This window comes from Archocentrus centrarchus, chromosome 12, assembly GCF_007364275.1.
Source record: "Archocentrus centrarchus isolate MPI-CPG fArcCen1 chromosome 12, fArcCen1, whole genome shotgun sequence".
NCBI lineage: Eukaryota > Metazoa > Chordata > Actinopteri > Cichliformes > Cichlidae > Archocentrus > Archocentrus centrarchus.
Window position 1 is genome coordinate 1,195,754 of NC_044357.1, and position 483,443 is coordinate 1,679,196.

At 40.5% G+C, this 483,443-nt stretch overlaps 13 protein-coding genes across 33 annotated transcripts; 2 read left to right on the plus strand and 11 right to left on the minus strand.

Annotated features, from left to right (window-relative positions):
- The first annotated feature begins 33,560 nt into the window (after positions 1-33,560).
- ankrd34ba (ankyrin repeat domain 34Ba) lies at positions 33,561-35,153 on the plus strand. Its single transcript, XM_030743394.1, has one exon. It carries the CDS (start codon positions 33,561-33,563, stop codon positions 35,151-35,153), a length of 1,593 nt encoding a protein of 530 aa, XP_030599254.1.
- Positions 35,154-39,435: 4,282 nt separating this feature from the next.
- oclna (occludin a) lies at positions 39,436-51,539 on the minus strand. Of its 4 annotated transcripts, none has more exons than XM_030743398.1 (9): positions 51,402-51,539; positions 49,162-49,236; positions 47,502-48,159; positions 47,131-47,298; positions 44,954-45,084; positions 42,946-43,128; positions 41,736-41,907; positions 40,587-40,628; positions 39,436-40,125 (listed from the first exon to the last, which is right to left on the minus strand). In XM_030743398.1, the coding sequence occupies exons 2-9, from the start codon at positions 49,209-49,211 to the stop codon at positions 40,027-40,029; spliced, it is 1,503 nt and encodes a 500-aa protein (XP_030599258.1). In that variant the 5' UTR covers positions 49,212-49,236; positions 51,402-51,539; the 3' UTR covers positions 39,436-40,026. The 4 variants fall into 4 exon arrangements, with proteins under 4 accessions (XP_030599258.1, XP_030599256.1, XP_030599259.1 ...); XM_030743396.1 differs by lacking the exon at positions 51,402-51,539 and adding an exon at positions 49,877-49,960; XM_030743399.1 differs by lacking the exon at positions 51,402-51,539 and adding an exon at positions 49,892-49,910.
- Positions 51,540-59,299: 7,760 nt separating this feature from the next.
- marveld2a (MARVEL domain containing 2a) lies at positions 59,300-76,258 on the minus strand. 6 transcript variants are annotated; one of them, XM_030743016.1, is made up of 11 exons: positions 76,167-76,258; positions 70,856-70,947; positions 70,739-70,750; positions 68,742-69,710; positions 68,044-68,264; positions 66,022-66,057; positions 65,719-65,882; positions 63,987-64,158; positions 62,079-62,129; positions 60,996-61,157; positions 59,300-60,858 (listed from the first exon to the last, which is right to left on the minus strand). In XM_030743016.1, exons 4-10 carry the CDS (start codon positions 69,691-69,693, stop codon positions 61,038-61,040), a joined length of 1,716 nt encoding a protein of 571 aa, XP_030598876.1. In that variant the 5' UTR covers positions 69,694-69,710; positions 70,739-70,750; positions 70,856-70,947; positions 76,167-76,258; the 3' UTR covers positions 59,300-60,858; positions 60,996-61,037. The 6 variants fall into 6 exon arrangements, with proteins under 6 accessions (XP_030598876.1, XP_030598869.1, XP_030598870.1 ...); XM_030743009.1 differs by having other exon boundaries at positions 59,300-61,157; XM_030743010.1 differs by lacking the exon at positions 70,739-70,750 and having other exon boundaries at positions 59,300-61,157.
- Positions 76,259-80,638: 4,380 nt separating this feature from the next.
- pi4kaa (phosphatidylinositol 4-kinase, catalytic, alpha a) lies at positions 80,639-123,721 on the minus strand. Of its 2 annotated transcripts, none has more exons than XM_030742255.1 (54): positions 123,513-123,721; positions 116,429-116,545; positions 116,224-116,317; positions 116,046-116,134; positions 114,903-114,975; positions 114,541-114,803; positions 114,393-114,459; positions 114,025-114,173; positions 113,873-113,938; positions 113,683-113,779; positions 112,116-112,307; positions 111,930-112,030; positions 111,386-111,515; positions 111,163-111,292; positions 110,268-110,363; positions 109,999-110,182; positions 108,409-108,509; positions 106,298-106,466; positions 105,415-105,465; positions 105,211-105,319; positions 104,164-104,300; positions 103,944-104,077; positions 102,910-102,998; positions 102,755-102,825; positions 100,945-101,069; positions 100,757-100,838; positions 100,557-100,640; positions 100,345-100,434; positions 100,126-100,245; positions 96,935-97,027; positions 95,784-95,940; positions 95,548-95,675; positions 95,300-95,458; positions 95,051-95,202; positions 94,849-94,956; positions 93,139-93,266; positions 91,413-91,568; positions 90,534-90,613; positions 90,240-90,439; positions 89,886-89,973; positions 89,634-89,801; positions 89,181-89,234; positions 88,770-88,890; positions 87,626-87,755; positions 87,440-87,510; positions 86,448-86,520; positions 86,156-86,336; positions 85,963-86,067; positions 84,996-85,121; positions 82,935-83,055; positions 82,472-82,631; positions 81,798-81,887; positions 81,427-81,510; positions 80,639-81,056 (listed from the first exon to the last, which is right to left on the minus strand). In XM_030742255.1, exons 1-54 carry the CDS (start codon positions 123,609-123,611, stop codon positions 81,005-81,007), a joined length of 6,294 nt encoding a protein of 2,097 aa, XP_030598115.1. In that variant the 5' UTR covers positions 123,612-123,721; the 3' UTR covers positions 80,639-81,004. The 2 variants fall into 2 exon arrangements, with proteins under 2 accessions (XP_030598115.1, XP_030598114.1); XM_030742254.1 differs by having other exon boundaries at positions 93,046-93,266.
- Positions 123,722-128,515: 4,794 nt separating this feature from the next.
- On the minus strand, positions 128,516-141,156 carry slc25a1b (slc25a1 solute carrier family 25 member 1b). Of its 2 annotated transcripts, XM_030742856.1 has the most exons (11): positions 140,797-140,880; positions 139,854-139,909; positions 136,640-136,800; positions 135,212-135,319; positions 134,368-134,467; positions 132,604-132,742; positions 131,665-131,749; positions 131,366-131,470; positions 131,165-131,280; positions 130,984-131,057; positions 128,516-129,762 (listed from the first exon to the last, which is right to left on the minus strand). In XM_030742856.1, exons 3-11 carry the CDS (start codon positions 136,662-136,664, stop codon positions 129,648-129,650), a joined length of 867 nt encoding a protein of 288 aa, XP_030598716.1. In that variant the 5' UTR covers positions 136,665-136,800; positions 139,854-139,909; positions 140,797-140,880; the 3' UTR covers positions 128,516-129,647. The 2 variants fall into 2 exon arrangements, with proteins under 2 accessions (XP_030598716.1, XP_030598714.1); XM_030742854.1 differs by lacking the exons at positions 136,640-136,800; positions 139,854-139,909 and having other exon boundaries at positions 140,797-141,156.
- Positions 139,858-156,540, plus strand: LOC115789442 (voltage-dependent anion-selective channel protein 2). Of its 6 annotated transcripts, none has more exons than XM_030742859.1 (10): positions 139,858-139,930; positions 144,591-144,661; positions 146,045-146,094; positions 146,744-146,746; positions 150,079-150,231; positions 150,321-150,373; positions 152,555-152,776; positions 153,146-153,296; positions 153,400-153,457; positions 155,280-156,540. In XM_030742859.1, exons 2-10 carry the CDS (start codon positions 144,595-144,597, stop codon positions 155,369-155,371), a joined length of 849 nt encoding a protein of 282 aa, XP_030598719.1. In that variant the 5' UTR covers positions 139,858-139,930; positions 144,591-144,594; the 3' UTR covers positions 155,372-156,540. The 6 variants fall into 6 exon arrangements, with proteins under 6 accessions (XP_030598719.1, XP_030598723.1, XP_030598717.1 ...); XM_030742857.1 differs by lacking the exon at positions 139,858-139,930 and adding an exon at positions 142,653-142,807; XM_030742858.1 differs by lacking the exon at positions 139,858-139,930 and adding an exon at positions 142,784-142,904.
- A 238-nt stretch (positions 156,541-156,778) lies between these two features.
- tor4aa (torsin family 4, member Aa) lies at positions 156,779-166,393 on the minus strand. The gene is made up of 3 exons (XM_030742853.1): positions 166,249-166,393; positions 161,881-162,348; positions 156,779-159,348 (listed from the first exon to the last, which is right to left on the minus strand). The coding sequence occupies exons 2-3, from the start codon at positions 162,346-162,348 to the stop codon at positions 158,491-158,493; spliced, it is 1,326 nt and encodes a 441-aa protein (XP_030598713.1). The 5' UTR covers positions 166,249-166,393; the 3' UTR covers positions 156,779-158,490.
- Positions 166,394-167,805: 1,412 nt separating this feature from the next.
- Positions 167,806-185,278, minus strand: brap (BRCA1 associated protein). Its single transcript, XM_030743099.1, has 13 exons — positions 184,937-185,278; positions 184,608-184,769; positions 182,617-182,815; positions 181,734-181,923; positions 181,299-181,412; positions 180,567-180,715; positions 180,076-180,151; positions 179,828-179,966; positions 177,777-177,886; positions 177,616-177,705; positions 176,937-177,040; positions 175,505-175,644; positions 167,806-169,856 (listed from the first exon to the last, which is right to left on the minus strand). The coding sequence occupies exons 1-13, from the start codon at positions 185,013-185,015 to the stop codon at positions 169,627-169,629; spliced, it is 1,782 nt and encodes a 593-aa protein (XP_030598959.1). The 5' UTR covers positions 185,016-185,278; the 3' UTR covers positions 167,806-169,626.
- A 1,111-nt stretch (positions 185,279-186,389) lies between these two features.
- naa25 (N-alpha-acetyltransferase 25, NatB auxiliary subunit) lies at positions 186,390-208,705 on the minus strand. 2 transcript variants are annotated; one of them, XM_030743206.1, is made up of 24 exons: positions 208,624-208,705; positions 206,975-207,060; positions 201,017-201,155; positions 200,819-200,937; positions 200,624-200,698; positions 200,430-200,537; positions 198,308-198,386; positions 197,904-198,015; positions 197,389-197,478; positions 196,869-197,041; positions 196,663-196,775; positions 196,366-196,573; positions 194,153-194,242; positions 193,891-194,071; positions 192,842-192,941; positions 192,579-192,730; positions 192,372-192,497; positions 192,034-192,277; positions 189,887-190,010; positions 189,718-189,783; positions 189,539-189,636; positions 189,334-189,444; positions 189,089-189,229; positions 186,390-188,468 (listed from the first exon to the last, which is right to left on the minus strand). In XM_030743206.1, exons 1-24 carry the CDS (start codon positions 208,679-208,681, stop codon positions 188,346-188,348), a joined length of 2,916 nt encoding a protein of 971 aa, XP_030599066.1. In that variant the 5' UTR covers positions 208,682-208,705; the 3' UTR covers positions 186,390-188,345. The 2 variants fall into 2 exon arrangements, with proteins under 2 accessions (XP_030599066.1, XP_030599067.1); XM_030743207.1 differs by lacking the exon at positions 208,624-208,705 and adding an exon at positions 208,326-208,401.
- Positions 208,706-212,616: 3,911 nt separating this feature from the next.
- Positions 212,617-230,202, minus strand: pitpnb (phosphatidylinositol transfer protein, beta). Of its 2 annotated transcripts, XM_030742534.1 has the most exons (12): positions 230,152-230,202; positions 225,402-225,432; positions 224,148-224,293; positions 222,920-223,011; positions 222,059-222,066; positions 221,234-221,308; positions 220,737-220,820; positions 217,449-217,526; positions 217,248-217,352; positions 216,685-216,807; positions 216,386-216,472; positions 212,617-215,320 (listed from the first exon to the last, which is right to left on the minus strand). In XM_030742534.1, the coding sequence occupies exons 1-11, from the start codon at positions 230,169-230,171 to the stop codon at positions 216,425-216,427; spliced, it is 810 nt and encodes a 269-aa protein (XP_030598394.1). In that variant the 5' UTR covers positions 230,172-230,202; the 3' UTR covers positions 212,617-215,320; positions 216,386-216,424. The 2 variants fall into 2 exon arrangements, with proteins under 2 accessions (XP_030598394.1, XP_030598393.1); XM_030742533.1 differs by lacking the exon at positions 216,386-216,472.
- A 1,974-nt stretch (positions 230,203-232,176) lies between these two features.
- Positions 232,177-410,956, minus strand: ttc28 (tetratricopeptide repeat domain 28). Of its 3 annotated transcripts, XM_030742337.1 has the most exons (34): positions 410,698-410,956; positions 400,839-401,201; positions 311,033-311,180; positions 295,919-296,191; positions 295,705-295,835; positions 287,131-287,352; positions 284,143-284,331; positions 282,517-282,613; positions 266,898-267,094; positions 266,666-266,819; positions 266,403-266,574; positions 265,647-265,815; positions 265,384-265,544; positions 263,766-264,254; positions 262,382-262,574; positions 262,149-262,229; positions 261,748-262,000; positions 257,984-258,093; positions 255,634-255,763; positions 255,167-255,394; positions 252,867-253,041; positions 250,446-250,586; positions 248,917-249,061; positions 248,622-248,801; positions 247,892-248,460; positions 247,559-247,806; positions 245,409-245,533; positions 241,839-241,916; positions 241,585-241,744; positions 241,251-241,327; positions 237,274-237,403; positions 234,684-234,791; positions 233,964-234,585; positions 232,177-233,888 (listed from the first exon to the last, which is right to left on the minus strand). In XM_030742337.1, exons 1-34 carry the CDS (start codon positions 410,725-410,727, stop codon positions 232,775-232,777), a joined length of 7,662 nt encoding a protein of 2,553 aa, XP_030598197.1. In that variant the 5' UTR covers positions 410,728-410,956; the 3' UTR covers positions 232,177-232,774. The 3 variants fall into 3 exon arrangements, with proteins under 3 accessions (XP_030598197.1, XP_030598198.1, XP_030598199.1); XM_030742338.1 differs by lacking the exons at positions 400,839-401,201; positions 410,698-410,956 and adding an exon at positions 358,893-358,975; XM_030742339.1 differs by lacking the exons at positions 311,033-311,180; positions 400,839-401,201; positions 410,698-410,956 and adding an exon at positions 299,372-299,438.
- Positions 410,957-412,140: 1,184 nt separating this feature from the next.
- Positions 412,141-420,956, minus strand: pla2g3 (phospholipase A2 group III). Its single transcript, XM_030742775.1, has 7 exons — positions 420,351-420,956; positions 418,786-418,918; positions 418,551-418,685; positions 414,908-415,257; positions 414,699-414,828; positions 414,206-414,316; positions 412,141-413,684 (listed from the first exon to the last, which is right to left on the minus strand). The coding sequence occupies exons 1-7, from the start codon at positions 420,865-420,867 to the stop codon at positions 413,468-413,470; spliced, it is 1,593 nt and encodes a 530-aa protein (XP_030598635.1). The 5' UTR covers positions 420,868-420,956; the 3' UTR covers positions 412,141-413,467.
- Positions 420,957-423,424: 2,468 nt separating this feature from the next.
- Positions 423,425-461,581, minus strand: rph3aa (rabphilin 3A homolog (mouse), a). Of its 2 annotated transcripts, none has more exons than XM_030742952.1 (16): positions 461,463-461,581; positions 436,989-437,120; positions 436,715-436,844; positions 434,745-434,828; positions 433,907-434,069; positions 431,530-431,715; positions 431,173-431,382; positions 430,777-430,856; positions 429,756-429,830; positions 429,185-429,294; positions 428,972-429,098; positions 427,633-427,686; positions 427,203-427,354; positions 425,732-425,813; positions 425,539-425,635; positions 423,425-425,031 (listed from the first exon to the last, which is right to left on the minus strand). In XM_030742952.1, the coding sequence occupies exons 2-16, from the start codon at positions 437,102-437,104 to the stop codon at positions 424,898-424,900; spliced, it is 1,800 nt and encodes a 599-aa protein (XP_030598812.1). In that variant the 5' UTR covers positions 437,105-437,120; positions 461,463-461,581; the 3' UTR covers positions 423,425-424,897. The 2 variants fall into 2 exon arrangements, with proteins under 2 accessions (XP_030598812.1, XP_030598813.1); XM_030742953.1 differs by having other exon boundaries at positions 436,989-437,117; positions 461,463-461,575.
- Positions 461,582-483,443: the final 21,862 nt, after the last annotated feature.

The window sequence follows — 483,443 nt, forward strand, 5'->3', positions numbered from 1 at the left end:
TGAAACCCCCCCCCAGCAATATCCTAAAGGGCACCAACATCTGTGACTTCCTTTTAACTCAAGCCTACTTTTTTTTTCAGCTCATGTTTCCCATTTTAACTCAAAATACTCAGTATTTCTGAGTTATCATAGGATATCTCCCATAATAACTCTGGGAATTTGCTATTTTTAACACTCATTTTTATTGAAATCACCTTTTTCTAAATGTGTAATAATTTTAATTTCTGTAATTAAAATTCCTATATGCATGTAAGGCTATCACAGAACAGGTGAAACAGATGAAATTATGTTAGCATGTAAGGCATGTTTCTTTGCCATGTGCAACTACTACAGAACAATTACAATATGAAATACATTATTATGTTATTCAATATTAACAACTTAAAAGAGCTGATGTTTCTGTTGCCTCTAGAAGGTCATATTTAGAGGATGGATATATATTTAAAGGAGAACTGGATACTGTATTACAAAGTTAGTGCCACATTCAGTCAAATGGAAGATACTCAGTGGGTCAGTCTCTCGATGGTCAATGAACAGGACAAAATAAAATAGCATGTTTAGTTCAGTTGAGAGAAATAAAGTATACTGTAAGTCACTTATGACTTACTGAGTATGTCACACAAACAAAACATTATACCTGAAAACATTTTTTCTGAGGAATGGCAGTGCCACCGCACCCTACTGGCAATATCCAATCACCCCGTTATCATTAAACTAAACCACAACCCTTTTCTACTCAAAGTACTTTTGTCACATAAACCAAATCAAAAGAGACATTTAGGATGTGAACCCCTGATTTTGGTGTCCAAGTTTAAAAACAGCAATTCCTTCTATTTACTGAAATTGCTGCCAATACATCAAATCAAATTTCTGCTCTAAAAGCTCAGTTTCGAGCAGTTTTTCTACTCCTGATTGTGTGTTAATAAGAGGGGATATCCCTAATATGGTCCAAAGAGTTCTGGCTGTGTGCACAGAAGCCAATCAGGTAACAGGTAACTTAAAGGCAGGGTTCTAGCCAGTGGTTGATCACCCGGTGCTATGCCAGGCTGAAGTAGTGTCGCATCGGGCTGAGAATTTCACTGGTTTCACTATTAGCATTAGCAAGTGGTCATCTGATAGCCAGTGGGGACTCATTTTAGGAGAAATTACTCTAGTTTGGCTCGTCTTGTCTTCTGGTTACACATGTACTGCTCTCTGAGAAGGGCAAGACGATCAGACTCATTCACAGTACAGTAAAAGACAGTCTCCAGATAGCACAGGTAGCAGTAGTGTGTAGCAGCATCTTAAATGAAACTCTTCCTTATTTTCATATCTCTCTGTATGTACTACAGTACAGAAGCCACTTCAACTATCAACCTTCATCACCATGGAAACACATCAGTAAGGTGGCACATGGGCGAGTAGCCTATAGTGGGCAGCAGTATTAGAATAAAGCATTATGAGAAAGGGAAAGAAAAAAAAGATTTTTTAGTTTCTTTTTTTCTTCTACTACCCACAACAGAAGTAATGATTTTGCTTTTTGTGGGTGTGTCAAAAAAGGAGTTGCTTATGCACTAAGCTCACATCTTTAGCGGAAACTACACTCACATACCAGCACCATCCATTCTGATTGTCATTTACCAGAGAACACCACAACAGATAGGTCCACTGGCACCCCATTTTCTTCACAGATGAGAGAAGGGTCACACTGAGTACGTGTGACAGTCACGAAAGAGTCTAATAACACCAGCTATGCTGCCTCCATCTATAGCATGACCTTTTTGCAGTAGTTCAGTGAGGTCTGGGGGGGGGGGGTCACACAGACCTCCACGTGTTAGCCAACAGTCCTCAGAGCCACTGTCAGACCTTATGCTGGTGCAGTGAGCCCTGGGTTCCTCCTAATGTAGAACAATGCCCAGCCTCACATAGCCAGTGTGTAGGCAGTTCCTGGATGGCGAGGGCACTGATGCCACTGACTGGCCCTCAGGTTCCCCAGACCTAAATTCAATTGATAACCTCTGGGACTTTATGTATTAGTGCATATGACACTACCAAATAGTGCCACAGACTGTCCAGGAGCTCACTGATGCCCTGATCTAAGTCTGGGATGAAAACCCCCAGAGAGAAAACGGTCCCATTATTAAGCACAATTCAAGTCTTTTCTAACCCAACATAGACTACTATTATAATGGGAAACATAATAACCACTCAAATCAGCAATTATTCCTCAATAAGTTGTGATTTCTTTGGCTACATATAGAAAATAATATTTCTATATCATCACCATAAAGATTATTGTTCTTCAGTTTGAACTTAGAACATTTAGCACATTGGTCGCTGCCATGCTAATGAACAAGATTATTACTAATATAATACAGGTGCTTGCATAATTAATCTTGCCTAATCTACGAGAGTATTGGTGAAGAGAGCAGACATCAAAAGAACTGAGTTATCAATTGTACCAGAGAGCTTTGATGTTCTCTGATGTTTTGTCTGACTTTAATGTTCCTCCATCAATAAAATCCCTGCCTTGGATTCAGCCTACTGACAAATCACAACGTGGGCTTCATTACTTCGAGATCAAACCATAGTGACCATTTGTGCCATGAATCCGGTTACTTTTAGTCACCTCTCAGCAGCACTGTGGCACAAACCCTATAACAACTCCAGTCACAAAGGATACAAAGTTGCAAGAAGGCTGTTAAAACTTTATTGTTCATCTAATTAACAGGAGTGCTAGAAATATTAAGTCTGACAGAACAATCTGCAGCTTTTCTGTTCATACTTATGTAAGCATTTTTGTGGGTATGTTCCTCTGCCAAACAGTCTAAAATACTTATTATTAAAAGATTCAGCCAAGTGTTACATATAATTTTAGCTTCACTAGCAACTAGCATGGTTCCAAGTATAGTTATGAGTTGGTCTCCCACTTGTAATCACTAAAACTAAAAAAGCAGTTATTGGTGTCATAAAGTTTGGTAAAAAGAGGTAATATTGCAGTGGAAAAACTGTAATTGCTAAACATCTGTATAATCAATTCTCCTTATTAGCCTCGCCTTTTTATATTTAGCAAGCTGAAATGCTAACTAAGATGGTTAGTGCTAAAAATTATAAGTCAACTAATATGCTTTCCCTCACAGCCAATAGTATATACTATAAAGGGTGGGAAAATTTAATCTGCAACTTCCCTGTTGGCAGCACACATATTTAGAATGCCAAAAACACAGCAGCCACCTGACACAAGTAGAGTCAGTGAGAATATAAACAAGTAAATAAATAAATAAATAACTACACATAGTAAATGTCAGGGAAAGCTGTTTAGTGTGTATCAAAGAAAAAATATATTTGCATATGACCAAATATCTGTAAGGTCATAAAAATCCTGTATCAGTCAGACTCTACCTATAATCAAACTCATTTACAGCCTGTGACCTTTTAAGGCAAAGAAAGTCCATAATGTTGTAATCACAGTCAACTTTCAGCACTGACATACTCAACCTTACCTCCTAGTGTTTAATACAATGCAAAAAATACCAATTTCAGTTCTGGGGTCATTTCAGTCACTTTATCCTGCATCTGCTTCAAAAGTGTGATATTTTTCCCTATCAGATTCAGACAGCCATTACTTTTTACACCTGCCAGTTTGTCCCATTCAGCCCAAGCCAATCCAAGCATGCAATTACAGTACCTCCATGAACAAATCACTCCCTGTCGTGGTCCCTTTCATTGAGCACATTGCTGTCAGCTCCTCCATAATCTCAAACTCTTTCATTATCCCATGTACATAGATGAGTTAACTGGGCTGTGTCGCAGGCATTGCAGCTCTCATCCAGAGCCAAATATAACAAGTCAGAATTGCTTGCTGTGTTTTTCAACTGAAACTTGGCTCATCTTGTTATGATTCATTTGGAGAGGGGTACATTCTCAAATGCTCCTTTTTTTCTCATGGCATATTATCACGGCAGAATCCAACAAACACTCTTTGATAAACTTCCATTCAGAAAATGCTTACTGTTATTTACGATTCTGTAGGAAGTCACAAAGCTGGCTGCATGACTGCTCCATCCCTGGATGTGTAAAGCTTGGTCAAAAGTCCAGTTGCGGCTTTTCTAGCAAAGGTTCAGATGTGTTTTGTGTGATTAGACTCATAGTGGCAGTTCAAATTGTAATCCTTGAACACAGCAGTCTGTTCTCCACAAACTAAGCACATGGGTTAATTTACCTCTAGCTTCAGTAAATAAATACTTATGAGTCCACGTCTTGTTAAAAAGTCTACATCTGGGTGCCAGGGTAGCTCAGCAGATGAGAAGCCGACCACGGATGCCACGTGGCAGTGCAACAACAACCCAGCCTGTTGCCATTTACTGTGTCTTCCCCCGTCTCTCTCTCTCTCCCCGTTTTCCTGTCTCTCTACAGTGTAACACTGTCGAATAATTTTTAAAAAAAACCTCTACATGTGAGGTGACATCTTTCAGAGTTAGCAAACACATCTCTCATAAATGTCGGTTCCAACACATTTACAGTAAGCTGCATTTGCTTGCACACTTGTATTAAATTTTTCTTTTTTCTTTTTTTTAAAAAAGCATTTTCAAAATAAAATTAACTATTTTGTACTGTGATTTCCCACTAAATCACAAAAAAACACTAAGTCATTCTCTGATGGGAAGTGAAATGGGACAAACTGTGTGACGTATACTTACATATATCTATGTTTGAACTTCCCATCAACTTCCCATCAACTTCAAGCCAGCCAGCTTCATAACTACGCAGACCTAGGCGTAGTTCTGATTTACACTTGTCTATCAAGATTTGGGAATAGCTGTAGCTCAGGAGGTAGAGCAGATCATCTACTAATTGTAAGGTTGGTGGTTTGATCCCTGGCTGCTCCAGTCTGCGTGCCAAAGTATCCCTGGGCAAGATACTGAATGCCAAGTTGCTCTCAGACGTGTTCATCGGAGTGTGAATGTTAGCTAGAAAGCACTTAGGTGTAGAAAAAAGTGCTTGTATGAATGGGACATGTTGTATGAAGCCCTTTGAGTGCTTATGTAGAGTAGAAAAGTGCTATTTAAGAAACAGTCCATTTACCATGATCAAACTAGGATCACAATATTACATATTCATTTCATAATAACTGTTGGCTGAAAATTTTGATATAAAAAAGAAACAATTAGGCAGTTATTTCCAATATTATTATTATAGTATGTGCATTATTGACACGGTATGGATATTTAATCTATAAACATCACAGTTATTTGTTAATACATTATGACATTCTTACTTCAAAACATCTTCTGTCATGGAAGCAGCTGTGAAAGATGAGATCTGCATGCAGATGCATATTTCTGCAAAGACCAGCATTAAAGAAACAGGCTTTTTCATGTTTGAAAAGTTCTTAATTATTAACAGTCTAGTTTCATCAGTAGTACATTTCCTGATTTTGGTACAGCTAGCTTACACATGATGTGTACTGACTCTTTAAAATAGACACAGTACCTTGAAACCTCTCAGACACACTAGACATTGGGCTCAAATGTCCTCCTGTACAGTATGGAGTAATAAGAGTGAAAGCAGTGGCGGCATGCTGTTTGAACAACTTCTTTTCTAGTATAACCTAATCAGGAGTCATGTCAGTTGTCATTTTTTTAGAGGGCAATGAATGCAGCCCAGCTGTACTGTCTGGTCTGGTTTCCCAGCTGACTGTCACTGGCTGAACTCACAGCTGTGAGGAATAAATGAAAGCTACAGTGGAGGCAGGCAGGCAGGCAGGCAGGCAGGCAGGCAAGCAGCCAGCCCCCTGCAGCTCTAATGCTAGGCTATCACTGTGTAGGGGAGGCAGCTTAACAGCACTGTCCTCCTTTACCATCTTTAGCTCACGGTGTTTGTGTGTGAGAGGTAAACAGTAGGACAGTGAGACACATTGTTGGTAAATAACAGATGAATGACCAACTGTGGCATTTTAGTCTCAAGTGCACAGACATAGGTGTGCAGTGCAAGACCTGAGACTGTGCAGACTGCTGGAACAACAAGAATGACAGGTTGTGCTTGCACAAGAAATGCAAAGTGGATGATTGTTACATGTATGATTTGGGATTTATATATAAAAAAAAAAAAAAAACACCTCCAGCTGCAACATTAGAGTTATACACACATTAATGAATACATCATCATTCATGAATGATGATGTATGCTAGTTAAATGTACTTAAAGTATATTTTGAAGCTAAAATATTTATTCTATTTGGCTGCTTAAGTAGAACTTTGACTTATACTGTATGTAAAGTCTCTAAATAATTGTTCCACCATCTCAAACAGTTATTCAATACAAAACCATGATTAAACTCTTCTGTAGCACCACGTTTCATGCAATACCATCTGCACTAGAGCACAAGTTGCACATGAGCTCGAAAATCATACCCATGTCTTCTACACCAATTTCCTATACTCTATACTGTATTTATAATCAAATGTTGTGATTCCCTGTGTTCTCTTCATGCCAAACACCCCTGATATATAGACTTTAAATAAAAAGGAATATAACAATAAACACAACCAACCACTTTATGTGTGAATGGACTGTATTATAGATTTTTCTTGAAATTTGTGTGCTTAGTTGCAGTTATTTAACTAAAACTGCTCAGTAATGAGATTATATGTAATTCCTACTAAGGATTTGTGTATTTTTATAAGCACTGTGAATGGCCCACACTTACTACGTTTCGAAAAATACTTAGTAGCTACTAGTGATACAGGTATTGCAGAACAAAGGAGTAACAAATGACAGTTTTAACAGAAAGCAGAAACAAATTACACTATTTGTATGTACAATTTGTGTAAGAGACACAAATTCGAATGAAAATACTTTAAGTATATTTAGAAAGTAATGAGACATTTTAAGCACTAAGAAAACCACCCTAAATTCAGAGAAATTACATGTAGTGTTGGAACATTACACGTTACAGGCTGTATCACTAAGTACTCCTGATTCCGGTTGTTGAAAACAAGGACACTGTGCATGTTGGGTGAGGACATTTCAAAGGGGCTAAAGAAATGAGCTGAAAGAAAATAAAGTTAATTTTTACGCTTCAACGAAGAGAAGCTAAAAGCGCATTTTTAAACCTTCTTTCCGCCTTTAATAATACATGGATAAACTCTGAACTCTGCTTTTCCTCCCAGAGAGTATGGTAAAGTGGGACGCACCTGCTGTTTCTCCATGGCATCCTTGCTGATGGCGGACACTTTGGGCGCCGGTGCCCTCTCGCACGTGCATCCCTCCAGCAGGTATATACCCGAGGGCCTCGCGCTCTGGTCGTTCTCGAAGTAGAAGAGCACGTTCTGGTAGAGGGCGAAGTACTTCTCAGTCCAGCGGCTGTTCTCCGTGGTCTTCTTGCTCAGGTAGCCGCGCTTGGTCCCCTCTTTGCGCGCAACCACCGACAGATACAGAGCGTGGCCCTCATTGTACCGCACGCTCTTCTGCATCGTACGTTTACACTGAGTATTGTCTTTATTTTGGTCCCAACTTCAAAGAGTAAACCTAGGTATCACATCACACTTATTCGACATGATACCGTTATCTTTAGCGGACGGATACCAAAGAGAAAGCGGTTAACATCTCATCTGCAGTAAAAGGTAATCCAGGCTTACCATGGTATAAAAAGTTGTAGTGCCCACGGGGCAGCGCGCATCACTCCAGACCGTCAAATACAGGTTTCAATGTGGTTTGTCATATCAAGTTGTACCATTAAAAACAGCACCACTTCACCACATCTCCATGCTGCGAAGTTAAGACAGGACCTACCAGGCGAGTGATTTTCTGTCCGAGTGGTTAAAAAAAAAAAAAAGAAAAAAGAAAAACGACGGACGAAGCGCGCAGCACCGCCAATAACACTACACAGAAATAGATTCAGGGAACAGACGGTGGAAACAGAATCACGACGGACATCAGCGGTAATCGGCTTTGACACCAACTTAAAGAGACAGGTCGCTGCAGCCCGCGAGCTGCGGTCTGCCCGTTGCGCCTGGCAGGAGCTCAAGACCAGAAACTCCCCGAGACCGCAGGTGCACGAGAGCGCGTGAATGAACTGCCCAAAAGTTTACAGGAGCGCAACCTTCGTCACAGCACACGTTTCACATTAAAAAAAGTCACGGTTTTCTGCTGATGGCTGCTCAGGTCCAGTTGTTTGTTGGTTCACAGCTGTGGATGGAGATATTTTTAGTGAAATACCTACCCAAGTGGGGAAAACGGTCTAGGAATTATAATTTACATCATAAAGAGAAGACTTCACAAGAGAAAATACAGAAGCTTCATCACAACATGCAAACCATCATTAGCCTCAAGAACAGAAAGGCTTTGCAGATTTTATTTCATTATTATTTTAATTGCAGATTTTATTTCATGATTTTATATTCTTTAGAAAGATTAAACTAATATCAGTCAGTTATAGAACATGATGAGAAGAAAAGGTGCGAAGAAAGCTTCGAGTAGCTCATGATCAGATGCTTGCTGCATCCCCTGTAAAACACAGCAAGGGCAGTGTGATGCACCAGCACCCAATAGGGCTGGGTTACTAGTATTTATTGAGACTGTTTACCCATTGTAATGAAAACATTAATCTTCCAAAGGTAATTTTCCCCAATGGCTAATTTTGTTTTCACACTCTTAATTGTGCCTGACTGTTATTGTGTTATTCTTTCTGACTGTTTCTGTAGGGGTGTGTGTGTGTGTGTGTGTGTGTGTGTGTGTGTGTGTGTGTGTGTGTGTGTGTGTGTGTGTGTGTGTGTGTGTGTGTGTGTGTGTGTGAGTGTGTGTGTGTGTTTCTAACAGACATTTGCAAGGTGGACAAAAGCAGAAGTTTCTATTTTTGAAAGTGGTGATATGCATCAGAGCTGGGTGTTGAAAGTGCCATTCAGCCTGAAACAGATGTTGTAATGCTTTGGTAGTTAGTGTTTGTGCTTGTATGTGTGCACACGCACGTGGAGACAAATGTTATGCCTGATTGATTGAGCTAAGGTGCCACAGACTTTGCTTTCCTCTTGTGGGCAGATAATATACTGTAAATGAGGCAGCTAATAAAACACACACACACACACACGCACCCCACAAAACCAGTAAATGTTCTAGCCTAAACCTGTACGGTTCACACTGTAAGTATGGCTCACAATCACCTCCCACAAAAAGACAGTGTGTGTATATTATACATTTTCTGAATCCTTAGAGTCCTGTGAATATTGCAGTTATGGTTATGGTGAAAATTTGTATCATTTGTGGTTTAAAGATCTCTTCTAACATCTATATGTTGGTCAAAGAGATCCAAACCCTGGCTCAAATGAAAGCCACGAGTGTTCCCTTTAAAATAATAGTAAAGGGCGCCGCGGGTCGCTTGATGGTGCCGCGTTGCTGTGCGGGCGACGCGGGTTCGGATCCCGGCCCGTCGCCGATTTGCCTGCGTGTCCTCCCCTGTATCTTTCCCCCGTTTCCTGTCACTCTCCACCGCCCATAGAAGGCCGCTGTGGTCAAAAATGCCAAAAAATAATAATAATAATAATACCAAATACAAATAATATAACTCATTGTGCTAAGTTCACTAATTACATTACAGTTGCAATTATGTTAATGCTTGGGTCCTCCAGTTATCTGCACGTTGGGCAGGCACAAAGGAAAATAAAAATAAAACAACATGCTTTTTTCTCCCTGCTACAATGAGCCGATCTGAGCTCCTGTGCAGGAGGAGGAAAACGGTGGAGCCGTCTACAGCTTTTCATGAGAAGAGTATATGGACATTACTTTGATTTTTATTGCACAAAAGGACAAAAGCTTGATGGTAAACTGGAAACTGCCTCCAGGACAGAAACAGGTGTGTTACACTGCTAACACAACTTCAGCTCTTTGCAAGTATCTGCACAGACAACATGCTAACACAGAGTCAGCCAAGAACCCAGAGTGCTGATGAAGCTGAGCACATGCTGACCCCCAGCCCAGCAGCCAGAGCCTCATCTTCAACAGGTAACAGAGGCAGTGACGAGCAGCCAGCCTTGCAGCACTGCAGCCTTCGACTCTACCTGTGCATGTTTCTACAGCAGAATCCCTGTAAAGATTACAGCTTAACAAAACATGTACAGATTTTGGTCCACAGTATATTTTTATGTCTTAGTCTGAACTACTGATCTGAACCTCAAGCTTTCATTTGAATGACTTCTGATAATCAGGAACAACAAGAATATTTCTCAGACGGTTTGATTGAGTATGAAACTGTTAATTATCTTTGTGTAGGCCAGGTCTACTGTAATATGAGCCCAGACACAATGCAGTCTCTAAAGAAAGAGATCATCTGACTGTTTTATCTTGAAATATTAAATGACAGTCAATCAAATAGGAACATTCTGATCATCAGTTTAAAATATTTAAAATTTGGCTCTTTTTTTCATGGGTATTGAAGTTTGCAAGCACTTACCTGTGGGTGAGTGTGTCAAGTAAAGATGGTTGCAGCCATGGTCATAGGAGCCGTATTGACCATATGCATATACAGCATAATTTGGTGAAATTGGATGCTTTTTGATCCCTGATAGCCAGGGCCGTATTACCGACCGGGCGAGTGGGGCTGGCGCCCCGGGGCCCATGGATCCAGGGGGCCCAGGGGGGGGCCCAACAACAATCCAGATACCGATGTCAATGCTGATTGCGATAGAGCCCTCTATTCTAGGATCTTCTTTAGTTGTACTTCTTTAGTCTATAAGGGTTAACTGAAATGGGCTGGGGGGAGTGACAGCAGTCAGAGGGCCCTCGGCCACAGGACATAGGAACCAGAGGGCCCCTGGGCCATGTCGTACAGCAACCAGAGGGCCCCTAGGCCACGGAGGACGGCAATCAGAGGGCCCCTGGGCCACGGGGGATGGCAAAGGGCCCCTGAACCACGGGATATGGCAACCAGAGGGCCCCTGGGCCACGGGGGACGGCAATCAGAGGGCCCCTGGGCCACGGGGGACGGCTATCAAAGGGCCCCTGAGCCACGGGATATGGCAACCATAGGGCCCCTGTGCCACAGGAAACAGCAATCAAAGGGCCCCTGGGCTATGCGGTACGGCGACTAGAGCGCCTAGGGGGACAGCAATCAAAGGGCCCCTGGGCTACAGGATATGGCAACTTCGACTGTTCTTGACTCTGCCAATTACGAACTGTGAAGGGGAACGGTCATTCTCCAGAATGGCTCGAATAAAAAATGAGCTCAGGATGAAAATGACCCAAAATCGTCTGAACTCCCTCTCACTTCTTGCAATTGAATCACAGTTTGTGCAACAGCTGAACTTTGATGAGTTGGTAGATGATTTTGCACGAAGGAAGAGCAGAAAGAGACTTTTGTAGGGGAGTGTGTGTCGGGGGGGGGGGGGGGGGGGGGGGGGGGGGCTTGCAATCTCCTTGCCCCGGGGCCCAGACCCACCTTAATCCGGGCCTGCTGATAGCTACCACCTGCTGCTCACTGTTGACGGGCAAAGTGTCGTTCCTGCTATTCTCAAGAACTTCATAAAAGGTGACTGGACTTTATCTAAACCCTAGTGGGGGTTGTCCCCTTTGGAGGTGGTTGTTGACCCATTGTCTGTGTAGCTACTCAGTCATCCAGGTCATAGTACTTTCTGTGAAACCACTGTGAGATTTGTGAGACCTTGTCACTTCAGGTGACCTCAATAGGTGTGAGTGGGGTTTGAGGCACCTGGAAGGGATCTCTAGGCTGTATTTTAGGAAGCTGACAGCTGCTATCATGAGCCACCGCCTCTGTTCAATGCTGGCCGTTCACAGTGGACATAGATGGCCTCTTTCAAATCATCTTTGTTCTCAGTACAAAATGTGAACAGTGGCGTCCTCAAAACACACGTGGTTATTCCAATTGGGCCTTCGTCAAATCAGAGGAGATGCACAGGAAAGATAGTGAGACACCAACTAACATTATCTCTTACGTAGCAGGTTTGTCAGAGAAATGCAGGAGAATTTGCTCCAAGCATGACATCCCAGACACACTTTAAGACTCAAACTGGTCCCAAGGACAAAACCCCCAAACGCAGGCTAAGCAACATAGTGTATGCTGTGCAGTGCAGAGAGGAGTGTAAACTTCAGGCAGCAACACAGCTCAGCTGATCACAGCCTGCACACCAAGAAAATTTACTGGCGCTCACAAGACAAAGTTGTGATTTTTCTCCCCATGTGGAGCCACAGCAACTGATCTTAGGGTTCCCCCACCTTCTGAATCCCACTGTAACCCCTGAGCATCCTCATTTTTGTGTTTCGCTGTGGAGGCGCAGTGACCCTCTGCTATGTAGGCAACAGAAAATAGAGTTTTTAAATTCCCTTTCACAGCTTGTGTCCTACATGACACATTCAAGCTGAGTACATTCATTAGGATTCAAATTTAGATTGGAATAATCTTTGTATTCTCATGTAATATTATTTAATCTTATTATATCAAGATAGCAGGTTCAGATAGCTTTACACAGAAAAAAGCTGGTACAAATAGCTCCTTTTACTTTCTTACTTTGAGTACAATTCAGAGCCTGTACTTTTTCACTTTTACTTGAGTAAAGAAGTTGAACCAGTACTTCAACTTTTACCAGAGTATTTTTTTTTTTAAGTATTTTTACTTCTAATTAAGTACAGAATCTCTGCACTTTTGCCACCTCTGCTAAAATGTGAACAAATTTATTTGGTCTAAATAACTTGGTCCTGTTTCTTCCTAGTATTATTAGTCATGATGTCTGACATTACCTTTCTATTTAATTATATTTATTATTTGTATTTAATTTATAATGTATTTGTTCAGATTGCAATGTAATTATATATTTTTTTATTTATATATGTTGCATTTTATTTTCAATTTAGCATTTATTTTCAAGAGATTGTAGAAGTGCATGAGATTTCATGGTGTTGACTGTTCATCTAGTGCAATAAATGCAGTTGTTTACAAAGTCGATGAGTAATCGTGTTAAATAATCATGATTGTGATTTTTTCCATAACCAGGCAGCCCTAACTTGATATTCATTAACAGTTTACCTCACATTCCTATTTACTTAAAATGAACTTCAGATTCACCTCACATTTATTTCACATTCACTTCAAATGTATTTGTGAGCTGGGGCCAATTCCAGGAAGCATGCTCAACAAACTCTGAGTTTAAAACATGCTGTAGAATCTGTAAATAAAGGGAAAGTCTTTGGACACTTTGTTTTTGTTTTTGACAATTTATTTTATATGTACAGAGTCCAGTTCAATTACATTCAGTTTGATTTATTTAACACACTAACAGTATATACAGTAAACAGTGCACTTTATATTGTAAGGGAAGCCCCTACAATAGACCCAACAGTCAAAACGACCCCCTATGAGCAAGCTCGTGGCGACAGCGGGGAGGAAAAACTCCCTTTAAACGGGAAGAAACCTCCGGCAGATCCAGGCTCAGGGAGGGGCGGTCATCTGCCGTGACCGGTTGGGGTTGTTGGTTTATGTTCTCTGCAATGGGTCCTGAAGAAGCTTCTTGATGGCAGAGTGAATGCTCTTCAGGAACAGTTCATTGCCTCTCTGGGTGAAATGGACTCCATCCCCCTGAAATATCTGATTGTTGTAATATTTCAGCTGAGGATGTTCAATGACGACACCTCCAAAGGAGTCGACGGCCTTTCTCACACTTGAATTGACGAGCTTCCTGTTGCTGTCAATCCACCGTGGACTTCCGTAACGCCATGCTTGGCGCTCATTGATGCAGGAAAAGGCGATTTTCATGGCCGGGAAGTCTGCATGCAGCTGCCTCAGTTGGTTCGTCATTACAGACGCAAGTTTCTGGGCGGATGTGAGTCCCAAATCGTTGCCTCCGGCATGGATCACCAAAACGTCAGGGGGCCTCTGTGAGGAGAGCTCGGCATAGAAACGGGGAAGGACGCCGTCCCAGCGCATCCCACCTTTTCCACACCACTTAACTTTGGCACCGAGTCCAAAATTCTGCCCAAACTGCTGGCGTGCTGCCTCCTCTCCTCGTTTGATGTAGCTGGATCCAATGATCCAAATGTTAGCTACTCCCTGCTTTGGTTTCCTCTGCTTCTTTCTTTGGCTGGTTTTGGAGCTTCTGGCATTTTTCCACATCTGCAGCCGCATCGCAGTGGAGGAGCCGGCTTTAGGTGGCCTCAGTGTCCCTGCTGAGTCACCTGTATTCATTTTTATCGCCTTTCTATTGCCACTATTCTCAACACTAACCCCGAATCGAACTTTTCTTCTCTGGAGACGAGTGGATTCTTGGTTAGTGGAGACTGACTCCTGGGTGGGATCTTTGTTGAGATGTAAAGCCTGCAGCTTTACCACCAGGGCCTCCATTTCCTCTGAGAAACTCATCTTGTTGATATTTTCAGGGATGTTTCTCATAGGTTTATGGCAATAAAAGACGTTTTGAAACTCAAACTCCAAGCTCTGACTTTTGTTGTGCGCTCACGAACAGAAGACAGTGAAATGACTTCTGCTTTGGAAGTGTCAGCTTTATAGTGAGAAAAGTCCTTTGATCTTTAGAATGTTCTTTCCTTTCATAATTATCATTCTATGGAACTCTCAGCATGCAGATTGATGAGGTCAAAATGAAACACATTTTGTTTTCTTTTGATTTGTTTAGCAACATACTCGTGTATTGTATTAAACTTGTAGCTCCAAGACTGAAAGGGACAATTCCAGGGCTTTTTCCTATTACAAAAAATGTTGCCACAATACAAATAATTTCAGCAAAAGAATAAATATATTCAAGCAGTATTTAGATATTGGTGATTCTAAATTGCCCATAGGTGTGAATGTGAGTGTAACCCCCCCCATATATATATATATATATATATTTCTTTTTTTTTTAGTTATTATTATTATTTATTGTGATGGAGGAAGACAAAAGTTGACATTTGTGTCGGTATCATGCAATAAACAAGACAAAAATTGTAGATAGAGCTAAAAAAACCATGAATGTAGTATGGTTTCATGGATGTTATGTGGATGTTTGTCCAAAACCACTTAGGATCCAAATTCATTGATCAGATGTTAAAAATTAACAACACATGCATTTACTTGAGTTTTTTCTTAGCTTCAGTATTCAAAGGTATTGTTTTAGTTTTATATTATTATTAGTATTATTAATATTATTATTGTTATTATTATTATTATTATTATTATTTATTTATTTAATGAAGGGCATTTGTCATGGGTACAATAAGAGATATCACAAAAAACAAAACATTTTTGAAAGCAATCAACTCTAATCTTATATTTGCATTAAAGCATCTTCAGGCAGGTCGTGATAACTTATACTGTATAGGTTAGTTTTGTGAGCATACAGTATCATTTCAGCTTGCTCTGGCTTTTTATTTTTCCTTCAGTTAATTAAAATGTTTTTCACACCTAGTTTTAGTTTACAGTTTACTTTTTATGAACTATTATATAGTAACCTTTTCTGCCAGACCACATGCAGCTGTGATCGTTTTATGGTTCACCCATATTTGTCTGTCTGTACAAAAAATCAAAAAGGACTCTCTGGATCAACTTATTTTATAGAAGTTGATCATTTATTGTTGAGCAACCTTTCAGATGGACATTCATTTAATTTCTAATTTACTGAATCTGTATTTATAGATTCTAATTTGCTCTGAAAATACAAAACATTTAAGTTGAATTCTGGCTGAAGTTGTAAATCTCTGATGTTTTACAGTGTTGACAGAGGTGATAAAGGGACTCAATAACAGGTAACACATTTATCACATTTAATCTTGCACTTTCACACAGATGATTCATTCAAAAGACAGTGAAACACGGAGCTGATGCCTGTGTAATCTGTTAGGCAGCTTAGTATCAGTTTACCGTGATGAAGTCTAACCCCACTCCACTCTGTTTTGACCTGTTTGATAGTGTGATAATATGACCACACACACACACGTTCAGTTCAACTCAGAGAGAATCTTTCCTGGTGCAGCAGATATGCCGCCATCAGCAGGACTATCCTTACAGAGTATAATCAAATCCACAATGGTGCTGATCTGTGCCCACTGGGCTTAAACAGGACTGTTAGGGGGCCACACACCAATTGCTAACCCACCTTGATACTGAAATCCTTTGCAAAAAGAAACACTTTGAGTGAAGAAAATGTACTACAAAGCGTCTGTGTAGGTTCTCAGTCATCCAAGTCATAGTAGTCTCTGGAGCTTGAAAAAAGGGCGACTGGACTTCCTTTTTTTTCTTGACGACGTTTCACCTCTCATCCAAAAGGTTTCTTCAGTTCTCAAACCAAACAGTGGACAGACCCAGGTATTTAAACCCCAGTGGGCGTAGTCCCCTGGAGGTGGTTGTGACCCACTATAGTTCATGTGCATAATCACATGCGCCAAGGTGTAAAAGGAGGCCACAATCAGTGGTTTTGGGTGAAACCAATTTGGAATTTTTGCCCCATATTATCAAGTGACCTATTGAGGTCACCTGAACAGAGGTGTGAATTGCGGTTGAGACACCTGGAGAGGGAGCTCAGGACTGCATTGAAGATGGGGGAAAGTTGGTTATGTAGTCCACCTCCTCTGTTCAATGATGGTCATTCACAGTGGACATAGATGCTTCTTTAACTCCTCTTTCAAACCATCTGACTTCCTGGTCCAAAATGTGAACGTTGGCATCCTTGAAAGAGTGCCCTTTCTCCTTCAGATGCACATGTACAGCTGAGTCTTGTCCTGTCGAGGTGGCTCTTCTATGTTGTGCCATTCATTTGTGAAGAGGCTGTACTTGTGGAAGAATGGTCAAAAATTCCCATAAACACACTCCTAAACCTTGTGGAAAGCCTTTCCAGAAGAGCTGAAGCTGTTATAGCTGCAAAGGGCGGGCCAACATCATATTAAACCCTATGAATGGGATATCACTCAAGTTCATATGTGTGTGAAGGCAGACGAGCCAATACTTTTGGTAATATAGTGTACTAGCAATGTGTGCATAACGTGCAAAGTGAGAATTTAAGAATATGTTAAAATAAGGCATTGGTATTGTACATGCATAGTCTCTGCTTTTGTAAATAAGCTACTGTGAAGTCTTGGTGAGCTAGCCCATTAACTGCTGAGGTAGATTAACCTCATCCTGTCGTTGCTTATCAGTTTCAGAGCATTAAAAGGCCACATCTGACCACTGTGTCTGCAGGCAGACAGTGGCAGTGCTGACAAATGGAGAAAAAGTCCCTTTGCAGCTTAATATCATGAGCTGAGCTACGAGGGGAGGAGCAAATAGAGAAACAATCCCTGTGAGGTTAAAGGAGAGGACAAGGACACACACATGTTGCATGAGAGCCAGTCATCAGACGCACGCTGCTCAGTTTCAACTGTTATTTAGCCTGGAGGGGAACACTGCTCGTTCTGAGAATTTGTGAACTTAAAAAGCAGCATAATCATCACACCAACTGTCACGCATGCCTATGTGATGCTTTAGCAGTCTGTTCTGAAAAATGCACAAATTTGAGCGTATATCAGTGAAGCTTTCCTACTGTAAGCTCATGTTTACTCTTCCTCCACTGATGAAGTCCATCGCTGAAAATGAAAAACATTTACACAATGCATTGCGTGTAACTTTACTATCAAACAGATGTACTGAAAGTGTTATTTTATCTTTACACAACATCTGGTGTTGGATATTTCACATTGTGTATTATTTACACACCTCAATCAGCAAAGGAGAGGGAAACAGGTGGCAAAAATGTGTAACGCATTGCATGTGTCTGTCTGCATGTGCAACGCAAACAAAAACATGTATGTGCTCATAAAGACAAGGTTCTATTGTGCTCAGAGACAAAACAATATAGTGTTATCGTAAAATAATAAAGTAGTGAGATTGGGGGTAGCAGATGTCAACATTTCAGAGGTGGGTTTTTGGTCACCCAACAAAAATAATTCCAAAAAAGCCGCCAACTCAAAACAATAAAGCTGCTCAAAATAAAGAGGTGAAAGATGTTAAAATGGTCTTCACCACAATTAATTCACTTTTTATTTTGCGTTTTAGTTGGTCAATAAAAACTGTTGAGTGTGGGTAATGTAGGTATGCAGAGCCATATGCAAACTCCTTTGTAGTATTTTAAAATGATTGGCCAAAAATCTTTCATTTCACTTTGCCCTTCCACAAAATTGTACTTTGCAAGAGCACAGTAAGGTCTTCATCTTCTTTTGGCTGCCCACTTTAGGGGTCGCCACTGAAGACCATCTGCCTCCATCTCACCCTACTCCTAGAATCCTCATCTGTCACACCAACCCTCTGCATGTCCTCCTTCACTACATCCACGAATCTTCTGTGCGAGCATCCTTTGTTTCCTCCTCCCTGGCAAAGTAAAGTCAAAGGTTTTAAAAAGTTTAAGCAGAAAAATTAATAGAGTGTCTACATAGATGCATTTTAAACTGATGCTATATGAATCTTGTTTTATTTATTTATTTTTTGAGCAAGTAGCAGTGCATGGTGGGCGGTCTTTGGTGGGGCCATACAGAGCTTTAATACTCTGCAGATCTGCATCTGACAAGTGTAGATATAGCCAGCAAAGGATTATGGAGGATTACTGCTTACTGCATGCTTACCAATATGCCTGCTACACATACTGTACATCTCCAAACATTGCTGATCATGATCTGCATCATATGTGGGGGAAAAAAGTAACTAGAGCTGGCGGTTTGGCAGAATGCACATCACCAATTTTTGATTTTATAGTTAATTTTAGATCTGCGATGAGTTAAGACATTACAGTCCTGTACTGCAGTGACCAGATGCTAATATAGCTCTGTGAATTATATGGCTCATTCTTACATTACATAACACAAATAAAGACAATCAGTGAAAGCGGGGTGCTGGTGCTGGGCCTTGTCAGCCACATGAACTGGATATTCTCTTCTTTTGAGGGTCACTGAGCGGCCCCAATAACATGTAATGCATTTTAATTTGAAATAGTTTGACGCTAAGTTGTTCTAGCATGTAAAATGATACACGTGTAGACGTTCTCTGTAATCTCTTTGTTCTTTTCTTCTCCAAAGCAGAGTGCCTGTTATAGACCTGCAAATGCAGTGCACTGCATGAAGATTAGCTATGAAAAATCTCCAAAGTGTGTTCTTTACCTAAGAGGCCAATCAAGCAGGTGCCTGGTTAGTCATGATGGCTAAACATACAGTGCTGTGGGTGTCTCTTGCTTCCAGCTGAGAGTACTTGTTCACAGTGGTGGTTTTCATCAGAACAGGGCAGAGAAAGAGCAGCTAATAGGCACTTGTTTTGCTGCTGTGCAGGACTCAAACATTGTATATGGCTAAACTGGGCAGCAGTTTTGTTCTTTTTAAACCACAGATGATCCTCACATATGCATGAATAATAAACTGCATTTGTTACTGATTTCATAATGTTGCAGAGCTAGACTTGAAACACAATTTTTAAAATGACATTGACAGGAAAAACCAAGTGTTTCCTCAATACATTTAGATCGTGTTGAGGAATTACTGGGTAAACTTTTTTTTTTTTTTGAAAAAATTTGTTATTTAACAAACATGGAAACATTAGATTAGTTAGAACTCATGTTAGCAGTATGAAATCATTTCAAATGCACATTTAGTGCTGCGATAAAGTATTTGCACCTTTCCTGATTTCTTATTTTTGGCATATTTGTCACACGTGTTTGAGATTAAATCATCCTTTAAAAACTACATTTTGTATTTGCTTGGGTTATTTTTGTCTAATATTAAAATCTGATGATCTGAAACATCTAAGTGTGACATATATGCAAAAATATAAGAAATTAGGAAAGAGGCAAATACTTTTTCTGTCATGACTCGCTGTTGAGGACTCAAATGCTGGACACAGAAATATAGTCTTAAAAGGGTCTATTCCAAAGGTGCGTAAAAAACAAAACCCAAAGCTGCAGGGAGTCAGTGGCCGCTTGAGGCTGCAGGGTCTCCGTGGGCGTCTCACACACACATTAAAACACCATTTCCAAAAGGGAATTTCCCAGCGCAACAGTCCGCATAGAAAGAAGACTGAATCCAAGAGCATTCAGGTAGCAAATCCAAACGAGCCAACCTGGATACCTGGCTGATGCAACAATCTGACCATGACTCCACTTAAAACTCCACTCCATCAGAGTACAGCAAAAGCAGGTGAGTGATGAGAGCCATGGGTTTAGTCCCCAGGACCTGTTTACCTCTGCATCAGGCAAGACTCCACATGATACACCCACATGATACACGGCAGAAAAAGAACACAACACCGTAGAAAATATAACTAAGAGGGTAGGCCAGCCAGAACCCCCAAAAAGAAGATTTTACTGCTAATATGTAATGTTACAGTCAGTGGTTGTAGTCTACAGCATGAATAAAACTGTGAATCAACTGTGTGCAGTGAACTTGCAGTCTCCTTCAAGCTGCTTCAAAAATGGGGACCAGGTCTGTGACCACTTGCAGTCAACTAACATCTTCAAATTAACTTGGGGTATCAAGACCACAATAAACAGCAATAAGATGGAGTCAGTCTGCTACCAGTTTGCTATCAGTTTGCAATTGATTGGGGTTAAATTAGCAATTACATGGAATTTTATGTGATAATAGGGTGATTAACTGTGATAAATTGGTACAAATCACAAATCTGTTGCTGTATATACACAAAAATTGACATTAAACAGAAATTTGTATTAACTACTCACATCTCCCCAGAACTTCACTGCAACTTAAGAAAACATGAGCAAAAAGAAAAATGCTGCAGAAGCACGCAAAGCACAATGGATATTGAATAAAACAGACACACAAAAAAACAAATGTTTCTGGGGAGATAAAATGTGATGGAACAGCTACGGAAGTGACAGAAACCAAAACATGCGAAGGACTGCGCTGAGCCACGCTGAAAAGAAGCAGAGGATTCTTCAGTGTTGTGAGGGAGAAAAAAGATGACGGGAATTAGCCGTTTACTGTTAGATGTTCACTTCTGCAGCTGTTCGGTCACATTACTGCCTCCCTTGAAACACTTCTGTTGTGTTTTGTGAGATTTATTTTTTTTTCTATTTGCTGGTGCTTTCTTAATTTGCAGTGTGTTTGGCCTCTCAGGGCCACCATGTCATAGAGTTGAAAAAAAAATTCTGAAATTTCTCCAAAATAGCGATGCAGTTGCCACAGGACGGTGATTTAACTGCAAAATGACATACTGTAGGCATTCAGCCACCTTGTTTTTCTATAGGAATATAAACAGAATACAACCAGTTGGCAACCAGCTGAGTCAAATCCCTATTGCAAAGAGACACACTGCAGACAAGTTGTGCTTGCCGGTGCAGACTGACTCAGATTGGCTGCAATGTGCTGGTAATCGTTCTGCATTTATAAACTATTCATGATTATTCACAAACCTTCACCAATCTGTCTGAGAGGAACTGCAGCCAGAGTTGGACCATGATTGTTTGCAGATAGGTTGCCTCCAACCAGATCCAACCTATGTCATTGCTTTGTGACTGAAAGTGGCCATCCAGAGGATTGTAAAATAAAACTTCAACAAATGAGTGATTTAAAAAAAAAATCACAAATATGAGCCCCCTCAATGTTCATCATCAATATCATAGGATTTTTTAAAAAAAAAATATATATATAATTTGACTTTTTTTTTTACTAAATACTTGACATTATTATTAAAAAAGAGAGTTTGCAGTGCTTAAGCTACTTAACAGAATTGTCTCAGTAAAAATGCATTTTACTTGAATATTTTTGCTTTATTTGTATTTCTAGAATAAATCAATCAACTAATAAAAGCCTTTGATTTACCTTATTGTTCTTAAAATATAACTAAATATGTTGAATCTTATGATGTTCCCTTTGTGTGTGAAAAAGAGTGTAATGTTGCTATTTGCTTGGTTTCCTATTATTATGGTAGGAATACAAACCACCATGAAATATCAGATGGAAAAACATTGTCTGGTGCTGACATCTTGTGGGAGGATTATAAGTTGCATTATTGGTGCATTCCATTTGAAGTCAAATTTCCAAGTTTCCTTTTGGAGTTTTCAACTGGAACACTCCCTCAAATCGGATTCCCAAATCGGAGCAGCAGACTTAACGATCCAAAATAACAGCAGTGCACGCAAACAACTTGTGAACATTAGTGATAGTACACAGTGTAAAACTTACACTGTGTCCTGTCATTACTGTGTATTTGTGAGTGGCTAAATAAGCCATAAGATTTAAACAAATGCTCAACTCTGTGTGACACATGGAACTTTTTATAAATGTTGTGCTGTAATAGTTTTGCATTTGCTTATTGCCATTAATTTCCCATTAATGTCTCTATTATGATTATTCTGTATTTTTCACATTTGGCATTGCCATTTTTGACAAATAAAACACACACAAAACAGTTATTTCTGAGCAAAAAGCCAAACCTTCCTACAGCTTTCTAAAACCATGAATCATTTCAATGAATCATTTAAAAACTTTGTTGTTGTAGTTTTCTTGCTAATTGCACTGGGGACATCTTGCTGGCTGCCTTCATGATCACCTTAAAATTTGATATTCATCTGCACTTGCTGGTTTGTTTAAATGTGTGATGCATAGACTGTACATATAAGATGGTCATAGCAACATAGTTTCTGGACTCCACATTTTGAAGCCTCAAACTTAGCATTCTGGCAACCACCATGTTATTTTTTCAGCTCCAGATGTGACCATATTTGGACAGGAGAATGGAGTGCTAACTTATCAACTAATGCTAGGCTAGGCTAGGAACTTGGCTATCGAGCTGCATCCATAAAGTTTATGGATGCAATGTATAGACACACTAATTAGCCAAATACAAAATCTAAGGCACAAATGTCTTTGATGTTATGTACTTCACAGTAAGCCATGTTGTTTGTTATTTGTTACTGGCTTTAAAAATGCTGCATAAGTCACCAGCACCAGAAGTACAGTTAAAAAGTCCAGTTCACCCCTAACTCCTAAGACCCAGCAATTCATTTTTGTCCTATGGGCAGGGCATGAGTCTGAGATCTCAACATTATGCAGTCTATATGAGTCCTGCTGTACTGTCAAGAGGATATCCTGTGCTTTCTATTGATGCCACATTTGTGGGGGTTGGGCTAATGGACTTTCATTTCAAAAATGAATGGAACTGCAGCTTCCACATTTTATGGCCACAAGGGAGGCTAAGTGATAATTTTTTGGAGATGAAATCATGAAAAAAAATCATCATGAAAAAAAGACAAAAAATACAAAAATCTAACTGTTTCTTCAATTTGAGAGTCTTTAATTTAGTAGGATTTCAGAAATGTACAGTAATTTTATCGTTTCAAAGACAAACCGAATCCCCCAGCTTCAGAACAAACAAAAAAAGAAAACAAAAAACATGTTATAAAACTAATTTACCCTTTGTACAGTAGCGATAAAGATGGGAACTATCCACAGACAGTGAACGCGTGTTTCTACCAGCCTTTAAACAAGCTTTTCAATGCTGTAAAATTAGGCCAGCCTCAAGTGGCCACTGGAGGAACTGCAGTTTTGGGAATTTGATGTGATGTTCTTGAGCGCTTCCTACTGAGCAGTATCTGCATTCTCAAAATTTTGAGTTACGGATGTCGATTTTTTGTTTTCTTTTTTAGTGGTGGAAACAAGTTTCCATATAAAATAGATATAAAACACATGAAATTACCAACAGCCTTTACCTACTATATGGAGAACTGGGTTGGACAGCACAAAATTAGCGTGACCTATAGATCCACCCTAGATACATTAAGGGGAAATACACCAGATGAATCAGAAAACCATTTATTAAGAACTTTTTTCTTTTTTTCTGTCTTTTTAAATGTCCTCAGAAAAATATTGACAGGCACAGGTAGAAATCAGCTACACGTTGAGACACCTGGTATTCTTTTGATACATCATTAGCCACTTTGAGTGTGTGTGTGTGTGTGTGTGTGTGTGTGTGTGCGTGTGTGTGTGTGTGTGTGTGTGTGTGTGTACTGAGGACCCACCAGTACCGGGGAGAGGAGAGAGACAGGGAGGAGAGGCATGGGGGGTCAAAGGCACAGCCCCAAACCGCTTAAAATTTAATTTTAAAAAATTCTTGTCATATATAATATATGGAGTCTATTCATTTATGATTCAAGTCTGGTCCCAATTTCCCAATCGGGGAACATCTATAAATTATTCAAATTAATGCAATGCATTTTCCAGTTGCCTGAATGGATTTTTTTTTTTTTTGTGAGACCCACCTGTCTGTGTAAAGTGATTAGTGAGATGCATTAAAGTGGGACAGGTGGGATAGGGGAGAGTGAGGTGTAGATGGCCCAACCCGCTATGTTGGGCCATCTCCCATCACCAACCAATCCAGCCTGCCCCCAACACCTGTAGTGAGACCTATAGTACTCCACATAAATACACTGCTCAAAAAAATAAACACAACACAATATAACTCCAAGTAAATCAAACTTCTGTGAAATCAAACTGTCCACTTAGGAAGCAACACTGATTGACAATCAATTTCACATGCTGTTGTGCAAATGGAATAGACAACAGGTGGAAATTATTGGCAATTAGCAAGACACACTAAAAGGAGTGGTTCTGCAGGTGGGGACCACAGACCACTTCTCAGTACCTATGCTTTCTGGCTGATGTTTTGGTCACTTTTGAATGTTGGTGGTGCTTTCACACTCGTGATATCACGAGACAGACTCTACAACCCACACAAGTTAGGGTTTAATCCCGGGATCCGGGATTCCCGGGAAATGCGATCAGAACCATTTCCCGTTTCCCGGGAAACGTTAGACGGGAAACCGGGAAAAAAGTTGCGCGCGTTGATTTGACTTTCAGAAAGAAAAGAAAGCTTCAGAATGTTAAATTTATGGAAATATTGAGAGAAGGGTTCGTTTAATGCGAAAAGCATTACTCTTCATTTCAGGCACGTTCAGCCTCCGTTTAAGGCTTCAGCCTTCATCTCAAGCGTTTTAATAGAGGTATTACACAGTTGTACTTTTTTCCTCTTTAATTTGTTGAAATCGTAGGCAATGTGTTTACCCTAAGGTATTTTGTATTATATAATTTCATATTATTATATATTGTTATATTGCATTATATAGCCTATAAAATATGCCTGCCCTGAACAATAAAGAAATATCTGTTTAACTTCGAGTGTTTCTTTTCCTCGTTTGCAGCCGCTTACTAACAATCATGAATTAGGATACGGGCCTAATGTGTGAAGAAATTATCATGAAATAGATTGCTTTAACATATTTCGCTTTTAAAATGGAGTTGAGTAAAATGTATATTTTTTAGGCTATAAGGATTGGCCAGTTTTTCAATAGACGATTCACAGCGAACCTACTTTAACCCTCAGACACGGTGTTATAAATTTGCTGTTGCCAGAATGGCAATGACCAAGTCGTAGTGCATTACTCAAGGCCCTGTGTTATGCCATATTATAGTGTAGTACGGTAGTTAACTTTTCGATGACTATTACAGCGTTCCACTGGTGGAGATATAGCGCAACAGATGTCGCCACGACAGCGTGGCTGAGCCATTATCAATGCTGTGGAGATGAACCGTATTGTTTTGCACCAGCAGTTGTAAAATAGCTTGTTATAATTCCATGTACAATGGAGGAATATTCGAATTATATTTGTTAAGGGAGTGTTGAGGAACGATACAACACCGCATAGCTCGAGCACTCAAATGTCCAGATGTAGGTTTTATTGCATTAATCAAGCCGACGTTACCCCCTACTGGGCATAACAGGACATAGCTGGAAAGCTACCTCTACAATATCACAATAGGTTAAGGCCGACACAGGCTACAGAAGGCCTAATTAAAATAAAAAAATAAATAAACTTTTTCCCGGGATTCCCGGGAAATGGCTCGTCATTTCCCGGGATTTGATTCATGTCATTTTCGGGAAAAATATTAAACCCTAACACAAGTGGCTCAGGTAGTGCAGCTCATCCAGGATGGCACATCAATGTGAGCTGTGGCAAGAAGGTTTGCTGTGTCTGTCAGCGTAGTGTCCAGAGGCTGGAGGCGCTACCAGGAGACAGGCCAGTACAGCAGGAGACATGGAGGAGGCCGTAGGAGGGCAACAACCCAGCAGCAGGACCGCTACCTCCGCCTTTGTGCAAGGAGGAACAGGAGGAGCACTGCCAGAGCCCTGCAAAATGACCTCCAGCAGGCCACAAATGTGCATGTGTCTGCACAAACAGTTAGAAACCGACTCCATGAGGATGGTATGAGGGCCCAACGTCCACAGATTGGGGTTGTGCTCACAGCCCAACCCCGTGCAGGATGCTTGGCATTTGCCAGAGAACACCAGGATTGACAAATTCGCCACTGGCGCCCTGTGCTCTTCACAGATGAAAGCAGGTTCATACTGAGCACATGTGACAGATTTGACAGAGTCTGGAGACGCCATGGAGAGTGATCTGCTGCCTGCAACATCCTTCAGCATGACCGGTTTGGCAGTGGGTCAGTAATGGTGTGGGGTGGCATTTCTTTGGAGGGCCGCACAGCCCTCCATGTGCTCGCCAGAGGTAGCATGACTGCCATTAGGTACCGAGATGAGATCCTCAGACCCCTTGTGAGACCATATGCTAGTGCGGTTGGCCCTGGGTTCCTCCTAATGCAGGACAATGCTAGACAGCATGTGGCTGGAGTGTGTCAGCAGTTCCTTCAAGATGAAGGCATTGAAGCTATGGACTGGCCCGCCTGTTCCCCAGACCTGAATCCGATTGAGCACATCTGGAACATCATGTCTCGCTCCATCCACCAATATCATGTTGCACCACAGACTGTCCAGGTGTTGGCGGATGCTTTAGTCCAGGTCTGGGAGGAGATCCCTCAGGAGACCATCCGCCACCTCATCAGGAGCATGCGCAGGCATTGTAGGGAGGTCATACAGGCACGTGGAGGCCACACACAATACTGAGCCTCATTTTGACTTGTTTTAAGGACATTACATCAAAGTTGGATCAGCCTGTAGTGTGTTTTTCCACTTTAATTTTGTGTGTGATTCCAAATCCGGGCCTCCATTGGTTAATAAATTTGATTTTCATTGATTTTTGTGTGATTCTGTTGTCAGCACATTCAGCTTTGTACAGAACAAAGTATTCAATGAGAATATTTCATTCATTCAGATCTAGATGTGTTAGAGTGTTCCCATTATTTTTTTGAGGAGTGTACAATTCTTATGAATTTTATGTGTGTGTGCTGAGCTAGTGTTGTGCCTTAAAAGAAGCGTGACAAGTGTAGCCAATCTGACCTGGCTGGAGACCAGGGGGACAAAGGCAGAGCCAACAACACTCCACCCCACCCCTGCAACCCCTCCCCACAGACCAGGGGAAGCTCTAGCACCCTGCAGACCAGCAGAGACAAAGGCAGACCCAGAGGACCTGCCCAAGGATCCCCAGAGGGGCAGAACCATGGTGAGGGGACATCCAAGAACAGATCAAGGGCGAGGTGAAAGCAAGAGACCGCAGGGAGGCAGAGCAACCGAGAAGAGGTGCAGGGGGAGGAATCAATGCACCAGGAGGGCACCCAGGGAACCAACCGCCCCACCCCCACCCCCACCCCAGGGCCACCCAGAGCAATATCTTATTAAGAACTCTTAGACATCTTTTTTTGTGGTGACTAAACTGCAAGTAGTCCTTGTCTTTCTTCTCTTCTATTTCTTTTAATCCCTGTGACAAACATTCACATTCAAGCATTCATATTACAAAAATTAAGGTACATGCAAAGGATCTGGTTCTCACAGAGGTGTGCACACCCTCCCACACGCATACACAAAGAACAGTTCCTCCAGCACAGTTACAATGTGTGCCGTCATTCGGCCTTCTTGATGGTTGTCATGGAGATGTCATTGATAAGGTGGACAGAATGCAGTTTCCTTTCTGCACATAACTAAAGAAAGTCCTGTGTGGCTAATTTCACAATTAATAAGCCTTTGCTGAATCAGACCTCTGAATCAGAAAGGACATGCTGCAGTTGTTGCTATAGTGCTTCACCTTGTGCGTTCATCTTTGTCAACCTTTCCTGTTCTCGCTCTCTGCAACTGCTGCTGCCTGCTGCTGCTGCTGTGGTGATGGATTAACCATTTCTTAGACCTGCCTGAAAACGAGCCTGTATCACTCTCTCTCATCACATACTTTGTCTGAGGAGTAGACACATTCTGGAAAACCTTGGCTGCTGCAGCTTATTTCTCCTCTCAGTTATTGTGACACAATCCATCCAGCATCACGCCAGTCGCAGCTCTGCAACAGGAGAGTGAATGTCTGCAGGAGAGGACTAATCTTAACTGACTGGACACTGGTGAGTCATACAGACCTACAGCACCAAATCTTCATAAAGTTTGCTACTTAATTTTGTCGTATTGTGACCTCTTACCACAAGTTGGTAACTCTAAATGGAATTTAATGCACAAAACATGTTAAGCTTTGAGTTAATGAAGATTTAATATTTTAACTATATGCTTTAATGCAGTATTTTATCATTTCTGACTAAAGCATATTTAAAGTGGCTCCTGCGTGCTCACCATGGACGCACACTTGCAGTGAGCATATATGCAGACACAAAAGCATACACACACATAGATGTTTCAGTGTGCTTTGGATCTCTGTCCATTGGATGAATGTTGAGCTAATCCTGTCCTGATGAAGTGGAGTTTTTGATCCTAATGTGCAAAACTGTTAGCAGTATTTGAAGGGAAAACAAGGAATGCAAAGCCTCACTGTAGATTCACAGCCCTTCTTTGGAGTTCCTCATTGTTTCTTTGAGCAGTGTGTTATAATGGAAGGGTCTAGAACTGAGTGTGTGATGTTTACAACATTCTGTTGTTCTGTCATTAGCACAGAAAGCAAATAAATCAAAATAAATTCATGTAGGCATGTAAATAGCCTGCTTTTACTCCAAAACTGTAGCCTACTAAACATCGATATATGGTAATTTCATCCGTGTGTGTGTGTGTGTGTGTGTGTGTGTGTGTGTGTTTGTATATAAGATCTCATTTAAACAGTTTTTAAACCATCTGGATTTACATGGTTTTATGTGGTTAGTCTACCATTAAAATGGCGATTTTTTTAAATTTATGGTTGAATAATTAAACATGTTCGTTGACAAAGCTCAGACAGAGAAAAGCTGAAAGCTAACTATGTCATTACCTTGACTAGTAGGTAATGCTATACTTTTGACCATATTTACATGTCATCATCACATCTGGGCTAGTGAAATGTTTCTCTGCTAGCACCATCTTGCTCACAAGTTTTGATTGTGGGTTTTGACCACAGACTGTAAAAAAATGTCTCTTTAAATCTGTGTTCTTTTTAATGGCTAGCAGGGTGCAACTCCTCAAAGAACAAAAAAAAATAGTGATATAGAAGTATATGGGAAAACAATTCAATTCAATTCACTTTTTCTATATAGCACCAAATCACAAGAATAGTCACCTCAGGGTGCTTTATAGTGGAAAGACCCTACGATAATACAGAGAAAACCCCAACAATCAGATGACCCGCTATGAGTAAGCACTTGGCAACAGTAGGAAGGAAAAACTCCCTTTTAACAGGAAGACACCTCAGGCAGAACCAGGGTCAAGGAGGGGCAGCCATCTGACACAACCAGCTGGGGGTGAGGGGAGGGAGACAGGACAAAAGACATGCTGTGGAAGAGAGCCAGAGAATAATAACTATTGATTAAATGCAGATTATTGTGTGAACAAATAGAGAGTGACAAGAGGTGAGTGATGAAGAAACACTCAGTGCATCGTGGGAAGCCCCCAGCAGCTGAGGCATACTGCAGCACAGCTATGGGTGGGTTCAAGGTCACCTGATCCAGCCCAAACTATAAGCTTGATCGAAAAGGAAAGTTTAAGCCTAATCTTAAAAATAGAGACGGTGTCTCGCGAATCCAAGCTAACCCTAACCCTACCCTAACCCTAACCCCCCCCCCCAACCCTAACCCTAACCCCTAGGGTTGAAGTGCTGTGTGGCAGGCAGGATAGGACCCCAGTGCCGGATTCACGAGACAGGACTGAAATCAGGAAACTCAGCTTTATTCAGCTGGTAAACTCAAGAGAAACATAGAGGTTATATACTGCGCTGGTCAGGAGCCAGAGTATACAAACTAAGGAACGAAACCAGAAAAATGTGGGACACAGGAACACACAGCATGGAAAACTGACAACAACCCAACAGTGAGGAGAGAAAATACACACAATAAATACACATAGAAGCAACCTGAGACGGGATGTTTCTAATTTTAGAGATATTCTAAAATTAATGAAAGAAAGCAGTCCTACACATTTGTTTAATATGCACATTGAATGACTTATCCAGTCAAAAAATTACTCTAAGATTCCGCACAGTGTTACTGCACGCCACAGTAATGCCATCCAGAGTAGGGCATCCAGGCGTTTATGTCTTTAAGACATTCCTGCACTTTAACTAATTGAAAATGAAAATGTATGCTCTGCTTTCTAATGATACTGCCTAAAGGTAAATGTAGAATATAAACAGAATTGGTTGTAGCACAAACTCCATAATTAACCTTAGTATGTGAAGAAGATCCCTCATTTACATGAGCAAATTGGAGTCTATTAGATAGATGTGATTCAAACCACAGCAGTGCAGTGCCTTTAATACCTTTGGCATGCTCTACTCTCTGTAATAAAATTTTATGGTCAACAGTATCAAGTGATGCACTGACGTCTAGCAAGACAAGCGCAGAGATTAGTCCATTGTCAGAGGCCATAAGAAGATCATTTGTAACCTTCACTAATGCTGTTTCTGTACTGATTGAAGATTGGGAAACAAGCCTTTTACATAATGTCTAACTTGAAGATATCAAACAAAATTAGAATTAGGAAGGTTAAATTTAGAACACAACTGAGCGAATGATTCAAATTGGTCATTAACATATAGATCTGCTAATGTCCTAATCTCCCTCTCTCCAAACAGCAAACACCCCATCCAACAAACCAGGTTTAAATGAATTGTTTTTAGAAATCAGTGCATATCAGTGTTTCTAAAAACCTCTATGCTGCTGGCATAAATAAAATCTAGCATCAAGATAAGAATACATTAATGTGGCTGAAAAGGTTATCAAAAAACAAATGCCTGCTAATCCTCAGAGGCCAGAAAACAATATTATGTATGAAGGTATGAAGTCATACCACCTACACCTCATCTGTCAAACATGGTGCAGGTGGTGTTTTGTTTCTGGTGTGTATAGCTGCCAGTAGACTGACTTTACTGCTGACAGCAGTTGCATGATGAAAACATGTTGCCTGCTCATATTAAAAGCAATGCAATCAAGAAGTAAAGATGATTACACCGATCAAGCATAACATTATGCCCACATCCCAAATATTGTGTTGGTCCCCTTTATGCTGTTAAAACAGCCATGAACTGGAGAAACCTCCACTAGATCCCTAAAGGTGTGCTATGATAGCTACACTAAGATGTTAGCAACAGATCCTTTAAGTCCTGTAAATTGCAAGGTGGGGCCTCCATGGATTGGATTTGTTTGTCCAGTACATCCCACACTCACTGTTGTGCTCCTCAAACCATTCCTGAACCAGTTTTGCTTTGTGGCAGAGTGCCTTATCCTGCTGAATACTGTTTCCATGAAAGGGTGTACATGGTCTGCAGCAATGCTTAGGTAAATGGTACATGTCAAAGTGAGAGCCACATGGATGGCAGGACCCAAGGTTTCCAGCAGAACATTTCCCAAAGCATCACACTGCCTCTGCCAATTTGCCTTCTTCCCATAGTGCATCCTGGTGCCAGGTAAGCAACGTACATGCACCCGACCATCCATGTGATGTAAAAGAAAGCGTGACTAGGACACCTTCTTCCATTGCTCTGTGGTCCAGTTCTGATGCTCATGAGTAACGATGCTCACGTGCCCATTGTTGGCACTTACAGTGGTGGAAAGGGGTCAGCATGGGCACCCAGACTGCTCTGTACCTATGCAACCCCATACACAACAAACTGTGATGCACTGTGTATTCTGACACCTTTCTATCAGGACTGCATTAACATTTTTGGCAATTTGAGCTACAGTAGCTTGTCTGTTGGATTGGACCACACGGTCCAGCCTTCCCTCCCCACATGCATTAGTGAGCCTTTGCCATCCATGAATTGGTCACTGGTTCATTACTGTTCCTTCCTTGGACCAGTTTTGATAGATACTGACCACTGCAAACCAGGAATACCCCACAGGGGCTGCAGTTTTGGAGATGCTCTGACCTAGTCATCTAGCCATCACAGTTTTGGCCCTTGTCAAAGTCACTCAGATCCTTGTGCTTGCCCATTTTTCCAGCTTCTAATGCATCAACTTTGAGGACAAAACATTCACTTGTTCACGTCCATTTTCACTTATTATATACCAAACCAGCACAGCTGATGTCTGTTTTGTCATACAAAGCCACAATGACTATATTCTATAGTTACTTTAGTTGGGGTGATATGTGAAACACTCACTTTAAAAACAGTTGTGATACAGTTTAAAATGTAGATTTAAAAAGAAGACAATGATTTTGCTTGGTTTTGGATTTCAGCTGCTTAAATATGTGAAAGATCTGGACTGCAGGCAGGCCCTGTTAGCACCTGGACCTGCACCTCTTTGACTATGGAGCTATGCTGTTGTTGCATGTATGTAGAATGTGGTTAGACATTATCTTTCTTAACATAACCATATATATCTAGATGGCATGGAGCCTTTGCATAATAGTTACCTGCTGTATACGTGCACTAAAAAATGCCATACCTTTTTGAAGTGTATGGTTTAAATATTGTCTTTCAAGAAGTACAGTAGGAAAACTGAATCCATCTCTGAAAACTGGAAGCTTGGAATATCTTTTTAAACATCCAGTCATGTTTAACATAATTAGTTTTACATAATTTTTCCAGTATTTTCTATCTAACCATCATGACTTTTTGAAAATGGTGCTCAGATTAAATTTATAATAAGCTACATTTTTGCAAAGAATAATCAAATTTTGTCAGTCTTATCATTTTTTATGGCATGATTTTTGTATTTCATATTAAATCTAAGCTCTAAATATTGCACTTTTTCTTATATAGAGCCTATAATTTAAATCAAGTTCCAGCTTTTTTTGAAAAGTGGTTGCATTTTTCCATTTAGGTGTGGAGACAAAGTCTAAAAAAGTTTGTATTTCCATGTCTATTATTATTTTATTATTATATAAATATATCAAGAGGTCCAGTTAGCTTTGCACAAGATAGGTGGTAGAAATGTCCTTCCTTTACTTTTTACTTTCTTGCTTTGAGTACATTTCATTCCTGTACTTTTTCACTTTTACTTGTGTGAAGAAGTTGAATCTGTACAGGTATCTGTACTTCTGCTTAAGTAAAGCACTGCACTGTATAGTGCATCTAAAAGTGAGAATGTCTGCTTTATAATGTGTTTGACTGGAGAATATGCATGCCTGTTGCACAAGTATGTTCTACTTATTTCTATTGAAATTATGTGCAGCTGCTCTCCTTCAGTAGAACCTTAAAGAGTTTTGTTATTGCCCACAGAACTCTGCCTTGCTACATCTCCAAAACCACCAACTGGGAGCAAGAAGGATGGAGGGAGACGGCTGTAATCCCAGTGTAACCATAGATTCGGGTAATCCGTTACTAAAAGCAGTGTTTCTCCGTCGCCTGCGGCTCACACGGCTGCTCCTGGAAGGAGGGGCTTACATTAATGAGAGTGACAGCCAAGGCCAAACTCCACTGATGGTGGCCTGCAGGACTCAACATATTGATGCCCAGAGTGCCAGCCGAGTCAAACTGATCCAGTTTCTTCTAGAGAAGGGAGCAGACCCTAACATCCAGGACAAGGAAGGTCGATCTGCACTGATGCATGCCTGCCGAGAGCAGGTCGGCCCTGAGGTGGTTTCTCTGCTTTTGGCCAGTGGGGCGGACATCAGCCTGGAGGACCAGTCTGGGACATCAGCACTAGTCTATGCAGTCATGGCTGGAGACCTAAAGGTGCTGAACTTGTTGCTTGATGCATGCAAGGATAAGGGAAAGGAGGTGATCATCATAACAACTGACAAATTCCCATGTGGAAAACTGCAAGCCAAGCAGTATCTCAGCATGCCTCCCCTTCGTCCCCTTGACCAGGCAGACAAAATGACAGTGACAGCTCCTGCATCTCCTTCTGAAATCCAGCTCATCACATCTCCCCAGTGCACCTCCTCTTCCTTGTGCCCCCCAAAACCAGTCTTTTCTTTTAAAGAAGCGCAGATCTGTGGTGTAAGCTCCCATCCATGCTCCCCATCACGATTTCGCGGGCTTGGCCAAGCGCCTCTGAATGGACTGCAGCAGCCTCTGCTGAGGCTGAATTCTGAACCCTGGCTGAAGATCCCAGCATCTCTGCTCACCCAGCAGCCTCATGGAGCTTTGTCCTCAGAAAAAGCTCAAGATTTGAGCCAGACTGATAACTTTTCTTTCAGAGTTCCCAGACTGGATGGGGACAATAACGCAAACTCCGGGAGATTCAAACAATTTGAAGCAAGCAATAAAGAAGCAGGAGATGGAAAAAATGTTGGTGCCAAGCATGCAGGACAAAAGATATCCCTCCCAGGTCTCTTTTCATCTCACTCTGCTTCCCATCCTAATCTGCATTCTGAAAACCTTGGTACAGATTTAGCCCCTTCCTCCCTTTCCAGTGGTAAAAACCTTGGTACACACCTTCACCCTTGCGTGGCCTCATCAAGCCTTCATAATGTCATCCAAAGACGCAAGCTAGGTGCAGACATATACAGCTCTGACCCACAAATAGCTGTAAACATTCAAAATCTCTCTGAAGAGCAAAGTGCCAGAGACCTGACGGATGGCAAGAGGCTGGTGCCTGTACGCTGCTCTAGCACACTGGGCTCCAGAGAGTCAGTGTCAGGCACGACCAAGAGAGTCCTTTTTGGATATGAGCGCAGAGGGTCTGGTGCCTTCTTGTTGGATCAGCACTCACAGGCCAGGCCTAGATCTCTGCCACCTCTTACCAACACCCCCATCCTCAATGTTTATAATCTCAGCTCCAATAGTGAGAATAAACAGTCTGGCCAAAAACATTTTTTTCCCTCTGCTCCTCCTGGGCCTCCCAAAGAGCTTACTAGGAGGATGCTTCTAAGGAGACACTCAATGCAGACCGAACAGTTCAAAGCCACAGCCTGAGATTCAGCTGGGACGCAAGAAAAGTGCATCAGCGCGTCCAAACGTGAACTCTGATCTCATGTGAAGTATTGTGTGTGCATGATAATTGAGGGAAACCAAAGAGTGTATGCAAAATTGCTGGATCCTCAGACATCTGTGGATTTACCAACATACAAACTATAGGCTTTGGTGTGCTGTGTTGTCAAATAGCTTCAGTGTGCAGTTCTTATGTGTAGATCTTCTTTAATGTTACATGTAGATATTTTGTCACTTGGGAGACAGAAACTCTGAAAGCCCACGTCTTTCACTTTAATTCATTGTTCTGGTGAAGGTGTTAGCAAGCATCCAGGAGAGATGGAGTAATGTTAGCTTTAATTTCCAGGCCTTTGGCTGCTTGACTAATGCAAGCTTAATAATATTTTTTTAGTTCAGTTTTTTAGTTTAGTTTTTTTTTTTTCACCAATAGCTAAAAAACAGAACAGAACGAAAAAACAAACAAACAAAAAACAAAAAACTGGACGTTCCATTTTCCTAACCAACTGCTTGTTATCTTTGCTTGTCAGCTGTGTATTGCTGTGTGCTGTTACACACCAGAACCTCATTCCACAACACAGGGCTGATGAGAGGGTGCGTTCAAAATCCAAACAAAAAGCTTAACTACACTCAAGAGCTCAGTTAGGCCAGCTTTAAAATCTTTGTGTGCATAAATGTTCTAAAGAGACTTTCAGCTTTGAGTCAAGGATTTTAACAAAGGTATTAACAGTTTAGGAATCACAGCCATTTTTATACACAGTCCCATGGTGGTGTTCAAGATTACAAAAGATATGTCATGTCCAAATACTTCTGGACCTAACTATACATACAGTATCTTAGATTTAGAGATTGGTTTTCAAATGTTTGGATCATAAGACACAGCATACATTTGGCTCTGTGTACCATAACAGTAGATTTGAAATAAACCAACAGAGATGTGATTGAAAAGCTTGTATTTTTAATTTGAGCTGTCAAAGAAATCAAATGCATTAAGCATTGAGTAATTCAAGTCAATTTTATAGACATTCCCTATTTTCAGGGACTCAGCTGGAACAGCTCTTGGCTAATTTACATCTTGTGGGTTAACCCTCTATATTTTCTCTAATGTGTTCTTGGGTAGAGTTAGCTTATAATATAGAAGGTTTTGTTTTGTTTAAGCAGATCCTGTTGGATCACTGTTGGATTTTCCACAAATAGATTTTGAGATATTTGTCCTATTACATTTGTGCCCTTAAAAATAGGGTATTATATATAAAAATGGCTGTAACTCATTAACAGTTAATATTGTTAATGGGTGTTATCTAAAATGGCATAAAATGTTTTAAACGTTGTCTGCTCAACCACCTACAGTTTGACTAAAAATATTATTGTCCATAGTTTGAACACATATATTCTCCTGATCAAAATCTTAAAACCAGTTAAAAAATTGCAAGAATTTGCATTTTGCACTATTGGATCTTAAGCAGGTTCTAAGAACAGCTTCACAATGCTAAAAGAACAAATGGGCACAAGAGACAAAAACTTTTGAGCAGGGAATTTTTTGAAAACTGCATTTACACTCAAACATGATTTTTGATATATTTTTCATATATCAAATACTTTTCAAGAAAAACAGTCCATCCGCCAGTTTTCAGGCACCTTTTTCTTTTCGCACATTGAAATCTGAAACAATATTTGAACAGGAATATCTCAAAAACTTAGATAAAACCTGAAGATTTTACAGGCCTTTCTTATATGTAAATGAATCAGGAACTGTAATTTGGGACAAATACACCAAAAAATATATAGGTATTGACTAGTTGAAATATGAAAAAAAAAAAAAAAATTTAAGGTGGTCTGTTAAGTCCCAAATTTGAGCACTAATAAAAAAAAAGTGACAATGTCTGAATGGCAATATATTTCACAAAAATTGGGGAAAGCAAAAATGAAGAAAATACTATTTTTATTCAACTTTCATGCTGGATTGAGCAAAAGAAAAACCCTAAAAACTCAGAACATAATTTAGTTAAATATGTGCATATTCTTCATTCTTGAGACTTACTCTACCTGCCATTTTCAGACCTGCTGTCCTGGAGGAGTTTGATAATACAGCTAAACAAGTATCTCAGAAATTGTTTTGCTATATTTTTTTCAAATATAGCAAAACAAGAGTAATGAAAAAAGAATAATTTCATGTGTGTAGTCTTGCAAGGCCAAGCTGGTCTGCCATGGAAGAGTGACAAGAAGAAAACCATTGTTGAAAGAAAGACATAAGCGCCATTTGCAGTTTGCCACAAACCATGTAGGGGACACAGCAAACATGTGGAAGAAGGTGCTCTGGTCAGATGAGACCAAAGTTGAACTTTGTGGCCTAAATGAAAAGCGCTACGTGTGGCAGAAAAGTAATACTGCTCATCACCCCATCCATGAAACATGGTGGTGGCAGCGTGATTCTGTCAGGATGCTTTTCTTCAGCAGGGACAGGGAAGCTGGTCAGATTTGATAGGAAGATGTATGGTGCTAAATACAGGACAATCCTGGAAGCAAACCTCTTTGAGGCTGCAAAAGACTTGAGACTGGGAAGGCGATTCACCTTCCAGCAAGACAATGACCCTAAACATACAGCCAGAGCTACAGCGGAATAGTTTAGATCAAAGAATATTCGTGTGTTAGAATGGCCCAGTCAAAGTCCTGACCTAAATCCCACTGACCAGACATGAAAACTGCTGCTCACAGACGCTCACCATCCAATCTGGCTGAGCTTTAGCTGCAAAAAAGAATGGGCAAAAATCTCAGTCTCTAGATGCACAAAGCTGGTAGAGACACACCCCAATAGACTTGCAGCTGTGATTGCAGCGAAAGGTGGCTCTACAAAGTATTGATATGGGAGGGGCTGGATACTTTTGCATGTCACGCTTTTCAGATTTTTATTTGATTAAAATTTTGAAAACCGTGTATCATTTTTGTTCCACTTCACAATTATGTGCTGCTTTGTGTTGGTCTGTCACCTAAAATCTCAATAAAATACATTTAAGTTTGTGGTTGTAAGGTGACAAAATGTGAAAAAGTTCAAGGGGGATATATAACTGCTCCATGGCATTAAGTCTCAAAAATGAAAAATATGTGCATATATAGCAAAATTGTTTTTTTATAAAATTATACCTAGTGGTGCAACTTGTCATACTTGTTCAATCCAGCATGAATGCAATTGCATTTTCTTCATTTTTGTGACTAAGAATTTCATGTTAAAAAGTATTCTACATGTTTTATTTTGCATTTTTGTGAAACAGACACTTTTTTTTTTTTTGCAATATGCAGCAGGTGGCACTGCTGCCTCACTGAGTGCACGAGTGAAAGAAAATGAATATTATTACTGCTACTCAGACATGTTTTGATTTCTCTTGCCCAAATTGCAGATCCTGATTAATTTGGAAAGTAAGAAAGGATACTGAAAATTTCAGGCTTTTATCTTTTAATTATTTTTGGGATATTCATGTTCAAAGACTGCCTCAGATTTCAATGTGCAAAGAAAAGAAAGAAAAGAAAGGTGCCTGAAAGGGGGTTGGCAGACCATTTTTCAAAAAAAAAAAAAAAAAAAAGTCTTGAAAAGTATTTGAAGCAAAATTTTCTCAGCAATCATACATCTAAACTTCAGACCCAAAAATCTGTATGTAAATCACAGATGGTTGAGCAGAAAATATTCTGAAAATGTGATGATTTGAGACAGAATGGCCCAGGTCTCGAAAATAAAAAATAAAAAAAATGATTTAATAAAATCATATTCTTTCTTATAATTAGCATACCATGTGCAAAATCCAGAATTTTCTTCTATTTAGATATCACAATCTACTGATATTTTTGTCTTTGTGGTTGAACTTGTCATATTTGCTCAATACAGCATAAAATCAGAATAATAGCATTTTCTCCATTTGTGACTAAGAATTTCATGTTAAAAAAAAATTCTACTTGCTTTATTTTTGCAGTATTGTGGCATATAACTATATACCATTCAAAAAAATTGTTACTAATTGTCTTTTGCAATTTGTAAAGTAGGTGGTGGGACTATTTTGCAAAAAATTATATTTTGAAAAGTATTTGATATATGAAGCTAAAATTTCACAGCAATCATTTTTTTCCAAACTTTGGACCATAAAGGTTTTAAGCAAATTAGAGATGATAAAGCAGATAATGTTCTAAAAAATTTGCTGATTTGAGACGGAGTGACCTGTGTGCTCTTTGCATCTCAAGTATGTTTATGTTGTCAGCTGAAAATGGAAAAAAAAAATAATAATTGAGATGAAAAAAAACAAACTTTATTTATATTATATTAAAAATGTACCACCAAACCATTGTTAAAAAACATCATTATACATTAAACGTGCCTGGTCAAACTGTCTGTTCTGTCATCCATAAAGAAACAGACCTCAGCAGACATAGCACATTTTAAAACAACAGAAGGAACTTATTACCACAAACTGCTAAAAACGGTTCCCTACATATTTACATATTTTTATTTACCGTGTAAAATAAGAATGCAATTAAAATTTAAGAGACGGTTAAAACAAGTTACTGTGAGTAAAAGCTAATAAACCCTCAGATTATGTGTGATTTTATGCGTAACAGCCGAAAGCCAATACAGCAGAACTCTATTACATCAGATCACACAAGGCAAATACATATATACAATCTATGTTTCATACTGATAATACAAACAGTTGCGAAATTTAAGACAGTATTTGTTTTCTACTAAAATACAAACAATCAGACTGTTGTAACATATACAATGTAAGTAATCATAGATTCATCCTGCTGTTAATCCAAGAGCGGCTTGAGTTAGTCCCTTCTGTCCACTCAGACTGGTGTACAATCCTCACAGGTTTGTTCAGGTCCTGCGGTCATAATCGCTGACCATCTTCTTAAGATGGTTCAGTTTGGACTTCAGGTATTTACATCTGCGCTTCTTCACCTGATAATCAGCCGACTGTGGACAGAAAAATAAGACAGAATCAGAATAAAGTGAAGCTTGTAAATTATACATACAGTGGGCGGCACCTGGATTACTTATGTCTATCCAACCATTTTCTTTCACTCCAATTCAGGGTTGTGGGGGAGGCTGAAGCCTATCCCAGCTGCCACAGGGCAGATTGCCAATCTGTTGCTAAAAGCTGATTAAACTGGCATTAGTTTGAAATTGTTGGCTAAAAGTATTTAATAAAAGTTTCTGGGTAATCTCTAAAACAGACGTCACATGGTGTCGACATAAGCATAAAGTTTCTGTTATGCATCAACGTTGAGTTATTACAAGAATGTGTCTAAAGAGCGGAGGCATTCTAACAAAGGAGCAGACACCAGCAAGATAAAACAATGTCCAGTCATGTGCATCATGGTGACGGGACAGATAACTAAATAAATAAAATAAAAACTTAAATATCCCCCACATACCTTTTTCATTTTCTTTAGCTTGTTGTACTCATCCAAAGCATCCTGTTGAAAGAGCAAACATTTCAAAGTTGATTCAGGTCACTGAAAGCTCACATTTAACTTTCATTGCCTGGGTGGCTGTGGATCAGGTGGTGGAGCGGGTATACTAACAGGAAGGTCGGTGGCTCAATTCCCAGCTTCTCCTGTCCATGTGTTGAAGGCATGGGCAAGATACTAAACCCTGAGTCACCCTCAAGTTCACTGATCAGTGTGTGTGTTTGAGAATGTTAGAGAAAAGTGATTAGGCATAAACAAAAGTACTGTATGAGAGCGTGTGATTGGCTGAATGAAACTTGCAGCAGAAAGCACTTACTTGTTTACCAGTTACAGAGCAATATTTACATGAATTTTAGTTGCATTTGTGGCCACCTGACAAATTTCAGCCCAAAATATATCCTGTTTGAGCTCCTTTTTGGTCTCCAAAAAAAAAAAAAAATCTTTTTAGCTGTTCAACTGTGTTAATCAGGTAAGCTGCCATGGGGTGAGAGGCAGGGTGCCACTCTGTGTGTTGCCAACACACAGAGACAGACAACCATTTGGACTCACATTCACACATGTGGGCAATTTAGAATCACCAATTGGACTGTGGGAAAAAGCCAGATTATCCAGAGAGAACCCACCCTATTCCTAACACATAACACCCCCCAAACATAACATAACATGCAAACTCATGATGGATTCAAACCCGGGACCTTCCTGGTTGTGAGTGCTAACCACCATACTACTGTGGCGCTCGTAGGAGTTAGTGTAATTACCAAATTAACATTTGTGAATAGTATTCATGTCATTGAAGCCATAATTATGAACAGGAAGGTTTTTTGTTTGTTTGTTTTGTTTTACCTTTTTATGCAAAAGCTTTAATTTAGGGGGGGGGGGGGACAAAAAAACTTTTACCCTCACTCATGCAACTCAACGTAAAAACAACAATCACATTCACATACATAGCATAGTAGCCATTAATGGTGCGCACAACAACAACAAAAAAAAAAAGTGTGCCATTTGTGGTTATTGTTATTACATAACTGACAGTTACATCCTCTTTTGGCACTGACAGCTTTTGTTTTCACTTTATCAATATCAAAAATAATAGACAGCCTTTCAAGTTCTCACCAGGTACTGTGGGCTTCCCTCCTCCAGCTCATCAAGCTCTCTGTCCACTGCTGAGAGGTTCTTGTTAACGACATCAAGCTCTGCCTGCAGATCTTTGTACTCCTGATGGTCGCGGTCAAATTCACGCTTGTAGTTGTTGCGCTCTTGCTCATTTGCTATTGGAGGAAACTCACTGGAGGCAAAAAAACAGGAAGAAAGAAAAGGGAAAACATAATAATAATGATAATCTTAGAGGATCATATTTTATTTGTGAAAGTGTGGGGTTATGCTGTTTCAGAGATATTGTTCCTTTGGGTGCACATATTCCTTAAGATGACCCAGATATAAGATCTGGAATGATCATGGAATTACCTAACCAACTATCTCAACAACAGCTGAGTGAAAGTCATCCCAGAAGGGCATTATTTTCCTACATGACCAAAAAATCTGTGTGTGGTTTGGTTTCTTCTGATCACATAGCATGGCTGTTTGGTGGCCATCTGTCTACTCTTAATTGGGGGTGTCAGAAAATACCGAATCTGATTTTTCCAACTAAATTCCCTCCATTTCAGTGATTTTGTGAGTGGTGTGCTGCCCACATCTCATTCCACACCTCCTCTGGTATTCCCTCGCTCAGCTCCTGCTCCCATTTATTTTTCACATATAAGGGTGAGCATTTTCTAGCTTCCATAAAAACATGGTATATGGTTGATACCACTTTGGGGATTGCCACTTTATAAGATCATACTAGTGTCTTTATAATTGGGTCTATTTTATCCTCATTTATCCTTATACAGTTAATATAATAATCCCGTGTCTGCAGATATCTAAAAAAAAAATCCTGGTTTGAAAGATTATACCTGGATTTCAGATACTGAAAACGCTGAAAACCTTTATTAATAAGTGTGCACATAGCTGTAATACCTTTCCCTGCCCATTGGTTAAAATTTGAGTCAGTCAAGGATCTGCCTCTCCAATTCTTGTATGGATTGGATATTTGCATGCAGAGGTTTCAATATCTTTCCATCGTGCAACACAATTCACATCACACAGACAAGATAACGCAGCTGAGCTACATGGAAATACTCCTTTAAATTTGGGAGTGCCAAACCCCCTCTGTCTTTAGGTAACCTCAGTGTAGTAAAGCAAATTCTAGGTCGCCTTCCTTCCCACATAAATCTAGACATAAGGTTATCCCATTTGGGAATTGGCTTAGATCATATCTTTTTACCTGTCAAAGTCATCATCGTCCAGCTCGTCTCCAGAGGAGTTGTAGTCTGTGTCGTAGTCCTGACCATCTGTGCGGCGAGGCCGACCTGGTCGTTTCGTTTTGGGAAGTCCATTTGAACTCCCCACCTCCGAGATACTGCTGTGGAGAGTGCCGTTTTGCAGCGGCAGGTCCTGGACTACAGACCTGATGAGGAAATGAACAACAATTACTTTAAAGTCTATGACAATGCATACAGAGAAGAAAGTGTGGTAGAGCATTTTGTGTCACTACTTTCCAGGAAACTTCCAGTAAAATAGGAGGCAGTAAAACGCAATCATTTATGATCTGTAAATTCATACTGTGTAAGCAAACCTGTTAATAACTTCCTGATTCCTTACACTGTGTGTTCTCTCATCAGCACAAGCTTATTTCACAGTTTCAGTGTGAAAAAAATTCCTTTTGTTGAGATGTATCAGATCTACAATTATTTGATGTCTAGTTTCAGATTATCATTTTATAGCATTTTCTTTTTCAATAATAAATTATTCATCTTTAAAATTTAGTCATGTGGAGATGTCACTGTGAAATCATAAAGACCATTTTCCTTTGCATTCTGGTATTTCAAAGGCCAAATATTTATTACTTATTCTGCTTATGCACTCCATGTGCGTGTTTGCCATGTTCTCATGCCCTGGGCCACATGTCTGTAAGCAAGTACATTTTATTTATTTAGCGCTTTTCACAGACACTAGACACAAAGCGCTGTACATGCAAAAACAAAAACAGACAGTAAATACTGTAAACATCATAATATCTAAAAACCAATAATGTAAAGCTAAAAATAATTAAACACCATAATAGCTAAAACTAAAAATTCAACAAAAAATGCTCAGCAGAAGGCCTTTTTAAAAAGAAAAGTTTTTAACTGCTTTTTAAAAGAATCCACAGAGTCAGTTGAGTGTAGATGTAGAGGTACTGTTCCACAGCCTTGGTGCCACTGACTGAAAGGCTCTGTCCCCCCTAGTCTTCATGAGAACAAGTCCCAAGCACCAAAACATGCAGAAACGAGGCTAAAGCTGAGTCTGACGTAAACTGCAGCATACCAATTTTATTACTATTCCAGGCATATTCAATATTCATGGGAGAGACTGCACCCATCTTCAAACATGCTTTAAGTTTACACATGAAGTGCTGGATGGATGGATGGTAAAAATGTGACTTGCAGTCTAAAGCACTTTGATTGGTCATTAAAACATTACAAGCTGTTAGCCAATGAGGATGCACTGGGTAATATTTCCTTCTGACTCTCAAAAGGACCATAATTGACAATTAATTTCATGTTTTAGTTAATATGAACAGAAACTTGCAACTGAGACCATAAGGTCATCATGAAAGTGTTTACTGACGTCACAGTTCAAGGAAGCAGAAGGCCAGTTTTCCACAGACTTCTACACAACTGGAAATCTTTTTGGAGCCGGAGGCGTCGTATCTGCTGGCCATTAGAAAGTATGCAGGTATAAGGTACTTCCTCAGTTTTCAAACCGAGATGCTACGACCTGCTATTTATATAGTCTATGGCCATAAGCAATGACTGTTAGCATGGCAGCATACACTGCTTTATTGACAGTTTTTGCAGTGGAGAGAAAGAGGAAAGTGGGAGGAGAAATGGGCCGGGACTCAAACCTCCGCCGAGCGCACTGCCACGCGGCATACATGGTCGCCTGCTCACCCTGGCACCCCAGGAGAGTCTTTGTTGAGTTCACTTTTCAGTCCCAGAAGCTACGTCCATCTTTTATATAAACTACATTAGGCTAATTAGCTTTTAACTTAATAGCTACTACTGCACAACAAACTTCAGTACAAACCTTGGTAAGAACTGATAAACAGTGAGCCATCTCTGTGGCCTCAGAGACCTCAGCTTACTGTCCCAAGTCTTAAAAATTGAGATTGAGTGTTGAATTGGGCTCGAGAAATAAACACCTGTACCGAAGAACTGTTACCAGTGAACAGTGTTCGTAGGTATACTCACGGAGGGCTGTAACTGTACGGTGGTTTCTCATAGTTGGTGCTTTCATCATCCAGATCATTCCTGGAGCCCCTTAGTTTATCAGGGTAGTCTGAAATCGGAACTCCTCCAGGCACGGAGGACACATTCTTCACCTTCACAAAAATAAATAAAATGTAGACAAATTTGTGACATATTTTTTAATAATAAATAAATCTCATATTCAACATTTTTACTGGCCATTCACAAGGAGCTAGTTTGGGCTGCTCTCCTGCCACAAGGGGCCACCACAGTGGGTCGCTCCACATGTTTGATCTGGCAGTTTTACACTGGATGCCCTTCCTGGCACAAACCCCAAAGGGTATTAGTGTCCCTGACTGGAATCAAATCAGCGCCCTTTCACTTGGTGTAAACCACTACACTACAGAGCCAATACCTAACCCTTTTGTGATCTGTTCACTCAAGCAATTTAGCAACTGTTATGTTTACCATAACTCGACTGGTTGGCAGATTATGAAAACACAGAGAACACATTTTGTCCATTACTTTTAGCTTTTTAACTATATTTAAATTACTTTAAGCTATTTAGCAACTTTTTGCTATTACAGCAAAATACAGCATTCAACAGCTATCACAAATCTTTAGCTAACTCATTTATGCCTACATTTGAACTCATTAGCAATTTATCTACTAGTACTATTACTCCTACTTCTACCAATACCACTACTATGACTATTAGTACAATGTATGCATTTATTCATAACAGTTAATCTATTAATCTGACTACTTTTATCTAGTTCTTCAAAACTATGTATTTATGATTTTAATCAAATACTTTGGTCAAATTCAACTTTTTATTTCTCTTAAATCTTAAAAAAAAAGCCTTTTGGATGAGAGATGAAACGTCTTCGAGAAACAAAAAGAAGTCCAGTCGCCCTTTTTTCAAGCTCCAGAGACTACTATGACCTGGATGACTGAGAATTCTTAGTTTACAATATAAAGCACCTTGAGGTGACTGTTGTGATTTGGCACTATATAAATAAAACTGAATTGAACTGATCATTCACACTACAGGAAATCACAATTTGGAATCCCAATTTGTTACTGTAATTTACACTCACAATAATCACCATCTGACGGGACCCCTCAACAAATAAATGCACTGGCTGTCTACCAACTCTACTATGATTCAACTGTGTGGACTTGTCTCAAAATATGCCCCATAAATGAGCTGCGCCCTGCTGTATACCTTAAACTGTCTGCATGGACTATATGTACACTTTCAGGCAGGTTCCCACAAGCTCTAGTAAACAACAAGCCTCTGATTCCAAGTATCAAGCTGCTTTTGTGGTGTTATCAGCTAACTTTTTTTTCATTGTTGTTGTTCTGCATGTTCGTATGGTTCAGAGAACCAGTCGAACCTGTTTCTTCTGGTTACTGTTGTGAAGGGAACTTTACTAAAAGGACTTGGCTGTGGTGACTGTCATCATGACTTCCAACAAAATAACTCACCGTCTCATCACTACTCACTAGGATATGCTGCAAAACTCCAGTGAAAAACAACTTCAGAAAATAGGATTAATCATGAAATGTAAATACAAAATTAAATTCTTATTTTTTTTTTTTGTATAGAGCCAAATAACCACAAACAGTCACCTCAAGGTGCTTTAATGCCTGAATATAGCAAGAGCAATCAGACCCTTTTTATGTTGTGTAAATTCCTCTTACTACATGACATGACAGCATGTGACTAAAGACATGCCGGAGTGAGACTGAAACTTTCATGCCACACCTTGAAACCAAGGACACACTGCTAAACCGAAAGATATCATTGCTCCAAATTTCCCTTCCTCCAATGATAAACAGGTGACTACCACCAAACTGGTTTTACTGCTCACTCTACTGCTGCATCACCAGAATGCAAAGCTACACAGCAGTGTACCTGAGGTTACACATTAGCTGTCATTAATTCACAACTGTGTAACTCTACGTAGTGTCAGAATACGGCAAAAAAGTTCTAGTCCCAAAGTACTCTTTTTACTCAACGTGATCTCATATATAACAAAGAAAACCACATTTCTAATTGCTAGAAAGATACAATTGCAATGACGTAAAAACAGCTGGAACCAGCTATTGTTTTTTTTAACAGTTTTAGTGAAAAATGTATCTTTACAAAAAGCCCAAGTCAAGCCATCACTCACCCATTCCTCTACATCCTGAGGTGGTCCCAAGTCATCGATGATTTTCACTTTCTTCCACAAAATATTGCTCTTGCCAAAATTTAGGATTTTCTGGCGCGTCTTCACTGCAAAGACGAGCATTATAATCAGAGCTGCAGTCACCACGAAGCCTAACACAATGGCAATGGCCTGAAATGGGAGATAAACCACTCGGTTAGAAGGAAAAGAAAATGTTCCAGTGAAGCTAGAGATGGAAAGAAATCCATGACTGTTGGGTTTTCTCTGTATTATTGTAGGGTCTTTACCCACAATACAAAGCGCCTTGAGGCGACAGTTTGTTGTGATTTGGCGCTATATAAATAAAATTGAATTGAATTGAATTGTGTGCTCACCTCTTGTGGCTCCACCACACAGTAGTGGTAAAGGTATTCATTAACAAATCCTGTTCCACCTTGCATCTGGGTGTACGGAGCACACAGCCCAGCAATAGTCATGCTTTGATACGACCCAGCTGACTGTGCTGTGGGGTTCACAGCCATCAGGTAGACTATGCTGGCTATCAACATGAGCAGCGCTAGGATGGCACAGATGATAATTAGAGCTAGGTAGAACTTCCTGCTCTCTGATAGGCTCTGACGGGATATGATGATGATGAAGACTGCAAGGGAGAAGATGAACACAATGCCTGCCATTGCAATCATAAACCCTTTGCCTGACCGTGGGTCAACATAGTTGCTGTAACCATACATGTTGTACCCGCCATAGCCTCCGCCATAGCTGCCATAGCCTCCGCCATAGCCTCCGCTATAGCCTCCACCATAGCTTCCACCATAGCCTCCACCATAGCTTCCACCAATGCCTGCAAAGTTAGAAAATGCTCCCTGAGTGTCATAGGCCAGTGTGGAGGCAACACAAACAAATATGCCTATGCACGATATAATGGAAATGACGGCCATAATTTTGAGGATGCCTGGTGGAGACGACCAGCGATAGAAATGCTGGAACTCGTCATCTGGGTAGTAAGAATAGGCTGGCTGTGGAGGGATGATACTGTAGAAAAATGGGAAAAAACAAAACAGATTATATAATATACAATTAGAAATCACAGTCACCTCAAGGCTTGGCTGTGGTGAATGCCATCATAACAAGGTTTAGATACACTCATTGTGGGCATGATTATGCCGATTTTAGGTTTTTAAGGATTTTTTTTAATTGTTTTTTGTTGTTGTTTGTTTTTAACAAGTGGAATGATTTTAAAGGATTAAAAATGTACAATGTACAAACACACACAAAGAATTAATTTAGGACTTTCTTTAATCCACACAGGGCTAAAAGTATATATTGTACACAGGCTCAAAATATACATACGCCACCACTAATATTTGGTTAAATACAAGTTTCACCTCAACCAGACAGCTTTTGGTAGCCATCAGCAAGCTTCAAGTATGATTCTGGTTGGATATTTGACCACTGCTCTTGGCAGAGTTGGTAGAGTTCATTTAGACTAGTTCCTGGCACAGACTTGGCTTTAAAACACAGTCCACGTAGTGTGGATTAAAGGAAATTCTAACTAAGACTGTTTAAGTATCCAATATTTAAAAAGCAGATTTACTATTTTAGTCAACATTACTTCCTACATTTCTCAGTCAGTTCTTTAATGGTCTAAAAAAAAAATCCATTTTTGTATTTATATACATTCTTTTCTTTGCTTAAAACTGATCAGACAGTAAAGCAAATAAAAGCAACAAACATCTTAACCAAACAGATTACAACAAATCCCACCAGCCACTATGCTCCCACATCACAGGTAATCCAAAACACAAATAAGAGACAGCTTTTGTTTGTTTGTTTGTTTTTAAAGAAAGAAAGAAAAAGAAACAATGTCAAAAGAGGATTTAAAAATATTTCACAGTTTTCTGTTGGGTTGTGGGCTGTGGGAATTGAGGCCTTTTGGTGTTCATACACAATATGACTATCTTGAACATTCTGTTGAACACTTGATACATAAAAAATTATCATCAATATGAATATTAATGAAAAGAGACTTATTACCCATGATCTGCCTCGTAAGGTGGAGGACTTTCTATGGGCTTGGAAGACATTACTTCCGATCTACTTGGTGTTGATCTGGCAAAAAGAACATTTTAATGGTTAAAACAGATCTCATTTCAAAAACATAGCTGCTGTTATGGTTATCATTTACTTTTTGATTATTATAAAATGGTGATAATTTCCGGAATTCTACAACATGAACCTACTGAGTTTACTAGGACATGCACTAAGAAAAAAAAGGGGGGAAAAAAAGCACAATTTCACCTAAAAGGTGCAGGAATATTTATTCTCAGTTAATAAATCGATGAATTACTTTTTTCCAGCTCTATTGTAAATATCAAAGCTACATACTACGATATTTGGAACTGCCATTTTCAGCGCTACACTTAAAAACATGCCCAAAAACAAACACGTTAAAATCAAGTCAGGCTCACTGTGGTTAAAAGTCAGTGGTCTGGGTTCGAGTCCGACCCGCGCCCTATGTAAGGGTTCGAGTCCACCCACCTCCCTATCTACGCTTCACTGTCGCACTATCCAACTAAGACACAAAGCTCCCAAGATAAAAAAAATCAACGGCAGAAAACGGCTTCACTCATAACGTTAATGGCATAATTGATTTAAGTGACATCCAACAACACACTAATCTCTAACTAGTTACTTTGAAATCGAAGAAGGCCCCGCTGACAATCCCACAGCTTAAACTCGATGCACTGACCTGTTGCGTCCTCACCTGAAACACCTCGAATGAAACTGCAGCTGCTGACAAAAACAATCCTGACCACACCTAGACGAGTTCGCCTCTCGCTCGGTTAAAGCCCGCCCCGCATCACAGGTGTCACATTACGCAATATCAACGGGAAGTTCAATTGTTCCTCTGAGCAAAGCAGATTTTTTTTTTTTTTTTTTGTCCCAAATTTTTGATCACCAAATGATTACATGCATCCATATAAATTTCGGTTTGATTCTGTGGGGGGTGCTATCGCGCTAATTGACACTTTTTCTGCATTTCTGCATTTATGTTTGGTAAGTAAATAAGTGATTCAAATTAGAGGCGAAGCGGACATTCGGTTTTGCATCTAGCCACTAAAATCTCATTGTACATCCTGTATAATGACAATAAAGGCATTCTAATCTATTCTAAAACAAAACCCAAAATCGGAGCATTGCTATAGAAACACCATTTAATATTCTACCAAATACTGACAACTTTTGACAACACTTTGTGCAGATGATTTTGAGCAATTTTGGTCTCACTGGATTGAACACCCTAAGGAGGGCATTGTTATAATAGGTGTGAAAATGGCCTCCAAATGACACCTTAAATTCAAAATGGCCAAATTCCTGTTGGGTTACATAAATTTCAGATACACAGATGAAATGTAGCTCCGGGGCTGTTTTTTTTTTTTTTTTTTGAAAGGTGGCGCTGTGGAGCCATTTTACCATATTCAATGATCAGAGCGATAAAACCTGAAAGCCTGTATTATGATGGAGGTGTGTACCTAGGAGGAGTTAGGAGGAGTAATACATCAATGTATAAAATATGATATTTCCATATCCCGCTTGATGGCACTCTAACAATTTCTGACTATTGGCATAGCAATGTGTTCAGGGCGGGACTCTTATCAAACCACTGATGATTGAACAGTGTATGTTTGAGTAACAGCAATTTCGTGCTTCATGGTGAAATTTGCCGTGGCGCCGGGGGCACACCCTTTGAAGAAAACTCACAGCTATGGCTCTCTAGATTAGAGCTTGTTCCTGTGCCATGATTAGTGCCTCTGAGCTGTTGTAGACCACAGGGTAATTTTTGATCTTAAGTTTGAAGCTGATTGAAAATACAAGGGTACAGCAAAACGCTATCAAGGAACGTCCCAGCTTGCTCACTTCACCTCCGATCAAGACCCTAGGTCCTGCTGGGTTCTCAAGTTCCTTAATGTTCTTTCCTGAGCAGGCAGGGTACCGCAACCCCCTTACTAGGAACTGTGATTCTGCCCACTGGGATAGAATATTTAAGCTCTGGGCAGAGCCTCCATCTGCTTTGTCACTAAAGTGGAGCAGAAAGGTCACCGCTCTCCTTCCAGAGGCTGGCCCAAGTTACCACTTCCACCCACAGCTCACAGGGTGACAAGTTATCAGAGAGAATAGCTCAACACACAAAAAAGGCCTTTTAGAAAGCTCATTACTCTCTTATTTATTAATTTTTAAAAAAGATAACAAGCTTACAGTGAAAACGCACTTACTATGATGAAGACTTGACAATCACTGGTACAGTATTCCAAAAAGGGAAAAAGAATAAATCCAAAACCTTTTCAAACTAATACACTTCTCTGGCTGACTGCCTCTCAAAAACACACACACTCCTGTTCAAGCAACTCCTCATTCAACCTCAACTCCAACAACTACAACCTCTTTATCTTCAGCAGCAATTGTCCTTACAGGGAGGTGTCTCTCTCCTTTGCGTCAGCACATATGTAAAAAGATTACATGGGATATATGTATATAAGAAGAAGAAGAAGAAGAAGAAAGAGCTTTATTTGTCACATACATAAAAATGTAATTAAAAATTTTTTTCTTCACATATTACATATAAATCAAATACTGATTACAATGATAAAAATAAGAGAAAAAATAACAATAAAAACAGAAGAAAAAAATCAAATCAGCACAGTATGAGTTTCTTTTCCTTTTTTTTTTCTATCTGCTCAGCATCTGCACCTCGCTGCCTCTGACTTCCTGTGCACTTGCGGTCTGCTTCACACACACAGACACACAGAGCGCTGCAGCACTTATGTCTCCCCCTCTTCTCTGTCCCTACTCTGCTTCTGACCAACTCAACTAAAACTATGGGTTATGCACATAGATACTTCATACAAAAAAACAGATGCAAATATATCAAAACTTCTTTTTTATTCTCAAAAATATAATGATTACTATTACTACTAAAAGGATTACTTAAGGCTGAGATTATATTTTTAAAATTAGAAACGACAACACTCTATTACTGCTCCTGAATGATTTCTTTATTGTTTTGCAAAATGAGGATGTCTGTTATTATGCTTTTATGTATTTGTTTTTTGACACACAAAACCTCCAACAGCTGTCTTTCATTCCAGCTTTGTCCAGCCATTGGTAGGATTTTTTTCAATATCAGCCATTTCTTCTGTCAGTGGTATATCCTGTGCAGAGGGCTGGCTTTCCATGATGGTTCCCGTTCTTGCTCCTCTTCTTTCTTGGGTTTCTGCTGCCTGAGGTATTCACTTAGCAGTTGATCAGTTGTGGCCATCTTCCTGATGTACTCATGCATCTTTGTTGTTCCATCCAGGTTAATGGTTCTGACACTCTAGTCCTCAACCTCCTTCCTTCCGCTTAGCATACAGTCTTAAGGTGCTGGACTTGGGATAAAACATGCATGGTAAGGAGCTTTCTTGTCTTAATGACAGGCACAACGTAGGTCTTGATTTCCCAGATCTTGTTCTTCCCATTCAGCTGACTCCTCAGGACTTGTCTTACTCTCTGCAGGTACAGTGGGTACGGCAAGTATTCAGACCCCTTTAAATTTTTCACTCTTTCTTTCATTGCAGCCATTTGCTAAAATCAAAAAGTTCACTTTATTTCTCATTAATGTACACTCAGCACTGCATCTTGACAGAAAAAAAAGAAAAACAGAAATGTAGAATTTTTTGCAAATGTATTAAAAATTAAAAAATGAAATATTACATGGTCATCAAAGGCCTTCAAAGGCCCCATCTCACAATTTGGATTGGGGAGACAGATAGTTAGGGATAGATCAGGTGACCATGCACCCTCTTTTAGTTATGTTGGTACTACAGATCTAGATTGGTGAGTTCCTGTGAGATGTGTATAAAGTTGTGCATGAGGGAGTCAGCATAAAAAATTGATTGCTTGATACGCTTGTGTGTATAAAACATTCGATGTCTCACATTGTTTTTTGTGATATGTGATGGAAAAATGTTCACAAAGATGGAATGGTACACCGTTTGTGTACAGGATCAAAGCTCTAGTTTGTTTTGTTCCAAAAGAAAAGGACTTTTCTGTGCTTACTAATCTTTTTTCCACCTAAAACGTTCAAACTAACAATTCTTTTCACCTTTTTTGTGTCAGAGAGAGAGATCTGTTCATGTGTATCTGATCATTAAAAACTGTTACACAGATAAAAATCCATGATGTTTACTACGGATAAATCATGGTTACAAACTAACTGTAAGAGACCCGTTTTATTACAACAAAATATGTGTGAATGTATCTTGTTAAATAAATGTCTTAAAATTCTTTCTTCAACTACATAATCCTGGTATTCCTCTACTTCATTAGATCTATGAACCCATCAACCTCACGTGCAACTGCATTATTTTTATTTAACTTTATTTCAGAATTCGGGTGAAGAGAGGAGCTGAGCTGTCAACTGATCACCACCTGGTGGTGAGTTGGATCAGGTGGCGGGGGAAGATGCTGGACAGACCTGGCACACCTAAACGTATTGTGAGGGTGCCCTGGGAACGCCTGGCAGAAGCCCCAGTCCGGGAGATCTTCAACTCCCACCTCCGGCAGAACTTCGACAGCATTCCGAGGGAGGCTGAGGACATTGAGTCTGAATGGACCATGTTCCGCACCTCCATTGTTGAGGCTGCTGCTCAGAGCTGTGGCTGCAAGGTGGTTGGTGCCTGTCGTGGTGGTAACCCCCGAACCAGATGGTGGTCACCGGAGGTGAAGGGAGCCATCAAGCTGAAGAAAGAGTCCTATCGGGCTTGGTTAGCCTGTGGGACTCCGGAGGCAGCTGACAGGTATCGACAGGCCAAGCGGAATGCAGCTCGGGTAGTGGCCAAAGCAAAAACTCGGGTGTGGGAGGAGTTTGGTGAGGCTATGGAAAAAGACTTTCGGACGGCATCGAAGCGATTCTGGCAAACCGTCAGGCGACTCAGGAGGGGAAAGCAGTGCTTCACTCACACTGTTTATAGTGCGGGGGGGGTGCTGCTGACTTCAACTGAGGCTATAGTCGGACGGTGGAAGGAATACTTCGAGGACCTTCTGAATCCCACTGACACGCCTTCTGTAGTGGAAGCAGAGTCTGGGGATGAGGGGGATGACTTGACCATCACTGGGGGTGAGGTCACTGAGGTAGTTAAACAACTCCTTGGTGGCAGAGCCCCTGGGGTGGACGAGATTCGCCCTGAGTTCCTGAAGGCTCTGGATGTTGTAGGGCTGTCTTGGTTGACACGCCTCTGCAACATCGCGTGGAGATCTGGGGCAGTGCCATTGGATTGGCAGACCGGGGTGGTGGTCCCCATCTTTAAGAAGGGAGACCGGAGGGTGTGCTCCAACTTTCGGGGGATCACACTCCTCAGCCTCCCCGGTAAGGTCTATGCCAGGGTGCTGGAAAGGAGGGTGCGTCCGTTAGTCGAACCTCGGATTCAGGAGGAACAATGCGGTTTTCGTCCTGGTCGTGGAACGCTGGACCAGCTCTTTATCCTCTCAAGGATATTCGAGTGTGCGTGGGAGTTTGCCCAACCAGTCTACATGTGCTTTGTGGACTTGGAGAAGGCATTCGACCGTGTTCCTCGGGGTGTTCTTTGGGAGGTTCTGCGGGAGTATGGGGTGTCTGGCCCATTGTTGCGGGCCATTCAGTCCTTGTACAACCACAGTGAGAGCTTGGTCCGTATAGCCGGTAATAAGTCGGATTTGTTTCCTGTGGGTGTTGGACTCCGTCAGGGCTGCCCTTTGTCACCGATTCTGTTCATAATTTTTATGGACAGAATTTCTAGGCGTAGCCAGGTGGCGGAAGGCTTCTTCCTTGGTGGCCTCAGAGTCTCATCTCTGCTTTTTGCAGATGATGCGGTTCTGTTGGCTTCATCAGGGGGGGGCCTCCAGCTCGCAGTGGAACGGTTCGCAGCCGAGTGTGAAGCGGCTGGCATGAGAATCAGCACCTCTAAGTCTGAGGCCATGGTCCTCAGCCGGAAAAGGGTGGAGTGCCATCTCCGGCTCAGGAACGAGTTCTTGCCTCAAGTGGAGGAGTTTAAGTATCTCGGGGTCTCCTCCGTGAATCTCCTCCGTGAATCGCCACCTTATCGTGGTGGAGGGGTTTGTGTGTCCCAGTGATCCCAGGAGCTATGTTGTCTGGGGGCTTGTCCCCCTGGCAGGGTCTCCCATGGCAAACTGGTCCTGGGTGAGGGTCCAGACAAAGAGCGGTTCAGAAGACCCTTATGAGTGAAAAAACAAGGGAACAGTTTACCCTGCCCGGGATAGGGTTACCGGGGCCCCACCCTGGAGCCAGGCCTGGGGAGGGAGCTCGAGGGAGAGCGTCTGGTGGCCAGGCATTAGCCCGTGGTGCTTGGCCGGGCGCAGCCCGAAGAGGTTACATGGGACCGCCCTCCTGCAGGCCCACCACCCGCAGGAGGTGTCGTAGGGGTCGGGTGCAATGTGTGTCGGGCGGTGGCCGAGGGCGGAGGCCCTGGCGGACCGATCCCCGGCTATCGAAACTGGCTGTTGGGACATGGAATGTCACCTCTCTGGTGGGGAAGGAGCCTGAGCTAGTGCGTGAGGTTGAGAGATACCAGCTAGACATAGTTGGGCTCACCTCAACGCATGGCCTGGGCTCTGGAACCAGTCTCCTGGAGAAGGGCTGGACTCTGTTCCAGTCTGGAGTTGCCCTCGGTGAGAGGCGGCGAGCTGGGGTGGGTATTCTTGTATCCCCCCGGCTTGCTGCCTGTACGTCGGAGTTTTCACCGGTGGACGAGAGGGTAGTTTCCCTGCGCCTTCGGGCTGGGGAACGGGTCCTGACTGTTGTTTGCGCTTATGCGCCGAATGACAGTTCAGGGTACCCACCCTTTTTGGAGTTGCTGGGTGGGGTGCTGGAGAGTGCTCCATCTGGTGACTCCATAGTCTTGCTGGGAGACTTCAACGCTCACGTGGGCAATGACAGTGAGACCTGGAGGGGCGTGATTGGGAGGAACGGCCTGCCCGATCTGAACCCGAATGGTGTTTTGTTATTGGACTTCTGTGCAAACCACAGTTTGTCCATAACAAACACCGTGTTCGAACACAAGGATGTCCATAAGTGCACATGGCACCAGGACACCCTAGGTCGCAGGTCGATGATCGATTTTGTAATCGTATCATCAGATCTGCGGCCGTATGTTCTGGACACTCCTACCCTCACCTATGGTCACGAGCTTTGGGTAGTGACCGAAAGAATAAGATCGCGAATACAAGCGGCAGAAATGAGTTTCCTTCGAAGGGTGGCTGGCCTCTCCCTTAGAGATAAGGTGAGGAGTGCGGCCATCCGGGAGGGACTCAGAGTAGAGCCGCTGCTCCTCCACATCGAAAGGAGCCAGTTGAGGTGGCTCGGGCATCTGATTAGGTTGCCTCCTGGCCGCCTCCTGGGTGAGGTGTTCCGGGCATGTCCCACCGGGAAGAGGCCCCGTGGTAGACCCAGGACACGCTGGAGAGATTATGTATCTCGGCTGGCCTGGGAACGCCTTGGGGTCCCTCCGGATGAGCTGGAGGAGGTGGCTGGGGAGAGGGAAGCTTGGGCTTCTCTGCTTAGGCTTCTGCCCCCGCGACCCGGCCCCGGATAAGCGGAAGAAAATGGATGGATGGATGGATGGATTTATTTCAGAATACACATACAACTGATGTAGGATCTGAAAATACGTGGCTAATTTACTCAATCATAGCTCATGATGGTTGGCGTGAAGGGAATAAAAAAACAATTAAAACAGCGGTGAATTCATAGGGCTTTCATTCCTATGAAGCTTTTGGGTTTAGTGGGGAGAAACATATTTCTTTGGATACAGTCTGTACTGAAGAAAAGCTGCTATAGATCCATTCATGAGCAAAATAAAACCGTGTGGTTATACTTTATGAGTTAAAACATTAGTTTATCTGCAACAAAATTAAACATCAGGCTGTAGGTTTAAATCAAATGCAGGGCTGTTGGTATGGGATGTTGTGGGGGGTAGTATTGGCCTGATGGGGGGAGAAGTGCTGTTGTTGGTCTGGTGGCTGCAATTACATAATGGGGGTGGGGGGGTGTTACAACAGCTGGACTACTGTTGTGTTGATATGGGTGTGGGGTAGTTGTTGATCTGTGTGGATGAGGTTTTCTGAGTTATCTCCTTCTCCACTCTGTGGGATTTTGCATTGCTTAGAGTCCATTTTGCTTAATCAGCGAACTTTATTAGGACAAACTTGTAAAGTGTGTATAAAGGAACCTGCAGCAATAATGTTTTCAGAGCGCTGAATGTTTTGATTTTTGCATACATAAACATCACAAGCATGTGTGTGTGTGATGCTGTTAATTTCATCTCATAGTTTTAAGTTAATATAATTCAATACAATGATTTTACTCATAAAAACATCGCCTGGTAGCTAATCCTAACTGTTATTTGCCATTTCATAGTAGATGTGCAAAGTTGGTGGAGACATACCCTAAAAGACTTGCAGCTGTAATTGCAGCAAAAGGTGGTTCCACAAAGTATTGATTCAGGGGAGCTGAATATTTTGCACACCACACTTTTCAGTTTTTTATTTGTAAAAAATTTTTTGAATCATGTATAATTTTCTTTCCACTTCACAATTGTATACCACTTTGTGTTGGTCTTTCACATTAAATTCCAGTGAAATATATTTATGTTTGTGGTTGTAATGTGACAAAATATGGAAAAGTTAAAGGGGTGTGAATACTTTTGCAAGCCACTGTAAATACATTATGTTTTGGTCTTTGTGGTATGGATCATAACTAAACGAATCATCGAGTGTCTGATCAATACTTTGACACATGATAGTGTGCAGATTTGTGTATAAAACCGCAGCTGTCTCACCAGTACTGCATTACAAACTTTTATTTTAAAAACATCTTGTTGCAGACTTTGACCAACAACAACAACAAACAGTGATATGCTACTATGAAAAATACTTTCCTAAGTCCACTATAGTGAAATCAAACTAGGTGTGTTTAGTCTGATTAAATATAGACAACCTGCACGTGTGCGAGTGGAAAAAAGTGATGTTGTAGCACGCAACACACTTTCTTTGTGCTGTTTTGCAAACAAAGGTTAATGAGACAGATACAATAACACGATATGATCGCGTCTTATATCGTTTGGCATCAGCTAATCTGTGTATGGACAACACCCCATAATCTGTGTATGGGGTGAAGCAGGGAAACGGCTGCAGCAATGTCCTAAAAGCTGATTCAATGACAGTTTTTGTTTACGACCGTATGAACTGTCACGTTTTAGGAAATACGGGCTGTTGTTACAAAGCTCAACTTTGTAATTAGTTTGGCATTTTCACATTGACAGAGATGTTCTTCATCTATTTGAGAGGCATAAAGTTGTGAGAACAACTCAGTTTTCTACAGACTGCATGGATTTTAAAAACAGAAACTCATTTGAGTGCAGGCCCCTTTGGCCTCTTTCTAATGCAATAATGCTTTTCGCACTGGTGATGGGTTTAGTATGGTTGAATAAAAACAGAGTATTTAGAAAGTTTTACTATCGATTTTAAAAACAGAAACTAAAGAAGCTCAGACCCTGGTAGTTGGATACACCAAAACGTGGAAATATTCCAGTTTGAACTGTCAAAATAAGAACATTCGTAGCAAAATGCGGTAGGTAGGTAGGTATGGGTCTCAACAAATATAAACAGTACATGGCACAAACTTTTTATGCTCTGGCATAAGAGTCGTGGCAGCAACAGGTTCCTCAGGCCTGTTTGTGGGCCAGTACATTACAGGATCTATAAAAACTCTCTGTGTGCATGACCTACTCTATTGTGAAATGAGTGATATGTGGCTCTGATGAGCAAAAATGTGTCGTTATGGTGTAGAAATCGATGTTAATGAAAAACATATAGAAGTATGATTTATGGTCAGTTAAATGGTTGTTATTAAAGCAAACACATCAATGACCGTATGAAAAATGAAGAAGTTAGGGAAAAACAGGAAGTGGGGGGGCTAAAAAAGTGCATGGTAATGCTACTTTCATTTACTTGTTTCTGCTTTTATCCAGCCTTCTGTTTTCTTTGGTGTTCTTGTCTGTCTGTATTTTGATGAGTTTGGTTACATTTTTCCACAAAACAAACCACCTGGCTGCTGATTAATAAAGAAATCTACACGCAGTCAGTGCATAAGCAGAACTGTATTCTGAAAAAACATGGACATTTAGAGCAACATATTTACAATACAGAGAAACAAAACACTTGCAGAAATATCAGTGAAGATGTTTACAGTGTTATAGAACAAATAAATGGTGATATTTAGGCAGTTAAGTGTTCAAAAAGTATAAAATATTTATTCAATGAAAGAAATACCAGTATAGTTACAATCCTACCAAGAGACATAACTACTGTATTTTCAAATTCAGACACAGCAACATAAAAATGACAAAGTGCACTTAAAACAATCATAACAGCAGTTCAAAAAATCAACTAGACAAACAGTGATTTCTGTAAGGCAGGAAGCTAAAAAAAAATATACGAAGACAACTGACAAAGACTGACAGGAAGATCATGTCCAGGCAGCCTCACAAAGGAGAAATTATGACAGAAACAATGCAGCATCTCTCACTGAATATACACAAACATTCACATCTAAAACCAATTTCATCTATGAAATTAAATGGACAGTCTCAGCTACATTTTTAGTCACAGCCTCACATATACATATTTTGTATATTTATTTCCATGTTTAAGTGGATTTAAAGAAATATTTTGACATTTTATGGTTTCTCAAATGTCTGTCAATGAAAATATGAAGCTACCGCGAAGAGACGGTGAAGAGAAAAAACAAAACACTAGAACAACTTGTGTTTATTTGTGACTTTAGTGTTGGTCATATTAAAGTTTTATTAAAGTTAGCCAAAGCTTGGCTAGCTATTTAGCCTGCTTCTTTGATGTTATACTAAGCTAACCACCCAAATTTAAGAATGTAGCCAATTAGCTTAGGCCCCAGTCACAAACGCGACCACAACCTCGAACCACTTGCTAAGGGAAAAATGTGCAACTGGTTGGCATGGTTCATTGAGGTTGCAGGCAGTTGCTATGAAATCAATTGCTAAAGCCCTATTGACTCAGGCCCAAAGACATGTCAGTGACCCCCTGTCAACCTCCGTAAAGTGCATTCCCCAACAGGTTGGCAAGTAATTGCTGGAGGTTGCTGACTATCGCTAGCATGAAAGTGGTTGCAAAATGGTATCTGGTGCAACACAAACCCCTTTGTAATTGGAAGTTTCTGGGGATTGCTAGCAGTTTGCATGGAAGACGGTGACTTGTATGCAAACACTCCAACTACTCACTAAGCAGTAACAAGCTGGAAATGGAGACCATTCATCTTCAAAGTAAAAGTTACACCTTTTGAAATAAGTTGGTCGTGGAAGTAAGACACACCTTTTCCTCTGAATGTGAACGTTCTCCATTTCCAGTTGGCGCTGCACTTTTCAGAGTTACAGCTCAGAGAGTAAATGGTGAGTGTCTGCAGACAAGTCTGCATCTTCCATTCAAACAGGCAATTGCAGCAATCTTTTAGTGGCCAAAGCAATCACAAAGAGGTTTTCAGTGCAGCATGTCTAGTGACCCTGAAAAGGATAAGCAGAAGAAAATGGATGGATAGGATGGATGGACCCAAGGTTCACGGGGGTGGGGTTCCTTACTGGGCTCTAGGCCTGTGTAACCAAGGCTTTAGCTAACTGACTACACCAGTGAGATGATGGTTTTATCCAGCTCGCCCTCACAAAATTAAAGAGTATTTCAAAAAATGTCAAACTATTCCTGTAAAATATGAAATATTGTGGCCTTTTGCCTTGAACTTGTAGGCTTTAACAAACCAGACATTCTAAAGAGAAACTGTTGATAGTAGGTTTTCAGCTATATCCGTCATTCCATTCCATGATTTTGTCATATTCCTGGATCTTCTGTTTGATGTGTGACAGTTTGCTCTTCAAATATTCACAACGCTCTTTCTTCTCAAGGAAAGTGGGATCCTGTGAATGTTAAGCACAGAGTTCAGACTAATGTGTTTTTCTTTATCCAGCAAAAGACAAAACCAAATATTAATATCTTAATAATTTTCTTTGTGTCTCAAATCTTCCCTTCATTGTTGTCCAACTATTAAAAACACACTGAGTCAAGCTGTTGCAGTAGGCAACATGTTGCTTCACTACAATGAACACACACTGTAGTTTACATTGATTCTATTCTACATATATAGTCCTGCTACCCCAAATACTCAGCACAGCACCAAATGCATCCTAAAATGAAATATGTCTACAGATTAGTACTTTTTTCCATGAGACATTTTGAATTGTGAATCTGAAGAAAGCACATGTTGAAGTGATGATGGCTCAAGTCCCAGTAAGCTATGTCAGTGATCCTCCTTACACAACAGCAAGACCTCAAGACCAGCATAACACCTGACACATTAAGAGAGCATGATGACTCAAATCCACCTGCTATGAGTTTGATTTGCACAGAAAATATTATCAGCAAGAATTACATAAAAAAAATAATAATGAGAATACAAGTTTATAAATAAGAAGGTACTAAGAGGTTGATGTACTGCTAGTTTGGGTCTTTTCTTAGCTGACAGAAAACTAAGGCACGTTCCACGTGGAAAATATATTAATAGAGATATACAGCTCTTCTAAAATAAACTAACAGGTACGGATTGCGACACTGCTGCAGACAGTATATTTAAAATAGTAAAAGGCCGGGCGCCTGGGTGGCTTAGTAGTGAAGCTGGCGACCACATACATGCGGCGCGGGTTTGCGTCCCGGCCCGGCGCCGATTTGCCCGTGTGTGTTCCCCTGTATCTTTCCCCCATTTCCTGTCTCTCTCCACTGTCACAAAAAGCTGCTGTGGCCAAAAATGGAAAAAAAAAATAGTAAAAGGCCAATAAGCTCACATTTTTCTTCCTCTGGTAGTCCTGGAGGATTCTGTTAATGCGGTCCACCTCCTACAAGAAGACAAAGAGAGGCAGTGTTAACTCAGTATCTCATCAAACAGCAAAACTCAGTATGAAAATGAGCTGCAGTACTAGCAGCTCTCTGATAGGCGCAGATGAGGAATTTCAGGGTGGAGGGGAAATACAGAGGGAACAGGAAGCACAAACAGAGGAAGTTATGGGATGGGGAAATGAGGCAACAAAAACAAAAGACTGAGGGGAATATTCCAGACAATCTAAATGCTTCCTCAGCCCTCTTGTAACCGCAAACACTAATGGCATCTGTCCAGTGATGTTTACTGCTGAAAATGAGGGAGACTGAAAGAGGATAATTTTGTCTACACATGCAAAACACCGTCCAGAGTGCTTGTGTAAGCTTGTGTGCTTACTGAACTCACAAAGATGGGACAAACTGATCTAAGTGCTGACTGCTGAAACTGCCGATCTCCTGGATTTTCATCCTAACGCAGTGGGTCTCAAACCTTTTCCTCAACGTCTCGCATCAAAGGTCTAAAACAGCTGATGCCCCATACCACAAAATTTGGATAACTTATTGACAGTTAAAAAGGATTAAACTTTAACACGCTCTCCTGTCAACATGGATTTATGGTCAAGATGCATTTAAGGCACAGTTAGTTCACTGTCCTCTTCACTGGGTAACCTGTTAAACCTCTCATTAATATCTGCAGGTGGCTGTGTTTAGCACCTGTTAACTGACACAAACATATTTTTGGTTTGTGTCCTGATGTTTTGTGAAATTTCATTAATGTCAGACTGAACTATTATAAATGGCAGTAATACTGAAAAGACAATGCTGCTTTCTGAGAAAGTGTGTGTTCTGTTTGGTTTTTTTGTAGAAATTCTGCAGTTCATCAGTCAGGAGCTAGGTTCAACATTTTTATATTTTATAATGTTAAGCCTAGCAGCATTAAAAATGTTCTTATTTCATAGGTTTAACACAGCACACTGTTTTCTGCTATTGCTTTCTTAGATACATATATCATTAGTTCAAAAGTCAAACGCATGGTGTCCAGCTGACATGTTTGTAACTCTATGAAAAATAGGTTCAAAGAGATTTTAACTTCCTTGTTTTTTTTCATGCCTAAAGAGGAATAAAAATACTCAGGAAGAAAATCTTGACTGAAGTTCTCATAATTCATGCATTAAGTGGTGAAACAGGTTTGCTGGTTCCATCTTTCACAGGAAGAGATTTCTTGAATATTTGTGCTTTGTTGGAGGTTATTGAAGTAGCTAGTACCCTTTTTAGGTACTAAATCATCTCTAGAGGCTGACACCTGGCTCTTGCTCTCAAGACATGTCTGGCCTTGTCTCACTGTGCACTAGTGAACATAAATGCATAGTGTTGCTATTTATACCAGTATTATCACAAGCAATAGGTTACCTCACCTCTTGCCCTATGATTGTTATATTCTTTCACAATAAAGCATTTATTATGACAACAATTTGTGGAAAACCTACATTGTGACAGTAGCAGTTTACTCTTATTATGTATTCATATTGTTACAGAATGTTCAGTCATTCATGTGCTGTTTAGCAGAACGCCTCAGCTGTTTGGTTTGTGCGTCTCTCTGTTAAAAACTACAATGTGCTTTTTTAGGCCTTTAGATGTGTTTTGCCCAGTGTGCACAACATAGGCTCATTATTTTTTAGCAGCTCTTCTGATCCTGCACACACTCAAACATTATGCTGGCAGCTTCAGGGTTAAAAAACACAGTTTTGCTGAACAGAAGGCTGACGTATAGAGAGGAAAAGTATGTGTTTACAAGTTTAAGCTTAATGTGGAGTTACTCTAAGAAGAAGCATCACTTCTTGTTATAGGAAATGTAGGAGGTGTGTATAAGCAATCACCATCTGGCTGGTGGGGTGCTGAGGTAGACTGCGCATCATAGCATCCATCTCATCGAACTTCTTGAGGGTATTCTGCACCTCTGAGTGGAGCTCTTTGTACTCTGCGTACTGGTCATTAAACACAGCCCGGTACTGGTCCCGCTCCTCATCCGAACGGATTGTTGGGTACTTACTGCAAGACACAGAAAGAGAGTCACAAGAAGCCCAGTTTTACTGTATTTGTGGTTACAATATGGTTTATCATGATGAGCTTTCTTGACCATATTTATGCTATGTGTAATTCATGGCCATAGTGGAGATTAAGTCCCCATATGATGTCAATATTGCTTCATCAATAAAGCAGATTTATAATACTTGATAAATAAATATGCTGTTTCTTTTAGTGTTTCAACTAATACATATATTATTTATTTGCATATTTATTTTATTAATTGATTTGTTTGTCTAAAAATATGACTCCAACCCCATAAGGAAATGAGTATTTTACTAGGCCTAAAAAAATGAAATGTTTTGTTTCCAGTGACCCTCTGGCTGAGTTTCAGACACCTATGTCACCAGAAGAGAACATAATTTATTAAGTCTTAATATATTAATGCTCTTTTAATGACAATGTATTCTTACCTGCACTATCATAACAGTATACATGACTAAACAGTGATTACACTTCATTGAGAAGCCTATATGATATCCACCCTGAGTAAATACACCTATGGCATGGTGGAAAAATTCCTGTGTAAACTTCTTGAGTTACTGCATTCACAAGATTTTCAGAAAATCAGAATTTCTGGTATTCTAATGACGTCCATGTCCACAGGTGTTTAAACCCAGCACCTCGGCATGCAGACTGCTTCTACAAACATTTGTGAAAGAATGACAGGATGCCACCTGTGCAACAAGTCCTGTCGTGAAATTTCCTCACTACTAAATATTCCACTGTCAATTGTTGGTGGTATTATAACAAAGTAGGAGCAACCAGGAATGACAGCAACTCAGCCACAAAGTGGTATTCCATGTACAATCAAAGCAGGGTCAGCGGATGCTGAGGCGCATAGTGCACAGAGGTCACCAACTTTCTGCAGAGTCAATTGCAACAAACCTCCAAACTTCATGTGGCCTTCAGATCATCTCAAGAACAGTGTGTAGAGAGCTTCATGGAATGGGTTTCCCTGGCTGAGCAGCTGCATCCAAGCCTTAAGGATACACCATAAGAATTACGGTGTGGGGTTGTTTTTCAGGAGTTGGGTTGGCCCCTTAGTTCCAGTGAAAGGAACTCTTAATGCTTCAGTATACCGAAACATTTTGGACAATTTCATGCTCCCAACTTTGTGGGAACAGTTTAAGGATGGCCCCCTCCTGTTCCAACATGACTGTGCACCAGTGCACAAAGCAAAGTCCATAAAGACATGGATGAGCGAGTTTGGTGTGGAAGAACTTGACTGTACAGAGTCTTGACCTCAACCCTATAAAACACCTTTGTGATGTAAGCCAGGCCTTCCCATCTGAAGCTGTTATAGCTGCAAAGGGTGGGTTGACATCATATTAACCCTATGGATAAATAATGGGATGTCACTCATGTGTTTCCCTTGTCTTCTGTGATATCTAACTGTACCTCTTTTTTTTTTGTTGACATTTTAAGATGAAAGGGCAAGTAAGTGCTGGTTGTAGGTTGACTGTTTATTGCATATACTTCTCTTTGACTCGTCTTTATTTCTGTATTCTGGGAAGTACTTACGCAATGTAGTCTGGTACTATAACAGGTTTAGGAATGTGTCCCGATGGTATAGCTCCCTGCAAAATCTTTGCAGGAACTGCTTTTGGTGCAGCTTGGATGGGAACCACTGAGGAGCCCTGGACCTGCTCTGGAACTCTGGGAGCAGGAGCAGAATCTGTCACCATCTGCAGAGACACAGCGACATGTATACTGGCTTACTGTAATATTTAATAAAAAGACAGAAAAAGCTTTAATTCTCTCAGCTTTCCAAATGTGGGTTGTTATATGTTTAATGGGGAGACCCTTTTCTTACAGAATGCTTACCAATGACTGCACAGTTCGCATGTTTGAGGGCTGCATCTGTACATGTAAAACATATAAAAAATATAATTCTATTAACATGCAACACAAACATTTTTTTTTTTGCATCAGATTATAATTTTTGTATTTGCTTTGTTGTTTTTACAATTTTTGTGTCTACTAAGGAAGTTTGTTTTGAAGTGATGCAGAATGTTTTTAATGTTTCTCTCTTGTATTCCTGCGCATCTATTAATATTTGAACACTGCTCAAACATGACTGGATTACTGCGACTAGAAACCAAAACCAGAAAAGTTTCAGGTACCAAAAAAAATCTTGTTCTTTATGTGAGATGGTTATCTTGCTTTTGCATAAAAACTACAAATGCTAAACTAATCCAACCACCAATGGTAATCCAATCCAAGGTGTCCTGTTTTGAAGTGTTGTCTGTTTTTCAGTTTCTTTAAGGAGTAGTTCAACATTTTGGAAAATGCTCTTAATTGCCATCTTCCTTTATGTAAATCAGAAGCAGAAGCCCTGGTGCACGATTGAAACCAGTGGTGTTCATTTACCGCCCGATATGCTACATAGCATGGGCGGATCTAAGTCTAACTAGGTACGTTTATTTAAATCAATGGCTTAGCATGATGACCAAAAACAGGAATACACATCTAGAATATTTAACTTAATGTTTAAGAAAGGGATGAGCAGACTCTACTTTCTAAGGAAGCTCAGATCCTTTAAGCCATGCAGCAAGATGTGGGAGATCTTCTACCAGTCTCTTGCAGCGAGTGCCATCTACTCTGCTGTTGTCTGCTGAGGAGGCAGTATCAGTGCCAGAGATGCCAGCAGGATCAACACATTGATTTACAAAGTTGGAACCATCACTGGTCAGAATTTGGAGGTGTTTGAGTCACTGAACAAACTGCTCTCTATTATGAACAACTCATCTCACCCAAACGGATTCAACCTCGCTGCCATAAAGAACAATTCAGAAACTCATTCCTAACATTCTCTATCAAACTGTATAATAACTCTTCTTTCTGTGGCAGGTGAACACACTCATCAGGACATAAGATCCCACACACATATTTCTGTATTATATCTTCTTGCTGCTATCTTTCAGATTCTTAGTGTACATATTATTTATTAATGCAAATTGCACTACTCTCTTGTCCAATGTCAGTCTACCTACATTTATATTTTATTTATTTTGTTTTTAATCACTGTTGTATATGTATAGTTTTGCACTCATAGTTGGCACTTTTACTCTCAATTTGATGTTTATTGCAGATTGGACCATTTTCTTGCTGCTGTAACACAATATTGATCCCACAAGGGTAATTAAAGTACTTATCTATCCAAATATCTTTCTTTTTGCCAGAGTGAGGTATTGGAAGCATGGATGCTTAAACTTAAGCTACAACCTTAACCTAGCTAATGTGTACTATTAATCAACTGTTGCCATTACCCATAATACAAATACAAAAAAAAAAACTCAACAAATTTTAAAAGAATTAAGAACCAGTTAAATGTTAATACTATAACCTGTACATCTGATATAAGTCCACTTTTGTCCACATGTGAACAATGTTAACTGTGATTAGGTGCTGCAAACTGTTCCTCACAATTAACATTGTAGTAGGTTGACTGTGCCTCCAATCTTAGTGCATAACTCTACTAAATGATTAATGGCTGCGGTTATGATCAGGGGTATAAATCATCTCATTTAATTCTTAGCATTAAACAAATCAGAATATTTCTGAAACTGTTGCACAAATAATACAAGAGAAAACGCAAAAGGCAAAACAGAAATGAACAGTGTGTACACCATCTGACAGCACACAGGGAGGATTCACAGACCCCACCCACTCACTCCCGCCTGTGTGCAAAGTATGTGGTTTGTTGTTGCAGTGCAGTCTGCGTCTGCGTGTGTGGACATGTTTGCAGCCTGTTTTTAAGTAATAAAAATGAAGATTGAATATGATGAATCCCTTCTCAACTCCATAAACAGATCAAAACTAAATAAAAAAAAAAAGCAAGTTTACCTCCTGGCCATGTCTCTGTCGGTACCTGCGTGCAGCTTCATGTCTCCACAGCTTGAGACACACAATAGCTCCAATGAGATACACAATCATTGTGACAAAGAGGAAGATAATGGCAGCAGTCTGGCCTGCCTCTGTTCTGCAGAACGCTCCGTTGATACCATTATTGAACACTGGGTAGGAGCAGAGCCCTCCACGAGTTGTGTCTCGAACATAGACAATGGCTGGTGAACAAAAACAAGCTATTATAGAGGCAGTTCAAATGACGGAGCCTGAATGTTTACATCATTTAAATTTCAAAATCATCAGATTTATACCATCAGCCAAAGTTAAGTAATTTGCAATTTGTAATGACCTGAATGTCTCAATTACTTTGATTCCACTGCAATACTGTACTTCTAATAAGCACATCAAATTAATTTTAGAGTTATAGTTAATAACTTTTCCTATTTTTTTTTTTTTTTGCGTAATACAATGTTTGGTTCTATAGGGAGTCTGGGAAGTATATGACATTACCCAGTGCTCCACATCACAGCCTTTATAGCATTACATAACATGGTGTGCTTCTCTTCTCTTTCTTATGTTTTTATGCTTTTAATAGAGTTTCCTATCATATGTCATCGGTACCTTTAGTTAAAAGGGAGCTATTATGCCAATTTCCAGCTTAATTTTTTTCTGGTAAAGAAAGACAAGTTTCCTACCTGCTACCATGTACAGCACAGCCAAAACCAGGTTTATGATAAACTCAGTCAGAGGCCACCAGGTGGAGTCTAGCAGGATGGTGCGATAGTACATAGTCATCCCCAACACTAATACGATCACAGTCACCAGCCATGCCAGCCCTGCCACTACCAACACAAAAGGGGTTAGGGGGCCTGTGTAGTAACTCCCGCCTATGTTGCCATTGTAGTATCCTGCTCCATAACCTCCACCAGTAAACGAGTATCCAAACATATTGAACCACTCATTGTCTTTGTGGATATAAGCGCAAACACAGGCAAATACAGCTGCTCCCAGCAGCAGCTCCACACAGCCCAGAATCCTCAGCAGCCCAGCCCAGGACTTCATGTAGCCGTAGCGCTGATGGTACTCCTCCACTCGCTCACTGTAGGTCAGGCCTGTACGATAGGTGCGCCCTGACACAGACTCATGGCCATCCCTTGCTTCCAGAAGCTCTTTGCGTGAGTTGTAGCTGCCGCCTGATCCTCCATAGCGATCCTGGTATGATCCAGGAAGAGAGGGGGAGTGTGGGGGAGAGCAGCGAACTCCCTCTGTGGTACTATTATTATTGTTTGAAGAGGCAGGCATGGACAACGTCTTCTTACTGCTGCGGTTGCTTCCTCTGAAGAAGTTCTTCCATGAGTCGGGGACAAAGCGATGGACTGGTTTGATGTCGATGGCAGGGTCAGGATCTGGGTCACCGTTGTCTTCACTTCCACTGGGGTCAAAGTCGAGGCCTACAGGAGGTTGAGCAGGCAAAGGTGGAGGTGGAAGAGGGTCGGTGCTCTGAGCAAGATCAGGGGCACTCTGCTCTCTCAGGGGCTGCACATCATAGGAGTCCGATAGGGATAAAGAACCTTGGGGTACCTGGTCGTAGTGGGGCGCCTGGCGGACATGCTCAGTGCGTCCGTAAAAGCCTCCTCCATAGGACATGAGGATGGTGATGGTCCCTAAAAGCACAGATGTTTTTAAGTTATTGTGCCAGTACTTAATGTACTGTGTGTAAAACTTGTGAAGGAGGCTAACACGATTTTATGGCACTGTATATATCCATTGAATAAAAGTTCTTAATTTTTGTTTATTTATGCTGTCAGTTATAGAAAAATCAGGATTGGCAGCTTAAACTTAGTGAGAAATCAGGAATTGGAAGCAACAAGAAAACCATGATGGGTACGTCACTAATTCATTGTATCCTTCTGCATCATTTCTCTCTCTATTTGTGTTTTGCGTCTTTTTCATTCTGAGTTACTTTGTGTCACGGTGGTGATTTTGTGCATCTCTGCAGCTGGGATTCTTTTTTTCCTTTTAATTACTTTCTATCACTTTGCATTCATTTTTAGTATCTGTGTATTAAGTCATTTTGCATTAAATTGTGTCAGTTACTATTTGTGCTTTGTTATTTTGAGTCTCTATAGCTATTTCAAATCATTTGGGTTTATTTTGCAGTCATTTCGTGCTCATTTTGAACTTTTGCAGTTTCTGAATCTTTGACAAGGCCTGGTAATTTCTGTTAGTAATCCGTCAATGAGAAAGACTTGAAAGATAATTAACTGGTTCAATAAGCACTCCCTAATTACATACTTAATTAAGTCTACTGACCACATAAAAACTGTTTATTTGTTTTAGCTTCATTCTTACTATAAGTTCAAATCAATAAAAGAAGACACAGAAGCAAAGAATTAAGAAGTAAAAAGAAAAAGAATAAAGTCCCAGATTGACGATAATCTTATAACTGATATTCAAGCCCCACATTCATGCCGACATACCAAAGCGTACTTAACTAAAAAAAAAAAACAAAGCCCCAGATTACCAGATGTCACCAGAGAAAACCCCCTTCATCCAGAAAGCCCTCATGATTGAAGATGTTATCCCAGCCTCCTCCATGCAAGCCGAACCAAGAGTGTATTTTGTGCTGCAAACAAGCAAGGAGCGTGCATTCGCATTGCTGTAATAAGCTATCCAGGAATGCTCGACTTACCACAAGCTGTTGCTGCAGACAGATCAAAAATACATTCTTACTAACTAATGAGCCCTTGAAAGACAGTTTATTTTGGTGGATTTGATCTTGAGAGGGTAAGAAAGAATGCTTGAATACCTCTTTCACACGCAGTCACTCAACACGACTTACATTGGCTTGCAGGTCAGAATGCAAACCTTGTATGAATAAACAGTGTGCCGATGAATCACCTGTAGAGACAAACACACATAGACATTACTTGGATGGGCCAGATATGACTATACTTTCTGCAACTACTGTACCCTTCCCTCATTTAGTTTGAAAGTTCAAGTCCCTGCTAACCAGCTATCTCTGGTCCTTCTCATCTCTCCAGCCAAAACCAACATAAATTCAGACGACATTTTATTACAATTATTATTTTGTGATATGACTTCAGCATATGTAATGAAGCCATCAAACAATCAAAATGTTACCATCATACTATGAAAATTCTCCATTACAGGCCCTCAAAGTACACAGGGGTGGGAAGATCGAACAGGAAATTTTGGGAGCTGAAAAACACATTTATGCCCTGTTAAAAAACAAATTTGATGATCAATATTGTGTGATATATTATAGTTTCCAATTATACAACTGAACCTATATAACATCTATGATGTAGAATAGAGAAACATGATAATAATTAAATGAATAATACTAAAAAAAGATCATTTTGGGTAAACTTTCAAGGGTCACATCACTTTTGTCCCTACGGTGCTCTCGATGCGGTCATCGAAGTGTGATTTTGTGTGTGTTCGTGCACGCACATGTGTGTGTGCGTGTGTATGAATGTTAAATAGAAAGCACTTAGATGTAGAAAAAAGTGCTTGTGTGAATGTGTGTGTGAATGAGTGAATAAAGACATACAGATAGTACTATGAAGTCTCCAAACAATTAAGCCAATCTTACTTTACTAAATTGCCTAAAATAACTAATCTGATTGTTGTTAGGTGCTAACTTTTTGATACTACTGTATGTAGGTTTCCAAAGATAAAGGAGTGTGAAAGCAGTGGGAGGTAGCTCCCAGAAGGAAAGCAGTTTATGCTAGCTGTCGTCCATGCTCTGCAATGAGCATTTCAGAGCTGAGGGCTCTGTCAGAATCAGAGATGGAGCTTTTCCTTCAGTTTTCTGTTTTCCAGCTCATCTCCAAAGGTTAGGTGTATCACTAGGATGCAAGGATTACATAAATCAGTACCACAGTCTGCTGAAAATATTGAGCATCGTGCCCCTGGTTATATTCAAACCTCTTGTCACCCCTTCAGCCACCTCCCACACTGATAGACATCAGTATTGAATATGCACTCTAACCCTGTGCTGGCTGACTATAATATTTTCATCCTTGTTTCTACTAGCACCACTCCTATGCTCTGCCTTCTTCACCTAACAATCAGAGCCAGACTCAGTGAAGCTATAACTGGAGAGGCTGGAAAGAGAGAAGAGGAATGTGAATGACAGAGAAAGAAGGTGTGTGTGGTCTTCTGCAGGATCTCAGGGGGAAGCAGCTGACAAATAAGCTGAAAGCGAGGCTCGATTTAAACTTGTTTAAAATGAAAATTTACACCTAATTGTATTATATTTTCCCATCTTTGTTGAGTCTTTGTTGTTTCAAGAGTATTTACAACTAAACTAAACTTGTTTTCCTCTCTGATTTCATTATCAGAGAATTAAACAAACTATAAAAAACATTAAATGTATTCATCTTCAGCTTTTCCTGTTTCTGTAAGGTAAATGTGTATGACTCTAGGCCAGGGATCCTCAAATCCAGGCCTCGAGAGCCGGTGTCCTGCAGTTATTAGATGTGTCCCTGATCCAACACACCTGAATCAAATGGCTGAATTACCTCCTCAGTATGCAGTCACGTTCTCCAGAGTCCTGCTAATGACTTCTGTATTTGACTCAGGTGTGTTGAAGCAGAGACACATCTAAAAGGTGCAGGACACCAGCTCTCGAGGCCTGGATTTGAGGATCCCTGCCCTAGGCTTTCAATAGCTGAAGTGAACCCCCCTTTCAGAGCACTAAGCTCAATAAAGCATTTCTGTTGTCTGTTTGGTGTACGTATGTATATGTCTATGGAAATCATGTCCAACTGATATCTCTCACAGAAACCCATTCAAACCCTCTCTGGAGTATAATTGGCTGTTTTTGACTACTTTTGATTTTAACTTCATATTTCACCTTAACAACTGTTTACCTTGCCTTGTTTGGTATCATTTTTTCAGCACAACCTCACATGTAACTGAACAGTTATTTTTTCATTTTGACACACTGTATTAACAAGTTGGACTTAAAATCTTCTGGGTGCCGGGCAGTTCTTGGGCACTTGGGCCCTGTTCTTGGCTGCCCACTGATGAGCTTGGCTGCCTGCTGCCTCTGGTTCTCTGGTGCTCTTGCCATTTGGCTGTGTTGTTTGTTCTCTTTTTTTTTTAATTGCTTTGTTATAGACGCAACAATTGGCAGCCAATTATATGTGCTCTGTTCCCTGCTCTGTTAAATTTGAGCTTCAGCGTTTTTGCCCCCCTCCTTTCACATCTGAAGAGGAGGGGAGGCTGCATTCTCTGTGTCTAGTGCATCTGCTCTGGGTCTACATTGACCGCACTCAGAATGTCTAAACAGAGGCTCTCCCACTGGATTATGGAGGTCATCTCCCTCGCATCTGGCACTAATGGTCTCACTTTGCCTCAGGGTGTGAGAGCACATTCCACCAGAGGAATGGCACATATGTCATCACAGGTCATCTGCTTTAAAGGCGTGATTAGAGGTGTCTTCAGCCAGGACACACAGGAGTGTGATATCCCATATTATATGTGCTGTACCTCATTCCTCTCCTTCAGGGAACAGAAGTTATAGACATAACTATTCATTTTCACTTACATTCATTAGAAAAATGTCCCCGTCATCCTTGATTGACCTTGTTTGATTAAACTGTAATCCTTTAAAGCTTTAAAAGTTTCTAACATATTAAATAAAAATTATAACCCTAATAATAACCGTTTGTAAATTTAATGTATAATCCTGGAGCTTTTAATAACATTATCCATTTCATGAAATGACATTTCTTGCAGCTGCACCATCTGCCTTTTGCAACTATTTTCAATTTAAACAGACTTTTTTTAATGGACTTTTTCATTAGCTTTTGGATTTGGTGCCAAAAGCATACATCGAATTTTTTAATGAAATAAAGATTTTTTTTTGTAATATATATTTTCCTAATTTTAATTGGCTGTACCACCTGACATGGATAGTATACCAGTCCACTGTTTGAATTAGTATATTCATATCCATATTTAAGGGAGCTGCAAAACTTTTTAACCAGCCATAAAGACTCCATGGGATTCTCTGGATAATGAACTATGTTTTTCACTATTATTGCTTTTTGACTTGCCAATTTTAATTATCTCAATAGCTTTAAAATGATTGGTATTTATTAAAAAAAAGAAAATCAAAATAAAGTCCTGCCAGTGTACTTTATTTTGAAGTCTTCATAGTCTTCTTACATGGGCAGTCTCGCTGCCTGACATGTTTGGGGTTTAGATGCCAAAATATGAAAGAGTGTATATTATATGACTGTACTTAAAAATTATTCAAAATAAAAATGTTTTATAGGTTAAACCCCTGCATGTCATGCTTGAAATAAATGTAAAAGACTGGCAATAATATGCATATTATGTCAGTGCGCAACCTGCCTAGTTAGTGTGTGACCACCCTGTTAGTGTGGAAAACAGTAAAAGGATTCACAATAATAGGGAGGAAGTTTTATGCTTATAATCAGGCATTATTACTCAAGTGATGCACAACAGCCTAGCACACGAAGACTACTAAAAGGATAGTTAACATGCTTATCAAGTCAAGTTTATTTATATAGCACATTTAAAACAACAACGTTGACCAAAGTGCTGCACATTAAAGACTTGACTCGACAACCACATGATCAAAATTACAAAAAATATTAGTTTATACTGTAAATAAGGGTAACAGGGTGGACATGCTATACTTTAACACATCAGCGAACCATTTTGAAACATGCAAAAAAGGATGATCAAAGACTGATATTTACTCTGATATTTACTATGCGTCAAAAAAAAATAGACAACTTACTAAATCATGTAACTAAAACAACTCGTTCAGAGTGTAAAGGGGTGACAGGGAATTCAGGGACACAACTTATGTAAAAAACGTTGGGCATAAAAAAATTTACAATATTAGAAGTAAGGCTACACAACAGCAATGAAAAGTGTCAACTTTTGGGTGATTTTTAAAACTTTTTTAAGCCTGTCATGTCTGGCAGATCTGGCAAGCAGAACTGTGATCTGAATGAATGTTGTGCCAAACATATTTGCTCTTTCAAGATGAGCTCCACAGGTTCTCTATAAGCTCCTCTTGCTAATGTTTGTCCCTTTACTTTATTTATTTATTTATTTGTGTTATTTTTCACATACATATATCTGTGCCAGAGTTGACAGGCTGAGGAAAAAGAAAAGAGAAATGAAAAAGAGAGAGAAAAAAAGGGGATAGAGTACAAGTAAATAAACCAAAATAGTTCATCTGGTCATTTTTAACAAAAGTAACCACTATTGTAACAATGTATCTATGAAAAAAAGGAAAAGCATAACAGGTCAACTTGGAGCTTCCTTGGAGTCTTAACCAATCAAATTTCTCATTGAGTTCATGGGTACCATAACTGATCAATGCAAGGAGACTTGATATTTACTTTAAATATTATAAAAATGCCTAATGATTAATTAATAAAAACAATCCATTATTATTATTATTAGCAGTAGAAGTTATAATCTAGTATTTTACCTATCAGCATTAATAGTTGTTTTAGCTGGAGTAAAGGACCTGAATAAGGACCGCAGCTTACGAAGAGGACTGTTAGTTCACTTCTGACTATCTGCAGGTTCAATCATTTATCAGGAAGCTGTTTGTAAGCCGTTCTGCTTTAATGACACACTATCAAAGAGAAAAATAGGATGCCTTTTTTTTTCTTTACAGTATTCAATAGCAAATAATACTGTAATACCAGCAAAAGAGGCCTAATAAACCTGCGGACCTTATAGCTGGAGCTGGCACACAGCCAGAGGGCTCGGCCAGGGGGAAAGGTCAGCCAAAAGCTCTACTGTGACTCCACGTTAAGTTAATATCGTATTTACTGTAGTTTGGAGACCGTGATAGTGTCTTTTTCTTCCTAACGCTGCTGTTTTCACGTTTTGTGGGGGGTAACAGCGGCGGCTGAGGAGGTAAACTTCACTCGAAGCGCGCGTTAAGTTGACGCAGCTTTCTGTTTACCGCTTACTTTTCGACATAAAACTTTTATTCCCACGCACCGGACGACTCCTACTCTTATTCTGCGACACAAACACCCCTGCGCTCCGAAAAGAGGACGTAAACATTCATCCTGGAGGTCGCTTACCTTGTTCGCTTTCCTTCCTTTTCCCGTTCTTCGCTCTCCCATTTCAGTAACGTTAACCACAGGTTTCACTCGGATGCAGGCACGTGACTCGCCCATCCCTTTGACGTCACCACACAGAGGCGCAGTTCACCTGTTTAAAAAAAAAAAAATCATCAGTTCACCTGAGACCGCCATAGACTGTCGCTAGCTCATTTACTCAGTCAGCCATGAAGACTATCGCCACAATCTGCCAAACAATATAATAAGAAGCTGTCGCTGCCACTGCTGCCTGAACAGTAATCAGGTATCAGTCATACTGTGCTTAAGTCAAGGTGTAAGGTCACTGAATACCACGCTGTAATAACACCTTAATAACGGCGAGAACTGGTTCTAGCTGGCAGCTTTATAGATTGAGCGGAATTTGAACTCTTGACATTTCTCCTTGAAAGCACAAAGAGAATTAAACGACCGAGGGACACACAAATAATTAGGCACAGGAAACAACTAAACAGGATAAGTGGAAATACTCAGCATCTTACCCTTACTTTGAACCACAGAATAAGTTTAATCCTATTTTCCCCTTGTTTTCTTGTTCTTATATTGGAGAACAGTAACAGTTGTGCAGTGGTTAGCACTGTTCCCGCACAGCAAGAGGTTTGAATCCACCTGCTGGCTGGGGTCATAGGTTCTCTCCGGTTACTTCAGCTTCCTCCCAAAGACATGTATGTTAGGTTAACTAGTGATTCTTAATTGGCTTTCAGTGTGAATAGTGTCTGAGTTAGCCCAGTGACAGACTGTCCAGTGTGTGCTTTGTCTCTCACCCCATGACAGCAGCAATAGGCTCCAGCTCCTTAATCTCAAAATCTTAAATTGCTCAGGTTAAATTTATATAATTATATCCAATTACACATTGAAGGTCTTCTTGCTCACAAGCTCTACAGCCACTTGTTTATAGCCAAAGTCCATCTTCTAATGTCTCAAGAGACTTAACTACACCATTAATGTCAGAGTGCAGGCAGGTAAAAGCTAGCTACTTAGATAATGATTTTCACCTCATTTTGAACTGTAATGTTTTTTGTAACTACAGAAACAGCTATACCACTTCATGTTGTTTAAAAAAAAAAATCGCTAGTTTTAACACAATTTGGTGGCTAAGAACCTTTAAAAAAATATATTAATTTGTGGGTAATGATTTCAGTATATTGATTTGTGTATCTCTTTAAGCTAGGACTGTTTCAGGGAGACCCTCTCAAAACCCCCTCAAGAAGAGAAAGAGAAGAGGGGGTCCAGGGGGTTCTGCCAGCTGCTGTTTTTATTGCAGGTCCTTTGTGAATGAGTGTTCATTCCACCAGCATCTTGCTCTTTGTGCTACTGCTATAACTCACCAGTCTCTGTGATGCCCGATGATAAAACAAAGAGTTTATTTTATTGCTCATCAGCTATTTTACCGATGTCAGAACGGCACATTTAAGACATAAAATTATAGCAAGTAAAAATCATGAAGCGTAAAGATGCCCAAAAACTACTAAAATTCAATACAATTTTACTTTATGCCTCTTATTATTCACAATGTGCTGTAAGAAATCTGATTCAGAGAGGTCAAAGGTCAGTGCTGTATTCTCTTCTTTCTTGCTTTGTCTCCATTCAGTGGTTGCCAGGCTCACATAAACATTAAGACTAGTGTTATCAGTGTTCATCATGTTATCCCTTCAAACACAATTATTTTAAAGAAAAGTTCGATTCTCCAAAAACCTGTTGATCAAAAAAAAACATGACAAATAAATAAGAAAAGAGAGGAAAGCAAAAAAGGGAAAGAAAGAAGAAGAAATGATACACTGACAGAGTCTGATGTAAGTTTCATTTTTAATCTGACAATAATGAGTTCCCACACATTAGCAGAGAAACAGATCTTCATCTGAACAGTGTACTGATGTCCCCACAAACTGAGTAAACACACACACACACACACACAGTATGGCTATTTCTATGAGGACATTAATTCATGCACTCACAGGCCCCTAAGCCTAACCATAACCTGAATTTAGTTCAAATCTGAACCCTAAAACAGCTCTCTGAAGGTCTGCCCCAAAATGAAGGAAATCCCCTCATGACCTCACTTCCAGCTGAAGTTCAGACTGGTCCTCACAAAGATAGCCATATAAGTAACCTCAGACCAATAACAGTGAATATGAGGAATGACTTACATATTTAAAATCATGAAATCGGAGTAAAACTGAACTCAGCAGTGACATCCCCTCATGTACACCCATTACATTTCTGTGTACTCAAACACTTGAAGAAACACAATAAGAAAACATAGCTGCAGCATTAAACGTCTCACACAAGGACTGGCATAGAGGGAATCAAAGCAATTTCATTTGTAGAACACAAGACACAGATACAGCATCGATACACAAATATATTGCATAAAGTTATTTTTATGTCAAGTATTACTACAGGTGTGATTCTACCAAGGGTAGGAGAAATGGCTTTTTAGGTATGATCATGATCTGCATCGATAAGCCAAGCGATTCGGTTCGATGCAAAGACTAATAATAATAATGCTAACATGAGGAATGTTTCTAAACAGGGTTTTGCAGACATGTTGCACACATGTATTCTGACACATCTTATTAGACACAACACAAAAAAAATAATATCTGCAATAACAATGGGTCGTGGTTTAGTCTGTGTGCTGTATTTAGGCATTTAATATTGGGGGAAAAAAAGATGAATTAAGGTAATAAGTCTGAGAGTAAGGGAAAAGAAAAAAATGGAAGAAAAATGAAGGAAATGAAGGAAAAACATGGAAAATTTGGAGGAAAAGTAGTACTAGCAGAAAACGAAAAAGAAGAAGAAAATAAGTAAAGAAAATTAAAAAAAGAAAAAGGGAAATTGAAAAAGGAAAGGGTGGTAGAGAAATGGGATGGATGCAAAAGTGAAATAAAGAAAAAAGTAGTAAAAAGAAATAGAAGGAAACAGAAGGAAAAGGATTTTTTTTTTAATTTGTGAAATGAAGCTAATGAGCTCTGGTTCAGTCTGTGTGTCAAATTTAGGCCTTTTCACTACGACACCTTGTGCTTTTATTTCCAGTGTTCTCCACCCTGGAACTTCCTTCTGGTTTCGCAGCTGATATCAAATTAAAGTTTGGGTACTCTCAAGTAATAAAGTAGGCCATGTGTTGAGGCAGCAATAAGCACTCTGTTTCAGTAAACAGGACATTTTCTCATTTGGACTTCCTGGCATGAGTTTTGTCACCTTATGAATCTGTACCACAAGTTTATTGACATTTCTGTGTTTGGCAAGCTAGCCATTTTTTTTTTCAGCTGAGGAGCAGTGAAACCAAAGATACACGACTTCATCTTTTTTCTTTTGGAAAAAATATTGCTCTGTTATCCAACCAAAACTCCACCAAACTGTTTGGGCTCTTATTCACTGCATTTTATCTGTTAGCACCTTTGCTCCCCGAGTAGCAACGACCAATAACTGCCTTAAATTAAAATCTCTTTTTTGCCATTTGACACAGTTCTAAACACAAGAGAAGGTCTTATTTCCCTTTTTTTTTCAAAAAAAATCTCAGTTGTGCTTTTTTTTTCTAATCTAAAGACACATTCCCGCACAGTCAGCACAACATGAAATCTTTTAATATTGCTTATGTTTGTTTAGGTTGATATTACTATCTTCTTCATAGAAAATACGTTTTTGATCTTGATTGTGACTGCATAACATACACCATGCACATTCCAGCTGCAACTTAGTAAACAGGTTTAAAATCTTTATCATGCAGTGGACCTATCCTCTCATCTATTACTGTAAACTGAAATCCTCAAAGCCAAACCAATAAGGTAATTTTTGTTGGGTTAAGAATTCTACCCGCTAAAGTTATACAGAGTTTCTGTGACACTTACTCCTTTTATGTACTATTACCAGCAATTACTTCTAAATTATTTGAGCTGCATTTTAAGTAAGTGCTACTTAAAAGTATAACGTCACAGAACCTTTTATTATGCGTGTCTCCTATAGTCAAATAAAGATACACTGAAAACTGTTAGTAAAACAGTGGAAACAAAAGGCCGAACCAGAACCAAAGCCTAGTGTAAAAATGCCTCCATACAACAGATTTAACATACAGCACCAGTCAAAAGTCTGTCTCCAAACTTTTGACTGGTGCTGTACAAAGACTGGCATGAAGAGGTGTAACCGTCAAAGTAGCACAGTTAAAAGTTTGTCACACATAACTACACGTACACACAGAAAAATGCTCAATCTGAGGTGATTCTACAGTAAATAGTTTACAGTACAAACTACAGCATAAATATGTTTGATTCTCTAAACACCTTTACATTTCTAAAGACTACTTTTAGATTAATGCTGATTGATTGCTGCATTCATTTTGGATCTACATTTGTTCCGATTGTTTTAATCTCTTATGTCTGAGCTTTAATCTCTTGACTGTAGGCAGGTGAAGCTGCAGAAATACTGTAATCAATAAAGTGCATCAAAGTGGATAACAGCACAGAAACAAAACGATAACAGCCGCTTTTCACAAAGACTATAAGTATGGCTCCCTTTTTGGCCAACTTCCTCTAATGTGACCCTTAAGTTAGTTTTTGCACAGTAACAAGTAACAGCATCAAGAAAATACTTAAAGGGTGTTTCAGATGCCTCTTTAGTAAATGTCACACATCATTTTTCAGTCTCATGTAAGTAATTACATGAGAGGGAGACAAATTAGCTCCATTATTTCCCAACTCTCTGGAGCAGAGTAGTGTACAGGACTGTCACATTACATTTTTTATAAAGACACTTAACATTGCTTGTTTGTTCTGGATGCACAGTGGAACGCTGGCAGACGATCTTCAGTAAGGAATCTGGTTCTGGTAAAACTGCAGCATGTCGTATGTCTTGCTCCTGTTGAAATGGAGTTAACAAAAAAATCTGTTAGTGCAACAGTGTTAAAGGAATAATGTTAAATGAAAGGGGTGGTTATATATTTTTCTTACAATGGGAATGCTAATGAAGTTCTTTTAGGCCAGATTCTTGATAGGAGTACTTTAATACCCCCAAAAAATATACAAGGATAATTCATTCAGCTTAGCTTAGTTCCCATTAATGTCTCCACCTGTGCTGTGCATAAGAAGTGTGATACATCCTCTTCTTGCATTCGATGGGGCTCTATGCGGCTTGGCAACAGTCTTATATTTTTGGTTGCTGTAACAACTGCAGCACAAATTAAGTAATGTGAGTAAAATCGGCTGCAGAAAGGTGGGAGATTTCTCACCTGCTACTGAGGAAACAGCTTTGGATGACTTTGATGATGAACGCCGCCGCTTCTTTTTCACTCATTTGTGGATTAAAACGTCCCCTGAAAAAAACAAACAAACAAACAAAAAAACCCAACCCCACAAGAAAAAAAAAAAAAAAAAAATCAATCAATATGAACATTTTTTTGACAGAAGAAACATTCCACAGTCTAGTGTAACGTACACTGATTCTTTCGACTGCAGTGCAGTTTTCTTCAAATACTAGTTTCTATACAGCTCTAATCTCAGATAAATAGGCAACATTTCATTCTATAGTAGATTTTTGACATAATATACTACATAAATAAGTATAGAAGCAAAAACATTCACATCCTACTGTTGAACTTACTTGAGGAGTTTTATGGTTTGTCCTCTAAAACATGGCAGCCCAGTGTCGAGCATAAGGGTCACTAGAGAAACCACTGCATCCATGTAGGGCCTGTTTGTTCAGAGAAGACCAAAATGAAGTTAAACTACAGTTCAATTCAATTTTATTTATATAACGCTAAATCACCACAACTCACACCTCAAGGCTCTTTATACTGAAGAGGGGCTTGAAAGCTGAAGGCTGTGCCTCCCATTCTAATATTAAATAATTTAAATAGGAACCACAAGTAAGCCAGCAGTCTGAGAGCAAAGTGCTCTATTGGGGTGATACGGTACTACTAGGTCTATGAGATAAAATGACTCCAAGATTCCTCACAATGTTACTGAAGGCCAAGGTAATGCCATCCAGAGTAAGTATCTGGTTTGACACCATGTTTCTAAGATTTTCAGGACCAAATACAATCCGTTCAGTTTTATGTGAATTTAGAAGCAGGAAACTGACATAAGACATTCCTGCAGTTTATGTAATTGGTGTGTGTCATCTGGCTTCACGGATAAATAAGGCTAGGTATCATCTGCATAGCAATGAAACTGTACAATAATACCTACAACTTTTTCCCTACTATTTTCTTCACTGCCAAGTGATGGGCAGAAACCTTAAAATAGCAGATAGTTATTTTTGTTGGGGTTTCATACCGTACAGCCAGATATCCTCTGACACACATTTCCATGAACCACTTAAAAGGTGTGGCCTCCATCTTGCCTCCCATGATCATCACCATCTCATCTGTCAGCTTGATGTCTGGCTCCCAGCCCAGGTTTCCACCGGGAGAGCTCTCAAACATGAAGCCAAAATCTGCAAGAAACAAGGTAGAAATAAAGCCAAACAGTCAGCATTACTCTGTAAAAAAAAAAATAAAATAAAAAAAATAAAAAATTACGCCCCCCCCACCGCCAAAAAACCTCCTCTCTGGAGTTTTACAGAATCATTTATAAAAATGTTGCTCAGTTATGAGAAATAATTAATAACAATTAACAAGAATGATAATTAATGAGATAATAATAGCTACTGAGATAATAACTAGTGAGTGTGGACATTTGAGATAAGAAAATAATAAGGAAAGAAAAGAAACATTCAGACCAAGGCCACACAACCCACCTATGTGGATGAGGTGGCCCTTGCTGTCCAGCATGATGTTGCCATTGTGTCTGTCTTTGATCTGCAGCAGAAACAGCAGAAGGCTGTAGGCGGCCATACTGCGGATGAAGTTATAACGAGCCTGTGAAAAGGAGACAAACATGCTAATGAGCTGAAATTACGCTGGTTTCCCACCATATTTAAAAAAATTCTCAGATGACAGTGAATGAACATGTTGCCTAAAAGGTTCAAACGAGGATCAAGAATTTGGTTTTCTACTTTCATAAAGTAAGGAACTAATTGTCAATTTTAGGACAAAAGACACACTGTGGAAGAGAGCCAGAGATTAACTAATGATTAAATGCAGAGTGGTGTATAAAAGAGCTACACTGTCAAATGTTTTACTTGTTCAATATGTGATATATTGGAACGGAAACTAATTTGGCTGTAGGTCAACCATCACTGAGCCGATACTTGCTTTTTATTTATTTCAGTTTTATCTGAATTTAGAAGCAGGAAATTAGAGGTCACCTGTCATGGTCCTGGGCCGGTGGCCCAGTGTTTATGTTCATGTATAGTTCTGTTATTATGATGTCTTGTTCCCACTGTTGTGACTCGTCTGCGTGTTCCTTGGTTTATCACTTCCAGATCTCCCTAGCTCTCAGCCTGCTCCCACGCAGCCAGCTCTCTCTAGCTCGCAGCCTGCCTCCACGCAGTCTGCTCTCTCTAGCTCGCGGTCTGCTCTCTCTAGCTCGCGGTCTGCTCTCTCTAGCTCGCGGTCTGCTCTCTCTAGCTCGCGGTCTGCTCTCTCTAGCTCGCGGTCTGCTCTCTCTAGCTCGCAGTCTGCTCTCTCTAGCTCGCGGTCTGCTTTCTCTGGCTCGCGGCCTGCTCTCTCTGGCTTGCAGCCAGCCGCTCTCCCTCGTCCTCAGTCAGCTCCAGCTCTAGCCTCCGCTCCGTCCCCGTCGGCTCCTGCTCCCTCTGTAATTTTGGTTCCCTTAGCTTCCCCAGTGTCAGCTTCCCCGATTCCAGTTCCTTCCCAGTCAGGTTCCCTGTCAGTCTCAGCAGCTTCTCTGTCTCAGCCCCAGTCTTCCCCGTCGACTGCTGTAGAGTCTCTGGTCTCTGAGTCAGAGTCCCAGTTAGCTCCCCTGTCGCCATCATTCTCACCATCCGACTCACCTGAACTATGCCCTGCTAAGCAGCCCCAGTCGTCGGAGGAGACGGCTGTGCGCCCTGCACTGCAGCCGGGGAGTCCTGAACCTCAGTCCGAGCCGTTAGGGGTCTCCGCTCAGTCCGAGCGCTCCGAGCCAGGGGGTCTCCGCTCAGTCCGAGCGCTCCGAGCCAGGGGGTCCCGCTCAGTCTGAGCCGGTGGGGGTCTCCGCTCAATCCGAGCGCTCCGAGCCAGAGGGTCCCGCTCAGTCCGAGCGCTCCGCGCCGCCCGAGGCTTCCCCACCAGAGCCCGGGGTCGCCCGTCTCCGCCGCCGCATGCCCCGCGGCCGGCCTCCAGTGCCTGCTCATCGTCTCCGCCGCCGCATGCCCCGCGGTCGGCCTCCAGTGCCTGCTCCTCGTCGCCGCCGCCGCCGCTGGGAGCGCGGTCGGCCTCCAGTCCTGTCTCCTCGTCGCCGCCGCTGGGAGCGCGGTCGACCTCCTTGAACTGTGTATTTTTGTTTTGGTTTTCACATGGACTCCCCTGAACTGTCTGTTTTCCGCCTTGGAGGTCCCAGCAGACCTCCTGAACTGTTTTGCCTTTTCGCCTGGGTTTTGTTTCGACTGTTTTCCTCCTGCCGATTGCTATTTTTGGTTTGTTTTTGCTCTTGGTCGGGGCATTTCCTTGCACTGTTTCCGGCCTTGTGCCATCGCCTTTTGTTTTGGTCCTGTGTTTTTGGTTTTGTTTTGTTTTGGGGCCCGTGTTCCTTTCCCGGTGGGCTCCCCGACCTGTTTTTGACTCCTGTTTGGACTCTTATGGTTTGTTTTGGTTTCGGGTTAGGGTTAGAACCCAATGATGAATCCTCCTGAGACATTAATCTGAAACAAACTTTAAATCACTTTAAAATATGCAACAGTCACATATTTCAAGCTCCATACCTTCTGGAAGGCGAGGGTGGATTCATCACCATACTGGTTCCGGAAGTAATCGTACATCCCAAAGTCAGTCTGTCTGCCGAGCTGGTCCCTGGATTTACAGTCTGGGATGCACTCGATCACACCACACTGAGGAAGAGAAGATGAAGAACAGGCTCATGAACATGATAAAATGAAAAAAAAAAATAACAAAATTTATATTTTAAAGCCTTAACATTCAGTATTGCTAAACCAAACCCACATAAGATAGGATATGATCATAATTTCATAATTAAATAAATATGTTTCTGTACATAAATAAATAACAGAGAGAATATATGAAAAGCTGTTCCCTGTGCACCAACATTATGACAGTGATGTGTGAAGTGCAGTCAACAGCAGTGATGAAATTAGATAATATAATAATGTCTGCACACATGAACCAATTAATATTAATGTTAAGCATAATCAGTATAACAAATAAATAGTAATGTGGCTTTCTGTTTACTTCACCAAGCTGACTGATCATCTTGCATTAAGGGGGCAAGAGTCAGGCTTTCAAATGAATTCAAAGAGGGGGCAAATACTTTCCATGGCACTGCATTCTGTCTGATTCCAGGTAAAAAAAACCCAAAACAAACAAAACAAAAAAGTCCCTCTTTAGAGGGTCTGTCTGTCAAACACTGCACATCATTTAAGGTGATTAAGAAGACATCACAGCACAAAGTTGTGATCTAGTCTAGTAGAATATTTTGGCACGAACCCTGGCTCAGTTGTGTTCTTTAGTCTTGTTAGTGCTCTCCCAACTTTATGCTTCCATGTATGAACATGGAAGGGTGCTGAAGCTGAAGCCGTGCTACCAAGTAAAATTATTGTAGCTGGAAATGATCTTTTTTTTTGACTACAGTGGTCCTGACTTATAACACAGAAGTAGAACGTAAGTTGGGAAATAGGATGAAAGGAGAGGAAATAATGAAGAAAAGAGTCATACCCCTGGTGAGGTAGCCACCACTCTGTAAGGGAAGACAAACAGATCCAGGCCCACCAGCTGGAAGATATTCTTAAAAAGCCCTATGATCTGCAAAGCAAGCATATCCTGGAGAAAGGAGAAAAACACAATAGGAATTTAGTCTGAGATGAAAGTATGTAGTGTCTGATCAGACAATGAAAGAAAAATGAGGTACCTGTCTGCAGTCATCTCCCACTTTGAAGATGGCTGCCTGCCAGCAAACCTTCTTCGACCCATCTGGAATCTCCTCTCCATCTTCCAGAGAGTCTGATGGGCAGCAAAGACATTCTCTCTCTAGTTCGCTTACTCCACAGTGCTTCACCTTGAACTTGGCCAGATAGGGAGCCTTGGCAGCACTGCAAACACACAAAACACACACATATACACTCCTATGAGAAAAACACAGAAGACACAGGGTCAAAGTTATCAATGAAAGTCCTCCATGAAACACAAAGGCCCAACATTACCTCTGCATAGGTGTTCCAGACTTGTAGTCGATGTCCAGCACTATGGCTTCAGGATTACTAGGCAGGTAACAGCCTAGAAAACAGCAAGCAGGAAACAGGAAGCTGTAAGATGGGTGCTGATATGGCATTTGTAGTTTTATGTCACCAAATCTTGTTGGTGGTTCAATCCCTGGCTGCTCCAGTCTGCATGCCAAAGCATCTTTGGGCAAGACATTAAACCCCAAAGTTGCTTTCTGATGCATCCATTGGAGTGTGTGTGTGAAAGCACAGAAAGCATTTAGGTATAGAAAGAAGAGCTTGTATGAATGCGTGTGAATGGGTGAATGAGACATGTTGTATAAAGCGCTTTGAGTGCTCAAAGTAGAACAGTGCTATATAAGAACCAGTCCATTTAGACATAAAACTCAAACCCTGAAAGAACAGAAGGGGCTGGAATACACGGATTACTTCACAGCCTTCGACTGTGCAAGCAGACTAACATTTCAACATTACTGTGTCTTTGTCAGAGTCAGCACAGTTGTGGTGAAACCTTAGTCTGTTTGCGCAATTTAAGGATGTAAATTAATCAGTGTGATGAGTCTATTATGTTCTTTCAAAGTCAAAGTTTGCTGTCTTGAGAAATACCAGCTGCATTTGGCAGGAAGACATGCAAAATTCTTAAAACATGTCAGGTTTTCTATGGAACTGGAGATCCAGAAAGAGTTTATGTTGAAATACATTCATTTCATGTAACAAGATATGAACTGTGAACCATGCAAAGCTACTCTAGTAGAGTTCAAAAATGAAAATATGGTGCTGGAAATAAACACAATAGGTCCCCTTTAAAGGGAGTTTGGAACATGAGCTGACACAACATGAGAGGGCACTAAGATCCTGTGGCCTTTTTGAATCACACGGTGTAACGTCAAAATATTTAGATGAAAAATATATTTTTGCTGAAGCTTAGCTAATGTTTGCAGATCTGGACAGGGTACTCTCAGACAACTTATTACCTGGCTGCACTTTGATATCAGACAGAGCTTTGAGACAGGCTCTTTTTCTCTCCTCTCCCTTTGGAACTGGCCTGGGGGTGAAAAAAAAAAAACAAAAACAAAAAGAACACCAGGATTTAAACGTCGCTCTGGCTGTGACACACAGATCAAACGGACAAACAGCTGAATGCAAGCTAATAGACTTACTTAATAAGAGCAGAAACATTAGTGATCTTGTTGAAAAAGTCAAACTCTCTCTGGTAAAAATCTTTGGCAGGACCTGACAGAGAACCTGTGATCTCTTCAACCATTTGCTCCAACAGCTCCCCAATGTCAGCTATGCAGACACATTAAAAATACATGTTATTATATCAACCTAATTTCATTTAAAAAGATGCAATATTTAGAGAGTCAATATAATTACACATTAATAGAAAAAGTCATATTAATCTAACACAGCCTAGCCAAAAATGCAAAAAAGAAAAACTAGTGTGTACATACATCACTCCTTTCTTATTAAACCAATATATGTACAAGTAATCCCTGTGAGCCAAAGCTCAGGCTTCAGACTGCTTTAAACACTCTGTTTCAGACAGTTTTTTCTACTATAAGAACTTCATGATATCATTCATAACAAATATCTATAATTTGGTCATCACTGGAACACAGCTTTGGTTGGGAGCACACGAGCCACTCCCATCTGCTGTTCAAACCTTCTGTATACCCGGAGCAACCAATCATTAGAAAGTTGCCTTAAGAGCAGGGGAGCTAAAACAGAAGATGAACTGAGGTCACATAATAATGCTGTGTATAGGAGAAATAGGGATCATTTTGAACTAAAAATCATGCAACACTACTTGAGTAGAGCCCAAGAATAAAAACACGGGGCTCCCCTTTAACTTAAATTACCCACCGTTACATACTACACTCTTGGACAAGGGTGTATACTGCATAATGTATTTCTATTTATATAATCCATGACAATAAGCCAGATGCAATGCATACTAACAAGGTATTCACATATTATACTCATGTGTATACAGGAATATTACTACGAAATACACTCAAATTACATAATCTGCTAATATAAATGCATTATCTATACCATCAGTATAATCATAAGGCAACCATGTACAAAACATAATGCAACCATGTTATGTTATTTACATTTGAGCAATACTGCTGAGCAGTAGGTATGGCTTTAATATTGCTCAATGATGAGTCATAGTCTGTACTATTTATGCCCGTGAGTCATCCCTGACCAACATGACAGACAATGCTCAGCCCGTTTTCTATTGTTTTCTTTTTTCTTTACTCGCTAACTAATACAATCTGAAGATTTTCTACTTACGGTCTTTTTGGTGGCCCTCTTCATCCATAAAGATGTTGGTCTTCATGTTCCAGATGAACTGGTGGGCAAGAAGCTGAGACTTCTGGGCCGCCCACAGAATATACTCTCTCACGTAACCCATCTGAGCAGGACAGAGAGCAGACCAACTTTATTACTACAAGTCTCTCCTTTGGCTTTGGTAAAAACACTAATATATGTTGATTGGCCCATCCTTTAAATCATCCTGCTGTTAATGACACCTTTTTTTTGTTTGTTTTTTGGAATGGCTACTGATTTTTGAGTTGCATTAACTGAATACAATGAACCTCTTGTAGACGCAAAAATAAAACCCCAAAAACTCACAACTTATCACAAATTAGAGCATACAAATTTTAGTCATGAAATCAGTGAAAGCAGAATTGTGAATGTTACCTTATCATAACGCAGAGCCTGAACAATCTGAGGAATGTAGAACAAGATGGCATCCTAGGAAGAAAAATAAAGTACTATTAAGAAAGCTTCAGTTTCCTCAAGTTGTATCCTCCAGACTGCTGGTGCTGTTACAGTACTGAAGGAGAAATCAAGTAATTTCTCCTCTGAGGTTGTTTTCACACATGAACTCAGGTCAAGATAAATTTCTCCCTCATATTTGGCCCACTGGCCAAAAACCTCTTTGTTTTAGACAAAGAAGCTGCCTTCAGTTGCTGTGAAACTACCTGATAATTACTGAACAATTCTCTGTGCAAATCCACATCACACCAACTCTGCAGAAGAGAGGTGGCCGCTTAAAGAAGACTGTTTAATGTCTAATCTGTCCAAAAGCATCTGTGAAAGCAGCTTGAATTGATGCCAAGTAGTGAAAAAACACATAAATGTATAACCTACTGGAGGAAAAGAGCGCAGCACTTTAACGCCGTACTGAGCAGTGAGAGGATGAGGAGGGTACATGCTGCTGAAGTAGGACAGACCAGTGGGCGGATCAGCTGGAGCCCAACACAAGATGTGGCTCAACTCAGGGGAGTCAGCATCAATAGTGTGCCATGTCACCAGGAACTAAAGAAGGTAATTATATAACATTAAGTTTCTTTAAACATAAAAGGCAGATTTCTGAAGCTGAGTTTTATTGTGTGATCTCACCTTGACAGCCTCAGGTACGTCGCTGACTGCACCAGGGTCCAGTCTCACAAGTCTGGTCACCTCAGCAACAATGGCGTCATTCTTAAACCTGAAAACCAAGCGATTCAAAATAATTCCAGAAAGCATTAATTTCCCCTTAATATGTTTATTTTCTTTTATTCAGACAAGATAATCAGTGCTGAAGTTTGTTTTTTCTTCTATCATCAAGAGCTGCAGTAAATACTAGACAGAAATCCCCAGAACGGCGTCAATTATCAGACAATTAAATGGCAAAGGCAGTTAAATAAATACACATTAAAAGAAAAAGATATTTCAGTCTGTTATTAGAGAAATGGGAAAAAAAAGGGTGGCCACCTTGCTGGTAGTTGCATAGCCAGGTATGGAGCGATACTCCAGGCCAGGTTGACATTGTCCTTCCACTGTTTCTCTGTCAGACTGATGTATTTGGACCTCCAGTTGGCGATGCTCGTCTCCACTGACTGCTCTGTGGCGATGGCCAGCTCCTGTGTAGAGAGGGGGTTGTACCACGTTGTCAACCGTTCGATCTCGCTGGCCTAGGCAGAGAGGGACACAGACAAGAAAAGAGTATAAAAAAGGTTTGATAATAAACAAGCATCTTAAGTTGGGGCAAAACACTCATTTACTCACCAGTAATGCCAGCAACAGAGTCCTGCGTTTCATGTAGTATTTGTGAAGCTGCGTTCCTCTGTTACTTTTCTTGGATGTGCCTAGAAAAAGAAAAGGTACTAAAAGTCAGTCCGTAAGTCCTCAGGCATTTCCTATCTGTGTTTTTCTCTGTTTCTGCATTATCTTTCATTAGGAAAGGCCATCAATTATGGCTTGAAAATTTAACCAGTTCAAAGTTCAGAGCAGTGCGGTCCAAATGACCACAAGAGTTCTTGCTATTATCAGAGATGCTTTTAACCTCTCTAAGATATCAAAATGCCACCTACCACTAGCTGGGCCTGCAGTACCTTTCCCTCTCTTGCTCACTGTGATTGGTAGATGGACGGAAAATGTCAGTCACGCTGCAAACGAATGATCTGACATGGTGCGTGTGCATTGTTAAACTATGATTTATTAGTGAAGGAAATGCTATTATTGGTTTCAAAAGGCTCTTACATACACACGCAGTAAGTAACCTTGTCCATTTGACTATCCTGAATCTTTTCTTCAGTCTGTCAGTCAGATTTCTTTCTCCTGTTTAAGCAATTAGTAAGTTAGTTAGCTTAAAGGGAGCAGCTATCAAAATTAAATTAGGTGCAGTGTTTTATATTTATCTCAAAAACCATTCTGATTTCACCTTGTTCCATTCAACTAAAGATTAATCTTCAAACCTCAACTAAAGAGTCAACTTTTTTTGTTTTAGGTCTAAAATGCACATTATCTGAAGATAAAATATGAAGATTTTTGACTTCATGGCACAAAAACGCAGTGTGACGATGACCATGTCAGGACAATGTCACCTCTGTATTGACAAAGGCTTTTGTTCTACGTACTCTTAGACATGCTGAACCTAAGTGCTACCTGATTTTTTGGATGCGGTGGACATGCCACTGGACAGCGGGTAGGTGTTGATCCATCCCTGGCTACTCTGCTGGGTGCGGGCGCTGGAATCCATGCTGCCCCTCAGGTCAGCAGCGTTCATCACTGAGAGGCTGTTCAAGGATGCATCCTGATTATCTGTTCACATACAAACAGCATTAGTGTGGCCATGGGCCTACACAGTAGTTTACTCTCAGAGAAGACTCTACCATCTATGTTTCATCAGCCTATGGTGGCCCTGAGGTGCAAAATATTTTGGAAAACATGGGTGGCTGTGGCTCAGGAGATAGAGTAGATCATCTACTAATCGGAAGGTTGGTGGTTTGATCCCTGGCTGCTCCAGCCTGCATGCCAAACCATCCTTGGGCAAGATACTGAACCCTGAGTTACTCCCGATGTATTCAGAGTTTGAATGTGTGTGCAAATGTTAGATGGAAAGCACTCAGATGTAGAAGTGCAGAAAAAAAGTGCTCATATGAATATGTGAATGAAGGCATGTTGTATAAAAGGCTTTGAGTGCTCAAGTAGAGTAGAAAGGCGCTATATAAGAGCCAAAGAATCCAATTCTCATCTACAAAAACACAACAGCATTTCTTTTTACAGAAATGTGAAGGACAGTGTTTCTTATTTTTGAATGCAATAACCCCAGTTCATGGTTAAAGGACGATGTCATTTCCTGTTCCTACACTATTCACTGTCCTTTAAACCGAGTCTGAAACAATGGAAGAAAAGACTGGAATACTTTAACCAAGAGTTATATTTTGAAGTTTGTGTTTGTGTTGTTGCTTTGCACTTCAGGGTTACCATATCATCCAGTTACAGTCATCTCAAAATAATAGAGCATTTTTCTAAAGATAAACTTGTAGGACAGCTCCTTACACATACAATATTATCCTGAAGTCCAACAAATTCTTAACAATGACAAACATAAACAATATGAGCGATGATGAGGGAGTTGTTGAAGAGAGAGATGAACTCTGTCACTTAACCCTCTGCTGCTGTTGTGATCATGAATTTGAAATCAAGGGAATCCAGAGTAAATGTAGGTAACAGATGTCTCAAAGCAGACACTGGATCAGACGTAAGTCCTGTGATCCAGGATCTGCGCTTTGAGGACTCATCTACCTGAAGTGGTATGATATGTATGAGAATGAGTCTTTTCTTGAGGTCTTCGGGTATGAAGAGGAGAATTTCTGGGGTGGAAGAAAAAAATATTTTTTCAATTTGTGGTTTCGTCTTTTAAAAATGATCACCTGAGGGGGCGGACGGGTGGGCTGATATGATGAGTAGTCATGCATCTTGACGCGGCTGACAAATTTGTGCTTTTCCTCACAGCTTCTAAATATTTAAGACAAGAACTGATTGACTTAAATATGGATAAGATCGTACAAAATAGAAGAAAAAGGAAAAAGAAAAGTAGAAAACTTGAGCAAATGAGAGGAACCAAAAGTAAGAAAGCTTAGGGAAAGGAAACAAAAAAAAAAATAGACCCATATCAAAAATATATAAAACAGGATGTATGAGCAGCACTGTGAGGAAAAGCAGCGTCAAATTTGACCCACGTAAAGCATGCCCCTGCTGCAATGCAGTCGAAGCTCCACCGCTTTAGGCTTACTTAAGATAGATATTGGAGAAGTGCTGGACACGATAAGCGATCCAAATATCCCAGCAGAGAGCGTGCTCGGGGCTGGGGTAGTACCAAGCTCACCAGGTGGGACCAAATGGGATGCTGCCAAGTACTTCTTGTCAGACAGGATGCTGGCGTAGAAACGGGTCATGATGCTGATGTCCTCACGAAGACGTTTGTCACCCTGGGTGGGGAACTTCGGAGACACACTAAAAAAACCCCCCAAAAAAAAGGAAAGTCAGATCATCAGCAGTTGAGTTAGCAACATATTTCAAAAATAATTTCTTCATTTTGTTCAGGTTTCTATTAGCCACACCTGAAGTGTGCGTTTAAAGTTGGTAATGCTGGTTGGTTTACTCCTTTAATCTAGACTGAAATAGCTGAACAATTTAAAGACAGAGAGAATAACAGAGGACCGTCTTTACTGGCTTTTTTTGGGTGGCTGTAGCTCAGTAGGTAGAGCAGGTCACCTATTGATCGGAAGGTCAGCGGTTCGATTCCTGGCTGCTCCAGGTTACATGCCAATGTATCCTTGGGCAAGATACTTAACCCCAAGTTGCTCTCCGACCGTCCTGTCGGAGTATGAATGTGTGTGAATGTTAGCTAATTAAAAGCACTTAGCTTAGTAAACATGGAAGTGCTTGTATGAATGGGAGTGCATGGGTGAATGTAAAACATGTTGTATAAGTGCTTTGAGTGCTCTGACTGAGTAGAAAAGCGCTATATAAGAACTAGTTCATTCATTTTGGATAAACTGACACTGGATTTAATAGAGACACACGGTGCTTAAATGAAGAAGCCATAGTTGCTAAAGTTAGCGTACTGACCACCTAGCACTGGCCCATAAGGTCCAATATATCAATTTTTATCAAAAGATGAGATAATGAGACAACAGAGTGTCCACTCTGCCCTTTCTGAAACATGAGAAGCAGCAATGCTTGTTTTTAATGTAAGTAAGCGTGGGTGGGGTAGAGGTATAAATCAAAACACTGTAAACACAGAAGTGACAGTTACCTTTTTTACCCACTGTTTAATTCCAGTTTCACTGGCTGTTTGGTTAGGTTAAGACACCAAAAGGACTTGCTTAGGTGCAGGAAAGGACTATCGGCTAAACATGACAAGTCATTAGTGCGACATATGTGTCATAAGACCAGACATCCCTTTTTAATCCCTGGGAATGCAAAAAGGCTGAGTAATGAAATTTGATCATAACTGACAACTACATTACAAAATGTAAAATGTTTTATGTGTCAGTGTCACCAGAATGTAATTTTCACTGTTTTTTATTGGATATGACATAACATAAAATAATTATTTTTAATGACACCAAATAATGATATAAATAGTCAAATTAGAAAAGTACTAATGATTATTATACATTATGAATTATCACTTTTTAGTTTCACTAGAGTAAATTAACTATTTACTAAAGTAATAAACACTAATTAATTACTAAATACCAATAAAAATACAAAATGAAACAGCTATTATTTAACTATTAATTTAACATTTCTATAGCATTGGTTATGAAAAGTAACGACATTTATTGAAATTTCAGGATTCTGTTAGTAGTATTGTGTCATTCCATACATTTACACGGTTCAGTTATTTTTTTTAATGAACTGCACTGAATAAAAAAAAATCCAATAAGGAATTTTATTGATGAAGAGTACATCAATAAAAAGCCCAAAATAATATTGAAAAAAATGGCTGAATTGCCTGAAAATTATAACTTGCTGCAAGCTTAAATTTGACTAAGGAAGTGACTAGCGAGTGCCCAAGTCTGAGTACCTGAAGTAATCAAAGGCAGTAGAATAGATCTTCTCCCGGAGCACATTTCTTACAGTTGCATTGGTGACAACATCAGAGTGGAGCAGAGCCAGACCCAGAGTGAGCAGCCTACAGCACAGAGAAACGTGGTCTTCAAAATGCTGCTGAGATATTTTCTATACGGATCATAAAACACACCATAAATACTGTGAGTGGTATATACCTGAAGCGAGGTCCAATGGCAGCTACATGGCGGTTGACACTGCTCTTAATCCCACCAACATCCAGAGACAGCGAGCGCTGCATCAAACTGCCAAAGATTTCCACTTGATCTGCACTGGAGTATTTTGCTATCTCAAACCTCTGGACTAGAAACTAGTGGAATAAGGGGAATAAAGAAGGCCAAGAATTGAAAAGGAATTATTAATAACAAAACAAAGAAGCAACCCAAGAAGACTGGCTTTTATCTGACCTCTATCCAGATGTGGTGAGGGGTGACATCTGGAGGGCAAGGGATGGGCTGGCTTTCCTCTGAAGCAGCCAGAGGATCAGCTTCCACCTGAGCATCCGAGAATAAGCCCATCTTCAGCTCCACTGTCATCTGCCAAGCTCCTGCCATCTCTCGCATGAACTAAACAGCCATACAGGAAACTGACACTTAGTATGTATTTCAAGTATACTGAAAAGAGAAGGACACAAACTAACAAAACATCTATGTACCGGTACTTCTACTCCTACACGTGCTGCCAGCAGCCACTCCCAACAGGTGATAGCTGTTTCCATGCCATGTTCTGTAAACATCTTGAGCGGAGACCAGCACAGGTGGTGAAGGAGCTGAGGATCGCATTCTACACACAAGTCAGAAAAGAAAATGCAAACAAAAAAAAAAAAGAAAGAAAGGCATGAATTTGGTACAAACTTTATGACTAAAGAGAAGCACAAAGGAAAAGTCTAACCTTTGGTGCTAATGAGCAAGGCGGTCAGCTTGAACATGGCCTCAGTGAAGGCCTCAGGTTGTGCAGAGTCTAAAGCCTCTCCCAACTGTTTGATCATCAGTCGGCTCAGATCTGACTGTCCCCGTACTGCCTGGGCGAAGTGGATCATACCTGATACCTACAAATGAAAGGCAAAATTTCATTTGTAGCTATCACCAGGAAAATATATCCATTAAACAGAGGTTATGGCTACAAAATTTGACTGCATCATATTCTGGTTTCATTATGAGCCTCTCACAATTTCAGTGTTCACCAAAAAAAGTTTCAGAAGGATTTGTCTTTCAGCATGTATTTTTTTTTTTTTGCAACCAAAATAATGTACTAATCACTAATGTAATAAAAATAAAATAAAAAATAAAATAATCACTAATGTAACTCAACATTTCCCCCTTGAATTACATTGCACAAATCTCTGGGCAAGTGGGTCCATTAGAAGCAGACATTTACCCACAGAGGATTATCAATAATTGCCACAGTTGTGGATAGACATTTGTTATTCATTTAGATGTTGGAACCAAGCAGCAACCTCTGGGACTAAAAAAAAAAATAAGCCAAAATAGAAGTGCCAAAAGACAGCTGTCTGATAGCCCTTATCTCTGATAATTCAAATCACTGAATTGAACCTGTCCACATATTTGTGCTGTTGTAAAAACATTGATACTTTCTTTGATGATGTCATCTCAGTATCATCCTTTCTCACTTGATGGTGACAACCAAGCAAAGTTGAGGCTTCTGAATATGGCTTTGAGAAACCAAACTCAAAGTGACCACGTCGAGCTTTAATACACAATCTGTGGTTAGAACAGACCGCTGTACTTCAGGAAGACAACCTTTTTACGGCTCAAACTAGTTTGTGAGAGCTCATTTTAACTGGTAATATAATAATACAGTAATCTGTTGCCATATAATGATGTTTACTTTGTCAAATGATGTCATGATCATGAAATGGATTTGGTCATGATAGCAGATTTGGGCTCACAGGTAGTATTTATTAATGTAATGGTAGAACAGAGCAGGAAAAAGTGACTAAGAAAAAAAACCCCTGTAAATTCCACAGTATAAGTTATAACTGATTTGGTGAACATGGGTTGTAATATTTAGTGTGACTTTACCTCTCCAGCGTATCTGTTCCTGAGATTGAGGGAGGCCATGAAATTGGAGTAGTCCTTTTTCACACAGGTTGGCCTCTCAGTCAGTTGAGTGGACTAAAGAAGAAATTGATAAAGAAGTGTCCAATGAACCACACAAATTGTTTCTGATTCTGGTAAATAAATAAACTCTCTGTTTCAGACATTTTACAAATGTAATGCTCTTAACTATTCTTTTTATCACAAGCTCTTGAACTCTTGGACAACTCAAACATTTAAATAATGTGATATCCCACAGGGCTCCATTCTTGGGCCTTTGTTTTTCTTTGCATATATGCAGTACCAGTCAAAAGTTTTGACACACATTCTAATTCAGTGGTTTTTCATTATTTAAAAAGTGTCTGCATTGTAGAGTAATACCAAAGCCATCAAAAATATGAAGAAATACATGTGGATTTAGTAAACAAAAAAGTGTTAAACAAATCAGAATATTATGTTTTATATTTTAGATTCTTCAAAGTAGACACCTCTTGCCTAGATGACAGCTCTGCACATCTTGGAATTTTTTCAGTCAACTTTATGAAGTAGTCACCTCATATCAAACCCAACAGACACTTTAGCACACTGCACTCAGTTTTCAATATACTGCCGCTTCCTGCAAATATTGCATCATACTATTTCTGCTCACTGTAAATACCAGATCCTTATTTATTTTATTTTATTTCTTATTTCTATCTTATATTTATTATGGAGGATGGCTTCAACAAAATTTCATTGTATTGTGCAATGACAATAAAGATATCTTATCTTACCTGGAATGGCTTTCAGTTAACAGCTGTGCCTAATCAATAATTAATTTCTTGAATTTCTTGCCCCTCTTAATCTGTTTGAAACCATCAGTTGTGTTGTGAAGAGGTAGAGTTGGTATACAGTGAATAGCCCTATCTGAGTAATGTTCTAATCCATATTATGGTAAGAACCACTCAATTAAGTAAAGAAAAATCAGTCTATCATTACTTCAAGAAATGAAGGTCATTCCATCCAAAAAAATTTCAAGAACTTTGAAAGTATCCTCAAGTGCAGTCGCAAAGACCATCAAATGTTATGCTGAAATTGGCTCTCATCAGGACCGCCCCAGGAAAAGAAGTCCAAGAGTTACCTCTGTTGCACAGGATAAGTTCAGAGTTACCAGCCTCAGAAACCACAACAGCACCCCATAAAGCCCACCTAAATGCTTCACAGAGTTCAAGTAGCACACACATATCTCAGCACCAACTGTTCAGAGAAGACTGCGTGAATCAGGACTTTATGATCAAATGGCTGCAAAGAAGCCACTTTAAAGGAAGAACAACAAAAAGAAAAGAACGGACTTTTGACCAGTGGAAATCTGTCCTTTGGTCTGATGAGTCCAATTCTAAGATTTTTGGTTCCAAATGCCATGTCTCTGTAAGATGCAGAAAAGTGAGCAGATGGTTCTTATATGTGTAGTTCCCACCGTGAACTATGGAGGAGGAAGTGTGATGGTATGGGGGTGCTTTGCTGGTGAAACCGTGGGCAATTTATTCAAAATCAAACCAATAAAAGCAAAGATATTAGACATTAAAAAAAAACAAACAAACAAAAAAAAAAAAAACCAAAACAAAAAAAGAACAAAACATTTTTTGGCAGTCAATTGGTTTTTGGCAGAATGGCTGCCAAAAAAAAAAGCTGCTGTCCTTTCATTAGAACACAGATTTACCTTCCACAGTCTCGTCAGTCTGAACTGCAGTGTGGTCTCCAAAGAGAGTCGATCACTTGTACTCTTACCAAATCTACTTATTTGTTAATGCCTTTCTGTAATCACATTATATTTTTTCAGTAACGCAGTAATGTAACCTGTTACTGTACAGTTAAAATTTTGTTGTTGCTTGTGTTACAAAGGTTCTTCAGTTATCTGCACATGAACAGAAAAAAACAACAAAAATAAGCCGAGCAAATAAAAATGCAGTTTTATATGATCATTTCATATATTAAGGGAAAACGCTATCCAAACCTACCTGGCCCTATGTGAAAAAAAATATTGCCCCTCCTTGTAAAATCATGAATTAACTGATTAACCACATTTTTTGGAAAGCTGAGTTTAATTTCACTAGCCAAGAACTCACTTAACTGAATCTCAAAAAAGATCGCTAAAAGCAACACATCGTGCCAAGAAACTCAAGAACAGATGAGAAACAAAGCCATCAACATCTATTAGTCTGGAAAGGGTTACAAAGCCATTTCTAAGGCTTTGGGAATCCAGCAAACCACAAGGAAGAAAACTTGGAACAGTGTTGATCATTCCCAGGCGTGGCCGGCATACCAAAATAACTCCAAGAATGCAATGGCGACTCATCCAGTAGGTCACAAAATAGCCCAGAACAACATGTAAAGAACTGCTGGTCTGACTTGCCTCAGTTAAGGTCAGTGATCATGATTGAACAAGAAGAAAGAGACTGGGCAAAAATGTTTTCCGTGGGGGAGTTCCAAAGTGAAAAACACTGCTGACCAAAAAAAAAAAAAAAACCCACAAAGGCTCATCTCATTTGCCAAAAAACATCTTGATGATTTCTGGGAATATGTTCTGTGGACTGACGGGACAAAAGTTGAAAGGTTTGTGTCCTGTTACATCTGGAACCAAACTGACAGCATTTCTTAAAAGAACATCATACCTGAAGCTCAATTGCTGCCAATTACTTATTCATACAGGGCAAGGTGGGTTTGGATTTCTTCCCTTAATAAATGAAATCCTCATTCTGTATTTTTGCCTAATATTAAAAATGTGTTTTACATAAAGACATAAGGCTGACAAATGCAAAAAAAAAAAAAAAAGAACTCAGGAAGGAGTTAAATACTTTTTCACAGCACTGTATGTATCCCCACATTAGGATATGGTTATGTGTTGGTGTGTGGGTTTGTAGCCTCAGGTTTATATAGTAAACTCATAATTATGTGACAGTGCATTTCAGGTCATGCTATGGAGTAATGTGAAAGTAATACAACAAGTAGCATAACAAATTACTTTCTCCAAATTACTGCATTACCTTGAAGAAAAGTAACAACTAATGTGTAATATATTACTTTTTTTTTGAGTAACGACCCTAACACTGGTCATTACTGACAAACTGTGTCATAAATTGGCACAGATCACCGCTTGCAGACCACTTGCAATAATGAGTTTTCAGTTTGTGACCCACCCCCAGCGTGGTGCTCTGTCTGTTGTAACCGGCAAAGTGCAGGATGCTTTCTGTGGCCATGGCTAGGCCTGTGTGCTGCGAGAGGCCTGAAACCCAGTTCTGATGCTTGTTCAGATACTCCTGTGAAGAACAGGTAAAGTGAAGAGGGTTAAGCCTTGTTTAAGGCAACATGTGAAGTTCTGCATGTTACAGATCAGAATGTTTCAAAATAAATGGTACCTGCAGGTGGGATTTGGTCACTGATGGAGCCCACTTCATAGCCTCTTTAAGAATCTCTCCACAACGTGCAGCAAAATCCTTCACTATGCTCTAGAATCACAGAGACCATAAATCTTTTATATGTGACATGTTTAAAACACTATTTTCCTAACATTTATTTAATAAAAGTTTTTAAGTCAACAGTATACATTACACAGATAAAGCAGCATTACCTCTCTGGCTTCATACGTGTCTGGGACGGTGATTCTGTATGGTGTATCTGGGATGTCATAATAAGGCTGGTCTTTATGAATGTCCTGCAATAGATCAAAAGTATCACTGCATAAGTGATAGTATACAAATACAATATAACTACTCTAAAGACAGACTGTGAGAGAAACATCATCTATCAGTCTTAATGATCATCACATACTGCACTGAGTGAGAGGGAAAGAGTCTGCAGGATGTCCAACATCGTCTTCAGCACACGGCCGCTCCACAACAAGTGGGGGAAACTAAGAGAGTGAGAGATACAACTGATTATGAACCTGCGTTTGAACAGTTTATAAGAGTCACGGTGGTATTTTAAGTAAATGAATGTATGTATCGAGGCACTCTCACGTTTCGGCCAGGCCAGACAAGTATTTGTCAGCCACTCTGCGGATCCTCTTGTGGATGTGGTTGAAGTTCACCAGGAGGAACTGAGCGTGGCGTTCAAGCTCCTCCTCATGGGCTTTGGTTTTTGGCTGCAAGTGCGACATGTTGTCGTTTTAGTGTTGAACAATCAAGATTATGCCATTAAAAATAGTTACTTTGGTTTACAATGATATAAAACAGAGAAAAGCAGTAAATTCTCATATTTAAGAACCAGAAATTATTACTAATTCATATTTCTGGACCTTCACTGAATTGTTTCAGTTAAAGGATGAATGGAGAGGCTGCACCAAGACCCAGTAGAAGATAAATAAGGATTGTTGTATGTACAAGTAATCCCAGTGATCCAAAAGCTCAGGTTTTACACTACCCTTAACACAAATACAGAACTTGTGAACTGTGAATCATGCAAAACTACTCTATTGGAGTCCAAGAATAAAATATAGAGCTAGAAATGAGCACAACAGGTCTACGTTAAGATTAACTTTTCTAACTGTAGATCATATAATTCACATGAAGGTCACCTATTTATGATTTGTTTGCCCTTGGAGAGCAAAGTTAGAATTAGTGAAATGCAGACAGCTTTGAGATTCCCCAGGACATTTAGCCGTCTGTAGGTTGATAATTTTAATTTTCATCAAACGATGTAGCACCTTTTCGTTTCTAACACATTACCCCACCACCTCCACCCACTGAGATCTGATGTGTTTTCAAAGAGTTCCTTTAATTTTTTTGAGCAGTGTAATACTCCAGTAAGTTTCGGTTGTCTGAATCATGGAAATATTAACATTTTGAAGCATTTGTGTCAGATGGATCTGTGTTGCTCACAGGTAGTAAGAACAAACTGTCTGAAAAAAATTCTGTGTGCCACAAGGGCAAAGGGTTCATTTATCATGGCTTCCGTGCTCCCCCTTTCTCAGAACAATGACAAACCCCAGTGTGGGGTTTGACCTGTGTGCTGTATTCATTGATAATGATTGGCCGGAAAATGAGTCTGGCCTGCCAGTCAGAATCAGATTTAAATGTTCCTGGATATATTCCAGTTTCTCAGCAAAAGCTAATTAAAGAACAGCTTGCTAATGCTACTTTGGCTAAGCTGTTTGGCCAAGTGCAGGCTAGTGAACAAACAGGAAATGCAGCCTCTGGGTACTTTCTGCAGAGTAATATACTGGTTTGCAAATAGGTTCTACAGGGTTGTAGCTTACCATACATATTAAGTGGTAGGTAAGCCAAATCAGTCTATTAAACCTTCAGTGCCCTAGATTCAAAGTTTGAACTAAGTTGCAATCTTGCATCTTTGTTTCCAAACAGGATAATCTCAGTCTTCTCTGTTTAATTGAAAAATTTCAAGGCACAAAAAAAATGTTAATAGGATCAAAATCTGAGAGCCAAATAAATTTGGGTATCATCTGCAAAGCTATGATAAATTACCTTGAATTCCTGAAAGATGCATTTACAGATTAAACCAGAGGGGCCCCAGAATTGACCCTTGCAGGACTCCATACAGTATTAAGGTTTTCTGTAATTCATAAGTATCAATAGAGATAAAATAATCCCTGCCTTCTTGGAATGAATTAAACGTTAAGTGACTTTTTTTGACATTTTAATTTCCGAAATGTCAAAAAAAAGTAACTTAAAGGGCCAGACTGTATTATATTTTTGACATCAATTCGCAGGAAGTAGGGGGCGGGGCTGGAATTGGCCCATGGGCCAGGAGTTTGAGACCCCTGCTCTAAATACACTTAAGCTATACCGTGACTTCTTACATATCACTTACTTTTTCAGCCATCATTTGCAGGAAGACTTCGAAAACCTTGTCACTGACAGCAATCACACACTGCATCATACCTGCAAACATTTAAATGTGTAAAATAAATGATTAACAGTATATTGTTTTGTAAAATGTTCTAGTTTCTTTTTGGTTGTGCTTACCAGATTTATCACCAGACTTCTGTATTGCTCTGTCTTCAAAGTATCGGAACATGACCTGAAAGCGGTCCAAGTCCAGAGAATGCAGCATCCTAAAAACATGAGGAAAACAAACCAGAATAAAGGTTAGGCTATGACACAAGCTGGTGAATATGGCCATGATTATCATATATGTGTATAGACATTACATTAGAAAAAAGAAATCTATTTTTGTGTTAAAATACTGCATGTATCTAAAGTGCCATAGGAATGATATTAAAAAAAAAAAAAAAGTTCTTTCAACTGATTTCACCTGGTGATAGCCTGCAATCTCCAGCAACCACACCTCAACAGGAAATACACATTTTCCCTAGTGACCAGAGGATGCTGGGGGTTGCTGACTGGTCTCTAGGCCTGTGAGATTGAAGACTTTTATCCTTTTGCTGCTGTAACACTGCAATTTCCCTCATGATTAATAGCTACATATGTATGTATTTTTTCTTTCTAATTCAAAGATTAGTAATAGAGCATTAGTGTATTAACAGTCAATATCTTGGTGTTTTGAAATGGAGTGAAGTAATGTAATATATCTGACTGTGAAACTCAGACACACAGCAAAGGAGACTAGGCCATTTTTACACAGACTTCTATACAACTAGTAGTATTTTTTGTAGCCAGGGGAATCACCCATGCTGACCAGAAGAGTGCAGGTTTAAGGTGGTACTAATGCAGCTAGAAGCTGCTTGCAAGCAGCTATTAAAGCAAACCACCTAAACTTGAACATCTACAGAGAAGGAAATGTGCAAAGACAAAGATTACTACAACTCTCAAAAAGTTATTCATGGAAGTTCTTAAAAAAAAAAAAAAGAAAACAAGGTTCAGCAGAAACTCTACCAGGTAAAGCTAGAATGCCTCACTTCTCTCACAACTGTCATCTGAGAGGAATGAGGCACGAGGGCGAACTTCAAAGAATCGTTCCCAATAAATTCTACTGAATTCCACTACTGAACAGAGTTTTTGCTTGAAATGCCCATTCCTTGCGAGCCATGTCGACTTACCTCATATACTCCAATCTATAAACAGACAGCAAATATGTGGACATGGCAAAGTCCAGCTTGTTGATGAGAGCAGCCACCTCTGGAGGAGGATCCAGCAGGTTGATGATGGTACTGCGCAGATCATTCAGCTCCGCCTGGAATTCAATAATCAATCAAAAACTAGTGCCAGCAGGTAAACAACAACATATCTGTGTTTTTGTGCATGTGTACACTCTCATACCGGAGTGACAGTGTCATTCTTCAGTGCAGAGTTGTACTGTAGCTCTGAGCGTAAAGGTTCTCCACTGGGAAATGTGAGCAATGGTGATTTGGTTGCAATCTCACAAACCCCTTCATACCACTCCTCCGGCCACAGACCTGAACATTTCAGCAGCACAAATTTAAGATTGACATCTTTACGATGAATGATATCATGATGAGAATAAATGTCCAAATGGTTAATCTCATCCAAGTCTTATTGTCTGTTTTATGGTAAATGGTAAATGGAATAGTTCTTATATAGTGCTTTTCTACTCCATCTGAGCACTCAAAGCGCTTATGCAACATATTTATATTTACCCATATATTCACACCCATTCATACAAGCACTTCCATATATATAACTAAGCTAAGTACTTTTATTGTCTAACATTCACCCACATTCATACTCCAACGTTTGCGTCGGAGAGCAACTTGGGGTTCAGTATTTTGCCCAAGGATACTTTGGCATGCAGCCCAGAGCAGCCAGGAATCGAACGGCCAACATTATAGACGTCTCAGCTGTGATACACTCTGAGTTAAAGGCTGTTAAAGGCAGGTAACAGGTGTATCAGCAATGATGGCCCCGCGTTAAAGGGTTAACAAACTACAAGAATGTTTGGCTCCTTGGATGCAAACTATAAAGAAATGAGGGGTGGATCAAGACTATTACACAGTACTGTATACAGCCCTAAAACTAAGCTACAGATATGTGAACTTAATAAGGCTATTACAAGAAATTAGAGGATGGTGGTGATTACAGCAAAAATTGTGTTTGACATTTGTGGGAAAAAAATCGTCAAAATGAAAAAGTAACAAGGTGGTAACACTGACATTTTACAGGACTTAAGCATGCAACACAGAAACTGAGCTACATATAGACTTGTCAAGAATTCAATTTGCTTTACCTCAATCTAACTGATATTTCAGTACACCACATTTTCAAATACAGCTTACTGAAATATCAGTACAAATTCCTGGGGATGAATAAATCATGAAGTGAAAACAGAAATGAACAAACTCTTTCTACCTGAGCCCTCCACAGCAAATCCCATGACCACAGAGTAGAGCCAGAAGTCTCTGAAGAGCTTCTGCAGACGCGGCTTTGCCTCCTTGATTGGTGGTAGCCTCTTTGTCAGCTAAGAGCAGAAGAGGAGGAGTGAAAACAGATTTCCATTGACTTTGAAATATTAAAGAAGGTATGATGAAAGAAGAAAACACACAAATCACTTACCACTGCAATGACCGGAATAAGGACACCAAGATTCCCGGCACTGCTTGATGCCTGCAAAGGTAGAGCTGCTTGAAATTGGAATACCACTCTCAAGATGCATTTAATTTTTCCGACAGGGGCAAAAACCTTCAACTTACAGTGCTTAACAAATGTATTAAACTTGTCATAAAAACAGGAAAACATAAATATTTTAGAAATCTGTCAAAAACTTGTTTAAAACTAAAAACATATAATGATATAATGTTATTTATCAGGCAAATAAATAGACTGAATTCACGTTTTTATGTCCAAACTTGAGCCGGCACACTGGACTTCTCTGAGAAGTCAGAAATTAATCAAGCATAACCTTCAACCAATAAAACTATTTTTTCTGTTCAGAAATAAAAAAAACTGTAATTTGGTATCTTAATCAAAAACTTATAATGTGCTTTACAATTTTTTTTTCTACTTTTTTGTAAAACAGTTAATTTGAAAATTCATGGATAACAATATACTATCTATAGCCAGGATGAGGCAGAGGTGGGATCTGGACTCCACAGGAGGAGAATACATTTCTGGACAATAAGTGACGCAAAAGTAAGTTATACGGTATTTACTTTAACAGCTACTGTATGCATCATCTGTGTTTCCTGGCTTTAGCCACAGGAAAAGGACACACTGTCTGAATCACTTTTCAATCATAGTATGCTAGTATCATATTAAAATAATAGGAAGGAGAAAGCTAAGAAAATGAAGCAAAGTTGTTTGAGGTAAAATGTGCAGTTGCACGTGTTGATGTCACTTGATTTGTTTGACTTCATGCCTGACTACACTGCATTGTTTCCTCTTGTGTTATTTTTACTTCCTTGTGTGCTGGGATGTGTAATATGTGTGTTCGCCATACCTTCAGAGCTGGGCCCTTGTCTGAGGCCCTCTCGCTGGCTCTCTTCCCCTCTAAGCCCAGCTGAACAAAGAGTTCTAGCAGGTTCACCAGCAGCTCATCAACCATATGCTCAGCCTGAAGGTTCGCTGCTATGTTACCCAGTGCATTTATCACAGCCAAGGAACAGTGTCTGCATAAAGAGGAGGGAACATTTATGTATGAGGTCACTAAAATTAATATTTAATCTTAGCTGCGTGGTCTCTTTAAATTGCTTTCTGTCTGAGTGGTGTCCAAAAAAAAACCGATGTGGGCTTTATAGAGAATTGGGAAACTTTCTGGGGAAAATCTGGTCTTGCTAGGAGAGATGGCATCCATCCCACTGTGGATGGAGCAGCTCTCATTTCTAGAAATCTGGCCAAACTGATTACATGTCCCAGAATGTGACTATCCATAGCTGAGATGAGGAAGCAGAGCTGCAGTCTTAAAAGGCTCTCTGCAGCTTCTCTCCTTCTGCCATCCCACCAAAACCCGATGCCCACATCGACTGTGTCTGCCCTCAAACCACCAAAAAAACCAAAGATCAGCAAAAAAAAAAACATTTAATCATAAAAACAGAAGAACTATAACAAAGAATAAGAAAGAATTATATAGCATCCTCAACTGCACCAAAGAGTAAAACAGGTAAATGTGGATTACTAAACATCAGGTGTGTGGGATCATCAAGTCCCTGTTAGTAAATGATGTAATAATTGATACAACATATTGATTATTCTGAGCAGCTACCTAAATTCTATTCCCACAGAGGTCAATTATTTTGTCAATAGTTTTACATCCTCACGGTGTATGACTCTGGATACCTCAAATCAGAAGTGCTTGACTCCCTGATATAAAATAACAAACGCAGGCCTTAAAACAGATAGCCTCTAAGCTGGGCAGGAAATGGCACCTCACTAATTCAGATCATCTTCACTGAGCCTGAAAAAGTTTGTTGCTCTTTAAAAAAAAGCCCTCCATAAAGCTAGGACATCTTACTATTTATCATTAACTGAGGAAAATAAGAACAACCCCAGGTTTCTTCTCAGCACTGTAGCCTGGCTGACAAAGAGTCAGAGCTCTGCTGAGACGAGTATTCCTTTAACCTTAGCATATTTCTCCCACACTGGCTTCTCTTCATTGGCTCCCTGTTAAATCTAAAAATCAAAAGTTATTATCCTTCTCATCTTCTAGGTGTAGCCAAGTGGCAGAAGGCTTCTCAGAATCTCATCTCTCAGATGAGATTCTGAAGCCACCAGCTTGCGAGGCCGTTCCAGCTCGGGCACTCACCCTTTTCAGCCGGAAAAGGGTGAGTGCACACTCCAGCTCAGGGATGAGTTGCTTCCCCAGGTGCAGGAATTCAAGTATCTCAGGGTCTTATTCACGAGTGACAGGAGAAGGGAGCGGGAGATTGACAGATGAATTCATGGTAAACAGGGAGCTGAGTGTGAAAGCAAAGCTGTCGATTTATCAGACAATTTAGGTCCCTACGCTCACCTATGGTCATGAGCTTTGGGTAGTGACCGAAAGAATTACATTGCAAATACAAGAAAGAGCAGCAAAAATTGGCAATTGGCCTAGGCTGCTGGGAGCTTCCCATAATGTACTGAGTCCTTCTTCACTCATCTATGTTCACTCTCTCTGTGTTTATACACCCCTCTGCATTTAATTATTAGTCGTTATTCATCTCTGGCTCTCTTCCACAATGCCTATTTTGTCCTGTCATGAGCCCCTCATCCCTCAACCGGCTGTGGCATATGGCTGCCCCTCCCTGGTCCTTCCCTGAGCCTGGTTCTACCAGAGATTTCTTCCTGTTAAATAAAAGGGAGTTTTTCCTTCCTACTGTTGCCAAGTGCTTGCTCATAGGGGGTTGTGTGATTGTTGGGGTTTTTGTCTGTATTATTGTAGGATCTTGACCTTAAAATATAAAACGCCTTGAGGCGGTATATAAATAAAATTGAATTGAACTGCATTGAATAGTAAGGAAAATAACGTTTAATGGCCAGTATGAACAAGGGAACCATAACACCAAGCAAAAAACCCGACTACTGCTTTAAAAATTTCAAAATTCTGGGTCTGCCCTTTAAGGTGATGCTCACCTATATCCGTGGTCTTTGTAATCTTTGGTAGAGTAAACCATAGAGCTTGCCTTGACACTGATCTGCTGGAACAAATTCCACACTTCCTGGTAGATATATTGCTAAAGTGGAAGAAAAAGAGAAGAAAAATAACCAGCGTGAAACAAAAAGTTCCTCTTCTAACAAAACTTCTGCCTGGCATCACTGCATATGTCACTGGATACTGTGGTTCCTCTGAAAAAGAAAGCAACAATTTTGAGAGGTTTTCCTCCCTGGTATAACTCACAAACACACACTGGTATTAAAGGAATTGTACTTAATTGGTTTAAAATAATATCTGTTTGTTTATGTAAATAGGAAGTCTTCTTCACACATAAAAGTTAGTCCTGTTCTGTGATGGGCACCAGATCATTTTAAAATTGGGCCACATTATTGGAAGATGTCACATACATTTTCACTGCTACAGCATGCAGATGATACCCAGTACAATATCACTGTCTCTATGTATGCATTTATTACTTCTAGGCTGGGCTATTGTATTAGTGTCAGGTTGTTCTAAAAGCTCCCTGAGAGGTATTCAGGTAGTCCAGAACATTCCTGTGAGAGTTTCTCCCATATTAGCTTCTCTTCATTGGCTCCTTATTAAATCCAGAATTGAATTTAACATCCTTCTCCTCACAAAATCTTGATCAGGCACCATCATATCTTAAAGACCTCACACTACCATATTACCTCAATAGAGCACTTCACTTTCAGACTGCAGGCTTACCTGTGGTTCCTAGAGTTTTTTTAAATTAGAATGGGAGGCTGAGCTTAAAGCTCTCAGGACCCTCTTCTGTGGTACCAGTTCCCAGTTTGGATTTGCGAGACAGACACTCTCTACTTTTTAAAATTTAAAGTTCAAAACTTTCTTTTTTGATAAAATTTATAGTTAGGGTTGAATCCCATCCCTTAGTTATGCTGTTATAGGCTCAGGCTGCTGGGAGGCATCCCATGATGCACTGAGCATTTCTTCTTCACTCACCTCTTTTCACTCTCTTTATGTTTACATAACCACTATTGCATTTAGTCATTGTAATTATTAAACTCTGGCTCTCCTCTCTCTCTATTCTCTTTGCTCCACTCAACCCAACTGGTCACAGCAGATAGCTGCCCCTCCCTAACCCTGGTTCTGCCGGAGGTCTCTTCCTGTCAAAAGGGAGATTGTCCTTCCTGCTGTCACCAAGTGCTTGCTTATAGGGGGTTTTCTGATTGTTCGGGTTTTCTTTCTAATATTGTAAGGTCTTACCCCACAATATAAAGCACCTTGAAACAACTGTGTTTATGAATTGGCACGATATAAATAAAGCTGAATTTAACCAAATTACTCTAGTAGCTGGTAGGTGGAAATGAGAATAGTGAGTCATTATTAGCACTAGAGGAAACCAAATGATTGCTACTTTACTGAAAATTCCATTCTCAATACAGAGTCTTCAGGTTTCCACATTACATCATTGAAACAGCATCTTGGATCATGATTTGCCTTCAAACTACAATACAAAATTGTCATTTTTCAAATATTCCTTACAGTAAGTGAAAGGAGACAGATAAAGTTGGAATATAAACACTCACATTGCCTGTGATGACCATGCAGCCGAGCTGGTCTATGATGAGAACATCAAGCTGGGAGGGAGGCTGGCAGAACTTTTGCTGCAGAATCTGCAGAATAGGCTCCATTACTCTGGGAGTGTCCCGCAAGGCCACAGCAATGTGACCCAAAGCCCTGATGGTGTGGTCTGGAATCAGGTGAGCATCCCTGGGGAAAAGGGGTGGGCATATTTGTGTTTTCTTTCTTGATTTTCCAGATTAAGAGCAGTTGATCATTTTTAAGAGTAGCTTACTTGTCATTTTCCTGAGAGATATAGAGACGATTAGACAGACTGGCAAGAAAAGCTTCAACAATGACATTATCCATAGTCAGGCCAGCTTTAAGGCACCTGAGAACAGAGAGAGAGACTGGAAGTAAAGGCTGTGCTGTTACTGGTGTGCGTGTGCTGGGTTTATCAGTGGGATGTTTTGCTTTATTTTTTCAGCAACATCTTATACTAGGGGGAAGCATGTTGCAGTACTGTGTGGATTCAGTCTGCCTTTGTGGCAGGGGAGCTGAATCAGTCTGTTAGAGAAGGCGCTCTGCTGCTTCTCCAGTACATAGAGCAGAGGGTGGGTCAGGAGGGTTTGGTCAATGACCTGCTCTTCACCACAGCTTCAAGAACATCCAGTCTGTTGCTAAACATGGATGATGCTGTGTGTTGGTTGCTGACTGGTTGAGTGGGTCAGAACAGGACAAGAGAGTGAAAGCAGAGTTCAACAGGAATGGGAGAAGCATGAGAAACACATCAAAGATCACAAATAGAGTATGAAAAGTACAGACAATGTAATGTAATTATTTTTAACACTCTTTCACATCAGTGCTTTATATGTTATAACTTCACTCTTCTCCACGGCTGGCTGACGGACCAACAACAGCATGAGGAAGAGTTGCCCACAAACCGCCTGTACCACATATTTTTGACACTGCCCCCATCTGACAATAGATGCTCTCTGCAGGTAGATGGGCAGTCTGTAGCTTTCACAGACTGCCAATGGTCTGCCAGTGCGCTACCACTGCTGAAATGTAATTCCTCCTTCATAACAACTGCGTGGGAGTAAATTAGATCTTAAAAGGTTGTGTTTATGGAGACTTCCATGAGCCTATTAGAAAGCTCCAGTGCCTGATGTGCCTGTGGGGGAACTCACCTGCAGATGTTATCAATGGAGATGTCCCGAAGCTGCTCATACATGGAGGGCTGGCTTTTCTTGCTCGAATGTGTGCTGAGGGTTGACTGGGAATGTTCATTGGTCACGTGAATCTTTATCTCACTACCCCCTTTGAAAAAGAATTATGATTTTGTAAGACAACATTAAACTAGAAGGAACATGGTTGGTTGGTTGGTAATAGCTGCTGAGTTTTCTGAGTTACCTGGGGTGCACTGGCTGTGATATTTGTACAGCTTCACCAAAACAGGAGAGGGCACCACTAAGAATTCTCTCAGGGACGTCGTGACAGAGTGGGCCACCACTGGAAAGCGCTCACACAAACGACCTAAACCCTGAACACAAAGACAACCATAAAAGCATTTGTGATTGTGCGTTAACAGTTATGGCTGTATTCCCCCCAGCTCTACAACTGCCCTCTGTAAGGAAGGCAGCAGCAGCATACAAACAGGACAGAAGCACTAGATATTACTTTAAGACTTTTCATCTCTCCTTTATATGCAGTCTGTGATTATTTATAGTAATCAGAGCTAGCATAGGAAAAAAGTGCCACTGGTTTTCAGAAATTTGTCATCAACTTGCTACTGAACTACTGATTCTCATGGCACTGATGAGCATTTTAGCCTGATGCTAGTATTTAGCTCAAAATCCTCCTACTATACCAAAAAAGAACACAGTGAAAAAGGAACACATCTCAAACACTTCTCCTGCCCCACATCAGTTTGTTCCTTCCCCTGGTAGCTCTTTACCTGTAAACAGCAAATGAGGAGGGGCATGTGAGCAATGATGACTTTACTGGATGTCTTTGACTGTAGTTTCTCTGAAAGCTTGGTGCAAAGGTTCTCAGCTCCTGCCAACAAAAACAGAGCTTTATAATGAAGATTACTGAGACTGATTACTCACGTTTGCACTAATATACATGAAGCAAGTCTTACCCTGCTCCTCAGTAACAGCCCACACCATGAGGTCCACGCAGGCGGCGTTAGCCTGACAGCGCAGTTTGAGTGGGCTCAGTTCACTCTGGAGGTACTCGACATCATGAAGAATCCTCTGCAGCTCTGACTGGCTGCTGCTAAACTGTTCCAGGACAAAGTCATGAACTTCCTTCACGTAGTCTGTCTGAAGGTCTGACAGAAAACAAACACTATTATTATTACTATTACAGAGACATTAGGGAAGGAGAAATGGTGGTTTTGTTTTTGAATAATATAAAAAGGCACTTATTGCAGAATCCTGTGTTTAAAAACCCTTTAAAACCTTCCAAAATTGTCTAAAGCTATCAACAGAATGCAAAAGAAAAGACTTGTATAATCAAATGTCCCGACATCTACTGTTTTGAAAAGATAGGGTTCTAGACAACTTTTTTTTTTGTGATCAAATTTTTATTTTATCTTTCTTTAAAATGAAGTACAGGTAAACATTACAAAAAGAGGGTTCTAGCCAACGGTTCATTGGCCTATTGGAACTGTTCGCTATTACCACAATTAGCAAGTGGGCGCCGCTATTAGCAGTAGCAAGCAGTCATCCCCCCCAGTCATCCAATACCTCCACGCTATGATTTTTTTTCTAGCTAGATTGCTAAGAGATATCAACTTAAGTTGAACTAGAGCCAAGCAGTACTTTTGTCTAACAGCACTTTATACACAAGATGATGCAAACTGCCACTGTTTGTCTAGTTGCTGGTAGACTTTTCTTTTTCATTCAGGGACTTTAAAAGAAACCCAGCACTTTTTAGACACAAATAACTGTGTTACCCTGTTAAATTAACACTGTCTTTTAACTTTACAGATGGGCAGGACGGATGGCGTTTGCTGCCTAGCTCCAACACTATCATTTCATTATTAGCCGCTACTTTAATGATACATACATGACAGATGGATAATGTGGGTAAATGCTAACAGTTAAGCCAAGTTAACATTTCTGATAATGGTTTGATACTTCTATTTTGCCAAAACAGCTTTGTTGACCTCTCAAAAATCTCCATAAAGACTGGGGTGTCAATCTTTAAAATACTTCACCATGTCTGTTATGCTACTGTTCATGTGCTTAGCTGCTAGTGAGGGGAGAGGCTTTGTGCTAGCCTGTCTGTAGCCGTGCTGTCAATACTGTAGGAAAAAAAATTTAATCCAATTGAATTTTGGTATGAAAAGAAACCATAATATTGGTTCTAGTGACAGCCCCATGAACAACTGCGAATCAACAATTAACCTAAAAATGCATAACTTTTAAATGTGGTGGAAAGCAGGAGTAAACCATGCAGGCACAGAGAATACACAAACTCCATATAGAAGGGTACTATACAGTGGTATAGTAGTACCACCTGACCACCTTGATCTCAGACCAAATACTGCATTTTTGTGTTTCTTTCTACAGAGGTGCATAACTACACTAAAACATTCTGCTAAAATACTGCCTCCTGGTGGTGAACATATTAGTTACATTTTGCCGAGGGTAATTACAAAAAGTACCTTTAATGAAAGAATCTAACAGCGATTTCTTTACCTTTCATATTGTACAGAGTGTCTCTCAGCATTTTAAAAATGGCTACATAAAGAGGATCGCTGAAGGTTTTGTAGTAGAGATGAAGACCAGGATTCACCTGCAAAGAAAGCAACAAAAAATTTGCACAAATAAATGAGTAACCTGGAAAGTATTTGGAGGAGAAACTTCTGAGTGGATTTGAGAGACATACCACTTGAAGCTCTGCCAAGGTGTTATCTAGTGATTTTAAAAACGACTCAGAAACAACCTGCTGAACCTGTTCAAGAGAAGCGACACAATATTCATCATTTGTACAACTGTATGCAAGGATATAACCATACTCTGAGTGTGGTTACTGCTGACCATGTGAAGGAGTTGTCTGAGCATATCCAGAGGGACATGAAACTCTCCAGAGCTGCTTCCAGTGAAAAGAGGAGATACAGAGAAGCTGGAGCTGATAGTGGAGAAATAGTAGTCAGGGTCCACTGCACTGCCATCAGGGAGGTAAGAGCCTTAGTACAGAGGGAAGAATAGATTATGTACCATAAAATTTGTATTTTATTCATGGTCAAAGTTCCAAAACTTGTGAATGAATGAAAAACTGCACCTAAAAAGAAGCTTCAGCCTGCTCTGACTGCTTAGTCAACGGACAACAGATCATGTTTCCATGCCCACCAACATGCATAAGTGAAACCCAAAAGCCTCTGCCTTCATCTATTTAAGCAAATTACCTTCAAAGTACTGTGCAGAGGGACTAGCAGGTGAGCTGGGTGTCAGACCTGCTCTTTCTGGACTGGCCTAAAAACAAAAACAGGATTTAATTTTTACACAGGTCATTAGTTTTGCCTTCTCGCCTGTTCAACTTTCTTTCTTTTTCACCTGTTGTGAAGGACTGGACATAGAGGAGCCTTTGCGTTTCAGAGTGTCTCCCTGACACACTGTGAGCAAAGAGCTTGGCAGGATTGAACGGAAGTCACTGAAGGACCTTCGGTGGGCAGCATCACTATCATCATTTGTGGACAGCAAGGGAGCAACTGGTCGAGGGAACAGCTTGGAGAGTAACGGCTCATCAGTGTTGCTGTATCGGCCAAATGCTCTTGCAACACCAAGGAGGGTGGGCACAGTGTACCTACACAGGTATTCTGTACAGAAAAATAAACACAGTACATAGTGTATTTTTTATTTAGCACTGGAATAATGTATAATAGCACATATTGGAATAATGAGTTGTGTGTTGGTACCTTTATCATGAGCTTCAGGATTTTTGCAGATATCTTGCAGGACCTGCATAATGTCCATAATTGCCTCCAGGACCTGATAAAATAGTCATATAAATTAATATTTATTCTGTACAATTGTCATGTTTCCTACTCTTCTGAAGGAAGGAATTTCACTCTAGCAACAAGCCAGCAACCACCAGCAATCACATGCCAACCATTGGGGAATATCTTGTTATTCCCCCTAGTGACCGGTGGTTGCCAACCAGTTTCTAGGCTTGTGTGACTTAGTAGACTTAGTAGGCCATGTAAAAATCACAGATCGGGGTCAGATGATGCTGAGGCGCATAGTGCACAGAGGTCGCCAACTTTCTCCAGTCAGTTGCTACAGACCTCCAAACTTCACGTGGCTGTCAGATTAGCTCAAGAACAGTGTGTAGAGAGCTTCATGGAATGGGTTTCCATGGCCAAGCAGCTGCCTTACATCACCAAGTGCAATGCAAAGCGCTGGATGCAGTGGTGTAAAGCACGCGCTCACTGGACTCTACAGCAGTGGAGACTGTCTGGCACTCCGATGGATGAGTCTGGGTTTGGCGGTTGCCAGGACAACAGTACTTGTATGCCTGCACTGTGCCAAGTTTAAAGTTTGGTGGAGGGGGCATTATGGGGTGAGGTTTCTTAGGAGTTGGGCTAATGAAAGGAACTCTTAATGCTTGAGCATACTAAGACTCTTTGGTCAATTTCATGCTCCCAATTTTGTGGGAACAGTTTGGGGATGACCGCTTCCTGTTCCTACATGACTGGGCGCCAGTGCACAAAGCAGGTCCATAAAGACCTGGATGAAGCTGTTGTTGAAGCTGTTACAGCTGCAAAGGGTGGGCCAACAACATATTAAACCCTATGGATTAAGAATGAGATGTCACTCAATGTCATATGCGCATGAAGGCAGAGTGAAAACTTTTGGCAATATAGTGTATTTGAACGTCTGAGCACTGACATATAATGGTACCATGACAGAAAGGACAGAAATCTAACTAACATGCACTGATTGTGAACAGGCCTAGCTCATCTCAAAAAGTCTAACATGTAACAAACCTACATCACAAACGGGTAGAGATAAACAGTATCTGTATCCATGTGTATATACAGTCTCACTCAACCACATACCTGCCCTCGTAAGGTCTCATCACGTTGGGCGACATCTGACAACAGTGTTACAAGGCAAAAGCTGAAGTTCTCTGCCACAGGAAGGGCATCTGCAACACAGGTTGTTTATCAAAAATGACAAAACAGAAAGAAAATAATAGAAATTACATGATAAAGTGCATGTAAAATTGTTGCCGACCCCTTCCTTTGCGTTCTGAGCTTTCTTCAATCCACTGAACTTTAGGGAGTCCTTTAAGAAGCCCAAGAAGGTAGGGAACAATAGCATCTTTGTGCTGAAACACAGGTATTCCAGAGCACGTTAGCATTAGCAGACCAGCATCCTTAAAATTCACACAACCACAAAAGTACCATGGCGAGGATGGCGAAGCCAGTGCGATATTTACCTGTAGGTTTGACTCGACTAGAAAAATGCCAAGTGCAATCACAGCATCTCTCCTCCTCTCATCCAGCTGGAAGACTCCCCTGAAGTCCACTGGACACATGCATTGCAGTTTCTGGACCTGTGGGAGGACAACACAGGTGGATTAAGATGAGTTGTAAACATTTCTCAACTTTAGAAAGCTATTTAATATAATAAACTTTTAAAAGTAAAGACACTGCCCACAAAGATTAAAACAGGCACTCTGTAGTGCCTGTTTAATGATTAGTCTTAATGATTTTGACTATAAAAATGGACTTCAGGAGCTGAGCTAAAACCTGCCTGTGGCATTAATTAGACCCATGGTCCAGAGCTCAGAGAGGGATTAACTGCCATTTAAACAGAACAAGGCCACTAGTTCCATTTTTTTTCCCCATTACTGGGCAGAGAGGACATTTTAAAGGATTAAAGCCCATTGAAGGGGATTTTGTGAAGGCCTCACATCAAACGTTCCACTGAAAAGTATTAACATTTGATTTCAAAAGCCAAAGATCACCTAAATTCTTTTGTCTGAGACAAAAGAGTGAAAAATGAGAGAGCGGGAGCTGAGATTTCAGCAGGGTATATGTCAGCCTGCTGATGGGGTCTTCTTAGCTTAGTCACATCTAAGCTTCCCATTAAATCTGACTTTTGAAACATTTCAAAGAAAAGATCAGTAGAAGTTAGACTAATAGCACAGTTCCATCTCACAAACTGATTTATGTATTTATTTTTAATGGGCAAAAAGAGGCAAAAATCCCCACTCAAAGATGGCTTTCAAGTAGAGTCTCCACTACAGACATGCTGGGCAATACTGGATGCAGTTCTTGGCTAAAATTCCTTTATCAGTACAGTCAGAAATAATTACATTTTGTTTATTAGACAGCAATATATCATCCACAAATTGTCACACATCTCTAAAAATAATCAGTAATCTCACACACAGTTGAAAATAGTAAGTTGATGAATTAAGCAGCACTTCGCTTACCAACCTCAAGTTCCACAAACTGACACATACTTCTTACACAATGATACAATGGGCTGACAGGTCGTTATATTATTGCTCCCACAGCTCTTTATCAAAGGGTGTACTTCCTGTTTAGCATTTCCCCATTTTAAATCTCAGTGAATGTCTTTCCCAATCAGTTTAACCTCTGCATTCTTGTAGTATTTTACAAGAGGCAAAGCTGCTCAACCTCTGATCACAAATTCTAAGAATCCGAGTGAGTAACACTGGCTCATCCACAACAGCACTGTCCTGTCCAATTTAGGGTTTCGACAGCATTTAATGCCATGTTTCCAAGACTGAATCCACTGTAATAAAACAAATTTCATTCAAATCTCTGTATTTTGCAGCTGGATGGACTCCTTTGTGATATCCCTTAGCATTCCTATCCTCTTCTTGCCTTATTCCTCTAAAATTAAGAGAACATGGAAGTTGTACCTCTTTCCTTTCATGAACAGATTAACCTGCGTGAGGATCTTGTTGCCCTTTAAGTACACTAAAAATATCACTACAGAGGACAGCTTTATCTTACTTCAGAAGACTCAGAACCCAGCTAGTACTCCTATCCTGAAACTCCACCTCACCACATATTTTTTGTGTGTAAGTCACCTTCTGCCAGATCCATTAACACTATATTTTATCACCCCAAAACGCTGCATTTGACTATGGATTAAATATTACTTTAGCCCTGATCGCTTAGCTGTTTGGGAACAAGTTCAGAATTTATGGGTCTTGCAATTCTTTTCCTGACATATAAGATATGAATGAGTCACTACCCTGAGCCCTGGGCTCTTTGAATACAAGCAGAAATCAGAAAAACTGAATTCACTGGTTGTGTGAGCCATGTTAGATTTGGTAATATTACACAATACTGAAAAATGAACTGAAAGTCAGGATGCTGACACTAGTGTTGTAGTACTCGAGATCGGTCTTGGTCTCGAGACCGGTCTCGAGACCGCTTTTTGATGGTCTCGGTCTTGTCATGGACTCGACCACATTTGGTCTCGGTCTTGTCATGGACTCGGACCTTGCGGACTCGGGATTTTATTTCAAGACCAGTCAAGACCACAGCTGTGGAAATATCACTAAATTGCCAGAATACTGTCCAATTTATTTGTTAACATCTTTGCTTTTATTGGATGCAAAACGTACTGATTCAAATCCAACAAAGATTGCGCTCCTCTGCCTCTCAAAGGAGCACCTCACAGACTCCGCCCCGGCTAGGTCGCTGCTATTATCGCTGCTTACACCTGTATCATTTCACCGCAGTTTGCAATCTACCACAGAGCACGGACAGTTTCATTCACAGTGTGTACGTTTGATCTCACTATGGTCACGCGTGTGCTGCATAAATCGAAATAACCGCATGAACACGAAGAGAAGTAAGAGGGAAAATGAAGATCAAAGGAAAATTTCAGGCTTCCGATTCAACAAAAAAATCCCAGCATGAAAGGTAAATACCAACCTTCATGTATTTTGATACACAAACTAAAAATTTAATGCAAGTTTTAGGGCTGCAACGATTCTTGGAATAACGCAATTCGATTATTAAAAATCCTCGACACAAATTTGTTGCTTTGATGTTTGGTTTCAGCTCTGCAGCTCAGGTGTCTCCGTGTAAGCGGAGCATTTCCAAAAAAAAACAAAAACGACCCTTTAACACGAGTGGATCCCTGAGATGTTTTTTCACGCCCCCACTTCTCTGTGCTGTGAGTGCGCATGTTTGAATGTGCGCGCGTGTTGTGCAGAGGATGTCAGCTGTTATTTTTTTCTTTACGTCAGCTGTAGCCACCAGAACAGATCTATAACCACAGTGTACTGGGGAAAGGGGGGCTGCCATTAGCACTAGCAATCGTTCGGTGCCCCCTCCACCCCCTTCAGTACAGAGGGGATCCGTCAAAATGTTTTTATCAACCACCTGATCAGCAACATGAAGAACAGAGAACTTTGTAGCTGCTCCATCCACCCTGTTTGTTTCACACAGAGAAACATCTGCAGTACGGAAGTTAAAATAAGCTGATGAGTTGTTAAAATGAAAAATTATTTCTTATCCAATTACTTGATTAATTGACGGAGTAATCAATTAAATACTTGATTACTAAAATAATTGATAGTTGCAGCCCTACTTGTATTCAGAAAGCCATAGTCAAACATTAGTTTTCAGCACCAGTAGAGCTATGAGAGGCCTTCAAGAATAAAATACTACAGTTCCCAGCAAGATGATGTCACTTCCTATTGTTGCATTAAAAACGTGATAGTTTATGCGCACAATATGGTGGCTGATATTCAAATGTAGGAAATGCTATTAGCAGCCAAGGAATCTGGATTATGTTTTTGTTGTGTATTTTTTTATGTGATTTCTGCAAACACAGTGGAAGGAAACGGCACTCTGGGACACATTAAATGCTTGATGTATAAATGTAACTTTTCTGGATTATATGCAAAAATGATCATTCTATCGATCTAATAAGGCCTGATTTAGAGTTCTGTATTGATCCTTTGTGTATAACTGAAAATCCTCTCTGAAGCAAACCTCACATGCACCTCAAGAAATGTAACTACACGTCCAAAAAAACTGATTACTGCTTTCTGGTTATGTCTTAGGCCCCATCACTCAATTAACAAGTGGGAGCGGCATTTAGTGGTTAGTATTAGCTTACTAATTAGCATTAGCATTAGTGCTGGGGTGAGAAATATTTCTTGCTAGAACCCGGAAGTTACCATGGCCACCACCAATGGTAACAGCAGAGAAGTAAGTAAGTTGTTTCTCCGCCATTCATACATTGAGCTAGTGGTGGGCAGATTGATCCTAATATCAATAATATGGATGCCAACGTTGGTATTGGTATTGATCAATATCAGTGTGATGAGATCGATACTTTGGCTTCAGTTTCTCTCCTGTATGCAGTGCTGAGGTTTCATCAAAGATGCGAGCTGACTGTCTAAGTGTCGCTCCTGTCACAGCACAGAGCACTTTGCTCCTCCCCTCCCCACAGTGTTTTGTTATACTGTCATGTGATGCATAACATATTTTATTTGGGAAAAAAAAGGATTTTGCTATGAAACATTTAAATCAAATTTAAATTTAAATTTGTAGAAAATTAGTGAATGAAGGAACATTTTTTTTTTTTTTTTAAATTAAAAAAAAGAAAAAAAAAAAAAAAAAGAAGGAACATTTTTTATTAAATTTTTTTATTATACTTTATGAAAAATCTACCTGGAAAAAAGTTTGCATTTGTTCTTGAGTGATTTTGTACACTTAATTTATGAAAAAAAAATCCAGACATCAATGTATGGGGAAAATTGTTTTGTTCTATTGTTTCAGAACAATAACTTTTATTTTGATAAAGTATTTTCTACTTACATATAAACTTTGCCCAATTCTATCCTGGGTTTTAACTAATTAATGATCCAAAGGAAAAAAATCTCAAACCAGTTAAACTTCATGGAAATTCTTCATAATTATTAAAAAGTATTGGTATCAGTATCGGTGATAATGGCCCTGTGTTTACTTGGCATAGGATCGATACCAAATTATGAAGTGTTGCACACAACTACACTGAGCAGCATACACCAGGAGTGATTGACAGTGCTAAGACCCTCCTCCTGGCTCTGACTGGTTGTTTTTGACTGGGAGCGATTCAGGGAGGAGGTGGAGGAGCTCCATTTTTTTCGCAGATTATCGGTCTCATACTGTCTGACATGTGACAGTTTTAACAAATATGTAAAAACCAGATTTTTTATAAAAGTTACATCCTGCAGCTTTAATCTGTATAAGATTAAAGGCTTTAGTTCTTACTGTTGATGAGTGTTTGCCATTTTTTCAGTTTTACACATTTAGCTATGTGGTTTTGAAAAAGCACCCATTTTTACAAAGGTTGTTGGTTTAAAAACAACACAACTTTATGCATAGTTTATGAAAGGCAGAGAAAAGTTAAGACTATTGTGATGAACTATGAATAATTGTTTTACATTCTGTGATAAATGATGGAAGTCACCCAGGAGTATTAAATAAAGATGGTTATATTTATTTGAGCTGTGAGTGTTTAATATCAGGGTGATTTTATGGGAATGCGGATCTTTCAGATCAATTTGAGAAGTGATTTTGATCATGTTTCACATTTTATTGTGTCATGTAGTGTCAGGCACTGGTCTTGGTCTTGTCTCGGTCTCGCCCCCCCTCGGTCTTGGTCTCGACTGGTCTCGGACCCTAAAAGTCTTGGTCTTGTCTCGGTCTCGATACCCTCTGGTCTTGGTCTTGTCTCGGTCTCGGGTTAGGTGGTCTTGACTACAACACTAGCTGACACTAGATTAGAGCAACTAATGTGCCCTCAGGCAAGTCTGAGTGTGCCTTGATTGATTGATTTTTTTTTTGGTCAATCATACATTATCATTGTAATATACAACAATAAAGAGAACAATTTTACACCCTTTATCTAAAACTTTCTGCCAAAGGGAAATCAGCTCCATTCACACAGTTGCTACATGTTGAGAATTATTACAACAGAACACATTTGAGGCACTGATTGAAAGCAAAACTGCAAAGCCTGTGAATGAAGAATTTGAAGTCATTTCTTGATGTTAGCATTTTAACTCCACATGTACATGTAACTACATTATTTGGAAATGGTCATTTATGCTGGTTGGCTCAGTAGTGGGTTTGGATGTGTAAATGATAAGAAAAAAAAATGAAGGACTCAGGACTTCAGCATCTTGCTCTGCTTGTGATGATTTCATTTACAGAATACAGTAGAACAGGGGCTGGAACTGTCCAGCTTCACTTTCACTGTAAATGGACACAGCACAACAATAACAACTACATTTTGCCCCTGACCTATTTGTTGCCAACCACTTGCACATGGGTCAGTATGGGTCTTTCTATGATACAGTATGGTCTTGGTTTTACTATACTTTATAACAATAGTACATATATGACAGAGAGAAAGAGAGAAAATATATTCACTTTAATAATCAGCCTTATATCTATCTATCTATCTATCTATCTATCTATCTATCTATCTATCTATCCACACACACACACATATACACACACTAACCCTGACAAATAAGATGGTGCCGACCAACATCTGTGTGTGTCTGATCTATTTATCACTGGAGAAATGTTCAAAAATTAATGTGTTGAAAAACGGTTAAGAGTTAAATTTTTTAAAATCAAGATCTTTGTGCTTTCCTGTCACAAATACATAGTACACAGTAAATAAACAAATAATTAGAAAATAAACGCATTTTGAAATCGGCCAAACTGCTTTTTTAAACACTGGCATCACCTCATCACTTATCAAGTTTCAACTAATATGGGCTGGTAATGCTATTGTTACTCCATTTTTCTGTTTTATTTATGTGTCTATTTGCTGCCACTGTTGTTTTGAACACTCACTGTAAAGTATTTCGATAAGGTCACAAATCTTGATAGCGTCATTCAGACCATTTTCTTCCTCTAAACATCCTGTGAGTTGCAGATAAGAGTAACACATTTTGGCAGCTTTTCAAAGCACATGTATTTATCTCTCATCTCTGCTGACATCGGGTTGACATGTTGGTCGGTCCACAAAGATTAAAGATAGTTATACGATGGCACCAGATTTGACAATGGTTCTCAAACAACTTAAATTAGAGGGAAGATAAAACTATATATACCGTGGCGTTCCGTGTCCTGACTAAATCAGGACAGAGAACGCTGGTTTGATTTCCTGCGTCAACACGTATGAATGAAAATTAAGGATAAAATTGTTTCTGTGGAGAAAATCGTTAAAAAAAAATTGGGGATCTTCTTTTCCTTGAAGGTAACCAAAGGAAAACTAAAGGCTGACCACAGCTAACGTTAGCCGGCGTTAGCCAGGCACAAATGATGCTATGCCGCGCCATTAAATCCTTAAATAACGCCATAATTTATGTACTGACAACCCAATGTTTAGAGTCTTTTCTGATTCATAACATAGGCCACACTGGTAGAAAAACGGAGTCTATGACGGGCCTTAGTGTCAAAGACTCTACGAGTATTAGCTGCTCACCGGTCGGTAGCTAGTAGTAACTAAAGCGTTACCTTGTCTATCGGTGCCTGCCGGTGAGCTGCCAGCGACCGCGCCAAAGACAGGACGGTGTTGAAGTAAAATCCCCTGCTTCCCCCTCCATTAAGAGACATGTTAACGACTCCTTGGAAGAATTACACAAACACAAACATCTTCTGTCAGGCGTCTCTCAGCGAGTAGCTAGTTCATACTAGTGATGGGTCGGTCGCGAACGATCCGGCTCTTTGAAGTGAACGACGGGAGCCGGCTCCCGATAGTGAGCCGTTTCTTTTTTCTTTTCGTTCGTTTCCTTTTTTTTTTTTTTTTTTGTGGAAGCCACACGTGATTGGTTAAGATGAATGGTAGCATATGATCGTCTACACTGGGCGGGAGGGGAGGGTCCACAGACACATTGCGCAATGAGTAAACAAACACCAGAAAGGGAGGGGCTCCTGCAAAATGCACTCGGAGACAGGAAAGAGCCAGAGGTAGTTGCGCGTTACATAGAGGCTACACGCAGGAACGGTGAGGAAAATGAGTGACAGAAAGCGTAGCAAAGACTGGACACATTTTAACCTTATACCTCCAAACATGTCGAATGTTCAAAAGTGCCGGCGTTTGCGGACTTCCGGTCACAAATACCGTAATACCACTACATGACAGTGAAGTGTAATTTCTGAGCTTTCAGGAACCATATGAATTTTTTCGATAGCACGAATGTTCGTGAGTTATGGTGAAAAGCCAGCTGATCAAGTTCCTTTGACCAGCTGACTCTGAGGTAAGACACTATGTCTTAATCAGCTGTTCGCGGCTTGTAAGGTCAGGAAACCTGCGATTCAGCAGCGATCGCCTGACGTTAAAGGATTATTCTGATAGAGTGTAGACTGCAAATTTAAAATTTAATATCAAGCAGGCTGCACAAACAACCAACATAGGTATATACAGTATACAAATTGTTCATCCCTTAGTGTAATTAGAAGAACAAAACAGGGCAGGTCATCAGGCAGGAGAAACAGGATTAACTCCTCAAAGGCCCTTGTTTTTTCTGATTTACAATATTTTGTTTTATAATTTATATTTGGAGCACTCTATTATATGTTGAGTACAGTAATCCCTCACTTATCGCGGGTGTTACGTTCCAGGACCACCTGCGATAAGTGAAAATCCGCGAAGTAGGGACGCTATATTTATTTTAATACTTATACATTATTTTAGTAGTTATACACTACTTTAAGTTTTTATAAACCCTCCCCACACACTTATACACCAAATATATACATTACTGTACAACACATACTACGCATGTGAAGAACGAGTACCGCAAAAACCTGTGAAACAGCGAAAATACCGCAATAAATATTTTACACTAATATTGATTGAAAACCCGCGAAAAGCGAACCGCGAAGTAGGGAGGGATTACTCTATATGAAGAAATGTTTGATATAGGCATAATGTATGTTTTTACATTAGTAATTCATTTTACACTTTTTTTTTTTTAATTAAAATCTAAGGAGCCGTTTGGGAGCCGAAAGAGCCGGCTCTTCTTTGGGAGCCGAGCCTAAAGAGCCGGCTCTCTGAAAAGAGCCGGAATTCCCATCACTAGTTCATACTGACAGCTACGGCAGGCGTATGGCCCAAAAAAGAGCAAAGCAACATCAATATGGAGGAAAAAAAAACATCCATCCATTCTCTTCCACTGGATGCCTGTTCCAGCTGTCACAGTACGAGAGGCAGAGTACACCCTAGACAGGTTGCCAGTCAGGTGCAGCTCTTGCAAAAGATTTTAATAGGACCATAACAACCTATGTGTATACCTATGTTTATACTTAAACTTATGCAGGATTTTGAATACAGGATTTTTAATGGAGTTGATTATTTCTGGTTGTTTGCATTTGTATTTTTATATGAAGCCACACCAGTATGTTAATAGGCTAAATTTATGGTTCCCAAATGGTGTTGCTTGTGGCAAGTCCAGGTGTGCCTTGGGACTTTGTGTCAACCATAGATTATTAATGCAATATACATAGTGAATGAAAAAGTATTTAAGCACCTTATGTTAAAGAAAACCCAAGTCTGTTCGCTGTCTGTTAGCAAAGGAGATAAAATCTGTGTAAGGCGACATCACAAATAACCACCAGTACAACACACCACATTAGAAAGTATAAATGGTAAATGGACTAGTTCCTATACAGCACTTTTCTACTCTAGCTGATAACTCAAAGTGCTTTATACAACACACTTTGCATTTACACACATTCATACTTCAAAGTGCTTTCTATCTAACATTCACACACATGCATACTCCGGCGGTTACATCAAAGAGCAATGTGGGCTGTAGTTTTGTTATGTAGACCACCTGTAACCTAAAGGTCATGAGCTGTGGTGGCATGAGTTAGGGCAGGTGCAGGGTTGCTGGTGAGCTAAAGGTCATGATGTGGTCAGTCATGATATCATAGCATAGTAAGATATCATAGCTACTGCTTTAGACAAAATATGAATATCTGTACAAAAGAATATCCTTATTAATCCTAAACTAAACCCTGATGTATTCTCTTAGTTTAACTACTGTCTGAAACAAGCCATTTTAGCACCCTTTTAGCCAACTTTCCTCTGATTGGCTGACAGTCAGGGCTTCAGCACTGTTGACCATATTAGGGATAACTACTCTCATTACATCATACAGATCCAAGAGTTAAACAGACCATTTAGAGAAGTCTGAAGCCTGAGCTGCTGGCTCACAAACATTACTTGTGCAACTTTCATGTAAAATGTTTAGATAGAGAGTTCACCATTGTACCAATAAATGTAATAGAAAATAAGGGAAAGCATAGTAGTTTACACAGCTTTGAATTGTATGGTAACTATGGCAGCTACTGATACAGATAGAGTAAAATAAAGGTTACAAACTCAAACTTAAAGACCTGTGTGTTCAAACTGTCCACGGGGTTCTGGAAGACCAAAATAAGTGCACTAAGTGTAAAACACTTTGGGTCAAAATCTGCTCTTTTAAAATGTGCTATATAAATACTCTATAAAGACTTGATTTAACAAATGTGAGAAGTCCCAGACTGCTGCTACCTTCCCTAGGACCGGATGTCCCATAAAGATAACACCAAGAACACAATGTGTAAACCTGAAGAGGAAAAAAGAGCAAAACTAACAGAAAAACGCCTGCAGAGATCGCTGCAGTGTGCTAAAATCTCTATTCATCCGTTCACTGTAAGAAAAACTGAAATAGTGTTAATGGAAACCATGGAGGGAAAAACAAAACACTGAGACTTTGCAAGTTTGCAAAAGACCACCTGGATGTTCCACATGAAGCATACTGGAGGAAACATTATGCTTTCTCAGCTTCTCTTTGCAATACTTCAGGAAACATAATTGCAATTAGTTGTAATGCATCAAGAAATTTTACAGGTCAAAGTCAGGAAAGCAGACCACAACCAGAAGCTTAGGCAAGGATGGCTGATGCAGAATTAACTCACTAAACCTCCAAATCTTCATTTTCATAGCAGCTCATCTCTGGATAATTTTGTGTCTTTGGGCCTTTTATGTTACTGGGATAAAGCACAACAAGCAAGGAGCTTATCATGTTTTTATAATAAGACCATGATGGGATATAAACAAAACTCTCAAAATGATTTGCTTGAATTTTTAGGATAAAATGAGAAATTGTTGTGTCATGGGATGACTTTTAATATAGAAACAAGTAATTCGTTTTCCTAAAACACAAGGTTGCAGGCAGGCTTACCAACAGATTGTGACAATGTTGCTGTTTATACAATAATGGTTCCATTCCAGCTGTCTCACCCTGAAACAGGCTCAACAGCATCCTCACCATTGACTGTAGGCCATAAAAACAAAAGTCGAAAGGCCTGTTATTTGTCATAAAATAAACAGTGTTTATTACTAATTTTTATATTACTAAATTTACTTTACTAAATACTATTACAGTACAAATAGTAATATTATTATAAAGCATGAACATTTTTTGAATATTATGCGTATCCAGACAAAAAGCAAAAGTTATTCAGTGAAATTTTTATATATTTTTAACATACTGCAACCACCTGTGATATGAATTGCAGGATCTGACTTTAAATTTTGTGAATGATATGTTAGTTTAGCATGTCAAACTTTGGATGTTTTAATCCAGGGGTGTCAAACATGGGGACGGGGGAATGCCAAAGGATCCAGTTTGGCCCTCTGGTTGTCTTTGGAAAGTATGCAAAATGCAGTAATGTCATTAATTACTCAATTTTTTTTACATAAAATGCACTGGTATTCCTGCTCTATTATGTCGGCATTACTACACAGGACTGGAAATGTCTGGAAAGTTAAAAGCATCTCTAGTCTAAAATAAGCTCTTTGAATGTCAGACTGTCCAACATCTGATTTAAAGGAGAACCAATAAACAGTAAATGGATTGGTTCTTATATAGCGCGTTCCTACTCTGCACGAGTACTCAAAGTGCTTTATACAGCATGTCTCACTCACCCATTCATATAAACGCTTTGTGTGTCCAACACTCACACACACACTATCACACTCCAGCGAACGCATCGGGAGCAACTTGGGGTTCAGTATCACGCCCAAGGATACTTTGGCATTCATACTGTCAGCAGTCAGGCATCAAACCATCAACCTTCTTATTAGCAGATAACCTCCTGAGCCACAGCCACCCCAAATAATTAAACAAGAAATAATAACTTGTTTTCTGGCATTTTGTTTTTAGAGTGGAGTAAAAGTTGTCTTGTGCTTATGATTTTAAAAAAAATTAAAAATTGTGCCTATCATTCAAACATTTATACTTAAAGAATTGAAGTGTTTTGTTTGTTTGTAATAAATATAGTATTATGCATTGGTTAATGATCCACCACACGAGATTCCTCCAGAGTCCAAACAGCCTCCGAATAACAGAGAAAAGTGCACTAAATTGCAGCTGTCCTCAGACTTCTGCACAGTTCTTAACAGAATAAAAAAAAAAATCAAACTTGAGATCATGATGACAGGTGAAAAGAAACAAGAGACAATCCCAACAGTCTGATCCATGTTTATTTCTGAGTGTTCATATTAGAATTAAGTAGACTGAAGGCACAATACTAAAGGGTGATTATTCACCTGTTAACATGAAAACTCCAGATATTTAAACAGCTGTGACAAAGTTCCCCATGTCTGCAGGGTCTGGTTAAACAGGAGGCTGAAAAAGGCAACATGCGGTAAACGTTGTGTGTCCTCCGCAGAGAGATAAGATGCGCACTTTAAAAGCAATGCATGTAAACACACCAGACTCCAAGTCCAGTCGACAGCATGGCATTATATTCACAACCAGCAGGTGGCACATTGGGTCATCAGATGATGAAATAAGTAAAAGCAATTAATATCACAGTTAAGAATTAAAAAAAAAAAACAATATGGAAAAACTGCAATAAATGTTACCACTTATCATCCATGGAATGAGACGGAAGGCACTAATAGTGGGATTTCTCAATGTATGGTATGGTGATGCAAAAAAAAATACTAACAAAACAACATCAGGAGACATGAACATTTCAAATACCGCCCAGGATTAAACAGAGTGCGACTGTGCCCATTATTCTAATCTGTAGTGACAACATTCAGTCATCAATCTTACCCTCAAAATGAATTATACAACACATAGGCACTTTCAGTGACATTAGTTCAGTAAATTAATTGATTTATAACATCTCTGCAACTTCAAAGTGAACCCTCTTTACACCCAAACACCTTCTTTATGGAAATGTGCATTTCTAAAATAAACTTGTTCACATATACATTATGAAATGCTGCATCTTCACGGTTTCTACAACTGACTACTTTCACAATTTTGATTTAAGGCATGTAGTTTTTAATGTACCTGCAGCTTCTGCAGCATTTCGCATCCTCGTAACGGTTTCTATCACTCTTAATCTCTCCAAATACTTTCATATAAAAAGGCTTTAAAATGCTTGATCTGATAGATCTGAACTGTTTCCAAGCAATTAGTTTGTCTTTGATTCATTAAGTACAACCAAGAACATACCAATCCCTTTCTTTCTTTCTTTCCTTCTTTCTGAGAAATCACTTGGAGGTAGATATTTTAACCTAGAAGCAGGATTTAAGGAGATTGGCTGGTCGTAACCCTCCCGCTCGTTTAGCACCACTCCGTTTCAGTCCGTCTTCCAAACCAAGTTCAGGATCTTAACAACTTCCTCATAAATAATGAAGACTATTGCAACGTCCATACACACCCGACCCAGCCGAGGCACAGTACCTTTGTAGAACCTAATGAAACAGAGACAATAAATGTTACACAGAGCCACCGAGTTAGCAGACCTTCACTTCTTGATTACAGTCACGATAATACTGCGATCTATAGAATCTCTGAAAAATAAATAAATAAATGCAAATAATAATAATGCCACAAATCAAATTGATCTTGAATGGGTGTCAAGAACCTTTACTATCAAAAGACCCATTTTTACAATTTTTGAAATATCTGTGTTGGGCTGCAAAACATATTTAAACCTTATTATGAAGGTGACAGAGGCTATAAATTTAACTTAGTCTATCAACATTACTGATAGGTGCAGATATTTAAGCCTATAACCATATATGGCTACGTTGCATTGGCTTATTTATGATTGTTTGATACTGTTTATTTTTATTTTTTTATAGAACAGAGAGTCACCAGCACCAGTGAAGATTGATGAAAGAGCTGCATGCAGCTCTGGAGTTGCAGGTTTGTGACTCCTGGTCTATACGAAACAGCCCCACCCCCATTTCTTTAAGAAGCTTTGACTTTTCCCAAGATACCCTTAAAAACCTGAATTCTTTTGCCAGGATAAACAAAGGTTACGCTGACTTTCTGACTTGTGGTACAATTTGGTATTACGCGAATGTGTAGCCCAGCCTTGGGTTGACTTCAGTTCTCTCTTTAACAGATATTTTCGGCATAAAGTCACAGTGGTTGTTTCTTCAGATTCTGCTGATGGCTTTAGTTATTTTTGAAAGTTTTAAAACCATTTTAAACACAGGAATTTACAACCTTTAATTTGAAATTTTTCCATATACCCTTGTTTACTAAGCTGTTCTTGACTGTTGTTCCTTAATTGTGCAACAAACAACCTATAACTACCAATTATTCACAAGGGATAACTACAGCGGGTAGCTCTGCGTATTTGAGTTTTAAACACCAGATGCCATTCCTGACACAACCTCCAAGGCTGAACCAGCGATCTTTTGCTTGTTAGGCAAATTTGTAAACCACTAACATGATGGAGCCACAAATTATATGACATGCATGATGTTCTCATTTCAATTTCTTTGTGAGAAAGGAAATATAAATGTGAAACTATCCCTAAAATTCATACTCTAGGGTGAGCAAAGACTTTTTTTCTTTTTATCTGATGCCATGTGATAACTGACAGGTCAATATAATGACGTGAATATTTAAAACAGTTCGTCTTCCTCCAGAAATCATATCAAGCAGGCACATGAACTTACGCCATTGGTCCCTCATGCTTCATGATCTTGACCGCACAGTCTATTGTGCTTTTGTACTTGTGTGCTTCAAGACCCTGTTGAAAAATATGCACACACGTGTTAGTTACAAAGCTAAGGGTTAGAGTATGTACGCTGGAAATACAGTAAACTTTTGACTGGTACTGTATGTCATGGCACCAACCTGCATTCTGGTCTTAATGACATCCAGGGGAGTGTTTCCGAACACGCTGGCAGCCCCAGCAACAGCTCCAAACAGTCCAGTTATCACAGGGTTAATAGCTTTATTGGGGTCGTCACCTTGGTGTCAAAAACAACAACAGTATTTTTTTCATTGCATTTTTAGTTGCACAAAGTGGTTCCAAAGCTGTTTTCACTCTCTTACCTTTGTACCAGTTCCTCAGTGAAGTCATGACGTAGAAGCGGATGGCCTGGTTTGAGCCTTGTTTTAGGACAGTGGCTGTTAACCCTTGATAAGTCCCCTTCAGTCCTAGAGATGCATTGGTACAATCAGCTCTTTATCGTGAGAACCTTCTTACAGCTTTCCCATTTAACAACTAAACTTAATTCATTATCTTCTTAGAGGTCATGAGGTGGAGGAAGTATATAATGTTCTAAATAATACATTTGCATCAACTGTATGAACAGCAGGTGGCAGTATAATGTTACTGAAGCCCTTCTTACCTTGGGATCTAATAATCTCCCTCACCCCATGGAAAAATCCCCTGTACTTTGGATTTGCTGATGTCTGATCATGGATGAATTTGACCTGCAATGACATCATAATAAAGCTTAACTGTGTGAAATGACTGCAACATATTCCGACTTCTGTAACATGAAAAATATTACAATGTGCCAACCAGAAAAAAATATTCAGCTATGTGCAATTATGTACCGAAGTGAAGTGAATGCAGAAGACTTCCATAGAAGCAGACATCATTTCAGTTCAATTCAATTTCATTTATATGGCGCCAAATCACAACAAACAGTCGCCTCAAGATGCTTTATATTGTAAAGTTAAAAACCACACAATAATTATTTTCTTCTGTTTACTTGCTGGAGAGAAGAGCCAGTGTAACTTTCCTCCTGCCTGTTAATGCTTTCTATGGCGTCTTTACCAGAGTAAAATTACCCAATTCAGGGTTGTGTTCTTCACACAAGGCGACACCTCAGCAACAAAAAGATTTTATTACAGCAGCAAAATGTTGGGAGCTCAGCTGTCAACTCAAAATTCAATACGTTTAGCAAGTGATGTCATGAAATGGGAAGTGCACCTATAATTAACATTAACTGCACCACTTTGCCAGTTTTATTGATGGCTTTCAGGAATGCATCACTATGAACCAAAGGATGGTCCAGTGTAGCCTTTCCTATAGAAGCTAATTAATAAGGGAGCCCTGAAGCACCTTTCCTCACTATTCAGAAAATTCAGTCAGTGCTTATGATGCGTCCAGTGCATCACAAGAGCTGGATAAACACAGGACGTCCTTCTTGATGCAACCCCAAAGAGATCTGTATCTCCTCTACTTATTAATAAAAAGATTACTTGAACTGAAACACACAATGTGACATGTTTATATTTGATTTTGTTAATCTTTCATTTCCTATAATAAGAAGGTTTACCTTAACTGTTTCCATAGGACAGACTACAAACACAGCCTCTGCCACTCCAGCTCCAAGGCCACAGAAGAATCCACGCTTGCTGTCTAGTTTACCGCTCTCATCACGCATCTTATTACTGAGGAACTCAAACACCCCAAATCTGTAGAAGTGACAGAAAAAAAAGACGTTTAAAAACACAAAATGCACAGAAATCTCATGGCAACTTTTGGGGCTGCCAGGTTGTGAATTCCATTGATTAACAAATTATTAACAGTGAGCCAGTCTTACTACAACTATGGCCTGTACTGGACAACTACTGTAGAAGCTGCAGGAGAACACTGAGTGGGTATGGATGAGGAGAAATCCAAGCAAGTCCAGGAGCATATCGATCATTAAAGGAATACTATGGCTACTTTTACATTGGTGAGGAGCCCATTCCAACAGTGGCAGAGAAACCAATTAAAAGCCTTGCATGCTGGTATGATGCTACCCCTAAGTACACAGACCAAGCAGATCAGATAAGTGCTTGCTACCTGGCAGAGTAAAGCTCTGGTGCGTACAGTTTGGTCTTCTCCCCAACTCCTGTGGCCCTTCCAGTAGTCTACAAGAAGAACCTGATGCAGGGCTGTTGCACCTGGGGGCATAATCGTGTGCTGAAATGACTTGCAGCTACCCTGGAGAGCAGGCAGACAGCCATCAGTGCCCTACTAGTGTGCTACCTTTAGTCCATCCTGCAGCAACAATTGCATTCATCAAGGCACATGTGGAACTGAGGAAAGCTGAAACATTCACGCAACACACAGACTAGCTAGACAGAGCATGTGACTGGAAGCTATCACAACAACCAAGATCATGAAAACTAGACTGATCTCGTGTTTTGGTCATCCTCACTTCGAACTACCGTCTAGTAGAGCTGACTGTGTCCTGAGTGGAGTCAGTTGAGGAGGCCCACAAACACATGAGCCTGAAGCACGCTGAAATAGTAGCTGAAGCTGGGAAATGTGCCTGGAAAGCAAGAATTTGCCCCAGTTGAGGCTGGCTGCAGAGGATTTGTGGGCCAGTCAACCGTCAGGTTGCTGAATGGTGTGGGCATTCAAGGATAAGCCATTAAAGCCCTCTCCAACACTCCGGAAGAAGCTAGCTGTTGGTTTTGGATCAAGTAACTGCAGCAACAAGGTGAATAAAGGAAGGTAAAGCAAAGGGGGTACACCTGGGACACCAGATGTTACTGATGAGCCCTCTCAAGGAGTGTAGTGGGCTCATTGAAACACGTATGAAGGAGATTTCCCACCTGATGACCCCTATAATGATTTACCCCCCACCTCACCCCCCGTTACACCCATGTGCATTAACTCCAGGATAACGTACGCTCTAAGGCAGGGGTGCCCAATACATCAATTGCGATCTACTGATTGATCTACTCCGACTGCGATAAGTTTTATTAGCAATTAAGGAACTGATGAAGTTTTCAGTTCAGTAAAATGGTACAAATCAATCACAAATCTTTCCATAATCTATGCTGATATCTACAAATATCTTGCTTTTTTTGTCCAACAAAGTCAAAATTCAAAACATATTATGCTTTGTTTACAACCCCCCCCCCCCCCCATACTATATATTTTCACGTTATTTTCATCATCAGGTCATTCCGACACTGTAAAAATTAAAGAAAAATGCTTTAATTAGTTCAATCCTTTGTAGTTGATAGAAATAAGTTGCTGTACATTTAATGCGTGACAGTGTTCATGTGTGCTCATGTGCTTTAGGTTTGTAGTGCTGCAGTACCTGACAGCTGCTTTAGGGATGGAGCCATAGAGCAGCGAGCTTAGTCCTCTGTAAAGACCCCTCACCCCGTGACTGTTCACTGTCTGCTTCACACAGTCGACTGCAGAGGGAGAGAGACAGGATAAGAGACCAGAAACAAGCAAAGGAACGCAGCTTGTAAAAACAGATACACTTTGTTACACTGGTATCGAGGATCTGTTCGACATCAGCAGATGCACAGTTATGAAAATCCTGCTCTAACAAACTGTTAATAGATAAGAGGGAATTTCTTGGAACAATAAACATCCCTTTGCACTGAGGTTCAGCACACAAAACATGATCTGTGCCAAAGTTCATAAGCCAAAGATCAATTTACTACACAAGCACACGCAGTTTGCTCATGTTTACACATGAATCAGGAATAACAAGGGTTGTTAGCAAGTCAGGAGAGCGCTTCAGATTGAGACAACTTCAAAAAACGACAGAAATCATTAAACAATCACTACACTTAATGATTAATACTCAGTAATCCTCCAAATCCTTAATCATTTGGAGGAGCCATTAAACAAATGGGTTTTTACGTCATCTATGGAAATTTATGATAGTGTTGGCGTTAAATGCTTACTTCTGGTTTTTCACTTGCAAATGCATCACCTGTATTATCTACTGTATGTGTCTTACAATAATGTAAAGATCATGTTTTTCCCCCAATGCTAAATCTAGTTGTTAGGAGCACCAATCTACAACACCCATTATCTTTGTTATGTCAGTGAGTTGAACTTTTATCTATTATCGTATCATGTTTAATATCCTTTCCACTTATTTAGACCAGTATATATAGCTTTGACATCAAACAAAGACTCACCAATGCCTTTATATTTGGGAGGATTGGCCTTCTCATCTAGTTGCAGTTGCGTTTTAACGTATTCTGTTGGGAAGGTGATGCAGATCTCTATGCCTCCTGCAATCCCACCTGAAGAACAGGGACGAAGGAGAAACAAACCCACTGGTTTCAACAAGAGTCAAAACAAGCCGTTTAAAAAACACAAATATCTATTTTGTGCCTCACACACACAAAAAAAAAAAATGCAACACAAGCATTCAAATAAATAAAAATACAGACAAGATGAAAACGATGTGACTGTTTATAAGAAGCACTCAAAAGAATACAGATAAAAATCTAGATGTGGTTGGGGTGAATGTCTGATGTAATGTGAAAAGAAAAGCTACCCTGTAAAAGTTGTTAGTGAGGTGCATGTTGGCATTCACCTCATCTGCACTGCACTGTTCCGTGCACGCCTGCTATCCAGTAATTCCACCTTAAAATCCTGACTGTTACAGATCTGCAGTTGAACAGCCAACAAGCACCCTGCAGCTGATAGGCTCAGCTGTTTTCAGTAGTTTCTGTCTACAGATACTCCCCTTGGTCCGTCTCCAACTCAAGGGGAGGTGTGTAAGTCTCCAGGGCACGTATCATATAACACAATACTGTGCAGCAATGCAGATGCGGCAAGGTGGCAGCGGTCCAGGAAGTGACAAGTTTGCATTAAAAGCAGTTAGCTGTCGAAACATTAAAAACTTGAAAAGTTGGTTTTGAGATCAATGAGCTGCTTCTTCTGGATTCAATGAAGGCCTCGTGCAGAGAGTATTTGGCAATAACGAGAAAAACCAAACAAAAAGGAGGGTTTAATGTGCCTTTTCACTCACCTTTGCTTACTTGGATTCATTTACAATACACAATTCAAATGGGATTCTGTGTTGTTTTTCACATGCATTCTCTCTAACAAATGTCATGCAGAGAAATCCAACACAGCAGCGGTTCTTACCCACACGCAAACAAGCAAGTCAGGCTGTTTGTGCACAAACGAGCCCATAATTACAGTGTGACGAACCACTGCTCTCACAACAACAACAACAAATGCATTTTGGCGACAAGTTCAAACAGTGCCAGTTATGACACACCCAAACAAGACTCAACTGAGGAGTACCTGCAGCTCGTCCCCGTATTGAAGCTGAAAAAAGACACAGAACTGGTTCATCAAGTCCAGCATGTATAGATTCCAAGATTTTTACAAAAAAAAAAAAAAAAAAAGAGCACATAGTTCCTTAGGCAACATAGACAAATATTAAGCAGTGTCAAAGTGTACACACAGACCATATGGGACCCAAGTATCCTGAACCCTAAGTCGCTCCCAGTGCTTTCATTGGAGCGTGACTATGTGTGAACACAGAAAGCACTTAGATGTAGAAAGTGCTTGTATGAATATGTATGTGAAGGGTGAATGAGACATACTGTATAAAGCGCTTTGAGTGCTCATGTAGAGTATGTAGAATAGAGCAGTACCAGTCCATCTACCATCAGGTCAGTGTAGCTTCCTGGTCTAAAAAGTGGCGCCAACTCAAGTGCCTTTCTTTTTCTTTTTTTTTTTTAAATAACCACCAGGAGGGAGGGTCCTGTTGAAAGTTTAGAGAAAAACGACATTTAGCCCTGGGCTCAAAATATTTTTCTGATGAGTTTATGATCTCAGTCGCTCATTTTGAGTTATACCAAATAAAACACTGAGTCCATTTTGTAAAGTTTCATTTAAAAAAAAAAAAAAGTGTGACTTCACAGTCAGATCCACCCCTGCTTGTCAAACATGGTTTCAAAACACCAAGATGACGATGGTGATAACACCACAAAGCTTCATAAAAGGAAATGGTTATGTCCATCGTTTTTACCATCTATGAGGGTACATAATGTCACCTGCTGGTTTGTGGACTGCTGTTTTGGCTGAATATATCTGGATGCAAGCCATATTTGACTAATTAAAAAAAAAAAAAACAGTTGTGTCTTAGCCATATGTGTGCACATACATAACTCTACGCCTACTGTAAATATACAGGGGCTTGCAAAAGTATTCATACCCCTTGAACTTTTCCATATTTTGTCACATTACAACCACAAACATAAATATATTTCACTGGAATTTAATGTGAAAGACCAACACAAAGTGGTATACAACTGTGAAGTGGAAACTGAAGTGATTCAAAACATTTTTTACAAATAAAAAACTGAAAAGTGCAGTGTGCAAAAGTATTCAGCCCCCTTTTCTCTGAGTGCAACCAATTGCATTCAGAAGTTGTCTGATGACTGCAAATGACTAAAAAGAGTCCACCTGTGTGTAATCTAATCTCAGTACAAATACAGCTGCTTCGTGTCGGCCTCAGAGGTTGGTTAAGAGAACATTGGGGAGTAAACAGCATCATGAAGTCCAAAGAACACACCAGACAGGTCAGGAATAAGGTTGTGGAGAAGTTTAAAGCAGGCTTAAGCTATAAAAAGATTTCCCAAGCTTTGAACATCTCACAGAGCACTGTTCAATCCATTATCCGGAAATGGAAAGAGTATGGCACAACTGTAAATCTACCAAGACAAGTCCATCCACCTAAAATTACAGGCCGAACAAGGAGAGCACTGATCAGAGATGCAGCCAAGAGGCCCATGGTGACTCTGGACGAAATGCAGAGATCCACAGCTCAGGTGGGGGAATCTGTCCACAGGACAACTATTAATCATGCACTGCACAAATGTGGTCTTTATGGAAGAGTGGCAAGAAGAAAGCCATTGTTAAAAAAACCCCATAAAAAGTCCCATTTGCAGTTTGCCAGAAGGCATGTTGGGGACACAGCAAACATGTGGAACAAGGTGCTTTGTTCAGAGGAGACCAAAATTGAACTTTTGGGCCAAAATGCAAAACACTATGTGTGGCGGAGAATTTACACTGCTCATCACTCTGAACACACCATCCCCACTGTCAAATATGGTGGTTGCAGCATCATGCTCTGGGGCTGCTTCTCTTCAGCAGGGACAGGGAAGTTGGTCAGAGTTGATGGGAAGATGGATGGAGCCAAATACAGGGCAATCTTGGAAGAAAACCTGTTGGAGTCTGCAAAAGACTTGAGACTGGGGCGGAGGTTCACCTTCCAGCAGGACAATGACCCTAAACATAAAGCCAGGGCTACAGTGGAATGGTTTAAAACCAAACATATTCATGTGTTAGAAAGGCCCAGTCAAAGTCCAGACCTAAACCCAATCGAGAATTTGTGGCAAGATCTGAAAACTGCTGTTCACAAACGCTCTCCATCTAATCTGACTGAGCTTGAGCTGTTTTGCAAAGAAGAATGGGCAAAAATTTCAGTCACTAGATGTGCAAAGCTGGTGGAGACATACCCTAAAAGACTTGCAGCTGTAATTGCAGCAAAAGGTGGTTCCACAGAGCATTGACTCAGGGGGGCTGAATATTTTTGCACACCACACTCACACCACCTCAGTTTTTTATTTGTAAAAAATGTTTTGAATCATGTATAATTTTCTTTCCACTTCACAATTGTATACCACTTTGTGTTGGTCTTTCATGTTAAATTCCAGTGAAATATATTTATGTTTGTGGTTGTAATGTGACAAAATATGGAAAAGTTCAAGGGGTATGAATACTTTTGCAAGCCACTGTAAATTAACTGGGATAGCTGCAAAAAAATTCACCACCCCCAATAGAATTGTCACAAATACAGGAATAAGTAATACAGATTACAGATTTTTTTTTTTTGCACCAGGTTGTAAAAATAATTTCTGCTGTAAACTTGAGCACTTTAACATCAGAGCCTGGGGGGTGGGCTGACTCACTTTAGTAGCCAGCCTCATAAGGCCTCATGGGGAGCTGCAGTCTTTTTGCTTTTAATTTTGTTTCTCTTGCTTTTTTTAAACACTTCTCTTCCCCATATCCCATAACAGAAAAACAGGATTTCTTGGCAAAAATGCCAAAACAATAAACTCCATGTATGTACATCACACATATACTGGGTTGTTAACGATGTGTTGCTACAGCACTTATGCTACAACCCAATTATTCTTATTATACACAAACTAGGGGGGGAATTAGTAGTTATATAAAGTCATCTACTGATTTGCTTCTAGTGTGCCAACTTCTGCCAGGATTCAATAAGAGTCAGCAGGAGTAAAGGAACCATTCATTGTGGCTGGCATGTTGGTGAATGTGTGCAAAGGCTGACAGAGCAATGTGCTTTGTCATCATGGCTCACGATGCTGAACATGGAGACCTGGACCACAGTACATGGGCAGCACATGAGCAGAAAACACAGACTGAACTGCTGACTGTGACACACAGAGAACCCACAGGGACTAGTACGGCTTTACGTTTGAACTTTTACAACAAGTTTCTCAGACATGTATTCAGGCTGGACCTAAAAGAAGAGCTCCACTCTTCACTCAAAGTTTATAATCTAGGACTTAATCCATGTCTGGGAAACAACTGGCCCTTAATGTTAAAACAAGAGCTTAGTAAATACAGAGTGTGTGTGTACATGCTATCAGTGTTGCAATGTTGCCAGTAATGACTGTCCTGTAGTACATGCTGAGCTGTGCGAGGTTTGTGCATTTGTCACTGATTGACTAATGAAACATGCAGAGTGTCTGAGTGCTAAAGTCTACAAGTCCCAGATCATACCAGATCCTTCAGCCCCAAGCCGAGGAGCAGGGTCTGTCACAGCAGGCTGTCACAATCTGTGCAGGCAGATATGGCAGGTAAGTATTTTGTACACTGCTCAAAAAAAACTAAAGGAACACTTTGAAATTGCATCAGAAAAAATCATGCTGCATATCTATACTGATATGAACCGGGTAATGTGTTAGGAAAATCTCTTAAGTTCAGAGGTCGCTTGCTGTAATCATTCAGACTCTGAATCCCGGTTTAATGTTCACTAACACTCAGCTCTACCCCGCTGACTACAGTGTTCATCTCATATGCATTTTACATCAGCCCAACTGCAGATAAGCGTGCTGCAGTCGTCTATAAAGTGTCAACTGCTAACTTCCCCAAATCTTCATAATTTACTTGTATACTTAACAAACTAGTAAGACGTGTGCATCACTGTCAAGTCCTCCAACCCCATTTCTTGGCTCCTTGGTCTTAAACAGGGAGACTTATTTAAAGCTTTTCATAAAAATGGTCACATTTGTGTCATTAACCCGAGTTAGAACGCTGCTTTGTTTTGTCTGAATAAAGCAAAAGGCCAACAGGCTTCAGGTTTTATACAGTAGAAAAAGAAAACACAGCTAAATAATAATAATTGTAACGGCGGCGCCAGTGTGGCAGCGGCTGCGGACACCCATCTCCCTCTGGATGGCTGTTCCGAACGCAGTTTCGTTATATTATGACGGATTGTCGTTATATAATTTGTTGTATAATGATTAATTTCGTTGTATGTATAATGACAATAAAGTTCTATTCTATTCTAATAATAACATGAGGGCAGCAGATATTTGGCCCAGACACTGTAGGAAGTGATTACAGCCATGCTCCGGTCCCATCTGCAAACAGAGGCTGACTGCTGAAACTTGTAAACAAGTTGCAGAGCGGCTTGTGCAACGTCCCACAGCAACTTTCTTACCTGCCAGAATGGCCTTGCCAGGGTGCGTGAGTTTGGCTTTCCCCGCCGGAGCTGCAGCAGCCAGACACTGGGGTCTGTGAAACGGGCTGACAAATCTGTTTTGTCGAGACATGACTGTGCTACCGACCTAACTTTCTTATTAAAGTCAATACCGACCTACTCTATCGCCGCAAACCCCAGCCAGCTGTGAGTCCTTGTGCAGTCTGGGTGTTGAGTGCAGTGGCAGCGGCGGCGGAAAACATGAAAAGGCAAGCAGGCAGTGTTGCACATTGGACTTTAGCTGCTGCCCCGGAGTAGATGTCTGTGTACTTTTGACAGTGAACTTCCCTCCGTGGCACACAGAGGGTGGCAGTGTCGACTCAGTATTTATTCAGGGAGGGGCAGGACGTGTTACTTTCCCCCGACACTGAAAAACGCCATGTTCGTCACAAACATTTAAGGAGGACCGGACTCGTTGACGTCCCAGCTGCTCATTGCCCTGAAACGCCTCTAGCGGTCGCTGTTTCTCTGCTTAGCCTCGTACAGTTGTGGTTATTTACGCCACCTGCTGAGCTGGTGGATGGACGGTACAGTATGAGGTTTCCCTCCCACCAGGATCGTTTGCAAGATTTTTTTTTTGAGAGATGAGCAGAACAAAGCTATAAAAACATGAAAAAGCGCACTATAACACTGCTCAGCAAGGAATAAAATAAGATATGCTTTATATATCCCAGAAGTTGTGAAATTATTGTCACGTCATCTTAAAAATATAGTATGACATGTCCCTACTCCAAAAAATAAATGAAGATATTAAAAGATGGAATTTGATATCAATTCTAAATTTTGAGGCGTGGTTAGAAACTGTCAAAATGAACATCTTGCCTAGGATGCTTTTTGTTGTTCCAATTGAAATAGATGATAAACAATTTCATGAATGGGACAAATTACTCTCTGGGTTTATTTGGCTGGGGAAAAGGCCGAGAATGAGGAATCAAATGTTACAGTTAGTGAAGGATAAAGGTGGCCTGGCCCTGCCCTGTATGAAGGACTATTATTTCTGAGCTAACCTTAGGACCCTGGTATGGTGTGTGATACAAAGTAACCAAGCAAGATGGAAAGAAACAGACATGGGAAATACTGGAGACTGTCCACTTCAGGAAAGACTAAGAGATAAAAGACTAGAGATAAAAAGCAGATGGAACAAGGCAATAAGTGGGTTAATCTGCCACTCAAAATATGGCTTAATATTATCGACATAAACGACTGGCATTAAGAGGTAAAGATCCTAAGATGGGGCTTATACGATCTAGATTTCACTCCTGAATCCTTTTGAATCTCTTAGCTCCTGTTTCATATATTTTTCCTATTTCTTACCACTTTCAGATGTTGTATGTTTTTTAGGCCGACCGCTTCTTTTGTCCTCCACTTTCTTCAAATTAAAAATTTAAGTGTGCGCTGCACACGATGTTGAGATATGTCAGGTTTTTGGCTAACTGATTTTTGTGAATTACTTTGTTGGTACAAAAAAATTCTATTTTTTGAATTATTCCATGCATGTCAAACGGTCTTATCTTTTTTGTAGATTCAACTAAAGAAACAGGAACAAATTCCGTGTTTCTGGTAAAGGCAGTTAACTCTCTTTCTGGAACAGAAAGACCAGAGTTTCCCTCATGTCAGGGTTAACAAACTCAGTTACCTAAATCTACTTCCTGGAATAAGGCCCTGACCCCAGAGCCTGTACCCGATAGGCTGTTAAACTGATATATACCGCTTGTGTGTTCCATATCCATATTTCTGGGTTCGCTTTTGTATCCGAATGCCTCCCATTAAACTGGGATTTATCTCTTGCTCTTGTATTGACTCTTTGGTCACTTCTCGTCGATAGCGCGCATGCTCCATAATAGGTCTCCTTCATTGTGCCCTGTGCCCGTTATAGGCGTTTCTAAGCTAGGCTAGCTGTCAATCCACTCCGCCGCATCACGTCAGGGACGCTCCAGGCTTTGCAGACTCCTCTTGCAAATACCTTTGCTTGGTAACAGTGCTGATAAATGTTAAACACATTGCTGAGCTTTATAACCCCTGTGTGTCTTTGCTGTTGCTTCTTTGAGAATTGTGCGTTTCTCTCCAAGGTTAGTTAGATGTCCAGTTAGCATGTTGTAACGGTTGAGCTAACGTTATCTCTTATGTAATGATGTTTAGCCCTGCAGTGCACAGTTAAATCCTTTGGTTCATTGGTTTCCAGTGCTTAAGTGCAGCGATACAAAACGGTCACGCTAGTCACGGATTTAGCAACTGTACCAGTGGGGTTTCTGTCTAGCGGGATGTAAAGGTGTGTGCATGTGCGTGCGTGCGTGCGTGTGTGTCTGTGTCTGTGTGTTTGGTAAAGGAGGAGAGGAGACTCTCACTATTATGAGCTCTAGCATTTCGCTTTTTTCTTTTTTGCTAGTTAGCTTGTCAATGCAGCTCAGACAGCAGACAGCTAGCTGACTGTCAAACCCCCCTACCTCTCTATCTCCGGTCCATCTGCTGTTCTTTGTCCCAGAGATGCAGCATGCAGCATTGAACGTATGCTAACTGCAGAAAGGGCTGTCGTTTAGCATTGTTCATTTGGGAACTCTATACCAGTTGCTTATACAGATAAAGTAATAGCCTTGTTATAACGACAGTATATTCAATGGAGAAAGCATGGAGCCCCCCGTTCTATATGCTGCCCCACTGTGAGTCTTTTGTTCTCATGCAGCAAGCATAGCTGGGTCATGTGTTAGCACACTTGTACAAATATATGGAAATATGCATTTACGATATTCGTCAAGATGTATTTGCACATATCTAATTTAGAGCTCAGTGTACGTCTGCTGTCAGTTACAGTCGCTCTGGTTTCTCCTTTCCTTACTCTCACTGAACACATCTCCTCACACGCACAGGCCTGTGTGCAGTGGAGAGGTACTGGTGAAGTGAAATCATATTAATTGTGCTGAAGACAACATGATAGTTTACCATAATTGTTTCAACAAACATAATGAGAGTAAGTGCGAGCCAGAGGGAGAAGCTGATTTTGAAAGCATCGCTGTCAAGACCTTTCAGCAAAGTCAACTAGCTTTGTGATTCAAAGACTAATACAGATATGCAAAAAGAGTTGTTGGTGTTACAGTAAGTAGAGTGAAATACTTCCAAACTGTTGACACTTTGATGTTAGCTTCCTGGATACTATGTTAAAGGTGCTTTCACATTTTCTAAATGTCATCATCATCAGTGGTTCGAATGTCTTCGCTGACAGGTGGTCTTCTGCTGCTTCATGGTTCGGTGTGTTGTGTATTCACAGATGCTCTTCTGCATACCTTGGTGGTAACAAGTGGTTATTTGAGTTACTGTTGCGTTCATGTCAGCACAAGGCTGTCTGGCCATTCTGTTGTGACCTGCCATCAATGGGGCATTTTCCTCGGAAAACTGCCACTCACTGGATATTTTCTCTTTTTCAAACTTTCTCTGTTCTCATTTTGAACTTCAGCAGGCCAACTGGACTATGTCTACATGCCTCAGTGCATTGAGTTGCTGCCACGTGATTGGCTGATTAGATATTTTTGTTAACAAGCACCTGTGAGTGTAAGCAAAAACATTGAGACTTTACCTTTTATTAAGTGCTCATTCAGGATGTCCATTGCCAGTTGGTGAACAACATGGTCCATCATCCTCTGATTCTAAGGATGAGTTTTTACTATTGAACCTTTCAAACACTTGTGTGGAACAGGGGAATTGTGAAGTTCAGTGATGTTTAAAATCTGATGAAAGAAATTTCTGCCTTTTATCATCTCCAGCACAATGGCTGTCCCTCCAGCATACTCAGACCTGGGCAAGGCTGCCAAGGATATATTCAGCAAGGGTTATGGTGAGTACTGTTTTAGGCCTAGGAGTAAATTATTAACTGTTAGGAATTTCTAAGGTACAGTCTGTTCTGGTGTTTCCAGTCTGACAATCTATACACCTCTTATCCAGTGTGCAGATTTTATAAATACAGTGGTGTGAACAGAGCTGAAATTTCAACTTTCAAAAAGTGAGATGACATCCAGAGAGATATATATTCTTTTTTTTTTCTTTTTTTTTAAGGCAGTGTCAGCAATATGGATCTTATTCAGAATATGAATGTGTGCATTATATGAATCTAACAATGGACATAGACCTGAATGAAATGGAGAATTGCTAGAACAGCACCCTGAATATGGTGAAATGCTTGAGAGGACCAGAGGCCTGTACTATGGAGCAAAATTTTTGGCCTATCCCAGTAACCCAGGGTATCTTTCTGTTATCTGGATTCACCTATCCTAACTTTGGCGATCAGGATAAATAGTCAAACGAAGCTGGTTATCAACTCTGTAAATTAACCTAGGGTTTCCCCTGCATGTTCACATGATGTAGGTGGTGTTGGCACCTCTTAACAAGCTGCACATAGAAAACATATTCCCTCAACAGAGAATCTATACTGTGCATAAAACGTGCTGTGAATAAAAGACTCCAGCTGATTTGAAACTGAAACTCTGAACATAACCTGCTCCCAGCAGTTTTACTTTTTTTTTTTTCTCTCTCTCAGCTGCAGACTTGGTGCTGTTTAAGGGTTTGAGAGTTAAAACATAGGCTTAATTTTTGTATAAATATTTGATATGAGATCTACAAGTACAGTGTAGCTGTCCTGAGTTAACTTAGAGTTGATAACCAGCTTTGTGTGATGATGATATATCCTGATCGTCAGTGTTAGGGAAGGTGAATCCAGATAACAGAAAAATAACCTGGGTATGTTGAACTCTCTTTGTAGTATAGGGCTCAGATGTAACTGGTTAGCAGTGACTGAACTCTAAAAAATAAAAGGGATGGGTTTGTCCTTTTGTAAATTAAGTAATTAATTAATTACCCTTGGGTGCCCGTCAGCATACCTGGGCGGTCAGTCCAAATAAAGTTTGCCTAGGAAGCAGTGAGGGAAGGTTTTGATATTTAAGGGCCTTGTCTCAGAATCTGAGCTCACCTTGTGCATTCCTAGTTCAACATTTTGGAAAAGTGACACTTTTTCAATGTCAGTCGGATAAGAAGATCGATGTTACTTTCATGGGAGGCTCACTTACGATTGTTTCAGCTAATCTAACCACAACCTGGTTTAGTCTTTACAATCAACAAAGCACCATTTTGGGGAATCGATCTGAAACTATTGCTTTTTAAATCTTCTTGTCTCTGATTTGTCTTGCACCTGATTACTATTAACTCATATTCTATAATCCATCAGGCTTTGGTGTTGTGAAGCTGGACCTTAAGACCAAATCACAAAGTGGAGTGGTGAGAACACCTTTTTCTTTTTATGGGCTTTCTTTACTCTTTCTTTACCCTGCTGCACAGGTACCCTCCTAAAAAGACAGCAAAATAATGGAATTAATCAAATTTAATTTCATGTTCTATGCTTTTTTTAATTTCAGTAACTGAAATTCTGCTGCGACTCGAAAGCTAAAAGGGATTTAAAGCTGTTTTCACACATGCCCTACAACTCTGAACTCCTTAGACATTATCCAGCAGCGCTGCCTTCATGAAGGCAAATGTCCAGATAGAATAGAATAGAATAGAATGCCTTTATTGTCATTATACAGGATGTACAATGAGATCAGGCAGACTGGACATTAAACCTCCAATTCACAGCAAGTGAATGGATGTCATATACTGTGTGTCCTGCTTCCTGCAGGCACTACTCGCCTCAACCAAACAGAGTTAATTCCACTAGTGAGAATATGTATAATGAGTTCATGTGTAAAAACGGCTCAGGTTGACAAGCAGTGCTGATGTCGGCCTGCTTGGCTTAATCTGCTCTCTGTTCTAGAGAAACATGACAGGCCTGCAGATGTGCATTTGTGGCCTGTCTGTCTCTCTGTTCGGCTTTCCTAACCCCTGCTCTGTCTCCATGCTGCTGCCCCGGACTGCTCCTGCTCTAATGTAGATGGTAAGATCGGTGTCAGAGCTGCCTGCTCTGCTTGTCTGTGTAAATCAGAACACTCAATTTTCCATGGATTTCTGTTCTGTTAACTTACTTAAACCTCTGTTTAATTAAAAGTCATTTTTCTGTTGTTAAATCCTTAAATAGTTTTGGGTTTTTTTTGGTCTTTGTGATATTCATAAAGCATGAAAAAATGTATTTTGTCTCAGGTCAGACTCATTTACACTAATTATTTTAATTTCTTTTTGGAGAATGTCTGTTCTTTGCGTTGCACTTCATTATAATATTTTACAATTTTTTGTCCAAATAAGCACTGAATTATATGATAGAAAATGAAAGCAAATGGAGGAGAATATTATTTAGCTGTTATACTCATTTTGAGCTCCATATTTTTATTTTTGTACTAGTTTTGCATGATTTACAGTTCAAAATAAAAAGTCATCTTTCTTCTGATTGGCTGCACTTTGAAAAGTGAAGGTTCAAGGAGAAGGTGGGTGGGGCTTCTGTGCTCACAGCCAGAGCTGTGTGTCTGAGATAATCATGTAAGGCATATCCCCTGTCTGTGACATCATGAAGAGCCAAGCGTTAAAAAAAACCTTCTAAAACTGAGTGTTTAATGTAGTCTGAAGCCTGAGTTTTATTTTTAACATAGCTGACCTCTTTATTTGAACCTTTGAACATGGTAAATGGACTGGTCCTTGTATAGTGCTTTCTACTGAGAATGCAAAGCACTTTTTATCCTCCCCAAATACCCAGCATTATATATGAGTTCCTGTTGAAGATGGTTAGTTTTTCACATTATGAATGCATCCAAAATGCAAGATTCCTCAACACAGTTTTCCTTGTACATTTTGTGAAATCAGCTGTTGTGACAGATACATTGGGTGGCAGGTCTGCATTACAATTTTATAGCGTTGCTTTTAAACCACATATAGCACTCAGAATGGAAGTGTTTCTTTAGTCTCTCTCTCAGAAGACCCCTTTAACTCCACACTGAAAAATCTCAGTAACTATGAGATTGCTGTGCTCTGTATTATAGGATGAATCCAATGGACTTCGCACTGACAAAGTTTGCAGTCACCTAGGAAAAAGCTAGGGCTGTTCCTGGTTAGTTAATAGATAATAAATGTGATTGACAATCTCATTTATTATCTGTTAACTAGCTAGGGCTGTTCCTGGTTAGTTAATAGATTATAAATAAGATTGTCAATCACAAAACCTCTCTTCAGTGCCAGAAACTGGGTACCTGAGAGTGTAAATGCTGCAGGCAGTGTCGGTGTAGTTTGTTAACTTCAATAATGGTGACTAAGCTTTTACATAGTGTTACTGAATGAATGAATGAATGAATGAAGGTTTTATTGCCATGTGGGTGAACAGGTTCACACATTGGAAATTGCAATTAACAAAGCACCCATCCAAGAATACAACAAACACAAACACAACACGGGGGGACAGGTGTCCTGAGGTTATGCAGCCGACTTGCAGCGCTACCTTTACAGTTCCCCGAAAAAGAAAACAACACACATCATGGGGTAGTTAGGTTAAAAAAAAAGTCATCTGGTACAGTGCTCGAAAAGAGCACCATACCAGGGTCCAAAAAAAACCACCTTAGCAAAGCATATTTGCACATTTAAAGCCAGAATAGCAGCGGTAGGTGAGGTCAGGTCAGGAGGGGATGCAGACGGAGATGAGAGGGTGGGGGCATTGTGGAGCCAGATGCCAGCTCCTAGCCAAAACAGTTCGCTGATAGTGATGGAATTTCATCAGCGGCCGTGGTACACCAGATCCAGCTTCACAAATCACAAGTGGGGGGGAAGAGCAACTGTCACACATAGTCCTGGAGAGATATGGTTGCCAGCCAAGGCCGGCAGGGGAGCCGAATCCTGATAATGCAGATGTTTTTTTGGAACAGGCTGCTTGTGTTTTTTTTTTCCAACAGCCTTCAGTCTCACTGGGAACCATTCAGTAATCCAATATTCCAAATTCATTAGTTACCGTCCTCACTGTGCAGAACCGAACCTTATCTCCAGATCTAACCCCTCTCGCCTGCGAGCACGTTAAATCTACGGCTCAGGTCCACCAGGCTTTGAGTCTGAGTCTGTACGGCTCTGGACAGGCCGTCCACCTGGGTCGGCAGCCTCTGCAGATGTCGAACTGCCGCCCAGATTTTCTTGATTTCCCGGTAAATCAGGTATCCTCCGAGCCCAAACAGAAAAGATACCGCTACCAAAAGGCCGAATATATAGGCGTCTACTTGGACATAAACTGCTGTTAGCCATTATCCCTCACCACATGAGCTGCCTCATCTCATACAGCTGCACTGACCTTTCTTATATTTGTGTCTAAACTGTGCTTAGCTGACAGGACTGTCTCTTTGGACTCATTTTTTGTTTGATGATTTTGATGTTGTGAGCCTCTGCGTGTATATTTAAAAAAGGGAAAAGAAACAGACCCAGAAACTGTGCTGCAGTTGTCCCAGTTCTCTGACAGATGTTCACACAAAGATTCTGACGCATGCATCAGCTGATCTGATCATGACCTCAGGTTTCTGTTTTGACATTTAAGATTCAACTATTTATTTATTTACCAGCTCTATTTGATCAGAAATAGAAATAGAAATCAGGCTATGATGTAGGTTTTTGTATAATAGGTATATATACATCCCATCCATCCTCTTCTCTTCCTCTTCCATCTTTCATTTCGCCTTCCCCTCCAATTAAGGGGGTTAAGCGAAATGTCAAAAAAGTCACTTAAAGAGCCAAATTATGTTATTTTTGACATCAATTTGCGGACCAGAAGGGGGTGGGGCTGGAAGCGGCCCACGGGCTGCAAGTTTGGGCACCCCTGCCTTAGAGGGACCTAATAGGTCATTTTGTTGTCATATACCATCAAATTTCACTGCGCATAAAGGCAGTCCAATCTTAATTTAATAAATGCGAGTAAGGACTACAGCTGTCTGAAAAATGACATTCTCGCATACATTTTTCAGTGTTCTCTTTTCTCTTTGTTTTTAACCATGCACTCTAGCACTTATTGCCAGTGACTATCTCAATATTCCCTTTGTCGTAATCATCATGTTTATCATTGTGTTTTGGTGATTTTATGTCAGTCTTCTGTGTTATTGATGTCTTGCACGCATTCATGTTTGATGCTGTCTGTATTGTTTAATATGTAAACTACTATGTGCTGCTGATTATCCTTTTATTTTTGATATGAATTATTATTAATTATGTTTCGTCTCAGTTTTTTTTCCACGTGGATGTTCAACAACAATCTCTGCAGTACTCGGTTTGGGTTCCACACTCATACATGCTTTGTGCTTATTGTTCCTCCACCAGGAGTTCAACACATCTGGCTCCAGTAACACAGACACGGGGAAGGCCTCAGGGAGCCTGGAGACCAAATACAAGATGAAGGAGCTGGGCCTGAGCATCAACCAGAAGTGGAACACAGATAACACACTGGCCACTGAAGTCGCTGTGGAGGACCAGGTGTATGCTTGTGGTTGGAAAAAAAAAGATTTAATTGTTTAAAATGTTGTGTATGAAAGTATTAACTCCAAGTTTTACTCTACCTACAGCTGACTCAAGGTCTGAAAGTTGGCTTGGATACATCTTTTGTACCAAACACAGGGTGAGACTTCATTTATCAGATTGCTTGATTGAAACTGTGTCCACTGTGTAATCAGAATAAACTTTGGGTCAAGCCTGGTTAATGGGAGGGCTGACTCTTTTTGTTCTGCTTGTTAATAATTAGCTGCTGTCTTTACACTACTTTTAGCCTAAGGGATTATCAAATGAACTGCATTTCTTTTTTTTAATAAACCGCTAATGAAGTAGTTATTTTAAAACTACTATATAAGTGGCTAAATACTTAAAACTAAGTATTTAGACACTTAGTTTTAAGAGTCTAAATACTTAATTTCATTATTTTAACCTATTGCCTTTAATTTGACAACACTAATGAAGAGCCAGTACATGTTTCATCTCTGCACTGTAACAGTGTGTTCTCTGAATGCGTTTGTGATTGTACCTGTTCAGTTGGCCTATTTGAGGGTTAGGAATTGGTTAAAGTTAGGTTTCATTTTTAGTTCAGGGTAAAGGTTTGTCACTTAGTTGTGTTTGTTAAACTTGGGTTAATTGGCCTGGGAATACATCTTCAATGAATATCCAATAGCCAAACAAACCTGTGTGTATGTGTGGCCCTTCCCCCTACACACAGTGGAGCAAACAAACCTCATGCACACCTCAGTTGCTCCCTACAGTCACCGTGTCCCCTGAAATACACTGGCTGAGTTTGGAGCAGATTAGATAAATGCTTGCTGAGATATGCTGAGGAACAGATGGATGGACAGATATAGAGGTTCCTATAATTATTAGTAACACACAAAAACTCAAAAATAAAAAAGAACAAAAGGCTGTATTAGGCCTTTAGGGTTTCTTTATTTTAACAGTTACATGCTTGGTTTAAATGAATGAAATAAAAGGAGAATAAGATAACAATTTCATATAGTTTATTGTTGGAATTTTTGTGCTTCTGATGATCGTGTTTTCTCAGTATACAAGCAGGAAATTTCCACAAACAGAATGGCTAAAAAAAAAAAAATGCCATTATTCTTCCATATTGGATCCATATTCATGTGCAGTACCTGTCGTGGTTCTGGGTCTTTGGTCCAGTGTTTGTGTTTTTTGGTCCTTGGAGTTCTGTTGTTAAATAATCTTCAGTTTGTTTCTCAGGTTTGGAGTTCACCTGTGTGTTTTCCCTTAGTATTAAGTTTTGGATTACTGTGTTTCTGTTGTTCCTCGGTGTACCTGCCTCCCTGTGTTGTGTCAAGTCTGCATTCTGTTTCCATGTGAATGGATTTCCTGTTTTATTTTGCCATCCCTTATTCTGTGTGCATTGTGTTCAGTCTTGCTTTCCTTTGTCTCATTAGTTAGAGTCTGTGTACCTGTGTGTTGTCTTCCCCAGCTCTGCTCGCTCCCAAATGACCTTGTGTGTATTTAAGCCTCAGTCCTACTTATTTCATCGTTGTGTACTTGTCTATGGCTCCCAGCTTGCTGTGTGTGTTCTCCTGTTTCCATGTATTTCACTGGAGTCCTAGTTCCCAGTTTGTTTAGCTCCTGACCTGCTCCATGTTTGTTTAGTTAATTCTGAAGTTTTAGGTTCACGTCCTGTTTCCTGAGTCCTGCGTTGGGGTCTTGTTCTGCCTAGCACACAGCCGGTCCTTGAAGAATAAGCTGATTTCTCAATGCTTTATATTTCTTTTAACTTATTGTCCACTCTGTTGTTCTTGGCACGTCCTCGTCAAACCATTTCCTCTCACATTGTATTTTCTGACTTTCCTACTTTGTCTCTCTGAGCCTACTGAGTCCTGCTAAATATGGAAAACATTAAAAATTGAGCTCAGTGATTTACTGAAAGAGATGGCCTTGGTTGTTTTTAATAAATGTAACTCAACTAGGAGGAAACGGTGAACTCAAAGGGAACTGTTTCCAGTTGTGGATGAATCCACATTTGGTTCTCTGCTAAGCAGGACAGTGTAACTGGGACAGCATCAAAATGAAATTGGGTTTACAGTAATGAAGGAATATATTGGTGTGTGCAGAAATGTGGCTTATTCATGTGGTTTTAATAGTTTTTGAACAACAGTGAAGCTCTGAGACAAGAATCTGATACATCATGTTTTTTCACATTAGTTGGGATTTATTTTCATTGCTGGTTTTCAGACGATATTAAAAACATAATCACCATGATCATCGCTACTTTTCATGGTGTCAGTGCCAGATTAACTTTTATCATCAACCAACTTTTTAGCAAAAAGAGCGGCAAGCTCAAGACTGGCTACAAGCGTGACTATGTGAACGTTGGCTGCGATGTTGACTTCGAGGGTCCCATCATCCATGCTTCTGCTGTGTTGGGCTATGAAGGCTGGCTGGCCGGCTATCAGATGGCCTTTGATACAGCCAAATCCAAACTGGCCCAGAACAACTTCGCACTCGGATACAGGGCCGGGGACTTCCAGCTACACACCAACGTGTGAGTGATGTTACACATGTACACACACGGTTTGGTACTTTTCTAATTATTGCTGTAAAAGAAGATATGTACAAAAATCTGGCTGGAAGCGTTATGTTTTCTTTAGTCTATGGTCAGTATTCAGTATAAGTACTAGAAATGCCTGGAGGTAATTTTATTATATTTGATGCAAATGTTCATTTGGAATGAGAGATGAACTGATTTGAATTTAGTGATGAAAGGTCCCAGTGACAAAAAACACATTTTTGGGCATCATTTTATGCCAGTACTAAATGCTAAAAGTTGTATTTAGGGGGCTGTATTTATAGTTTGGTCTGCAGGATGGGCTTCTGTTTGCATAAGTAAATCAGTGTCTGTTCTCTCTCTCAGTAATGATGGGACTGAGTTTGGGGGCTCCATCTACCAAAAGGTAAATGATGAGCTGGAGACAGCGGTCACTCTGGCCTGGACAGCCGGCAGCAACAACACTCGCTTCGGCATCGCTGCCAAATACAAGCTGGACAAAGATGCCTCTCTGTCTGTGAGGACTGCATCTTCACACTTACATTTACATGCACTGTTGCTGAGGCATCATCTCACAACTGTTGTGCTGTTGTGTTTCACACTCAATGTTTCCCCCACAGGCCAAAGTGAACAATGCCAGTCTGATTGGTATAGGCTACACCCAGAGCCTTCGATCAGGTAGGTTACCATCCGCAACTGTGCCATTGTCGCCCAGCCAGATACGTTCCCAACTCACACAGCAAGATGCTTTAAATGCAACCCCAGTTCCAGTTTGGACACTATAAAATGTCGATAACAACAATGCAAGGATTTGCAAATCTCACAGCCCATATTTTTATTCACAATAGAACATAGAAAACTTTGAAAATGTTTAAACTGAGAAAATTTGTCATTTTAAGAAGAAAATAAGGTCATTTTCAATTTGATGGCAGCAACACAGGGTCATGTTCATCACTGTGTAGCATCACCTCTTCTTTTAACAACAGTGCAAAAATGTTTGAGTAACAAGGAGAGAGAGCAGTTGCTGGAGTTTTGGGAGAGCAATGTTGTCCCATTCTTGTTGGGTATAGGATTCTAGCTGCTCAGCAGTCCTGGGTGTTTTTTGTTTCATGATCCACCAGATATTTTCAGAAAGGTCTGCACTGCAGGCAGGACAGTTCAGCACCTGAAATCTTCTATGAGGAACCTGTAATAGATGCAGCATGCAGTTTAGCATTGTCAAATATGCAATATGCAGTACCTTACCTGAAAAGGTTTTTGTCTGGATGGGAGCATATGTTGTTCTAAAAACCATATACCTTTCACCAGTAATGGTGCCATCCCAGATGTGAAAGCTCCCAATTCCAAAGGGATTAATGCACCCTCATACCATCAGAGATGTAGGCTTTTTCTGGTTGCAGCCAATGACTGCCCCTCCCTGAGCCTGTTTTGGCCGGACGTTTCTTCCTTTTAAAAGGAAGTTTTTCCTTCCCACTGTCGCCAAGCGCTTGCTCACGGGGGTCATTTTGATTGCTGAGTTTTCTCTGTAATTCTTGTATAGTCTTTACCTTACAGCAGGGATCCTCACATCCAGGCCTCAAGAGCCGGTGTCCTGCAGGTTTTAGATGTGTCTCTGATCTAACACACCTGAATCAAATGGCTGAATTACCTCCTGAGTATGCAGTCATGTTCTCCAGAGTCCTGCTAATGACTTCTATATTTGACTCAGGTGTGTTGAAGCAGAGACACATCTAAAACCTGCAGGACACTGGACCTCGAGGCCTGGATGTGAGGATCCCTGCCTTACACTATAATGCACTTTGATGCGACTTTTTGTTGTGCTATATAAATAAAATTGAATTGAATAGTGTTGAAGACACAGCATCCACGTTTTCCGAAAAATTTCAAATTTTGATTCATCTTCTTGAACAATTCACCGCAGTCCATTTTAAACGAGCTCTGGCCAGATGGAAGTGTTTTTGGATCATGTTCACATATGGCTTCTTTGCATCACAGAGCTTTAGCCTACATTTATGGATGGTATGGCAAACCCTGTTTACAGAGAGGGATTTCTAGAAGTGTGTGAACCCATGCAGTGATTTCCAAGACAGAATCATGCCCGTTTTTAATGTAGTGCCGCCTGAGGACCCGAAGAGTGCAGGCATCAAATATTGATTTTCAGATTCTCAGAATCTTTTGATATTGTGTTTTGTAAATCTTGAGATATTCAGAGTCTTCGCAATTTTATGTTGAGGTACAATTTCACAAGACTTTTTTTTTTTTTTTTTTTTTTTTTTTTTTGCAGAACCTCTGCCCATCTTCTGACAAACTCCGCCTCTCTAAGATGCTCTTTTTATACTCGGTCATGTTATTGACCTGTTGTCAGTCAACCTAATTAGTTGCAAAATTTTCCTCCAGCTGTTTCTTTTTAGTACCAAAACTACACCAAACACTTATTCACAGGTTAGGTCATGCAACACACTGATACATCTGCGATGTTACGACTGTTGTTTCTGTGCAGGTGTTAAGGTCACCCTCTCGGCTCTCATTGACGGAAAGAACTTCAACGCTGGTGGACACAAAGTCGGCATGGGCTTTGAGGTTGAAGCATAAACACGAGATCTACCAACAGAGAAAAGAAGCCCACTTCAGCACTTAGTTTCGGCCCCCTCCTGTCACAATAACTTATTTCCTGCTCTCGTCTCTGGACTCTCCCTCACACATCCCTCCCTTGTTCATACTTCTAATGAGCATTGCTGACAGTAATAGTCAAGTCTTAAAATTATGCTTAAACAATTGTGAGGTTGATCATGAAACTGGCGGTGCATAGTTGTGGAGAATTGTTTTTATGGCTGTTGAAGTGACTATTTATTTCCCTGTAGGTCTTGAATGAAGTAGTTGTTGGTGTACATGTGTAGCTCATTTAAAGCTTCAGTACTGAATTATTTCTGCATTCCTAAAAGCATGTCAAATGAAGGGTTGGATGCAGAGCTTAAAGCTTATTTGCGTGGTTAAAAAAAAGGTGCAGAGTGTCTGTTGTCTCCTTATTTTGTATTCATTTGAACACTTTTGGCTGTGTTGTTGCAATCCAAGGACTATTTAATCAATGTCATTGTTTTCATACAACACATATCATTAAATATTGAAGTGCTGGTGGTTGAAGTTGAGAGCTAAAGACTGACTCCTGGAACGACAACACGAGGGATAATGTTCGGTCTGCTCTTGCAAATGTCTCAAAATGCTCTTTTAACCCTTCGTGACTTTCTCATTTTGGTAGGTGAAATCAACATAATGGAATCTTCTGGTAGCTCTTCGTAGTTAGTTTGCATTTCTACAGTGTTGTTTTCATCTATCTGTCTCAGCTCAGCGGTCACAGAGAAAGTGAAGCTGTTTTGCTTCTGTTTGAAGTATCTCAGTGGCACCAGGCATCTTAACTTGACTGCCAGCTGTTTCCTCATGTTGCTCGGGGGACTGTGCTCATTGCTGTCAGTGATCGCTTCTTGAAAACTATCTCCACTCTCAAGCTCTGTATATTAAAATACAGCCGCTCGTCCTCCGAGTAATTCCAGTCTAAACACTTAATTAGGAGTGTTGTGTGCCCACATGTCTGTTGTTGCTTTCTTTGGAAATCCTGCTTCAGAATGGGTTTTCTCTCCCCCCCCCCATCAAATTGTTATCATGATTATTCTAACACTTTTTTTTTCTTTATCAGACACAGTACCTCATTTTTTTTCCAGTGTAAACTAAAAGAACTCTAATAATAAAAATGGGAAAACAATGCCTGGAAGTGCTTTGAATCTTTTTACCTCCAGTAATGGCTTCAGGAGTATTTAGCATTAAAATCTTCTTACAGTGAAGTGTAGTAGCTTCGATATAAAAGATGGACCCAATTATTGTCATCATGATGTTAATGAACTACAGAGCTGAGCATGTTGGTGAGGACCAACATGCTCAAGTAACAAGTGAGGATTGGATTTGAGTGTGAAACAGGATTTATTTTTTTGCCATGGCATACCCAAAAAGATTCTAACAGCCCTTATATATATGTACCCTAACTGTGACAGTGCATGCTAAAAAATAAATCAACTGTAATAATTACAGGGTTTTGCCTTATGGTAGGAAACTGTTACCTTAAAGTTGGAGTTTAATTTGAAGGTATTATTTAGACTGAAAGATACCCGAACAATAAAGGTGACCTGTTGTGGTCATTTTCAGCTTGATACTTTTGTTCTTGTACTTTAATAGAGTAGCGTTGCATGATTCACAGTTCAAAAATAATCCTTATTTATACTGGGTTTTGGTGGAGCCCCCTCAGTTCATCCAGTCTGAAACAGCATGTTTTAGCTCTTCCTTAAAAGGAACTCTTACCAACTCTAATTAACATCAAACAGACCCAAGAGCAGGAAAAAGCAGAGCCTTTAGAGCACTATATTGACAACAGTATTTAAAACCACGTTTAGTATGACCATCCACCATTATGACTGTGTGTAGCATCGTAGGTCCACTTTAACATGTTAGTGCAAGTCTGTGCTGGCTTTGTTTCTTTTCGGTTTTGTATTTTCTACAATAGATAAACTTACCAGGGACCAAATTCACAATGGAAGACATTAATTGCCCACAGGGAAGGCTACCATGTGCTGCTGCTTTGTTCTGCTGACTTGCACGAGCATTTTAAAAAAAGAAAATCAAATTGCAACATCTGCCAAAAAAGGACTTCCTCTGAACATCCTGAAGTGACAGCATCTTATGCAGTATTAATATCTAAACTTCCCCTCCAGAAATAGGCAAATATGAATCTTACACAATTCATATTATCTTATCACAAAAGACCACTAATAACCTGTTTTTCCTCATCAGCATTCATGTCTGATTGAACTGACTTTATAATGTCCCAAATCACAAAAACAACAAAAATCCCCCAGATATTCTCAGTTACCTCAAATGGTATTTAAAGCTTAAAACGAATGCATGTTCAGCATGTTTAACGTCTTAGCTTAGCACGGCAGCATGTTTTGCAGAGTCCCAAACAGTCGATCCAACATTTGTCCAGTTCACTCAAAAGTACACTCATTAACCTCATGGTGGCACTAGAAGAACAGTGAAGGGAAGACCAAAGTCAGTGGGATTTATCCTTCAAGGTTCTTTAATGTCTGCTCCAAATGTTATGGCAATCAGTCAGAGCAGAAACTGTTAGCAGTGTGATTCATCATCCGGCCAGTCTGTTAAGTACATTTGGATTGGTTTCATTAGACAGTAGTCACATTTTACTTACTGGTAGTGCTAGGTGAAATGTCAGGTGAGTTACTGAAACATCCTCTGTGGACTAGGAATGTCTGTACTGTACTAATATGTACATAATGTTTAGATTTTTTTTTCTATGCAGTTATTCAGAGGTATTTGGTTGGGTTTATTTCTGGACTCACCCAATACAAATCAACAGCATGAAGAGACACTAAAAGAGTTAACTTGGAGCATCTTTTTTTTTAATGTACACTGGGTGAACCAACCCTTAGGCACTGTTTATTCCTCTTTTCTCAACAGAGTTGAGCGTCCTCACGCCTTATTGTCTGTGAACAAACAACTTAATTTCTTTTTTTATTACATTCTTACAAAACCATTTTTGAAAGCTTTGACTTTGGGTTGTGTCATTCAAGTTTCATAACCACGGACAGTCACCTTCTTCTCACACACTCTTTCTTCATGAAGAATATGAACATTTCCTGCAGAGCATTTCACAGCAGGTTGACTTTAGCCACCACTTGTTTGCATCCTGTCTGGGAATATTCGTGCCCCCCTACTGCAGGGTAATATTCAATCTCCCCCGTGAGCCGCTCTATGTTAGCGTGATCCGGGTAGAATCCCTCTCGAGTGATTTCATCCAGGAAGCACTCCATCACATGACCTTTCTCCAGTAGACCCAGAGGTACAATGTCAGCCTCTGTCCAAAGTGGATGAAGCTTCTCCAGCCTGCTGCGTAAAATAGGAGTCAGCTCTTTTATGAGATTACTATGACGACCTGATGCTGTCATCGCCATGGAAATACTCGAGGAGTTGTGCAGCATGTGTTTGGTGATGTGTGCATGACCCAGGTTGCTCAGAAACAGGTAAATGGCATTCAGGTATTCATTGGACTGTTTGGAGGACACAAGCTGCAACAGTGTGTCCAGGATCTCATGGTGCATATGCTCCGCCTCATCGAAGATGAAGAGTGGGATCTTCTCTTCCTCCTCGGCTCGTTCTACCATCTCTGAGATGACAGCTGAGAGGTGATTGGCACATTGCGGGGCATTCTCTTCCTGGGGGCAGTGGTGAAGTACGTAGTACTGCAGCACAAGTGTGTCACCCACCACGGAGCGGAAATGCCCGGCCAGGAGGCGTCCCAGGTGGCTCTTACCTACCCCTGTTGGGCCGTGTAGGGAGACCACCAGGGGTTTGTTGTGGACGTAGGTAGACAGGTAGTCCTTCAGGTGGGACAGCAGACTCTCCACAGCTCCTTGCTGCCCAAATACCTCCCTCCTCAGTGTCTTCTCCAAGCCCTCCAGGTCATATCTAAGAACGTGGTCATCCAGGTTTTCTATGGCATTGTACACCTGAAAGAAACAAACCAGGGGTATTAAGAATATACAGTGAGTACAATATACATAAGATTAAATTGAATTAAATACTACATGCAGTAGGTGCTAATGCAAGCAGTGAGTCCACAGTTTATTTCTCAGGTGGCCAGACCTTTACTGCGTATCACTCCCTCACTCATTCCTTTATTCCCTGTTTTTCTTCACTCGTCATATCCAAGTAAAGGAAATAAAGGACAGTGAGCCCAAGCGCCTTAGCAAATCCACCACAGAATGCCTCAAAAAAAGAGAGGAATCAAGGTGCTGCAGTGGCTCAGTCAAGGTCCAGACTTCAACCTGATTGAAATGCTGTTCATAAATGAATGCCTACAAAACTCAATTAACGGAAACAACTTTGTGAAGAAGAGCGGGCCAAAATTCCTCCACAACAATGTGAGGAACTGATGAAGTCAAACAGAGAGTTACTGCTGCTAAAGCTGGTTCTACGAGTTCTTGGAGTCCTGTGAATTTTTTTCATGTGACTGTATATATTTGGAAATATATAAATATTAACAGTTATGTAAGAATATAATTTGCCATCTGAAGTCAATACAGCTGTAACTTTAAATGCCAAATACTTTGCTTTCTGAAGCACCAACATCTGCAATTTGTTTTTGTCCTAGCCATAATATTCTTTCATTTTTTCACACTTTTTAATTGATATATAAACAACATAAACAGTACACTTAATTTATTGCTTTCTAAAAACCTGAATATAAAGTGACAGACAGCAGCGCAGGCCCACCTGGCCCTGCAATCTTATGTTTACTTCTGCACGTGTATTCCATCCAGATCATTTCCTTGGAGTTACACAGCAAACAGCTACTACTGTGTGTAGCTCATCACTGAGTTATTTCCGCTCAGCTTCTCACGTTAGCAAACTACAACAGGAAATGCACTTGGAAATAAACTATAAACAAAGCTGTGTGACATTAAAGCAGCAGAGTGACGGCTGGACCTCAGCGGAGGCACTATTCAGCAGTTATTTACTTAAAGATGCCGAACACGCCTGAATACCTGAATGTTATACTTTTCCTCTGAATGAACTGTAACATGACTGAGCAAGTAGACAGTCTATATTTAATCCCAGAGTAATCACACAGTAACTGAAAATAACACAAATTCCCCGCCCTCACTATTTATACTGTAGCTCGTAACAGAAGAAGCAGGCTAATAAGTCATAATAAGGAAGCTATTCATTCATCCGTTCAGTATCTATGAAACTCAAATTTTCTGATGGCACCAGAAAAGAAGTCAGAGGGCCACAAAAGCCATCAGCTTCCGATGACAAGATTGAAGAAAGTGTTTGGAGATTGTGTCATGGTCCTGGGCCTTTTGTGCAGTGTTTTGTATTTTTGTCATTGAAGCTCTGGTATTGTGTATTATATTTTCAGGCCTTAGTTTAGTTATTAGAGCCATGTTCTTGCGTATAGTTTATTCATATTAGATTCCTTGTTTTCCCGTGTTCCCCTGTGTGCTTTGCCTTCATGTCCTGTTCCTGTGTTTCACCTTCCTCTGTCTCTGTTGAGTCTGCATTTGTGTCCCTGTTTACTCACTTCCTGTTTTATTTTGACATTCTCCTGTTCCCTGTGTGTTGTGTTTAGTTTTCCTTCCTTTGTCTCGTTAGTGTAATTTTATTCACCCGGATGTTTCCACTCTCCTCTTGTTACTTCATGTGTCTTGTTCAGTTCCGTGTTGCATCATTGTCTATGTTGCGCTCAAGCTGTGTGTTCCTGTGTGCTGTGTGTTCCCTTCTGGCTCTAATGATAATGTGATGCGCCTGGGTTTAGTTTTTTGGGAGTCTGCATTTTTGTAAAGCTTCATTAAGACCAATTTTTCGAGTTAAGCCTGTCTCCTGCTCTTGGGTCCTACACTTCCTGCCACACAGCCGATTAGTGACAGAATACAGTGCAATTAATCACCTTTTATTTATTAAGTGCACCCATTATTAATAGACTGAGCGAGTAAACCCCTAAACACTGAAATGTAAAAGCGTCCTGTCCCATCTGAACCATTTTTGTGATCATTTTGTCTTTTTGTAGTTGTTTTGCATCTTGTCATTGACATTTTCTGTTTAGTCACTGAGTCTCTTTTTTAGTATTTTCCCTCTCTTTTTTTTTTTTACATCTGTAGTTTTTTTTTTTTTCTAAAGTTATAATTTTGTGTTTTGCATCTCTTTTTATGCAGTCACTTTCTACTTCGTTGTTATTAATATACGTCTCTTCTTAGTCATTTTCTTTCTCTTTTGGTTTTTATATGCATCTTTGTGGTCACTGTCTGTCTCTTCATAGTCATTATGTATCTTTTTTACATCCCTTTGTGGGTTTTTTGTGTGCCAATTTCCTCTACTTTATAACTGTTTTGGTGCATTTTCTGTGTTTGCTCAGCCTCTTTGTAGTCACTTCCATTTCAAGTGCAATTTAGCATCTTTGGGCTTGTGCCTTGATATAAGAGAAGTGTGCAAATACATGAAAAGCAGCTTAGTTGGAAAATGGGTTGTTATTAATTTACCTGGAGAAAGACGATGGCAAAGAGCAGGTAGAGGCAGTATTTGGCTCGGCTGTGGTCCTGCTTTGGTGGAGCCCTCCGCCCCCCTCCTTCAGGAAACAACACCCTTTTCCTTTTTCGCTTTTTCTTCCTCTGAGAGACATTAGATGGCTGAGAGGAGAACGCAGTGGGCGTGAATCCATCAAAGGTGAAGATTTTGGGGCTGGTGCGTCCTGGGGCGCCCATGAGGGCACATTGTCCCCCCAGGGCCATCTCCTGACGGCGCTTCTTCATTGCTTGGTACTTCTGTTTAATGCGTATTACAGCGCGCAGAGTGGAGGAGATGTTGGATAGACTGGGGCACGGACTGGCTCTCTCATTCTCACTTTTTTCTTCTTCCATCTCCGTGTCTCCTTCAAGCTCTTCATCCAGCTCTTCCTCTAATTCTCCCTCTGTTTGAGAGGCAGAGATGCTGCTGTCTCGGTCGCTCATCTGCAGAGAGAAAGTGAAGGATTCTGAAGAGGCTACACTAGTGCATCTCAAAAAGTTACAATAGTATGAAAAAGTTCATTTTTATAACTGAATTAGAAAAAGGTAAACTCATGTATTCTATATTTATTACACATGATTGATGATTATGGCTTATAGCCAATGTATCCCAGCTCTGTATCAAAGATTATTAGAATGTTTCATTTTGAATCTGAATACATTACTATTCAAATTACTACTCAAACAGTTCAGTACATGCAACCACAGTCGCGGGGAAGACCACTGGCTTTAAAGTCGTTCAAATCATAATCATGGACACCCTCCACCAGGAGGATAACCCCCAGAAGCTCACTGCTGAAAAGACTGGCTGTCGCAGCGTACTGTATAGAACCATATTAATGGAAATTTGACCAGAAGGGAAAAGTGTGGTAGGAGAAGGTGCACAAGCAGCAGGGGTGACTGCAGCCTTAAGAAGATGTCAAGAACAGTTGTTTCAAGAACTTGGGAGAGGTTCATGAACTGAGACTGGAGCACGAAGTGCCGCCACGCACAGGTGACTTCAGGAAAGGGGCTAGGATTGTAGCATTCCTGATAAAAAGCCATTCCTACACCAGAGACCCCATTAGAAGTCTTACGAGGGCCAAGGAGAAAAAGCACTGGACTGCTGCTCAGTGGGCTCAAGCCCTCTATTTACAGTAGATGAAGCTCAATTTTGCATTTAATTTGGGACATCAAGGTGTTAGAGCCTGGAGGAAGAGTGGAAAATTCAAGGTATTTGAAGTCAAATGTGAAGTTTCTGTGATGATCTGGGGTACTATGTTGTTGGTGGTAGTTGGTTCACTGTGTATTATCAAGTCCAAAGCCAATGCAGCTTTTTACCAGCAGATTTTAGAGCACTTCATGCTGCTGACAAGCTGTATGGACATGCCAGAACCTGTGGGGTGCTGTCAAGAGGAAGATGAGAAATAGCCAACCCAAAAATACAGATAAGCTGTAGGCCGCTAGAAAAAACAACCTGTCAGCACTCTCACTGCAGCATTTTGGATCAGCTGAAGGCTTTTCAGGGAGCTTTTAGAACAGCCTGATAATAATGATTTACAACAGTCCAGCCTAAAAGTAATAAATGCATGCATTAGCTTTTCAGCATAATGCTGATTATATGATTCAAACCACTACTGCGCAGTACCTTTTAATACCTATAGCAAGCTTTAATCTCTGTAATAAAATGTTATGGTCAACAGTATCAAAAGCTGCACTGAGGTCTAGCAGGACAAGCACAGAGATGAGTCCACTGTCAGAGGCTGTAAGAAGATCATTTGTAACCTTCACTAATGCTGTTTCTCTACTGTGATGAATTCTGAAACCTGACTGAAACTCTTCAAATAAGCCGTTCCTCTGCAGATGATCAGTTACGGGGTTGTTTTTATGTTCTTCAATCAGTGATGAATAGTAAGCTTTATGGCAGGCTTATTTAATTTATAGTACAACAAATTCTTTTTCCAGGCTAAATGAAGATCTTGGTGAGACACTATTTCCTCTCCAACTTGTGAGTTATACCACAGAGTCAAACACTTCTGATTTGAGGCTTTCCTTTTCAGAGGAGTGAAGTCGTAAAGAGTGAAGATGTAAAAACTTCTGACGAGATAATCGACCTCTGTGGGAGCAGAGTTTAGGTAGCTGCTCTGCATTGTGTTGGCACATGACATTGAAGATGATAATAGGTTCTCCATGAACTTAATTTTGATCCTAGTCCCTGCGATGCAAGACACTGAGTTCCTCCAGAGTTTCCTATAGGAACAGAACAAGCTGATAATGCAATGTCAGTATTGTGCAAAAGTCTTGTATTTATTGTCTCTTTAGTAGCTATACTCTATTATGTTTACCTGCCAGTTAATAACTGTTAAAATGTGCCCAGTTTTAATGTGAACATATAAGAGGATGATTTTTTTTCTTAATATATTATCTGTTTCTTTGCCAGTGAGAGTATTTTGCCTTTGTCATCATTTCCTGTATCTCTTGGCGTAAGCTTTGCATGAGACGTAGATGACAAAATTGATACCGCTATCATATGTATTTGGAACTTTCCCATAAGCCAATTAGCATAAGCTTAGCATGAGAACAGGGGGAAACAGCTAGTCTAGTACAGATACAGTACATGTACATATAATCTCACAAATGATACATTTTTGATCCTATTTCATCGCACATGAAAGTAGCAGCAGTGGATTTTTAGACATTAGCTATCTTTTTCTTCAATTTCAGTCTTTCTGATAAGATAAGCTAAACTAACTGTCCACTGGCTCTGTTTTACATACAGACAATAGAGTGGTTTACATCTTAGATTTTTAAACTGGCCCCTAAATATCGCCTTGGTTTATTTATATATACAGCATATCTTTATTTGCAGTGTTCATGCAAAAGAAAGGGCTTCCTCAGCAGCCAAAGAAGAAGAGCTTTATATGTACTGGCCCTCTTTTCTCTTACATAACCTGTTGCTCAACTTAAGTAACATCCTCAGAGGCTTGTTCCAGTAACCCCACACTGATATTAGATACTGCATTGGTATCAGATAGAAGGCATTAACAATACAACTGTTTGTTTGTTTTGAGCACACTGTAACTCAGGGCTGCATGAAATTTGCATGTGAGAAATGACAGCGGTGTAGCTAAAATGGCGAGTAAGAGGAGAACAGATGTAAGAAATAGTTGCAGGTAAAATAGTGAAGAAAAAAATATGACTCGTGCAGTTTGAGTGAGTGTTTAAAAAATGTAGCCACAGCAGGTGATAAGATAAAGATCAGCGCTCATTCCTTTTGATGTCACCCTACATTTCCCAGTTTTATATACTTTATTTATTGATTCTGTGCTTTAGTCTGATCACTCAACCTTTGCATGAATCTGACGCTTAATGTAAGTTCTGCAAACCGTTGTGCTTGAGGTTCTAAAGGAGGTTGTGGTTATGAGCTTGCACTTTTGGTCATCAAATGCTGTCAGGGTGACCCTCAATTTATGTAACTGATGCACTCCCTACAGTATTCTGCACATATAGAAGCTACAGTGTGAAGTCTGTCTGCAGAACTATAACACACTTCTTCTTGGTGTTGATAGCATGTGGGCTCAGCCCCCCCCCCCCCCCCCCCCCCCCCCCCCCCACCCCCACCCCCCCCACCCCTTTTTTTTCTTTTTTTCTTTTTAGCTTTATAGGAAAGGAGGAACTATGTGCAAGTTACACCCAGAAGGGGGTCAAGACAGCAGGAAAAAAAGTCACATAAATTAACACAATCATACTAGAGGACAAAAACGGACCTCTACAAAGTTTTTTTTTAATGTTATTGTTACCAATGTCAAACAGAAGTGAGTGCAGCATTTACACAATTATTGCAATCTGAGTTGTATGTTAGTCTTGGCAAAGGGACAGCGTAATTTCTGGAAAAGTTATACCCCTGCGCCCAAGCCTCTTTTACTTCAGCATAAAAGAATTCAGCAACGCCTGTGAAAGCACGAGAAAGACCCCATCTGTTGACTGTATATGCTCTTTGTCTCTCTCTTGCTCTTTTATTTTCACATGCAGGGACCTGAAAGATCTCACATACCAGACATTTTAGAGCTCTTCAGCCCTGACTACACTACACAAAATCTCTCTGTAGTGAGCAATTCTTTCTTGTGTGTGTTTTGGCTGTAAAAATATATAGCTCAAGCTGAGGAAATACACACAAATATGCTCACATTGAGGGTTAACAGCCTTCTAAAAAGTTTTCTTTTATGCATGGGTTTTCACACATTTTCCATGCAGTACAGATGATGAGCTGCACACTGAGCTTGCAAAGCTGTGTAGACAAAGCAAGGAAAGGGGGGATTATAACAGTGAGAGAAGAAGAAGAAGGAAAAAAGTTGTTTTCCTTACCTTAAAATGTGTCTCAAAACTTTCAAAATGGAAAGAACTTTAGTGGATGTCTAGTCCATAGTTCATTAGTGGTGAGAGCAGATTAAAACTCCACACAGTCAACAGCTCAACTCAGGAAGAGCCCTCCTATCTATTTTACCTCTAAATCCTGTTCTCAGTAGTCTGCTGGCTCCTCCTCTGTCTTCCTCTTTTATTCTCACGTTCTTCAGTCCAGCAGCAGTTCAGACGTTTTCTTTGTGTTCAGCTATCAGCTTTCATGTGTGCTCAGAAAAGAGCTCAAATTTAATTCAAGTACTTTCATTCCCACGGTTGAAATCTTGAGATCTTTGTTGATACATCGCTTTAACACCTGCAAATCAAACGATGTGTGTGTGCACGCGTGTGTGTGTGTGTGAGCTCATTTTAAAGAATTTACTGAGTACATCTTTTAAAGACTGGGTTTTGGTTTCCTTGTGGTTGCATCAGTAATGAGTTATGCAGAAAATGTCAATCATCTCAGGAGAGTCTAACATCTGTGTTAACCACAGACTTTGTTTCTCATTAGCATCTATCATGGTGCATGCTTTTATATATTCAGTGGTGGAAAAGAACTCATATACTGTAAGGAAGAGTTTGGGAGGCTCATTTCCAGAGAGTTTGACCACGTGTCTGAAAGCTAAATATGGCGATGCAGCCAGATGGTAGCTAGATTAGCTTAGCACAAACACTTGAAGAAGAGAGAAACCACTAGCTAACATGCGGGTTGTTACATCCATCTTCTATATACAGTCTATGGTTTTCAGTCTTTGTGCTAAGCTGACTGAAATATTTCTTTAATTTGGCGCTTAAACATGACAGTTACATTTATTTCCTCTTTACATGAGAGCAAATGTCATGGTTAGGGAAATATTTGGGGATGTTTTCAGCCTGTGGGAAACTGTGACCAGTTTTTTCCTGATGTTCTTCCTTACGGATTAATCAGTAACTTGAAATGACTGTATGAACCTTATAGTTGCACTGGTGAATGAAACTTTAAAGGCCATTCTTGGGATAGAAATAGAAAATGTTTGCATGTAGTATCATTTGCCTATGACTACAGTTGTTGATACACACTCTTGTTTAGATACAGGGTTGAAATGTCACCAACAGAAAGGCTCTGAGTGGGAGAACTGCACATTGAAAAAAACCTGACTTGGTTTGTAGATGTGTGTCTAATACGTGTGTGTGGGTGTGTGACAATTACGGCATACGTGGTGTGTCTAATAAGAAAATGTAGAAGTGTAAGCTTTTTATCTTTCTGTGTTTTTCCAGCTCTGTACACAGTTTACTTTCAACAGGCTGCTGTTAGTAAACTGTTAATGCAGCAGAAAGCAGAGGGATTAGTCAGATATGACAGCCTCTTCCTTAGGGCAGGTCTGGCAGTCTGCTTACCACTAAGAAAGGTGCACTTTGACATGAAGGCTGCATATGAGACCATTTATTTTTAGCACTGTATATCATTTCAACACCGATCCTACGTCACTTGACCGCAACCTGGTATGCATCAGCTTTCCACCTCATCAGTTCAGCTCAGAACAACAGCTACAAGTTTAGAAAACTTTTTATTTTAAGTGCGAGGACAGTTTTAGTGTTAACAACAAAAACTGAACACTTTCATGGCAAAAACCCCCCAAACATTCAGAACACCATTTTCTTGTGAACTATAATGATGTTTTCAGTAGCATGATTTGCCATATCTTGTTCAATGAAAGCCTCTGGGGTCCAAAAAACCCCCCACCTACAAATCATTTAATCTCTCTGAAAGCACTTGCTCTCGCACATCGGATATAATTTGAGCTGGCTGTTTATTAAAATCCACATGCTTTCTACACCACAATTTTTAATTAAGGCCTCTGGGATCCATCTAAAACTTCATTGTGAACATTCTGCAAGTGAAATATTCATAGTAATTAAAGGAGCGGGGCTGAGTCACTTCATGCTATTCCTCATTTCATCTGGGTTACTATGCCACGGTCAGGATTGTGACAGATGTGCCACAGATGGCTCCAGTGTTTTCAACATCATTATTTTTCTACATATCTTGATGCCTATATGGCATAATTAAATAGATGCTTATCACTTATAAGAGCTTAAGGTTGATGGCATCAAATGACACCAAGTATTTGTAATTCAAACCCTTAAAGACAAATTTTAAATGAAAGAATGGATCGATCACTGTAGCGCAAATAGTGTTAGAATCTGGAAGACGATCATATCTTCCGTATATTAAATACCACAATTATTAACCAGATAACTTCAGTTGTCAACTCTAACTAGTGTGTATATAATTACCAGCACATTTCTTAGAAGGCTGTGGATGGATTGGTTTTATAATTAAAGAGTTTGTTCAGCAGCCAGTTGTAATATTAGAGTTTTAAACAAAAGTGTAAACAACCTTATAGTTCTTAGAGTTAAGAGCAACTGTCTTTGGAATATGGAGGGATTTTAGAAGAAATTCTGAGAAAGATTTTCAGGAACTTAGCTGGAAAATATGGGATGCTGGGATAATATTAGGTTGATGGGAGGTGCCAGTAAATCATGATTTCGACCTTTCAATTAATCTAAGCAACACAATCCTTTGAACTCCTTCTTGGTAACACTGTAAACCACTGTTGTCCGAGTGGTTGGGAATCACTGACGTACATGGGGAAAACATGGCAAAACAGGCTTCCTGCTCCTCACCCAAAAAGCTCTGTGCGCTCTGACTCCTGTACCCCGGGCTTCCCCGAACCATGCACTGCTGAGAAAGGCATTTCTCCTCCACATTCTCCATTTGTCATCCTTAGGAGTGTTTATTTATGTGTAAAACCCCCAAACCCATTTCAACACTGTACTGAAGATCAGACGAAAAAGCAGAGTCTAAAATATTCCAGGAAAAATGAGAAAATGTGGCCACAATTTTCCTCGACACTCCTCAATCGTAAAATGAACATCTTTACATTTTAAAGCAATAAAAAGAGCACGCAGCCTTTGATAAGAAGTACTATAAGATGGCAAAATCTGGGCACATATTTTTGATCAAATAAATATAAAATATGACCAAAATAGATACTCTTAAGTTTTGGAAAGAGCAGAGAACATTTACATCACACTGATGTCTTCAGTGGCTGAGCGATCGTTCCACACACTCCACTTTTCTTGTAGGAGCTACTTTAAGTTAAGCTAGGAAAATGTGCAGGTAAATGTCATCACTATTTCATATTTCTTCAAGAAGTTACATCCTCCTGTCTTTACTTTATGAAGAACTACAATAATGCAAACACATGTGAACAAAAAGACAGGGCTCAATCACAAACATCTGTCCACAGTGAGAGGCAGCGATAAAGTTTCTAGCATATTCCGGTTGTGTTTAGCCCGCGCCTACTTCCTCTTCCTTCCCCGGCCTCTTCTGCCCCTGCCAGAGGAGGGGCCTGCTCCTGCAGAACCCAGAGCGCTGTCAGATGGGCTGGCTGGGATGTTGATCTGTCCCTCTTGGATTTCACTGCGAGCCTCCGGGGGCAGGTGTTCAATCTGCTGCTGGGTCTCCAGATAAAACATCACGTCTCTCAGCTGCTCCTGCAGCTCTGCTATTGTCCCATCTTTATGATCTTCTATAAAAGAAACCAACAAGCAACACTCAGATGCCAAATATATTTCAAAGTAGAGCTAAACTCATTCATTCACTGATATTCATGCACAGAGACAGATGGCACCAAGGCTTCCAGCATTTATTGAGCATCTCTGTAATTCACTGGCAGTGCCAGCTGCAGGAAACCTCTTGTGTTTCCACGGCTCTGTTATTACTATAACGCTGGTGCTGTGGAACAAAGTCTGCTTTTCTGATCTTTGCAAAAATAGGTGAAATAAACAAAAGAGTATATTTATGTATTATAGGTACTGATAAACTAAGAGACTTCTATTAGCCAAAAGCAAGACTTTGCTGTTTACCACTTACTTTGAAAACCCATAATTTAAAAGTAAACTGCAATTTAAAGCTTGTGCACAGCTTTTAATAAAACAACCCCAACGGTTACACTGTGGGCCAGACAGCTGACTATTTATAGCGTAGTATGAAGCTCTATAAAGCTGAGGGGAGCTACAAACTCTAATACTGTTTTAAATTTTCACCATTAAAAATATCGATAGCTACTGTAAAGCTTAACTGCTGAAGGTTGCTGACAGATTTACACCAGGCTGAACTTGTAAATATGATAAAATAATACAAATGCTTTGATGGAATATACTTGAATATGCTACTGATTACATGCAACTCTCAGTCCTGACTGTAATGTGAGCTTCCTAATAAGCATTCAGACATTAGAAATGCTGTACAAACAGCATGGAAGCCTATAGACACTACAGTCATAATAATTATTGTAATTGTAAGGTCTGAAGCTGACAATATAAATAATTTACCCACACATGAGCTGCTGTGAAACAGAAAAGTTTTCTGCTTACTTCCTGTGCTAATCAGCAACATGCAATATGAGGAAACAAGGGGCGTAAACCGATCTCGGAGGGAAATGCTCAGCAACACACAAAAAAAAAAGCAAAACAACAAAAAAAAAAAAAAACCACACACACACACACACACACACACACACACACACACACACAAAAAACTGCTGAAGAAACCCTGTAACAGCTGCAGGCCTGCCTTTCAGCTGCTTTTACTGTAGCAAACTGTAGATTACACATGTATTAGTGTTGGCATATCTGTCAGCAAATTAGTAACAACAAATGTCAGCACAAAAATGCTAGAGACATGTTGGTGGTAATTTAGAGAGAGAAAAGTAGCACTCTATAGGCAAGAGATATGGGCAGCCATCACAAAATGCTTGTGTACGAAGTTATTTTTCTAAATCTAAATCAGCTTTAATTTTAATGGCATAAAAACATAAAAACAAGACATAAAAACTTACATATACAGCATCACCTGTTAAAACTCAAAACTGCTTCAAGTTTTCCAACTCTACCCCCCAAAAAAAGGTTTCAAAGAGCTTTTACTTCCTGGAAGTTTCATTTTCTAACATCTTTCTTGTTGTGGAGGAGGTTTTCCAGGCTTGGTTGGCCCAGGGGTCTCCTGAAGCAGCAGACAGTTACTGGAAGGCCAAAAGCGCTGCGGCTTCAGCAGTTGTCAAAAGAAAAACTTGGGTGTGGGAGGACTTTTGGGAGACCCTGAAGTTCTGGTCAGCAAAGGGAAAGAAGGACTTGGCTGTGGTCACTTTCAGTCATCGAGGACCCATATCTGAGGATCTTACTCAGACGTGATGGGAAGGTGGAACGAGTTGCAGTGTCAGCAGTAATGCATGTGCAGACAGTTGTAGTGAACACAGAGCCAAGCAGAAAGGCAAAGCTTTTGGTTTACCATTCCTCCTACATCCCAACCCTCACCTACGGTCATGAAATCTGGGTAATGTCCCCAAAAAAAATGATGTCGTGAATACAAGCAGCTAAAATGAGTTTCGTCTGCATGGTGGCTGGGCTCAGCCTTAGAGGCAGGGTAAGTAGTTCAGAAATCCAGAGGGTTCTCAGAATAAAGCTGCTGTTCCTGTGTGTCCAAAAAAAACCAGTTGAGGTGGTTCAGGCATCTAGTTAGGATGCCTCCTTGTCACCTGGTTAGGACACCTCCCTTTGGAGGTGTTCTAGGCACGCCCAACTGAGAAGAGACCCTACGGTAGATTCAAAACCCACTAGAGAGATTATATTTCTCACCTGACCTAGGAATGCCTTAGGCTCCCCCAGGAGGAATTGGAAAGTGCAGCTGGGGAGAAGGATGTCTGGAATGCTTAGTGTACTGACCCTGCAACCTGACTTGTGGCGTTTTCGTACAGACAAGTTGGTCAGGTCGCGGTTGTGATATTCCGTGTTCCGTCTTGGACTCTACTAGCAGGTGGATTGCTAAGCTGCTGTTACAAACCACCATTCATAGCATGAGAATTTTACTGGATAAAATTCCATTGTTGATTATCACAAAATATATATGGTAATATATTTAAATGTATTTGAAAAATATGCACACATATATCTCACTCTCGCACTTACACACACAGCTTGCACATGCTACCACTAATACACTGTAATTCTGTGGGATATAAGCTGCAAGCATATTTGCAGATTATATATATGAATATATTTGATTTGCATCAGCATAAACAGCATTCTAATGTAGGCTTTTTTGGTCCTAAGCCAGATGCTTAGTGTTTTCTGTGTATTCGCCTGTGTTGGTGTCTAATAAAAGCAGCTGTCCTAACTGGACACTAAACAAAAGACTGTTGTACATCTACCAAGAAAAGCTCACTGTGTTAACATAATCAGTAGCTGCATTGTTAGAAAACCTGATAGAGCAGTTCAGTCAATAAAATTTACAGGAGTTAAGAAGAGGACATTTTTGAGAGCAGCTCTGAAGAAACTGACTGAGCTTTCAAAATAATCCTCAGAGTACAAAGCAATGGCCAAATCATAACAGGACACACAGTTTGACCGTGTCTGTACATGTCAACCAAATTTGAGCAGCGCGGCTCTGATCATTTCAAGCCGATTCCAACAGGACAGAACATGTAGATCAAAATATCCTAGGGCGAGATGCTGAACCATGAGCTGCCTGAGAAGGATTCATTGGCGTGCGTGCGTGAAACTGGGAGAATGAGGCTTGTAGTAAAAAGCGCTTTGAGCGCTCAGAGTAGCAGTCCATTTATCATATAACATGCAGGCAAAGAGTCAAAACTCTGCCATTTTTCCCTCATGTATTTTTTCTACATTGACATCACATGTTCAGGAGGACATTTGTTTAAATATTCCTCATCCTCACAGTTACGTAATCCAAGAAAAATACCAGTGTGACTAAACTATAGACCAAAAATTTCCATTAGGACCTCTGACCTGATATTTAACTTGCCCTCAGGCAAGCCAGTAATGAAAGCCTTCTTGTGCTGAATGCAGAGCAAATAAGTGCTCTGATAATAATAATAATACACTGTTACAAGGTGTCACTAAATCCCTTCCACTGCAGACTTTATAATAAGTAAAAAGGATTTTATTTGTCTGAAGAGACCGACGCTGATGTGAAGGCAAAGAGACTCTTTACAAACTCGAGTGTTTTACTCTGTCCACCTGCACCGAAAACATTTCTCATTTCTTTGCTTCATGCGGTCCCCGCCTGCTTACAGAATACGACTAAACTCAGCCACAGGCTGAGCAATTTGTTAATGATTTGCAAACACTCCTGTGCAAAGAGGAAGTAGTCTTTCACTACAGCCCCATGAATAAAAATAACCCGTCTAGTTTCAGAGTCAAAAGACATTTTTTCAGCATTTACATATTCTGAGCAAGCAGCAGCCATTCAGTTAAACATTCTCGTTACCCAGTCTTCCTGTTCATCTGGATTCTTTACTTTGACTACATTCATCAATTTGCTTTTGGAGCGACAAGAGATGCAAAGGTGAACTAGGTCAAAATATGCCACCTCAGTCTGACAGTGCTGCACTGTTCACTTTCACCTCAGGCATTTGAAGCACATACACATGAAAACTTAAAACATTTAAATGGAAAAAAATATATATATATTTTGCTAACAAATGTATTACCTGTTCTTTCCAACTAATGAGGAGTAGTGTGCAAAGAATTCAAGTTGCAGTTCATCTTTAACTGGTGCCATTTAAGGCCAATTCTGGGAGAACGTTGAAAAGGTCTAAATGAGACTTTTCTGTTACCTGGTTGAAGTGGTTAAAGTGCTCTGACTGTATCTGTTTGATTCAAGTACACGTGTTATATGAAACCGCTATCTGACTGAGGATCAACAGTGTAAACATCATCAGGAATATCAAAGACCTAATCCCCCCCCCGCCCCGCACATTCATGTGCACATACTGTGCCAAATTGAGCATGCTACACTTCCTTGCTGGTATGTGTTTACTCTGCACACACACAGTATCACAAAGATACAGGCATACACACAGGAGCAACCTGATACTTACCGATGTAAAATCTAAATATTAACAATTAAACAAAAAATCGTGGAAAGATTGCACTTTCAGCACTTAAAGTGTTTTTGGTTTTTCCCTCAGTTGAGGTATCAACAGCCTTAGAACAGAGTTCAGTTTTGCTTGTGCTTTCTTCAACTTCCACCATGAAAAAAAGTGTTTATCCCAGCGAGCTACTGTGTCCAACCCACTCAGTTAATACAGAGCACTACTACTTTTGTGTGAAATATAGTAATCACTTAAAGGTACAGTCAGTAATTTTTTGAGGTTATTTAATAGAAAAAAAGGATACTGTACTCATAAATATACATAGAATAGTGTGTAACACCACATGCATCTTAACTATCATCCTCTTCCTCCTCACCTCAAGCCTCCTGAACTGAAGTCAAAGCCCTAACACACGAAAACGTGCTGAGGTCGACAGTGGATTGACACACTACACAATAGGGTCCAGAGTCACTTTGCTATCTGAGTATACTCACAGATGAACTGAGGTGACTATGGGGTAAAATACTGCAAAAATATTCAATTGACTGTGTATGTTTGTTTTTTTTTTAATTTCCAGATTTATTGCTAAGGGTTGAAATTATTTAAATACATTAAAATATAGTGTGCAAAAATATTTTTATACAAAAACAGTAGTGGAAGAAGAGAATGTGCCGTCCATATCAGAACAATACTTGTGTACATTCCACACAAGGCAACAGCTGAAATTCCAATGAAACTGTTGCTGGGATAGAGACTAAACATCTGGAGGCACTCTTCATAATTTCAGGAGACTTCAATCATGTTTCTCTCTCTGACTGGAATCCCAAAAATCACCTCGTACTGAACGCCTCTAAGACGAAGGAAATGATAGTAGATTTCTGAAGATTAGGCCCCCTCTTACAAACAGGGATGCAAAGAGGCTGGATGAACTATTGAGGAAAGGGGCTCGATAATTGGAGCAAGAATTGACACACTGGGAGAGGTGGTGGCACTAAAGATGTCAGAAGCCATCCTGAACACTTCGGATCACCTGCTTTATAACATCTTTATGGAACAAAAAACCATCAGGAGTGGAAGACTCCTGTCTCTCCATTGTAAAACAGAGAGATGCAGAAAATCGTTTGTACCCACAGCCATCAGGCTTTTCAGTTCTCATACAAATAGCAGATGAGCTCTTTCAGCCATATGAATTTCCCTCCAGGATCAATAAAGTTAGTCTTCTTATTCTTTGGCTCATTAAGAAACCACTTGAAGACACTTCTATCACTTATTGTTCTCTCCTCACGTACCGCTTTCTTTTGCTTTGCGTTCCTCCTCTGCCAGCTGTGCCTGCAGCTGTGCCTGGTTGGCTCTGAGACAGCGGTTCATCTCCTGCTCCTCCTTCAGCTCTTGGCTCAGCTTCACCACTCGACTGTTCAGCTGAGTGCACCTGAAAGTACAAACACAGCAGCACCGTGTGATGTCAGCTTCCCTACAAAAACAGGCTCTGTAGATCATTTGGTCTAAAGTCTGAGTGTCTGATTATGTTAATTATAACTAAAGGTGTTAATTGTAAATTTCTGGCCAAAAATATAAATAAATAAAAACACCAGACAAGTTGTAATGTAAACACAGCATTTAGCAGCAGTGACTTGTTATAACAGTAAAAGTAACGGTGTTATTGATTTAAGCCTGCACCGTGGAAGTAAAACTCCACAAGCCACAACAGTAACTGCTCTTCGAATGAGATATTTAATCCTACTTCCTTGGTAGTTCCAGTGATGATAAAAAAAAAGAGCACAAACACTTCATTCAGAGAGCTGTAACAGGGCAGAGTACCAGGACTTTAGTTCCTCCTATTTCCTAGAAACTATTGGAGTTCTGGGAATTCCCACATGAACCTGTTAAGAGTTCTGGGAAAAATACCTGGGAATTTTTGGGAGCCGGGTGAGTGCTTGTGGATGAGGCATTTTCAGCTGTGAAACTATGCTAATTATCATTATACTCCATTATTCTCCAGGTGTGATTTGCTTAGGAGAGATGGGTAATTTCCCATCATCAATCCTACAGATCCATGAAGGCCTTAGTTTAATAATTCTGATCTGCTGTGGGGATATCACTTTATTTCCTCCACTTCCTAAATGAGTTTTGGAGCTTGAACTTGAGACTGCAGCGCAAACATTAAAATCAGAAAAGTGATTCAAATCTAACTTGATCCATTCTTGGAAAATTCATAATAAATAATAATAATAGAAAAAGACTAAAGTATTTTTCACATGCAGTGGTTAACTTTACATTTTAAAATTCTTTAGTTGGGATTCAAAATTATTGGTAGTTAATTGGTAGTATTATTATTGCTGCAGTTACTGACAAAACATTTTTTTCCCACTGTATATGAATTTTATCAAATTCAATATTTGAATCACACCCACCCGAATGCTTATGTGTCTACATGCTTAGATAAACACTTGCATAAATCCATCTAAGGAAAGGAAAGATGGCCAGAGGGAGGGAAGGAAAGAGAGGAAAGGAAAGGGAGAGAAAAAAAGAGAGAGAATAAAGAAGGGGAAGCAAGAGCGCCACCTAAAATTTATTGTGAAAATTTCCAGAAATAAAGAAAAAGGACTGATTCAGGGAAGACCTTCAACCACACTGACTGACTGAAATAAGAAAGAGTTCAGATACCAACAACTACTGGGACCAATAAGCACACAATATATAAAAGGAAACACGAACACCTACTTTTTGTCTATGCTCTGCTTCTCTTTGGTCATGTCTCCCAGCCGTCGCTCTAAGTTATCACAGCGCTCCAACGTCTCCTTAAATTTCGCTTTCATGTTGTTTATCTGAAATATGTCCAACAAGACAAGAAGTTATGGAAAGACAGCCCGGAAGTTGGGACCAAAGGTCCTGTTCATTGAATTACCACAAGAAGGCAGTGTTGGCCAGGTGAATGAAGGAAAATGGACAGGCACTAATCAGGAGGACTCAGCCAGGTTTGGGGTCCTATTCTACCGCACACGTGCTGCTTAGCTAGGCATTCCACTCAAGACTGATGTCTGTAGCCATCGATGATTGTATTCAGGCCAGCTACTGAGTGGTCTGCTCTCAGCAGTGTTCCTGTGAGTCGATATAAGCCATTACTGATCATGCTACTACTAATAAGCTAAAGTGGCATAGTGCAGTCTAACTTACAAGTGTTTACCTTTGTGTTTGCTAACAATTGTTTATTTGTGATATCGTTTCAGACACAATACGTACATTATGTTAATCAGTAAACTCTGCTTCTATGTCTGTCTCTCTAATCGAAGGCTGACTGTAGGTGAAGTGCTGGCATACAGTTTTCTGTCAGTTACAACCTGATATCAGGCAGTACTTATTCAGCAACTGCAAAAATTGTGTTGCATTTGTCTGGAAGTACCTCTTCAGCTGTCTCCTTCTCCAGATGAACAATCTTATTCTCCCAGTAAATCCTCTGAGACTCGAGCTGACTTGTCAGCAGGTATGAGTACTGCAGACAGGAGAGCTCATTTAGGACACGATGTTGATTTAGCTAACAAAACAACAACAGCAGACGCTCACCTCTAGCTGGAGTGCATCGATTTTCTCTGCTTGGCAGGTGTCTCCCTCACATTCATACTGCACCATCTTCCCGTCAGTCTTACTGGCCACAAGCCGATGTACATAGTTATCTACAATACCAGTGATAGCCTTAGACGGGCATTATATTTTTCACAACACATTCATTACAATAGTCATTCTATACACACTGAATTTGTCAGTGTTATACACACACACACACACACACACACACACACACACACACACACACACACACACACACACACACACACACAATTTCATATATCTCAAAAAGAATCATCCAATTAAAGTAATGGACATAGAAGCTTGTGGTAAATTTGAAAATACACGAATAATTATAAAGTTTTACACACAAAACTTAAAATGTTCAGGAGTGCTCAGTATGTCTCCCTCCAAACCCGCGTGTGTCATTTGTCCACATGATTGTCAAACTCGTCCCAAAGCTTTGTGAGCATATCTGGAGTCACTGCAGCCACTGCTGTTGGTTTGCGGTTTTGTTAAGTCAGTTAAGTCCCCTCTTTCTAACGGTGAACGGCTGTGGAATCAAAGCACTTTGAAATTGGATGAATCTTTTTGATACACCCTGCGTGTGTGTATGTAGTCTTGAGTCACCCCCAGTGTTAATTTCGTTGACGAAATATTTTCGTCATAGGTTAACACTGGTTAACACTGGTCACCCCTCAGTTCTGGTGTTTGCTTTCCAAGAAGCCAGACTTGTAATTTTTGTGGTCTTCAGCAATAGTTCTCTGGGCTTTCTGAAGGTCTTTTTCTTTGAACACTGGTTACTTTGTCACTCTTTTTCTGGCCAGTCCTTGTACCTGACATTTTCAGAAGTAAAGCCTCCAACTGGCAACAACTTCATTTTTCAGCATGACAATGATCCCAAACACACTACCAATGCAGTAAAAGCATAACTGGATAAACACACAGTGGAATACTATCAGTCATGGACTGCCCTCCCCAGAGCACAGACCCTCAAACTGTGTTGAAGAACAAAGGCATGAAATATTGATTTTAAAGCTTGTACAAACTCTGTTTTTGTCTTATATAGTGTATTTCAATGCATGCTGTGGCTCAGGAGGTAAAGCAGGTCATCTAGTAATCAGAAGGTTGGTGGTTCGATTCCTGGCTGCGCCAGTCTTGCGTGTGTGTTTGTGTGTGTGTGTGTAGGTCAGTTTGAATTATTTAGTGGCATTTTAAAACAATTTGCCATAAAAAGCAACAGGAAGAACAATCAGTAATGTGGCAGCCCTCATAATGGAGACTCTGTACAACATAAGAAAAGCAAAATACAGAGTGGACAAAAATGTTTTGGGTTAATTTTTCAGTCTCAAAAGGCATAAAATAATTATAAACTTTTGTATCATTTTAACAGTTTTTAACAGTTTAACAGCCATCTGGTCTCTCTTTCTTAGCTTCACTGCCTCTGTAGTTAATGCAGGTCAGAAATGTCCACTGTCATGACTTCACGAAGGGCAAAAAACGGGTTCTAGCTCCAACTTATTTAGGTATTCTTCTGCCCTCTTGGGGACAAAACTGATTAAAGCAGCAAATTAATCTTACAGTCACTGTCCTTAAAGAGGAACTAATCTGCTCATTTTCAGCTCCATATTTTTATTCTTGGACTCTACTAGAATAGCTTTGCCTGGTTCATCCTTTGTCTTAAACAAGCTGTTTTATCTCCTCTCCCTTTCAACCAGCTTTCTTGTGGTTAGCTCACCCTTGTAAACAGAACCTTTAAAGATATAGCATATGGGTGGAGCTTCGGCGCTCTCAGTGCTCACAGCCAGAGCTATGTGCCTGAAATGACCATATTAGGGCTATCGCCTCTCTATGACAACATATAGCAGAGAAAATGTTTAGCAATTGCAAAGCAGTTTGAAGCCTGAGTGTTTGCCCAGGGTTTCAAATAATGAACTCCTGTACATGTTTAATATGAGCATCAACTGCTGTAACAGTGCAAGTGTGGCACAAAAGAAGAAAAGCAGAATATATACCCTTTAACCAGCAACATGTACAAAATTCAGTACCTCCTGCGTAGTCCCAGACTCGATGGTTGGTGAGCTGCATAGCGTAGGTATGTTGTGTTTCCTCAAAGTGCTTGTAGGCATGCCGGCTAACGTAGCGACCACAACCAATATGCCCGCAGATCAAACATATCCACAGATTCTATGAAGAAATATTCAGTTAGGGGGAAAAAAAAAGTTAAAGGCAAAAACTATGAAGACCAAGTGAAGCTGTCCAATGAGGGACTGAGTCACACAGAGTGATCACTTACCTCCTGCACGCCGCACTCAAAGCATTTGTTCTCTTCAACTGGTTCTGGTGTTTGACAGTATCTACACACAGGACAGCTGAAAACACAGCACCCATTCAGCTTTGTCACAAATGTGCAGCAGTCCTTTGTAAATCAGAAGAATGCGCGGGAAGAGAAGGACAAAAACAACATGTGGCAGGAAGACTAGAGAAATGTCCAGTGGACTGCGAATCAGGTGAATGTGTGTGATTCTGTAATTAGTGAGTATGTGAGCTTTTTTTTTTTTTTGCTGCATTTGAACTACATCACAGAAACTCATACATGACTGACTTAACACTTGCAGATAAAACAGATCTTTTCACATATTCTGTTTAAAGTAGGTCAGAAATAGGCTTCTCTTTAATACTGAGTATTTTAAATGATAAAGAGCAAGGAAAGATTTAGTAACTACCAAAGTGAAACTGATTATGATGCAGTAAATACAGAGGAATCTGGATATGTATTCAACTCACGAGGCATCTTCCCACCGCTGGAGACACTGGCTGTGAAAGCTGTGGTTACACAGAGTGGTGAGGACGCCATTGACAGACTCGTCCATTCTCTCCAGGCACACAGTGCACTTGGGCAGCTCAGTCAGCTCCATCACTGGTAGACTGGCTCCCTGAGGGACGAGGAAGGAAAGGAGATAAGAGACGGGAAATCATGTGCTAAAAAAGTATAGGTTTTTAATCCTAAAACAACACAGGACTGATTGCACTGACTTTTATATTTGTTCTGGCTGTGCATTATGAAAAGTGTTACAATGATTTTTAGAACACAACTGATTAAAAAAAAAAACAGACAGTCTACATAAAAAGAAACAAACTTTTGGAGGCATTATTTTTAAAAGATTTTTGTTTTTGCTAGGCTGTTTTTGTACAATAGATGCTGATGAAAAGCAAAATACATGACTGGTTAGTTCATGTTATTGTGTGACTTTGAGGTTTCTCTGAGGTTAAAAAAAAAAAAAAATCACTATTGTTGTTCATGGTTACTAGGAAAAGAGTGTTCTTAGTGTTTTGTTTCCACAAATCACCAAACTTTGTTGTCAGTTCCTAGAAATGTAATTGTAACATTAAGCTGATGGACATCACTAATTTACTCAGAAAAATATCCTCAAGTCCCACCCACCTGCTGTTCACTGGAGAATCTGTGCCTGCAGACTGAGTAAAAAGCTAAAAAGATAAATAAATGAGTACACTCACTTCTTCAGACTTGATAACCTCCGCTCGCTCCACATAGACCAGCTGGCACACTGCTTCCTCTATAGAGTTGAACTGGCGGCCATTGCACGCTGTGTAAAAACTGTCTGCATCTGCCTAGAAATAAGACAGCAGCAAATAGTAGAGCTAAGTTGTACAGTTATAAAAACATCAGAGTAACCGTGTGTTGTATTTGGAATGATTTTATTAACTCTGACAAATCCATTTTATAAAACCAGGAAGTATAAAACTCCATTAGAGTTGCCAGTAGAGACTGAAACCCTGCACCAAATCAACATCAAGGACCATCTATTATCACTATTGACTGAAATGTTCTTGACTCAAGAACATTTGTTCCAAGCAAAAATAGCCTCATGAGAAAATACAGCAACATCCTTCAAACTTCACTTGCGGAGGAAAAAGTGAAAGAGATGTTACCTGCGTGCAGAATTTAATCAGAACCATGTACTGGTTAGGGGTGGAGTCACGTATGATTTTCATGTGCTCCATGACATCATTAAAAGGAGCCATGAGCTTCATGAGGTCATGGCTGGTCATGGTGGCTGGAACAGTGAGGATGCACACCATAGCGCTGCGCCTGAAATCTTCAGTCAGTGATGTCATTTTGCTGCAATGAGGAGGTAAAAAAAAAAAGAGAGAATTATGACCTGGTGGCTGTAAGCTGCCCCCCAAATGGCATTGTAAACCTAACCTCTTAAATATGTGTGTGAATTTTTGTGATTACTGACATATAAATTCTTGAGTTATGGTCAAAGACAGCAACGTTTGACCAATAAAAATAAATCCTTGAGTCCAAGTTAATGTTTGTAACCAATGCTTTCCAATTGTGGGGATGTATAAAAACACACATCTGACATACTTTGTTTGCAATGTGACACAGTGCATCTATATATGCAAGGACTGCACTTGATGCACATTTGATGACTTTCGGCTATAAAGGCTTAGTAAATTGTACCAGCCCAGGAATGAAAACTGTGGAGTTGCTGCAACTTTTTTCTTAAGTATCCTAGCTGTCCTTTGCCATGAATGCATCACAGAAAGTGCCACATCATCTCTCCACTGTGGCATCTGTAGGGTCTAGATTGGGGACTACTAGGACTACTAGGTCTACACTCTCTTACACAGTGAAATGGCCACATTATATATCATTAATGTGAGCATTGCTGCAGTGTGAGCTGGAGTTCAATGAAGAAAGCATCAGAGTTTGATCAGCTTTATTTTAGCTGACACTGATTCAGTAAAATGTGCCCCATGCCCACCTCATCACATCTGTCATAAACACATGTCAGATGAGACTCACTTGGTCTTGTAGAGGTGCATGATACCATGAATGATCTCCACTGAGGGGTTCCCGCTGAAGAAAGAGATCTGGTCTGGCAGTTGCTTGGAGGGTGAGTCTGGAGCTGCGCCTGTCACAAAGCTGCTGTCCTCTGTGCCTTCCTGACTGCCTACATCAGTCTTTTCATCCTGAAGTTCACTGTCCTGCTCCTCACGGCCGCCTGTGTTTACGAGAGAAATTCAGCAGTTTCAAAGCTGCATACCCAAAGTCATTAACAGGCTGTAGAGAGATTTTATATTTTTTAAATGGGTATGAACAGACAAAACCAAACTCTGGTTAACACATTTATGCTTTCATTCATGCTTATAAGAATAAAGACAAACATCTTGTATGTATGTGTATGTGTGTTTGAAACATTACACAACAAATTAAATCCATCTATTGGAACTGATCGTATCCTGACTGATCTGTTCTTGTGACAAAAGGTTTTCCTCATTACTCTAATTTGTGCCTCCTTGTCTCCTCCCTGTGACAGGAAAATCAATCTCAATGCAGCAGCCTGAAGGATGTCTTAATTCTTAAAATGCATCTGGAGGACAGAGAAGAGTGAAAGCTTGCCTGATGATCCTTTGAAGAACTGTTTTTTAACCTCCATGCATGAAAGAGGCCCAGCACACAGCTGGTATATACACACCATGGTGAGAGGAGGACTCTACTAACAACTACACAGTCCCTTTGTTTTCATAAGTCTTTCAGTTATTTTAGATGGACTACTGCATGATCACATCTTCACTATTTGTGCATATGGGAAAAAACAAAGCATTACTAGATCTTTGTCACATTTTGCCATGTTAAATATGCCTAAATATATCAGTTCTCATGGATACTTCTCATCTGACATCTGAGAGCATAAGCCGACTGTGACAAAAATAATTTTGCTGTGCCACCTTCCCAGCTCACATCTCTAGGGGAGACAGACTATGATGTGAGTAGAGGAAGAGAAGAGAGGAACTGAGGATCTACAAAATGAGAAATGAGAGGAGGAGAAAGAGGATGAATCTCTATAATCTATATAAATTGCACATTTTATTTATGGACCCCTAAGGAGCCCAAAGCCTGCCTCTGCATATATCTTCACCAGCCATTGTTCAACTACTCATTAATGCCATCTCACACAGGCTCAAAAATGTTGCCTGGTCTGATGAGTCTCATTTTCCTCTGCAGCATTTGGATGGTACCGTCAGGGTTTGGTGTAAATGACATTAAAGTATGGATCGATTCCTGCCTTGCATCAATGGTCCAGGCTGTTGGTGGTGGAATAATGGTGTGGGGGATATTTTCTTGGCACACTTTAGGCTCCTTAATATCAGCTGGGCATCATTTAAACACCACAACCTACTAGTATTGTTGCTAATCATGTCCATCCCTTTATGATCCTAATGTACCCCTTTTCTGATCGCTGCTTCCAGCAGGGTAACGTGCTATGTCACAAATCTCAGGTCATCTCAAACATGAGAGTTAGGGCACCGTACACTGACCTCCACAGCCACCAGATCTCAATCCAATGGAGCATGTTTGAGATGTGGTGAAATGGGAAGTTTGCATCATGGATGTGCAGCTGCCAAATCCACAGCATGATGCTATCATGTCCATATGGACCAAAAGCTCTGAGGAATATTTCCAGCACCTTGTTGAATCTGTGCCACAAAAAGTTAAGGCAGTTCTGAAGGCAAAAGGGGGTCCAACCCAGCAATAACATGGGTTACACTTTGAGTTACATTTGCCTTGCTTTTTTAAAAGTTCATTTACTAACTGTATGACCTTTTACATTAATAGTCATTAAGGATGCTGAAATTTCTTTATGGCAATTAGGTTCTGTGCAAAAAGCAGTCTTTGATCCCAATACAACTTTCCCCAAAAGACAATGAAGTCTTGCTCCTGAAGCTGACCTATTATGTGTCTCCTACTTTCTGTCACTAAAAGGTCCAATTTAATAACAGACATATTCTTACTTGGGCTGGACTCAAAGGTCTCTATCACCATGTCCCCCATGGCTCTGCTGCCGATGTGCTGGTGCAGTACAGCTGTTCTTTCCAGGTCGGTTTTTCCACTCAGAGTGTGTTTGGCTAAACCCAGAGCTTTCTCCTGCAGCTCCTCCTCTGACATGCCTTCAACTGCGCAGCAGAGGAACAGAGTCAGGCCAGAGCTCTAATGAACAAACTACACATACACTTGGATATTCTCACTTAAATGAAGTTAGTTTGTGAAAACAGTAAAACGGCTGATTGCTGCTTTCACTCCCACTATTGGTTAGCTTGAAAATTAAGCGAATATAACTCACCAGCGCAGTACTGGAAACCTTGCGGAAAAGGTGACTGGTCGGCTAACTCCAATCGAATAACGACCAGTGACACACTCATGTGTTATAACGGAGGCTGCCACTTTCACAGAGAACAAAACAAGCCGCTGACAGCTGAGCTAAACCAGCTAGCACGTTCGGCTAGCTGGATGACTGGCAAGATATTTATCTCGTGTCTAAATACAGCGAGCAGTTACACAATTTGCATTTTAATCACACTTTTTTTTCCCCCCCACGCATAAACAGAAAAATCACATTTGTTTTTAATGCTAGTACAAGCTAGCTAGCTAGCTGTCTCAGTCTACTTCTCCTCTTCCTCCTTCTTCTTCGGCTGCTAGTGTTTCTTTTCTTCTTCTTTAATAAATCAGGCAGAGAACGCTACAACGGTGTATTACTGCCCTCTGCTGTTTGTTATTCAAGTCCCTTTTTTTATATCCTTTTAATCATTTTATTACAGTCCAATAAAGCGAAGAAATGCTATAATTTCTTTTATTTTCATTTTTTTATGATAGTCCAGCTATAAAGGCTGGGCAAAGTATCAAAACAGCTTCTTTACACTTACAGAATAAGTGTTTCCCAGTCAGTCATCCAACTGTTAAACTTCTAGTTGCAGACAACATTGTGCTCTATGGTGAGAGTAGGAAGCAGGTGGAAGAGAGCCTGGAGAGGTGGCGAAAAGAGGAATGAAAGTCAGTAGAAGCAAGAGAGAATACATGTGAATGAATGAGAGGGGGACCAGTGGAAAAGTGAACATGTAATGATTAGAGGTAGTGCAGGTAGATTAGTTTAAATACCTGGGGTCAACAATCCAAAGCAACAGACAGTGCACAAGAGAGGTGAAGAAGAGGTTTAAACAAGGTGGAGTGGGTGGAGATGAGTGTTAGGGGTGATTTGTGACTTAAGGACAGCAGCAAGAGTGAAAGGGAAGGTTTCCAGGATGGTAGTGAGACCTGCTGTGATGTTTGGAGATGGTGGAGCTGAAGATGCTAAGATTTTCACTGGGATTGATCAGGATGGACAAGATTAGAAATGAGTACATCAGGCAGCTCAGGATGAGCAGTTTGGAGATGGTTTGTGCAGAGTAGGGATAGTGGATATATTGGATTGACGACTACAGAGCTGCCAGACAGGAGGAAAAGTTAGACCATAGAGAAGATTCATGGATCAAGTAAAGGAGGACACACAGAGGGTTGGTGTGAGATGGAGCAGATGATCTGCTGCAGCAACCCCTAAAGGGAGCAGCCAAAATACGGCTTTTACAGGGAAAACGTAAAACAGTTTCTCTATACGTTCTTCCACATTGATATTTTATCAGACTTATGACAGAAGCGCATTCTGACTAGACAGCAATCTTTTAAGAAACCTTTAACAAGATGCTGCATTACACCGTCAAATGTGAACCATATGGATAACAGCAAACACAAAATACAATGTCTCACATTTACCTTGTTTTATTTAAAAAAGCTTTGACATTCCAGTGTTTGTTTTCCATTTTTTTTTTTTAACAAAAGAGGGTGGCAAGATGACACTCCAGATTGTCAACCATTATTTTTAACACATGTAGTCAGATCACAGACATCTTCTGTCCAACCACTCAATCAGCTCGACTCTTTAAAAAAAGAAAAAAAAAGAAAAAGAAAAAAGGCATTTATTAGCAGATGTGTATGCGACTGTATGCATATACAGGACTAACAGGAAGGGGAGGAGTCATTTACTCACATATTCACATTGCTCTGTCAAATTCTTAAAATGGTAAAAATAAAACAGCACGCTACCTGCAGTGCCATTGGTGCTCCTTAATATTTGTAAACTATGCCACCATTTGCTTCTGTTCTCCACCTACTGCTTCTTAAGAGCATGGGATGCTAATTTTGCAAAAATTGGGAAGCTGCAGCAGCTGATGACGGCATTTTGGTTCACAAGTCTTTTTGCAGGAGGATGAGTAGCTAAAGCGGGAATGACAAAACCATTAACACAGGACTCACAGCATCTACTGCAGCTGCTTTTAAAAACACTAAAGTCCTCACACAGTACTTCCAAAAAAAAAAAAAAAAAAGAAAAGAAAAAAGAAAAAAAAGGCTGCCTCAGCTATTTACAATTAGGTCCAATGTTTGCCTGCGAAACAAACCTGCGACAGAAGAGCCATCCCAGAACAGTTACTGTGAAGCTGCATGTTGGCTGGAAATAAAAATCTGGTCTAGTATGAACATGAGTGCCATTACATCCATTCTGCCAAGTCAGTCTGTGCATCTGCTTTTGTAACCATCACTTTTTTTTTTTTTTTTAAGCAACACAAATTCAAGTGGTTGCATACTTCCACGACTGCAGCCTCCATGGAAAGCATGTTTTTGGTGAACATTCACGTTATGATAGTCGTACATGGTCTCTTAAATAATTTTAATCGGTTCAGCCTCTAAAGGCTCTGAAGCCTGATTTTATCATTGAGCTGGAAACAACTTGATTCTGCAAGACCTTGTTTACAAGCACCACTTCCACTAGTATTTATAAAATAAACAACACAAAATTAAAGGAAAAAACAAAGCAGCAGACAACTTAAAAAACAAACCCCAAAACAAACAAAAAAAAAAACAAAAATCTGGTAACTTAAGTTATTCCATTGCTTTTTAATACTGCAACTACAGAGGTGGGTCCACTTTCAGTACTAAAGCCACACACTGGGTACACAAAGCAAAGAAATGAAAGACGATGACAGTTCTTGGATGGGAAGCATCAGTCTGAAGGCTTCCTGCGGGCAGTTGAGTGTCCGTGTGTCCGAAAAAGTTTACGAGTTCAATGTGAAATTGTGCCTGTTTTGCGCTCCAATGTGTTGGAAAAGCAATCCAACTGGTTTTGGAACTCACCAGATAATAAAGTGGACAATAAAAAGGAAACATAACTGACCAACACACAGATAGTGGTTTATTGTGTCGTATATTCTCATTTAGTCACGGAGTTGTGGTAGTTGCTCTTTATTATGTACAATAATTTATTAGATTAGTTCTTCTAAAACTGCGTATTCACTAATCTGATCTATATATATATATCTTTTTAAAAGGAATATGTCCTTTTTCCTTATTGTCACTTAGAACTGCAGTATAAATTCATGAGTTTAATTACAAGCTTATGTGCTATAAGAGTTGCAAATGTTCCAGAGGTGTGTGCTGAAGAAAAAAAAAAAAAAAAAAAAAAAAAAGAAGAAATCCGAAGGAAGAGCTCACAGACGCTGAGTGAGAATTACAAGGTCAGAAATGACAGAGCGGGGGAAGGCCCGGGAGCTTCTGTGATCAGTGAAGAGGGAGGGTCTCAGGTTAGCTGGTGGGCTGATGGCGGTGTGGAGCATTTAGGGGTGATGGTTGAGGGGTACAGTTATTCTGGACATGCGTGACAGCATTCATATCTTGAGGTTCTTTATAGTTTCTGTTCTCTTCTTGAGCAGATCTCCCACCTCCTGTAGGGAGCGCAGGTAACTGCTCTGCACTTTGTCCATAGCAGCCTTTGTAAATGATGCCTCCTCCTGAAAGACATGAAAGGAGAGGTGAAACCTCAGAGCCCAGCGGGAAATCTCATCCAATAAAAATTGTCACCTAACGGGATCGTTTCGTGCCGCTTCCACTCCAGCTAGAAAAATCAGCTTCTGTGAATCGCACTACATCCTCGCCAAGCTGATTAAATCTGTAAACAATGCTTTTTATACCTAATGTAAGTACTTCCTCTGCAGCTGATTTATTGCAACAAACAATTCCTTTACCCTACATACCAGGCCTGGAGAAAGATCTGGAAAATTAAATCTCAGCAGAGGATTGGAAATCAGCTTGGGCAGAAGCTCAGACTTTGAATACTCATCTCTGATTAACACACACTAACTAGTTAATGCCAACATATGTAACTCCTACCAATTTATATGCATATGCACTTAGTACACAGAGGCCAAACACCGATGATGCAGAAAGATTAAAAAGTTTTTTTAAAATGCAAAAAAATTGGCATTATTTTGGGATAAAAACAAAACCTCAGACCAAATGTTTTGCCCTGGATAAGACGAAAGATGTAATGTCATTTATATTTGTAGCAAGCAGTAACTGGTTGCTTCTCTATGAGTTAGTCCACAAAAACCATCTTTATCTGTACACTAACCTGTGTATGTCCTTCCAAGGTTAAACTGGCCATTTTAAGTGCTGTCATGACAGTCTCTTGGCCTTTTATGTGCTCCATGGCCTGTGTCAGCAGGTCCTGCAAGCTCCCTGTCAGCTCCTGGAAGCCACACATCACCACTGGCTGGAAGAGAGGAGACTTAACAATAGTGATCAGGTGGGCAGCAGAGTACTGTTTACAAGTCCATTTGTGGAAAAAGGAAGGAGGACTGAAAGGGGCAAGTGTACCAGAGCTGTGTTTGCATCCTTTTTCTTCTTTTTCTTCTTCTGTAAACTAGTCTTCAGTGGTCGAAGGATCTTGGCACAGTAACTAGCCATCCACAAGACTATGCACACCGTCTGTGCAGAATAAACATGGTGGGTGTTAAAAACAATATGAGATTTGGTAGGAAACAAACTGTAAACAGTGCGTGTGGAAGCAGAGATGATTCACCTCAACAAAGAAGACTAGGTTTTCTAATAAGGAGGGCCGAGTTTTTAATTTGCCTTCTTTCATTTCCAATAAATCTCCTTTGCATTTATTCAGGATTTCTGTGGACAGAGGAGGAAAACATGAAGCTTCACAGATACGCAACAAAGTTGAGTGATGAAGAAAACCATCTGTTGACTCACCTTGAAGCTGAACTACTAATGATTTGAAACCGTTACAGATCTGAGTTTGAAGCTCTGATGACTCATCTAGGAGGGTAAATAACGAGTGGTCGTGAGAAGACAATCATCGGGCTAAATCTAATTAGTACATTCTTCATCCGGGCTTCATGTTACTGCTGTCTCTTCTTACCAAGTCCAGCCGTCTCCAGCTCGTGTAGGTGGACAGACAGCTGCAGGGCTGCAGTCTGACACTGACAGCTTCCGCTGGACAGAGCTGGGGCCAGACGAGTGGAGGGTGGTCCCAGGAAGGGATACTGAAATAACATCATCACCATTACAGTACAGCACTCCAGTCTGCTTGAATATTTGGGAGTTCAAATGTGCACTAAACTTCATGTCAAAATATTATGTAAAGCGACAACAATCCCCTCAGTCTATAGAACTGCTGTTAAAATGAGGATGTATTCACAAAAGATCCGGCCACTAGAGGTTGCTGTAAAATAAAGTTCACTTCAAGGCACTCTGTGCAACATTGGACCTAATACACTGCTCAAAAAAGGGAACATTTTTTAATCAGAGAAAAGCCTCAAGTCAGTTAAACCTCTGGGATATTGATCTGGTCAGCAGAGGGGGGTGTTAATCAGTTTCAGCTGCTTTGGTGTTAATAGTCAACAGGTGCACTTAGAGGGGCAAAAATGAGAGAACCCCCACAAAACAGGAATGGTTTTACAGGTGGAGGCCACTGACATTTTTCCTCTCCTCATCTTTTGTTTTTTCCCCACTACTTTTGCATTTGGCCAGGGTCAGTGTCACTACTGGGGGCATGAGGTGATACCTGGACCCTACAGAGGTTACACAGGTAGTCCAACTCCTACATGATGGCACATCAATATGTGCCATTACCAGGAGGTTTCCTGTGTCTCCCAGCAGAGTGTCAAGAGCATGAAGAGATTCCAGGAGACAGTTACTATAGGAGAAAGACCATCTGAATACACTTCAAGCATGAAAAATTACACTCTCAAAGAGCCTTAAAAGGAAAGTTGATGTAGAAAAACACAGCTTCAATGAAGAATGGAGTGTTATGTATTCATAGTTCCAACTTTTAGAAATGCTGTACCTGTGTGCCTCATTTGCAACAAAACTGTCACAAGAATATAATCTGAGGTGTCACCACAGTGCAAAGCATACAAGCTTCAAGGAGTCTATTCTGAACAGTCAGAGGCGTCAGAGAAAAATTGCTCCTTTTAAAATCTCAATGCTTCCATGCTAGCAGAATTATTAACCAAGGCTGCAGGCTGCCTGGGTACTCTCCAGGCTTAACAAGCCATTTACTGAGCTTTTTAAGTGCACGGTGGCTGAGCTGACACTGACAAATCTATGGACGGGATAAATACAGATACCTCTGAACGGTTGTTCACCGTGTTCATGTTTTGGCAGAGGATTTCAGTGACTTGTAAAGACCAAAGAAGCCAGATACCCACTGTTGGCTATTCATGAGTCCAAAAACAGTACTGACATTTCCCAAATGTGTGTTTTCAAGATGACAGGACAGGACAGGACAGGACAGGACAGGACAGGAGCTGCTGGCCTTCACAGTCTCATTCACCAAAGCATGCTGTGCACAAAATTAAGTGGCAATCTTAAATAGGTTACGGACAAAACAATGAAAATTAACTTCATCGGGGGAATTCAAACTGATAATTTCGTTCAGGAATCTGAAGCCTCTCATGAAGACCTCTCACTCCGCAATGACATGTGCTGGCTCAGTAAGGCCAAAGCACTGGAAGCATTTTGTTGAACACAAGGATCAAGTTGTGGATTTTTTTTTTTTTTTGTGCAAAGTCAATCAAAAGCGGTTAACTTAACCACAAAGCTAAGAGAAAAATTCCTCTGTCACATTTGATGACTGCCATTTCCAGAGATGTCACTGGATTCATGTGTGACCCGTTCACCATTAGCTCAGCATGATTTTTCCCCACTGAGATCTGATGTGCTTTCTAAACACCAAAGATGCTGTATAACCGCAATTCTTTCACAATGGTCAATGTTTGTCTTATCAGAATACATAAGTACTGTTCAAGCTCCAGGTAAAAACCTGAGACCACAAAGTTTGATTTAACACCATATTTGGAACAGTACGCCTAGCTTTTCTTCTACTAATCAACCAGTTAGAGGGAATGTCTTGTTCAGATACTGTACCATTGTTTCATTTGATTCTTGAATCTAAAATACACCCATTGCTTTGTTAACTGTATTAAGAGGTGCTCAACTGTGCTGATTTTAAGACTCACAGGGTGGGTACCTTGCTTGCTTGTTCCAGCTGCAGGTGAAACATACCTGTATGCATTTTTCTGCTATCTGAGCTGCTGTCTGGAGAGTCTGGTTGAGCTGGGAGAGCAGGGTGCTGAGAATTGAGGTCTTGTCTCCCACTCCGTTCTCATTGGATATCTCAGAGTTCTGCTGCGAGGGTGTGTGTCCCAATGCAGCCAACGAGGCGAGGAGACGAAGCGTTAGAGAACGTATTCTCAGCCACACGGACTCTTCCTCTAATGACTGACGTCGGTGTTCGTCTGTTAGCCGTCTGTGAAAAGAAGTGGTGCACGGGGTTGGACTGGGAAACTTCTAGCAACTACATGTGCCTCAGATTGTGAACAAAACAAAGCAAAAGACCGTACCTATCTTTAGGATCCCAGCAGGTGAAAACCGTTAGGTCTCGGTTATCTCTCATACTATCCCAGGGGATGTCATCCTCCTCTGCAGACAAAGACATGGCCTTCACACTCTCTTCTAGACTCAAGACACTGTAAAACAGAAAAATACAACATCAATCAACTAAAGAAAGAATTCAACAAGTTGATGTAATTTAGCATGAATATCCTTACATATCAGCCTCAAGGAAGAGGTCGAGCAGCATCCTCTCAGTGCGGACCTGGGCAAAGTGCAGCGACTGGTTTAACCTGTTCCTGAGAGCAATGAACTCTGGGATTTTCTCAAACGCGCCGTACTTATACGCCTGGATGATATACTCTGAGGTCTGGCGGAAAGAAGATGGAGGAAAAGGAGAAACAAATGAGGAAGGTAACATAAGAGCAGGAGATCCAGTAAAAAATCTCTGCAATTAAATCACAGTGTGGGATAAACTTACATCTTTCTGGTTAGAGTGGAAAAACCTGAGAGAGAAATTACAGGACTGGGAGGCTGCAGCAAACTGACCCAGTGACTCAGCATATCGCGTTAACAGAAACCTGCAAAAATAATATAAAAAAAGACCGTTTTAAACTCAAAGTTCAGATGCTGGCAGGGGCGCGTATTCATCCAGAGCAGGAAATTAGCCCAAACATTTTTTTGCTCCCACTTTTAGGCTGAGAATACAAAGTATTTCATACAGTTTCTTAATTCAGAAGAAATCCTCCAGATGTGTTTAGAGTAGATGGGTGATGACATTCAGGGACTGAAGTGCACGAATCATAGAAGACAAGGTGAAAAGGATGATTACTGTCATCACTGTTATTGCTGTTGAGGGCTGTCTTTATATCATCATTGTTAATTAAGCATTAATTTTTATTACTAAACATCACTGTTATTATTATCACTGTGGTTTTTATAGTTAGTGTTATGCCAGCTGTGGCTCAGAAGACAGAGTGGTAAATCGGGTTCTCTACCAATCAAGACAGTTGGTGGTTTGATCCCTGGCTCCTTCAGTGTGAATGCCTACATGTCCTCGGACGAGATAATGAACCTCAAATTGCTCCAAATTCATCCATCAGAGTGTGAACGTGATAATGTATAAAAGCAGCAACGGGAAGTAGGCGGGCCACAATTTAGACTTTTAATTTCAAGTTGAAAGATTGAAGCAAATACCAATGAGAGTGAAGGATGCTGCTGACTGACATATGACACAGCAGTAAATAATTTGATGGTTACCTAGGCAACTGGAGACTAGAATATCTGCTAGCGACCAAACATCAGCAACAAAGTGTCGCACGACAAGCAAAAGGGTCCCTATGTGGACAGGGCTTTATAAGAATTTGATCAAAAGGATTAACATTTGATTCACCCTATACAAGTGTAAAAGCTGAGACTTTTTAAAATATGTATTGCCATCTATTTATTAACATTTTGAATTTCTAATAAGAGTTAAGAGTTTCAATTAACTGAATTTGTCATTTTCAGTTCAGAAGGATGTGTACTGACCCTATGGTGTCGTGCTGTACGTGCTTGGCATCCAGGCTTGAGTAAAGGTCCACTACAGGCTCAAACGCTCCCAGTCGACAGTACACGAGCAGCAGAAGCAGCTTGAATTGGGCATTGGAAGGACTGTGAGACAGACCCTCCTGGAGGAGACCCAAACACTGCCATGCCATGTTCTCATCTCCTACAAACACACAGACACACACATTTACACACAGCATTGCAGAGAGACGGCAAGCTCTGGAGCGATATAGAAAAAACTCACCAGTCTCTGTCCATAAGTCAATGTATACATGAGCTGCCATGAGACAATACATATCAGAAAACTGCAGCTCCGTCTTTAGAGCGTTCTTTCCTGTTGAACAAACAGACCAAGAATCACAACAAACTAAGAGAGTCTATAAACAGGACAAAAATCTGTAAAAATGTTTAGTTTTCATAATACTCCCATCAGGACAATATCAGCTTACAATTCTTAGAACACCCAACACCGAAGACTGTCAAACTCTTCAACAAAGCCTCTTTCGTAGCTTAAAAAATAAGCCAAATTTAAAAGAGTGCCTTTGTTTGTAAAAATGCAAAGCAAAATGAGTGATGACTTCAGTGTGTAGACAGCCTTTCCAACAGATCACTGTTCTGTCTTAAGCAATGTTAGTTAAAAATGATTTCTGTTTACATGAGTAATAAAATAAAATCTGCTGTCTTCACAATTATAGAGAAATACAATCTGATCTGATCTGATGAAAGCGCCTTGAGGCAACAGTTTGTTGTGATTTGGCGCTATATAAATAAAATTGAATTGAATCAGTCCAGCAACACATATTTAGCAGCCTCCTGGACTGAAAAATTAAGCCAAGTGCCACAGACTGTATATAAAAGATGGACAAAGCCACTGTTGCTACGTTTCCACCGCTGAGGTGCCGCTGCTCGTGCCAGTTTCAATGAACCGGCAAAATGCTTAAGAACAGGCCTGTGTTTCCACCGCACTTTGTGACCTGATCCTTTACCTATGAGTGTGGGCGGGTCCTCGTCTGGACACGGAAGCCGAAGGGCACAAACGTGGGAGAACACGCTCCCCTTTCTTGTGCTGTGAACACATTTTATGGTCCAAACAAAACAACTGCAGCATCTGTGTGCAGCACAGATGTAAACAGACAGCGATTACGAGCAAGACGACAAGTACGCACTTTGCATCCTTTTATCTGTGATATGAATTGATACAAAGCAGCAAGTTCAGTCTTAGGGCCCAACCTAATTCACAGCCGTGAAAAATCGCATAATTTTTCTCATGTAATGCACACCATGCAGTGAAATAGTGGTAGAAAACTTTACGTTGAGATGGCAGAGTCACGCCCTTCTGCCATTTTTGTCATGCATTCTTGGTTCGAGACCAGCTAGCTTGCAGGGGCCCGAGTTGAACCCGTTTTTCAGCCGAGCACAGAGTGCATTCGCGGTAGAAAAACCGTTGAACGGTTCAAATACTGACACCGGCACCCCGTCTGTGGAAAAAGGGCCTGTGATGGCACCCATTGGTTAGTGAAGTTCCATTTTTGAAGCCTCAAGCTGCGTGCTGTTGCTGTCACTGACTGTGAAACTGAAGGACACTGTACGCTCATTGGCTAATGACTTCTCAATCACAAAGTGAAGCATATTCTGCATTTATCCTCCATTTTTACTTAAATCGGGACCATAATTTACAAAATGACCTTCATGCTATATTCAATATTGGTGACTGAGACCATAAGCTCATCAGGAAAATGTTTACTGAAGTCACAGACACAGACATATTACTTGGATGTCTTATTGCAAAAATCAGGAGAAGCAGCCCGTTGCTGACCATTAGAAAGAATGCAGGTTTGAGGGACTTCTATACTTCCTTTGCTCTTTAGACCCAAAGGCTACATCCATTCACAGTCACTCTAATGGCCACTTAAGGCTGCCTTCAAAAGTGATTTAATTCATATAACCTACCATCTTAAAATACCTAATTTTAGCAATTCAATTAACATGATTGCAGACTAGTACAGAGTTAGTTAATAACTAAACTCCAAGCTCTCCTCCAAATATGATCACTGCGCATTAAAAAAAAAAAAAAAAAAAAAAAAACTTGCTGAAACTTAAAAATTTGGAGTCCATAAACCACAGGGTGATATCACAGTAACTATGTCTATCTTTATATACAGACTATGTTGTGCACATGAACAGTATCTTTTATGCCACACTAAAATGAGCGTTTTATTTTTCCTGGGATATCTGAGAAAAACTATTACTGACTGACTGCCGGCTTGTTCTTCATCTCAAACACTGCTGCTGTTAGAAGAAATGTGTCAGCAAACAAGGGTCACATTCACACTTTGCTGTTGACAACATCACATCTATCTGACTCTGTTACAAGATTTCACATCTCTTAGCTGTGGAAAATCTGATGATCCTGAATAAATGCTAACCCTTATGGGTGAATAAAAATCATGTCCTCACCAAATTTCAACCCATGCCGATAGTGAGCCTTAAGCTCTGTGATAAGATGGAGTTTGCCATCCACGCTGAGGGAATGATGCAGCCCTAGTGCTCGGCTCAGCTGACGTGCACACAAATGCCTCTGCAGCACTTTGGTGTCCTCTGGAAAAGCAAATCCCTCCTCTCCTTGCTTGCCCAGAGGAACAGCTTCACTCAGACGATTAATGAACTAAAAGATTCAAGAAGAAACATGTTTCACGACAAAACCTTTCATTTCACAAGGGGCAGTTCTACAGCACTGCTTTAACTTTATCTCACCTGAACATGCTGCTCAGGAGAGAGCAGGTGCAGGTATATTTTCAGGTCAGTGATGCAGCAGGGCTTGTCTCCAAACTTGTTGAAGAACTGCACCATCAGCTCTAAAGGCTCACCTGTTTAAAGCCAACCAACAGACTGTCAGACTGAGGCAACAAAATATACATAAATGTATGTTTGTACAGTAAGTGTGTGTGTTTTTTTTTTACCTAGCAGGCTTTCCTCAGGACAGCCTCTTTCTCTCAGTCTGTGCATTAATTCAAGACGAGCCAAGTAAGGCCCTCTGAGCGAGCGGGACTCTTTGCTGTCCTCCCCCTTAATTCTCTCCTCCACAAACCTCACCACCTCAGCCACTGTGTGATGTACTGAACCCTCTGAACAGCTGGGGATTGACAGAAAAATACACAGAAGATATTACAGATAATATTACATTCATATTATGGAGAAAAATCTCCTCTGTAAAGTTTGGAGAACCGCAGGAACAGCTCACAGCCACAAAGGGCTCCACATCTTGGTTGTCTAGCAGAAGGATGTGTATAGTTTTAAACTTATTCAGCCACCTTCGTCACCAATAGTATTAGTTTCAGCAGGTAAGGATTTTTAAGGTCAGATAAGAGGAACAATGTCTTTTTTGAAGGGACTTTTGATCCATTGTCAATGGGTGACAACAGCACAGATGCAGAGTTCACACACCTGTACGCGTTCAACATCAAACACCTCTGTACTTACTGTTCGCCTTCTTCCGGTGGGCTCCACGACTGATCCATCAAGTGGAAGAGAGAGTCAAAGTAGGCAGGGTAAAACTGCCAATCATCAGGACTGCAAAGAAACAAGTTTGTTAATGCTGGCTGCTTTTTGTACTCCATCGGATGTGATCTGCATTGATTGGTGCCACTCTAGAGGTGTTCTTTCCCTTAAACTGGAAAAAGAGAATGGTCCTAGACCTATACAACTCCTCCATGCCTGAAAATTCCCTCCACAACATGTATGACTTTAGTCCCTGGATCCAGAAAGATATCTGAACTAGGATTAAGTGTGGGATATGATAAGAAATGTCTTTTCCAGTCTAAAAGCTTACTTTTAAACCAATCATAAGCTTTTGGCCGAGGCGATGCTAATTAAATTAAATTCTACAAACAAGAGCAGTTAATTTCTGTTATTAGAGTGATAATCAATCATTTTATGATCACAATGTTTGGTTTCAAGACAGCCTGTGCACTGTTAAGGTGAAAGCTTCCACTCACTTTTTGAGTAGCAGTTTGTGGGCCAAAGCGTTGCACTCTGGCCAGCGTTGAAGTCGCTTGTACAGCATCATACACTTGTTTTCTCTGCTCTGCAGCTCACTGGTCAGCTTCTCTGTACAAAGATACACAAGTATCAGCTGAACAGGTCACATGTGACACCATCATTTTACTTCAAACCATCCCTATTATTTTATTGAGAATGTTGGTTAACAATTCATCATAATCACTACAGCTTTAAATATAAATACACCCTGATGCCATAATATGATCATTTTTTCCTGTTCCTCTGCAAAATTTACTCCAACTCATGAACATTACTGATCCTCTTTCAAAGTGTTACTGTCACTTTATTAAAGAAAGAGAAAAGAAGAAAAAAACAAAACAAAAAGATCAGATCTACCTACCCCCAAGTGGGCCCCGGATCACTTCAAGGGCCTCTATGCACTTCCCCAAGCGCTCCAGGATCATAAAATACAGCTGCACCTACAGTCATAGAACAAGGCAAAAATAACTGTCAATATGAACATAATGTAAGACTTTGAATGAAGAAAATGTTCTGTTTTGATGCCAAATCTTTCTGCGCCCTGTGCTCACAGCCCAACACTGTACAAGTGTTGTGAATATCACACAGCGCCTGCCTTTTCAAACACAGTTTGCAGAAAGATTTGGTCTGTTTGTGATTGTTTGGTCAGAGACATTCACACCAGTGGCCTGCTGGAGGTTGTTTTGTAGCTCTGGCAGTGCTCAGCCTGTTCCTCCTTGCACAAAGGAGCAGATACCGGTCCTGCTGATGGGTTAAGGAAACTTCTATGGCCCTGTCCACCTCTCCTAACTGCCTGTCTCATGGAATCTCCTCCATTCTCTCGAGACTGTGCAGAGAGATGTAGCAAACTTAATGATGTGCCACCCCTACTGGAGGAGTTGGGACTACCTGTGAAACCTCTGTAGGGTCCCAGTATTACCTAATGCTACCAGTAGTGACACTGACCCTAGCCAAATGCAAAACTAGTGAGAAAAGAAAAGGGGGGAAAAAAAAAAACAGATAAGGAAGGAAAAAATGTCAGTGGCCTCTACCTGTAAAACATTTCTGTTGTCTCATTGTTGCCCCTCTAGTATACCTGTTGTTAATTTCATTAGCACCAAAGCAACTAAAACTGATTAACAATCCCCCTCTGCTACTTAACTGACCAGATCAATATCCCAGTTTAATTGACACGATGAGGTACTCTGATTAAAAAGTGTTCCTTTAAGTTTTTTTTAATAAGTGCATTGTCACATTTTCATTTTTTCAAAAAAAAAAAAAAGAAACAAACAAAGAAAAACTGTAAAAAGCAGTTAATACCAAAGTGCTGAACTCTGGTTTGTTTGTGGCAGTTAATGTGCATTAGCTAAAACGGTTTCATCTATTAAAAGCTTTTTAATACCAACATGTGAACAGACTAATGTAACTTAACTCTCTCAGTCTCTCAACAGTGGAGCGATTGCTACAAAAAGGACCCTGGAATGATTTTCCATGAAAACCCAAAGGATGTCACGCTCACGCTCATTATCGAGTGCCTTGCTTAAATGTCTCTTCTTTGCTTACAGCACCAATCAGCAATATTAGCTAACAGTAGCTTAGAATTGGAGTCCTCTAATCTTAAAAAAACAAACAAAAAAAACCAGCTCAAATCCCAAAGCTTTATTATCAGGTGTATAGACTCAGACTCAAATCATTATTCACAAGCCATTTCTTATTAAAACTGGAACTTCCCATTACCACAGAATAACGAGCAGGCTCATCTTCAGGGTTTCCGCACATAAAATTAAGCCTAAATTGACCACGATGTGCCATTTCAACACATGTAAGATGATTTTAAAGTGCAAGCTTTTTTAAAAAAAAAAGATGCAGCCAAATGTGAAGACTCAAGATCGCTTTTACCTCCAGTTGTTCAGCTGACATCAGTCCAATTATGTTCACTAATTGGCTAAATCATTAAAGGTTGCATGCTGCGTGATCTGCAGCTGGTACAGCCTTCTGAATTGGAAGCAAATGCAGTTTCATTGCATGATCTAAATTTGCAGAGGTGGTGAAAACAGTGGCACTGTGTGCTGAAACTTCTCACTGTCAGGTCACTGAAATCATTTAAGATTCATCCAATCAGAATTTAAGAAAGTTGTATGCTTTTTATTAAAGCCTTTTATTTTCAAATGTGTATTTAAGATATTTAAAGGCTTTAAGGATCTGTGGCAACCATGTCATAAGATACATAATACAAAATTCCCCAAATCTTAGGCTTTGGGTGAATTTAGTCTTGGCAGGCTGCTGGGCTTGTCGCCTAGGACTAGATGAAAGTACAGTTGTCTTTAGAAAGCTTCCCTTCCCAATTAAAAAAAACTTGTAAAAGAGAGAGTTACCATCTAATTGGGGTGGCCTTTATTGCCTCATTAACTGGCGTTTTGACAATATCCTGTTGTCCATTTAAAAGCATAGTTGAAATAAAATACTTTTATAATACTCCGTGATGATACAGTCAGCATACTCACCTCTGCTTCTGCTTCAATCTTCTCCTCCTTGACCATTTTCTCCACCATGCGTTCAGCCAGAGGCAGAAACATGGTCTGGGCCAGCTTTTCATCTTGGGCAGAGATTGCCTTAGCAACAAATAAGCAGTACTTTTATTGTCCTTTCCCAATAATGCAAATATTTAAGCATTCATGTTATAAAAGCCAGCCTGTACCTGCATCACTAGACTCATGACCGACCAGAAGTAATAGGGATTCTTGGGAACAATTTTATACAAAGCCATTCCTGCCTGTAAAATGAGAGGATGCACCCATTAATACTTGGCATTCTGGTTATTAATCCACTATATTCATTTTCAGGGGATCGCAAAAGCCTACTGGTCATGTGTATTTTGTTTGAGCCTTCTTACCTGCTGCATCTTTTTGTACTCTCCCACACGAGCGTACGCCATGAAGAGATGAGAATGATATTCTTCACTTAGAGGAACCTTCTTCACTGCAGCCTCATACAGCTTGGTGACCAACTCCGCTGTAAACAACATACACATACTTAATATTCACTCGCCCAGTGTTACTACTTGCCTTCCAGTGTGTGCATATATACTCACGGCGATGCATCTCTCTGTACAATATGGTCAGAGCTTGAAGTGAGTTGTCATCAGTGGGCTCAAGAGTGGCCACTTCCTGGGCCAAAGTGAAAGCTTCATCCTGCTTTCCGGTCCTCTGAAGGCCAATAGCCTTCAGGACCTGGAGGGAGCAAAAAACACACACAAAGAGTTTTAGATAGAACTCAATGAAAAGAAGAAAAAAATCCAGACACAGCCATTTCAGAGGGTTTCAACAACTGCTACCAGAACAATGGCAACCCAAACAATGGTTTTCTACTACACATATTCTAGAGTAATTTTAGAGTTCCACCAGGAACACTGCAGCAGTACACCACTTGGAGTGAAGAGCAAAGAGGTGGAGCCATTACTAAGGGTGAGCTAAGGTGGAGTCAAAGAAAATGTTTTTCTAGCATCCAAAACAGCAGCGCTCGTTTCCATAATCACCAGCTGTTTCCCTTTACTGTGAAACAGCTGGCATCAAACCACCTGATCAGCATGTGCCAAGATGAAGAAAAGAGAACTTTGTAGCTGCTCCCATTCACTGCTGTTTGTTTTTACACAGTGAAAATCTACAGTAAAGTTACAGAAGTTTAAAATAAAATATGCAGATGTCTGACGATGCTTAAATGAGACCGCTTGCTGAAGGCTGACGGCAGCAGTCCTGCTTTGTATTTCAGCGACACTTGCAACAAGTAGGGGTGAGTCTAAAGGGAGGGATGGGGGTGTATAAGACTATATTTATTTCAAGGCTTTAAAAACATTATTTTGCAGATTTAAATTATAAATAAAATATTATATTAATTAAATTATATGTGGCTCAGTAAAAAACTGAGCCACTGACCTGGGGCTGTTAGGTTGGACACTGAATTATTATTCTCATTAATTATTAACATTACTTAGTAACATCTACACCATAATGTCTGTTTTCTGCAGCAGGAATGGTGATATGCTTGCTTTTCTTCATTGCAGCCACTACGTGCACCTTTAAAGGCTTACAGATAGATTAATTTACTAGCACACTTAAACACGCAGGCACACACATACACACAAACACGTGAACACACCCCCCGAGTTTACCTCATCCAGGAGACACAAAACAGTCAGAACTCTACTGATGTAAGTAAGCCTTCCAAAAAGAAGATGCCTTAGTTTAGGTTGTACATATACCTTATTATATTTGACAGTACTGTACTTACATATTTTTGCATGTAAGAAAATATTTTCTTTAAAAATTTTTTGATTTTAATATTTTTTTTATACATGTTGCATGCAGTTAAACTATTAAAAACAAATGTAATTTCTAAAATGGAAACTAATGGGCAGGTCATTTTAGACCTGTGTTTTTTCTCTTTTAATATAGTGGTAGTGAAGAGAGACCAGAAAGTGTAGGGAGAGAAAAGAAAGTACGCGGCCAAGGCCCACGGTTCAGCCTCGAACCTGCACCACTGCACTCTGGCTACGTGGCATACAGCCGCCTGCGTGCCCACGGAGCTAAACTGATAATACACTGCTTTCTTGATGAAAGCAGGTGACCTGGCTCGAAAACACAATAGCTGTCAAAATTCTAATATCAAAGCTTCAAAATATGTGAGCAATGTCACAGTGAGAACATGCATCTTTTATATAGAGTCTATGGTCATACCTCAGACAAGCTTTTAATCATTTTGCAATTTTCTGCTAACAGAAGTAACAAGGAGGCTTCTTCACACAATAAAATGTCAATGAAGAGAAATGAATTGTTTTCCCCTTGAGCTAAATGTGTACTCTCTAGCATGCCAGCAACCCGGGCATATACTGTGTCAATTTTATTAGCAGCCAGAGCCATCTACTTACAATGTACACATTAATCAGTCACCCTGAAGAGTTCACACTGAACAGCAATAGCAAGCACAGGTGCCTTTTGTCAAGTAACAATTCCAATACGCCTTTTTGTCTTTTTAAACAGTATGGCTGCGTCCTCAGTGCTGACCCTAAGAGAAAAGGAAGCAGCATTTCTGCAGGTTTTTTTAACCCGACATTGCACTGCTGGTTAAATTTATAGTAAAATTTATAAACTTGGGACTCTGCGAGCTTAACTATAGGCCATACATATTCCTGTTCTTACTCCAGAGTGTTGATATTCTGCAGTCGCTACAACACTGCTGCAATTTCTTGTCCTTTTCTCCCTTTTTCTGTCATGAAACACCATCAGTTGTTTTCCTTCCTCCTCTCTATGGCATGCTCTGTTTTTCTCTATGGCATGTCTGCATCAGAAACTCAGCACTTAGTTTGATTTACAAATCAAATCAAGCAGCTCATTTCACAAAATTTATAAATTTTAGCCACTTGCCCTGAAACGTGTCTTTGGACTGTTGCGTCACCTTAATAACGTTAGCGTTACTGGTCTGAGGTTCCATGTTGTTGAGGTTAACTTCACTGGGACTAGAATTTAGCACTAGTCCATTCAATGCCTGACAGAAAAAAAACATAACAAAAAAACCCCCAAGTGGCTATCAGTTGAAATAGCTTTACACTTTAGCTAGCAGCTATCAATAGTATCTGCATGTTTTCAAGTTTGCATCATTGAAACTTGGGTCTGGTTTCACAAAGACACCTTACACTGGTCTACAGGATTAGACTGGGGCTGGGCGGTATACTGGTTTGCACTGAAAACCAGTCTTTATTTTCAATATGACACCGTAATAATGGTGAATAGCCTAAACAACGTCCGGAACATGCACGGTGGTGTCTGGAAGTGTTTCAGTGGGGACCCATTTCACTGTGGCACCAACAACACCACAGGCGTGCTTGCTTGAGCATGTGCAAAGCAAAGTAACAGTACAGGTTGCTGAAGATGACCCAGAAGACTTAATACCATAAAGAGGAGCCACGTCAGTTGTCTGGAGGTACTTCGGATATAAAAGGTCAGATGTGGCCCAAGCAATGATATATTGCAAACACTGTAGAACATAAGCGGTAGGTGGAGGTGGCAAGACTGGCAATTTGCTTCACCACCTTAGTCGGAAACATGTTTTAGTGTACCAGGAATATCTTAAAGCCAAGATCTGATTCCACACCCTCCACATCTACAGCAAAACAAGTACAGTTAAGTCTGATATCCACTCAAGATGTCTTTGCCAAAGGGACTGCATATGAGAAAATTCATATTCTTTAACTTAATTGCTGCCACCCTGTTGGCAACCATACTTGAAAGGAAATGAAAAATAAACATGATATACAGTCTGTATGACAGTTAAACAGGCTATTTAAAGCATGTCAACTGAAGTAACTCTTTTCTCAAAAGAAGATAATGTGGGTAAGAACACTCTTACCCACAAAAAGCAAACAAACAAATGTGATATGAAAATTTTGTCATACCGCCAAACACAGATTAGACCTATTTTCATTATTTAAAGACTGTTTAATAATAATTGGAAACCATACACACTAATGCTGAGACTTACAATCAGTGACACCTTAATTACCCAGCAGCACTCAATGACAAAGTTTAGAGAAAAAAAAACACAAAGCAACAACAAAAGAAAACATGGTCCATAAATTGCTCTAATATGAAACCCACTATACAGAGATGAAGGGTTTTTTTGGGTACCATTGTTACATAGAAGTTGTTCTCACTACAAATGATATCAACGGAGAACAAAGACAACAAGATCCTGTACCTGCTGCTGCACTGGAACACAAAACGTAGTAATGAAAATATTTTAATGTCATAAATGACAACACTACTTCGCATCTGAAGCTCCTAAATATAAAGTGACATTCTTTCTGTTTATATGGATCAACCCCTCCTAATAACACCCCTCTGCTTCATTGTTTAGCTTCTCTCTGTATCATACCATGCTGTTCAAAGTATAATCCCTGCTGCTAACGCCTATACTTAATGTATGGCTTTGGATGGTCAGCAGCAAAAGGTATTTTGATCAACAAAAATCACTGCGAGTAACTGTAGGATCTATGTAAAATGTTTTCAGGGCTTAAACTGCTGTCAGACAGCTCTTGTGCAAAGGAACTAAATCTGGTGAAATACTTCAGATCCCCACAGTAATAAGGTAACCATGTTAGCACCTAGCAGGGCTAATGTCACTAATGTAATAATTAGCTTGATCACAAACAGTCAGGTCAGAGCTCTGGGGAAAATGTAACGCTGAATGACAACAATGAACTGTGTAAACTTGAAGGGGTGATTTATAACCCAACAGAGAAATACTGGGTGTGTTTTACTCTGTGCTTCAGTACAGTTTAACTTCTCTCCTACTCTCTACACTCAGACTGCTGACAACTCTGCTCTATAACACTGAAAGTCCACTAGGGTCCACAAAAACGTCATCATTAGACCGTGAGCATGATGGTTTGTGCGGATGTCTGTGTGCTTGCGCAGACCCATTCACGGAGAATTTATGTTACATTGCACCATCTATGCATGAGTCGGCGGCAAACTTCCAGCAGACTTCAAATAAGTATAACAGGAATGACTGCTCGGCTGTCGCCTCGCCAGCTGTCCATGTCTGCACTGGAGTATAATCTAGGCTTTAGAAGCCACAGAGTCTCATTCACGTCTGCATCCTCAGCAGTGTAGGTACTGAATGAGCTGTGTTGCTCCTATTGGCTGCTGCTCTGTCACTCACAGAACTCTTCCTGAAAGGGGTGGAGTGCAGCAGCCATTCCAATTCAATTTAAAGCTACAGACACTGAAAAACCAGAGGTGTACAGACATGGTACAAACCAATCATCTGTGTGTTATTTTGGGCTGAATTAGTTTTTTCTATACATTTTTACATTTTATATTAAAATGTCATTATTTAGCTCTAACTTTACAGCAATCAGGTGAGAGCAACTGAAACTGAAAACATGACTCAAACGACCAAGACAGTTTATGTATGGACCTGTGATATTTTGGTGATTTGCAGTGGGAAAGAAGTCTAAGTTCAAACTAAGTTTTAGACAGCTACATTTAAAATGCTGCTAAGCACCATTTAATGATTATTTCAATGTGCAAACTTTCTCCAAGATGAAATGCTATCGCAACACATTTATACTAGCTGCAGGCTAGATTTAAAAAAAAACTACTACATTTAGTCCCATTTCAAGATAGGTCACCTCAGCCTCATCTTCTCTGCAATATTCAGATCATCTCACACATCACGCTAACTGTGACGTGTGTCTAAATCTTCACACAGACTTTAAATAGTTATTACTACAGTAAATGTTTCACTACAGAAGAACAGACTGCCAACCTTACAGCTATGTTACTACCCACAAGATATAGCCTATAGATTTTATTCTGAGCTGACAATAAATCAAGATCCACTGATTGCCATCTACTTTCTTGACTATAAAAGAGCTCCTTTAAATATAACAAATAAAATGAAAATCAGTGTTTGTAAAGACAAAACCCTGCAAATCAATGTGCTCTGATGTGCGCAAGAGAGAAGGAGTTAGAAAGAAATTGACAGTTTGTTGAGGAAACCCCTCCAGTGAGCAGGTTAGGTTACCACAGTGACTGACTCAGCGTTTAAGTTAAAACCCAGAGTTTCCCTAATCCCAAGCTTCACAAACTCAGTTTTCACTAAGTCTGGAATTATACTTTCAACAGCTGCATTGCATAAATTTCATCATCAGAAAGTAAGTGCCATTGGCCATGCAGATATCTGTGTGACTGCCTGTTTTTTGTGACCCCATGGACTTCACAAACTACGGATGCACCCCAGGCAGGCCTAAATCTGCCTTCGGGAACATGGCCACTTTATTAAGAAAAAGAAAAGGGCATGAACTAAACTGTGGCTTTGGAGAACTGCTACAACCCTAATTTTTTTATACAACAGCTCCAGTGTCCAAGAGTCCTGCACAGGTTCCAAAAGCTACTGTGTATCCTCTTACACTCCTGCCAACAGTGAAGGAACCCTCAGAACACCAACAAAGCTCAACACTTGCAGTGAGAACAGTCATTTAGTCACCTACCTTGGCACAGTGCAGGTCCTTATGTTTCTTGAGAAGTTTATCTGCCTGCTGTATCGCCATTTTATTGTTGCCATTGTCAAGATAATCTGGAGAAGCACAAGAACATTACTTTTATTAATGAGTTGTTAGGTGAAACGACAAAGTTATTCAGAAACTATTTTGGTTGTGGATTAAAAAAATAAAAAAATCAAACCCTGAGTGGTCCCTGCTTCTCAGTTTAGTTTAGTTTTATGTGTTTGACAGCAGGCTGGTAATGTAAGGGTTTGGAACGCTGTTTAAACAAAAGTAGCAATTTTAAGACATTAATCTGGGTTGTAGATGCTTTAACTTCAAATTTCCATCCATCCCCTTCCGCTTATCCTGTTCAGGGTCGTGGTAGTGGGGGTGGGGCTGGAGCCTATCCCAGCTGGTAAAATGATATGCATAAGCTTTACTATAATTAAATACAGCATCTCTTTGTGAATTGTTTAAGTATGTGGCTGCAGACACAGAAAAGAGACACCTTAATTCAGCCTCCTCAGTACAGCTGGGTGCCAAAATTAACCGTGCCAGACGGCACACTGCGATTATGTCATGGCTATTCTTTCGGTTCAAACTGTCATCAGGACGGAGAAGTTCCCAAAAACCTACAGAAGCCACTTGGGGCTGATTGGATTTGCTGCACTGGAGCTGTAATAACTGCATTATACAGAAGTTCAGGTTACAGTGGAGAGGAGGTTAAGAACTTGTAGTTTAAGCTTCACTCCCAAAGTAATACATCTAGGGGAAAAAACGCGCACACACACACACAGACACACAGACAATGCGCATTCTCAGTTAGTACACTTGAATTACTGTTTATTTTACCGTCAGCGTAAAACTAACAGTAAACGAAGATAAAATAGCAGCAAACTCGTGTGATTTCTTTTACTTCCCCTAATGGAAAACACCGTTAAGTACATTATTTCCGTTATTTATCAGCACTGTTGCTGGGAGGTCTGCGAGCTGACAGCTAGCTAGCATTACATCTCATACGCTATAGTTAGCTTGAAGCATTGTCCTTAAACTACTACGAACCTAATTCTAGCAGCAAGCTAACAGTGCAACCTTTAGCTTGCTACAAAAGAGCTAAAGCTTCACACCGGCGTTAGTCACAAGGGAAATCCATGTCAGGCCGAGGCAGCCAATTTGTGCAAGTGGACAACTTTTCTTTTTGTCTACTTGCAGCATGTGCAGGAGCTTAGTGACTGACTGCAGCTTAGCTGACACATTAGCAGGCTAAGCTATGCTGTTAAATAGCGCCCGTTAGCCAGAGGAGAAAGCACTTCGACTTTGAGAACGAGCCAAACCGAACAACAAATAATGTCCGCACCTTTCAATGTAAAAACACCGCTGAGAATCTCTACAAATTTAACAAGGGTCAGACTGTTTCATTCAGAAACCCGTCGCCGGAGACGTATTCTACCCCGGCTTGGTGGAAAAACCGGGTAAGGTGCACTGTCATTGGGCGCTGCAGGCAGCAGAGTCCGTGGTTAGAGCTGGAGGGGCCGCAGCGATGCCCCACGATTCCAGCAGCCTCCAATTTAGACATATTCCCCGGGATAGTGCATAAGTGTGTTTACCGAACCTCCAAACAAGCAGAAATGTACAAGTTCCCATTGAAACCTTACCGTATATGGGTCTGAGCCTCCTGTCGTTTGGATCTTGCACATGGCCTCGCGCCGCCATGGTGTAGTTTACCTGCTGAGTAGATGTTCACGCATGCGTATTCGAAGCGGCCTCAGGCGCGACTAAAGGATTTATTTCTCGCTGAAAGCGCAAAAGCATTGTAAGGAAGCACATTACCGTCAGTACGAAAGAGATTATTTTCAAAATCTAACCTACTTAGCTTCAGGTTGTGGTCCTCATAATTCAGCAGTGTATATCAGTTCAAGTCAGTTCTTACTTTTTAACTAATAGTTTCACTTTATGTCATAACTTTGACTTAAGTCAAAAATTTTTGTCTCATATTTTGGCTTTTAACCCATAATAACATCACTTGGAAAGCAGCCCGCTAGTTAACTAAAAATAGTTTAAAACTGTGTGTGTGTAGCAGATGAAATGTTTCTCTATCCAGACAGAAGTGGAAATATTGTCATATGATCTTTTTTTAAAAGTGCTTAGTTGTTTATCACCTGATAAGTTTCAGAAAAAAAACAACAGTGGTTAGGTTGTGACTCAAATGTATGCTAATACATGCATTAACATGAGGGGCATAGACTGGAGCTACACTGAATAAATCAGGATTATCAGTAAAATAGTCAAAGCCCAACTTTTAAGATAAGATCACAATTTTAACTAGTAGATTATTATTACAAATTAAAAACTGAAACATATGGTATCAAATCTCAACATTAACAAATAAAAAATATTTAAAGACAGCATTTTTGAAAAGGAAAAAAAATTAAAATTATTAGTTAAACTATACAACAGGAAAAAATCACATTGGCTTATGACTCTGTACAAATGCACTTCTTGGACATCCTGATTTGACAGCACATCAGATCTCAATGTGAAAAAATTCTGGATATCTATGCTGATATGGACTGGGTAATGTGTTAGGAACAAAATGACGCCAAATCATTTAATGGAAATGAAAATGATCAACTACAGAGAGCTGAATTCAAAGACACCCTGAAAATCAAAGGGAAAAAATGATGTGGCAGGCTAGTCCATTTTAACAAAATTTTATTGCAGCAACTAAAAATGGTACTCAGGCCCCCACAAGTTTGTATGCATGCCTGAGACCGTTGGGGCATGTTCCTAATGAGACAATGGATGATGTCCTGGGGGATCTCCTCCCAGATCTGGCCCAGTGGTACTGGACAGTCTGAGGTGCAACCTGATGGAGTTTGATGGACCAAAACATAATGTCTCAGACGTGTTCTATTGGATTTAGGTCAGGTGAGAGTGGGGGCCAGTCAATAGTATAAATTCCTTCATCCTCCAGCAACTGCCTGCATACTCTCTGTACTTGAGGCCAGACATCGTCATGCACCAGGAGGAACCCAGGACCCACTGCACCGGCATAGAGTGGGTCCATAGATTTCATCCCAACACCTAATGGCAGTCAGGGTTTCGTCGCCTTGCCTGCAGAGGCCTGTCCCTCCATGACCATCACTGACCCACCACCAAACTGGTCACAGTGAGCGATGTTACAGGCAGCATAATGTTCTCCGCGGCTTCTCCAGACCCTTTCGTGTCTGTCACATTCTCAGGGTGAACCTGCTCTCATCTGTGAAAAGCACAGGACACCAGTGGACCTGCCAGTTCTGGCATTCCCTTAGCTATGCTGCAATAGACCTGGGCTGCACTGAGTATCTCTTTTCATTCACCTCTTTTTACTGTTTATACATCACTCCACATTTAATCATTAGTTATCATGAATCTCTGGCTCTCTTCCACAACATGTCTTCTGTCCTGTGTCTCTCCCCTCAGCCCCAACCGGTCACAGCAGATGCCCCTAGAAACTTCCGGCAGAACCAGGTTCAGGGTTCTGCCGGAAGTTTCTTCCTGTTGAAAGGGAGTTTTTCCCTTCTCACTGGCACCACGTACTTGTTCATAGGGGGTTGTTTTTTGAGCGTTTTCTCTGTAATTATTGTAGGGTCTTTGAGGCAACTGTTGTGATTTGGTGCTACATAAATAAAATTGAATTGAAAAGAGCAGATACCGGTCCTGCTCATGGGTTAACGACCTTCTACGGCCCGGTCGAGCTCTCCTAAAGTAACTGCCTGTCTCCTGGAATCTCCTCCATGCTCTCTAAACTGTGCTAGGAGACACAGCAAACCTTCTAGTAATGGCATGTATTTATGTGCCATCCCGGAGGAGTTGGACTACCTGTGCACCATGTATATGGTCCAGGTATTGTCTTGTGCTACCAGTAGTGACACTGACCCTAGCCAAATGCAAAACTAGTGAAAAAACAGAAAAGATGAGAAGGGAAAAATGTGGGTGGCCTTCACCTGTAAAGCCATTCCTGTTTTGGGGGTTGTCTCATTGTTGCCCCTCTAGTGCACCTGTGGATAATTTCATTAAGATCAAAGCAGCTGAAACTGACTAACAACCCCCTCAGCTACTTAACTGACCAGATCAATATCCCAGAAGTTGACTTGATGCGGTACTCTGATTGAAAAGTGTTCCTTTAAATTTTTTTAGCTGCATATTTCTATTGTATTCAATTTGGCAACTGTATCAGTGAGATGATAGAAATGTATTTAAATTTTGGCAAGAATATGTAAACTGCTATTGTCTACTAAAAATACATTTTTATGATTTTTGATCAGTTAATTAAGTTTGTCTTTAGAAATAGTTTGACATGTTAAAAGAAATTAAAATTCCAGTACTGTTAAAAAGTGATCAATTTTAGATCATGGTAGATAGTTACATGTGTCGGGAAGCTGTCAAATGAAGGATGTGGAGCTACCTACCATGGAAACTGCTTGTAAGAAAACAGCCAAAAGTAGCTTTAAAAAAAAGTAGCAGCACAAAAATAAGGACATTTGTATTTGATTATTTCTTTGTTCTAACAATGTATCTTGTCAATTTGTCATTTGTAAGGAAAATGCATTTGTGGGTTGTGGCCATGAAAAACTTGCCAAATCTTCTCTGCCAATGCCAAACAGCTTATTCTGCTATTGACTCTTTGTTTCGATTGGATGATTGAAGTCTGAAGAAAAAAAAAGACATACTGGGAATTTAACAATTATTCATTTACCAAACAGGGGCCTCAGTAGCATACACAGCCACAACAGCCTGACACCTCCTCTTCATGCCGGTCACCACTGGTTGCAGAATCTCATCTTATTATCTCTCTACATTGAAATTGAACACAAATTTCTTTTTCTGCCAAGTTTCTCTCAAAAGCTTATTTTGATAAACTAGAAAACCATTTTTGGCACACGGGGACAAACATTATTTGACACTATGGCCATGTTTAATATGAGAATTCATCATTGAATTGAGAAAGTATTCGCCCTTTTCATGTTGTATAACATATCAGTCTATGTGAAATAATAAAAAAAAGTATTTGAAAAGTATCTGAACCACTTGAGCCATTATTGTGCCAGTAAATCTTGTTTAACTATTCATAAAATATGTCTTGATCATAGACTGTTGAAACCAAACATGATGGAGAGGTGGATCTCAGGGCAGCAACTGCAGTGTCAATGATGAAAATGACAAGGTAGCCCTGCCCTTAAGCATACTCTGCTTTATCATCCTTTTTGACTAATGGGAACCATAATTTATAAAATAAACATATTCAATAAGACTTCAGCAACTGAGGTCACAAACTAATGAGGAAGCTGTTTACTGAGGTCACAAAGTAAGAGAGCAGAAATGCAGTTTCCTGAAGGAAGTCCAGCTGTATAGAAACCTTTTTGTAACCACAGTAGTTTCCCTCTGCAGGCCACTGGAAAGAATGTAGGTTTAAGACACTCCTGCACTGGCTCAACTTTTTCAGGTCGACAATGTCCATTTTTTTATAGATAGGCTACAGTCTTGATTGGCAAACTGAAATGATTGGACATGCAAAAACCTACTTAATAATGCCACTGTATGGTGTGCTTAAAAGCATAGTAAAAAATAAACAAGTAACCACACAAATAAATCCGTAAACAGAATGCTGCTGCTCTTATTTTTTCAAATTTATTAGATATTCTGTTATGTTCCATTGTCTAGACCTTCAGTCACAGCTTGCAAGCTGTGGAAAAAAAGAACTAATTTTATTACATTCACTACTAATTCCCCTGAATTTTGCCTTATCAGAAAAGAGAAGACTGAATACACTGTGAATCTTTGTCTTTCAAAAAAACAAAAAGAAAACATAGAAGAAAAAAAAAAACCCAACAAAAACCCCCCAGTAGATTTCACAGATGCTTTTTCATGATTATAATAAAGAAAAACATTATTTTGGACTCCGTCTGTTCCCTAAGCTTCTATCCCTCCCCTCACAGTCATACCCTGGCTGGCATCACTGCTAATGCTACAAAACTGTACATCACACAGGCTGTTCCAAGTCTGCAGGACGACTCCCGTCATCAAACTCGCTCAGGCTTTTCACTCCTCGTCATACAATTCTGAGGTCAAGCTGAATGCAGCTGGATTTTGGGGAGAGGCCTGCCCTATAAAGAAAACTTTGTGTGATGCAATTCAAGAGCTTCTCAACAGCATCGAGAGATCAAACTGAGAGAAAAAAAATTCTAAACAAAAGAAAGAAAAAAAAAAAAGAGCATGCAAATTAGCTGTTTTGTTAAACCTATTTGTCCTCGTCCTGGTGATATAATGGGTCCATGTCATGCTTGTACAGGTGTGAAACATGCCAGCGTCCCTGGAGTTAGGAACATCCTGCAACATCTATCCCTTTATCCGTGTAGCTGTACATTCATAAGCATGGATGAGGTACAGTTAAATCAACACATGGACAGTTTGCTCTGCTTTAGCAGCACGCTGTCAACAGAGCCGTCATGTGCTCCACCAACGTTACAACTTCCTTAAAGTTACTTTTAGCAGTACAGTATTAAATGATAAACCTGGCGATGCTGATGAGTGTTTTATATGTAAAGTCGGGCCTTTTATAAAGTACACTTATAAGGCTCTCTTTTACCTGTTCAACAGAAACCACACACATAGGTTCTAACATAACCTACGAATTTTGGAGACACACACATCTGATCGAAAGCCTTAACCAAACTACGTCATGATCATAAAAAACATCCTAAATATTTTACATTGAGCCCGACCTGATCTGTGTTAACTTCAGTATGAAAAGAACTCTTGCTGTGATAAACGGCTATAACCTGAAGTCAATACAGCCGGAAAAAAAAAAAAATTTTAAAAATAGTGACTGAGGAAAGTGAGCGACCTGTTTCCAAACCGAGGCTCTGACTAGATCACTGCAAGAGTCAAATTTACAGTCTCATACTACACTACTTTCTTGTAGTTAAGGTAGGTGAAAAGCTTTAGACAAAAAAAAAATTATACATTGTTGAGAAAAAACAAAACAAAACTAAGCTAATCCATAACTGTAACAAACAGCAGATCTGCCTGGACCCATTTGTTCTGTCAGTAGAGAGTGGAAAAAGTAGTTTGAGGATATTAAAAAAAAAAAAAAAAAAAAAAAACTACCTTCATGCACGCAGCAGCGCACAGACTCTCATCCTCATTTAAGTTTATAAAAAAAAAAATAAAATAAAAAAGCTTTTGTGGAGGTTTGGAAGCCCTCCAATTAAAGCCCTAGCCAAGGAGAAAGGCCATGCAGCGATAGCATGAGGCGAAGTTCAGGAGGCTGCTGGTGGTGTGAGAGCACTCAGAAGCCTTGATCTTACGCTGAACATTAACCATCTTAGTCCCCAGAGTGACAGTCTTAAGAGTGAAGGCAGTTAGAAACACAAACAAGCATACAGATGCGTACGCTAACACACAGGTGTAAAGTACAGACTCTCCTAGAGGGCACCAACCTGCCCTCTAAACAACACACAGGAGCCACTTGGGCAAAGCCGCACTGCAGCAGCTGTAGACATGCAGCGACAGTTTAAAAGTGAGGAGTTGCTGTTGTCCACATGCACTTGTGTCAAAGAGAGGGGTGGGCAACGTTAAATTACCCATCATGCATGAGCATTATTTTTGCTTTTAAACCATAAAAATAGGCATGATCTACCTTAAAATTCAAACTAAAGAAAGAAAAGAAAATGCCAGACATAAAGGGCCCGTGAGACGAGGGTAGAGAGGATCGAGAAAAACTTTTACCAGGACAAGAATATTGACAATACTGAGGGGAGAGACGAGGTTTAAAATAGAGACAGACAGTTATAATACAAGGGGAAAGTGGGGAAATCAATGGTCCGATACCTGCTTCAATCATCTCATACAAATTTGTGTGGGAACGTGTAGCTAAAAACAACATTCTAATGAATTTAAAAGGCTTGACTTTGTGAGTCACCATTTACACACCTGGATAAAAACAAAGCCCATTGGAATAATCAACTAACAATTACATATCAGGCAATTTACGATCTGTGCAAAGAGTTTTTTTTTCATTTTTGTATGAATGCAAAACTTTTTTTTTTCTTGTCTTTTTTTTGTTTTTCCTTCTCTGAGTGAACAGGAGGCTTGTGACTGGGGGGGGTAGGATCTGTACAGTACTGTTAACCAATCATGTCAAACCCCCCAATGAATCATGTGAGACAGGAAGCGAAGAAGCGACAATCAGGGCCATTTCCTCAGCGTGGTGGATATGTCTCTGATGACATCATCGTGACAGGGTTTGGTTGATTTGCCTCATTGCTCATGAGCAGCACTGGTGCCTCGAATCGGACCTGTTTTACGCAGCTGAGGGACGGAGAAAAGGGAGAAGTCAGTTTGTGTATTAAAAGCTGTGATAAAGTCAACAGACACTTAACCTGCAGAATCACTTACCCCCCCCCCAAAAAAAAATAACACCACAGATACTATTTTATGTCTTTAAAGAGAATCAGATGCAGAAACAGACCAAGAAAATCTGTTATTAACATTCATTTACTGACATTTTGTCCCATTTTTGTTCATATTTTTGAGCTCAACATGCACAAGCTGGACCAGAAAGAGGCAGAGAACTGATGTATGGTGGAGTAAGGAACTATGTGCATGCTGTTCACTTCCAAAAATCAAAAGGGAAAATCATGACAAGGCTCACAAACACAAAACATGGAGGAAAAATGAAAGTGTTTGAGATGAAGTTGCAGAAGCTGAAAGAAAATGTTAAACTGTGACTGAAAATGACAAACATCAGGCAGCAGGCAGGAGGGGAAAAAAATTAAACTGCTCATGATCCTGTTCTTCTTAGCCAAACCATTAAAGGTATTTTCACATATAATGGTTAAAATGTATCGGTCAGTTCACTTGAGCTGGTGAGAAAGCAGAGGCGGCGACCAAATAAATGGAGTGAGATCGTGATCCTACTAAATAACACTTAAAATCAGTCTATAAGCGCCTTTGTTGTTATACTTGACCGTTTCTGTTTTACTATCAGTAATATTGCACATTTTATCATAACTTTTGCTATTAATAAAATGATGTTAAATTATTTGTTTACCCCCCCCCCCCCCCTTTGTTTAGATTTTGAACACTTAAAATGTTGAGATGATAGTCACGAATGGGGGAAAAAAAAAAAAAATGGCGTAAGCACTGGTTTAGTTAAAACACAGTTGAAGAACAGGCTCCATGAGATAAAAGCGGAGGAAGGTTAGAATGAAAAGGCGACACAGGGCTGAAAAAGCTGACAAGTGTCAAAAGACGAGAGAACAACAGACTGTTCCAAGAAAAGGAGAGAGAAGTCGAAACAGTGAGCGGACGGTGAAGAAATGGAGTGGAGACTGATCCATGCAGCGTGACCATGTCACTCTTGGTGAAACTTACTCAGCCTGCCTCTAGTGTCAGACCTACAGCGACGGGCTTCTACTCATCTGTGGCACAGGTGCCTCGCACATCTCCTTTCTGACGCATCTAATGTGAAATTCAGGAGCAAAGGGTTAAATCGTGAACATGAATCATGCTGCGTCCTCTCCCAACAGTCCGGCCAAAAAAATATTTTAAACCATTATCACAGATCTGTAAAATTTCCACAGATGAAGATAAATGTATGCATTTTTAAACTTTATTAATTACACTGAGACGAGGGCAGTTATTCCAGGTTGTATTCTGTTCGAGTTAATTACCTCCTCAAGCTCTTTTTGAGTCTCCTCTTCCATCCGCCTGATGTCCTCCATGGTCAAACCCACCCATTTGTCAATCCAGCAGAACAGCTGGCGGTGGAAGTTGGTGAAAATACGCTTTTCTTGCTGTCGAAAAAGAACAGAAATTTAAATGAAGTAAGACTAAAAGTGTTTACAGTGCCTGAAAACAAGATGGATTCTGCAAAACACAGCTCCTTTAGTGACCAACAGCCAGGAGGACTTAGGTAGCAGAGTCTTGTTTCCTGCACGGTTTTTTATTGAAATAATTACACACGATTCTGGGGCAGGGATTTTAATCAAGAAAACCCTCCTCCAATGTAGGTCTCCCTCTGTTGTGCAAAACAGTAATAACACATCACTGGCACTAAAAGACATAGCATAGACCAGGGGTATTCAACACCAGGCCTCGAGGGCTGGAGTTTTGTGTGTGTGTGTGTGTGTGTGTGTGTGTGTGTGTGTGTGTGTGTGTGTGTGTGTGTGTGTATATATAATAAAAAAAAGAAATGCACATCAGTGGTCTTTGATGAGAAAAGCGTATACATTACCCTATGGATGAAATTTTCCACTTTGGTCTGCAGACCCCACCATTTGAACTTGACAGTGACCAGTTTGTATGCACACATGTAAGGACAATCTCCCTTCAGCTCATTCTACAAATAACACACAGAGAAAAGCACTGATAAATAAACACAGGAATACGAAGGTAAAGGACAAACATGAGCAGGACGTGCATCCATATCTGGTACCTTCCATTCAGGGCCTAGAGGTCCTCTGCCTGTCTTGGGTGAGTGGAAAAGAGCAGGATCTTCTTCTGGCTTATAGTCCTGAAGGAGAGCCAAAGACAAAAGAAACATTAAAATGCTGCAGAAAACAATCCCGTCTGCTGAAAGAAGGCAAAAATGTCAGTCAGTGACTTCCCTCACACAAGTTTGTAATCTTTAGTGTTGATTCCTGATCCCAGCATGGTACTTTGAAGTCTGCAGGTGACCATTACAGGATGGATATTTTATATTATATATATATTTTTTTTTCTTTCACACACATGGAACATAAATAGACCATTTGTATGTGTAATTATGTATGAGTCCTTACTAAACTAATGTGACACTGCTGATTTAAATTAATCTCACTGTACTGTCACAACAAGTTGTGGATTACTAGTTTACTCTGTGCCGACTCTGCTTGGATCAGCTGGTTGTTGTGCTTGTCTTGTTCCAAGTTGTAAACAAGGAAGTTGCAGAGTGCCCTCTGGTGGACAAACTATGCAATATCAACAATTGTGACATGATTAAAAGATGCTGTTCCCGTTGCTTCTTTACGGTTTTAATTTTCATTTCTTGGTTATCATAAATGCAGATAAAACTATATAAGTGAAATAACCAATATAGGCCGATATTTCAACACTGAAGAAGAGCAAGACTGTCTCTCTGTTAAATGCCCCAAATCCTGCTGTCTCAGTCACACTGAAGCCAACCCATCCTTCCAGCAGAGCTCAGAATGGCCTTCAACACTGAAGAAGAGCAAGAATGTATCTCTGTTACATGCCCCAAATCCTGAGCTCAAGGTTCACTGTGCTGTTTTAATCCATCAGCTTTGTTGGGAAAGTGTGGTAAATAGCTGGAGCAGATGGACATTCAGATTAAGCCTTGACCTGAACACTGATCCACTTATGTCATTACTGTACAGGAGCCAGAATAAGAAACACTGGGACAATTGAGACCCACCTGAATGACAATGGCTTATTGCCTCCTTTTAGATTTTAAACCACAAGTATGATTATTTATGTGCTAACCGACTAACCCAATGGACTAGATAAGATAAGATAAGATGGTGTTTGTCACATGCATAGTTATACACAGTACAATGCACAGTGAAATGTATTTTGTACCTGCAACCATATATATAACACACACATATATACACACACATATAAATAAGAACAAAAATAAGTAATTCACACTATACACTATATACTATACACATTTTACATGCACTAATGTGCAGTTTCTAAAGATTTATGTTTCACTTAATAACACAAGAGCATTCCCTACAACTCAAATGGTGACAAAGCATTGATAATCCAGAATAGCACTTTCCTTTTAGCCTATATAAATGCATAACAGCTCAGTTTTCATTTTGTGATTTGAAAAGTGTCTTTGATGCAGATTAAGTCAATTAAAAGATAAATGAATAGATAATGCAGAAAGAAAATAATAGGCCATCTGCTGGGATGTAGTAACAGGAATTTTACTACATTCACAGTTGTTTCTGAAAAGGTTCTGTGCTGGATTACAGTGTCATTTACTGCTTTAATACAGTCGATAAAAATTAGCTGGTGGCATTGGTTATTCCAGTCTTACATGTGCTTTGAAGCCAAGGGAGACCACCATCTGAATAACAGTGGCATTTATTTCTTACCTTTAATGTTCAAACAGAATATAGTGATGCAGAAAAGACATTTGGGGAGACAGCAAGTGGGGTGACAAATATTCACAAGGATCATGTGATTACGGTATTTGCCAAGCCAACTACTCATTAATTACCCATTAAAGGTACCTTTTGTAATTACCCAGTGCTAATTTATACTAAAACCCCTGACACATTATTCACCTGGAAGGTGGATAACACAATCGGCTATCGAAGTGTTAAAGTGTAAAACAGCTTGTGTCCGAGGTGAGTAGTCGGCCTCAGCAGACCCCAGGCAGCACCAACTATTTCCTCAACAGGTTTTGCGGTTTGCTGTGTCACCACTGTAAGTAAGAATATGCTCTTTTTCTTAGTTAAATAAAGGTTAGACTGACTCACTGGACCATTTTGTGATTAAAAACCAGTATTACATGAAAGTACAACCAAGTACTTTCCTACTAACCACTGTAAGGCTCACAGTTACAGAAGATAATTGTTTAGTTACTCCACTAAATGAAAATCTGTAGCACGTTAACAAATCCCAGTATTTTCTCCTTCACACAACTGACAAAAGGCTTCTCCAGTACTGCTTATCTGGTTGCAACAAACTGCTGTGAAGCCAGATGATGAAAAATGGAGAGTCAACTAGATATCAGTCATCTCCTATAGTTAAGCTAAAGCTTAACTCTTGACAAAGTCAACTGAAATAAGGTCGATTCTAGTTTGCAGGCCTTATTGTGCTCATATCCCATCATTCTCTGCTGTAAGTCAACAGCATACTGACTGACCGTAGAGCTTCATGTTTGTAGTGTTGCAGTCTAGTCCAGTAGGGACTACTTATTAAGAGTTGTGAGTGCTTCTGAAAAGCTCTGTGCACTTGTGATCATCAGATGAAACTTATCGATTTTCTAATTGATGTTCTAGAAGCTGCAATTCCATCAGTGCAAACAAGCAAAAACTAAACACTAAACTCTGAAGTAGATTAGGACCAAACATTAAAAATGCACACTTCTTCTGCATCACCATCCAGCAAATTCCAGCGTGATGGACACTTTGTGCTGCTGTACTTCACAGCTGGGCTTCAATCGGTGGTGTTAAGCTCTACAGCTTAGTTTATGTGTTCTGCATAAGTTACCATGGTGATCTAGCTAGGTGAAAAGAAACCAACACAGATGTCATCGCGGGTAAAGAACTTTTTTTTTTTTTTTTTTGCAGTGGAATGATGGGCCTTGAGAAAGGTGAACTCTGCTGTGGTTGATCCCTTTAAAGCAAACTTTGAAAGCCATCAGCACTCAAACTTTGATAGTGTATCACTGTTGGTTTCTTGAAGGTGCACAATGGATGCATTGGAGGAAACTTGGGGTTCAATATCTTCCCCAGGGATACTTCAAGATGCAGACGGCAGTAGCCACGGATCAAATCGCTGAATTTCCAACTGGAAGATGACCTACTCTACCTCCTGAGCTACAGCCACCTATCAGCTCATTCACAAACACAAGATGAGCCCTACTTTTTAGAAATATTTTCCAACAAAAATACTCTCTCGTATTCAGGCCTATTAAGTATTGTTTACATCTTAAGCTTGTGGCTTACAGGAGGTCTTAAACACCACCTGTATTAAAACTCACCCCAGGGGCCACTTCTTCTTTGTTTGCAATATCTATGGGCACCACCTCGACAGTCCTCCACGTCTGCTCATCTAATTCATGGACCTGGCACAAAGAGAACACAGAAGTGGGCTCACCGCAGCTCAGAACAGGGACAGCAAGAGGCATTTGTTTTTTATTCAAATCTGTTGAGTATAAATCAAATCACATGCAAATTCAGAACTGCCAGGTGGACTCTAACTTGGAGCTTTCTATCACGCAATCACACACATGCATGATAGATAGAAGGATGCATCAAGATAAAATGTGTTTTGTTTAAAGTCTGTATTATAACATGGGGACATAAAAATCATTTACATTTCTCTGGTGTCTAATTAAAACCTTCCTTCATCCAGGATTCCTCAGTATTAGGAGCAAAGAGCTTCTACTGCTACATTTCTTCTTTTCCCCTTCCATTTGATAGAATTTCTATACATTGCTGGGATGTGCCTTTAACACTAACAGGCCTCTTCACTTACATTTTCTACTGTTCCCATGTCAGGTTTGTGCCAGGTCTCGATCTTTATCATGAAGTCGTCCTTCATGTACTCATTCTGAAAAGCAGGAGACAAATAACAGACTTCGCACGTTGAAGTGAACCAATGACAAGCTATTACGCAGAAGTCAGGGAGCACCCCTACACTGACAGGTGCAGCTGATCTCAGCTGGAACAGGCAACACCATGAATGGAAGGTTGTGAGAAGACATAAACCCTGCAGTTAAATCCAATTAACCAATCAGACTAAAGCAACACTGGTGATGCTATGCCACTCAGCTCTGGTCTATTTTTACTGTTTAGTAACAGCAGTTAGCTTGCAGGTAATCTTCAGCAATACTGGGCTCTGAACTTCAAACGTCATCAAAGGACAGAGAAACAAAGAACAGAGTGGATCAAATAGATATAGCACACACTGATTAGAGTCTGTTGTATATGTACAGTAATATCTGTGTATAACATTTACCCACTAAGTCAAACTGGCATTCTAAAATGAAGAAAAAAGGTTAATCAGAATTGTACATTGTGATTTATTTTAATGGAGTTGAAGCAACCAGTTGAAAATGTTAAATCAAATTAAACTTTCTGGAACTCTTTGTTGGTGCAAAAGTCAGCTGTGATTATCTAAATTGGTGTTAGCGCTGTCAGTGACTATCTGGTGTACTATGCCCCTTGCTCAGTGTCAGCTGGGATTGACATTTGACCCCCAGAATCCTAAAGGACACGGAACAGCTAATGATAGATGGACTTTCTGGTGTGATCAGGCCTTATATCAAACAATTCCCCAAAGAGTTAACAAATAACTCACCGTCACAACTGTAGAGGAAAAAGGAAGAGAGGGAGGAGAAAAAAAAAAAAAAGAGCATTAGTACCAAATAATTAACACAAAAAACACTTTCAGTATTACTTACAAATATAGATGCACAAATAAGTGCATCTATAAAATGCCTATGTCTGTGTTTCCCACACAATTAGGTCTGCAGTGGCAAAGTGTGCATGTGCACCATGAAAGCAGATTCTGAAACTTTAGTAAATGAACCAGTAAATAACATTTATAAATTTCCATGCAAACAGTTTATTTTCCAGTTTATTTATTTATTTTCCTATGGATTGCTCCAATTGCACTGTCTTGGACTGCAGCTGGTAGTCCCTTTTCTGCAGCTTTGATGAGTTTGTCATATCAGTGCATGAACCAGCTCTCCACCTGCTGCACGTTCTGGTTAGAACGATTCACCCACTTGCAGTGGATCTCTAAAGCAGAAGAAAAACTACTGCTGTCAGCTGCAGTCCAGGATGGTGGACACCCTTGCTGTGAAAAAAGCTACATCACTGAGAGGACTGCCACAATTGCAATGTGGTTGGTAAGCCAGCTGGTAGGGAAATATTAGATAGGAAGGACTGTGGGTAACTGGTTAGCTGAAAATTAACTTTCAAAATAAGAGGGATGAGGACCATCTACTAGTAATTCAATTTCATATTTCCTCAGAGACAGATTAAATAATTTAAAGAAAAATAAAGGCTAAAGTTACTCACCAAATATGTGTATGGGAAACAGTGTATTTAGGCTATGACTGCACCCCATAACTTCATCTTTAATGCTATTCAATTAACACAAATACACTAATGAAACAACACTAAGCATGAACGGACTTTTTCTGCATGTACTCACTAGTGCGACAGTATGGGTAAGCGTTCCAAGCCTTTTCATGAAAAACTAAAGCTCCTTCTGGCGCAATCATCTTCACATAACCTGGGACTTTACTGTAGTGAAACAAAAGCAAAAAAAAAAAAAAAATTAGGCAATCAAATTGACTTTACAAGTCTTGTCTTTCAAAGGTAATAAAACATCCCATCAGGTAGCAGACTGTGCTCTTAAAAACTAATAACTATTTTATCATTCCAGGTTAAAGACTGAGGCTTATTATTTAAAATATTTTATCAACTGCATGAGTGGTGCTGTGGGTGATTAGATCTCTCACCCAAACCCATTTTCTGTAATATCACAAGGACCAAACAATACATGGAGAGTGGGCAAAAGAAGATCCAACCTGACATGAAGGTTGATGTTTTATGCACATTTTCTGTCTGTCTGTATTCACTTGAGAAACTAAACTTTTTGTTTACATTAAAGGGCTCAAATCACTTCAGTGATGAATGTAGATGATTCTGTAAACAGTTTTGTCCATAATGACATTTTACATTAGGTGACTGAGGAATACTGAAGTATTAGGCAATGTGTATGAAGATATTACCTTAGAAGAAGATTTGTGCCTGTAAAAAATGTAGGTGTGTAGAATAGATTGCTCATGCATGTCTCAATATCTTTGTGAAAATCAGTCTTAAGATTACTGTAGTGATAAAAAAAACATTTAAAAGTTACTTTTACTTTTTGACCAACTCATTTGTTTCACACCCCCTCAAACATCTGTTTGAGGGTTTTAGGACTTAAGTTAGAAGTAAGTTTGGGGTATGGATTTGGCACCCTCTCTCCACATACAGTTTAGAGCAGGCAGCTGTTAAGCTGGAGGAAACACTGGGAACAGAGAATAACTTTCAGCCAGAACTGATCATGCAAATGACCTCAAATTCAACACTGTGCTTTTCTGTGACCAGAAGCATATAAACAGCTGTGGAGATGGCCAAAGAAGAGTTCTCAAAATATTAGTTAGATAAAGTGTTTCAACTAGTACTGTCATAAAAGTGTTAGTTATTCATCAACACCTGGGAGCTTTAAATATCAATCACTCCTTAATTCTGCATATGCAGAGCCTGGCAATTAAAACTTCCCCTTCCTGTGTGTTTAAGTCAAAGTATCCTCTGGAAATTAAGTCAGACTTTCTCTCATAAAGGACCTCAGCTTTTCTTTTTCAAAAACAAAGTTAATTTTAAAGACTTGCCTTTTTAGATGGTATATTTTATGTGTGTACTGTCCCTTCTCCCCATCCTTCTCATAGGGTTCATTCTTCAGCACTTCAATGCCTTCTCCTCCTCCTGTCTCATTTTTGCTGGCCTCAGCCACAGAGTAGAGCTGCCCTACTTGATACTGTGAGAAATGGGAACACAAAGAGAAGACACAGAGTGGAAATACAGTCTTGACTACAGCAAAAAAAAAAAAAAAAAAAAAAAAAATCCTTAGATTAACTGCAAGCACCAGGAAAGGCTAAGGACACAAGAGCAAAGATTGGAGTACCACTAACAGCAACCAGAGGCAACACAGAAAGTAACTGTCTGGGTTAATATGCATTAAAAAAAAAGTGCTGTGTTGGGCTATATGTTCATTTACATCCAGCACTGAGCTGTAAACTTAAATAAAGGCTTTAAATACCCTTTTACAAATCCATCAATAACATCTTTATACTTTTTTTTTTTACTTTTCTCAGCTTTTGCTCCTTCATTAAGACATGCAGGCCTAATGAAGACTTGCAGTCTGATATTAATGGTTATTTGACATGATGCTACTGCCCATATTGTGAAGAGATGCTCAAACACATCTGAGTGTGCTCATCATATGGAAAATCCTTCACTGTGTTGAGATAAACAATTAGAGCCATTAACCTGGCTCTGCTAGAAGAGAAGATTGTTACCATACCATACGTATTTATAAGAGCACTTTAAAACAAACACAGCTGACAAAGTGCTGTACATTAAAACATACAAAAAAAAAAAGGGAACTCTTTCGGGTTTAAAAACATTTTAAAACTAGGTCTTGCTGGGGTCGAAAGCCAAGGAAAAAGGATTTTAAGAAGGTTTTAAGGCAAACTTGGGCCAATGCTTTATATTACTGGAAATTACAATTACAAAGGGCCTGGGCTTAAAAGAAATACTAAGTAAACAGCAGTCTATTTTTGAGATTACACAAAAAAAGTGCATAAAAACATGATTGCTGTTAAGATGACACCCAGAATGCAGGTCAAGCCTACATCCCAGTGCAGCTCTTCTCTTTGCAACAGCCATTACCAGCCTGTCACAGTAGTAGCAGCGCCATCTAACAAAGGCCTTTTTGTTCTAGTAGGAGCTTCAGACTAACACCAGAGTAGATGAGCATTTTGTGTGCAGGACAAATACAAAACTATGACTATTTTAACAAAACAAAGTAATAACAGTGACTTCATCTATATGGCCATATAGAACATGTGGGCAATAATACTCACCTCTTCCACAGAGACTGGCAACACTACACGGCTGTGAGATGGATATGATAAGAAATGAAGAAAGAAACAAATAGGTTAAAGACATTAAAATTAAACCAAGCTGATCAAATGTTAAAAATTTAACACAGTTTTGGATGGGTGTGGACAAAAGCCAACTGCCACTGCCTATAAAGTTTGATGAAATGGTTCAACATTCCTGCCATTTTGCTTCTTTAAATGTTCCAATGAGTCACTGGATATAGTATATGGCTGCAGCTGAACTCCAGTTATGAACCAGCAATAGATCTCTGATAAAATTATGAGCAAACACTTGATGACAGTGTGAAGGAAGAACTTTGGCAGAACCAGGCCATCTGCTGCCAGCAGCTGGGAGGTGAGGGGAAATAGAAGAGAGAAAAGAACAGCACAGCCAGACAATGGACAGGAAAAAAAAACACTAACTATGGCTATTTTTAATTACACAAGTTAGCTTCCATTTTAATGCAGTGGTGAATCATGTACACCAACTATACTTGCCAACAGGTCTCTAGGCCTGTGTGATTGAGGCTTAAGCTAGCACCAGCATTAGCTGAGAGGTCCCCAGCTGTACCCTCTTATCCATGTGTGCTCATGTCTGGTTTCCCAAACAAAAACCAAAAACATGACACTTCAGAAAGGTAGCAGAAATTAATGCCACGGTGGATATGTCCATTTTCTTTAACACTAAATGCCAACGCACTTATTTTAAAAATCACAGCTCTCTGTCGGTAAATTAAAACCCCATTATCTTATAATTCATGACTTTTCCTAATATGGGTTTATTTGTCATATGGTGAATTTTGCCCCGCCTCAAAAATCCTTAAATGCCCCAAATCGCCATGATATTCTATTGCGCCATTTGTTGTACCCTGTTTATTAGTGAATTGTAATATATTTTTTAACTTTATCAAATCTTATAACTAAATTTGACAAACCTGCTGGTTTTAGGGGATTTGGAATTCTGGTAGGTTTAGTGTTAAAGGGTTAAGTGTGTCACTTAAAGTGCTAACAGATCTGAATCTTTAAATACATATTGCAGCTTAATTACAAAATGTAGGAAATCACCAAATAGACAGTAACAAGCTCTATCTTGCTTGGAGTTTCGATTCATTTCAATTTTTTCCTAGATGGCAGATTCAGCACCCTACTCTTTACCTAAACACACTGATTGATAAAACCTGCCAAGGGTGTTACATAAGCTGAAAATATGCAGTCTGACAGTCAATTTAGTGTCAAAATCTACAGTGTAAACGACACGAAAGCCAGTATGTAATGTGTTTCTAGCAAAGAGAATGTAGGGTGAAGTAAAGAATATATTATCAAAATGACATCTACTGTTAGTAGAGTTAAGAGTACAGTATCATATTTTCTAATGAATATGGCCACTATACTGATAACAGCTAAAGAAGTGAAAGAAAATAAAACAGCTATTTAGATAATCAACTAACTCAGACTTTTTTTGTTTTTCAAAAATCTAGTCCACAAACCAGTAAGTGACATCACAGTGGCTATTTTCACTTTGGGCTTTCTAAAATTATGAGCAGTATTTTTCACCATTTTCATTCACTTAGTTGTGGCAGTGAAACATTCTAAACACCTGTATCTTCCAGCTCATACATTCACCACTCCATTTGCTATTTTTCTTCAGGTCCCTCTACTATATGAACACTATTGTGTGCTACAGAATACTTCTGAATATCTATATAATGTGCAAAACTCTCAATTATTACTCCTATGCTCAATTTCACTTGAATTTTTTTCAGTACTTCAGGTGACACCCAGGTATGTTAATAATTCAGATTGTTGCTTATTCTTTGTTAAGATATTGACTCCTTCGTGCCATGGAAACACTCCATGCTCCGTTTCAGTTTTCAATGAAAGACACACAACACTGGCAGGTGGCTGCTTGCAATTTAGAAAAGGTCTACACTGAAAACAGCTTTCTTGGGTTACAAAGGCCAAACTCTTTGAATGATCTGGTACAGACAGATTTTTCAGAGTTCAAGTAGTCTTGTTGTCTAGGTTAGCTAAAGGTCTCCAGTGTAAGGCCTTTGTGAGTCCTTCCAGACATCACAGACACCTGCAGTACAAGTACTGTGATGCTCAGACACAGCCTTTATAAAAGTCTCAACTATAAGTAGCTTTATTAGTTTCTCTTTCGCTACAATGAACGGGACTGAAACTAATCTAGAGCTGAAATAATTAGTCAATTAATTGATTAGCTGTAAAATGAACTACTGATATCCAGTTAATCATTCATTTTTTAAAAAAATGTGTATTACAGTATTTGATTTTTTTGTGTTAAATTACTGACCACAAGAAGACCCCCATAAACATTTTCTGAAAGGCACAAGAAAGAAAGAAAAAAATCTTAATTTAACCAGGCTGTTATCTACATGTATGAATAACACAGCAATCACTACAGTGGTGTGACAGGCATCTTTCCAGCCCAAGCCTAAGTGGTAACTTATTTTGGCATTTTTATTATTTTTTTTCCCCATCTGAAAGATCTGTATTCAATTTGTACATGGACAATCCCCTAACTACTGCTTTGAAGGCTCAGCTACTGTTATCCTGCTAGCCACTCACTGACTAGGTCGCCGTTTCTGATCATCATCAATATATTTTGGTTGCTTCTCCAGTGTAACCATCAGCTGGAGAACTACTACATGTGCTGCTTAACCCAAGACTGCACATTTGTCAGAAAGTCAATTAAAATAACTTCAGCATAACTGCCTTATAAACAGTGTTATTTAGCACTACAAATACAAATCAATGGGAAACACTATAGTAAGAAAGTAATTATGCCTCACATAAAACTCTGCTACATGCATTTGGGTTAAACTTATTTAGTGACATTTTTCCTGTTGTGATTTATTTTAGCGTTCATGATTAATGTGGGCAATCAAACACAGAGCAGTGGGTTAAACTAGCCGAGTGTAAGATCCCGAAATGTAAATAATCCCTACAGCATTAATATTACTCATCTGTGATTCAAAATATCAATTCTAACATCAGAAGTACTGATATCAAAAATGGAAGCTGTAACTAAAGCGTATTTTGATTAATCTGTTGATCAGCTAGGCTGAAGGTGACATCTGATTTAAAAAAGCAGCAGCAAAAATTTCAACTAACCAATCAGCTAATAAATTAAATGGTTTTTACTGTACTTAGATAAAATCATATGCAAACTATCAAACACTTTTCTTAAAACAATATATTGCACCTCTGCTGCTGTTGTGTGCTGTGATGGCTTCTTTGGTTAATAGAAATCAAATCATGTGCTTAAAAATAGCAAAAAGTAGGGATGCACTGCACCAATGGCCTACTGACTTGACACTTACCAGGAGCAGTGGCTTATAGTTACTTGTTGTGTCACATCAAGTTTGCATGGGCTAAACGATCAGTGTCATAAATGGCTGAAAGACATTAAAGCTGTTAAGCTGTTTTTTTTTAATAAATTAAATTGCTAAAAATATTTAAATTTATTTTGCTAACAACAAGAAGGACAATAGTATCAGTTCATAATTTTATAATATGCGCTTACCCAGTAACATAACAAGCTCATGGTTAGGGATTTTTTAAAAATATATTTAGAAAAATGGCATTAATAAAAGATTCATCTCAGTAATCAGAATACATTTCTTTCTCCCTTCGTGATAGTACGTTAGCCGCTTTTAAGAAAAAAAATTAAAACGATAAAGAGGTATTAATGGTCTTCTCTAATAATAAAGTACGGTATAAAATCAAATCCACATTTTCTGCTATCGCCCACCCCTAACAACAGGTAGCCTCACGTTATATGTGGCGATCAGGTTAGCCACACAGTGAAAGCAAGGTTTACTAAGAATAAAGAATGAAAACGTTCACAGAAGCGTTCTAATACATCCGGCTGATGGGCAGAAATATGACAAATGACATCATAATATTAATGATGCAAATATTAATACGCATCATTATTATGTTCGTATTAGCCGCCTAGTTAAAGGGCTAACTCTGCACTGCTAGCGCCAACAAACTAACAGCAAAGTAGTTAGACCTTCCATACCTTCAAGCTAGCTTGTAGGCTACAGCTGACATATGGTACGGGGAAAATACACAATAAACCTGCACGACTACTTCTTAACGTTAAGCTGTTGGCTGCTTTAACAATGAGCTGTACCAGCAGATGAATGTGGACTTTTTACAGATGAACTCAGGTTTCAGGGAATTGTCATGCTAACAGCTACAGCTAACTTAGCCAGCTAGCATAAATCCGACATAGAAGGACCCTTAATCTGTCACTCACGGGACCAAAGCTTAACGTAACGGCATTTCAGAGATATAACATGCTGCTATGTGCCTCGCTGCAGTCACGTCGGCAATACAGTAAACCATCAATGGAGTACTAACCCAGTGAATGTGCAAAAGGCTTATGTGTAAGCAACGCAGCCTTTTTATGTAACTCGTTTTCATTAGGAAGCTAATTATCCCTTCTGCTTCTACAACTCAGAAGCTAACAGTAGCCTGTACTAGCAACGCCTTAAAAAGACCGGTGGGTCCCGTTATCCACGTCCTGATCCAACCTGCTCAAAGCTGGCTTTTCGCAGACTACAAGAGCGTAAAATTCAGCGAACGACAACACTAAATGAAACACACATGCGTACTCCTCAATAATAAACTGCGAAACCGATTGGAATACCCTGCTAAACGCACCAAAAAACATTTTTTTTAAAAACAATTTCACACTCACTATTCCTTGATGAGCACCATCTTCGTCACCCGGGCTGCGGCTGCGCAGTGGTTATCGACAGCCGATCAACAAGTCAGTTCCGCCCTCCGAGATAAATCTGATTGGCTGAAATATCCACACCATTGTTCATGTCATAGCTCAGTATTCCATTTAACACTGTGTTACTATACTTGTTTTATATTATAAGATATGACTTTTAATAATATGATCGGCAAATTTAATAATAGTTATTATGGTGGAATATACACATTTGTATTTTACATTTACATTAGACACAACTGAGACGATTGTGCAATACTTGAATATGATCAATATCCTTGTTTACTGTGAAAAATGAAAATACTACTCCACATTTGCCAATCTTTTTATAGAAAACAGGAACAAGGACAGAAGGCCTCAAACTGCTGTAACTACTCTTGGGAAACTTTGGGATGCTTTTCCCCATAATCTGAAGATTGAAAACCTAATTTTGGTAGTCCGCCAGCTTAAGAATAGACTTTTTTCTATGTTATTTATGTGTACAATATAAATAACACAATATCTAAATCTTGTTATAGAAAAACACTAACTATCCTAGCTTAGCACAGTAACTGTACCGATTTCACTTTGGTGGAATTTATGTGATTTGTTGTGGGTAAGCATTTACAGTAGTTCTGACTTTCGGGGTTCACAAGTTTTCCATCATCGTATGAAATAATTATAATGAATGCACTCCTTAATGCATCACTAATTATAGTTATTAAATTATAAAACCCATTCTGCATAATGAGCACTTTTCCTCTTGGTACTTTCAGTAGGCCTATATTTGAATTCAATTCAATTCAATTTTATTTATATACCACCAATTCACAATAAACAGTTGCCTCAAGGCGCTTTATATTGTACAGTAAAGACCCTACAATGATTCCAGAGAAAACCCAACAGTCAAAATGACCCCCTATGAGCAAGCACTTAGCGACAGTGGGAAGGAAAAAATTCATTTTAACAGGAGAAAACCTCCAGCAGAACCAGGCTCAGGGAGGGGCAGTCATCTGCTGTGACCAGTTGGGGCTGAGGGGAGAGAGACGGGACAAAATACATGCTGTGAAAGAGAGCCAGAGATCAATAATAATTGATGATTAAAGGCAGAGTGCTGTATAAACAGAGTAAAAAGAAGTGAATGAAAAGAAATACTCAGTGCATCATGAGAACCCCCCAGCTGTCTAGGTCTATAGTAGCATAACTAAGGGATGGTTCAAGGTCACCTAATCTAGCCCTAACTATTAGCTTGATCAAAAGGGAAAGTTTTAAGCTTAATCTTAAAATTAGAGAGGGTGTCTGTCTCCTGAATCCAAGCTGGAAGCTGGTTCCACAGAAGAGGGGCCTGAAAGCTGAAGGCTCTGCCTCCCATTCTACTTTTAACTATCCTAGGAACCACAAGTAGCAGTCTGAGAGCGAAGTGCTTTATTGGGGTGATACGGTACTGTGAGGTCTTTAAGATAAGATGGGGCATGATGATTAAGACCCTGTATGTGAGAAGAATTTTAAATTCAATTCTGGATTTAACAGAGAGCCAATGAAGAGAAGCCAATATGGGAGAAATCTGCTCTCTCTTTCTAGTCCCTGTCAGTACTCTAGCTGCAGCATTTTGGATCAGCTGAAGGCTTTTCAGGGAGCTTTTAGGACAGCCTGATAATAATGAATTACAATAATCCAGCCTAGAAGTAAGTGTGCTCATACTTTTGTACATTTCTAAAGGTAAAATTTTATAAGTGCAGGACTTTTACTTCGAGCACCGTGGTATTGCTAGTTTTTAAAAATAAGGTGTGTGTTCTTATTGATTAAAATATTGAACCTTGTAAACTCGTATTCTGTTAAACACTCTTAATCTCTCAATCTAAAAATTGTTTAATAAATATTCAGTGGAGGCTGGTTCTCATGTGAAACAGCCTTAAACTATCTTTTAAAGTCAATGAAACACTCGACAACAAGAGGCTCACACATGACACTCACACATGAAACCAAACTTCCATAAAAATAGCAAAATGTTGTCTTTACTTCTTCATTGTTTTAATTGTATTTATAAAATGTATGATAATAATATTAATAATAATAATAACTAGAAAACACTTAAAATAAATGCCATCAATAACCAATGGTAATGACATTAAACAATAATTATCACACAATAAATCAAGATTGAATCCAGGCCAAGTTACACAAACATAGCAAGCATTTAGGCTGATGTAAAATGTTCATTCAGTAAGCAGACCGCAGGTTAAAACATTTCTTTTCAGTGTACATGGAGGCATTGAGACACATGCCCTCTAGTCAGTTGTAAAAACAAAATTAAAGCTTGAGATTCAACACTTCTCTTAATTACTTTGTCCTTCCAGCTCTCTCTCAACAAGAAGGCACAGTCATCACATTCAAAACATTTACATCCCTTCACAAAAAAATGAGCACATAAAATCATCATCAGTATGAAAGAGTACTTTTTCATCCCTGCACCTCAGTAGGGATTGTTAAAAATGTGGTTGTATTTCCATTAAAAATGGGCAGCTTCTTTCATTGTACAAACACAGAAATCAACCAGAAAATTGGCTTCCTGAATCTGGGTTCAGGAGGACTAATATCCAAACTCTCAACATTTAGAAGAAGGAAAAAAGTGTCCAGGTGAGAGAAACTTGTAGCCATTCCCAGAAGGAAGTCTCCCGCTTCCTTTAGAGTGTGTGAGAAGAGCAGAAGATGGAGACGGAGGTGGTTTAGCCTCCAGTCTTGGGTGACCATTTGGTCTGTCATCAGTGTTGTGGTCATTCGGTTCTGCTACAGTTTTCCTGACACACTCATGTCTAGGTGAGAGATTCAGCAAACCCAAAACATCTTTCTGAACTGTACTCATTTTTTTATTCCCACCTCGGAGTAAACTGCCCGGGCAGGGCATGTTGGGTTTCTGGCTGGCATTGGCCCAGAAGGTTTTTAAATTGTGGATCGCCTGGACTTTGTTATCCTTTCTGGACTGGTGCAGCTCAGGAGTGTTTGCTGGGCTGGAAGAGGCTGAAACAGATCCTGTGGAGGAATAGGAAAGGGCTGGGGATGGTGCACTGTCAGCAGGAGAACGTGAAGGTGAGATGTGGGTAGTGTAAGGTGAGCTGGGGTATTTCAGTTTGAGCTGAGTCTGTATGTGAACATCTGGGGAGGTTGCGGGGAGAGGTGAACCCTGATCTTTTACAGAGAGAGACAAAGAAGGGGAAGAATGAGCTGGGCTGCTGTAGCCTGAGCTGATTTTCTGCAGTGATGAGGAGCGGGATGGTGGTTTGGGCCGAGTTGGAAGAGGTGTTGAGATAGAGGTGGAGAGGGGTGAAAGATTACTAGAGAGTGAGAGAGGGGACCTTGGACTTGCCCTACTCGGTGGTCGGCTAAACGCACTGGTCTCAGAGGGCTGAAACCCTCGTGCTCCATCTGTAGGAGTCAAAGTTGGGGTTGTGGGTGTGGACAGAGATTTCTGTCTGCCTGGAGCTTCATCTTTCCCCTCAGCTCCCCTCACATTCTTTCCTCGAAGGTTTGCCTTCTGCAGGCTCTCCACAGCTTGCATGTGGCTCTCCGTCTCCTCCAGGATCTTCTGTGCCAGCTCATGGGGATCCAATTGTCCTGCAGGTCCTGCCCTTTCCTCTTGGGATTTCACTGTGCTGTCTGTCTCAGTGCTTGACTGGTCTGACTCAGAGCTGCTGACCTTTCCTTTCCGCTGAGGAGATGAGCTGGAAAAATGAAACATACTGATAAGTTCAAGAGTAACTCATTCTTTCTGACTTAACAAACAGCATTGGACTTACATTTCCTGCTTGACCTTGGGGCTATTCTGAACTGTTAGGGGCAGCTTTGGAACTTTTATTGGAGATGTAGGTGTGCTGATGCTTCCCTTCGAGGAAACTGTTAGAGGATACCCATGCCCCCCGGCAGATCCTCTCCCAGCACTAACTCTGCCATGCCGGTGTCCTGCAGGCAGCGGCAGAGTGTCACACTCCCTCCCTCCTCGACCTAACGGCTCACTGCTTATAATGGAGTACCCCTCATACTCCTCATCCTCCCCTCCTCCTGCTAAAACTCCTCCATGATTGGTCAGTCGACCTCTTGGCAGGCCACCCGAATGGCCCACTCCTCCACAAGGCTTCTCTGGCTCCTGCTGATGCGAGCGCTGGCTGATGATGTCACTTCCTGCGGGCTCTGGTCTAGACAGGAAACTGAGAGAAGAGGCGAGGGAGCTGAGACTGTACACGGAGATGGCATCGCAGGAGAGGCTGTCAGGGCACACTGGGGGCAAGATCGAGGATTGAGGGGGGTAGCAACCAAAGGAAACGGGTAAGGAGTGTGGCTGGGAGGCTGACTGGGAGGAGGACAGAGACTCCAGGGAGGAGGAACTATCCATGCTCAGTCTTTTGGGAAGCTCTGTGGAGTCTGATAAAAGACAGAGTGATGACATATTAGGAGACTATAAGAAAATATTTAGTAGGGCTTAGTTAGAGAAAAAGTCCAAAGTGATGACTTAGTCCTACCAAACAGTGCTAGAAGAGACTGAAGGGCAAAATGCATGATGCGTCTGCTGGCCTGTTTTCCAGTCTTCAGCACCACTTCCTCCTGACCAACCTCACAAAGATCAAAACCTGACAAAGACAGAGCATATGTACCTAAAACTGAGGACACCTCAGAGGGAAATATTGTGCTTTATGTTCTTCACTGCAGTCACACAACAGGTAATCTAGTTAGCTTCTTTAGAGATGATTTTACATTACAAAACAAATATGATGATCTTATACAACCCCAATGCCAAAAAAGTTGGGATGCTGTGTAAAATGTAAATAAAAGCACAATGCGATGGTTTGCAAATTTCATATACTCATATTCTATTCACAATAGACCACAGAAACTGAGACATACTAAGTGTTTTCAGTTGGTGAAAGATCTAAACTTTTTTTTTTCTTCAGCTCTCAGCAGAGACGGTCGCACTTTTCTTCTCTCCCCAGCCCTTCCTTTCCCCCCTGCTTTGCTGCTTGCTGCTTTAGAGCCGCTCTTCACACAACTTCTGAACTGGAATTTATAATTATGGATCTGGTCAGCTGGTCTCTCAACGCCATTGTTTTGATCAAATTTTCACCATGAGGAGATTGGGGGAAGGAGAACCCTATTCCCTCTTATCAATTGACATTCCAGCTGGCTACGTTATGGATTCCTGTGTGGTGTGGATGATGACGTGCCTGGACATATTGTCAATGGAATACACACACATTTGGCTTATTGACGCTGGTTTCTCCGAATTGGACCTGGAAATACCTGGCTTGTCGTTGCAATTCAGGAAGTCTAGGCAGCTGTCTGGCCTTGGTAAGGCTGCTTATGACGGGAACGCGGGAAGGGTACAGACTCAAACTCAGACTCTGTATATCTGGAGCTGATTCTGAGGGGTAAGATCTTGGAGATGTATGTATCTGTTTCTGCACGGCGAAGGAACGAACCAAGAAGATTCGGATTAATTGGATTTTTTCGCCACAGAGAGGTGCCAGTAAGACTGAAGGCTGTCAACAAATGAATCAGTACAGTCTGTACCAAAACAAGTCGTGGAATCAGGAATTTGGTTCCCTGGCGGCCTTGGACTGCCATTTATCAAATTGTCTCTGGGATGTTTGTAAATAGATGCTCTATGCCCCTGCTGTCCTGTCTTCTTCTGACCTGTGTTGGACTGATCTCCCTGACCTAGCCGCTGATGAACTCTACATCTTATCAGAACTGTTAACTGAGGAGGGAGTTTGAGTCAGCCCCACAGTAGCTTTCCAGATGTGTGAGCTGCCAGTTCCATAGGCACTAATGCACCCCGATACCATCAGAGCATTGATAACAAGCAGGACGGTCCCTCTCCTCTTTAGTGTCCATATTTTCCAAAAAGAATTTCAAACATTGATTCGTCTGAACACAGAACGCAGAGCTTCAACCTGCATTTATGGATGGTACAGGGAACTATGTTCACAATGATTTCTGGAAGTGTGCTTGGGCCTATGCAGTGATTTCCATGCAGAATCATACCTGTTTTGAATGCAGTGCTGCTTCAGGGCCTGAAGATTACAGAGATTCAACACTGATTTTTGGCCTTGTCTGTTGTGCACAGAGAATTCCCCAAATTCTTGGAATCTTTTGACCATACAGAAGGGGAAGTGATATTGAAAGACTTTACAGTTGGAACATTATTTTTATTTGTTTCCAAAATTTGTAGATGCAGGTTTTTTTTTCTGTTTTTTTTTTTTTTTAACAGATTGGTGAACCTCTGCTAATCTTTACTTCTGAGAAACTCTGCCTCTCTAAGATGCTCTGTTTAGAACCCTGTCATAATCTGTGGGTTTTGTTGTGGTATTTCATTTTGAAAAATATTTTTGAACTTACTGATTATTGATATTTTTGGGAGTCTTCTGGTCTTAGTTTGATCTGTTTTTTCATTTTGAATTCTCAGTTATTCCTAGTATTTTGAGTTTTCAGTTCTTATTATAATATAGTACATTTGTATTTGATTCAAGATTCAAGACTTTATTTGCCATTTGTACTCACACACAAGGTTTGAGTACATGGAAATTCTTGTGCAGAGCTTTCGAGTAGGAGTGTAAAATAAAAATGAAATAAAATATAATGAAATAAAAAATATAGAATAAAATAAGTATATATATATATATATATATATATATATATATATATACAAAAAATATAAAAATGGTTACTTTAGTTGGAAGATTGATGGATACTGAACAGTGTTTTATATTTTATGTGTTTGATGCAAGATGATGAGACAGAAAACACTGACAGAACATTTTCCCTAGTTTTAGGATATAGGATAATAGCCTGCGGTGTGGTACACATCATCCAAGAAGTTTGTGTTTCAGTTTTGGCGAGCGAAATTCTAGTATTGTCCCTTAATTAGCATTAATTACCAGACAGAGGTGTCAGTTCATGAATGCAGTTTGCAATCTAAGCTAACTAGTGTTAGCTGATAACTTTTTTGCCATTTGCTTTACTTGCAACTGACATGGGTGATGCAATAAATCACTGACAATGAGGCAAAAAAAAAAAAAAAAAAGTGAAGCTTAGTTTCTTTTATTGATGACTCACCCAGTGCAGCCAGAAACTCATGGCAGCCTGGCAACCTCCAGAGCTGCACACTTATTGAGACTTGAATGGGAGCCAGTGGAAAGTCTTGTTCTTTGTCGCCTGACTGCAACTGCACCAGCACTTGGTGAAGCTACGGAGGGGAAGGAAGATATAATGACTGGGGTGCTGGATCAGTGTTTGTATACTTTTAGCTTCTAACATATTTCCTATCTCATATTTGAGAACATAGAAGGATTGCATTAAATGAAAGAACTCTAAATCAACAATTCTGAATAAACAAGGACAGGTAAAGCACCCATATCACAAAGATTATTCAAATAAAACGTGCAACAACAGTGTCGGAATGTGTCTGTGCCTGCTTTGACGAGTCTCATACTTTTGAACTCAAGTCAGAAGTTTCATAATGAAACACTTACCATTCCTGCCATACTTTTGACTGCCTTTGTGAGGTGAGTATGATAGAAGAGGAAACAGAACTTTAGTGATTTATTTTTGTGTAATTCTTGTGTTTGATTCACTGTACTCCCAGCCATGCATGAATGATGATGGACAGTTCCTGATGATACCCATAATAGTATTTATGGAAAGATATGGCAAGCAAAAAGTGACGAAACCAGGTGCCTATCACTAACAAACAAATGACTGCAATTGAAAAATGACAGCAAAGTGAACAGTGGAGTGCTCTGTGCACTACCAGCTAGCTACATGAGCTATCTGTTTTAGTTAGGAGTAGTTTAAAGATGAGATTTGTGCAGAACATCTCATTGCCATGTTAGATGTACACTAGGATAGGGGAATAACAATGCATGCAGTGTCCAGTCTGGTTGCATGAAGCAATGGTGGAAATGAACTACTGACCATATTTACTATTATATTTAATCAAGTACTATTCCAAATTAACCTTTTTATTCTTATCATTAGTATTAATTCCATCTTAAGGTACCACTTATTATCTCAGAGAGAAATGTTTGACTAAAAAATATAGAGTTGGGAAACCAGAACACTCTCTGTACGTGTGTGTGTGTACATGGTAAATGGACTAGCTCTTATATAGCGCTTTTCTACTCAGTATGAGCACTCAAAGCGCTATTACAACATGTTTACATTCACCCATGCACTCCCATTCATACAAGCACTTCCATATGTACTAAGCTAAGTGCTTTTTAATTAACTATCATTCACACACATTCATACTCCGACGGGACGGTCGGAGAGCAACTTGGGGTTAAGTATCTTGCCCAAGGATACATTGGCATGTAACCTGGAGTAGCCAGGAATCGAACCGCTGACCTTCTGATCAGTAGGTGACCTGCTCTACCTACTGAGCTACAGCCACCCCCAAGTTGTATATATATATATATATATATATATATATATATATATATATATATATATATATATATATATATATATATATATATATATATATATATATATATATATATATATATATATATATATATATATATATATATATATATATATATATATGGACAAGGGATGAGAATAGGGAACTGTTGGAATGCTACTAACCATGTAACCCCAGTGAACGGGCTTACATGAAAAAGATGTGGGACTTGTGGAATTGTGGATTCTTCAACACTCAACATCTAGACTAATATCAAAACAACTAGTAACTAGTAGCTTGGTGTACCAAGATCTGCAAAAAGCAACTGCTATCTTAATTAAAGGTTGATGAGGTACAATACAAATGCTACAGCAAGGGGGAGCCAGGATGTCAGGTCAGGGGGGAGATGTCATGCCCACATTCCAAGAATGGAATGTGGGGACCAGCTGTTCTTAGGGCTTGGGTACCAAGGGCAGTGACCCCTGCGTGTGACCTCCAAACTGGGTGAGTGACTCCAGCAGATTCCAGGAACAACATCCAAGATCTCTGTCCAGAAGAGCATAGTCCTAGGAACAACTAAGATACTGAGCAGGGCCCTCAAGCAACCACACCTCTGGTAGAGGACCTGAGCTTGAAGGACAACAAAGACCACCCACAGGGCAAGTGGAGAATAACACTTGAGCTCTAAGACTAGGCAGACCAACCTGAGCACCGTGCTTGGATTGACTACAAGAAAGCCTATGATTCAATACCCCGCATATGGACACTGGAGTGCTTGGAACGAGGCTAATAGTGAGCTAATAACATTCATCAGGAGTTCAGTGGGACTGTGGAAGACAACACTGGAGAGCAACTCCAAGGCAATTGCACAAGTTATTAAGTGTGGGATATAACATATGCCAGGAGTGAGCGAGACATTGACTCACTGACAGTTTGTTGTGATTTGGCGCTATATAAATAAAATTGAATTGAATTGAACTGATCTGCCTCACCAGGATCTACAATGAGGCCATTGGGATGTCATTCAGACTGGATAAGTGTGGCTGAATGGTTGCAAAAAGAGGGAAGGTGATCCAGATTAAAGGGGTGGAGTTGCTTAAATTAAGACTAGCAGATATACCAGACAACTACAAGTATCTGGGTGTCCCACAGGCCAACAGGATCCATGATACAGATCAGCCACTGCCAAATACCAAATAAGGTAAGACACATGCTGAGAAGCCAGATGAACAGTAGGAATAAGATCCAAGCCATCAATGCATGTGTCCTACTGGTCATCAGATAAATAGCTGGAGTAATAAGATGGTCACAGGAAGAGATATATGTCACTGATATCAAAACACAAAAACTCCTCACAATGCATGGAGGTCTCCACCCGAAATCCAGCACCCTGAGGCTCTATGAGCAATGGAGGGAGGGTGAGGATTAATGAGTGTCAGAGCCACATTCCAGGATGAAACATGGAGCATTCATGAATACATCAGGAAGATGGCCCCCTTAGATAAGCTGCTCCAAGAACACCTCAGGCAGCTCAAGACAGAAGTGATGACAAACAGGAGGAGGGACTATCATGGGCAACCAAGCCACGATGACCATGAGATGAACAGAGGAAGTGGCTGACATCAAGAAATCCTACCAGTGGCTACAAAAGGTTGGGCTAAAGGATAGCACAAAGGCTCTCATCATTGCAGCACATGAACAGGCCCTAAGCACCAGGTCGACAGAGGCAGGAGTCTACTACAGCCAATAGGACCCAAGTTGCAGACTGTGTAAAGGTGCCCTGGAGACAATCCAACACATAGTAGCAGGATGTAAGCTGGAAGCTGGGACAGCATACACTGAAAAGCACAACCAAGTGGCTGGGATGGTGTACAGGAACATCTGTGCCACATATGGAGCAGAAGTCCCTGAGTTCTAATGGGATATACCACCAAAGATGGTTGAGAACAACAAGGCAAAGTTCCTGTGGGACTTTGAGTTCCAGCTAGACAAGCAGCTGCTGGCCAATCAACCAGACATAGCGGTGGTTGACAAAAGCAGAAGACCAGACACCAACATCAGGAAGAAGTAGCACAAAAAATAGAGAAGTACCAGGGGCTGAGGGAAATACTAGAGCAGATTTTGGAACTGGAGCATTTTGGCAGTCCAAAGTGGTCCCTGTGGTAACAGGAACATTAAGAGCTGTAACCCCAAAACTGGAAAAGTAGATTGAGCAGATTCCAGGCACAGAGGTCTCTGTCCAGAAGAGTGCAGTCCTACGAACACATAAGATACTGCACAGAACCCTGAAACTCCCAGGTCTCTGGAAGAGGACCCAAGCTTGAGGAACACCCCACCCCCCACCCCCAAGAGGGTGAAAGGGACATATAGATATATAAATTTTTTTTAAATATAGGCGTAAATCACCTTGTTTCAGATGAACTGAGATGCTGCACCAAAGGCCACTATAAGAAAAAAAGCTTTTCTGAGCTGAGAATCATGCAAAGTTAATTTAGTAGAGACCAAGAATAAAAACAGGTAGAGTTAGGGTTAGGGTTATGGAGATCATATATTTTGGGGGTTGCACTTGATTAAGGATGTGAGTAGTTCTTCCACCACTGTCATGATCATCTGTGCAACATGATAATACCTTTTGAATGAGCTGTTCTCCAGCCTCAGATGCTGTGACCAGCTTACATAGAGCCTGTAGAGCTGGAGGAGTAAGACCTGGGGGATGCACAGAAAGCTAACTTCAAACAGGAATTTAATATTTTGATCATTAACAACTAATATAGTCTGGTGCAACTTTTTACACTGGGTCCTTTAAGAGCTTTAAGTCAAAATAAAATATAGTCTGTATTCTCTTGCTAATATACATTAAATAAATGTAATTCTACAGCACACTTAGGAAATAAAAGGTTGTTATTTTATCAGTATGACTAACATAAGAGTTGATTTGAATAATGGAAAAAAAACTGTGTTACCAAGCAGGGACTGTAGAGTGGTACTGCACTGCTGCAGACGGTCCCCAGGATCTGACATGGGGAAGAAAACTGCTGCAGGAAGCCCAGCACCGCTACCAGAGAAGTCTAGCCGAAAACCCACTGCAGAGAGAAGGGCCTGCCATCCAGGCACTCCGCCGACCTTACCCAGCAGAGAGAAGACATGTGGACTTGAACAGAGAATACACAAAGGCGGACATTTAAAGACAAAGAGAAGGAAAGACCAACACACTGACCTTATTCTCTACACTTTGCTGCGATGTGTACATTGGGTTACACTGGCCACTCTGAATGCGCTGCAAAGACTTCTCAACCTGTGTACAGAAACAAGGCACAAATTGTGTTATTTAATCAGGTTGGAACTTTCTGATGTGGTAGGATGTCTTTTGAGGTGCCATTAATAAACAACTAAACATTTTCTATACAAGACAAAACTAAAAGAAACTTTTGTAGTCTGGGAACAGTAGATGAGGAGTTATCAATATATGGTAAATGGACTAGTTCTTTATATATATATATATATATATATATATAAATAAAAACTCCTCATCTACTGTTCCCAGGCTACAAAATCACACAGCGCTTTTTACTGTCATCATCAAAACACCAAATTAGGGAGAATCACTCCAGACACTGAGAGCCAAAGTACATTGAAGCTGTTTTAGCAGCACACAATGGCCTATCACCTCATTAATATAATTTATCTTTCCTTTTGTTCTCTCTTTGTCATCTGTTTATATATTTGATATGTCAAATAGCTTGGGGAATTTGGTTTACCTGGAAAATATAGATGAACGGACAGACTGTATTGTTTTGATTTCCTCTTTTTAAAAATTTTTAGCAGTCTAGGCACGAGAGGTGCATTGCTGATCACTGCTGGATAACAACACCACATTTGGTCTTTGCACACAGAAATGTGTTGTCTAAACAGAGTGGTAATAAAATAGTGTCACCATTCCTGAAAGATCCCTCAGACCTCTGTGCGTGGTTAGTGGACTGGTATTTATATAGGACTTTTCTACTCTAATTACTACTACAAGCCTCATTCACGCATCCACATACGTATTCATACATATACAGGGCTTTATTCTAAACTTAGCACAAAAATAAGGAACTTTGTGTTTGGTCAATTACTTTTTTGTTGTAACAGTGCTTCTTGGCAATAAATCTTATACCGCTGGAAAGCCCGGTCATTGCCCCTTAAATGGTGCTACATTTGTAAGGAAAATGCATTTGTGGGTGAAGCAGCAGAGTGGAGTATGTGGGTTGTGTCCAAGACAAATCTTCTCTGCCAATGCCAAACAGCTTAGTCTGCTATTGACTCTTGTTTGGTGTTATTTATTGGATTGGATGATTGAAGTCTGAATAAACAAGACATACTGGGAATTTAACCATTTATACATTTAACAAACAGGGGCCTCAGTAACATGTGGAAGACCCACACACAGCCACAACAGCCTGGCACCTCCTCCTCACGCTGGTCACCAGCTTGGTCACACACTGCTGTGGGATGACATCCCATTCTTCAACCAGCAAGTCAGCCAATGTGGTTGTGTTGGTCACTCTGGCATGAACAGCACGCCCAACCTAATCCCACAAGTGCTTAATGGGGTTGAGGTCAGGACTGCAAGCAGGTCAGTCCATCCTCTCCACTCCCAAATTCTGGAGATAGTCTCTGATAAACTCGCTCTGTGGGGGTGAGCGTCATGATCTTGGAGGATAGAGTTCGGTCCCAGACTGTGGAGATATGGGATGGCAACTGGTTGCAGAATCTCATCTCTATCTCTCTGCATTGAGATTGCCTCCAATGATGACAAACCTTGTTTTTCGAGTGAGGGAGATGTCACCCCACAACCATCACAATGACACCAAAAGCTGTTACCCTATTGGTGCAGCAATAAGCATAGTGTTCTCTGTATCTTCTTCAAACTTTGACCTTACGATCAAACTGCTGTAGGCAGAATCTAGACTTATTGAATATAATGTTCCTCCACATGTTCAGGTTCCATTGCACATTCTGCCAACACCAGCACAAATGGGCCAGACAGTCAAGGGCAGTAATGGCAGGCCTCCTAGTAGCCCTATGAGACTGGAGATTGACTGTGTGTGTGTGTTTTGGTCCTAGGTTTGTTACCCAGTGTTTTGAGTTTTTGGGGTTTGTGGTTCATTTATTTAATTATTCTTCATGATTTCTGGGTTGTTTAAGGTTGTATTTGCTTTGTGTATTTCTCATGTTAGGTTGTGGTCCTGTTCTCAGTGGCTTTAGAATTTAGTTCTCCCTCTGTATTCCCTTCTTCTTGTGACTAGTCTCCTCTGTTTAAGTTCATTCATGTGTCTGTGTAGTTTAGTTCCCCCAGCCTTCCTGTGTTCTGTGTCAAGCCCGCATTCCTGTTCCCACATCAAGTTAACTCCTGTTCTATTTTGTTGGTTTCTTGTCTCTTATGTTTTGCATTGAGTTATACTTCCCTCATCTCATCTTTAGTAATTATTCCCAGCAGTCTTCCCACCTATCACCCATCATGCCATTATCCTGTGTCTCCCCTTGTTCTTTGTCACATCCTCCCTCGTGAGGGGAGCTCTGTATTTCCTTGTGACTCTCAGTTTGATTATTAGCTCCAGTTTGGCTGATGCCTTCGTTTCTATATTTTGATGAAGACGTTCTTTAATAAATCTGCCCCTGAGATACGTTCCATCTCAGGAGTCCTGCATTGTCTGTTCTGGACTGTCTGGGTAGAGAGCATCAGCCATATTGCCCTGCAAACTTTGACTGCAAGCCTGTAGAAGACTGCCAATGTTCTTAGGTGCTGACAGGGTGAGGAAATGGTCTTCTTGAGGTGTTCTCTTCTTGGGACACCCACTTTGTGGCCTGTCTCTGACATCCCCTCTTATATGGAATTTGGCCTTCAATTTGGAGATGGTACTAGGGCTCACTCCAAATAATACTACAACTTGATTTTGTGGAACACCAGCCTGAAGTTGACCTTTGGCGCAGGCCCTATCAAGATCAGTCAAACGTGCCATGCTCCGAGCAGACACCAACAATCAGGCACCTGTTTGACAGGTACCAGAGGCAAAACAAGAGTCAATAGCAGACTAAGCTGGCTAACTTTTTGTGCTTTATCAAAGAGAATCATAGCCACGGTGATGTCACTCATTGGCATCACTCGGGACTCTGCATTTTTAAGTCTTAATGTTAATACTTTACCTGCTAGTCATGTTTTTTGGAGCCATAATGACCATATTTAGCATGCAGCATGCTGGAACTGCAGTGCCTCTGAAAGCTCAGCAACATGCTGTGATCGAAGACTGATGTGATAACGAATCTTATGATTCACTGTATCAGATTTGTATTGATCTTCATGAAAGCCGAATATAGTTTCTCCCATCTGTCTCACTAAGACATTTCAATTATTTTTCCTTAGATGGAGGGAAAGTGATGTACCAAAACCAAAAAAGCCATTTGCAGTCAAAGTAGTAGGTTATAACCTTGATCTTAATCTAAATCTAATATGCCCTCAAATGCTCTTCCCCTTTTTTCTTTCAATCTTTTTCAGTCAAAGAAGTTAAAATGACTGCTATAAAGCTAAGTTATTATTCACATTAGCAATCTTTACACTAGTGAATCTTTAGCAGTTTTGAAAATGAATAAATAAATAAAATGACATATCTAATTAAAGTGATTAAAGTCACGCTCATCTCAAATTTTCCAGTGGTATTGATGACACATTAACCGTTCCCTTATTAAACTTATGTCTAAATTTATATTTTGAATCTTAAACTGATTACAAATTTTGAAGGAGTCTTACCAAGTGCAACAACACTCTAAGGGCATCCCTGGCCCTCTCTGGGTACTGAAGGATCTCTACCAGGGCTTGACCAACCAGCGACATGGGACTGTTCAGCTTCACATCACTGCCAATCAGCATGTAACCTAAAAGAAAATACACGCCAGGATTTCAAAATCATTTAAAGAGTAGATGAGATCATTTAAGTTTTGTACAACAATAACTACTTTCAGCTTGTCACAAGGGGTCACCACAGCAGGTTGCTCTGCATGTTTTGATTTGACAGTGTTTTACACTAGATGCCCTTCCTGACACAACCCCAGTTGTTTGGCCACATTCAAATCATTGAACTCGAAGCTAGCTTGTCTGCAGAGTTGGTGCCCTTTTAATGAAATTATATAACCAATAATATGGCCTGCTGTTTGGTACAGCCTGTCCACGAAGTTTGTGGTTTAGTTTTGATGAATTAAATTCTAGTATTTATTGTATTAGTGTCACGGCCGGCGCAGAGACGGGCGGAGATGGGCCAAAACGGAGGACTCCAGAAAACAGCATCACTTAAAAAGGTGTTTATTTAAGGTTCGGGGAATGAATACAAAATCCTTCTGAGGATAGGCGAAGGGAAAACCACAGAGCGCGCAGGGAACACTGGAACACGCTGGCACAATAACATCAACAACACGACAACAAGCAGAGAAAACACAGGACTTAAATACACAGAGGGGCTGATGAGGGAAGAGGAAACAGGTGGGAACACAGGTGACACTGATAACTAAGACGAGACCGGGGGGAAGCAAAACTGAATACAACAGACAGGGGCTGGATGACTATCAAAGTAAAACAGGAAGTATGACGAGGGAACAGAAACGCAAACCTGACAGAATACTGGGAGACACAAGGAACTAGAAATGACGGAGGGCAAATACAAAAGATAACAAAACACAACCCGAGAAAACAGAAACAATACCAAGAAAACATAAAACACTGGGCCACCGGCCCAGGACATGACAATTAGTCAGTTTAGCCCAAATTAGCAGGTATCTGTATCTGAGTTTTACCCATAGAGTTTGTGGATGCAGATTGCTAAATAAGTTGCTAGTGTCACTTCATCTCAAAAAACTAACACGTCAGTGGCCAAAATAGTAACACTGAATCTTCAAAATGAAGAGACTAGAAATCAATTTTTATAGTCTATGGTTAAAACCCTAGGCTGACATAACACAGTCACCCACTGGTGGATTTTAACATTTGGACTGCTGGCATCTTGTTTGGTTTTTAACCAAATGTTAGTGCTAGGGAGCTGTCAGCTAACTAGTGTTTGCATACTAACTCAGGTAACAAGATGCAGTGAAAAGAAAAAAAAAAAACTCAAAAAAAGATTCTCAGTGGAAAAAAATGAACAGCTGACTCCTTGAAGTGTCTATTAGCATCACCAAATTAAGTAAAGCAACCATGAACCTAATTATGGGTGAATTTAATCCTTAATACAATTCAAACAGTTAAGTTTATATAAAAACTAATGGCATGGACAGCTGTCATAGATAGTAAATTACCTATCACGAGTGAAGGGGTATTTTTCTACCATAATGTAAACATGTTTATTTCTCCTGTAAAGCTGTCTTTTTTAATATTCAGGTTTAAGAAGACTGACTGACTTGTTTTTGAGCCAGCCTCCAGCTGTCATTTGAGGCCACATGCTTTATTTTTCAGCCTCAGGGAGGGTACCGCTTGGATAAAACATTATGACCACCTAAAATCTAATATGCTGTTGGTTTTTTATGTGCTCCAATCTACTGACCTATGCAAGGGCTCTAAAAGTGCCCTGCTGCACCAGGTAAAAAGACATTAGCATCACATGTCTTAAATTCTATTTGTTGAGAATTAACTTCCCTTTGGCACCTTCTGGACAATCCATGGTTTGTTCCATCTCATACCTTGCTGGTAGACACATGTAACTGCTGACCAGGAGCACCCAAAGAGACCTGCTATGTCTAGACTCAGTCACATAGACACAAAGTACTCGGGTTTATTATATTCATTTATCATCTAATATATCCCAGACCTTGACATGCTCCACTATGTTCTCCAGCTAGTCCTCTTGTGTCCAACTGCTCTGGCTGAAAGCTATTGGGTCAACCTTTAGTATTTGACGTTCAAGGGTATTTGCTCACCAGCCCAGTTGGAAGGGTGTGAGAAGTGCTTGCTGCCCTGCAGTGTCTTCATGGCCTCCGTCAGAGCTGCACTGGCTTTGGTCCCATTGAGAAGGGCCATGTAGAAGGTGTGTGTGAATAGTTTAGAGGCAGCTATCGGCACAGGCCACAAAGAAACGCACACACACTGGACACCTGCAGCCAAGAAGGCTCGGGTCAGGCCCACCACTCCATCAGCTATTACCCTGCTGCTGGACTCTGGGTACAACCTGAGGTGGCAAAGGGTCACAGAGTTACATGGAACAATCAAACCTAAGAGCCCGTGTAAAATACTGAATCTAAGAATAGTTATACCTCAGGACCACGAGTTTGACAGTCAGGCAAAGGTCCAGTATATCAGCAGCAGTAAGTAAGAAGTCTTGAAGCGGTGGACTCTCACACACACTCTCCACCTCACAAACACTTTCACCATCCTCACTCCTTTCATCTGCTCCTCTAGGTTTCTCTGGGCTGCTCTTTGAAAACAAACTCTTCATCCTTCCGTCCTGATCTGCTGCTTCGCCCGACACTGATGCCTTGCAGGGCGATTTCTCCTTGGGTCGTCCACCTACCCCATCTCCTCCAGCATGCTCTTGGCCAGGGGCGAGGACCAAAGCTGCAAGCTTCCAGGATATATGTGTGGCAAAGTGAATGCACTCTGCCTGACTCAGAGCTGCTAAAACGCGCTCCTTTGTGGCATTTGCTCCAGTTAGGGGATGGCATCCCAGCTGCTCCCCCAGCCATAGGGCTTCCTCCTGGGCTGAAGGCAAGGGCCCCCACAGCCAGCGGTCCATGACACTCAGTGGCAAATGAGGCGCACCAACCACTGCAGCCACTGAGCCTCCATCTGGGCAAAATAAGTGCCCACTGCGTCGAGGATGAGGCTGTGGTTTGAACATATTTCACAGAGAGAGTTTATAACAAACAAAAAAAAAATGTTTTATATAAATAAATAATTTTGTGGGAACTGTTTGATTGATTCAACAAATAAAAGGTGTTAGTTTACATCTACGATCAGAAACCTAGAGGGACAAAAATGACCTACCTTGATTGTTGCTCCTAGGCTGGCTAAAGAAGGTACAGAAATTAGACTGAACCTTTCATACAGGTACTCATTAGAGGAGCTGCCTTTGAGCAAGGCAAATGGAATTAGATACAGTTCTCCCTCCAGTACTAATATGAGCTGTCTGTGTCTGCCCACGGGTCCACTACTGTGCATCAGGCCCTGTACAGAGACATGTGGACAGGAACCATGACAGATTTAAGTAAAAGACTATAAAAAATGTCGAATCCATTGTGAATTGAAATATATATCTTCCCCAGGAGACACACATACATACCCCTTCCATTGGTGCTATGAGTAAATCATAAAGGGCGCGTAGAGGAGGCTTGCCAGTGTTACTCGGTCGGAAAACAGGAGAGGATAAGCCGTCCTTCACCGGAGATACCGTGGTACTGTATAGACTCGTCATGCTCTGACAGCTTCTATTAGAGGCAGAAATACAGAAGAAAAAACAGTTAAATAACAAGAATAAGAACCACTCACACCTTACTTTAGGTGACCTCAGTGGGTCACGTGATAGAGTGGAGCAAGGTTTCAGAGTGGTTTCAACCAAAATCCCTGGTGGTAATGATCCACGCCTTTCTTTACACGTTAGGTCATATGATCATGAACGTGATCAGTAGTGGGTCAATGACCACCTCCAAGAGGGACAACCCCCATTAGGGCTTAATACTTGGGACTTGCCAGAAGTATTTGCTTATCTACCTTCACACGCATATGACATCCCATTCTTAATCCATATGATATGATGTTGACCCACCCATTGCAACTATAACAGCTTCAACTCTTCTGGGAAGGCTTTCCATAAGGTTTAGGAGTGTTTATGGGAATTTCTGACCATTCTTCCAGAAGCACATTTGTGAGGTCAGACACTGATGTAGGACGAGAAGGCCTGGCTCACAGTCTCCACTCTAATTCATCCCAGAGGTGTCCTATCGACTTGAGGTCAGGACTCTGTGCAGATCAGTCAAGTTCTTCCACACCAAACTCGCTCATCCATGTCTTTATGGACCTGCTTTGTGCACTGGTGCATGGTCATGTTGGAACAGAAAGGGGTCATTCCAAAACTGTTCACAAAATGTCTTGGTACGCTGAAGCATTATAAGTTCCTTTCACTGGAACTAAGGTGCCAAACTCAGTACCTAAAAAACAACCCCACACCATAACCTCCCCTCCACCAAACTTTACACTTGGCACAATGCAGTCAGACAAGTACCATTCTACTGGTAACTGCCAAACCCAGACTCGTCCATCGGATTGCCAGACAGAGAAGCATGATTCATCACTCCAGAGAACACGTCTCAACTGCTCTAGAGCCCAGTTGCGGCATGCTTTACATCACTGCATCTGGCGCTTTGTATTGTGCTTGGTTGGCTTGGATGCAGCTGCTCAACCATGGAAACCTCATTCCATGAAGCTCTCTACTCACTGTTGTTTAGCTAATCTGAAGGCAACATGAAGTTTGAAGGTCTGTAGCGACTGACTCTGTGGAAAGTTGGTGACCTCTGTGCACCTCAGCATCCGCTGACCCTGCGCTGCGATTTTACATGGCCTACCACTTCATGGCTTTGTTATAATACCACAGTTGACTGTAGAATAGAGAAGCAGTCTGCATGCTGAGGTTATATACCTGTGGCCATGGAAGTGATTGGAACACACAAATTCAATGATTTGGATAGGTGAGTGAACACCTTTGGCAATAGAGTGTATAGTAGGCTGCGCACCTTCTGGACATATAGCCAGCATACTCTAGCTAAATGCAAAGAGATGTTTATTTTGGCAATTTACAAGAACTCTAAATCAAACCTGTTGAAGAGGTTATTTCTGGACACCATGTGGAGATAGCCTGTGGGGTCTGTGGCAGAGATGAGTTTTTTGTTCAGCTCCTCAAACTGCTGCTCTAACAGATCTCCAGCTTCACTCTCTGTCTCACTGCTGGAGCAAACTCTGCAAAATGGCAAGAGACAGTGATCCATTATTGAACTATTTTATAGCACTGTGTACACCTTGCAACAAAAATGTGAGGTGTACACATATACCCCTAATATTGTCAACTCAAATGCATAATTATGGCTATGAGTGCAGAAGCCTGGCCTAACTGCTGTTCAAACCTTCTGTTTATGAGGGGCAACCAATCAGGAGAAGGCTGGCTTAAAGAAAGGGTGGTCTTAATGGGAGAGGAGCTAAAACAGTTTGCTTCAGACAGAGATGAACTGAGGGACTGTTTCAAGGATTTTTTAAAAAATTATGAATCAGGCAAATCAACAAAAATATACAGAGATGGAAATAAGCATAATAGCTCTATTAATATCTCTAGATATATTATATTGCTTATATAGTAATTTCATCTTTTGCAAAATAACATACATTTACAGTAAACATTAGTAGTAGATTATAATTTTGACAATAAAACAGCATTCAGAAAACTAACAAAAGTCATATAATAATGATGATTTGGCTTATGAAACAACTCTTACAAAAACTTACAAAAGGAAGAAATAAGTTGCAATTAATCACTGGAGTGGTATATGCAATTGGCAAACATCATTTCTTTTCTATGGAATCCTCTATCTGCAGCTTTTACATGTTCAGGAAGGAAATAGCAGTTTCTGATGCTGGGATACACTCTAAAGTGCAGCAAAGCACTGCTCATTGGTTGGAAATGATTTTGATTCTGCATATGTGTGAATGCTTTTCATGCTCGGATGGGCGGGATTCATAATATATATCGCACACAAACAGAAAGAGGCCCCAGAATCACCACAACTTTAAACACACACACACACACACACACACACACACACACACACACACGTGATAGATGCAGTGAATCTCTGCTGGCCGCAGTAACACCGCCGCAGTGGTTTTCACAGAAAGTTGAGTTGCGGTTTGTGTGGGGAAACATTTGCTGACACAACACATGTTAGTGATTTACAAACTAGTCCAAGCTATGCCAGCCAAAACCCGAAAGTGGGCAGTATAATTAAGAATAAAGAAAACTGGCAGGAGAGAGCAGGAGAAAAAGAAAATGGATGATCCAGAGCATGCGTCTCTTCCATCATGCTTTGCTCACTTTTCTCCCTTTTGCTTAAATGAGAAAAGATGTACAATAATAAATCAGTCTACAGCATAGCTAGAGGCTCTGTGAGGATGTACTTGGGCAGAGCAGCTTGAATTGAAGTGAGCTGGTAATGTTTAAGATGTGTAATGTTTACAACATTAGCATTCCATTCACTGCCAATTAGCCTGAGAAAAATAAAGCTGAGGCTGATGATAATTTTGTTTTTTCAGGTTTAGGTTTTTGGTCAAACCTAAACTGACCTGAACTCTAGACGAGAAGTCACAGAATCACCTAAGTTTGCTGCAATCTGTCCTATAAGTTTGTATTGAACATCATGGCAATCCATGAATTTGGATTGTCTGATTAACTCTAAACCTCAAATGTCAACTTAATAGTAGCCCTACAAAAATAAGTCACTTTGTTTCCAAAATCAGTGTGACTCTTCCTTTGGGGACCATAAAATCTCTATAAAATTTAATGGGAGCCCAGCCAACAACTGTCAAGATAAATCATTCAAAGTCTCAAACGTTAACCTCATGCTAGCCCCAGATAGAAAAGTAATCATATCTCTAGAGTCAGTGGGATTCATCTTCTGTAGACTATGAAATGCACCACAACGACACACGATGACTTAATGACAATAATCTTAACAAGAAATTCCACAGTTTAGCACATTAATGAGACAATTTTGACCAGATTAAAGGTTTTTCATCATTTTGTGCTGACAGTCTTTTTCCTGGATACTGCTACACTCTGCCTGGAAGTCTTTTTTTTCTTCAAATGTTTAAAACCTACTATACACAGAGGAAATACATCTTAAAAAAATACATGAATAGTGATTAAAAAAATATTTACCATAGTGGTTAAGTTTAACACAAGTGCTTAAACTTAACACAACAGGTCAACAATTGTTTTTTGTATGTGTGCTAGAGGAAGTCAGGGACTCAAGACACGTCACTCAAAGCCTCAAATGTCAAACTTGTGTAAAGGTGGAAAAGCCAAAGGACTGCACAAGTTCCTATAACATATCCTCTGCATCAGGCTGCTCCTCATGGCAACCTGTTTAATGGAATAAAGTTGTCACTGACAACCATAAATTCATGTCAGCAGTTTGTTAACAATCATTCACTGCCATCTACCAAAAGTAGCTGAAGAAAAAGCTCTACCTGCTATAATGACTGTCCACTCCCAGAGCCTCTCGAGCATTGTGGATGTACTGCTCCAGAGAGAGGGTACCTCCACCAGCTCCTCCTCCACTTTGTGGGCTCCCACTGCCATCCTGGAACTCAGACACATCCAGTCCTCCCTCTCCAAGATACACCTCATTAAACTTCACGATACCTGTTGTAGCATTTCGGGAAAAACATGAGCAAGTTACAGCACCATGTGTGAGTTCATTTGTCTCGATGTTTGTGCCTGTGTGGCAGCATGCGTGCATAAAGTGGACTGGAAAAAAACAAGAACAAGATTAACTTTAAATATATTTGTGGAGCACTATAAAGATTACATATAAATTGGATCAAAACTCAGTATACAAGGCAAATTTTGGAAAACATCTTAATTATTAACAAGGCTACACGTTCCAAAGGTCCAAAGGTCCTGGGTGGAACAAAACAGAATTGATGCTTTCATGTTTTTTTTTTCCTAAGGAGCAGCCATGAAGCTGCAGAGTGATTCAAATACAAAGGCATACTCTCTTTGGAGCATAAATGTCCTCAAATGTCATAACTGAGATATGTAGATATAGGTGACATTTCAGGCTGCAGGCAGCCCTAGAGGAAAGACCATGATGAAAGGGTTCATCCTCTGAGGAGAATGAGTGGTAAATGTCACCCTAGCATTACAAGGACCTTATGGGTGATCATCTCAGTCATTACCCTTTTTTTATTTAGCCTCACAGAAGTTAAATGTATTCCCACTGAAGTCATGACAGCATAACTACACCTCATTATCCCATGCTACAGCAGCTATAACAAGTCACTGAGGTAGTCCAACTCTGTTTTTTTTAAACCAAAGATATAATCCGTGCCTAACTTTAGTAACACTGATTCATGCTCTTATCTCTTCCCATCCCACTGGAGTGGCTGTATGCATACAGTGCTTTAAGTAATCAATAAGACTGCATATAGATCCGATCCATTGCAGATTACTGTTGTCATATTACTTTAATTTTATTGATAAGTTAACTGTAAAATACTGTATAGGCCCATGGCTACACCAATCCCTTTCTACAGTAGCTGCTTTAAACCTGTTTGTACCTGATTTTGCAAACCTAAATTTAATGCTTAATGCCAACTTCTTTATAATGTGTTTTGTCATAATACTGTTTTTTAATTAAAAAATTTCTTTCTTTAGTTTTCTCTTCTTTTTTATTTTGAAGATTTTCCCCTTTCTGTGCTTCCTCTCTTGCCTCTGTCTTTGACTCACTCTTTGTATGATTTTACTCTTGATATTCCTTTAAGCTTACTACCTGTTTTATTTTGAAGGTTAGTTAATAAAGATAAATTTGCACCAGCATAAATTATGCCATGTCTTACACAGCTGCATATGTCCTTGCATTCAGCTAGAAGTAGTATATCAGTCTGTTACATGAAAAACAATAAATCTTAATTTTAAATTTCCTGGACAACTGTAAATCTTGTCAAAAGATTCATATGCATTTTACTGTTCATGCTTAAAAATACAGACTGTTTAACACTATATTGGAGACTGAAAGGATGCTTGAAGAATGAAGAAGCATACTGATGCAGAACAACAGTGACTACAGAGGGATAAAGTTGATGAAGCTATGGGAAAGAGTTGTTGAAGTTAGGTTGAGAAGAGAGGTGATGATCAGTGAACAGCAGTATGGCTTCCTGCCAAGAAAGAGCACTATACTGTAGATGCAGTGTTTGTTGCATAGAGAAAGCATATGATAGGGTGCCAAGAGAGGAACAGTGGTACTGATTGAGGAAGTCATGAGTGGTAGAAAAGTGTGTGAGGCTAGTGCAGGACATGTATGAAGACAGACAGAAGAGGATGGGAGTGTTAGGGTGAGATGGAGGCAGATGTTCTGCTGTGGTGACCCGTAAAAAGAGCAGCCAAAAGAAGAAGATACACTAGCTCCGGCCAATTCACCACCAGAGAGGTAATGTTCCATGTTTCTAAAGCCAGATTTGTCAGTCTCCACACTCTGGAGGATCACCATCCCCCCAGGCCAGACTCCAGGCCATGTCCCTTGCTTGTCTTTACACCATTAACCACTAGTTAATAAATGATTGTATTAGCACCCATAAAGAATACAGAGCCCTTGCATAACTCAAGAGCTCTAACGTGAATTTTTTGCCTTCTAGTTTGAAGGTGGCACTAAAGAAAATGAGAGGTCAAGAGCTTTACACTATTTGCAGCCTAATTTCAAAACTGAATGAAAATGGTGTCTTCAGTAATTTACATAAAACTGATGAGTATAATAAATGTGTCTCTGAACCTGTGCCTGGACATATCAGCCAGCTGTACAGAAAGCCTCCTGCCAAAGAATAGTAGAGGACCATGGCCCTCTGACTGTTGACTGTTTCCAGGATGTGTTCTATGGTGACTGGGATGTAAAGGTCAGTGCTCGCTGCTTGCTGACTTCCTTTCTGGCGTTCCACCAGGAGATCAGCAAAGGCACGTGTTCGCCCTCGCTCAGCTATTGCCAGTGCCTCATCGTGCCGGCCTGAGAGAAATAAACACATGACGTTATGAGTTAAGAAGAAGCAGATCCGAGAGCAGACTCTTTATAGTGGTAGCATTGCTAAAAAACAAAATTATTAAACATCAGGTGATAATTTATGTGTTATTTACAGGGACCTAAAGAGAAGATATGAAAATGAGAACAGCTAACATGCAAAGTGAGGTACAGTCATCCACACGACAAAGTAACAACACAACAGGGGAAGAGGACAGTTCTTTCACCTAGGCTGACGAGGACTCTCTGGAGAGCCTGGTACGAGCTGGTCTGCAGATCAAACAGGGAGAGCTTGTAATCCGTACTGTGCTGCATCTCATGACGAATTGCCTCAAATAGCATAGATGCTTTGTACAACTGTAACAAACAGCAAACAAACATACATTGCAATGAGATTTCTACACATACACAAACTATCCACAGGTGTTCAAGTGGATTTAGACTCTGAAGGCTTTTTTATACTCCTCACTTCATTTAATGTGCCCCCATGGTTTGTTTTGAATCATCTACATTTGTTGTTTCTTCCCTTTTTTCATTTATTTTAGTATCTGTCTGTTGTGTGGTCTCTGTTGTGTGCTGGGCTTTATTTCATCCCTGTTTAAGCATGCTCTTGCAGTGCTAGCCGCTGGGTGGCGCTACAAACCCACAGCAAGACTCCAGCGGGAGTGTTAGGGTTCACATGTCTATGTGTGTATTCTCTAGTAGTTTTTTCTTTTAGTTTTTCCTTTCAATATATTTACAGTTTTTATGAGTTTTAATTTGGATTTTGTTATATGTGTAATATTTGTCACAGTCTAAGTTTTAAGACATTCAGAACAGTACAATAATAATACAGCAAGACAAACAAATGATACAGTCACAGTAGCACCCCAGTCTCAATAACTATATGTATATTTGGTGAACTGTGCTGTATGGTTTTGAGAGCCCTCAAAGTGAGATTTCTCCCTGCCAACCAAGAAATCAGAGCTTTAAAAAAAAAAAAGAGACTAAAAGATCCCAAACCAGGATCCTTTTTCCAACCCTAACCAAATAATTTTATTGCTCAACCCCAATCAAGTAGTTTGACGGCCCAAACCTATTCAAAAGAGTTTCACCTAATTTAATCATCCATCCATCTTCTTCTGTTTATCCAATTCAGTGGGATTTAGGTACTGGAGCCTATCCCAGCTGTCATGGCCTGAGAGGTGGGGTACACCCTGCACAAGGTGACAGTCTGACACAGGGATAACACTGAGAGACAGAAAACCATTCACGCTCACCAATTAACCTAACACACATGTCTTTGGGCTGTGGGAGGAAGCCAGAGTAACCGGAGAGAGCCCATACAGGCACAGGGAAACATGCGAAGTCTGCACAGAAAGACCCCAGCTGGCCTGTGGATTTGAACCCAAGACCTCCTTGCTGTGAGGCAACAGTTCTGACCACTACACTACTACTTTGTTTGGATTAAGCAAACAATCACTTCAATACATTTTATAATTGATAAAATAACTCAAAAAAAATATTGGTGAAATGCTGCTTAACAAATTCATGATATAACAGGACAGCACAGCTGAGTATTCATGTGGTCATACAGTTACTTCTTTCACCCCTTACTGTGTGTACTCAAACTGTAACTCTACTGTGAAACAGCAACCCTCCCTTCTCTTTTCATTGTTGCTCAAGTTGAAGTTTCAGTTATTCCCACTGGATAATTCATGTATAGAAACTAAGAAATACAAATTCAGTGGTTAAAAAATGAGGGATGGCATTAAATTACAAAATCTGATTAAGTATTACCATGAAGCACTGAAGGCAAGTGCTACATTTAAATTATATTAACAGTCATTTAATAGCTTTCAAAAGTTGATGTAATAAAGACAAATCAAATTTGTGATAATATTGGATATCAATAAGACACAGTAATGCAGTCGATACAGATATTATCTGTCCTAGAGTGAAACAGTCTAGCATGACATTAGATTGTAGACTCCTACACTGGATTTCTGACTTTCTGACAAATGAAGATTAATAAGGAAATGTGGAAAAAACTGTGGCTCTGTGGAACAAACAAACAAACGAACAAAGATGAATTATTTGACTGTGTCACTAGTTCCAATGTATAAAAAAAAAATCAAATATGTGTCATGTTTATCCATATTTTCTGCATCATTAGAGTGTCCAAACCAAAAAAACTCTGTATATAAATCAAGAACGGAGCTTCTGGGTCTGCAAAGTGAAGCCAATGCGAAAACCTTTTTTCTACTGGCCAGCGGGGGGGGGGGGGGGGGGGGGGGGCAGTCCTCTGGTTGCAAAATCTTCAGCAAAGACTTCGGTGATGAGTTTATGATCTCAAACTCTAGTTTCAAGTCTTACTGAATACTGCTCCACCCAGCATATTTATTTTATAAATTATGCTGCCCTTAAAGCCCATAAAGACAATAAAGAAGGGTATGCTTTATGGTGCCAAAAATGTGATTGACAACTTTGCTTTTTTAGTATGATCTACCCTGTGCTCATCATATCCATTTTCAAAACACCAAAATGGTTATGGCCAAACACACGCACGCACGCACGCGCACACGCACACATACATACCTGGTGCTGTGCTTCCTCCAGGTTTCCACCAGCCCACAGAGACAGGCCCAGGCGATGCCGTATCTTTGCTTCATCTTCTCTCCGGCCTAACTGCTCTGCCAGACGCAGACCTGGGGAAACAGACAGCAGAAGAGATCAGACGCTAGCTCCAAAAGCCTGAATACGAAAATCATCTCTTTCAAAGTCCTGGCACTTTGACACTTGTGACAACTGTTGCTGCACCGAAGTGAATTCGTACTGACTCAGCCCACGGCACTCACATTTACCATTCTTTTTCTCCCACTATTCCTTTTGTCTTTCTTCACTCCTCTTTTTCATGCAGCTGATTCAAATTCAAAGTCCTCAAATTCTCTCTGCTCCTGCGTCTCAGATATGTTTCCTCTCCTCCTGCTGCGAAGGCGCAGGCAGTCATAGCAGGTTGTACTTAGTTCTCATTAGGCTCTCAGATTGAGCAGAATCTCATCAAAATCTAATTTTTATTCACGCTCCTCTGCCTGTTTGTCTCTGTCTGGGCCTGTGATGCTCTGAGTGAGTTTTGGTTGGGCAGGTTAATTGGCGACACACATACAAATGTTTTTTTGGCTCTGTCCTAACCTCAACTCTGAGCTGAATTTCTTTTTGCCTGTCGAGCTAATGATCAATTAAAATCCAGAGAATCTGTGAGCCAAGTGACAAACCATGACTGTGTCTTACAGGCCCGCTGAAGCCTGGATGACTTCCTAAATTAACCCAGTCGTTCGTTTTAAATATCCATTACAATTAGACTGCATTTTAATTTCTCTCAGCCTTTTAATGTGCGCATGTTTAATTGCATTTTTTTTTAAAAATAGGAAAGAAATCCAAATGGGATTATTTTCAACGAAGATTCACGTAAAACTAGAATGACGAGAGGTATATGTGTGTTTCAAAGAGAAGTCTAGTTAGAGATGAAGTTAAATCAAACAGGATTATTGACAACAAGCTGCCTGATGGAAACCACACTCCAGGGTACACAGCTGAGCACTGATCCACTATTAGCCTGTGTCAGACTCATGAATTCCTTTCATGCTTCTTCAGGATTTCAGAAATACACCTCACAATGTTCTCAGACCTAAACAACTCTGACTTTAAAGGCGATACCCACATGTAGATCAAAGTGCGAGCTGAGAGCCAGAGCCTCCCAACATGGCGTCTGCACGACTGCAGGGGGAAAACTGTGACTAGGTTTTTGCTCGCTTTTCATCACAAGTTTGTGAATACATGTCAAAAATATATAACGTTTTTGAACACAGTGGAAATGTTTAGATCAGAAAAACCTGTCCTGCTGCTTTTTGATTCAGACTTCTGCTTAACTACTACTGCATAACTGTTGCTTGTTGGCTCCAAAGCAGTGAAATTTAGTGTAATGAATGGTGCTCGTGTGGACATGAATTTCTTACTTGTTTTGTGTTTCTGTACACAGAAAAGAATTGGCATGACTGGAACCTTTAAATTATGGTTTGTCTTGCTGTTGGTTAAGCAACAAAACTACTGATTTTTTGCTGGGCAATAAAATTACTTAACTGGGCTAGAGGGACTTGGCTAATTTCAGCCAATAAAATTACTTGGATTAGAATTAGGCAAAAAAAAAAAAAAATTACATGTACTTGGCAAGGTTTAAACAATAAAACCACCTGGTTAGGGCTAGACAATAAAACTCCTGGGTTTGAATCCATTTGAAGCCTTTCTGTGCAACGCTCACAATTACGTATATAATGTACTTACTGTAATACAACATGGCAGTAAGAAAAAACATGTATTTCAGCTGATGGTTTTACTCAGTTTTTCTGATACATCAGAGATTAACACTGATTAAAGGCAGACTAGGCCTATAGCAGCATAACTAAGGGATGGTTCAGGGTCACCTGATCCAGCCCTAACTATAAGCTGGAAAGTTTTAAGCCTAATCATAAAAGTAGAGAGGGTGTCTGTTTCCCAAATCCAAGCTTGAAGAGGGGCCCAAAAGCTGAAGGCTCTAGGCTCCCATTCTACTTTTAAACACCCTAGAGGAGTGGTCCCCAAAGTCAAGAGTGCTGCAGCCCACTTAAAAAACATAAAATTCAGTTTTTATGTAAATAAATACATTTATATAAATATGTAACTATGCTATGAGTAACTATGAGTAATTTCAAATTTAATTTCTGTTATTACTATGACAAGGCTCGCTCATGAGGGAGGTGAGCTGTTGCAGGAAGACAATGGTGTATGCATGAGTAAAGTTTTTAAGAAAATGGACAGCGGTTTGTGGTAGAAGCATAGTAATACACAACCTCTGCAAAGCTTGAACAGACTATTTTACAGGGATACAGACCAGTGTTCGAGGCAATGTGTTGCAAAGTAACTATTACAGTAACAAACAGTAATGGTTACAGCAATTACAGTTACTTTGTAATGAAATGTGATTGTTACAAAGCATTACATTCTAAAGCAAAGTCATTAAAAAAATTTAATGACAGTCCCTACAGTGTGTGGGACTGTAGCCTAAAGTTTATATAGTTAAGTGGTAATGAAATGGTTTAAGGTTTTACATCTCTGTATAGTGAATTACACTGTATGGATCTATTGTTATTGTGTGTATTGGCGGTTGCTGGAAATATGTATTGGAAATGCACCATGTGTTTGTGTCTGAAGGATGACTTTTATGGAACAAGTTACACAATATGCTGATAACACATTTTATTACTACCCTGTAAATGTGTTGTTGAATCGAACAAAGCAACAGAGCAATTAGTCAGTTAAGATTTGTCAACCAACAGAAGAGTATTCAGTTACTTAATTGGACTGGGCACTGGGAGCTGTGCCCACAGGCAGTGGTGTTTGTCCTGCCAGCGTCTATTTTCTTTACAAGTCCTATGAAGTTTAGTAATGACAGCTTCCGAAATGCTCTGAGTACATAGCGTTTTTTCCCTGGTCCACACACTACGCTATCAGTTGAAAATAGTTTTGGAACAGTGCTGCACTCATCGATGTCACTGGGACTTATCAATACCCTCAGCCATGGTGAAACCACTTGAGAGGTATTTCTGAAAATTAGGTTAGGGTGCCATCTGTGGATGGAGACACTCATTTGCTATTTTAGGATCTAAAATTATTCACTGGTTAATCAAGAAAATATAAGCAGATTAAATATACTCAAAATGAATGTTTTACAAATCAGTTAATGCCTGTATTCAACATTAGAAGCTTGTTTTCTTGATTAAAGAATCACAGCAGGGTCAAATAAATAATATATATTGATTCAAGCTGATAATAATAATGCTGTTTAAAATTAAAAACATTCTCTAACAGCTTGGTGCAGTCTACAAAAACAACCAAAACAACCATCAACAGGCCGCGGTTGACCCCGTCAGTAAGCTGAAGTGTCAGTGTTTTGGCATGTTTGGTTAGCGAGCTGCATTCATAAACAGTACAGGTGCGCTGCTGAAACACAATTACACTAATTAGTGGTAAGTAAGTAAGAGTCTAATAAAATACTACAATTTCACTCACCAAACCTGAAGCACAAACACAGCAGACCATATCATTTGCCAATTCCATTATAATGCTCCAAAAGGCACCAACCACACAAACAGGATGGAGAAGTACAGATCAGTGACCGGATTTAATGCCGGTGGAACCTTGCAGACATCGATTGTACGCCTGCCTCTTTGGATCTTAAAGTTCTGTCCTTTTTGAACTTTAATACACAAAGATAGCAACCACATTAACATTGTGCTCACTATTAAGTGTTGTAGCTAGTCTCTTACCCTCCTGTAGATACATCACAGCCTGTGCGTAGTTTTGCAGTGCATGATGTATCCTTCCCAGGCTTCCATAGGCCAGAGTCTTCGCTATCAGGTCATTGGTCTGTGCTGCAACACTCAGGTGCTGCTCCTGGAAGACCACGGCCCGCTCGTACTTTCCTAGAGCTTCATAGGTCAGTCCCAAGTTGCCGTAGGCTCGACCCTGGCTCCTTACACATCCAGTCTGCTCTGCTATATCCAAAGCCCTTTGGTGCCACTATAGCAAGAGAACTTAGGCTACTTAAAGAGGCTTGAAATTTTGTTAAATATCATGCTTCTCCGGTTTCCACACCAAGATCCGGTAACGTCAGCTAAACTAAGATAACATTATAACTGAATGTGATGCGATATGAATTTGTACAGACCTGTAGAGCTGTCTCGTTATCTGCCATCAGCTGATAGACACCTCCAAGTGCATTGCTCGCCTCTGCCTCCAGGGATTTATCCTGACAGTTCAAACAGGATTTACTTCATTTTCCGTACATAATGTGTTTTTGATTAACAAAAAAAAAAAAAGATTATTTATCTCACTCAGCAGGAAAAAAAAAAAATAGAAATATGAAATGGGAACAAGACTATTTTGCAGGTGACACCTTACCTTTGCTGTACGTGCAATGTTAAGCTGGTGCTCCAGACAGGAGAGGGCCTGCTCATAGTTACCCAGCTGGCTATGTAAGGTGCCTAACTCCCCATAAGCCTGAGCCTTACCCCCTCCTTCACCACCTAGCTCATGAGCTACCACCAACCTCTTCTCAAAACACACGAGTGCTTGCTGAAGACTACCCATGGACCTGAGGAAGGGAGAGGGAGGAGAACAAGAAGAACAAGGGGAGGAAAAACACAGGGCATGATAATCTTTTTTTCCTGTTGTTGCTGTAACATTTTAGAAAAAAAGATAGCAAGTTTCTGTTTTTGTACCAACACAGAGAAAATCTAAAGAACACAACCTCTGCAAAGGCTAAGGTCTAAATCTCAACTCTTCATTACTATTTCATTCACACTCCAGAGACAGAAGCAACAGCTGGATAAAGGAAACCTAATGTTAAGCCTTGTTCTTCTGTCAGTGAGCATTACTTGTATAGTGTCATATGAGGGATGACCACTGTGGGGATGTGCTGTCTGAAAAAGCACCCCCATCACCACAGTGGATTGTTGCTTTGTTTTGTCTGGCTTTTTGCCTTTATTGGACAGTTCAGCAGTGAAGAGCAGACAGGGGGAGCGTGGGAGGACACGCAGCAAAGGGCCGCAGGTCAGACTTGAACCTTGCTGCTTTTAATACTCCAGCTGAGTTCTGGCTATATTTATTCTTATGATGAATCTAATTCAAAATGTGTACAGAATGCTTGTGGCAAGCAAAGCTCAAGCTTAAGACTGTTGCACGAATACTGTTCTGTATCAGAGAGGCGTATCCAAACTAATAGGATAGAACATAAATATAAACATGACATACCAATTTTTACGCTGATGTAAACAGAAGTTTGTGGCCCTGAACAAGGTCTGAGTTCATTTCTATATTTCGAAGGAAATATAGAAATAAACTCTTGTCAGAGTTAACTGGGAAATGAGGGGCAGCAGCTGGTCTATGGAGAATAATTTTACCCTAAATTAAAATTAAACAGGCAAATAAATATTTATTATTCGGTGCTAAGACATAACTGAACTGTGAAAAGAAAAGAGAAATGGGGGAAATTATAAAATTAAGTTGTGAAATGAGAGTGATCTTTAAATGTAAATGCACAAAATATTTGTTTAAAGGACAAATCATGATTATATCAACCTTTCTCATTTCAAATGAATTTGGCTATCGTGGCTTTGTGTTAGACTCTCCACCTCTTGGATGGAACAGTGCAAGTATCAGTGACAGCAGATATGACATTGATTAATTCAGATACAGCAAAGAAAAAGGAGCTGGATTGGAGGTGGTTTGCTAGTGGCTTGCAGATGCGCAGTACTGTAGGCAGCCTGTTCTGTCTTTCACCCACCTGTGCGCATTGCCGAGTCCTCTGTAAGCTTTCTCTTGGTCCTGGACGTGGTTGAGACTCTGAGCCACTGTTAGGTACTTCTCATAGTATTGTATAGCCTCCTCGTAGTCTCCCAGCACATCATAGCAGTCTGCCAGGTTGCCGTAGGCCCTGCCTCTGTCTAGCATGCTCTCAATTCCATTTAGCTGCTGCAGCATGGCCAGCTGCTGCTCAAAATAACCAATAGCATCCTCAAACAATCCCATGTTCATCTTGGTGATGCCCATGTTTCCATGGACCTGTGCCTCCAAGCGGGCATCCCTGAGTCCCTGTGCCAGACCCAACTGGGTCTCATAACACTGGAAAGTTGTAGCGTAGTCTCCCAGGGCCATATGAACAGCTGCTAGGTGGCCAAGGGCACGACATTCCCCCTGCTGATCACCTAGATCCTTTCTTATGGTCAGCTCCTGGCTGTGGAAAGACAAGGCTGTATCCAGTTGGCGGAGCAGCCTAGGTGGGAGAAAAGTGTGAGGACACTGAATCAAGGGAGAATCAAGGAAGTCATACAGGTGAGAACTGGGATCTACTAATGAAACCAGTTATAGTTAAAGCCTGGTGTCCTTTGTATACTATGGTATTTCTGTTGGTTTATTATTGTAGATTAAGTCCAGTGTTACAGTATGTTGCAAATGATGGAAGCTTATTTCTTACTTTTCTTGGTTAATAACTTGGGAAATGAATACTAAAAGATATGCTTTATTGAGAGATACAGTACAAATTAATAATTCAGGTATTCCAGCTGTGCCCACTGTGCAAAAGTTAGTTTTGTAAATGACAGAGGGAGACTAATACAGATAATGAATGACTTTGAGTACTGAGCTTAAATGGTCCCATGCTGTGATCCATACATTTTTTAAAAAAACGTCAGTTTTCGACATTGCTGCATGAAAAGTGTGGTTTTCATTAGTAAGCTGCACTGTAAACTGGAGAGTTTACAAATTCCTACAGTACAGAAAACTTCTAGGAACTGCTGGGAATTGAGAATTCCTCGTCTGCTGGCTGTCACTTTTTTCACTCATGTTATTGGAAACAGTGCTTTTTCTTTGTAACTCCAAAGTGTATTATGAAAAAATAAGTTACAATCGGTTGTATAAAAGTAAATAAATACACAGTTGGTCTGATTGATTTGCATTTTGCTTATATAGACAGAGCCGAGCTTTCCACAATAAATAAATTATTCTTGTTAATGATTATAGTTTAACACATGAAATGACCATAACGCAACAATATATAACATCACTTGAATAAATTCAGTATTTTTGATGTAGGTATTATTATTATTAATTAATTATTAGTTCTTCATGCTGATTTTTTTCATTTATATGATAGCATTAATAGCAGGTATATATATCTCTATGTGAAGCACAAATCTGTCTATGGAGCTTGGTCTGTTAGGTTGATATTTTAGTGCTCCAATCTCTCTTCTGCCTCCAAAAATCAGGAATCGCTGTATTACTAAACTCAAGGTTTAAAAGGGTACTGCAGTCCACAAACCAAAAAGTGACATAACATTGACTGCATTATTTTTTTATATACATTCTTTGCTTGTGGCTGACACACTGGTTAACCACCTCATTACCTGTGAACTGAACCAAGTGCTGAGTACGCGTCAGCCTCCATCTTCTGATCGTTGACCTTCTGAGCTAGGGTTAACTGCTGCTGGTAGAACTTCACAGCTCCTGGAAAATCACCCCAGCACACATACACATCGCCAAGATTCCCAAAGGCCCTGAAAACTGCCTGGTGACAAATATAATCACACAGATACTGATTAACAACCTCTTCCTGTGTACAGGACAGAATTTCAAGGTTTATGGAGTGAAAAAAACATTAGCTGGTGACCTGTGTGTTGTCCAGGGCTTGTGCTAAAGAAAGCAGGTATCTCTGACACTCCTCTGCTTTGTTGTACTCCCCCAATGCTTTGTGGGCCAGACCAAGGTTACAGTAGGCTTTTGCTTGTGCTAATTTGTCCTGGAGGTCCTTAGCCAGGGCCAAATCCTGCTCGTAATACCTGGAACATTGAAAACATGTCTTTGTCATTTACATTTTGTAATAATGTAACATAAAAGCACACGCCTTTAAATCAAGAAATTAAAGTCTGATTAGCAAAGCATTCATCCATCCATCCATCTATCCATCCATCTATCCATCCATCCATTTTCTGCTGCTTATCCAGGGCCAGATTGTGGGGGCAGCAGCCTAAACAGAGAAGCTCAGGCCTTCCCATCCCCAGCCACCTCCTCCAGCTCATCCGGGGGAACACGGAGGCATTCCCAGGCCAGTTGAGAGATGTAATCTCACCCAGCATGTCCTGGGTCTGCCCCGGGGCCTCCTCCTGGCAGGACATGCCCAGAACACCTCGCCCAAGAGGCGCCCAGAAGGCGTCCTAGTCAGACGCCCAAACCTCCTCAGTTGGTTCCTTTCGATGTGGAGGAGTAGTGGGTGGATGGATGGATGGATGGATGGGTAGATGCATGAATGGATGTATGGATGAATGTATGGATGGAAAACACAACACAGTGAAGTTTGACATTTTAATGAGGACACCAGGGTCATTTTCATTATATTGAATTTTGTGAGATTCATTTTGTCTCTGACCTGACAGCGTCTCTGTACTGTCCAAGGCAGTAGTGAGCATAACCTAGGTTATGGCAAACTTTGCCTTCTCCTTCCAAGTCCTGCAAACCCGGGGCCAAAACCAGGTACTGCTGGTAGTAGGGCAAGGCCTGAGCATATTCACCTCTCCAGCTGTGGAAGTTACCCAAATTTGCTGCAAAACAAAATAAGAGTGCACAATATTCTTCATGTTTCATTCAATTCAGATCAAGTGCATTTATCTTTCTTTCTCGCGACTGGCTTACCCAAGGCTCTTGCTTCACTTTGAGTGTCTCGCAGCTCTCGTGCAATGGTCAGGTGGTGCAGGTAGTGCTGGAGAGCTCGGTCGTGAGCACCTAGCGCCTGGTAGGCCACAGCGAGGTTACCGTGCGTGGACGCCTGTGACGGGCGATCGTTCACCTGAAACACAAAGACACGTCGTAATTCTGTTTTCCACACGACGTCCAAATGTTTCCTGAAACGTGTGAGTAGATGCACCTCCAGAGAGATCTGCAGCTCTTGTCTGTGGTACTGGACTGCTTGGTCATACAGGCCAAGCGCGTGATAGGCATTGCCCATGTTGCCGTAGGCCCTCCCCTGAGCAGCGTAATCACAGAGCTCCTGGGCGAAGGACAGGTGGGCTTTGTGGAGCTTCAGCGCAGTCTCGTACTCCCCCTTCATCTGGTGTATGATGCCTGCAATGAGAAGTGAGAGGAAGAAAGAAACAAACTATTGAACTAACAAGGAAGCCGTTAAGATGCAGGTAAACTCCAAGTTTAACTTTAATCTCTTAGTATGCAGCATGTTGGCTTAACCCTCTTGTCATCTGTGTTGTTCCCAACCTTAGGCCCAAACTCTCTCCCTAACCCATGTTTTAGCCAGCATTGCAAAAGCACAAACCAAATGTACTCACACGGGTAAAGCATTTAATCTAATAACTCCTGCTGCATGCCAGCCTCAGGCTGTATCAGGAAATGCTCCTATTAAACTAAAGTTAGCTTTATTAAAATGCTTGGTCTCTGGCTGGTGCAAGTCCTTCCTAATTAATGATTTTATTCCCAAGAATGATCTTAATTTGATGTTTCTAACTGAGACTTGGTTAAAGAAAAACAACTGTGCTATACTGTGGTTATCAGTGAAACAACTCCTCTTAACATCCTTTTCATGATGTTAGAACAGACAAAAAAGGAAGAGGAACAGACACTGTATACAAAAATGATCACCACACTCATAAAACCTGTGGACAGAATGGACTTTTAAAGTCTAGTCTCAAGATGTCAGACAAGTCAAGTCTCAGTTGTGAGTCTGAGGTCTCTAGAGTTCTGCAGATTGTTTTATCCAGCACTGTTTTGGTTTGCAGCATTCATCAAAGTGCAATTACTGCACATGTAGGGAGCGTGATGAACACGGTAAATTCCCAAAATGACACTAAGAGGTATAAATATGCAGCATCTGTGTGGTGGTGAATATAAATGCACACATGGTTTCTTGAACCATAAAAAGCATATGAGCAGAGTGGTGAATAATTAAAAAGATACAGTGGGAAAATTCAACAAATCTAATAATATCTGCTGCTGAGTCTCTTCAAACTTTAGTATTACATATGCAGAGATCAGTTTGTCTGTCCAGGGAAAAGGAATTGGAAAACTTAAGTCCCAGTAGCCTTCTCAACTTCTTCTGTCATTGTGTGTCTTTGCTGTCAACAACCCAATTTATGGAGTCAGTGCAGACAAAAGTTGGGAGAGAGAATAGTCAAGGAAGAAACTTGGGACACAAGAGAGGAGACTAAAAATTTACATTTTATGCTAGTTATTTCCTGTACTCCAAAATATCTTACTTTCCACTCTGCGACATTTAACTGGCAACTATGCACACTGGTTATTTGCAATTTAAAAGGCACCTACAATACTTTTTTCAGTGGTGAATACTCAAATTAAACATGGCCAAAATTTCAAACAATGAGGTCAGTGTATGTACAGGTAATCCCTGAGCTGAGAGCTCAGGCTGCATTCTGCTCTCAACTCTTTGTTTTGAGCAGTTTTTTTCTACTCTGCGTGATGTGAGAGCGGACATCCAGGATCTCTGGCTGTGAACACAGAATCCCTGCCCACGCGCTGTTCATGCTCATGTTTATGAGGGGCAGCCACTCAGAAGAAAGCTGGCTTAAAAGGAGGAGCAAAATTTGGAGCTGTAAATTATGCAGTACAACTTTAATGGAGTCGAAGAATAAAAATATGGAGCTGGAAATGAGCACAATAGTTCCTCTGCGAGATTTTATTACAAGCATTAGACAAATCTCAATCTTACCAGGTTGCTTTGGCATAAGTTTTATATTCTTAAAACAAATATAAACAAAATCTAACATAATTCAAACCCTTTTCAAATTGAAACTAAATGGTGTCATGTCTATTCCGCTTTATTTTGTCTGTTTTATTCTTAAATTAGATTCTTCAGTACTCCTTTGGATGATGCCGATATACTAGAAATTATACATTATACACGGAGCTCTAGCTTTATGAGTAAAATGCTGCTTAAAGGTAAATGCAGAGGTGAAAACTGTAGTTACTCATAATCAGCGTTAGTGCAATGATACTGTAACTTTAACTTGAATGATGTGTGTAATTTTGCCTTCCCAGCAAGCACTTTTCAATCAACATTCAACACAAAAGACACACAACTCCCTCACTGTTACAGTGTGATTTATATGTATGCCAAAAGTTTGATTATAACCAGACTGAAAGAAATCTGTGATTATTGCAGCACTTCTGTAAACATCTTAACTGAGTTATTCCTATCTAATTAGCCAAATTGCCCAAACCAGAGTAAACTGTTATGATCCTTCATATGTGCCAGAAATTTCTGGGGAATACACAGAATACTTCACACGCCTCTGACAGAAAGAAATCCTTCTTTTGTCTTCTGTTCTAGTGATACATTTATTCCCCACAACAAGTGACTGTTGCTGTTAGTGCTGCAAGAAGCAAATGTGGCAGTACTACAAAAAAAACCCACATAAAAAATGTACTTAAGTAAAATTACCAGCAAAATGTACACATCCAATTAGCAAATCTCATACAGGGCCCACTATTTAAGACGCTTTAACCTTCCCACACTTGCTCTTCTTCTGCAGTCTGCTTTGCAGCCCATCACGTGCCCAGCTTTTTCATGCACTCATTAATCTAACAGTTCTTCATATTTTCTCATCTTACTGTTAAAAGCAAAATTATGCCTGCCCTATAGGGGAGTATTAACACAAAGCAGAATGAAAAAGAAAGTATATTACTTACTAAGGTTGCTTCCACCGGTGGTTAGTGGCTGTCAACATTTTCATTACAAAGAATTTTTATTAATTTTTTAAACAATTGGTCTTTGAGGTCCTCCATAAATTGTGCTCCAGTGTTCTTATATGTTGTGTTTTAGTCCCCATTTTGATTATTATTGATTTTTTTCTTGTGTTCATATTTACTTGGTGTCCCAGTGTTTCTTTTTCTTCGTTTCCCTCTGTTTTGCATGTGTATAATCTCCCCTCCTTGCTTCCACTTTCTGTTTTGATTTGGTAATTGCTCTTCTTTGTGTGTCACCTGGACTTTAACTTCCTGTCTTTGTCTTCCATCTGATTCCATCAGTATCTCCACCTGTGTCTTGTCTTACTCTTGTCTGAGTTCCCTCCTTGGTGACCGTCTTCCCCGATTTAACTGTTTCCACCTCTGTCTCGTTTTATACTCAGCCCTCTGTGCGTATGTTGCTTCATCAGATTGACCGTTTGGTTTCCCACATCTTTGCTTGTGTTTTTGAGTGGCGTAACAATGAGATGAGATTCATTTGTTAGCAAGCTATACTGAGCTCAAAGCCTGTGTTTTCAGTGCCATGCAGGTGTGCTACTTTTGACCTGGCTAGAACACCATGGTAACTTATGCTGAGCAGGTATGTTTTACACAGAGTGGAACAGGTTATTTCAGAGTTTGGTTTTAAAATCAGGTGGAAGTGGCACATTTTCACTGATATGTTTTAAGTACAATGTAGATCCTCTGCTGAAACAATACTTTTTATATATAACCTGTTGAGCCGTAACTTACTAATACTGAATGAAACCATGTAGTTAAGTTACAGCAGTGCAAACTGTATTTTGCACCGGCATGGGAATTTGCATTCATTCAGTACAGAAATTGTATTAAACATTTTTATGCTTGGTCCTAACGCTGCTCAGCCTCTTTGACAAAGCAGCTATTAAAACATAGCTTAGAAACTTGATCAGTTATAAAAGTAGGAAATTTATAATAAATAATACCTATTAAACCAATAAAATTAAACTAATTTTGATCTGGAGACAAACTAAAGACATTCCATGGCTCCTTTATTAAGAGTTCTAAGGTTGCCACTGTCACACTACAAATAACCAACAGGACACCGAACAGTAAAATAAATATTAATTTAACAGTGTTCAAATGGAAGCTAGAGTGTGATTAAGGGTGTGGAGTTTGGAGGTGGGGTGGAGATTCTTGGGCCAAAGTCAAGTTCTGTTTCAAGCTATTTTTTTTTTGTAATGTATTTGAACATAAACTCATTAAAAAACACGACTTATGCACCTTTCATTCTAAAAGATGGAGGTTACAGCTAAACACAGTTCTGGCAAAAGGGCAAAATATGCTATGATATAAGAAAAGAGTTAAACAATTCTAACATAACCCTGTTTTTATTATTCGTGATTAACTCTGAACCATCTTAATGCTTAAACAGAACTATTTACATAAGTATGATTCACTTAATTCATGAAATGGTTTGAGTGACCTGAATTCACAGAAATCCTAATGATACCCTCCGTAGGAAACATTTTTACTGCTGACTGCGCTGAAAAACATTGAAATGAGACCTTATGTAAAATCTGGTATTTCTACAATAAAGTCAGAGAGGAAAACAGATGAGAAGGGGTTGGTTATAAGAGGGGAAAAAGGGGTACGGAGGGGTGTCCAGACACCAGATGGAGGAAGTCACATGGGGTCTTCATGTCAGACTGTGTAGCGAGAGAGATGACCGCGGTCTGATTGACCGAGTGTAAACTGCGGCCCCTCATTCCAAAATCTTTGGCACAATCCTTGCCCACCTCCAACTGTACATTTCTTACTGTAAACAAATCTCATAAAACAGCCCCCAAATCAGGATGTACTGATTCTGTTACAATACTGCCTGAGCATCAAAAGCATCTTTTTTTTTTTTTTTTAAGATTTACAGCCTTGATCGGGCTGTAGGTAGGCTTCTAGAGACGAAAAATTTTTTTTTAAATAGCTCTCCATCTTATTCTAAGCCTCTTGAGTTTAGCTACATGTTCATATTGAACCCCGACTCGCCCATACGGGGGTCCACTTCTTATCTCACATCCTCGCAATTAATCTCAATCTTATCTTATCACTTGTAAGTAGGAAATTATCATATCTCTAAATCCATGTTGACATTGCTGACTTTTCCTGCTTGCTGTGTAGGAATAGATTTGAGGCCTGTGGTTAACTTTGCATGAATTTTATAGGCAATGTGGTTAAGTTTCATCAATTAAACCTGAGGAATTAAGTGCCAAGTGCAAGGTTGAACTAAAAACAGGATACTTAGTTCTACGTCCTTGTGTAACTGGAACACATTTAGGGAAAACAAGTTTTTAAACGAGAACGTTTGAAGAGAATGGAGTGACTTTTTTTCAACATTCTCACTCTGACATCATAAAGTGCCAAAAGTAGAAAAAAAAAACAAAAAAAACTGAAATGGAGCATTTAGAGCACTCATAAGCCTGAGTTGTGGCTAAGACCATACAAATTATTCTAAGAACATTTTTATAACTGAGGTTCCTGATCTTGTTTAAAAAGATCAGTGTTTGGCCAAAGTATCCTGTTACATGCTAGGTTTTAGCATGGATGCAGAACGAGGACAAGGGTCATGTGTCCTGTTATGACTGAATTGCAGTATGATCAAGAGTAATTACAGACCTTTTTTTTTTTTTTTCTCACTCTCTAATGTTGATGCCCCAGCTTTAAGACACATACTAACGCATTGATAGTACTGGTCATGTCTTGGCATTTGGTGACACAGAATATCGTTGACCTCAACCTTTAAAGTAGTGCATAAATCCGAGACTAAAAATGTCACATAGTTTGCAGCAGAATTATTAAGTGGTTTTAGACGATAAAACTCATACATCGACATATACATGCATGTGATGAAATGTTTGCACCGGCAGTCTCTGGACAACGCAGTGAGAAGAACTACAACTCTGAAAAAAAGTATTCCAAAAATAAATGTAATATTTTATCATCTCTGATATCTCATCAGCACCATTATCAAGAGTTAGAAAACTAATCAGTGGTGATTTAGTTTGTAGCATTCAAATCTAACCATGCAGAGCCTTTCAAAATAAAGGGTGATGAAGGAAATGCAAAAAGCAAAACAGATTTATTTTTAAAACAGCGAAAGCTAAAGTTAAAAAATCCTTAAAACCATGTTTGGATCTTTAATTGCCTAATTAGCTACTGTATGCAGTATGTGATACTTCATATAAAGTAATTCACTCTGTCAAATAAACAATCTTTTAAATAGACATGAGGTCACATTGTTACAGTGAAGAGATGACATTTGCATGTTTTTTGCACTTCTGATGCACAACAGTGAAAGGCACAAAGTCATCAGGATGTACAGATTTAACCCCTTAGAGAGTAAATTTAGAGGAATTAAAAAAAAGAAAGGAAAAAAATGGCAGACTATGCTTTTGGACTCTCATAAGCCCTGCTGGCAACAACAAGTAGAAACCGGGTTATGTGAGGAAGAGGTTGGTGATATGGAAAGGAAGACCTTCTTCATCGGGGTCGTGCTTTAAGAGGATTACAGAGAAGCCTGCAGAGTTGGCTGGAATCACTGGTTACAGTTACGCACCTCCTCCTAAACTCTGCAAACATAGGTGTGCACATTAGCACATGCACAATCTTCCTCTAAGCTAGAGACAAGCTTCTCTGAGGTGTGAGGGGGCCTGTAGATATCTTGCAGATTCTGCGGGATTCCCCAGTGTGGAGGGGACACGGTGCGAGGACAGCAGAGCTGCAAGGATTAGAGGTGTGGAAAATTAGCTGAGATCTGATGACAGGTATTCAGCTGAGGTAGCACAAAGAGATTAGAGAGAAGAAGAGTGGTGATCCACAGTCCCCTTTCTCCACACTAGGGCAGAAATTGCTCTGTCATCATTGAATTAAATTGGGTGTGGCTACTTGTGGGTCAGGAGCTACTATATATGGCTACTGTAGTCAGCCCATCATAAAGAAGAATGAATGTTTATTAGTTAAAGTTAGCAGCTAGCTTGTGAGGAGAGTTAAGAGCCACGTCATTAATCTCAGAGAGCATATTGCATATAAAGCTTTTATTCTTCAAGCAGCCAGAGAGATGACTTCACACAAGTCTTCCAAATGTTTTTGTTTGTTTAGTTTTTGCTTTTAAAGATGACCTTTTGTGGCTTTTAGCCTTTGTTGACAGGCTTCTGCAGCAGCCTTACAGCATGTGGGTCACCTGCTTAATCAAGGGAGCTCATAGCTCATTAAAAAAAAAACAGAAAGTAGCTCAGATTTTTTAATATTTCGTTTCAAGTTTGAATAAATTACTATTCAGTATTAATACCATATATCTCTTGGTCTGGTTCAGTACATGCAATCACGGGGAAGAGTGCTGACTTGACAGTTGTCCAGATGATGATCACTGACAGTCTCCATGAGGAGGGTAGGCCACAGGCTGGCTGTTTGCAGAGTGCAGTATTGGAGCAAGGGAAGGCTGACTGGAAGGGAAATGTGTGGCAGGAAAAGGTGTACAAACAACAGGGAACCACTTTGAGAGGATTGTCAGGAAAAGTTGATTCAATAACTTAAGAGAGCCTCAGTGAACTGAGGGTGGTGTCAGTGCATCGAGAGCCACCACACACATATGTCTTCAGGAAAGGGGCTACAACTGTTGCACTCCTAGTATCAAAACCCTGCTAGAGGGAAAGAACCCTTTTTTTTTTTTCCCAGAAGATGTTCTTTCATTTGGTGTTTTGATGATGGTGTTGAAGACTGCTGTGTCACATGTTAGCCCAAAATGTAGTTACCAATCAGAACAACTTGTTCTGCTAAGTGTAAGAGACACCTGATTATCTTGCTGTAGGGGCCAAATTTTCAGGATATTGCTTACTTTTTTCTTTTTTTTTAACCACATCTACACATCTGTTAAAACTTAGAACAACAGAACAGAAAGATATTTCAAAAGGATAGTTGGAAAGCAAGGGATGCCCAAAGTCCCAGTATATGAAAAACTAAATGAGAGGTACAAAAGCACATGATGCTGCATGGTGTGCTATCAGTGCAAGAAAAGGGGTAATTAAGATTTAAACGGTACCATCACAAACCACTAAGGAGTTCCACTGGGCAGCCAGACAATGCCCTACTTTAGATATTTTTGGACTTTGAAAGTGCTGCTATGTAAAATATGTAAATTACATCTTAAGTTTGATATAGTCTAATTTAGGTTGAGATAATCTCCAAATGTCTGGTTTTATACAGAGAAAGAGAGGAGAAGGAAGGCTATAAGAAGAAAACAAAAAGGGGGACTAAGAGTAAATAAAGGATGAAAGTGAAGAAGAGAGGAGGAAAAAACAGAGCAAGGAGAGGAAAAGAAGAGGGGACACAAGATTAAGATTAAGATTAAGATAGTGTTTATTTGTCACATGCACAGTTATACACAGTACAATGCACAGTGAAATGTATTTTGTACCTGCAACCATGTATACACACACATATAAATAAGAAGAATAAAAATAAAAAAAAGTAATTCACACTATACACTATACTCTATATACTATACACTATACACTCTTTTATAAATTATAATATTTACATTGTGCAATAATGGTCCAGTTAGGGCTCAGAGTTGAGCAGACGGATGGCTTGTGGGTAAAAACTCTTCTTCAACCTTTCAGTCTTAGTCCTCAGGCAGCGGTAACGCCAGCCTGATGGGAGCAGGGAGAAGAGAGAGTGTCCAGGGTGGCTGGGCTGTTTTAGGATCTTCATGGCCCTCAGCCTGCACTGCTTGGTGTAAATGTCCTGCAGGTTGGGGAGGGTGGTTCTGATGGTCCGTTCAGCTGAACGAACCACCCTTTTTAGGGCCATGAAGTCCTGCTTGGTGCAGTTTCCCATCCAGGTGGTGATGCTCCCACGCATGATGCTCTCGATGGTGCAGGTGTAAAAGTTCCTGAGCACCTTGAGTGGGAGCTTGAAGTCTCTCAGCCGCCTGAGGAGGTAGAGACGCTGTCTGGCCTTCTTCACAGTGATGTTTATGTGATGAGTCCAGGACAGGTCCTGTGAGATGGTTACTCCCAGGTATTTGAAAGTGTCCACTCTTTCCACCTCAGCACCACTGATGACAAGTGGATGGTAGTCCCTCTGCTGCTTCCTGCTGAAGTCCACGATCAGTTCCTTTGTTTTGCTGACGTTGAGCAGGAGGTGGTTCTCCTGGCACCAGTTCTCCAGGCGGGAGACCTCTCTCCTGTAGGCTGTCTCCTCATTGTGAGAGATTAGTCCCACAACAGCAGTGTCGTCAGCAAACTTGATGATGACATTGGACTCTGACGTGGCCTCGCAGTCATGGGTGTACAGTGAGTACAGCAGAGGGCTGAGCACACAGCCTTGGGGGGATCCCGTGTTGAGGGTGAGGGAGGATGAGGTGAGGTGACCCACTCGTACCACCTGTGGTCTGCTGGTCAGGAAGCTGTGAACCCACCTGCACAGGGATGGGCCCAGGCCCAGGTCCAGCAGCTTAGAGACCAGCCTGGAGGGAACTATGGTGTTGAATGCTGAGCTGTAATCTACAAACAGCACTCTCACATAGTTCCCCTTACCAGTGTCTATGTGTGAAAGGGTCTTGTGGAGGAGGAAGGATATGGCGTCATCTGTGGATCTGTCTGGCCGGTATGCAAACTGTAGTGGGTCGAGGGTGGTGGGCAGTGAGGAGGTGATGAATGTCTTGATGAGTCTTTCAAAACACTTCATCACCACAGAGGTGAGCGCTATGGGCCTGAAGTCATTGGGGCTGCTGGGGTGTGGTTTCTTTGGGACAGGGACTATGATGGACTAAAGCAGGTGGGAATCACACACAGTTTCAGTGAGAGGTTGAATATCAGTGTAAACACAGGTGCCAGCTGGTCAGCGCAGGTCTTAAGGACACGTCCACTAATACCGTCTGGTCCAGCCGCTTTCCTGGTGTTTACACGTCTAAACGCCCTCCTCACGTCGCGCTCCGTCACAGTGAGTGTCTCCGCCCCTCCGGCCGGGAGCGCAGCGGGCTGTCGGCTTCCCGACTCAAAGCGCGCAAAGAAGATGTTGAGTTCATCAGCCAGAGAAGCGTCGGCACTCACCGGGTGTGTGTGTGGTGCTTTGTAGTCCGTGATGGTGCGTAGTCCCTGCCACAGTCCCCTGGAGTCAGACTGTTGTAGTTGCTGTTCCAGTCTGCGGCCGTAGCGATGTTTTGCCTCTTTCACCGCTCTGCGGACGTTGTATGATGCAACCTTGTAGTCCTCCATGTTCCCAGAGGCGAGGCCGGAGTTGTAGGCAACGGTGCGGGACCTCAGGGCGTCGCGGACAGATTTATCCACCCACGGCTTCTGGTTGGGAAAAGTCCTGATGGTCCTCCTAAGTGAAGTGTCATCAACAACTTTCCCAATAAATCCCACGACAGTTTCCGTAAACTCCTCGATGTCTCCGCCCGCGCTGCTGCGAAACATGTCCCAGTCGGTTGAATCCAACGCACCCTGCAGAGCGGCCTCTGTTTGATCAGACCACCGTGTCACTTCTCTCACAGCAGGGGGTTCCTGCCTGAGCCGTTGTTTGTATTTCGGCATGAGAAGGACAGAGGTGTGGTCAGACTTCCCAAAAGGCGGAAGAGGCTTTGCTTTGTAGCCATCTTTGAATGGAGAATAGCAGTGGTCTAGGGTCCTCTCTCCTCTGGTGGGGCAGTCGATGTGTTGAATCAATTCCGGTATCAGCTTTTTCAAGTTTGCACTGTTAAAGTCCCCGGCTACGATGAGAGCCGCATCACGCTGGTTAGCCTGATAGGTGGAAATAGCCTCATGTAGCTCGGATAGTGCAGTGTTTGTGTCCGCCTGAGGTGGAATATAGACGGCGCTGAAGATGACCGAAGTGAACTCGCGGGGCAGGTAGTGGGGGCGGCATTTCAGGGTTAGGAGCTCCAGGTTAGGTAAACATGATTGTTTCAGGGGGACAACATTCCTACTGTCACACCAGTTGTTATTAATCATTAGGCACACACCTCCTCCTCTTGATTTTCCAGACTCACTCGTTCTGTCCGTGCGATGAACACTGAAGAACTCCGACGGCTGTACGGCGTGGTCCGGTATGAGGGGAGTCAGCCATGTCTCCGTGAGACAGATGATGTTGCAGTCCCTTATGTCCCTCTGAAACTGTATCCTGGCCCTGAGTTCATCCAGCTTGTTATCCAGTGACTGGACATTAGCCAACAGGATGCTCGGCAGTGGCGTTTGGTGCGCTCTGCGCCTCAGCCTCTCTCTTACGCCGGCTCTTTTCCCTCGGGGCCTTGTCCGTGACCTGGTCCGTCCTTTGTTTGAGCTGGCCCACTGGAAACGCAGTATCTCCTGAGGCCAAGTCGGGTCGGGAGAAAAAGGTGTCAGAATACAGCCAGAGTGCTGTATTTTGATATTAAAAAGAGTCTGTCTGTCATACGTGATATGACACAGAGCAGGCGGAATTATAAAGTCCAAAATTAGAGCTAAACCTAATATATACAAACAAAGCGTAGGAGCAGGTACGACGGCTGCTGACCTCACCGGCGCCATCTTGAAATTTTTTCTACAAGAGGAAGAAATAAAAATGGCGAGGAGATAAGGAATGAACATAAGGACAGAGAAGAGAGAAGGAGAGGAGAAGTAAAATGAGGGAGAGGAAAAGGAGGAAGAAAGAAGGAATGAAAAAGAGGAAATGTAGTGGATATAAAGAGAGGAAGAAACAAGTTAAAAGATGATAGAGGATGAAGGCGAGGGAGTGATTATGAAACAAAAGATGAAATGAGAGGAGGAAATTAGGGTTGAAAATTGAAGAACAGAAGAAGAGGAAAGGAGGAGAGGACACATCAGAGGGGAGCGGAGTTAAGGGTTGTCAAGTCAGCATTCAGAGCCAAAGGACCGTAATCATCCATAAATGATGATGTGAATCATTGATCTGAACCACAGACTGAAGCTCGTCTGTCAGGAGACTGTCAGCGACTTCAGCAGTAGCCTATAGTCACACATCAAAGTATCTTCTGAAAAACTGCGGTGTGCATGCTTTCCTTTTACGTACTTCAGACAGAAAATAAAACGCCTTCCACTCAATTGTTCTAAAAGAGCTCTGCAGTGACATACACTGAGAAGACTGGTGGAAACTGCTCAATTAATATTACCTGAGATATGTTCCATAGACTGTATATAAAAGATGGATAAAGCCATTATGACGTCATTGTCTGACTTCTGGACTCCACATTCTGAAACCTCATTGCTTTTCCCACTGCCGTGCTGGTTTTTGGAGCCAGAAGTTCTCATATTTGGATGGGATGATTGTGTTGTTTGTTAATACTGTAAATTTTGGCATTTTAACATGGGACCGATTCACATTTGGAACCAGCCTCAAGTGGAACTGCGGTCAGAGGAGATGCTTGCAGATGTGAACACTGTTCTACACACCATCCTCACTACCAGTATCACTGAAACCAGTGAGCTCCTGTATATGCCACTGCCACAGTAATCCTACAAGCGATTGGGTATAAGAGCCAGGATGCTTGTAGAGGAAGCTCCTCAAAAATCAAACCAAAATCAGGGAAGCCAGAAAGGATGTTGGTTGTTAACTGAGGTGCAGAAGGGCAGCATGAGAAACAGCTCCTGGATGAATGAATGAGAGGTACCACAAGACTTCTGTAACAATATCCTTTGGACAAAACCAAAGTGGAGCTGTTTGGCCATAATGGACCGCGCCATTCTGACAAAAACCAAACACAGCTTATCAGCATTAACACCTCATACCAAATGTCAAACATGGTGGTGGAGGGGTGATAATTTGGGTGGGTTTTGCAGGCACAGGACCCGGACACGTTGCAGACATTGAGTGAAACAAATATTTTAGAATACATAATCTCTCTCTCTCTATCGTAAAAGAGAGAGAAACAAAAAATAGCAAGCTAACACCTAACTAGGATTTCAGTGTTTGTAAAAATCTAAATGTCTGCAAATACTCTAATCGCTGACCACGCTGTGTTCGCTTTGTGATAGCACATGGACTGTTGCATAAAGATCTGAAACACTGGTTGCTATTGAAGCCTGAAATGATACTGAGTGTATACACAAATTGTTGTGCTTATACACTGTTGATTAATTATGAGATGAAATAGGAAAATGTTTCATGCGTTTATATTTTTGTTGAGTGTACTTTCTTTGTACCATGACCATGTTTGGATTCTTTGAACAAATTTAGTGATTGGGGGATGCACCTGTGGAATTGCATTATAGAAAACCAGAAACTCTAGCTCCCCTTTTAGTTGCAAAACAATAAAAAAATAATCATCAAAAAAGAGAAAACAGCCTAAATCCGCAGAAAATGTAGCTGGGAAATTACAAAGGCATTATGTTTGAAACCATTCTCACTTTACTTTTAGTGCACAGTGCTGTATACACACACACACACACACACACACACACACACACACACACACACACACACACACACACACACACACACACACACACACACACACACACAAAGGGGTGAGTTGTCCACTCAGCAGTGGAGTCAGGTTCACTGCCTCTCAGATATCACTGCGGCCGCAGAAACCAGAACCTGCTTAATAAAACATCAGTGTTGATTGTCCAGAGAGGCGCTACTACAGTCATGTGATAGGCCCTCAAAAGCAGGAACCATCACATGATTTTAAAGCTACCATCCTTGAATTTAGTTAATGAGATGTCAAAACTGCAGCATCTGTGTGTGGAACTGTAATCATATAAGTAATTTTCAGTAATATGATAAAGTAAATTAAACTTGGCTGTTTTGAGAGAATGAGCTTTTTGGTAATAATATAATTTGAGTGGTTTTTCAAACCCAGCTGTTGACAACTTTGAGATCTGAGGGTGATAAATGATGAAATGATCAATGATATTTGGGAATTTTTACCACAAAGCAATCTGCTTTGTCTGTTCTGTTTCCTTTGCCAATTTCTGGGTTTCATTTTAGGTGAATAAAAATCACTGATGCATTTCTTTGTCAGCTCGAGGAGGTTGCAGCAGAGGTGGAACTTTTTGCTGCAACTTTAAAAAAAACAAACATTCCCAGTGAATATTCCAATAATAGATTGCAAAAATAAGCATTCTTTCCTGCATGAGTTATATTGTATGCATAAACCTTTAGCACTCTGGCATCAGCATCCTGCATGCTGTTGACTATAATGCCAGATCATGGACTGAACTGAATATGAACTACTAATTTAAAGTCATTGTACTGCAGAGCCTCAAAAGCCTGTTCTTCTGTTATTCAGAGGCACACACACTCAATGTTTCTTCTTTTATTTCTGAGCTCAAAGCATAGAAAAAGCAATTTTATACCCTTGCTGATATCATACAGTATGATAAAGTACTGTATGTACCCTGTAGGGTGACAGTGCCACTTGATTTTTAGATCTCCAACATTTGTCTTATCTTACTGTTTATTTTCTTCCCAATGATTTTTGTCTTGGTGGCAGGCAATAAAATACTGCAATATTGATTCAAACTGCTCTTTCATATGGAACTTCTTATCTTGGGGTACTTACTGCATCACTGAGGTTGACTATAATGTGATGCTGTGTTGCTTTTGGTTTTCCTTGAACCATAATCCCATGGTTCCCAGCCTTTGACCAATTTCAAATATCTATTTCATTTTTTCTCCAACCCAACAATTTTAGTTTCTTATCTATACTCACAGTTTCCACTCTTTTTCCATATTATAGGCAAACTGATTAACTGATAGGCTTAGTTTTTTTAATCAAATCATTTTAACTTTTTATTCATAATTGGTTTTAATCATATATGTATTGCATTTCCAAATCAACATTGAGTATGGCCTTAAGACTTAAGTTTAGCAACTGTGGTGTTTCTGGTATGATGCATGTTTTTACTCCCATTTCCCAAAATTAGAGGAAAAATGTAATATATAGTTTATATGCTTGATTTGCTGAAGTCAAGTAGTCTAATCATTATTTTAGAAAATGTTAACAGGAATCAAAGCTGTATTTGTTTTAGTTTATTATTTACGCATGTAATTGCAGCTGCACAGGATCCATAGGCGACTCAAGCTTAAATACAGAGTGGTGCCGTTCACAATATGTGGCTGAATGGCTTAATTAACCCCATATATATTTAGAAAACACTAACTATGCTTCAGAAACAAACAGTTGAATTTGTCAGAGAATTTGTCAACTCCCTCATTATATACATATCTCAGAATTAGAAGACATGCTATAATCTCCAGCCACATCATGTAGTATCATACACAGATGAAAACACATGAATGAGTTGGAATCACACAGGGAACAGTGGTGGGTTTGGGCTGCAGGGATGGGATAGTCCTTCAGATTTATGCTACCTTATCCCAGCTTTTCTCAGGTAACCTTCATTACTGTTTCAATTTTGCCGTGTTCATTTTGTCTGTCATTTCTCACTGTATATATACTGAATGTCAGCAGATACTCACTTACTGATCCCATAAATGTTTAATAGAGAATTATTTTACCTCTTAGTAAAGTCAAGGCAGTATATCACAACCAATATAACTATAGGCTTTAAAGTGTGGGAACAGCAAATCGCCCCATAAGAAAACAGTAAAATACAAAATATAAAATACAGTCACTTCTTCTGCACATACATGTGTTCTATTCTAATGTTTTCCATTTGACCAAAGCTAAGAAAGCTAAGAAAAGCATACTGTCTTTTAACTCCCCACAACAAAAGCCCAGATTTAGATGCCAGATGGGAAAACACACCAATTACATTACCTCAGCCAGGTCCACTATGACCCTGCATCAAACCTACCCAGGTTGGAAGAGGCTCTGCCCTGTGCTGCTCTGTCCTGCAGCTCCTGAGCAATTTCTAGCTGGTTTTGGTGGTACTGACGAGCCCTCTCCAGGTCCTGAGGATCAGCCAAACAAAATTATTACATTCTCATCACAATGTGTTTCATTAGTGAGCACCAGGGTTATAATAGTTTTGGATTTTACATTATAGTTTAGTTTTAGTTAGTTTTTACTTTTTTTTCTCTAATTCAGTTAGTTTTAATTAGTTTTCAGAGTGGTTTTGCTCGTTTTTATTAGTTTTTATTTTTGGTTTTATGCTTAGTTTTAGTCAGTTTCAGTATTACTTTTAGTATTTTCATACTTAATCAGGTACGCTTTAAAAATACCCTTTAAAGAAATAAATTCAGCAACCAACTGTTCACAGACAGCAGAACTACATGCTAAATGTGTGTAATAGGACACACATGAACATCAACAGGGAGAAACTGCTAACAATATGAACTCCAAAACTCGATAAATTCTACAATAAACTCCCAATTAAGTTCAGCCTCAGTGCAGCAGATTAACAACAGCTACATGTGGTGTTTGACAAAAACAAACTCCTTGAAGGAGTCAAAGCTCAAATCCAGCTGCATCCTGATGTTCTCTCCACCTGATGCTGCTTCTGTTTTGGAGCTACTTGGTTAGATGCTCGCTGATTAGACTTGCAGGGTCTTTGCGGCCTATGTAGCCTACGGAAGTGTCCGACCTCATGTCCGCATTTATGCATGTATAGCTGGATTGCGTGTGTTAATTACCTTGTGGTTGTGTGCTCGGAGTTTTTTTGGTCCTCGCTCTTTGTGCTCAGTTTTTAGGATGCAAACATATTTGTCCCTGTTTTTTCACTTTCTTCATTTCTTCACGTCCATTCCCATAGTTTCAGCAGCTCCCTCCAGGAATTTGCTGACATTTGTGAGTCCTTATATTGATGCTTTGATTATTAGTCCTGATTGTTATTATCTGACTGATAAAGTAGCCGGAAACGCACAAGGACTACGTTGTGGGCTGCGTTGACCCGACGAGTAGTCACGTTTCTCTGGAGGTGCAGGCCGGGTTGCCTTGTAGGATGAGAGCGGTTTCCGTAGCTGCCTTGTGTGCGCTTCTCAGGTCTACTTTGATGTTGGTGTTTTTTTTCCTGACTAAGAAGTGTTCCGTACATTTTTCATCATCCACAACAAGACACTCGCTGCTATCTGTGCTATCATAGTAAAAAAAAAAACACCACATGGGACTCTCTGAGGAGCAGCGCGGTGTGCGCACGCACGCACATGCGCACGCACGCACATGCGCACCCATTTGCCCGACGGCGTTCCGAGCTTAAACTCGGAGAGAGGAAAAAAATGATTTCATATCAATCCAAAAGACTTTTGAAAAAATAACAATATCTATAATTTCAGTTAGTTTTAGTTAGTTTTGTAAACTCACAATTCAGTTTTAGTTAGTTGTCGTTTCTTCCTTTTAATTTTAGTTTTTATTTATTTCAGTTAACGACAATGTTTTTTCAATTTCAGTTTTCGTTATTTCGTTCGTTTTCGTTAACTATAATAACCCTGGTGAGCACCTTATTTTGCAGTTAACCACGCCTTTTAGATGGTTTTATACTAACCTGCATGCATCGGGCGGCGTGCCCCAGACCAGCATATGCCCGCATCTCAATTGCTCTGTCGGTCAGCTCTTGGGCCAACTCCAGCACTCTCGTATGGTATGATATGGCCTTGTCAAAGTCCCGCTGGGAGTGGTAAGCGCTGCCCAGGTTGCTGTATGCTCGTGCCTCCTCACGCTGGTTCTCCAAACTCTGCCAAACACACCATCACTTCACCGTCACTAAGAAATTAAATTGTTATTTGATGGCAAACAGTGGAATTTCCACAGAAATCACAACTTCTACATTTTCTTTTGCTATCCCAAACTGTTAAAGATGAACATATACTAAAATGATCCTTTTCTTCAAAAATGTATTCGGCGGGGATACTTGATTCAAAGAATGTTAAAACACTTTTTTGGGGAGTATGAAGATAAAGCGAAGGCACATCAAACACATGGCAACATTCCCAGCTAAACTGACCTTAAATGTTCAAAAAAATTACTTCAAAAAAGTTTCAGTAGGCAGGATATTTTTCCTGATACACATGCAGTTCAACAGATGGTTGCTTCATAAAAATTAGGTTGCTTTAAAGAGAAAGCTACACAGTGTATTTGCTTTTTCAGACTTTTAATCAGAGTGCATCTTCCTGTCAATTAAACTGGGATATTGATCTGGTCAGTTAAGTAGCAGAGGGGGTTGTTAATCAGTTTCTGCTGCTTTGGTGTTATTGAAATTAACAACAGGTGCACTAGAGGGGCAACAATGACACAACTCCCAAAACAGGAATGGTTTTACAGGTGGAGGCCACTGACATTTTTTCCCTCCTAATCTTTTCTGACAGTTTTTCGACTCGTTTTGCATTTGGCTAGAGTCAGTGTCACTGCTGATAGGATAAGTCAATACCTGGACCCTACAGAGTTTGCACAGGTAGTCCAGCTCCTCCAGCATGACACATCAATACGCACATCTTATGTATGGCTTTCATGAATTTTTTCACAAATAAAATTCTAACATTAGAGAAAAAAGTCCTCATAACCCTCTCAAAGACATATCTTTATGTTCAGCTGCTTATTTGTTTAGTCTCTTTCTCTATGAATGATCTTTCTGAGTTAACTTCAGTAGTTACTTCCTCCAAACCATCAACCTGTATATTAGACCCCATTCCTACAGATTGGCATTTGCCATAAAATACCAGAACTAGCAGGTCCACGACTGGCACCTGTACTTTTCACAGATAATAGCAGGTTCACCCAGAGCACATGTGACAGACCTGAAAGGGTCTGGAGAAGCTGGGGACAACGTTATGCTGCCTATAACATCGTTCAGTGATGTCTGGAGAGGCGTATCCGCTGAGGGATGCACAGCACTCTACAGGCTAGGCATCGGCACCCTGACTGCCATTAGGGCAGGGGTGCCCAAACTTGCAGGCCGCTTCTGGCCCCGCCCCCTTCTGGTCCACAAATTGATGCCAAAAATAACATACAATTTGGCCCTTTAAGATACTTTTTTGACATTTCGCTTAACCCTCTTAATTGGAGGGTACGGCGAAATGTCAAAAAAGTAACTTAAAGGGCCAAATTGTATGTTATTTTTGGCATCAATTCGCGGACCGGAAGTAGGGGGCGGGGCCGGAGTGGCCCGCGGGCTGGGTTTGGGCACCCCTGCATTAGGGATTGGGATGAAATCCTTGGACCCATTGTCAGACCCTTCACTGGTGCCGTGGGTCCTGGGTTCCTCCTGGTGGATGACAATGCCTGACCTCATGTGGTAAGCGTATGCAGGCAGTTCCTGGAGGATGAAGGAATTGTTACCACTGACTGACCCCTTACGCTCACCTGACCTAAATCCAATAGAACACCTCTGGGACATTATGTTTCAGTCCATTCGACACCACCAAGTTGCACCTCAGACTGTCCAGGAGTTCAGTGATGCCCTGGTCCAGATCTGAAAGGAGATCCCCCAGGACACCATCCATCGTCTCATTAGGAGCATGCCCTGACATGCATACAAGCATGTGGGGACCATATAAACTATTGAGCACCCTTTTGATTTGCTGCAATGAAATTTTGGCAAAATGGACTATTTTGTCACTTTGATTTTCAGCGTGTCTTTGAATTCAGCCCTCTGTAGGTTGATAATTTTAATTTCCATCAAACAATGTGGCATCCTTTCTTTCCTAACAGATTACCCAGTCCATATCAGTATAGATATCCAGCATGATTTTTTTTCTCATTTATTTCTGATTTGTTTTCAAAGTGCTCCTTTAATTTTTTGAGCAGTGTATAAAAAGAGAAATCGGCAGATATTTGTGTTTATTTAAGATCTGTTAAACATTTGCAGGCTTAGCATGCAGTGTAATTAAGTCATGAATTGTTTGCTGTGTAATGGTGACTTTGCTACTAAGGACCGCATTCAGTAGCTGATACATTTACTAAAATACGCACAAGATCAATGCAGAAAAGGAGCTGCATTCCTGTTTGAATTCATCATAGTCTTGCAATACAGATTATACTTCTCAACATAGAGTTATAATTCAAAATGCAATTACTGGACATAGATGGTGGCTTTATATTTAATAAGTGACTCTATCTGGGTACAGCCTCACATTTTGAGCCTGTTTGAGAAACATCTTCCTTATAAAGCTTCCAGAAATCAATCAGTTGAAAATAGCTCAAATTTTCCAAAAAGAAATAAAGATATGATTTTATATCCAAAACAACCGTGCTGCCGAAGAGATATCAGCTGAAGCTAGGGCGGGCTGTACTTCTATGTTAAAAAATCTTTGTGCCAAACGATGGTGCAGAGTCAGTCAAATCTTAGGAAATGTGGGTCGGACTAAAAAGAAATATCAAAAATCTAAAAAACAGCAGCAACACATCTGAATACACCAAGACATTAAAAAGTGCTGTTCCCTTGGAGGTAAAAGTCTTGTTTACATTATGCAGAGGCTAAATAAAAAACAACAACAAAGAATACATTACACTGATTCACATTACATTAGCACTGTACCTTTGCGATGTCCAGATGTTGCTCATGGCACTGGACAGCATTGGTAAAGTCTCCCAGCGCAGTGTACACAGCACCCATGTTGCCCAGCTGGCGAGCCTCGGAGAGCCTGCACTGGCTTTGTCGCGCCAACAGCACACACTGTTTATGGCTGGCCAGCGCATTGGGGTAGTCACCAATAGCTGTGTACACATGACCCAGACTGCTCAGAGCACTAGATGCAGCCTGAAATCACACATGTACAGCACACACTGGTCAGTATCCAGCAAAAAAAGATAAACACAGTCATGTACACCAGAGGTGGCAAACGTATTTTAGTTCATGGACCACACACAGGCCAATTTGATCTCAGGTGGGTTGGACTAGTAAAATAATTTGATAATAACTTATGTGAAAAACACCAGAATGTGAAGTACATTCTGAAAATGTTCACATTTTCACTTTTAAAAATCCATCCATTTACATAACAGATAACGAGAAGCCTGAAATGTACTCAGAAAAACAAGAGCAATTATAACGTCATTATATTGTCATTACATGGATGTAATCCCATCTGTGCAATTACTCTTCCTTCAAAATGTAATTTGTGTTAGAATGTCTGTTTTTATTTTCGGGTTCTGTTGCAGAACAGCTGTATAAAAAGTGCAATTTCTAGGAGACAGGGGTCATTTAGAGAGAATGGAAAAGGAGTCAGAATAAACAAGTGAGAAAAATCAGGCATCGCCTCCTCCCATCCCAAATAGAATCTTGCCCCTGGAAGACACGCACATCTTGGAGGTGCCACGAGTGAAAGCTCGTCTTTCACATCTTATTTAGACCCCGCTGTGAGAGTCTGACCCTCTGCCACCACCTCAGCTTTATATCAGGCTCTAGCGACTCTATTATTACTCCATTTTAGTTAGCACATGAGACCCTTTTATCGCACTTTGAGCTCTCTAATGATTTCTAGCACCCCTCGTCCTGCTAATTGCAGGGCTTCTTCAGGCATATTACCATGCAAATCAAGATGAGTGTTTCAACTCAAGTTCACGCTGTTGCTGTCGTCATATGTGCATGTGAATGAAAATAAGGCCATGAACTCATGCCCCTCCAAACACACACACACACACACACACACACAGATTGTGTCAGATCCCTCTTTTACTCTTATCTGCTTTTCTGATTAAACAGAAAAAGAAAAGAGACCCAGTCACTACATTCTTGCCTTAGTAATTTAAAACCTGCCTTGCCATTTATAACTAATCTAGAGGTTATTGGTATTGATCAGTTTGCCATCAGTGGAGTCATAGAAAAAAGATACGATGTGTGAGGAAGAGTTTGTTTCAAATTAAACAAGTAATTGAGACAAGAGCAGCAGTGTGCATTGACATATTCATTAATTAATGTATCCATATGTGCGTGCACACACAGACCGGTTTATATGATAGAATGTGTATAAAGTTGGACCACATGACAGAGCCCAGAAGTAAGCACAAAATATTCCACATATGGATGATCCTATATCGGTAAGGCCTCAGTCACACAGGCCTAGAGACCGGTCAATGACCCCCTGGAAACCTCCAGTCATTAGGGAAAAATGAGTATTCCCTGACTGGTTGGAAGTGGTTGCTGGAGGTTGCTGGCTGTCGCTGGGAAAAATTGGCCACAAAGAAGGTGCTGTACCAAAACCCTCCTTCTAATTGCTTTAGTTGCTAGCAGATTGGTACATTAGGAAGACACTGAAGTATCAGCAAACACTTGCTAACTAGCTAATTAACCACCGAACAGTAGTGAAAACTGAAAACGTGTAATGCAAGCCGGAAACGGAGAACAGTAAGTTGTGCCCTACCACTGAAACCAAAACATTTCAAAAGGTGTAGTGTTTTATGTGAAGGTGAACAGTCTCTGTTTCCAGTTTGTGTTTCACTACCGCTTAGCGAAGAGTTGGTATCTGCAGACAAGCTGTGCTTTCCATACAAACTGAGGCCGACAATCTGCAATCACAATCTGCTAGCAACCAAAGCAGTCACAAAGAGGTTTTCTGTGTGGCACCATATACCTCCTAGTGACAGTAAGCGAAATTCAGCAACCACTTGCTAACTCACTGGGGAATATACATTTTTCTATAGCAACTGGTGGTGACTAGGGTTTCACTGACTGGCTGTAGGCCTGTGTGACTGGCACTTTAGCAATCAATTTCACAGCAACTGCCAGCAACCTCCAGTAACTACTTGCAACCGGTTGGGGAACAATCATTGTTCCCTAGGGACTGGTGGTTGCCAGGTAGTTGAAAACCAGTCTCTATGCCTGTGTGGGCCTAACATTATTTTAATCAGAGACTATTCACAAGTGAAGAGGTGGAGATGTGGTATTGTGGTCGTGTGAGTGACGTTACCCATGGGCCTGAAAAGTGAAGCTAATGTTGAAGTGCCTAAATCCATTTGTGTTTGTGTGAATGACCAGCAGGGGGTGACTCCTTTGATTGCTAAAAGAAACATGCAATATAAAAAAATCCCTGTAATTGTCACTGAGTTTATGAACACAGTAAATGCTGCCCTGATGATTGTTTTGCTGAATGAGTTTGTACATATTAATTATATTGTGCACCATGACTTATACACCATGCCACGTAATTCTATGTCACAATACGGACCAATATGGGGTGAGCACCATGAAAAACAGATACATTTAACCTTTGGGCTGCTAAAGAGCTCGAAAGGATTCAAAATTGGTATCAGAAGAAAAATGAAACAAAATAGCTTCTCGCCGATTTCCTGGATTTAGTTCCATATTCTCAATAAAACTGACTCCACTACAACACTTACGAAGATTAAAGCGTTTGCGTGGTTAATAAATTTTACTGGAATGTGTAAGAAAACTAGAAGTCTGGCAGAGCAGGTGCTATAACTTGGCTTCACCCATATCCATAAAACTCACCAATGTCCCAGCTTTAATCGGAAGTCTACAACTCCTACAGAATTAGTTCCTCTGCTTTTAATCAAGAAATAATCGCACCTATTTCACAGACTTAAAGTTTAGTCCACATGGCTTATGGGAAGTATAAACATAAAAAATGAGTAAGCAGTAAAATTCAATTGATTTAAAAATGACCCTACTATCAAAACACAGAAAGGGGGACACAGGATCCACTGTGAGGGTTCCTTCCCCAGACAAACACCAATAGACTCTTGCTCTCTTTAAACCATGGACCTGCGTAACACTTCACAGTTGGTGCAATAATATCCAGCATATGAGGTAAGCAGACTTTCATCAATGAACTGATTCAGATGGAATATTTTTTTTTACTGATTTCTTTTTCTTTTGTCTTTGAGGATTCTGATAATACCTTTAACAGTGGTAAGGGTTAAGGCTTTTTAAAGACTGCTTTTTTATTGTCTTTCAGAGAAAGAAACAATAGGAACTGATATCACTTAAGTCTCACATGCTTTACAGAATATTCATTAATGCAAAATCAAGTTTGTGTTCCAAGTTTATATGATGCTTATTTAGCCAATTCACTTACCTGCTACTTCAACAGTTTGCACACAAAAATATTAATTGAGCATCACAATTAAGTCCTATTTTATATGATTAACTGCTGCCGTTTTTTTTTTTTTTGCTAGTGAATTAATTGAAAAGTTTCTATCAAGCAATCCATCTCTTCAGTATTTGGAGAAAAAGCCTGCAGAGTCTCAGCTTGTTACAGTAACACTGAGTCAATGTGCTGCAGTTTGAAGCAACACCTCAAACAGCCTATACGAAAAGTGTTGTTCCCTTGGCGCTATGATAATGACTCCAATCTGCTGAACTCCAGCACTGTGCAAATCTGTGAACACACAGTGAGATGTAACAATCAATAAACCCTGTCCTGAGGTAAAGACTCACACTGTAAGAATCATCTCTTTGGTGCAATCGCAGGGAGAGTAATTAACTTTAGAGGCCATCTGAGCACAAACAGCAGCCACTCAGCCACTCTTTGATTCAGATTCACTCACACACACTCAGACACACACACACTAAAACTTTAAAATGGGAATTTGACCTTTCAAAGCAAACCACAAGGGACAGGCAGACAAAAAAGGAAGTCCAAAGCTATCTCTGGCTATGTTTGCAAGTTTAAAGAATGTGTTGTTAGCTGCAGAGATCGGCTTTAGATTAGTCAACTAAGCAGGCAGCCTCCGGGCCTGAAAAATGAAGCCATCCTGGATGTGCCTCAAGTGGCTATTAAACTTAAGTTCCTTTAATAGCCACTCGAGGCAGCTTTTAAAAGCAAATCAGTCCCTCCATAGACTAACTGTTAAAATGTCCAACTTCAGATGTGAATGTTACTGTATATAGCGCATGTTTACAGCCTGGACTATAGCGAATTGTTAATCTTTATAACAGCTGTATGGGGCTGTAAGTGGAGTGATTTTTTTCTTTCATTTTTTAATGTTTAGTTCATTCATTTAAATTGTGCCAATGTTTAAAGTTAGGCTTGTGTGTTCTGACACTGGTAGCTATTGCTCATAGCTTTTTTCTAGGCCTAACCTGGGCTAATTCCAGCCACTGAACCCAACCTCTCCATCATGATAGCGCTGCCTTTTGGAGCATTTTTATTGGACAAATAATATAGATTGGTTTTGTAGAGCAGTCTCTCCAAGATGACTGTGCTCCAATTTTAAAGTATTTAAATGTCAAGTTAATTAGTACTAATTAGGAGGTGTCTGTGCAGTTTATGGATCCAAAGCCTAATATATTTTAGACTATAAGCCAAATAAAGCAGGTTATTCAAATTCATTTTTTGGACTGTTTGGAATTATAAGTAGCATTTTTCACAGTTTTCTTACTTATATGGATGAAAGGAAACTACGCTGCAATGAAAATACAGTGTTAGTTGCGGCCCCGGGGGAGTTTGAGAAGAATATCTACTTCATTTCAAATGCAGCCTATATGGGACAGGTAATACACACGCATGTCCCTTTAAATCAGAGCTTTAATGAGCGCTAAAAACTGTCACTGAAAACAGCCAAACTGACCTTTAGTGGAATTTACCACTCCTAATTAACGTCAGAATACCCTGCTCTTTTCTTTCTGCTCATGCGTGTTCACATCCGTGCGCATGTTTGTGAAAAATATGACAGCACACGTCTACAGAAATCCCAATTCCCAGCCGAGTGATGAGTGTAAACACATAAAATCCAGTTGACACATCCGCGGTGGAGCTGTAGGCAGGAAAGGGAGATTTAATAAATGACGATGAGGCCTCTGTGTGTACAGTCAACTGGTCAGACAAGTGTTTGATTTCCCTTAAGGACATATTGCTTTGAGAAAACACACAAAAAAATCCAATCATGTTGTGTCTGGGTCTGTCTATATTGTTTATATCTGTGCTTCTCTATAAATGAAAGTGAGAGTGAGACTGACAATCCTTGTCTTTTTGCACAAAGAAGAAATCAAAACATAATAATATTAGCCTGCCATTAGATTAGATTTGTATTGTAGAAAAGCAGCAAATCTCATTAGAAGAGCTAGGAGAGGTAGAAACAGGGGGAAAAAATAAAATAATGTGAGTAGAAAGGTGTGAGAAGATGGGTGTCTAGATCTAATGCATGGAAACAGAATAAGAGAGATGAATAGAGACAGAGAAAGATTAGTGCTGACACTGCTTCCTCCATGTGCCTGATAAAACCAGATGCATGAGGTTTAGGAAGGTGATGTTCAGCTTGGTTCAGACTGGTTTGCCTCTGAGATTTAAACCTGTCAGTGTATGAAGTGGTGAGAAAGGCATGTGTGAGGTAAAAGGGGGAGACACTGAGGCAGCGTGGGGAGAGTAGGTGTGAGCAGGCTTGTTTTTGAACTCCAATTCATAGTTTAAATGCACTAATGTGGACAAGTTTAAAAGAAGTGGTAATAATCTTATTATCTAACAGTCTATAAGAAAGTATACAAGTATATTTCCATGTATAGTCAGAAAAAGATTGTTGTTTTCATTTCCTTTTATATTTGGTGGCGTGCCTCTGTTTCAGGGACCTCCCCATCCTCCCATGACTACACACTGAAAGCCAGAGGCCAAAGGAGAAGCAACAAGACCCTCACTACTGAACAGAGCATCTGTTACAGTGATAACAGACGCCTGCATCAGAAAGAGGAGGTGTGATGAGGAGGGTTGCATAGTGGCTTACAGGTATGCAGCAACTGTGGGCAGCTTAAATTGTATGCTCCATATGAGCCAAATATGGGCCGGCACTGAGCTCTGCTCATCTGCAGGGACTGCAACTCGACTAATGAATTAATGTCATGCTTGATTTGATGGAAATATTTTTATTTGTGTCTCATCAGGATCTTTTTCTTCTTTTAAAAATTTTTTTCAGACAAATTTTGATTACTGTTCATAGCATGGGGCAAATGCGTATTATTATTATAATAAATGTTTTTATTGTTATTATTAATCTTGATCTAACTGTAACAGTAAGTGTAAGAAAGCTCCCGCCAGCTTTCTGGAGCTTTGTTTGGAAGCATGCTGCACTGAAACCTTCTCACACCACACAGATAAACACAAATAACACAGCAGAGCAAACACACAGCAGGAGATATGGATTTCTGTTGATGACCGTGTTTGAGTCGCCTTAAGCTGCACACCTGTGGAGGAGAAGCTCAATAACCGTCTGTCAACAATACATGCCCTGGACTCTATGGTGCATTCACAACTTCCAAACAGACACACAAGCTTCAAAAGAGAAACAACAGCATCTGGTTTTGACTCAGAGCTCTGAGTTCTTGACAAAAGCAGATATATATATATATATATATATGTGTGTGTGTGCAAAATGAATGTGCTAAAACCTGTAGCTGGTCCGATGCTTTAACTAGGTGTTGACACAGACAAACACTGAGAAGCGTGGACAAAAACACATCCAGACGAAGAGGACTGCTGCTTCACTGCTTTCATCAAAATGAACTCACTCAGACCCTCATTTGTCTTACTGACAGGTGTTCAATCAGGCTCTCTAGATCCAGCATGCAATCACATGCTATTAAGTGACTGCGTGTGCATGTCCGAGTGTGTGTGTTCAACTGCAGTATTGAGCCACTGGTGTGTGAGGGTCCAGCAGAACCTCAGAGGATGTTAGAGAGGCTGAAACACAGACATAATAAAACTTTGCAATAGAACATCTTGCTGACTTAACTGCTGGGAGACACAGTAATCAGCTGTGTGTATGCAGCTTAATACTCAACACAGAGAAACGCAGGGGAGGCTACAATCAACTAAAATACCAAGAATCATACAGCAAACTCCAAGACTGCTTAACCCATAATTATAATTCTGAAAGAACTTGGAATGCTAAAATAATCACAGAAACAAAGCAATAATGAAACTCAACCAAATAGTAATTAAAACTAGAGCGCAGGAATAACAATGAAAAACAAACTAAAAACTCCAAAAATAATAACCAGAAAAGCCCAAAAAAAATGACCCAACAAAACCAACAGACCATGATGTAAACAAGTCCAAATTTCTTTCTGAGTGTACAATGAAAAAAGGACATGAACATACTGCAGGAAAACTGTGAAATGAAGAACATCATAATGACAGAAAGCAAGTCAGACAACAGCTTGTTATTTATTAATCTAGCTGATAACAGAGCTGTGCTTCTGCTACACACAGTAAAGAAAGCATTGATGAGCACGGTTGTTTATATTTGTCACACAAATCATAAGATTCAACGAAATATGAAATAAAAACACACAACTAACCTGACAGCTTTACTTTGTACTTTGGGACATAAAGAGGCCCAAAATCTAATCTGTAACCACAATCTAATTAACTATGGTTTTCACAACTGTCCAAAGTGTTTCTGCAGAAGGCTGACGAGTTAAGCTGTGGCCGGAGGCGATGAAAAACCGCTCTCCAAGAAGGACGAGAGTGTGACAGAAGATAAGGAAAAACGGAAGATAATATATAAGAGCAAACAGTTTCATGACAGTGTAGCAACATTATTGTCATGTGTTATATACTTGATCAACCATGACTCTAAAATATTAAATATATCTAAGCTAAACTCCCAAAAAAGAAATCAATCATTACAGTACAGAACATGTAGTCACTGCTCTTTGCTTCTTGTCTCAGTTGCAATGCCAAATCAAATCTTGAGGAGCAAAAAAGCACATAACCACTGGCTATTGTCTGATGAAAGTTTAGCTTTTTATTTGCTTTTATTAATTTATCTGCAGTCTTAAAGAAAGATCTACACCAGTTGGCTGTTGCCTCCAGAGGCAAGGTTATCAGATGATTGGCATTAGATGTCAAGTATAAGATCACAGGTCTTTTACTCATTTTAAAACATAATGACTCAAATGTCCTTTTTTTCAGTGAGCACCCTACTAAATATATTCATTAAGAGTGAAGCTCTGTAGTCAAATTACTGTAATGTCCCAGCTCGTCTGCTAAGTACCCTGTTACTCTCCACACTGCTGCACTATAATTGGACTGTTACCTCCAACCTGCTGTCTTCAGAAGCAAAGAACATTTAAGCCAAGAGTGGGTGAGTGCAGATCTATACAAAAGTGTTGTCTTATGAATACACATTAGGACATTCTACAAACTTGCAAACTTACTTCTCTGTCCTTGAGCTTCATGGCCAGCACTAGCTGGTTTCTGTGATTGGCCAGTGCTTCTCTGTAATTGCTTTTGGAGAAAAGGGCAGAGCCGAGGTTCCCATGAGCTCGACATTCCCCTGACTGGTCACCTGTGCGAGAAGAATTTAGCAAGTTACCTTTACTGTAGCTTTATTTCACACACTATAAACTACCACTTTCAAGTTTTCCATACCTAAAGTCTTGGTCACCTCCAGGTCCTGTTGCATGTAGGCCATACTTTTCTCCACATTACCTAAAGACCAGTACGCAGAACTCAGGGCAGAGTAGACGGATCCACGCAGCTTTAGCGAGCACGTGCCAATCTTCAGCCCCGCCTCCAGGACTACTACCGAGGCTCCATGGAAACCATGCGTCAATAGTTCCTGGCCGATGACAGAGACAACCACAAACGGGCTCTTGTCTAGCTTCATCTTCTGCAGCTGCTGGTAGGTGGGCTCAAGTGAGTCTATGAAGGTGTGACAGACACACAAAAAACAGACTGGTTATGTAAGGAAAGGGAATCATTTATCATTTACTATGTTACAAAGATTAATAGAAATGAAATAAATTAGATTAGATAAAACTTTATTAATCCCTTTAGGACTCATCATGGGGCCATTATATCGGATGCACTGGTTGCTTTGCCTCACTGCTGGTGATATCATCACACAGCCACATCCACATCCATCGTGACATCGCAGGTACCTGCTGCAGTATTCTCCTGAACGATAATTGTAGCTACTCAGACAAAATCTCAACATCAGCGCTTGTACAGGAAGAGAAAACATCAAAACTGGAAGCAAAGAAATGATGTTTTTCTTTTAACGTTTTTTCCACAAAGTATCATATTTTCAAACTGTTCCTCTGTAAATCTGTGAATCTCTGTGCTTTTATACAGCTATATCATTTAAAAAGCAGTAAAAAAAGACCCAATCATACACTTGTGCCTTCAACCCAGCTGCAGCTTCACAACAGCACAACGCACCAGCTAACAGGAAAATGGTGGACTGCCCACTCTGGGTAGGTGAGGAATTACTGCCTCAAATGGAGCCCATTATACTTGTTGCATTGGCCATGTTCGGTGGAAACAGTCGTGTCCCCACACCAGTGCTGAAAGTGCGAGTACTTGCTGCATGATCGGTCAGACTGATATAAGCCTCTACATAAATACTGGCATAGAAGGAGAAGATGTCAAAATTGGAAGCAAAAGAAATTGCAGAGTTTTGTTTTGTTTTGTTTTTTTTTTTATATTGGGCCCATAATGGGCCCATGAGTCTCTTGGGGTCTTGTTCATGAGTGAGGGGAGATTGACAGGTGGATTGTTACATTGTTAGCAGTGAAACGGATGCTGTTCTGATCTGTTGGGGTGATGAGAGAGCTGAGCATGAAAGCAAAGCTGTCAGTTTATCGGTCGATCTACATCCCTACCTTCATCTATGGCCACGAGCTGTGGGCAGTGGCTGAAAAAACGAGATACAAGTGAGAGAAATGAAGTTCTTTCACAGGGTGTCTTGGTTCTCCTTTAGAGAGGAGCATGGTCAGTGGAGCCACTGCTCCTCCACATTGAAAGGAGACTGTTGAGATGATTTGGCCATCTGACTAGGACACCTCCTGGGCACCTCATAGGTGAGATGTTTCAGGCATGTTCTACTGGGAGGACACCTTAGGCAGACCTGGAACATGCTGGAGAGATTATGTCTCTTGACTGCCTTGGGAATGCTTTGGTGTCTCCTGTAGGCTGCTTACACTTCTGTCCTCATGTCCTGGAGCATGTTCTGGACCCAGATATGTGTCAGAAAATGGATGGATGGATGGAAGGCATAGGGGTGAACAGCTTCTTAATTCCCAGAAACCTCTTTAAATAAAGAAAAAAAAATTCAGTGTCTCTAAATTGGATTTCCCAATCAAGAATTGATTGACACTCAAGGGGTCTCTCCTCATTAATCTCATTACTCAGAGGGCATTGTAATAAGTTCTGAGTGCTTCTCTCATTTGGATTTTTTACAGATAATACAGACAATAAAATAGCTGAAACTGAAACAATGCAAATAAGAGTTTTAGTGCTTATTATATTTAGTGACTACAACTTTGTTGTTATGTTCCTGCTCTACAGACTGTCTTCAAAATGCAACACTACTACATCTAGGAAATCTGTTCTGGGTGATTGGAGGGAAAACTGGACTTACTATGTGGGGGTTTCAGAGATGTAAAATTTACAAAAATTTATACTCAAACTCAAGTGTGTTTAGCAAAATCCTGCTGTACCCTGTCTGACTCTCGCTGGCCAAGATACTGAAACCCAATGTGTCCATTAGAGTATTCATTGAATAGGCACATAAATGATCTCACCTGATCTAAAAAAAAAAAGAAAAAAGAAGTGATTCTGTAGCTTAGGGTAAATGTGTGGATTAATTTTGTGATTAGGATCTATTAGGCACTGATTAGGGCATAAATCCTTGACTGTAATCTGGTAACTTGTGCGTCTCAGGTGAAACTCTTCCTATGGCTGTGTTACTATAGCATCCTGCTGACACAGACAGAACACTACACACACCAAGTCTCTCGTTCCACACAGAAAATGAAATAAAAGTAGAAGTTTTAAAACTTCTGTGTTTGTGCTCATACACACAACACAGCAACGCTACGCAACTTTTAAAAAGTAACAACACGCTTACTCTTAAAAATGGAGACTTGCATTAATAAGCAATAAAATGCATCCACACTTAAAAGCATTGCTGCTAAAGCATCATTTGGTGTGGCATGACCCATTTTAAGTTATGTAAGCACACTTTAAAGTCTATATTGTTGTGTAATTGCTGTGTAACTTCACACTTTATGAATCCTGCTTCTGTTACTGTGTTAAGTCCCAGAACAAACACGCAGAGCAAAGTTTTCAGTTCAATGAAAGTGGTCACCTTTTGTTTGTACCTGCTGTGTGATAATGTTGCGACCTTGAAATATCCCTTTTAATCTTATTTGTATTTTCAATTATTTAGTTGGCAGTAACAGATTTAAACAATAGGTAAATATTTTACGTTTCTATTTTATTTTGATGTTATGCCAAATATTACTGTGATTAATGTTGCTACTATGGGGTCAGAGTTCAGGATGTGATGCCATCAACTATCGCGAGGTTGGTGAGCGGTGCAACCTCTGGTGAATGTTTTTTTTTGTTACTTTCTCTCGTTCATCTGTGCTCATGTTTGTGCCTGCTTTGTGGAGTCATTCAGAGAATCGGGAATAAAAAAAGTTGCTGAACTGAAGATGGAATCCTGTCTTTTTAAGAGGGCAACATAAACTTGGTGTTTCCGCCCGGTTGAAGTGTTTTCTTCACCGCGAAGCAAGACGAGAGAGAGCGACAGATGCGGACTCGGTGCGAGCTAGCACTAGCTGCTAACCAAAGCTACAGACTCCAAGAGCCCCGAGGAAGAAGGTAAAACGTTTTGATCATGGCCGAAGTGCAACGGATGTCATCTGACTGGGAAAGCCTGGTGGCTGAGATAGAAGAAAAGTTGTTGAGTCTGAAAGCACAGGACCTGAAGGATGTGTGTACAGCCCTCAGCCTAACTGTAGATGAACGTGACAGCGACGTAGCACGTAAGTTGAGAAGGTGTATTCTTCAGTATATAGAGGGAGAAGATATTACCTCAAGAGAAGATGAAGGAATGTCTGTTTTGCTGAAACTCAATGACCAAATCGACGAATTAAAAGAGAAATGTGAGTACAGTGAAGTACCCTTGCCTCAAAATGTCATCCAGAAGCGCCACCCTGTGGCCGAAAATGAAATTGCACCCAGTGATGTAGAGGGACAAAGGGAGAGTGACTTGACCATGAATGCAACAGCTGCTATAGCTAGCCAAAATGTCTCTTTTGTCCACCCGCTGTATAGAAGAGAGTTAAAAATAACTGGACAGATTGGGGAACCAAATCAAAGGGACAAATTAACATACTCAAGTCTGGAAAGACAGATTCTAAAGGCACTGAAAAAAGGATATGATGAGGGAGAAGTTGTCGAAGCTGTTATTCAAGCAATAGCTCCTGGAACAAAACTAAAAAGTTATTTAGAGAGTAGGATAGACCTGACGCTGCAAGCCCTCAGACAAATCCTGCGGACCCACTACATTGAAAAAGATTCCACTGAGCTGTATCATTCCCTCACACGTGCAGTTCAGGAACCTAAAGAGACGCCCATACAGTTTCTGATGCGAGCCATGGACATGAGACAACAAACTGTCCTTGCCTCAGAAAGAGTCAAGTCTGGTCTGAAGTACAGTGCAGAACTAATTCAAAACCAGTTCCTTCAAACAGTGATGACTGGTCTTCGTGATGACACCATTCGAACAGACATGAAACCACACTTACAAACCCCCAAAGTGACTGATGAAGCTCTTCTGGAGAAAATGACGGCTGCATACAGTCTGGAAATGGAAAGGAGAAACAAGCTGTTAACCACACCGAAAACCAAAATGATCAGTGTGGCAGCAATTAATGAGGAAAATGAAGGAGCTGAATGCGAACATGTGTCTAAACCCAACAAGAACAAAGGTGGGGAAGCAAATAAACGTGATACACTCATGGACAAAGTGGATCAAGGTAACAGAGCCATATGTGAAGCTATTCAGAACCTCACAACACACATTGCAACCCTTCAGCAGAGCCCGCAGTCTCAACAAAGAGCGAATGGAGAGCCAAACGGAAAATACAGAACCCAACCTAAGACTGGGAACAGCCGAAAATGTCAAAAATGTCAACAGTCCAATCCTGATGGAAGGTGTGCTCATTGCTACAAGTGCGGCAGTACTGAGCACTGGGCAGCAGGTTGCCGAATGAAAAACGTAAGAGCCAGCACAAGCAAAATTGAAATCCTGCACTGTCCCACTGAAAGCGCAGAGAAAGCAGATCTTCTCAGTCTAGGAGCACCTCTCACTGGTAAACAATTGCAAACTGCAAAACTGGTGGGGAGGAGGTGTCTAGTTCGAGCCTCCCTAGGAGGAGTGGACACTACAATACTGTGGGACACGGGCTCACAGGTATCAGTAGTGGGAATGGGCTGGAAAAGAAAACATTTGCCAGATGTGGAAGTCAGACCGGTGACTGAGCTGCTTGAAGATGGATCGTTCGAGCTTTCAGCGGCAAATGGAACTGACATCCCATATCAGGGATGGATGGGGATTGAAGTGACTTTAGCTAAAGATGCTGTAGCTGGAATGAGCGACAAACCTGTCCTGGTCCCCATCCTGGTGGCAAGCCACGATATGGAACGCCCAATAATCGGCTTTAATGTGATTGAGGAATTAGCCCTGACCAATGACACACATGAAGACTGCATGCGATCCGGTCATATGGTTAAGAGACTTTGCTCAGCACTGGAGGTAGGTCACAGAACTGCAAAGGCTGTTTTATCTGTTTTGAAAAAGCCAAAGCTTGAAAATCAGCCCCATGTAGCCAGAGTGGGTAGACAACCAGTGACCATCCCCCGTAACAAAGTGATGGGGGTGCAGTGCGGCCGACTAAACAAGAGTATGGTGGGTGCATCACACGTAGTGCTAGAGCCAAACCTTGAAGCACCCTGGCCATCTGGTCTTGCCATTAGAGCACAGCTGATTAAGCTCCCTCCAGGAGATCATGAAAACATTGAAGTGACTGTTGAGAATGTGACTGATAATGACATTGTGCTACACAGTCGCACCACACTTGGCCTGTTGTACAGTGTGGATGCCATCTACCCATTGCAGACAAAACTGGCTGATGAACAGACTTCGCAGACACCACACAGCTGTGCTGCTCCACCCACACAGCAGTCAAGTGGAGAGCTACGAGGTGAGCCATGGGACCCACCCGTGGACCTGAGCCATCTATCTGAGGACCAACGACAGCAGGTACAGCAGATGCTCAGGGAAGAGTGTGATGTTTTTGCTAAGGATGACTGGGATACAGGGTGCATTAAAGATTTGGAGATGGAGATACAGCTAAAAGACAATGTGCCTGTTCAAAGAACATATAATGCGATCCCCAGACATCTCTATCAGGAAGTTAAAGCGCACATACAGGACCTACTCCACCGAGGCTGGATCCAGAAATCCTGTTCTTCATACTCTTCACCTGTGGTATGTGTCAGGAAGAAGGATGGGAGTCTGCGGCTATGTATAGACTACAGGCTACTGAATGGGAAAACACTGCCTGACCGTCATCCCATCCCGAGGATACAAGAGATTCTGGAAAACCTGGGAGGCAACTCCTGGTTCACGGTGCTGGACCAGGGAAAAGCATACCATCAGGGCTTCATGAGTGAGAAAAGCAGACCCTGCACTGCATTCATAACGCCATGGGGACTCTACGAGTGGGTGAGGATCCCATTCGGGCTTACGAATGCCCCTGCCTGTTTCCAACGCTATATGGAAGGATGCTTGGGAGACCTCAGAGATGAAGTGTGTGTCCCGTATTTGGATGATGTATTGGTCTTTAGTCCTGACTTCGATCAACACATCCAAAATGTAAGACAGGTGCTCAGGAGGCAGCGAGAGTGTGGCATAAAGCTGAGACCAAAAAAATGTGACTTTTTCAAAAGTGAGGTCTGTTATGTGGGTCGTGTGATTTCTGCAGAGGGATACAGGATGAATCCTAAAGAAACAGAAGCAGTTCAAGCACTGAAGCACGAGACACCAACCACTGTGCGAGAGGTGAGAAAACTAATGGGTTTCCTTAGCTATTATAGATCCTACATCCCAGATTTCTCCAGGACAGCCAAGCCCCTTTATGAACTGTTAGCCAAGCCAAAATCTGAGGTGAAGCAAAACCAAAAGAAAAAGGGGTGTAGCCGCAAATCAGCCCAGTTACCACCTTCCCATCCAGTTCAGTGGACCTCCTCCCACAAAGAGATACTGAACCAAATTGTGGATCAGCTGACCAACCCACCTGTTATGGCATACCCAGATTTGGAGAAGCCCTTTGTGCTTCACGTAGATGCTTCTGAAGATGGCTTAGGTGCGGTTTTGTACCAACGGCAAGAGGGGGTACTCAGAGTGATAGCATATGGATCAAGAACCTTAACAGCAGCAGAAAGAAATTACAAGCTACATTCTGGTAAACTGGAATTCCTCGCGCTGAAATGGGCTATCACAGAACGGTTCCGTGACTACCTCTTCCACGCACCTCACTTTACAGTCTACAGTGACAATAACCCTCTGACCTATATCACCAAGTCAGCAAAACTCAATGCAGCAGGACATCGCTGGGTTGCAGAGTTGGCAGACTATAGGTTCACATTGAAATACAGGCCTGGAACAGCAAATAGAGATGCAGACTTCTTGTCACGCAGACCAAAGCCCATCGAGGAGCTCATCCAAGAATGTACGGAGGAATGCCCACAGGAAGCTGCTGAATGCATCACGAAAGCTCCGCACCTGGACAAAATAGGTGAGGTGAATTGGATATCAGCTGTTACCTGTAATGAAGATGTGCTGTCAGAAGGGTGCAGCATCACTGAGCCACTTCAGCCTCTTGCAGCAGAGGACATGAGGACAGCTCAAAACACAGACCTCATCATAAACAGAGTGGTGGCCTTAAAAAGGACACACGCCCACATGAAACATAAAGACAAACTGGCAGAGAATGAAGGTGTCAGACAGCTTCTCAGAGAGTGGCCCCGCCTACACATGGATGGTGATGGTATCCTCAGAAGGGAGACGGCGACACGAAAACAGCTAGTTGTTCCTGATTGTCTGAAGCCAGTTGTGTACAAACTCCTGCATGAGGAGATGGGACACTTAGGTGCAGATAAAATGGTAGCACTGGCAAGAGAACGCTTCTTCTGGCCTAAGATGAGACAGGAGATGGAGCACTATGTCACAAATGTGTGTTGCTGCATAAAGAGAAAGAAGCCTTACAGAATAACCAGAACAGCTATACAGAGTATAGAGACCTCCGCACCGTTTGAGATGATCTGCATTGACTACTTACATCTGGACAGGTGTAAGGGAGGTGAAGAATACATACTGGTCGTTGTTGATCATTTTACAAAATATGCACAGGCATATGCAACGAGAGACAAGTCTGGGAAGACTGCAGCCAAAAAGCTTTTTGATGACTTTATCATGCGTTTTGGTTTCCCATCCAAGATACACCACGACCAGGGAAAAGAGTTTGAAAACACTCTCTTTCACAAACTCCAAAGCTACTGTGGTATCCGCCACTCCCGCACTTCTCCATATCACCCCCAGGCTAATCCTGCAGAGCGCTTCAATAGGACGCTGCTAGGAATGCTGCGCACACTGGAAGAGTCTCAGAAGGCAAGGTGGAAGGAGCACCTGAACAAAGTGGTTCATGCTTATAATTCAACTGTGCATGAGGCAACAGGGTTTTCTCCATTCTTTCTTCTCTTTGGTCGTGAACCAACACTACCAGTGGACCTGATGTTCCCCAGGAAGGGAAGGGAAAGAAACCAGTCACAGACTGGCTATGCAGAGAAGTGGAGAGAAGCCATGCAGGAGGCCTATGCGATTGCGATGCAGAATATGAAAAAAAATGCACGAAAAGGACAGAAAACCTACAATCAGAACGCATGGAGTTCTACCCTGGGGTCAGGTGACCATGTCCTGGTGAGAAACCTGACGCCTAGAGGTGGCACTGGAAAACTACGCAGCTACTGGGAAGATCTGATTTATGTTGTCAAGGGAAGGAAAGGACCTGATAGCCCTGTGTATGTAGTTGAGCCATTGCAAGGAACAGGGAGACAACGGGTGTTACACCGAAACCTACTCCTGCCGTGTCCTTACCTGGTTGAGGCGCAAGAGGAGCCCAGCCTGAAAGAGAAAAGCAATGGAGACAAAACAAAGCAGAGAACAAGGAGACAGCATAAAGCCAAGCACACTTACCCCACTGATGCAAGCAGTTCCAGTGATGAGGAAAATCACATGTGGGCAGCAGTGAGGCGGGCAAATCCACCCCTCAATATAGAAGCAAAAGAGTTTTGCCCCCGGAGTGAAATGCTCAGAGGTGAACCTGAGGAGGTGTTCATACCTGAGGAGCACTCTGAAGAGGAACATGAGGAGGAACAACATGAAGTGCCATCTATGGAACTTGAGGATGAACAGAGTGATGCTGAAACAGGGAGAGAAAGGCCTAAAAGAGTCCGACAGCCCAGGCGTGTCTACACCTATGACCAGCTGGGGCAGCCGACCTTTCAGCCGCTGGAAACCTGCCCTGTTAGTATGAGGGAGTCCTCCAGAACCAGCCATGGCCTGCTAACCAGTCCATAATCCATGTATCCTTTTTACATTGAATAGAGGCTCACACACACATATACAAGACAACTACAAGTTAGTTTATTTGTGATTTGTTATACAGTTATAGTTCACGGGGATGTGGTAATTCAAATGCATCACAGAATATAAAAACAGGTTTTCTGAACATTTATTTCAATAATAAGTACAGAAAATGGGGAACTAAGCTAACATGTTGGAGTTAAGGCAGTAGTGTGGTACATACTGTAAAGTGAGAACTAGTAATGTGTACACTTACTGATAGGCATGCAGAACACATGGCTATGAAATGTGTGAATACACAGTTCTGGGTGTAAATGGTAATTTCCTTGTCCCATTTGTGAAGATTTGGGGGGCCCACCAATGCTTCTATGGACTATGCACCTTACAATACTTATGGACTGTAGACATTTGATCCTGTATTGTGGCCATGAGAGACCATTAGAAAGAAAAAAAAAATGAAGAATGGACTGTTAAGATAGCACAGCCTCATCATCCTGTAAAAGAGAAAAAATGTGATGTGTATGATACTCACCTGTTTATGTACCTTTGCATCAAATGTTCAGTTAAGAAATTAAGAAAATGTTCTGCAACATTTTTTTTAGTGGGGGAGGGTGTTGCGACCTTGAAATATCCCTTTTAATCTTATTTGTATTTTCAATTATTTAGTTGGCAGTAACAGATTTAAACAATAGGTAAATATTTTACGTTTCTATTTTATTTTGATGTTATGCCAAATATTACTGTGATTAATGTTGCTACTATGGGGTCAGAGTTCAGGATGTGATGCCATCAACTATCGCGAGGTTGGTGAGCGGTGCAACCTCTGGTGAATGTTTTTTTTTGTTACTTTCTCTCGTTCATCTGTGCTCATGTTTGTGCCTGCTTTGTGGAGTCATTCAGAGAATCGGGAATAAAAAAAGTTGCTGAACTGAAGATGGAATCCTGTCTTTTTAAGAGGGCAACAATAACAGCTGCAAAATGATGCTCTACAGATGAGATTTTAATATAATACAGGCTATATGTATCTAGCAGCAAACAACAGTTTTATATTGAAAAATATGAAGGAATAACAGTACTTACAGTACTTCAGTAGTAACAGTACTTAATTCAAAATATCGCTGTGTGTATTCTAACTTCTAAGGTTCACTGTTCAATGTTTTGGCAATATGTCCTCTGCTTTATTGTGTAACTATCATAGTGAAACAGACACACAGCACAGAGGTGAAGTAAAGCTAATGTGTATATATATATATATATATATATATATATATATATATATATATATATATATATATATATATATATATATATATATATATATATATATATATATATATATAGTACTTTATATTACTTTTATTTTATGGTTAACTGGCTAATCTAAATTGCCCATAGGTATGACTGAGCGCGTGAATGTGAGTGTGAAAGGTTGTCTGTAACTCTGTGTTGGCCCTGCAACAGGCTGGCGACCTGTTCAGGGTGTACCCTGCCTCTCGCCCTATGACAGCTGGGATAGGCTCCAGCCCCCCGCGACCCTGAACAGGATGAGCGGAAGCGAATGGATGGATGGATGGATGGATGGATGGACTTTTATTTTATCACTTTATATTGTAAAGATGTTATACAAGTATGGCCATCCAATTTTATGAATCCAAATTTTTTTAAACCAAACATGAAAATTTTTTAAAAAGTAGCATTGCCATTCAGTGTATTTTACAGTGCTAGTGTCAGGCAACGGTAGGGGCCGGATGCAGTAGATAGATGTGGCCAACACGCCCATTTGTTTTGCTCTGAAATGCTGAGGCAGCAATTTTAGAAATGAGAAATGAGGAAAATTGCTCTAGACTAGACTTCAGACTTTTACAGCTTTCTAGATTTTACAAAAATACCTCTGACTTATCACAAGTGAGTTAATTACTTTTGCTGAACTTTTTAACCTCTTCAATCCTTTGCTTACTGTATGTATGAAAATTGTTTGGTAACTTCTTGGCTTCTTATAAGCAACAATGAAGAAAATCAGAAGGTTTTAAGAGCTGCTGATGTTTTGTAAATAAGCTCCTAATACTCACTGGCCTGAATATGACTTCTCTGATTGTCAGAGTTGATCAAATAACACATAATAAGAACAAAACTATTGGGCCACCTACACATTACAACTGTAGGAACTGCTTGGTCACAGAAACCCATGCAATGAAGCTCCTAGTGGACGGTTTATGTGCTGATGTTAATGCCAGAGGAGGTTTGGAGCTCTGCAGAGTGTTTTTTTAATGCACTACGTGCTTCAGCACTCAGTGACCTCACTCCGTGACTTTACAGTATGTGCTCTGCCACTTACTACTTACAGTTGATTGTGGGATATCTAGGAGGGAAATAATTTTGCAAACTGATTTTTTTGCAGTTGTGGTATCCTATTACAGTACCGCAATTGAATTCAGTGTGCCCATGATTTCACAAATGCTCCATCGCTTGATTGAGTGCTTGATTTTATGCACCTGCAGCAATGGGACTGGAAACACCTGAATTCAAAGATTAAAAGGTGTGGCCGAATAGCTTTGTCCATTTCGTGTACATTATTTCAATACAATAGTGAGGAAACAATCATTTCTAATCATGTCACCTACCTTAACAATTCAAAATCAGTTCAAGGCTGTTAATCTTTATTTTAATATAAAATAAGGTGAATGCTGAAGGACACTGTATGTAAGTCCATTTGAAAGCATTTAAAAATCAAACATTTTCTCTCACATTCAAAAATCAATTACTAATGTGAGAATACAAAACAATCTTCAGCAAACCATAGAAAGACAAATAAACCAGAGCAGCCCCTACTCTTACATGCTGTTGACAATGCAACTCCCTACTGTGTGTACTACACACTATACTGGCCTTCTCCATGGTCCAACATGTTGTCCCGCCTCCTGCTTACATAAGCATTGCAACTCGCTTTGCTTTGAAGATTAGGGGAGATCAGGTTTTGAAGGTTGCTGCCCTTGGGTGGGAGAACAACCTCCTGCAGTGCATAAGACCTGCTGCTGCTGCTGCCACTGATGCAAACACATTCTCATCATTATCAAAATGGGAGTGTTTTCTTTTCCATCTACTGCATTCATCTGGCAATGCTGCTGCTTAAACTTTGAAATGATGCCTTTTGTTGTCTGCTGCAAATGCCTAATTTGAAACATGAACAAAGGTCCATTATCAATGGCCTTGTGCTCAATACAACCCCTCTGGATACACAAGCTTGACCTCAAAGCGAAACATGATGAATACTCAGCAGGTTTGCTGCCTGGTGCAAGAACACATGCAAAAAGCGCTGCTCTTATTCTGATACAGCTGAAGGGCAAAAACATAACCCAGTGCCAATTCTAGCCTGCAGATCATTCTTGATTGTCTGTTCTCTTCCTTCATCTTTGTGTGCTGTTGGGACCGACACATAAAAGTGCACTGTGAACTGTGGGGTGGTTAGATCAATGACACGCCAGAATCTACCTTGTAAATATTTCATCATGAACCCCGCAAGAAGCTAATTCATGCGAATAAACATGATGATAAAAACTGAACTGGACCCTTCAGTGTCCTCAGCTCTTCAATTTAAGCATGTTTGTGAAGTTCCTAAATCTGAAAAGTGGACCTAATCAGAAATTAATCACTACACATAATAAGTTTTCTGGTGCTTCTGAAGTGTCTACACCCACTGAACTCTCGCAAACATCAGACATTCCTTCCAGAAATCAGCATCCCACCTCTGTGACCCTCTGCAGCCTCTGGCAATGTGCTGTCTACCAGGGTTATTATAGTTAACGAAAACGAACGAAATAACGAAAACTGAAATTGAAAAAACATTGTCGTTAACTGAAATAAATAAAAACTATAATTAAAAGGAAAAAACGATAACTAATTAAAACTGAATTGTGAGTTTACAAAACTAACTAAAACTAACTGAAATTATCGATAAGCTGACTTTCATTTACTTGTTTTTTTTTTTTTTTTAAGCCTTGTGGATTGATATGAAATCATTTTTTCCGCTCTCCGAGTTTAAGCTGGGAGCGCCACAGGACAACTGTGTGTGTGAGTGCGCATGTGCGTGCGCTCACCGCGCTGGTCCGCAAAGTAATAGCTGCGGTCTGCCGAGAAAGCGGCAGAGTCCCGTATGGAGGTTCTTTGAGTACAAACACCTGCACACGACCACAAGGTAATTAACACTCACAATCCAGCTACACAAGCATAAATGTGGACATGAGGTCGGCAAGTTCCGTAGGCTATGTACAGAGGCCGCAAAGACCCTGCAGGTTTAATTAGCAGCATCTAACCAAGCTAGCCTCAAAACAGAAGCAGCTTCAGGTGGTGAGAACATCAGGATGCAGCTGGATTTGAGCTTTGACTCCTTCAAAGAGTTTGTTTTTGTCACCACATGTAGCTGTTGTTAATCTGCTGCACTGATGCTGAACTTTATTGTGGAGTTTATTGTAGAATTTATTGAGTTTGGGAGTTCATGTTTTTCTTTGTTTCTCCCTGTTGATGTTCATGTGTGTCCTTAATATTACACACATTTAGCATGTCTTGTGAACAGTTGGTTGTTGAATATATTTCTTTAAACTGTATCTTTTGTCAAGTTTTCATTACACAATAGTCACTTTTGCACCTTGAATCTTGCACCTGATTAGGTATGAAAATACTAAAACTAATACTGAAACTAACTGAAACTAACTAAAACTAAGCATGAAACCAAAAATAAAAACTAATAAAAACGAGCAAAACCACTCTGAAAACTAATTAAAACTAACTGAATTAGAGAAAAAAAAGTAAAAACTAACTAAAACTAAACTATAATGTAAAATCCAAAACTATTATAACCCTGCTGTCTACATTTAAAGAAGCTTCAGTTTACCAGCCGTCTAAAATGTAACCTCGATCCTGAAGTTCTAAGTGTGTACCTTTTGACTTCATCAAAAAAAAAAACCCACAACATTCAACACCCAGAGATGGAATGTAACTAAGTACATTTACAGTTGAAGAACTGAAGAAAGTTCAACTTTTCAAGTGCTCCGCAATTAAATCATGTTTATTCAAATGCTCTGGTGCTGCCGATAGCCAATCAAGTTACATTATGACAGTGTCCCAAGATCAAGAAACAGCAAGGTTGTGTTACTTGTCGTTTGACTTCAAAACCAGGCAGCAGTTGATCACTGCAGAGAATCATCACCCTGTTATGCTGCTGTTATACGAACAAACTTCTAAAACGCAGCTAGTTTCATACTGACTTCTTAATTGAAGCTCTATATTGTCTGTGATTAGATCTTGTCTCTATAACAATAGCCTGTCCTATTTATTGATTTATTTATTTCATTCATTACTTAAATAATTTTTATTTTTTTACCTTCCTAAACCCGGCTGCCTTCAACAATATAATGTGGATGGCACTTAAACAGCTTCCTACAATCCTTGTGGATAACATCCCCACCATACCTGCATGTGGCTGAATATGACTACCTGAGACACCAGACGACATCAGTCTTTGTACTATTCACATGGCAGTGGACACAAAGGTTCTCTTAAGATTGAAGCAGGAGTGGATTGGAGTCATGCCTTTACTTCGACAAGTGGATGCTGACAATGACGACCTCTTATCTCCACATTTCTCTTTCTGCTTTATCCGAGATGCCTCTTTTATGCATTTTTTGCATCTTACTTTCCTTTATGTATGTCTTCCCTCTCATCTCCCATATCAAACTTGCATCCATTTTTTTGTGCGGCCTGAATCATCAGAGGGATCTTTCTATTTTTTCACATCCCAGTCCCAGAGGAGGGCTACTGAATAAAAGAATAAAAGAAATGTAATAAGTTGACAGTTTCCCCAGTGCATACATCGAACTCTTCTTGCCTACAAGTTTTCCAGCACAAAATTGTAGTTTTCTGCTTATGTTGTTGTTTTTTTTTTTTTTTCTTTGATTGTCTCTGCCTGTGTAAATGTGACTCATGTTGTTTCAGATGTGTTGACACAGTAAGAGAAAGGCAGAGTGAACTCAGTTGTTAGACATGCCTACCTCTTAGAGGCGATTTCATGGCAGCCTCCACCATACCAACGAGTAGCTGGAGGCTCTTGGGGTCTTGGGCAAGGCCGGAGGCAAATGCTGCCAGGGCATCGGCATGACGACCCAGGTACTGCAGGGCAACACCCTGACGAAAGTAAGCCTGCACAGAAAGACACAATCATGAAGGATATAAATGTTTTTTTTTTTTAACCTTCAGTGTTTTGACATTTTGAACTGCTTCTTGATTCTCTCGCTCTGGTTTGCTGAAGGACGGCAAAACATTTGTAATTGCAGTTTTATGCAAAACAGCAATAAAACTTCATATATACATGTGAAAGGGAGGAAGCTAAAGGCAACCAAATTCAGTCTGGAACAGCTGCAATGAATTTAGCAATGGTAAATGGAGTGGTACTTATATAGCACATTTCCGATTAATTTGAGCACTCAAAGCGCTTTCTACTGCAAGTCTCCTTCACCCAATCGCACACATTTTCGTACAGCACTTTTTGTTTTTTTAAATCTAACACACATAGGAGCGCTTCGATGGATATATCAGGGGCAGCTTTGGGTTTCCTTTCTTGCCCAGTGATACCGGGACACATGGATTGAAGGAGCTGAGGACTGATCCACCAACCTCCTGACCGGTAGATGATTCGCTCTCCCGCCTGAGCCACAGCAACCCTCAATACTCAAGTAATGCAGTTCAAAGGGCCTTATTATTCTCATTTCCAGCTCCATATTTCTATTCTTGGACTGACTTCTTGCACTGAGTTGACCAAATAAACCTACCATTCAGAGCTGTCTGGAGCCAGAGCATCTGGTTCATAATGCTTACTTGTACGGATACTGAGCTCACTGCTTTGAGATCAATTGGCCATGTTTAATATAAGCATCCACCATATTAACAGTACATAGCAGCACTTTCACTTTAAAAGGTTTGTTTATTTCATTGTCCAAAATGAATTAAATACAATTTTTGAATTGAAGCGTGATTGTTGAACAAAAAAAAATACTTACTCAGTTTTTTCCCCATTTATATATTATTGGGATTAGACTGTACAGCAAAGAGGTCTTTCCATTTTATATTTTTATTTGATTATATTTAAGAAGGCTTTAAAAAAGATCCAACAGTGTAAACACTTAGAGCAGCCATTCTGCTGGTATAGTTATTTATTTTTCTGTACTTCCAGCTGCTGACAGTGTAGATGCTCTTACACTGTGATTAAAAGCAATCACACATTTAAAAGCATATGGAAAACTGTCCTCTTTTCCTAAGCATTTTTACTTTAGACTGATATACTTACCTGTCCATGTTGACACTACTGTATTGTTTGTGTTACACACATATATGTATTTACCATACAGCAATTACTTTTTGCTTTTAATATGAAGCACACTAAGTGCTCCCTGAATAAAACCTGTGGAATAAATATATTTTGATTAGCGTTACTGTATTGTCATCAAACAAAGCAAGAAATCATTATTCCACATGAGAAAACAACCTCTGAATTAAAAGTAGCTTTTAAAGATCAGTGACAACCCAGAAGTGCTCAGTGATTCCCACATAACTGTAATAATTAAAAGACTGCACACCAATGTGGCAATTACACACTGTTTACACACTCTTTCTATATCACACACACAGCAGCACGGATTTCATTAGGACCTCTTGTGCATTTCACAGCTGGATTAGAGACAATGCATCATGACATCAGATTCATGAGGACGATCGAGGAAATGACACGTGCCAAACAAACACATCGTCTTCTTCTCTCTCTGCTGGCCGCACTGTAACCTAATAGTCTTCTTCATTCCTCCTCTTTTTACCTCTCATTTATCATCCCGCCCTCCTTCCTCCCATTTAAGCGTGAGCTCTCATGACAGTTTGTGGATGAAGACAAAGAGGGGAGGAATTAGATTACATGCTAGCTGCTGTCCTGCCTGCCACTTTCTGCAGCCACACAGTCTTTGTCCCCTGCTCGTCTTCGGACAGCTTCATTGAAATGAATGGAGTCTGAGGTCAAGTCTAATCAAATGTATTAATCCTTTAGTGGTCTGTGTGTTGGCCCCAGTGTCATTACACTGATGATTAACACAAAAGTGGTTTAAATGGTTGGTAATTACAGCTGGGGCCATATGCTTTAAAACACTCATCATGAAAATGCCTCAGTCAGTCACTGCTGGGTCAGTAATATATTATTCCCTATTTGTGGAGCACTTTTCAAAAGCTAAAGGGCAAAAGTTATAAACTGCTATAAAATAAGAAAAACTTAGACTCTCCAATTAAAGTGAGTTTTAAAAAGATTCTTTAAGGGTTTCATGTTCAAAACAGTCTCTCTAATTATTACTGAACCAGCCTGGCTGCCAAATGAAACAGCAAAATGTCAAGCATTATCACTAACAGGCCTATAGGGACCTCTGCATACATCATCAGTATGATTAAGAGAAGGTACAACTGTGGGTCAAAGGAATGCCATGCACACCTGAAGCAATTTGCTGATTCTTAAGTGGATAAAATGCCAAATTTGTAACATATCATTACCAGACCATCTTCAGCAGATGGTTTCTGACAAAGGGAAGCCCCCCCATAAGGAAGTGGCTTCAATCACTCAGGTGTTAAACATAGTATGGATACTGAACATATATTCAAAGAATGGGTATCTAGATTTTGAATGAATGGATTGGTTATTATATAGCAATTTTGTACTCTATTTGAGCACTCAAAACAGCATGTCTCATTCACCCATTTACAACCATTCATACATGCTCTTTCTACATCTAACAGCTTTCTATCTAACATTCAAAAACAAATGAACGCATCGGGAGCAACTCTGGGTTCAGTAATTTGCCCAAGGATACTTTGGCATAGAGAGTGACAGAGCCAGGGATTGAACCACCAAGTTATATGACTGACAGTTAGTAGAGGATGTGCTCTACCTCCTGAGCCACAGCCACCCCTGAAGTCACAGGGTCTAAGTCATCATCAATGACAACCCCTAACCCTAACTATAACACCAGGCAATCACAATATGTAATTTTTTATTACATGAAGGCTCACTACTAACCAGTAATCACTAAATTCTAATTCTAATTATATATTATATATTCTAATTATATATATATATATATATATATATATATATATATATATATATATATATATATATATATATATATATATATATATATATATATAAATAAAAGTGCAGGCAGTTCCTCGTTCTCTTGGTTCTCAGTATAATAAACTGAATGTGTTTGGTTCATGGACTGTAGATGAAGGAAAAAATAAATACATCAACATGTTATTTTCAGACTGACTTAGGTCATTACTTGAATACACTTGCCAGTCTTTCCACATCTCCCTCTGGAGACACAAGACACTTACTATGCAATGTAATAATTCCAATTTTAATTCAAATTACAATTCTGTCTTCCAATGATCAGTAATATTTTCCATGAGTCTAAGTATAATTATATTAATCAATACTGATTAAAACAATTGTGATTAATATTCTTTCCCATAATTAGGAAGTCCTGCAATATACACATACTTTCAGTCTGGGAGACAGAAAACTTTCTATTTGATAATTAGAAAACAATTGTAAAGTAGTACCTGCTACCAGCAATGATGCCAAGTGTCCATGCTGAGGAGGGAGAGACAGCAGCCTGCCCTCTGACCCTCATCCAAGCTGGAGAGGATAGCAGCGGAGTTGGATTGGGACGTAGAGCTGGGGTGACATATGGACACCCCACCTGTCTGCCTACCTCTACTTAGCATTGCCCCTCAAAACTGTCGCCTTCACGCTGATCTGGCTGCTGTATGGAGGATGCAGTGTTTCTCACTTAGGCATTCATGTCCTATTCTGGACCTTCTGGGAGGACGATTCAGTCAAATGAGGATGATTACATCAGAGGAGGAAAGTTATAATCATAGCAATGATCATTATCGCTGTGTGAGCAGACAAGCAGAACAAGGTAAGGTTGAGTGTGTGTGTGTGTGTGTGTGTGTGTGTTAGAGTTTTCTACCCCTATCAGTCGTATAAACATGCCAGATCCAGGCAGAAAATGACAGCAGGACGAGTCTGCCTGCACCACCACCTCCAGCCTCCTGCTCACACACATCCTGCCTATTAGCTCAGTCTGGCTACACTGCCCGCTAAGCACATGCAGGGGGTGCAGACAGTCTCACAGAAACACACATACAACACCACCGCCTTGCGAACACAGAAACACACTCTTGGTCTCGTTTGTTCGTCTATCTCTCAGCAGTGTTCTGGAGCATCTTTGAAAAATCCTGTCAGATTAGAGAGTCTCTTCCCGAGCTGCTGTGGTTATGTCTGGGTTGTCTGGTTTGCAGGTATTTCACACTGATTCCCAGCTGAGGACTTAGACAGGCCCTTTAACATTTGCTGACAGGTGTGTCAGTTAAAATGAAGTGATCAATAAAAAAAAAAATGTTTTCTGTGTTCATACTTATGGGGAAAACACAACCAAAGTGTCTGTTTTAAAGCTCAAATGTTTTTAGAATACCAAATAATAATGTGAAATGTGTCATTCAAAGATGAACCGACGTGAACCTACAGCTGAATCTGCATTTCTGCAGGGGCCTTATCTTTATGTAGCTCTTTGGAGATTTTCAGCAAGCAAAAACCTGTCTGTTCCATTGATTTACTGCCTGGTTCAGTCTCGTTGCTGTCATAGCGTTAGTTTTTAGAGAGAAAAAAAACCCCCAACAACTCTGTACACTAGGGTTTAATCCCGGGATCCGGGATTCCCGGGAAATGCGATCAGAACCATTTCCCGTTTCCCGGGAAACGTTAGACGGGAAACCGGGAAAAAAGTCGCGCGCGTCGATTTAGAAAGCTTCAGAAAGTTAAATTTAAGGAAATATTGAGAGAAGGGTTCGTTTAATGCGAAAAGCATTACTCTTCATTTCAGGCACGTTCAGCCTCCGTTTAAGGCTTCAGCCTTCATCTCAAGCGTTTTAATAGAGGTATTACACAGTTGTACTTTTTTCCTCTTTAATTTGTTGAAATCGTAGGCAATGTGTTTACCCTAAGGTATTTTGTATTATATAATTCTATATTATTATATATTGTTATATTGCATTATATAGCCTATAAAATATGCCTGCCCTGAACAATAAAGAAATATCTGTTTAACTTCGAGTGTTTCTTTTCCTCGTTTGCAGCCGCTTACTAACAATCATGAATTAGGATACGGGCCTAATGTGTGAAGAAATTATCATGAAATAGATTGCTTTAACATATTTCGCTTTTAAAATGGAGTTGAGGAAAATGTATATTTTTTAGGCTATAAGGATTGGCCAGTTTTTCAATAGACGATTCACAGCGAACCTACTTTAACCCTCAGACACGGTGTTATAAATTTGTTGTTGCCAGAATGGCAATGACCAAGTCGTGGTGCATTACTCAAGGCCCTGTGTTATGCCATATTATAGTGTAGTACGGTAGTTAACTTTTCAATGACTATTACAGCGTTCCACTGGTGGAGATATAGCGCAACAGATGTCGCCACGACAGCGCAGGTGGCTGAGCCTTTATCAATGCTGTGGAGATGAACCGTATTGTTTTGCACCAGCAGTTGTAAAATAGCTTGGTATGATTCCATGTACAATGGAGGAATATTCGAATTATATTTGTTAAGGGAGTGTTGAGGAACGACACAACACCGCATAGCTCGAGCACTCAAATGCTGAGATGTAGGTTTTATTGCGTTAATCAAGCCGACGTTGCCCCCTACTGGGCATAACAGGACATAGCTGGAAAGCTACCTCTACAATATCACAATAGGTTAAGGCCGACACAGGCTACAGAAGGCCTAATTAAAATAAAGAAAAAAAAAAAAACTTTTTCCCGGGATTCCCGGGAAATGGCTCGTCATTTCCCGGGATTTGATTCATGTCATTTTCGGGAAAAATATTAAACCCTACTGTACACAGATAGTCAGGGAACACAGCGGAGCATTTACCAGCTAAGAAGGTATTTCATAAAAGAGAAGATGGGGACAACTAACAGAGCGAAAAGAGTCAGTATTGAACTTGGATTAGGACAGTGATTAAAAGTGCAGCTGTAAATGAATGTTGCTCCCATAGACTGTATAAAAAAGATGGACATAGCCACCATGACATCACCCATTGGTTTTAGACTCTGCATTTTTAAGCCTCAGTGTTATACTGAAGCTAGAGGGACCATATTTGACTATTGATCAAAAGGTGTAATCCAGATTTTTTTTTTTTAAATGATCTGGTTTTGATAATCTGTTTTTTCACCCTCCATGGAGCACACAATCCAGCTCACTTTTGTCCTGATTCTTCAAAAAAACACCTGGATAGGATCACTCTGATCCAGGTACAGTTTTTTATAAGGATTACCAAATCTGGGATGCAGGGGTGGCCAAAATTCACTCAAAATAAAAGATCCTTAATTAATTATATTAAGTTTGATATTAACAGCTAAGTGGAATATATAATTTGAAATAAATTCATTACTTCATCCAGAAACAATGTTTACCTCACCTGATTTATCATGATACAGATCTATAGTTGAAAATACTGAAACATTTTTCAAATGCTGAGGAAATCAACTGGTAGAACAGCAAGCACTGAGTAACACTCAGTGATTTTACTTTAAAATGGGAAGAAGGAATAAAAAAAAATGGGAAGAAGGGTTAAAAAGAAAATCTCTTATGGTAAATGTATTTTAACATTCAGTCCAATGACCTGACAACCAATAAACATGATTAAAACTTACATTATTTACAGAAACGTGTACATTTTGAAGGTGTCCTTTAAATCATAAAAGTTAAATTATTTCAATAAAGACTATTTAGAATTCTTCCGATGCTGAAACAGCAGTGTTACGCAGATGTGTTTTAAGGAGCTGGATTTCAAGTCTTGCTTTAGTCTGCTGTATCTGGGCGAGAGTATCTTGTCCCTTGGCCAGGCAAATCTGTACAACTGCTCGATAAATTTCATATTTAACAAGTGTCATATAAGCATCATCATTATCTGTCTTTGGCAAAGACCTCTTTAAGCCTCTTTTCTTGGCTCCTTAAGCAGTAGCTGCTGAATGTTCAAATCCACCAGAAAAATATAACACTGAACAAATATAAGCTAGGTTTCACTTTGGTATTGCTAATATTTAATACACCCAAAGGAGTCACAGTCTTTCAGTGGAAAAAAAAAGGTATTCACTGCTCTGTGCTTATGTGCATCTGGGTCTTTCATTCAAGTTGCTGGTGTCAGTTTGGGAGCGGACAAATCGATCATGTCCATGAGGCGGCACTGCCGAGAACAAGCAGAAGTTTTTTTCTGTTGGGGGAACATGCCCAAAACTATTGGGGTTATTGACTGCACTCGTGAATATACAAGCATGTCATGAAAGGGAGTGTGAGCACATCAACCAAAGGGGGAGGCACACCATCAACATTCAGCTTGTGGGTGACGCTGACATCATCATCACTAACTGTGTTGTGAGGTAGCCCGGGTCTGTCCATGATGCACGCATCCTGAAGGAAAGTGTTCTTTAAAGAGAGCTTCTAAAGAATCAACCCAACACGAAGTAAAGTAACATAAGTCAGTAGCGACCTATTAAGAGATGTTTTTAAAATTACAGTTACTGTCGTATCTTAAACAAGTTCTGCATTGTACTGCATGAAAAATCACAAAAGCCACAAGTAAGAGAGAAAAAGCTGGCTACTGCTGCTGCTATTAGCTAGCAAAGCAGGTTTGACCACACTAACAAGGTTCAAAACATGAACACACATGAAGACACTTTCTGCACTATTTGTCTTTATGCCTTTACTCCACGGGGTCTGACCACTGTGCAATCATTCCACCTTTGAAAAAGAACAGTTCAAAGAAATCATTAAAAGCCTCAAATTACCATCACACTCATGCCTATGATGAGTGGATGTAAACATCTGACCACAACTGCATTGCTATCGCACAGCTGGATGAACTGGGGATGGCTGCAAGACATGTTTTAGGATTTTGTCAACTATTAAATGTAATGAAAAGAAATGTGGCAGCTAAATCTACTAATAAAGCACAACACTGGTAGTAAATCAGAATGGGAAACAAAGATTCCAACTATTTCTTCTAAAACACCAACCAACATGGTAGCAGTTTTATGAATTAGACACAGCGCTAAACTACTAAAGTCGGATAGGACACATGGATGCAACAAGTACAATGGAAAACTTTTCATATTCAGATTGTTATATATCAGGAGAGCATAAGATTATCCCAAATACCCTTTGCAACAGGATAACAAACCCACACATGCAGTCATTATCATGAAGAAATATGTTCAGCTGCAAGAACATCAAGGACAGATTTGGCACAGAGCACTGATTCAATTCAATTCAATTCAATTCAATTCAATTTTATTTATATAGCGCCAAATCACAACAAACAGTCGCCTCAAGGCGCTTTGTATTGTGGGTAAAGACCCTACAATAATACAGAGAAAACCCAACAGACAAAACGACCCCCTATGAGCAGCACTTGGTGACAGTGGGAAGGAAAAACTCCCTTTAACAGGAAGAAACCTCCAGCAGAGCCAGGCTCAGGGAGGGGGGGTCATCTGCTGAGACTGGTTGGGCTGAGGGGAGAGAATAAAATTGTAAAAAAATACAGTACTTCGCGGATTTCGCCTATCGCGGGTTATTTTTGGAACGTAACCCCCGCGATAAACGAGGGTTCACTGTATTTTTAAGTTTTGTTAAGGGGGCAGCACCAATTACACAATTTATGTTATAAATGGATGATGACATATTTACTCACTGATCGCAACATCATGGAGTAAGTCTGCATAGCATGAAGAGTGAGACAGGCTCAAGCTGCAGAAGAACCACAGCATGTTCTTTGAGATGCTGGGAACCTACACCAAGAGGAAGATATATTGATTTGATTTTGTTTAAATCTGTTTACTGCACTTTGTAGCAAGTTCATTGATAAAACATTACTCTTAATGCTCAGCATTTTATTTCAGTGTATAGGTGTATTGACAGTTGCTAATTTACTAGGACACAGTAGAAGTAGAAGTGAGGCTGATGCCATCAGGTGTCCTAAGTATTGGACAAATTAAAAACTTTATTTGATGATAACACTAGATAGATTCAACAAGGTGAAATTATTATTTTTTTTTTCATCTCATGGCTACAGTATAGGAAAAGTGAGAGGATATGAGGTGCGATGCAACATGAATATCTGTGCTAAATGCTGTTAAAGGTTAAACTGGGCTGGAGCCCACTGGGGCTCAGCTTAGCTCCATCTCCTTTGGTGTCACAGTATTAGCAACCTGCTTTCAGACTCTGTGTTGCATTAAAAAAAAACAAAAAAATAACTCTTCTTATATGTTGTCAAACGGTTTTGGGATCACACAGAGGGAGAATCTAAATTGATATTGTCTCCACACTCCACGTTTATGCAGGTGCCACTTCGTCAATTATTTAAATCTTTTGACATTTCATTTTTATTTCAATATAGCCTTATTAACCTAAATGATGTTCTGTACAGCAAACAGCTGAGCTCTCAGCTCCCACATCGTAATCACTGGGGACAGAGCGGTCCAAATATTGTTTGCATTGGAGAATTCAATTGTTAGAGTTTTTTGTATTTACTATATGCAGTACTTCGCATGCATATATAATAACACTTTCCTCCAGAACGAATAACATATATATTGAAGGACAAACAAAGATTGATTGCAAAGGTTTGGGTACAGTTTTTGAATTTTATGGGGGATGGAGATGCAGATGTATGGCTATTTATTGTAAACCATGCACTTTCACCATGTTTGTCTTTTTTAATTGTTTGCTGTGTGTCCTTATTGTTTGAGGATATGCACTGTTGTGTGTCTATTGTGAAGAGCAGGTCTTTTGGGGGGGGTTTCTTCTAGTTTCTTGTTTGTTTATTTATTTTGTCATTATTGTTTAAAATAAGTAAGATGTGAATTGATACATCTACTCCTGAGTGTTTTGGATGTTGCTGTATTGTACCTTGGGACTTTACACTGCTTTAAGGAGGTGAGCTTTTCTCCCTACTTCAGTTTCATTTAAAAAGACTTATCCAAAGTTCTGAGAGACTTGTGAAGCACACAAATAAAACAAAATTTCAAATATTGGTGATATCTGTTTGTTTTGTTTTTGTTTTTATTTCACTAACACAGTGGAGGTCAGTGGACTTTAGTATATAATGCAAGTTTTCAAATGACATTAGACAAAATTACACTTCAATCCCTGCTCAAGATGAGTAAAGATGTAAATACAGAAATAAATTAAGAAAGAATAAAGCAGTTAGAAACAAATTTAAGGGGTCACTAAATTTGTGAATGTCTGTGTGTCTGGCATTTATATCGATAGCGCTTATCTCGCCTTACTGACCACTCATAAAGCTTTAGACTACAGGCTACATTTTGACTATTCATCCGTGTTTTAAAGTGGATGATTTCCTCCATCCGCTTTAAACACTTTATATAGCTCAAATCCAACATCAAATTAGAATCACCAATTAACCAAACACACCATCATCTTTTTGTAATGTATCAATCCATCTAGCAACTGTTGAGATCATTTGTCTGCAGCAAAGAAGTGATCCAAGAAAAAAATGATAATAGATCAGACCAAAGAACGAGACAAATAAAATGGAGGAGAAGGTGAGAGATACAGTGAGAGGTGGCATTTGTGTCAGAGCAAAGGATGCTCAGCGGATGAACAGCTGCTTCAATTACTGCTCGTAACTCACATTAATCGAGAACAGATGGCAGCACAAGTGGCGGGAGAGAGAGAGAGTGTGCGCAAGAGTGAGAGACGATCCCATAAACCAGACATGATAGAGATTGATGTCTTTGGAAATCACCGAATCTGCCTCAAAACACACAACAAAACCTCCATTCTCATTTTATGTGCAGTTAGTCTGGGGTATAAACCTCTTTTTGTTCACCACTTTGCTGCTGACTGAACAGATTTCACATTTTAGAGGATATAGAAGAGTGGGGCTCAGGAAGGGGGGCTGGGGATAACACCCAGTAAACTTATAGAATACAACCAGCAAAGGAATATTAGCATGTTCAGAGTGAAGTGTCATAATTAGTTAGTGACATAAGTTAAAGTGTTCTCTTGTTGACATAGGAAGCTGCGATAGAAATGAAAATAGAATACTAATAATCTTTTTCTATTTGCTGGGAAGGTTTGATCATGAGCATATGTAGACCCCAAAAATGTGTAGATGGAGGACATTTATAATTTTTTCCTTGTTTTTTGAAATGGCAATATGTTTCTGGATCTCAGCAACTTCTTCTTCTTCGTTTGAAAGTTAATTATCCCAATAAGCTATGCTGCCATCAGACCAAAGTCCTATAGAATTTCAGCATAGCTGATACTCTCTGGAGCTTGAAAAAAGGCGACTGGACTTCTTTTTGTTTCTTGAAGACGTTTCACCTCTCATCCGAAAGGCTTCTTCAGTTCTCAACCAAATGGTGGAGAGACCCAGGGCACATGTGTTCAAGCACATGATCAATAGAGGGTCATAACCACCTCCAGGGGACTACGCCCACAGGGGTTTAAATACCTGGGTCTCTCCACCATTTGGTTGAGAACTGAAGAAGCCTTTCGGATGAGAGGTGAAACGTCTTCAAGAAACAAAAAGAAGTCCAGTCGCCTTTTTTCAAGCTCCAGAGACTACTATGACCTGGATAACTGAGAATCTACACAGACATAGCTGATACTGCATGTAAAATGAGTAGAGAAGCATTGTATCCCAAACTGTAAGCAGCAGACAGATGTCAGCCAGCTCAAATAATAGCAAAATTTCACATTTTGGCAAGACTGGTGAACTACCTTATTCATTACAGAAGTGACTCATCATTAGCCAGGTCTACCTGTTTGCTGTGTTTCAGACTGAAGTAAAATAACCTTTTGGGGGGCCGAAAAACACAAAACAAGATAGTTTTAAATTTGCCCAAACTACACAGATCAGTCACAACTTTAAAATCACCACCATAATATTATTTAAGATCCCTTGTGATGTTAAAACAGCTCTGAGTCATAAAGACCACAGGACCTCTGGAGGTATTTGGTACCGGAACGTTAGCAATGGATCCTTGGGTCCTGTGGGATATGAAACAGTTTCTCCCTGAATCAGTGAAACCAGCTTTTTTCTTGCATACTGTCATATTGTCGCTATTGCTTTTTGTCAGCATATTAGACATGCGACCCTCCTCTCTCAAGATAGCTGACAACAAGCCAGCTAAAGGAAAACAACAGCTGGTTAACATTATGCCAGCTAATGTTAGGCTCCTGAAAAAAATCACACTTTCCCTTTGTTTGATTTCATCCTCACATCACATGAGAGTTTATTTGTGTCTGAGTCCAACAATGTTAGAGCCACTCCAAGAACAGTTTCACTTACACTGGCTAACAGCAGCAAAACCAGCAGCACTGACCGACAGAAAAGTTCAGAATATCCTCAACAACTGTCATTGGACAGAAGTGAGCTTCACTGACTTATCAATTTGTATCGGACTCCTTTCAGAAAGTTTAACAGGCTCCTCCAGAGTAAATAGATGTAGACATCCGGCATATTGAAGCTGAGGTAAACATCAGACTGACAGCCTACACTCACACAGATAAATGGTGGCTAGAGTTGTTTGCCTACAGTGGCCATTGTAACTAGGATTATGCACTTGAATTGAGAGGGGTAAAAAAACAGATTTTAGTTGACTGCAATCTACAATCTACTGACATCTAGTGATGAGATTTTACAGACTGTACCTTTAAAAAACATATATAAAATGCCAGTGCTAGACTGAGCTACAATGTGGGTTGGGGCTTGGTGAAAGATTAAAATACAACTTCAGTTACAACAAAAACAACATCCAACTTGTAACAAACTGAAATGCAACATCTACAGCTACAGAAACTGGTGGTGGTGGTGGTGGTGGTGGTGGGGGGATTATTCACTTTGTAGACCTGGAACAAAGAGTTGCTGATGTCACCTGGCCATCACTAAATAACAGCAGCTTAATTTTGGTACGTCAGTACCTCACTTATCTCACAGTGGGTGATAAAATGACATGCTGTGTGAGTTGTGAGCTGTGTGCTGTAAGGCCTGCAGAGTGAGATCATTATTTAGGAGCATGAGTGGGTCTGAGGGAGTCATTAAAAACAGCAATCTGTATTGTGAGGATGCCTCTTTGTAGGGTTTAATGCATCTTATTACTAGGTTGAAGTATGATTAAACTCTGTGAATTCAAACCAGCAGACTTCTGCAGCGGTGCACAGTTACTCACAGTCTGGGAATTAGCAACCTTCTCATCTTGTGTGGCAGTGTGATTCAAATAGGCTCTTCTAAAAAACTAGTCACCCTGTAAAGCATTATGGTGGATGAAAAATGGTGCTGAGCAAGCAGAAAACTGGTAACACATAATATAGATAAGAAACAAAGAGGCCCTAAAGCTGTAAAACTGACTCAGTATGCAGGAAAAAACACAAACAGCGGGCGGTAAAAGATTTAGGAGGTAACTGATCCTGCCTGTCCAATGAATAGAATACCATTAAATACAAATTAATATAAATTATTGTAAATGGAACTTTCAGTATATAGTGTAGTGGTCCTGACTGAAACAACAAAAGTAGTGCTGTGAGTTATTCTGCTGTTGCCAAATTATTGTGTAGTACCACCCTGCAGAGTATCTGTATGGGCTACATGTTCCCATACGATATAAAGCGAGCTAGGTATCAAAGTAGAAAAAAAGATGAAAACTGAATGTTCACAGCAGAACATTCTTATATCTAAGCTTTTTTTTTCCCTCACAGGGATTATAGTTACATATGTTAACCTCATCCAGCATTCCGCAACCAGGACGAAAAACACACTGTTCCTCTGAATGTGAGGTTCAACTAAGGGACGGACCCTCCTTTCCATCACCCTGGCATAGACCTTACCAGAAAGGCAGAGGAGTGTGATCCACCAATAACTGGAGCGCATTCTCCGGTCCACCTTCTTAGAGATGGGAACCACCACCAGTCGCACCACCCAGATCTCCACGTGATGCTGCAGAGGCGTGTCAACCAAGACAGCCCTACAACATCCAGAGCCTTCTGGAACTCTTGGCAAATCTCGTTCATCCCAGGGGCCCTGCCACCAAGGAGTTGTTTAACCACTTCAGTGACCTTACCCCCAGTGATGGGTGAGTCATCCCCTCATCCCCAGACTCTGCTTCCACTACAGAAGCCATGTCAGTGGGATTAGGAGGTCGTTGAGGTATTCCTTTTACCGCCTGCCTATAGCCTCAGTTGAAATCAGCAGCGCCCCACCCGCACTATAAACCGTGTGTCTCCCAGTAGGACGATGGAGTCACTGGATGGAGCACCCTCGAGCACCCCACCCAGCAACTCCAAGAAGGGTGGGTAATCTAAACTGTCATTTGGTGCATAAATGCAAACAACAGTCAGGACCCATTCCCCAGCCTGAAGGTGCAGGGAAGCAACCCTCACCTCACCTATGGCCGCGAGCTTTGGGCAGTGACTGAAAGAATACAAGCAGCAGAATTTAGCTTCCTCTGAAGGGTGGTTGGCGTCTCCCTTAGCGATAGGGTGAGGAGTGCAGCTCAAAGAAGAGCCACTGCTCCTCCACATCGAAAGGCCACCTCAGCTGTCTAGTTGAGATGGTTCAGGCATCTGACTAGGATGCCTCTTGGGTGCCTCTTGGGAGAGGTGTTCCAGGCATGTCCTACAGGGAGGAGGCCCCTGGGGCAGACCCAGGACACGCTGGAGAGATTATATCTCTTGACTGGCCTGGGAACGCCTTGGGGTCCCCCCAGACGAGCTGAAGGAGGCGGCTGGGGAGAGGGAGGCCTGGGCTTCTCAGTTTAGGCTGCTGCCCCTGCAACCCGGCCCTGTATAAGCGGAAGAAAATGGATGGATGGATGGATGGATGGATGGATGGATGGAAACCTCATTATTGGCATTATCATTTATATTGACATTATCATTATAACACATTTTTTTATTCTCATAACTGTTATCATTGTTAATATTAGCATAATTGTTATTATTGTTGTTGTTATTATCATAACTGCTGCTACTATTATTATTGTTATAGCAGTGCCATCATTTTTCTTCATTATTACCTTAATTATTGTTATTATATTACAGCATCATCATGTATGCACATATAGGCTACATACTATTGTAACGTAAAGTAAGAACTCATAATAATTTCTCTGACAAATATTGCACCACTATTTATTCTTTCATCACCTTTTAACAAATATCACTTTGCCATTTGTTTTTTCTTATCCTATCTAATCTTATCTTTTATGAGGATAGGAGTTGACGCTTAACAAGACATGACAAGCAAGGGGTTGATCTGACTGAAAAACTGTGAACATTGCAAATACTGTTGCTCATATGGCAGCAACTTGTCAATCACAACGCAGGCCTGCCCTAAAGTGCACTCTGCTTTTTTTTTGGCTGTAACTTGCAAAATGAACATCATGATGTATTAAATATAACTTTACAAATATAACTCATCAGAACAGTGTTTACTGAGGTCACAGATCAAAGGAGCAGAATGTTTGTTTTCCTGCAGACTTCTATAAAATTTGACAGATGTAAAGCACTTCTGCATTTGCTCAAGCAGCTCTAGTGCTGAAAATTAAAATTGGTGTACAGCTGCCACAAACTGCAAACCTTCAAATCGCCACTCGAGGCTGGTTTCAAAAGTGAGCCAGTCCCCATACACTCCCATATTAAAATACCTAATTAAAACTACCACCGTGAAATAAACATATACCCCAACAACTACCAAAAAAAGTTAAGAGGGGAAATTTCTCTTATGTGAAAACATTAACATCTCATTGACATCTGAAATGTGATGAGTCTTGACTCAAGGCAAGATGCTGCAGGACAAAACTAATTACGGTAACATATTGCAAGTGTGTCTTGACTGGTAAGAAAATACAAAAATGACATAAACTGATGATTTACTGCAAACTTGTCATGTTTTTGTAACATAAAGAAATAACAAATACAGAAGTACAAAATTAAACTAGAAGCGCACACACACACACACACACTTGTTCCCTGGTTAATCTGCATGAATATTTATCATTGTTTCACTGGGACACTACCTAAGATGCAATAATTGAGTTGGAGTGGCCATAACTACCGTTTCCACTGGGACCAATAAAGATGTTGCACGACCAGCTGTGGGCTCTTCCACACAGACCAGCAGAGCCAGTCTAATGGCTTTACAAATCTGTTCACTGGAGTGTTTCAATCAAAAAAAAAAGAAGAAGAAGAAGAAAAAAACATTCTGGAGGTGGAGGTGCAGGTCCAAACCCTTTAAAAATCCCAAACAGGACTTTTGCTTGACTTTAAAAGCTCACACATCAAGCTCGAAGATGAGTGCATGTCTCTGCTGTGCATGTGTGCCTGAGTTTGTACTAATGTTAGTATGTCTTAGTGCATGTAACATGCAGGGTCATCATAGATGCTCCAGGCATCATATGTTGAGGACTACGGAATTTATTTGGAGCTGGTGGCCCAGGTGTCGCTGTCTGTCTGCTGTAACCAGTCGGACTGTAGGGCTGAGGTCTGCCCGCATTACCAGCACAAGTCATTAACTATGTTTAGCATGCAGTGGACACAACTGGGCTGCAAAGTAGTGTTATTAGTAGACACAGATGTGTCATTAGTATTTGTGTTTCCTGGTTCATTTCACTCATTATGCACACCAATGAGCCAAAACACTGTGACCAGTCACAGATGAAGAAAACAACAATTATACTGTAACAATGGCACATGTCAAGCTCTGGGATATTATCAGACACTGAACAGTTAGTTCTCAAAGCGAGTGTGTTGGATACAGTATAAGAGCACATATAAAGACCTGACTGACTTTGAAGAGGGCCAGATTGCATTCTCTGAAACAGTCAGGCTTGAGCAAGTCAACTAACTGACAGTGGCCCAATGACAGCCGTGAGCCTGATCCATATGGGGTCTAATGCCTACATTACAGGACTTAGGGGAACTTTATTTCAACTTGTTTATGCTATAAATAGCCTCTCCCACTAAAACATGCTGTTAAAAGACAATTATTTTCACAATCCTAACTGTTAACAGATTTTATGTAGACAGTCCTGGGTATACACAATATTAAAAATACCACATCACCGCTTAACATTTTAGACATGTGAGATTCATTGTGACAGTGTAGGATCAAGTAAAGAAGGCCCCAGTCAACCAGGCATATCATCGTGTAGTTTTTATTATTTTGGAAAAAACATATTGTGTTCATTTTCTATTTTAGTAAAGACTATGTGATCAAAATACACTAAGTTAAATGGGCTACAGATGAAGTGTGAGGAATTAACAGCAGAGACCATTTTTCAATCTGCCTTTGAAATGTGATGTCTGGAGGTCAATATAAAGGAGCAGCTGACACGGTTTTCTCTTTTTATCTCCTCCTAAAGAGTTTAGAACCTTTCTTCGCTGCAGCTGTTCAAACACCTGATCCGCACTTCAAATCTCTCCACACTTCTAGTAAACATGAGCTCCATCTTCAACACCACTGCATGTCGGCACGCCAAAAGTCTGTGAGCATAACCTGAGTGGGGCGTCAACTCGGACATTTAACCTTGCCGTACAGACTGAATTACTCTGAACTGAGCTCTCTGAATTAAAGAAAGCATTTGCTCTGTCACACACAAGTAATTTAAGTTGACCTCAACACACGAGCTTTAGTCCCTGGGTGACCAAAACCAATCCCTTTTTTTCTTCTCTCTCTGCTCTACTTTATCTGTTGCGCCAGAGTCATTCCCTTGACCCTTTCGCACATGTGAATATCACTATCAGCCACCATCTTTAGAACAGTCTGCCTCTCACAGCACCACACACACACACACACACACACACACACTCATGTCTCAGCACTTGAAAGAAAAAATATGCATAAAAGGGGAAGTGGGGAGGGGAGGAGGACAAGTAACCTTCTGATCCTGTTAACTGCAGCACAGCAGAGGGGTTTGGATCTCTTACACTGGATAATTAGGCTGTCACTCAGCAGACCGCTGCTGCGTTTGTGTGTGCACATGAGCTCGTCGAGCAAGGCGGGTGACCAGTTGATTGCCTCAGTGACCTTCAGCCCTAAAGAAAGCAGGTATTCCAGAGGTGATCTACGGAGAGAGCCATTCCACTTCCTATTAATCCCACTGCACTGAAATTTGCTGCAATTCATGCACAGCAGAGGGTGCTCCCAAGATCCTCAATGAATAGGAACAAATGGAGCTAATAAGCTAAAACAATTATTCACACCTGTGTCTAGACAAAACATTCCACATATTTGTTTTCACAAATACAGTATTGACTGCCCATTAAACACTAGCATTCTACTAATTATGCATGCTGATTGGCTGTTTAAGCATTTAAGACATGTCATACTCACGCAATGGTATTTGTAAACCAACAATAAAACAGATGTTAGAAACATAATAAATCAGATTGAAAAATGTATATGTGTATAAAGGAAGGAGCTAGTTGTGGGGGCTGCTGCTAGAAATTCTCTGCTGCTGCTTGTTTTTTGTGTGAAGCCCATATGGTGGATGCCATAAATGGTGCTGGGATGTTCCTAAGACTCACAGAAAGATATTTTCCACAGTCCCCAAAAAATAAGGTCAGTTTGAATTTGATGGCAGCATCAGGTCACAAAAAAGTTGGGACAGGTCTGTGTTTGCCACTGTGTAGCATCTCCTCTTCTTTTAACAACATCCGGGGAAGTGAGGAGACCACTTCCTGGACTTTTGGGAGAGGAATTTTATCCAATTCTTGTCTGATGGAGGATTCTAGCTGCTCAACAGTCCTGGGTCTTCTTTGTCATATTTTTCATTTCATGGTGCACCAAAAGTTTTAAACTGGTGAAAGGTCTAGAGGGAACCCACATCAACAGCTGGACTCATCTACTATGAAACTATGCTGTTGTAATACATGCAGTATGTTGTTTAGCATCATCTTGCTCAAATATGCAAGGCCTTCTCTGAAAAAGAAGCTGTCTGGGTGCAAAGATATGTTGTCCTAAAACCTGTATATACCTTTCAACATTGATGGTACCTGCCAATTCCATAGGCACTAATGCACCCCGATACCATCAAAGATGTAGGCTTTGAACTGAGCGCTGATAATAAGCCAGCTGGTCCCTATAGTCTTTAGTTTGGATGACACAACATCTATATTTTCCATAAAGGATGTCAAACAGTTTTCCACTTTGCCTCAGTCTATTTTAAATAAGCTTTGGCCCTGAGAAGACAGCTGCGTTTCTGGATCATGTTCACACATGGCATGATACAGCTTTAACCTGCATTTGTGGATGGTACAGTGAAATGTGTTCACAGACAAAGATTTCTGGAAGTGTTCCTGAGCCATGAAGTTATTTCCATGACGGAATCATATCTGTTTTCAATGCAATGCTGGGCCTGAAGATCATGGGCATCCAATATTGACTTTAAGGTTTGTTCCTTGAGCACAGACATTTCTCCAGATTCTCTGTATGTGGAGAAATTTTATGTTGAGGAACATTATTCTGAAATTGTTCCATAATTTTCAGACAGTTTTTTTGCTGAATGGTGAACCTCTACACTTCTGAGAAACTCAGCCTCTCTAAGATGCTCTTTCTATACTCAGTCATGTTGTTGCCAGTTAACCTAATTAGTTTCAAAATGTTCCTTCAGCTGTTTCTTTTTAGTACCACTTACTTCTGCTCCTTCCATTTTATTAAGATCTCTCCTAATAAAATGAACTTGATTAACTGAGGATCAGCAAGTGTGATTTATGGGCTTGGCTGTAGATCAAGAGGTAGAGCAAGTTATCTACTAATTGGAAGGTCAGTAGTTTGATACTTGGTTACTCCAGTCTACATTCCATATCTTGCCTAAAGATACACCCCAAGATGCACTTCAGTGTGTTTGTCAGATTGCGAATGTGTGTGCATGTTAAATAAAAAAAAAAGTGTTTGTGTGAATGAGATATGATGTGTAAAGTGCTTTGAGTGCTGAAGTAGAGTAGAAAAGCACTATGTAAGGACCCATCCATTTAAAAGTGGATGTTCTGGCAGTTTGTTGGTCTGGAGCATTCAGGTTTAAACACAACCATTTTCTCATGAGTGGCTGTCTAAGCAAATTTACAACAAAGAGCTGCACCCCCCCCAAAACAAACAAACAAACAAACAAACAAACAAACAAACAAACAAACAAACAAAACAAAACAAAAAACCCCCAGAAAAAAACAAACAAAAAAAGATCTATTTCTCAGACTCTACAGGTTTCAATTAGCATGTTAAATGTTAAAATTCATGATAGTACAGTTAGAATAAGACTAAACAAGTAGGACTTTTTTGGATGAGTGTCCAGGAGAAAGCCTCTTCTCTCTAAAAAGAACACGGTAGCCAGGCTTAGGTTTGCAAAGTTGTGTCTGAACAAACCACAAGATTTCTGGAACAATGAGGATTTGGGCTTGTTTTGCAGTCAGATGACCTGAACACCTTGCAGTCACTGAGTCGACCATGAACTCCTCTGTGCACAGGTATTATAGATTCAAAGGTGAGGCCTTCTGTCCAAAGTTTGACCGAAATTGGATCGTGCAACAGAGCAATGATCCCAATCGCATCAGCAAATCTACATCAGAACTGCAAAAAAAGAGAGAAAGGTATCAAGGTGTCACAACGGTCGAGTCAAAGTCAAGACCTCAACCTGACTGAAATGCTACAGGCTGAAGAATCCACTGAAATCTTTCCTATTTTAAATGAATTTATAGCAGCTTTAAATTTACACAACTTTATATAAATAACTGTTCATTTAACCAATACTAATCATAGAGGTTGGTTTGTCTGTATGTTCACAATAGAAACTGCAATAAATATTTTATTAAAAATCTCAATTATGAGTTCAATTCTATGTGGAAAAAAAGTGTGTTTTTATTGAGTGTATTTACTAATACCGCTTAATCTAATAGCGAGCAGAGTCAATGCCCCCTCCTTCTCCCTCGGTGGCGAACGGTCTTAATTAGAGCCAAATCATCCTGGGAAAGATGAGGAGAGGTGGAGGACAGGAGGAGAGGCAGACAGAGCAGCACTGAGACCAGTGGTTGCTCAAGGGAAGGAATCAAGTGCACGGTTCCCACTCAGTGAATCAGGGCAAGGAGAAAACACGCTCCTAATGATTCCCTACAAAACTAATTAGACCCGCTCTCTGTTTCAAACACAGCCTAATCACACTCACAGGTTCTGATAATTCATACAGCAACAGCTACTCAGCAAAGAGCATGTTGTTCATCTCAAAAGCCTTATTTCCCCAACATATGTGTTCCTCAGCCCCAAACTTTACAGTGGTCCAGTGTGTGTGAGTATTGAAGGTTCATACTTCCATACAGCTTTTTTTCAATGTAACTGATTTATTGACAGCTCTTTTATGCAGCCTGACTAATCTAATTAAAGGATTATCAGCTTCCAGCACAGCGGATGTTACATGCAATGAAAAGGGAAGAAATGTACGGACCATTAATAGAGAAACACACATTTGCTTCCAATTAACTATTCACTAAACCCCTCCCTCAAATGCCAATTGTCTACCCATAGCTTAGCAACCTTAACTACGCACAGTGAACCTGTTGGATTTGAATGCGTCCACATCTTTAGTAACTGGATTTTCCGTGGAATACAACAAATAGGTTTGTTGCAATAAACAAAAAAAAAAAACAGCAAAGCTGGAATGTTATGATAAGTAAACATCATTTTTTTTTCCAGCAAATTAGCTTACTGCAGCGACCACGTTATACATCCAAGGCCAAGGATCTCATTAATGCTGGATGAAGAAAAAAAAAGCTTTGTCCTGTGTGCAGAACCCTGGCCACCATGTTGATACGGGGACGCCATGCCTGTTGATGCGTGTATGTCTACCATGATAAGAGGCCTACCCCCCCAATTAAAGGGATGGTTCTTCATTAAATACTGTGCTATTTTTTTTTAATCCATCTAACTTGTTCTGTTATAAGTTGTCCAGTTTTGGCAATATAGGCTGTAGACATGTTGGGCCTATCTTAAACATAATGTAGCTAAATGGCAGCAATGTTACAGTCTTGTTGTGAGTAAGATTCTTTTTCTTTTTTTGGCAATTTATTGAGAAAATGGGTTGCAGCCTTCTGTGTGTAGGGGGCTGAAGTAAAAACCTAGTCATAGAGGGTTTTACTGGCATTTGAAAAGGTGACAGAACCTTCACAAGCCTGTCAGCCCAGCAATGCCTGAACTGCAGTCAGGCAGTCTTGACAGATATTTTTCTCTGTTGACATTTAACTCTCTCTTTGTTTTTTGACATGCTTTTCGCTCTTTTGTTCTCCTCCATCCTTAATCTCTCACAAAACTCTCTAACCACAACTCCAATAATCTTTGGATGAGAAAGAAACTCATTTAATTTGCCATCAGAAGTAGTGAAAGTTGGCATGATCAATATTTTCTTGTGATTACAGAGTCCTCTCCCACTTTTGCTTTACATGGACAGACTGTATGTAAAAGATGGGCTGTGATCTCAACAATTTGTTTTCTAGCTACCTAGCTATGTTAGAAAGCTGCAACTATGCAATGTCCAGGTATAACATATAGGCACTGCTATTTATTGTTAATTTCATTAACGATAACTAAACCACAAACCTCTTGGAGAGTCTCTAATACAAAGCAATATTTTCCAACTAGTTCAATTTAAAATGCTCCAGAAAGCACCAGCGCCACAAACACAACAGTTCAGTGACTCAGATTAGCAGAGGCCTAACAAACCTACAGCCTACAGTTACAACAGCCTGTGTTCCAACACCTCTCAAAGCAGCCACTCCTCTAACTTTAAGCCTTTAACCAAGATCTATACTCACTGCCCACTTCATGGCCCCCTTTTTGCCTTCAGAACTGCCTTAACTCTTCATGGCACAGGTTCAACAAGGTGCCAGAAACGTTCCTCAGAAACTTTAGTCCATGATATGATATAACATGATAGCATCATGCAGTTGCTGCAGCCTGACAGATTTGTCAGCTCCACATCCATGATATGAATTTCCTGTTCCACCACATCCTAAAGCTGCTCTTTTGGATTGAGATCTTATAGCTGTGGAGACCGTTTTTGACTACAGTGAGCTCATTTACATGTTCAGTGAAACAGTTTGAGATGATTTGAGCTTGGTGACATGGCGCATTATCTTGCAGGAAGCAGCCATCAGAAGATGGATACAGTGTGGTCATAAAGGGATGGAAATGGTCAGCAGTAATATCCAGGTTGGCTGTGGTGCTCAAACAATGTTCAAGTGATACTAAGGGGCCCAAAGTGTGCCAAAAAATATGCTCCACACCACCACCCGCTTGAACTGTTATAGGTACAAGGCAGGATGGAGACCAACTGAAGATCCACAGCGCTACGGTATCACTGTGTCTAGGCAGGACTCTGACTTAGAGGCATTCAGTCATAATCCTGCAGACGGTAGCTTCGCACCATTGGCTCCTCAGCCAAGCACATACACCAAGTGTCTGCATTTCTTAGCCAGTTTTAATCAGGGCTTCTAACTTACAGCACCTCGAGGCAACTGTTTGCTGCGATTTAGCACTATATAAATAAAATTGAATTGAACTGAATTACATGCATATGGTTCTAAAATGATTTTTAAACCAGACTGTAACCATTCTTTTTAGCATGGAGATTCACTCACATCAGGCACCAAGAGGAACAGCAGTTTTCAGGAGTTCTGCATTGGCTTTATTCTTTAAGCTGCTGGATCACACCAGAGATCAGGGCTGTTGTTGGTTTGTTTTTTTCTTTTGTTTTAGTTTTTTTTTCCCGCAGCATTAAGACCAACTCCTTAGTCTTTCCTTGCAATGACAGACTGAACTCTGGAATGGATGGTTTTGTTTCCCAGACAGACTGGCTTAGATGAACCCCTGCCTTTACACTGTGAGGCTGACATTTATGGTTTAGAATGAAATGTCTCAACAGCAACAGAATGGATAGCCGTGAGATTTGGTGCACACATTCACATCCTCTCTGACATTAACATTTGGCTCAGAACACCAGCGTAACCTCAGTCAAATCAATTTATTTATAGGGCAGGTTTAAAAACAACAAACCAAAGTGACTTACAGAGAGATTATACATTATATAATTTGTGGTAAAAATGCAAGAACAGCATAATAAATATTAGAATTAAAGTAAATATAACGCAACAGTACTGCACAAGAACAAGTAGAAACAAAAGAGTGGTTAATCATGTCTTCATGATGACAACTAAAACCTATTGCTGGTATTGGAAGATCTAAGAGTAAATATGAAACTGCAGCAGAGTTTAGGGCCAACACTGGAAAATGAATAAGCCATGGATTTTAACAGGAACTGTGAGAGAAAAAGGCCAACATGGGTGTAGTAATTCTAGTGAAAAAAAAAGGTCAGTATAATAGCATCACCACTTAAATCAACATAAATCATATTCATTCAAATTAATTTCACTCAAGCAGCAAACTCCAAGACTCAAAAAATGAAGTCATGAAGCAGAAGTGCCAAAAACTGTTGTTCTTTTTGTCACTCCAGCCTGACTCCATGTTAAAATGTCCCAAGAAATAGCATTAAAAAGCATGTTTACAACCTGGTACAAGAAATTGATTTCTCCTCTAAGGACAGTTTCCCCCCCTCATAACAACCAGGAGGCTGTCAGGAAAACAGGTTGTTTGTGAAGGAAGACACCTGAAACACTTTAATTAAAAAAGTAAGACATTTAATATATTAAAGAATCAGAAAAATACACACATGCATGTGACAGGCCTGTGTGTGCTCTCTCTCTGAGCCCGTGTTCCTGTCTCACCATAACATTTTTATACTGACAGCCTCCTCTTATCTATACATAAACAATCTCTGGGTGCTACGAGTTGACCTTCGTCACTCAGTCTTGTTCAAACTGGTTTTTCATGACTCAGATTCCTCTCATTCACAGTGGAGTCATGAAGCACATCAGCTTCCTGATGTTTTAATTATGCGTCCTTGTGGCCGGTCCTCAAAGATAAGATGCACTGAAACAGAGAAGTTAGTCTACTACTTTCTGATCAGTTGCTCTCTGTCTAATGTATTATTTCATTGTTTATTATTTGGTTGATCCACTGTTTATTAATTAATTTACTGGAGTTTACCTTTAAACATTTGTCCTTTATTCATTGAGTAAAAAATAATCCCTAACAGGCTAATTCAAGTCACTGGACTGGACCTCTTGACTGTTTGTGCTGTTAGCGCCTTTGGAAGCATTTTTCATGGAATTATTTGGTAAATAAAATAGCTTGCTATATGGTACTAAACATGCAAGACGTTTGTGGTTCAGTTTGGGTAAATGAATTTGTCACTTAGTACTAATTAGCAGATAGCTGCAGCTTGTTAACAAAGCTTGTATTATTTTTCGCTAACCACAGCACTCAAACGTCTCTTATAGCTTCTTGCTTTAAAAAGCCAACATGCTGGTGGCTAAAACATCATCCATGAGAACAAATTGTGCTATTGCTGTGGCTATGCTCATCTTTTATATACAGTCTATGGTTTTACTCTATATTTTTGTTATGTCCGCATAGCTGTAGTTGCTACCATACTGCAAGATACATTCGTTATCAGCATATTTACAACCTGAAATACTTCTTAAATTAAAACAATTTCCTCACTAGGCTGATAGAAAATGTCATCTAGTCAGAGAAACCTCTTTGCTGTTGTTAATTGCTTAAATGTAATTTCTAAGAGACAGCACTGCACAGGAGATTACTTGGGTATCGTTGTATATAGTGAGAATGTAAACATTCTGCTGCTGCTCCTGTCAAATGCAATAATTATTAATAGCCTTGGTCCCAAGGGGCAATTAATTTTCAGAGTTAGTACACCTCCTTTTCTCTTCTCTGTTTCTTGCATCTGCTCCTTCCTTCATTCTTTAACCCTCTGGGCTCATCAGTAAGCATAACCCACTTTAGGCTCAACTCTGACGAGCTGCTTCTATATGAGCCAGCCAGTGAATTGTGATGTCACGCCCATTGTCTGCAAATTACAATTCAATTTAGCAGAAGAAATACTGTGGAATGTGATTATGGGCAATATGTGTGTGTGTGTGTGTGTGTGTGTGTGTGTGTGTGTGTGTGTGTGTGTGTGTGTGTGTGTGTGTGTGTGTGTGTGTGTGTGTGTGTGTGTGTGTGTGTGCACAAGACAGAGAAAGTCTGAGCAAGAAATCATTGTATGCAGAGATTTGTGATGTTTTCCACCTTTCACTCAGTACTTTCATATTCTGAAGTGGCCTCCAGTTTGTCTTCCTCCTCCCCGTCCTCTTGAGACTTTCCATAGTCAGCTGGCTTAGCGTTTTCAGACAGCGTGACATTTGCACCTCCCCACTGCCTTGCTAAGCCCAAGCAATGAATACAACAGGCAGCAACACACACACCAGTGTGTTCACCAACAACACAAACACGCACATATGTTGTAGCTGCATGGATAGAAGAACAGTCAGATAATATGTACTGGAAACCTGCCTGCTTTTTTTTTATGACTGTCACATTGCTATCTGTATTATTTAGAGCTAACATGTATACTCCACTGCCTCTGGAGCCTTGCGTACCAGTTAAGCATGAGTCAGACTGTACCAAATAAAGTGTTTTGGGCTTTTGCCCTAAAAGAGCTGTTGTCCCTTTAAGACTGTCAGTAAATGGCATGTGACAGGAAGTGATGACCAGAAGTGGTAGAAGCCCATGGAAACCAGCAAGAAGGCTGCTGTATTTCATGCGTTCACCATCTCATGCAATCCTGCTGTTCTAGACCTCATAAAGGCATTCCCTGTAAGTAGGATGTTTAACTGGAAGTATATATTTGGTATTGTTGCAGTTTGAGACAATTTATCAAATATATTAATTTGTATTGAATATGAAGATTATATTTGTTGTAAATACATTAGTTGATGGAAGGTCATATTTCTGCTGCGTTTAATATGGCAGACACTATATGTTAAACACCTTTGTTTTAGACATGCGTGCATTTGAAGTACTAAACTTCCCGTGTATTTACTATTCTGTGTATTGTATTTCAGTTTCACACCGTTCACATTATAAAGACGCTCAAGTTCGACAGGGTGTCCTGGATTTATTGTGTGGAGGTGTTTAGCTTGCTGGATAGCCGAATGGAGATTTCTGCGAGGCCAGTACAGTGAAAAGGGAGACCTGCGATTGTGAGCGTCCAGCCGAACCACTTTCTGCAGTGAGACCGGCGCAACAGCTGCAGCACCACAAGAAAGAATCAAGGTAATACCTGCCTGCTCGACATGGATAACAAAGTAAAGGATGTTGACACCCAATCCACGACATCCCATTCAAGTAAAGCTTCAGTTGTATCAAGTATTTCTATGGCAGCTGCTACGGCACGTGCAAAGGCAGAAGCTGCTCAGGCCAGAGCTGCATTTTCAAAGAGAGAGATAGAAATAAAAATGGAAAAGGCCCGTTTAGAGGCTACACTAGAAGCTTTGGAAAAGGAGAGAGAGGCAGAGGCTGCACTTGCCGAAGCGGCAGTTATGGAGGCTGCAGTGGCAAATCTGGAGACCACAAGTGAATGCAAAACGCAGCTAACACCCACACAGGGTTCCCGACAACGTACCGAACAGTATGTTAGGGAACACAGTCATCTCAGCGGTAGCAGACCATCACTAAAATTTGAACCCTCACTACAGAGTAACCACACTCTCACACAGGGAGACAAGAAACTACGAGATAAATCAACAGTCTTGCAAAGCTCCCAGCCTCCTAGTCACATTGAGGATGACAGCACTCATTCCAACCAAGGTTTTACACATCAACATCAGTCACACAATATAAATGGAGTGCCAGGATACACATCAAAGCTAGAAACCCGAAACCATTATCCATCTTCTGCTCCACATTGCTCCGGTGATGCAGCCCAAATTGACCTAGCCAGATACTTAGCTCGCAGCCAGCTAATGTCATCAGGACTTGTGAAATTTGACGACAAGCCTGAAAACTATCTAGCATGGAAATCATCATTCCTTGCTGTTACTGAGGACCTAGCTCTGAGAGCAGGAGAAGAAGCTGACCTGTTAATTAAATGGCTAGGAGCAGAGTCTTCTGAGCACGCTCGACGCATCAAATCTGTCAATGTGAGAAATCCATCGGTCGGACTTGAACACATATGGGACAGATTGGATGAGCTGTATGGGTCGCCAGAAGCTATCGAAGGAGCTCTATTTGCAAAGCTAGAAAGATTCCCAAAAATTGGGTTTAAGGAGCACCATAAGCTCAGGGAGCTATATGATTTGCTGTCTGAGATTGAATCAGCAAAACAAGAAGGATATTTGCCAGGCCTGTCATACCTTGACACTGCTAGAGGCATCCATCCTATTGTACAAAAACTGCCATATGGGCTTCAAGACAGGTGGGTGATGGAGGGTTCACACTACAAACAAGTGCACAAGGTGTTTTTTCCACCATTTTCGTTCTTCTTAGAGTTTGTGCGCAAGCAAGCAAAGGCACTTAATGACCCAAGCTTCAGTCTCCAGTTATTTTCCACTGCTTCTACTGCAATCAGAAGGGATAAGTTCTCACAGAGCCACATCACAGACCGAAGACCAGTCTCGGTACATAAAACTGACGTCTCCCTGTCCAAAACAGCACCCACTGCTGAGGACCCAGAGAAGATATGTCCAGTGCATAATAAACCCCATCCCTTACGTAAGTGTAGAGGACTGAGAGAAATGCCTCTCGATGAAAGGAAAAGGATCCTGAAGGTACACGAAATCTGTTTCAAATGCTGTGCCTCAAACAAGCACATAGCTCGAAACTGCGATGTAGTGGTTGAATGCTCCGATTGCCATAGTAACAAGCACCCTACAATCCTGCATCCAGACAAACTTCCAGCTACCCCCACACCTTCTCGTTCCCCTACAGAGAATGGCGGGGAGATGGGATCTCCAGAAGCTGCAGTTGTATCTAACTGCACTGAGGTGTGTAGAGAGGGATTTAGTGGCAAATCCTGTTCTAAGATATGCCTCGTAAACGTTTACCCTGCTGACAGCCACAGAGAGAGCAAAAGGATGTACGCCATGTTGGATGACCAAAGCAATAGGTCATTGGCACGCTCCGAGTTCTTCGAGATGTTCAACATTAATGGTCCCTCAACCCCATACACTCTCAAAACATGCTCAGGTGTCGGGGAAACAGCTGGTCGCCGTGCGACTGGGTTTGTTGTTGAGTCTGTAGATGGTGCTCTCAACATCCCACTGCCCATTCTCATTGAGTGCAACATGATTCCCAATAACAGAGATGAGATCCCCACTCCTGCGGCCGCACTTAGTCACTCTCACCTTAAATCAATAGCCCATGAAATTCCAGTGTTGGATAGCAGTGCCGAAATCCTGCTGCTACTTGGGAGAGACTTGCTAAGGGTCCACAAAGTAAGGGAACAAATCACGGGGCCCTCTGATGCAGCATATGCACAGAAATTGGATTTAGGATGGGTGATCATTGGTGATGTGTGCCTGGGCAGCTCCCACAGACCTGAAGTTACTACCTTTAAGACTCATGTTCTGGAGAATGGCAGAACAAGTTATTTTCCTCCATGTGAAACCCACATTAAAGTGAAGGAGAAACTCTGCCCCTCCCATCAGATCCAATCAATCGGCTTTCCTCTAAACCCCAAATGCTACAAGCCAAGCTGTGAGAACTTGGGAGATGCAGTTTTCCAGAAAACCAAGGATGACAGCAAGCTTGCACCATCAGTGGAGGATTTCCTGTTCCTTCAGATAATGCAGAATGAATTCTTCCAGGATTCCTCCAACAGTTGGGTAGCTCCCTTGCCATTCCGCCAGCCACGAAAGCATCTTCCTAACAATCGCCAATACGCTATGAGCCGCCTTAAGTCTTTGCAGCACACCTTGAACAAAAAACCCCAGATGAAATCCAACTTTGTGGACTTCATGCAGAAAATATTGGACAATGAGCATGCAGAGCTTGCACCTCCGGTACAAAGGGGAAAGGAGTATTGGTATCTGCCATTCTTTGGAGTCTACCATCCACAAAAACCCACTCAAATACGAGTGGTGTTTGACTCAAGTGCACGTTTTGAGGGGACATCTCTTAATGATGTACTATTACCTGGACCAAACCTGAACAACAGTTTGTTGGGTGTCCTCATAAGATTCAGGAAGAACCCAGTTGCAATTACAGCAGACATCCAACAGATGTTTCACTGCTTCCTGGTGCGGGAGGACCACAGGGATGTTCTTCGCTTCATCTGGCACAAAGAAAACAACCTGAAGAAGGAACTGGTTGACTTCAGAATGAGGGTGCATGTTTTTGGGAACAGCCCCTCCCCTGCTGTAGCAATCTTTGGAATGCGCAGGGCTGCCCAGGAAGGAAAAGAGCATTACGGAGCGGATGTTTGTCGGTTTATAGAGCGTGACTTCTACATGGATGACGCTCTCAAGTCTTTCCCCTCCGTGGAACAAGCTGTTGACCTTCTCTCGAGAACACAAGAAATGCTAAGAGCCTCAAATCTTCGGCTCCACAAAATAGCCTCTAATAAGCCTGAGGTGATGGATGCATTTCCAGTGGAGGATCGTGCCAAGGACCTTCAGGACCTTGACCTATTCACAGATGACCTTCCTGACCAACGGAGTCTTGGATTGAAATGGAACATTATGTCAGACCAATTTACATTTCACGCCCCTCAGACAGAAAGGCCATATACACGAAGGGGGTTGCTCTCCATGGTCAACAGCCTCTTCGACCCTCTTGGTTTCTTGGCTCCAGTGACAATCAAGGGACGGCTGTTACTAAGAGAACTGTCAGAAGAAGCTTCGGACTGGGACTCTCCTCTTCCAGAGGCAATGCAAGAGAAATGGATGGAATGGAAAAACTCTTTGCAGCATCTCAGCAGCATTCATGTGCCCCGTCCATACTCCACAGTCCCGACCTGCGAAGCCAAGAGTACTGAGCTATGCATCTTCTCTGATGCTTCTGTGAAGGCCATATGTGCTGTTGCATACCTGAAAGTCATAAGCCATGATGGAAGAGTGGAAGTAGAATTTGTCCTTGCTAAAACACGACTTGCTCCTCAGCCAGAACTTACTATTCCCAGGTTGGAGCTCTGCGCAGCGGTGCTCGCCGTCGAAATAGCTGAGGTAGTTGCTGAGGAGATTGACCATCCGTTCAACACAATCAGTTTCTATACGGACAGCAAGGTGGTCCTTGGTTATATTTATAACCAGTCAAGACGGTTTTATGTCTATGTGAACAATCGCATTCAGCGTATCAGGGAGTCTACCGTGCCTGAACAGTGGCATTATGTGCCAACGGAACAGAACCCAGCTGACCATGGCTCACGTTCTGTTCCTGCCCTGAAGCTCCAGAGCACGACATGGTTTACAGGGCCATCCTTTCTCCAGAACCCAAGAGCTTTACCAGATCCACCAGAGAAATATGATCTCCTGGACCCAACAACGGATGCAGAAGTCCGTCCTGAGGTAAAAACTCTATCTACCCGTATTGTAGAGACCTGCTTAGGCTCAAAACGATGGGAACGTTTTTCCACTTGGAGATCTGTGACCAAGGCCACAGCTAATCTGAAGCATGTTGCACGCTGCTTTGGAAGTTCAGCAAGGGACAATACGTGTGTGGGATGGCACATGTGCAACAAAGCCATCAACGCCGATTTGATAAAAGAAACTGAGGAAGTAATTATCAGAAGTGTGCAACATGAGGCTTATGCAGAGGAAATAAAATGCATCACTGCCAAGCACAATCTACCTACAAACAGTCCACTCAGAAAACTGAATCCCACAATGGACAAGAGAGAGCTTTTACGTGTTGGTGGACGACTTAGTCAATCAGGTCTGGAGCAGAGGGAGAAAAACCCTATCATTCTGCCAGGTAATCACCACATAACAACACTCCTTGTTCGGCATCATCATGGAAAGATCAGTCATCAAGGCAGGCATTTTACAGAGGGAGTGATCAGAGAAAACGGCTTGTGGATAGTAGGAGCAAAAAGGTGCATTGGTAAAGTTATCAGCAATTGTGTGACCTGCAAAAGGCTCAGAGGAAAGGTTGGAGAACAGCTTATGTGTGACCTACCTGCAGACAGGTTGAAAATAGAACCTCCTTTTTCATATGTGGGCGTGGACATGTTTGGACCATGGGAGGTGTCCACGAGACGGACACGTGGAGGCCAAGCCAACAGCAAGCGTTGGGCAATTTTGTTTACCTGCTTATGCATAAGAGCAGTCCACATTGAGGTTGTCGAGGATATGAGCTCTTCTAGCTTCATCAATGCACTAAGGCGTTTCTTTGCTCTCCGCGGCCCAGCAAAGCAGCTTCGTTCGGACTGTGGTACAAACTTTATTGGTGCATATAAAGAAATGAGGTCAAACATTGCAGAGGAGAAAAGGGTACAAGGCTTCCTGCAGGATCAAGGCTGTGACTGGGTCTTCAATCCACCCCATTCGTCCCATATGGGTGGGGCATGGGAACGTATGATAGGTATGGCAAGACGGATCCTTGACTGTATGTTACTGCAAGGCAGTCGCATCCGACTCACTCATGAAATTCTGACCACATTTCTAGCAGAAGTTACAGCCATTCTAAATGCTCGTCCTCTAATTCCAGTCTCCTCGGATCCGGAGCATCCTCACATTCTATCACCTGCCATGCTTCTCACACAGAAGGGCAGTGTTCCTCCACCTCTCTCCTCCAGTGTCAACCCAAGAGAAATGTTGAAGAGCCAGTGGAAACGTGTGCAGTTTCTGGCCGATGATTTCTGGAATAGATGGCGAAAGGAGTATCTTTGCACTCTGCAGTCTCGGCAGAAATGGCAGCATAAACAACCGGATATTAAAGAAGGAGATGTGGTTCTCCTTAAAGAAAGACAAGCCAGGAGGAATGAATGGCCAATGGGTGTTGTTGTCAAGCCTGTTCCCAGTCAAGATGGACTCGTGAGGAAGGTTGAAGTCAAGGTTGTTCAGCATGGTACAACCAAAACCTATTACAGACCAATTTCAGAAATAGTTTTCCTTTTGCATTCCCAAATCAGAGAACATTAATTGTGGTATCCTGGAAGATACCAGACGGGGAGTGTTTTGGGCTTTTGCCCTAAAAGAGCTGTTGTCCCTTTAAGACTGTCAGTAAATGGCATGTGACAGGAAGTGATGACCAGAAGTGGTAGAAGCCCATGGAAACCAGCAAGAAGGCTGCTGTATTTCATGCGTTCACCATCTCATGCAATCCTGCTGTTCTAGACCTCATAAAGGCATTCCCTGTAAGTAGGATGTTTAACTGGAAGTATATATTTGGTATTGTTGCAGTTTGAGACAATTTATCAAATATATTAATTTGTATTGAATATGAAGATTATATTTGTTGTAAATACATTAGTTGATGGAAGGTCATATTTCTGCTGCGTTTAATATGGCAGACACTATATGTTAAACACCTTTGTTTTAGACATGCGTGCATTTGAAGTACTAAACTTCCCGTGTATTTACTATTCTGTGTATTGTATTTCAGTTTCACACCGTTCACATTATAAAGACGCTCAAGTTCGACAGGGTGTCCTGGATTTATTGTGTGGAGGTGTTTAGCTTGCTGGATAGCCGAATGGAGATTTCTGCGAGGCCAGTACATAAAGACTTCAGGCAAATAATAGGGGGATACGTTGACCAAACAAAGACGGTAATAATTCAGGTAATGTTAATTCAGATATGTCAGAGTGCATGTGGATAACTCTTCCTGCCTTTTCCATTAATAATTAGAGTTGAATTTACAGGGTCTCTTTCAGTAAACTTGCCAGCTATATCGTGTCCAGACGAATATGCATACAACAGCAAATGTTTCAACTCTGAATCACTGTTGGTTGACTGTCTTTTCTTGACAGCTACTCTGGGACGAAGCATACTTCCAAAATAAAAAATCGTGCCAATGCCGTGATACCATCTGCTGGACCTCCTTCTTCAACATCACCTGAATGTTTCTTGGACTTTCTAGAAAAGGTGAATGTGTATACAAGAATTTTTTAATATAACTCTTTACCAATTAGAACAAAACAAAAGGAAGACAACTGCTGTGAGACAAGTAAGGTACTCGTGGACACTCATGACCTCTTGCTATATAGACCATTTCTTATCACACCAGGCTAGCTGAGGCTACAGTCACACTAAAGAAAGCAGTGGTTGGAGATAACCATGTGACCAAAATTATTGCAAACATGTGCAATTAACTTTTGATTTCCTTGCCTTTGAAGGAGTCAATTTGAAAATGGAAACCAAGTCTGAGACCAATCACAGTCAGGTGCTATCTTCAAACCAACTTTGGTGCATCAAAATGGCAATAAATAAATGAGAGAAATGAGAGAATGCTGAAGAAGAATCAGCATGTTTAAGATATGAGGCTGAACTCTTAAGACTGGGGGCTGCTGTGTGGTCTCGAGGACAGAGACGGAGGTGGAACGCAGGCTTATTTCAATGAATATTACAAACTATCAGGGCGTGATTTGATGGGAAGGATGGGGTGGGTTTCCTCCCTCTGGTCTACATGTCCCTGTCTCTGCTAAATAGTTTTTTTTAGCTCCGGTGGGGATAAAACTATGTCCCCCCCCTCTGATTTGTTGCGCTACATCTTGAAAGAGGCTACAGTGCAAACAATAATGAAATCAGAAGCCTTCACTTTACAGGACTCCTGATCCAGTGACAAAAACACAAAACTGAAACAAGCCTGAAACACCATCTTTAAAAAAAAAAAAAAAAAATGGGTACAAATGCTTAAAATGTGCGGCTGCAAGACCAAAAACCAGAAATATGTATCACAGTCGTGTGTGTGCGCACACGCAAACACACAGTGTATACACAGAGTGAAATAGTGGAGTCCCAGCACTGTTGGGTCAGTTCCACTGAGACTTGGAATAGGTAGGATACTATAAATAGGTTCAGCTACTTAACACACACACACACACACACACACACACACAATTCCTATTCTTTCTGCTATTCCCATCATGGCACAGTCTTTCCCTCTGCGCCTCTCCCTTTCACCTCGTCCTCTGCTTTATTTCTCGTCAGTATCCTGTTTGCAAAGTCACTTCTCCCCCTTCATTCCATTAGGTAACAGAGACCTTGACTGGAGGCACATCTTCTGTACTTTTCTGAGATCAGAAATCCAGTACTTGAATGTGCAAAACTGTATGTCTGGAGATGTGTTAACTTCAACTTCTTTTACCTTATTTTTTGTATTTTGTTTAATATAAAGGCACTTGTAAAATGTATTGCCTTCCTAAGAACAAAACAATGTGAAGATCAGATAAAGTACAGACAGAGAGACAGACAGACAGACAGACAGACGGGTGTTAATGAGAAGCAAAGAATAAATGGAAACTGGCATTTCTTAGCCAGGTTTAATCAGGCTATTATGGTTACTGTTTATGATTAAAAGCACATGTTTACATTGTACTCAACACCCTCTTTTAAAAAATAGAGACTAACAATTGTACATCAAGTGAATGAGAAGACTTAAGTGGGTAAAGTGGTAAAGATGAAAGATGTTGTGCTTCACGGGCAAGAGAAGCAAATTTCCAGTTGAACGTCACAATCCATTAGAGTCTGAACACTTTTCTGTAAAAGGCAAGTCAGAAAAGACTTTTTAAACAGTCCAGGTTCAAATCTGTGTGAACAACACGTATTCAAAATAAAAATGTGTTTTTATGTTGCCTGTTTGTATCCTGTGAATGAAGCCATTTGCCCTATTCAGGGTAGTTTGGATCATTTTGGACCTGAAGGTGTATCATGGAATTCACTGCAACATTTCTCCTGAATAACACTGACCCCACCAGAGTAACACAAACAGTCAAAAACACCTTCACATATTTTCACTAACTCCTACAATAGGGAATTACAGCCTGGCCTATAGTCTGTCAATAGTTAGTGGCTTTCAATGTTGTTCCATTATCTTGACTCCAGTTTCACCATTTTGGACTCAGCTGGGTGGTGGTATAGTCCTTGTCCCACCCTGGAAATCTGCTATGAGCCCTCCAGCTCGCAGCACCAGTGGATATCTGGTACCACAGCATTAAAGAGGTAGGTCCTTAATCTTTTGGACAAAGACACAATGTTCTGTTACTTCTATACACCACCACAGAGTGCTTAAATTTAAGGAGTTTAACAAAAAAACATTAAATGTTTAAGAATTACAGTCATTTTTATACATAGTGCCTTGTGTTCTGGGGCTCAAAGATAATTGGACAAGCTAACAGAATTTGAAATAAAGTCAATGACTGCCTGAAGTTGGATATAATTAAACACTGTGTTTCCTTTACTGCTGTCATCTTCAGTTGCTGCTTGTTTGTGGGTCTTTCTGCATTCAGTTTTGTATTTAATAACTGAACAGTATGCTCTACTGGGTTGGGATCAAATGACCGACTTGGCCACTGAAGAATATCGCATTTCTTTAACTTGAGAAACCCTTGGCTTGCTTTTGCTTTTGAGTCATTGTCCATTTACACTGTGAAGTGCAGTTTTGCTGCATTTGGCTGAATCTGAGCAGAGTGCAGCCATGCACACTTTAGAATTCTTCCTGCTACTTCTATCAGTGAGACACCATCAATAAAGTGATCCTGGCTCCACTGGCAGCCATAACATTGCTTGCGTGGTGTTTAACAGTAATGCTGCGTTTCTTGTTTTCGCCACGCTTTCCTCTTCCCGTCATTCTGGTACAAGTTAATCTGGACATGGACTAATGAGGGAACCAGATCTCATCTGTCCATGAAAGTGTTTGTCAGTCAGCTGCCATGGGAGAAGAGGCGTATTATTGGCATTACTCAGTAATTCATTTAAGAAAGCATGCATATGCCTCTGTTCCCTTAAGGGAACACAAAAACAATCTAATTCTGCAGGAATCACTGCGCACCTTACTAGCTTTAACAGAATTTAACAGAAGTAACTGAAAACATAGAAAGAAGTTCTGGGGTGCTGCCATAGCGCACCTGGTTGAGCGGCAACCCATATACTGAAGGCTACTGCAGAAACCTGCCCCAGACCACTTCCTGCGTGTCAGTCCCGCCTTTTTCTCTTTGCTTTCTTGTTGATTATTTATGTCCTGTTTAATAAAAGTTAAAATATGAAGTATAAATTATCATTCCAATATCTTTTTATATCCCTTTTCCAACAATTTTATAAATTATTGGAAAAGGGGAGGGGGAGGGGGCGGGGGGGGGGGGGGTAGTTCCTTCCTTGTAGCTTGTCAAATAAATAAATAAATAACAGTTAAACAGCTATTAATACATTGCATTTCATCCAAGTAAATCCATTGCTAATGCAAACCTCTCGCCCACACCTGCGGACCATGTCCACCCAGCCTGCTGCATTTTCCAGTGTTTTATTTTTGTGAGATGCAAAAGTACCCGGATGGGATTTCTGGGTTAAAAACATTTCTAAAGTAGAATTTGTCTCAACAATGAGATGATTTTTGGGTTTAGGAGTATTGCACCAACAAAATAGTGGCTGCGGTTTATCTTTCATTCATGTGCCACAGAGCTCATTTAAATAAATAACCTATTTAAAAGGCGTATGTGGTTCTCCCTGCTTACTCCAGTTCCTTAAATCCCATTTGTTTGCTATAAAGCACACAAGCGCACACAATGCCTATGAACACATATGAGAGCATATAGAAGTGTCTGTCCTTTAGGGAGCCAAGCCTTGCTCTGCCAAGACAAAAACAAAGGTAAAGAGAGACTCATTTCTTTCCTGTGGCAGTCACGCCGAGGATGTGGCAATTTGTGAGCTTGTGCCGAAAGGAAAAGACAGGGAAAAATTACAAGTAACTACAACACTTTTTGAAAATATAAAATAACCTCCACTCCACTCAAGGCAGCTTGAACTGCAGCACATAAAAATCTGAGAGTCATGAATAAGTGTTTTTCCTGTTAGTGAAAGGAGGCATAACCACTTTTGCACACTTGAAGAGATTTCAGAATAAGAACGCAGTGCCTGAAAAAAAAAAAAAAAGACTAGTAGACACACATTTTAAACACATTCACAGATAAAGTGAGTCATTACAGGCAGATGAAGTGAGACCGGGCTGATGTTACTGCACATCTGTTCTGGTTCAGTGGGTGTAAAGTACAGCAAAAGAGCTATACAGAGACTGTGTGGTGATGTGTGATGACAATACTCTTTTAAACAGGGTTACAGACAAAAGGAGAGAAAACACAGCACAGGAGGAGGAGGAATAGCAGTGGTAGAGGGGTCCTCCTCTTGTCCTCTTGTCTATATTCTGCTTACGTGAAAGAAAAACTGTTTTATCCTTGCTTCTCCTCTCTGGAGAGCAGTGAAAGGATAAAGGGAGAAGCAGCCGAAATGAAGAGAGTGGTTTGGGAGAGAAAGACAGGGAGCCACACCACCCTTGCGATGAATTAGGGATCAGTAAAAGACAGTATCTCTGAGAACAGACATGGTGATAGGCGTGAAATAAACGGAGAGATAAACCGAGGGGGGGGGGGCCGTGTCCTGAGGATATGGAGGCGAGCAGCTCTATCAACGTGACAAGCTCCTGGAGAAATGTTGTCCTCTCAGCCTGGAGATGCACTGCATCTCTGAGGGAGGGAGAGAGAGAAAGTCAAGCTTTGCTCAACACTGAGGGAATTCCTTTATGCAAAAGCATTTTCTGCTTCTGTAATTCAAGGGAGGAAGAGTAAGCAGCAGACACAAGGACATATTAAATCTAACGCTATTCATCCCAAAACTTCACAATTTAGTTACGCTCCGTACACTCGTCCATTAAGGATTCTGAAGATTGTTTTGACCAGTGTGAACATGAAATGTCTCTGGTATGCTGTGAACATTAAGAGTCAAGGACCAAATCACTCTTTCTGTATTTATTTCAAGGACCAGAAGGACAAACCTTTTTGAATATCATCACTCATGTGTCCTACATCCTCTCAAACCCTCGAGACTGAAATAGAAAAATTTTAAGTTTACTAAAGAAGCTCCTCGCTTTCTATACAGGACTATGGCATGGTCACTGTCTTACACATATGGCATATTAGATAGTGTTAATTCAAAAACGGTCATGTTTTTGATCCTTTAAATAAAATAGAAAGCAATGCTTGTATCTCCAATAAAGTTGTACAAAGTGCAAAATAAAAAGGCTGTCCATTATGAAGATAATTGAAGTACTGTTACGTTACTGTATTACAGACTACAACTGGGTGCTAAACTCTGTACTTATTAGGGTACCAACCGCATTACGTTACTATTACTGAGTACCAACTCACAGTAAATCAATAAATACCAAATTTCAGTAAGGGAGCACATCTGGATTTGAGAGAGAGGCAGCAAAGACCACAGACTGTCACTCCTGCGATATGTTGAAGAATGAGAAAAGCACATGGCAGAGGCAGCAAGCCAGAAGTTGAAAAGTGGTTACATTTTTCAAAACTGGAACCTCTCTGCAACATTTGTGTAAAATGTAAAGCTGGCCATGAAAACACATTTAATCTGAGGACGCACCTGGTTGAACAAAACACATCCAACTTTAGCACATCTGTCGCCAACATATAAGAAGTAAAACCTACGGTCGAGACTTCAGCAGCTTCATTAACACCTTCAGTTGGATAAGTTCTTGTCAGAGAAATGCAGCATTTTTCACTGTGTTGGCTGATGTTTTTTCATTTTTATGCTGGCTGCACTGAAATTTATTATCAGCATCACAATAAACAAACATGTTATTTAAGGTAGTATGTCTGAAACCTTAGTGTGTACCCATAACATTAATAATCTAAAATTACTATTTAATATTGCATTATGCAAACACTATGTATGAAAAATGTTGTGAATAAATAAAATGTTTCAATTGAGAAGAATGGAATGAATTTGTAAGAGAAAATTTTGAATTTATTATTTCAAAACAAGCAGATTACTGAAAAAGTTACTGTTGGGTACCAGTACCAAATTCCATGTAGTAGTACCAGTATCAAACATGAAAGGTACCCAGCACTACTACAGACAAATGTAAGGTGATTACAATAATGTGTTACACCCAATATATACATATAACAGCACCACATCACACTTTTGGACAGATGATTTTGTACATAAAGAATGTTCAGTCATAGATATAATCTATGTTTTTGTGTTTTTCTGAGTTCAGCTGAACAAAGAGTGCAATAATAAATGAAGACTTTTAAGTGAAGGATGTGTACATTCCTGACATTTGTGGACACTTTATATTACACTTTATATTTCCAATGGTTCTAAGACAACCATGTTTTGCATATAAAGGAAGAAACTGTTTAAAGAAAAAAGAAAAGAATCATAAATGCTCTGCTATCTTTTGTTTGAGTGCTTCCTCTGGGTTTTCATCATCATGCACTGCAGAGGACAGTGGCACTTTATCCAGATTCAGCAGCCTTGCAGTTCATCTTTCTGGATTCTGAGAGCATCTGGTGATTATTTGGTGAACGCAATCAAACAGTATGTCTGAGTGAGCCCTTGTGTAAAGAGGGGACTGAGGGCTAAGTGTTAAATCAGAGGCAAGCGTGTAGCTTTAAGCAGCTTAGCAGTGTTGTAAGTAAACACATAACACCCCGTGCTCCGCCAGTCCGAGCGAGCAGAATAGAATATGTTTGAGATGTTTTATGAACTCCTGCCTGGTAAATAGCAGCGCCTCAGAGAGACAGAGAAAAAGAAAGACAGTGAAACTCCACGTTTTATGTTTTTAAGAAAATAAAACACGTATGTCAGCCTACAGTAGAGCTCCTGAAGTTAGCGTGCATTCACTGTTTTGTTGAGTTATGCTGACTGGCAACAAACTAAACTGAAACTAATATTTACTAAACCTTTGGCTACGCTAAATACACAAACATAAATCACAAGTGACATATGACACTGGGTAAACACTGCATCTACAGTGTGTTCCACTGTGATACACTTAAATCTTAGTACAGTCCATTAGTTATTTTTATTGACAACATTTTTGTCTTGCAGTGAAGATCTGCGTGAACAGTGGGTGTACAAAGACAGTGGAGGCTGGGGTTTGCATCTTTATGAGGATGGAAGAAAAACAGGATTAAATTTAGATGAATTTTTCAAAAAAAAAAAAGCGCAATAAACAAATACAGTAATAAAAAATATGACATTTATCAAATCAGGTTTCCCTGATATCATGGAAAAACGTATTAACTGTGTTGTTTGTAATTGCCTTGATCATCCTTTACAATTATTTTAAAACTTGCTGGATAGGCTTCTTTTAATAAGTATACAGTACCAGTCAAATCGATGAGTGTGTCCTATGGAAGAGGAGAACTCAGAGGATGATTTGTTCATGAAAGAGCAACAGTAACAAAATAACTACAACAAAAAAAGAATGAAATTTATGAGAAAACAACCATGAATTAGGGTACAGCCTGTTGGGTGTTGACTGAGGTTTCTTACATATATTCAGTACCTCCAGGCTTGCTCATGGACATGTGAACTTCTCACAAAAACTGTTTGTTTGTGTACATGGACACAATTGTCTTGCTTTCATGATTTCATGTTTTCAAAGATCAAAACCTCAAAAATAAATTAGGAAAAAGTGGAAATGGAGGTGCTTTAACCTGTTGTTTTTGTTTGTTTTGTTTTCATCTTAATCTCCTGAGACCCAAATGCATTTTTTTATTTCTCCAAGCTATTTGAGAGTTTAAGTTTAAGTATAAATACTAAGCATAACATAAAATACTGTAACTGTGAGTAATTTTATTTCCTAAACCTATTTTTAAATGCCTAAACCTAAGTAAATAATTTTAATGCTTAAGTAGGTTTTCTTTTCCTTTTTCCCCCTCTAAACCTATTAGAGAAGATTCAAGTGGCAAATAATAATGCAATTAATATAACACAGTTGAACTGTAACTATCAAAGGGCCGCTTGTATCCACAATCTTAATCTTTCAGTCACTACCCAGAGCTCCCAGAGCAGGTGAGGGTAGGATCGACCAATACATAGACAGCTTTGCTTCCACACTCAGCTCTCTTCACCAAAACAGATCCGTCTGATCCATCTGTCAGTCTCCTCCTCTACTCTCCTCTCACTAGAGAACAAGACTCTAAGATACTTAAACTTCTCCACTTGGGGCAGCAACTCCACCCTTCTCAGGCAGAGAACCACGACCTCGGACTTGGAGGTGCTAATTCTCATTCGTGCATTCATTTAAATTATCTATCTGCCCACTTTATGAACAAAAGCTCAATATTATTTCTCCTTTTAGCTATGTTTGTTCAGCACCAGTTCCTGAAGAAAACGTTTGGCTTTTTAGCTTCTTAACGTTGCACTATGTTCTCCAGCTTGCTGCTAACACCGGCGCTCTGCTGTTGGTATTGAGCAGGTAGTGTGCACAGCTGTCTGCTGCTGCTGGAAATAAAGTGGCAAGAATTAAAAGAAAATGTTATGTGGTCTGAAAAACCAGAACAAACAGCTTGAAGAGCAGAGGAGTACTGCAGAATCCTCTGTGAGCTTTTAAAACAAACTCATCCATGTAGTACATAGTTGTACTTTAAGCGTCTATTATGATACAGTCACAGTGGATTAAAAATATATAGGTCAAGGAGGGATACAGTAAATGGTCATAAATCAGATACTAATGAGGACAAATATGAATGTAGTGTACACACCTGCTCATTAAAGTAAAACTCCAGAGTATATAATAATTGAGGACAACTAATTGCATGTTTCAAAGTATATTCAGAGGAAAACCTAAAGACAGATATATGAATCCTACAAATTATCCAGCTGAAATCATTATTATTCATTCTTCTTCCTTTGCTTCCCATCTCTTTCATTCCCCTTTTAATTCCTCCTCTTCCCACATGAATCCAACAGTGACAGATTACATAATCCTATATTACCTACATTATATTTCTGTTATGAACTCCATGCTCTGTCACAGCAGTGCCTTTTGCTTGTCCCTTTCTCTCCTTCCTGTCTGATTTTAATGTCATTGCTTAGATTAGATGGCCCAGAAGCCCAAGCTTGCACTAGCAAACTGTGTGCACTGAAAGGAATCTGGACAAGCATGTAGTTTATGCATGTGTCTTCATGTTTGTGCACATGAGTCGGCTCTAATTTGTGGTACATGGTGCTGAGCAGAAAGGGAATATTGATTTTATACCACATTACATCATTAAATACCAGTATGATTCAATTTAACACACTGCAGCTCATCTCGCAGTGACTACCCTAAATTCACTCTGCATTTTTGAGAAATAAAAGCATTTTATTCTTCAAAATAAAAGCACTTAATCACAACAACTGCTGCTTTATTGGAAACCTAAATACTTATCCTTGAAAAAAGTATGTAAAGTATTTTAAGGACCATCAAAGCCCACAGAAGAAACACAGTAAATCTGCAGCAATGCCAGCATGTACTACAAGTGGTCAACTAAGTTTCTTTCAGAGGTTTTCATCAGCCTGTTAGGATCCCGAGGCTACTCAAGATGGGAACCACAGTGAGATGTCAGGTCGGCGTGGAGCCTTTACAGAGCAAACCATGCAACTCTTGCTCAAAGTTAACAGTAGTTAAAAGCACAATTCTCAAAAAACAGCAAATTATTTACTTTATGACATCAGTCTTAAAATTCATAAAATGAAAATCAGTGTCCTGTGCCCAGGATGAAAATGTCTTTAAGAGCTACAGTATGACTAACCTATAGACATGACTCCTTACTGTTCTAGTGCCCCTCTTCTGTGGTGTGTCATATTTGCCTCTCTTAGATGCTCTTTTCTTTTTTTTATAAGCAGTCACGTTATTGACCTGTTGCCAATTAACCTAATGAGCTGCAAAATGTTCATCCAGCTGTTTCGTTTTAGTGCCACTTACTTTTACAACCTTTTGCTGGCCCCGTCCCAACTTTTCTGGAGAAAAATTAGCTAACATTCAAAATGGGCTAATATTTTTCATGTAATAGTAAAATGCCACAGTTTAAACATTTGATATGTTGTCTGTGTTCTACTGTGAATGCAATATGGGCTTATGAGATTTGCAAATCATTGTATTCTGTTACATTTTACACATACTCATTTTTGGAATGGGGTTGGTTGTAGCTCAGGAGGTAGAGCAGGTCATCTACTAATTGGAAGGTTAGTGGTTCAATCCCTGGCTGCCCTAGTCTGCATGGCAAATCCCTGGGCAAGACATTGAAACCCAAGTTGCTCACCAATGCACCTACTGGAGTGTGAATGTTAGATAGAAAGCAATTATGCATGGAAGAAAGTGTTGTATAAAGCACTTTGAGTGCTCAGAGTAGAAAAGCACATTGTTCCATAAGCAACAGAGCTAATGCCTTTGTTATATAAAGCTTGCTAATTAGCAAACACAGTTTTTTATTGAACAAAATTATCCACTTAAAGAAGGTCAGTGAGGAAAACAATCCAGTACAGAGCAAATGACTTAAGTGACTGTGACACACTTGATGTTTAGCATTGCAGCAGTTAGCTTGACTCCACTAAAAGTCATAATCCTGTAATTACATATAGTGTTTGGTTAAAACTGAGACCTGAATGTGTTCATTTTGATGAATTGACTAGTTAGGCATTTGCAGACAAGTATGCCTGTTTCAAGCAAACTACAGGTGACCGCGGCAATCTGCTATTGACCAAAGACATCATAAGGAAGCTGTTGGTGTAGCACACGCTTTGCAACCGATTTCACTGGGACGGCCAGCAACCTCCAGAAACCACTTGCGAACTAGTTGGGGAATACACGTTTTTTTCTGGCATCTGGTGCTTGCATCATGTCCAACAGGGCAGACAACTCTCAGCTGAATCCATGTGATTTTGATTAGGCTTTGACTCACACGGTTAAATTGATTTAATTAAAAAGAAGCTTATTAAACAAGCTCGTTATTTGTGGATACAGTGTTCCTTGCTCCTTTTACTGAGCAGCATTTAAACTGATTCCTAGATTTTGTGCCATGATTGATTGTAATAATAATAGTTAGCATTAGAGTGCTAGTAGCCTTCAAACATCAATCCTTTTTTTTTTTTCACACTTCTAGTAATAACTTATGCTATGCCACTTTTCAGTGTGAACAGGACTAATACAGTGGATTATACAGAATAACTCTTTGGTTCCTTGTCTCCTTTCATCATCACTATTAGCACTCCAACAGCTGACTGTCTGGCCTTATCAATTGACACACTCCACAGGATGAGAGGGTAACTTTTTCCCACTGGGAGCTTTCCAGTCTTTATAGCTGGATCAACCACCTCGAGATGAGGACTCAGACTCTTTCCAAAAGAACTGCTGCTCCCTGTGATCTCTGAGCCAGAAACAAATTTGGTGAGGCATCGGATCCCTTGCCAGTTCACACTACCCACTCGATTGATGGAGGAGGTTTTAAAATATCAGCAACTGTCTTATCAAACATATTTTGCTGCAAGGGGGGTTGCTCTTACTCTTCAGACAAAAAAAGACCAAGAGTCTACAGTCATGCTGCATTTTGGATCAGCTGTGTCTCGAGTTAAATGGTAAGATCAGCATGTTAACCTTTGGTAGATGAAATTATTTTACCTAAAACTTCTATTTAAAGGCAGAGCTTAGCTATTCTAATGCTGATACTAAAAAAAATGAGCAAACACTGTAAGGTTTCATTTATGATGATTTGACACATTTAGCGTGTAAAACCAAAGTAGTATTTTTTTGTCCTAAATAGAGGAAAAGTCAGAGAACCTCATCTTCTAAAAACACGATTCAATGGCAATGCATTCCATAACTGTTGAAGCAAAAATTTTAAATAAATAAATAAACAACAGGAACAACAAAAAACTAAAGTAAGTTAGAAGATTGCCAGAGTCATTTGATTTCGTCCTACACTCTCACAAACAAAAATAAGGTAAATGTCAATTTATGTCCCTACAGATGTGAGTGGCTCTACAGGTAACAATGTCTATCATTTTAAAAGGTAAAAGCTTACATATTCTATAAGTTTCACCTTGTATTTGTCTGATTTGTGCTGCTTTTAGCACTGTCACCTAAGAGCACTAGGTTAAAAGTTCCTGGAACATTTCTTCTTCCACCATGGTGTCCCAATCATGTGAAAATGACAACAGAAAATGGTAGCGAAAACGCGAGCAGCAGCTTTACCAAACAGGACATCCCAATGGACACAATCCAAGGCTCAAAAGATGAGGACACTGTTGAAAAGAAAGGTCTGAAGAATTTGGTACTGTGGATTTGCTATTTTGTCTATTTAAAGTCCAACAAAGAAGCAGGATAGCATACTTAGCAAACTGTGTCCAAAGCATGTTTCCACAAAGGCAGGTAACACCATTAAGTGTTTTTACCATCCTTCCACAGTGCATAGCTGCCCGTTTACCTGCACAATGTACGTAAAATGCAAAACTCAGGCACTTTCTCCCAAACGATGCCTTACAACAAATAACAAAGAGACACTGTGAATGCGAATGCAGCATCCTACTTTATTGTAAAAGACCTGATGTAAGCAAGCACAGCCGAAAATGTCAGATTCAAGCAGCTCTCGTTACCAGCTCCCTGACCATAAATATTTCTCATTCCTGAGCTATACACAGAGTGATGACAGACAGTTGAACAGCTGTGTCATACTTTGCTACCACATCAGATTTGTGGTCAAGTCACATATCTGATCCATATATAAGCCTCACTGCCCACTGCATTGAGACAGACCAAAAACAAACCCAAAAAGGTTTCAACCTCAAGAAGGTTAAAGGATCACAAAATGTATCAACATACCAACAAACCACTGAACCAATACAGCACTGACCTGCTGGTGGCACTAAGAAAAAGTCAGAGGACCATCAAAGTGAGCAGGTTTTACCCATTAGTGTGCATACTAAATGTCATGGCAATCCAAATAATCATCAAAATATGTCAATCTGGGTCAAATTAGCAGAAAGTCAAATATTGCAGACTCTGCGTTTCTGGCACAGCTACACCTACACCACCTTCATCTGAGGTGTATGAAGGAGGAGAAAAAGTCTAAAGAGGTCTAAAGTTCTCTTTAGACTTGAGGCCTACATCAGGTTCATTGGTCCAACCATCACTGTCATTCTTGATATTAATTACCATGCGTCATGACACACGTGTCAGTCTGGGTAAAATCCAGAGAGCTGGGCTAAAATTTGTATGACACAAGAAACCCTGTCATCTTAATGTGCACAGCAGCAGTGAATGTTCATGTTCAATGGGGCTGCTATCAGTGCTGTTATGCACTTTCCAGGTTAAATTACTGAAATTTATCAGTTAATTAATTTTGGCTTCAGTGGTATACTGTAATTTTCTAAGGCAGAGGACGAATATGAAAGCAAAATGTAAGACAAAGTACATGGATATTTACTTGTCTATGATGTCTGAGGCAAACTACAATATGGTAGCATTTTTTTCTGCCTTAGTAAAAGTAAAATATATATACCTACTGTCCTGCTGCTGCTGCCCACTATGAGCCTATTTTGTATGGTTTCACTAAAAGGAATTATAGTGTTTCTGGTAGTGGATGGTAAGCTTACAGGGACTTCATCCAGATTTGTGGAATTTTTCGTCTTGTGAATAATCCTCCAATAATCCTGCACAGACACACTGCTGAAGTGCCTTTCTGAAATGCGGGCTATTAATGGATTATCCTTAATAAAGTGTCCGTGACTGCGCTTTCTTTCTGAATGTTTAAATAGTCCCGTTGATCCCAAAGTCAGTGCCAGTCAGTCATCCGCCACATTCCGCTGCAACTTTGGAGCAGAGACAACTTAAAAGCCACAGTTTACTCACCTTCTTCCTGGGCTGCCATTTCATCATATTTGTAAGCCAGATATGCGCAGCAAGTGTCACAACAGCCGATGTGGACGCGACAGCAGAAGCATCTCAAAAGCGCGCGTTCAAAAACTGACTCCACCGGCTTGCTACGGACCCGTTGGATGGAGAAGTGCAAACGTAACGGATGCAGAAATGAGTTACTTATAATTCCCTTACAATGCCACTGGAAACCACCGGGTAACACCTGGCGTAGTGTGTTATCCGGTCATCCAACCGCCGGCTCGTACACAGCATCATCTGTGCGCTCCAGCAGCTCCAGCAGCTCCGAGGACGCAACTGAGCCAAGAGCCGAAAGAGCCGAGAGGGAAATCCAACACCGACTATCCCTCTCTCACTCTCTCTCTCTCTCTCTCTCTCTCTCTTCTCTCTCTCTCTCTCTCTCTCTCTCTCTCTCTCTCTCTTTCTCTCGCTCTCTCTCTCTCTCTCTCTCTTTCTCTCGCTCTCTCTCTCTCTCTCTCTCTCTCTCTCTCTCACCACACGCGCGCCGTAACCACTGTGTTAGGTATGATTTCCTTTTAATATTTAACAATAAAATGCCGCGTTTTCACTTAACAATCGTTAACAGAGATCCAGAATGCACAGTGAAATAAGCCTTCAGTACATTCCAACTTTATCAGGGATTGATGGATCGTTTAGTTGCGCCCCAAGCAGCCACTTTCCACTTAGAACAGAAATCTTTAGTACAGTAAACATCTGTTAATTTACTTAAGGGGTTAATTTTAAAATTAACGGGCCAGTAATTTAATGTAAACTTACAGTGAAATATTTTACAGTGACTCTATATTCACAAAATGAACATAGATGAATGGAAAACTGCTGAATTGCAGATTGCAAGCGTCTGATGATGTAAACAGCTGTCACTCTGGTATAGAGCTTAAAATTTTGGAATCATGGAAAATTCCAAAATGCATGCATTAATTTTAAAAATTCAGCTGCCCAATGGAGCAGACTGACCAGCCAATTTTATCTAGAAAATGATTTACACAATGCACTACACCGGTGTATCTCAACCACTGGGAGAGATAAGTGTACAGCATTCACTTTTTCACCATTAAGACTACAACATCTGGGAACCGGTGGAGAACTTCATGTGGTCGTACTTGATAGTGTGGACTCAATTGTGAACTTGTACTAAGTATGGAAGTATAGAATTTGAGACACAGGATAGACACGGTTTATTGTCTAATCTGACAAATTTAAGGCTGCAGAGCATGCCTATAAACAAATGACTAAATGGATCAGGAGTGAACAATGAGAAACTGGGGCTGTTGTGGAGTTGCTGCACCAATAATCTGAACTCAATTATACTCAAATCTCTGGCTCTGTTTGGTCTTAGTTATTTCCTGTTTTATTTTGTCAGTCCCTTGCATCATGAGCACTGTGTTCAGTTTTGCTTCCCCTTTTCTCATTAGTTAGATTCCATTCACCTATGTCTTGTTTTACCATGTGTGTATTTAAGCCCTCAGTCTTCCTCAGTTCCTTGTTGTATCCTCCTCTCATTCTGTGTTTTCCCTTAGTCTCTGAGTTTTTAGATTTCTGACTCCAGCCCAGGCTTGTTTCATATTTTGTATTTTTCCCTGTAAGTCTCCAGCAATAAAGCTAAATTTAAGTTTATTCTGTGTCCTCTGAGTCCTGCATTTGGGCCCTACTCTGCCTGCCACACAGCCATTTCTTGACATGAACTTCATCACTAAGAATATTTCTCCTCTTTGAGAGAAGAATAATGGTAAATGGTAAATGGACTAGTTCTTACATAGCGCTTTTCTACTCAGTATGAGCACTCAAAGCGCTTATACAACATGTTTACATTCACCCATGCACTCCCATTCATACAAGCACTTCCATGTTTACTAAGCTAAGTGCTTTTAATTAGCTAACACTCACACACATTCATACTCTGACGGGATGGTCGGAGAGCAACTTGGGGTTAAGTATCTTGCCCAAGGATACATTGGCATGTAGCCTGGAGTAGCCAGGAATCGAACCGCTGACCTTCCGATCGATACTGACTTGAAGTGCTCTGCCATTAGCCCTTATTTGCCCTTATGAACTATTTTAGTTATGACATCAATAACATGGTTAATTTTTTAGCACTGACTTACACAATACCTCCTGGTGTATAATACAGTGCAAAAATATCACTTCCAAGTCTTGGCTAATTTCAGTCACTTTGTCTTGCATCCGCTTCAAAACTCCAACATTTTTCTCTGTCAGACTTGAACAGCCACCGGCTGTAACACCTGCCAGTTTGTCCCATTTCAGCCCCAGCCTATCAAAGCATGCAGTTACCTTTGTCTCAGAGATCACAGCTCTTGCCCAGAGCCATGGAGAAAAAGTCAAAATTGTCCACTTTGTTTTCAACTGAAGCTCCAGATTTCCAGCAATGTCCTTGATCTGTCTTGTTACGGTTCACCTGGAGAGGGGCACATTCGTAAATGCTTTTTTCCCCCTTTATATATATATATATATATATATATATATATATATATATATATATATATATATATATATATATATATATATATATATATATATATATATATATATGTATATATGTATATATATATATATATAGGCATGCAGTGTCCACCAAACACTCTTTGATAAACTCTCTATCAGATAAAGGCTTTTCTTTCTGTTGTTTTTGCGACTTTGTGGGAAATAATGCTGTTCTTGACTGCTCCATCCCTGGATGTGTAAAGCTTGATAAAAAGTCCTCATTGCTCTTGTAGCTTTGCTAGGAAACACTCAGATGTCCACTCCTGCTAAATACTTAGAAGTCCATGGTTTGGTAATAACTATGTTCTGCATTAGTCTTTTTTTTGTTTTTTTGTTTTTTACACTGAGCTATCTTCTGGGACCAGCAAACTCAATAATGTTCCAGTACATTTACAGTGTCAGCATTTGCCTACACACACATACATGAATAAATAAAATTTTAAAAAGCAGTTGTCTTAAAAATAAAAGCAGCAAAGTTGCATTGTGATTTCTCACAAATACAACTATTTTGGCTGAAATGGGACAAACTGTATGATATATAGTAATTTATGTTTGAATCCTAATTTCTCATTGACCTCACGCGGGCCAGTCAGGGACAACCAAAGAACTGGATGTGGTCTACAGGCCATAAAATCCCTAAGTCTGATACAGATTAACAAACTGAAGGGAAAAACAGGAATTGAGTACCTTTAGTGAAAATGCTACTAGAGGAGTCACTTAATATCGATTGTACAAGTTTCTGGGACTCTTCGGGAGCCATGATCACCTGCTCCCTTTGCCACAGTGGAACATCTGCCTCGCTCCTGCACTACATCCATGAATCTTCTCTGTGGTCTTCCTCTTTTCCTCCTGCCTGGCAGCTCCATATTCAACATCATTTGTCCAATATATCCACTATCTCTCCTCTGCACATTTTCAAACCATTTCAGCTTTGCCTCTAACACTGTATCCAAAACGCTCCAACCTGAACTGTTCCTTTGATATAAGCATTTCTAATCTTGTCCATCCTCACTCCCTTAACATTTCCAGCTCTGCCTCCTGTCTTTCTGTTATTGCTACCATCTCCAAACCATATATCATAGCAGGTCTCACTGCCATTTTGTAAAGCTTCCTTTTCACTCTTTCTGCTTTCCTGCTGTCATAAATCATGCCTGCACGCTCTTCATCAGATCTCTTGTGCACTGTCCGTTGCTTTGGATGGTTGACCCAAGGTGTTTAAATTAATCTACCTTCACTATTTGTACTCCTTGCATGTTCACCTTTCTGCTTGTCTCCCTCTAATTCACACACATGTATTCTGTCTTGCTTCGACTGACTTTGATTCCTCTTCTCGCCAGAGCATACCTCCACCTCTCCAGGCTCGCTTCCACCTGATCCCTACTCTCCCTACAGATCACAATGTAGTCTGATCACATCTGGACTCCTGCCTGATCAGTCAAATTGTCCACCTTGAACTCATGTGTCACTCCTACCACACATCTCATCTCATCACTGTCTCGCTGTCCTGCACCACCCTCACATACTTCTCTGCCGCTCCTGACTTCCTCATGCAGTACCACAGTTTCTCTCTTGGCGCCCTACCATATGCTTTTTTTTTTAGATCCACAAAGACAGTGCAGTTCCAGCTGACCTTCTCTATACTTCTCCATGAACACTCTCAAAGCAAACATCGCATCTGTAGTGCTCTTTCTCAACATGAAGCCACACAGCTGCTCACTGATCATCACCTCTTTTCTCATAGCTTCAACTTCAACCTTATCCCTCTATAGCTACTACAGTACTGCACATCACCCTTGTTCTTGAAAATTGGTACCAGCACACTTCTCCTTTCCTCAGGCATTGGTAAATAGTCTGGCCAAAAAGTCCACTGCCCTCTCTCCTAGAAATCTCCATACCTCCACAGGTATGTCATCTTGAGCAACCGCCTTTCCACTCTTCATCCTCTGCATAGCTGCCCTCATTTCCTCTTTACTAATCCTCTGCACTTCTTGATTCACTAACTTTCCTCCATCCATCACCCTCTCTCTCTCATTTTCTACATTCATCAGCTCCTCAGAGTACTCTTTCCATCTTCTCAGCACACACACTCTTCACTTGTTAGCATTTCTGTCTATCTTTACCCACCCTAACCTGCTACACACCCATTCCTACTCGATCTCTCCGCCTAGCTAAAAGCATCCAACCTGTGGGGCACACTCCCTGACAACATTCAACATCAGACCTTTGATTTCCGGCTTCAAACTCGTGATCTTGTGACAATGTCTTCACCTCCACAACTGTAGATCACATAATCTTCCCTCAAGATTACACCTACTCCATTTATCTTCCTATCTACACCGTGGTAGAGCAGCTCAAATCCACCTCCTGTCCTCTGCTTCCCTTCCACCTGGTCTCCCGCACACACAATTTCTCTCCATCATATCAGCCAGCTCTCTCCCTTTAACAGTCATAGACCCTACATTTAGAGTCTTTCTCTCCTGCTGCCTCCTAACATGCCTTCCCCCTTTCCTCTTCCTTTGTCTTCGGCCAACAGTAACGCAGGTGCCAACAGCGCCAAAGGCTGTCATTGTTAACCTGGGCTTGACCGATTTGGTATGGAAAGCATATTCTTTATGATCTGCATATTTGATTTGGCCAAGCTTTCACTCCAGATGTCCTTCCTGACAGAACCCACGCCGTTTATCTATGCTTAAGACCAGCACACTGGTTTGTCAGGTTTTTGCAGAGGTCTAAAACATGCTTCACATAATTTTTATCCTCATCAAACCCTTCACTGAATCTCATGCATTGTCATCCTGGAAGGGAATTTGCACTCTATAAGGGGACAACTGAACCCAAAAACATGGCAGAAAAAATGCCCCTCATAGCATAACAGAGCCACCACATCCCCCCAGTGAAGGGGTCAGGGCTATCTAATTAAAATGTTGTTTCTGTGAACAATTTTTACACACCTGTATTGTTGCAGGAGCTTTACCTTACAATATAAAGCACCCTGAGGTGACTGTTGTTGTGATTTGGTGCTATATAAATAAAATTGAATTGAATACAGAAGCTATGGTGTAGTGATTAACACATTCGCCTTACATGTAAAAGACCCCTGGTTTGAGACCAGGAGGAGACAGTGTACTCCTTGTGTTGATCCCAAGCCCAGATAAATGGGAGTGTTGTGTCATGAAGGGCATCCAGCATTAAAACTGTGCCAAAATTGCTGTGGCAACCCCTTTGGGAATAAGGGAGCAGCTGAAAGTACCCAGCTATAGAAACAGAATTTAAAAAAAACCCACAAAGAAGTTAAAAATTGAATGTTATGACTTAATGCTGTTTTACCATCCACCTACAGTATAACCACTAATTGCAGAAGACAAAGACTTTTATCACTGTATATAAAGAAGGTCAACTATGAGTTTGCCCTCTCATGCTGGGTCACATCTTACTTTTTTCCATGTTGGGAGTGGAAAATAAACTCCCCAGGATCTCTCTCCATCCTTTCTCTTGTTGTATGCAAAGCTACACATAAGCAACTCTGCTGCTGTGTCTGTGTCACAGACCTCTACACCATCCACCTAAATTATCTAAATATTAAGAGTTAGTTCTCCTCCAATTCTCTCTTTTCACTCCCAATGTGTTATTTTGTCCCTATTGCATATCAATAACGTTTGTCTGTGCTTTCTTGTAGTGTGTGTGTTTTTTTTTTCCTGTTTGTTGTTTGTGGTTTCTTTATGCTCCTCTTTTCACTCTATTATTAATCCTCAGCCCCCTACCAGTCGCAGCAGATAGCGGCCCCATCCTGAGCGTGGTTCCACCGGAGATTTCTTCCTGCCAAAAAGGAGTTCTTCCCCATTTTCCTCAAGCGCTTGCTAATGGAGGACCACCTGGTTGCTGGAATTCTCTGCCTAATATTATAGGGCCTTTACCTTACATTATAAACCTTCTCAAGCTACATAAACACTACATCAATGCAGTTTAATTGAATTTAGAGGAGGTTGCAGAATACATCAGAGGATGCAACTTGATGATGTAGTAGATAGAATTCAATGAAAATCTCAGCCCGCGATGCCTGTCAAAGATGTGAACGCTGATGGTTTAACGATCAGAAAGAAACGCAGCGCCAGTTCTCTTCAAAGACCACCATATTTCCCGTTGTTGATACGGGGGGTAAATGAGTTACCATCTATATTTTGTGCTAATGATGAAATCATCAACAGGCCAAGAAGATCGAGGCAAAGCGGAGGTGATGTAATGTGGAGGTAACTGCCTGGATGTAGCTGAAACACAGGAGGAAGAAGAAAGGATAAGGTCGCAGATGACAAGCTGCCCCTCCTGTTAACATGACCATATAACTCTGCTGACTGCTCATGAAAACTTAATGCTGGCCCCAAACAAATTGTGCTGTGAGGCGTGGGATGGAAGTAGAATAACTTCTCAACATATTTCCAGAGCTGCTTCTATTGGCAATATTGCAACAACAGTTCACTAGGAAGATAAACATCATAACATCACAGCAAGTTAGCATCATAGTGCTGACATCTTTCTTATGAATTCTATGATAAAACAAAAACCTCTAATGACATAAGTCATAAAAGTTAATCATATTCCTTGTTGTTACATATGAAACATTTTTATTAGTAACACTGTGTGTTACTAGATGTGTTCACAATTTCCTTGACTTCACCTGATGACCTTGATATATCTACCTTGATGTTCCAGGTCCTGGTTACTGAAACACAGACAAACAGACCTTCTCTGCTCTTCAGTTATTTCTATGAGGCCAGTGTGCTGCCTGCTCACAGTTTAAATCTTCCCAGCTTGTAAACTAAAAGAGTTCCATACAAGCAACATCAGGCCTTCACTTTTGACACGATTAGGTCAAAATATCCCTGCAGAATGAATGACATAAGGCTCAACTGTTCTTTGTGTCAAGTCATAATGAGTGTCAGCTTGTTGGCATAATTAAAAAGTTGAATATGGTGAATATCAGTAAGCTCTGGGAAGAGTTGAAAGATAACTGGGAAAGTACAGCCGTAGTGCTGAGGGAAACTGATGCATCCTCTGAGCAGAGGAAAGAGGACAAAGAGACTTGGTGGTGGAAAGAGGAAGTACAAGAACATATTTAGAGTAAGGGGTTAGCAAAAAAAAATGCAATGAGGAAAGTAGACAGGAAGACTGGGAGGCACGGCGTAGAGCAAAGACAGAGGTAGCAAAGGCAAAGAAAAAGGCTTACAATGAGTTGTATGTGATGCTAGACACTAAAGAAGGAGAAAATGACTTGCATCAGTTGGCTAGACAGAGAGATCGAGCTGGAAAGGATGTGTAGCAGGTTAGGGTGGGTAAAGATAGAGAGAGAAATGTGCTTACAAGTAAAGAGTGTGTGTGCTGAGAAGAGTACTGATGAAGGTAGAAAATCAGAGAAATAGGCTGATGGATAGAGGAAAGTTAGTGAATCAAGAAGTGCAGAGGATTAGTAAGGAGGAAGTGAGGGCAGCTATGAAGAGGATGATGAGTGGAAAGGCGGTTGGTCGAGAGGACATACATGTGGAGGCATGGAGATGTCTAGGATGTAACAATGCTAGAAAGTGAGAGGATCCTTGAGGAATGGAGAAGAATTGTACTGGTGCTGATTTTCAAGAACAAGGGTGATGTGCAGAACTGTAGTAACTACAGAGAGATAAAATGGATGAGCTTGAAGCTATGAGAAAGAGTTTTTAAAGCTAGGCTGAGAAGAGAGGTGATGATCAGTGAGCAGCAATGTGGCTTCATGTTGAGAAAGAGCTCCACAGATGCGATGTTTGCTGTGAGAGTGTTGATGGAGAAGTACAGAGAAGGTCAGAAGGAACTGCACTGTCTCTTTGTGGATCTAAAGAAAACATATGATAGGGCGCCAAGAGAGAAACTGTGGCACTGCATGAGGAAGTCAGGAGGGTGGCAGGCAGGAGTCTACATGGACTATGATGTAGACGACATTGTAATCTGTAGGGAGAGGAGGGAGCAGGTGGAAGAGAGCCTAGAAAGATGTTGGTATGCTCTGGAGAGAAGAATTAAAGGAACAAAAAAAGGAAAGAATGAAATTAGTAGACGCAAGACAGAATACATGTGTGTGAATGAGAGGGAGAGGTGAAAGGAAAGGTGAACATGCAAGGCATAGAAATAGTGAAATAACGAAGGTAGATTAGACTTGGGGTCAACCATCCAAAGCAATGGACAGAGCACAAGAGAGGTGGAGAAGAGAGTGCAGGCAGGTTGAGACGAGTGTTGGGGTGATTTATGACAGAAGGATAGCAGCAAGACTGAAGGGGAAGGTTTACAAAATAGTAGTGAGACCTGCTATGATATATGGTTTGGAGATGGTAGCTCTAACAAAAAGGAGGCAGAGCTGAAGATGTTAAGGATTTCATTAGAAGTGAGGATGGATAAGATTAGAAATCAGTATATTATATACAGCTCAGGTTGGAGTGTTTTGGAGGTAAAGTTAGAGAGGCAAAGCTGAGATGGTTTAAACATGTACAGAAGAGGGATAGTGGATATATTGGACAAAGGATGCTGAATTGAATGTTGAATTTGGAGCTGCCAGGCAGGAGGAAAAGAGGAAAAGGAAGACCACATTAATGAATGTAGTGAAGGAGGATATGCAGAGGGTTGGTGTGACAGAAGAAGATGTTGGAGACGGAGGCAGATGATCTGCTGTGGCAACCCCTAAAGGGAGCAGCTGAAGGAAGAAGAAAGTATACATGGCTCCAGTTGCGTTTCAGAAACTTGTACAATCAATATTATATGTTCTTCATACTGAGGTTCTTATATTAATGAGCTATCTTTTACCATTCTTTTTGAGTAAGTGGGTGCATCGTTCCCTGGTTACCCGCCTAGTCACGCCCCTTAGTGTGACACAAAAGTGTTAGAGAAAACTCTTTGCCAGCATCTGATATTTCACATTCATACCTAAGGACCAGGGGGAAGAAAATATTACATTACTTTATATAATAGAAGCCAAGGACTTCACAATGAGATCTGATGATTGATATGAGCTCTGACAAGTTTCTGCATCAGTGTGTGTGTGTGTGTGTGTGTGTGTGTGTGTGTGTGTGTGTGTGTGTGTGTGTGTGTGTGTGTGTGTGTGTGTGTGTGTTATGAAAGAGACTGAAGATTGAAGGAGGTGAGCGGCTGGAAACAATACTTTATTTCATTATACTCCTTCGTCCCCTGTCCTTGACAGACAACATGACTGTCACCTGCATCCTGCACATAGGAAAATGACTTGCAGAGGCAAATACACAGTCACAATACACGTCCATGCAACACACACACAGCTGTAACTCACACACAATGTAACTCCAAATCAAAGTAGGTAGGTTATGTAAATGTATATGAAGAAACAAACTATTTTGTTACAGTCTAAAACAAAAACAAAAACAACAGTTAATATGTTAATGCAATAACTGTCAATGACTGGTGAGAATGAGGTCTTTGGTGTCCTGTGTGAGGTAAAATGCTTGAGGGGGAGGACCGGCACCTGCTGTGAACATCAAAGACAAACTGACTCTTATAGAATACTGAAAACCTTCTTGTCTATTAAAAAAACTCAGCTTCAAACAACACAAATGCTCCTGACAAACCCGCTTTTAAAGCAGCAGTCTTCTGTTACTGTTTAATGGAGCCACTACCACTCCTGCTTTCATGGCCCCTTATAATGAGAGTCATGTTGTTTAGGTACAGTAGCTTTCACATTAAAGGAAAACTTTAGTTCTAGCATTTTTGGGAATATAGCATGCTTATATACTTTCTTGTGTGTGTGTGTGTGTGTGTGTGTGTGTGTGTGTGTGTGTGTGTGTGTGTGTGTGTGTGTGTGTGTGTGTGTGTGTGTGTGTGTGTGTGTGTGTGTATCTCTTGGTGTGTTACTGGGTTTATAAAACCAAATACATGTAACAAATTGTATATTGTATAAACAGGAAGAAAAATGATGATTATTAGTTACTAAGTGGTGGAAAGGGGGTGGAATTAAGTAAGCTTATGCTTCTTAAGTTATTCATTATGATGATTATTATTACTATTTCTTATGTTTTGTTTTTGCTTTTTTGTTTCTTTTTTGTTGTTGCATAATTTAAACATGTTCAAAATAACAATAACAGAATTTCTAATCTTTGTATGATAAATACAGTACTGTGCAAAAGTCTTGAGTCATGCTTTAGTTCTTTATATTTTCTAGGAAAATAGGAAATAGGTGCAGCAATTTGTTGAAATGTGCAAACATGCATAGAAATTAAATATTAAAGGCAAAAACAGAATTTGTAAAATTCTAATGAACTTGAAAGTCAATATTTGGTACGACCACCTTTATTCTCTAACACAGCCTGAACTCTCTTAGGCAGCTTTCTTGTAATTTCTTTAAGCGGTCTTCAGGAATAGTTCTCCAGTCTTCTTGAAGGAGATTCAAAGCTCTTCTTTGGATTTTGGCTGCCTTTTGTTCTGTTCTTTGTCAAGATGATCCCACACTGCTTCACTAATCTTGAGGTCCTGTTTTTGGGGAGGCCCATCCATGACTGATAGTGTTTCCACTGTGTTTCTCTATCCAGGCATGTTTTTACTGCACGGGCAGGACCTAAAAAATAAAGTTGCTACCACTCAGACCTTTCTAAGAATGGCTTCTTGACAGCCACTCTTCTGTTGAGATCATTTCTGATGAGGCTTTGGTAAACAGTACATGAATCAACTGAAAGGCCAGATGCATCTTTTAGGTCATGTGTTAAGTCACTGCTGGATTTTTTCCTATTTCTTCAGGAAATGACTTTCAGATACTGTTCATCTGCTCTCGATAGTTTTTAGGCCTGACACTTCTTCTTTTGTTCTCCACTTGCCCAGTTTCCTTTTTTTATGCACAGGTTGCACATCATGATGCCAGATATGGTTGGTGCATCAAGACCTGACAGTTTGATTTCCAAAGTATCCTTGGGCAAGATACTGAACCCCGAGTTGATCCTGAGATGTTCATTGGAGTGTGAATAAGTATGAACGCTAGATAGAAAGCACTTAGGCATAGAAAATGTCATGATCCTGGGCCGGTGGCCCAGTGCTTTGTGTTCTTTTGGTTATGTTTGGTTATCTCTGATTATGTATGTTTGGTTTCTCTCATGTGGGTCTTCAGTTGGTTATGGGTTTGTGCTTAGTCTGCATTATGTCTTTGTTTACTTCCTGTTTTAGTTTGATAGTTTAGTACTCCCTGTGTGTCCTGTCTAGTTGTCTTCCCTTGTTGATTAGGTAGATTCTGTTCACCTGTGCCCTGTGTTCCCCAGCTGTTTCTTGTTACCCACCATTGCCTTCTGTATGTATTTAAGCCCCTGGGTTTGCTTTGTTCTTTGTCGCGTCATTGATGGTTGTTCTCTGCTGTCCTGCATGTACGTCTGTTTGCTCAAGTCAAGTCTAGTTAGTTTCACGTCTCTCCGTTAAGTGTATGCCAGGGAGAGCTCATGTTAATGTCTGTCAGATTGGGGTAAATAAAGCGAGTGAATGAATTACACCTGTCCCGAGTCTGCTATTTGGGGTCCTCCTTCCTGCCTGCACGGCGGCCCGCCATGACAGAATGACGCGACCACGAATGGACCCCGCAGACTCCGACCCCTACAGTGGCACTCGCCTGGCGCTGGGGGGACCTGCTTTTTGGAACGGTCCCCGGCGACGCCACTCACCTCCTCCTCCTAAGCCACGAGTTATCCGCACTGGCGGAATTTTTTTGTCTCCTGCCGCTCGCTCACCTGTCACTCCGCTCACTGGTCCCTCCCCTCCTCAGCGGGCGCCGCAGCCATGGCGGAAGGGGAATTCCTGGCAGCAGCTGCATGATTCGTCCCCGGAGCCGTGCGGTATGACGCCGCGGTTTTCCACGCCGCAGCCACGGAGGACGAGAACCCGGAGGAAGCAAAGAGACTTTTCGCCGGAGCCGCCGCCCGGAATGACTCCGGAGGAGTCGTTTTTCCGGTTCCTGGGACACAGGGGTCCCTGGCCTCCCAGCGCTTCCGCTTCGCCGCTGCCTGCCGCTGAGGGAGGAAGGCCAAGCTCCCGGCAGCGTCGGAGAGAATCGCCGCGGAGTCAGTCACCACAGCTTCAGGTTTCCACACAGCCGTCACCGCTTCATACACCATTAATCATGTCCGTGAGTGACTCTTTGTCTATGCATGTTTCTTTGCACCCCAAAAAGAGTATAATGGAACCAAATTGTTGTAAACCACTGTGTAAACAGCCCAGTGAGGGATTTAAGCAGGACTCCTGTAAACATGTTTTGGAGTTGTGCATTCAGTGGTTTCGGCAACCCTGTGACAAGCAGGGGAAAGCCATAGCACACAGACTTCATGGACTAATAATAGAATACCCCTGGCTTACGGACTCATTACCACCATTAACTCATAGTTATGTAGAGCGAATACTGAGTTGGACTGAACTCCCTTTTCCTTCAAAGACCCATAAAACTACTCCTGATACTTTGGCCACAGAAAAGACTGCAGACACCCATTTCCATGCAAGAGATGTTCCGCGGGTGGAGGCAGCCATGGACGGGCTGTCCTCTGCACCCGTACCTGTTTCGCGGGTGGAGGCAGCCACGGACGGGCTGTCCTCTGCACCCGTACCTGTTTCGTGGGGGGAGGCAGCCACGGACGGGCTGTCCTCTGCACCCGTTCCTGTTCCGCGGGTGGGGGCAGCCACGGACGGGCTGTCCTCTGCACCCGTACCTGTTTCGCGGGGGGAGGCAGCCACGGACGGGCTGTCCTCTGCACCCGTACCTGTTTCGCGGGGGGCGGCAGCCACGGCCGGGCTGTCCTCTGCACCCGTACCTGTTTCGCGGGGGGAGGCAGCCACGGACGGGCTGTCCTCTGCACCCGTACCTGTTTCGCGGGGGGAGGCAGCCACGGACGGGCTGTCCTCTGCACCCGTACCTGTTTCGCGGGGGGAGGCAGCCACGGACGGGCTGTCCTCTGCACCCGTTCCTGTTCCGCGGGTGGGGGCAGCCACGGACGGGCTGTCCTCTGCACCCGTTCCTGTTCCGCGGGTGGGGGCAGCCACGGACGGGCTGACCTCTGCACCCGTTCCTGTTCCGCGGGTGGGGGCAGCCACGGACGGGCTGACCTCTGCACCCGTTCCTGTTCCGCGGGTGGGGGCAGCCACGGACGGGCTGACCTCTGCACCCGTTCCTGTTCCGCGGGTGGGGGCAGCCACGGACGGGCTGACCTCTGCACCCGTTCCTGTTCCGCGGGTGGGGGCAGCCACGGACGGGCTGACCTCTGCACCCGTTCCTGTTCCGCGGGTGGGGGCAGCCACGGACGGGCTGACCTCTGCACCCGTTCCTGTTCCGCGGGTGGGGGCAGCCACGGACGGGCTGACCTCTGCACCCGTTCCTGTTCCGCGGGTGGGGGCAGCCACGGACGGGCTGACCTCTGCACCCGTTCCTGTTCCGCGGGTGGGGGCAGCCAGGTCCAAGCCTTCGCATCGGTTTTCAGCGTTAACTGCAGCAGCAGGGTCTCAGTCAGCCTCAGCCTCAGCTCACTCCCAGCCATCTCAGTCAGCTCTCCCTCACTCTCGGTCAGTTTCCACGCAGCCAGATTTCCCTAGCTCTCGGTCAGTTTCCACGCAGCCAGATTTCCCTAGCTCTCGGTCAGTTTCCACGCAGCCTGATTTCCCTAGCTCTCGGTCAGTTTCCACGCAGCCTGATTTCCCTAGCTCTCGGTCAGTTTCCACGCAGCCTGATTTCCCTAGCTCTCGGTCAGTTTCCACGCAGCCTGATTTCCCTAGCTCTCGGTCAGTTTCCACGCAGCCTGATTTCCCTAGCTCTCGGTCAGTTTCCACGCAGCCTGATTTCCCTAGCTCTCGGTCAGTTTCCACGCAGCCTGATTTCCCTAGCTCTCGGTCAGTTTCCACGCAGCCTGATTTCCCTAGCTCTCGGTCAGTTTCCACGCAGCCTGATTTCCCTAGCTCTCGGTCAGTTTCCACGCAGCCTGATTTCCCTAGCTCTCGGTCAGTTTCCACGCAGCCTGATTTCCCTAGCTCTCGGTCAGTTTCCACGCAGCCTGATTTCCCTAGCTCTCAGCCAGCCGCTCTCCCTCAGCCTCAGTCTGCTGTAGCTCCAGCCACCTCCCAGTCTCAGTCTGCTTCCACGCAGTTCGCTCCTGTAGCACTAGCTCGCCCTCAGTCAGCTCTCCTGTCACCCTCATCCTCACCATCTGACTCACCCGATCTATCTGCAAAGCAGCCCCAGTCGTCGGAGGAGACGGCTGCGCGCCCTGCAATGCAGCCAGGGAGTTCCGCTCAGTCCGAGCCAGGGGGTCCCGCTCAGTCCGAGCGCTCCGCGCCAGAGGGTCCCGCTCAGTCCGAGCGCTCCGCGCCAGAGGGTCCCGCTCAGTCCGAGCCGATGGGGGTCTCCGCTCAGTCCGAGCCAGGGGGTCCCGCTCAGTCCGAGCGCTCCGCGCCAGAGGGTCCCGCTCAGTCCGAGCCGATGGGGGTCTCCGCTCAGTCCGAGCGCTCCGCGCCAGAGGGTCCCGCTCAGTCCGAGCGCTCCGCGCACGAGGGTCCCGCTCAGTCCGAGCCGATGGGGGTCTCCGCTCAGTCCGAGCGCTCTGAGCCAGGGGGTCCCGCTCAGTCCGAGCCGGTGGGGGTCTCTGCTCAGTCCGAGCGCTCCACGTCACCCGAGGGTTCCCCACCAGAGCCCGGGGTCGCCCTTCTCCGCCGCCGCATGCCCCGCGGTCGGCCTCCAGTGTCTGCTCCCCGTCGCCGCCGCCGCATGCCCCGCGGTCGGCCTCCAGTGACCCCTCCTCGTCGCCGCCGCCGCTGGGAGCGCGGTCGGCCTCCAGTGACCCCTCCTCGTCGGCGCCGCATGCCGCGCGGTCGGCCTCCAGTCTCGTCTCTTCGTCGTCGTCGTCGCCGCCGCCGCTGGGAGCGCGGTCGGCCTCCAGTCTCGTCTCTTCGCCGCCGCCGCTGGGAGCGCGGTCGGCCTCCAGTCTCGTCTCTTCGCCGCCGCCGCTGGGAGCGCGGTCGGCCTCCAGTCTCGTCTCTTCGCCGCCGCCGCTGGGAGCGCGGTCGGCCTCCAGTCTCGTCTCTTCGCCGCCGCCGCTGGGAGCGCGGTCGGCCTCCAGTCTCGTCTCTTCGCCGCCGCCGCTGGGAGCGCGGTCGGCCTCCAGTGACTCCTCTTCGTTGCTGCCGCCGCCGCTGGGAGCGCGGTCGGCCTCAAGCCACGCCACGTCCACGCCGCCGCCGCTGGAGGCGCGGGCGGCCCCCAAGACTGAGTTGCCACTTTTTGTGGTTTCCTTGGCAGGCCCCCTGAATGGTGTCTTTGGGGTGTTTGGTCACTCATGTTTTGTTTTTGGACTCTTTTTCCAGCCTTGTGCTGCCGCTTTTGTTTCTGTACTAGTTCGTTTTTTGGACTGTGCTGCCCTTTTGGCCTTATTGTCTCGAGCCCTCCGTCCTGGTCCCCCGCCTCCCACCCTGGTTGGGGTTTTGTTTTTCGTTGCGGCCGTCGGGAGCCGGCCCTTGAGGGGGGGGTACTGTCATGATCCTGGGCCGGTGGCCCAGTGCTTTGTGTTCTTTTGGTTATGTTTGGTTATCTCTGATTATGTATGTTTGGTTTCTCTCATGTGGGTCTTCAGTTGGTTATGGGTTTGTGCTTAGTCTGCATTATGTCTTTGTTTACTTCCTGTTTTAGTTTGATAGTTTAGTACTCCCTGTGTGTCCTGTCTAGTTGTCTTCCCTTGTTGATTAGGTAGATTCTGTTCACCTGTGCCCTGTGTTCCCCAGCTGTTTCTTGTTACCCACCATTGCCTTCTGTATGTATTTAAGCCCCTGGGTTTGCTTTGTTCTTTGTCGCGTCATTGATGGTTGTTCTCTGCTGTCCTGCATGTACGTCTGTTTGCTCAAGTCAAGTCTAGTTAGTTTCACGTCTCTCCGTTAAGTGTATGCCAGGGAGAGCTCATGTTAATGTCTGTCAGATTGGGGTAAATAAAGCGAGTGAATGAATTACACCTGTCCCGAGTCTGCTATTTGGGGTCCTCCTTCCTGCCTGCACGGCGGCCCGCCATGACAGAAAAAGTATTTGTATGAATGTATGTGTCAGTGGGTGAATGAGGCTTGTACTGTGAGTGCTCAAGGAGAGTGGAATAGCACTATATAAAAAACAGTCCATTTAACAGGCTAACAATGGTCAGGTACAAGGACTGCATTGAAAATGAGTGAAAAGGCACTTATTTGATATTTGTAAGAACGTTTGAATGCTGTTTAATGTACTGCAGATGAGCACCTGTAACTGCTATTAGCGCTAAGGTGCAGAGCAAGATGTGTTGATGAATAAGAAAGAAACATTACTGCTTTGTAAAAATATGGCACTTTGTTAGACTGAATGGATACAACAAGTTTGTTGTTTTTTTCCACTTGTTTGATATTGCTGGTGACTTTTTTTTTTTTTTTTTTTTAGAAAAAACCATCTGTAGACAGCTGATTGGAAAATTTCAGCCACATAAATCAGGTGAGGACATGCAGAAGAAGATGCATAGGATGAAGCAAAGAGGGAAAATGGATGATAATATAAGCCAGAAACTCCCTGTTACCATCATGGACAATGTCAGATCACTGGACAATAAGATACACAAACTAATTATGCTTGTAGGTGTACTGTGATGTGGTTCAGAGAGGGGAAAAAACTACAGCTTCCATCTTTCCCACTGATGGTTTTCAGGCAAACAGGAGTAAATCCCAGAGTGGAAAAGAAACAGGCAAAATGATTGCAGCTTCTATTGACAACAGATGGTGCCACCCTGGTCAGATTACTTTGAAGCAATGGTTCTGCAGCCCACGTGTCAGACTGCTGGCTGTGGGCCTACATCCACACTCAATAACCAGAAAGTTTCCAGATGCCATCTTGGTTTTTGTTTACATCCCTCTCTCCAGCAACTATGTAACATCATCCAGGCCATTGCAAGAAAAGGTCCAAACTACACTGATCAGGCATAACATTAGGACCACTGACAGGTAACATTGATTATCTCTTCATCATTACACCTGTTAGTGGGTGGGATATATTAGGGAGCAAGTGAACATTTTGTCCTCAAAGTTGATGTGTTAGAAGCTGTTAAAATGGGCAAGCGTAAGGATTTGAGCGAGTTTGACAGGGGCCAAATTGTGATGGCTAGACGACTGGATCAGAGCATCTCCAAAACTGCAGTCCTTGTGGGGTGTTCGCAATCTGCAGTGGTCAGTATTTATCAAACGTGGCCAAGGAAGGAACAGTGGTGAACCAGCAACAGGGTCATCGGCAGTCAAGGCTCACTGACGCACGTGGGGAATGAAGGTTGGCCCGTGTGGTTCGATCCAACAGATAAGTTACTGTAGCTCAAATTGCTGAAAAGGTTAATGTTGGTTCTGATAGAAAGGTCAGAATATGCAGTGCATCAGAGTTTGTTGTGTATGGGGTTGCATAGCTGCAGATTAGTCAGGGTGCCCATGCTGACCTGTCGCTCACCAAATGCTACAACAGTGGGCGCGTGAGCATCAGAACTGGACCACGGGGCAAAGGGAGAAGGTGGCCTCGTCTGATGAATCACATTTTTTTTCTACACCACATTGATGGCCGGGTGCATGTGTGTCACTTACATGGGGAACACCTGGCACCAGGATGCACTATGGGAAGAAGATAAGCCAGCAGAAGCAGTGTGATGCTTTGGGCAATGTTCTGCTGGGAAACCTTGGGTCCTGCCATCCATGTAGATGCTACTTTGACATGTACCACCTACCTTAACATTGTTGCAGACCATGTACCCTTTCATGGAAACAGTATTCCCTGATGGCTGTGGCCTCTTTCAGCAGGATAATGCACCCTGCCACAAAGCAAAAATGGTTCAGGAATGGTTTGAGGAGCACAAGGTTGAGGTTTTGACTTGGCCTCCAAATTCCCCAGCTCTCAATCGAATTCAGAATCTGTGGGATGCACCAGACAAACAAGTCTGGTCCACTGAGGCCCCATGTCGCAACTTCCAGGACTTACAGTAAAGGATCTGTTGCTAACATCTTGGTGCCAGATATCACAGCAAAACTTTTTGGGGTCTAGTGGAGTCCGTGCCTTGACAGGTCAGCACTGTTTTGGCAGCAAAAGGGAGCCAGTGGTCATAACCTTAGGCTTGATCAGTGTGTGTATCTGAGTTATTTCTTGTGTTTGATGTGTTGTGTTTCTTGCATTGTTGTCAGACTTTACAACTTTTGAGTATTTTCATAGGAATTGCTAGAAAATAATTTTCCTTCAGGGGGGTAATAAAAATGCTGCCCCTGTGCAACATCACTCAAATAAATCACCCTACTATAAATCTTAAATCATTACTTCTTAGTAGCACAGTGGGGTATTCGCTTTCATCTGAAATTCAAAACTATTTTAATTTACTACATGAAAAAAACACAGAATGAATTCTTTTATTTTTAAAGTCCCCTTTATTTTTGACATTAGACTGCATCTACCTCAGCATGCTGTAAACTGCTGTCTCTCTTGTCCAGATGTTCTGTAGTGTGACCCTTTTCCGTGTGTTTTCTCTGTCTGCATGGACATGGATTGTCCTTTCAGTTTACAGTTTGCTTCCATTTTATTTTGATGCCTTTCTGAGAGCTTAGCGTTAGGAGTTAGGGTTGTTTAGACTTTAAACTGTGCAGCTCTAAATTTCTTATAATCTGTAATTAGAAGTCTGATCTGTAATGTACTCACAATGTATACACATGCATGTTCTACTTGACACGATTCCAGAGAGTTAGGCAATCACAGTTCTCTTAAATCATACCACATCTCTGATGGCATCAATAATTTAGCAGCTATTTTTCAGTGTGTGTGTTTGGGTGGGGGGCTTTGTTTATGCTCATGGCTGGTGGCAACCTCATTGGTTTTTCATGAAAACTGTAAAATGTATATTTACAACCTGTTACAAGCAGCAAACAAAGGAGACAAAAAAGGCGTGCAACCAGACCAAAGGCATGCAAATAGTGTTGCACTTGGAGGGTGAAGTCATTAACATAAACCTCAGTTCCACATTATTGTAACAAAATATAATGAAATTCTATGTAGCTCATATATCTCTTTTATTGTTTCACAGCAGTACAATAATGTAACCTACAGCAAAGACCCATCCCCCCCAAACTGGCTCCCTTGCTTCCCTGGCACTGTCATGAGATAATAACGTCACCCTTGACCTCTGAACCTTGACCTTTCCTTCAGACACAGGGAGACATGTTTGGCAGAGGAGCTGAGAGACAAGGAGAGCTGCATATCTTTATCAAATCTCCATCTTATTCATCTCTCTGAGAGGCATCATCACATTGCTTCTACACACTCACACACCTATCGCCTCACTAATAGATACACAACATGTGAACACACACCTACACACTCCATATGTCAGGAAAGGCATTTTGATGAAGCACTTTCCACAGCCAGCACGGCTACTAAACTCACACCTTGGCAGTGATGAATGTAGTGGTTTGATGTGTGTGCGCTGGTGTGTACTGGACTAGCAGACACAGATTCAGGATGTGTCTCTTGATGATCTCTGCTCTGCTTGTGCTGGTTACCTGCATTATTAACAAAGTTATTGCTGCTGGTTTATATCGACCCTGAATCATGAAGACCTGTAGAGCCTCAGAGGGGACCGGAGACTGGAAGCAACTAGAGATAGGCGAAAAATCCAAAGATTTCATCTTTACAGATCAAACACTATGTGTGATTTAATCTGTTGTCTTCCAACATAAAGTGCTCTGCACTCTTCCTGCCTGTGACTAACACATCCAATCAGTGCCGAGTTGTCAGAGTATAGTATCTCACAGTGTCTCCTGTCTTCCCATAATATTGCCCTATCCCCCAACTCAACCGGCCGCCACTACTGTTACCACTATCAAGCTGTCATCACGTTACTAACAGTGGTGTTTAGATATGACATAGATGGGTAGTGATATGTTAATTAGGAACATGGTTAAAAAACAGGCTCCTTATTCTGCCACAGGGGAGAAGTGGATGATGTGCCCCTGCTGACTGAGGTCACAAAACTGTTGCTATCAAGTACAACTCTATGAGAACTCAAATGCTATACTTATAACGGTCAAAAAGTTGAGTGTTGAACGCTGAATATTTTTTGCCCTGAGTGGTTGCCATCTTGGTTATGTAGCAGAAACTGAATAATTATTTCCAGCCAGTAGAAGAAGGGTAAATTATCAACACCGATATCAGTGCCAATGCTAGCTAACTAGCTGACAGGGACTGATTTTTATATTTGTTTTTAACAGCATTGCAGGTAAAACCACATGTGTTGTAGCACTGGTTGAGTTCATTCATTCAGTTTTTGGAAGTTAAAAAAAACATTGCACAGGGCAGCATGGTGGCATGGTGGTTAGCACTGTTGCCTCACAGCAAGAAGGCCCTGGATTCAAATTCACCATCTGGCTACGGTCTTTCTGTGCCCTGCGACAGGCTGGCGACCTGTCCAGGGTGTACCCTGCCTCTTGCCCTATGACAGCTGGGATAGGCTCCAGCCCCCCCTGAACTGGATAAGCAGAAGAGGATGGATGGATGGATGGACATTGCTGAAGAAAAATGACTCACTCCATACTGGAGTAACCTTATTGTGATGTTTTAAACACAATCCGTTCTTCTTTTATGCTTTATTGAAAACTGATGATTTGTTCTAAATATTGAGCGGCATATATCGCCTGCTGTCTACCCCCTTTGAAAGAAATCAACCTCTATGTTGGCACATATCAGGTCAGGCTCTATAAAAATGTTCTTCAGTCATTTTCTCAAAATAAACTCCTACATTGGAAATATCATCAAGAGACAACAACAGGATCTTTCTTGCACACATCTAGGGGAAATAGTGAGGTTATTAAATGTGCGGAAATCTTGGATAGTGTCTGTGTGCGTGACTGAAGGTGATGGTATGATCTCAGGGAGTCTTGTGCAGCAGCCAGAAACCACCCAACACCCTCCACCTCTGCAAGTTTTGTGTTACAACGACCCTCTCACTAAGCTGTCCTTCTAGATCAACACTGGGCAGAACAATGCAATATCTTGTGATGTGGATTTCCAGTGGTCATACAAACTGAAGAGTAGTCCAATTTCTTTTTCCTGGCATATGCTTGTAGAATAGCCCTGAGAGTGTAGTGAAACAAAAGGACTATTATTATTATTATCCTTTATTTAACCAGGTAAAAGTCTCATCTTTTTCAAGAGAGACCTGCATCAGCTGGACCTGTGGATGCTAAAATCTCTGAATTTGTTAATCCAGTATTGCTTCTCTTCATGGGTGAGATGTTTTCTGCTGATAAAGAGATGATTTATTCAGGGAGCAGAAAAGGTGCTGTGTAATTCAGGTCTTGTACTGGTTGTCAAACTATTTCTGAGTCATTACAGACAGAGAAAAAAAAAAGCTGACATCGAAACAGCAAAGGTGAAGCTGGCACCTGCTCACTGTATAAAAGCAAATCAAGAAAGTAACTTTGTTTTGACTCTGACTTTTTCTGTCATTGCCATGTTTTGTTGTGAACATCAATAAGATTGTCCTGCCAAGAAAATAAATAGAAGCATGGATAATACTAATATTCAGTTAATGTTCAAAAAGCAATGACTGCATATGACACTTCCCTTTAGTGGTCACAGGGATTAGAGTCATAACCACAGACTTTGCAGGTTACTGTCACCTTGTAAATCTCTGACAGTAGCCCGGTGTTCTGTCTGTATGCTGTCATTTACAACAACTCCTGAGACCTGAATGCCCTCTGAGTGGTTTGTTCTTACCCAGCTGTACAAAAAACAACTTGGTTAGGTTTAGAGGAAGGTCATAGTTTGGTTTAAAACATCTGGTGGAGTGGTTGGAGACAAGTGTCAGGGGTGATTTGTGACAGAAGGACAGCAGCAGGAGTGAAAGGGAACGTTTACAAGATGGTCGTGAGACCTGCTGTGATGTATGGTTTGGAGACTGTGGCACTGACGAAAAAAGAGGAGGCAGAGCTGAAGAGGATAAGATTTTCATTGGGAGACCAGAATGGACAAGATTAGAAATGAATACATCAGAGGGATGGTTCAGAGTGAGTGGTTTGGAGACAGAGTCTGAGAGGCAAGGTCGAGATGGTTTGGACATGTGGAAAGGAGGGATAGTGGATATATTGGGAAAAGGATGGCGAACATGGAGCTGCCAGGCAGGAGGAAAGGAGGAAGACCACAGAGGAGATTCATTGATGTAGTGAAGGAGGATATGCAGAGGGTTGGTGTGACAGAAGCGACCTCTGAAGGGAGCAGCCAAAGGAAGTTCTTTCCACATGAAGCACTCTTAGGGTGCAATCAGAATCAAATATTGAAGTTGCAATAAACAACACAATCACTCTGTTGAACGTATCTTACTATAATGATCATAGCGTATGTATATATGTACCCTAGCTCCTCTTTAAAGGGTGAGCTAATCTCCAAAGTTTTGTTTTATTCTTAATTTTCACACCAATATCAAATATCAATTGTCAGCCTTTGATTACTAATGATAAATTCTGGCCCTGAAAAAAAATAATTGTGGTCACTGCAGTTTTAACATGTAGGCTATATGACAAAAAAAGAAGAAAAAAAAACACAACAAAAGGGATGGAACAATGAAACGAACGAATGCCATTTTTTTTATGGTTCTGGCATTTTACAGCAAATTCTGAAAATGCTCTTGTGGACAGAAACCTGTTTGACACACAGAGGTGTTTAAATTTATCAGCATTTAGAGTGGACATGGTCTGAGTGTGAGATAAAGTCTGCAGCAGAGTGGCTACATCAGTCTGTGTGGCCTCCAGGCGCCCACCACAAATGAGACAATTCATCTTTGCTCCCATACATGGCCACAAACACACGCACACACACACACACACACACACATGCACACACACACTGTCTAATCTGCTTCTTCTCTGCAACCACAGCAGGTATTTCACCTGCTGTTGTTTCTCTTTTATCCACCTCCGCTGCACAGACAGTGTCCACTCTCCCATCTAGGAGCTGCCTCTTGTTATCAGTGCTGTGCTGGTTTAGAAAAATGATGTTTTTGAGGCTTTGACGGCAACTCTTTGTCCTAGAAATTATGTTTATATAAAAGAAACCTGCTCCCCAAGTGTGTTTTGGTAGGAAAACAACAAATGATCAAAATTAAGCCTTGAAAGCGTGGGTCACATGTTTGTCACTTCTACATAATACCAGTAAGATTAGATGTACTGCAGCATTATAGCAAATATTATTATAACTATAACACAAAAAACAGATTATTTCATTTATGAAATTGTACAATTATCTATTATTTCTGTTACAGCTTCTCTATACATTGATTTTGACCACAGCCAGTCAGATAATACACAATCATGCTCAGATTCCAGGTTTTTCACAGAACACAGGAGTGTAGATGCAGCATCTGGGCTCATGAGATGTGTGTCATCACATGTGAAACTGAAAGATATTCCAAGGCAAAACAACAGGGAATAACACTTCAGGTGACACTTAGTTGTGCACTATTTTACTGTTGCAGACATAAGTAATAAGTAATCCTTTTTTAAAAATCTGATTTAATGTTAAGTTACTGACACTGAATTAAACTAAAGCTGGCTGCCAAACTGTCACATAGTAATGCTTGGATAGACCCCTCAGAGTCACATTTTAATGTGCTGGGTCCCCTCTAGTGTAGTCTTCTAACATGAAAGTTTTACTTTGTTAGCAGGTCTTAATTTGAACTGTGGCCACAATCTTTTCCCAAACTTAGCAGTTTAAATCTAAATTTAACCAAACAGCAAAAAAGAAGGAAGCAAGAAATGAAAAGGAAACTAAACACAGAGTGAAAACAGAGCTGAACTCAGCGAATAAACAGAGCTCCGACACAGGAGACAATCTGGTCTCCTGGTTGACAGTTTTGTGAATGCCACCTCTATCCCTCCCGTTCCCCTGATGCAGAATTTGTCACTCTCATTCAAACAGGAGCGTTAGCTCTTAGCGACATATTGCAGCTGGTATACCACAATACTAACAACAAAGGACACCTTGAGAGCTGCCAGCAGCTTTAACAATATGATCCTGAAAATGCGATGGGTAGGAAAACAATTGGGTTAATCATTGGTTGGGATTAGATAGAAAAACAACTTTTCATTTATGAAGCAAATATTATTTTTCTTTTCATTTCCCCATTTCTCTTGTAGTTTGCATACCACTGTAAATCTCTTCCTATGGAATAACGGGGTGTGTGTTTTTTATGAGGATGTAATGTTATTGAGCAGCAATAGAAGCATTTCACTGTTCTGCATTGCCAAGTGAAGGTGGAGCAGGAGCCACAGCAAGTGCAACTGTGCTTCACACCCTCTTCAAGCACTCACTGAGGAAGCTATAGTTAAAATCTTTGATGAATTATATATCACTTGCTAACAGTGACAGCACTCTGCAAAGACAACCTTGTTTGAGATCTTTCCTTAATCAAAAATTGTCTCAATCAGCTGGATGGGGAAAGTGCAGCTGATGGGAACGGGGAAGTCCTGCTTGTCATCATGTGGCTGAACACAATAATGACTGGATTTGAAGGGATTTAATCTGATCACTTGCCATTATTGATATTTTTTTCTGACTTAAAAATCAAACCATTCTACCAATGCAATGCAGCTCTGATGAAATGTCACTGGCAGCTGCATTAATGATTGTTGCTGGACCTTATTTTGCATCTTCTAATATCTATCTAATATATGAATACAGTAAGGAAAAAGGAAGGTGTTTTTTTTTTTTTCTTTGGTAAATGTAATTTGAAGCAGAAATGGCAGACTCCTGTCCTGTTAAACTAACTGACTCATGGACAGCTCAGACAGGTCAAACGAGGTATTCGTGACAAATCTGTGGAGTAAAGAGATTTTCAAAATGCATCAAATAAGAGACATTTGAGGTTTACTTGGTTGTAATGAATCAAGACACAGTCCACATTCGTCTCAGTCTATTGCTGCATGTTAATTGATTAAACATTTTTTTAAATAGATCATTTCACATTGGGTTTGGGTAAATTTGACACAGATGCCTTTCAGACATAATGTACACCTCTGCTCTGCAGGGCTAACAATCAAACCTCAATAACTGAGAACTAACCTAAATGTGTCAGAGATTAGCATCACATGCTATCAAATACCAAAGGCTGGCATAAAATATGTTAGTGTCAATCACCTCATTGTTGCAACTTCACTTTTTAGGTTTACTCTTACTCAGCTTTGCTTACTGGAAAGTACACTGCCTGCCATTTCCTGCCCAGAAGTAGTTCAGTGTTGGGATTAGAATTAGCTTCACATCTACTTTATCACTTTAGGTTGAATGTTCAGTTATTTGGCAAATGGAAATCTTATCACAGAAAAACTCTGAGGCCTAATGCATATAAGCTGAAGTGGCAAAAGTAGAGACAGTTGTCGCTTAAGTTGAGGGATGGATACTTGTGTTAAAAAATACTCCAGTGAAAGCTGAAGTACTGATTTAACTTCTTTACTTAAGTAAAAGTCAAAAAGTAGGTTCTGAAATATATTTGAAGTATAAAAGTAGCTCTTTGAAGGATATTTCTACCAGCTATCTTGTGCAAAGGAAACTGAACCTCATGCCAAATTAATATAATAACACAACATTAATACACGGGAATACAAACTTTATTTCAACCTAAATTCTAATTCTAAAAAATCCACTCAGCTTGAACTTGAAATGCAACTTTGCTCTAACCTTATCTAAGCTGCTGGATGTTAAGAATAAACACTCATTTGGCAAAAACACTTACACATGGGGACAGCTGATGCCAGGGCTGAATCAGCCATCATTGTTAGCAGAAGACCTGCTGTACTGCATGAGCTAGAGGCTACAGGGCTCCATTATGAACCACGTGAAGTAGTTCACTGAGTATACGGTAGGTAAAACTTTAAACAGCTTGACCTCAAGCAGCTTTAATGTTGCTTGCATACACGTATGTCAGTATTAATAATCTGTAAAAATGAGACATATTATAATATGTATCCTTTGAGTGCAGACTTTCACTTGTATTGGGGTACTTTGAAACTGTGATATTGTTATTTTTAGTTCAGTAAAGGATCCGGCTGCTTCTTCTACAACTGTTTGTGATCGTGGTCATCTGACCATAAAACAACTGTTTTATCCCCTCTCTAACCTTCAGCACCTCTGTCTCTTTCTTTCAGACACAAAATAAATCAATGTGACCACAACACAAACACATCCTCTTGGCTGTGAAGTACAGGACTGGTCAGGGGTTCGGAGGTCAGACGCCAGGGTGTTGCTTTTGGAGAACATGATCACAGAGGGGTCAGCACGGGTCAAAGTGTGGGTGCAGCAAATGAAACCAAATAACGTAGAAAGGGAGGCTGTTATCAGATCTGTCCAGCTGTGTGTGCGTCTATGTTGCACTTATCTGTGTGCACATTTATGCAGTTAAAGAAAGAAATGTATTGATTTAGTAAGAGAGCTGAAAGCTTTCAACATTGATCTCTTCCTCTGGAGAACTGGGTGAGAGCAGGAAGGATCTGGGGCAGGGAGGGGTCAGCACCTCTGCTCTGCTGGCAATATTCAACAAGCTAATAAAACCCAACCCCCCCTCTCAAGTCATAAGTTCAAGGTTTTATGTGTTCAGCAACAAATCAGCTCTTTTTGAAGAATCAAATTCAAAGGAAATTATAATGATATAATTTCAAACAATATTCAGAGATTTGCACCTCAGGTTTAAATTTAATTAATGGTTACATGAAAGACTCATCATTTTAAATATACATGTGAATATTTGCAAAAATCCTTAAATTATGATATTCAAACAGATCGTTTTTCCAAATATTAATGAATTTACACCATGCATTAACATGAATTTATTTAATTATAATATTCAATGCATGAAGGAACCAATTATCATATGTTTTTATTCTAAATTGTTTGTGTGTTTTGTGAGTTCATAAGGGGTTGAAAATCTCTTTAAACTAAACTGATGGATAATCACAGGGGACTAGAATGCTGATGTCCACAATCATATTTTTTATTTTTACACTGCTGCAGTTTCTGTTGCAGTTTCACTTGATTCACAAGTCTAAATAATCCTTATTTAGCTTATACCTGACCTTGGTGCAGCCTCTCAGTTCATCCACTGTCTGAATATGAGCATTCATCATTGTAACAGAAACACCAGCCTATGACAAAAATAAATAGATAAGATTTTTTTATTTCTCAGATGTAAAAAACCCCAACTGATCACGGCAGATGCCTGCCCCTCCCTGGACCTGGTTCTGCCTGAGTTTCTTCCTGTTAAAAGGGAGTTTTTGTTATTGTAGGGTCTTTACCTTACAATATAAAGCACCTTGACACAACTGTTGTTGTGATTTGGTATTATATACAGGGGTTGGACAATGAAACTGAAACACCTGGTTTTAGACCACAATAATTTATTAGTATGGTGTAGGGCCTCCTTTTGCGGCCAATACAGCGTCAATTCATCTTGGGAATGACATATACAAGTCCTGCACAGTGGTCAGAGGGATTTTAAGCCATTCTTGCAGGATAGTGGACAGGTTACGACGGGATGCTGGTGGAGGAAAATGTTTCCTGACTCGCTCCTCCAAAACACCCCGAAGCGGCTCAATAATATTTAGATCTGGTGACTGTGCAGGCCATGGGAGATGTTCAACTTCACTTTCATGTTCATCAAACCAATCTTTCACCAGTCTTGCTGTGTGTATTGGTGCATTGTCATCCTGATACACGGCACCGCCTTCAGGATACAATGTTTGAACCATTGGATGCACATGGTCCTCCAGAATGGTTTGGTAGGCCTTGGCAGTGATGCGCCCATCTAGCACAAGTATTGGGCCAAGGGAATGCCATGATAAGGCAGCCCAAACCATCACTGATCCACCCCCATGCTTCACTCTGGGCATGCAACAGTCTGGGTGGTACGCTTCATTGGGGCTTCTCCACACCGTAACTCTCCCGGATGTGGGGAAAACAGTAAAGGTGGACTCATCAGAGAACAATACATGTTTCACATTGTCCACAGCCCAAGATTTGCGCTCCTTGCACCATTGAAACCGACGTTTGGCATTGGCACGAATGACCAAAGGTTTGGCTATAGCTGTGATTATGTTCTGATTCAATTTGTTTTGTTGCTATGAACTAATTTAATGTTTGTCGTCTTTATCTTTTCTTATTATTTCTTTCTTACATTACTTCAAAGGAGAGTGAATTATATTACAAGTGTATTTTCTTTAATTAATTTAACTTAGAAAGCCTTTGTTGTGCTTGTTTTTGAAAGTGTAAAGTTTTAATTCACCACAACTGACTGTTATCTTTTACCTCTGCAACCTGTGCCTCACTGATGGTATTCGCCGAGGGAGTAAAGATGGAAATGAGCTTTTAGCAACTATACATCATAAATGTACTGCACACTGTCCCTGTTCACTGAAGAATAAGTAATTGAGAAGCAGCCAAATGAAGCTGTAGAGCAACTTATCGGGTTTAATTCTTACTTTACTTGTGTCTGTATGTGATACAAATATCACAAGATAAACATCCTTTAAATGTTGAAGTGTCACTAAACACAGATCCTGCTGAATTCAACATCAGTGTTTATCGTCCCACACAGACTGTACTGACTGTATGCACCAGCGGGCAAGCCAACACTGTTCAGCCTTGTATGTGCCCATGAGAAAATAAATTACTACATGTAGTCAACAGAAAAGATAAGAGTGGTGTGTGTGTGTGTGTGTGTGTGTGTGTGTGTTCTGTTTATGTTTCCATGGGACACTGCCTGCGCTAACTAAAGCTAATTTGATTTGTTCATGCCTTATGGCAAGGTTGTATTAAATTGTGCTATTATGCTCTTACACACACACGCACGCACGCACACACCCACACCGACACACCAACAGGTAACCTTAGCTCGTCTGATATTCGACTATATTAGCAGCTCGTGCCTGACAGGCGTGTCACTGGAGTGTTGCACACTGAGCCTGCTCTGGTCCCTGAGGACACTTGTGAAGGTCATATTTAGCCAGCTGACATAACGCTCCTCTACCTCCTCTGAATATTACAGAAGCAAAGGCGTCAGAGAGGAGCAGGCGTGGATAACATTTTGGAGAAATTCACACCGTTGACGCAAAAACTGTTATTCAGCAATAAATGCGAAATGATGGAGGGAACAAAGCATCCATGCACTTTCAACACTCCGGTGTTTATCATCGGACCGACGACCGCTTGACTCCATATTTCAGTCAGATAACATGTCTCCAGGTTTGCTGTATGAAAAAAGACACATGCAGTTTTTCAAGAGCTTCACTTAAAGCCATGAATATATAATTTAATTTTGGGGGGGGGATAAGCTGGAACATACATGAGAGAATTAACTCCATCTGGATATGAAACTGCTGAGCTCCACATTTATTAATCCTTTGATGCCTGTACATTGTGCGAGACTTCAACATTTCCTATTAACATGAATAATAAACAACATCATTTAGACTGCATGACTTTTTTTTCTGTTCTTATTGATACCCTTCATGGAAGCCAGCTCGGACGGACAGTTGGTGTTACATATGCCCAGTGAAGCTCCCATGCTTGGCAGCCTGGCAGTGTCACTGGGGCCCTGCCAAACAGATGAGCATATAATTGCGTTTGATTTAATGTGAAGAAAGTGTGCATACAGTTTTACACACTGATTGACTGATTGATCACCCATCAGCATGCATTAGTGGAATGCAGGTGCTTTATGGCCACAGATCTGCTTGCCTGTGAGCAGTGTTGTTTTGTTTCAATACAGACAGATTTTTGATGCACTACTTGCAAAAACGACAATAATGTGAGGGACTTGTTTTGTCTAGAAGAAGATATGGATAATTGTTTTTGCCTTTTACTTCCATTCTCTGTGTACTTCCACCTCTTACAGCTGAACTGCAGTTAAAAAAAAAACACCTAAAACGCTAATTACATCAACCTCATCAACCTCAGCTGTACAATGCAATTAACATTATCCCAATATAAGCATTTTAGTATTGCATGCATTAGCAGTCAATACAGTTTAATGTTGTAAGCATGATTAGCATGTTGATCTGCAGGATCCATCCTTATATATTGGTGTATTCCAGAGTTACAGCAGGATAACTAACATTTTCACACAGTGTACGAAGAAATAAAGAATTCAAGACTGGATAACTGAGTAGTTTTGAACTGTATTATATGTGCTAATAAAAAGGAGGCTGCAGGCCCAGATGCGAATCGTGCTTAAATTGTACACATTCCCATCACATTCACAAGAAGTGATCTCTTTGAAGCTCAAACCCAAACCCGGCCACCTCCAGAGCCTCCCACACAGACATCACAGGAGTCCCAAAGATCTGATTGTTCATTAACCTCGACCTCTGCCTGGAAATAGCAACATGCAACCTGTTATTAGTGAGTCATTCACTCTTGTTCTTGCTGTTTATCTCTCTTTTCTTCTCTCTCTGGTTTTCTTTTTTTTTTCTGCTCCATTACTCTGAGGCTGCTTAAATCCAAATGTGAAGAATCTAACAAGGAATCTGCAACATCTGTGGCAAGGATGACAAAACCTAAAGCAAAGCAATGCTTCAGTGAAACATAGTTGAGCTTTTTTTTTTTTTGAGAGAGAGAGAGAATGAACAGTGACATACAATACATGCAGTCATTACATTTTTTACAAAAAAAAATTCAAGATCCTCAAAAGATGCTCACACGGCTTTTCACTTGGTTAAGTCCATCAGGACAAGTGTGTTTACTTACCTATGAAAATATTTTTACACCAACATAATGAATTGTCCTAACATTTGATGCAGATATTCATGGTCTGCAGAGGATAAATCAATGTGGTAACCTCCTGACTTTAAACTCTTTACTTCCACCAGGTTATTAAGACCTTGCCACATGCTAAACAAGCATAGTTTGAAGATATATAATGCCATCTTTTGAATTCAATTACTTACATGCATTTTTGCCTTACACTTCTTCTGTTATAAGACTTCCACTTGGAATTGGAAAATTTCCATTTAGAATTTTAAAAATTCCATATATAGGGATAGATGTAAATGCTGGGTAGAAATGGTTTAAAAGGAAATAATATGTGGCTAAATAATTTGTTACAGACATTCAGCTTTCCCACATGATGAATCACCTTCCCCTTACTTAATTATGGTCTTTCCAGCTTGCACCAGTATCAGGCCAAAATTTCAATGCATATGATCCTGTGGTTTATTTCCAAATAGCCGCAAAGTAAATAATATTTCCATCAGTTTCTACTTTGTATATAGTGCTAATTAGCATCATCAGCCTGAATCGTGCTAGCGTGAATTTAGGCGGCCTCGGGAATTGTGCGCTGACATATTCACCATAAGTACAATAGGTTTCCCATGAGGAGATGAAATGTGCTACAGTTGGAACGATGCTACGAAATGAACTGAAATTTAAGACTCATTTCAATTTCTTTGTCTGAATGGTTCTAACATAGTAATTATAACAGACTTTGGTCAGGATGCACAATTTTCCCTAAACATAAGCTACCAAACAACAGTAAACTTAACAGTACAGCACAAAAACTAAGACATGCTTCCTTATGGATAAATTATATTCATAGAACTCCCACAAACAAGCCTCTTAAGTCCAGATATGTTTCACAGCACGTCTCCCTGTTTCTAAAGCCGCTTTCACACATGAATGAGAATCAAATCTGTACACAATCAAAAGCTATGCATTCACCCACGTAGCACACAACAGGAGATCGCCCAAGTCAGGCAATTTCACACTATTATTTGACAGATACTTACCTACTATTTTCTCAAATAGGCCTAATAGGACATCACCTGGAATTTGTAGTAGGGAACTGGCAGGTGATCCAGCTGATTCAGATTTGTTGTCTCACATGCAGCTCTTTTGGTAATATTAAGAAATGTTCAGGGCTTCAGTGCACATGTAAAAATGACTATTATAGAATAGTATGGTGTCAGTCAGACCAACAGTTTATCTAGAGTGTAACATTGTAGGAAAGCAGGAAAGCTACATATGAATACAACTACAGTCAGTGTGGTAAGTAAACAGTAATTGATGGCTAATATAGAAAGTTTGTATTATATTTCTATCATCTGGTCTTGCTTTTCCTTTAATTCCTGGGTGTTAATTGCTACACTACTGAAGGTGACTGAATAAAATTCATTCAAAAACATTTTTTTCTGCCCTTGCAAATAAAGAAACTAAACTAGGTAAACTTAATGTCCTTCCCATCCAGCAATTAACTCAGCGAGTAGAATGTTATCATAACCAATAGAAATGATCTACAGAAATAAGGCGCCTGTTGCTTAAAAACAGCTGAGACCAAAATCTTTATCCTGAGACGTTCGTTTTACTTGCTCACAGTCTGATAGCAGTCACACCATGCTGCGTTCAAGTCCAACTGAGTCACTGTTTCATTATCTCCCACTGCTCTTATCTTTCTCTTCCACTGAAATTCTGTTTGCACAGACAGCTAAGGCACCCAACTGTGTGCAAGGGAGATGTACGCAGAGCGAGGATAAAGGATGGGTAAAACAAATTGCAGTAGCTCAGGAGGGTTGCTGAGACAGCAAGCTATGGTCAAGTCTAGAGTGTATATAAACCAACGCTGCAGGAGCATATCTCCCAATTAATAGCACACAGTTATGCTCACTGCTCTTCTAGTCAAAATTAAAAGTCTTTACAGTCTGCAGGATGTGTATAAGTCTGGGTGCTTGTGGTGCAGAGTAACCAGCAGGTGATACTGTACTGCTGGTGTGCACTTTTTTCCAAATATATTATCACATTTGCTTTTTGTAAAAAGCTGCAACCTAGCGCCATCTGGTCCTCATCAGGCTGCTGATAATGATAAGGTGTGTGTGTGTGTGTGTGTGTGTGTGTGTGTGTGTGTGTGTGTGTGTGTGTGTGTGTGTGTGTGTGTGTGTGTGTGTGTGTGTGTTTTGGGGGGGTTAAAAAGACACTTAAAGAACAATAGATGGTCCTTTACACTCCAAATGTAAAAAAGCAGCCATGTAAGCACTGTATTCTATCCATTCTATTCTCTGAAGCACTGAGTGGTTCGGGTTAGTCTGGACTGTTGATGTTTGTGAAAGCATTTGTTGCAAAGCCTCATGTGATTGTGGGTCACGGGAGGGCTGCAGGATGGCTGTAACAAAGGAAAAGTTCTGTCTGAGCTTGCTGAGGTTTTGACCAGGCAGTTTCCTAACATGTCATTGCTGCTCTCTAGTGGTTACAAAAAATAAAACATAATGATGTGAGAACCTTTATCTGTTATTTTCTTTTACTACTAAAATATGGACGAAGGGTTCTTTCCAAAGAATTCCTGGCAAATAAAAGTTTTCTTGTTGTTTTGGTTTGTTTGGTTTTATTTAAGTGAGGTACTGTACTGATTTATTTCTTAGAAAATGAAAACAAAATTTTAAATAAAGATTCTTAATATATTTTCACTTTTTTTTCTTTTTTTTTTTGGTTATGTGTAGAGCCAAAAACCTATTAACTTGAACAAAAAATTAAATAAAAATAGTCTTTTTATAATTTTAACTTGTAGTACATGTTGACAGAATTAGAATTTAGTATTTCATTTATATAATAAAACTGTTGAAAATGGACAAAAATCAAAACGTTTGTTAATCTTTTCCTAGTGATTTTCATTATGCTTTTGTAATTAAATGTTTTGTCTGTTAGATGTCAGAAATAGTGAAAACTGGTAGGTAACATGTTTACATTGCTTGTTTTGTCTGATTACCATCACAAAAGACAAAATAAAACATTTCCTTTTTTTCTGATTGACTGCTGAATTTAGAATTTCAGATTTTTTTGGCAAACGTGTGTCTGAAACACATGAGTCTGAACATAGTGACTGAATACCATTTGCCTCTCTGGTGTCGATGGAGGAAAATGTGAAAATGGTTAAATTGATACACAAAGAAAACAACAGTGTTGTTCTGTGTACAGCGGGGCACACACAGTGAAATGGCTCCCTGCTGTAGACCAACCCCCCCTCACCTCACATGCTCTGCAGTAAGTCCTGGATTACCCTACTGACCCACACTGAGTTCTCCTTGACACAATTACACATATAGCACAAAACCAGCAGAGGACATTACAATCACATCAACATAGCGTCAGGTCAAGTCATGGGACCTTAAACTCACCCAACCAGAGAGGAACCCAAACATGTGGAAACTGAATGTTTTGCCTTATTTAAATCACATTATAATATAGCCTCTGTCATGTGGGAAAGCTTCCTAAACAGGCCATTTTAGGCCCCAAGTCCTACTTAAAGAAACAGGGCTGTGCTTTCTCTGCACGTATGTTGGTAATATTTTTGTCGCATGTGGTTGCAGAGTAGCTTCTTAATGACAGGGGAAGCCTGAGCAGTGCGGGGCCAGCTCCACAGCCCGCTGTGTAAACAGGCATAGCTGGCTGCCATCTGGTTGGCTCCGACTTCAGAGCAGAGAAACCTTCGAATCCTTACTGATGATCTGGACTGATTCCTGCACTGAACTCCTGGAGCTGAGTATGTAGGAACACTTAAGGATGGTAACATCAAAATTATAGCTAATGATTAAAGGCCTGGTTTACCCAAACTAACAAAAATCCAAATTCTTGCTTACTTTAAAGGATTTTTTCAGAAAAAGCATTGATTTAATTTCACATATTCTTCTCTTAGGATTTCTGCCTCTAATCCAGTGTAATAAAGAGGAGCAAAAGTTTTTATAGGGACTATTTCTAGCATTGTTTATTATATAATACTAGAAATAGCATTATATTTGCCATTTATAATTTGTAACTACATTAAATTTATAACATTTATGGTGCTGCAACTATTGATTAATGATATCAAATAAATCTGATCACTAGTTTCTATATTAATCTATTATTTTCATGGCCTATGGAGTGTCATACATGCTCAAATGGCTGTTCAAAGACATTTAAAATGCAATAATAATACAATGATATTGAAGAATTGTAACAATGCAAAAGTTTGCATTTTTTCATTAATACATGACTTTAAAAATTAATTGATACAGAAGTTTGTTTCAATCAATCATTCAACATTTTTTTTTTACTTAAAACCAATAAAACTACAAACTTTATTTGTTTATTTAAGTGTGTGTGTGGGGGTGTTAGTTAAAATGTTATATCCTCAGTAGCTACATGGTAACAGTATATAAATATACATATATCATATATCAAAGTTTTTCCTAAACTTTTGATGATGAAAATATCAATTTGATCATTTAAAGTTCACCCTTTGCCTTAATTTAGTCACTGTGCTGCCAGTTCTTACTGAAAATGTAACTCTAAAAAAAAAAAGGCTCACAAACATCTGCACTGGCTTTCTAAAATAGTTAGTTTTAGCAAACTTTATTCAAATGAGAGGAACGATAACTTTTTGTAGGGATTACTGGCAGACTGCTCCGTATTTGGTGCTCTAGTGTTTATTTGGGGCCGCAGGACAGTGTAACTGGGACTAAGTAAACTAAAGATGGTACAATACATTTTTGCTGACTATATTCACTGATGTGTATACTGTAGGTGAGTTGTCTGTATAAAGATAAACACACATGCGAGTTCCCAGTTCCAGTGAGAAAGATTGTATGCTATATTTGCAGGAAAACTTCATTATATACAATGACACCGTACCAGAATTACTGACTGTAAGTGGACAGACGAACAGTCACAGCCATGCACTGACATTTTGGAAGGCAGGTGTTCAAGCCAAAAAAGGGCACATAATTATTTATTTTAAAAAATAAATAACGTGCACATAGTAGCACACCTTTTACTTGCTTGTCTTACTTTGTACAGTCTGACCTTTGGGTGCATTTGCTGGGACATCCCGTCCTGGAAAGACTGAATGTTTTCCACTTGTGAATACCCTTTCTCCCTAGAATGATGGACTTCAAAGTCTTTGGAAATTGTCCTATAAACCTTCCAAACTTGATGGGCAGCAGCAATTTGCTTTTTTAATTAATTTAATGTCTTTCTTCGTTAGCATTTAGTTAACCCTCACCTAAATACTCCAAACCAGCAACCTGCCAAAACTTTTGCTTTACAGGTGGTCGCACTTAATGATAATAGATTAATCAAGTACATTTGATTATCAGCACTTATTCGCTTAATTTTTATGGAAGCAGTAAGAGTATACTTAGTATTTTTACATACTGCTTCTGCATTTTGGCCAACAGTTTGCCCTTGACTGGCAAACTGTCGGTGAGCATGCCGACCATCATTGATTGTTGAGATCATTGTCCATCTGCAAACAGACTCTTCAGCAAAAAACACTTCCAACCAGCATAAAAATCTCAGCTGACCCAAAAATGATACCTGATCCTAGATCAGCTGTCTAGCCTAATCTGCCACAGTAACAAACAAACATCTTTACTTGTGAGACCCCAAAGTACGGCAGTCTGTGTGGCGAAGCAGACATTTCCCAGACCTCTATGAGCTTAGATATTTGAATAAGTAATGCACCTGTTTGCAGAAAAAAAAGCTTCTTTGAAAGCACTTAACAACTTCACAAAAACACACAAAGCCAGTGTGGGGATGACAGCAAACATTCATACGCAAAATAGCCAGGTCTGTAAAGGAGAAAAACTCTCAAAAGAAAAGCTTCTGCTCCTGCAGCAGTTTTACGTCTGTTATGTAACTTCATTTGAATCACAAAGAAACAAAAAGCTTTCTCGAATCTTTGCACTGAATGCACGAGAGAGAGTTCGAGGGAGAAAAGGACAAAGCTGCACAAAATGGCAAAAAAACAAAACAAAAAAACAAAACATCAAAAATGCAAAGAAGTCCTCTTAATCTGTACGGTGTTGTTATCCGCACACAAATATAAGTGACTTTTGACCAGTTACACCCCTCAGTTCCCATGACGGAATCGACTCATTTTGTGTTTGTGATACAGAGAGTGTGTGTTTGAGCCTGTTGTGCCAACAGAGAAGTCGACAGGGGCAGCAATAGGGCAAGCTGTGGGAGGCACACAGAAAAGAAGAAAAGAAAAAAGGAGACACCGAGGCCGGCTAGATGAAGGGACGAAAGAAATAACTCAAGCAGAAGTAAATGTCCCCCCACCTTCAAAAAGACTCCCTCTTATTGGTAGTTCATTAGTCTTGATCTTGCCTTTGACCCACAGCGAATGCTGCAGCAAGCTCACTGCTATGACACCGCCACTATACAAGCACAGACACAGGAATGCTGCCTCTGTTATTGTCTTTAAGTGCCAAACTCAGGCCAAGGCCTAGCCAGGGTTTCAAAAACAAACTAACAACCATGCAACATTTTCATTCACACACACACACACGCACACACACGCACACGCACACACACACACACACACACACACACGCACACACACACACACACACACACACACACACACACACACACACACACACACCATTTCCGTCCATTCTCTCTCACAGAGAAAGGAAGTGGAGTGGAGCTGGCCTGGCCCCAGCTGTCCAGACAGAGGTAGCCTGGCAAACCCAGTCTCCTGACTGCCTACTTCCTCCTCTGAATGGCTGCAAACGACTCGGAGCCTTTGCTATCCTTCACTGCTCACTGTTTTGTAAGATGTAAAGTGCCACTTCAAGTGTTAAGAAGCATGTGAGTGAGCTTTCTGAGGTCGAGTCGACGGCAGTGATGATTTCAACCCTAATCGTATCCCTAACTCTAACCCTAAGCAAGGTCTTTACAGTAAGGAAAAAAAAAGAAAATAATCTTAGAGTTACTAGCATACACCACGGTAGGTTAAAGGGTACCCATTGTACCTTTTTCTTTCTTCTTCCTTTTCATATATTACACACACACACACACACACACACACAGTACCAGTCAAGTTTCTCATTCAATGTTTTTATTTTTTTATTTTTTTTTCCTACATTACAAATTAATACTGAAGTCATCCAGACAGGAAATACATCTATAATTATATAGTAAACAAAAAAAGTGTTAAACAAACCAAAATATGTTTTAGATTTTTCAAACTCGGCACTCTTTGCTTTGGTTACAGCTTTGCACACTCTTGGCATTCTCTCAATCAGCTTCATGAGGTCATCACCTGAAATGGTTTTCCAACAGTCTTGAAGGAGTTTCCAGAGGTGCTGAGCACTTGCTGGCTGCTTTGCCTTCACTCTGCGGTCCAACTCATCCCAAACCATCTCAGTTGGGTTTAGATCAGCAATACTCCATCACCCTCTTTCTTGGTTAAATAGCCCTTACAGTACATACTGTAGCCTGGAGGTGTGTTTGGGATCATTGTCCTGTTGAAAAACAAATGATGGTCCCACTAAGTGCAAACCAGATAGGATGGCATGTTGCTTCAGAATGTGGTGGTAGCCATGCTGGTTAAGTGTGCTTTGGATTTTGAATAAACCGCCAACAGTGTCACCACCAAAGCACCCCCATACCATCACACTTCCTCCTCCATACTGCACATGTAGAAACCATCCACTCACCTTTTCTGCATCTTGCAAAGACATGGTGTTTGGAACCAAAAATCTCAAATTTGGACTCATCAGACCAAAGGACAGATATCCACTGGTCTAATGTCCATTCCTTGTGTTCCATTTTCTTCGTCTTGTTGTTCTTCCTTAGAAGTGGCTTCTTTGAAGCAATTCGACCATAAAGTCCAGATTCACACAGTTTTCTCTGAACAGTTGATGTTGAGATGTGTGTGCTACTTGAACTCTGCGAAGCATTTAGCTGGGCTCTTATCTGGAGTGCTGTTAACTTGTGGTTTCTGAGGCTGATAACTCTGATGAACTTATCCTGTGCAACAGAGGGAACTCTTGGTCTTCCTTTTCTGGGGCGGTCCTGATGAGAGCCTGTTTTATCATGACGTTTGATGGTCTTTGTGACTACACTTTAGGATACTTTCAAAGTTCTTGAAATTTTTCAGATTGACTGACCTTCATTTCTTAAACATTTCTTAAAGTAATGATGGACTGTCATTTTTCCCTTACTTAACTGAGTAGTTCTTGCCAAACTATGGATAAGAACATTACTCAAATAGGGCTATTCAATGTATACCAACTCTAACACAACTCAAACAAATTAAGAGGGCAAGAAATTCAAGAAATTAACTCTGGACAAAGCACAGCTGTTAACTGAAAGCCATTCCAGGTCACTACCTCATAAAGCTGACCGAGAAAATGCCAAGATGTGCAAAGCTGCCATCTAAGCAAGAGGTAACTCCTTTGAAGACTCTATAATATAAAACATATTCTGGTTTGTTTAACACTTTTTTTGTTTACCACTGCTAATATTAAACACAAAAAGGTTAAAATAATGCAGAGTATGTACAAGACTGCACTAAATGCTCAATTTCAGACTGTTTTTTTCTACTCTTTCTGATATGGTGGTTGCATGTAACCCCAGAGGTCAAAACCACTCATTGATGGAAAAACCCAAGTGGTTCCCATGTACATTAGCCCATGTGGAGCCCATAGCAGTTTTTTTCCTTTTGGATCTCCATGAGGGTTTTCTATAGACAACTCATAGTGGGTTTGCCCACAGAAACCTCTCATTGCCCCCCTGTGGATTAGCCTATGCAGGTTCCACAGTAGTTTTACTCTGGCCACCCATGACAATTTTCTGTGGGCAACCCATAGTGGGTTTGCCCATAGAAAAACCCATATAGGAACCTCAAAGGGCGACAGTGCTGTTGGCCTTGTGTAGGCCCTCACAGCCCCACAGTTCACCCAGACCTACCCCCGTGGTCCCCCTGGGCATACTTGCTGCCACATTATTTATAAAAAGGAAACACCATACAGGGAAATCTGCCCATTATGAAGAAGATGAAACAATAGAACATGTTTTAGTATACTGTCAGAAATATGAGGCGACTAACTAAAAATCTTAGTAAAATGGAAGTAAAACTGGATCTTGATTGCTATACTGCAAAACAATTCACAGACTGAAAGTTATCAGGCCATATTCCAATATTCCATTTTCTAACACAAACTAACTTGTTTGATAGGATTTGAGTTTGTTTGTTTTTTTTTCTTTGCAGGCAATTGGCCCCATAGTGTGGTGGTTTACATGTTTGGCTTACAAGTACTGTAAAAGGTTTCTGGGTTGAGCTTAGGACTAAACTTACATCTCTTGGGGGTTGTGTCAGGAAGGGCGTCTGATGTAAAAATCTGCCAAATCAACTATGTGGTGACCCCTTGTATTGTTTTTGTTTTGTTTTTTGTTTGTTTGAGCAACATTCTGGTCCACACTCCATATCAACTGATGAAGGTAATATACCAAGAAGCACATGTGAGCCCTGCACTGTGGTGCCCAGGTGGGCAGCCCACTGTGGGTCTCGGTGTCAGTGTGCATTGTGGGACATGTCAGTAGGGCAGCCCACACCTAGTGTGGGCATACTGTGGCTATGCTATGGGTATGCTATTTGTTTAGTGTGGGCAGCCCACACTATTGGCTGCCCCCACTGGGGCACATCTGGGCACCGTAGTGCAAGGTGTGCCCTACATTTTATATCCATACAGGCGTACTGTGGGTTGTGTGGATCTGTGGGGCATGTTTGCTGAGCATTAGTATTTGCTTCACTAATACTAATAATGCTGGCATTGTGATTATAGTAAGAAAAATGTGTGACAGCTGAGAAGCACATTGTCTCAGAGGATATATATTGATACTGTCCAGTATCTGAACTGTTTTATCTACTGTTCTCCACTCATGTACAGGGAAAAACAGTACTGACAGTACTGATAGTCTCTTTGTCATAACTGTCATCACAATGTTTCTCCAGATCTGTGCAGATTTACTGGGACATCTCTGAATTACACACGTGTGCTGTCCTTTTCAAACAGCTGCTAAACAAAAAAAGACTATAAAGGACAAACTTAACAACATGTTATAAAAAGCACAACAAGCGGGCTGCAGCTTCTAAATAGCAGACTTCAGCTGCCACACATCGTTAAAAATTCTAACTAAAGCAAAACATAACATCTGATGAGTTTTTGAAAGAGGGAAAACAGGGATCTTTTTTTCTGAGCTGCACACAGGCCATTAAAGTCAATCAGAAACCAACTTAATCAAAGATACATTAAAATGCAACCTCTACATAAACTCCTGGCAAACAAGGACAAGTCAAGGCTGTGATTTCACAGAGGGTAATAAATTGATTCTAAGTACTTTTAAATATTAGCTATATTTTTGCTGCTCAATATACACACAAAAAACACAATTAGTGTGGCAACTCAGCCATACACCCTTCTCACATTCATTTAAGGGATACGTCAACTCTTCTATTCCAAAAACCCATTCTACATGCTCAAGTACAGCATCTTTACCACACTCTCGCTTGAAATGTGTGATTGGCCGAGGGTCCAACTTCTTACCTTGGGCCATTTGGGGTTGATGATACGTGCTTTGATTGCGTCGTCCAAAGCGGTGCTGTACTGGCCCAGTCTCAGATATGCTGCAGAGCGGTTACTGTACAAAATGCAGTTTTGGGGATCGGCAGTCAGGGCCTCACTATAGAGACGAACAGCCAGCTCAAACTCTCCCTGCTGACAGGCCTGATTACTGCGACGCACCCGCTCCAGAAATTCAGCTTTGCTAAGGGCTGGGGATCCAGAGCAGGACAGTCGATCGGCTCTTTTGACCATCTGAGCTGAAAGGATCACAGGTGCAGGAGAAGAGGAGGATGAAGAAGGAGGGTTGGTGGTCCTGCTGGTGGAGCGAGAACCAAAAAGAGAGAACTGAGGAGAAGAAGAAAAGGGAGGAGGAACAAGGAGAAAAAGCAACATTAGGGTTAAATGTCTTGCAACTAGAGCTGAAATCATAAAATGTTTGGCGAATACAATAACAAAACATTATCACCATTAACAGATTCATTTATTAATTAATTTGATCAGATTTATATAGCACCAAATCAACTTTTTATTGTAAGATAAAAATCCTACAGTGGATTATTCACTGAGGGTGAATTTTTAATGTGATCTTTTGGCTTTATTAAGCACAATCAACAAATCCAAATTTAACAAAACTAACTATATTTGCCTAACATTTTAACATCAGGATAGCGTGGTGGTGTGGTGGTTAACATGTTTACTTCATAGTCAGGAGGTCTGGGATTCAAATCCAGGCTGGAGCCTTTTATGTATAGTATGCATGCTTTCTTCAAGTACTCTGGCTTCCTCCCACAGTCCAGAGACATGCATATTAGGTTAACTGTTGATTATAAATTGGCCATATGTGTGAACTGTTATCCGTCTCTCTGTGTCAGCCAGGCGACCTGTCCTTGCCTCTCGCCTACACTGGATAGACTCCAGCCACCCTGTGGCCTAGAATTGCATAGGTGGAATAAAATGGGTGGATATTAACATGGTAAACATAAATGTGGCTTAACATCAGTAAACATTTTCATTGCATATTATAATGTTTTCTTCCACAGCTAAGGGACATTAGTGTTATGAGTAGCTTCTTACTTTTGATCATATGCAGGTTCGGACTGCAGCATGTGATCAGAAAACCAGAAAAAACAATTTCATATAGTATTTTTGGATATTAGTATTGTGTGTTTTATAAAGGCATGAGGTGATTAATTTAATCTAAATTTAAATTTTTAATTTGGGAGCGCTATTACTGGCTGTAACTGATATTTAGAAACCCACTGAACCGTGCTACGTGGAAGCAAAGGCTGACATCTACAGAAGTTGAGCCCAACTATTGCGTATTTTTAGTTGTGTCAACAAAAAGGCTCTTCACAGTGTTGGGAGAAATTACTTGAATAACAAAAACTAAGTTTCAAAAGAAAATGTTCTTTTCAGGGCTGTTATACAAGTCACAAAAAAGTTATTGCATGCAGAGTTGTATCCAGCACAACACCAAACTGCAGCAGTCTCATTTGCATGATATGATACAGTAGTTATTAGCAAATGCAATGCCAAACTGCTCCGTGCACTCTTGTTTTCTGCATACTAATACCGGCTTGAACTCCTCAGAGAGACAGACACAGAAAGGATAAGGGTTCTGTTCTTCTTCGTTTGTTTCTGTCTGAGCCGCTGAAACTAAAGTTCCCTTTCTGTAGCTTTAACATTGAAATGCTGCCTCCCTCTCTGATCTGGTGTTTCCAAATTTGTCCTTTCACCAGTGCTTACATGAAGGCTTTCATTATCTCTCTCTTTTCCCCTTCCCACATACACACACACACACGCACGCACGCACGCACGCACGCACACACACATGCAAAACGGAGGGATTCCTAAAGCTTGCAAATGCATCACCTGACGGTTTGGAGTGAGAGGTGTAAAAGGCATGAAGGTTTTTAGAAGTGCACTGATTATTCACTTCAAATATTTAAGTGAGCAAAATGTGTGCATATGTTTCATGAGTGAAACAAGAACTGATGCAGAATTTTTTTTTTTACATATAGGAATTTTTGGCAGGTTTGACAGGTAGTAAGCACATACATTTCTTTGGCTGTTGTAGACAGCTGGTCAGCTCAGCCCAGAGAAAACCAGTTTTCAAGTGTGTTTGGGATCACTGTCTTATTGTAACACCCAATTGTGTCCAAATTTCAACCGTCTAGCTGTTGATTTGAGGTGAAACTGAATAATTTGGAGGTGGTCCCCTTTCTTCATTATTTTATCCCCTTTGTGCAATGTGCCAGTACCACTGGCAGTAAAAAGCGCCATAGCGTGATGCTACCACTAACGTTCTTGACAATTGATAGTGTTTTTTGTGACCAAATAGCTCAATCTTTTCCTTTTCTGTCCATAAAACCTTTCTCCAGAAGGCATTTGGTTTGTTCATGGGGGCGGCTGCAAATTTCAGTCAAGCTTGAAGGTGTTGATTTTGGAACAGGGGTTTCTTGTCAGTCTGCTTCATGTTCCTGAACATCCTGAACAATTTCTTCTCATCTGAAGGTGACAGTTTGAGTCTTCTTCTGGGCCTTGGCAGAGTGGTGACACATCCAAATAACTTATACGTACTTACAATTGTTTAATCTGATGTTCTTGGGATCTGCAGTTGTTTAGTGATAGCTCCAAGAGACTTTCCCAAATTCTGTAAACCTACACTTCTTGTTCTTAGATCTTCACTGACTTTTTTGGACCTTCCCCATTGAGTATTGGTCAGTCTAATGAGTGCTGGCAAAGAGAAACTACCAGTTGTAGTCAATCATGATAACTTATGAGAAGTTAATAGACCTTGGCCTTGACAACTTAAAATTGTAGAACTATCAGCACAATTTATTAAAAAATTTAAGTGAATGTATGAATATGATGTATTGTATATGTACAGTGCTTTAAAAAATTATTCATACCCATTGAACATTTCCACATTTGTCACATTACAACCACAAACTTAAATGTATTTTGTTGGGATTTTATATGATAGACCAACACAAAGTAGTGCATAATTGTGGAGTGGAAGAAAATGATACATGGTGTTCAAAATTTTTTACCAATTAAAAATCTAAAAAGTGTAGTGTGATTTGAATTCAGCCCTCTTTACTCCGACACCCCAAATTAAAATCCAGTGCCTTCAGAAGTCGCCTAATTAACAAAGAGAGGCCTCCTGCTCATCCTATCTCTAAAGGCCAGACACCCTTTGAAAAAACTAATTTCCACCGCTTAGCATTGTGATTTTACGCTTTCGTTCATCATCCAGAGCTCAGGACCATAGGCGCGGGTAAGGACGTAGATCAACAGATAAATCAGCAGTATCACTTTTATGCTCAGTTTACTCTTCACAGCGGACCAGTACAGTGTCTGCATCACTGCAGATGCTGAACCAGTCCATCTGTCATTCTCCTGCTTTCCCCCTCCACTGACTCCTGAACAAGATCCCAAGGTATTTAAAACTCCTCTGTTTGGGGCAGGAACTCATCCCTCACCCAGAGTGGGCACTCCACCCTTTTCCTGTCAAGAACCATGGCCTTGGATTTGGAGGTGCTAATTCTCATTCCCACTGCTTCACACTCACCACCTGATGAAGCCAACCGACCCACATCATTCACAAAAAGCAGAGCTGAGATCCTGAAGCCACCAAAGTGGAAGCCTTCTAACACTCGGCTCTGCCTAGAAATTCTGTCTCTAAAAATTGTGAATGCAATCGGAGACAAAGAGCAGCCCCAGTGAGAAAATCCAAGATAAATTCAAACTCATGTACCTAATTCTTGTTTTTTAAAGTCATTAAACATGTATGCTGTATAATTGTTCCCCTGTAGAAAAAGCCCCAAATTGCCATGACATTCATGCCCATCATGAGTGTATGTAAACTTCTGACCACAACTGTATTTAATGGGACCTATTCAAAAACAAGGACATTTGGCATCGAGCCTTTCTGTGTTCCTAACTCATGTGATCTGTAGGAAATAATGATTTTGTGTAAAAAAAAAAAAAAAAAAAAACTGATTTAAAGATTTAAAGTCTAGCTCAGAGCACTTTTAATTAAGGACACCACTGACAGATGCTGCTGTGTGGCCACAGGATGTTTAAAGTCTGATTAAAGTCTCTGTTAGCCACAGCCCAGAAGAGTACTGTGACACACTTATCTCCACAACCAACAGCAATGTGTAAAAGGGATCATTTTCATCTGTTTTCTTTTTTATTCCATTATTTTCATTAATGTGCTAGGCTATTATGAGACTCTAGTTCACATGTGACAAATGTGACATAAAGCAGAGCTTTTTTAACATGTTACAGGTTTTTACCAAATTAAAGAAAGAATGCCACATAGTGAGTTTACTGAACTAATACATAAATCTCTAAGACTATTATTGAACTTGAATGCAACTAATAGAGTCCAAGAAGAAAAATTCAACTTCTGCATTCACACATATTCCATTAATGAGCGGGTTATACATACTGCTGTGTTGCATTTTTCTTTAAATAGACATGTGGCTTAACTGAAACTTCTCTGTAATGTTGTGTTGCAGCCCCTGGGTACAAAATATTTGCTTTCTAGGTGAGTGAATAGGATTCTCTCTATAGTATGAATCTCTGGAGTTTGAAAAAAGGTGACTGGACTTCTTTAAGTTTCATCCCACCACCCATTGGAACACAAGCTTGGGGTGATCAGGACCCTGCAACACCGGGCAGAAAATGTTCCCTCTGAGGCTGAAGGGAAACAAAAGGAACACACACATGTAAAGAAAGACCCTAAAACCAAGGACAAAATCCCCAAACAAAAGATAAGCAACTTAGTATATGCTGTCCAGTGCAGTAAAGAGTGCTTGGGCCTCTACTCTGGAGAAACCAAGCAGCATCTTCATAAATGCATGGCACAACATAGAAGACCCACCTCAACAGGACACGACTCAGCTGTACATCTGCATCTAAATGAGACAGGACACTCTTTCGAGGATGCCAATGTTCACATTTTGGACCAGGAAAACAGATGGTTTGAAAGAGGAGAAAAAGAAGCCATCCTTGTCCACTGTGAACGACCATCAGAGGAGGTGGACTACATCACCAACTTTCCCCCATCTACAGTGCAGTCCTGAGCTCCCTCCCCAGGTGCCTCAACCCACCATTCACACCTTTGTTCAGGTGACCTCAATAGGTCACTTGATAGAATGTGGCATAATGCCAAATTGGTTTCACTAGAAACCACTGATTGCGGTGACCCATGCCTCCGTTCACACCTTGGCAAAAGTGATTATGCAGATGAACTATAGTGAGTCACAACCACCTCCAGGGGACTGCATCCACTGGGCTTTAGATACCTGGGTCTCTCCACCGCTTGGTTTGAGAACTGAAGAAACCTTTTGGATGAGACGTGAAACATCTTCAAGACATTAAAAGAAGTCCAGTCAACCTTTTTCAAGCTCCAGATGTACAGTATCAAATGGTTTAAGATAGATAGATAGATAGATAGATAGATAGATAGATAGATAGATAGATAGATAGATAGATAGATAGATAGATAGATAGATAGATAGATAGATAGATAGATAGATAGATAGATAGATAGATAGATAGATAGCGTACTAGTGAAAAAGTAATTCTGTTGCTAGTTACAGCATTTGTTTTGTATCGCAGCACTACATGTGTAAACATTTTTCATCACTGATTATTGTGAAAATAAATTATTTATTTATTTACAGACTTTTAGAAATAAGAGTGGCCCATTTATATATAAAATACACTCAGTTCATGGAGACTTCAATGGCGCCAAAATACTAGGAATATGTATTTTCTGCATTCAACTGTACAGCACAAACTACTCACACATATAGAAAAAAAGTGTTAGGTTGCATTCCAGAAATTTACAAGTAATTTATTTTGGCAGAACAACACTGCCAAAAGACAGGAACACAACATGAATATCCTGTGGCTGTGCTTCCAAAATTATGCACAAACACACACTTCCCTGTTGTTCTGTCTTACTACTACCCGCCCCATTTTCAGCCCAGGTCATAGGCAGTACATTCCTGGTAAAAACACAGAGAGAAAGAAATGGCAACTAACTGAAAAAGAGGAAATTGTTTGCCTGAATGTGGCCCTTTGATCTTTCATGTATGCCAATCTGTAAACAGGGCATCAAGGCAACAAGCTGTAGCTGCAAGCAAATATAACAAGACGCATCACCGATGGGAATATCCTTCCGAGATTAATGAAAATACCAAAGAAATTTAGACGTCTGGATAGCATCACAGCCCCATTTCATAATAGAAAACCCATCAGCACACATCTTAATACCTTCTACAACACTATTTTGCTCTAATTTGGAGGCCTTGACCTGAACTTTTATCCAAATACTTCAATATGAACAATATTCAACAAATCAAAACAATTTTAAGCATGCTGTAAAAAATTGATATTCTGTGATTATCTTTAACATTTCTACAAATACTTTTTGGTAACCACATCCTGGAACATAATAAACAAATTAGAGAAGGTACATAGTGCACTCTTGTACTACATAATATTTTTATATTTATATCATCTATAACAATAAGCCAGGTATAATGCCTACTTACAAGGTATTCACAACATATTATACTCATGTATGTACAGGAATATTACTATATGCACCCATACTACTTAATCTACTGATATCAATGCATGATGTATAACATCGCTATAATCATAAGGCAACCATGTACAAAAAATAATGCAACCATTTTGTTTATATATTTTTATTTATTATGTTGCTGAGCAGTAGGCATGGCTTTAGTATTGCTCAATGATGAGTCGTAGTCGGTACTATTTATGAACAGACATGACAGACAATGCTCAGCCAATCAAAGCTGGCATCACAGGCTAATCAAAAAGGATGCAGCCTAGAACTGATGTTAATCGATTTTTACCTAGAAATTTGGGATTCCCCAGTTTCTCACTATCTAGCTACTACCAGTCAGTAGTGACCTAGGTCAGTTGCTAGATATGGGGAATAACCACTTTCTCCGTTTCCGTCAATAATGTTCAAGTAGGTATAGCCAATCACACAGCGCAATATGAATTTGGACACAGCTAAAGAGGCTGCATATCATTAGCATATAGCAGCCTGAAATCCTCCTGCTTTATTTTGTGTGAGAGGATAAAAATGTGACATGATGCAACCAAAGATGGCATAAATAATACAATAAAAGGGTCATAAACAGTCATTGTCATTGTTTGTGGTGTTTGAAAATTTGCACGCAAAAAAGTTGTTAAGTTCAGTATGGAAATATGCATGCATGATTGATGTGACCATGCTGCACATGGAATTCATTTTTACAACATGTATGAGTTGTGTATGGGGAAGTTCCAAATTTTCCAAAATTTGGTAAATGTTTTGGCACATTTAATGTATAAAATAAACATTGCCGGCAAGTGACGCTGTTGTGGAGATCAAGGAACCACAATAAAGCAGATGTAGTTAAAAAAGTAAGCTAAAGGGAAATACAATCATGAACTTTGTCTAATATTTTCCCCTGTAAACAGGCCTGTCCTAAGTTTGCCAGTAAACATCTAAATGATTCAGAGAAGGTTTTGGAGGAAGTGCTGTGGTCATCAACTCGACTCGACGTGTTTGGAGGAAGAGAAATGCTGAGTATGACCCAGGGAACACCATACACACAGTCAACAACAGACGTGGAAATATTATGCTTTGGGGCTGTTCAGAGGCCATGTACTGCCAAATCATGTATGAAAACCTTCTCTCAGCCAGAACACTAAAGATGATTCGGGGATGGGTCTTCCAGCATGACAGTGATTCAAAACATACCACCAAGGCAACAAAGGAGTGTCAGAAGAAGCACATTAATGTCATGGAGTGGCATATCCAGTCTCCAGACTTCAATCCTATAGAAAATCTGCGTAGGGAGCTGAAGCTTTGAGTTGCCAAGTGGCAGCCAAGAAACCAAAGGATGTAGAGAGTGTTTGTAAAGAGGAGTTAGCCAAAATCCCGTCCTAACCCAAACCCAAACCTGGTGACCAACTACAAGAAACGTCTTATCACTGTGCTTGCCAACAAGGGTTTCTCCACCAAGTATGAAGTCATATTTTGCTTGGGGATCAAATACTTACTTGAGTCAGTGACATGCAAATCAATTTATTTAGTGTGTTTTATTTTCTGGATTTTTGGATGATATTCTGTCTCTGTTAAAATGAAAGCACCATAAAAATTAGAGACCGTTCATTTCTTTGGTGTCATTTAATTTAAATGAGACGTGATTCTGTAGTACAAATCCCTGCATGGATTCAGGAACACTGAACATCCGTTTTTCTCAACCTTGCAACAAAAAAGCAAAACAAAAAAATCCCAAACATATACACACTCAAGATCCAGAAATGCATTCCCTGGACCCCAGCTCAATTAAGACCAACAGAGGTGAAGTAGGAAACTGTCTTGAGGCTTTTTTGAATACAAATTTTAAATTATTTTTGGACGTCCTGGACTGGAACATCAGGCTTGTTACACAGTTCAAAACCAGCATTCGTGAAATTATGGCAATGCACAAGTCCACATTGCATGGGTACACATTGCACATCTGTGAAGGCACCATGAATGTTAGATGACATGTCATGTTTTTGAAGATAACATCATTTTTCAAGGATGACTTTGCTTATTTCAGGACAGTACCACAAAACACATGTATAGACACATTACAGCAGCATAACCAGGCAGAAAAATGTCTGGGCAATAAATTGTCCTGCCTGCACACATCTGGCACATTATGAAACAAAAAATGTTGACACAAGGTGTGTAGCTGCCATCCAATTCTAAATAAATATATACTTATCAATAAACAATAAAGTTTCTCAATTTTAACATTTGATTTATTGTCCTTGCACTTTTTTCCTATTTAAATTGAACTTTTTGGGAATCAGGGCTGTATGATAAAGAGGTGCTGATTTTTACATTTTAAAAGGTGAGAAATGCTCCTAACAGTACCAATAAAAATAACCCAGCTACAAATTTCAGCTCTATAAAAGCTCTCACACATTTTAACGGCTACTGAAATATATACAACGGCCTGCTAATTTAACACTGCAGCTCTGAAAACAGTCACCATGTAAATGAAATTCCTGAAACCTCTGAAACTCATGTTATACCTGGGCCTGGATGTTTTAGTATTGTTTTTTTATTTATTTTGTATTGATTTTCCTGTAACTTTAATTTGCTTTTACAGATTCTGCTATATTTTAAACCGTAAGAAATAGCCAGACAGCTTAATTAGTTCTTTTAAATCAAGCTGTCCGTTACCAAATTAAATGTGTCCCCATTTATTCATGTCTTCAACTTTATTTAGGGAAAGACTGAATTAAGTGTCTGTCCCTTACTCAGTTCCAGCTTACTTTTTTTTAATATATATATATATATATATATATATATATATATATATATATATATATATATATATATATATATATATATATATATATATATATCTTTTTTGTTTGTTTTATTTATCTCTTTTATATCTCTTAATGTTCCTGTAATATCTTCTCCCTTTCAGTCTTTCCGTATATAAAGATACAGCTCTATTCTGTTTTCAGTTGTATTAGGCAAAATCTGTTCCACAACATCCACAGGTATAAAAGAGCCTGTCAGAAATCAGATGGAGCAGTGTGTGAACTCCAAAGTTTCAAAATAAGCCCCGCATGATGGCAGCTCATCGTGAGATGCGATCAGCAGTGCGCAAACTGACACAAACGACTTTTCTTTCTCTTCCCAGCCTCTTGCAGATCGCGCCGAGCAGCCGCGGGTTGTGTCCTCTGTGAAACCACAAGATAAAGGGACTGTTTCCACTGGCCTTACCTTCTCTTTCCTCGCTCTTGGCTTTTCCATCTCTGCTAAATCCGGCGACTGCAGCTTTAAACTTTCATCCCGCAGCAGCAGAGAGACGGAGAAAAAACAGTCATCCAAAGCCAAGACAGAGGTCCACTGTAGGTTATCCAGCAGTATTACCTATCAATAAACTTGAGACTGAGAGGCGTGTGTGCTATGTAGCGGCACTCCAAAGTTTCTCTGAGTGAAAGTTAATCCAGACTGCGTGCGCCATGTTCCCACAGGCGAACTTCTCCCCATAGCGGAATTTTTGTCCGGTGAGAGGCGGGGATCCGGTCGGCTCACCAGCTCACAGCAAGGTTTCAATTACTCTTCGTGACATCAGAGAGGAGTTGAGTTACCTGACAGATATTCACTGCAGCAGACTTTTACGCAGAGTTGGTGAAGTATGTTAGGAGGAGGCTATTGAAAAGTTCTTCTAGGCCCTACTTTCTGTAGGAATGAGTATTCATGTAAAAAAAAAAAAGAAAAAAAAAAAGAAATGCTTTTAAGGCTTTTAACTCATTAAAATGCAGCAGAAAAATGAATAATTAAACACATTTGGAGCCTATTGTGGAATATATTCACCCAGTCCTGGTGCCTTATAAGGTTAAAAACAACTTTCATTTAAAGAGAGTTTAAAGCCTTCTAAAACAAACAGACTGTATGATTGCTGCAGTTACCTGCAGATTGTAGGGAACCTATCTTCAAACACTCCAACAACTGCTCACTGAGCAGTAGTAAAACTGCAAATAGTGTGGCACGGACTGGAAACGGGTCTTTTTGCATTCAAAATAAAAGTTGTGCCTTTTGAAATGTGTTGGTTTCAGCGGCAATTATCTACTCTTTATTATGACAGCAAACATTCTCCATTTCCAGTTTGTGCCAAACTCTTTCACTGGACTGCTGGGTAATTAATTAACACTTTTTGAGCTCTGTTGCCCTCTTTTGGATTCTAAATTGTAACATGAGTTAAAAGCAGCAGTGATTGCAGCCTTCTGAAGAGCTTTCAAACATCACTCAGCTCTTAGAAAAACTATAGGAGCCGACACAAGCTAGGGTACTCGTAGTGCCAGGCCCAAGCCTGAAGGAATGGGAGTGTTGTGTCAGGACGGGCATCTAACATAAAATCTGTGCCAGATCAAATATACAGATTCATCTGCTGTGGCAGCATCTTGGAAAATAAGTGAGCTGAAAGTACCTTAACACTGCTGCCTAAACGTATAGTCAGTTGTGTGGCACAAAATTAGAGCCATCATTTTCAGAAACATAAATGTATTGGTTTCTTATACAGATCGTTGAATATTACACTCATGTCTGTGTTCTGGAAATATTCAGTTACAGACAAGCTGTAACTTGACTGTTACTGTTGTTATAATGATATTATTAAAAATAATCTTTATTTTGAGAACATTAAACAAAATTCACATTACATTACATTACAGTGCTTCACAGGGCAGCAAAAATATAACATTAGTCATAAATTCATCAGATAAAAAGAAGAAAAAAAAACAGGAAAGCAAACAATATGTCTTAATATTCATCTAAATATCAAACTACTCTTTCAAATGTAATCAGTTAATTTTGTCACATCTCACATCATAAACTACATTTCAACGTGTATTTCATATGTACAGTTATCTAAATTACTTTTTCTCTTTCGTGGCTTTGTTTACAACATAATTTGCAGCATTCTGCAAATTCACACAATACAGTACAAATACTCACAAACGGGCTACAACATCTGCTGAAACATCAATATGCAGTATAGGGAGCAGGAATAAAACCATGATTTTATTGAATGAATACTGTGATCGAGAGTAACCTTTCTTCCAGGACAGCCACAGCTCCTCCTTTTTAACTCTACGTGTTTTCATGGTAGATATCTTGATCTGTCATCTCAGGAAAAGCACATGTGTTACTAATCATTTTAATGATGGCTCCCTTAAATTGAGTTGCCACACTGAGTCATTGCAGTTAGCCAGCACGGATTATTACAGCTGGCTCTTGGAGTTGCACATCTGAATAAAATGCTCTTGTCATTAATATTATTAGTTGCATCTGTGGTTTTCCTGCTAAGACGTGCCAACATTTCTGTTATACTTTAGGAATGGTTTTATCTTCTCCTCAGCAAGTGGGTCATTTTGTTCCAGAGAGAGATACAACCAGCAGGTGGGCCTAAAGAGAGTTCCACAACATCCCCTACTGTATGTAGACACCATAAATACACAGTAGTAAAACATGTAATAGTAATCCAAAGTGTTTAGTATTGGATAATAAATAAACAATTGTATATATCTTAAACTCCATTCTGGTAGGTAGACTTTGTATCACTCATTTTAATCTTATTTGCCCAAATGTTATAAAGTCAGTGGAAATAAGTCTTCTCTTCTAAAGTATCCATCAAAATACCGTGTGTTGCTGATCTCAAAAGTAATTAAATTAAAATAAAAATAAAAAATCTGTGCAGGCCAGAGAACATCAAACCGCAGCATTGATGCTGTCCTGTTAGTCTCGACCGACAAAGATTTCAGTGAAAAGAAACGTGAAATAAAACTTTCAACAAGAAAAAGGATGCTGTGAGACAAAAATAGACTGTGAAAAAGATTCAACGGGAAATTAACAGAAAAACATGGGCATTGTCAAATAAACAGATTGGGTTATTCCACACTTTCAAGCTTTTCTTAGTCTATATGAAAACGTATGTCATGTATTCAATATTGAACATTACAACAAAGTCTTTTCCCTTTAAAGCAGCAATTTAGACATTTTTTCTGTTCTTCTTCATTTGCCTGCGTCGGCTCAACCTGAGACACAGTTTGTGGAGCCTCACCTCCCTGTCTTTTCTCTTAGCTCTCCTCTGGTTTGGCTGCCTGATCTTCAGGTTTACAGCCTGTAGATGGGGTTGCTCCTCCATTGCTGCACTGGTCCTCGGGTCCCGCAGAGGAAGCTCTACTTTTACCACAACTGCTGTGCAGCTGTTGAACAAAGCACAAGAATGGGTGTTTTGTGATGCTACTTAGTATTTAGCATTCAGTGTTTGAATTGAGATTCCTGTACTTTAGTCAAGTTTTTATATTTCATGTATTTTGCACTAATAATCTACTACATGGGATTATTTTCATGCAAATCAAGTAAAAAGAGTGAGAAAATACACAGTTAAATATTTTAAATCAACATAGGCAATGCAAATGTGTGAAGCAATAACTCATGACCCCTTAGATCTATCTCGAGACCTTTGGAAGATCAATAATGCCAGGTTGGTAAGCACTGGACTGAACTATTTTGCTGCATACAGTATAAAGTAGTTAAAATTAGTGCCTCGTGTTCACATACTGATGCATGAACATTTTAATGCTACGTCATATCAGTCATAAAGTAATGACTATGTACTAGTTCTGACTTCTTCTGCCTCTGCTATACATAGTGATCACATAAATATATTATATCCTATAAAGCTGGGCTGGAATACATTTACTGTATGTGTTTGTATACTGACTTGCTGTCTGCCATGCAGTCCTGAAGCAAGAAGCAGGAGTGAGATACATTTTCCACAAGAAGAGCTTGCACTTTGGTCAATTGTCTCTGTTTAGACAAAGTCTGGAATAATCTAGAAGGACAGAAAAATACAGTCAGATGTTGGAGACCAACATGCCAAAGACAAAGAGCACATGAACAGGCCACCAAAATACAAAGAGAACCAGATAGACTTGCATTGCAAATGGATCTGTACACTGCTTGTGGCATAGTTTTGTGTTGTGAAACATCACACTATATATGCCTTGGCAGGAATACGCAGAAACAAAGGTGAGTGCACTATTATCACAGCGTTTGTACCTGCACTGTAAATATTAAGTACCTTTGTGTATTCTAGATATGGTGTGACACATCCCCATGTCAGTAAAAACTCCCTCCAATCAGATTATTCTAGAAAAAAGCAAGCAAAATTATCTGTATGACTGGCCTTTAGGGACCACAGTTTGTTGACTTACCTGATGGTACAGTTGCAGTGGTAAAGTGTCTTTGGCTCTAGGTTGTGGATGCCATATTTCTCATGCTGGGGTAGGATCTTGTCCCTACATGTATCGATATCCTTATAGATACCACATGACATTTGTGTCTCTGTGTGGAGAAGCATCAGTGGAAGTGGTCAGTTAGAAAAATCAGTTAATATACTGAGATGTGGTCAATATCAAAATACCTGTAATCTCGGGGCCTGCTCCAGCCACAGTGGGATTTTTGGTTGGTAAAATGTTCTCCAGATTGTCTCTTCTGTCAGGTACTGATCCTGCAGGTCTCTCTGTTGTGTTGCTGCCTGTGGATGTTGTAGTGTTGGTAAGAGGAGTCATGGAGGCAAAGGGTGTAGGGAGTGTGGATGCAGCAGTAGTGATGGAGTGGATCTGTAAATTCGATGTGCTACTCTCCAGGAGTTCTGCAGATGTGGTAGAGTTGATGACGGAGCTGTTCATGCTGTCATCTGTTGGGCTGGTAGACTTATACAGTATGGGTGAATGAACCTCAGCATACAGAGCCATTTTGGTCTCCTTACACCTGCAAGAGAACACAAAGGGTGAAACAAATTATAATTTAATTTTCACATTTTTCCCAAGTGTTGGCTTGGAAGATCAAAGTCACTTTGTTTTCTCTCAGATCAAAATTAAATTACAAACACTAGCCTGCAAGGTGTCTGTACCACAGAAGAATGAAATCATAGACTCTATATACTGTAAAAGATGAGCTTAGCTACCGTAACTTCACCCATTACTTAGTGAGGTCCAACTGTGACGCCTCAAGCGTTTTTAGTGTGTTGAATGAGGTCACAGAGCAAAGAAGAGTTCACTGCAACCAGATTTCTTGTAAAAGTGTAGGCAGCACAACCTGCTGCCATTAAATATATATATATAAATTCCCAGCTCGTCCTGCAGGTGGTCTTTGTCCTCCAAGCTTGAGTCCTCTACCAATTCAATTCAATTCAATTTTATTTATATAGCGCCAAATCACAACAAACTGTCGCCTCAAGGCGCTTTGTATTGTGGGTAAAGACCCTACAATAATCAGAGGCCTGGGAGCTTGAGGGTCACCCAGATTAGCAAGGTCAGTGTCAGGTGTTGAGGATCCAGGACATACTGATGAACAGTGGGCAACTGGAACAAGGATACAGCATCAGTGGACAAAAGAGGAGAATAGGGAACTATCGCAACTAGAGACTGATTAGGTATAACACAAATGCTATGGCAAGGGGGAGTCAGGACATCAGGTCAGGGGGAGATCATCATCCTCACACTCCAAGATTGGGTACCAAGAACAACTGGTACATTGTATGCAAGAGCAACTGACCCGAAAGAGAAAATTAGGGCTAAGGTGGAAACCTGGACCCTCCGTGGCCAATTACCAAGACTATGTGAAGTACCCTCTAAATGTATACTAGAAGATGTGAATGCAGCATAACGGACAATCCCTAATGTGACCATCACTGAAACCAACCAGAGCACCAGTGATCCTGAGATGCTTGGCTATAAGAAGAACAACAGCCACAAGGTGCAATACCCTCCGTGGTGAAGAAGATTAGAGGCTAAGATCAAGATAGCACAAAGAGAAGTTATCCAACTGCCAAAGCTACAGAAAGGGGTGATGAAGTAAGGGGTGCCAAAGAAGTATGGCAAGCTGTCCATACCTGAGGGCTTAGAAACTACCAAGCAAAGACTCACAGCCTTGGCTAACTGCTTCACTTAATATACCAGAGAGATGGAAGCCAGGAGAATAAACTAGATGTTCTCCACTGAGCCATCCAAGGTGTACTCTCAGAGGCAGAGAAACAGTATGAGAAAATCCCTCCCCACCAAGGCCGGAGAGGGAGCAATACTGGAAGAGCACATGGGAGAAGGCTGAGAAGGCTGTTGCATAACAATAATGCTCAGTGGCTAGTGGAACTAAGAGCAGACCACAGCAACCTCCCTGATCAGCCTCCAGTAACCATCACAGTGTCAGGCATCCAAGAAATCTCAAATATGAAGAGCTGGACAGCACCAGACCCTGACATGATTCACATCTCCTGACTAAAGAAGCTAACTGCACTCCATGAGTGCCTGGCAGCACAAATGAACCAGCTGCTACGGGCTAAGACACACCCAGAATGTCTGACTGAAGGCCAGACGGTCCTGATTCCCATGGATCCCCAGAACAGACCGGTTCCATCCAACTACCAGCCAATAACCTGCTTCAGCAGAACACAGAAGCTCCTGTCAGGCATCATAGTGGCTAAGATGAGCAGGCACATGGCTCAACATGAGCGGGGCCCAGAAAGGAATTTGCAGCAACACTAGAGGACCAAAACACCAACTACTGGTAGATAGAGCAGTCACTCGAGACTGTAAGAACAGACTGACCAACCTGTGCACTGCCTGGATTGACTAAAAGAAAGCCACACCTTGGACACCTTGCAAATGGGAGCCATGAAGAGGCCATGAGAAAATCTGTAACCACCAAATACCTGCAGAGACTAAGGCAAGTCCTGAGGAATCAGCTGAATGGGAAGAACAAGATCCAGGCAATCAACTCCTAAGCCCTCTCAGTCATCAGCTACTCTGATGGGATAATAAGCTGGCCAAAGGAGTATGTAGAAGCCACTGACATCAAAACAAGCTTCTTAACATGCATGGAGGGTTTCACCCCCAAATCCAGCATCCTGAGACTTTACACTAAGCAGAAAGAAGGAGGCTGAGGGCTAGTGAGTGTCAGACCCACTATCCAAGATGAAACAACAAAGATGCATGAGTACATCAGAAAGATGTCCACAACTGATCATGTACTTAGTGAATACCTCTGGCAACAAAAACCCGTGAAAGAAGAGGAGCAAGAGCAGGAACTGTATGACATGTGCCACCGGCAGCTAGAAGAAGTGACTGATATTTAAAAATCTTACCAGTGGCTGAACAAACCTGGGTTGAAAGACAGCACAGAGGCACTAACCATGGCAGCACAGGAACAAGCTCTAAGTACAAGATTGATAGAGGCTGAAGTCTACCACTGCAGGCAAGACCCCAGGTGCAGGCTGTGCAGAGATGCCCCTGAGACAATCCAGCACCAAACTTTTATACTTCTATTTACACTATACAAGCTTCCCTTGGGCAGTATTATTAGAAACCATTGCATACATTTTCTTTGTTATGCAGATGATACCCAGCTTTATCTATTCATGAAGCCAGATGACACACATCAATTAATTAAACTGCAGGAATGTCTTAAAGACATAAAGGCCTGGATGACCTCTAATTTCCTGCTTCTAAATTCAGATAAAACTGAAGTTATTTACTCGGCCCAACAAACCTTAGAAACAACATATTAGTATTAGTATTTTAAGTTATAAAAGTAGTTTATTATACATGTTTTTGGTTTTCACAGTAAAAACTTGGGTTTTATATTTTTTGTGTGATTTTAGGTTCAGTGTGTTAATACAGTATGTTAAAATGAAAAAAATAACTGTACAGTCATACATGTGAAGTTGTGATGATTCCTTAGAGGAAAAAAAGGTGAAAGTCTCCATTGTTTCTTTTAATCAACTTGAGATCCAATTAGATTTATCTTGGGAGACCTTTTATTTATTTATTTATTTTTATTTTTTTTTGGGGGGGGGGGGGTATCTTGACCAAAGTAGTTACTTACCCAAACAATTTATAAAGCTGCTACCAATCTAAGAGACAGATGTCTCAAAGCCAGAACAAATAAATCTAAAACTGCCTGCATGGTTGGATACCAACAGAGGTAAGGGAGAAATAATATTGGCTGAATCCTAGACACTTATAATTCCACAAAATTATTTGATCTATTTCTCTGATTTTACTTACATTCCAAACCAGTTTCTCTGTGTACACTGAAGCCGGTGGGAGAATGTAAAGCAGTGCATCTTCAGCAGGTTAAAGAAGGTATATCCCACTACATCAGATATGCTGTCATTCGCCTCCTCCAAACAACTTCGAAACCTTTAACAAATTTGGTTGCAACATTTTACCAAAGTATCAACAACAAAGCATATGCAACTAACTCGCTGAACTAGAATTTGGGAAAGGATAGGGTAATTACTTGTTGTCACAGTCACAGTGAGACATGGTGAAGATGTTGCTGTTGAAAATGCCAAACTCTGAGTGAAAGGACAGGATGGTGTGTTGGCACTGGTCATGTTCCCGGCAGCAGTGGTCTGTATCTGAAAACACACCTGCACCATGGCAAGAGATACATAGTAGGCATGAATTAAAAGACTGTAACATGATTGCAACTCTACAAAATGTATAAGTCAAAGTCAATTCATAATCTTTGCTTTTGGTTTTGTTTTTTTCTATCAGTACCGTTCTTTGGCCTGTTCCCATTATTTAAATGCACCATAAGTCCATCCTAAGCCCCTGAGTTATAGCTTGCTTTGATGGTCCGTAGTGAAGCAAAGATGTTCAGTTATTGCATAAGATGAGGAAAACCAGCAAACTAAAACTATGAAATAAGATGATAGTTCATGAAATTGTAAAGCGTCTTTGAGTACCTTGAACAGCGCTATATAAGTCCAAGGCATTATTACTATTATTATTTGGAAGAACTCTTGATAGCAAAATATATATATTTTAAATCTGATTTACCTGATTTGATATTGCGCCAGTGGTTTCCTGACCTGATAACTTTTATAAATCATTATTTAAAGAGCTCTATTTATCCAGTGTTAGACCTGGAAATACAACATTTGCAAAAATAGTTACTTGGATAAAGTTCATTGCATTGGTAATTTTAAATAATATACTGAGGGAGCATGTGGACTTTGCTTTTTGTTTGTTGTGTGCTAAGTCCTAACTAATGCTAAGTAACATACTAATAAAATACTAGAATTTCACTCAGTAAAACTGAAGTACATACACAGCAGGCCATATTATTTGTCAGATAATTCCATTAAAATTAACAGAGTGGAGACGGTCAGTTCAGTGAGTGGAATTAGAAGAGATGAGGCCTAACAGACAGCTATCAGCGATGACACGCCTGTCAAAGCAGCCATACCCTGAAATATGAAGGTGAGAATTATTCGCAGAATAATATCAGGCTCTAAACATATTTTTTAATACAGGTGCCTTGTTACCTTGCCTGCTTCATGCATAAAACATGCACACTGGTCGCATTTTGAGGCTCATTTTTTATTTTGGCATTTATAAATGAATTTACCTAGACTTTATGTAGATACAGACTTTTAAAGATTTAAAATGTAAGCATTTAGTCAACAAGAAAGGTAGAGGTCAGTCAGTTGCATTATGGGAAATGTATGACACTAAACTATATTTCTGGAGTTTGGCAGAGCAGTTCCTCTCTTGCATGTCTTCTGACTTTATGGAACTGCTTAATATTGTTTCATCACCTCATCGCAGCAGGACAATATTAACATACCACATATCACTGATTTGTAAACTCTGAGAGAAATATTAAAACATTTTGTGTGACCACCATGACAAGTGGTGGCCAACAGAGTGGGGGGAGGGGGGGGGGGGGGGGCACAAGAAAAATTAAACATAATATTGGTTTCATCCCTTAAGGTAACCCTTGGGGGGTTAAAGACCCAAAGATGGGACCCACTGCCTGTGCACAAATGCAAAAAAGGGATTAGTGGATCCACATACCCAGATCTGAATACGAGGGTGCCTTGTTGCCAGAGCCGCACCAGAGAGTACCGGGTACAATAAAACGCTTTACACGCTGATGTATGCTGACCTCTGACCTCTCATCTTGACATTGACCACCAGCGCTCCTCACCGACCTCTTTTCTGTGCGCTCTCTGAGAGACGCCAAAGAGACGCACTGTCCCTGTGTCCCAAACACGGAGTCCAAATCGACATTTTCATTCGGATGATCTGAAAAGTCCTGCGCGCGCTCCCGGCACAGAGACAGATAGTTGTGGATCACCGCTGTGTCGTCGCTCCAAGTGCAGCCCAGCAGAGCGCGCTTCTCGGTCCAGGCGGTGTGGTATAGCCGCAGAGGAGAAGGGGTCTGACGGGAATCGCTGCGGAGAAAACTGTAATGTATTTCTCCCTTAGGCGAAACTTTAGTCCAGGTGCAGAGGATCGAGGCTGCTGCTGCGGTGCAGCTCAGGAGTGATGATGTGAAGATGAATGTAACAAGTGGAGCGATGCGCATCATGGTGGCGGCGCGTCGAGGACAGCAGCTAAAGGAAACAGGCTGGGTTTCACTTTAAAATGTATTGTTGTTTCACTCCCTGGGGATTACGGACAGATCGACAGACTCCAGGTCGGTTTTAAATAAGACAGGGAGGAGGGGGTGGAGGAGGAGTAGTAGGAGGAGGGGGTGCGTGGTTCTAAAATAAACACATCATCCAAACCAGCCATGTGACCTGTCAGCATAGCCAAACATCACTCCCCCCCGCCCAGACACACACACACACACACACACATCACAGACAGTGACCGTGACATAATATTGGCAACACCCACCCAGACACATACCCACAGGCCACAGAAGTCCATCCATCTGCAATATCTCTTGATAAGTGACAGGCACTCCCCAAATACACATTCTGACAACCTTATCAATTTTTATTCATTGACAGACAGAAGTTTCTTGTACTTGTTACAGATTTGCTTTTGTATTCAGTCCTTTCTTCAACCTATGATTAGACTATTTCTCAACCTTTTGAATTTGCTTAAAATGAAACCCTAAATTCTTATGCCCTCTAATCACAGGTTATGATCACAGAGTGGACAGGCCATCACTAGCCACTTTGTTAGGTACACTTACCTGGTGCCAGGATGGACTCTCTTGTGCCTTCATAACTGCCTTAATTCTTTGTGGCATAGATTCAACAAGGTCCTAGAAGCATTCGTTAAAGATTTTGCTCCACATTGATACGCTAGCATCAGGCTGTTGCAGATTTGTCTGTGTGACTCTCCAGTTCAACCACATCCCAAAGGTGCTCTGTTGGATTGAGATCTGGTGACAGTGGAAGCCATCTGAGGACAGTGAACTCATTGGCTTGTTCTGATCATACCATCCAAATGTTGTAGCAGAGACAGAGATTTGTCAGACTAGCCTGTTCATGCATGAATTGTGAGAACTGACAGGAGTGGCACCCAGTGTGGTCTTCTACTGCTGTAGCCCATCTGCTTCAAGGATCAACATGCTGGAGATTCAGTTTTTCCAGTTTATCCACTTTATCTGGCACCAACAAGCATGTCATGATCAGAATCTCTTAAATCACCTTTATTCCCCTTTCTGATGCTCAGTTTGATCTTCACCAGGTCGTCTTGGTCATGTCTACGTGCAAAAATGCACTGAGTTGCTTCCATGTGATTTGCAGATTATATATTTGCATTAATGAGGAGTTGGGCAGGTGTACATAACAGTGTGGCCAGTGCATAGCAGTGAGCAGTTCAATCAGGCAGACCTTCCCCTCCAAGAGTGTCTAGAATAGTATTTGAGTGTTGATGTGTTTTTGGGAGACAGAGGAATATATTTAAAATTTTTTTTCTATATCTTGTTAATTTTTTTTTACCTAGGACCCTTTTAGGACGATTGTGCAACAGCATGCCCCTGGACCCAGAAAATAACTCATGACACCTCAACTATGGATGGCATTTTGAGTCTCCGTTTTTTTCCCCTCTTTGTTCATTTTTAGTAGCTTTTATATTATTTTGCTGTAATCACCTCTCTCTGTAGTACTTTTCCATCTTCTGTTTTTAATGATTAAGTCTTTTTTTTTGACAGTCATTTTGCATACTTTTCTAGCTACATGTTTATTGCAGTCTTTCTTTTAATTTGTTGGTTCTTTTTGTCTCTTGCCTTTTGTTTCCTTTTATAGCCATCTGATCTTTGTTTTTGTTTTTTTTCTTCATTCCATCACTCTTTTTTGGTCATTATGTATTTTTTTTTGCGGGTGTTTTATTTGTAGTTATTATTTTGTGTGTTTTTCTCTCTCTCTCTCTTTGTAATTGTTTTCTTCTTTTTTGTCTTTTTGTCATCATTTTCTCCCTCTTTGCGGTCATTTTGTTTACCCTTTTCTCTCTTTCTCTTCTCCATTTCTTTCTTTTGTTACCACATTGTCTCTCTTTATTCCTTTTTGTGATTCTTTTGTCATCCCATGTCTCTTTGTAGCCATTTTTCATTTTTATATCCATTTTATTACATTGTTATTGTCTCTCTTGCCTCGCTCCTGTTTTGCTTACCTTTATGTTCATTCAGTCTATCATCTTCTCTTTATGTTGTGATGTCTCTTTTATCATTTTTCAGTCTTGGTTTTTGGCTCTGCAGATAGACCTTTTTTTCTAGAGTCAGTAAAGTGTTAAGTTCCATCATATAATTTGTTGCAGACCTTTAATTCTGGACAATTAGAAGTTGGTCATGTTAGCTCTGCTGTTTGAAGGTCTTGGACTTGCATCAGATAAGCTGTATTGATTGGTATTTTTTTGAAATGTAAACATTTGAGGTCCTGCCAGGCCTATCTTTCCAGCTGAGATAGGACCTCTCTGGTAAAATGAAAAGGTAGATCATAGCTTAGATTCAAGGTCAGACTTTTCAGAATATAACAAGTCTATAAACTTTCACCCAGTTGGACTCAAGAAGTTTTATCAAGATAAGTCAAAGTTCACAAAATGTTCGGCTGCGTGTCTGTCTGAGCTGATTGGTTCAAACCTCACCTGATTCAGACAAAGTTTATGCCATGTCACACACAACAAATACCAAGCAAGTTTCATCATGTTTTTATTTATTAGCCATGTGTTTGCTACAGTAGAAGTTCAGACATGCATCAGTATCAGTACAGATGGGAAAATGTTGAATATGGAGCAGAAAACATTTAGCCTGCATATGTGTATCAGATATACCTCTGGAGAAATATTTCCTTACTTTCCAAAAAATGTCTTCTTCCACTCAGGTGACCAGATGCTCCCCTTTATGTGACATTGTACATAAAGTGGAACCCTTACTTAAGCCCTTATCTCTTATTCCATCCTTCTACATATTCACATATTGAGATAATATACCAAATTTTTATTGGTTATGGTTGATTAAAGTCAACACCTGTGAGTTACACACTTTGAACGCCAAAGTATAACCCTTAGTAATTCTTTGGGTTTAAAATGAATTAAATTAAATTAAACCAAATTACAGTTAATACTTTTAAATGTTATTGTGACAGAAAAGGGGACTACATGAGCGTGCAAAGACCATAAAAAGAAACTTAAGCTTCCACTTATTCTTATATTCATATAATTAGAAAGCAAGCTGGGGAAACTGCATTCAGAATTGTAGTCTTGGTAACTTATCCTGCATTGTGCCACACAAATATACTCTTTTCCCTACATTTAGATTGCTGGTCACCCTAACTGCCACTGCATAATCAAATTTCTTTCTTAAAATAATAATATTATACTCTCATGCAGAAGCATTATAGGCCTTTAAATGTCTCCCACATGCACAGGTGAAGACGATGCACAGACCACAGCGATATGAAGACCAGCGTGTTATCTGCATGTCACAGCAAAAAGAATGATTGTTCACGTCATTTTAGCGCCCAACTTAATATTTAACAGATGCACAATGAATATGTACAACAACACAAGGAAATAATATTGATAACACACACATAAACAATGTGGAAAAATCAGCTGATAACACATGACCTTATGTGACAGGGATACATATCAATATCATTATGTGTAAGTTGTGTATATACTGTTTTTGCAATAGAGTTACATCAGTATAGGCTGTGTGTGGGGGGGGTATATGTACTGTGTTAATGTTTCAAATCAATCAATCAAAACGTGGAGAGAACAAGTGAGAAGCAGAAAACTGGGAAATTCCCCCTGCTGGGTCTGAGTGGAGGCACACTTCATTATAACATGACGATTATAAAGGGTTTTTATCTTGTTCATAAAACCTGATAATCAGTTCAAACATTACTGCATGTCAGAGGATTTGTTTATTATCTGATACAGTTTATGATATGGTAAACTCCTTTTGACAAAAAGCGTAAAGGTTAACATCCATGTTGGTCAAAAAAAAAAAAAAAAATGCTGGAAACAGAGCTTTAATAAACTACAACAAACTACTCTGAAAGCAAGAGGATAATATTTGTCTACCCGGACTCAGTGGAAGACAATATTTTACAGAGTGATACAGAAAAGAAAATACAGAGAAGGGTGAAAGATTTTACGTTTCAATCCTCAAACTGAGTGGTGTTGTCATTTAGAAGAACATGCCAGCGCTCAATCTTCTTGTCTTTGTTCTTGAGGCATTCGTACCAGTGCTTCAAACACTCTCCTTTAGCCTGGATCCCTAATTGACACCCCCCTGAAGGCAAAGAGGGAAGTAACCATTATGAAAGCTGTATGTGTCATCTACTTCATGCTGTACAAGCCTCTTTTTTTCTTTTCTTTTTTCGCATTTATAATTCTTGCAGCTGCAGCATGTTGCATTCAGAGGACTCCCAAAACAAGACAGATCCATAGCTCTTCTGTGTTGACCAAGTGTTGGGTTAGGCTGTGTTTTGATTTTTGGAGCCCACAGCATAGACTGCATGTAAAAGATGGATGGATGGATATTGGATGGATATTGATTCTTTGTCTATAAGTGAAACCTATGCATAAGGGCTTTAAATCTATATTCCATTAAAAATAACGGTTGTACAGAAGTCTGTGGAAGTCTATGCTCCCATGTTCAGTGACCTCAATAAATCTGTTCCAGGTGAGTTCATGGGCTTAATTGCTAGTTTCAAGTCATACTGACTACAATATGAAGCTATTTTTCTAAATTATGTAAGAGAAATTCCAACTTGTGAGATGCCAAAGAGAAACTTACCAATAAAATCATTGGATTTCCCCATGTCATAGTCCCAGACTGAGATGTCGAGGGTTTTCTTGGCAAGTTCAGCATGCTTTATTTCATAACCAAATTCCTGTAATATAGTAGCAAAAGAAACTTTATTATAAAAAATATCTGGGCAGGCAGAAGATGGCAAAACTTGCAGAAAAGAAGTTTAGAAAGCACTCACCTCGTTAAACTCTGGATTAAGGGTCTTCTTTTTTATCTGTGTCTTGTTTTTAGCTTTCTTTCCCATATCTGGCTTCAGGTATCTGCAGCACGAGAGAAGAACAGAGGTGAAATAAGTACCTTAGACACGTGGTTCAACATTCAAGAGTTTCATCCAGAGATTGATACAAAGAACTTTATTAATCACACAAGGAATAATTTGGTTGGAGCAGCTTGTTGTACCCTATACATAAAACAATAACGTGCTGAGAAAGAAATAATACAATATGTATAAGATTGTAAATATAGCAGGGAGCTGTCTGAGATTTCAAAATAAAACAATAATTAAGCTTCAAAAGATAAAATAAGATGTCCAAAAGCAGTTAAAGTTCAAATAGTTCATTCTACATACATTTAAAATAAAGCAAGTTATTCATTTGTATCAGAATATGTATTGTTTAAATTGGTCCCCCAGTCTTGGCAATTAGGGGGGAAAAGAAGTAACTGAGGTGCATCCAAGTATGTTTACATTTTTTTATCAAAAAAAAAAAATCCTTTTTTATATTTCTCTTAAATCTTCTGTTAAGGTCAGGGTTTGGAAATAGGGGTGGGGTGATCACTGCTGATGACATGACCTCAGAGCATTAAATATGCAGCTGGAAATTTCCACCAGTTAGCTTAGCACAATGGCTGGAAACGAAAGGAAACAATTAGCCAGGCTCTGTCCAAAGGTAACAAAGCCCCCCATCAAAGCCCCCTTTTCTGTTAATCTGACTGCAGGTAGACATGCCGCACACACTTTGCCATAAAAGTCCAGGAGGACCTGTTAAATTTTGCTTTTACCACAACAAAAGTCTGAATATGTATGTATGTTGATATGACTTAGGTCCCACGTGCATCTCACTAAAAAAGCATGATCCCTTTGAAGGGTTGGGCAATAACAGCAATAACATGAGGAAAAAATAGGGTTGCAAGTTCATGCTTTTACCATGAGATACCTATTTCGAGCCTCAGTATTGGCTCTTAGGTGGCACAAGCTAATCTAAGACCAATCAGAATGAAGCCTCAAAGCTGCTCCTTTATGAAAAATAAAAGAGCAGCTTTGAGGCTTCATTCTGATTGGTCTTAGATTAGCTTGTGCCACCTAAGAGCCAATACTGAGGCTCTTAGGTGGCACAAGCTAATCTAAGACCAATCAGAATGAAGCCTCAAAGCTGCTCCTTTATGAAAAATAAAAGGTTTTTTTTTGTTTTTTCTACACACAGGAGAAGATCGAAATCTGTCTTTTTCCACATTTCAGCATCACTGGTCTACTGACCTCACAGATAAGACAAAATACACAGTTTGCATGTCTTTAGTTGCCACAGAGCACAGACCACTAACAATTACTAAACACATCTCAGGTGCTCATTCACTTTTCTAACATCTATTACAGATTAACTGCTACTAAAATACAGTTTAATAGCAAAGCCAGTCCTGGAAGGAGCACGTACACTTTGACGAACGGGTCAGAGTATCCATTGGAGTCCATGGCAGCCAGGTGAGCACATCGGACCACGCCTACTATCAAACGACTCAGCTGACTGTTGTACATCAGTGATACCAAGATACGTCCCCTCTCCTCTGAGTTTTCACCTTCTTTTAGCTGTGAATGCACATGCATAGATTACACATACAAAACATGTACCAAATAACAATAACTAACATAAAATAACAGTATTTCACTAATCCTACAGCTCCATTGAATCCATACTGAATTTAACACAGCGCAGAAACTACAATATATCACTGGGGTGTTCATGTTCATCTAAATCTCCCACAAAAGTTCATCACAGAGTTCCACAGATTTTTGTCCTGCGACCAACTCAAAAGTATAATAACTAATGCACAGAGATCCATGTGAGATCCATATGAAGGTCTTACATCATCCTCATAAAGAGCCATGCCACGGATTGATCCTCCTACAGCCTTCTTCACCTGTGCAGAGAGTAAACCATCATGAGCATCATCACCATGGCTGAAGCTAGAATCTTTGTCATTAGTCTGTGCACACAGAAGCTGGAAATTTCACTGTGCTAGGAATTGCACACATTAGCATTTCTTAGCATAAAGACTGAAACCAGGAAAAATAGCCAGCCTGGCTCTGTACAAAAACAAAAAATGATACAAGCACGTTTACAGCTCAATAATTAACATGTCCTATTTCATTTCCATAGACTGTACAAAACCTAGAGTGTAAAGCTCTGCTGAAGTCTGTGGGACTATAGCACAGTGGCATCCAGTCATACCCTAAATGACCCGCCCTGTTTCCAGTCTTTAGGTTAAACTGTTTCCTGGCTCAAACTTCATATTTAGAAAAAAAAAAAAGGTATACTGGTCACCCGACAAAACAAAGTTCAACAATGTATGACCTTTTCCTTTAAAGGTACATTAGTATTGGGCTACACCTTTTAACTGTCATTGCCACAGGTGTATAAAATCATCTAGCCATGCAGTCTGTGTTTACAGAAGTAATGTGAAGAAATGGGTCGTTCTAAAGACCTCACTGAATCTAGGTAATGGTACTCTAATACCTTTCTTCTGATTGGTTGCCCCTCTTAAACAACAAGTTTGAACAGAAGGGGAGTTGAACAGCTTCAGTAGCCAGAGCTGTAACCACTAACACTGTAATGGGAATTTCCTATGGCCCAGACTGACCATGTACCTTGACCAAGCAGAAAATGTGTAGATTTCCCTCCATGGGAAAAACACTTTATGCCTTTGGGAACAGCAACCTACTAGTGCCTTACTCAAATGTCCAAGGACAAAACAAGATAAGCTCTGAATTGCTCTGTCATCCTCTAAGATGCTGTTTTGCACCAAATTACAAGACGATGTGTACCCTTCACTTCAGATAATGTGTGACTCACAGTTTAAAACATCAACATCTCTTTGTGTTCTGTACTCATTGGTATATCTCATGTACTTGAGCTATACCGAGTTCATCTACCAATGGGAAAACAGTAGCTGACTGTGTCTTATTTAGCAAATATTTAGAACAGTTAGGAGCTTCTGGCTTACAAGGATGCTGACCACATTATTTGAAGCATATGAGCATCCACCACTGTAACAGTATGTATAGGTGTAATAGGTGACCTTTAATCTCATGTGAGAATTGGCTGCATTGTTGCCAGCTAATCTGTGGTCAAATATTGCATTTAAAACTCAGCTGCTGTGTTTTGTCAGTGATTTGGATCTATAAGTCTAATGTCATCAGACTTACTGGGATCACTCTCTCCAAACAAACACTGAAGTTCTTCTTCTCATTAAATTTCAGTTTCTTCAGGGCCACTCGTGTCTCTCCTATGAATTCATTGTGTCCAAACTTGTCCTCATCACTCACTGAAAGCCTGCAGACAGACGGTGAGCCCTATGAAGGCCTTTATTTTGATGTAAGTAGCACAACAGTGGTAAAGTGAGTAAAGGTGGTTCTTACCGGAGGGTTTTACGTGACATTTCTTCATCTGTGATGCCGTAGTAGACTAGGGTTTCATTCCAAACAGGATTCAAGGTGTTTTTAAGTGTCTTGGTACGAAGCTTGTTGGACTGAAGACAAGAAATGCACATGAATTTCTCAAGTAAAAAGGAGAAACTGGGGAATAACTGAGGAACCCATCCCCATCAGAACATCAAACTCTCAGCTTCAAGCATTATTCCGTCTCTCTCAAGATAACACAATACTGCCATAAGTGATGTACCAACCAACCCAAATTTAAGGCCATGAGCATTAGTTGATTGCTGTATTATGTGAGTGCATTTCAAATCAAATAAATCTGCCCAAACTCCATTTCCTCAGATGGGATTAGAATTAGCAGCTAAATAGAGCATTAAACCAACTAAGAGTATAACACTGTTTTTACAGTCACAGTGAGTCTCTGTTAAATCAGTATACAGCCAACATTTTCCTGGCATGTTTGCCATATTTATTTGTATGTAAAGATTAGCTTGTTTTTAAATGAATGAATTCTTAAATCTTAAATGAATAAAACAAATAAGCAAGTAAATACCTTACTGGCTCCAGGTAGCAGGTGTAGCTTAACATACGGATCTGCAAGTCCATTTGAATCCATTGGCTTTAAACCCTGAAACAAACAAGAAACACGACACTTGGATTAATTAATGAAGTTTGTTTTGTTTTGTTTTGCTTTGCCTTGTTCCATTTATTCTTCTTCACTGTATTTATTTAGAGATAGATATAAGTTCTAGGTTTGGAAGTGAAGCCTGTAAGAGGTTTTTTAAACCTGTAGTGCCCAGCAGGGGGCAACTCCTGTAGCCCTCAGATCCCTTACCCTGGTAAACATTTTCCTTATGAGTTTATGGCCTCGTTAGTTTCAAGTCTTTTTGAAACTACTTTGTCAAATCTCAATCTTAATGTCTGTGCCTGTGAGTCCCTCGGTCAGATTCAACCTCTGCTCGTGACATCTGATTTCAAAATGCTGAGATGGCAGTGATGAAAACATTCAGCCTCTCATGTCCTATCTTACCCTGTCCCATTTACCTGTCTTGTCCCTTCTCATTTCGTCTCTTCTTGGCCTGTCTTGCCCCAATTGCTCCCTTTTTGTTTTGTTCTGTCTTGCCTCATCTTATTACTTTTCATTTGCTCCGCTGCGTCTTGTTCTTCTTGTCTCATTTTGTCTTGTCCCACGTTGGCTTGTTGTTGTGTGGCTTGTTTTGTGTGTGTGTGTGTGTGTGTGTGTGTGTGTGTGTGTGTGTGTGTGTGTGTGTGTGTGTGTGTGAGTGTGCATGCATGCATGCGTGCGTGTCCTCATGTCTTCTCCTTTCAAGCACTCTTTTATCTTGTCCCACTTTATATTTTTTTGTCTTCTCTTGTCAAATCTTCTCCCTACATGTCCTGGTTTTTGTTTTGTTTTTTGTCTCGTCTTCCACGCGGTCTGTTTTTGCCTTGTCTGATCTATCTATCTTTTATTTTGTGATCTTAACCCATATAGCTTTGCATTGCATTGCTTTTTTTTTTTTTATTTCACATGATCTCGTTTTGTCTTGTCTTACATGTGTGTGCCTGTTCACCTTAGCTTTAACAATACAGCAGTGTAGAGCATGGTTCTCCTGTTCATAAAGTAGGCTGAACTCCAGACATCCCAGAGTGGCTGCAAGAAACACACACACACACACACACACACACACACACACACACACACACACACACACACACACACACACACACACACACACACACACACACACACACATCATGAGCACAAAGTAATGAAACTTTAAAAGAATTCTGCAAATCCTAAAACAAAAACTTGCTAAAACAGATAAAAATTGATTTCTCATTTCTTTTATAGCTGCAAAGACAGAAGACTTTATAATATCTGGACTGATAAAAACACTAAAAAGTAGGAAGACATTTGTACTTTATACAGATAAAAGTTTTGAATTATGAGGAATAATTTATCTTACTGGCATCATCTGAGTCATAGTCATTGTCCTCTTCCACTGTTCGATCTGGTGGGGGTCTGGTGGGAGGTGCAGGGTTGTTGGCAGGTGGGTTAACAGGTGGAATAACTCTGGAGGCAGGCACTTGAGCGCCAGAGACAGCAGGTTTTCTTTTTTCCTCCACAGTTGGTTGGGACAATGTCTGCTCCCTTTCTGAGTGATTGTTCTCCACATCTGCAGCAGGAAGTTGAGATTTTACAAAACGCAATCAACAATAACACTATCTGAAGTGTCTTTTTATGTATCAGTGTTAATTTTGAATGTTTTGACAGAAGCCTTGTAGACCTGGGCTCATTCTTAGAAAGAGCAGTGTGACTTTACCTGAGGTAGGGGTCATCTGCTTTGTGTTTGCCTGAGGTGGTTTGGAGGCTAGCACATGTCTCGCTGTCTTCATTACTGCTGCTGGATGGGAATGACTCTCATTACAACTGTCAGCTGTTGTTTTTGCTGTCTGTTCACATTGTTCGGATCCAAAAGACCTGTGGTGCTGTGGCTCTGCACTGAGCTCTGGGAGACAAAGTAAGATTATCATTGTCACTACAACATTCTACATTAATGAATGGGTCTGCCAGGCACTCACCCAATATCTAAGGGAGAGCCCAACTACACTTTTATGAAGTTCATTTCCAGAGCATGTGGCATTAGTTGATGGTGGAAACATTGAGCAGCCAGTAAATTGACAGCTTCGCAATCTCAGCTCTGCCTTCACTGCACTAAAATCTGTCAGTCTCCCACACCATTCTTCCTTTACTCATTAACAAGACCCCGGCATACCTCAACTCTTCCACTTGGGACAGCAAATCATTCCCAACCTAGAGTAGGTATGTCACCCTTTTCCAGTTGGTGAAAAAGGGCAGCCCTAGTTGAGACCAACACTGACCAGAAACAAGTCTGACCTATCTACAGCAATGCAATCCAAGCTCTCACAGCAACCCTGATACCCCATACTCCTGAAGCATCTCCTACAGGTGCCACAGTCAAATGCTGTTTCCAGGTCCATTTTTGTGGACTCCAGGCCCTCTCATAGTCCATTCGGGCTGATCAAACCTTCAAATACCCTCAAGAAGATAAAGAGCTGGTCCAGTATTCCATCACCTGAAAATATCCTCATTTGAAGTCAACTTAACATACCCTGTGCAGGAAGCTTCTTCCCCCTCCTGAATTGTCTGACTGTTTATCAAAATCAGCTTTAGGCCAACCGAAAGTCTTGTTTCGTGGCCTCACCAAAGTCCTCCCCTGTGGAACATGGTCCATTCTGACTCAGTGACCTCAGCCTCCCTCAGAATACTGTTGAAGTTCTGCTGGACACGGTAGTTGAAGATCTCCTAGACCAGAGCCTCTCCCAAATGCTCCCAGCACACCCTCGCTGTGGATTTGGATATGTTTATAAAATCATTCATTGGCCTGCAATTTAGGGTGTCCTGGTGCCAGGCACACTTATGATCACTCTTATGCTTAAACATAGTGTTCATTATGTACGATCTATGGTTAGCACAGAAGTCCACTAACATAGCACCGGTCAGGTTCAGATCAGGCAGACCAGTCATCCAGGTTTCACTGTTGTTACCCATGTGAAGTCTCCAGAAATTCTCCTTCAGGATTTTCTGATGGAAAGCAGAATTCATGGTTCCATCAATTACAGCAAGGTGTCCAGGTCATGAAGCAGCAAGGCAGCAAAGCAGCCCCAGACATCAGACTGCCGCCACCATGTCTGACTTTTTGGTACGATGTTAGTTTCATGTCAGAAGTAATGGGACAGAAAATGTCCAAAAAAGTTAAACTTTTGTCTTGTTAGTCCACAGAACATTTTGCCAACAGTCTTGAGGATCACAAAGATTTTTTTTGGCAAATGTGAGACGAGTCTTTGTGTTCTTTTTGGTCAGCAGTGCGTTCTCCTTGGATGCCATTTTGGCCCAGTTTCTTTCTTATTGTTAAATCATGAACTCTTAACTGAGGTAAGTGAGGCCTGCAGTTCTTTAGATGTTGCTCTGGGTTCATTCATGACCTCCTGGATGAGCTGAAAGAGCCCTTTGGAGTAATTTTGGTAGGCCGGTCACTCCTGGAAAGATTTAATACTGTTCCAAGCTTTCTCCATTTGTGGATAATGGCTCTCACCTAGGTTCAGTGGAGTCCCAAATTCTTAGAAATGGCTTTGCAACCCTTCCCAAATTGATAGATGTCAGTGATTTTGTATTTACAGGCCCTATGGGCTAAGGCATGGTCATCTGTGCTCCCTAACAGACCTCTCCTGCAGGTATGGCTCTAAGGGAATCCCCAGTAACGCAATCCAGGCAAAGTAATACATGCCATTGATGTTTCTATCATAGTTGTCTACTGAATTGCACTTAGTCAGAATCAGTTTGCTTATGGAGACCCAACAAGAGACAAATTGCTCCAGAAAACATAGCTCCTAGGATCATTAGGCCAAACAAACCTCTACCACGTTAAGGTGGTGATTGCAATTTCCTTTTTTTATGTCTGAAAGCACCTTAAAAAACAAGGAGATGCATCCCAAGGTTTTTATACTCTATTTCCTTTTTTTTTTTTTTAATACAAAAATAAAAGAAATATTTCTCTTGCATAAGATCAAAAGTTAAGGACAGCTCATATTTAGCTCTTACAATATTTATCAGTTCCTAAGAATCATATTTACAAGCCCACGCACTAATGTGAAACACATTCACTTCCAAAAAGTTACCATATTCCCGATGATGCACTGTAGGTTCCTGTGATCCACTGTGGCTCCCTGCAGTAGAGCAGTTCTCTGTGCTGGACTGTCGATGTCCGGACAGAGTCAGGGGGGCAGGCAGACTCTGTTGGTCTCTTCCTTTAAAGAACCAAGCTCCTGAACGCTTCTGTATCTGTAGTAACACAATACATTTGTGTCATCTGAATACTTTGTAAGAATGGAAATGGCTTACAGAATTCAAACATATGTGTTAATGGGTCAATACTCCAGCAGATACTACATACAGAAGATCTACTGTGTTTTTAAGCAGAGCTGAGGTCAGTTTCTAGTGGCCAAAATTGTAAGTGCAGTTTTTGGGCAGTTGGGGCAAAACGGTGGTTACTTCTTCACTTCATTTCTTCTTTTATTTGATGCAAAAACATAAATACTTTGTGTCTGTAGCATTACTGAATACTTATTCTGTATGACTGATGGGAGAGCACATTTATTTAAAAAGTCTGAGCTCCCCTGGGCAGAGACCTCAACAATTGTGTAACAATTTTAAAAAGAAAAAATAGAAGAACACAGACCTTATTATTCAGTTTATTAGTCTAAATACTATCAGAATGCCTTTAAAAAAAAAACTGAAACAAATCATTAGCTTTTCCTCATTTTAGACGTTGAAGAAGTTTCAGTAGCTACTGAAACTTCTTCAGTTATGTACTCAAAGACAAGCCTTAAAGCTAGAAAATGAATCTTATCATGAAAAAGAAAATAAGGCTGTGGTGACAGAGTAATAGCAAAATGGCATAATTTGGTCTTGAGATGTTATCAGTGAATCTGTTCTTCATCATTCCTTTTCCTTCACCTCCAGCTGTTCATTGCAGAGCCGGCACAACCACATAGGGCATGTCCTGCTGTTGCTCCAAATCCCACACTTTGTACACATATGCTGCAGGAAAGGGAATATACGCATTAACACACACTCATGCACACAATCACAGATTTACTTACACAGATTTAGTCTTCAATGGCAGGTGCACACAGAACATATATTCTCATAGTTCAGAGAGCCTTAAGCCTTAGTTAGACACTGAGCGCAACAAGAAAAAGAATATGATACATAAGACCCTGAAATACAAACTATATGTCAGGGTGTGTTAGCATATGGACCACTGGCTGCTTATCAACACAGGAAATCTTCAAGAGCTTAAGAGAAGGATAGAAAACACAGTAAACTGCACAGCTGGAAAAAGTACCAATGCAACAGCTGTACAAGAACATAAGAAAAATTTACAGAAAGTATTAAAATAGTGTCCCCTGTGATGTCTGATTTATACTGATGCATCAGTTTGTAAGCTTCCCAATCTAAGCCAGTGCAGAGGTTTTTGACCTTTGCTTCTGTTTCCTTGCCTGTGTGCTTTACAATTCCGCTCAAGCCATGAACAGTTTCGTTTTGGTAAATGCTTTTGATGATGCATCTTTTTGTTGTTTTCCTTTCCGTCTTTGTCCTGTCTCCTCCTGTGAATCCCTAATTGTTTCTCCCTACATCTCATTTCCCACTCAGCCCTGAGTGTGTAAACATGACTTTCCCTCTATCACAGCATCTACTTGTACTCCCTTGTTTCCTCTTCTGCTTTTTTTTAGTTTGAGGACTAAGCATCCTGCCAGTATTGTGTAGCAGATTTTGTTCACTCCTCTGTAAGTTTATTGAAATACTTCTCTGCTGCATTCGGGTCCTCTTTTGAACTCAGTGTCCACAGTCACAAACTCGCACACATTGACTCATGTTCCTGCTACGCCTGTGAGGATTCAGGGCTGTCCCACTGTCAAATCATCAAGTCCATGAGGGCTTTCTGCAGTGCTGGGATTATGGGCGGGCCTTGGGGGGGTCCAGGCCTGTCCAAAAAGATTACTCTGCACTCTCATTTTAATTTTAGTGACACAATTTTATAGCTATAAGTAAAATTAGGTCATACATTTTGGTAAAGAAAGAGTTAAATACCCAGCTCAGCAGTGAGTCATTGCAGTAACAACCAAGCTCAGGTTAGTGATTCAGTATTCAGCTTAGTGCGACTGCAGCGACGGCATGAGGAGGGCACTGACCCCCACCACAATGAAGCTGCTTATAGTTTACGTTTTATGTTTTTCAGCATGCTTTAAAGCATGACCTCATTTGAAAATGTTTATAAATGTGTTGACAAACTGTCCTAGTGTAGTGAGTTCATCATTCCAGTGGTGATCATTTCACCTCTAACAAGCACGCTCTAATATGATCTGTGACACTAAATAATCTATATGTGGATTTAACCACAGTGTGGATTTGACCTTCAGTTAAATTGTTTAATCCCATAAAGCAAATATATGTAACTGTGCTTTCTACAGTAATCATTAGAATGGTGGCTTTTAGTCAGCTAGCTGTAACTTAGCTATGCAACGTGCAAGGGTTGTTGGTTTCTTCATCATGTCCAAGTCAGCTTCATTAGACTCATCCTTATGCCATCCTTGTCCCCAGAAGAGACAAGGATGGCATCCTCCTTTGTGGCTTTATGGACTTTTGTAATATAGTAATCACCACCTGAACTCTTCACCTCTTCAGTGAATCAAGAAATTGCACTGGTTGCTAAAATGCCAAACAAATCTCAGAAATATCGTTTAGTAGAAGGCTGAAGTAGCGCAGAATGGTCAAGTAAAGGACCTGAAAGTTGTGCTTGAGTTCAGTATTTGAGTAAATGTTGCCTTCCCACCAATGGTAAGGAAAAAATCCTGTCCAGGTAGAGTCCTTTCAACTTCTGGGAGCATTCTCTACTAGTGGAGTGAAGGATTTCATCCACCTACTTTGTTGCACTGCACACAGAGGACAGCTGTGACCCCCTGTGGTCCAAAAGACGCACCACACAGCAGACAGCGGGACTCTCCATCGCCACATGCTGTCTTTTTGATGTTATCCAAACGACTGGAAAGACGCCTGAGAGCAAATAAGCAAATAAGTATCATCACAGACACAAACTTGGCACAGGTTTAACACCAAAAACTGTTCAACTCAGTGAGCATCTGTGCACGGTTGGTTGATGTGATTCAGTGCAACAGAGACAACAGTTTTCCATCTCACTCAATCCTCTCTTGCTCCATGGCCTCCATCATGGCTGCGCGAGCTAGCACGCTGTTGATGATCTCCTTCTCCTCATCCGTGAGCTCCTCCCCTGGGGCGCCGCCAGACATGTTCATCGTCCACCTAATTCTGCTGAACCCCAAAGCACACATACGCACACACAAACACAAATACACAAAACAGACGCAGAGCATAAGTGACAAGCAAAGTGAAAATACGACTCAAGCAAAAGGCCGCAACATCCAAAAAGCGCCTGAGTAAGGCGTGCACATCAAAACACAGCTGGAAACATGTTGGACTTGAAATAATGCTGAGCAGCTGCAGGCGTTTTCACACACAATAGCACAAATGATGTCTAAAATTTATTATGCATCTCATGACCAAGTGATCATTTGAAAACAAATGACATGTTACTTTCAAACCTTGTTTTTGCATTCTATTGCCTCTTGGTTTATTTAATCTTTATATTTGCTTCATGTGTTCCTCTTAAGTATATCTATGTTCTAGTTGTTCCCTAGCTCCAGTGTCTCCCGGTCCCTGTGTGTTCTTCTAGTTTGTAGGTTTCAGCAGTTTATAGTTTAGTATAGTTTATCATTTATAGTTTATAGTGTAGTTTTATAGTTTATAGTTTTGTATGTCAAGTTTCATGTTTACTTTCTGCCTGCCATCAGCCAGACAGTAAATGGTTCGCATTATGTTTAATCCTGTTTGCCTCCAGGTATCCTGCATTTAGGTCCTCACTCCTTCACACTCCACATGGCCAGTATCATCCACTGACCATGACACCAGGACCACCTGATATTACAGAGTTTTGCACATATAGTAGTAAATAAGTCGGCACCATTGTGCATGCTTCATATCCATGCTGTCAAATTAAGAATAATTGCAGCCCAAATCTGGCTGGTTCTTAAATATCAGTGTCATTGACGTTTGTGGCTCTTAATTACTCAGCTTTAGAGTTTTCATTACAAAAAGTAATTTTAAAGATATTTTGAAGACAAGAAGGCTTACTGTATTTCAAAATTGTCCAAAGCGTCTGTGATCTGAGACCAAGGCTGTCAGTGAGAGATTGTTTTTTCCAAGCTTCTGTTTTAGACCCATAATTTAGTTTCTCATTAGATGACTGTCTAAGAAATTTTGCTGGCAGAAAAAAAGACACCAGTTCAGCAAATGCTTTTGGGTGTTTGGGAAGCTTCTGGCATATTCACTGCGAGAGCAGCAAAGATTTCTTGCAAATTAAATCTAGTCTGTGAACTAAAGACAAGTGTTGGGTTTTCCTCCAAGGTGTCCGCATGGATAATTTCAGTGGCCTTTTCTGGTATGACCCATGCTTGCTGTGAAAAATGCATGTGGGTTAGATTTCTGTCAGCAATGATCTTCTCACAAGATCGAGGCAGCAGCAGTTTTTGAAGCCAGGCCGCACAGTTGGCAAATGGCTGGCTCTCACCTGAGTTAACATCTAATTGGTTCAGATAAACAAACCATGGAAAAACAAACAGAAAAACCTCGACATGTGGTCAGTGAGCACCTCCACAATGATCATGTTTGTTTCACTTTGAATTGCCTGTGGGCACCCTTTGTGGTTAAATCAACAGAGCAAAGATTCTCTATACAGTCAACACAATGTTTCCTGAGTTATAATTCTGGTCTGTCTACCAAGCTGTAAAGAAGACTTTGTGCCCATTTTTAAAGGCATTTAAGTTATACAAGGTTTGATCACGGTCACTATAGTTTCAAACACATCCCTATGGGCTACAGATGGAACCCAATTAGGTGCTCTGCTGCCCCAGGAGAGTTATAAGGATTTAATCTACTTGCATCCTGCAGAGTTTCCTTGTATGTATATTATAGAGTGAGGCACAGCTCAAAAGTGCCATTGTAGCACTTCCTATTTTCTCTTTTTTTTAGAATGACTTTATAAACCTCAGATGTGAGTGTGTGCCCTCTTGTCTTGAATGTCTTTTTATAGTTGCATGTTTACTCTTTTACTTTACTGAAGTGAAGGTAGCAACACTACATTCACCACATTAGATTTTTATCAGGTAAGAATCCAATACTTTGCAATCATTTGAGACTGAAAAAAGTTACATCCTTCTTAAAATCTGTGCAGTGAAGAATAAAAAAAAAAAACTATTACAACTAGTGTCTTTGCATTTGAACTTTAGTAAACAGGTAGGGCTTTTACTCTATACTATGTTCGGCTGCTCACTTTCACAAGGGGACAATAAAGTGGGTCGTGCTGCACGTTTAATCTGGCAGAATTTTACAACGAATGTCCTTCCGGACACAACGTCAAAGGGGATTTCTGTCTCCGGATGAATTCATCGAGTGACCATTCAATTGCCAAGCAGATATGTAAACCGCTACACTATGTCTAACAGCTGTGAACGAGCTCCAAGACACAACAGCCAACTCTGTGCATGTCAACTCACTTACCATTCTGACCAATCCAGTCTCTGTATTTGGAATAATTAAGTTGCTATGGTTGTGCCACATGCATAAACACAAACAAATCTGTATTTGGGGATGTACATATGGATTCTGTTGAAAACTATGATGCTGCAGGTCTTTAATAAACTCTTTGGGTTCTGATTTGTTAGCTTTTTTCTATAAAGGAGGTGATTTGAGGTTTTTTTCCTTATTTGGTGTTAGGATTGTTAGAATTTACTTCAAACCGCCTCTGCATTGCACAGAGCTGCTCATCTGACTATGAGCTCTATTTATTTATTGTCTTAATGAAAAGCTTCTCCTTTTTTCAACATGCATATTGCATCTTATATTTTATTCATTTTTTATTTTCTGCTGGAAGTGCACATTAAAGTGATTCACAGAATAAATACATGAAAAAAGAATGAATTGTGCAAAGTGACGTCAATTCATATGAACAAATTCAGAGTAAAGCATAAAGTCAGTGACTGAAGCAGCTTGCATTATTCTGCTTGTAAGACATGGTTATAGGGTTTTCATTGTCTGTTCAACCTTCAGCATGCCACGGCTGAAAAGGTACTGCTTTGAAAAGGTCTGAGAGGAGTTAATTAGGTTATCCATGATTTATGCCATGATTTATACCACGTCTACTGCTATATCAGTGCTTCTGCCCATCAAAACCTATACATCTGCTGGCCCAGAAGCATATAAATTCTGTACTTGTGCCTGGAAAAATGGGGTATTAATTGAGGCTGACTGCTGACAATAGTAACTGAACTGTTAGCAGTTATGTGTTGCTCAAGTCTGGTGTGCAATATGAATGCCTGCAGACATTTTCACTGCAGAGCAGCACACTCATTATCTTTTGACAAGAACATTGTTAAGAGAAAAGAATGACCTCAACTTCTCGCCTCTGGACCAACCAGCCGTTTGACTGATCTTGCAGACTGCATGTCAGTTCCAAGTAAGTATGGAAGGAAAATTGTTTTAGTCCACAGTTAGCACATTTTATTGTCCAAAGAGGAATCCTAACCTAATCTTGCTACCTGTCTTATTAATGTCCAAGCACCAGACATTGGATCAGGCAGCAGCTGCTGAGTAATGCCTCACTTACTCAACAGCTGAGTACTTTTTATTCCTTTCTCATCCATTTCCTCTACAGTTCCCTGAAAAAAATGTCCTGTCCCCAATGCATGTAAATGTCAGAGGTTGCTGTCATTGCAGACAATGTGGTAACCTGACAGACTCGTGTGTGTGTGTGTGTGTGTGTGTGTGTGTGTGTGTGTGTGTGTGTGTGTGTGTGTGTGTGTGTGTGTGTGTGTGTGTGTGTGTGTGTGTGTGTGTGCCTTGAAGGGTTTTGAGTGAAAAACAAAGGTGGGGGCCAGTGAGAAAGGAAATGGCAGACACTTTCAGCCCGTGAGTCACCACACTCAGAGGATAGCGCACACACATGCTGTCATCATGAGTCAAATCACTGCAGTTACAGCCTAGACCAGCGGAAAATAACCAATTTTTAGGACATTAAAAAAATTCTAGCACAATAAAGCACTGGCAGGTCCCCGTATATGCAGAAATATAATTTGCATTTATATTTTATTTGTAATCAAATGTCATCAAATTAATGGTAAATATAATATTCAAATGATGTGTACAATTAAAAGTAAATATATCTCTATCAAAATACAGTTACAACTGTAGTAAAGGAAGTTAATTTGAGGGATTTACATATCTGTTTGCAAGTTACAAAACTGCAAACAAAGCCAGCAAGTTGTGCGTGTAGCTTAGTTCAGCTCAACTCAGTTTTATTTAAATAGCGCCAAATCACAACAAACAGCCTCCTCAAGGTGCATTATATTGTACAGTAAAGACCCTACAATAATTAGAGAGAAAACCCAACAGTCAAAACGACCCCCTGTGAGCAGCATTTGGTGACAGTGGGAAGGAAAAACTCCCTTTTAACAGGAAGAAACCTCCAGCAGAACCAGGCTCAGGGAGGGGCAGTCACTGTCTGCGACTGGTTGGGGGTGAGGGGAGAGAGACAGGACAAAACACACAGTGTGTAAGAGAGACAGATTAATAATAACTAACGATTAAATGCAGAGTGGGGTAATCAGAGTAAAAAGAGGTGAATGAAAAGAAACACTTCCTGCATCATGGGAACTCCCCAGCAGCCTAGGGCTATAGCAGCATACAGTAACTAAGGGAGGGTTCAGGGTTACCTGATCCAGCCCTAAGTATAAGCTTGATCATAAAGTAAAGTTTTAAGCCTAATCTTAAAAATAGAGAGGGTGTCTGTCTCCCAAATCCAATCTGGCTCCACAGAAGAGGGGCCTGAAAGCTGAAGGCTCTGCCTCCCATTCTACTCTTAAGTATCCGAGGAACCACAAGTAAGCCAGCAGTCTGAGAGCAAAGTGCTCTTTTTGGGTGATATGGGACTACGAGGTCTTTAAGATAAGATGGGGCCTGATTATTCAAGACCTTGTATGTGAGAAGGAGTATTTTAAATTCTATTGTAGATTTAACAGGGAGCCAATGAAGAGAAGCCAATATGGGAGAAATCTGCTCTCTCTTTCTAGTCCCTGTCAGTACTCTAGCTGCAGCATTTTTGAATCAGCTGAAGGCTTTTTAGGGAGCCTTTAGGACAGCTTGATAATAATGAATTACAATAGTCCAGCCTAAAAGTAATAAATGTATGAATGAGCTTTTCAGCATCACTCTGAGACAGGATGTTTCTAATTTTAGAAATATTGCATAAATGCAAAAAAGGGGTCCTACATATTTGTTTAATATGTGCATTGAAGGACATATCCTGGTCAAAAATGACTCCAAGATTTCTCACAGTGTTACTGGAGGCCAAAGTAATGCCATCCAGAGTAAGTATCTGGCTAGACACCATGTTTCTAAGGTTTGTAGGGCCGAGTACAATAACTTCAGTTTTATTCAGCATGAAGAAAACAGCCCATGACATCTTGGCGTGTCTCATTTGCTGCACTAGTGATCCCATTACAGCAGAGCTTTTCCACTCATGAATGGGCTACAGTGGTGTGGCTTTATTTACTTCCATTATGGAGATTTAGTTATAAAACTTCATGTATATGGTAATTCCTGAGTGATATATTTGCATGAACCTTGCAAATAACACTATAGAATTACTTAGCATGCACAATTACAATTAGTCTAATAAAAATCACTGTTAATGCTCAAACAGTAACTAGAAACACTGATTAAAGTTGTTGAGGTTTTTACAGCCCTGAACAGTCTTCTCAGGGCACATAGTGCCCCCCAGTGGGCATATGAAACTTTTCAGTAAATCTGACTCTTTTGTTTGTTTTAGAGCCAAGCTGCAACAGGAAGGAGGTTGGGGTGATGGATGGGTCAGTAACATGCTGGGGAATTATTGTCATCTAATCTTAACCAAGATATTTTTAAGTGCCCTCTGGTGGTGGAAAATGGAAAATCTGACATTTTCATAAAGCATGTAAGTCAGAATAGGAACGAGCCTGGATCGATGGATGGATCAACAAAACACTGGGAGCATGCTGTAATCTGATCTTAATGGAATACATCTTTCCTTAAATTGAATCAAACCTTTATCATAGAATTATGACAGTTGCTTATTTGGTATATTTCAGTTTTAATTCTTAACAGTTAATCTGTGGTCAAATCCATGTTGCCAGTAAGTTACTGTGGATGGTATCAGAGAGTATAAATAAAGCAGCTGTATGGCTGTTTATTTTGAGGAGGGGCAAAAATAGTCCAGTTAATATTCACTTTCTTGTCATTGTTCTTTGTAACAGTGTAACACCTGAAAACTTACAGTAAATGAATAACATTAAAATTGTAAAGGGTGAACACGTCATCTTGAATATTTACCCCTTACATACTGTTCATATTTCATGTCTTCACTGTATGGTCCGGGTCAATTTTGACCCAAAGATCTATTTAGAGTGTATAAGCAGCCCATCTGACATCAATAAGTGCATGATTAATCCTTAATCAATATTTCAGAGAGCAGGGAGAGTGTATTTTGGGGGGGCATTTAGCCTTTATTTGATAGCACAGTGAAAATTAGATAAGAAAGCAGAGAGAGGGTGGGAAACAATTGTTTTTGGAGAAAAGCACGATTATTGCACAGTATTATCTCCTCTTTTACCTAAGGCATGAAAGCACAACAGCCATAACAATTTATAGATATTTTATTGAAGTGTAAATAACGAGAATATTCTGCAAATCCTGGGATTTATTATATTACCACGTGTAACCATTACAGCACTAAGCACTGCCCTCACTGCTTTATCATCTATATAAATCAATTATAATGATCAATATTAATTCAACCTTAATTAACGCTCAGGGCACGACTTGCACTGTTTCCTATACTCACTGAAATGGCACCTCAGGCGCCTTTAATAATCTTTTGTCTGCCCTTCTCTTGATCTGTAATCTCAGTTAGCTTAGAATAAATGGATAAATGTATTCTAATTTGTTTTAGATTATTTTGTTATATTATTGCTGAGCTAGCTGTGGTACAGGTGGCGAGCAGGTTGTCTACCAATTGGAAGATAAATATTTAGGGTAAATATCAGAATGGGTCAAATGTAAGGGTTAAGCATCTTTTTAGACAGGTAAACTGAGCTAAGAGCTAAGGGAGCTGAGACTGAGTAATGACCAAACAGATGACATCAAAGATACAAGCAGATGACCTTTGCCTGATGGACGGCAGGATACAGTCTACATCAATGTGTCAAGAGCTCAGCGACTCGAAGAGACCTCTGTGGCAAATCGCTGCTCATTTGAACTGAAAGGGACCTGTAGAGGTGTGTTGGTTACTGATAAGTGATGCTTCTGGACACACTGGAGGGAGTCTATTTATAGAACTACAAAAAAGCTTGTAGTCTACAAGCCCAGTCACAAAAGTCAGGGGGGAAAAAAACCTACAAAAGCATAGCCAAATTTATGTAAAGCTGCCATCTCTGGCATTTACATTTAAATAAAATCAAATACGTCTCCTAACAAAATCACTTCAGTTGCTTTAACCCCCGTCTCACTGTCTGATGCTTAAAAACCTCTAAACATCACAGGACTGGGTACTCTGAAGAGTGATGTCCAGCACATTGTAAGGTGGGTATTATTCCACGGTTCATTTTTGGATGAGGTATGACAAAGCTCAGCTGAACTGCTATCTGCAAAAGTAAGCAACCTGGAATGAGGTGTGGACACTCTGAGGTGAAAATAAAAAGAGGTTCTGTCAAATTTTGGGTGTTTAACTAATGGTGCTGTTCACCCAAACCTTATTACCTCTCCTCCCCAATGCACAGTTTCCAAAGATACCTATTGTGTACTCCTGACAGAGAATGTACAGCAAAAGTACAAATGTACATGGTGCTTAATAAATGAGTAAATATTCAAGTATCTCTCTCAGTGAGTCAAATAAAGTATTGAAACAAACTGATACTCTCAAACTTATAAAAACACTGTAGCATGGTTTTAACAACCTTAGAACTATTTAAGGGGAGAATTTCAGAGTCAAAATGCATGCTAAGAGTTTAAAACGGGCAGCATCTGCTGTCCTAAACATGTCCATGATGAGAGAGATGATGTCGTTTCCTGTGAGAACCACTTGAGGTCACACATCCTAAACTCCTTCCCTATACCAAGGACACGTCACCTCAGTAAGCCTGGCTTGATTTACAGTTTTTTTATAGTGTGAGTTGACAGAGAGGCAAAATGACCTCTCTGTCTTACATGCACATATGTGTGAGCGTGTGCGCAGTGGAGATCATAATTTTTGAGGTGAAGCCAGGGTTAATGACTCTGTAATAATGGACTGGTTCCTTTTTTATTCACGCTCCAATGAACACATCAGTGAGCAACCTGGGGTTAAATATCTTACCCAAGAACACTTGGGCATGCAGATACAGATACAGATAGAGATGAGTAACAGAGTAACTCACAGCTGTACTCAAATGTATGAAAGAAGGATTAAAATCGTCCCAACTCTACCTCTACCACTAAAAGGTGATGCTGGAAATAAACTGTAAAAAAAAAAAAATGTCATGAAATTTGGCACACACAATCATGGTTCTCAGAGGGTGAACCCTACTGACTTTAGTGAACTCTTTTTTTTGGTGAACATTACAAGTTGACATGTAATACACACTTTACCCTCTGCATTTCCCACATGTGCACGCCACAGACTTTGTATGCAGAGTGAGTACCTGTCACACGCAGTGAGTGAACCCAAGAAATACATTGTAAATTGACCCAAAGCAAAAGGAAACCAAGGTGACTTAGTCCCATGACACTATCTTGGCTGACTAAGACCTGCAGGGATCTTAGTCAAACACACACCCACACACACGTTATTCATGTCAGAACACGGGCAAACACAGTGAGAGAGTGTGTTAATACCACAGGAAGGAAACCTGACAAACTACATCATCCACCTACATGTATGTGATCAGTAATGCCACTCCCACAGACCAGTTTGACTTTTGTTTGCTTACGCTGAATAAAACATCCATTTGCATCTACATACGCTGTCATATGATTTTTCAGACTGCACAGATCGTAAATAAGTCCATCACATTACATGAAGATACAAGCTGCTGCAGTTGTGTACCAAGTGGCAGCTGCACTGTTTGCTTGTGCTGAACACATCTGTTTACTGCCACCTTTACTGTGTTACAAAGGCACAGTGATTGAAGTTGTCACCTGAATCTGTTTTTGCAGTATTAATTGCCTTTCAGATGGATGCCTTTAGTTACCCCATGGATGAGGATTTGCATACAATCTATAGAAACAGTTTATAAAATATGTTTTGTTTTTCCTAATAGATTTAACTCCCTACATGCAAATTAAATGATTTGTTGCCTTTCCACTGCCTTATTTAAAATTTGTCATTCTCAATCTTTACATACCAAGTCATGAATTAACTGAAACAATGATCTGCTGTTAAATTGTTATATTTATTACATAATAATATAACTGTTGATATTATTATACAGTACAATTCAGTAAAAAAAAAAAAAACATCACTTAAAACTCTCTATCAGGCTATCAGGAACAGGCTGCATATGAGATCAAAAGTTATTGTAATGTTGTCATCCATCCATCCATCCATCCATCCATCCAGTTCAGGACTGTGGTGAGACGGGCATCTATCCCAGGTCGCCAGCCTGTCACAGGACTATCAATGCAGGAATGTAGCTATGCTTAAGTCAGAGCGCTTGTCTAGTTTTTTATTATTATTATTATTACAAGCCACATTTAACCATATGCTCAAATAATGCTTTATCTGCTTCACATCCGTGGCCAGTTTACAATCACCAGTTAACCTAACATGCTTGTCTTTAGACTGTGGGATGAAGCCAGAGTACCCAGAAGAAACATGTACAAGTGCAGGAAGAATATACAAACTCCACACAAAAAGATCGCAGCCAGTGAACCAGGAACCTTCGTCTTACTTCACTTTCAGCTTCATGGTAATATTTGATTACTAAAAGGAAGATCCTGCTTTCTAGGACAGTCATTTGAGCTGAAATGTGGCCATATATAAAGTTCACCTTTATATTGTTTACTGGCAAATAGACTGACAGTCCATATGTCCATGTTGGTTAGTAGTACACTTGCAAATTCATGTGTAAATATACAGTGAGCAGAAAAATAAAATAATCCAATAATTTTTGAAAAAATCAAGTTTAATTCATTGTATTCTTTTTTGTTGTTGTTTTTTTTAGTAATGATCCCCCTCACACTGTAAACCCGAATAAGTTGAATCTACTTAAAAAAACAAAGGGAACTCGTTGCCTTAAATTTTTTAAGTAATGAAACAGTTGAATAAGTGCAGTGGACAATGTTCAGTGTACTTGAGGCCCTTTTGAAATGGAAGAGCTAAGTTGAATGTACTAATAACAGAGTTTCAGTAACTGCAGATAATTAGTTTAAGTCACCACCCATTTATTTAACTCAGCTTGTTACTGTAAGTAAGCACTACTCCATTACCAGTTGAACTAACTTGTATGTTCTAATTGACCAAACTTATCTTTTATAGTTCGTGAAAAATAAAATGTCTTTTAATCAGTAAGGCAGTAAGGCTAACGCAGAGAGAGGGAGACAACCATTCACACCTGTGAGCAATTGACCTAATCCCAGTAACTATATGTCTTCAGATTGTGGGCCCTGCTAAACACTGGTGCATTAACATTTACAAATAACATTTGTCCATGGAGCAATAAAAAAAACTGAATAAGCAGAGAACCAGAGGGTGAACAAAAAACAAACAAAAATATCAAATATCTACTATTTCAAATTCAATTTTATTTATATGGCGCCGAATCACAACAGTCGCCTCAAAGCGCTTCAAACTCTACACAGCAAGAGGCTTGGGCCAAGGTGGAAATGAACCCAAACTGTCTAGATGTCATTCTAGCTGTGAGGCAGCAGTGCTAACCACTACGCAACCGTAGTGGCATAGTGGTTAGTGGTTTGCCTTGTGGTTAGTGGTTGGTATAAACTAGAGTTTTAGCAGGTGAAAAACCTGATGATATTAAGTTGTTTGAACTCAAACACATAATTACTATAAGATAGACCATCAAAAAGTACAGTCTACTCAGCATTAACAAGTAATGTTGACATTCTAGATAATTTTAAGTAATATGAACTCAGTGTTTTTAAGTCGAATCAAAATCTGGGTTTACAGTGCAGAGGTCTGAGTCATCATCATCAGTGATGACCCCAAACCTAAACCTAACCCTAACTCTAACCCTAATCCTAACCGTAACCCTAATCCTAGACAATCACAGTGAATTTTTTTGTTTTTATTGCATTATTGTCCCAAGTCTTGGCAACCAGGGAACAAAGAAAATAATGATTCGAACAAACACACAACAAAGCATTTTTTTTTTAAGTCTGTTTTGCCTTCCTCCAAAGGAATCACAACCTACGGTCACTTAGACCTCAGAGGGTTAATTTGCATTTAATTTAAAAGATTTGTCAATTATACAAAATAAAACCAATATCAGAAAGATTTAAGACAGCAAAGAAATGAAATGAGCTTAAGGTAAAAATGAGACATGACATGAAAAGGCAGAAATTATCCTTTAAATGTTCCAAAGACAGAATAGGTGGGGCAATACAAATTTTAAGCTCATGGGTTATGGCATGTTAGACCTTAAATGAGGTTAGTCATTTCAGGAAGCCCAGTTCAGGCACCCTCATCTACTACAATAGCAGAATCCCAGTTATTTACGGTACACAGAACATTCCCCAAGGAGTTCAAACACTCCCATCTGAATTAGACTGGAACATTTCAGCACTCCTACGCACACGCATCCTCATCTATTCAACACTTTCATCATCCCACTACACAGCATCCCCCTGTTTATTATCCACTCCTTTCCTCACACTGCCCCCACAGCTGTCATTTCTCTAATCATCACAGATCGCATCAACTTCTTTACCAGTACCCTCTGCAGAAGCTTCATCCTTTCACCCATTCATCATCACTTGTCCATCTATTTAGGCGGCTCTGCCATATGTCTCTCCTTTCCTCTGCTGAGCCTTGTCAGACTTGTGAGGAAGCAGCTTATGGAGCTTAGTTTTACAAAGACGCATCACCACCTACTTTATCCCCTGCCTGATGACTCTTCTTAACCCTTGAATACACATGCAGAGAAGCACAGCAGCCCTGCGCCTGATGACTCTTGGTAAAAATGCACAGTAATCTAGTGTCCAAATACCAACGTGGGTGACTCAAAGCTTAGATGTCACACAGCTGAAATGACTCTACTTATAGAGGAGGAAGTGGCAGGATAACAAAACACATGCATGTCAGAACACATTATTTACAAGTAGACTGAGCAATGAAAGCAGGATGAGAACAGTTCTGATGCTCATGAGGGTTCATTTTACTTATTATATATCTCAATATCTCATTATTGCATGGATTAGGATTAATTTTGCACAGTTTTGTCGTGTTCCCCAAAGCATGAACCCACAGACTTGTGGCGATCCCCTCAGTTTTCCCTTAGTAACGCAATAAGGTTGACATATTTTGTTTCAAGTGAAATATCCCAATAAGATAATATTTTAGCTGCTCATTTGTTACTAAAATATCCCAACTATGACTACATTTTGAACAAATATTCACATTACCAAAACCTTAAAATTATAGTAAAATCAGTTCCTCCAGACCCAGATCAAAACAGCCTAACATTTACATTTTACATCTTCTTTTATGCAGTAATACACTGTCACAACTACTCAGACTATTAGCACAAAATTTTGCACATATGCGTGTGTTTTTCATATAATGCCATTCTCTCTTTTCCCTCCAGCAACACCATTAAGTCCTCATTTGATGGTCAGAGTGCAGTGTTTTACAGGGTTCCCACTAACATAAAAATCTTACATATAGATGTATGTAAATAAAGAATTATTAAATTCCCCCAAAAATACATTGTGCTCATGTTTTGTGATAATAAAAACGTTTTTGGATGTGGTAATTCTAGGTTTTACGCTTTTTTTTTCGGATGTAGGATTGAAATGTAGCGCGTTTATTTTGATGTTAAAAAAATGTTTTCCTTGGAACAAAAAACATCGAGCCAGGATGGCGTCTGCATGATCTGCAAAACGTGAAGTCAGCCCCATTCCCCAGTTTCAGTAACCGCCCCCCAGCAGTTCCTTGTTCACAGCTAATCATCGTTTGGCAAATACCAGCAGGCAAAAACCTAAACCCAATGAGTGGCAGTTGGCTTACTACCCACCCAGAAATGAGAGGCTTTTAACTTTTCTTGAGTTTATCAGTCGAGAGACATACTTTTCTTCAAGTCATTTCGAAAGTATAGCTAAATTTAGTAAGTAAAAATAAAAATTTAAGAAATTTAAATTAAAATTACTTTAAAGGAAGTTAAGATTTCACAGGCTGGCATGAACACTGGTTTTAACAACTGCTTTAAGGGTTTATGGACTGCTGTAAAATTTGTCATAGACACTAATGTTAACTTTTCAGTACCATCAGTAGATAAAATCTAAATAATTTGATACTTCTTGTTGTTATTATTAATAACTACAGTAACTATGTTGTTGAAGTTCATCCCCAGCAAACATTTCAGCGTTGAATAACCATTGGTTCTCCATCTTTTCTCAACATTTACTCTTTGTTGAAAAGTAGTTTCACAATGAAAGTTGTCTTGATGTCAGATATGTAACCTTACAATGTGCTGGACATCACTCTTCAGAGTCACCCCAGGCATCTTTGTTGGACTTTCAAGCAGCAGAAAATTTGTGTTCAAGAATTGTTTAACAAAACCAAGACAAAATAAATATCATAGACACATTGTTTATATTTTAAAAAGTTCCAGTAATACTAGTTTACTGTATGCACATGGAGTAAACATTGTATGGTTCACAGTCATTTAGCTGTAAGAGATGGTGTGAAACAACTTCAGCATTTGTCCACGTAAGGTGCAGCTTTTTGCCATCATACCACATCCAACTTTGACTAGCGAGATGAACGTTTTATTTAGGTTTGATATAGCTTATATATTTTTTTTATTATTGTTGTAATTTTATTGTATTTATATTTAATTTGCTTGTTTTTATACTGTTGAACTAAAACCTTTGGAACTTTTATTCTGAAAGGTGCTGTATGAATTCATCTCTGCCACACTGAAAAACCTGCAAGACATTAGTGTCAGTCTCAGCTGTAATTAGTGTTAATTGCTAATCATCAATGATTTGCATGCTCAGACACTATGCTAAGGTGTTTTTCAAGGTAAACATTACACCTGCTAAACGTCAGGTATGCTAACATCAGCAGTTATTTTAAAGTGGGCTGGCAGTGGCTCAGAAAAAAGCATGTTTTTGGGCGACATACTGAGTCCGAATGATGCATCTATCATTTTATAGGGCTGTATGCATAAAATAAAACTCTGTGTGTGTGTGTGTGTGTGTGTGTGTGTGTGTGTGTGTGTGTGTGTGTGTGTGTGTGTGTGTGTGTGTGTGTGTGTGTGTGTGTGTGTGATGTAGAAGCACTTTGATTGGTCAAAGAATGTATGAAAGCATTATACAGTGGGGGGAATATTTATTTGACCCCCTGCTGAATTTGTAAGTTCACTTACTTACAAAGAAATGAACTGTCTCTAATTTGTATGGCAGCTTCATTTAATGGAGAGAGACAGAATATCAACCAAAAATACAGAAATAAACACATTACATAAAAGTTATAAATTGATTTGCATGTCATTGAGTGAAAAAAGTATTTGATCCCCAAGCAAAAACATGACTTCTTACGTGGTGTAGAAACCCTTGTTGGTGAGCACAGCAATAAGATGTTTCTGTAGTTGGTCACCAGATTTGCACACATCTCAGGAGGGATTTTGACCCATTCCTCTTTACAGAAACTCTCTAAATCCCTCAGGTTTCTGGTCTGCTTCTTGGCAACTCAAAGCCTGGGCTCCCTCCACAGATTTTCCACAGGATTGAGGTCTGGAGACTGGCTAGGCCACTCCATGACCGTAATGTGTTTCTTCTTTTGCCACTCCTTTGTTGCCCCGGTGGCATGTTTTGTGTCACTGTCAAGCTGGAAGACCTATCCATGACCCATCCTGAGCCACAGTCACCCCATCTGATAGCTCAGGAGGTAGAGTAGGTCACCTATTAATTGTAAAGTTGGTGGTTTGATTCCTGGCTGCTCCAGGATGCATGCCAACGTATTCTTGGGCAAGATCCTAAACCCCAAGTTGCTCTCTGATGCAACCTTTGGAGTATGAACGTGTGTGAATGGTAGACAGTAAGCACTTAGCTTAGTTACACAGGGAAGTGCTTGTGTGAATGCAAACATCTTGTATAAGCGCTTTGAGTGCTCTAGAGTAGAAAAGCGCTATATAAGAACTAGTCCATTTACCATCTTCAGTGTTCTTCAGTGTTCTGGTTGAGGGAATGAGGTTCTTGTCCAAGATTTTACAGTCCATTGGCCCCCTCAATGTGGTGAAGTCATCTTGTACTCTTAGCAGAAAAACAGTCCCAAAGCATAATGTTTCCACCTCTGTGCTTGACTGGGCAGGGCGGTCTTTGGGCCATACTCAGCATTTCTCTTCCTCCAAACACGATGAGTCAAGTAAATGCCAGAGAGCTTGATTTTGGTTTCATCTGACCACATCACTTTCTCCCAAGCCTCTGAATCATTTAGATGTTTGCTGACAAACTTAAGACAGGCCTTCTTGAGCAGGGGGAGCTAGCGGACACTGAAAAATTTCAGTCCATTACATCGTAGTGTCTTACAGTGGTGTTCTTGGTGGCTGTGGTCCCAACTGCTTTCAGATCATTAACAAGCTCCTTAAAGTCATGTTTTGTGCTGATCCACCACCTCTCTCATCATCATCCTCACCCCATGTGGGAGCCAGAGTTCTAGCTGGGTTGTAGGGGATAAAATACTCATTTTACTCAATGATATGCAAATCAATTTTATGTAATGTTCTTTTTTTTTTTTAGATTTTTGGTTGATATTATGCCTCTCTATTAAAATGAAAGCACTGTAAAAATTAGTGGTTGTTCTTTTTTTTTTTTTTTTTTTGTAAGAGATCAAACTTAAACACTCAGCAAGGGATCAAATAATCATGTCCCTACTGTATAAGTATCACCCCATGTACAGAAGCACCATCATGCATAGCCATAGCTCAAAGCCACTAGAGCAGCTATACTCTACTCTTGTTCAAGTCTACAACACAGTAGTATGGACAGAAATTTATAGTGTACATTTCCAGTCTTACTGACCACTCAAAGCACTTGTGGCTACACATTTCACAGATAATTTACATATGCTCTATATCTATGTTGTATTCACGCCTCCAGCCAAGAGAATCACCACTTGACCTAGCACACATATCCTTGGACTGGTTGAGGAAACGAGAGGAAACTCATTCTGGCACAGACATGCAGAACTCCACACAGAAAAGCCCCAACTGACAAAGAGATTCAAACCCAGAACCTTCTTTCTGTGAAATGAAACAGTCCTAACCACTGTGCCACCATACTGTCCAAATCTGTTTGGATTACTTGTCTGCCTGGATTTGGGGCATTCTGACGGTTTTAGGCTAAAGACACCTACCTACCTTATTTCCTGTTATTTAGCAGATTTTTACTCTAATATAATGAAAAATACAGCTGCAACATATCTAAAACTTTTTATTAAATTAAAAGCAGATGCAAAACAGGAAACACAACTGTACTGGCAGCAGCTTGTATACAGTGTGCTCACTTGTTCAATTCACTGGGGCCGTGTGTGTGTGTGTGTGTGTGTGTGTGTGTGTGTCTGGCAAGTTTTCTTTGCATGGCAAGTCCATAACAAGAGTACATGCCCACATGTTGACCAATGAGTGGAAATCGCAGATTCTGTGTGTGTGTGTGTGTGTGTGTGTGTGTGTGTGTGTGTGTGTGTGTGTGTGTGTGTGTGTGTGTGTGTGTGTGTGTGTGTGTCTGGCAAGTTTTCTTTGCATGGCAAGTCCATAACAAGAGTACATGCCCACATGGTGACCAATGAGTGGAAATCGCAGATTCTGTGTGTGTGTGTGTGTGTGTGTGTGTGTGTGTGTGTGTGTGTGTGTGTGTGTGTGTGTGTGTGTGTGTGTGTGTGTGTGTGTGTGTGTGTGTGTGTGTGTGTGTAAACACCAGGGGCAGTGCTGAAACTATTAAACTGAGCAAACCAGACCACAAACGTCAGACTGCCCATCGTTGTGTCTCATCTGTGCCCATCTGCTTCTTATTCCTCTGTGTGTGAAAGAATGCAGACAGAGACAGTTTATACACTGCCTGCCTTTACAGAGGTCAGTTTGAAAGTGTGGCAAAGTAGAAAGTAACTAAATACTTTTTTCAGGTGCTTGAGTATTTCTATTTGATGTCAGTTTCTATTTCTACTGCACATTTTATTGCCAAATAAGCTTTGTTTAACCACACTATATTTATATCAAAGTTGGAGCTATTTCTTACTTTAAGGTTTTATGTTTGTTTATACTTTGATACATATTTTACTGATATTTTTTCACTTGTAATGTAGGGCAGCAGCAGCTATGAAGCTGTTAATCATATCTTAATTTTCAAGCCAATATTCTTTTAGAAATCAATTAAATGCTCAGAAAAGAAAAACACCATCTGCCCACGAATCTCTCTAGAGGAAAATTTTGCTTTTCTTTGCATCATTAGAAATAACTCTCTATCCCCACCCCACCAATTAAGAATGACTTATTCTGTCATGTTGTGAGAAACAGAAGAAACGGATAATATACTGAGAAAAGCATTCACTTTCCTGTGTTCAGTGACATTCTTAATCCACAGGGTTTAATATGATGTTGCCTCACCTGTTGCAGCTGTAACAGATTCAGCTCTTCTGGGACGGCTTTCCACAAGGTTTAGGAGTGTGTTTATGGGAATTTGTGACCATTCTTCCAGAAGCACATTTGTAAGGTCGGACACTGATATTGGACAAGAAGGCCTGGCTCGCAGTCTCTGTGCAGTCATGTTGGGACAGGACGGGGCCATCCTCAAACTGTTCCCACAAAGTTGGGAGCATCAAATTGTCCAAAAGTCTTGGAGTGCTGAAGCATTAAGAGTTCCTTTCACTGGAACTAAGGGGCCGAGCCCAACTCCTGAAAAACATTCCCACACCATAATCCCCCTCCACCAATCTTTACACTTCACACAATGCAGTCAGACAAGTACCGTTCTCCTGGCAACAGCTCTTCCGTTTTGGCTGAGTTGCTGTCGTTTTTCAGTTGATTCTCCTTTGTTATAACACCACTAGCAGTTGACTGTGGAATATATGACTGGACTTGTTGCACAGGTAGCATCCTATCACGGTACCATGATGGAATTCACTGAGCTCCTGAGAGCGACCCATTCTTTCACAAATGTTTGTAGAAGCAGTCTGCATGCCGAGGTGATTAATTTTATACACCTGTGGCCATGGAAGTGATTGGAACACCTGAATTCAGTAATTTGGATGGGTGAGTAAATACTTTTATATACAAAGATGAAACTTGAATTTAATCGCTGAGACAATTTCCAGCTATTGTACTCTTACCTCAAGACCTGATGATTTCAGACAAAAAAAAAAGACTGCTGTGAGAGAACAAAGTGAGCATTTCAAATTGAGATTTGGCTCTTTCTCAGGAGCTGAATTTAAGAAATATGAGAAAATTGTGTGTGTGGTTGTCTGTCTTTCTGTGACAGGGTGGCAACCTGTTCAGGGTGTACCCTGCCTCTTGCCTCATGACAGCTGAGATAGGCTTCAGCCCCCCTGTGACCCTGAAAAGGATAAGTGCAAGAGAACTGATGGAAGAAGCCAGAGCATGTTGACTTGTTTTGGAATGCGAACATAGGGATGACAATAACTAACCCAGGAATGCTAACTGAAAGCCTGCAGGATACTAGTAATAAGCCTGGAGATTGTGGTAACTGTCCCAGGAATTTTGAGATTAGCCCAGGAATGCTAATTTAGAATTCAGTTCAGTTTAATTTAATAACAACAGCAGTAGTCACTGTAGGGTGCTTTATTATCGTGAAGCAAAGATACTCAAGAGAAACCCCAACAACCAGCTGATCCACTATAAGCACCACTAGGCAACAGTAGGAAGAAATAACTACCTTTTAACAGAAAGAGCCCGCTGGCAGAACTAGGCTCAGGGGTGGACAGCCATCTGCTTTGTCCAGTTGGGTTGTGAGGGAAAGAAAAGCAGGAAAAAGGAGAGAGCATACAGAAGTATGGGCAAAACATGAACTATTGGAGAGACAAAGGTTAATGACAAGCAGTAGTGGCATTTACATAAATGCATGAGGACTGAAAAGAGGTACATGGAGAAGAAACAGTTCATCATGGGATATATATATAGCAGCATAACTACGGGATCGTTCCACGGCACCTGAACTAAAAGCTTTATCAGAAATAGAAGGGTTTTTTTTTTTTTACTTTTTGGCCACAGCAGCTTTTATTGACAGTCTATAGAGACAGGAAATGGGGGAAAGATATAGGGGAAGACACACGGGCAAATTGGCGACAGGCCGGGACTCGAACCCGCACCGCCACATATGCATGTGGTCACCTACTCCATCACTGAGCCACCCAGGTGCCCATCGGAAAAAGGAGTTTGAATCCTAATCTTAAAGGTAGATGGGCTCTCTGTCTCTTGAACCCAAACAGGGAGCTGGTTCCACAGGAGAGTACCATAATAGCTGAAGGTTCTGCTTCCCATTCTACTTTTAGAAACTCTGGGAACCAGAAGTAAGCATGCACTCTGAGAGGGAAGTGCTCTCCTGCGATAATATGATACTTAAGATACGATGGGCCCTGATCATTCACGGTTAGGTGTTCTATTCACAAGCCTGGGAATGCTAGCATACTTTGGCTAGCAAATAACATTCCTAGGCAATAAATTAATAGCCTAGCTTTGTGCTCTTGTGCACCCACAAATACAGGAAGGAGAAATCTAAAGTGCTCTCAGTTTCCATGGCATTTTTAAGTGGTAATGTTAATTTTTCAGTAGCTAAATTGGTTGCTGTCTTCAACATACCGGAGCTCCTCTTGCCTCTTACGTTTGGCTCCTAAATTAAGAATTGTTTGCTTGTCTCTGGTGTAATTATATGAAGGTCTCCTGACTTTTTCTGGTAATTATAAAACAATGAACACTTCCTTGTAAAAGCCTATAAAAATATTTAATTGCGCCTTTTACTGGAACCCATTGACACCAGGGTCCCTGTGTGTAGGTGATTTCACCAAATAAGCAACCCAAATAAGTCTGTTGTTGGTTGATGCACAGATTGCTGGTGGCAGGCTGTGTGTTGGACACTTTTACCCCAAGGCTCCTCGACGAATATTTGGGTCATGCAGGGGACAGATCTACACAGAGCAGCAGCATATAAAAGTGTTATATCGTTTTTCTGTTCACACCCGTGTTTTGCTCAGACAGTCACATCTGCCCCCCTATTCTTCCTGTCTGTGAACAATTTGAGTGTGCTCGCAATACACAGCTAATCAAACAATCCTAGTGGATTTGTGCAGCACATCTGCTGTTTCCGCTGTGTTGAGACAATTCCCACTGAAAACAATAATGGCTCAGCTGCAGAACTGAGGAAGAGTAAAGTCAATTACTGTATATTTGAATGGTCTAATGCTCCAGTGAATGAGCTCATGTGAAAACAGCCCCCACTGGAAGTAATGGGAAATGGGAAATTCATCAATTTTAATTGTTTGCTTTAATGGATTAGGGCAGAATGAAAGACTCCAACCGCAACACCGATTTGATCATCAAAGAGGTAATTTCACTCACTTAAGCTGAAATGGTGGCAAAAAAATAAGACAGCTGTCTATATTCCCCATAAAATATTAAATAGATTTGTTCCCTGAGTATGCATTTGATATTTATTAGATGAGGTCCTAAACTATATATATATATATATATATATATATATATATATATATATATATATATATATATATATATATATATATATATATATATATATATATATATATATATATATTTATCTGGAGAGAGAGAGAGAGTTTGTTATTGAGTTTGTTTTTCTATGTGTTTATAGGCAGGCTGGGCTGTGCTGTTCTCTAACCATTGGGATTAAGGTAGTACATGCTTCTGAGGGTGGAACTTTTGAAGAGTTGTCTGTGACTTTTTTTTTATATTTAAATCACTAAATACACCGATCCAACATAACATGATGAACACCTGCCTAATATTATGTTGGTCTCCCTATTGCCGCCAAAACAAGGTGAGGTGGGGCCTCCATGAATCAGACTCGTTCATCCAGCTCATCCCACAGATGCTCGATTGGATTGAGATCTGGGGAATTTGGAGGCCAAGTCAACACCTCAAACTCAGTGTTGTGCTCCTACATTCCTGAACCATTTTTGCTTTGTGGCAGGGTGCATTATCCTGCTTAAACCTATCAAACATCATGCCCAGAATTTTTTTACAGCAGCATTACAATGTGGAATCTAATGATGAGTCACTTAAGGGGTCAAATTTATCAAAGCACATAACCTCAGTCTTGTTTTCATTGAGACTGAGGAAACTGATCCCCATCTAAAACTGTTCAGCAGAGGCTCCCATGGATCTCTCCTGTTCAGTTTGATGGTTATATATACCTGGATGTCCTTGGTGAAGCAGTGGAGAGAAATATTATGTTTTCTAAAAATAGACCCTAGAGGCAACATATGCAATAAAAAAAAGAAACGGGCCCAAAATTGACCCTTGAGGTACTCCACAATAAAGGGGTGCTGCTGCAGAGGAACAAGCTCCTTAATGTGCAGAGACTTCTATTAGTAAGATATGATCTAAAGCATGTCAGAACTGTGCCATTGATTCAGACTTCATGATCTAGATGAGGTCCACAGTGGTCCACAGTGTCAAAGGCAGCAGGTCCAGAAGCACTAAAACTGCAGGGCTACCAAAACCAACAGTTAAAAGCAGTTCATTAAAAACTCTCAAAAGAGCAGCCTCTGTGCTTTGATGCAATCTAAACTGAACCACCTCCTTTAGTGTAGAGACTCAAGACAGCTGTGCTGGGGGGAGGTACAGTACAGATGGGTTTCAGCCTGAGATGATGAAGGTCTAGCTGCAGAAATCTTTTATAATAAATGTTTTTTTGTGTCAATAATGCTTATTTTATATATATATATATATATATATATATATATATATATATATATATATATATATATATATATATATATATATATATATATATATATATATATATATAATTTTTTCAGAGATTTTCAAGTAACCTGTTCAAAACTTTTGTCTGGCAAACTTAAAAGCACGTTTAGCAGGTGAGTGAGATCCCTTAGGAGATGGTGGAGGCCGAACACTAAAGTGAATGCTTGACATACATTCATGTAGTGCACACAAAATACAAATGACTGACACTGTTTGTCTGTAACTGATAAATATGTTAGGAGCAAATCTGCTAAGTCTGCAAAAATAAATATAAAAGGTCATAAAATATAAATGCATTCACAAAATGTTTACACCACCCTCAAGCATTAAAAAGCAGACCTGACCTAAATTGACCTTATTCTGACAACTGTTTTATCACTACACCGCTCTACTGCAAAAAGCAGCTTTCAAGACAATTAAGTATTGAATGAAAATGTCTCAGAAACCACAGACGCATGAAAAAAGAGCAAGCAGTAAGATGGTTTTCCCCTGACTTCAGCAGTCAGAGTGTGTAGAGCCAGCATTGATCATTTCTCATCAAGCACATTAGCCACAGTCAGGACTTGTGAGCTCAGCAGCACACTGTAATCCACAACTATCCACCTCATTCAAACCAGTCAATGCACCTGATTTAAAGGTCAAGGGGGGGATTGTAGGGTGCATGGGAAAGAAGAGGGGGCTCAATAAACCCATCTGATAGAGATGACAGAGCAAACAGACAAATCAGTTACAATATTGCTTATCAATTTTACACACACATTCCCTGTTTCCTCCTCTCTCCTCATCTCTGTGCTCTCAGCTTTGACTTCACCACTGTCACTGCATGTTAGACACTGAGTTGTGGGCTCATTCACTCTGCAGATAAAGAAGACAACAAATTGCCTCCTCGTTAAAGCATAAGTACTTCAAATAGTTTCCTTTTTGAGAAGATCCTGGATTGGGCTGGGGCCTTTCTGTGATCAATTTCAATGTTTTCCCTTACAGTTTTTCCATCATCACAGTGCTGAGGTGGGTATCCAATTTCAAACTGCTTCTATGCATTTCAGCCAAAATAAGACTGGTGCAGGTGCCAAAAAGCACAATGATGCTGCCCGTGACAGCAAAAGTTACCCCAGCATCTCAAAGTATTCAGTTTTCAATGCTGTTGAAATGCTGTGAGGCAGAACTAGCCTGTACGAGTTTTCTCCAGGTACTCCAGCTTCCTCACGCAATCCAACGACTACTGATTATTGATTCTAAATTGTCCATAGTTGTGAAAGTGACAGTGTTTGTGTTTGTCTGTCTCTCTGTGTTGGCTGTGTGTTGACAGTCTCATGCCCCATGACCCTAAGCTGGGTAAGCAGTTAGGTCAACCTCACAGCCACAAAGTCAGTATGACGAACAGTGTAAGGGGGACTCTACCTAACTTCACCTGTCCAACTACACTGTTGATACAAATAACCAGATCTAAAGGTCTAAAGGTTGTTACATTACCAAACTCCTTATCACAAACATTGTATGTGTTTCTGTGTTTAACAGTGAAGATATCAGTCAAAGAAAAATCTGAAGTGGAGTACAGAGTCTGTTGTTTACACCCCCACCCCCCAGGGGGGGTGTAAACAACAGACAAAAATAGTGTTGCCCTTAGAGCAAATTTCTAGAGCGGTGTCCATCTTCTAATGTAAACCTCGACTGGAAAGGCTTGTCACAAGTAGTTAATGTAGAGCAGGATGAAACACACTTGGCTGTGTGTCTGCTGAGCTTTTACACATTACAGAGCCTCCGTCAAGTCAAATGTCAGCCAGCAAAGCAGTTGCAGTACAGACATTAGGTCATTTATTTAGCCAAGCACTATATACAAAAAAACAAATATTTTAAAATCTATGATGTCATGAAATTACATAAGAAGTAATCAAAATATGCTAATATGGATAAAGAATTGATAAGCTTGTATAAAAGCTTATATATATATATATATATATATATATATATATATATATAGCTCCTGGTCTAAAGGGTATGTGAGCAGCAACTTAACCTAAAATTATATTAATGCTATTTTTGCTTTTAAATTGTTTTATTATTCGAAATAAAAGTCAGAGCTTTTTAGCAAAACATCAAAATATTAAAATATAACTGCTTCCTTTTAACTTATCATAAGTAAGCACTCATTATATATTTAATGTTAACTGGATGAAATTTTAAATAAACGACAGGCTCCTCAAAATTCACATGTAGCACTGAAGCAAAAAGTAAAAAAAAAAAAAATTAAAAAGTTCAAACTAAAAGCTATCTGAGCTCATTTCCTTCTTCTCATTAAGTTAAAACTGTGCTGACTTACCCGAGGTGTTCAGACAGATATTGTGCTGTTCTTTGTTTCCGTCAGGATGCAGGCTGCTTCAGTGTGACACGAGGTGGAACGGCAACAGCACAGTTTCAGCGTCCTCTGTACTACTGCGCTCACTGACAGCCTCCTCAGCACACACACACTGTAGTAAGGGACCCGCTCCGCCTCCCTCTCTCTCTCTCTCTCTCTCTCTCTCTCTCTCTCTCTCTCTCAGTTTAATCCGTCCACTCTCATTTCATCAGCAGAAGATGAAATGGTGAGGTCACAACTGCTGCCAAAGTGAGCTATTTAAGTCAACTTAAATCATTCTGCAAAGAATTTGTACTCCACTGTATTTCAGACAAATATTGCTTTTTTTTCTCTACTACATTTATCTCTCAGCTTAATGGATTGATGTATAAATAATAAGTTTTTATATAGTCATATCGACTACATTAAGCTGCAGTATACAAAGTATGACCCAGCTCTGTCAGCTGCAGCCTTTAAAGCCGTCTAAATATGAGTGCATTTGTGCATTTAAAAAGAAAAGAAAATCTCTTGTTGAATTATCCTGTCATGCTGAAGATGTCAATAGGCAGTTTGCAATTTCCACTAAAGACACTTTCTCTCTATAAACTGTGGTACTCCACTGATTCAGCACTGCATTATGAGTCCAACAGACTCATAATGCAGTGCATTAAGAAAGCAATCAACATTTGTGTGTTATGCTACTAGCAACTAATGTGACTTGGAGTCTCTAGCTTGCAGCTCAGATGAATTCTACACCCAAAGATCTGATTATTTTTCCCATTTGCAGTCTTCTGTCCTAGACTGACTCAAAAAGACATTGATTGATTTATCAGATTTAGAAGACACAATAACCTCGGAGACATTTGTGAAGTTTCCCATTAAATAACATTTTAAGGGCCAAAAAAGGTGAAATATTACAGAAAACCCCTGAAATGAATCAAAATATAATTACCAAAACTCTCCTACTAATAATTTCAGATTTCTCTTGTAATCAGGCCACAACCCTGGTTGGAAATCACTGGAGTAAATTGTTAAGTGTACTGTTTAAAGTACTTTACACTACATGAAGATGTTAAAACAAAGTAAAATGTGGCGTGTTCATTGACATATCAGTATTCATAATTTAATCATGTCACGTATGATGTTACATCTTTTCTGTTTTTTATATGAAAACATTTCCTTTAGCTGACTGTGTGCTTTAGTTTAAGATTTTGAATGCACTACATTTACTTCATAAACTTAGATAAGGTCGGTTCTTACCTTTCTTATCTTACAGCTCTCATTACCTGTGATATTCCACAAAGTTCAATTTCAGGGCAGATTATATTCCCTAAGTGGCCAAGTTATACAACATTATAATTAAGCATAATAATTAAGCATTAATCAGTATGATTAATTATGATAATTAATTATTGTCTCCTTTCATATGAGCCATTCGCACTCTTAAGTCTTTGTGTTGGGCGTGTCTAAAGGTGACTGTGCCCCAACTCGAGAATCTCAAGAGGCTCACAGGATTAGGATGTTTCCTCACAACACTTCATAAAACACATTTTTATTGATTTACTTTTACATGTCAGTATATGTGGTGTCGTCATCTTTTTTCCCTTTTTGTTTTGCTTCTTCTTGTTTTAAATCTCTCTTTAATTGTATTGGTCTTAATTGGTCCCCATGTTTGGCTGATTAAATTCACTCTCTGCGTATACTGCTTTCACTTGTTTGTCAAAGCACTTTATAAACGCTGTTTTTAATGGTACTTTATGAAGGAAGTTTAGTACTATAATATATTTTACTACCACTTCTATGTACGTAAAGGACTTAAACCCTTTCCATTGTTGTTTTATGGATTTTAAAGCCACTCCCATTCATTTAAATCTGCTTCTCTTATATGTGCGCTGCAAAAGGCTTACATCCATGTACCATATGGGAGTATTTTCTAATAGGTCTATTTTTGGTGCTTTGTTATCCCTCAAGCAAAACAGCTGCACTTATTATGTGCAATACAATACAAATCCAATAGGCTTTCTGCACTGTGCAATTAGGGCCCATAATGATTATGTAATTCTATTATTCACTAAAGGTAGCTCAGAGATAACCTTAAGCCATTTTCTAGGCTGGTCACTGGAGCAACAAAGCCAAACACTGTTATTGTAATTCACCCTGACATGTGAAATGCGTCTTTGCATCACAGTATTGAAATAAGCCTCGCTGTCAGAGGAGCCACTTTGATTTACTGAATTATAGTTAGTGCACCCTACAGGTCCACTTTCTGTCATCTGAAGTTTCAGCGGGACTTGAACAGCTGCCAGTCATTCAAACTGTGCAAAAGGCTGACCCGCCGCTGCCCTCTTGTGGTTCTTTTATTGTAGTGTTAAGTAATTTGCCACTGGCCTTCCCCTTTCTGCTGCCCTGTAATTACACACTTGATTGGATATACACTTCCCCAGCTTAGAGATTTGCACAAAATTACACCTTAATTCAAGCTTGAAAAAGGTGCCACAACAGGGTTTGTGACAGCCATAAGATTTGAGGACTGTGTCGTGCAGTGGAATAGATATTTTAGTCGGGTTTACATCAGTTAAAGATTGTTAAGAGGCCAGATTCAGCAAAGCCTTTTCTTGGTCTTTATATGCCAGACTCTGTTGCATCCTCAGGCAAACACAAAGGTCGTGAGACAGAATATTTAAAAAATAAATAAATAAAGTAGTACATTTTTATTTACAGAACAGTTAAAGCTTTTTACTACAAGCAAAACCTCGAATGAGTTTATTAAATAAATGTAATCACAGCATTAAACTATACGTAAACACTTAAAAGTATTTAAGCAGTGGGGGAAATAAGTGTTTGATCCCCTGTTGAATTTGTAAGTTTGCTCACTTACAAAGAAATGAACAGCCTCTCATTTTTATGGTAGTTTCATTTTAATGGAGAGAGACAGAATATCAACCAAAAATACAGAAAAAACACACTAAAGTTATAATGATTAGTCATAAGCACCAATCCATAGAGGCAGGAGTCTACCACTGCCAGCAGGGCAATTCCCAATGTGGGACAGCATACACTGAGAGGCACAACCAAGTGGCTGGGAAAGCGTACAGGAATATGTGCTGTATAATTCATTCTGAGCCCCAACCCGAACTCAAACAACTGGGCTAAAATGACATGACAAGCAGCTGTTGGCCAACTAACCAGAATGTTAAACTCCCAGGACACCTGCACACACTCCACCAGGACTACACCTCTGGAGAGAGAGCAGAAACACACACAAACACACACACATACCGACAGAGGAGGGAGAGCGAGAGTGACAAGAGAGAAAAAGGGCGGGTGACAAAGACGTCAGTTGGGGCAGATGTGGCAGTGCCAGCTGGCAGTAACATCAGAAATAAGAAGCACAGGAAAACAGAGAAATACCAGAGGGTGAAGGAACAGCTGAAGTAGATGTGTAAAATGGCCCCAGTAGTAACAGGAGCATTATGTGACGTAATGAATCTGGAAGAGTGGCTCTAATTGATTCCGAGCACAACATCAGAGTTCTCCAGAAGAGCACAGCACTGGGAACAGCTAACATTTTGCATTTAATCATTAGCTAATTAAGAAACTTTGGTTTTCTTCCAAAGTGTCTTTTGTCCAGTCTCCCTCCCTGAGCCTGGTTCTGCTGGAGGTTTCTTCCTGTTTAAAGGTTTTTCCTTCCCATTGTGGTTGCTTATAGGAGGTCATCTGATTGTTGGCTTTTCTCTGTATTATTGTAGGGTCTTTACCTTAAAATATAAAGCACCTTGAGGTCACTATTGTTATGATTTGATGCTATATAAATAAAATTGAATTAAATTAGGGGAGGGACACTCTCTCATCCCCTGGGGGTGGTTGTCGTTCTCAATCTCAGATCATCTACAGGAGGTCTGAGACTGTTGGGATTCTGCTCAGTATATTAACTGTTCTTAGAACTGTGAGCTTCTGGACCGACCTCAGATGCTTTGCCTGGAGCCTAATTAAGGCAGTCAGGATATTTTTAGGGCCCGAGCACAACGTGTGCAAAGGCCCTATTGTAATTGCTTTGGACATTTAGGCAAATGAATTGCTTTTTTGAGGGCCTAAACATGCTCAAAAACTCATGAAATTTTACACATGTGTCAGGTCTTGTGAAAATTTAAGTATTTTAATGGTTTCAGGCATGGCCCTTTCAAAATGGCTCTACAGCGCCACCTTTAGTTCAATTCCCACTGCTGTGTTTCACGTACATGTATGTCCAGATGAACAAAAAACACCTCAGGGCCCAGTGGCCTAAACCCAACAGGAAGTCAGCCATTTTGAATCAAATGGCTGATTTTAGCCATTTCCTGCCTCTCTAATAACTCAGAGGTTTTGGATGTTATCAACGTCATATTTGTTTTGTCTTATCTACACACCAGGGGGAATTTAAATTTCAAAAATGGTGACTTTTCACCAGAGGGCGTGGTCGTGACACCACAGTGAATTTCGATCATTCGCCAGGAAATTTTGATTGCCTCTCATTCAAACCTGCATTATCCAATCTGGATCAAACTTCTGCAGTAGGATGATGGTCTGCCCCTGAACCCATATGATAATATTTACTGACAGATGCAGCGCCACCTAGTGGGAGCAGGAAATGTCATGTTTTACACTTTGAGGTACAGCTCCAAGGTGGTTGAGCCGAACCATCTCAAATTTCCCCTGAAATGCCGTCAGGAGTTGGCCTTACACTCTTTTCAAAACTGTGAGTTTTCGCCAAAGGGCGTGACCCTGGCAGGATGGCAATATTCGGTGTTTCGCCATGAACACAAAAAGGGCTGTAACTCAAAGCCAACTTGTCCAATCTGCCTCAAATTTTAGTGGTTTGATAAACCTCCCACCCTGAACACGATGATATGCATAAAGTCCCTAAATGCTAGCGCGCCACCTAGTGTTAAATAATCATGATTAGGGATGATTATCCCGATACGCAGTTGCCATCGGGATGTGTGGCCTCCCATCTTCTGAGGTCGTAGTGCGGCGTGGATAGGCTGCGTCCCCTGGACCCTTCCCTGTTCGCCTCTGGACCCCAGGGGCGTGATTGCAGTTTCTTACCCCATTGGTGAGTACGTTCCATGACAGAGGCACATACACATTATTTTCATGCAACAGCAGGATTGTATGTGTGTGTGTGTGTGTGTGTGTGTGTGTGTGTGTGTGTGTGTGTGTGTGTGTGTGTGTGTGTGTGTGTGCGTGTGTATAGATATGTGGATTTGTGCATGTATGTATATATCATTCTTTGATTATTCTTTTCTCCCCTTTTTTTGTTTTGTTTTTGGGGGGGGTTTGTCTTTTCTTTTTTTCTTTTTTCTTTCTCACTCTTTTTTCCTAGCCTTTCCTTTCTACATGTCAGGCCTGGTGTAAATAAATAACAGGCAGCCCTAACTTGATGTTCATTAACAGTTTACCTCACATTCCTATTTACTTAAAATGAACTTCAGATTCACTTCACATTTATTTCACATTCACTTCAAATGTATTTGTGAGCTGGGGCCAATTCCAGGAAGCATGCTCAACAAACTCTGAGTTTAAAACATGCTGTAGAATCTGTAAATAAAGGGAAAGTCTTTGGACACTTTGTTTTTGTTTTTGACAATTTATTTTATATGTACATTTTTAATTAGAGTCCAGTGCAATTACATTCAGTTTGATTTATTTAACACACTAACAGTATATACAGTAAACAGTGCACTTTATATTGTAAGGGAAGCCCCTACAATAGACCCAACAGTCAAAACGACCCCCTATGAGCAAGCTCGTGGCGACAGCGGGGAGGAAAAACTCCCTTTAAACGGGAAGAAACCTCCGGCAGATCCAGGCTCAGGGAGGGGCGGTCATCTGCCGTGACCGGTTGGGGTTGTTGGTTTATGTTCTCTGCAATGGGTCCTGAAGAAGCTTCTTGATGGCAGAGTGAATGCTCTTCAGGAACAGTTCATTGCCTCTCTGGGTGAAATGGACTCCATCCCCCTGAAATATCTGATTGTTGTAATATTTCAGCTGAGGATGTTCAATGACGACACCTCCAAAGGAGTCGACAGCCTTTCTCACACTTGAATTGACGAGCTTCCTGTTGCTGTCAATCCACCGTGGACTTCCGTAACGCCATGCTTGGCGCTCATTGATGCAGGAAAAGGCGATTTTCATGGCCGGGAAGTCTGCATGCAGCTGCCTCAGTTGGTTCGTCATTACAGACGCAAGTTTCTGGGCGGATGTGAGTCCCAAATCGTTGCCTCCGGCATGGATCACCAAAACGTCAGGGGGCCTCTGTGAGGAGAGCTCGGCATAGAAACAGGGAAGGACGCCGTCCCAGCGCATCCCACCTTTTCCACACCACTTAACTTTGGCACCGAGTCCAAAATTCTGCCCAAACTGCTGGCGTGCTGCCTCCTCTCCTCGTTTGATGTAGCTGGATCCAATGATCCAAATGTTAGCTACTTCCTGCTTTGGTTTCCTCTGCTTCTTTCTTTGGCTGGTTTTGGAGCTTCTGGCATTTTTCCACATCTGCAGCCGCATCGCAGTGGAGGAGCCGGCTTTAGGGGGCCTCAGTGTCCCTGCTGAGTCACCTGTATTCATTTTTATCGCCTTTCTATTGCCACTATTCTCAACACTAACCCCGAATCGAACTTTTCTTCTCTGGAGACGAGTGGATTCTTGGTTAGTGGAGACTGACTCCTGGGTGGGATCTTTGTTGAGATGTAAAGCCTGCAGCTTTACCACCAGGGCCTCCATTTCCTCTGAGAAACTCATCTTGTTGATATTTTCAGGGATGTTTCTCATAGGTTTATGGCAATAAAAGACGTTTTGAAACTCAAACTCCAAGCTCTGACTTTTGTTGTGCGCTCACGAACAGAAGACAGTGAAATGACTTCTGCTTTGGAAGTGTCAGCTTTATAGTGAGAAAAGTCCTTTGATCTTTAGAATGTTCTTTCCTTTCATAATTATCATTCTATGGAACTCTCAGCATGCAGATTGATGAGGTCAAAATGAAACACATTTTGTTTTCTTTTGATTTGTTTAGCAACATACTCGTGTATTGTATTAAACTTGTAGCTCCAAGACTGAAAGGGACAATTCCAGGGCTTTTTCCTATTACAAAAAATGTTGCCACAATACAAATAAATTCAGCAAAAGAATAAATATATTCAAGCAGTATTTAGATATTGGTGATTCTAAATTGCCCATAGGTGTGAATGTGAGTGTAAATGGTTCTCTCTCTCTCTCTCTCTCTCTCTTTGTCTCCTTCTCTCTCTCTCTCTCTCTCTCTCTCTCTCTCTCTCTGTGTAAGCCTTTCTTTTTGCCAGACTTTCAGGATATGTATAAAAACACAACATTAATTAATGACACACATCAATTAGTTAAACTGCAGGAATGTCTTAAAGACATTAAGGCCTGGATGACCTCTAATTTCCTGCTTCAAAATTCAGATAAAACTGAAATTCTTGTACTCGGCTCCACAAATCTTAGAAACATGGTGTCAAACCAGATACTTACTCTGGATGGCATTACTCTGGCCTCCAGTAACACTGTGAGAAATCTTGGAGTCATTTTTGACCAGGATATGTCCTTCAATGCACATATTAAACAAATATGTAGGACCGATTTTTTTGCATGTGCACAATATTTCTAAAATTAGAAACATCCTTTCTCAGACTGATGCTGAAAAGCTAATTCATGCATTTATTACTTTTAGGCTGGACTATTGTAATTCATTATTATCAGGCTGTCCTAAAAGCTCCCTGAAAAGCCTTCAGCTGATCCAAAATGCTGCAGCTAGAGTACTGACAGGGACTAGAAAGAGAGAGCAGATTTCTCCCATACTGGCTTCTCTTCATTGGCTCCCTGTTAAATACACAATAGAATTTAAAATCCTTCTTCTCACAAACAAGGTCTTGAATAATCAGGCCCCATCTTATCTCAAAGATCTCATACTGTACTATTGTATCACCCCAACAGAGCACTTCGCTCTCAGACTGTGATTCCTAGGATACTTAAGAGTAGAATGGGAGGCAGAGCCTTCAACTTTCAGGCCCCTCTTCTGTGGAACCAGCTCCCAGCTTGGATTCAGGAGACAGACACCCTCTCTGTTTTTAAGATTAGGCTTAACACTTTCCTTTTTGATCAAGCTTATACTTAGGGCTGGATCAGGTGACCCTAATCCACCCCTTAGTTATGCTGCTATAGGCCTAGGCTGCTGGGGGGGGGGGTTCTTGTAATGCACTGTTTCTTTTCATTCACCTTATATACTTTGTTATACTCCACTCTGCATTTAATCATAGATTATTTTTCATCTCTGGCTCTCTTCCACAGCATGTCTTTTTTCTCTCCCCTCAGCCCAACCCGTCGCAGCAGATGACTGCCCCTCCCTGAGCCTGGGTCTGCTGGAGGTTTCTTCCTGTTAAAAGGGAGTTTTTCCTTCCCACTGTCACCAAGTGCTGCTCACAGGGGGTCGTTTTGACTGTTGGGTTTTCTCTGTTTCTCTATTGTAGGGTCTTTACCAACAATTAAAAAGCACCTTGACGCAACTGCTTGTTGTGATTTGGTGCTATATAAATAAAACTGAATTGAATTAAATATGACACAAGCTTAAATATGTCAAAGGCTCTTTCTTTCTTTTTTTTTTTTTTACATCTTTTTTTGTAGCCTTGATTATGTGCACAGCCAGGTTGCCTCTCTTTGTAGTCAGTTTGCAACACATTAGGATCATTTCAGGCCTCATATTTGGACTGACATCTCGTTATCAAGCACTTCACAGGGACCACGTGATGGCACTGCTTTTTGTAGTCTAACAGGGAACTAGAATATTGTCTTGTCTGGTCAGGTACTTAATAAACTGTCTATATTTGGGCACTTCCAGGCTGAAGTTTCCTCTGTTACAGTCACCAAGTACGATAACTAAGGAGCGCCACTTTATCTGCTCCACATTTATTTGATGGGCGAGTGAACGCTGTGCCTCCTGCATGTTGGCTTGCAGTGGAATGGTGACCCTCACCAGCAGTGCTGGATGTAATGTGTTCCAAAGGAATGCATTTACATGCATGCATTATGTAATTACATTACAGTTGCAATTATGTTAATGCTTGGGTCCTCCAGTTATCTGCACGTTGGGCAGGCACAAAGGGAAAATAAAAATAAAACTACATGCTTTTTTCTTCCTGCTACAATCAGCTGACTTGAGCTCCTGTGCAGGAGGAGGAAAACGGTGGAGCCGTCTACAGCTTTTCATGAGAAGAGTATATGGACAATACTTTTTTTTTATTCCGCAAAAGGACAAAAGCTTGATGGTAAACTGGAAACTGCCTCCAGGACAGAAACAGGTGTGTTACACTGCTAACACAACTTCAGCTCTTTGCAAGTATCTGCACAGACAACATGCTAACACAGAGTCAGCCAAGAACCCAGAGTGCTGATGAAGCTGAGCACATGCTGACCCCCAGCCCAGCAGCCAGAGCCTCATCTTCAACAGGTAACAGAGGCAGTGACGAGCAGCCAGCCTTGCAGCACTGCAGCCTTCGACTCTACCTGTGCATGTTTCTACAGCAGAATCCCTGTAAAGATTACAGCTTAACAAAACATGTACAGATTTTGGTCCACAGTATATTTTTATGTCTTAGTCAGAACTACTGATCTGAACCTCAAGCTTTCATTTGAATGACTTCTGATAATCAGGAACAACAAGAATATTTCTCAGACGGTTTGGTTGAGTATGAAACTGTTAATTATCTTTGTGTAGGCCAGGTCTACTGTAATATGAGCCCAGACACAATGCAGTCTCTAAAGAAAGAGATCATCTGACTGTTTTATCTTGAAATATTAAATGACAGTCAATCAAATAGGAACATTCTGATCATCAGTTTAAAATATTTAAAATTTGGCTCTTTTTTTTCATGGGTATTGAAGTTTGCAAGCACTTACCTGTGGGTGAGTGTGTCAAGTAAAGATGGTTGCAGCCATGGTCATAGGAGCCGTATTGACCATATGCATATACAGCATAATTTGGTGAAATTGGATGCTTTTTGATCCCTGATAGCTACCACCTGCTGCTCACTGTTGACGGGCAAAGTGTCGTTCCTGCTATTCTCAAGAACTTCATAAAAGGTGACTGGACTTTATCTAAACCCTAGTGGGGGTTGTCCCCTTTGGAGGTGGTTGTTGACCCATTGTCTGTGTAGCTACTCAGTCATCCAGGTCATAGTACTTTCTGTGAAACCACTGTGAGATTTGTGAGACCTTGTCACTTCAGGTGACCTCAATAGGTGTGAGTGGGGTTTGAGGCACCTGGAAGGGATCTCTAGGCTGTATTTTAGGAAGCTGACAGCTGCTATCATGAGCCACCGCCTCTGTTCAATGCTGGCCGTTCACAGTGGACATAGATGGCCTCTTTCAAAACATCTTTGTTCTCAGTACAAAATGTGAACAGTGGCGTCCTCAAAACACACGTGGTTATTCCAATTGGGCCTTCGTCAAATCAGAGGAGATGCACAGGAAAGATAGTGAGACACCAACTAACATTATCTCTTACGTAGCAGGTTTGTCAGAGAAATGCAGGAGAATTTGCTCCAAGCATGACATCCCAGACACACTTTAAGACTCAAACTGGTCCCAAGGACAAAACCCCCAAACGCAGGCTAAGCAACATAGTGTATGCTGTGCAGTGCAGAGAGGAGTGGAAACTTCAGGCAGCAACACAGCTCAGCTGATCACAGCCTGCACACCAAGAAAATTTACTGGCGCTCACAAGACAAAGTTGTGATTTTTCTCCCCATGTGGAGCCACAACAGCTGATCTTAGGGTTCCCCCACCTTCTGAATCCCACTGTAACCCCTGAGCATCCTCATTTTTGTGTTTCGCTGTGGAGGCGCAGTGACCCTCTGCTATGTAGGCAACAGAAAATAGAGTTTTTAAATTCCCTTTCACAGCTTGTGTCCTACATGACACATTCAAGCTGAGTACATTCATTAGGATTCAAATTTAGATTGGAATAATCTTTGTATTCTCATGTAATATTATTTAATCTTATTATATCAAGATAGCAGGTTCAGATAGCTTTACACAGAAAAAAGCTGGTACAAATAGCTCCTTTTACTTTCTTACTTTGAGTACAATTCAGAGCCTGTTACTTTTTCACTTTTACTTGAGTAAAGAAGTTGAACCAGTACTTCAACTTTTACCAGAGTATTTTTTTTTTAAATAGTATTTGTACTTCTAATTAAGTACAGAATGTCTGTCCTTTAGCCAGCTCTGCTAAAATGTGAGGAAATTTATTTGGTCCTGTTTCTTCCTAGTATTATTAGTCATGATATCTGACATTACCTTTCTATTTAAGTATTTATTATTTGAATTTAATTAGGGCCTGAGCACAACCTTTGCGAATGCCCTTCTGTAATTGCTTTGGACATTTAGGCAAATGAATTGCTTTTTTGAGGGCCTAAACATGCTCAAAAACTCATGAAATTTTACACACGTGTCAGGTCTTGTGAAAATTTAAGTATTTTAATGGTTTCAGGCATGGCCCTTTCAAAATGGCTCTTCAGCACCACCTTTAATTCAGTTCCCACTGCTGTGTTTCACGTACATGTATCAAATTTGGTACACATATGTAATATGTCCAGACAAATAAAAAGATCTCAGGGTCCAACAGGAAGTCAGCCATTTTGAATCAAACGGCTGATTTTAGCCATTTCCTGCCTCTCTAATAACTCAGAGGTTTTGGATGTTATCAACTTCATATTTGTTTTGTCTTATCTACACACCAGGGGGAATCTAAATTTCAAAAATGGTGACTTTTCACTAAGGGGTGGATTAGAGGGCGTGGCTGTGACACCACAGTGAATTTCGATCATTCGCCAGGAAATTTTGATTGCCTCTCATTCAAACCTGCATTATCCAATCTGGATCAAACTTCTGCAGTAGGATGATGGTCTGCCCCTGAACCCATACATATGATAATATTTACTGACAGATGCAGCGCCACCCAGTGGGAGCAGGAAATGTCATGTTTTACACTTTGAGGTACAGCTCCAAGGTGGTTGAGCCGAACCATCTCAAATTTCCCCTGAAAAGCCTTCAGGAGTTGGCCTTACACTCTTTTCAAAACTGTGAGTTTTCGCCAAAGGGCGTGACCCTGGCAGGATGGCAATATTCGGTGTTTCGCCATGAACACAAAAAGGGCCGTAACTCAAAGCCAACTTGCCCAATCTGCCTCAAACTTTAGTGGTTTGATAAACCTCCCACCCTGAACACGATGATATGCATAAAGTCCCTAAACATTAGCGTGCCACCTAGTGGGACCTGGAAATATCATGAAATATCATGTTTTTTGCATAGCCCTGGAGCTCCATTTTATCTACATCTCTGAAATTTTGCAGGATCATGTAACATCCTAAGACGTACAAAAAAAGTCTCTGGGACCCATACCCGAAAGCCTACAGGAAGTCGGCCAGCTTCAATTGAAGGTGTCAATTTTTGCCATTTCCAGGCCTGGTATTTAAATCAACTCCTCCTTGGGCAGGGGTGGCCAACTCCAGGCCTCGAGAGCCGGTGTCCTGCAGGTTTTAGATGTGTTCCTGCTCCAACACGCCTGAATCACGAATAGAAGTCAATAGCAGGAATCTGGAGAACTTGACTGCATACTGAGGAGGTAATTCAACCATTTGATTCAGATGTATTTTGATAATAAAAATATTGAAAGCTTTTGTTGACTGCAGAAGCACCACTTGACTGCATTCTTTATCTTTATGTGGCTCAGCAATGGTTACACTCACACTGACTGTGAGAGCTCAACATCTCTGACTGATAAAGCCTGGGACCATATGGTCTTCCACCATGCTGATATTTGCTTCAGGGGATTCTAAAACCGTCCTTCACCTCCACAGAGGTTCCAATGTGACTCACATTTTTCTTACTACCACAACCCCCCACCCTCATTTGTCATACATTCAGAGCTGGGGATTAAAGTTAAACTTTGATCCTAGTTTATCAGATAAATTTAAAATCTGGGGCAGTGTGGCTGCATTGCAGGTGCCCTTAGTCAAAGATCAATTTTAGTAAGTTAGAGGAAAATCCAGAGGAATAAAAGTCCTGTGTGACAACAAACCCAGAAGGTAAAATACAGAGAGCCACAGTTAATTACAACTGACAGATAAATGCCAAATTCATGACCATGCATGCTGAGAGCTTAAGGTCAATGGTGTGTGTGTATGTGTGTGTGTGTGTGTGTGTGTGTGTCGTACAGATGTCATAACCATTAACTCCCTGGTGGCAAGTATATCTGGCAATGCATTGAATCCTGTGAGTGAGTGGTCCCTATCTGAAAGGGTATCTTGCAGCAGAACTCAAACTGCCCCAGAGGAGCAGCATCACCATTCATTAGGAGTCAGACTATATGTCTCCCTCCTTCACTGACTGTTACAGTGTGAAATATCCAGAAAAACAGTGAAGAAGAGGGAGGGCGGAGAGATTCATACGTGAGAGCTAAAGATTAAAGCTGCAATAGTTGATTTTTTTTTGGCTTGGCTTGACTGAATTTATCATTCAGTAGAGCTCTGGATTGTGATGTCACAAATGCAATGCATTTTGGGACCGTTGTTCACACAAGTCTGAGTTGTGCACATGGAATATGCAGAGATAAATTGTGGACATTACAAACTCATCAGAATGGAAAGTTGCTGTGTGATTAAAATGACACAGCTGTACTTTATGACCGGAAAAGGAGTAAGATTTTTGCACTTTTTTGCATTTTGTTTTAGGCAAACCAGCTTCTGAAATGCAACAGCGTGATCCTGACTGAGCACCATCATTACATCTCAGACACACACAAGTTGTTGTTTATAATTCTGAACTTGTTTGAAAACAAATAGTTTTGGGGAAAATATCAAGGAGCATGAGCACTAAAAATGAAGTGACTGCAGTTTGTGTTCATATGGATCAGTCCATCTTAATAACATGCCTTTGCCTCGTTGTCTAGCTCCACTCTGTATTGCATCGTACTGCTGATCTTCTCATGGGTCATTTAGATTCCTATCTTCTATCTTTGTTTTGGTTTTGTGTGAACAACATGGCAGTGACTATACAGAATGTATTGCAATTCCTCAGCTCTATATACAGTTTAATTCTTTAGTACTTATATTAGAAAAAAATGCTGTTATCTCCCAACAGTGCACGTACATACATACATATTTTTAAAATGATTATAAGGAAATCATTCATGTAAATGAATCAAAATAGAATTAAAGAAAGCTTTTATATAAGCTAAGTTGTTCAAAGTAAAAAAAAAAAAATCTTCTTATTCAAGAATTCTTATTGTGTGTGAGAAGAAGGATTTTAAATTCTATTGTAGATTTAACAGGGAGCCAATGAAGAGAAGCCAATATGGGAGAAATCTGCTCTCTCTTTCTAGTCCCTGTCAGTACTCTAGCTGCAGCATTTTGGATCAGCTGAAGGTGCCTAAAAACCTGCAGTCTATCTGAAGGCCACCAGATGGTAATATTTGTGGTCGCAAAAAGATTGCTGGTCCATTATAAGTCAATGGGGAAACAGTCTTTCTGACTTTCTTTCCTGCTCAGTTTGTGGTCTCAGTCACTCATTTTAGGTCATACTGAATAAAAAATAAGTCTGTTTTATAAATATTGGTCACACAGAGTTTCAAAATGGACGATTTTCTGTAAAATGAAACCACATGCTAGCACGTTATCACTCACAAGTCATTACCCAGTGACTGCATGGTTTCAGTCAGACCCCCCCATACTCTTTCATGTTCAAGCAACAGCATAATTTTGTTCCTCAGTTAACAATATGCAGTATTTCAATATCTAGTTTATATCAACAGCATTTCACTGTATACCACTTTTACATTAAGGCCCTCTGTCAAGGAAATGGCTAAATGTAAAAATGCTGCAGGGGCAGAAATAACTAGGAGTATTTTTGACTGCTCAGCTGCATGAAATGAAGGAAACAACAGTGTGGGCATGTCTCATCTGGTCACAGCCACATGCTCTGAAGCTGTCACTCTGGCCAGGGGCAGTGAGATGTGAGAGCAGCGTCTGGTGAGCAAAGACACCCAGGAGCAAGGAGAGCAGGAAACCTTTTAACAGATTAGCAACTGAATTGGGTGATTTATTTAGATTTGTTTGTAATTTTACACTAGACTCTGCACTTCCTCTGGTTCACTTGTATCACTGTGAAAGCAAAAAGCATAAAAAATGAAACACTGATTTAGGTTTTTGTGAATCAGTCTTTGTGAATCAATCAAAATTTGGATCTCTTTCGCTGTTTAGATGATGTAAGAGGAGAGCATGTGACAAAGTATTGTATCAGCAGCAACTTAATTTTTGTCCTTTTAAGAATGGCATAAACAGAACTGTGACTTACATCATTGTAAGTACATTTCTGCAGTTTCTGTATTTGTTGAATTCCCAAAATCCCTCTGTGCAGAGGGAAGAGTCACTGCAAATCCATGAAAAGCTGTTCTGATCATCCTGATCAGAACAGCTGATCATCCTGTGATACCCCATCAACAGACCATGAAGGCTCACTGGTCTGATTATTATGAAAATTGTGATGTTTTTCACAGTCCCCAGATCTCAGTTGAACATCTGTAGATGGTTATGCACAGATGTCAAAACAGGAATATCTTTTGGAAGATTGCTTCCCTCCAGTCTTGTTCCAGACACTTGGAGAATCAATGCCAAAGCTCACTGTCGTTTTTCTGGTGGAACATGGTGACCCAACACCTTACCAACACCCCTAAATAAAACTATTAGAGAGAAAATAGTCACTCTTTTACTCAATTTTAATTTCTGACTAGAAAATTTCAAGAGGAAATGTTGAGTGTGGCAATGCATCTGCTGCTGGTTGAGTTTTCAGTAGCCAATAGGAGCAAACAGGATGAATGGAGAGCCATCAAAAGCTAAGAATTGCTTTCTGGAGGTTGCAGGAAGTATTGGGAACACAATGTAAATCCCTCAACAGGCCAAAACAAGATAGAAAAAATAAAAGCTCAAAAAATTTAAAGATGCTTGACAGTCAAATATAATTTTGTTAAAATTATTCTAAAGATGAAACCATATGCAGCAACTGTGTAATAGAATTGCAGAATAAGGATCCAAATGCAGATTTCTTAAAAACACATCTTTATTGCTAAAAAGTCCAAAACATACAACACAAAACTGCATAAACAGAATCCAGACAAGAATACTCACACAAGGAAGAACAACAGATGCTGTAACCAAGGACAAGGTGAAGACAGCACTATTTATACTCTCACCACTAAGGACTAATCAGGGAAATGAGACACAGCTGGAAGGAAACCAGACACACAATCACAGGGAAGGGAGTAAAATTAAATACAAAGTACAAGAGACAAAGGAGTGCCAAAATAAAATGGGAAGTAACTAATACAAAGGTTAAACACACACCTAGATGCAGCAACTTTACACTAAGGGAAGCACTGGGGAAGGCTAGAAAACTCGTAAATGAAACTCAAAAAGCAGCTTTGATACTTTTGAGCTTTTATTTAGAGAATCAAGTACAGTGAAGTTTTTAAAGGAGAAACAACAATTAGAGATTGTTTGTCTGTCACTGTCTGTGAAATAAAACAGCTAGAAATGTATTAAGTGGACTTCATTTTGAAAGACTTATTTACATCCTGTTTATACAACAGTAGTCATAACAGGAAGTAGCCTACTAAGGAAAAATAGTCCATTATGTACAAATTATATACACAGTCCATTATATACACATAAAAATCATCACCTTTTATAAGCCCATTTAAGTAGCTTTAATATTTGTGAGCTTTTATTTTAAAGGGCTCACTTGGTTTACAGTCATATTTTAATGGTGGAAACAAGATGTAGATGTGTGTGTCTATCACCATCACTGCGTCAGAGAGCCAGCTAAAACAAAGGGCGCTGTAATATTTGCCAGATTTTAATATGCAAGTGTGTAAAACTCATGGAAACTTACAGCCGCTTGGACTCAGCTTTAAATTTTCAGAAGCTTTCATTTTCAATGTCTAGCAAACGTCCTGTTTGAATGACAGTCATATAATGAAGTGTATGAGGGGGATGTTCATATGATGAATAACAGCTTTCCTGCTGTTTGACTGGTCCTGATAAACAGAGGACACACTGACCCCCACAGACACCCACCGGACCTGCAAAGATGAGTTTTACACCGAGAGAGAAGGGGTGACATCATCCCACAGCTGTGGGGACCATTTGCTATGACTAAAGCCCGTGACAGGAGGGGGAGGTGTGAAAAACCCTCCCCTGCATGTCAGTGAGAGACACTGGAAAAGAGAGGCACACAAGAAAGTGGCCCTTGAAGAAAATCCTATCAAAAGAAAACTACAAGTCTCATTGGAAAAATTTTACCCTGAGCAGCAGCAACTTCCCCAAGTACAAAATACTGATTTTTTGTGTCTGTGGTGTGTATTATATGTCATGGTGACCGTATAAAGATACCCTGCACTTCTGATTTTCAGCTGAAATTTGGGAACCACTTTATAGTGAGCGAGGTGGTTGACTCACTACCAAAAGTGGCTGTGGCTCAGGAGGCGGAGCAGGTCACCTACTAATCGGAAGGTTGGCGGTTTGATTCCTGGCTGCTCTGGGCTGCATGCCAAAGCATCCTTGGGCAAGATACTGAACCCCAAGTTGCTCTCCAACGCAAGCGTCTTAGTATGAATGCGTGTGAAAGGTAGACAGTAAGCACCCATGGGTGAATGTAAATGTGTTGTATAAGTGCTTTAAGTGCTCAGTCAGAGCAGAAAAGTGCTATTAAAAGAACTAGCCCATTTACCAAAAGTCACAGCACACTGTTCTCAGTTGAGCCACATATACCTTTTATGGGGGGTTTTCTCAAAGCTGCGACACAAGTTACACATCAAAATTTTAGATGGAAGAAGGGGAATAATAAGAACTAGAAATTAGACAGAAACTAGAAAATTTCTTCAGAAATTAGAAATTTTCTGAAGAAATTTTGACTGTGCCGATGCACCTGCTGCTAGTTGAACTGCCAGGAGCCAACAGTGATAGGGATGTGTGCAGAGCTGTCAGAAGTTACGAATGGAGGTTGCAAAAAGTATTGGTAGCATAATCAGGGTTCGTATATGTCCTGAAAATCCTTGGATTTTAATGTTGTTTTTTTCAAGGTTTGAAAAGTGCTTGAATTTTGGATATAGTGCTTGAAACTGCTTGAAATTGTAACCTTTTTATTTATTTTTTAAATAAAAAAATAAGTAACTGATTGAATAGTTCGCTTATGAGATGGAGAAGAAAGAAAATGAGTCGGAAAGTCTAAAATGAAAATTTCTCCGCCTGGGCCTGGCCTGACCCCGGCCTGACCCCGCCCCTCTCCTGAAGACAAGAGAATCGCCGTTTTAATGAGCGTCTGCCGTGCGCCCGTGCTCCCCCAGGTTCACGCTCTCGTGTGGAAACTTTAAGCGCGGAGTTGAATTCTACGCCCATGAAGAAACTGACCTTTGACCGTTCGGAGCCTATGGAGCCTAATGTGATGGGTCACTTTGATGGATAGTTTAACTTACTGCGTTAGACCGAGTTACATAAGAGCTGTTTTAAATGGGATTTGCTCACAATCTGGAGAATAAAGTTTCCAGAATTAACTATCAGTAATTATTGTTTTCTGTCAAGTGACTTATTGCATAATACCATCTTTTTAATGTAATTAAATGTGAAATAATTTTGAGTATCTATGTATTTTTATATATATATGTATCCCAGTGTTAATGTGCTATAAAATCTTGAAAATGAATTTGAATGACCCTGGAAAAGTTGTATGAACCCTGATAATGTAAGAATAATAAATCTGATGAATAATAGAGTGTACCTTAGTGTTATTGCATATATGTTTGCAGCCTTACCCACAAAAGAAACATTCTCAGAATAGTTACTTTTCTTTTATTTTCTCAATCCATACCCAACTTAAGGAAGAACGATCTCCTTCATTGCCTCCGGTCCTGAAACACACTCCTCACTGACATTTCCTGACAGGCAATCTCAAAAACAATGTTATAGTTACTGTATTTTATGTGAACAGATAGTAAACTGTTATCTATTTTGTATAAAAAAAAAAAGCCCTTAAAGCCTGGTGGGAAATTCAAACTTTTGTGACCTCAACAGAAACATAACAGATCACAGAAAGCTCAAGGAAAATACAATTTTTCAACAAATGGGAAATTGTTCTCCGTTGTTGTGGTTTGTATTCTTCCTCGGGTCAATATTGTTCTCTCTCTTCTTGATAAAAGCTGTTATACTCATTAAGAACTGAGCACATGTCAGCTTTATTGAGCTCTGCCCCCTGAGGTAAACGAGATTAGGCTAAACAAATACTCATCTCTACTCAAGTCTTACAGGTCTCAAGATGAAATTTAATGCAATTATGCCACTAATACATCAGATAATTATTCAACAAAAGGGGGTCTGATAGGTGCATTTAAATCCAATAATAACATTTCTTTTTCCGTGATAATTGCTCACATCATTCAAATTGAAAAAAAAAAACATTTTTTCTCTAATTAGTCTAAATTGGATCCATCTGTGCACATTTCCAGCTGTGTTATGAACCTAATTCATGAAAACATGGACAAACTGGTCCTCTTCCACATACTGCAACAGATTACACTACTTATACATAAACTTATTTCCTGCCAACTAACACTTCAGTGCTTACAGTGCACATATGAAAATATTTATCTTGTGCCCAGTTACTGACATTATAACTCCAGTTACATCACTTTGCAACCGACACTGAATTCCTCGCATATTTTACTCTTCATCAGTTGTTTTCATCATTGTTCAGTGGCTTTTATGATTTAGCTGAAATTAAAACTGTTCTCTCATGCTTAATTCACATTGGAGCTGCTTAATCATCTGGTTCAGTTTATAGCAGGCCTGTGCTAAGTACCAATTCTGTAGTTATCAGCAGTGAATTTGAAGCTTCAGCAGGAGGAGAGAGAGTGACTGTGGCGTTGATATGGATGGAAATCAGTGTTCACACTCTTTTGTGTAATCCTGGTTTTTATTCTGTTCATACTACATTGTTTACGTAGCACGTTTTAACCTAATACAAATCACACAAACACACACCTATTACATACAGTCGCGATGTAACCACTAATATCTGCCCCACATATTTTCAAAAGTTACCATGAGGTCCTGTGATTTCACTCCCTTTTCTTGAAGCTCACTACTTTCTGTATCAAAAAGTGAAGCTGCCCACAAAAATGTGTGAATACGTTTGTTCTGCATTTCTGATTGTTGCTGGGAACACAAGTCCGTGGGAGAATTATGGTGGGTGAAGTGAATTATTTGCCAGAATTGAAACGATTTAACTTGTGCAAATGCAGATTCACCTCTATTCATGTTGCTTGGTGCAAATTTGCACCAGTTAGTCATTTTATGGACTTCGTATGCAATCACACCGTGCGAAAGCCATTACACCTCCAGCATAATATCCTTATGCATTAACTTTAACTCAGTGGTATTCAAATCCAGGCCTCTTGGCCCAGTGTCCTGCAGGTTTTAGATGTGTCCCTGAGGCCATGAGGCCTGGATTTGAGAACCACTGCTTTAACTTAACTCAGAGCTTCCACATGAATTGACACTTAAACTACAATCAGTGCAACAGACGTCTTAGAGGCCCATATGGTTGCAGCACTGGTGGTGTCATGCGCAAGCAGTGGCTTGAATTCAGTTGCTTACACCTTAGTTTGTGCGTGCTGTTGTTGCCCTGCAAAAAGCGGTCGATGCCACGTGTTTTTTAACGTTGTCGAGCACCTTTTTTTTGTTTTTTGTCTTTATTGGATAGGACAGTGAAGAATATACAAGAAAGTGGGTGGGAGTGGCCCTTAGACCCTTAACTCTTGCCCTTAGTACATGGGTCGCCTGTTCAACAACGTGGGTTATAGTGGCACCCACACCTCCAAATTTTTGTCACCTGGCCCACGCTGATGGTTCCAGTGTGGTGGGTTGAAGACTGAAGCGTTCAAGTTTATCACCGTTTGAGCAGTCTATCAGTACAGGATAGAATCTGATTATACAGACTGAGCTGCAGCAACAGGACTTTCTGGTGAAAACTTTGGGGGAGGCTCTGATCTCCTTAATTTCCCTTACCCCCTGTATGATTCAGGGGAAGACTGCAGCCCCTCCAGCCCCATCACTGCTTATACTGAGGCTGGAGAGACATTACTGACACAATTAATGCAAAGTTGCTTTAAACAAACTTTTAAAGCAACTTCACTTCCCTTACTTAGCCAACTCAGATTCATTTACAGACTTGCAGCAGTAAGGAGAGTTTTTAATCCAGAAAACGTAAACTTTGATATCCTGGTCATTTAAACAGGCACAAATGACATATTATTAAAATCAGTTGATCAACATTTTTCACAAACTAAAAAAACAAAACAGACAGTGACTTAATGAGGCATTTACTAGCCATTTATTGTTATTAAGGAAATTAACATGGTTAACTGCATTGAAAGTCATACAATAAACCTTTTAAGCGTAGTGAGAGGTTCCTCCCTATGCCAGAGGAGGAAAGCTGTATGTATATTCCTACAATATATTTTATTGGCAAGTAGATATGTTTAAGTACATTCTCCTCTACCTGGAACTCATGTACAATTTACACGTTAAAAAATATATTTTGTTTGCATTGTGATCACTGTTTTTACTCTTTTTCTCTTTTTGTTCAGGATGTTAAGGATCAAAGTATTCACATTTAAGTGTTATGGGTTCTTGAATGGCGGTGGAACTAAAGAGCACTGTTAAGTTTTTTTTGTTTGTTTTTTTTAATCGCTATCACATACACATAGGCATAGAAGGCAAGTCTATGCATCTAAATTGCTTACATGATAAATGGAAAGCAGTTTCATCATCTCGGAAGAAAACAACCAAGAAAGTAACTAAGAACATGTATGGC

Coding starts and splice junctions, on each gene's coding strand:
- ankrd34ba (XM_030743394.1), top strand. CDS start 33,561: ATGGAGGGAGACGGCTGTAATCCCAGTGTAACCATAGATTCGGGTAAT.
- oclna (XM_030743398.1), bottom strand. CDS start 49,211: ATGTCTTCCAAGCCCATAGAAAGTCCTCCACCTTACGAGGCAGATCAT. Junction 47,299..47,501: donor GTGTGGTGGAGCCACAAGAG/GTGAGCACACAA, acceptor CTCCCATTTCAG/GCCATTGCCATTGTGTTAGG. Junction 43,129..44,953: donor CCGTACAGTTACAGCCCTCC/GTGAGTATACCT, acceptor TTTCCTCATCAG/GTCTGTAGTCCAGGACCTGC.
- marveld2a (XM_030743010.1), bottom strand. CDS start 69,693: ATGTCCTATGGAGGAGGCTTTTACGGACGCACTGAGCATGTCCGCCAG. Junction 66,058..68,043: donor GACAGAGACATGGCCAGGAG/GTAAACTTGCTT, acceptor TTACATGTACAG/ATGCAGCCCTCAAACATGCG. Junction 65,883..66,021: donor TGCGAACTGTGCAGTCATTG/GTAAGCATTCTG, acceptor GTGTCTCTGCAG/ATGGTGACAGATTCTGCTCC.
- pi4kaa (XM_030742254.1), bottom strand. CDS start 123,611: ATGTCTCTTAATGGAGGGGGAAGCAGGGGATTTTACTTCAACACCGTC. Junction 112,308..113,682: donor CACTCTGTACAATATGAAAG/GTAAAGAAATCG, acceptor GTTTTCTGTCAG/ACCTTCAGACAGACTACGTG. Junction 82,632..82,934: donor GGGCCACCTCATCCACATAG/GTGGGTTGTGTG, acceptor TGTTTCTTGCAG/ATTTTGGCTTCATGTTTGAG.
- slc25a1b (XM_030742854.1), bottom strand. CDS start 140,908: ATGTCTCGACAAAACAGATTTGTCAGCCCGTTTCACAGACCCCAGTGT. Junction 131,750..132,603: donor GTCCTATGGAAACAGTTAAG/GTAAACCTTCTT, acceptor ATGTCATTGCAG/GTCAAATTCATCCATGATCA. Junction 129,763..130,983: donor AAGCATGAGGGACCAATGGC/GTAAGTTCATGT, acceptor CTGTTTCATTAG/GTTCTACAAAGGTACTGTGC.
- LOC115789442 (XM_030742859.1), top strand. CDS start 144,595: ATGGCTGTCCCTCCAGCATACTCAGACCTGGGCAAGGCTGCCAAGGAT. Junction 144,662..146,044: donor TATATTCAGCAAGGGTTATG/GTGAGTACTGTT, acceptor ATAATCCATCAG/GCTTTGGTGTTGTGAAGCTG. Junction 150,232..150,320: donor AAGTCGCTGTGGAGGACCAG/GTGTATGCTTGT, acceptor CTCTACCTACAG/CTGACTCAAGGTCTGAAAGT.
- tor4aa (XM_030742853.1), bottom strand. CDS start 162,348: ATGAGCGACCGAGACAGCAGCATCTCTGCCTCTCAAACAGAGGGAGAA. Junction 159,349..161,880: donor TTGCCATCGTCTTTCTCCAG/GTAAATTAATAA, acceptor TGTTTCTTTCAG/GTGTACAATGCCATAGAAAA.
- brap (XM_030743099.1), bottom strand. CDS start 185,015: ATGAGTGTGTCACTGGTCGTTATTCGATTGGAGTTAGCCGACCAGTCA. Junction 184,770..184,936: donor AGGTTTCCAGTACTGCGCTG/GTGAGTTATATT, acceptor TCTGCTGCGCAG/TTGAAGGCATGTCAGAGGAG. Junction 180,716..181,298: donor AGGTTATCAAGTCTGAAGAA/GTGAGTGTACTC, acceptor CTCGTCCCTCAG/GGAGCCAGTCTACCAGTGAT.
- naa25 (XM_030743206.1), bottom strand. CDS start 208,681: ATGGCGGCGCGAGGCCATGTGCAAGATCCAAACGACAGGAGGCTCAGA. Junction 190,011..192,033: donor TAGCAGAAAAATGCATACAG/GTATGTTTCACC, acceptor ATGTTATTTCAG/TATCCCTTCCTGGGACCACC. Junction 189,784..189,886: donor GCTGGAGACGGCTGGACTTG/GTAAGAAGAGAC, acceptor TTACCCTCCTAG/ATGAGTCATCAGAGCTTCAA.
- pitpnb (XM_030742533.1), bottom strand. CDS start 230,171: ATGGTGCTCATCAAGGAATA. Junction 220,821..221,233: donor ACATGGGAACAGTAGAAAAT/GTAAGTGAAGAG, acceptor TCTTTGTGCCAG/GTCCATGAATTAGATGAGCA. Junction 217,527..220,736: donor AAGAAGAAGTGGCCCCTGGG/GTGAGTTTTAAT, acceptor GCTCTCCTTCAG/GACTATAAGCCAGAAGAAGA.
- ttc28 (XM_030742337.1), bottom strand. CDS start 410,727: ATGGAAAAGCCAAGAGCGAGGAAAGAGAAG. Junction 265,816..266,402: donor CAGTACAGAGACGCTGTCAG/GTCAGAGACAAA, acceptor TCAATGTTCCAG/GTATTACGAGCAGGATTTGG. Junction 245,534..247,558: donor ACACCCTTCCAACTGGGCTG/GTGAGCAAATAC, acceptor ATTTTCTTTTAG/GTTACATGCTGATTGGCAGT.
- pla2g3 (XM_030742775.1), bottom strand. CDS start 420,867: ATGATGCGCATCGCTCCACTTGTTACATTCATCTTCACATCATCACTC. Junction 414,829..414,907: donor AGCAGGCCCCGAGATTACAG/GTATTTTGATAT, acceptor TTCTCCACACAG/AGACACAAATGTCATGTGGT. Junction 413,685..414,205: donor GACTGCATGGCAGACAGCAA/GTCAGTATACAA, acceptor TTTGTTCAACAG/CTGCACAGCAGTTGTGGTAA.
- rph3aa (XM_030742952.1), bottom strand. CDS start 437,104: ATGAACATGTCTGGCGGCGCCCCAGGGGAGGAGCTCACGGATGAGGAG. Junction 434,070..434,744: donor TCTGCAATGAACAGCTGGAG/GTGAAGGAAAAG, acceptor GTGTTACTACAG/ATACAGAAGCGTTCAGGAGC. Junction 429,099..429,184: donor ATGTCACGTAAAACCCTCCG/GTAAGAACCACC, acceptor GTCTGTCTGCAG/GCTTTCAGTGAGTGATGAGG.